This window comes from Ips typographus, linkage group LG12, assembly GCF_016097725.1.
Source record: "Ips typographus isolate SLU linkage group LG12, UJ_Ityp_2.0, whole genome shotgun sequence".
In the NCBI taxonomy this organism is placed as follows: domain Eukaryota; kingdom Metazoa; phylum Arthropoda; class Insecta; order Coleoptera; family Curculionidae; genus Ips; species Ips typographus.
The window spans coordinates 1,786,675-2,335,343 of NC_138433.1; the positions used below are offsets into that span (position 1 = coordinate 1,786,675).

The 548,669-nt window shown below is 38.2% G+C and overlaps 62 protein-coding genes and 8 long non-coding RNA genes across 125 annotated transcripts in view; 33 read left to right on the forward strand and 37 right to left on the reverse strand.

The window, feature by feature from the left end:
• Positions 1-968: 968 nt before the first annotated feature.
• Positions 969-20,914, reverse strand: LOC145736416 (ATP-binding cassette sub-family G member 1). Of its 2 annotated transcripts, none has more exons than XM_081990858.1 (13): positions 20,573-20,914; positions 20,094-20,472; positions 18,230-18,347; positions 15,982-16,174; positions 15,300-15,445; positions 8,343-8,440; positions 8,149-8,289; positions 8,013-8,096; positions 7,838-7,956; positions 7,610-7,778; positions 4,072-4,172; positions 3,855-4,007; positions 969-1,671 (listed from the first exon to the last, which is right to left on the reverse strand). In XM_081990858.1, exons 2-13 carry the CDS (start codon positions 20,296-20,298, stop codon positions 1,333-1,335), a joined length of 1,866 nt encoding a protein of 621 aa, XP_081846984.1. In that variant the 5' UTR covers positions 20,299-20,472; positions 20,573-20,914; the 3' UTR covers positions 969-1,332. The 2 variants fall into 2 exon arrangements, with proteins under 2 accessions (XP_081846984.1, XP_081846983.1); XM_081990857.1 differs by having other exon boundaries at positions 7,838-7,959; positions 20,573-20,913.
• Positions 20,915-23,635: 2,721 nt separating this feature from the next.
• On the reverse strand, positions 23,636-27,855 carry LOC145736411 (multicopper oxidase 3-like). The gene is made up of 12 exons (XM_081990838.1): positions 27,709-27,855; positions 26,521-26,604; positions 26,156-26,382; positions 25,894-26,104; positions 25,552-25,841; positions 25,276-25,399; positions 25,052-25,228; positions 24,865-24,995; positions 24,593-24,779; positions 24,359-24,537; positions 23,917-24,312; positions 23,636-23,861 (listed from the first exon to the last, which is right to left on the reverse strand). Exons 2-12 carry the CDS (start codon positions 26,597-26,599, stop codon positions 23,715-23,717), a joined length of 2,148 nt encoding a protein of 715 aa, XP_081846964.1. The 5' UTR covers positions 26,600-26,604; positions 27,709-27,855; the 3' UTR covers positions 23,636-23,714.
• Positions 27,856-28,476: 621 nt separating this feature from the next.
• On the forward strand, positions 28,477-34,348 carry LOC145736189 (uncharacterized). 2 transcript variants are annotated; one of them, XM_081990476.1, is made up of 5 exons: positions 28,477-28,724; positions 28,777-28,850; positions 29,176-29,379; positions 29,432-30,462; positions 33,587-34,348. In XM_081990476.1, exons 4-5 carry the CDS (start codon positions 30,151-30,153, stop codon positions 34,328-34,330), a joined length of 1,056 nt encoding a protein of 351 aa, XP_081846602.1. In that variant the 5' UTR covers positions 28,477-28,724; positions 28,777-28,850; positions 29,176-29,379; positions 29,432-30,150; the 3' UTR covers positions 34,331-34,348. The 2 variants fall into 2 exon arrangements, with proteins under 2 accessions (XP_081846602.1, XP_081846603.1); XM_081990477.1 differs by having other exon boundaries at positions 28,477-28,850.
• Positions 34,349-35,325: 977 nt separating this feature from the next.
• Positions 35,326-52,674, reverse strand: LOC145736188 (acyl-CoA Delta-9 desaturase-like). Of its 3 annotated transcripts, none has more exons than XM_081990472.1 (7): positions 52,518-52,674; positions 43,917-44,172; positions 41,572-41,702; positions 40,620-40,825; positions 40,378-40,563; positions 35,873-36,076; positions 35,326-35,758 (listed from the first exon to the last, which is right to left on the reverse strand). In XM_081990472.1, exons 1-7 carry the CDS (start codon positions 52,560-52,562, stop codon positions 35,614-35,616), a joined length of 1,173 nt encoding a protein of 390 aa, XP_081846598.1. In that variant the 5' UTR covers positions 52,563-52,674; the 3' UTR covers positions 35,326-35,613. The 3 variants fall into 3 exon arrangements, with proteins under 3 accessions (XP_081846598.1, XP_081846599.1, XP_081846600.1); XM_081990473.1 differs by lacking the exon at positions 52,518-52,674 and adding an exon at positions 46,737-46,897; XM_081990474.1 differs by lacking the exons at positions 43,917-44,172; positions 52,518-52,674 and adding an exon at positions 49,901-50,056.
• A 5,183-nt stretch (positions 52,675-57,857) lies between these two features.
• On the reverse strand, positions 57,858-75,472 carry Ranbp16 (Ran-binding protein 16). Of its 2 annotated transcripts, none has more exons than XM_081990829.1 (20): positions 75,184-75,472; positions 74,757-74,967; positions 74,511-74,707; positions 74,248-74,402; positions 74,065-74,195; positions 73,806-74,007; positions 73,558-73,747; positions 73,369-73,503; positions 73,022-73,265; positions 68,523-68,672; positions 68,298-68,463; positions 68,125-68,242; positions 67,736-68,070; positions 67,472-67,662; positions 60,681-60,892; positions 60,463-60,625; positions 60,280-60,357; positions 58,282-58,501; positions 58,132-58,227; positions 57,858-58,079 (listed from the first exon to the last, which is right to left on the reverse strand). In XM_081990829.1, exons 1-20 carry the CDS (start codon positions 75,196-75,198, stop codon positions 57,980-57,982), a joined length of 3,309 nt encoding a protein of 1,102 aa, XP_081846955.1. In that variant the 5' UTR covers positions 75,199-75,472; the 3' UTR covers positions 57,858-57,979. The 2 variants fall into 2 exon arrangements, with proteins under 2 accessions (XP_081846955.1, XP_081846956.1); XM_081990830.1 differs by having other exon boundaries at positions 60,487-60,625; positions 75,184-75,468.
• A 1,463-nt stretch (positions 75,473-76,935) lies between these two features.
• On the forward strand, positions 76,936-93,448 carry dsf (nuclear receptor dissatisfaction). Of its 7 annotated transcripts, XM_081991187.1 has the most exons (12): positions 77,782-77,987; positions 80,551-80,871; positions 81,362-81,462; positions 81,521-81,789; positions 81,854-81,934; positions 81,998-82,159; positions 91,592-91,938; positions 91,992-92,147; positions 92,571-92,810; positions 92,859-92,940; positions 92,994-93,108; positions 93,176-93,448. In XM_081991187.1, exons 4-12 carry the CDS (start codon positions 81,780-81,782, stop codon positions 93,198-93,200), a joined length of 1,218 nt encoding a protein of 405 aa, XP_081847313.1. In that variant the 5' UTR covers positions 77,782-77,987; positions 80,551-80,871; positions 81,362-81,462; positions 81,521-81,779; the 3' UTR covers positions 93,201-93,448. The 7 variants fall into 7 exon arrangements, with proteins under 7 accessions (XP_081847311.1, XP_081847313.1, XP_081847307.1 ...); XM_081991185.1 differs by lacking the exon at positions 77,782-77,987 and adding an exon at positions 76,936-77,091 and having other exon boundaries at positions 92,994-93,448; XM_081991181.1 differs by having other exon boundaries at positions 77,784-77,987; positions 81,514-81,789; positions 92,994-93,448.
• On the reverse strand, positions 81,847-83,564 carry LOC145736788 (uncharacterized). The gene is made up of 2 exons (XR_014180109.1): positions 83,269-83,564; positions 81,847-82,081 (listed from the first exon to the last, which is right to left on the reverse strand). It is a non-coding gene; the product is annotated as an uncharacterized LOC145736788 (long non-coding RNA).
• A 9-nt stretch (positions 93,449-93,457) lies between the features above and the next one.
• On the reverse strand, positions 93,458-95,862 carry LOC145736776 (uncharacterized). The gene is made up of 4 exons (XM_081991190.1): positions 95,623-95,862; positions 95,362-95,568; positions 94,983-95,308; positions 93,458-93,992 (listed from the first exon to the last, which is right to left on the reverse strand). The coding sequence occupies exons 1-4, from the start codon at positions 95,693-95,695 to the stop codon at positions 93,495-93,497; spliced, it is 1,104 nt and encodes a 367-aa protein (XP_081847316.1). The 5' UTR covers positions 95,696-95,862; the 3' UTR covers positions 93,458-93,494.
• Positions 94,243-103,670, forward strand: Sin1 (SAPK-interacting protein 1). Of its 2 annotated transcripts, none has more exons than XM_081991179.1 (6): positions 94,243-94,366; positions 97,254-97,364; positions 97,784-98,469; positions 98,523-98,847; positions 102,457-103,444; positions 103,498-103,670. In XM_081991179.1, exons 2-5 carry the CDS (start codon positions 97,256-97,258, stop codon positions 102,657-102,659), a joined length of 1,323 nt encoding a protein of 440 aa, XP_081847305.1. In that variant the 5' UTR covers positions 94,243-94,366; positions 97,254-97,255; the 3' UTR covers positions 102,660-103,444; positions 103,498-103,670. The 2 variants fall into 2 exon arrangements, with proteins under 2 accessions (XP_081847305.1, XP_081847304.1); XM_081991178.1 differs by lacking the exon at positions 94,243-94,366 and adding an exon at positions 97,053-97,197.
• Positions 103,671-103,862: 192 nt separating this feature from the next.
• Lipt2 (Lipoyl(octanoyl) transferase 2) lies at positions 103,863-105,102 on the reverse strand. Its single transcript, XM_081991200.1, has 3 exons — positions 104,625-105,102; positions 104,359-104,573; positions 103,863-104,308 (listed from the first exon to the last, which is right to left on the reverse strand). Exons 1-3 carry the CDS (start codon positions 104,842-104,844, stop codon positions 104,030-104,032), a joined length of 714 nt encoding a protein of 237 aa, XP_081847326.1. The 5' UTR covers positions 104,845-105,102; the 3' UTR covers positions 103,863-104,029.
• Positions 105,093-110,826, forward strand: Hsc70-5 (Heat shock protein 70 cognate 5). Its single transcript, XM_081991174.1, has 11 exons — positions 105,093-105,314; positions 105,513-105,559; positions 105,615-105,884; positions 105,938-106,246; positions 106,304-106,469; positions 106,735-106,895; positions 106,959-107,077; positions 108,938-109,142; positions 109,194-109,459; positions 109,513-109,841; positions 110,391-110,826. Exons 1-11 carry the CDS (start codon positions 105,213-105,215, stop codon positions 110,478-110,480), a joined length of 2,064 nt encoding a protein of 687 aa, XP_081847300.1. The 5' UTR covers positions 105,093-105,212; the 3' UTR covers positions 110,481-110,826.
• LOC145736787 (uncharacterized) lies at positions 110,556-138,065 on the reverse strand. 3 transcript variants are annotated; one of them, XM_081991206.1, is made up of 4 exons: positions 122,110-122,249; positions 114,259-114,471; positions 114,043-114,209; positions 110,556-112,320 (listed from the first exon to the last, which is right to left on the reverse strand). In XM_081991206.1, exons 2-4 carry the CDS (start codon positions 114,393-114,395, stop codon positions 112,283-112,285), a joined length of 342 nt encoding a protein of 113 aa, XP_081847332.1. In that variant the 5' UTR covers positions 114,396-114,471; positions 122,110-122,249; the 3' UTR covers positions 110,556-112,282. The 3 variants fall into 3 exon arrangements, with proteins under 3 accessions (XP_081847332.1, XP_081847330.1, XP_081847329.1); XM_081991204.1 differs by lacking the exons at positions 110,556-112,320; positions 122,110-122,249 and adding an exon at positions 137,894-138,065 and having other exon boundaries at positions 113,911-114,209; XM_081991203.1 differs by lacking the exon at positions 110,556-112,320 and having other exon boundaries at positions 113,911-114,209.
• Positions 111,761-112,804, forward strand: LOC145736786 (uncharacterized). Its single transcript, XM_081991202.1, has 4 exons — positions 111,761-111,908; positions 111,961-112,089; positions 112,287-112,364; positions 112,548-112,804. The coding sequence occupies exons 1-4, from the start codon at positions 111,900-111,902 to the stop codon at positions 112,731-112,733; spliced, it is 402 nt and encodes a 133-aa protein (XP_081847328.1). The 5' UTR covers positions 111,761-111,899; the 3' UTR covers positions 112,734-112,804.
• Positions 122,182-129,181, forward strand: Mf (myofilin). Of its 2 annotated transcripts, none has more exons than XM_081991197.1 (5): positions 122,182-122,305; positions 123,312-123,563; positions 127,104-127,393; positions 127,450-127,702; positions 128,760-129,181. In XM_081991197.1, exons 1-5 carry the CDS (start codon positions 122,212-122,214, stop codon positions 128,771-128,773), a joined length of 903 nt encoding a protein of 300 aa, XP_081847323.1. In that variant the 5' UTR covers positions 122,182-122,211; the 3' UTR covers positions 128,774-129,181. The 2 variants fall into 2 exon arrangements, with proteins under 2 accessions (XP_081847323.1, XP_081847324.1); XM_081991198.1 differs by having other exon boundaries at positions 127,450-127,495.
• Positions 138,066-140,139: 2,074 nt separating the features above from the next.
• LOC145736778 (uncharacterized) lies at positions 140,140-156,718 on the reverse strand. 2 transcript variants are annotated; one of them, XM_081991194.1, is made up of 4 exons: positions 156,503-156,718; positions 144,309-144,508; positions 142,945-143,410; positions 140,140-141,907 (listed from the first exon to the last, which is right to left on the reverse strand). In XM_081991194.1, exons 1-4 carry the CDS (start codon positions 156,616-156,618, stop codon positions 141,676-141,678), a joined length of 1,014 nt encoding a protein of 337 aa, XP_081847320.1. In that variant the 5' UTR covers positions 156,619-156,718; the 3' UTR covers positions 140,140-141,675. The 2 variants fall into 2 exon arrangements, with proteins under 2 accessions (XP_081847320.1, XP_081847318.1); XM_081991192.1 differs by lacking the exon at positions 156,503-156,718 and adding an exon at positions 152,802-153,090.
• Positions 156,719-156,903: 185 nt separating this feature from the next.
• LOC145736785 (coiled-coil domain-containing protein 134-like) lies at positions 156,904-157,880 on the reverse strand. The gene is made up of 2 exons (XM_081991201.1): positions 157,686-157,880; positions 156,904-157,617 (listed from the first exon to the last, which is right to left on the reverse strand). The coding sequence occupies exons 1-2, from the start codon at positions 157,792-157,794 to the stop codon at positions 157,058-157,060; spliced, it is 669 nt and encodes a 222-aa protein (XP_081847327.1). The 5' UTR covers positions 157,795-157,880; the 3' UTR covers positions 156,904-157,057.
• A 265-nt stretch (positions 157,881-158,145) lies between these two features.
• Positions 158,146-160,223, reverse strand: S (EGF receptor activation regulator Star). Its single transcript, XM_081991196.1, has 4 exons — positions 160,046-160,223; positions 159,554-159,988; positions 159,300-159,497; positions 158,146-158,942 (listed from the first exon to the last, which is right to left on the reverse strand). Exons 2-4 carry the CDS (start codon positions 159,965-159,967, stop codon positions 158,592-158,594), a joined length of 963 nt encoding a protein of 320 aa, XP_081847322.1. The 5' UTR covers positions 159,968-159,988; positions 160,046-160,223; the 3' UTR covers positions 158,146-158,591.
• Positions 160,224-160,311: 88 nt separating this feature from the next.
• Positions 160,312-161,602, forward strand: Noa36 (zinc finger protein 330 homolog Noa36). Its single transcript, XM_081991199.1, has 6 exons — positions 160,312-160,523; positions 160,577-160,727; positions 160,782-160,942; positions 160,998-161,233; positions 161,286-161,441; positions 161,491-161,602. The coding sequence occupies exons 1-6, from the start codon at positions 160,384-160,386 to the stop codon at positions 161,547-161,549; spliced, it is 903 nt and encodes a 300-aa protein (XP_081847325.1). The 5' UTR covers positions 160,312-160,383; the 3' UTR covers positions 161,550-161,602.
• A 172-nt stretch (positions 161,603-161,774) lies between these two features.
• On the forward strand, positions 161,775-164,220 carry SCOT (Succinyl-CoA:3-ketoacid CoA transferase). Its single transcript, XM_081991177.1, is given in 10 exon segments — positions 161,775-161,975; positions 162,036-162,147; positions 162,204-162,430; positions 162,483-162,739; positions 162,858-163,026; positions 163,079-163,126; positions 163,128-163,200; positions 163,266-163,482; positions 163,692-163,767; positions 163,822-164,220. Coding segments are annotated over 10 exon segments (1,587 nt in total). The 5' UTR covers positions 161,775-161,882; the 3' UTR covers positions 164,137-164,220.
• Positions 164,221-164,544: 324 nt separating this feature from the next.
• LOC145736779 (uncharacterized) lies at positions 164,545-165,685 on the reverse strand. The gene is made up of 2 exons (XM_081991195.1): positions 165,259-165,685; positions 164,545-165,204 (listed from the first exon to the last, which is right to left on the reverse strand). Exons 1-2 carry the CDS (start codon positions 165,616-165,618, stop codon positions 164,581-164,583), a joined length of 984 nt encoding a protein of 327 aa, XP_081847321.1. The 5' UTR covers positions 165,619-165,685; the 3' UTR covers positions 164,545-164,580.
• Positions 165,686-166,221: 536 nt separating this feature from the next.
• On the forward strand, positions 166,222-186,452 carry Nuak (Nuak family kinase 1). 5 transcript variants are annotated; one of them, XM_081991168.1, is made up of 25 exons: positions 166,222-166,294; positions 168,270-168,380; positions 168,653-168,731; positions 168,789-168,909; positions 168,969-169,283; positions 169,642-169,797; positions 169,854-169,999; positions 170,628-171,323; positions 171,377-171,566; positions 171,690-171,710; positions 172,800-173,000; positions 173,056-173,204; positions 173,260-173,477; positions 173,534-173,695; positions 175,045-175,194; positions 175,254-175,372; positions 175,424-175,529; positions 175,582-175,713; positions 175,765-175,888; positions 177,216-177,343; positions 177,514-177,558; positions 178,510-178,670; positions 182,489-184,106; positions 185,502-185,792; positions 185,849-186,452. In XM_081991168.1, exons 2-25 carry the CDS (start codon positions 168,283-168,285, stop codon positions 185,958-185,960), a joined length of 5,538 nt encoding a protein of 1,845 aa, XP_081847294.1. In that variant the 5' UTR covers positions 166,222-166,294; positions 168,270-168,282; the 3' UTR covers positions 185,961-186,452. The 5 variants fall into 5 exon arrangements, with proteins under 5 accessions (XP_081847294.1, XP_081847297.1, XP_081847296.1 ...); XM_081991166.1 differs by lacking the exon at positions 166,222-166,294 and adding an exon at positions 166,439-166,699; XM_081991169.1 differs by lacking the exon at positions 166,222-166,294 and adding an exon at positions 167,345-167,363.
• On the reverse strand, positions 186,272-190,295 carry LOC145736775 (uncharacterized). Of its 2 annotated transcripts, none has more exons than XM_081991188.1 (9): positions 190,159-190,295; positions 188,424-188,521; positions 188,159-188,342; positions 187,934-188,104; positions 187,550-187,737; positions 187,238-187,368; positions 187,078-187,170; positions 186,614-186,743; positions 186,272-186,552 (listed from the first exon to the last, which is right to left on the reverse strand). In XM_081991188.1, the coding sequence occupies exons 1-9, from the start codon at positions 190,253-190,255 to the stop codon at positions 186,457-186,459; spliced, it is 1,188 nt and encodes a 395-aa protein (XP_081847314.1). In that variant the 5' UTR covers positions 190,256-190,295; the 3' UTR covers positions 186,272-186,456. The 2 variants fall into 2 exon arrangements, with proteins under 2 accessions (XP_081847314.1, XP_081847315.1); XM_081991189.1 differs by lacking the exon at positions 190,159-190,295 and adding an exon at positions 189,830-189,975.
• Positions 190,296-192,041: 1,746 nt separating this feature from the next.
• On the forward strand, positions 192,042-201,086 carry Ndg (Nidogen). 2 transcript variants are annotated; one of them, XM_081991173.1, is made up of 19 exons: positions 192,044-192,394; positions 192,458-192,704; positions 192,754-192,875; positions 193,604-193,722; positions 193,777-193,859; positions 193,917-194,060; positions 194,113-194,332; positions 194,393-194,561; positions 195,379-195,658; positions 195,711-195,911; positions 195,957-196,109; positions 196,164-196,364; positions 196,418-196,531; positions 197,916-198,014; positions 198,071-198,226; positions 198,282-198,428; positions 198,976-199,575; positions 200,224-200,484; positions 200,538-201,085. In XM_081991173.1, the coding sequence occupies exons 1-19, from the start codon at positions 192,209-192,211 to the stop codon at positions 200,990-200,992; spliced, it is 3,957 nt and encodes a 1,318-aa protein (XP_081847299.1). In that variant the 5' UTR covers positions 192,044-192,208; the 3' UTR covers positions 200,993-201,085. The 2 variants fall into 2 exon arrangements, with proteins under 2 accessions (XP_081847298.1, XP_081847299.1); XM_081991172.1 differs by having other exon boundaries at positions 192,042-192,394; positions 193,777-194,060; positions 200,538-201,086.
• Positions 201,087-201,266: 180 nt separating this feature from the next.
• Positions 201,267-216,235, forward strand: LOC145736770 (peroxisomal N(1)-acetyl-spermine/spermidine oxidase). 4 transcript variants are annotated; one of them, XM_081991176.1, is made up of 8 exons: positions 201,267-201,657; positions 201,706-201,894; positions 201,951-202,211; positions 202,465-202,573; positions 202,652-202,769; positions 206,877-207,134; positions 207,189-207,309; positions 210,464-216,235. In XM_081991176.1, the coding sequence occupies exons 1-8, from the start codon at positions 201,352-201,354 to the stop codon at positions 210,647-210,649; spliced, it is 1,548 nt and encodes a 515-aa protein (XP_081847302.1). In that variant the 5' UTR covers positions 201,267-201,351; the 3' UTR covers positions 210,650-216,235. The 4 variants fall into 4 exon arrangements, 2 of the variants coding, with proteins under 2 accessions (XP_081847302.1, XP_081847301.1); XR_014180106.1 differs by having other exon boundaries at positions 201,268-201,657; positions 202,465-202,769; positions 210,464-211,149; positions 213,404-216,235; XR_014180107.1 differs by having other exon boundaries at positions 201,268-201,657; positions 202,465-202,769; positions 210,464-210,840; positions 211,022-216,235.
• Positions 216,236-216,376: 141 nt separating this feature from the next.
• Positions 216,377-219,596, forward strand: LOC145736777 (uncharacterized). Its single transcript, XM_081991191.1, has 5 exons — positions 216,377-217,099; positions 218,764-218,872; positions 218,928-219,139; positions 219,198-219,395; positions 219,444-219,596. Exons 1-5 carry the CDS (start codon positions 216,678-216,680, stop codon positions 219,544-219,546), a joined length of 1,044 nt encoding a protein of 347 aa, XP_081847317.1. The 5' UTR covers positions 216,377-216,677; the 3' UTR covers positions 219,547-219,596.
• A 68-nt stretch (positions 219,597-219,664) lies between these two features.
• LOC145736791 (myotubularin-related protein 10-A) lies at positions 219,665-228,924 on the forward strand. Its single transcript, XM_081991212.1, has 11 exons — positions 219,665-219,866; positions 219,923-219,965; positions 220,019-220,185; positions 220,239-220,361; positions 220,412-220,536; positions 220,590-220,824; positions 224,320-224,680; positions 224,734-224,891; positions 224,960-225,142; positions 228,150-228,388; positions 228,456-228,924. Exons 1-11 carry the CDS (start codon positions 219,807-219,809, stop codon positions 228,679-228,681), a joined length of 1,920 nt encoding a protein of 639 aa, XP_081847338.1. The 5' UTR covers positions 219,665-219,806; the 3' UTR covers positions 228,682-228,924.
• Positions 228,853-234,148, reverse strand: LOC145736789 (polynucleotide 5'-hydroxyl-kinase Nol9). The gene is made up of 4 exons (XM_081991207.1): positions 232,803-234,148; positions 232,309-232,755; positions 232,124-232,251; positions 228,853-229,157 (listed from the first exon to the last, which is right to left on the reverse strand). Exons 1-4 carry the CDS (start codon positions 234,089-234,091, stop codon positions 228,928-228,930), a joined length of 2,094 nt encoding a protein of 697 aa, XP_081847333.1. The 5' UTR covers positions 234,092-234,148; the 3' UTR covers positions 228,853-228,927.
• A 502-nt stretch (positions 234,149-234,650) lies between these two features.
• Spase22-23 (Signal peptidase complex subunit Spase22-23) lies at positions 234,651-235,502 on the forward strand. Its single transcript, XM_081991224.1, has 4 exons — positions 234,651-234,887; positions 234,937-235,099; positions 235,155-235,258; positions 235,309-235,502. Exons 1-4 carry the CDS (start codon positions 234,745-234,747, stop codon positions 235,436-235,438), a joined length of 540 nt encoding a protein of 179 aa, XP_081847350.1. The 5' UTR covers positions 234,651-234,744; the 3' UTR covers positions 235,439-235,502.
• LOC145736798 (FGFR1 oncogene partner 2 homolog) lies at positions 235,449-236,350 on the reverse strand. 3 transcript variants are annotated; one of them, XM_081991221.1, is made up of 2 exons: positions 235,693-236,350; positions 235,449-235,639 (listed from the first exon to the last, which is right to left on the reverse strand). In XM_081991221.1, the coding sequence occupies exons 1-2, from the start codon at positions 236,203-236,205 to the stop codon at positions 235,544-235,546; spliced, it is 609 nt and encodes a 202-aa protein (XP_081847347.1). In that variant the 5' UTR covers positions 236,206-236,350; the 3' UTR covers positions 235,449-235,543. The 3 variants fall into 3 exon arrangements, with proteins under 3 accessions (XP_081847347.1, XP_081847349.1, XP_081847348.1); XM_081991223.1 differs by having other exon boundaries at positions 235,449-235,647; XM_081991222.1 differs by having other exon boundaries at positions 235,449-235,653.
• Positions 236,351-236,367: 17 nt separating this feature from the next.
• Mnn1 (menin 1) lies at positions 236,368-249,852 on the forward strand. Of its 5 annotated transcripts, none has more exons than XR_014180110.1 (9): positions 236,504-237,054; positions 237,110-237,376; positions 239,359-239,566; positions 239,618-240,120; positions 243,013-243,084; positions 243,208-243,264; positions 243,797-244,029; positions 246,479-248,643; positions 248,788-249,852. XR_014180110.1 is itself a non-coding variant. In XM_081991209.1 (9 exons), exons 1-8 carry the CDS (start codon positions 236,520-236,522, stop codon positions 246,554-246,556), a joined length of 1,953 nt encoding a protein of 650 aa, XP_081847335.1. In that variant the 5' UTR covers positions 236,504-236,519; the 3' UTR covers positions 246,557-246,571; positions 249,110-249,852. The 5 variants fall into 5 exon arrangements, 4 of the variants coding, with proteins under 4 accessions (XP_081847336.1, XP_081847337.1, XP_081847335.1 ...); XM_081991209.1 differs by having other exon boundaries at positions 246,479-246,571; positions 249,110-249,852; XM_081991208.1 differs by having other exon boundaries at positions 246,479-249,852.
• A 1,802-nt stretch (positions 249,853-251,654) lies between these two features.
• On the reverse strand, positions 251,655-252,203 carry ND-B14.5B (NADH dehydrogenase (ubiquinone) B14.5 B subunit). Its single transcript, XM_081991226.1, has 3 exons — positions 252,010-252,203; positions 251,806-251,949; positions 251,655-251,757 (listed from the first exon to the last, which is right to left on the reverse strand). Exons 1-3 carry the CDS (start codon positions 252,176-252,178, stop codon positions 251,708-251,710), a joined length of 363 nt encoding a protein of 120 aa, XP_081847352.1. The 5' UTR covers positions 252,179-252,203; the 3' UTR covers positions 251,655-251,707.
• A 624-nt stretch (positions 252,204-252,827) lies between these two features.
• On the reverse strand, positions 252,828-254,930 carry LOC145736794 (tubulin epsilon chain-like). Its single transcript, XM_081991215.1, has 8 exons — positions 254,817-254,930; positions 254,449-254,763; positions 254,216-254,396; positions 253,921-254,163; positions 253,494-253,631; positions 253,370-253,437; positions 253,059-253,315; positions 252,828-253,008 (listed from the first exon to the last, which is right to left on the reverse strand). The coding sequence occupies exons 1-8, from the start codon at positions 254,839-254,841 to the stop codon at positions 252,859-252,861; spliced, it is 1,377 nt and encodes a 458-aa protein (XP_081847341.1). The 5' UTR covers positions 254,842-254,930; the 3' UTR covers positions 252,828-252,858.
• A 95-nt stretch (positions 254,931-255,025) lies between these two features.
• On the reverse strand, positions 255,026-256,493 carry LOC145736796 (ras suppressor protein 1-like). Its single transcript, XM_081991218.1, is given in 8 exon segments — positions 255,026-255,244; positions 255,302-255,467; positions 255,516-255,597; positions 255,652-255,734; positions 255,790-255,978; positions 255,981-256,028; positions 256,081-256,131; positions 256,267-256,493. Coding segments are annotated over 8 exon segments (861 nt in total). The 5' UTR covers positions 256,424-256,493; the 3' UTR covers positions 255,026-255,159.
• A 267-nt stretch (positions 256,494-256,760) lies between these two features.
• On the forward strand, positions 256,761-257,339 carry Atg12 (Autophagy-related 12). Its single transcript, XM_081991227.1, has 3 exons — positions 256,761-256,947; positions 257,001-257,137; positions 257,190-257,339. The coding sequence occupies exons 1-3, from the start codon at positions 256,872-256,874 to the stop codon at positions 257,310-257,312; spliced, it is 336 nt and encodes a 111-aa protein (XP_081847353.1). The 5' UTR covers positions 256,761-256,871; the 3' UTR covers positions 257,313-257,339.
• Rep (Rab escort protein) lies at positions 257,330-259,275 on the reverse strand. Of its 2 annotated transcripts, none has more exons than XM_081991213.1 (7): positions 259,121-259,275; positions 258,993-259,059; positions 258,641-258,935; positions 258,135-258,586; positions 257,754-258,088; positions 257,489-257,709; positions 257,330-257,441 (listed from the first exon to the last, which is right to left on the reverse strand). In XM_081991213.1, exons 1-7 carry the CDS (start codon positions 259,167-259,169, stop codon positions 257,364-257,366), a joined length of 1,497 nt encoding a protein of 498 aa, XP_081847339.1. In that variant the 5' UTR covers positions 259,170-259,275; the 3' UTR covers positions 257,330-257,363. The 2 variants fall into 2 exon arrangements, with proteins under 2 accessions (XP_081847339.1, XP_081847340.1); XM_081991214.1 differs by having other exon boundaries at positions 257,485-257,709.
• A 177-nt stretch (positions 259,276-259,452) lies between these two features.
• Positions 259,453-261,069, forward strand: Vamp7 (Vesicle-associated membrane protein 7). 2 transcript variants are annotated; one of them, XM_081991220.1, is made up of 5 exons: positions 259,453-259,637; positions 259,683-259,898; positions 259,957-260,185; positions 260,477-260,544; positions 260,597-261,069. In XM_081991220.1, exons 2-5 carry the CDS (start codon positions 259,695-259,697, stop codon positions 260,756-260,758), a joined length of 663 nt encoding a protein of 220 aa, XP_081847346.1. In that variant the 5' UTR covers positions 259,453-259,637; positions 259,683-259,694; the 3' UTR covers positions 260,759-261,069. The 2 variants fall into 2 exon arrangements, with proteins under 2 accessions (XP_081847346.1, XP_081847345.1); XM_081991219.1 differs by having other exon boundaries at positions 259,458-259,637; positions 259,695-259,898.
• LOC145736795 (trans-1,2-dihydrobenzene-1,2-diol dehydrogenase-like) lies at positions 261,035-264,092 on the reverse strand. The gene is made up of 4 exons (XM_081991217.1): positions 263,902-264,092; positions 263,274-263,589; positions 261,530-261,803; positions 261,035-261,457 (listed from the first exon to the last, which is right to left on the reverse strand). The coding sequence occupies exons 1-4, from the start codon at positions 264,024-264,026 to the stop codon at positions 261,162-261,164; spliced, it is 1,011 nt and encodes a 336-aa protein (XP_081847343.1). The 5' UTR covers positions 264,027-264,092; the 3' UTR covers positions 261,035-261,161.
• Positions 264,093-264,139: 47 nt separating this feature from the next.
• On the reverse strand, positions 264,140-269,912 carry LOC145736802 (uncharacterized). Its single transcript, XR_014180111.1, has 3 exons — positions 269,425-269,912; positions 268,854-269,101; positions 264,140-264,306 (listed from the first exon to the last, which is right to left on the reverse strand). It is a non-coding gene; the product is annotated as an uncharacterized LOC145736802 (long non-coding RNA).
• A 31,236-nt stretch (positions 269,913-301,148) lies between these two features.
• Positions 301,149-369,512, reverse strand: sr (zinc finger domain-containing protein striped). Of its 3 annotated transcripts, XM_081990451.1 has the most exons (8): positions 369,370-369,512; positions 368,984-369,072; positions 368,837-368,926; positions 322,636-322,876; positions 322,244-322,433; positions 304,770-305,758; positions 303,049-303,312; positions 301,149-302,387 (listed from the first exon to the last, which is right to left on the reverse strand). In XM_081990451.1, exons 4-7 carry the CDS (start codon positions 322,744-322,746, stop codon positions 303,070-303,072), a joined length of 1,533 nt encoding a protein of 510 aa, XP_081846577.1. In that variant the 5' UTR covers positions 322,747-322,876; positions 368,837-368,926; positions 368,984-369,072; positions 369,370-369,512; the 3' UTR covers positions 301,149-302,387; positions 303,049-303,069. The 3 variants fall into 3 exon arrangements, with proteins under 3 accessions (XP_081846577.1, XP_081846578.1, XP_081846576.1); XM_081990452.1 differs by lacking the exons at positions 368,837-368,926; positions 368,984-369,072; positions 369,370-369,512 and adding an exon at positions 326,333-326,541; XM_081990450.1 differs by lacking the exons at positions 322,244-322,433; positions 322,636-322,876; positions 368,837-368,926; positions 368,984-369,072; positions 369,370-369,512 and adding an exon at positions 311,336-311,920.
• LOC145736187 (uncharacterized) lies at positions 310,905-311,532 on the forward strand. Its single transcript, XR_014179851.1, has 2 exons — positions 310,905-311,233; positions 311,315-311,532. It is a non-coding gene; the product is annotated as an uncharacterized LOC145736187 (long non-coding RNA).
• On the forward strand, positions 312,536-374,164 carry LOC145736181 (uncharacterized). 7 transcript variants are annotated; one of them, XR_014179845.1, is made up of 9 exons: positions 312,545-313,028; positions 313,477-313,678; positions 314,083-314,252; positions 354,750-354,906; positions 355,019-355,257; positions 355,570-355,758; positions 358,041-358,431; positions 373,016-373,179; positions 373,716-374,164. It is a non-coding gene; the product is annotated as an uncharacterized LOC145736181 (long non-coding RNA). The 7 variants fall into 7 exon arrangements; XR_014179847.1 differs by having other exon boundaries at positions 312,541-313,028; positions 354,750-355,257; positions 358,041-358,199; XR_014179846.1 differs by lacking the exons at positions 354,750-354,906; positions 355,019-355,257 and having other exon boundaries at positions 312,554-313,028.
• Positions 374,165-383,399: 9,235 nt separating this feature from the next.
• LOC145736179 (uncharacterized) lies at positions 383,400-390,873 on the forward strand. Its single transcript, XM_081990469.1, has 4 exons — positions 383,400-383,650; positions 387,548-387,658; positions 388,668-388,822; positions 390,635-390,873. The coding sequence occupies exons 2-4, from the start codon at positions 387,556-387,558 to the stop codon at positions 390,680-390,682; spliced, it is 306 nt and encodes a 101-aa protein (XP_081846595.1). The 5' UTR covers positions 383,400-383,650; positions 387,548-387,555; the 3' UTR covers positions 390,683-390,873.
• A 531-nt stretch (positions 390,874-391,404) lies between these two features.
• On the reverse strand, positions 391,405-394,539 carry LOC145736165 (uncharacterized). The gene is given in 9 exon segments (XM_081990449.1): positions 391,405-391,641; positions 391,725-391,909; positions 392,003-392,131; positions 392,189-392,519; positions 392,574-392,752; positions 393,496-393,663; positions 393,720-394,209; positions 394,264-394,323; positions 394,326-394,539. Coding segments are annotated over 9 exon segments (1,803 nt in total). The 5' UTR covers positions 394,374-394,539; the 3' UTR covers positions 391,405-391,428.
• A 746-nt stretch (positions 394,540-395,285) lies between these two features.
• On the forward strand, positions 395,286-399,062 carry Xe7 (A-kinase anchor protein 17A). The gene is given in 16 exon segments (XM_081990471.1): positions 395,286-395,962; positions 396,007-396,131; positions 396,134-396,201; positions 396,203-396,288; positions 396,657-396,776; positions 396,824-396,938; positions 396,941-397,033; positions 397,087-397,143; positions 397,198-397,369; positions 398,127-398,246; positions 398,249-398,290; positions 398,336-398,477; positions 398,528-398,595; positions 398,598-398,673; positions 398,722-398,802; positions 398,848-399,062. Coding segments are annotated over 16 exon segments (2,091 nt in total). The 5' UTR covers positions 395,286-395,438; the 3' UTR covers positions 399,050-399,062.
• On the reverse strand, positions 399,011-410,162 carry LOC145736714 (WD repeat-containing protein 44). The gene is given in 31 exon segments (XM_081991128.1): positions 399,011-399,236; positions 399,239-399,280; positions 402,790-402,851; positions 402,853-402,928; positions 402,931-403,044; positions 403,047-403,088; positions 403,127-403,320; positions 403,773-403,866; positions 403,869-403,887; positions 403,944-404,018; positions 404,020-404,078; positions 404,081-404,094; positions 404,149-404,396; positions 406,914-406,959; positions 406,961-407,072; positions 407,075-407,106; positions 407,271-407,436; positions 407,486-407,680; positions 407,806-407,978; positions 408,033-408,043; positions 408,045-408,048; positions 408,749-408,860; positions 408,927-409,187; positions 409,240-409,308; positions 409,311-409,362; positions 409,364-409,411; positions 409,413-409,436; positions 409,438-409,445; positions 409,506-409,662; positions 409,735-409,754; positions 409,787-410,162. Coding segments are annotated over 31 exon segments (2,694 nt in total). The 5' UTR covers positions 409,854-410,162; the 3' UTR covers positions 399,011-399,138.
• On the reverse strand, positions 408,039-408,744 carry LOC145736180 (uncharacterized). Its single transcript, XR_014179841.1, has 2 exons — positions 408,478-408,744; positions 408,039-408,218 (listed from the first exon to the last, which is right to left on the reverse strand). It is a non-coding gene; the product is annotated as an uncharacterized LOC145736180 (long non-coding RNA).
• On the forward strand, positions 409,742-422,986 carry Fmr1 (synaptic functional regulator FMR1). The gene is given in 15 exon segments (XM_081990448.1): positions 409,742-409,761; positions 410,227-410,371; positions 410,750-410,802; positions 411,520-411,673; positions 411,730-411,787; positions 411,790-411,892; positions 411,949-412,060; positions 412,062-412,183; positions 413,956-414,129; positions 414,187-414,298; positions 414,349-414,492; positions 416,395-416,626; positions 419,596-419,778; positions 419,871-420,020; positions 422,258-422,986. Coding segments are annotated over 14 exon segments (1,833 nt in total). The 5' UTR covers positions 409,742-409,761; positions 410,227-410,320; the 3' UTR covers positions 422,443-422,986.
• Positions 422,987-425,121: 2,135 nt separating this feature from the next.
• On the forward strand, positions 425,122-432,779 carry LOC145736177 (uncharacterized). Of its 2 annotated transcripts, XM_081990466.1 has the most exons (4): positions 425,122-425,281; positions 425,514-425,615; positions 430,337-430,585; positions 432,602-432,778. In XM_081990466.1, exons 2-4 carry the CDS (start codon positions 425,529-425,531, stop codon positions 432,686-432,688), a joined length of 423 nt encoding a protein of 140 aa, XP_081846592.1. In that variant the 5' UTR covers positions 425,122-425,281; positions 425,514-425,528; the 3' UTR covers positions 432,689-432,778. The 2 variants fall into 2 exon arrangements, with proteins under 2 accessions (XP_081846592.1, XP_081846593.1); XM_081990467.1 differs by lacking the exon at positions 425,122-425,281 and having other exon boundaries at positions 425,508-425,615; positions 432,602-432,779.
• Positions 432,780-434,236: 1,457 nt separating this feature from the next.
• REPTOR (repressed by TOR) lies at positions 434,237-446,270 on the reverse strand. 3 transcript variants are annotated; one of them, XM_081990447.1, is made up of 11 exons: positions 446,122-446,270; positions 445,454-445,635; positions 444,985-445,119; positions 444,659-444,931; positions 444,449-444,598; positions 444,074-444,233; positions 439,895-440,034; positions 439,649-439,843; positions 439,348-439,596; positions 436,306-436,428; positions 434,237-436,240 (listed from the first exon to the last, which is right to left on the reverse strand). In XM_081990447.1, exons 1-11 carry the CDS (start codon positions 446,253-446,255, stop codon positions 436,134-436,136), a joined length of 1,848 nt encoding a protein of 615 aa, XP_081846573.1. In that variant the 5' UTR covers positions 446,256-446,270; the 3' UTR covers positions 434,237-436,133. The 3 variants fall into 3 exon arrangements, with proteins under 3 accessions (XP_081846573.1, XP_081846572.1, XP_081846570.1); XM_081990446.1 differs by having other exon boundaries at positions 434,237-436,255; XM_081990444.1 differs by having other exon boundaries at positions 434,237-436,259.
• A 256-nt stretch (positions 446,271-446,526) lies between these two features.
• On the forward strand, positions 446,527-479,745 carry wol (Dolichyl-phosphate beta-glucosyltransferase wollknaeuel). Its single transcript, XM_081990456.1, has 9 exons — positions 446,527-446,573; positions 446,622-446,800; positions 448,234-448,291; positions 478,460-478,559; positions 478,611-478,785; positions 478,843-479,045; positions 479,105-479,216; positions 479,270-479,477; positions 479,531-479,745. The coding sequence occupies exons 1-9, from the start codon at positions 446,542-446,544 to the stop codon at positions 479,718-479,720; spliced, it is 1,257 nt and encodes a 418-aa protein (XP_081846582.1). The 5' UTR covers positions 446,527-446,541; the 3' UTR covers positions 479,721-479,745.
• LOC145736167 (dihydrolipoyl dehydrogenase, mitochondrial) lies at positions 449,062-457,086 on the reverse strand. The gene is made up of 7 exons (XM_081990453.1): positions 456,918-457,086; positions 456,451-456,597; positions 455,845-456,330; positions 455,562-455,786; positions 453,064-453,289; positions 449,484-449,761; positions 449,062-449,432 (listed from the first exon to the last, which is right to left on the reverse strand). Exons 1-7 carry the CDS (start codon positions 456,957-456,959, stop codon positions 449,316-449,318), a joined length of 1,521 nt encoding a protein of 506 aa, XP_081846579.1. The 5' UTR covers positions 456,960-457,086; the 3' UTR covers positions 449,062-449,315.
• On the forward strand, positions 457,402-459,533 carry LOC145736173 (uncharacterized). 2 transcript variants are annotated; one of them, XM_081990460.1, is made up of 3 exons: positions 457,405-457,670; positions 457,856-457,957; positions 458,183-459,533. In XM_081990460.1, exons 1-3 carry the CDS (start codon positions 457,581-457,583, stop codon positions 458,726-458,728), a joined length of 738 nt encoding a protein of 245 aa, XP_081846586.1. In that variant the 5' UTR covers positions 457,405-457,580; the 3' UTR covers positions 458,729-459,533. The 2 variants fall into 2 exon arrangements, with proteins under 2 accessions (XP_081846587.1, XP_081846586.1); XM_081990461.1 differs by lacking the exon at positions 457,856-457,957 and having other exon boundaries at positions 457,402-457,670.
• Positions 459,532-468,009, reverse strand: LOC145736161 (uncharacterized). 3 transcript variants are annotated; one of them, XM_081990439.1, is made up of 12 exons: positions 467,825-467,983; positions 467,551-467,770; positions 464,960-465,097; positions 464,769-464,905; positions 464,508-464,713; positions 464,229-464,407; positions 463,968-464,175; positions 461,886-462,539; positions 461,714-461,834; positions 460,094-460,261; positions 459,879-460,043; positions 459,532-459,826 (listed from the first exon to the last, which is right to left on the reverse strand). In XM_081990439.1, exons 2-12 carry the CDS (start codon positions 467,764-467,766, stop codon positions 459,691-459,693), a joined length of 2,328 nt encoding a protein of 775 aa, XP_081846565.1. In that variant the 5' UTR covers positions 467,767-467,770; positions 467,825-467,983; the 3' UTR covers positions 459,532-459,690. The 3 variants fall into 3 exon arrangements, with proteins under 3 accessions (XP_081846565.1, XP_081846564.1, XP_081846566.1); XM_081990438.1 differs by having other exon boundaries at positions 464,229-464,434; positions 467,825-467,982; XM_081990440.1 differs by lacking the exon at positions 460,094-460,261 and having other exon boundaries at positions 464,229-464,434; positions 467,825-468,009.
• LOC145736168 (equilibrative nucleoside transporter 3-like) lies at positions 468,102-476,389 on the reverse strand. Its single transcript, XM_081990455.1, has 9 exons — positions 476,046-476,389; positions 475,829-475,995; positions 475,677-475,771; positions 475,576-475,626; positions 475,278-475,522; positions 472,663-472,873; positions 472,522-472,607; positions 472,268-472,464; positions 468,102-469,928 (listed from the first exon to the last, which is right to left on the reverse strand). Exons 1-9 carry the CDS (start codon positions 476,250-476,252, stop codon positions 469,817-469,819), a joined length of 1,371 nt encoding a protein of 456 aa, XP_081846581.1. The 5' UTR covers positions 476,253-476,389; the 3' UTR covers positions 468,102-469,816.
• Positions 476,774-478,322, reverse strand: LOC145736170 (leucine-rich repeat-containing protein 58). Its single transcript, XM_081990457.1, has 4 exons — positions 477,846-478,322; positions 477,505-477,792; positions 477,046-477,452; positions 476,774-476,991 (listed from the first exon to the last, which is right to left on the reverse strand). Exons 1-4 carry the CDS (start codon positions 478,046-478,048, stop codon positions 476,819-476,821), a joined length of 1,071 nt encoding a protein of 356 aa, XP_081846583.1. The 5' UTR covers positions 478,049-478,322; the 3' UTR covers positions 476,774-476,818.
• Positions 479,746-480,904: 1,159 nt separating the features above from the next.
• Positions 480,905-481,725, reverse strand: Bka (FCF1 rRNA-processing protein Bka). Its single transcript, XM_081990463.1, has 2 exons — positions 481,589-481,725; positions 480,905-481,535 (listed from the first exon to the last, which is right to left on the reverse strand). Exons 1-2 carry the CDS (start codon positions 481,589-481,591, stop codon positions 480,927-480,929), a joined length of 612 nt encoding a protein of 203 aa, XP_081846589.1. The 5' UTR covers positions 481,592-481,725; the 3' UTR covers positions 480,905-480,926.
• A 184-nt stretch (positions 481,726-481,909) lies between these two features.
• Positions 481,910-482,795, forward strand: mRpL21 (mitochondrial ribosomal protein L21). The gene is made up of 4 exons (XM_081990464.1): positions 481,910-482,122; positions 482,181-482,344; positions 482,396-482,552; positions 482,608-482,795. The coding sequence occupies exons 1-4, from the start codon at positions 481,939-481,941 to the stop codon at positions 482,709-482,711; spliced, it is 609 nt and encodes a 202-aa protein (XP_081846590.1). The 5' UTR covers positions 481,910-481,938; the 3' UTR covers positions 482,712-482,795.
• On the reverse strand, positions 482,738-483,991 carry Atg5 (autophagy protein 5). The gene is made up of 5 exons (XM_081990458.1): positions 483,774-483,991; positions 483,500-483,719; positions 483,314-483,438; positions 483,064-483,261; positions 482,738-483,008 (listed from the first exon to the last, which is right to left on the reverse strand). The coding sequence occupies exons 1-5, from the start codon at positions 483,916-483,918 to the stop codon at positions 482,896-482,898; spliced, it is 801 nt and encodes a 266-aa protein (XP_081846584.1). The 5' UTR covers positions 483,919-483,991; the 3' UTR covers positions 482,738-482,895.
• A 94-nt stretch (positions 483,992-484,085) lies between these two features.
• Positions 484,086-519,229, forward strand: LOC145736186 (uncharacterized). Its single transcript, XR_014179850.1, has 3 exons — positions 484,086-484,226; positions 502,061-502,096; positions 519,076-519,229. It is a non-coding gene; the product is annotated as an uncharacterized LOC145736186 (long non-coding RNA).
• tko (30S ribosomal protein S12 technical knockout) lies at positions 484,391-485,062 on the forward strand. Its single transcript, XM_081990465.1, has 2 exons — positions 484,391-484,611; positions 484,665-485,062. Exons 1-2 carry the CDS (start codon positions 484,476-484,478, stop codon positions 485,006-485,008), a joined length of 480 nt encoding a protein of 159 aa, XP_081846591.1. The 5' UTR covers positions 484,391-484,475; the 3' UTR covers positions 485,009-485,062.
• On the reverse strand, positions 485,631-508,653 carry LOC145736160 (liprin-beta-2-like). 4 transcript variants are annotated; one of them, XM_081990434.1, is made up of 16 exons: positions 508,488-508,653; positions 505,490-505,824; positions 505,242-505,435; positions 499,388-499,519; positions 499,180-499,332; positions 498,921-499,113; positions 497,482-497,680; positions 497,199-497,375; positions 493,342-493,554; positions 493,199-493,264; positions 492,935-493,145; positions 489,947-490,172; positions 489,141-489,677; positions 488,787-489,057; positions 486,985-487,116; positions 485,631-486,593 (listed from the first exon to the last, which is right to left on the reverse strand). In XM_081990434.1, the coding sequence occupies exons 2-16, from the start codon at positions 505,810-505,812 to the stop codon at positions 486,465-486,467; spliced, it is 3,156 nt and encodes a 1,051-aa protein (XP_081846560.1). In that variant the 5' UTR covers positions 505,813-505,824; positions 508,488-508,653; the 3' UTR covers positions 485,631-486,464. The 4 variants fall into 4 exon arrangements, with proteins under 4 accessions (XP_081846560.1, XP_081846562.1, XP_081846559.1 ...); XM_081990436.1 differs by having other exon boundaries at positions 498,954-499,122; XM_081990433.1 differs by having other exon boundaries at positions 498,921-499,122.
• LOC145736183 (uncharacterized) lies at positions 489,303-489,800 on the forward strand. Its single transcript, XR_014179849.1, has 2 exons — positions 489,303-489,442; positions 489,509-489,800. It is a non-coding gene; the product is annotated as an uncharacterized LOC145736183 (long non-coding RNA).
• LOC145736581 (uncharacterized) lies at positions 511,493-514,767 on the reverse strand. The gene is made up of 2 exons (XM_081991032.1): positions 512,677-514,767; positions 511,493-511,638 (listed from the first exon to the last, which is right to left on the reverse strand). The coding sequence occupies exon 1, from the start codon at positions 513,050-513,052 to the stop codon at positions 512,780-512,782; it is 273 nt and encodes a 90-aa protein (XP_081847158.1). The 5' UTR covers positions 513,053-514,767; the 3' UTR covers positions 511,493-511,638; positions 512,677-512,779.
• Positions 517,879-519,019, reverse strand: LOC145736178 (uncharacterized). Its single transcript, XM_081990468.1, has 3 exons — positions 518,635-519,019; positions 518,112-518,269; positions 517,879-518,053 (listed from the first exon to the last, which is right to left on the reverse strand). Exons 1-3 carry the CDS (start codon positions 518,765-518,767, stop codon positions 517,997-517,999), a joined length of 348 nt encoding a protein of 115 aa, XP_081846594.1. The 5' UTR covers positions 518,768-519,019; the 3' UTR covers positions 517,879-517,996.
• A 49-nt stretch (positions 519,230-519,278) lies between the features above and the next one.
• Positions 519,279-522,769, forward strand: eIF2Bdelta (eukaryotic translation initiation factor 2B subunit delta; the record flags this gene model as incomplete). Its single annotated transcript, XM_081991130.1, has 6 exons — positions 519,279-519,524; positions 519,608-519,976; positions 520,033-520,253; positions 522,032-522,273; positions 522,329-522,445; positions 522,503-522,769. Coding segments are annotated over 6 exons (1,407 nt in total), but the record flags the coding sequence as incomplete, so codon positions are not given.
• Positions 522,770-522,916: 147 nt separating this feature from the next.
• LOC145736172 (androgen-dependent TFPI-regulating protein-like) lies at positions 522,917-525,571 on the forward strand. Its single transcript, XM_081990459.1, has 5 exons — positions 522,917-523,273; positions 523,321-523,570; positions 523,621-523,822; positions 525,103-525,259; positions 525,317-525,571. Exons 2-5 carry the CDS (start codon positions 523,361-523,363, stop codon positions 525,489-525,491), a joined length of 744 nt encoding a protein of 247 aa, XP_081846585.1. The 5' UTR covers positions 522,917-523,273; positions 523,321-523,360; the 3' UTR covers positions 525,492-525,571.
• Positions 525,572-525,718: 147 nt separating this feature from the next.
• On the forward strand, positions 525,719-532,717 carry LOC145736162 (modular serine protease-like). Of its 3 annotated transcripts, none has more exons than XM_081990441.1 (11): positions 525,719-527,140; positions 527,195-527,276; positions 528,333-528,455; positions 528,514-528,654; positions 528,705-528,878; positions 530,216-530,745; positions 531,617-531,784; positions 531,838-531,965; positions 532,018-532,191; positions 532,246-532,411; positions 532,469-532,717. In XM_081990441.1, the coding sequence occupies exons 1-11, from the start codon at positions 527,107-527,109 to the stop codon at positions 532,693-532,695; spliced, it is 1,947 nt and encodes a 648-aa protein (XP_081846567.1). In that variant the 5' UTR covers positions 525,719-527,106; the 3' UTR covers positions 532,696-532,717. The 3 variants fall into 3 exon arrangements, with proteins under 3 accessions (XP_081846567.1, XP_081846568.1, XP_081846569.1); XM_081990442.1 differs by having other exon boundaries at positions 527,201-527,276; XM_081990443.1 differs by lacking the exons at positions 525,719-527,140; positions 527,195-527,276 and adding an exon at positions 527,327-528,007.
• A 2,054-nt stretch (positions 532,718-534,771) lies between these two features.
• On the reverse strand, positions 534,772-540,060 carry LOC145736835 (uncharacterized). Of its 3 annotated transcripts, XM_081991272.1 has the most exons (5): positions 539,049-539,583; positions 538,584-538,906; positions 538,122-538,527; positions 535,427-535,568; positions 534,772-535,377 (listed from the first exon to the last, which is right to left on the reverse strand). In XM_081991272.1, the coding sequence occupies exons 2-5, from the start codon at positions 538,808-538,810 to the stop codon at positions 535,133-535,135; spliced, it is 1,020 nt and encodes a 339-aa protein (XP_081847398.1). In that variant the 5' UTR covers positions 538,811-538,906; positions 539,049-539,583; the 3' UTR covers positions 534,772-535,132. The 3 variants fall into 3 exon arrangements, with proteins under 3 accessions (XP_081847398.1, XP_081847399.1, XP_081847397.1); XM_081991273.1 differs by lacking the exons at positions 538,584-538,906; positions 539,049-539,583 and adding an exon at positions 539,606-540,060; XM_081991271.1 differs by lacking the exon at positions 539,049-539,583 and having other exon boundaries at positions 538,584-539,042.
• On the forward strand, positions 540,007-541,923 carry LOC145736847 (uncharacterized). The gene is made up of 2 exons (XR_014180130.1): positions 540,007-540,143; positions 540,302-541,923. It is a non-coding gene; the product is annotated as an uncharacterized LOC145736847 (long non-coding RNA).
• The window catches only part of LOC145736829 (myrosinase 1-like), an 8,564-nt gene continuing 1,183 nt past the window's right edge, over positions 541,289-548,669 (reverse strand). For both annotated transcript variants that reach the window (XM_081991257.1, XM_081991258.1), the window contains exons 4-11: positions 546,125-546,220; positions 545,890-546,011; positions 545,574-545,820; positions 542,367-542,461; positions 542,169-542,310; positions 541,966-542,120; positions 541,661-541,914; positions 541,289-541,602 (exon numbers count right to left, since the gene is read on the reverse strand). In XM_081991257.1, coding sequence (XP_081847383.1) covers positions 541,455-541,602; positions 541,661-541,914; positions 541,966-542,120; positions 542,169-542,310; positions 542,367-542,461; positions 545,574-545,820; positions 545,890-546,011; positions 546,125-546,220 — 1,259 coding nt within the window. In that variant the 3' untranslated portion in view covers positions 541,289-541,454. The remainder of the gene's footprint in view (positions 541,603-541,660; positions 541,915-541,965; positions 542,121-542,168; positions 542,311-542,366; positions 542,462-545,573; positions 545,821-545,889; positions 546,012-546,124; positions 546,221-548,669) is intronic.

Genomic DNA, 548,669 nt, shown 5'->3' on the forward strand with positions numbered 1-548,669 from the left:
TAGTCTAAACATAAAAACTGTCACGTGACGTTAAAAATGACATTTTAATCTTACAAATGGATACGTGATTTAGTGGATCAATTAAAAACTAAAAAAACGGTCACGTGACCTTCAGAATTCTGGTTTGACGTTAAAAAACAGTCCTGTGACTTTTAAAATAAATAGAATCTTTAACCAGAAATTCTTATCTTGTTTAATTTTCAAAATACGAGTGAAACTCAAATTTATTTGAAAAAATCAAGCTTTCTTACGCAGTTCAGATGGGATAGCAAAAGGAAGCGGATTATGGGAAATACTGCAAAAGTTGGCAACTACCAACTTAGCGCCATCTCTTAGAGTTTACCTGTACAACTGAAGCGGCAATACATTAGGAAGCCCTTGAAGTGTAAACGGCTTCCTTTTTGGGTGCCACTTTAATTACATTGCGCTGGTTGTCTGTACTTATCATTTAGTCTATGACACAAGTAATTAGGAGGTAAATTAATTTTTCTTGACAATTGGTGAATGCGGTTGAATAACTTTTTGCGATTTTGCCTTCAGATACAAAATTAAATTTTAGTGGTTTTGGAATTAGTACCAGGAGCACAGCAAATAGCAGCAGGTAAATTAAAAAAAAAATTAAATTGTGTGTTGTTTAATTTTTTTTTAAATGCATTTGGTTACAATAGTAGCTAATGAACCAACTTTACTTACCATTCTCTAAAATGTTAAGGAATTAACTCTGTAGGAGTAGAAAAGTGTCTTTATTTAGAAAAATAAATGACTAGGTATCAGCTTAATAATAATTAAAAACTTTGAAGTTGGTAGAACTTTTGGTCACAAAAGGATGATGAAAAATTGGATCTTCTATCAAAAGTGTAGTTTTCTTGACAATTGGCGAAGGTGTATAGTTATAAGAGCTATAATTGTCCAGCAATTTTGTAAGCTTGTTAAACCTTCTTAGGACGGTTTTTAATATACCAGTGTAGGAGTAGAAAAGTGTCTTTATTTAGAAAAGTAAATGACTAGGAATAAGCTTAATAATAATTAAAAACTATTCAATAAAACATTTAATATTAAAGGCAAGAGTGAAGATAACTAATAGTCCTACTGACGTGTAATTAAATTGTCAACAACTAATATTTAAATATCCCAAAAACAAGTCAATAACCTTATTAATATTAATCAATCACTCGTTTTTCTAGTAATACTTCCTATAAATATGTACAAACAATTTAAATATATGATCTTTGGTTTTAGGCAAAAAAAGATTCAGCTTTTGTATTAATAATTTACAGTGAAGTAGAATAAACACCCTCGAATTATCACAGCAATCAATGTTCAAAGGAAAGCTTATCGCTTGTGCAATTTAATCCAAAGCGTTAAATAAGTGGCGGCGTGCATTAGCGACCAAATGAACACCATAACAATAACGTTGGACATCAAGTCCACGTTGACAATGTCCATTTCCTTCAGAAACTTGACGGGATCTTTATAGTGACAGTACAAATCGGGACAGAGCAGATCGTCCCTGTTGAAACCGTAGACGGACAACACGATCCCGTGAAAGGCCGCTCTAAAGTAGCTAATATAGAACAGCCAACGGAAAAAGAATGGTGTGTCCAGGTAGCGCAAACAGAATCCAAAAATGGAGAAACAGCACGCTAACACCGGACCGACAAATACAGCAATCTGCATAACGAGAATTTGGTTTAGTGGATGGAGTGAAAATTGTGGTTGATTGTAGGATACTTGAAGGGTAGAAAGTACATAAAAAAGTGCCCCCTTTCAATGACGTAATAATTGTCGTTCCTTGTCTATTAGTTGTGAATTGAACGAGACGGATATTTAAAAATCGGAGTTGGCGCTGCGCGTAACGTCATTTATGGCGTTTGTTGACAGTTTCTTCAAACTTTTCCCGTTAAAACTTAAAATTTATCGATTAGGTTATTACTCTGTCTGAGTTGTATTTGTGTTTTTCATATTTCGATATTTTCGGTAACCGAAAATGTCCTAACAATTCAGTGAGAGCGAACAGTGGCTGTTTTATGTGCTATACAGAGAGTTTGCTGCTTACCTTACTTTGCAGGTTACCACCATCAAGAAAATAACACACACACAGTCCAGAATCACTACCAACACCAGCCTGCACAACTCAAAATAAAGTAAAATCGACACTGTGATTTAATTTTTCCGCTTTTTACCGGCTTAACCTCACTCTTGTCAAATCGGTAAACAAAACAACTGAACCACTGTCAATGTCAATTGTCAATAAATATGTTTCTGTCCTTTGCTAACCTTAACACACTAATGCCACGTTGCCGATTGCTCTCGTTAAAAATGGTACTGATAGATAAAACAATTTTCTTGTTAGTTTCTCTTGGAGCAATGTTAGGGCCCATTGTTTCATCTATTAGTAACAAAAAACAAATTTACGTCATCAGTGACGATGACGTGACTATTTGGCTTACATTTCTAGCCGAACAGCTTTTTCAGGCTTGTAATTGGTCTACAGAGGTCACGTGACTGTTTTAGGTGCTCTGTAAGGCATTTTCAAGGTTTTTAGCACAAAATTGGGTTTAAAACCCATTTTTCAAGCTTCCTTGCTTAATTTGGACTTGTCAGACTGTTTTGAAGCTTGCAATTGGTCTGAAGCGGTCACGTGACTGTTGCGCATGTTTTGTATGACATTTTCAAGATTTTTAACTAAAATTTTGGTATAAAAGCGTTTTTCAGCTTCTAATTGTCTTCCTAAGGTCACGTGACCATTTCTTTTACATTTTTAGTTTAATTAAACTTGACAAACTGTTTTAAAGCTTGCAATTGGTCTGCAGCGGTCACGTGACTGTTGTGCATGTTCTGTTTGACATTTTTAATGTTTTTAGCATAAAATTGGGTTAAAAACCATTTTTCCAGCTTGTAATTGTCTTCCTAAGGTCACGTGACGGTTTTCTTTACATTTCTAGCTTAATTTAGACTTGTCAGACTGTTTTAAAGCTTGCAATTGGTCTACAGCGGTCACGTGACTGTTGCACATGTTCTGTATGACATTTTCAAGATTTTTAGCTTAAATTTTGGTATAAAAGCGTTTTTCAACGTTGCGATCCGCTTTTTGAGGTCACGTGACTATTTGGCATACATTTTTAGCTTAAACTTTACCTGTCAGAGGATTTTCACGCCTGCAATTGGTCTACAGCGGTCACGTGACTGTTTTACGTGCTCTGTAAGACATTTTCAAGGTTTTTAGTACAAAATTGGGTTAAAAACCATTTTTTCAGCTTGTAATTGACTTCCTAAGGTCACGTGACCATTTCGTTTACATTTCTAGCTTAATTTGGACTGGTCAAACTGTTTTGAAGCTTGCAATTGGTCTGCAGAGGTCACGTGACTATTGCGCATGTTCTGTAGTACATTTTCAAGATGGCAATAGAATCACCTGTGTTATGACGTGCAACTAAAGCTATAATAATCAGGGCATAGACATGGCTAACACGATAACAGTTAAGCCATTTCTAAAGTTGTCCAACAGAGGGCGTATCATGGCTGTCTAGACGTCATCTATCGCTTTCAACCGTGACTACGGTTACGCGTTCCGAATTTACTGTTTTTTTTTTTAACTGACGATGTAAACATCTCATTTTTAATTCTTTTGTTCCTTAAGAATGTTTGTATTTCCCTTCAATGTTTTTTTAAAAAACAAAAAAGTTTTGACGAATTTTTAAAATGGCCGCGGATTGACAAAATCTCGAAGGTGGTTTTGGTGGCTCACCTTAACTCCGCTAGGGGGCACTTTTCGACTACAGTTTCTATGACACTTTGCAGTTTATTTTCCGCTCTCGAATATCCCACAATTTGAACCAACCTGTATGACTTACCTTGGTGGTAGTGGTAGCGCCTATAAAGTAACCCATGGACTGGGCGACTAGCGTGCCAATAGTCACGAAAAATACAAAAAGAAACGCCCGAAAGTCTAAAGGTTGACTGGTTAAGTAGTAGGATATTACGATGTACGTCCAAGTGCACAAAACCTAATAAAACAAAATAATTGATGATTTACTAACTATCGTCTATCTTATTTTAGTTGTAACGTACCTGAAATGGAATTTCTATAAGTATCACCGACAGCAAGTACGGCGATAGTTTGTACCATCTATTGAAGTGTTCTCGGGTTAAAATTTTCATTTCTAAAGGAACTGAAAGTGACAAAAAAATACCCAAAATCAGTGCATAATATAAAAGGAGCTAAATATTAAATATTGTCAATCAAAAAGTGACTTTGACGCCCTCTGGCGATCAAACAAACCAACGATTCCATATAGTTGGAAAGCCCATTTTATTGGCTATCCATAGACGTGTTAAAGTAGTACGCCCCCTAAGTGAGTTGCTCAAGATTGGATGAGTATTGACAGGACAAATTTGATGCCCTCTGGCGGTCAAACAGTTAAATCTAACAACCGACGTTGCCCATTTCACTGGCTGACGTATACAAGTCTTAAAGAAGAGTGCCAAATAGTGAGTTAAGGCAAAGTACAACGTAACAAACAGTTTTGACTGATTTAAAAGCATTTTAAAGTTTCTAGTGGGTTCTAGAAATTGTTGGAAGCTTTTAGACTGTTTTGAAACTTTTTGAGAGCTTCAGAATTAGTTAAAGATGATTTGGAAACATTTAGACTGTTCTAAAAGCTTTTGGACATTTCTAGGCTGCTTCAAGAGCATTTGAAATCTTTTTAGACTAATTCAGGAGCTTTTGGAAGATTCTTGGACAGTTTTTTCTGCTTTAGAGGCACTTGGAAACATTTAATCAATTCTAGAAGTTGTTGGAAACTTTTAAACCACCCTAGAAGCATACGGAACAAACTGTTTTGAAAACTTCTGTGATGCTTCAGAAACATTTAAAATCTTTCTAAACTGATTCAGGATCATTTGAAACGTTTTCGGACAGTTTCAAGAGCTTGTTGAAGTTTCTAAATTGTTTTAGAAGCATACGGAACCTTTTAGGCTGTATTGAAACTTTTTGAGATCTTCTGAATTAGTTAAAGACAATTTGGAAAGCTCTTGAACTTGCAGGAGGTTCTGAAAATTTTAGAAAATTCTAAAAATTGTTGGAAGCTTTTAGACTGGGAAATACTTGCAGTAAAATCTATCAAAATCACCTACGAAAATATCTCACTTTAAACTGACAGGTTTACTTCAAAGTGACACCGTTTAACGGTATCATTATGGGTAAATAATGCTTGTAGACGCTACTTATAATGTGCGGTTGTTAAGTGTAGATTATAGCGATAAACACCACATAAATACGTACTTCTACGCTTTTTACTGTAAATATCCGTGCTGTTAAAAGTTGCACTCTGAACAATTTCAGCATAATTTAGACTGTTTTATTATTGTTTTAGTTTTGTCTTTTTTTTTTCAAACAAAGTAAATTTACACCGCATATTCCACCCGTCAAATTTTTTTTAGTCACGTGGCAGCTGTCATAACTGTCAATACACAACCATCAGTGACAGGAAAGTAACAAATTCCAAATAAATACGTTTCTCTGAAAAATTGCACTGTAAGTTATGCTGACAGTTACATGGAGTCAAATTTGACAGTTCCGACGTTAAGGAACGCTTTAATACTTTAATTGCATCATGTGACAGCTGTCATAACTGTCAATACACCACCACCAGTGACAGGAAAGTGCGAAATTCCAAATAAATACGTTTCTCTGAAAACTTGCATTCTAAGTTGTGTTTACAGCTCTTTGGAGCCAAATTTGACAGTTCTGACCTTGAGGAACCCTTTAATACTTTCCTTACGTCACGTGACAGCTCTCATAATTGTCAATACACAACCACCAGTGACAGGAAAGTATCAAATCCCAAATAAATACTTTTCTTTGGAAATATGCACTGTAAGTTGTGTTTACAGCTCTGTGGAGCCAAATTTGACAGTTCTGACGTTAAGGAACACTTTAATACTTTCCTTGCGTCACGTGACAGCTGTCATAATTGTCAATCCTCAACCACCAGTGACAAGAAAGTATCAAATTAAAAATAAATACGTTTCTTTGGAAAATTGCACTCTAAGTTGTGATTACAGCACCATGGAACCAAATTTGACAGTTCTGACCTTGAGGAACCCTTTAATACTTTCCTTACGTCACGTGACAGCTGTCATAATTGTCAATCCTCAATCAGCAGTGACAGGAAAGTATCAAATTCCAAATAAATACGTTTCTCTGAAAAATTGCAGTGTAAGTTGTGTTTACAGCTTTGTGGAGCCAAATTTGACAATTCTGACGTTAAGGAACACTTTAATACTTTCCTTACGTCACGTGACAGCTGTCATAATTGTCAATCCTCAACCACCAGTGACAAGAAAGTATCAAATTAAAAATAAATACGTTTCTTTGGAAAATTGCACTCTAAGTTGTGATTACAGCACCATGGAACCAAATTTGACAGTTCTGACCTTGAGGAACCCTTTAATACTTTCCTTACGTCACGTGACAGCTGTCATAATTGTCAATCCTCAATCAGCAGTGACAGGAAAGTATCAAATTACAAATAAATACGTTTCTCTGAAAAATTGCAGTGTAAGTTGTGTTTACAGCTTTGTGGAGCCAAATTTGACAATTCTGACGTTAAGGAACACTTTAATACTTTCCTTACGTCACGTGACAGCTGTCATAATTGTCAATCCTCAACCACCAGTGACAAGAAAGTATCAAATTACAAATAAATACGTTTCTTTGGAAAATTTCACTCTAAGTTGTGTTTACAGCTTTGTGGAGCCAAATTTGACATTTCTGACGTTAAGGAACACTTTAATACTTTCCTTGCGTCACGTGACAGCTGTCATAATTGTCAATCCTCAACCACCAGTGACAAGAAAGTATCAAATTAAAAATAAATACGTTTCTTTGGAAAATTGCACTCTAAGTTGTGATTACAGCACCATGGAACCAAATTTGACAGTTCTGACCTTGAGGAACCCTTTAATACTTTCCTTACGTCACGTGACAGCTGTCATAATTGTCAATCCTCAATCAGCAGTGACAGGAAAGTATCAAATTACAAATAAATACGTTTCTCTGAAAAATTGCAGTGTAAGTTGTGTTTACAGCTTTGTGGAGCCAAATTTGACAGTTCTGACGTTAAGGAACACTTTAATACTTTCCTTACGTCACGTGACAGCTATCATAACTGTCAATAGACAACCACCAGTGACAGGAATGTATCAAATTACAAATAGATACGTTTCTCTGAAAAACTGCACTGTAAGTTGTGCTGACAGTTATATGGTGTCAAATTTGACAGTTGGGACGTGAAGAAACACTTTTTCTTTAACTGTCAACTGACTTTTTAAAGCCTGAAATTGGACCGACTGCAAATATGTCATCACCAATTATAATCAAGCTTAAAGTTTTCAAAAATGTCGATAGCGCGTATCAAAAGTTGATTAAAGATTTTAACGGAAAGTTTTAACCACCAATCGCCTACGTACAGAAAAAAGCATTTGTACAGGATTACCGTTAAAAATCACAGCAAAACTGATAAATCCCCATTGTTTAGCTCAATCTTATCAGCTATAAACACTCCAAACAGAGCCAAAGTCCAGTTCGTGACATCAAAACACTTACATTGCAGCGTAACGGACATTTTTCCAGTGTAGACATTCAACAGTAACGTTCCATAAAGATAAACGTAGTTGGCAAGAATTTGATTGGCATTGGCACCGACTCCTTGGTACAAATAACCGAAGATTAGTCCGATAACCACGTGCGCTAGCAGCCTGTTTACTGGGTACAACTAGAAAAATTCAAACCTTGAAACAATGCACCAGATTTGAAACTCACTTGGACGTTTACCCAGTTTCGTTTGCTTTCCAACAGGTTTCTCCGGTAGAGTAGGAAAAATTGCATTATAACAGGAGCGGGACTTATGGATCGAATTTCTCGGTTTAAGTCCGCTAAGCCTTCTTTGTAACCTACTGCGTTAATTACGGTGTTTATTGAACTTAAACAGCAAATAAGGATGGCTTACCTTTTTCACTTTTCTGACGTTGTTTTGCGGCTTCGGCCAGGGTGTCCAAGTCAACATTGTGATCTCTCGAAGCCACCTCCATCACTTAGTATACAAATTAAACATAAAAAATACAACTCGAGCAAAAGTAACTTACAAAAATCTGCCGGATTGTGGTAGGGAGGACATTTGACGTTAAAATCGTTCAAGTAGGGAACTAACTGGTTACTGGGGCCCTCGTAGATGCATTTACCCTCGGCCAAGGCGTACAATTTGTCAAACATCTCAAAAAGCAGGGCTGCAACGGATTGTTACAACAAACCGTTCAGTTCTGGTTAGGTTAAAGCTTACCTGAAGGTTGGTGTATCGTGCAAACTACAGTGCGACCTTCCTGGGCCAATCTTTTGAACAAGTATACGCACTGGCTGCAACTGGAACTATCCAGACCCCTGTAAAACCACCCCAATTACTGTTTATAGTCTCATACAACTTTTAAACTAATTCAGGAGCTTTTGGAAGGTTCTTGGACAGTTTAAAGGGGTTCTAAGCCACTCTAGAAGCATACGAATGCTTTTACACTGTTTCAAAACTATTTGGAAACTTTTGTGATGCTTCAGGAAGATTTAAAATCTTTTTAGACTAATCCAGGATCATTTGAAACGTTTTCGGACAGTTTCAAGAGCTTGCTGAAGGTTCTAAATTGCTTTAGAGGCATTTGGAAAGTTTTAGACGAATCTTAAAATTGTAGGAAGCTTTTTGACTATTTTGAAACCTTCTGAATTAGTTAAAGATGATTTGGAAACATTTAGACTGTCCTAAAGGCTTTTGGAAGGTTCTTGGACAGTTTAAAGAGCATATTGATGGTTCTGGACTGCTGTAGAGGCATTTGGAAACTTTTAAACCATTCTAGAAGCATACGAAAGCTTTTAAACTGTTTTGAAAGCTTTTAGAGTAGTTGAAGAGCATTTGGAAGCTTTTAGACTGTTTCAAAACCATTTTGAAACTTGTGTGATGCTTCAGGAAGATTTAAAATATTCTTAGACTGATTCAGGATCATTTGAAACGTTTTCGGACAGTTTCAAGAGCTTACTGAAGATTCTAAATTGTTTTAGAAGCATACGGAAGCTTTTAGACTGTATTGAAACTTTTTGAGATCTTCTGAATTAGTTAAAGATAATTTGGAAAGTTCTTGAACTTGAAGTTCTGTTCTAAATTACTTTACAGGCATTTGGAAAGTTTAAGACGAATCTTAAAATTGTAGGAAGCTTTTTGACTATTTTGAAACCTTCTGAATTAGTTAAAGATGATTTGGAAACATTTAGACTGTTCTAAAGGCTTTTGGAAGGTTCTTGGACAGTTTAAAGAGTATATTGACTGTTTTGGACGGCTTTAGAAGCATTTGGAAACTTTGAATCGGTTCTAGAAATTACAGGAAGCTTTTAAACCATTCTAGAAGCATACGGAAGCTTTTAAACTGTTTTGAAAGCTTCTAGAGTAGTTGAAGAGCATTTGGAAGCTTTTAGGCTGTTTCAAAACCATTTTGAAACTTGTGTGATGCTTCAGGAAGATTTAAAATATTCTTAGACTGATTCAGGATCATTTGAAACGTTTTCGGACAGTTTCAAGAGCTTACTGAAGGTTCTAAATTGTTTTAGAAGCATACGGAAGCTTTTAGACTGTATTGAAACTTTTTGAGATCTTCTGAATTAGTTAAAGATGATTTGGAAAGCTCTTGAACTTGAAGTTCTGTTCTAAATTACTTTACAGGCATTTGGAAAGTTTCAGATCATTCTTAAAATGTTAGGAAGTTTTTAAACTACTCTAGAAATATACGGAACCTTTTAGACTATTTTGAAACCTTCTGAATTAGTTAAAAATAATTTGGAAACATTTAGACTGTTCTAAAGGCTTTTGGAAGGTTCTTGGACAGTTTAAAGAGTATATTGACTGTTTTGGACTGCTTTAGAAGCATTTGGAAACTTTTAATCGGTTCTAGAAATTACAGGAAGCTTTTAAACCATTCTAGAAGCATACGGAAGCTTTTAAACTGTTTTGAAAGCTTCTAGAGTAGTTGAAGAGCATTTGGAAGCTTTTAGGCTGTTTCAAAACCATTTTGAAACTTGTGTGATGCTTCAGGAAGATTTAAAATCTTTTTAGACTAATCCAGGATCATTTGAAAGGTTTTCGGACAGTTTCAAGAGCTTGCTGAAGGTTCTAAATTGCTTTAGAGGCATTTGGAAAGTTTTAGACAAATCTTAAAATTGTAGGAAGCTTTTTGACTATTTTGAAACCTTCTGAATTAGTTAAAGATGATTTGGAAACATTTAGACTGTTCTAAAGGCTTTTGGAAGGTTCTTGGACAGTTTAAAGAGCATATTGACTGTTCTGGACTGCTTTAAGAGGCATTTGGAAACTTTTAATCGGTTCTACAAATTACAGGAAGCTTTTAAACCATTCTAGAAGCATACGGAAGCTTTTAAACTGTTTTGAAAGCTTCTAGAGTAGTTGAAGAGCATTTGGAAGCTTTTAGACTGTTTCAAAACCATTTTGAAACTTGTGTGATGCTTCAGGAAGATTTAAAATCTTTTTAGACTAATCCAGGATCATTTAAAAGGTTTTCGGACAGTTTCAAGAGCTTGCTGAAGGTTCTAAATTGTTTTAGAAGCATACGGAAGCTTTTAGACTGTATTGAAACTTTTTGAGATCTTCTGAATTAGTTAAAGATGATTTGGAAAGCTCTTGAACTTGAAGTTCTGTTCTAAATTACTTTACAGGCATTTGGAAAGTTTCAGATCATTCTTAAAATGTTAGGAAGTTTTTAAACTACTCTAGAAATATACGGAACCTTTTAGACTATTTTGAAACCTTCTGAATTAGTTAAAAATAATTTGGAAACATTTAGACTGTTCTAAAGGCTTTTGGAAGGTTCTTGGACAGTTTAAAGAGTATATTGACTGTTTTGGACTGCTTTAGAAGCATTTGGAAACTTTTAATCGGTTCTAGAAATTACAGGAAGCTTTTAAACCATTCTAGAAGCATACGGAAGCTTTTAAACTGTTTTGAAAGCTTCTAGAGTAGTTGAAGAGCATTTGGAAGCTTTTAGGCTGTTTCAAAACCATTTTGAAACTTGTGTGATGCTTCAGGAAGATTTAAAATATTCTTAGACTGATTCAGGATCATTTGAAACGTTTTCGGACAGTTTCAAGAGCTTACTGAAGGTTCTAAATTGTTTTAGAAGCATACGGAAGCTTTTAGACTGTATTGAAACTTTTTGAGATCTTCTGAATTAGTTAAAGATGATTTGGAAAGCTCTTGAACTTGAAGTTCTGTTCTAAATTACTTTACAGGCATTTGGAAAGTTTCAGATCATTCTTAAAATGTTAGGAAGTTTTTAAACTACTCTAGAAATATACGGAACCTTTTAGACTATTTTGAAACCTTCTGAATTAGTTAAAAATAATTTGGAAACATTTAGACTGTTCTAAAGGCTTTTGGAAGGTTCTTGGACAGTTTAAAGAGTATATTGACTGTTTTGGACTGCTTTAGAAGCATTTGGAAACTTTTAATCGGTTCTAGAAATTACAGGAAGCTTTTAAACCATTCTAGAAGCATACGGAAGCTTTTAAACTGTTTTGAAAGCTTCTAGAGTAGTTGAAGAGCATTTGGAAGCTTTTAGGCTGTTTCAAAACCATTTTGAAACTTGTGTGATGCTTCAGGAAGATTTAAAATATTCTTAGACTGATTCAGGATCATTTGAAACGTTTTCGGACAGTTTCAAGAGCTTGCTGAAGGTTCTAAATTGCTTTAGAGGCATTTGGAAAGTTTTAGACGAATCTTAAAATTGTAGGAAGCTTTTTGACTATTTTGAAACCTTCTGAATTAGTTAAAGATGATTTGGAAACATTTAGACTGTTCTAAAGGCTTCTGGAAGGTTCTTGGACAGTTTAAAGAGCATATTGATGGTTCTGGACTGCTGTAGAGGCATTTGGAAACTTTTAAACCATTCTAGAAGCATACGAACGCTTTTAAACTGTTTTGAAAGCTTCTAGAGTAGTTGAAGAGCATTTGGAAGCTTTTAGACTGTTTCAAAACCATTTTGAAACTTGTGTGATGCTTCAGGAAGATTTAAAATATTCTTAGACTGATTCAGGATCATTTGAAACGTTGTCGGACAGTTTCAAGAGCTTACTGAAGGTTCTAAATTGTTTTAGAAGCATACGGAAGCTTTTAGACTGTATTGAAACTTTTTGAGATCTTCTGAATTAGTTAAAGATGATTTGGAAAGCTCTTGAACTTGAAGTTCTGTTCTAAATTACTTTACAGGCATTTGGAAAGTTTTAGACGAATCTTAAAATTGTAGGAAGCTTTTTGACTATTTTGAAACCTTCTGAATTAGTTAAAGATGATTTGGAAACATTTAGACTGTTCTAAAGGCTTTTGGAAGGTTCTTGGACAGTTTAAAGAGCATATTGACTGTTCTGGACTGCTTTAGAAGCATTGGGACACTTTTAATCGGTTCTAGAAATTACAGGAAGCTTTTAAACTGTTTTGAAAGCTTCTAGAGTAGTTGAAGAGCATTTGTAAGTTTTTAGACTGTTTCAAAACCATTTTGAAAGTTGTGTGATGCTTCAGGAAGATTTAAAATCTTCTTAGACTGATTCAGGATCATTTGAAACTTTCAAGAGCTTGACGTGATAGCTATCATAAGTATCAAATTCCACTGTGTTTACAGCTCCATGGAGCCAGATTGGACAGTTCTGACGTTAAGAAACACTTTCCTTACTACAATTACTGTTTATAGCCTCACACAACTTGTAATAATCTATTTTGCGATATTCTTTGAAACCTTGACCCGTGAAAACCGAAAAGAACCATTATTAGCGCTATTTCGAAATTACGCGTGCGTATGTTCTTATTTCTAGAGATGTGTGCTAAGACGACCCTGAGCGCTAAATTACACACACACACACGACTAAATAAGTCTAATTTTTATTAAGTGGGTGGACAAAAAAAAAAAGCTTATCAGACGAACCTCCTTATCGGGGTAACCCTGAATGTTTGCTTGTTTTACTTTAACCGTTATCTGTCGTGTTTATCCCACTTTTGAAGGCCTTGGACGCGTCTGGTGACAGCTGAATGTGTGTCAACATAGTGATAATTGACCTAAACATGACGAATTTAGTAATGGACATGTCTTAAAAAATCTCTAATACTTTTTTCTCATATTTTTAATCTCATTTAGTGTTGGGGTTTTTCGGAGATCCAGATTAATTTATAAAAAAGTACGTCTGTTCCGAAAACACCCCGTAGATCCTTTTGTAAACCCCCAAACATGTTATGAAATATCAATCAAACCCATTACAGGATAAGTGCAAAAAGTGGTACTTTCCCGCACGAGAAGCAGCTAAAGAGCGGGAAAGACGCTTTCCACATGTGTTAGGTACAACAATTTTCCTGTGAGTATCAATTTTCATTAAATTAAAGGAAAGTGTATAGTAAAATTACTAAAATGAAAGCCTCTGTTTGCGAAGGTGATTAAAAATGTTAATGTAATTGAGAAATCAAATAAACTGTTATAGTTTTTTGATTTAAATGTTCTTTTTTTGAAAAATAATTTTTTTTTTTTCGCTTTAAAATTTCATAAATAGATTGGTGCACATGGCTATTTTTGCTCTACACACATAAACTTCCAAATTGCAGGTTAATTATACATTTATTGTAAATTAATCTTGCAATGTGGAAAAGTAACTCCCTCCCGCACTCAAATGAGTGCGGAAAAGTGCACTTTACCGCACCCGACTAGGACAAACGATTTCCTGGCTCTAGTACAAAAAAACGGTCTTTAAAACCTTTTATTCATTGAATTGAAGGTGTAGAACACTTGCCGAAGCTTCTGGAAATTTTTAGAAGGTTTAACACAATCGTAGAGGCTTCTGGAATTTTTAAAAAGGTTCTCAGTAACATTTAGAATTGTATGGAACTTCCAAAATGGTCTTAAGGGCCTCTGGGAATTTAAAATAGTTATGAGAAGGTTTAAGACACTTTTGCCTTTTTCTGGCACTTTTTAGAACGTTGTAAACATTTAGAGGTCTATGGAACTTTCAAAATAATCATAGAGGCCTCTGACAGTTTATAACAATTATAGGAAGGTGTAAGACACTTCTAGAGCACTCTGGCACTTTTAAGAAGATTCTCAGTAGCATTTAGAGGTTTATGGAATTTTCAAAATGGTCCTAGAGGCCTCTGGCAATTTAAAACAAGTCTGGGAACGTTTAAGACAGTTGTAGAGGGCTCTGGCACTTTTAAGAAGGTTCTCAGTAGCATTTAGAGGTTTATGGAACTTTCAAAATGGTCCTAGAGGGCTCTGGCAATTTAAAACAAGTCTGGGAACGTTTAAGACAGTTGTAGAGGGCTCTGACACTTTTAAAAAGTTCTCAGTAGCATTTAGAGGTCTTTGGAACTTTCAAAATGGTCCTAGAGGCCTCTGACAATTTAAAACAGTTCTGGGAACGTTTAAGACAGTTGTAGAGGGCTCTGACACTTTTAAAAAGTTCTCAGTAGCATTTAGAGGTCTTTGGAACTTTCAAAATGGTCCTAGAGGCCTCTGACAATTTAAAACAGTTCTGGGAACGTTTAAGACAGTTGTAGAGGGCTCTGGCACTTTTTAGAACGTTCTCAGTAGCATTTAGAGGTTTATGGAACTTTAAAAATGGTCCCAGAGGCCTCTGGCAATTTAAAACAAGTCTGGGAAGGTTCAAGACACTTTTAGAAGCCTCTGGCACTTTTTAGAACGTTCTCAGTAGCATTTAGAAATTTATGAAACTTTCAAAATGGTCCTAGAGGCCTCTGGCAATTTAAAACAAGTCTGGGAACGTTTAAGACAGTTGCAGAGGGCTCTGACACTTTTAAGAAGGTTCTCAGTAGCATCTAGAGGTCTTTGGAACTTTCAAAATGATCATAGAGGCCTCTGACAGTTTATGGAACGTTCTCAGTAGCATTTAGAGGTCTATGGAACTGTCAAAATGGTCCTAAGGGCCTCTGGGAATTTAAAACAGTTAGGAAAAGGTTTAATAAGGCAATTGTAAAGCACTCTGGTACTTTTAAGGTTCTCAATAACATTTAGAGGTCTATGGAACTTTCGAAAGTTTAGTTTGTAACTCAAAAAAATAGTAAAACTATAAAAGTAACATTAACTGAATCGCAATCTACGCAAAACAGTGCCGTAATAATGTAAAAGTTATTTTCACCAAACTTTCATAATAACTGACTGAAAAATTCAAATTTTGCCACCTAATTTTGTGTACTTACGTGGTGGGTTCATCCAAGAAAATAATTGGAGGATTGCTTAATAGCTCCAAAGCAACTGCCAGTCGTTTGCGTTGACCGCCAGATAATCGAGAAGTGAGCGTATGATGACTCTGATCCAAACCCAACAGAGCTATGATTTCTGTCACCTGAAATTTACAAATTATTAGGTAAAATCAAGAATTTTCTGATAAAATATTGGCAACTAACGGCTGGTCGTTAAACACGAGGCAGGTTTTGCATAAATACGATTGTTTACAATTGGTAGCCCCCATTAAATTCGAGCTGCCATTGACCTTAACCGACCCGAAGTTTAATCACACCAACAATTCCGTTATTTGCTGGAATCGAGCAGATAAAAATTGACGGTATTGATCCACATTCGTTTCATATAGCAAAACACACGATCTTATGACGTGAGTCCTAAAAGCAAACTAGATGATAATGCTAGACGCGTATATGCGTTGCACCAGATCAGAAACGCTGATAATGGGATTAATTCGTTTTCTCCATGGAGCCAGCAGAGCTTTTTAGACGTCACAATGACGTAATTTGACAATTGGTCAATCTACGGTTTTGCCAAATTACGTCATCGTGACGTCAAAAACACTCTGTGGAGCTTGAAAACGAATGCGGCTTAAGAGAACGAATGCAACTTCTAAAGAAATGGAAAGTTGGTACTGACCTGTTGCTTTTTGTACTGCTGCGAAACGGAATAGCCCAGTTTCAAGTTGGCGGCGAAAGTCATGGCCTCCATTACCGTCAAACCTAGTCGCAGTTCCTCGTCCTGGGGAATGTAAGCGGACAGTTTCCGGAAACGTTCTCTTTGGTCTCTGACTACGCCATTCAGTAGAATATCACCAGAACTTCCTTTAGTTCTATAGAAAAATTTAAATTTACATAAAACAAACATTTTGGTGTACACACTCGAGGTATTATGAGGCACTTTGCCAGCATTACGATGCATTTTGGGGTATTTCATGGAATTTTGACTTTGTATAATTAAAAATGTTTTGAGATATTTTCATTGGAATAAAGCCCAAAATAAAGGAAATTTTACAGTGTTGCAAGCTCTAAAATTGCATAATAAAAGTCACGTGATGTGTCCTTTACAATTTCAGCCTTTACAACTGTCTAAAATAGTTTAAACTTAATTTATCAAGTTTAAACCACATTTTAACAGTCACGTGATTAATTTTGTACACCTTTACAGTGGTGTAAGCTCAGAATTTAAGTTTTTACGACTGTCCAAATTTTATTATCAATTTTCCAAAGTTAACTGCGTTTTGGAGGTCACGTGACTGTTTTTGACAATGTCTGGACTGGTCTTTACAGTGTTGCAAGCTAAAAAATTGAATTATCCAAGTCACGTGACGTGTATTTTGCAATTTAAGTTTTTACAACTGTCTAATTATAATTTATCAATTTTCTAAAGTTTAAATTGCGTTTTGGAGGTCATGTGACTGTTTTTGTCAATTTCAACTGGTTTTTACAGTGTTGCAAGCTTAAAAATTGAATTATCCGGGTCACGTGACGTGTATTTTGTAATTTAAGTTTTTACAACTGTCCAAATATTATTTATCAATTTTCCAAAGTTTAAATTGCGTTTTGGAGGTCATGTGACTGATTTTGACAATTTCAATTGGTCTTTACAGTGTTGCAAGCTCAAAAATTGAATTATCCCAGTCACGTGACGTGTATTTTGCAATTTAAGTTTTTACAACTGTCTAATTATAATTTATTAATTTTACAAAGTTTAAACTGCGTTTTGAAGGTCACGTGACTGTTTTTTAACAATTTTACCTGGTTTTTACAGTGTTGCAAGCTTAAAAATTGAATTATCCCAGTCACGTGACGTGTATTTTGTAATTTAAGTTTTTACAACTGTCTAATTATAATTTATCAATTTTCCAAAGTTTAAATTGCGTTTTGGAGGTCATGTGACTGTTTTTGTCAATTTCAACTGGTCTTTACAGTGTTGCATGCTCAAAAATCGAATTATCCAAGTCACGTGACGTGTATTTTGCAATTTAAGTTTTTACAACTGTCTAATTATAATTTATTAATTTTACAAAGTTTAAACTGCGTTTTGAAGGTCACGTGACTATTTTTGACAATGTCTGGACTGGTCTTTACAGTGTTGCAAGTTCAAAAATTGAATTACCAAAGCCACGTGACGTAGTTTTTACAATTTTTCAACTGTTTCTTCTCTCTTTATTTGACACGTCCTAACTTGGGAACTATGACAGAAGATTCGTTTAAACGTCAAAATATAACCCGTAATTTCAGATAATCGTACAGAAAATTGTTTTGTTTGTTAGAATTTGAAAAAACAGTCAACCTGACCTTAGAATATCAATTTTAAGCTTTCGGCACAAGGTCAAATTAAGTGTCAAAAATTTGGAAAAACCTTTACGTTGTCACCTAACCTAACCTAGAAACTGTCACGTGAATTTAAAAAAAAATGAATTTTAAGCTTTTGGGTCTTGAAAATTTGGAAAAGCGATCAACTAACCTAAGGAAGTAATTTTTTTTTTTTAATTATCGATCCTTATGACATTTTGACCCTTGTCAATGTACAAATTGTAAAAGCAGACATGCTACAACATTTGAAGGCATTCTGAGGCAGTTTAAATAATTTAAAGGCATTTCAAGGTAATATGAGGCAGTTTTAAGGCATTTTGTATGCTAAAAGGCAAAAAATTATCGGCGGTCTACCCATCGCATAAAATTGAACAAAACCGCAATTTGAATTTATGTGTTACCAATTTTCAATTAGTCATAGATCGGTTATTACCATCGTGGCTTCGCAACCAATACAGAGAAACCCACTTAATTAGCTAACTCATACCACAACAAAAATTACAAAATATTGGAAAAATGAGTTTTGCAATACACCAAACAAACATATGAGACCCCAAGCGTGAACTTACATAAATCCAGCTAAGATGTTCAGTAAAGTGCTCTTTCCGGCACCGGACGGGCCCATAATCACTGACAGTTCGCCCGAGTTGAATTTCCCGGACACTCCGTGCAGAATTTGCTTGGTTTCTGCATTAGAGAAAAAACTGGTTAATTACTTCGTTAAAAACACAATTAAAACGAAAGAAAGCCGTAAAACTTGATATTGATGCACACAAGTTCTAAAGGTCTGGGTGAAAAGGTGAACTTTTTAGGTAATTAGTTTTTTTCTGTAAGTTGCATATTAATGTTGCTTATTAGTTGGAAGCCACCAACCAAAAAATAAAACAGTAACTAATGCGTGTTAGTCCCTAATCTACATACAATGCAACAAGCATGACGTGGAAACACGCTATTCTACTATTGCGTTAAAAGCAAAAAAACAAGTATTACAATATTTTTAAGAAAATTGTATGTTTCATAGACACGAAGAATTTTAACGATATTATTTCATAACTACTACAAAACTGATTTTTTTTTTTAACAAACAACAGCTTGTATATTCCCCTTTAAACCCACACTAATTATGAGGAAATCCACAAATGATTTGTATGTTACAAATCACTTTATAAATGCGACTAGGTACTATAATTAATTCGAGACATTGACCTTGACATATCTATTTTTTTTCTTACCAATTGGTACCTGTGCTAGCTTTAATTAGATGTAAAAGTTGTAATTGTCGTCGAAAATAGCGCAATATTCTATACTGTAACAAAATCTAATTATTATTTATTTTTAATCCCCTTGAAATTGCACTGTCCACCCTGTTTTTTGGGTGTTTTATCTAAAAATGTTTTAAAACAAAGCAAGAATTTTTGTTTATCATCAATATGTTTAAGACATTTATTTCATGAAAGCTGGCTTAAGAGAGTAACAACGTAACAAGTTTGACAGCTGTCACTTTCCTAAACTAGGACGGATAGACCTGAAATTTTTAACAAATATCAATCTAACCCATGAGTGTATCAAGCTGTCACTTGTAGTCTGTCAAACAGAAGAACAAAGTTTGGCAACCGTCAACAAAATCTAGAAGATAAACAGGGCTGACATTTTTGACAGATGTCAAACTAACCTATGAGAGAGAAACTGTACACATTTTGACAGCGGTGACTTTTCAACAAGACACATCTCTAAATCGGATTCTTCATGTAACTAACATCAGGCAACTTAATTGTCCAGTAACTCAGAATCTAGTGGATGAACTTTTGACAGCTGTCATCAAAAGCATTTCTCTACAGTAGATTCTACTTGACTTGACTCTGCATCCATTTGTTGTAACCCTCGTCAAAAGCAATTTGTTACTTTATCTTTTTAATAAAAACAACAACAATTGATTTGGCCTAGGAATCAAATTCCACACTCAAGACCGTCAGCAATATGAGATCAAAGAGTCCAGCCCATAAATTACTACAGGCCATACACCAGCAGCTTTTATCAAAACAATATATTGAATCAGTATTTGTTTAGGTTTTGTTAGAATGAAAACTAATCATTGTTGTAGTTTGTTGTAAATATTGTTTTCTTGTGGTTTAGATAAGTATGTTGTTTAAAATTTTAAATAATTCTCCCTACAAATTGTCTTGCTTTAGTGCAATGGGCCCTTAACTACCTAAGAAGCATGGACAGTTATTCTTAAACTTTCTAACAGCAAGTCAGCAAAGAAAATGTTTATCTAGAGAAGAGAGAAATGTTGAAAGTGAAAGTGTCATCTTAAAATGTATTTACCTTAACCATAACAGTTATTTGAACAAGGGAAGAAAGTGTGATTTCTTACTCTCACTAAGGAAGCATTTATGTTATTTATATTGTAATTAACTACAAAAATACACTCACCCTTTCGAAACTTGGTCACCGACCAGCTACTGCTACTAAAAGTCACATTATTAAACTCCAAGTCGACTTTCTGACGTTTCGGAAACACGTACTGGCTCTTTACGGTTTCCTGGACAATGTCGTTGTTATTTAAGGGCTGCGCCTCCTCCTTAGAGGAGGATAAGGAGCCGTTGCTCTGGCAGCACTGCAAACTTTTTTCGGGCATTTTTAGATTGGATAATCGAATCGCATTTCAAGTCCTTTGTCTGGATGAAAAACACTGTTCCCGCCTTATCGATGTCTCCCGTTTGCGACACAAACACCGACTAAACCGCTGTCGGATTCACGTGTATTATTTATAAGTGCCGGTCGACTTAAGGCTCCCAGACCCCGCGGTGCTCTAAAAACAAGCACAATAAACAATCACTGATAGCAAGGGAAATGCTGATAAGTTAAAAGTGAATCACTGCTGTTATGGAAAGTTGTAACCTTACTTTTACCTGCTAATTCCTGATAAGGGACAGACTCTTAAATGAAAAACTGTTGGTCTCTGTAATCTACACAACATAAGATGCATATAAAAGGGTCTCTGGACCTTTTTTTGTTTAGGGCTTCCGGTTCTGGTGGTTTCAAACATTCACAACTGAAAATTGAGGTTACCTGAATGACCTTACTGGATCACGGTCATGGAACACGCGCAGTTAAAGGTCACGATCAATTTTCCACTCAAATCGTGTGTGAACACGTAGGCTTCAACTTGCACACACTGTATAAAGGATTTTCACTAAAAAAACTCCAAATATTTAAGAAATTATTCTGGAGTCCTAAATTTTTTAACTCCCTGGACGCCATGTTGTTTGTTTGTTTTGCTGACGTCACACGAGTCATCGGTCAGTTGTCAAAAATATTTCATCTCTTTCTAGCACATGTAATAACAAGAATATGTCAAACAAAAGGCAATAAACAAACTTTATTAATAATAAATTTGAAAACCATCAACAAATATAGTGTTTACACAGATTCAAACTAAAATCAAGGTAATCTTTGTTGACATTCACTGGAAATTAATTATAACCAATTTAAACGGTTCCGCACTTTATTCCTACCTTGAAGAAGCAATTTCTTCAGTCATTAATGCAGCATCTAATACTTTGGAATATGGTATAATAACAATAAATCTGAAGGATTCAGTTTTTTTTTTATAATTTATTCAGAGTAATTAAAGTTTTAATTTTAATATTAAAAACATATTAATTGCAAAATTTAAGTGTGCATCTCACTTTTTAAGCACCATTTCTCTGACGTCCGTAAACCGAACGCTGGTCGCTCACTTCCTATATTACCGATTTAGTGTTTTGTGACCGGAATACTAACGAATCTGCGTCATTGATCGAGCTAGATGGCACGTAGGTTGTAAAAACTGTTACCCCGAAAAAAAAAGAGGTAAAATATATGAAAAACGTGACCAGAAGAACCGTAATTAACCGACATAACAGATCTAGGAAGTACGGTGTAAGTTGATTTAAGATCAGGGAAATGATTCTTGGTTTTATAATGTGAAGGGAACATTCTTGAGGGTATTGTGTATTTAATTTATCTTAAAACAGAAAGAAAGAAATAAAATTTGACAATTGTCACGTGACACTCCATTGCGCGCGATTAGCGCAGTCACGTGATATCTGTTAAATTATCGTCTCATTGGTGGAAAGGGGAATAACCGAGCTTAGTTAAAATTGACTGACCACAGTTTGCAATTTGTAAGGTTAAGTTTAATTTAATTGTTGTTATAAATTAAGTGAATTTTTTTGTTTAAAATTGATTGATAACATGATAACACAATTAGAGTGCTTTATTGGATGCTGTAACTCGTTTACCACGTTAACGGATCAAACAAGTAAGTGTTAGACAATTTTTATTGAAACTGTTTCAAAAACCCCTTAAAACTGGGTGATTTATTTATTTGCTGGCTTGATTAACATAAGGATGCAAATTTTTGCAACTCATTAAGCAGATAGGAAAATAGTTGTTCTATAAATACTGTCACAATTATCACCTACAGTTAGTTGAACTCTTCATATTATTAAAGAGTACTATCCGAACAGATGGGGCAGTGGTTTTATAGTTAATATTCGAGATACACTGCTGCAAAAAAATGTCCTGTCCATCATTCGGTATTAATAATGGTAATTAGTCATTGGTGTCAGAAGAAAAGTACTGCTTTTATGTTAATGGTCTTTTGTTTTACTCATGCATGCACTTTCTCTGTATTAATCATTCTTATACAAAGATGACTTAACATTTTGTTTACTGTTTTGGTGTTAGTCATCAGATCAGACTAAATACTAATATATAATTGTCTTGTCTTAGTCAAAGTTGCTTCCAAATCGTGGGAAATAGTCAAAAGTGTGCATGTCCTCGTTTTGGTCGATAATTTGGTAAAGTAGTGGGTTGCATACCAAATGGAAACTATATAGATGGTACCTGGTTGATAGGAGCTATTAAAATGTACGATAAAGCAGTAAAATGGGAAAACTTTAACTTTTATTTTGTTATTCTTGTTTGATTGTATCAGAACAATAGTCAACTTGCAACTCTTTTCCTTAGATTGTAGTGGTTTACTGTTTAGGCTCTAAAATGGACATTTTCTTAGATTATACAGGTGGTAAACAATTAAAATTCTGAATACTAACAGCCACCTGTTTTGGTTCATATTATAATAAATGGTAATTTTATTACAAACCACTTTGGCTGAGCCACCAGATCATCAACATCCTGGAGCAACTTTTCTGACTGAAATTTAAATAAAAAAACAGACATTGTTACAAAGTACATATTAAAAACCGTAATTATAATGTTAATAACTCAAATTTAGAAACAATTAAAGCAGTAGTAGTAGGTATCTAATTATTTTCCGCTTACTGCCGTAAAAATACATTTTTTACCATTATAGTAATTACCGAATGTCCCCCTGACTGGACCATCATCAGCTACCAAATTATTTTTGATTACCATCATCTTTTCAATCGAAAACCGTTGATTTTACCAGCGAAAAACTAAATGAGTTTTAAAGCACTTTTTAAGGTTTTTCATTAGCGAATTGGCAATAATTAACCATGACCTGCTTGAATTTGTTATTAAGCAAGATGGATTTATATGGTACTTTAATGTTAAGTGGACTTTTAAACTGTCACAATTATTACTCGTTAACAATTAACAGTTCAATAATAATAACCAAAAATTGCACTTTGCCCCCTTGTTGCACGAATAACTAGTCTACTTTTACAGTCACCATTTATCAACAATTCAAATGTCCTAACAGGTTTTTAAATTGCTTTTTTGTTACCTAACCCCATTTCGACTCCGTTATTTGAGGAGTTACAAGGCAAAAAGTGAAAAACCTGACAAAGGAAGATTAACTACATTCCTACTAGACTTTAAGCACATTCCTACTTCCTCTGGGTCCTTAAATTGGCAACCCGTAATACACTGGCGTGTATGGTTGGTTGCTGCTTAGGTTTTTAGTTTTTTCTTACCTGGATAAGGCGGAGGACACCAAGAAGCAGTATAGTAACAAAACACACTTTATTTCAAGCTAAAAAAACATAATCACAACTCTTTGGTCCCATTTTGGTTTAAGCTTAATTAATAAAAATATAATACTAGAGGTAGCAGCATTAGGACGTGGCCTTGTATAGAATGTGACCCTTTACTGGTACAGTTTTCACCCAGCAAAACCTCCAATTTGTTGAGAAAACTACTACTGCATTCCTGCTTGACTTCCTCTGTAATCTACTCTTTCAAAAGTTAATTATAAATGATAAAATAGAGGCTAGGTTAGACCTACCTGAGGGAGGTAGTTGCCGCATTTAGGGAAATTTGGTGGTACTGAGGGCATTTGGTGGTTCTCCCCCACTTTGAACACCAGCGCCATACCAATTTCCGCGTGAAACTCCAAATGACAGTGAAACAACCAGAAACCCGGATTGTTAGCCTCGAATCTCAGAATAGTGTAACCACCGTCCGGTATGGTGACCGTGTCTTTTAATGGGGCGTCCAGAAGGTTTCTGCTAATGGTTCCGTTAGCGTCCATGTCCTTTACTTGCCCCACGGTCACGTTACCGCCCACTTTTTGCATTGCCACCACTCTGAAGTTGTAGCCGTGCATGTGGAAGGGATGGTTCGCGTCGTAGGCCAGCCCTTCATCGATCACCACCAGCTCTACTATCGACCCTAAAGGGATCTTTGGAAGGTTCGACCCAGCTCTTGTTTGGTACAGTCAGGCTTACCTGGTAAGCGTGAGGACATTCGCAATATCCACTGGTACAGTTTGATAGCTTCATTGTCTCCTGGTTGCAAAAAAAGTCTGAAGGGATTTCATCCCTTTGAGGCAGTAGAGGAAATGAGGGCATTTGCATTGAAATGTGGTTGATTTGGGGGGTTAACACTGGATTAGTCTCCTGGGACACTGTTAAAAACTATGTCAAACAAAAAACCTCAAACTGTCAACGTATTAAACCAACCAGAGAAAAATTCATATCCAAATCGATAGAAATGTGGATTATCGATTTTGTAAAAGTCATAAGCCAGATAGAACTGATAGTCTGGATGCTTTTTCAGTCTGTGATCCCATTTTTGCACTGAGGACAGTTCTGGAATGGTCACGTGGGAACTATTGGACTCTGTTCCTTTGTTCAATGAGTTTATTTGCTAAAATTACAATTAACTGTCAATTAAAGTGTTTGGTAAGTGTGACGCTTTGTGATTGTCAAAAAACTGTCAAATTTATATTAACCTTTCCAAGTCTTTGAGAATTATCGTAGTCCGGTTCTGAATCTGGAAATTCCTCCCTTTCAATACCGAGCAGCCGTTCCCTATACGTCACATTGACATATTTGGTTATTGTGTCATTTTCCAGCGTGGCTTCTTTACACAAAAAAAATCATTTAAAAGGGAAAACTGGCTATTTGCAACTGATTTACCTTCTGGAACATAAGCGTAATAGTTGGAATATTCCAAAACGGCCACTTGGAACGCTTTTTGGTAGCGTTCGTCGCAGTCCATCAATCCGCGAAACCTCATCCAGTACAGCGCCTTTGATTGGTCGGCGGCCAAAACAAAATCGAATCGTTCCCCAGCGTACACGACCAACGAATCAGCTGTCAAAAAATTAACAGTCTGTTTTGTATTTAATGTCATTATTTACCTTCAATGGGTGATACGTCTTCGCCGTCACTGCTAATCACTGTGATCGTGTGATTGTCCACGGACAGTTCGATTGGACAGTTTAGGAAACCGGCGTTTATTACCCTGAACCGGTATCTGTAGCCCTAAAAAGTGAAAAAGTCTTTTTTTTGGGTCAAAATTCAGATTGACTACATTCCTACTACTTTAAGCACATCCCTAATTCCTCTACGTTTTTAACACTATTCGGCAACCCGTAATACATCAGCGTGTACAGTTGGTTGCCTACTTAAGTTACCTGTTCGACAAAAAATCGTTCAACTGGAGTGTAAATAGCAGTGTCGTTGTTCTCCACGTCTCCAAACACTTTATTCCTCCCCATACCATTGACCAGGAGGGTTCTGGGCTTGTTATTCCCTACGCTATGGTGATGGTAGAGAAATTTCTCCATCCCAGACACCACCTCCCAATCGATTAGAGACAAAGTGTGCTCAGACAAGTCGAAATCGTATAAAGGATCGTGCGGGTTCTCCTCCTCGGGTACCCGAACGATAAAAGGTCCAAAACACCCGTCCACCCTTTGCATCCCTTAAAAGTCACCCTTAAATGGCTTATTTACGTCTAAAAGGAGTGTGAATACCAAAATGTGAATGCCAAAAGTGGGTTCCCGCTTGCTTCGCTTGAAACTTGTACCTGAATGTGGTTTTGGGCAAAATAGGACACTGGGTGACGTAGGGCACCCCATCCATGTAAGGGCTGTCCTTCATGTGCTGTCCATGCCAATGTATCGAAGTACTTTCGGAGATTAGATCGTTCTCCACGTCCACAACCACAAAATCGTTCAAACAAACCTAAAAATCTCTGTAAAAAAAAACAAACAAAAATGAAATTAAATCAATTACCTCTAAGGACGGTCCTGGAATCATCCGATTAACCGAAATTACAGCCCTGGAATGTCCATCACCTGCTATACAATCAGGCCTAAGGCAATCAGTCCGGTTCGTAGGACAGTCATGACAAGCTTTGCTCATTGTATAGTAATTTTCTATGGTAAACTTGTACTGGCATATTTGAGGGTTTTGGTGACCAGTACAGGGTCGTTTGCAAGGGTGATTTTCATATTCACCACCTAAAAATTCAGACGTCATAAATGGTGGTTTGTGATTGGCCGAAAAAGAGTACATGTAGACTTGGCATCGATGTTAAGACAGTAGATAACAAGGAATTAATAAATAATTTGTTAAATCTCTAAAAAAACTACACTTACTTTGTTTATTATTGTCGTAAGCAAGGACAAAGGCAACGTTGCATGCTAATTGCAACAATAAAGCCAAATCACACTTCATAACATCTGTAATAAAATAAAAATAAAATCTTAATATCTTTATGATTTTGTTACTAAGATTTTTAATCGGGTGATGTACTAATTAAAATTATTGTAATAGTAGGTTTTTGTCACCATCGTAGTGTAAAAGTATACGGAAAAAGAGAGAAAACCATTGGAAACCAAGGCTGTAAACAAAGATGGAAACTACTTTGTAAATGACATGAGTAACTGTCACTTGGCACGTGACAATTAAGAACACCAATCTTAAAAGTGAGAGAAAAGTTACAGTTTGGGGATTTCTTATTTCGACAGGGGAAATCGAGTTGACCGATGTGGCAACTGGTGGCAACCCTGTATTATAGGTTTGCACTTTTCGCGGACACTCTGTACATTCTGTGGTGTAGAAAATATGCGTAAAATGCGGCTTAACTAATTACTATACGGCAGTTGTGTAACGACAAAGAACTTGACCTTGCGATGCTTTATACTTCTTGTTTGTACGTTTTCCATCAAAATTATATATTTTACTATTAGGAAATTTTTTGTTAAAAAACATATTATTAAGCTGGTAATTATTACGACACGCTAGTAACCTTTTAAAATGGTTGATAAAACCCTGAATGGTAATTTGTTTGACCGATTTCTAAACGAGAAGATACGCCGTGATGGTAAATTAGCTTTAAACACAACTTTGCATATATTAACAAAACGTATTAAGTGCAATTTTTATGGGTCATTATTGCATCAAACGAGTCACTACGGTTAGGGCAAATCCCGTCAGGGTGGTCGCATTATTTGAAGCGAATTTCGACCCTATTTTTTTTAATTACATTTAGACTTCACGTGACATTTTGTTAAGCTGAATTTTAACGATCCTGAACATCTGGTTTTTAGTTTTGCAATAATTATACACACAAGCGCATCTTTTATGTTTTTTTTTTTTTTAACATGTGACCGTTAAGTTTTCTGTAAAATGTCCTGATAAAGCAATATAGAATAAAAATTAGCTATATTACTGTGGTTTAAGAAACAATATAATTTTTTATTATTTTACCATATTTTTAGTGAAATTTTACTGTCATTTTGTAAAGCTTTTAAAGCAAAAAAAAATTAAAAACACTCACTCACCTAAACTAAAGTAATCCAAATTAAACACAAAACAATCCTGGTTAATGGCACTAATAAATATAAAATTAACGCTAACCTTAGATTAAGTTGGCAAACCTGATTTGCTTCAAATCATTAAACCAACTGAATCCATAATACAAAACATGATCAGGTAATCTCCAGGGGGGTAGCAGTGGAGGGGGAACGATGCTTGAAGAAGTGTCATACGAAGGAAATTCCTTCATTTTCATTTGTAATATTTATTTGCAACGCTCGTTATTGACGTCACTTGACCAATCAGGATACGCTTATTGTGGAATTACCGTTTTTTTTGCCATTAATTCAAGGATTAATGTTTGACCAGATCATCGACGATATTCTCCAGTAAAATTACAAGAACACGTTATTTCCTTTTATTTTATAGTCATCTTGACCGGTCTTAGTAAATCCCATGATATGAGTTATCATTTTGTCATCGTGATTAATGGGATTGATTTAAACTGCTCTGGACAGTTGGTGAAGGCGCCACTATGTAAATGAATTAAAGGGCTATTACAACCTGTGGTACGGTCCTAAAAATTTAATTTATTTATTCAAGAGTCGTTGTTTCTGCTGGTATGGAAATTAACAACAATTGTGAAAGTTAATACAAAAATTAAGGAAATTATAAACTGTCACTCGTATGTCACACGACTCACATGACTACCTTGAAGCATTAGCAATTAGAAAACTGAAATATTGTGAAAATTCTCATTAATAATCCTAATTCCAGACTTTTTTTTTCAGGAAAAAAGATTATCCACCATGACGTCATACCGTTTTAGTTGGGTCTTAAATCATACCCATTTATTTGACAGAAAGCATTGCCTTGTCTCTTTCTCTCTTATCTACCAACTAGACAGAGACAGCTATAATTGGTTTGTCTGTCTACTAAAGCAAAGATATAGGCAACCCGCCATATGAAGCAATCAAAGTTGGCCGTGATTCAAAATGGACGCGCGTCCATCAGATTTTAGTGTTTGTCGCAGTTTTTCCAGGTAAAAATGTAGTGTTTTCACCACAAATTAGTGCTGGAACGTTTCTTTATAGTGCAAGTGAGTGACTGGGCACAAAAACTACTCTACAAAAATGTGAAAATGTCACTAGTGAGCGGTGTAGCCCCGGTATGTGTTTTCGCTTCATTTTATCCACGAGGCTTTGATAGTAACTCGCACAAACCCAAAAAAATCGTTAAACCGTTAGTTTTAACGTAAAAAAGTTTCAATTTGCGTTAAAAATTACAGTTCAAACGATGCTGTGCACCAGTCAAAGCCTCCTTGACGTTTTGGCGAACCAGAGATTTGTTTTACTATAATAAAACTCAATTAAAAGAACTTTTGCTCTGTTTATCATGAATATGAAAGAAAACCAACTAATTTCTCACAACAAAAAACAGTGTTAAGGCACTATAGCAAAAATAAAAGTAAACATTAACTTATTGTATTTTAGCTTGCTTGAATTTGACAGAAAACAGAAAATATAGCTCTCTCACTTATGTACCGACTAGAGAGAGAGACAGCTAATATGTGTGTCTGTCTGGGATTCTGCACTATAGGCAACCATCTATAGGAAGCAATCAAGTTGGCCATGATCCATGATGGCCGCGAGTGGAGAAGCAAAATGTCAGATTAGTGTTTCTCACAGTTTTTTGTGGTAAAAATTTAGTGTTTTTAGCTTAAATTAGGATTGAAACGTTTTGTTATAGTGTCCGTGAGTGGCTACGCAAGAAAATTGATGGATTTCACCCCACAAAGATGTGTAGAATACCACGAGCCAACGGTGTAGTCAAAGTAAGGTTTACAACTAATTTCATTCCCGAAAGGCTTTGAGTAACATGCACAAACCTCAAAAACTTATTTACTGTCTCAGTTTGAGTTGAAAATGTTGTTAAAATTTCAGTTTGAACTGTAAAACGCGTTATAATCTAAATATCACATGACACCATGATTGCAAAATCGCACTGAGACCACGTGACCTTCTGAAATTACACCTTCTTGATTTGCTAATTTTTGTGTTAGATGCGGCAACGCCGCACGAATGTTGATTAGTGTAAACAAAATTGCCACCGGAGGGAAAAAACACACACGAGCGCGTAAAAATTGCACGGATAGTAAAAGTTCGTCATCACCACGATAATTGGGAATCCCCTCGTAGTTTGGAGAGGGCGGAGGGGGGGCACGGCGCCTCATTCAAGACGTATTTCCCTTTAGAAAGTGACGTAGTGACAGGGCAAACGGTTGCCACTTATTCTCGCTAGCGCCTTAGTTAGAACCGGATCAAAGTCACATTCAAACCATCCCTGTTGTTTAACTACTCACATTTATTTCAGTAATTTTGTATTAATTATCATTAAACAAATAGAAATGTTAGAAACAACGGCAACGTGGCCGGGGTACAACGTGCTTTTCGCGGTACTATCCGAAAATGTCCGGCTTTCTACCTCATTTACCATTATCTGACAAAGTAAATCAGTTATTCATCAGGATGTCCATATTAGAAGAAATCGGAATTGTTGTGAAAAAAATCCCCATTGAAATTTACCGGACTTGTAATATCTCGGAAGTGGACAGAGTACTATTGTTGGGCGGCGCTCGCTTGTGTTATCGACAATTTGGCGCGTTCCTGTTGAATTATCCCGGTTTGGGTGGAACGTTGACCACCCGCAATTGGGCGGTTTGTGATTGTGATAACCAAAGTGAAAATTTACCCGTTTGCGAGAAAATCCTGCAAGAAAAGGTAAGACAGTTGTATTTTGTTATATAAAATAGTAGGAATGACCCTAAAGTTTACTTATTTTACATTAGAGTATTGTAATTACTGTATGTAACTGAAAACTCTCTGAAGAAGGTTTTTAGAGTTTTGAGTTGAGTAAACTTACCTTTTTTGGTCACCCTGTATAGGGTTTATAGTAAAAATGTCAAATAACCTAGTTATTTGGTAAGAAATTGGGTTGTGCTGAATTTGACAGTTTCCACTTGCAACAGCCCATAATTCGGTTATTTTACCGGTTACAGGGTGGTTCAATATACCAAATTGTAGACCTTGAAATCCTGTTTGAACTACCCTATATAGAGTATTTAGTATAAATCTCAAATAATCGTTATTTAGGTAAAAACTTGGGTTGTGATGAGATTAAGTTTGAATTTGCTAGTTTTCACTTTTTAACAGTTACAGGGTGATTTAATATACCAAATTGTAGCTCTTTAGACCACCCTGTATAGTAACTGTCAGAACAATGTCAAATAACCGAGTTTTTGAGTAAAAACTTTGAGGTTGTGTTGAGTAAGTCTGATTTAGACAGTTTCCACTTCAACACTCGATAACTCGGTTATTTTAAGAGTTACGGGGTGGTTTAATATACCTTTTTATAGCCCTTAAAATTCTCTTTAGATCACCCTATATATTATTTATAGTAATGACAACAAAAACAGTAGAGGTTTTACGATGTCTCGTAAATGATTTAGTAGTGAGTCAAAAGGACCGGAAACTCGAAAAAATGACAGTTTTTGATTGATTGAATATTTATTTGCATTATCAAACAATACAAAAGTTGTTGATAGGCTGGGGGCGGTGCAGTGGGCGTGGCCATGATTTCTATTATTGTGGTCGACCAATCAAAACAACCGCAAATCGGTCCGATAACAATAATGTTATAATATTATTATTACAGTGACTCAATTTGTTTATGGATTGATTAGGGACTACTTGAATTGGTGAGTAAAATTCGATATTTTTATCAAATAATTGTTATTAATTATCAGCACTTAAGTAGTTTATAAAGGGTTTAATTTTGTGTCTTGTTTTGCATAAATATCTATAATACTACTATCTAAATCCTAGATATTAGACAAAAACTAGCATCAGGTCAGTCTTGTTTCAACTAAGGCCAACTATAGTAAGTTACAGACCATTTTTAATTAATTTAGTGCACAACCGCCTGGGCGTTAGTATAGTAGGTCAAAACTGACTTGTCCTGACCCAAAAAATTACTATGGAACCTACTATAGCTACTACCAAAGCCAGAAACGCTTTTGAATGGTGAAAACCTAGTTTTTTAAATATTATCTGAAATTCCAGATTTACAAATTAATATTTCCAGTTTTGCTACTATAATATGGTGAAACAATTTGTCGTGACGTGTATTTGTCTATTTTAAGCATAATTCAGTCATAAACTTGGAAAGTGTCAAATACTACCCCATGTAGCTATAAAACTACAAAACTTGTTTAAAAAGCAATACAATCAGTGTATTATGCATTTTATAGTTTCATGAGTTGTTTCTTGACAGTTGTGACAGTGTAACTGTATATTGTGGATATATTTCGATCTGTCACAATGATGGTAACTGTCAAATACCACTTTATAAAGCTATAAAATTACAAAACTTGTTTAAAAGCAATACAATCAGTGTATTATGCATTTGATAGTTTCATGAGTTGTTATTTGGTAGTTGTAACGTGTAACTGTCTATTGTGGCTTCTATTTCGATCTGTCAGAATAGTGGTAACTGTCAAATGCCACTCCATAAAGCTATAAAACTACAAACCCAGCTTAAAAGTACTGTTATTGTTGATACACTTGTAAATCATATTAAATGCTTGTTTATAGGTCCATGAGTAGAAATTGGACAGTCGTGACGTGTATCTGTTTACTTTTGAGCATATTTTAATCTGTCATAAGTCAGTTTTAGTTCCATATGTCAAAATGTTGCAAACTGTCAAATCTGTGAAGCTAGAAAAGTAAAACAAAACACGCTCAAAAGCTCTAGATAATGAGATAAACAAAGATGGTGGACAGACGACAAATTTTCTCAAGAGAACTTGTAACTCTGTCAAAAAAGTTTCTGGTTTATGTGACATTAGAAACTTCAACTGTCAAATGACGTCACACAGGTCAGCATCGTTGACTAGTAAATTAATTTGTAAATTGTTCTGTCCTGATGTATATTCGGGCGATTTAATGGAATTTAAATTTTTTCCTGTAAATCCAACGGTTAACCACCGAAAACTCTTCCGAGAAGACTTTAATATTTGTTTTCCTCGCAAAATCGGGAATAATTCCCGGTAATTCTTAAGCAAACACACACACAAAAATAGTACACACTAAAATGTTTATTTGGTGCATTCTGCCACTCTATTTTGCACTGTAAAGTCCCTGAATGAGTAAACGATTTAGTGGAAAAACGACTATATCGTTAATCCTTGAAAATTTGATTAAAGTTAATTAAAACCAAGTGATAATTGCAACTAATTTTTTACTAAGATAACACCGCAAGTATGGCTTTTTGGGGTTTTCACTTACAATCTACAAATTTACCCAAAATTGTGGGTATTTTGAACCACAATAATGGCTATAACATCCTCTTTTGGTTAAAAAAAAGCAAGCATGTTTGAAAAACTTTTTTGACCAATCGCAAGCTTAGAAAGTGTTAAGTCTTTAAGGCCTTTCACTCCTTCTAGAGTTAATTAAAAATCTATTTTAAAAGGTACCATTGACCTATCAGTATATAAAAGTTGGGAATTTCCATGTTCACGGTTCCGGACGGGTTCTAAAATTTCTTCAATTCCTCGAACCTGAGGAATTTTTGTTGCGAATCGCCTTAATTTTTGCACTTTGGGATTTCCTAATCGAATTTCTTCTGGGTCAGCGAACCAGCCCGAAGATTTGAAAGTCGCTGATTTTTTTGCGGATTATTTAATTGTCAAGGTTTGCGTACATGCGAAGTTTGGTTTCGGGTGCGGTTGGGTTGGAAAACCCTCGGTTTTTTCTGTAACAAACCCAAATTGGAAAATCACAAACTTTAGGGTCATTTAACTTAATTTCAGTTGCCAGGGAAAATTAGATTATGATTTTTTTCCAGAAGGAAATGGACAATCTGCACCCCACAGGGTGCCAGTGCCCTTCCTGCTGTCCTCAGCAGCCTCAAACAGCTCAGGACGATCTCAGCCAAGATTTTGATTTTTTGTTAGCCTATCCAAACCCTCCTCACCACCAGAACATTCCTAGTTCAGAACAGTATTACCAAAGGTTATACCCTCCACCTGACAATTTAGGGTTAAGTACCAGTTACCCTGGAAGCTCTTATACCACAAACATGGACCCCTACCCACAATACCACCAGCAGTTTCACCAAATAACCACAGAAAATTCAGGTAGTTTGCAGGTCCCTGACCCATCCCTAGCTAATCTGGGTAGTAACAATCAAACTTACGAAAGTTACCCGAGTATACTCCCTACCATACCAACCACGTACAACCCAGAGGATCAACCCTCCACCTCCACCGGAATAACCGGAAGTGACCAACAGACATGTGGTGGTAGGCGATCAAAAAAGACCTGCGCGCATTGTTCTAAAGTGTTTGTGCATACCGGGGACTACCGGAAACACATGCGGAAACACACGAAAGAGAAACCGTACCAGTGCAATCAGTGCGGAAAGTACTTTGCGCACACGTCGAACTTGCACCGGCACGTGCGGTCGCACGAGGGTGTGCGACCTCACAAGTGCGAACTGTGCGGCAAAGAGTTCGGTCGAAAGGACAAGTTGGACAGTCACAAAAAGTGCAGCAAATCGTGTCGCGACAAAAAACCGGACCGGCAATAATAAAGTTTTGGTTACAAATGTTGTTTTATTTTGTTCGAAAAAAATTAATTTGAAATTTTCTTGACAAATCGTGAAGGAAATTTCAGGTTAAACACTATGCTATGGACAAGACTTTTAGGTCAGTGTGTAGGTCTGGACACCATTTGAACCAAACGTTACTCTTTTACGTCAAATACTTTACTAAAAATCAAGCCTAATATTTTTTAGACTCAGTATACTGTCTGCAAGCACAAACTGTCTCCGTTTCACAATATTAATATGGCAAAATCAAAATAACCTTTCTGCTAAATTGTTACGTCATTCCTCTTTCCTTTAGTTTTGGCTGTATGCAAATAGGACCTGCGCTCCCTGATAGGCAACCATAATTACACAAACAACAATGGAGTGTTGCCTACCCATTGTACTGCTAATATTAGCGTTTACTTAAATTCTAGTAAGCTTTTAATTGGGCTGTGTGTTAGTTTGAAATATTCTAAATAATTTCTTAATAAAACAAAAAAAAAATGCAGAAAACTTTTTGCGTGGGCATGTTGAATTTAAATGAAAAGCAAAAATTTTGAAATAAATATTAATTTACACTAATTTCGGTCGTCTTCCTATGTATTAAAAGTACACATATTGCATTCACCATATGTCAAGATTTTTTAGTGTCAAGTTTGAAGCCCTTTACATTTATCTGACCAATCAACCAGTGTTGCCTATTGATGGTTATTTTCGTTTCATTCACCCCATGTCAGTTAAATAAGGATAAACAAAATAATGCAGAGAAATTTGATAAAACGCATGGTGGCTCATTCACCATATGTCAAGATTTTTGGTGTAGATAATTTTCATCACTAATAATAATTTTCATTTCACAATTTAAATTAATTTTTGCTTATTTACTTAGTAAGGCAAAGCTAACGTGCCGATATTCACAAATTTCTGAATTTTAAGCTTCAAAGGACCACAAAAATTTCTGGTGGAAAAATTTTTTTTATAACTTTATTAAACTCTTTCCTATCTAATATCATCACAATTCATTCACACGCATTAATTACGTAATAAATAACTCTACTTTCTGCGCCAATTACAAAAAGTAACAGCCTATACAGTATACAGAGTGTTCAAACTTAGGTGACTTTTCTGCAATCTCTAAAACTATACAACAAACTGATTTAAAAAAAAGTCTTAGTGGTAACTAAACTAAATTAATCACGTTAAAACAATGATTAGCTTGTAACAGAATGGTCACAATATAATTGGCAACATTGCCAGAGTAAAATGGCTGGTATAATTTAGTTTTAACCTTGAGCAGTCACCAAACGTCGCATTGAGCCTGAAGGTTCTCTTGTTTTCAAAATGTCCACCACGTTCTCCGTACTGACCGGTTTTTTGATCTGGTGACCATAAATCATGTGGGACCCATCTCCAGTACGTTCAGCTCGGCTAATCAATTAAGAAAGTTAATTCAAATTCCTTTACAACAAATTATAAAACCAACACAATTCATCATAACTGTGGCAATTAGTGCGGGCGAAAATTACCCCAAAATACACGCACCTTTTCACCATTTGATAGGGCGTGGTTCTGAGGTCGTACACCTGGCCAAAGTACGCCAAAACGTCGATTAGCATGGTGGTTAGACTGTACCTGCAGCCAAACTCGGCCGCCCTGTAATCCCAGGGAAAAGCGTGGTGGTAATTGTGCCAACCTTCGCCAACTGACAGGAAAGCGACCACACGGGATTCTACTGGCTTCATATACCTAGAAAAAAGCGCATTTTAGTGACTTTTGTGACTGAGCGATATCACGTGATTTAGATCATCCAGTTTGGTATACTGCAATTCAAATTAAATTAGGATGACGTCACAACCAATTTCTTTGAATTGTGTACTAAAATTTACCAGAAGTATGTTTAATCTTATTAGAATATTTTTTATTTATCAGATGCCTCTACCAGTGTCCTAAACTTTATAATATGGTTTTTTAATTTGCCAGAAGCCTCTGGAACCATTTTGGCAACGCTCATCTATCAGAATGTTCTAAAAGTGTCTTAAAACTCCCAAGAATTCTTTAAAATTGACAGAAATCTCTAGAACCATTTTGGCAACGCCACAGACTTGTAAATATTACTGAAAATCTCCTAAAAACTACCAAAGACTTCTACAAGTGTCCTAGCCCTTCCAAGATTTTTTAAAAATTACCAGAAGCCTTTAGAACAATTCTGGCAACTCCAGAGGCTGTTAAGTACTACTGAAAACCTTCTAAAAACTACCAGAACCCCCAAAAAGTGCCCTAAACATCCCAAGGTTCTTTAAAAATTGCCAAAAACTTTTACAAGTGTCCTAGCCCTTCCAAGATTTTTTAAAAATTACTAGAAGCCTCTAAAACAATTCTGGCAACTCCAGAGGCCTTTAAATCCTACTGAAAACCTCCTAAAAACTACCAAAGACTTTTACAAGTGTCCTAACCCTTCCAGATTTTGTTTAAATTACCAGAAGCCTCTAGAACAACTCCAAAGGCTGTTAAGAACTACTGAAAAATTTCTAAAAACTACCAGAACCCTCTACAAGTGTCTTAAAACCTTTCAGGATTTTTTTAAAATTACCAGAAGCCTCTAGAACCATTCTGGCAACTCCAGAGGCTGTTAAGTACTACTGAAAACCTTCTAAAAACTACCAGAACCCTCAAAAAGTGTCCTAAACATTCCAAGGTTCTTTAAAAATTGCCAAAAACTTCTATAAGTGTCCTAGCCCTTCCAAGATTTTTTAAAAATTACCAGAAGCCTTTAGAACAATTCTGGCAACTCCAGAGGCCTTTAAATCCTACTGAAAACCTCCTAAAAACTACCAAAGACTTTTACAAGTGTCCTAACCCTTCCAGATTTTGTTTAAATTACCAGAAGCCTCTAGAACAACTCCAAAGGCCGTTAAGAACTACTGAAAAATTTCTAAAAACTACCAGAACCCTCTACAAGTGTCTTAAAACCTTTCAGGATTTTTTTAAAATTACCAGAAGCCTCTAGAACAATTCTGGCAACTCCAGAGGCCTTTAAATCCTACTGAAAACCTCCTAAAAACTACCAAAGACTTTTACAAGTGTCCTAACCCTTCCAGATTTTGTTTAAATTACCAGAAGCCTCTAGAACAACTCCAAAGGCTGTTAAGAACTACTGAAAAATTTCTAAAAACTACCAGAACCCTCTACAAGTGTCTTAAAACCTTTCAGGATTTTTTTAAAATTACCAGAAGCCTCTAGAATCATTCTGGCAACCACAGAGGCTGTTAAGTACTACTGAAAACCTTCTAAAAACTACCAAAACCCTCAAAAAGTGTCCTTAACATCCCAATTTTCTTTAAAAATTGCCAAAAACTTCTATAAGTGTCCTAGCCCTTCCAATATTTTTTAAAAATTACTAGAAGCCTCTAAAACAATTCTGGCAACTCCAGAGGCCTTTAAATCCTACTGAAAACCTCCTAAAAACTACCAAAGACTTTTACAAGTGTCCTAACCCTTCCAGATTTTGTTTAAATTACCAGAAGCCTCTAGAACAACTCCAAAGGCTGTTAAGAACTACTGAAAAATTTCTAAAAACTACCAGAACCCTCTACAAGTGTCTTAAAACCTTTCAGGATTTTTTTAAAATTACCAGAAGCCTCTAGAATCATTCTGGCAACCACAGAGGCTGTTAAGTACTACTGAAAACCTTCTAAAAACTACCAGAACCCCCAAAAAGTGCCCTAAACATCCCAAGGTTCTTTAAAAATTGCCAAAAACTTTTACAAGTGTCCTAGCCCTTCCAAGATTTTTTAAAAATTACTAGAAGCCTCTAAAACAATTCTGGCAACTCCAGAGGCCTTTAAATCCTACTGAAAACCTCCTAAAAACTACCAAAGACTTTTACAAGTGTCCTAACCCTTCCAGATTTTGTTTAAATTACCAGAAGCCTCTAGAACAACTCCAAAGGCTGTCAAGAACTACTGAAAAATTTCTAAAAACTACCAGAACCCTCTACAAGTGTCTTAAAACCTTTCAGGATTTTTTTTAAATTACCAGAAGCCTCTAGAACAATTCTGGCAACTCCAGAGGCTGTTAAGTACTACTGAAAACCTTCTAAAAACTACCAGAACCCCCAAAAAGTGCCCTAAACATCCCAAGGTTCTTTAAAAATTGCCAAAAACTTTTACAAGTGTCCTAGCCCTTCCAAGATTTTTTAAAAATTACTAGAAGCCTCTAAAACAATTCTGGCAACTCCAGAGGCCTTTAAATCCTACTGAAAACCTCCTAAAAACTACCAAAGACTTTTACAAGTGTCCTAACCCTTCCAGATTTTGTTTAAATTACCAGAAGCCTCTAGAACAACTCCAAAGGCTGTCAAGAACTACTGAAAAATTTCTAAAAACTACCAGAACCCTCTACAAGTGTCTTAAAACCTTTCAGGATTTTTTTTAAATTACCAGAAGCCTCTAGAACAATTCTGGCAACTCCAGAGGCTGTTAAGTACTACTGAAAACCTTCTAAAAACTACCAGAACCCCCAAAAAGTGCCCTAAACATCCCAAGGTTCTTTAAAAATTGCCAAAAACTTTTACAAGTGTCCTAGCCCTTCCAAGATTTTTTAAAAATTACTAGAAGCCTCTAAAACAATTCTGGCAACTCCAGAGGCCTTTAAATCCTACTGAAAACCTCCTAAAAACTACCAAAGACTTTTACAAGTGTCCTAACCCTTCCAGATTTTGTTTAAATTACCAGAAGCCTCTAGAACAACTCCAAAGGCTGTTAAGAACTACTGAAAAATTTCTAAAAACTACCAGAACCCTCTACAAGTGTCTTAAAACCTTTCAGGATTTTTTTTAAATTACCAGAAGCCTCTAGAACAATTCTGGCAACTCCAGAGGCTGTTAAGTACTACTGAAAACCTTCTAAAAACTACCAGAACCCCCAAAAAGTGCCCTAAACATCCCAAGGTTCTTTAAAAATTGCCAAAAACTTTTACAAGTGTCCTAGCCCTTCCAAGATTTTTTAAAAATTACCAGAAGCCTTTAGAACAATTCTGGCAACTCCAGAGGCCTTTAAATCCTACTGAAAACCTCCTAAAAACTACCAAAGACTTTTACAAGTGTCCTAACCCTTCCAGATTTTGTTTAAATTACCAGAAGCCTCTAGAACAACTCCAAAGGCTGTTAAGAACTACTGAAAAATTTCTAAAAACTACCAGAACCCTCTACAAGTGTCTTAAAACCTTTCAGGATTTTTTTTTAAATTACCAGAAGCCTCTAGAACAATTCTGGCAACTCCAGAGGCTGTTAAGTACTACTGAAAACCTTCTAAAAACTACCAGAACCCTCAAAAAGTGTCCTAAACATTCCAAGGTTCTTTAAAAATTGCCAAAAACTTCTATAAGTGTCCTAGCCCTTCCAAGATTTTTTAAAAATTACCAGAAGCCTTTAGAACAATTCTGGCAACTCCAGAGGCCTTTAAATCCTACTGAAAACCTCCTAAAAACTACCAAAGACTTTTACAAGTGTCCTAACCCTTCCAGATTTTGTTTAAATTACCAGAAGCCTTTAGAACAATTCTGGTAACCATAGAGGCTGTTAAGTACTACTTAAAAACTACCAGAACCCTCTACAAGTGTCCTAAAACCTTTCAGGATTTTTTTAAAATTGCCAGAAGCCTCTAGAACTATCCTAGAGACCATTAAATACTAATTTTTTAAAATGCCAGAAGCTTCTAAATATTATTTAAAAAAATATCAGAAAAACCTTTCAAGCCTATGTTGACAGAAATGATTAGGATTTGTGACGTAATACCAATATTGTCTGATCTTTAGTATACAGAAATCAAACTGTACAAGGCGCATTCACCAGATTGTCATTTTTAATAATTTTTCTTAAGGAAAACAGTGTCCCAAATTTAAACGTTTTTATTGTAAGAAAGTCAGGTTAGGTCAAGACCTTTGCACACTTGTGACGCAACACGAGATAAGTAAACGTGTGGTTGAGCGTGTTCAAATACGTGTACAAATTAAACAAAAAAATTAACATTGTTTACAATAATACTTACATGTCGTAAGGTTTGTTGCCCCATAAATGAGCGGCGCTGTTCACCAACCACGTGATGTTCAGCACGATGATGCTGCGGAACATGTACGAGGCGAAAAACGAATTCACCCAGGTTTCCTTAAACCAGAACACCGGAACGACCGTTGGAATTAAAATGGCGAAAATCGCGTACAAAACCTTGTAATGCCTAAAAAAAAACAAAATTTTGCTCTTGTCACGTGGTTTTGGTGGTGTGATTAGTACTTTTTCTGGAACATCACCAGCCAGTCCGCTTCCAAGTCGCTCATGTCGATCGTTTTGCCTTTGGCAATGACCGCCGGGTGTTTGCGGCTCATCAGCCAGCCCATATGGGAGAAAAAGAACCCGCGATGGGCGTTATGCGGATCCGCGTCCGTATCGCTGTATTTGTGGTGTTGACGATGGTCTCGCACCCATATGTACAGGCAATTCTGCGTAATTAACGAAGTTAGAACTACTGTGCTTGTATAAGTCACACAGTATGCGACATTTGCTGTCATACTACAAAAACAAACGTCATAACTGTCAGAAATGCAGACTTATAAAAGTGTCATTCATAAAACTATGAATTAAATCTTGTCAATGCAGGTTGGCTTCAAATTTGACAGTTGCTACACTTGAATTATTTAAATCAATTAAACGTTTACTATGCACCTGCACTAACATGGATATTATTTGTATTATTTTGAGGTTAGAATTTATTTACTTTTGACAGATGACAGTTATAGGCATTACACTGATTCAAATGCCAGACAGCTAAAGGAATATTCATTTTTTTTTCAATTTTCTTTCTCTGTCAGTTACACACATGTTATGTGGGATACAAATGCTCTTCTTAAAGTGGTATTTAATAATACACTAAAGACAGTAAATTGAGTCACGGATAATGATTGATGGTGTAAAGTTAAAAAAAAAAACCTTAAACATCATCAAAAGTTAATTAACCGCGATACAAAGTGTTGTTGGCAAAAATTTTGCAATTTAACCTTGCAATTATGGCTTAAACTGTACAAATCGCGAAGAAGAAATCATATCGCTTTCATCGGTCATACTCGGTTGAATCTATTCAAATTACGTCGTTCGTCTCCGTAACAAACACTAGGAAGTACAGTTCATTAACGTTGGCCTAGATCGGGACAATTTGTCCCACTGTGTAAGGACAAAATCTGGAACGTACCTGGCCGGCTAAAGTGTGAAAAAGGATGAGCACCAATCTGGTCCAGTATTTGGCTTTAAACGCTTTGTGAGAAAACAAACGGTGAGCACCCGACGTCACTCCCAGACCGCTGCTTACCGCCACCACGGTTGCTGCAAAAAAATGAGGTTAATATCACGAAAAAATGGCCAAAAAACTGTATAATACTACTGGACTCACTCTATGTAAAGTGAATCAATTGTATTGTTCTAATGCGAGTTATTATTTATGTAAATCTCATTGTTAGGTATTAATAGGTAACCTATTTAACTTCAGTAAAAGTAAAACGCCACGTGTTTTTAGTGCAGCCCTTGATTCTAGAGTAATTTCATTTTAAGTTAATTTTTAAGGTTTTTAAAGACAATTTGTATATTCTGAAGACAATTTTCAAGCTGCAGATGTCTAAAACTGTGAAAATTTACTTGATATTGAAATTTGTAGCTTGGAAAGTCAATTTTCAAGGTTTTGAAGTCAATTTGTACATTCTGTCAATTTTCAAGCTGCAGAGGTTTAAAAATTGACTTGATAGGGTAATTTGAAGCTTAGTAAGTCAATTTTCAAGGTTTTGAAGTCAATTTGTATATTCTGAAGACAATTTTCAAACTGCAGCAGTTTAAATCTGTGCAAAAGGCATGAAAATTGACTTGACAAACCAATTTGAGGCTTGGTAAGTCAATTTTAAAGGTTTAGAAGAGGATTTGTATGTTCTGAAGACAATTTTCAAGCTGCAGAGGTTTAAAACTGTGAAAATTGACTTGATAGGGCAATTTGAAGCTTGTTAATCCAATTTTTAAGATTTAGAAGTCAATTTCTACATTTTGAAGTTAGTTTTCAAGTTGCAGGGGTTTAAATCTGTGCAAATGACATGAAAATAACTTGACAGGGAAGTTTTTATCTTGAAAAGTCAATTTTTAAAGTTTAGAAGACGATTTGTATATTCTGAAGACAATTTTCAAGCTGTAGAGGTTTAAAACTGTGAAAATTGACTTGATAGGGCAATTTGAAGCTTGTTAATCCAATTTTTAAGATTTAGAAGTCAATTTCTACATTTTGAAGTCAGTTTTCAAGTTGCAGGGGTCTAAATCTGTACAAATGACATGAAAATAACTTGACAGGGAAGTTTGAAGCTTGGTAAGTCAATTTTCAAGGTTTAAAAGACGATTTGTATATTCTGAAGACAATTTTCAAGCTACAGAGGTTTAAAACTGTGAAAATTAACTTAATATTGTAATTTGTAGCTTGGAAAGTCAATTTTTACGATTTAGAAGTCAATTTCTACATTTTGAAGTTAGTTTTCAAGTTGCAGGGGTTTAAATCTGTGCAAATAACATGAAAGTAACTTGACAGGGAGGTTTGAAGCTTTGTAAGTCAATTTTCAAGGTTTAAAAGTCAATTTGTACACTTTTTTGGAAAAAAATCTTTTCTAGATTGTGTACAGTGTGCTTATATGACTCCAATTACAAAGTAATAATTTTTAACCTGTTTTTGAAAACAAAATTGTCAAGAATCAAATTTAAGTCACCAAAGACGCTTGCAACTTTGAGAATTTTAGGTTAAGTGACTGATGATATAGTTAAGGGCTTTAATACACTCTCTTAACTGGTACGTAAGTCAAGGTTAAGGTGACTACGTGCCGGGCGAAAAAATGTGGCAATCCCCGTTTAAAAACCAGACCTTTCGGAATGTACTTTCACTTATATAATCATCGACGTTAATTAGCTTGTTCCTTAGTAATTAGAACTATCCACGTAACCAGATCCATGTGAGCTGACCGTTGACCTCTAACTCTACGCTGGTCTAGTTTAAATGTCGACATTTCGATTGCGACAAGTTCCCATTTTGATAGCGCACGTGTGACCTTTCCAGTCAATATCTTCTAGTTCTTTGACTGATGGCCGTTTCGGCCGTGACGGCCATCTTGCGACAGTTTGATGAATTATTGGATTGCGATGAAAACTGAGGAAGTGTAATCGGCCTTAACTCGAAATTAATTACAACATTTACGGCGGCTTTAAATAAATTAGTAATAACCAGGTTGGGCAATACTGATACCTGAAAAAATGACGTTCTTTGCGTGTTTTACTAATTTTTAGGGCAATACAGTTTCTCAAGTGTTGTTCTCTAGCTTGTTTACAACACAGGTGATTGATCGCTTGGTTCGATATTTTTTTTGAATTGGGGCCAAATAATCCATTAGTATAATAGAAATGTAATAATTATTCTGTCAATTTTCAGGATTTTTAAATTCCCCATTAATATGTCTGAGTGAGTGGTCAAAATCTATTTTTTGGCCAATCATTATCAACTGTCATTCATGTCAGACTTACTCCAGACATTGGTCCTCCACGAACAAACGGTAAAAATCAACCATAAACCGTACAGGGCGGCCAAATGTAGAATCAGAAATCCGATAGCGTTCTTCCATACGATTTGCCTTTTGTACGTGTGATCGGTACCGATTTGGGCCGGTAACAGTCCCGAGTACTGGTTGACATCACTGTCAGCTGTCAAAGTTTTGACGTCGTCCGCGCGACCTGGCAACGTTGCCGTAAAGCGTGGCTGAAGATCGGCCACCAGTACGTTCTGCAAAATCAAAAAATATTAGTCGAGTATATACACGAGAAATCAAACTAGATTGGGATGACGTCCCAATTTTGTAACTAATGTAATTTTAACACTTGGTCATGTGACCACATCTGTCACTTGATAAAAATGTCCATCTCCATCTTTGTCTGGAGTTTTCAAGCATTATGGCAAGTTTAATTATTTTTTTAGGGTTTAGGCCATTTTTTGTGGTCTCTGACACTTGAACTTCTGACAAGTTCTGGGAGGTTTTCAGCAGTTTTTGGGTAATTTTTAAACATTTTTGAAGAGTTCAAGACACTTGTGCGCCCTCTGGCGAGTTTAGGGAGGTTTTTAGAGGCTTCTGGCAGACTTAAATTTTTTTAAAGAGTTCAAGACACTTTTAGCAAGTTCTGATAGGTTTTCAGTACTATTTCAAAGCTTCTGGTATACTTAATCAATTCTTGGAAGGTTTAAAATACTCTGTAGAGGCCTCTGGCAACTTCTGGGAGGTTTTTAGTACTTTTTAGAGGCTTCTGGCAAATTTAAATTTTTTTTATTCAAAACACTTGTAGAAAGTTCTGGGAAGTTTTCAGTACTAAATAGAGGCTTCTAGCAGTTTCAAAAAATTGTTGGAGCTTTTTAGACACTTTTAGAGGCTTTTGGCAAGCTCTGGGAGTTTTTTAGTACTTTTTAGAGGCTTCTGGCAGTTTCAAAAAATTGTTGGAGCTTTCTAGACACTTTTGGAGGCCTCTAGCAAGTTCTGGAAAGTTTCAAGACACTTTTGGCAAGTTCTGAGAGGTTTTCAGTACTAAAGAGAGACTTCTGGCAGTTTTACAAAATGGTTGGAGTTTTTTAGGCACTTTTAGAGGCTTCTGGAAATGTTAAAAATATGTTCAAAGGTTTAGAACACTTGTAGAGGTTTCTAGAGGGTTTTGAGTGGTTTTTAGTAGTTTTTAGAGGCTTCTGGCAGTTTCAAAAAATTGTTGGAGCTTTCTAGACACTTTTGGAGGCTTCTATCAAGTTCTGGAAAGATTCAAGTATTATTTAGAGGCTTTCGGCATTTATAAAGAAGTCTTAAAGGTTTCAAGACACTTTTAGAGGCTTTTGGCAAGTTCTGGGAGGTTTTTACTACTTTTTAGAGGCTTCTGGCAATATTAAAAACATGTTCAAAGGTTTAGAACACTTGTAGAGGTTTCTAGAGAGTTTTAAGTGGTTTTTAGAGGCTTCTGGCAATTTAAAAAAATTCTTAAAACATACAAGACATTTGTAGAAGCTTCTAGCAAGTTCTAGGAAGTTTTCAGTACTAAATAGAGGCTTCTGGCAATTTCAAAAAATTGTTGGAGCTTTCTAGACTCTTTTGGAGGCCTCTAGCAAGTTCTGGAAAGTTTCAAGACACTTTTAGAGGCTTTTGGCAAGTTCTGGGAGGTTTTTACCACTTTTTAGAGGCTTCTGGCAATATTAAAAAAAAATTCAAAGGTTTAGAACACTTGTAGAGGTTTGTAGAGGGTTCTGAGTGGTTTTCAGTAGTTTTTAGAGGCTTCTGGCAATTTTAAAAAATTCTTAAAACATTCAAGACACTTGTAGACGCTTCTAGCAAGTTCTGGGAGGTTTTTAGTACTAAATAGAGACTTCTGGCAGTCTAAAAAAATTCTTAAAGGTTTTAAGATACTTTTAGAAGCTTCTAGCAAGTTCTGGGAGGTTTTCAGTAATAAATAGAGGCTTCTGGCAGATTCAAAAAATTGTTGGAGCTTTCTGGACACTTTTGGCAAGTTCTCGGAGCTTTTTAGTAATTTTTAGAGGCTTCTGGCAATATTAAAAAAAAATGAAGATTTAGAACACTTGTAGAGGTTTCTAGAGAGTTCTAAGAGGTTTTCAGTAGTTTTTAGACAATTTTAACAATTCTTAATACATTCAAGACACTTTTAGAGGCTTTTGGCAAGTTCTGGGTGGTTTTTTGTACTTTTCAGAGGCTTTTGGTAAAATTAAAAAAATGTTGAAAGGTGTAGAACACTTGTAGAGGATTCTAGAGAGTTCTAAGTGGTTTTTAAAGGCTTCTGGCAATTTTAGAAACTTCTTAAAACATTCAAGACAGTCTTAGAGGCTTTTGGCAAGTTTTGGAAGGTTTTTACTACTTTTTAGAGGCTTCTGGCACCTTTAACAGTTTCATGAATGGTTCAATACAGTTATAGAGACCTTTGGTAATTTTAAATTTTTTTAAAAGCTTGTAGAGGCATCTGGCAATTTAATAGAGACTTTTAGCAATACAGTAAAAGTTTCTTAAAGGCTTGTGGCAAATATGAAAACTTCCATGGACACTGTCAGAAAAGTCTCCACAATTTTGCTTGATTTTCACTATACATTTTAGGAAACAAACTGAAACTGTGCCCTTTTATAGTAAATTAAAAAAATTAAATTAATTTAAATGAATATTATTGAATCACCCTGTTGTCGTTATTTACAGATAAAATTGTAATTATTCCAAACAATTAGCGGTTTCTGTACAGGAAATCAATTGATTTTTAAGTAATTCCGTTCATTTAAATTAAAAAGTAATTTAAAAATAATCAAAAAACGTGAAATACCTTGCAATTTTCGGTCTGACAATCCACTTGTTGGGGTACCATGTTGTTCAAACACAACCGCGCATTTACTTACAAGTTTCTTTTATATGAGCGACAAAGCACGTACCGAACTGGACTAAACTCAACAATAATATGCTCAAATTTTGATCTATTGAAAGTCCTTAATAATGGAGCAAAAATGTTTTTTTTTTTGGTTGGTACCACCGCGCAGTGGGGGGAGAGAGGCGCCCCCTTCCTCCCGCTTTATGCAATTCGCCGAAGAAGCTATAAGGTTGGCAGTACTGTCTTTTTCCAAGTCACGTAGCCCAAATTACTTAACCTGCTGCTGGTCGAAAATATGTAATATAATAAGAGCTTTTTCTACTGAATGGTACTTTCGTTTTGGTTGTATCGGGTGCCAAAGTACCTTGATTCGTTCCGGTGTAAGTGGCAACATTGTTTTTTAAAAAAAATTGCAAAAATTATGGAAGTTCTGGTTGTTTACTTCATTTTCACATTTTTTACCAGTTATGTGATATACGGAGTGTCAGAAATAAATACAAAAAAAAACGTAATTCAAAAAAAATTAGGTCCCGTGATATTATTACCATTTGCCATAGAGCAATCACGTGACAAACTATCAGATTACACGGAGCGTGCTCTGACCTAAAATCAATACTAATTTTAGGTTAGTTTACCTAAAAAATACGTGAATAATAAGGGCATCGGATCGGATGAGGTTGGTTCATAGAAATTGATTTTTTTTTGTCCAGAAAACACAGCAAAACTGAGATACACACGAAATTGTAATTTTAATGAGTTTTATGGTCCGCGCCGATTTTGACGGATTGCGCGCGTACGACGGCTGCGTCAGTGCGTCACAACTGCCAAATTTCTCGGTCGGTGTTGCCAAATCGAAATATTTAACGGCGGTAGAATAATCAGTCAAAAACGCCAGATCAAAACAAATTCGTTCGTTTTACATTATTATACAGGGTGTCTTTTAATAGTTATCAAAAATTTCTTCAAAAATACAGATTTTTCTATTTTATTCAAGTTTTGACGTTAGTGACAATTATATCACGTGGTTTTAAAGGATAATTTAGCTGGGCAGTCACGTGACCATTGTCAAAAATCGTAAATTTGAAAAACACTCTCTATATCGAATACTGCAAGAAAACGTTTCTGAATCCTGATTTTTGCAACTTTTGAGCACAGTTTGACAGTTTTGACGTTAGTGACAGATGTCACGTGATTTTAGAAGACTATTTAGCTAGACTATGAAGTAATAATTGTCAAAATAACTATCATAAATCTCAGAAACACGTATTATATCAAATACTGCAAGAAGACGTTTTTAAATCCTGATTTTTGCAACTTTTGAGCATGGCTTGACAGTTTTGACGTTAGTGACAGTGGTCACGTGATTGTAGAACACTATTCAGCTAGACAGTCACGTGACAATTGCCAAAATAACTGTCATAATTCTCAGAAACACGTATCATATCAAATACTGCAAGAAAACTGTTGTAAACACTGATTTTTGCAATTTGTGAGCACAGTTTGACAGTTTTGACGTTAGTGACAGTTGTCACGTGATTGTAGAACACTATTCAGTTAGACGGTCACGTGACAAATAGCAAAATAACTATCATAATTCTCAGAAACACGTATTATATCAGATACTGCAAGAAAACATTTCTAAATCTTGATTTTTGCAACTTTTGAGCATGGTTTGACAGTTGTGACGTTAGTGATAGTTGTCACGTGATTGTAGAACACTATTTAGCTGGACGGTCACGTGACAATTGGCAAAATAAGTGTCAAAATTCTCAGAAATACGTTTTATATCAAATACTGCAAGAAAACGTTTCTAAATCTTGATTTTTGCAACTTTTGAGCAGAGTTTGACAATTTTGACGTTAGTGGCATTTGTCACGTGATTTCAGAAGACTATTTAGCTAGACTATGAAGTAATAATTGTCAAAATAACTGTCATAATTCTCACAAACGCGGTTTATATCAAATACTGCAAGAAAACGTTTTTAAATCCTGATTTTTGCAACTTTTGAGCATGGTTTGACAGTTTTGACGTTAATGGCAGTTATCACGTGATTTTAGAAGACTATTTAGCTAGATGGTCACGTGACAATTGGCAAAATAACTGTCATAAATCTCAGAAACACGTGTTAAATCAAATACAGCAAGAAAACGTTTTTAAATCCTGATTTTTGCAACTTTTGAGTACAGTTTGACAGTTTTGACGTTAATGACAGTTGTCACGTGATTTCAGAAGACTATTTAGCTAGACTATGAAGTGACAATTATCAAAATAACTGTTAAATCTCAGTAAATCGTCTTGTTTCGAAAACTGCGTTAAAATGTAATTCTTGCAAATTCTAGTAAAACTTTGACAATTCTGACAGACATCACGTGGTTTTAGAGAATAATTTGGAGTAAGAAAACGGCTGTTTTAATCGCATTTTTAGAATCCTCATTAAATTTCCTATTCAATAAACTGAAAATGTATATAAAAAGTTTCACAACCGACATATAATGGCAGTAACGTAATTAAAAATGGTAGATTATATACAAAAAAAAACCGGAAAACGGTAGAAGAACTACAACTGGCAACATTGTTTTCGGTTTATGAAGCTAACAAATAATAAATACAATGACACTGCAATATGCAGGGTTGCCATCTCCAAACTGTCACTGTCACCACGGTTTCTTTTAAGATGATCTTATTTGCCAGGGGTGCTGTGTGCTTATTGGGCCCCTAATATCCCCTATTTTTCGAGAAAAATCCTCTAATCTGACAACCCTGACCAAAATCGTGACATTTGCCACTGTTTCTATACAAATTTGGCTCACAACTAAATTTAGTGTGTTTTTAAATTGTTATTCCCTTAGAACTAGGTTAATGCAATATTCTAATTTAAATAGATGCATTTTTGCATACAATGCAGGACTTTATAGGATCTGAATATCCCTAATCTAACAATAGATAGCAAATGCGTCGATGACCTATTAAACTGTTGTTGATCAATGTTTTTACCAGCTTTAATACATTCTTTGACATAGTGACAAACTTCCAGACTGTGATTCAATTGAATTAACAATTTCACTAAGAAAACCCTAAAAAGCTGGTTAAATGTTAAATGGGACACTCTGTATAGTCTTACCTCTCATTTTGTAGCTACACCAAAGATTTCTGAGTCTAGGGAAGAATGGCCAACGGTTAATAACACTATTTTTCATAAATTTTAATTAAGTTTTTCCAATAATGGACACAAAGCACCAGATAACATCAAAAAACATATTTTTTCCAAAAAAAAGTAAGAACACTCCCCCCCATTGTCTATCTACTGTCATCTGTCGCTTGTCATTCATGACATTTATACTTCATATACCAAATACCTTCTTATACAGGATAAATGCTTACATGAGATATTTTAAAACTTTAAAAAAGTTTAGTGTTTTTATAATTATTGTACACTAACTGGACTTTTGCTATTATATTCTTTAATAATTTATTATTTAGTGCAATAATAGAGTTACGGTGTTTTAAAGAAGAAAGTATTTTCTTGACAATTCATTTAGGAACCAAAATGACCCGCATCTTATCGACCTTAAAAATTCTCGATTAACACGAATAATTATTCTAATAGAACGGCAAGTGCTGTCCAACAAAGTGGTACCGCTACGACGAAGAAATTGGTACCACTTTCACCAAAGCAATTTTTAAGTTAAGCCGCATTTTAATTGAATTTACACAGATTGCAACAAATTCAGGGAAAAATGTGCAATCTTCGTGTCGTAGACAGTCACTGCAGGTTAGACGGTGACCTCTGATAGTCAAAATTTATTACCGCTAGTAGGAAAGGCGATTTTTGCAACAAATTCTAATCTAAAAGTGCGTAGGAAGAACGGTTTTTTTGTATAAAAACCATGCTTGATGGAACTAAAAAAAAATATTTTAAACTGGTGATTAATATGCTTAATAGTTACAGCAATCAAATGCGAGTATAGTAAATCACATTGATTGGAAAAGTATTACAAAGTGATCGTGAAATCAACGAAAAACTTGTTTTTATTGTGAAATTGGTTGTTTATTGATTTCAGTTTGTTTGTTGAAATATTTGGTGGTTGTATGGTCTATTTTTGCTTGTACTAAATGGCAAATTCCGGTGTTTTTCAGTAATTTGATTTCAAGCCAATTTCGGCTTTACTGAATGATGTTCCATCAAAATTACAACCATAAACCTAGAAAATTGTTTCAATATTCTTTCTCTAAAGATTTGTTTTTTAAACTTTTATAGTCTTGGATTTTGACATTTGTCAGTGTAATGACAGCTCGAGTGACGCGGTGTTAGACCACCGCCTACTATACTAAACAGCCTAGAACGTGCTTGTCAAAAATTCCAATATGGCGGAAATAGTGATGACAGTTTGCGTTTGTTTGTATTTGTGGAAATTGAATTTTTTGAAGATTAGATGAATTTTTAAGAACAAAAATTAAGAATTTTTAAAACAAACGTTTTGCGTACAAAAATTCAGATAATATTAAGTTTCCTATTGGCTCGCAACAAATTGCTTGCTCAATGGGATTTACCATAAGCATTGAAAAGGATAGCGAGCAAAAATAGACTATAATGACGGTTATTACTTAGAAGTTAATAAGGTGGTAATTTGCTTGAAACAACTGTGCACTTTAAATGGTATTTAACGTTGAAATTACACTAATTATTGTAGGCAAAAATGAACCACGAATAATTTAAATTTGCGAGCTGGCAACAGTGTAAAAGCAAGTTGACACCTGTCACGTGACCTAAAAAAATGTCGTCTCAACCTTGAAAAGTCTGTAAAATTACATTTAGACAGTTGGAAAAGCTGAAACTGTTAAAACACGTCACTTGATGGTGGTAATTTAAATTTGAAGCCGGCAACACTGTAAAATTAGGTTGACAGCTGTCCACAACAGTCACGTGACCTCTAAATGTCATATCGATCCTAAACAATCGGTAAATTACATTTAAAACAATTGGAAAAGCTTAAATTGATAAAACACGTTATGTGACTAGGATAATTGTAATTTCGTGTTGGCAACACTGTGAAAAATTAGGCTGACAGCTGTCCACAACAGTCACGTGACCTCTAAATGTCATATCGATCCTAAACAATCGGTAAATTACATTTAAAACAATTGGAAAAGCTTAAATTGATAAAACAAGTCATGTGACTAGGATAATTGTAATTCCGTGTTGGCAACACTGTAAAATTAAACTGACAGCTGTCCACAACAGTCACGTGACCTCTAAATCGGTAAATTACATTTAAAACAATTGGAAAAGCTAAAATTGATAAAACACACGTCATGTGACTAGGATAATTGTAATTTCGTGTTGGCAACACTGTGAAAAATTAGGCTGACAGGAGTCCACAACAGTCACGTGACATGGAAAATGTCGTCTGTAACCTTGAGATATCGGTAAATTGCATTGAGACAGTTGGGACGGCTAAAACTGCTAAAACACGTCACGTGACAAGAACAATTTAAATTTAAAGCCGGAAACAGTGTAAAAGCAAGTTGACACCTGTCACCTGTCAACAACGCACGGGATGTCATCTTGACAGGTTTTTTTCATTTCAGTCTGTTTAGGCTTTTGATTGCGTTGATTTTGTAGAGAAAAACGGTAAAAATCGAGTTAAACCATGTTCAGGCAGAAAAGAAAAATGGTAAAGAAGACGCAAAGGTATTTTAAGGTAAATTAACGAAATTTTTGGGAATTTTCCACTCACCTTATCGCCCTCACTCTCATTCTTAACAAACTCAATGTGTATCATACTTCCTGAATATTTGGTGAAAGAACCAGAACGGTACCTGTAGTACCCGGCGCGCGTAAAACAGAGACAACGGAAACGGTACTGGCAATGAAACCGCGTTCTTGAACTTCATTGAACAAGAAGAAGAAAGGCCCCTGCTTCACAGTACCAAGAGGGGAAATCGTCCCGGTATGTAGGTGAGTGGCAAGTACCATTTGATGCTGACTGGAGTGAGAGTTTCATTGTATTTTGGGTACCGGGACAAGTGAATAAGTTCCCCAGCGTTTCGGTGTGGTTTGTGGCGCAAAAGTACCACTTTTCCACTCGTGCTGGTAGAGAAAAAGAGAAATTTCCGCTTCATCGAGGGGGTTTTAATGGCCCATTAGATTATCGCTTCCGTTGCTTTTCAACCATACACAGGGTGTCAGTAAAAATTGCCCACCCTGTACACCAGAGGCTATGAAAGTGATTTTGATGCACACCACTGAAAAGAGGAGGAAAAATTAGATTTTTCGAGTGGTTTATCGTTGCTGTAACTCAAAAACCAGCTGAGATACAGGCAGTCAAAGTTTTGAGGGACTTTTTCAAACAAAAATGTGCCCAAAATGAATTTTGTAGAATATCTCCCAAACTAGTAGAGACACGACAAAAGTTCGTAGAATACAAATTACAGAGAAAACCCTAAAGAAACTGAATCCGTACTTTGAACGGCTAATTTCCCACTGGAACTGTATACAGGGTGGCCCAACTATGCTTCCACTGTTTTGGCTCACCCTGTACGCTAGAGGCCACGAAGGTTGTTTTGGAGCACACCACTGTAAAGAGGAAGAAAAACCGGATTTTTTGAGTAGTTCAACGTCACCGTAACTCAAAAACCGGCTGAGATATTGACAGTCAAACCCACTTGATCAAAAAATGTGCCCAAAAAGAATTTTGTAGAATATCTCCCAAACTAGTAGAGACACGACAAAAGTTCGTAGAATACAAATTACAGAGAAAACCCTAAAGAAATTGAATTCGTACTTTGAACGGCAAATTTTTCACTAGAATTGTATACAGGGTGGCCCAACTCTGCTTCCATTGTTTTGGCTCATCCTGTACGCCAGAGGCCACGAAGGTTACTTTTGAGTATACCACTGTAAAGAGGAAGAAAAACCGGATTTTTTGAGTGGTTTAACTTAACCATAAGTCAAAAACCAGCTGAGATATTGACAGTTAAAGACACTTGATTAAAAAATGCGCCCAAAATGAATTTTGTAGAATATCTCCCAAACTAGTAGAGACACGACAAAAGTTCGTAGAATACAAATTACAGAAAAATCCCTATAGAAACTGAATTCGTACTTTGAACGGCAAATTTCCCACTGGAACTGTATACAGGGTGGCCCAATTTCTCTGTCCTGGAAAAAAAGTAGGTCAATCATCTCTAGGATAGCCAAAAAAAAATCGAGGTTGTCGATTAATCAAAAGTTCGTCAAACCGAGAAACTTTCGCCTGAACCCACCCAGAAATGCTGCTAGAGGATAAACGGTACTGGTTTCACGGTTTCACTTTCCTGCATACAATGCTAGATATCTGATTCCGTGATTAACTCATAATCAATACCAAAAATGGTGTAAAGCTGTATTTCCAGCTGTTTGTCAGAAACTAAATTGCACTTTCATAGATCATGACCCTGTAGTGTATGTATAATTTGCTGTTAAATTGTTTACTTTCTTATTAGCGCTGTATAATTATGGTTTCCTGTGTTAATTATTAGAATCAGTACATTTTGCTTACACAAAACTATGAGGTAATTAAGCATTCCACAAATTTGTATTTTTCACAAAACATAAATATTGAAACGTTTTTATTACCTCCTTTGTTAAACTGTATAAATTTCGTGGTCAATGTCACGTGGGTCGAGGTTAAATATTAAAGCTTTCTCTTAAGATTTTAGCCATTTTTCGTTTCACAAAAAACCAAAAAACAGCTTTTTTTTTGGCTCGCCCTGTACATTATAGAGGCCACTGTGGTAATTTGTGAATATAGTACGAAAAAAAAGGAGGAAAAGAGGAATTTTTCGAGTGGTTAATCGTTGCTGTATCTCAAAAACTAGCTGAGATTTTGACAGACAAAGTTTTGACAGTCTTTTTCTGTCCTTAAACTGAGTTTTGTGGAATATCTTCCAAACTAATAGAGATACGGAAAACGTCCAAGAATTTAACGTGCCAGAGGTCTCTGGCAGCCATTTTGAATTGCCAGAGGCCTCTGAAACCTTCTTAAGCTTACTATGAATTGTTTTTAACGTGCCAGAAGCCTCTAGCAGCCATTTTGTATTGCCAGAGCCCTCTGAAACCTTCTTAAGCTTACTATGAATTGTTTTTAACGTGCCAGAAGCCTCTAGCAGCCATTTTGTATTGCCAGAGGCCACTGAAACCTTCTTAAGCTTACTATGAATTGTTTTTAACGTGCCAGAAGCCTCTGGCAGCCATTTTGTATTGCCAGAGGTTTCTGAAACCTTCTTAAGCTTTATGAATTGTTTTTAACGTGCCAGAAGCCTCTAGCAGCCATTTTGTATTGCCAGAGGCCACTGAAACCTTCTTAAGCTTACTATGAATTGTTTTTAACGTGCCAGAGGCCTCTGGCAGCCATTTTGTATTGCCAGAGGTCTCTGAAACCTTCTTAAGCTTACTATGAATTGTTTTTAACGTGCCAGAAGCCTCTAGCAGCCATTTTGTATTGCCAGAGCCCTCTGAAACCTTCTTAAGCTTACTATGAATTGTTTTTAACGTGCCAGAAGCCTTTAGCAGCCATTTTGTATTGCCAGAGGCCTCTGGCAGCCATTTTGTATTGCCAGAGGTTTCTGAAACCTTCTTAAGCTTTATGAATTGTTTTTAACGTGCCAGAAGCCTCTAGCAGCCATTTTGTATTGCCAGAGGCCACTGAAACCTTCTTAAGCTTACTATGAATTGTTTTTAACGTGCCAGAGGCCTCTGGCAGCCATTTTGTATTGCCAGAGGTCTCTGAAACCTTCTTAAGCTTACTATGAATTGTTTTTAACGTGCCAGAAGCCTCTAGCAGCCATTTTGTATTGCCAGAGGCCACTGAAACCTTCTTAAGCTTACTATGAATTGTTTTTAACGTGCCAGAGGCCTCTGGCAGCCATTTTGTATTGCCAGAGGCCTCTGAAACCTTCTTAAGCTTACTATGCATTGTTTTTAACGTGCCAGAAGCCTCTAGCAGCCATTTTGTATTGCCAGAGCCCTCTGAAACCTTCTTAAGCTTACTATGAATTGTTTTTAACGTGCCAGAAGCCTCTAGCAGCCATTTTGTATTGCCAGAGGCCACTGAAACCTTCTTAAGCTTACTATGAATTGTTTTTAACGTGCCAGAAGCCTTTAGCAGCCATTTTGTATTGCCAGAGGCCTCTGAAACCTTCTTAAGCAATTGTATACAGGGTGGTCCAACTTTAGCGTGTGAGAATGGTGGTGAAGGAAATGTCGAGTTTGTGGTCCCCGAAATGGGTTTTATGGAATATCTTCCAAACTATAGGTGAGATAAGGAGAAACTTAAAGGAATGAAACATTTTCACTGTATACAGGGTGGCCCAATTTTTTACTAAATTATTTTGGAATTTCGTTAAGTAAAGCGTCATTTAGTTTGAGCGAACAAAACAGAGAAAGTGTGTACAACAAGTCCCGTAGCGATCGCATCCAAAGTTCGTCAAAAAAGCATTTTGTATTAAATCACTTTCACTTACATTATTACCGCTAAATTATACATATTTGGGTAAATAACGGAATTTGCTTAATTCGTGGGAAATACAATTTGAAAAATATAAATCACCATATTCAGCTTGAGAAATTGTATACAGTGGGTCCCAAATTGGTTTTGGGATCTCTGCAACCGTAAGAGCTACAGAGTCGGTTAAATGGGGGAAAGTTTTAGAGAATTTTACGTGAAACTCATTTCCGTTACCCGGAAAATTGGGAAAACGTTAGAGGCTGCATTTTAAACAGTCTAACAAAGCCAAAGAGAGTTTTGAAACTAATGAGACATTAAAGGTACTTTCAGTGAAAATTTCAGGTCCGTAACTGCTCAAATACCCAAATTGTGATTCAAGTCAGTTGAGTGGGTTTTCTGCAATTATTTGTTTGGTTATGCCAGTTTAATGAGTTTTTTTTTGGAAAGTTTGGGACACACTCTGTATATAGTTTTTTTTGGTCCATCAATTGACCTAAGGTCACGTGATAACTACCTGAACAGGAAGTAGCAAATACCCCGCTTGTTAAAGCAACCGAGACGGAAGGCGCCATCTTTGTTCCCCACATTCGCCTACTGCGCAATTGAATAAAACTTCCGCAGTTTAGACAGTTTTGTTGTGACGTCATTCTAGTTTTGTTTGACTTCCAGTATACAAAACTTAATTACTATTCTTGTCACCCAAAGTAAAACCATATCAAAATAAGCTTTCTATGTCATTATTACTTAATATTTAGATTTAATTGGGTTTCTAGGTACGAACGGACAATTCGTTTTAGGTTGGGTACGCAAATTTCGGTTGTTTCGATATGTGGTCGCATTGTCTTCGAGTAATTGCTTTGTTACCGCATATTATGTCTCGTTATACATTTCCTATTTGACGAAACAAACGCGTCCAGCTTAGCTTTTAATGATTTTTTTTTTACTTAACTAATGTATGGTTCATTTTTTTCCCGTGGCGGTTACGTCATCAAGTGCTCCGCCATATTGAAATTTACGCACGTCGTTTATTACAAGCTAGGCTATCCATCTTTTTAATCACCTGTTTGGACGTTGCCGTATTGACAAATTCCTCCTTTAAACCTCACAATATGTATCTTTCATTAAGCAATTATAAATGAAAATGAGAAAACTATATTGTTTTGAAAAAAAACATTCTTACTGCAACCAACAATACACCAGGTTCACATCTGCTCGTGGAAGATGTGGCAACGTAGCATAGTCCCAACTGACAGTCGGCTAAACATTTTGAGGTTAGGAATTTTAAAAAGTTGAAAAACACCAAAAACTACAAACAGAAGAATCCTAAAGCAACAATGGCGGCCGATTCATAGCCGACGTGACTAGATGACGTTAAAATTCTATCGCGCTCGGAACGCATGTAATAGACAAGAAAGGCAAATGATGACGTACCCGCCACGGGAAAATAAATGGACCTTACCTTGCTTTGGGTTCCAGGATATGAGGAATTGAGGAAAATGGGGATTGGTGCACTTTAAGAATCTTTTTAAGGGAAAAAATAAAAAATTGGCAACACTGTGAAGGTGGAATTAAACGAAAACAAACTTAAAACTAAATAACAAACATCTTTTTCTTTATATTTGCAATTAATTAGTTTACACCAGTTTTCTCTCACGATCACTTTTACATCCCCACGCAGCATTTTTTACACACCAAACAACCATACTTAGCCACTATGACGTCATCATGTCGCTGACCGGTACCGTGTTCACGTTCGGTCCTTTTAGCGAGTCGTTAATGTCGCGCCGGAACATTGACAAGTTTTGCGTGAACCTAAAAAATCCAGTTGGAACAAACCCTGTCAAAAAAAATGACACTTTCTCACCTGTCCCTATTTTTAATCAGTAAATTCCGTTCGATACCGTCCATTAGGTTCTCGAACCATTGAGCCATGGCGCTTTGTTTGTCCGGTGGTTGACTCCTGGATGCAAAATGTCAGTGCAGTTTGCACATTAAAACACAAAAATACACTTACCGTATTATACTTTCTCGTAACTGTGCAAAATAGTCTTCGTTCAGCAATATAAGCACGAGTAAAGGCCTGGACATGGACCATTGATTCCTGCAGTCCTCAAACATGATAACGTTGAGGACGGTGCTTAAAATTTGTTGCAAAATTTCCGGATGCATTTCCAGAACTTTCATCAGCATATCGCCGCCAGCTTGGGGGAGCGGCGTCTTTTTGCCCGGATAAGCTGCAACCCACAATACACCCGTACATATTTTACGACTGATAGATAAATAGGAACCATAGACTAAATGATAAGTATAGACAGAGTGGCAATATGGAACTGAAAATTAATTTAAGTAAGCAGCATGAGATGGCACCACTAAACGCATATATGCGTTATTTTACATCTTTGGACAGTTTTAATGCGGCGTTGTCTAGTTGACAAATCACATTTTTGTTTTGTCTCTATTAGGCAAAAAATAACAGATTTTGTGTGTGTTTTCTTAAATTATTGTGTTTCACTTCGTTGTATTTTTAGTTTAATTTATTTTTAATATTCATCAAGGGGGGTTATTTTATACTTAATACATTATGAATTTTATGTCACGTGACCATTTGTACCTTAAAATGTAGAGTTTGAAACTAAAAAACGGTCACGTAATCTTTAAAATTAAATTCAACTTAATTCAATAATATTTTGTCATTTACAGTCACGTGATCTTCACGGTTCCGTTTTGGCATTAAATAAGAGTCACGTGACCTTTAAAAATACAATTTGAAAATTTAAAAACGTCGTGCGACTTTATGAACTGTAAAAACAGTCACGTGACATCCTAAAACAGTCATGGGACCTTTAGGATTTCGGTTTGTCGTGAACGGTTTGATTTAAACTGAAAAACGAGCATGTGATCCTTTAAATGACATTTTGACATTCAAAACTGTCATGTGACATTATAAAATCCAATTTTAATCTTAAACGGGTCACGTGACCTTTAGGATCCGTTTTCAAGTAAAAAAAGAGTCACGTGGACTAAAAAATTAAATTTCGAGTCGTCACGTGACCATTTGCTCATTAAAAGGAGTCGCGTAATTTAAATAAATCTCAGTACAAACTGAAAAACGGTCACGTGACCCTTTAAACAATATTTCGCTATTTACAGTCACGTGACCTTCAGGATTTCGGTTTGACATTAAAAAAGAATCACGTGACTTTTTAAAAAAAAGTTTGATTATTAAAAATCGTCATGCGACTATATGACCTGTAAAAAGAGTCACGTGACCTTTAAAACTATATTTTATTTTTGAAAATCGTCACGTGACCATTTGCACATTATAAGGAGTCAGGTGACTCTTACTTATACTTTGACATCTAAAACAGTCATGGGACCTTTAGGATTTCGTTTTGACGTTAAAATAATTGAAAATTGTCACGTGGCCATTGGATTCTTCACAAATGACATTTAAAACTGTCATGTGACATTATAATTCCATTTTTAATCTTAAACGGGTCACGTGACCTTTAGGATCTGTTTTGACGTTAAAAAAGTCCCGCGATTTGAAAAAAAATAGCCTAAACATAAAAACTGTCACGTGACGATAAAAATGCATTTTATGCGTACAAATAGACACGTGATTTAGTGTATCAGTTTAAAACTAAAAAAAAAAACGGTCACGTGACCTACAGGATTCTGTTTTGACGTTAAAAAAGAGTCCTGTGACTCTTAAAATAAATAGAATCTTTATCCAGAAATTCTTATCTTGTTTAGATTTCAAAATACGAGTAATTTAACTCAAATTTATTTGAAAAAATCAAGCTTTCTTAGGCAGTTCAGATGGGATAGCAAAAGAAAGCGGAAATACTGCAAAAGTTGGCAACTATGTCTGCAATGACGAGCGCTGTATTAGCGCCATCTCTTAGAGTTTACCTACAACTGAAGCGGCTCAAAATACACTTTTTGGGTGCCACTTTAATTACATTGCGCTGATTGTCTGTACCTATCATTATTAGTCTATGATACGAACCTTTTTGAGTCAATTGCTTAAACAGGTAGGTGACTATGTGATCCAGGGTGGCGCAACAGCCTGTACACACCATGGTATCTGCAAAAACCAGGTCAAATACTAGCACAAATTAGGGGAAAAATAAATAAGCTTCTACAGAGTGCTACAAGCGAATCAGGCTTCGTCTCTAACCGATACACGGACCTGTATAGAGATTATAATGCCCACCTAAGGCTGTCAGTCCTTCGGAGATCGAGGACACTATGTAGAGGAACACTTGGGGCTCTAATGTGGCCAAAAAATTCATGTGATCCTGCGCCAGACATTCTAGCAGCACGTAGTAGGTCTGCGACAGTTTTGGATAGTCCTGCGCAACAGAATTTTTTTCTAATTCCACTAGAAAACAAACGAGCGGAACTTACTAAGAGATCGCTTTGCGGGATTGACAGTAACAGTTTAACGAACACGTTGAGTGCATTGTCCAAAGCCTCGTCCCCGTACAGTCTGAACACGCCGAAATTCACGTAGCTACCGCACAAGGCCGCTTTCAACATTGAAAAACACACAGAGATTCCTTTCAGCTTCATTGGATACATCTGTTCTTTGGTTACTTCTACGTTAAGGATTCGACTTCCTGAATTAATAACAAAGTCCTTAGAATATTTAGAGAGAAAATAACACAAACTAACCTAACAAAAATATCTTACGCAAATAACCTCAAGTTTTGATTTTAAACCGTAAAAATTCCACAATACAAACTGTCACCACTATTCCCGCCATATTGGAATTTTTGACAAGCACCTTCTAGGCTTTCTAGTATAGTAGGCGGTGCATTAGTACGAGTTAATGCTTCATCTAGAGTGCCGTGCTAATTCGACGTCACTATGACGTAGTTTAACAAAACACTGCATTTGACCAAGTGTCAAATTAGATCATTGTGACGTCAAATATGATGATTCATGGCAAATGCGATTTTGAAGGACAAGAAAATTATTTGCATTTCACTGACTCTTTGTAAAGCAAAACCGACACTATTTAACCCACTGTAGTTCTTTAAGTAATTTTCCGAGTACGGCACTGTATTCTACAGAAGAAACTTTATTTATCAATTAATCAGAAAATGTACACACAGGGTGTCCAATATACGTAGTATGGCTACAAGAATTTTTTTTAATTAGTAAATGTGGCCAAGAGAAAATACTGAATTTAATTTTCAGCTTTCTAAATCCACCGCTAGGGAGCGTTTCGATACCACTAAAATGAAAAATGGGAAAACCTTGAAAAACAGTGAAATTTTATAAAAATTGACTTACTGGAACATTTTCAGTGATTCTAATCAATTTTCCAAGTAAAAGCGTTAAAAAACAGTCAAATTTAATAAAAATTGACTTGCTAAACTATTTGCAATCATTCTAGTCAATTTTCAATGTCAAAACCTTGAAAAACAGTGAAATTTTATAAAAATTGACTTACTGGAACATTTTCAGTAATTCTAGTCATTTTTTCAAGTAAAAGCGTTAAAAAACAGTCAAATTTAATAAAAATTGACTTGCTAAACTATTTGCAATCATTCTAGTCAATTTTCATTGTCAAAACCTTGAAAAAGAGTGAAATTTAATAAAAATTGACTTACTGGAACATTTTCAGTAATTCTAGTCATTTTTTCAAGTAAAAGCGTCAAAAAACAGTCAAATTTAATAAAAATTGACTTGCTAAACTATTTGCAATCATTCTAGTTAATTTTCAATGTCAAAACCTTGAAAAACAGTGAAATTTTATAAAAATTGACTTACTGGAACATTTTCAGTAATTCTAGTCATTTTTTCAAGTAAAAGCGTTAAAAAACAGTCAAATTTAATAAAAATTGACTTGCTAAACTATTTGCAATCATTCTAGTCAACTTTCAATGCTAAAACCTTGAAAAACAGTGAAATTTTATAAAAATTGACTTACTGGAACATTTTCAGTGATTCTAATCAATTTTCCAAGTAAAAGCGTTAAAAAACAGTCAAATTTAATAAAAATTGACTTGCTAAACTATTTGCAATCATTCTAGTCAATTTTCAATGTCAAAACCTTGAAAAACAGTGAAATTTTATAAAAATTGACTTACTGGAACATTTTCAGTAATTCTAGTCATTTTTTCAAGTAAAAGCGTTAAAAAACAGTCAAATTTAATAAAAATTGACTTGCTAAACTATTTGCAATCATTCTAGTCAATTTTCATTGTCAAAACCTTGAAAAAGAGTGAAATTTAATAAAAATTGACTTACTGGAACATTTTCAGTAATTCTAGTCATTTTTTCAAGTAAAAGCGTCAAAAAACAGTCAAATTTAATAAAAATTGACTTGCTAAACTATTTGCAATCATTCTAGTTAATTTTCAATGTCAAAACCTTGAAAAACAGTGAAATTTTATAAAAATTGACTTACTGGAACATTTTCAGTAATTCTAGTCATTTTTTCAAGTAAAAGCGTTAAAAAACAGTCAAATTTAATAAAAATTGACTTGCTAAACTATTTGCAATCATTCTAGTCAACTTTCAATGCTAAAACCTTGAAAAACAGTGAAATTTTATAAAAATTGACTTACTGGAACATTTTCAGTGATTCTAATCAATTTTCCAAGTAAAAGCGTTAAAAAACAGTCAAATTTAATAAAAATTGACTTGCTAAACTATTTGCAATCATTCTAGTTAATTTTCATTGTCAAAACCTTGAAAAAGAGTGAAATTTTATAAAAATTGACTTACTGGAACATTTTCAGTAATTCTAGTCATTTTTTCAAGTAAAAGCGTCAAAAAACAGTCAAATTTAATAAAAATTGACTTGCTAAACTATTTGCAATCATTCTAGTCAATTTTCATTGTCAAAACCTTGAAAAAGAGTGAAATTTAATAAAAATTGACTTACTGGAACATTTTCAGTAATTCTAGTCATTTTTTCAAGTAAAAGCGTCAAAAAACAGTCAAATTTAATAAAAATTGACTTGCTAAACTATTTGCAATCATTCTAGTTAATTTTCAATGTCAAAACCTTGAAAAACAGTGAAATTTTATAAAAATTGACTTACTGGAACATTTTCAGTAATTCTAGTCATTTTTTCAAGTAAAAGCGTTAAAAAACAGTCAAATTTAATAAAAATTGACTTGCTAAACTATTTGCAATCATTCTAGTCAACTTTCAATGCTAAAACCTTGAAAAACAGTGAAATTTTATAAAAATTGACTTACTGGAACATTTTCAGTGATTCTAATCAATTTTCCAAGTAAAAGCGTTAAAAAACAGTCAAATTTAATAAAAATTGACTTGCTAAACTATTTGCAATCATTCTAGTCAATTTTCAATGTCAAAACCTTGAAAAACAGTGAAATTTTATAAAAATTGACTTACTGGAACATTTTCAGTAATTCTAGTCATTTTTTCAAGTAAAAGCGTTAAAAAACAGTCAAATTTAATAAAAATTGACTTGCTAAACTATTTGCAATCATTCTAGTCAATTTTCATTGTCAAAACCTTGAAAAAGAGTGAAATTTAATAAAAATTGACTTACTGGAACATTTTCAGTAATTCTAGTCATTTTTTCAAGTAAAAGCGTCAAAAAACAGTCAAATTTAATAAAAATTGACTTGCTAAACTATTTGCAATCATTCTAGTTAATTTTCAATGTCAAAACCTTGAAAAACAGTGAAATTTTATAAAAATTGACTTACTGGAACATTTTCAGTAATTCTAGTCATTTTTTCAAGTAAAAGCGTTAAAAAACAGTCAAATTTAATAAAAATTGACTTGCTAAACTATTTGCAATCATTCTAGTCAACTTTCAATGCTAAAACCTTGAAAAACAGTGAAATTTTATAAAAATTGACTTACTGGAACATTTTCAGTGATTCTAATCAATTTTCCAAGTAAAAGCGTTAAAAAACAGTCAAATTTAATAAAAATTGACTTGCTAAACTATTTGCAATCATTCTAGTTAATTTTCATTGTCAAAACCTTGAAAAAGAGTGAAATTTTATAAAAATTGACTTACTGGAACATTTTCAGTAATTCTAGTCATTTTTTCAAGTAAAAGCGTCAAAAAACAGTCAAATTTAATAAAAATTGACTTGCTAAACTATTTGCAATCATTCTAGTCAATTTTCATTGTCAAAACCTTGAAAAAGAGTGAAATTTAATAAAAATTGACTTACTGGAACATTTTCAGTGATTCTAATCAATTTTCCAAGTAAAAGCGTTAAAAAACAGTCAAATTTAATAAAAATTGACTTGCTAAACTATTTGCAATCATTCTAGTCAATTTTAATTGTCAAAACCTTGAAAAAGAGTGAAATTTAATAAAAATTGACTTACTGGAACATTTTCAGTGATTCTAATCAATTTTCCAAGTAAAAGCGTTAAAAAACAGTCAAATTTAATAAAAATTGACTTGCTAAACTATTTGCAATTATTCTAGTCAATTTTCAATGTCAAAACCTTGAAAAACAGTGAAATTTTATAAAAATTGACTTACTAGAACATTTTCAGTAATTCTAGTCATTTTTTCAAGTAAAAGCGTCAAAAAACAGTCAAATTTAATAAAAATTGACTTGCTAAACTATTTGCAATCATTCTAGTCAACTTTCAATGCTAAAACCTTGAAAAACAGTGAAATTTTATAAAAATTGACTTACTGGAACATTTTCAGTGATTCTAATCAATTTTCCAAGTAAAAGCGTACTTTGAAAATTTAAATGGAAAGGTATAGTATTCTTTACAAAGAATTTTCTCTCTTCAAATAAAGTGATGGGAGTAGTCCAAAGTTTGCTTTGAAAGAGGTGAAATATCTCGAAAACGGCTAATCGTAGAAACTTCGTTTTTTCGACATTTTAAAGAGCATTTTCTGTCCTGTAGAGTGTCCCAAAACAATGTTCTATTTAGTTTTCGGTCTTTTCGATAGAGGGCGTTTTTACAAAAATTGCAACACTAGATATTATTGAAAAATCGTTAAGAATAGCCTTTTTACAGTTATAAACATTACTACTATTATTAATCAAATTAAAATACTCTATATGTTGCATAGGGTTTGGTTATAATGGCAGTCATTAGTACACGCAATTCAGTTTTGATTCAGACAACAAAAACGAAAAAAAAAAGAGAGAGGGGTATCTAAGATAAAAGTGCAATTTTTGTAAAAACGCCCTCTATCGAAAAGACCGAAAACTAAATGGAACATTGTTTCAGGACACTAGGACAGAAAATGCTCTTTAAAATGTCGAAAAAACGAAGTTTCTACGATTAGCCGTTTTCGAAATATTTCACTTCTTTCAAAGCAAACTTTGGACTCCACTTTATTTGAAGAGATAGAAAAAAAAGTTAAATAGGAACATTCTTGGTATACAGGGTGGTCCAGTTTTAAATGTCAATAATTCACCATTTTACAGCTAATCAAAAAATAAGTTGACTTGCATTATGTCATTTTTCTGAAAAACGTTTCCTAAGGAAGATACAGTCCTTCAAATTTCAATTTAAAAAATCGTTTTATAGTTTAAAACTGAACATCCAAGACTTGTGAAAGTCCAAATTTGTACTGAATAGTCTAAAAACTTTTTTACTACTAGGAATGTCTTATGATTCGCTTTCTCAGACTGCCTTCCTGGTTGAGTGTCTGAAAGTGGCATTCAAGAACTAAAAAAAGTCCGGAAATCAAGACAAAGATGGTATTGTGCATGAAACTCATTTTTTACTACTAAAAATAATATAAAAATTGACTTTTAATGCTAGAACTGACTTTACTAGGACTAAAGAGAGTCCAAAAGTATATTTTCAAGACTTTAATTGGTGTACAACTGAATTTTTTGGACTGGACAACGAGTCTAGAAGTAAATTAAATTTTCGGACTATTTTATTTCTAAAAATTAGTTCTCAAGACTATTATTGTAGCATTTGGTACCAACATTTTTTACTTTTATTACTGAAGAAACTTGACTTTTTGAAATAGTCTTAAACTCGATTTTTCAGTCTTAAAAAGCACTAAAAACAGTCTGAATTTCTTAGAGATGCTACAATTTATTGCACCTATGAGTGTAGAAGTCAATTTAATAAGTCAAAAACTTTGTAAAGATAGTCTTGAAACTCGATTTGAGGCACTGAAAACAGTCTAGTTTATTAAGAAATACCCGAATTTTTAGCACTAAGGTGTCTAGAAGTCGATTTAATAGTGACAAAGCTTGGAATGCTATTTTAAGTCTACGAAGATTGTAAAAATTGTTTTTTAAGTTTGCTATGTCAATAACTTGGTGAAGATAGTCTTGAAACTCGATTTTCCAAGCTGAAAGCAGTTTTGAACCACTAAAAATAGTCCAGAATTCGAAGAAAATGAAAAGCAAAGTAAAAAGCACGAAAAGTTCGTTTTCAAGACAATTTTTATGAACCTAATGTTAATGTTAACTTCTTAAGTGAATTTTCCGTTTCCAAGACAATTTTAAGTTGGTTTAGGTTAGTAAAGTGCTTGTTCCAAATTTGATCAATATTGCTCCAACGGTATGACAGTTATGACAAAAAAACGATTTTTTAAACAAAAATTTGAAGGACTGTATTTTTCTTAGGAAGCACTTTTCAGGAAAATGACAAAATGAATGTCAACTTATTTTTTAATTGGCTATGGATTGGTGAATTATTGACATTTAAAACTGGACCACCCTGTAGAATGGGGGATTACTTTTATGAGATTTTTACAATACCTTTCCATTTAAAATTACAGAGTTTTTGGCCATTTTTCATTTTAGTAGTATCGAAACGTCCCCTAGCGGTGGATTTAGAAAGTTGAAAATTATTTTCCTTTGTCCAACAAAGTTAAAATAACTCAATTAATATTTAGACTAAGTTAGGTTAAGTTAGTTTAGGTTATGCTTGGAATTCGATGCAGATTCCAAAAATGATATAAAAAAATAAAGTTGACAGTCGTATCTTGTTTTTGGGTCACCCTGTATACATGAATGTATTACCAAAAAAATCGCAATAAAACATAAATATTGACGTGTCCGAGCGTTTTCCCAGAAAACAAATCTCTGATTTTTAATAAAATTTATGCGCGACTTTATGGACACACTGTAGTTTTGTGTTCCATTCAAAAAACTAACTAACTATTCCAACCAGTTAGGGCAAATTCAATTTTTTTTTCTGGATATTAATAGAACTCTGGACGTAACTGAGTTATTAAGCTTCAACTCACCATAGTTGCAGATAATTTTACTAGCTTCCCTAAATAACAGTATTCCATTCGGCGACGAAACGTCAAACTGTAGCCGTTGCGACCGGTTTTGTACTAATTCGGCAAAGAGCTTTAACACGGGCGTGGTCACTTGAGGGTCGTGATACCACAATTCGATAGCTCGGTGCAAAATTGGTGTGTAATTCGGGTAACTGTAACGCTCTAGTTAAGAAATTACAAATTCCAATACTGGGAAGGGTTTGTAGAAATAAACAAAAAGGATACATCCAGTCAAACAGCATCATGTAAGAGGTTTTGGTGTTGAACGAAAACGCCAGTCCTCGTAAATCTCTGGACAAGCCGATTAAAGCTTTTTTCGTTTCCTCAGTAGTGAACAAGGAACTTTCCGACGCTCCTAGTAATTGACCGATGTTCTCAAACACACTGGTTAGAGGCAACATAAAGTTATGGAAACGATCCTCGTCTTCCCCCAAATCGACCATGAGCAGTCGTCCTAAAGAAGTGTAAAACATGGAGCGACAACGCATTTCGTTTACCGAAACCGTGTTGCCCAAAAAAGGAAAATGCTCGCTGGTGTGATTGTTTAACATGAATTGTACCTGAAAGTTTTGTTTGAACAAACTGCAAAACAACACAAGACGCTCTATACTTGCCTCGTCCAGTTTGACCAACTTCCTCACGCAACTGTAGCCCACCGACAGATCGTTTAGTAACTGAAGAGTTTTACTAATAATAGTCTCGCTCCGGCCCCAATACTTTAAATTCGTTATTCTGCGAACAATCACACAATGAACCACTCCTAACCTAACCTCAAATATCCACTCACATCTTCCTAATAAACACACTTAAAACGGTGGCTTCGTCGCTTAGTCCCAACACCTCCGACAGCCGCCTGTAGACTTTCGAGTTTTTCTGCACCTGATCGCCCACGTATATTTTCCGAAACTGTTCGAAAAAACTGAGCATCGACAGTTCCAGTTTCTCACAGCCACCTAAGCGGTTTTAGAACAATTATTATGATTTATTTTTGCGTGGCAATTGGGGTTAAAACCTTGAGCTAACCGATTGTCGGTCAGATTCATTAATTGAAGCACCCGACAGACCAGTTCACCGTCCATGGTGTCGTGTTCCTCGTTCGAATTGAACGAAACTCGACCTCCTATAGCCGATCCGATAATGTAGACCAGCCAGGTTAATTGTCCTTTAAGAGATTTTTTGAATTAAAAACTAAAAAAAAACGCAAGCAAATTTGAGCTAAATGCATCTACGGTTCGATTATTGTCACTAAGTTGCACGTCGTTGCCAGTTTGGGGCAAATAGCAACGTTTTTTTGATTTTTTTTTGTCTCTTGAAACGCGGTAGAATGGTGATTTTTGGTGAAGACTGTGCTAAAACTCTCAACTCTAGAACATGGTGGTAGCAACACCAAAAAATGGGGCAAAAAACAGTGAAAACGTGTGAATCAGTGTCTGCAAACGGCAAAATCTCCAAACTCACATTCTAAACGTGTTAGAAGGGTGATTGTTAGTTGAAGGATGGTTTAGACTGTGCTTGAACTTTATACAAAAAAATCCCACCCATCGGACCTAGTACAGGGCGGTAGCAACACCAGAAAATGGGAAAAACAGTAAAAACGTGTGAATCAATGTCTGCAAACAAAATCAACCATAACTCACATTCTAAACGTGTTAGAAGGGTGATTGTTACTGAAAGGGTGGTTTAGAATGTGCTTGAACGTGATTTAACAAAATCACACCCATCAGACCTAGTACAGGGCGGTAGCAATACCAGAAAATGGGAAAAACAGTAAAAACGTGAGAATCAGTGTCTGCAAACGGCAAAATCTCCAAACTCACATTCTAAACGTGTTAGAAGGGTGATTGTTAGTGATAGGATGGTTTAGACTGTGCTTGAACTTTATCCAAAAAAATCCCACCCATCGGACCTAGTACAGGGCGGTAGCACCACTAGAAAATGGGAAAAAGAGTGGAAACCTGAGAATCAGTGTCTGCAAACGACCAAATCATTATAACTCACATTCTAAACGTGTTAGAAGGGTGATTGTTAGTGAAAGGATGGTTTAGACTGTGCTTGAACTTTATCCAAAAAAATCCCACCCTTCGGAGCTAGTACAGGGCGGTAGCAACACCAGAAAATGGGGAAAAACAGTGAAAACGTGTGAATCAGTGTCTGCAAACAAAATCAACCATAACTCACATTCTAAACGTGTTAGAAGGGTGATTGTTAGTGAAAGGATGGTTTAGACTGTGCTTAAGCTCCATCTAAAAAAATCATATCCATCGGATCTAGTACAAGGCGGAAGCAACACCAGAAAATGGGAAAAAAAGTAAAAACGTGAAAATCAGTGTCTGCAAACGGCAAAATCACCATAATTCACATTCTAAACGTGGTTGGAAGGGTGATTGTTAGTGAAAGGATGGTTTAGACTGTGCTTGAACGTCATTTAACAAAATCACACCCATCAGACCTAGTACAGGGCGGTAGCAACACCAGATAATAGGAAAAACAGTGAAAACATGAGAATCAGTGTGTGCAAACGGTAAAATCACCATAACTCACATTCTAAACGTAATAGAAGGGTGATTGTTAGTGAAAGGATGGTTTAGACTGTGCTTGAACGTCATTTAAATAATCACACCCATCAGACCTAGTACAAAGCGGTAGCAACACCAGAAAATGGGGCAAAACAGTGAAAACGTGTGAATCAGTGTCTGTAAACAAAATCAACCATAACTCACATTCTAAACGTGCTAGAAGGGTGATTGTTAGTGAAATGATGGTTTAGACTGTGCTTGAAGCTCATCTAAAAAAACCACATTAAGAAAAAGGGGAAAAACAGTGAAAACGTGTGAATCAGGTCTGCAAACAAAATCAACCATAACTCACATTCTAAACGTGGTAAAAGGGTGATTGTTAGTGAAAGGATGGTTTAGACTGTGCTTAAGCCCCATTTAAAAAAATCACACCCATCGGGCCTTGTACAGGGCGGTAGCAACACCAGAAAATGGGGAAAAACAGTGAAAACGTGAGAATCAGGGTCTGCAAACGACAAAAATTACCATAACTCACATTCTAAACGTGATAGAAGGGTGATTGTTAGTGAACGGATGGTTTAGACTGTGCTTCAACTTAATCTAAAAAAATCCCACCCTTCGGAGCTAGTACAGGGCGGTAGCAACACCAGAAAACGGGGAAAAACAGTGAAAACGTGGGAATCAGTGTGTGCAAACAAAATCAACCATAACTCACATTCTAAACGTGTTAGAGGGGTGATTGTTAGTGAAAGGATGGTTTAGACTGTGCTTGAACTTTATCTAAAAAAATCCCACCCATCAGACCTAGTACAGGGCGGTAGCAACACCAGAAAATGGGAAAAACAGTGAAAACGTGTGAATCAGTGTCTGCAAAAAAAATCAACCATAACTCACATTCTAAACGTGTTAGAAGGGTGATTGTTAGTGAACGGATGGTTTAGACTGTGCTTCAACTTAATCTAAAAAAATCCCACCCTTCGGAGCTAGTACAGGGCGGTAGCAACACGAGAAAACGGGCAAAAACAGTGAAAACGTGGGAATCAGTGTCTGCAAAAAAAATCAACCATAACTCACATTCTAAACGTGTTAGAAGGGTGATTGTTAGTGAACGGATGGTTTAGACTGTGCTTGAACTTAATCTAAAAAAATCCCACCCTTCGGAGCTAGTACAGGGAGGTAGCAACACCAAAAAATGGGAAAAACAGTGAAAACATGAGAATCAGTGTGTGCAAACAGCAAAATCACCATAACACACATTCTAAACGTGGTTGGAAGGGTGATTGTTAGTGAAAGGATGGTTTAGACTGTGCTTGAACGTCATTTAACAAAATCACACCCATCAGACCTAGTACAGGGCGGTAGCAACACCAGATAATAGGAAAAACAGTGAAAACATGAGAATCAGTGTGTGCAAACGGTAAAATCACCATAACTCACATTCTAAACGTAATAGAAGGGTGATTGTTAGTGAAAGGATGGTTTAGACTGTGCTTGAACGTCATTTAAATAATCACACCCATCAGACCTAGTACAAAGCGGTAGCAACACCAGAAAATGGGGCAAAACAGTGAAAACGTGTGAATCAGTGTCTGTAAACAAAATCAACCATAACTCACATTCTAAACGTGTTAGAAGGGTGATTGTTAGTGAAATGATGGTTTAGACTGTGCTTGAAGCTCATCTAAAAAAACCACATTAAGAAAATGGGGAAAAACAGTGAAAACGTGTGAATCAGGTCTGCAAACAAAATCAACCATAACTCACATTCTAAACGTGGTAAAAGGGTGATTGTTAGTGAAAGGATGGTTTAGACTGTGCTTAAGCCCCATTTAAAAAAATCACACCCATCGGGCCTTGTACAGGGCGGTAGCAACACCAGAAAATGGGGAAAAACAGTGAAAACGTGAGAATCAGGGTCTGCAAACGACAAAAATTACCATAACTCACATTCTAAACGTGTTAGAAGGGTGATTGTTAGTGAAAGGATGGTTTAGACTGTGCTTGAACTTAATCTAAAAAAATCCCACCCTTCGGAGCTAGTACAGGGCGGTAGCAACACCAGAAAACGGGGAAAAACAGTGAAAACGTGGGAATCAGTGTCTGCAAAAAAAATCAACCATAACTCACATTCTAAACGTGTTAGAAGGGTGATTGTTAGTGAAAGGATGGTTTAGACTGTGCTTGAACTTCATCTAAAAAAATCCTACCCATCAGACCTAGTACAGGGCGGTAGCAACACCAGAAAATGGGAAAAAAGTAAAACATGAGAATTAGTGTCTGCAAACGGCAAAATCACCATAACTCACATTCTAAACGTGATAGAAGGGTGATTGTTAGTGAAAGGCTGGTTTAGACTGTGCTTGAACTTTATCCAAAAAAATCCCACCCTTCGGAGCTAGTACAGGGCGGTAGCAACACCAGAAAATGGGAAAAAAACAGTGAAAACGTGTGAATCAGGGTCTGCAAACGCCAAAATCACCAAACTCACATTATAAACGTAACAAAAGGGTGATTGTTCGTAAGAGGATGGTTTAGACTGTGCTTCAACTTCATCTAAAAAAATCATATCCATCAGACCTAGTACAGGGCGGTAGCAACACCAGAAAATGGGAAAAACAGTGAAAACATGAGAATCAGTGTCTGCAAACGGCAAAATCACCAAACTCACATTCTAAACGTGACAAAAGGGTGATTGTTAGTTAAAGGATGGTTTAGACTGTGCTTGAACCTCACCTAAAAAAATCACACCAAGAAAATGGGAAAAAACAGTAAAAACGTTGAGATCAGTGTCCGCGAACGGATTAAAATACCGTATATGTGTCATTTTGACAGTTTCAAAACCCTAAAACCACTCAACAGTTGGTCAAATTATTGTTTTCCGAAATTACGATGAAAACGAATGCGTCCTAAGTTTTACCTTGACGACGTGCAACTTTAGTTCCCGGTAATTTGACGTCACAATTGTGGGAGTATTTTCATACAGAACGTTAAATACCTTCCTGTACGGCAATTTCAACAGATTGAGACGGCGCGGACAAAAGCTCCTGATAGGTGGCGGCAGCTCTGTCGAACAGTTGCACCAATAAGGTGCACGTTTTGCCGTACTCGCACCGACCAATCACAGACAACTGTTCCAGCTGTTGCTGGACCATTCCTAAGTCTTCTAGCGGATCTTCCAGACCGTCACGAGCCACCACGGCCGCCGAATCCAAACGGGAAGTGATGTAAGCGCTCGTCACCTAAGTCACACAGTTTAGTTCAAATTAACGGACTGTTACGTCATATGGCAGTATACAGGGTAGTCAAAATGACTAATAATAAGCTGCTCTCTAATCAAATTACCTCAGGAGTGTAAGTTTCAAGCAAATGGGGCTCAGTGGCTTTAACATACGGCACTGAGGCCACCATTCTTTGCCACAAAGAGAGTAAGTAATGAACACTATTGGGTGCAAACTGCCACATTTGCAAACTTTGAACCTGTAAAAAAACACACAAAAAATGGATTACCAAACTAGACAGTTAAAAGCTTACAGTGAATTTAGCAATTAACTGTATGGCCTCTGGATAATTATCAACCATAACCAACTCTCCCAGTTGATAATTGCTCTTTAAACGAGCCAGTAATCGGCAAAACTCGTGGTAATTAGCCGGGTCACTCAAACCTTGCGGATTTTGCAAAATGTGTTTCACACCATTGACTAGATGAGTGAGGAATTTAGCCCTAAAAAAATCACTTACAATTAAAAAAAAAAAAAACACTAAAACCAGGATAAATCTACCTTTCAGTGTTGCTAAACAACGATCTCCTAACTGAAGCAATTTGCACTAAACACGATAAAGCTAAACTAGACAAAGTGGTTGGCAAAGAGTGATACAGATCAAAAAACAGTTTCAAAGTGGTAAAATCCAAAAAAGCGGGTCGCCAACTGGTCGGAATTTGCACCGTACATAAATCATCCGATGATTCATCTGTGGAAGTTCCTGAAGGAAAAACACTACTGAAAACCCCCTAATAACTGGGCTAATTTACCTTCCTACCTATAAAATCAAAGGTCAGACAGTTCTGTGCAAGCCTGAGCAGTTGAGTCATTAATCCGTGTTGATTTTCGTCGCTAAAGTTCAAATTTTTACAGTTTTCCCGTGCGGTGCCCAATAATGAACAGGACAACCTTTCATAAAAACATTTTCAGCGAACGAAAAACAAAAAAGCGCACAACCAACCTGAAAATTTCAAATAACTGTGAATCACGAAACGACGACGCTATTTTTCGGTGTTTCGTCAACGAACGATTCGCCTCAATGTCGGAAATTTGATTCATTTCACAGGTAAGTTGTGAGAGTAACTGCACACCAATCATGCAATGTTCCACTGAACCCTAAACACACAAATTTTAAAATAACCACTCCATAATGTTACTTCACAGTTTAAACTTGCTTTTATTATTATTATTTAGTAGTTAGAAAACTGAAGCTGAAAAAACTACCTGTAAAAATTTGCTAATATCAGACACGACATTCCTAAAAACGAAATCATCTTTATGCTGATCGAACCAGCCCAACTTGGTGATTCTAGCAAACAAGGTGACCAAAGCCTGAACCACAAAACTAGGCAGTTTAGGTCTAGTAGCCAGATAATTCAGTACGTAGTTTCTTATGTCAACTCTCTGTTGTAAACTCAGACCTAAAAACCATGGTGTTTTCTGTGCCAAACACAAATTGCTTTCAAATACCTTGAGCACTCCTTGACACTAATTTGGTCAGTGTGGTGGCAGCTAGCAACTGAGCGTAAGCTGAGTCTCCCCTGTCCAACAGTACCTGACATTTGGTCAGGGCATCGGGGCTGTCTTGGAAAACGACCAGGGCTTTTTCAGCCTCTGAGCGAATGGCACCGTCTTGGGACTCGTACAGTTGCTTGCATAGGAGCTCCAGTTGTCTGATTTCCTGTGGCATAAATCATAAATACAACCTAACCCCTAATGGATGAGTAAAATTTCTAACTAAAAGAATGTTTTTCACACCTAATCAACCCTGATTTATAGGTGTAGGAATATGGATAAGGGCTAAAAACAGTGTTGTAGCTATTGATACACTTATAATGGTCTGGAACAATAGTGAGTTTGAGGGTGAACTGCTCTGCAACTAAACCACTTGACTCACCTGTTCATCAGCCATTATCAGCCTTATTCATTGGGTTTTGAGTTGCAATGCTCGTTTTGACGGTAAACCAGTATTTTCCGGGTAAATTTACCAAAAAAACACACTCTTCACTCCTAAACTAAACAGCCTCCAGTCACTCAGGAAAACATAACGCAAAAGGGCGCCAGCGCCCTCTGTACTTGACGGCCACGGCTGGTATGGCACCATTCGAATTTTGGACGCCACTTTGCTGTTTTTCCGCACATAAGACGTCTAAATCAGTTTAAAAAGCACAAGAACGTAATTTCGGAATTAATCTAATCCAACTCTAACCATTTATAGGTGATGCGGTCGCGTAAAACCACGGAAAAACTGAGAAAAACCCGGACATAACGCGCTTCACTGGCAAGCGTCAAAAAAGTAATGACAGTGACACTAGACTCGTTTATGTGTCAGAGATTTTGAATAGTGCGTTCTCTTTTCCTCCCTCTCTAATAAAAAGAGATAGGAAAGGGTTTGTACGGTAGGAGATGGTGGCAACCAGCAATACACTAAATCACGCTCAAAATAATAAAATACTAGGTCAAATATTTTGATAATACTAAAGCTGTACGAGAATCAGAACGTGCCCAAAAGTCCCAGAGGGCGGCTTTTCACTGTTTGCCCGGGGTGTTTTGATAAATTTAACCCTTTTTTGTTTGTTTCATCGGAAGCAATTTTTTGCTTTACTTGACCCTCTGGTTAATTAAAAAAAACTTTGATGGTTTTTGAGTTGTAGCTGATTTGTTGGGGATTCCAGTCATTTTTCGCAGCTTAGATTGTACGTGTCCTGACGCAAGGGGGCGTAAAATCCTTTTCAACCCTCTCGCACGTTTCAAAATAACTTAAAGCCGTCCGCAATAAGTTATTAATCCCGAAAAGCCGCGAGCGAGGCGAAAGGGTTGCGTTCTGCCACTTGGCTGGGAACGCGTTTACACTGGGATTAGGTCGCCCACCGTTCCTGAAATTAATATTTAATTTCCGTTCGGCAGCTTCCTAATTGATTTCAGAAAGCGAGCTGAGAAGTAACAAGTGTTCTTGTCGTATGGAAAACCAGTGCGGATTAAAAAAACAAAAAAACCCGGAAAATTTAAATAAACCAGTTGCGCCAAAATAAGAAAAACTTTTGCCCTGGCGATGTTGCACTCTCCCGAAAGAGATTTTAATTTCGGTATACGCCAGACTAGGTAAAGGTGGTTCGTCGCTAATGAAAAAGCAATAATAATCAGCCCCAGCGATAAAAAGAAAAATAACCTCGTCGACTTAAAATCAGTGCTGTGCCAATTTTTCCCATACTTACTGCATTAAGCTTGAAGAACGATACGTTTCGCCACCACTGTCTCGGTCCTGACGGTCGTATTACCTTGTAAAAACAATTGTACGAAAAGAGACCTTTAGGGCATAGAAAAACCATCTCGTGCGTTGTTATCGCTGTTATTTTTCTCGTTGTGTACTGCGGAGAGCCAGGCTCCGGTTGAAAAAGCGGCAAAAGCACAACACCGGAAGATTGTTCCGCATTGGCAAGGCAAAACAGTTTTTTCCCCAGAATTTTTATCAATCTAGTTTACTAAAATTCATTAATTTGCTGACTGTAAAAGAGTTCTTCAAATCATGGCTCTAAAAGTCAAACTTGGCGTAATTTGGGTTGCCTAATTTTGTTGTTGCATTGAATGTATGCCGCAAGCCGGCAACACTGCATAAAGTTGACGTTTTGAATTTAATTTTTGACAAGACAACCTAAACTATTGTTGTTGTTTATTTGAATTGTTTTCATTGAGTTTACAGGTGTTTGGGCGTTAAAATAAACGCTTTTCTGTTATATTGTGCCTAAAAGTTAGTCAAAACTGTGGTGATAATCGGTTGGATTGTTGTGAGGATCACTAATTTACGGTATGTACTAAGCGTTAACGTTTTTCCCAGACACTCCCTTAAGCTAAGTAGAGATTTGAAAACAGATTAGATTCAAATTATCACAGTCCTTAAACGCAAGCGTTTGTTAGAAAAACGGGCTTGATTTAAGGCACAAATTTACAGTGTTTAAAGTCGTGTAATTTGAAATTAATTTGTCAAAGCCTCCTATGCGCAAGTGATAGTGCTGTCAGTTCCGACGTTGCCGTATATCTGTTATTTGCCTCAAAAATACAAAATGTATGCAAACCGACCATTTCTCTCATTTTGGATTAAAATTTGAACTGAAAAGCAAAAATCCATGTCGACATGGCGCGAAATAATTCGATGCATTATACGAACCGATCGTTCGGACACGGTAGGGCTTGTAAGCCGCGGGGGCTTTAGTAGCATTAAGGCCTTTAGGCAATTTTGCGACACATTCGACGACCCCGCGAATTTGTTTGATCGGCATAACGTGGACCAGTTAGGTGCATTCGAATTGGGGATTCGAATGTAAATTCGATAGATAAAAAAATCGTCGAGTGGGTTTTTTCCCCTTAAAACGACAGCGGGGGCTCACTCACTCAAATTTAGAACCTCAATTTAAAATTTGTTGATATCTTGCTTGGGTGCAAATGGCACAAACCGGCAACTCTGCAAGTAGTTGACGTTTGGGCTTTCAATTTGACGTTTGACATTTTATCATGACATTTGTTTATTTTTTATAGTTTTTATTGATTTTAGTAGTGTTACTGCTTTAAAATAACTGGTTTTGTGTTATATTGTGGTGGTGATTGTGGCTAGATTGGCACTTTTTTAAGCTCACTACAAAGTAATATGCAATTTTTATTCAAAGTTGAACGGATCTTTGCGGTACGTTGTTTTGTAAATGTAAGGTAAGGAAAATTAAGTGTTTTTTCACTGAAAATACATTATATGCTTTGCAATTTAACTACTAAAGTTCACATTTGCGTTAACCTAGTTTGTGATTGGCCAGAAAAACAGCTTTCAGCTTGTTGCTTTTTCTTGACCAATCACAAACTACTAACACTGCTGGAATTTACGCAAATGCCACACATGTGGCCTTGCCATAAGACACAAATTTTTGCATAATCATTACATTTACAACATTGAGTGTATCATGTGACTTGGACATCGTTTTCAGTGTTTAGGTCACGTGTTCTGAGTTGGTTGCCGTATCTTCATTATTTTTTAAAAAGGTAGACTACTCGATTGGGGTGCACCAGAACAATTATTAATGCCCAAGGGGAAGCGGAGTGATAAAATAATACAGTCATTAGCGGACGTGGAGAGACAACAATAACGACTAAATTAAGGTACATTAGTCAGCATTTTCTTGGAAAATATCTCATCCGGGAAAAGCCCGCTTTCCATTGAAAAGTTAGGCGCGTTCATTTGTCACCTGAAGTGAGACGCGAACCTCTTATATACCTATATAGCTCCGGTCCGGAGTAATCCGGGAGACATCGTTAAATTGCTCTTTCTGGCACAATGAACGCCACCGTCGATGTTCTGACAGACGTTTCACTTCCCCGGGATGTGCTCAGAAAATTCAGATTTCCAGTAGTTTTCTGGTAGTTCCCAGCTAAAGCTCTACTCACCAGTGAACTTGGCTCAGAGGTTAAAAAGAGTTTGATCAGTGGATTTTACAAGAGAAGAGTGAAATGAGAAAGTAGAAGGTCGATGGTAATATGGCAAATGTGGCACTTAGTCGCAGCCATTTCTGCTGGATCTGCGGGCGTTCCATTAAGCGACATTCTGTACGACGCGACGTCATTATTTAAATGGGACGTGAGTATGGCAAATCCTTCGTCGTTCCAGGGAAAAAAGCCTTTTTTTTCGTCACTTTAGAGTGCATTTTTTCTTGCATAATTTGCTGTTATGACGGTCCACTTTTTTTCCAAATAACACAACATCCCCTTTCACTTCAACCATCCCTAATCCCGCGATTATCGCGCGAATAGGGCAATTTCCCTCCCTCTAAACAAAAATACCGCGTCCAACTCACTAACATAACATCCGAACGTCGATACAATTGACAAATGTTTGTCCAAAGATTACCGCGAGCCTGGTCAATTTTTAGTCCACCCCCTTCCCCTGTTTGGAGGGTTAATCCCGAATACGTGTCATCGAATCATCGAAAGGCCGCTATGTCACGTGGCAAACAAAAGGCGCGCGATTAACGGATAGTTAGCAAAAGTTTTTTATGCTTGTGATTGGTTAAAATACCCGACAAAAATTGTCATCAACTTTGACGTCCTCTAGCGGACAAACGGTACAACTTCGAGTTGTCAGCTTAACGTCACGTGGTCACTGGCTATCTACGATCAGATGTCTATACAGAATGTTTCTCAAACAACCCAGTTGTTTACAATTGAATTGGAAAACCAATTTTAGAGACTAGAAAATCCAACTCCCTCTAAAAGTACCTCAAAACTTTGATTGTCAATATTTTACCTGGTTTTTGAGGCACGAATTTAAAAAATCTCTTTTTTCCTCTTCTTTTCCATGGTGAAGTCAAAAATTACCTTAGTGGCCTCTGGCGTACAGTGTGAGCCAAAAAGTGAATTTTACTGTCTTTAAGTTCACTTTTTTTAGGCTTTTCTACGCAATTTTCATTCTGTGAACGTTCTTCGTAAATCTACAGCCTCAAAACGTTGACTCTAAACATCTCACCTGGTTTTTGAGATACGGAAACGGTTAAAAAATTCCCAATTTGTAACGCCTGGCTTTGACGCCCCCTAGCGGCCAAACTGTTACAGCTACGGCATTATGTAGCCACATTTTTGGAAACCTCACAGTCTGGACTATATTTTACCTTCCTAGACTTTTAGTCAAAAATTGTCAAATAACCGAGTTATTTAGAGTCAAAATAACTTGGTCTTGGTATGTAATGCCTGACTTTGACGGCCTCTGGCGGCCAAACCGTTAAACCTAAAGCTTCATGTAGCCATATTTTTGGAAACCTTAAAGTCTGAACTATCTTTTTTCTTCAGTGACTTTTTGCTGTCAACTGTCAAATAACCGAGTTATTTAGGGTCAAAACGAAAGCCATTTTACCTTCTCCTTTCAGTAGTGAGATCAAAATCAAAAGTTACCTAAGTTACCTTTGGCGTACGGGGTGAGCCAAAAAAGTGCTGGGTGTTGGGTCACCCTGTATTCAGTACAAACTTTAGGTTCAGTTTATTTGGGATCTTCTACTAATTCTTGGTAAAAATTTACAGTCAAAAGTATAGTAGTGTTTACAAACGAAAAAAATTGATTAACTTTGACGTCCTCTAGCGGACAAACGGTACAACTTAGAGTGGTCAACTCAACGTCACGTGATAGCCCCATTCTTTACCTATACAGAATGTTTCAAATAACCGAGTTATTTAGGTTTTGGTGATAAACAAAGGTGTATCATACACTTTAAAATTATAACAAATTTTTTTTTAGGTTGACGGTGATATTAACCCTCTTCCATCGTCATATGTCCCCTTAAACGGGCGATAAATCGACAGCACGGCTCTGCCAAGTGACCCGTGGTTGTAAAGTGTGGGAACCGGCCACGTGGGCGGAACGTCGAAGGGGGTTGACGGTGTCGAGGGCGGAGCCAACCCCCTTGGGTTCGACCAATCGGGGGGCGGCGTCCTATCGACTCTCCTCGCAGTCACCCGACTTTCGACGTTCCGATGTCGCTGCTGACGTTTGCCGGAGAAAGAACGAGCCGAGAATGGAAGGGAGGAAGAGGACAGCCACCCCGACGGCGGTGGAGAGGTTATAAGTTAATTGAATCTTTAATTGATTTTCAGGTCCCATTTAGGGACGAATTAAGATTTCTTTTTACACCCTTCATCCTTGATTTAGATGACTGAAACTTATTCTATGTGATGCTATGAAAAAAAGCAATTTTTCAATACTAAAATAGAGTAGAAAAGTCTAAACATTCTCTATTAGTGGAAGACAAATTACCATTGACATTTAAAGTAATCTGAATCCAAGTCTCCATTAGTGGGACACTAATGAAAGATCAAATGTTTAGTTGGAAGTCAAATTCTGCTAAATAGTTATGAATGCAACACTTTACTTGACAAGTACTTCACTCACTTCAATTAAATCAACCAAGTCTGTCATTATTGCTCATTTAAAACCAATATTAAATGTAAAATTATACTTGAATTTCACTTAAAAGTTGTAATGGCGTTCCATTTACATAAACTATGTAGTTCAGCTGTCACTAAAAAAACGTCACTGTCATCTATTTCAGAGACAGTTGAGCCGTAGAGCAGGCAAAGTGTGTTAGAGTGGACATACTGAACAAGCTGCAAAACTGTAACCAATTTGTAGTCTAAGCGGTTAGTACAGTGGGTACTACTAACTGTAAACCCTTCACTCTTATTTGTTTTACAATTTAAACAGTTTATAGGTAGAAACAATCGAGGGTGGATACACGAGGGGGGGATGGAAATGACATGTCGACGGTGCGGGGGTGGTGACAAAATGGCCTGCAGACCTGCCGCCCCCCGTTTTACGCAGCCACCGGATCAGTTGACGCGAAAACTCCGGACCGGGTGGACGTGCAACCCCAATTCTCTTGTACGATTTTCGGTGGTTTTTTTCGTGGTGGTGATTGCGTCAAAATTGATTCGTCAATTTGGGGAAAGGTTAGGCCTCCTAACCGCAGAATGGGCACAGGTAATTTAAAAAAAAAAATCTCCCAAACTTTTTGGGTAAAAACAAAAAAATGGGGAATTTCCAGGTGACCGTTTACTGGACATTCCTTGTAAAGTGTGCGGCGACCGAAGCTCTGGAAAACACTACGGTATCTACAGTTGTGACGGTATAAGATTTCCGGTCTGTAGCTCTCTAATTCATAGGCAATTCCGGTCTTTTTCACTTACAGGATGTTCCGGTTTCTTTAAGCGCAGCATTCACCGTAATCGGGTGTACACTTGCAAGGCCACCGGCGACCTAAAGGGTCGTTGTCCTGTGGACAAAACGCACCGGAATCAATGCAGAGCCTGCAGACTGTCCAAGTGTTTTCAAGCCAGCATGAACAAAGACGGTAAGTCAAATGCGTGTCGTATACTAACCAATTGTGTCAATAACGTAAAATTTTGATAAAACAATGATTTGACGGTTTTTGATAATTTTAAAATATTCTTGGGAGGTTTAATACTGATTGATACGTAATATAACGTTGACAACATAAAGCGTGACATCACTATGACGTAACTCGACAAAACCGTAATTTAATCAACTGTCAAATGACGTCATCGTGATGTAATCCTCGTTCTGCTTGGTCTAGGTTTTGCACACTTGAACGGTCGGGAAAGCAATTTTTTTTCGGTTTTTACCAAAGCGGGCATGCAATAACATTTTACGGTTTTCTATGTTAATTTCCATAAATAATCATTCACTGACACTACAGGTAGAGTTTTCCGCACTAATTTGTTATGAAAACAGTAATTTTTACCTGAAAAACGACCGAGTGTAGTTGGCAAAACATTGACAAGTTTAGTCAGTCACGGCCAACTAGACTGTTACTAGAACGGTTGGTTGCCTATCTAACAAATTGGGCTATTGGTTGTCGATGCCAAGTGTCACGTGACATGCCGGAGGAGAACTGTTTATTTTTTTACGTAAAATTGGGGTTTTATACATTTAAGCCGTTGAACTAGCGTTTTGGTAAGTTTTTACCATAGCGGGCGTACTTCAAAAATACGAATTAGGAAAAATTGAACTGAAAATACTCACCGGAGCTAATGTTAAGAATTTTAGGGTTTCCTATGTTGAAACCGTTAATATTCTTGCATAATCACTGACTGACACTACAGGGACACTTTTCCGCACTAATTTGTTATGAAAACAGTAATTTTTCCGTGAAAAATCACCTAAAATAAGCTGGCAAAATATTGACAGATTTGGTCAAGGCCAACTAGACTGTTACTGGAACGGTTGGTTGCCTATCTAGTGCTAAACAAACTGGGCTATTGGTTGTCGATGCCACGTGTCACGTGACATGCCGGAGGTTTGTCAGAACTGTTTAGTTTTTTACGTAAAATTGGGCTTTGATACATTTAAACCGTTGAACTAGCGTTTTGGTAAGTTTTTACCATAGCGGGCGTACTTCGAAAACACAAATTTAGGAAAAATTTAATTGAAAATACTCACCGGAGCTAATGTTAAGAATTTGAGGGTTTTCTATGCTGAAACCATTAATTTTCATGCATAAATCATTCACTGATACTACAGGGACACTTTTCCGCACTAATTTGTTAGGAAAACAGTAATTTTTACATGAAAAACCAGCAAAAAAATATTAACAGATTCGATTATGGCCAACTAGACTGTCAGACAAATTAGGTTATTGGTTTTCTAATTTTAAGAATTTTCAGGTTTTCTATGTTGAAACCATTAATATTCTTGCATAATCACTAACTGACACTACAGGGACACTTTTCCGCACTAATTTGTTATGAAAAATCACCTAAAATAAGCTGGCAAAATATTGACAGATTTGGTCAAGGCTAACTAGACTGTTACTAGAACGGTCGGTTGCCTATCTACTGCTAAACAAACTGGGCTATTGGTTGTCGATGCTAAGTGTCACGTGTCATGCCGGAGGTTTTTCAGAACTGTTTAGTTTTTTACGTAAAATTGGGGTTTTATACATTTAAACCGTTGAACTAGCGTTTTGGTAAGTTTTTACCATAACGGACATAGTTCAAAAACACAAATTAGGAAAAATTAAATTGAAAATACTCACTGGAGCTAATGTTAAGAATTTTAGGGTTTCCTATGTTGAAACCGTTAATATTCTTGCATAATCACTGACTGACACTAAAGGGACACTTTTCCGCACTAATTTGTTATAAAAACAGTAATTTTCACCTGAAAAACCACCGAGTGTAGTTGGGAAAATATTGAGTCAAGTTCAGTCACGGCCAACTAGATTGTCATTAGAAAGGCTGGTTGCCTATACATTGGATATGAATGCCAAGTGTCACGTGACAGTATAATAGCAAAGTACGCCACGATCACATGGTACTTTAAAAATCTCTATGGAGCTATTCAAGACTATGAAGTTCAAACGGTTCAAAGGATAGTTACTTATTGGTCGGGCCGGTTTTTGTGGCTCCCCTTCAAATAAGTTGGCAAGAAAAGCGCCAGTAAAAAGCTTATTGAATCACATCACGAAAATCTGCCTCGCCCGAGGTAAATAAGAGCGGTAAATTGCTGTAAGGCTGGGAACTGGAGCCAAAAAATACAGATGTTCCTTTCGCGACGGATCCAGCTACATTATTAATGACTCAAAGGTCGACGTTTAATGGATTTATCGAATTTGATGGTATTAAGGCTTTTTGATCGTCTCCCCCCAGCTCTTTGTCAGTTTACTATATAAGCACCTGGATAGACACATATCGAAACTATTCTTTGGAGCTTAAAGATTTCCCCAATCGGTCCTTTTCAAGGGTCTGGTTAATGTTAAAAAAATATTGTTTGTTTGCGTATTTGGCCCCCCCAGAAAAAATCCAATAACAATTCGTCACAAAGTACAAAACATGCTCGAATTCCCATTTACCCTTTGTGGCCCCTCGGGGCGCCGGGAAATTAGCAATACGGTCCGCGATCGGGCCTGTTTCAGCGCGGGTTCAAACTAAAATCGAATCTTTTGTACGCCGGGAGCGAATCCAATTGTGTCCCGGGGCGTTCATCGGACGTTTCCGCCGTTGTCCGCAATTTTTTTGCCCCGCGGGGCGCCGATTTATCGCGTTAATTCGATCCACAAATAGGGATATAAATTTTGTTGTCCCCACCCCCCATACACAATGTATAGCACATTCAAATGTTTTTTTTTTGATGGCAGTTTGTGATTTTTTGACCTATAAGAAACAAGATTTCATTTGACAATTAGCCAGCAAAGTTTTTCAGCCATTTTCATAGTAAATAAAGTAAAAACAATAAATGTCATTATTGTCTATTGTTGCTTGTCACCATTGGTTTGTCTTGTGGCAAATTCCATAGCTTGAGCGATTCGTTCGAAGCTAATTTCGACCTTAACGATATTAAGCATTTTCTCAATTAACTGTACATAAGTTTAGTTTAATTGAAGAGAGTAAATCCCTCTTTTACACTGAGAAAAACAAAAAAGCGCTGATCCGAACGAAGAGACTCAAACGGGGCTCAATCGGCTCAATGTCGCTCTATTTGCGGAGCCGCCAATCCCCATTAGCCCGAGCAGAGATATGCTTTTGAACCAGTGGCGTTCCCTTAAGTTTAGCACAAAAAATAAACTAAAACACAAAAACTGTCAAAAGTGGATCATACATTACTATACTGGGGGGAGTCGTAAAGTTTGTTCAACTGGAAACTAAAACTAGATCTTCTACGTCACTGTTAAATCCGCGCCCTTCGGGGCTGGGGGGGCGTGAAGGGGGGGAAATCGCGTAGATTCTCACCCTCTCGAACCGCCGCAAAACGGAACATCCGGTACGGTTCGCACGTTTGTCAAGTAACTAATTTTTCCGGGGGTAGCTTTTCTCCGGTAATTATCGCAAAACACCGGGGACGGGTCTTTTTTGTTCATCACGTTGAAGGATGAGCAGATTTATCCGGTTCAATGTTTATTTTTTGCGAAAAAAATACACCCCCACCACCCTGATGTCCTCTATTAGAAAAGGTAAATGAAAACCAAAATCACGTGCTACATTTTGACGTTTGAACGAACCTTCTAGCTGTCATAGTAACCAAGTTAGATGCTGTCAAATTTCATGTCAAATAGCTGCCGGAAAGCCAGATATGGAGGTATAAAAATGGTGAAATATTTTACCAATAAGCTTCTGCTCTTCCAAGTAAGTTTTACAGCTTTATGGTAAAGTTTTTGACAGTTGACAATAACAAACTGAACCACTCGTGAAATAAAATATACTGTTTCACAAACTATCAAAAAATCGGTCATGGAGACAGTGAATATACTATTTACCAAAGATCAGCTTTTTCAAGTAAGTTTGACAGTTGACACTAAAATAACTGGTCACATAAAGTGAATAGCGTTACAAACTGTCGAAAGACGTTCATGGAGGTAAAAAAACAGTTTGAAATGATTCTGCTTTTTCAATCAAGTTTTATGGAAGGGATTTTGACAGTTGACATGCTAGTCTACTGAAAGGTCAAATGAGCAATATTCCTGCAAAAAAAAACAGTCAAATTTACACTCATGGAGGTGTAAAACACAGTCTATTACAACAATTTACTATTGACCCAAACTTGTATACTTTTACGGCTCTCTAACGAAAAAAATATCAAGTAGGCCATATTTTTAGCGCGCTGTTGTCAAACGCCGTAAGTAAGTTTGTCGAGGGTATTGAATACTTACGGCGTTTGGCAACAGCGCGTTAAAAATATGGCCTACTTGATATTTGTTTCGTTTTCCGTCTTTCTCCCGCGCATGCAATTACCTACGTTTCTCTGTCCGTTACACGGTTTTCCTATGGTCGCTTTTGGAGGGGATTTTGACATTTCTCCCTAGAATGACAGACTGACAAATGCGGCAAACTTGGGGTTAGAAGTTGGTGAGATATTTCTGGTAAAATTTGTCTTCAAATAAGCATTTCCGTGTTTTATACGTGAGTGAACTGATGGTGAAAATTGAATCCCCCCCTTCTGGATCAATCCGTCACGTCACGATACAAGAGCAGGAGAGAGGAAAATAGGTACATATGACCGGGGACGGTCCATGTGAACCATCACGTGTTGTGTAGGACTCGGCTAAACCCAGGTAATCCGACATAATACGGTTGTGTCATGTCATTCTGTCACGCTTCGGGGGCGCCGAAGGGCCCCCGTGATCTATTGATATGTATGAGGGTGGTGGAATTTTATTATGGGATCCGCACAAAGTCCGAACACTTGCGTTAAGTGGCCGTGTTTAATATTAATTGCTTATTTGGTGATCTCCCTACTTCTTAGAAAGGCTTTCAGCGCCCCCCTCAAAAACGAAATCAAGCCTCAAACACGATCGCTCGGTTGAAATTAACGAAAGTTTTAAACTTTTCTCCGTCATCGGTCCTAATCGAATCCCTCCAAGTTTCCCAAGACTTGACAAACTTCCTCGGGGCTGGCCCTTAAAGGGTTCGCAGACTTGATGGTGTTTTGTGGCCCGTCGGTGCGGAAAGTTGACGAAAACGTTCGCGCCCTTTCGTGTAGGTTTAAGTGTTTGTTTATTTGTTTTAAAGTGTTTTGCCCATTTTTTTGGGAAACCCCTTTTCATTAGCTACACGTTGACGTATAAAAGTGTATACCAAGTGTCCCAAATAAGCTAGTTAGGTTAGATTTAATGAAACGGTGCATGAAAAGTTTCTGGACAGCTTTGATGCCCTCTAGCGGACAAACGAGTCAACCTATCAACCCATGTTGCCATATGTTTGGAAAGCACATTTTATTGGCTATCAATTGACGTATAAAAGTTTATACCGAGTGGACCAAATAAGTGAGTTATTTCAAATTAAGTGAACTAGTGCATGAAAATGTCGAAGAAAAAAATTGAGCAACTTTAACGACATCTAGCGGACAAACGGTCTAATCTATCAGCCCATGTTGCCATATGTTTGGAAAGCACATTTTATTGGCTATCAATTGACGTATAACAATATATACCGAGTGGACCAAATAAGTGAGTTATTTCAGATTAAATGAACAAGTGCATGCAAATGTCGAAGAAAAAATTGAGAAACTTTGACGCCCTCTGGCGGACAAACGTTACAACCTATCAACCTATGTTGTCATATCTTTGGAAAGCACATTTCATTGGCTATCCATTAACGTGTAAAAGTATATACCGTGTGGACTAAATCAGTGAGTTATTTCAGATTAAATTGACTAGTGCATGAAAATGTCGAAGAAAAAAATTGAGCAACTTTAACGACATCTAGCGGACAAACGGTCTAAACTATCAGCCCATGTTGCCATATCTTTGGAAAGCCCATTTTATTGGCTATCCATTGACGTATAAAAGTATATACCGTGTGGACCAAATAAGTGAGTTATTTCAGATTAAATGAAGTAGTGCATGAAAATGTCGAAGAAAAAATTGAGCAACTTTAACGACCTCTAGCGGACAAACCTTCCAATTTATAAGCCCATGTTGCCATATCTTTGGAAAGCCCATTTTATTGGCTATTCATTGACGTATAAAAATATATACCGAGTGGACCAAATAAGTGAGTTATTTCAGATTAAATGAACTAGTGCATGGAAATGTCGAAGAAAAAATTGAGAAACTTTGACGCCGTCTGGCGGACAAACGTTACAACCTAAAAACCTATGTTGTCATATCTTTGGAAAGCACATTTCATTGGCTATCAATTGACGTATAAAAGTATATACCTAGTGGACCAAATAAGTGAGTTACTTTAGATTAAATGAACAAGTGCATGGAAATGTCGAAGAAAAAAATTGAGAAACTTTGACGCCCTATAGCGGACAAACCTTACAATCTATAAGCCCATGTTGCCATATCTTTGGAAAGCCCATTTTATTGGCTATCAATTGACGTATAAAAATATATACCATGTGGACCAAATAACCGAGTTATTTAAGATTAAATGGAATAGTGCGTGAAAATGTGTTGGTCAACTTTGATGCCCTCTAGCGACAAACGGTCTAAGCTATCAGCCTATGTGGTCATATCTTTGGAAAGCACATTTCATTGGCTATCCATTGAGGTATAAAAGTATATACCGTGTGGACCAAATAAGTGAGTTATTCAAAATTAAATGAAACGGTGCCAAAAAATGTCAAATGAAAGAAAATGAAGGTTTTGAATGGTTGTGTCGTCTTTAGTGTCACAGTAATGGTTAACTGAAGTATCTCAGATGATAGGAGATGAAAAATGCTATAAATTGCATTAAAAATAACCTCTGTAGCTCCTCACCAGACTGGAGTACTGCAAAATGAAGCTAAAGGGTATCTGTAGCTTTTCCTGGGGCTGAGATATGGCAAAATTAAGTTAACCAGTCAAAAACTTGTTTTTTTTTTTGATTTGGTACAGATTTAGAGAGGGCGTGGTGCTTTCTGGGTAAAAGTAAAAAAGAGTGTCAAGAATATTAAAAAATGCACTAAAAATGAGCTCTGTAGCTCTTCATGGGACTGAGATATTGTGATAGCTTCTCTTTGCGTTAATCCTCTCACGGTTGGGTCAGTTTACACCGTTCCTGGACTCAGAATTTAATATTCCCAGGACATTCTAGCTTCTATGCTTAAATTAGGAACGCAACAGACCGTGTTGGACCGAAGAGGGAATTGAAAGGCCTGCAGGCTTAATCCGCCGATTTTCGCCAGAACAAACGACCGTCGTACTCTAACCGGTTACGAAAAAACTGTAAGACAGTAAATCCGACTGATCGATGGTAAAAAGCCCTGATTTAAAAATGTAAAAAAAGCGGGACGTTGTTTAACTTGGACGGATGCGGGATTAGGAAAAAGTGGCAGTCTTCAAGATCCTTTAATCGCGCTGCATGACTAAATTGTTCCCCGAGGGATTTTCCGGGTGCACTCCGGATCGATTTTCCTTTTATTTTCATACTAATTAGCAGAATTTTCTTGTAATCAGCCTGAATTTTTTCTAGTCTGCAAAGCAAAAAAAAAATCGATTTTTCCTAACCACGCGATATAAAATTAATAGCTCCTGTTTATCCATATACAAGGCATCCTTAGGTAATCCGGAGCGTGCGAAATCTCCAGCTGGTCCTGCAACCCTCCTTACTCCTCTCGCGTTTTACCAAAACCCCCTTCCCTCCCTCCCAGTTAATGATGACGTGTAGTGGCTCGGCAACCTCCGGACTATTTCACTTCTGGCGTAACGTTTCGGGGATGAAAAGGCCCTGATAAATCTTCGAACCCGTGGCAATTTCGCCGGTGCTGCCTTTAGGGCCGAAAATATGAAAAATCGTTGTTGTTTGCCCGCTCGCACGAACGCTTTTCACACAAAAAAAGACAGAGAAACATTAATAATTGCGTGCGTGGGACAAAGACAGTAATCGTACCCCATCCAGGAATTCTTTACGTTGTCTATGCATTTAAAGGCCAAAAAGTGCACCATAGACACCCTGTATATTACTCGATCCAGCTTGTCATGACCCACTATACCAAGTGGTCATTTGGTTTGCTAGGAAGTTGTACGTGACGTCAGAGCGGATGCTCCTTGTTGTATTCAATTATTCTTTTTTCTTTAATCACATTCGTATTCATGAGCTCGTATTCAGCTGCATTTTAAGTATGTTTTACAGTTTGTACCTCCATAGAGCGAGTTTTGACAGTTGACACTTTACTGGCAAACTAACCTACATGTCAAATAGACAGTTTAGACATAAAACCACCTAAAAACCTGCTGATGGAGGTGTAAAATGCAATGAAATGTCTTTAAACCAATTCAGCTGCTTCTAACTCTGTTTCACAGTTTTATACCTCTCTGGAGCGGGTTTTGACAGTTGACACTTTACTGGCAACCTAACCTACATGTCAAATAGACAGTTTAGACATAAAACCACCTAAAAACCTGCCGATGGAGGTGTAAAATGCAATGAAATGTCTTTAAACCAATTCAGCTGCTTCTAAGTCTGTTTCACAGTTTTACACCTCTCTGGAGCGGGTTCTGACAGTTGACACTTCTCTGCCAACCTAACCTACATGCCAAATAGACAGTTTAGACATAAAACCACCTAAAAACCTGCTGATGGAGGTATAAAATGCAATGAAATGTCTTGAAACCATTTCAGCTGCCTCTAAGTCTGTTTCACAGTTTTATACCTCTCTGGAGCGGGTTCTGACAGTTGACACTTTACTGGCAACCTAACCTACATGCCAAATAGACAGTTTAGACATAAAACCACCTAAAAACCTGCTGATGGAGGTGTAAAATGCAATGAAATGTCTTTAAACCAATTCAGCTGCCTCTAAGTCTGTTTCACAGTTTTATACCTCTCTGGAGCGAGTTTTGACAGTTGACACTTCTCTGGCAACTTAACCTACATGCCAAATAGACAGTTTAGACATAAAACCACCTAAAAACCTGCTGATGGAGGTATAAAATGCAATGAAATGCCCTTAAACCAATTCAGCTGCATTTTAAGTGTGTTTTCAGTTTTATAACTCTATGGAGCGTGTTTTAACAGTTGACACCTCTGGAAAACTACCCAACATGCTAAATAGACAGTTATAGTTACAGTTTCTCAAAACGTCATAGATTTCTTCGTAAAAAAAATATAATAATAACTAAGTTTGATTATTCTTCTTTTCACCAATCTGACAGTTATCACGTGACTACACTAATTGCACACAATGTAGGGTCACGTAACAATTGTCAATTTTAAGTCTGCTCTAGTCTAACTAAAATAAGATTCCATTGATGGAGTATATAATGTTGTTTGGTTTGTTGGAAAACTGTGTGACGTCATAGTGGATGCTCGTTTTTATAATGTTTGAATTAACTTTTCAGCCGTGCAACACGAACGAGGTCCGAGAAAACCGAAAATGCAACAAATGTCCGCTACTGGACATCAACCGAGTGCGGTAGGAATGTCCTCGCATCCGTTACAGTTGCCCCTTCCCGAAGGTGCGGTCAGCAAAATTACCCCCACGTCCGGAACCTTCCAGTTCACTCCGGGAAGTTTGTTCGTGCCGCCCCACCACCCTTTGAAAGTGCTCACGTTGCCACCGCCACCTCCCGTGGGCAGTCCACCAGGCCTGGACAATGGTGGTAACATGCCGCCGTTGTTTCACCATCCGCATCTGCCGCCACCTCCTGGACTGTTGCACGTGCTTATGTCGGCAGAAAAATGTCAGGTATGATTATTGGCTGGGAATGGTTCAGTTTTGGTAGTTTTGACGGTTTAAAGGAGCTGGTTTGGGGCACTAAACTGTCACAATTGGAATCGTCAGCGTCAGAGTCCAGTAGCGGACTTGGTATGTCCAGTCCGGGCCTGCCTTTAGCACAACTCAGCCCCACGTTGCCGCCGCCCCTGCCCTTAACACCCACATGGGAAATGTTGCAAGTAAGTTTGAAACAAATAACCTGTAATTGAGCAAAATGAAATTCTGAAACCAGCCAAATGTAAAGGAGGGTGAAAAGTTTCAATTATCCAGTTTTCCGGCCCTACCGGATGAGAAATAGGAATGGGAGGTCCTTTTTCCCCGGATTGACTTTCATTCGCGCTGACTTTTCGACTGGGAATTTCTCGTTGGCCCAATTGAAAGTCTGGATACGCCCACGCGGTTTATACAGTCTTTTCAATTGGGTGTTTTCGTATCTATTAATCATCTAAATGTCATCTGTCAATCAATTTACTTTTACTTGTTTTAATACATTTGCAAAAAGTTGATTCAAAAAATTGTGACGTAACAGCATTGTACTTTGGTTTTTTCTATAGACGTTTTGTAATAACTTTAATGTAAATTACTTTTTTTGACAATTTAAGGAAACGACCGCCAGACTGCTCTTTATGGCGGTGCGTTGGGTGCGTTGCCTGGCCCCTTTCCAGACTTTAAGCAGAAACGACCAACTGCTACTGCTGCAAGAGTCGTGGAAGGAACTGTTTTTGTTGCATTTGGCCCAATGGTCGGTACCGTGGGACTTATCCGCTTTGTTGGGGTGCTCCCAAGCCCGGGAAAGACTGCCCAATGACGTCCACACAGCCACCGAGATCAAAACCATTCAGGTTCGTTCATACAAACCGATTAAATTCCCATAATTATCCAATTTACAGGAAATTATGTGTCGTTTCCGGCAAATCTCACCAGATGGCAGCGAATGCGGTTGTATGAAAGCCATCATCCTTTTTACACCAGGTAAGTTTGGCAACACTGGATTGATCATGGAGGTTTATGATTGGTTTATTAAGAAACGGCAGGATTGTGCGACGTCCAACCGGTAGAAATGCTCCAGGACCAGGCTCAGTGTATTCTGGGTGATTACGTCAGAATGCGCTATCCTAGGCAACCCACCAGATTTGGCAGGTTACTGCTCCTAGTGCCTAGTTTGAGAGCGATCAGGTCTTTAACTGTCGAGTTGCTCTTTTTCAAGGAAACGATCGGGGAAATCCCCATAACTCAACTACTAGGAGACATGTACTATATGGAGAAATGCGCTACCGGCACTACCCATCAGTAATTACCTTGATTAGTACTGTATAACGAGTAAGTTAATCGGTGTTGCCAAATGCTAGTCGTTTTTCTGTGATATTGTTTAAATTTACTGGAAACACCAGCAACATTGGATGTGGATGTAATAATTTCTATTATAGTAGCAGTAGTCACTGTAAATAAGTCTTAAAAAATAAACTAACTAATATACACTAACTACATCTTTGATAATTATTGTTTATTATAATATAGAAACAATTTCAGGAAACTGTCAAAATGTGCAACTTCTTACTCAGTTCCTTCGAATTGGTAACAAGCAAATCACCCACGTGGACACCTTTATTCAACATATTGGGCGAAAGTTCAATATAAACGCAAGACTGCGTGGTGGTTGGTCGTTTCACTCTTTGTTTCCGCAACATTTTCGGCACAAATCCAGCGGTTTTAGGTCTTTCCGTCTTGCTGCCAACCTCGAAACTGCGTTTCTCTTTTCGTTTGGACACCTCCCTCAACCACTGACAGAATACCGCCTCGTTTTGCCTCATTTTCAACGCCCGATACTCTTCGATCAGCTTTTGTCTGGCCATCTCTTTCTGTCTAATCATTTCCGTGTATCGGTTTCTCGTTTTGATTTGTCTGGACGTCAGTCCGTATTCCGATCGGTAGCCGTTGTAGTGGGGCAAATTTCGGTCGCTGTTTGCCAGCTTTATATCGTCGCAACATTTGCGTTGATGTAGTTGCAATGGTGGCAAATTGAACTGAAATTGAAAATCTCAGTAATTATCCCAACTTTAGACTTAAGTTATGAAACATTTAAGTAATTTACTAAAAACGTTACGTCATATCAATTTAGTTTGGTTTTAACTATACCTTTTTTGATTTGACATTAACGGTATAGGCAACCAGCTATATAAAGCAATCAAGTTGGCCATGATCCAAGATGGACGCGCCTCTGTCAGATTAAGTGCTTGTTGTAGTTTTTCCGAGTAAAAATGTAGTGTTTTTACCGTGAATTAGTGTTGGAACGTTTAGTTATGGTGTCAGTGAGTGGCTACGCATATAAATTGATGATTTTTACTCCGTAAAACTGTAAATATGTGCTGATAATTCCACGAATGAACGTATAGTCCTGGTGAGGCTTTCCACTTAATTTTACCCGGGGGGGGCTTTGACAGTAACTTGCGCAAACCTCAAACACTCATTTATTTGTTAGTTTCTACGTAAAAAAGTCCAAATTTACAATTACAAAATTCCAATTTGAAGGACATGCCATGTATGGGTCACAGCCTCCTTGATTTGCTAATTTCTGACATTTCCCATTAACAACAAGTTAGCATAGGCAACCAGCTATATAAAGCAAAATCAAGTTGGCCATGATCCAAGATGGAGGCGCGTCTGTCAGATTAAGGGTTTTTTGCAGTTTTTCCGAGTAAAAATTTAGTGTTTTTAACTTGAATTAGTGTTGGAACGTTTAGTTATAGTGTCAGCGAGTGTCTGGTCATGAAAATTGATAATTTTCACACCACAAAGTGAATTTATGCTTGTGCAGTACCGGTGAGTGTTTTCAATTAATTTGATTGATTAACTTGCACAAACCCTTAAATTTTATTAAAACGTTAGTTTCAACGTGAAAAATTACAGTTTGAACAACACCATATAGTGAAATCTTCATTTTTCATTAACAAAATAAATGTTAGTGACGTTTTGGTGAAGAAACCTTTGTGCGTTGTAATAATAACTCAACTTACTCTGTTTGGTTTTTCGTGAATATTTAATTTCCTTACACACATTGACAAATCAGCTTCAATTTTTTCGATACAGTGCTCTTTACAGTGCACTTCCTGGTGTTTTGGCAACACTGTTTTGTGTTTCTTTTTCGGTCGTGCAGATTGAGGCTTTTTACTAGAATCACTGATGGGTTTCGTTATTGTTGGCTCTATGCTTTTCCGAGCCACTTCTTCATCTGACAATATCAATTCTTCAACCACTGCTTCTTCTTCCATATCACCCACTTCTAATCCTTCTCTCAGTATAGTGGTGTAAGTGACAAGATCGTTATTCACTTCAGTGTTGGCTGGAATTGATATTGCTTTACTTGAATTGTATGTGGATTTTAAGGGGGTTTACCGGACAGTTCTTCTGGAAGCTCGTCCACCTGGTCACTTTCAATGCTGTTTACGTCATCGTCAGTCAGGTCGGGCTCGAACGACACCAGTTCATCGCGAAATTTCACTTTGGCGGATCTGACAGTATGCGGAGTTGTACTGAACAAATCCATGTTGGCCTGCTGGACTTTTTCGGCAATATTGTAAGGGGACGAAGCTGGTTGAAGGACTGTAAACACAACCACTACTACCATCTATGCAACAATGCTATAATTGCACTTACAGTAACACCCGGTGTCTTCTTCGGACGAATCTACATGCTTAACACCATCAGAACCATCCTCTGGAGAAGTCATTTTTGTGTCGGGTTGCACTGAAAATGTAATGAGTTTTAGAGGAGGTTGTTTATTGGATTCGTCACCATGGAAACTTAATATAATGATGCTTGTGACATGTCGTCTATAATAGCGTTCACACGTACGTATTGATTAGTTGGTGATGATTGGGCCATTTCTGATGACACCAATTTGTATATTGATTCATTGTCCCCAAAAAAAATCAATTTTAATAACATAAAAATGGATTGTCAGGGAAAATTTAGTTAATTTTCCTAGTTAACTTGCAGTAATTAAATTGTAGTAACTAAAGTGACCATAAAACTGGAAAAGACAGTTTTTGCGGTTGTTTTGCTTTACAGCTCCATGGATATGTAGTTCGTAGAGTTCTGCTGACTCGAAACGACCTTAATTATTTTTTACAACTTCAAGCAATACTTCAAAATTAGATTAGTTGTTTCAAGTTAAAAAGATCACTCTGTATAGTAGTTGAAAAAAAAATGTTATCAAATAAACGTTTGGGTTATTTTTAAAACCTCCCCATTTCGCAACGAATCAACAGATTTTAATGCGGTTTGGACTGTCATTGGGCTCAGAGTATTGGCTTTTTACTGATGTAAAAAACTTTTGCTTTAATTCACTCTAACTGCCTTATACAGGGTGTGAACAAAGTGCGTGCAAAGAAGTGAAATTTTCAATTAGTCCCAATTAATCAATAATTTGTTTTGGTTTTGTTTTATACATAAGAAAGTGTTATTTAGGTCAATATCTCGGGATGTTTTTGGGCGTTTCCCAATTAACGTCCCATGGCTCAAGAAATATTGATTTATCCGAAAAGTGGATATAAACTTTGTATCCATCATTCAAATGCCGTAAGTTCAAAAAATACCTTACAGGGTGTCCAACGACAGTGAGTGAAATTTGAAACTCTAAACACCCTGTATGGGAGTTGACTTAAAATTATGCAACACACACAATATGGAACCTACACACGTGACTTAAAATGACAGTTCAAAGCCTTAATTGGAGTTTGAGCAAGCATTTTTTGGATAAATCGATATTTCTTGAGTCACAAGATGTTAATTGGGGAACGACCAAAAATTTCTTCATACTTCTTCTTCTCCTTTTGTTCAGAATTAATTTACTACTGTTTTTTTAAACCAATTCCACAACGCACGGTTCAATTTAAAATTTTAAACGGCGCCAAAAACAAGTTCTACCAACCTACTACTCTAGAGCAGGTGCGTGTTCTGTCTAACGCATTCATTACAATCAACACAAGAGAGAGATAGTCTGAACCGGATCTCTGACATCTGACAGACAATCACTTCTCCTCTCTCTCTCTCTAACACATTTTCTCCTATTCGAACTCTGACAGCTGACAGCTGAGCAATTTTTAGGTTAGGTTTCGTGTTGTTTACTAAACATCCAACATTTTTGGGGCTCAACCATGGCCCTATACGACAACAAACACTGGTTGTTGTCGCATATAAGAAACTCGTTTATATCGACCGACGATACAGGTGCCCCCCAAATCAAGCAAAACACTCCGAAGTAGCTCTCAATAATTCACTTGTAGGTATGTGCGAGACTGTAATGATGGGTGAAACTAAACAAGTTCGGGAGAATATCTTCAGCAAGGAGCCCTATGGTGACCCTGAACTGAGTGATGACGATGACGACGACACTGGTATTTAAGTTTCACCTTAATCAAAGGTTAAGGTAGGGCTCTTGTGGGAAACAAAATTTGATATTTCGTTTACTTCCAAACTGACTAAAATCCTGAATTTTGGCGTTTAAAAATATGACGTTTTACCAGGAGAGCCCTACCTTTACCTGATCAAAGAGTACTTAATTGTATAAAGAGACTATACACCTCTATTGAGTTGTTTAATGTGTAAAATGGTGGGTTAATACTCATTTTAAGATTTATTACAGTTAAAATTCACCATTTATGACTATTATATAAGTTGTGTAAAACGGCACAGTCAAATGATGAATTTGATTGACCAATCACAAACCATTTACACAAATAGGTCTCTTTATATAAATATAGTTACTCTTTGGTGTACAGCTTCACGCATATACTTGACCATAAAGTCCCTGCAGGATCTTACGATATACAGTTTGATTCTGAGTATCAAATGCGCGATCGTACAGCCACAGCGGCCAGGCTGGAAAAGTTAGAGTATCAGTCACGTAAAGCAGCCAGAATTAAACACATAAAGTGGGAGAAAAGAGGAGAGAACGCACCCGAAACTGATGATTTATTTGTTCTAAAAAACGTAAACCAGATTGAGAAAAAGCAAAGCAGCCTCACCAAACTGCTACAACAATCCTCAAACACACCGATGAATCCATACACGGAATATGCGCGTTATGACGGTACTGGACAGGTGAATTTACCTACCAGAAGCTACCGGATATACTTGACAATGTTGCCGGAAGAGGAAAGAAACTATCCCTTAAATGTGTGCTGTGTGGCAACGGCCAGAATCCAAGAATTAATTGGTTTGATTCTGCTTAAATTTAGTACAGACTACTCCGGTGATTATTCCTTCAAACCTGTGACAAACTACGGACTTTATATAACTGAAGAGGACGGTGAAGTGGACCGGGACTTTCCTCAACTAGACATCAAGGAATGTGTGGCCAAGTTTGGGTTCACTTGCTTAGGCTTGGTTGAGCATAAAGAGGAGGCGGAAAAGGTTGTTAAAAGTGAACTGGAACTGGATTCACCGGTTGAAAGCAAAAAGAGGACAACTTCAACATCGAAAGCTGATGAAACTAAACAGGTGATTTTCTTTATTAGTTTTTTTTACAAAACTGACGAAACACTCCGGGACAGAACATAAACGATCTGGCCTTAATGGATATCCACAACAGAACAATGGAAGCCCACCTATACAAATCGTACAGGGTCTACATAGTGAATAAGATATGGTGGTGGAATATTGAGGTGCATTTGGGTATAAGCAGCGAAAAAATCGAAATCGATCCGATTCACCAGAAAAATTCGAAACTGCAACTGGTTAAACAGGCTCCAGTCAGCCATCCGATGGATAGCATAGCGTCGTGCGAGGAAACTGAAAATCGCGGCAACAGGATCGCTTTTAGGGTGATTTACTCCAGCAGTTTTGGGAGTAGCGAGAGGATGAATTTGTATTCACCCTGTAAGTATACTCTGTTCAGTGAGTTTTGACTGTCGAAGGCCTCTAGAACCGTTTTGAATGTGTCAGTGCCACTGACAACCTTCTAAAATATACCAGAAGCTTTTACAAGTGTCTTGAACCTTTCCAGAGTTGTTTTGAATTTCCAGAGGCCTCTAGGACCATTTAGAAAGTTTCTTAAACCTCTAAATGCTACTGGGAACGTTCTTAAAAGTGCCAGAGCCCTCTACAACTGTCTTAAATGTTCCCAGACTTGTTTTAAATTGCCAGAGGCCTCTAGGACCATTTTGAAAGTTTCTTAATCCTCTAAATGCTACTGAGAACCTTCTTAAAAGTGCCAGAGGCCTCTAAAAGTGTCTTGAACCTTTCCAGACTTGTTTTAAATTGCCAGAGGCCTCTATGACCATTTTGAAAGTTCCATAAACCTCTAAATGCTACTGGGAACGTTCTTAAAAGTGCCAGAGCCCTCTACAACTGTCTTAAACGTTCCCAGACTTGTTTTAAATTGCCAGAGGCCTCTAGGACCATTTTGAAAGTTTCTTAATCCTCTAAATGCTACTGAGAACCTTCTTAAAAGTGCCAGAGGCCTCTAAAAGTGTCTTGAACCTTCCCAGACTTGTTTTAAATTGCCAGAGGCCTCTAGGACCATTTTGACAGTTCCGTAGACCTCTAAATGCTACTGAGAACCTTCTTAAAAGTGCCAGAGGCCTCTAAAAGTGTCTTGAACCTTTCCAGACTTGTTTTAAATTGCCAGAGGCCTCTATGACCATTTTGAAAGTTCCATAAACCTCTAAATGCTACTGGGAACGTTCTTAAAAGTGCCAGAGCCCTCTACAACTGTCTTAAACGTTCCCAGACTTGTTTTAAATTGCCAGAGGCCTCTAGGACCATTTTGAAAGTTTCTTAATCCTCTAAATGCTACTGAGAACCTTCTTAAAAGTGCCAGAGGCCTCTAAAAGTGTCTTGAACCTTCCCAGACTTGTTTTAAATTGCCAGAGGCCTCTAGGACCATTTTGACAGTTCCGTAGACCTCTAAATGCTACTGAGAACCTTCTTAAAAGTGCCAGAGGCCTCTAAAAGTGTCTTGAACCTTCCCAGACTTGTTTTAAATTGCCAGAGGCCTCTAGGACCATTTTGACAGTTCCGTAGACCTCTAAATGCTACTGAGAACGTTCTTAAAAGTGCCAGAGCCCTCTACAACTGTCTTAAACGTTCCCAGACTTGTTTTAAATGGCCAGAGGCCTCTAGGACCATTTTGAAAGTTCCATAAACCTTTAAATGGTACTGAGAACGTTCTAAAAAGTGCCAGTGGCTTCTAAAAGAGTCTTTAATCTTCCCAGACTTGTTTTAAATTGCCAGAGGCCTCTAGGACCATTTTGAAAATTCCATAAACCTCTAAATGCTACTGAGAACGTTCTTAAAAGTGCCAGAGCCCTCTACAACTGTCTTAAACGTTCCCAGACTTGTTTTAAATTGCCAGAGGCCTCTAGGACCATTTTGAAAGTTTCTTAATCCTCTAAATGCTACTGAGAACCTTCTTAAAAGTGCCAGAGGCCTCTAAAAGTGTCTTGAACCTTCCCAGACTTGTTTTAAATTGCCAGAGGCCTCTAGGACCATTTTGACAGTTCCGTAGACCTCTAAATGCTACTGAGAACCTTCTTAAAAGTGCCAGAGGCCTCTAAAAGTGTCTTGAACCTTCCCAGACTTGTTTTAAATTGCCAGAGGCCTCTAGGACCATTTTGAAAGTTTCTTAATCCTCTAAATGCTACTGAGAACCTTCTTAAAAGTGCCAGAGGCCTCTAAAAGTGTCTTGAACCTTCCCAGACTTGTTTTAAATTGCCAGAGGCCTCTAGGACCATTTTGAAAGTTTCTTAATCCTCTAAATGCTACTGAGAACCTTCTTAAAAGTGCCAGAGGCCTCTAAAAGTGTCTTGAACCTTCCCAGACTTGTTTTAAATTGCCAGAGGCCTCTAGGACCATTTTGAAAGTTTCTTAATCCTCTAAATGCTACTGAGAACCTTCTTAAAAGTGCCAGAGGCCTCTAAAAGTGTCTTGAACCTTCCCAGACTTGTTTTAAATTGCCAGAGGCCTCTAGGACCATTTTGACAGTTCCGTAGACCTCTAAATGCTACTGAGAACGTTCTTAAAAGTGCCAGAGCCCTCTACAACTGTCTTAAACGTTCCCAGACTTGTTTTAAATGGCCAGAGGCCTCTAGGACCATTTTGAAAGTTCCATAAACCTTTAAATGGTACTGAGAACGTTCTAAAAAGTGCCAGTGGCTTCTAAAAGAGTCTTTAATCTTCCCAGACTTGTTTTAAATTGCCAGAGGCCTCTAGGACCATTTTGAAAATTCCATAAACCTCTAAATGCTACTGAGAACGTTCTTAAAAGTGCCAGAGCCCTCTACAACTGTCTTAAACGTTCCCAGACTTGTTTTAAATTGCCAGAGGCCTCTAGGACCATTTTGAAAGTTTCTTAATCCTCTAAATGCTACTGAGAACCTTCTTAAAAGTGCCAGAGGCCTCTAAAAGTGTCTTGAACCTTCCCAGACTTGTTTTAAATTGCCAGAGGCCTCTAGGACCATTTTGACAGTTCCGTAGACCTCTAAATGCTACTGAGAACCTTCTTAAAAGTGCCAGAGGCCTCTAAAAGTGTCTTGAACCTTCCCAGACTTGTTTTAAATTGCCAGAGGCCTCTAGGACCATTTTGAAAGTTTCTTAATCCTCTAAATGCTACTGAGAACCTTCTTAAAAGTGCCAGAGGCCTCTAAAAGTGTCTTGAACCTTCCCAGACTTGTTTTAAATTGCCAGAGGCCTCTAGGACCATTTTGAAAGTTTCTTAATCCTCTAAATGCTACTGAGAACCTTCTTAAAAGTGCCAGAGGCCTCTAAAAGTGTCTTGAACCTTCCCAGACTTGTTTTAAATTGCCAGAGGCCTCTAGGACCATTTTGACAGTTCCATAGACCTCTAAATGCTACTGAGAACGTTCTTAAAAGTGCCAGAGCCCTCTACAACTGTCTTAAACGTTCCCAGACTTGTTTTAAATTGCCAGAGGCCTCTAGGACCATTTTGAAAGTTCCATAAACCTTTAAATGCTACTGAGAACGTTCTAAAAAGTGCCAGTGGCTTCTAAAAGAGTCTTTAATCTTCCCAGACTTGTTTTAAATTGCCAGAGGCCTCTAGGACCATTTTGAAAATTCCATAAACCTCTAAATGCTACTGAGAACCTTCTTAAAAGTGCCAGTGGCTTCTAAAAGAGTCTTTAATCTTCCCAGACTTGTTTTAAATTGCCAGAGGCCTCTAGGACCATTTAGAAAGTTCCATAAACCTCTAAATGCTATTGAGAATCTTCTAAAAAATACCAGTGCCCCCTTCAACTGTCCCAGACCTGTTTTAAATGGTCAGATGCGTCTAAATGCTACTGAAAACCTTCTAAAAATTGCCATAAGCCTCTGCAAGTGTTGTATACATTCTTCTAATCATTTTGATCACCGACATACGTTTTTTTCGCTCATGTTTGTGACGTGTAACACTCAAAAGTCATGGAACAGACTATATACCACCCTTTTTTTTGTGCCGCCGGTTTTTAACGGGAAAAACAATAATTGCAGCCAATTTGAGCCTCTCGTCCACTTTGCAATCATCCCCCAGTTTTAAGCACTACGACTTTGAGGCTGAAAGGGATGTGGCCGGGGAAATAGTCCATAAAATCAATATGATTCTTAAGTTGCGGTCCAGTTGTAGCAGGCGAGAGTATTTGGCAGCCAAAGAACGGAAACAACTGAGCAAAAAGAGAAGTTTTAAGTATATTTAATTAATGTTTTTCATATAAAGATTTATATTAAACATTAATTATTATTTTTACCTTATTAATGTTTAAGTTTTCTCTACAACACAGTATAAATATCAAGAGAACAAGATTGTTGTTATAATTCACTATTTTTTTGCAATAATTTCAGTATGTTCTTCAGCATATAAAATAAGCATTTTAACATTTAATGGTAAAATAGCCAAAAGCAGTCATATATTTTCAGGAATGTAGTGTACTTCTATATTTTACTAAATCATGAATCATACACGTTATCTTATCAAAAAAGCGTCCGGATATACCGGTAAAACCAATTACTTATGACATGAGAAATTAAACAGATTTAGTAATTATCAATTTCCGATAATAATATAATTTTTTGTGTATTTTTGTAAATTATGAACCTAAAATCCACGAATTGTTAATCTCGAATTGTTAATCCACGAATTCCTTCCTCAAACACGTTATAAATTTGGACTAAACTACGATAGCGCAATAATATAAAAGTAAACTTAGAACGTAACTGAACGCAGTGTTGATCCACCGTACTACCGTAGTAGATTACAATTTGTACCAAGGTGATTCATCAAGGATTTTCCCTCTTAGTACTGTGAAATCAATCGCGTATAAATACTATATTATCATTCACTCGAATTAATTACAAAATGAACTGCTGCGGAGCACTGTTTTGGGCCCTTATTCTCATCACTGTAGCCTTTCCAATTGCTGCATTGTGCGCCACCGTGTATATAGTGTTGTACGCGATAGCTGCGTGTTGTTCGTGCTGCGATGTAAGTTATTGCCTACAATTTTAACATGATTGTTATTTTCTGTTTACGTACAGGGTTTGGCCGAAACTTTCCTCAAAGGCATTCAGTTGCCTGGATTTGCCATCAAGAAAATTGTCAATTGCGAGTGCTAGTTTGATCCACCGAATCTCATTTTGTGTTGGTATTGGTTAAAAAAAGCTTCTTTTTTGACCAATCATCAGTTTTTAATAAAATAATTTATTGAGCAGGTTCTTGTATTATTCACACTTATTATTGTCAAAGTCAAAGAAAATGAACATTTGTGGGGGCATTCTGTGGTTTCTTGTCCTCGTTATGATTGCGTTTCCTATTGCCTCCCTGTGTGCATTTTTCTATATTTTCACTTACATGTTTACGCCATGCTCCGACTGCTGTCAGGTATGTAAATAAAGCAACACAATTTGGTTTAAAAACTGTTATTTATTGCAGAAAATCGCGGATTTTTTCTTAAAGGGCCTACAACTTCCCGGTTACGCAGTAGGCAAAATAATCAAATGTGAATGTTAACTATATTACCACTTAAGTTAAGAACAATCAATAATTATTATAAATTTTAATAAAATACTATTATTTGACTTCCTTCAGTCCGTTGAGGAGTGTCTGAGCATCAATTTCACTAATATCCACAGCCTCACACTCAAACACCTTACAAAAACTGTCAACAAAGTGGGGCATCACCTCCTCAACAGCAACGTCCCTCCCCAGCTCTTTTGACAAGCTCGTGACTCCTTTACCCACCAAACCACATGGAACTATATGTTTAAACCAACTCAAATCCGTGTTACAGTTCAATGCTAAGCCGTGTGTGGTGATAAAACGACTTCCGTGAATTCCTATAGCACATATCTACAATAATTTGTCATTCACACTATGTAGTGATAAACAATGTGATTCACCTTGTTTTTACCAATCCACACTCCAGTATCTGGAGATGTGTGGCAGTTTAAACCATACTTGGCACACAAATCAATAACAACCTCCTCAATTTGACTGACGTACCATCGTATGCTGGGTTTAAAGTGTTTTAAGTTTAAAATTGGATACACAACCAGCTGGCCAGGTCCATGGAAAGTTATCAAACCTCCTCTATTTGTTTTATAAAATTCTGCTCCTAGTAGGAAGTTTGTAATAAACTGTGTTACTGTTCAGCTTGTTTGGGTACCTGTTTGTTTTAATTTCTGTTCCTCTTCCTGACTGTACTGCTTAGTGCGTATTCCTATAGTGTAGACTGGAAAGTGTTCTAAGCACAACAACGTATTTTGAGCTGTACTCTCTGAATGATTGTGTAAAGTAGACAGTTGTTCTTGCAATTTCAACCCTTTACCGTAATCTATTTTGCCTAATTTCCATGTTTTTACTAATTTACCTAGATTTTTTGCCATTCCAAATATACTTTGTTAATTTGTTTAAAAGTAGGGTTAGGTGTAACGTCAATTCTTGAATGAGTGTTAGTCACGTGAACACTGAATTACTAATGTTACCACCAGTCATGTGACCGAACGTGCTGATTAAAATGAATTAGGAAGATTCCAGAATTTACTGATAAAATGGCGGAATGATTTCTCCACTGCTATTGGCTGGGAAAACGATTGTCAGCGCCACCATGTGGCGTGCGCAATAAATTATTGCGTAACCTGTCAAAAGTGTTGTGTCAAAATTGCCGGATAGTTTTATCGGGATCGCACGTGAACGAATTTATCCTAAAAAAAGTCGAAATAAAACCAAATAACGCTCGAATTAAGTGAAGAAAATGTTGTCGGCAGCCCGCGCTTTCACCCACACCGCCACCCAATACAGCAAAATCGCACAGGGCGGCGCGTTTACCAGGAAATTCGGCTCCCTTCTGAACACGGTAAGTTGCCGTACTTAAAACGTTTCCTATACGTATTTTCAATTGTGCACGTGCATTATTCTTATTAAAAATAGCTTACACCTACAGTGTATTCGACTTAATTAGCCGTTTATCGCTGGAAGGCGAAAAAAAAACTTTTTGAGGTTATGTCAAGTGCATCTATTGCGTCACTGAAAGGTCCTATTTTTTCTGTTCTAGAATGTGACCCCCGGCTTCAAATATGATCAAGTACCCCACAGACTCAAGTACGTATCTGTTTAACTCTCTGTTAGCACTTTAACAGTTTATTTAAAATCAAAGGTCAGATGCAATCAGGGGGGCTGTCATCGGTATCGACTTGGGTACCACAAACTCTTGCGTCGCGGTTATGGAAGGTAAACAAGCCAAAGTTATCGAAAATTCGGAGGGATCCCGCACCACCCCTTCCGTGGTGGCCTTCACCAAAGACGGTGAAAGGCTGGTGGGAATGCCTGCTAAAAGACAGGCAGTCACCAACTCTGCCAACACTTTTTACGCCACAAAACGTTTGATTGGAAGACGATATGACGATCCCGAAGTGAAAAAAGACATGTAAACTTCCAGTTCTGTAACTTAATTTCAATTTAAGTGAGTTGGGTTTTTAGGAACAATGTTTCATACAAAATTGTTAAGGCGAGTAATGGGGATGCTTGGGTGCAAGGTACTGATGGTAAAATGTACTCTCCCAGTCAAATTGGAGCTTTCGTTTTGATTAAAATGAAGGAAACGGCCGAAGCCTATTTAAACACCAAAGTGAAAAATGCTGTTGTGACTGTACCGGCTTATTTCAATGACTCTCAAAGACAAGCCACTAAAGATGCCGGACAGATTTCTGGTTTAAACGTTTTGCGGGTTATTAATGAGCCTACAGCTGCCGCATTGGCTTATGGCATGGACAAAACTGAAGACAAAGTGTAGGTCCTGTTAAATCACTCAATAATTTTTTTTTACATTTACTTTCTGTCATTTAGAATCGCCGTGTATGATTTGGGAGGTGGCACGTTTGATATCTCAATTTTGGAGATTCAAAAGGGAGTGTTTGAGGTTAAGTCCACCAATGGAGACACCTTTCTGGGGGGAGAAGATTTCGACAACGTTTTAGTCAATCATTTAGTGTCCGAGTTCAAGAAAGAGCAGGTATGTTATAAATCTACTTTACAGGGTTGTTTAATAGTTATTTAATGGAAGGGATTAATAAATTATCAGTTGTATTGGCAACACTGCAATCCGAAATCGTAGACACCCTTGACAGTGACAGTGACACTAATGTGTCTCTTTTTCTCTCTGTTTAATACAAATAAAGAAGGATAGAACTATTCTCTAAGTCTATTAGGTTGTCAATGATAAAATGAAAGGCTGTTAGTACGTGGTGGGTGGAAATAACAATTTTTGGGTTTGAAAGGGCATTGACGTGACAAAAGACCCGATGGCGATGCAACGACTGAAGGAGGCGGCCGAAAAAGCCAAAATTGAACTCTCCTCCGGTCTACAAACTGACATAAACCTTCCCTACTTGACTATGGACGCGTCAGGGCCTAAACACATGAATCTCAAATTGTCCAGGTAATAGTTGGGTTAGAAAACCCGTTCCGGTTCATTGTTGTTACAATTCGGCGTTTTGCGCAGATCAAAGTTTGAAAGTTTGGTGGGCGAGCTGATCAAAAGGACCATTTCTCCATGCCAGAAGGCTTTGAAGGATGCTGAAGTGTCCAAGGCTGAAGTTGGCGAAGTTTTGTTGGTTGGAGGTAAGGACTCTTAAGATGAAAAGCTTTTTTGGTTAGTTTAGAGAGAGAGATAACTATTATTACAAATGAATACTGTAGACAAAGATAAGCTTTGTGTCAGTGTGCTAAAACGGAAGTGACATTATACAATAGTTGATCGCGTCACCACTGGATCAGGAAGTTTGTTTAACATTTTTTGATCAACGTCATGACGTCACATCCGGTTTGGCATACTGACTCGCGTCGATTACAAAGTTTTCCATCTTTGTCTACGGCACTGATTTGGCAATGTTTCTCTCCTTTTTTCGTTTGTATTATATGGAATTTCTGTTTCTTCCTATGTCACAGATGTACAGGGTGGGCCAAAAGTTTTTTTCTATTAGACACGGTTTTTGAGATTCAAATATCAAGTGTTATATGTCATAAGAATGGTAGTTTTAAGATCTTTTCAAAAATGATTTAATATACAGGGTGTTCCATTTAAAAAAAAATAATTTTTATGTGCGTATCTCAAAAACTGTGTCCAGTAGGAAAATACTATTTACACTACTGGATTCTACGCAAAAAGTTGCTCTAGAAATGTATTTTCAGAAATAAAAATCAATGCACATGGAAGACAGTTTTTAAGAAAAGTACGAATTCTGAGAAGCACCCTGTATCTGTCAAACGGTGACAGATATTAACCAACTGTTTCCGCCATTAGGTTTTCTATCAAATTAATTATTTTCTTACCAAAGTAATTAGGAAGTAGATAAATTTTTCTTGACAATTGGTGAATGCGCTTGAATAACTTCTTATATAAAATTTTATTTTGCAAAAATTTGTGCTTCAAACACCGACTTAATAAGAGCATTTCCCATTTAAATACGTCCAATTTGGCCCACCCTGTACAGGGTGTCCAGATTTAGGGTGTTTTTGACAGGAAACCCCCATTTCCTGGCTAGATAGGGAAAAACTAGTATACACGTCTAGAGCTTGATTTTGAGACAAATTTAATGGCAAAAACCGTATCTCGATATCTTGCCAATTTTCGGCGCTAGAGGGCGTGTTTCGAATTTCGTCCAACTTTTTTGTTTATTAAACTATCGAAGTGAAACAAAAACATTCTTAAGGCACTTTTTCGATGTGATTCCAGTGGCGTGCTTGGTTTTTTGCTAACTTTTTCCGTTTTCTCAAAAATTTACCAAACTTTATTATGAGTTGTGTGCGCTGTTGCCAGATTGCTACTTGACCGTTTCCTGTTTTTGTTTTTGCATCAACACAAGACTTGACTAAAACTGCTTACACAGAGACACAAAAAAAAGCCTCAATATTGACCAATATTCAAAATACTCTGTTAAAACAAAATGTATGTAAAGTTCGGGTTTTAATGAAAAAACTAATAATCTGGCAACGTGGCGCGTTAAACGTCTACTGTAGTACACTTTTTTGTTTTTATTCAAGTTGGCTTTGACTCAGGTCTTGACATCAGCTGTCAAAAGTGACGTTTATTTATTTCTTGTTTCTATGACAACACTTGAATGCTTAACTGAGACTACAGAGAAAAGTGCTTTTAAAATGTTTTTGTTTTACTTCGATATTTTAATAAACAACGAAATTCGAAACACGCCCTCTAGCGCCGCAAACTGACAAAAGGCGGTTTTTGCCATTTTTTTCAAAAATCCAGTTCTAAAATTCACTAAATCCGGACACCCTGTATAGTGTATAGTCGTCGGCATTAATTCGTTCTTCTCCCATCAAATTTTCGATAATAAACTTGAAACGGTGCCACTTAGAGCAAAATGGACAGAAAATTCGTGTTTTTCAAACCTAAGTGGCATTGTTTGGCCGCTAGAGGGCGTAAATTAATCAAAAGTGTCGAAATGAAATGTCCCATTTCAGGCATGACTAGAATGCCAAAAGTACAGCAAACAGTGCAAGAAATCTTCGGTAAACAACCGAGCAGAGCCGTAAATCCTGACGAGGCAGTCGCAGTGGGCGCTGCCGTGCAAGGTGGCGTTTTAGCCGGTGACGTCACTGACGTTCTCCTTCTTGACGTCACACCTTTGTCCTTGGGTATTGAAACTCTCGGTGGTGTCTTCACCAGGTAATAATTGACGTGCAAAAGGTTGGGTTACTTAAGAGAGAAAAATGTCAGGTTGATCACGCGTAACACTACCATCCCCACCAAAAAGTCGCAAGTGTTCTCCACGGCGGCTGACGGCCAAACTCAAGTGGAAATCAAAGTGTTTCAAGGTGAACGTGAAATGGCGGCAAACAACAAATTGTTAGGGCAGTTTTCATTGGTGGGTATTCCGCCTGCGCCCAGAGGCGTTCCACAGATCGAAGTTACCTTTGACATTGACGCCAACGGTATCGTGCACGTGTCGGCCCGCGACAAAGGAACAGGAAAAGAACAACAAAGTAACCTCATTGTTCTACTGCTTGCGTCAAATGCAATTTAATTGTAATTTCAGTTGTAATTCAATCGTCTGGCGGTTTGAGCAAAGACGAAATCGAGAACATGGTCAAGAACGCGGAACAGTACGCGCAACAAGACAAAGTGAACAGGGATCGAGTGGAGGCGGTCAATCAGGCCGAGGGCATCGTTCACGACACCGAAACCAAAATGGAGGAGTACAAAGCGCAGCTGCCCGAAGACGAGTGCAACAAGTTGCGCGAAGAAATCGCCAAAGTCAAGGAATTGCTGGCGAAGAAAGACGATGCCGATCCCGAGGAAATCCGAAAATCCACCGGCGAATTGCAGAAGAGCTCGTTGAAACTGTTCGAAATGGCTTACAAAAAGGTGAGTTTTGCTTTTCCAGAGGCTTTAAAACAATCCATGGTGGGAACCTTGAAAGGTGGTGACGTCACGCTAATCTTGTTTGATTTCAACTATATCCTGGTTTTCTCGGGGTATGCAACCAGCATTACGGTTACTTGTCACATACCTTACAATTCCATAGTATTTGCCCTTCCAACCACTTACCACGTGGTTTTTGGACCTTTCAATGACATAACATTATACAGGGTGTCTCATAGCACCTATTTTTTGTCTTTGTCGTGTCAAAATTCCATGAATAGGGTAGATCCAAAAAAACCTTGAAAGGTGGTGACGTCACGCTAACCTTGTTTGATTTCAACTATATCCTGGTTTTCTCGGGGTATGCAACCAGCATTACCGTTACATGTCACGCTGGTCACATATCTTACAATTCTATGGTATTTTCAATTGTTGACCCTTCCAACCACTTACCACGTGGTTTTTGGACCTTTCAATGACATAACGTTATACAGGGTGTCCTTTTTGTTTATTCAAACTTTAAAAACGATTTACACAAATTTGGTATTACAGATGGCGGCTGAACGTGAAAGTAGCAGTAGCCAAAGCCAAGAAGAACAAACTGGTGAAGAACCTAAAGAGAAGAAAGAAGACAAAAATTAAACGCGTTAAATTTCCGGGGAAAGACTTTAAAAAACTACATTTTCGCGTTTTAACTTAATCCTAAACTTTGTAATGTTTTTGTGATTGGTAATGAGCGCGCGCGCGGTTGTACTCGTCGGGAAGTGTGTGTTTATATTTAGACTGATGATGACGGGCGTGCCAGTGAAACGTCGTCCAACGTTTAATGTTTAGAGTTGTTATTAGTTCTTTTTTTTTATACCGAGGGCAGTCTGTGTACAGATTTGATTGTTTGTATAGGCTTTTGCGTGGCCTTTGTTAGGCTTGACGAAATCTCTGTGTTATAAATAATTAATTTTTATTAAAAAAAAAATTAAACAAACAAAAATTGTGTCTTAATTTACATCCCTACAGATTAGAGATGAGCCGATCCGACCGGAGTCGTTAAATACAAATTGCATGAAGTATATAATATACTTTTTTGGCTGAAAAAAAGCTGGCAACACAAAATGGCTGTTGAAAATTGGATTTACTATCATTAGCATCAAAGTAATTAGGAGGTAAATTAATTTTTCTTCTAGTATAAAATTTTATTTTTGCAAAAATTGTGATTTTCTGTATAAATTGGATTTAGTATCAGGAGGTAAATTAATTTTTCTTGACAATTGGTGAATGAGAATTTTCTGTAAAAATTAGATTTAGTATCAGGAGCATAGAAGTAATCACGAGTCAATTGGCGAAAATTGTCAAGAGAATGAAAACGCTTCAAGCTTAAGCTTAAGAATGTTTCAGAGACTTCTGGAACTTAGACTGAAAATAGTTTCCGGAATTAAAAATGACTTCTAGAGGCATCTGGCACGTTAAAATCAGTCTTGGTTAATGGGGGCCGCCAGGGAATTATAGGAAACTGTATTTAATTTCTAGCTATTTGGAGTAGTTCAATGTGTGTTCTACAGATGACGTGCTTAATATTATGCAAGTTAATGCTTGCTTGTTAATGTTTGATGAATGGCACCATGTTTAAGCTTTGTAGTAACCACTTACAATAATTAACAAAAAAACAGAAAAACTCTCAGAAACAAATTTAGGTTGAAAAATTCGCCTTTCAGGAAAATGCCTGCAGTTCTAAAACAGTCTCGTAACACAATTGCATAAGTTTTCCTATAAAATTTCATCTCGAAAGAGAAATGTGAAAGCGTTCGATTCTGGGTAGGCAATACGAAGAAATGGTCGTGGTACCGTCGCCCAGTGGCGTGCAAAACGTTTGGTTCTCTTTTACTAAGCCGAGTTGAGTGAAAGTACCGCCACTGTCCACCACACGAGTAATACCCTCGTAGATGGTTTAAAAAAAAAAATGCTTGCCTGGTGGTACGACCCAACACGTAACATAGAAAAGGCGTTACAACTTCTGGTTTCAGTATCACTCTTGTTGGTACAGTCAACGTGTTTTAGTTTGTAGCAATGAGCAAGGTACTGCCAGTACAAGTTTTTAATTTTTTTCTAAAAAAAATATAAATTGCAGGTTGTAGTGTATATTCTAGATAAAGCAGTGTGGCTTTTATTGGCCACGGTCCTTACAGGACAAGCTCTACAATTGGCTGGAATAATGGAAACTCCTAAAGGTGCCGATGCCATAGAATATCAACAAAAGGTATGTTTTATCGTACTAAAGAAATACTTAAACGTTTGCTCACTCAAGACAATGACAACTGTCATAAGTAGACAACGCGTATCCACTCCAAAACATCTTGGACTCAATGGCTCGATAGTGACAGTTTTGTTTAAACCATTGAGCTGTATACACTGTAACTGGACAGGCCATTTTAATTATCCTATTTGACATTTCAGGTTAGTGAAGTACCCCGTTGGAAAAGGGACGCCACTGAAACAACCGAAAGGAATCCTTTCATCGATATGCTATTTAATGTAAGTAGAGAGGTTGTGGCAGAGCTTGGCAATATGTTAAGGGGCGAATGGCATCAAAACTGGCGACCGATTAAACCTCCGCATGACTATTTTTGCTGATTTACTAACTAATTTGCTTGGTAAGCCGCTTCTTTAGGTGGTTTTCAAGTTAGCGCGATCCTCATCAATCATTTTACTGAACAGATTCCAATCAAAACGTTGACGGCAATGAACAACTTGATTCAGAACTCCAGGCCGGCTTTCCGGAAATTGAGGGATTATGCGGTGAAAAGACTGGAAAAAAGCACCAAAAAAACGACCACCGAGTCTAGTGCGGTCCAGAAGCGCTCCTCACCAGTATACATTAGAGAAGTGAAGGAAAAAAGCTAATTTAGTGCTTAACTTAATAGTAGATTTAGTTGTATAAGACTGGAATAATTTTAATAAAAAAAAACATCAAAGAGCATCCACTATGACGTCACAACACATCCATGATAGCGTGCGCGTGTTCAATTACAGAAACCTGTAATCTTACTGAGTATAAGAAATCACAGATGGCGACGCTTCAGGTAAACTGGATTTTGAGTAGTTTTTTGGTTTTGGGGTGCGCGGAAGGGTGAAATAATCGAAATTGGGAGGAACAAAAGACGAGCGCATATAATGCATCATAAACGCGGAGTGAAAAGTCTTGTTCCGGACGGTCGTCCGACCGGAAACCGGAAATTGGCGCCGACGTCCGAATAAAGTGCGTCGCGGCGCTCCGTCCGTTTTCGATCTAACTTGCTATTGTGTAAAATTCTGGCCTGTAATTGGTGGAATCACGCGATTGTCTTTTGTTACACTAATCTGTTTGTATTGATGATGATACGAACAATGAAAAGATTATTTGATCTACGTTTTATTTTAAGTTCCAGTTGAAATATCTCGGTTATTTGGAATTTTTGAGAAAAAATTGTATTCAAGTAAAAGAAAGCCATTATCACGTGCTACATTTTCACGTTTAAAGGAATCTTCTAGCTGTCATAGTAACCAAGTTATGAGCTGTCAAATTATGACATTTTCAAAACCGGTGGTTTACTTGCACTGCTCTATTTCCGGGTCAATATCTCGGTTATTTAAAATTTTTGAAAAAAAATTGTATTCAAGTAAAAGAAAGCCAAAATTACAGGCTACATTTTGACGTTTAAAGGAACCTTCTAGCTGTCATAGTAACCAAGTTATGAGCTGTCAAATTGTGACACCTATTATCTAAATGACAGTTTGGGGATTTTCTTATTTCGACTGGGGAAATCCACGTGGCAACCCTGCCACTGCAGTCATTTCACGTCTAGAAATAAGCGAAGCATAAAAAGCATGACAGATCAGTTTCCCTCCCCATACAAAGTGAAATATTCGCAAAGTTTTCGTTCCGGATAAGACTCCGGCACCGGGAGACTCATATTTCCGGACTTCCGGACCTTTGATGCAATAAAGGGGAGAGAGGGGAGAGTCAGTTATTATTTCCCAAAAAGAACATCAGTACATAGAGTAGGTGCGGCGGTCACGTGCCGCGAAAACAATCAAAAACGATCAAGGCACGTGACTTTAATTGATATTACTGGTGCGGCCACAAAGTCAATTAGCGTGCAAGGGTTGGAATAAATTTACTTGGGGATGCGGTACAATTCGGGTAAAGGAAGCGGTTTAAAAATGTCGTTACCGTAACGTTGCAACTGAAATTCCTTGTTTCCCGCAATCCAACCGTACTCGTGATTGACGGTTTCAGGGAAATCACTTAATTTTCTCGGGTCTTCTTTACGTTCCTCCAGAATTTCATTCAAAAATTTTGATTGTTTGCTTTTTTCTTTTAACGTTTTCTCCAAATCACTGCATCAGTGGTTAGTTTTTTAGGGAATTAGTGCAAAAACCCACTTACCGATACTCTTCCATGATCCAGCCCCAGTCGTGTTGCCAGATTTTGCTGGAAGCATCTTCTGAGCGCACGTGACACTTCCACATTTCGTCCGCCTTCATTTGGTCCAGGACCTTTTTCTCTGATTTAGCTATTGCCATTTTAAACCCCACACAATTCCTCTGCTGATAGATTCAAAAAGCGAGACAAAATGTCACTGTCAAAGTCCATTCAAACCTAAAAAAAACGACAGTGACAGTTAAAAAAAAAAGACAGAAAAAAACATTGAGCTGCAGTGTAACTAGACGTGGCATGGCTAACTGATTCTTATCTAAGACACTAGAAGTAGTTTTGTCTAATAATTTGTTTTCAAACATTTTTAGCTGACAATCTAGATTGTAAAGCCGTCAAATGTGACGCAGAAAAGTCTAAAAGTATCGAGCTAACCCATAGAAGATTCTAGAATAGATTATACAGGCAGAACAATCAATCTAACCTAGAATCTTTAATTTTTCACTAACCAGTTGTTTTTCAACACTTTTAAACATTTCTAGCTGATGAAATTTGACAGCTGTCAATTGTATGACAGATGTTGCTTGTGGTGCAACTCCTTCATTCAATTCTAAATAGCTTGCTTATTTGGGACACACTGTATATACTTTTATATGTCAATGGATAGCTGTTGAAATGGGCTTTCCAAAAATATCCCTCCTTGGGTTAATAGGTTAGACGGTTTGGTCGCTAGAGGGCTTCAAAGTTGACCAAACATATTTTGAACATTTTTAGTGCAATCTTTCATACAATCCTAAATTACTTCCTTATTTGGTGTATTCTTGTAAGACTTTTATATGTCTATGGATAGCTGTTGAAATGAGCTTTCTAAAGATACCCCCGCTTGGTTTGATAGGTTGGACGGTTTGGCCGGTAGAGGGCTACAAACTTGGCCAAAGTTTTCTTCCCAATTTTTGTGCACTATTACGTTTAAACTTGAAAAACTGCCTTATTTGACTGACATGGTATGGACTTTTATATGTCTATGGATAGCTGTGGAAATAAGCTTTCCAAAGATACCCCCCCTTGATTTGATAGGTTGGACGGTTTGGCCGGTAGAGGGCTACAAACTTGACCAAAGTTTTCTGCCCAATTTTTATGCACTACTTTGTTTAAACCTAAAAAACTGCCTTATTTGACTGACATGGTATGGACTTTTATATGTCTATGGATAGCTGTTGAAATGGGCTTTCCAAAACTGCTCTCCCTTGCCCAACAGCTCATCAAATTGGCATATAGTCTTACCAGAAAGAAATCAATTTCCATATCCGGTCTTTTTATTGCCACAGCAGGATAAAGTTACCAAAACAAAAGAAAAAGTCCCCTTCGTGCCTCATAACATCTAAACGAGCACAAAAACCTACACGAAACCTTGTCGACTCCATGATTTATCGAACTAATAAAATAGAACATTTTACCCCCCTTTCCCCTCTTGCCCAGATCAATACGAATATTATTAAATCGACCCGGGGAAATTATGATAAAAGACGCATTTAACCACCGTCTGATTTCGACATTTTTGAGGTTATGTAAAAATCTCCGGCCCAATTTCGACGAGAGAAACTGGGTCGCCATTTCACAGTATTGGCCAATGCCACTCTATAGCGACTATTCGGGTCAACAAGTCTATTTTCTGCCACTGTCTTTTATGTTGTTCTCCTGGAAGAAAACAACATCGAGACACGTGACCGGGTCACGTGCACGATGGGAAACCACCCCCTTTGGTCTCGTTTACACGGGATTGTTTGCCGACAATTACACGAGGTGGCGAAACGTCAATTTATGTGTGTTTTTCCCATGTTATTCATTTGTTTAGCACTGTCAAATGTTTCCAGGCAACTGCAACCCTATTTCTTTTTTTTTTTAATAAAATTTAAGTTACTAAATAACATTTGACGTAATTTACTACAACGGCGCAGACTATGCCAAAAAACTATTTTTATCATCGCCTGGGATTTTTTGCTTTCAGCTGGAATTTCACTATTTACATAATATAATAATGTACACCGTATAAAATACTAGCAAAATGCTGGTACACGTCAAATAAATTAATGGATTTTATAGGTTAACTTGTAGATGACAGATTTTCGTGTCATTAAAGCTCATTTTTGCCTGAAAGTCGCTAATACTTATAGAAAATACCATTGACGAAATGCTCTAGTCCAACTAATGACGTCACTACAATCTAACCCTGTGCAGTGGTGGAAATTGTATACTAATCCCACTAATTGCGGTTTTAACTGCGACAGCTTTATAGTCCAACAAATGACGTCACTACAATCTAACCATGTGCAGTGGTTGAAATGGTGAACTATAATGACACTAATGTGGTTTTGACTGTGACAGTTCTATAGTCCAACTAATGACGTAACTACAGTCTAAGTGAACAATTTTCGGCCATATTGAAATTGTGAACTTGCAGTGATTTTGACAATGACAGTTCTAGTCCAACTAGTGACGTCACTACAGTCTAATCGTGTGCTGTAAGCTAATTTGGATCAAAATAGCAAATGCACTATATTTCCGATTAACAGCCAATTTAAATATACACAGTGTCAAATGTAACACAACATTTTCTGTCTAGAGTATACAAGACAATTTTTTAGTTTTTTGAGTTTTTTCTTGACAATTGTACCGATAAATTTGAAAATTCTGTATCTCGGTTATTTTTCACATTTCAGCAACCAGAAAAAACTGAAAATATTCACCTTAAAATGCTCTTTAATTTTGATGTCTTGCAAAAATTCCGTAACTCTAACCGTTTCTGAGATATGCGACTTTTTTTAGTTTTTTGAGTTTTTTCTTGACAATTGTACCCATAATTTTGAAAATTGCGAATCTCGGTTATTTTTGGGTTTTTAGCGACCAAAAAAAACTCAAAATGTTTGTCTTAAAATCCTCTTTATTGTTGTTGCCCTGCAAAATGTTTGTAACTCTAACCGTTTACGAGATTTTTTGAAAATTGCGTACAAATTTTGAAAATTCCATATCTCGGTTATTTTTCACATTTCAGCAACCAGAAAAAACTGAAAATATTCACCTTAAAATGCTCTTTAATTTTGATGTCTTGCAAAAATTCCGTAACTCTAACCGTTTCTGAGATATGCGACTTTTTTTACTTTTTTTAGTTTTTTCTTGACAATTGTACCCATAAATTTGAAAATTGCGAATCTCGGTTATTTTTGGGTTTTTAGCGACCAAAAAAAACTCAAATTGTTTGTCTTAAAATCCTTTTGTTTTGGTATCAAACAAAATTTCTGTAACTCTAACCGTTTACGAGATTTTTTGAAAATTGCATACACATTTTTAAAATTCCGTATCTTGGTTATTTCTCACATTTCAGCAACCAGAAAAAACTGAAAATATTCACCTTAAAATGCTCTTTAATTTTGATGTCTTGCAAAAATTCCGTAACTCTAACCGTTTCTGAGATATGCGACTTTTTTTAGTTTTTTTAGTTTTTTCTTGACAATTGTACCCATAATTTTGAAAATTGCGAATCTCGGTTATTTTTGGGTTTTTAGCGACCAAAAAAAACTCAAAATGTTTGTCTTAAAATCCTCTTTATTTTTGTTGCCCTGCAAAATGTTTGTAACTCTAATCGTTTACGAGATTTTTTGAAAATTGCGTACAAATTTTGAAAATTCCATATTTCGGTTATTTTTCACATTTCAGCAACCAGAAAAAACCGAAAATATTCACCTTAAAATGCTCTTTAATTTTGATGTCTTGCAAAAATTCCGTAACTCTAACCGTTTCTGAGATATGCGACTTTTTTTACTTTTTTTAGTTTTTTCTTGACAATTGTACCCATAAATTTGAAAATTGCGAATCTCGGTTATTTTTGGGTTTTTAGCGACCAAAAAAAACTCAAAATGTTTGTCTTAAAATCCTCTTTATTTTTGTTGCCCTGCAAAATGTTTGTAACTCTAATCGTTTACGAGATTTTTTGAAAACTGCGTACAAATTTTGAAAATTCCGTATCTCGGTTATTTTTCACATTTCAGCAACCAGAAAAAACTCAAAATATTCACCTTGAAATGATCTTTAATTTTAATCTCTTGTAAAAATTCCGTAACTCTAACCGTTTCTGAGATATGCGACTTTTTTTAGTTTTTTGAGTTTTTTCTTGACAATCGTACCCATAAATTTCAAAAATTGCGAATCTCGGTTATTTTTGGGTTTTTAGCGACCAAAAAAAACTCAAAATGTTTGTCTTAAAATCCTCTTTATTTTTGTTACCCTGCAAAATGTTTGTAACTCTAATCGTTTACGAGATTTTTTGAAAATTGCGTACAAATTTTGAAAATTCCATATCTCGGTTATTTTTCACATTTCAGCAACGAGAAAAAACTCAAAATAATCACCTTGAAATGCTCTTTAATTTTGATATCTTGCAAAAATTTAGTTTCTGAGATAAACACTTTTTTTAACATAACCGAGCTGATGTCATTAGGGTCGAAATTAGCGCAAAACAAATGACTTAAACAATGGGATTTGCCGTAAGTTTAAGGAGTGATGGCAAGCAAAAATAGGCCATAACGACCCTATTCGGTATTGTAATCGAAACGAGCAAACTTTGGCAGACTGTCGGGGTGTAACATTGTTAAACTGGGATTTATGGGTTTGTTTATACGATAAAAGTTGCCTTTTAAACCATTAAATTGTCGTCGAAAGGTCTAAAAATACCGGAGCGTTTCATTCAATTTGGTTCGTCTCGAAACACTGGAAAAATCGGCGTTTTACTTAAATTTCAGTCAAATATTGGCAAGGAATTCGTGGATTTTAAATTTAGAATCGATCCGTGACGTAGTATAACCTCTACAACGGTACGCAGTTTAAGTGATATTTTGTCCGGCAATTTTATGGTTTAATTTGAATTTGATCCACTCTGTATGTGCGACGTTTCGTCTTTTACTGGGAAATATTTTGAATAAACATATTTTCGATTTTTTTTTTGTTAAAAACACTGAAAATGGCGTGGGTGGAGCAAAAATAAGTGACGCGTTTACGGTGAAAACTTGGCTCATATTCTTTTTTAAAACCTATTACTGATTGGAAAAGCTTTTAGAGTCAGTTGCATACGGTATAGTTAAACACTAACCTGAAGTTTAAATTATATAGAAAAATTAACATTACAATCAAAATTGGTTGCTGTGACAGACGAATGTAAGTTTTGCTGACAAAATTTTTTTGGTCAACTTTGAAGCCCTCTAGCGGCCAAACCATCAAACCCACCAACCCAAGTGGGGGTATATTTGGAAAGCCCATTTCAATACCTATCCATAGACATATAAAAGTCTTACAAGAATACACCAAATAAGGAAGTAATTTAGGATTGTATGAAAGATTGCACTAAAAATGTTCAAAATATGTTTGGTCAACTTTGAAGCCCTCTAGCGACCAAACCGTCAAACCTATTAACCCAAGGAGGGATATTTTTGGAAAGCCCATTTCAACAGCTATCCATAGACATATAAAAGTTCATACCATGTCAGTCAAATAAGGCAGTTTTTCAGGTTTAAACAAAGTGGTGCATAAAAATTGGGCAGAAAACTTTGGCCAAGTTTGTAGCCCTCTACCGGCCAAACCGTCCAACCTATCAAACCAAGGGGGGGTATCTTTGGAAAGCTTAATTCAACAGCTATCCATAGACATATAAAAGTCTATACCATGTCAGTCAAATAAGGCAGTTTTTTTAGGTTTAAACGAAATAGTGCATAAATATTAAGCAGAAAACTTTGGCCAAGTTTGAAGCCCTCTAGCGGCCAAACCATCAAACCCACCAACCCATGTGGGGGTATATTTGGAAAGCCCATTTCAATACCTATCCATAGGCATATAAAAGTCATACAAAAGCACCCCAAATAAGCAAGGTATTCAGGATTGAGTGAAGGAGTGCACCAAAAGTTCCACTCAATGTTATTAACGGTAGTTTTGACTGTAATTATCTTAAAAACGTAGGGAGTTATTTGTGTCATGTGTGAGTCGAACGACCCTAAAATATACAGGGTGTTTCATTTAAAGTAAATTGATTTTTGTGGCTCAGAAGGCAACGACTTTTGATGTTAAAGGTTTGGTTAAAAAAATCACCCTGTATACAGATGGAAGCGGCATTCAGTTTCAACAGATTTTGACAGTTGACAGTCGACGTTTCAAACCTATGAGGTATGCGTTCACCGCCACACCTACTTTAGTCTGTCATAAATGCGGCAACACTGTCAAAATCCATTCCATCGACCTATAAAACTATAGAAAACCCTCTTGAAGACTATAAATAAGTAGAAATGAAATGTGGCAACGCTGCCTAAACCTATCCCATTGAGATATATAAAAGTTTTGCAACTTCATGAGTAGAATTGTGACGTTTCTCGAGTCAAAGTTGATTAAAGAGTAAATTAGCTTTAACGGTATATAGTCAGCATTGAGTGAAAAAGTGACAGCTGTCAAATTTGACACAGCTATTATTTAAGTTAGGTTAGGTTAGGTTAGGGTAGGTAAGTGTAAACCTAAGTTAACTACACAAAACAAGGTGGTTTGATGGGTAAACTTAAAATTCTACTTTTAGAAAGGTGGATGCTTCAATAATGTTATTGACATAGTTGCAGGCAGATAAGTGACAGCTGTCAAATTTGGCACAGTCAAGCTACTAAATTAGAGTATTTGACAGCTGTCACATATGTGCCTTCTATTTCTGATTTCTGAAAAAAAAGCCAATTTTTAACCAATCACCGTGCAGAGATTTTTGAAAATCTCACAGAATGTTAGATCTGAAAAGGAATTTGACCTCGCAGTGGACCAATGCCAAAAACAACCTTATTCACTCAATTACGAAGGTCGATGTTTACATTGTAAAACAAGGACAAAGGAGGTGAAAAATTTCAGCGTATTAGGGCGTGTTTTTGCAATGAAAACTGGCAAAAAGCCTGCGAAACCGTATGGCAAAAAAACCTGAGGAGGGTAATTTCGCGCGCTAAACACTCAGAGACGCCCCCGCGTCGTGACGTCATCGTCGTCTCTCGAAAACGACGCGGAGCGTCCCGACGCAGTCAGTGCCGAACAGCAGTCGCAGATCACGACTCGTTATACCGCCAACTTAGTAGGTTAGTATTTAGAATATTACAGAAAAAAAGTGTTTTTTGTGTTAGTTTTAATCCTTATTAAAGTGTCTTATAAGGTCGTAAGTATATAGGAAGAAACGTTACAGTTCTGCATGTAGGTACAGGGTTGTCAAAAAAAGGGGTTTTGCAACCCCCTGCTAAGCAGGCGGTTGCTAAACTCTCCAAGCTACTTTCTTAAATATTTCAGTATGTTTGTTCCGTTTAAAGCAACCAGTTTAATAAATTAGAAACCAATTCGCCATTTTGGCAATAGTTGACTGGATATTTTTCAAGATGATGATATTATATCAGTGTCTATTTTCGAATACGCTGGCCGCCACTACAAAAATAGCCAGGCTCTGGCCGTGGCCGGGCCGTTATGTAAATTTGTTATGTTAGCGAAATTTTATACGTTTTGTTTTCCGTTTCTAAAAACCGTAAATTTTTGGCAAACCTTTGCCTTGAATGGACGCCTTGTACGGGTTGTCCAGGTGATTTACAACGACAAACGAGGTGTCGTCAACAAACCGTTTTACTCATCAGTGTTAACGTAAACTTTTTCGGCAAATTTTGACTCTTGAACCTTCAAAATGGCTGGCTATAAATAGCCGCATGGCTAAATTAGACTCTCTAGCCGGACGTTCGTGGGCACTTGTTTGTTTTACATTGAAACACTTAATTTAAGGTGTCCATCAAAAAATACAAATTGATTTTCTATACTTACTAAAAATAAACCAAAAAGTTATTTTAATCCATTCATCCACGGTCTGTGTGTGTTTTAACCTTCCAGACGAACGACCAAGTAAACCAAGTAGCCAAAGCGAAAATGTCTTTCAAGGACCATCTGGAAATGATCAGTCTCAATGAGAGCCCCACCAAAAAGGCCAAATTCTGGCAATCTTTTGTACGATCCCTTAAAGGTAAGTTCACTCTGTAGGTTAAAAGTTTTAGAAAAGTTACAAACTTACCAGTCATTGCACAGAGGGTGGTTAAACCAAAACCCTTTCTAGGGTGTGTAATACGTTAAGTTTATGACTGTTAATCATTGGGGAAGGCACTGTAGGACTCAGCAGGCTTTATTTAATCACTATTCACTACAAAACTAGTTAAAACAAAATTCAAAATAAACAACTTACTACAGACAGTTTAAAGTAGGGTTAAGTGTTCTCTTCCTCTTCTTCTGTCCTAACCTAATATAGCGGGGTTTTTTTTCGAGGTAATTTTCACATACTTTTGCCTGAAACACTTGGAAAAGGAGCCCTAGGGCTCCAGGGTTAATCCTAAGTGGAAAACTAACACTCTAGTTCAGGACATAACAGGATTTTGAACTGAAAATAGCCACTGTCACGGAGTGTCACATTTTTTGACGTTTAACAGAATTTTGATTTTTGACATGCACAAACAGCAAGCTGCGTTGCCAGACTAGGCAAGGTTGCCAGATTAGACATTTTGTTTTATTTAGGTTTTGTTCTTCCTGGGGGGAAAATATTTACCAGAAAACCCTTTTTGGGATAGTAAGTTTCAAAATATGTGGAAAACAGTGGACTAAAGTTTTTCCTTTAACTTTGGCGTGCACAACAGTGTTCTACAAAGCCAGTTTTCTCACTTATTAGTGTTTTTTCCTAAAAACTTGACAAAAGAAAGCGGAAGCTTTGGGCGATATTTTGTCACGGGGACCAAGTTAGGTGCTGTCAAACTGTCAAACACTTTCTAGTACAGTGACACAGTTGTATTTCATGCGAAATATCTCAGTTATTTGTAATTTTTGAATAAAAATCGTGTTTAGGTAAAATTACAAGCTACATTGTGACGTTTGAACACAAGTGACAAGTGACAGTTTGGGTATTTTTTTTAATTTGACTGGACGAATCAACCGTGGCACAAAGTTTGACAAACACTTGACATTTGACGTTTCGTTTTTTTCAGGTTCGGACGATTTGAGGGCATCCGACTCGTACTCATCGCGACCCAGAGGTATTTTCCGACCATTGAGCGACATCCCCGAACTGTCAACCGGATGGCCTTACGGCAAATCGATCTACGACGAACCTAGCGCAGCCTCAGAACGCATCCACGTGCCCGGTTATCGGTACGACCCTCTCCATCGCGACACTTACGGTTACTCTCCCAGACCAATTTTCCCCCACAACTTTGGCCATTTGGACAGATACAGGCCCGGTAAGTACCCGTCTTCCCGGTACTAATTTGGGTCGAACTTTGACGTTGCCGCGGTTGCGTAACTGAGCTGTCACGTGGTCACGTCCCCGAGGCTGTACACAACTGGCAACGTGGCGCTCCGCTGCGCAACCGCTAAAATCGGACGAATTTGAAAAAATAACGGTTTTTTGCTTGTGTCGTTCGCTACGTTATATTTATATACGATTATTGTATAATACACTATTGTTTAAAATTGTATCTAGACTGTTTGTACTACTACTGTTGTTGTATGGTGTTGTACCCTTGACATACACATAATAATATATTTGATAGTAATGATTGTACAGCCTCAAACAAAAATAAAATATTGTAAAAAAAAACCAAACGGACAAAGCACAGCGCGCCCCCGCAAACGCTTGAGCCCTCAGGGGACCATAGAACTAGCAATCTAAGGCCCTTTCGTGCTTAAAAACCTTTTTTGTATATTTGTGTCGAAGCAATAACGACTAACTAAGAAGGCTTTTTAACATTCCATCTGCTCCAGCATTTGCCAGGGCGATCCGCAACTGTTTTATCTTATTTTTGTTCAAATCCCCTCCTTTTCAGTCAATTTTTTTTCATGGTAAAAAAGGTTTGTCGGAAGGGCAACAGTGTTTTTGCAGAGGAATCGCCTTGGAGGTAAGCATAGACACTCTAATAAATGCTAACCGTTGCCTAGCTTTTTTCGTAATAACTGCGTAAATGCGTGACGTTTAAAGCACTTTCTGTGTCATTTCACAGTTTGTCACGTGATACCGATAGCAGTTTGTAAACGAAAACGTCATTGTAAAGTCAACATTTACAAATATTTCAAGTTATAGCCACCTTAGCTTTGTTAAAAGAGCTGAGGAAATGTCATGCCTGTTACTAGACGGTCACGTGACTGTCAGATGACGTCATATGTTTCCTCTGTTGGCTAAGTTTACGTGTGCGTAAATGGTAGGTAAGTTGTGATTGGTCAAAAAAAGCAGCTTTCAGCTGGCTGGTTTTTCTTGACCAATGGCAAACTATCCACCAGAGACGGACTTGTTTTAAAACCAGGGCCGTACTAATAAAATTTTTAGAAAAAATCCGGGTTTCACTTAAACCAAACAGAAAATGACTTAAAACACACTCAACTAACATCAAACACAATTTGGCTTGTAATTTGGGTAATTAGGCAATTACGGGCCTGAAATTCTCACTGGAACCAGTAAATTGAACCTAAAAACCAGGGCCGTACTGGAAAAAAAATCCTGGTTTCAGTTAAACTGAGATAATCAAACAGAAAGTGATTGAACTGACATATCAAACACAATTTGGCTTGTAATTTGGGCAGTTACGGACCTGTAATTTTCACTGAGGTCAGTGAATTAAATGTAAAAACCAGGGCGGTACTGGAAAATTGTTAAAAAAATTCCTGGTTTCAGAAAGTGCCTGAAAACACACTCATTTAGCATGACACACAATTTAGCTCGTAATTTGGGTATTTGGGCAGTTACGGTACTGAAATTTGAACGTAAAAACCAGGGCGGTACTAGAAAATTTTTAGAAAATTTCCCGGATTCAGTTAAACTGAGTTAACCACACGAAACGTGACCAAAAACACATTCAACACACAAAAAACGCATTTTTGGGTATTTGAGCAAATACGGACCTGAATTTGTGCAAAACTAGTTAAAGTACAACCCTGTACTTCTTCTGTTTTCTGATTGTGCGCTAATTTACACATTACCAGGATCCAATCCAAAATTGACCACAACTAACACGTAATAAGAGTTTTGTCACGTGACTGTGTTAATTACATGCCATGTAAGGTCACGTGATATTAATTTTTTTTGTTTTTGAAAAAAACTACCGGAAATTACATTAAATTTGCGCAATTAGTCAGTGGCCGTGTCAACGGTCACTTTGATTGCTTTAAATCCAATATGGCTACGGTTTAGCTGGACTGTCAAGAATTCTAGTCTAGACGAAATTTGTGTGCACTTTACCATTAAACCGTCCGTAACTCGGATATTTGAAACATTCTGTATACGACATATTGAATATCGTAAATAGCTAAGAAAAGGAGCTATCACGTGACGTTGAGCTGACACGGCTTAGTTGCACCGTTCGGCCGCTAGAGGGCGTCAAAGTTGTTCCTTGCTTTATTACAAATATCTCAGGTTACGAGGCTTTCCCCTAGTATGGAATGAAATTTGATAAGTGACGGGCTGTCATTGTGCCTAGAACGCTGACGTCATTCGACTTGGTCACATGACCTTAAATTTGAATTTATACATAGTTGCCATAACAATTTTTTTTAGTGCTTTTAACACAAACGAGGAATGCGCTGGTGCTAAGTTTAGCAGCTTGAAATTTTCATTAAAACCCGAGCAAATTGCGTAACCAAAACCTTGAAACAAAAACGAATAAACAAACTTGATGTTTTCGTGATGAGTGTGGGTACAGAAAAAAAAAATGGTGTAATCAGCGACGTATGCCAAAATGGCATACGTACGCGATTAATCACTGACCGTTAGCAATAAATGGCGGGAGCCCCCCCCTCCCCCCTTTATTGAGGGGGAAAAAACGGTATTTTTAACTAAAATTGGTCGTGACGTCACCGGGAAAAGTCGTGGTGGGAGTCGAAAAGTTTCACGTTTTCGCAAAAGCTTAATCAGAACGAGGCTCAGTTGCGTATCGTGCGGGTCGGGTGGTGTTAATTTTTCTGTTCATTTAATTGCATTATGGGTAAGCCAGTCATTTTCTTTTGTTTTTTTTTTCTCTGTGTTTGTGTGTGCGATTGAATTTTAACTGAAATATCGCGCAGCTCCAAATATACAAACTCGTTCAAGGTGATCCGAAAATATTTTCGTAACTCGGGAATCTTGGTTTGGCAATGACGGCTGCTGGTATTTTTAGAAAAAGAGCACAATTTCGGGAACAAAATCCAATTTCCATTAACTTATTTAGAGTAGCGTTGACGTAACGTTATTTATTACACAATACTGCAACTCCCTAATATTATAAATGTTTTAATGACGTCAGACGCAGAATTTTGCAAAAACTGGAAGTTCAAGATCAGTACCTAAAAATATCCAAGCCAACATATACAATCCATAAAAGTCTTAATTATAAACATGATAGTATCAACAACAGTGCTTTAATATAATTTCAAGGGTAAACTAATTATTTCAAACGCGAGACACCCGGTATATTATTAGGTCTATTCACTGACCTAAATAGTGCATTACAAAATGTTGACTTTAAAACTCATTTAACAATTTGTAATAAAGCGTCTACAGACTGTTCAAAACAACATAACTCGGTTAGTTCAAACGGGACACCCTGTGTATGTTATTACGTCATTTAATTCAACCTACTTGATTGTGAATTGAGTATTTATAGTGTTCATATCGTTTGTCATAATTTACCAAACCATGACACACACATTTATTTATAATTATACAGAGTGATGCATCTGAACTTCTTTCCGACGTTGACGGATTTATTTGCTATTTTTTTTTTTAATAATTTAATTGACATTTTTGGGTGTAGTGTACCACGTGACCAAACCGCGCCCCTTTGACGCCGACGGTGCTTGGAGAGACCACGTCGAGCGCGTGCGCGGACGCGAGCCCAGCCAATGGCCCAGCAACATCTTCCACACCACGTACCCGTTCTCCAGGTACCCGCTCTATTTGGTTTACAGCAAGAGACCCGCACCATCCACCGACAAATTCGACCGCCCTTGGCTTAGCCATTTGGACCGTTTGGCTGAGCTGGACAAGCTCTATCCCACTTTGTGGCCGCTTACCGGCAGCAAGCTGAGCCCCACCCCATCCAAGGTAGTCCCCCTCCAGGTGGTGGTAAAACCAAGCCAATTTGTGTTTTTGTTTTGTAGGTTGGCGGTTTCAATTACGCAGGACAACCAATCTGGAACAGACCAAGTAAGACCCTGTTCAACGACCTTTTGAACCCGTCTCCCTCCTTGCCCATTTCCGCGGTGACGCGGGATCCTTTCTGGTGGGACTCCCCCCTCAGACCCGCTTCCGTTCATACCCCATGGGGCAAGTCACCCTTCTACCTGCGTGACTCGTACCTGTCACCTGTTAAAAGGACTTTCTTGTGGGACAAGCACCCCATCAGGCCGTTCGGTAAGTCGACGACTGAAGCCGACTGTTGCCGATCATGCTTGGTTTTTTTGCTGCTTAGTGATTGGTCGGTGACTTAACGGAGTCGCTTTAACCCCCAAAACAAAAACTAAAATGTCAGAATCACTTGGTGTTTGGTCAAGCAAGCTGCTTTTTTTGACTATTTACGTTGAAATTTGCCATTAGGATGAAATTTACTATATTTGACGTCACAGCAACTTATTTTGTAACCGACTATATGAAACGCCGGTCTGACAAGTGACAGTTAAAAAACTAGTCAGGTCAGGCTTCGTCTTTGTCTACCGCAAGCCACTAGACAGAAACAGCAACAGTTTTAATAAATGTCATATATCTACAAATCAAGCAGGCTTTGACTAAATGGCGTCAACATATACAATTAAGAATTTTTATGCACATTTTTAATTTTTACCGTAAAACTACGAGTAATATATATATTTTTTAAGTTGACGTGGGCATTTTAGTGTCTACAACTGCTTTATAACTCATAACTCAAAGCTCTAAATGAGTTAAAAACACTCACCGATTACTGGATCTGCTGGCAGACTCTTGATTATGACAAATTCATAATTTTGTGGAGTGGAAACGGTCAATTTTGATGCGTGGTTACTCACTAACAGTAAAACGACACTTGTCTACACTAAATAAAGGGGAAAACACTACATTTTTCACAAAATCCGGACAAACTCGCACGATATTACACATAAACTGACGTTTTGCTTTGAAGCGCGGGTCATGGCCAACTTGATTACTAGATGTATGACTGGTTGCCTGTTGTTTCAGGTTACAGGGTGGTTTAATACTTGGGTTTGTCAACCACTCTATATGGGGGGGTTTCACTAACAATGCGACTTTTGTTAAATCACTGCTTACCACTAAAAGGCAAAGGGGTTGCGCTTAAAAAAAAATGCCGCCCTTAAACTGCTACGCATCCACCTCCTCCTCCGTGTCCCAGCAAGTCTTGGTGCAATCAAACCTTTATTTAACTAATTTGCTAAGTTGTGATCGAGTATGTCACGTGACTGTTTCCATCTTTTTCCAGCTGCCGTCTACTAAGTGCGATACGAAGTGATCACGGATGAAAAAAACCAGGAAAAAGCGACTGATGCACTCGTTACTCGCATTTCTCTCGAACCAGTATCTCTTCAAGTCACGTGTTCATTTAAATCAAGGCTTAAACTCTATACATGTTTTTTTAAGTGCCTTATATAATATACTACATTATATACCTGTTTTTTTTGGACGGTTTGCCCCTTTAACGAGTACTGGACGGGCGTCAAGTACAACAAAAACGTGTCTCTCCATTCCATCTTGTACTGGACGGTTCGTCGCAGTGCTCAGAACGGGCAAATCACTTTTTTCCTTAAGTTTTCTTAGTTGTTATGTTATATTTTTGTTTTAAAGTCTATTATAATATCTATTATTGTAATGTTAATGCAATAAACGACCGAACAACCAAACAGACACTTATATGAGTATTATTACCTATTATAAAGTTTGACGTAATTAGACAATCACAGCAACTCCCTGGCACTGTATTTTATTAAGTAACACAGTACAGGGTGACAAAAAGTATCCACCTTAACGAATTCCTAGGTCAGCTTTACTATGTGCTGTGTGTATACACAAAAAATACGAAGAAGCATGTCATTACAATTCAGTGCATCATGTGACCCTGAATTTGCCTGTAATGTTTAGGTCACGTGTTTAACTGTTTTTAGTTAGTAAAAAAATTTTTAATAGAAAATGGATTATGAAAACTTGTTCAAACTTTCAGCTGCGGACTAAATTTGAAAACTTGAAAAGGGGGGAACGGGGGAGTTTTGTATCCGCCCCGTTGCTATAACGACAACGTAGGCATTGGTTAAAAGCCGGAAGGAAGGAACGGATTCCTCCCCCTTCCTGCGGGGGCTTCCGGGAAGGGGGGAACGGTTAATAAACGTTCCCCCAGGGGGGATCGTTTTCACTAACAAGCTTTATATAGGTGAGCTTTTATTGCCTTTCGCGTTATGTACAGTGAATGGTTTTTCTTGTACCGTGTTTCCGGATGGGAAGAATGAAGATTACACGGTATTTCTAATAGGTTTTGGACTGGCCGAGGCTAAAAACGACTTCCGTTTACCTTTCAAAAAAGGGGCTCCGCCCCAAACTAACGCGGTTTTCTAGTTTGTTATTGATCGGCCGCCGTTAAGATTGCACAAAAGACGTTCTGGGTCCGAAATTAAATATTTAGCCACCTGGGGGTGAGAACACGTGTAAACACGGCAGTCTTTTGTTAATATGTTCGTTTCTTCCTGGCCGGATTCAATAACGTTAGCAGCCAGTAATCCCGAAAAACTAATAAAAACCCTCGCTCGATCACTTAAAACCATATCAGAGCTTAGGGCTCTAATAAACCCCGGATCAACCCTTCAAGGGGGTGGTTTTGACGACGACTTAATTAAACGCGTCATAATTTATTTATAGGGCCTTAAAGACGCCAATAACACGCCGTCGCTGACGTAATAAATCGCGAGACAAAGAAGCGTCGGCGTGAAACCAGGCCTCCGACCCCTCCCGAGCCCTGGCAATCTGTTTAAAGGCGAATCGGGACAACCGTAATGAAAATAAACGAGCCCGGGGGACTTTTACAAAGCACCCTAATGGCTTAATGACTGTTGTATATGGGAGACGGATTGATTTTTCCCCGTTTAATGTTATGATGTAGTCGTTTTCGGGACATATTGAACGCTTACCCGAATAGTAACGGCCTCATTACAACTTTGTTGGGTCAGCGTAAGGGTTTTCACCAACTTGGGATCAGTTAGGCACGTGACAGTTGCTGTCACTTGTGTACAACCGTCACGTGATCTAATTACAAGTCTGCGCATCTGTCAAATTGAACAAGGTGATGTGATTCGTTTCAAAACAATTGAAATGGGTATGGGTAGTGATACAAAATGGTCCTTAATAACATCAACTTTTGCTTCACAAAGACTTTGAAAGCCTAAATCTCAGTACAGTAGAGTAGTTTGTCATTCAATCGCAAACTACAAATAACAGTGTGAGAACTACGCAAATTTAAGAATTAGAGCTTAAAAATTGCCTAAAAGAGTCAATTCTGGCATTTCTACAGAAATTATCTTAAGAATAAATTTATCCGGAGGTAAAAGTGGCCTTAAAGTTAAAACATGTCGTGTCCTATCCAGTTATACCTCAGTCAGTTCATTGATTCGTTTACATACTTTTGAAAGTGGACATCTGGACATAACCTAATTTTTATTAGAAATGTCATTCTATGTTTACAGTTTACAAGTAATTTCGGTTTTTTCCGTGGAAAAAATAGAAAATTACCAAAAAAGTGTTGTTTTTCGGGTCGGTGTGTTCATTTTGGTGTCAGTTCAGTGTTTTGTTGGGTTAAAGCAGCTCCCAAGTGCTTTTTTTTGAGATTTTAAAGGTGGATGACTGGGTTAACCTCTTCAAACACAAATAACAAACAAATTCAGGTAGGAAAATGCATTTTTTCCACTTTTACCACGCTTTATTAGTGTAAACTTGGCTATGCAACGCAAATATCACAATTAGGGCAGTTTTTAACCTTTCGTAGACTTTTCTTGTTTTTAGCGTGAAATTGCGTCGTTTCAGGGAACAATTTGACTTGAGTGTTACAGGGTGGGTAAAAAAGGATTGAGCAGAGTGTAATTTGATCAAAACTGTAACTTTCTAACTGTCAAAATAACGAAGAAACGAGTTGTCAAAGTAGATTAGTCTAGTTTAGTACAGTGTGGTTTTTAGCGTCAAATTGTGACGTTTCAGGTGACAGTTTGGCTTGAGTGTTACAGGGTGGGTAAAAATGGATTGAGCAGAGTGTAATTTGATCAAAACTGGAACCTTCTAACTGTCAAAATAACGAAGAAACGAGCTGTCAAAGTGGACTAGTCCAGATTGACTAATTCTAGTGCAGTGTTGACTAATTCTAATACATTGTGACGTTTCAGGTGACAGTTTGGTTTGAGTGTTACAGGGTGGGTAAAAAAGGATTAATCAAGCTGTGATTGGGTCAAAACTGGAACCTTGCAACTGTCAAAATAACGAAGAAACGAGCTGTCAAAATGGACTAGTCCAGATTGACTTGATTTACTGTCTGTGAAAAAAGTGATTGACAAAACAGGACAATTGGAAAAATATGAATGGAAGACTGTTTGAAAATCTTACGCGACATAAACTAAACCGCAACCATCCACCCATCAGAAATCCCTCACACGGTTTTAAGGTTATAAAAGTCGACACAATACCGGGTGTATACCGTAAACACGGATGTGTGAAAAGCCATTGTGCCGCCCTAATAAGGTTATTTATGTTGTATCGCCTCACAAAAGAGACGAAAAATTGCCCCCGTACAAAAGCCTTAAACTGTTCTTTGTCGAAACCAGGGGGGCTTAAGTCCGGAATAGTTTCGTATATGGAATTAGTTTACCTATTAGGGCTGGAGAATATGTCTTTATACCGGTTGTACGTAAACATTAGCCTCGGATTTAGTTTGGTTCGTTTGATCGATTCGGTGCGCTCCAACGATCAAATTGGCGTTTAAACTAAAAAAAAACTGTCACTTCAAGACACATCATTAAGTGTTTCGGACAGTAGAATGTGAGCAGCTGTCTGGAACGCAGCAGGGAAGCACTAATTTCTTATCACCTCTTCCTTCTGTGTGTACCCTTCGGGCGTAATAAAGTAGTAAAGTGGGGGTCACGTGGACAGAAAAGTCAATCGTATCAGGGGCGGCGATAAGGGGGCCTCTCGGCCAAATGGCCTGGACATGACGCAGCAGGGCCATTCATCATAAAAGCGGACCAAGTCGAGTCGAAAACCCGATAAGGCCCCAAAGTTATGATTTTTTGGTATAATAGAGAAAACGTGTCATCTCCTCCATTATCTCTGGCTCTTGTTAATGCTTCGTTTAGTGGCCAGATGTGACAGTTGCTCTAATTGTCAAATGACGTCACATCAAACTGTCACTTTCAATTACGTTTGCTAGAGTGGAAAACCTCCCTTAATTCAAGAGGTATATTAATAATTCTGTTATTATTATATAAAATCAAATATCTTGCTCCAATTAAGTATTGGACATTTAATTATCAATAATCGATAACAGTTAAATTGTTTACTCAACCTTCAAGGTTCCTTCAATCGAATGTATATTTTTTCAATCGGAGCAAAGATAAACAATTGCATAACAGTCGATGTGACAACATGGCTTATTGTACTTTATATTCAGTTGGGCAATCTGTTATTTACTGTTTATTCTACCGTTTGAGATTTTACTTTTTCTTGTGTTCGCTAATTCCTAATATGTCAGTAATGCCTAATAAATAATACCCACTAACTTCCTGAATTACCACAACTGGAGAGTCTAAAAAAATCACTATTTAAATTGATACATTGAACCACCCATGTAACTGTCAAAATAACCGAATTAATGAAGGTTAAAGTAGTAGTTGTCAAAAAGTATGGCCGCCTGTTTATAGATTGCTTCATTTGGCCGCCAGAGGGCTTCAAAGCTAACTAATGTTTTCTTTGACTGTTACCGCTCTAATATATTTAAAGGATTTTTTTTTAAATCGAGCAGATACGGATATTTGGCACAATTATTGCCAAATCTAGAATAGTAGCAAAACTGTAGAAATACAATCCATAAGGTCGATTTTCGCTTGCACTAACTGGCCAACATAACGCGCAAAACCCATTAGAATAGTGGCGGTGTTTCAGGCAAATTTGACCCTAACGAAAATTGTCATTTGCCAAAACAGTTTTTCAACAAATTTCCAAGCATTACGTCGTGGTAGATCTGGTAAGTCACGTGACCGTGTTTTCCTAATTTTCTGTAGTCAAATTAGTCTTTAACCAGTCAAAAAAATTTTTTACCACTTTTTTGGGGCATCCTCTTGTTAATCCTCAAAAACTCCCTTAATTGCACTATTTTTGTTAAAGTTTTTATAGTCAATGGATAGCTAATGAAATGAGCTTTCTAAAAATACCCAAAGGGGGTTAATAGGTTGGACGGTTTGGCCACTAGAGGGCGTTAAAGTTGACTCATTTTTTCATGACTTTTTTGGTGAATTTTTTTGTTCAATCATCGATAACTAGCTTATTTGCTACACTTTGTATAAGTTTTTATATGTCAATGGATAGCTAATGAAATGAGAATTCCGAAAATGTGCTTAAAACAGTTATTTTCTTACTCCAAGTGGGTTTTTCAGCCGATTTTGTCTCCGACTGTCCTTTCAAGCTGTGTTTCTGTCAGTTCAAACTTTGACACCCCATTTCTCTCTAACTGTACCAAATCTCATAGTTTTTTTTTATGTCATTGGATATGAAATTTAATGAAAATTCCGAAAATGTGCTTAAAACAATCATTTTCTTACTCCAAGTGGGTTTTTCAGCCGATTTTGTCCTTGACTGTCCTTTCAAACTGTGTTTCTGTCAGTTCAAACTTTGACACCGCTTTTCTCCCTGACTGTACTAAATTTTGTACTGTTTTTTTAGGTTATTGGATAGGAAATTTAATGAGAATTCCGAAAATGTACTTAAAACAGTCTTTTTCTTACTCCAAGTGGATTTTACAGCCGATTTTGTCTCCGACTGTCCTTTCAAACTGTGTTTCTGTCAGTTCAAACTTTGACACCCTATTTCTCTCTAACTGTACCAAATCTTGTAGTTTTTTTTATGTCATTGGTTAGGAAATTTAATGAGAATTCCGAAAATGTGCTTAAAAGAGTCATTTTCTTACTCCAAGTGGGTTTTTCAGCCGATTTTGTCCTTGACTGTCCTTTCAAACTGTGTTTCTGTCAGTTCAAACTTTGACACCCCATTTCTCTCTAACTGTACCAAATCTCATAGTTTTTTTTATGTCATTGGATAGGAAATTTAATGAGAATTCCGAAAATGTGCTTAAAACAGTCATTTTCTTACTCCAAGTGGGTTTTTCAGCCGATTTTGTCCTCGGATATTTGCAAAAAAACTCGATAAAATAGAGTCAACTTTGACGCCCTCTAGCGACGAAACGGTAACACTTAGCAATGTCAGTTCAACGTCTCGTTATAGCCCCTTTAATTAGCTATCTTTTGTCATTTGGTGTGTTTATACATAATGTATCAAATAAGCGAGTTACAGACAAAATTTCATCCAAATGAGGAATTTTAGGGCCTTATTGAATTTAAAGCAGTCAAAGTGACTGTTTTTGTACTAATTTCCTGGTGAACACGAATCTAGTGGTCCAAGTCACGTGGTTATAATAACCTTGAAAATGTTGACAGTTATAATTACGCCTCTTTGTGTGGTCATGTGATTGCATTGACAAACTGGAGCAGGTGTCACGTGACCCTGGTTTAGCGTACAATTAACGTATAAATACGGATAAGGGTTGTAAAACCATCTGTTCGTTCGCATTGTTTCTAACTCAGTTCGGTCACGGCAGTTTATTCGATTAAACAGTTTTTTTTTTCGGTAAACTCATCCTCGTTTGATTTGTTTAATGGGGCCCACCTGCCCGTTTTCCCAAAGGGGGCGCACGCCCACTTGAAATTTCGTAAACTTTCGAATAAATAAACAAAGTAGGTTTTGCACGCCCTCTTGACCGTACAAATGCATTATTTCGATCGACTTTTGTTCACGGTTCAGATGTTTTGACGTGTACAATAGCCACCCACGTCACGGCGAGTGTCAAACCAACCCCCAGGACGATTCGATTGTTCCCAAATAACTGAATGGACAGTCTGAAGAGAAAAAGAGCAGGAAAACGGGGAGAATCTCTCTCGGAATTCTTATTTTATTTTTTCCGTTTCCGCTCGCCTAATCCGGCTTAATTTCCATCCGGATGAGTTTTTTTAGGGCGTGAAATGGACCAGCGGGACGTCCAGTTTGTCAATTTTATTACGTTTTTTTTTCTGATGCTGAAGGGGGTCAAATCGAGTTGCCACGTCTCTCATCAGTCACTATACCACCCTGTTTTGTTCTTAATCACTTTTACAGCTTTCACCACCAATTTCTGTTACTTTCAGAGCATTTTTTGGTACAACTACAATCTAGCTAGAAGTCACAGCAATTTGGTATTGCTTGCACTGGCAACACTGCTCTTCTACAAGGGTCACTTCTCCGGATTGCGCATTATACAGTCTAGACAATCTGTTCGGGAATAAAAAGGGATAAATCACCGACAAATAGATGCGTGGACGTTTTTTACGTTACATTTGTCCCGTTGCTACCAAATCAGGAAACTAATTCAATTTAGATAATTTGATTGATTTTTGTGCTGGGGGGGCTAAAGTCCACTACGCACCATTATACCAAAGAAAAACGATTAAGGTGCTTTAAAATCCCTGATGATGGTGTGATTAAGTATTCAAGGTTCGTTTCGGAGGCATTCTTTGCTATGTGGGAGATAAATGGGTTCTTTAAGCCGGTAGCACAGGCATCAATCAACATTTTTGGCTCCGCTAATGATAATGGTGGCCTCTTAATGATTTTCCATGACCATCGAGGATTCATATGTAAAATACAGGGTGTTTCATTAATATTTAACTTCACACGTTAGCATAAATCACACCCAATGATCACATGACTGTCAGATGTCAGAAGAGGGCATCAAAATCGATCAAATGAGTGAGGTTTACTCATTTTTACTTTAAGCCTTAATAACTCGCTTAATTGGAAATTGACGGGCAAAAGTTACTGAAAGTAAAATATAGCCCAGAATCTGGGCTTTTTAAAAATATGACTGCATAAGGTTATAGTTGTTACCGTTTGGCCGCTAGAGGGCGTCAAAGTCTTTGCAGACAAACAAAATGAGTGTGACTGCTTTTGTTTTGACATTAAATTACTCAGTTACTTAAATAGTTAGGACCCAAAGTCGCTGAAGGTAAAATATAGTTCAGACTTAAGGCTTTCCAACAGTAGCGGCAAAAAATGTCATTGTTGTGATCGTTTGGCCGCTAGAGGGCGTGTCAGTCAAGCTTTACAAATTCAGCCACTTTTGCTTTGATCTTAAATAACTCAGTTATATTAATAGCTACGAATAAAAGTTGCAGAAAGTAAATAATACTCCACACTCAAGGCTTTTCAAAAGTGTAATTAATAAAGGTTATTCCTATGACAGTTTGGCCGCTAGAGGGAGTCAAAGTCAAGAAACAGTGATTTTGACCATTTTTTGCTTTGACAGTTTTTGGAAACAAAAATTGAAAATTTTTCACGGTTTTTGAAACACCCTGTACTCACTCGTTAATTTGAGACAACCCAATATACGGTATACAGTATGGTTAATTAGGGCCATTGCGGTCATGTTAAACTATTTTGACACCTCTCACTTTAACCTTGAATAACTCGCTTATTTGACAGTTGACGACAAAAAGTTATTGACGTGAAAAGATAGTCTAGATTGTAAGCTTTCCGAAAATATGCTTTCTTAAGTTACTCGATTGCACCGTTTGGCCGCTAGAGGGCGTCAAAGTCAAGTTTCACAAACCTTCAAAGTAAAAATACAAAGTTGAAAATCTGTAATTGTAAAGCACCCTGTATATTTTCTAATTAATAATTGATAGATCGTTTTCCGTTACCAAATTTTGTAATTTCATTGATTTGCCCTGATCACGTCACTGTATTGTTTTTGTAAATTACGTCATCGTGACGTCAAATTTGCTCGGTACTCAAGCCAATTTCGACTGTATGCTTTTAAATATTCTGATTGAAATTTTTCAAAATTCACTACTCCGGGCCTGATTACCCTGAACAACCTTTAATGCAACACCCGTTGGAAATTCCTAAAAAGAAAAAAATTAATTGTTTTGTCAGGAAATTGTGGCTTACAAATTAAGCGTTATTAATAAGATAATACGTGCAATAATTACTTTTGATCACTGTTAGCTTAGTTAAATGTGGTCGAACCCATTTAAGACAGTACGGGCCTGACCAAAATTGCATCAAATCGTAATCACGTGACCGCTGATTTGATAACACTCGCAGTACCACGTGACTGGTGATCTTGTGGTAACCAAGGGTGCAAACGATACAGTATTTAAGCAAGTTTAATGCAAGCCTAGTGTTTTTGTGTTTATTGAAGCAGTTTTTAGATAGTTTACGGCAAAATTTTGAGGTTTGTGGTAGAAACTGAAAGATTATCGGGTAAATGACAAAGAAGAAACTTACCAGGATTAGTTTCGAAATTTACACTGCAATTTTGTAGTTTTGGGGTGTGGAGGTTAACAATTTTCGTACGTGACTAGTTTGTACACTAATTTAAGGTGAAAACACTCAATTTTAACCGGAATAATCACGAAAATCACCTATTTTGACATTTCGATTTGATTCGCGTCGGTCATGGCCTACTTGATTGCTTCATACGGCTGTCAATTCGCGTCGGTCATGGCCTACTTAATTGTTTCAATTCAATATTAGCCGTCTCCGTCTATTTAGCACGTGAGTGAGAGAGAGAAAATTATTGTATGGTTTAGTGTATCGTTGGTTGCTGACCTCACGGTTCTTATTGAGCTAAGGGAGGTGGTTGCAACGCAATAAATTAGTGAAAAACCGTACAGTTATGAGAGTTTTACCATTTTATAATTCTGTAAATAATCTGACAACACTGGTTAACCTTTTATTGCGGCTGAAAAGACCCTTAAATCGCGGCCAGCTGATTTTCCGCCCTGATTACGTGATGATCGCCCTTTAATTCGCTTCGAGCCACACCACCTGCTGCGATAGCGGGCCGCTAATTTGAATGTCGAAATTGACGAGTGAATCATCCAAAAAAAAACGCATCATCGTCGATCGAGACCCATGAAGGATCACTTAAGCGGGTTTAAGTGGGCGCACCATAAAACTAATCGAGAGTTAATCGGTCGTCAAACGAAACTAAATCCTAAATAGGCCGGAACGCGTGTCACAAACGTTTCGATTGAACATCATCGGTGCCTCTTGAAACGAGTATCATTCAGGCCACTCGATTCTGAAGTTGGACTTAATCCAAACTGAGCTTGTTTTGGTTAGAAACGAAAAATCTGATCCGCATTAACGCGAGTGGGCCATAAAATACTATTAAGCAAATCCACTGGTACCACACGAGTGGGATTTGCGCTACCAGGTCGTAAATTAGGTATAGATAAATGTTGACAGTCAATTGACTTGAAAAAACTATAAAAGCATCACCTGAATTGGAGAATATTCGAGTGAAACGAGAGAGATAAGTCATAAATAAAATCAGGTTTGGTAAACCAAACGTTTTATCATCGAACTGATGTTTGCTTTCTTTATCGCCTACCTGTATGTGTGATGTAGATATTCATAATAAAATATAATAGGTGATCATTCTTATTGATTTTAGTTAATCACTGGCGAGATAAAGCCTTAAATAAACGCCAAACGCTTTAATATTACGTTTATCTAAATATTTTTCTGTTTCGGATTACATATTAAGGCCCCCGGATCAAAAGATCCACTTGTATGCATGAGTTATAACAACAAACCGGTCAAATTGAGTTGTAACCACTTTTTCTATTAATCTAGTACAGTGATTGGTCAAAACAAGCTTGCTGCTGGTTTTTTGACCAATCACAAGCAACCCCTAGAGAAGAATTAGGGCCCTGAGGCCTAATTTTGTCTCTCTCACTCACGTGCTGAATAGACGGAGATGGCTAATATTGAATTGAAACAATCAAGTAGGCCATGACCGACGCGAATTGACAGCCGTACGCAGCAATCAAGTAGGCCATGACCGACGCGAATCAAATCGAAATGTCAAAATAGGTGTTTTTTTGTGATTATTCCGGTTAAAATTGAGTGTTTTCACCTTAAATTAGTGTACAAACGAAAATTGATAACTTCCACACCCCAAAACTATAAAATTGCAGTGTACATTTCGAAACTAATCCTGGTAAGTTTCTTCTTTGTCATTTACACGAGATTTTTTCAGTTACTAGCACAAACCTCAAAATTTTGCCGTAAACTCAGGAGAAGTGTTGATAGAATGTGACAGAAGAAGCTGCCAATAACGGGTTCCTGTCACATTCTACAGGTCTGTCTCTTGATAACTTCCTTCCCTCGTTTCAAGAATACGCACCCAGGACGGTAACAAAATGTCAAAATTGACAGCACATCCTGCTTGGTGACAGCGCTAGGGATGTTTTGCTCGACAACTTTTTAAATGATTGTAATTGAAAGTTTTGGTGCAAACCGACCCTCAAACCAAAACCGTAATAACCGTCATCCAGAGTGGAAATTGCGGTGCAGGGTAAAACGAACGGGCGTGGTCGAATCGATCCAGGAAATCGGGGGGGCAGGCATGCAGGAAAATGCATTTACAAACCAGCAAACCCGACACCGCAATTAGGACGATTTCCATCGTGATTAATTGCGTTTTACCGAAGCTTTTTCGGTTGGTGAACAATAAAACAACATTATTCACTGACGTGTATAATATAATTATTATTCATTTTAAAATAAATATCACCTAAATGTCCTTACAAATTAGGAAAACAAAACCGGTGCCAGTCATTTTTTTTTTTAACAATAATTATAATATTAACAAATATCGAATGTACTACTAATTATATTATTATGACAGCGCCTATAATAATCTACTTTTTTGTTCACGGTTTTTTTGGTTCTACCATTCACCCTGTATACAGGTGTGGTAAATCCAAAAGCGACCATAGGAAAACCGTGTAACGGACAGAGAAACGTAGGTAATTGCATGCGCGGGAGAAAGACAGAAAACGCAAAAAGTATCAAGTAGGCCATATTTTTAGCGCGCTGTTGCCAAACGCCGTAAGTAAGTTTGTCGAGGGTATTGAATATGCGCAACAGCGCGCTAAAAATATGGCCTACTTGATATTTTTTTCGTTTTCTGTCTTTCTCCCGCGCATGCAATTACCTACGTTTCTCTGTCCGTTACACGGTTTTCCCATGGTCGCTTTTGGATTTACCACACCTGTATAGTAAGTAGGCAGTGAAAAACTGAATCGAATTACTGTAAAATGTACAGGGTGTTTCATTTAAAGTAATGCACTTTTTCTTGAACTCACCGACAATTCGTTTGGGGCCTGTTGAAACTTTCACCCTGTATAACAGGAGACTGCAAAGTAGGCCTCGAAAAGCTGAATTGAATGACAGTAAAATATACATGGTGTACCATTTGAAGTGATACAAGCTGACAACATGGGTGGGTCCAAAAAAATTGTGAACAAACTTTACAGGCAAAATTACTTTTAATTTGTATTTACATTATTGTACAGGGTGGTTTATAGTGAAGGAACGCTTTAATATTGGCCTTTACCAATCTATAACAACCATGTGGTCTCTATAGAAAATCATTCTTCAATATACAAAATAACACTTAGTCCAGTCGATTTGAATTTTTGTTTTTCCCTTAAAAATTACCATTGGAGGTCAAAATCGAGTGAACTAACCATCAAACCCACTAGAGAATAAAACATATAAGATGACTAGATTTTTTGGGAGGTAAACTGGCCAGATTTGTGACGTAACAGTCTACATGGTTTTTGACCAATCAGAATGCATTCAAAGATGGCTGCTTTTTTTGACTAATCACAAACTACTAGATTACGTAAATACTAAACGTGTGGACTTGACACAATCTCGAATTTTCACTAAATTAAGTTGTCATGTTCGTTTGGAACAAAACAAACATGGATGGAGAAAAAATGGCGTCCGACGTCATTCCGATCAAACAAAAATTATTATTTGTTTTATCGGTTTCAAGTGTCAACCATTCAATTTGAAACTTATCTTCGTTATTTTTTTCCCAGTTTTAATTTAATTAGAAAATATCTCTCGATTGATAACCCGTTTGTTTGTTTAAACTCAATCACGCGCAAAACTAAACTAACGTCACTCACCTTATAGCAACAATTTTCCGGAACTAAACTGTCAACTGTCTTACAAATACACACACGCACATTTATCACCAAAATTCACCAATGCCATCGGTGCGGTTGACCGTACAGCGCCGGATGGTGGGTCATCAGGGAACCCAAATGTCCAGGACCGCCCATTTGGGCGGAATCTTGCGGTTTTGGACCGCCAATGCACGGTTTACCGTCGCGTACCAGCACCGGTACCGCCACCCGTCTCGGTGACGGCATCGGATTGTTCGATTGCTGGTCGTGCAATCCTTTTTCGTGTTGGGCCCGTTTGGTTTTGTATCTGGAAACGAACAGAAAAGAAAATTTAACAGATTTTCCCCCGAAAAATATCGTGGTTAATTAAACCCCGGCCTTTTGACAGTGACAGTGACAATCTTGATCAAAGCCTACTTGATCTGTCAACTGTCAAATTTAGTAGTAAGGGGTAACCGAGTGACATTTAAAACGAGGTGTTCGTTTTAATTTGATAGTTGCTCCCCAAACTGTTTTCAGCTAATTATCGTTCACAACGTAAATAAATAATCGATCAAATAATTTGGAAAACAGTCTAAAGTCCAATTTTGTGGCATTTGCTCTGTTCTATCAATTTAAACAATAATCCGCAAAAAAAGTGATTAATAATCACATACAGCAGCTTTCCAATGATCAATTATACAGGGTGTCGGCTTTCTTTTCGGAATTACTGGCTAAAACTGTGATGTTGCGAAAATATGCAGTACGTTCCTGGATTTTAGGTTCAATTTACTACTTACAAAGTAAATTTCAGGGCCGTAACCCCTAGATTTCACCAGTACTGACTGAAATTGTGCTTCATTGCATTTTCACCCACTTTCCTTACATTTTAATGTGATTTAGGGGCAATCTGATTGAAGTTAGGGTTGTTTAAGGACAATATGCAGTACGTCCCTGGACTTTAAAGTTAATTAGGTGTCTGCACAGCAGATTTCAGGTCCGTAATCCCTGAATTGCAGAAAAACTGACTGAAATTGTGTCACTGCATTTCCAGCCTTCTTCCTTACATTTTAATGTGGTTTATTGCAGTCTGAGTGAGGTTAGGGTTGTTTAAGACAAAAGGGGCAGTACGTTCCTGGATTTTAGGTTCAATTTACTAGTTAGAAAGTAAATTTCAGGGCCTTAACCCCTATTTTTCAGAAATACTGACTAAAATTGGTTGCATTTTAACTTTATCACTCTTCAGATAACCGTGTAAGGTCAAACCATTTGAAAAACGTTAATAAATCTCAACATAACCTCTACTACTAGAAAATATAATTTTGACAGTTGACAGTCGCTGTGACGTAATTTGACAGTACTTACCTATGATTTTGGAACCAAATTTTCACTTGTGTGGGCGTCAGCCTGATAATCGAAGCCAAATGTTCCCGTTCGGGTGCCGACAGGTACTTTTGCTGTCTGAACCGTCGCTCCAATTCGAAAGTTTGCGCCTTGGAGAACAACACTCGTCTTTTCCGTTTTTTGTGACCACCCTGCGTTTGCTGGTCGTCGTCCTTGTCACCGCTCCCGTCGTCCTGGTCGCCGCCATCTTCGTTTTCGCTCAGGCCTCCGTTGCTAGGCGGTGCTGACGACGTGTCACTCCGTTGCAACAGTGTCAGAGGTGGCGCCCCCATCGTGGCTGACGGATCCGTCAAACTGGTCGGTTCCACGCTCGATCTGTCAGAAATGGGCGGACTGGTACTGTCCGGGGACATTTTGGGCGGGTGGTGCAGCGGGGGTAGGAGATGGTGTTGTTGCTGGTGAGCCCCGTGGATTGGTGGTAATGGTCCTGAAATTTAAAAAAAAACTGTCATTCATAACTCTCCATGAACGTATAAAACCTAAGCATCTCTTCAGTAAACGTTTTATAATAATAAAATAATGCACTGTTTGGTTTAAACCTGGAAAACTGCTTTATTTAACAGACAAGGTATGAACTTTTATAGCTCTATGGATAGCCAATGAAATGGGCTTTCCACCAATATGCAACATGAGTTGATTGGTTAAATAGTTTGGCCGCTAGAGGGCTTCAAACTTGGCCAAAACTGTTTGAAATGATGCCACCAGGAAAACTTTACCATCCTGTTCCAGTCTGTCATTTGTCAAAGATGTGTCACAAGAACAGAGGGGAATTGAATTCCTTGCAACAAAACTAGAAGAAGATTTCTGGAAAGTTGTTATATAAGTCAAAATGACAGGAAAACAACGATGCGTTCATTAATAATAATTAAAAAGCAATTAGTATTAAGGTTGCGTAAAAGTATATTAAAACTCAAACAAAATTGCGGTAAAAACAACTGAGTGGAAAGTGACAAGTCGACGTCATCCCAATTTAGTTTAACTTTCACTGTATCTGCAATACTGCAGAGCAAAAAAAACCGGTAAAACTGACAAATTCCGGCTAGATGGAGCAATTAATAGCTCGTTTAAAGGTGATTTAGGGTAGAAAGAGCGTCTCCATTTAAAAAAATGGCCTCCGAAACCGGCATCTGCCCCTAAAAGACAATCATGGGAGCAGCTGGTGTACCGGTGTCACGCCTTTTATCCCTCTGCCCTTTCGGTGACATCGTTTTGCGGCCAAACCCCTCGACCCCACCCCTCTAAATCGTAATTTTTCATTGTCGCCCTTTTCCGTGCTTGTTTCATCACTTTTTTTTCTTGTTTTCTGTTCCCGTTTTTAAACTTACCGTGATCGATTTGGGGCCAATGCCTGGGCATGTAAGACAGATCGGTGGTGGTGTAGAGAGCCTCCGTCATTCCCGGATCTAGATCGGTGTGATGGGGGTTGTTTTGACGGTCCAGTTCCAGAATGTCACTGATTGCAAAACTGGCCGGTTGGTGGCGCTGATTGCCGATCGAGCTTGTCATTTTAATGCTATCCAACAATCTGGAAAAAATTATTTGTATGTTAGTCAAAATGTCAAGCAGTATACTAGTATATAGATAGTAGTGCCCATCTCTATCTAACTGACAGACGTTTGAAAAAAATTGACAACTTGGGCATCAAATTTGTCTAAATGTCAGCACAGTGAAACCAAGTTTGTGATTGGTCAAAAAAGCAGCTTTCAGATGGCTGTTTTTTTTTTGACCAATCACACAGCAACAACGTAAATAATCATTAATTTTCAAACTTGTTTACGTGCAAAATTGCTTTTTCCTCATCGCGGTGGCTTTACTTTGACGTCATCGATAATGTAATTTTTCTTAAGATAAGCCAATTATCGCGGACACAAAAATACTGAGATTTCTTAATGGGAACGATCCGATTCGATAACGACAACTCACCTTGAAACCTGGAAAAATTTCAGCCATTTTACTGTTGTTGTATAGGGTGTCCAAATAAATTTCTTGGTTTCTTTAACACACTGTATATCTGTTTAAAATTATTGTTTATTTTTGTGCACAGATGCCGCTTTTTACAGTATTAAGACAGTCTAGTAGGCGTGTGTAAATTGACACATATTATAACGTCAACGTGACAGTTAAATGACAATTTGATTTTCTTTTAGAAGAAAATTAGAAACTTGCAATTTTGTCTACCTGATGATCAAATTTTGTTTCCTTTTTTTGTGAGTAACCGGTGTACCTACAAAGTATTAATGACCGACCAATTGCGAATACGTGACTTTTTGGGGTTTCAAAGACTTGTAGTGTAATAAAAGAGAAAAGATCTCAAAAGTGCCGCTTTACAAGCCAATAATAGCCCACACTTTGGCTAGGCAAACTGCTTTTCCAAACCCTTAACATAACCAAAAACAGCTTGTCTGTCTGTAATTTGTTGTATATAGCAAAAAAAATGGTTCTTAATACAGTAGAGTAGTTTGACATTCAATCACGGTTATTAGACACTGTAATTATATAATAATGTATCTAATGTAATGTTAAATAACAAACATAATTTCTATAGAAACTCAGGTAAAAGTAGCCTTAAAGTTAAAACATGTCGTATCCTATCCATTTATTCCTCATTCATTTCATTGATTCGTTGAAACAATTCAAATACGTTTGAAAGTTAACCTAACCTCACTTTTATTAGAAATGTCATTCTGTGTTTACAGTTTACAAGTAAATTATCAGTGCTGTGAATACCTCAGTGGTGGGTGGATCAGCGTTTGGCTATTGACGAGAAGCGGGCTAGAAATCGTATAGTACTAACCTGTTTGTTGTTCTTTTGGCTATTGTAGGTGAGTGGGCTATTGTTGGGAGTATAGTAGTGTAATTGGGTTTTTGGATTTTGTGCATTTGGCTTTATATTGAGAAATTGATACTATAACAACCACACTGCTGTGTGGTTGATTGAAGATCATGGAAGTAAACAGCGGGGGGCCGCCCCCCCCGCAAGACAAAAGTGGTGGTTTAAATTTAAATACGGAAAATATTGCTACTGGTTACGTTAGGAATGAAGTTTTGTATGATGAGGGAGATAAGGGTCCTTTTATTGTCTACATAGAATCAAAAAATTCAAATTCTAATATTGGAAGATTTTCTCATATGAAAATTGCTAAGGATATATTTGACCTTCATCTTTCTGACATTAAAAATATCAAAAATAAAGGTCTTAACAGAATAGCAGTGGAATTTGTTAGTTTCAAAGCAGTAAACCAGTTTATTAAAAGTAAAAAATTATCAGACAAAGGATATGAAGTCTTTATTCCTTATAATTTTGTGACTTGCAAAGCTTTGGTTAGAGAAGTAGATTTGGATTTATCTGAGGATATTTTGAAAACATTTTTTGTGGCTAATACTGAAATCTTGTCTATTAAGCGTATGAATAGGAAATGTCTTAAAGATAATAAAATTGAATACATTCCAACAGGTACTTGTCTTTTCACATTTAAAGGTACAGTTATTCCGAGGGAGGTACGGTATTGCGGTATGGGGATGAGAACTGCCATTTATGTTTCGCCTGTCACACAATGTTTTTCCTGTTTACGATTTGGACATACAAAAAAAAATTGCAAGGGCAAGGAGCGATGTTTTAATTGTGGTCAGGAGAAGCACATGCCTGAACAGGAGAAAGGGGAGGATCAGATTTTGTATACCTGTGAGGCCAAATGTCTTTTTTGTAAGGGTGATCATAGATCAACTAATAAAAAATGCCCTGAATATCAACGGCAAATTAACATTAAAAAACTTATGTCCTTTGAAAATCTGACTTATCAAGATGCTAATGAACTTTGCAAAAAAACCTATGAAGTAAGCGGAGAATATTATTTTAATCCGAGTGAATTTCCAAACCTTAAGAAAAAGAATCAGAACCCTTCCCAAGAAGACATAAGCACAGCCCAAAGAAGAACAGAACATTTTAATGGCAATAAAATTAAAAGATCTTATCAACAGGCTGCTTTGAATGAACCTGCAAAAAAACGTATCATTCAACAAAAGGGGTATAATAAGGAAAAACACAATGAATGCTTGTATTTTCCAAACTCTAGACCAGATTCGGAGGACTTGCGTCCTGTATCACAATTATCCAATCGCAGCGATGACAAAGTCATGGAAGAAGAATACTCCCAACCTTTGACCAGAACGAATCAGAATTCAATAGAGCCCTGTGGTGCCACTTACCAAAGTTGTTCGTACTCTTATAGACAAACTGAGGATTCATCTAATATAGATGAATTTCTTGCAAAATTTTTAAACTCTTATGACGGAAAGTCACTCATATTTAAACTTATAAAGAAACATTTTGAAGCCCAAGAAGACAATTTTTACTAGAAACAGACATCAATAACATTCAAACAATTTAAAATCATACAATGGAATATAAGAAGCGTAAAAGCAAACAGAGAAAATTTAATTAATATGATAAGGGATCAAAAGCCAGATATTGTATTGCTAAATGAAACGTGGTTAAAAAGTAAAGAAATATTTAAAATTAAAAATTTTGTTATTCTAAGGCAAAACAGGGAAGATGGTTATGGAGGAGTTGCCACAATGATCAAAGACAACATTGTTTTTCGCGAGCTAAAAAATTTCAATTCGGAGACCATCCAATTTATTACAATCAAAATAGACAACCTTTTGTTGACAAACATTTATTGTAATTCGGGTAATAATTTAAGCATTGATGTAATGTCAGAAGTAATGGACGGGGATGAAACAAAAATCATAATGGGAGACTTGAATAGTCATCATCCCATATGGGACAATATGCCAGTCAATAGGGGTGGAAGAATAATAAGTGAAAAGTTGATGGAACAGGATTTGATTATTATGAACGATGGTACCGCCACTTTGTTCAGAAATGGAGAAAGAAGTAGTGCAGTGGACCTAACGATGGCTAGTGCATCTTTAGCCCCAATGATTAAGTGGCAAGTTTTGCTGGACAATGGTAATAGTGATCATTTTCCCACGTTGATTACTCTACAAGAAAATGGAAAGCTGGACTTGAAGAGCACAAGAATGACCACATTTTATTCTAGAAATTTCGCCAAGGCGGATTGGGATAAATATCAAGAGAATATTTATTTACAGGACTTTTCGGACCCTAACTTAACTTTTCAGGAATTTTTGTCAAGAATTAACGAGGCTGCAAAGGAGTCTATACCACAAAAAAGATGTAACTGTTCAGGATTCCCATCAAACCCTTGGTGGGACGATGAATGTAGCGAAGCCCTCAGAAATAGAAGAAACGCTTTGGCGGAGTTTAAAAATGCACCAAGTTTAGAAAATTTTATTAACGCAAAAAAAACAATTGCTCAAGCAAAGAGAAAATTCAAGGATAAGAAACGAACCGCTTTTGTACATTTCTGTGAGTCATTGAATCGTAACTCAAATAGTAAGTACATCTGGGGAAAGGTTAACCAGTTTAGTAGCAGAAAAATAAAACAAAGGGTTAATATTGAGGACAATATGAAACTAGAGTTGCTGAATGAATTGGCCGTCTGTGATATTTTACCAGAATTTGATTTTGTTGATAGTGCGAGTCCTGTAAATGTAGAACACTTTTCCATGAGTGAAATGTTAAACAGTTTGTCAAATAAAAAATTATCGGCTCCGGGACTAGACGATGTTACTTACTTAATGATCAAAAAGTTACCAGTTCATGCAAGACAAACTCTATTAAACATATACAATTACTGTTTAGAGACGGGTTCGATTCCAAAAGAATGGAAACAATATAATATAATTCCGATTTTAAAAGCAGGTAAAAAAGCTGATAATATTAATAATCTCAGACCAATTATACTTTCCTCCTGTTTCGTCAAAACTTTGGAGATAATGATTAAAAATCGCATTGAATGGGAACTGGAAAATAAGAAGTTCTTTTCGCATTGGCAAACAGGATTTAGGAAGGGTATGGGAATTACCAATAATGTTGCGGCACTGACGTCACATATTTACCATGCTTTTGATATGAATGAGTCTGTTGTGGCGGTGTTTCTAGACATTAAATCGGCATATAACCATGTTAATATTTTTAAGTTATACCACATTTTAATGTCAACTAATATTCCGAGTCTATTAGGTAAACTAATACTGTCAATTTTAAAAGATAGAGAAATGTATATTAGAAAGAATAACGGTACGTTGGCTGGGCCAAAAATCACATCAAAAGGCATCCCACAGGGATCTCCATTAAGTACAATTCTGTTTAACATTTATATAAGGGATCTGTTTGAGAATAAGGATGGCATCATTATGTCAGGTTATGCAGATGATTTGGTGGTGTTTATTAAAGGCAATAATTATAATGAAATGGTTCAAAGAATGAACAACTACATAGCGGCATTGGAGGAGAAATTGGAAGACAAGGAGTTGTCTTTATCACCGCAAAAATGTGAAGCAATGTGGTTTGTAAAAGGTAGAAGAAGGGAACAACCAATCAAAATTAAAATTGGAGGACAGGAGATTGACTACAGAGAAAATGTACAGTATTTGGGAATATCTTTACAGCTAAATTTAAAGTGGGATTTACATATTAATAGTATGGTTAATAAAGCTTTGACGGCGTTGAACACTCTCAAAATCTTTACCAGAATATGGTGGGGCGCTGACCCCAAAAGTATGTTGGTGGTCTATAAAGCTTTGATAAGATCGCACTTGGATTTTGGTTCTATCTTGTATAACAAGCTGCCAAAACGTTTGGTGGAGAAAATGGATAGAGTTCAATTTGGAGCGCTAAGGCTCTGCTTAGGATGTATGAAATCTACACCGATCTGTGCTCTAATGGCGGAGAGTGGGGAAATCTCACTAAAATATAGGAGACAAATTTTGGCTTCAAAATTTGTATCAAAAATCTTCTCTTTAAAACAAAATCCATTGATGGAAATTATTTGTAAATTAAGAGATCGTTTCTTACAACGTCCTAACATGTTGAATAAGTCACCCTTGTTTGTACAGGCTTTGGAGCCTTTTTTACCATTTCGCCAGAAAGTATTTTATAATGAGACACTACCTTGCTTTAATATTGATTATTATAAACAATTAGATCAGGTGAAAATAATTGATTTGAATATAAATAAAAAAGATTCGGATGTTAAACAACACTTTTTATTAGTAACAGATAGATTCAATGATACACACCACTTTGTTTACACAGATGCATCGAGAAAGGATGGGCAAGTAGGTTTTGGAGTATATATTCCAAAAGTTAAAGTTAAATTCTCTTCTAAACTACCGAAGGAATTAACGATATGTAATGCGGAAATAGCAGCAATTCACGAAGCGGTTATCATAATATTAAAAAGGAAAATCAAAAAGACAATAATATTTTCAGACTCCTGGAGTGCGGTTCAGAAAATTGGTAAATCTCGAATTAGTGCTAGTTCTGACATCATGACGCTCAGAACAAGAAGGCTTTTATTGTTGGCCTGTGAAATGGGATATGATATTTCTTTGGCATGGACACCGGGACATGCCGGGATCCAGGGTAACGAAATAGCGGATACTCTGGCAAACATTGGGAGGGGTTTTAACATTCCAAAGAAGGTGTTTGTAAGCTCAAACGATATATTTAATATTGTGAAAAATAATATCATAGAGCAGCATAAAAAAGAATGGTTACAGATTATAGGGAATAAAGGATCGTTTTACAGAGGTATTCAGAATCATTTCTCTCAAATTCGTTGGTTCGATAAAATTCCGTACAAAAACCGAAGGCAAATTACCACGATTATTCGTATGCGCACTGGTCATTGTTGTACAAAACTTCATTTATTTAAAATTAAAGTTAAGGATGATCCTTTTTGTGATTGTGGACAGATTGAAGATTTAAACCATATCTTTTTTGAGTGTCCCATTAATCAAATAGATGATTTCAATGTTTATAGTCAGTTAATCAAAGTGGGTGTTACTGCACCTTTAAATATTGAAGTTGTTTTAGGAAAGCCAAATGCAGAGATCATTGATATTATCAATAAATTTCTCAATATCAATAAAATTAAATTGTGACGTGTGTTGTTGGGAAAATTTGTGTTTTCGTTTTGTTGTAGATAAAAACTTTTTCCGGTACCTGGACTTTTAATAGAGATGTCTCTATGTGTTTAGAGTAGTTGTGAAGTCCTTCCTGTGTGGTTTTTTGGGATAATACCATTAGCCAAGAAGTGAAAGAAGAAAGTAAGCCAAGAACCACCTGAAGAACACCACAGAAACGCAGAAAATTCACAGCACTAGAAGCTACTAATCAGAAAGCTCTAGAGAACCAGGAGCTTTGAGCTCGACTATCTGGCTCTCTTTTCGTATTGAGCTGGCAAATACCCTAGTTGGTAACGCCATTAAACGGAGCAAAAAAAAAAAAAAAAAAAGTAAATTATGGTTTTTCCGCGGAAACGACAGAAAATGAACAAAAAAAGTGTTGTTTTCCAGTTCGGAGTGTTCATTTTAGTGACCGCTCAGTGTTTTGTTGGGTTAAAGCAGCCCCCTTATCCTTTTTTTGATTTTAGAGGTAAATGATTGGCTTAACCTCTTCAAGCACCAACAACAAACAAATTCAGGTAGGAGAATGTACTTTTTAACTTTTCCTGTAGACTTTTACCTTTATTAGTGTAAACTTGGCTAGGCAACGCAAATATCACAATTAGGACAGTTTCTGGGGACAATTTGACTTGAGTGATACAGAGTGGTCAAAAGAGCATAAATTAGGCTATAATTTGGTTAAAACTAGAACCCTGTAACTGTCAAAATAACGAAATTACCAGCGTTTTTAGCGTGGAGTACAGGGTGGCCAAAATTCATTCAGTAACCACAAATTCAACAATCTAATACAGGGTGTTTAATGACGTCACACGGTCCGTACTTGAATGGAACATTTTTACGTGCGATTCGAAGGTTTTTGCTCCATGAAGATTATACCTGCTGTGAGTAAACTGTCCTTTTCCGGTGTAAATGTCAAACCGTTTCCGACTCTATTCGATTTCTCTCACAGGTGGGTTGATTGTGATTGTGTGGACAAAAGGGCCCGATTCCGCCTAAAAACGTGAAGTGCGTATTTTTACGGTTGTTTAAGGGCTTCGAGGTGACCCATTCAATATTGTTCGGAAGTGTACAGATTCCGTTCGAATGTCGTCAAAATGACCGCTAGACGAGACTGTTTAGTGGTTTTTACTGTCTTTGAGCTGTACACGTGAGATAATAAGGCTTTTTCTGCACGGGCTAGTTATTAAAGCCTGGTTTACACAGCAAATAAAAGCATTTTAAATTAACTTTTATAGTAAAATAAACTAATATAAAAAGTAACTATTTTGCATGTTACTAACTGTACAACTATTAATTAATTTACCGTGTAAACCAGCTAGTTTATGGCAGGAACATAACCACATTTGTTGGTTTGACATTGACATGTGGTTGTAACAATAATTTGACATATTACAGTTTTAAAAACTGACTAACGTGTTTTACAGTTTTTTTGGATCTACTCTACCTATGGAATTTTGACAGTTCAAATGAGACGTCATTCGATTCAACTTATCACGGCCTACTTTATAGTCTACGAAGAGCTGTACAAAGAGCGTCCACATATACCGAGTGAAAGTTTGCACTAAACTGGTTGTCAAAGGTCAAAAAATTCACTATTTTAAATGGGACACCCTGTATATTTTACAGTCATTCGATTCAAGCTGGTCGTGGCCTACTTTATAGGCGTAAGGGGATAGTATCAAAAATTCTACGCACTATTGTTAGTGGAACTGCTAGATTCAGATAAAAGAGGTAAAAAACGTGCAAAAAAACATACATACCCTGGAAAAGCATTCCTAAGGGCGGTAGAACACCAAGCCCCGGGCAGTAGGGGGGCCCATGGAAAAAGCAGGGGCGGCCACGCCAACAAAGGGGGCAACCCCGCAATCGTGGGTTTATCGACGTTATTAGGGGCCATTTTAGGGGACTCGGTTTTCTCCGCTTCGGCCGTACGGGGCGATTCATTTGTTTCACTGTTGGCCGCCACTTTTTTTTCTATCACCCACGCAAAACTCCTCAAAAAAATCGCGCGTTTTTCGGAAAAATCAAGAGGACAGACACGCGAACACTTTGGCCGTAGTCGAGAGCCACTGAAGAGCCCCTTCTCGATTGAAGGGCTCTTTGCCAAGGCCTCTCGATACGACCAATAGCAAGACTCGTTTTGAGGGCGGTACCTTGCTCCACCAATCACAAGCCGTTCCACTCGTAAATAGTCGTGTATGGCGCACCCTTGTGAATAAGTGGTAGTTTCTCGAACGAGAACAAAAGACGATTTTAGTAGTACAAGGGGGTGAGAGAGGGTTTTTGTCTGTTTGCATTGTGTAAGGGGGTAATAATGTAAAATATCCTCGATTGACGTGTAATAATAATGTTACAAGGGGTGGTTTTTTCGTTAAAAGCCTCAGCTGCCTTTATTGTTGCGGGGGGCATTATCATGTTAATAAAAACTCAGCTAATATGTTGTGGATTCTGGAATGTAAAGCCCTTTTCACACAAATGGAAACCACTAAAATGTTAAGTGCAGGACTGGCCGGAAAGGGCTTAAGGTTCTATACCCTATGCGGTGGGTCTTTTTTAAGTGACCGGAAGTAAACAATTAGCTTTTTAAATGTAAATAGACACCTAAAACAGTTGATTAGTTTGAATTTTAATAATGCACTTCCAATACACCCTTCCAGGAAAATCTACATATCAGTGTAAAATTGTCTCTCTTTCTGACCGCCGGAACTAGAAAAAGACAGGCACAGATTACTATAATTGCGGCTGTCATTTAAATGTCACTGTCACCAGACAAGATTCAGGTTAGTTTTGTTTGTTATGACATTTAGCATGTAAAATACCGTTTAAAGTGATTTTTGTGGGGTAAAATATCAAAACCTTGATTTATTAACATCCTGCGGTCATTGCCAATGATAACTATATGGATTAAGAACAGTTTTGAGTAAGTTTATAGACCAGTACATTTTAGCAGTGCCAACCGAAGCCTTCTAGGCCTTTAGTCTGCATAAAATACGGTTACAATCAATTTTTTAAGGAAAAGTGACCCTCTATAAGTCGAAAGTTGCTTTATTTCCTAAAAAACGTGCAAACAAGACATTAAACAGTGAAAATTAGGGTAATTATCTTTCTCTTTCCAGGCGCCAGAAGAAAAAAAAGATAAACATAGTTGAGGCCGTCACTGAAATGTCAAAGTCCAAGCCAACTGCGCAAAATTGAGGTTAGTTGGTTTTGACGTTTACCTTTTAAAATATTGTTTAAAGTGTTTTTTTTAGGTAAAATATCAAATTTTTGACTTATTAACAGCCCGCGGTCATTGCCAGTGATAACTATAAGGACTAAGAAGAGTTTTGAGCGAGTTTATAGACCAGTACATTTTATCAGTAACAACCGAGGTTTCCTAGGCTTTTTCTCTGCATAAGGTACAGTTACAAACGCTTTTTTACTGAAAATGAACCCTGTTTAAGTCTAAAGTTGCTTTATTTCTAAGAAAACGTTTAAACTAGACTTTGAACAGTGAAAATTAGGTTAATTATCTTTCTCTTTCTAGCCACTGGAACAAGAAAAAGATGAACATAGTTGAGGCCGTCATTTAAATGTCAAAGTCCAGGCCAACTGCGAAAAACTGTTAGAATTGCAAAATTGAGGTTAGTTTTGTTTGTTTTGACGTTTACCTTGTTTTTAAAAGTGTTTTTGTTCGTTAAAATAGCTCAATGTTTAACTCAAAAACATCCCGCGGTCATTGAAGCATAGTTTGAGTGATTTATCTACCGACGGGGCCCTTCCACTGCATAAGGTACAGTGACAAATGATTTTTCTAGTTAAATTTCACCCTGTTGCCAAACAAACTGGCTTCAGTCAATTTGTATGCGTTGATTTTCCCTAAAACCTGTCCTTAATTGGAAATTATTAAGGTACAAACGGGCCGAACCCTTATTTTTTATAAAGCCCAATAAAACAGCTCAGTTTACATGGGACAATAGAAAGGCGAGAAACCGCTAATTAAAACAACGTAGCGTACAATAAACGAAGAGGTGCGAAAAGGGGCCGGTTAATAATTAAACAAAACAGGACAAGCGTTTCTCAATGAAATCCACAGGTGCTTGTGTACACGTTTTTTTTTCTGGTATATTTTGGAAAAAATGTCGCACCCCCTGAAATAAGTTTAAGTCTTCCCAGAACCCTTTACACTATACAAAAGACTTGGTCAGGTAGAAGTGAAACGGACCAGACTGTATGTCGCCAAGTTCATGAATGAAATTGTCTCGGACCACACCCGATGTTTAAATGTAAATCCAGCTTAAGTGGATTACTTTTTGAGTGTTGGTTGTAAAAATTTAAAATAGTAAAAATTCTAGGGGGAAATATTAATCATCCAATCAATGGGATATTTAAGCAATTTTTGGCTTTATTGTCACTATTTGATCGGAAGTGAAAACGAGCCGACAAAGGCCCCAAAAAGTCCTTTCATAGACAGGTATACGACCGGAAGTGCGTTGATTCCCATTTTATGCAATTTCCCTTCAATAGGGCCATAAATCACAGATTAGTGTACAGTGAACCTATAAAACAATATACGAGGTATTGCGGGGATATGTTTGTTATTAATGGTTGCTTAAAACGGATTAATCGGCCCCTAATCCAGATTGAAATTAATCTCCCGACTCAATACGGTTTTGTGTAATAAAGGGATTATTTTGAAACAGAGGGCGCTGACATTTAACAACCAATAAATTATTGCGTCAAATTTTAATGACGTTTGTTGACAGTTGGTGTTAATTCTCTATCAGAAGTTTTCACAGTTTTGACACTTTTATTTAATTAAATCGAATTTTTCTGAACTTTGACAGTGTCAATAATAATTGTCCAATCAGCTTGCAAGCCACGTGATGTCTGTACTAATTTTTCGTTTGATTGTTTCAGGCCTCCCCTGCGTTATCCGCCGGTTTTCAGGTAAGTTTTAATTGGTGTTTTTACTGTTTTTGGTGTCAAATTGTTTTTGATATTCAAATTTAATTTTAAAAGTGTTTTAAAGCGCTTACGATATTGTAAATGGATTTTTTTTACCTCGTACCGTTCCAGAGATATCATTCATAAAATGGAATTCACTTAATTTAAAAGCATTTTTCTTAACAGTTCTATTCTAACCGCAAATATCTTGGAAACGGTACATATTTTTGGGTCACTGTGTAGCCTTGAATGTGCGCAATCGACTGACGTAAAAATATACAGGGTGCCCCATTTGACTTTAGGCACTGTGAACGCAGTAATGTCACTTTCTGGACATTTCTGCACTTAAGCTTAAGGCTAAGTTTGACCTCAATTATTTCGAAAACGGGACATTTTTTTACAGTACTTTTTGGGTCATTGTGTAGCCCTGAGTGTGTGTAATCCACTGACGTAAAAATATACAGGGTGTCCCAAGAAGCAATTTCTTCGTTAAGCAAAACTGCTTGATCTACCATTTAATTAAGAAAATACTTACGAGTATCTGTATTCATCCTCCATATGTACATAATCAGGTGGTATAATATGCCAGGAAGTTTCGTAGGGTGGACAGTCTTCGTATCCTTGACCGGTGGTTGCCGATAAGTCCGCCATTTCGCCCGTTTTCAGCCACTTTCAATAAAAAATTACGAAAAAAACCGTAATTCGAACAACCGAAATGTATTTTACAGACGAATAGGACACTCTTATCGTGAACGGTACAGTCTGTGTGACATACGAGGGGCCTCCGTACCGCATTTATATAAATGTTATCGATAAGATAACATTTTTGTTGCGATATCGATACATGTGCTCACATTGACAGGTGTTTTGTTAGGTACATTTCCCAAAAGATAACCCAGGCTGTAAGGTCAAAAAAATTGAGTAAAACCTCCCAAACAAGCTTAAGCTAACTTTATTTTATATTAATAATAATAATAATAGAATAAAATACTGACAACATTGAGCTTGAGCTTAGCAACTATAAATAAATAAAGAGAGGTAGCATAAGGCAGGTACAATACTGAGAGAGACAAGGAAACTTAGACTAGAATCAGAACTCGTCGTGATGCAGTTTTGGTCCCTTTTTCAGTTTCTTCTTCTTTTTTTTCTTCCTCAACTCTTCAGCTTCCTCCTCCTGACGGAGATGCGCTTCTCGTGCTTTCCTGTACGGATTCACGAAATCTGGATCTCTCGGTATATGGTTCAGTTCTTGACCAGCCAGGGACAACACTTTTACAGTACTACTGTCCAGCAGGTACTTCACTTGGTAGCAGTAGGCGATGCCCCACTGGAGCAACACGTCCCAGTTGTTGTTCGTTTTCAGTACAGTCACTGAAACGTCGGGGAATCTTAGTATAACCTCAGCAAACAATGCGGTGTTTTCAATTATGTTGGACAAAGCGTCCCGCACTGTGTCGTCCAGGGGGAACTCGGACACCCCCGGAATGAAGGGCGACGCCTCGATAACGGCCCGACTGTCTTGAATAATCGTGAACACCTTCTCGGCAATCAAATTAATCATTTGATACTGTTTCTCGTTGTTTTGGATTTTCTGGAAGCTTTTTATGGCGGCTACTTGCTCGGCCCGTTGACGTTTCAGGAGTTTCTTGTCTGAATCCAGTGTTAAGGGTGTCAACAGTGAGTTTCAGTGGGGGTTCAAGTAGTCAAAAAAAGGATACAAAGTTCCTCAGCCAATCCAGGTTCTTCCGGCATTTGACTAGCACGGTTCAAGTGGGTGGTTATTAGTAAAAAGGTTAAAGAGCCTAAAACGGAGCGCCATTTACTCATTTTCGTTTAAAATATCAAAAAGTATTAAAATTTAGTCAAAACAAAATAAAGTAAATATAACCTCAAATTAGTGGGGATCTAAGTTGGGCGCGTTTAATGCTACGGCTCCGTGTCTTTAACGGGAGTGGAATCGATTTTTATTTTCCCAGCTTTTTCGTTAATTAATAGCAGTGTACATTAAAAAAAGCCCTTTTTGTGTTGTAGGGGTTTGCTTCAGTCGTTTTGTCCATTTTTCACTATGAAAGACGTTAATTGACCACACTTTTCAACTTATTTAAGAAAAAACTAAAAAAATTTGGTTAAAATCTTGTAACTAAAGGGATGAATCTTGTTTCAGTAAAAATCAATGCATTACTGTTGCCTTTGTATTAAAAAATAAATACATCAAAACCTCCTATTTTGAGTATTTATATTAACATTAACTCCAACACTATAATCTAAAAACTAAGTACAAAAAAATTCGATATTAAGAGTAAATAAGGTAAAAAAATTAAATACATAAAATAGGGAAATCACCTATTTTAATACATACTATATTCAACTAAGGAATGATATTGTGTATCTAGTGTATTTACTACACTTTTCCTAAACTTACAGACAAAATGTAAATATTAAATACATTTAATTTGAACAAGGCACTAATTGCAGTTAATATCCGAATAATACTATATAACATAGGTCAGAGAGCTTTTTACTGCGAGATCACTTTAGTAAGGTTAGAGAATAACTGAAAATGGTGGGAATGGTTGGTTTTGCCTAACTCAGTCTTGAAATAAAAAAAAAATGACACGAAAAACCTAAATTTTCACCCGATTTAACATGAAAATGTACGTGCTATTGAACTTGTCCATAAACTGATACTTTTTAGAGGCCAAGAATTTTTTAATTATCCCTAAATCAGGATCGTTTTCCTGCAAATGCACTCCAATTACCCCAACAGTCACCCTGTCAAATGGTAACGTCTCCAACACCTGCAGTTCGGTGCCCCCCGTTGCCAAACTTAAATAATCCACACTAGTGGAATTCATTGCTAACAATAAAGAATAGAGAGGGAAACATTTGACGCGAATCACCAACCAATCAGGATTGTCCATCGAGTTGCTGTGGATATCGTTGATTTTTACGTCATTCTCATTGTGTAGAGTTACCTAAATAAGTACTTTCGCCTTAGTGGGATAAATCATATTAAGTCCCTCCCAGGGCTGGTGGCAGTGACGTAATAATTGTCCTTGTTTTTCTATTACCTGTGAACTGAGCAAGATGGAAGTTTGACGTCATTGACGTATGTTATTTACGAATTTTCAGCTTTCCTACAAGTGTTTTAAATTGCCAGAGGCCTCTAGGACCATTTTGAAAGTTCCATAAACCTCCAAACGCTATTGAGAACCTTCTAAATATTAATAAAGGTAATAAAAAAGAAATGACAACTATTACATCACTGTGACTAGTCTTGGGAGAGACTTTATTTATTAAATGCTTTAAAATACTAGAGAACATTAACTTACCTCTCGTGGATAGGGCATTGGACTTAAACAGGCATGAATGCACTGGCTTTTTGCCCTGTTATGCCTGCGCAAATTAAAGTAATGCCGTGGATCCGGCTGTACTAGCAATCCTTTCCAGTTGAACTTTCTTTCTAGGGCTTCAGTTTTTGAAGTTTTCCCATCACTGTAAGCGCCGGCTTCTACAAAAAGCCCATTTTTCTGCAACAAACAGAAATAACTAGAAAACAAAGACCACAATTTTGATTTTTGGTTACCTTGTAATTTAACAATTTTAAAACATAATCAGTATCAGGTGGAATCACTTCCTGAGATTCTAGTGGTTTGTGATGGGTTTCAATTGCTGGAAACAGTGCCACTTCCTTTAAATACATTATCAACTGTGGGTCGTCCTGAGATATTCCATTTAGTTCCATGTCCTTGTTGAGACTCAAAGTGAACTGTTGATGCTTTAAAGCTGTGTTGCCCATGTACAAAATCAACACGGACATTACAGTGGCAAAAGCAAAAAAAAACAAAGCCACTGGCAATAAACGTTTGGTCAGGATGCGATTGTGTTCATCCATTTCTTCCAGAGACTTTATGGGGCTGGGTATGCTGGTTGGGAGACCGTTTTGTTGCGGTAAAGGCGGTGGGGGGCACGAGGTGTGAAAACTTGGCGAAACTGTCATGTTTTAAAGGGTTTCGAAGCACTGGAACCACATTATTTACAAAAGGGCCAAAACCAATACAAACAATGTTGAACTCACCTGATCAACTTAAAACCACCTGCACTGAACACTTGCCAACTGAAAAAAGGTCCGGGTCTCTTTTAGCTTTAACTTAAAAACCCCTTTTCTTATGCAAATAATGCCATAAAGGCAAAGGAAATGGTAAAGTACGTGAACTAAACAAAAGGTAAAGCGCCCATTATTTTCTAACCCTAAATTTTGTCTGTCATTTCGGAAACCCTCAACTCTCAAGGTGGCGCTGTATGCACTGTGTCTGTCAACTGTCAAACCAAAAATAATGTAAAGTATAACCTCAATTTTGTTTTTACGTCAACCATCAACAAGGGCTTTCTTTTTCCTGTTAAATTTGCACCAAAATGCCGAAAAAAAAGACTGGACAACGTAAAAAAGCCGAGAAACAACGGATGCGGCAAAAAGAAATTCGCACGGCGAAAGAAAACGTACAACTGGCGCAGCACCCCTGCAATTCGACCATGGAGTGTGAAAAGTGCCACAGGTATCACGTTTTCAATTCTTTAAAACCCCACTTTAAACAGTTCGAATCAACAGAAAACAGAAAAGCCGGGCGTTTTGCTACTTTTGTCAGAGCGTGCAACGTTTACCAATTTGCGCGCAGTGCGGCAAAATGAAGTGTATGCTCAAAACTGGGGATTGTGTTATCAGGCACCCTGGAACCTTCACTACAGGCATGAATATGGTCGTAAGTGGGTTTAAGACAGCTGCACACAGCTGAGTACGGTTTTACGGGTTTCAGGGGGCTATTTGTGATTTTTGTGAAGCCTGGGTGTGTCATGGTAGAAAGTGTTTGCAGTCTCACGCTTGCACTTGCCCATTACAGGATGCAGCGTGTTTGGAATGCGAAAGAGGGGTATGGGATCATGGAGGACGCATTTTTAAGTGCTCATTCTGCAATGGGTAGTAGTAAACTCACCTTAATTAATTCTCACCTTTAAAATGTGAGTTTTATTAGATATTTGTGTGAGGATGACCAATTTGAACATCAAGCCTCTTGTCAAGTGCTTGAATCTGAGAACTATAAATGTCAATCATGCAATAAACTGGGACAGTACTCCTGTCTCAGATGCAAGACTTGTTACTGTGAAGACCATGTAAAAAGGAAAGGTTTTAAGTATGAAAAGAACAAGGCAATTCCCTGCCCTAAGTGCAGTTATGAAACGTCCCAAACCAAGGATCTCAGCATGTCAAGTATGCACACAATGCAGTGGTTTAACAGGGGGATTTACTTCTGTATTTGCAGCAAGAAGTCATAAGTTTGGTAGGCAAGGTCAGGCCTCCTATGACAATGATGACTATGATTATGACTATGATGAACCAGCTTATACTGCCACAAACACTTATGGAGAGGATTCTGATGAAGAAGATGATTCGGAAGGTTCTGAAGATGAAGATGACAGTAGGTGCACAGTACAGTAAATTAAATTGGTTTAATTGTGGACTTTTAGGTGAGGAAGATGAAAGCTCTGATGATGCAGGACCAGCTGAAGCTGAAGGGTCGAAATGAATTAGTTTGTAGGTTTTTACGAATTAATAAAATAATTGCATTTTATTCATAAATAGGCTTTAGTTTCAATTGTCCTGCTCTAAAAATGAAAACGCTGTTTCTAACCTAACTTTGTTCTTCTTGACAGTTTGTCTATTTTTCTTAAAACCTGAACACGTGACTGTTTTATTTGTGGAACCCAAGTGGTCACGTGACCCTGTTGCAGAAGACTTTTTATTAGGTTAGGAATTTGTTTACTATTTATTTTGGAAATTTAATTAATTATTGTATTTATAAAAGCAAATCTCCGATAAACATCATTTTCTCCACGTTGGTCGTATATCGTTGTTAACAATGCTGAAATCTTTTATTTCAAACTCGAATAAAGTGTATTTTACTTCAGAACGAGATAGAATAGTCACTTTAACCTTTAGGAATCTAAATAGGGTGAGTACAAACTCCAAATGGGGAGGTTTTACAGTTTTTACTAAGTAAAACAAATTGCAGATCTTGGCTTGTGAATTTGCGACTAAAACTCAGGCGCAAAAACGTAAAATCTACAAGGACATTAAGGAAGCTATTAGGGATATACAGGATGAGTCTAAATTGCTAGTAGGGGGTAAGGGAAACCCTTTAAATCAATAGTTTACTGTGCAAACAATAGTGTTGCAATAGGTTTTGGTTTATGTGGAATACCCGAAAATCTGATAGCCGCCCTAATTAATCACCAGGCCAAAAATTACACAGTGGTCTCGAATAACGCGGGAGTGGACAAATTCGGTCTGGGTCTACTATTGAAACAGAAAAAAATTAAACGCATGATTGCCAGTTATGTGGGCGAAAATGCGGAGTTTGAAAAACAGTTTTTGTCTGGCGAATTGGAGGTTGAGTTAACGCCACAGGTAATTAACACCACCCTGTATAAAAGAGTGTCAAAATTGAGTGAACTTAAAGGGTACTCTGGCGGAACGCATAAGGGCGGGAGGTGCTGGTATACCAGCTTTTTTCACACCTACCGCTTTAGGGACTTTAGTGCACGAGGGCGGAGCCCCGATTAAATACGATGATCAAGGTAAAATAGCCTTGGCTAGCGGTCATAGAGAGTCAAGGCTGTTTGAGGGTAAAGAGTACATTATGGAGGAAGCCATTACTGGAGACTTTGCTCTTATAAAAGCTTGGAAAGCTGATTCTGAAGGAAACTTGATTTTTAAGTTAGTTGCCTTAAAAATGCGTTAACGGGGTTGCCAGAATAGTGTTAACACAGTTTCTGGATCTGGCAACCCTGTGCGTTAAATGTTCTGTGTGAAATTAACTAAAATTTAAATTTAGTAAATCGGCGCGTAACTTTAATCCCACAATGGCCAAAGCAGCTAAAGTGACCATTGCGGAAGTGGAAGAAATTGTAGAATTAGGTAGTATAGCGCCAGATCAAGTGCATTTGCCTGGAATTTACGTTGATCGAATAGTTTTGGGGGAAAAGTATGAAAAACGAATTGAGGTATGACTTATAGAAGTCTGTTAGGGATTTTATTTTTAATGGGGTTTTTCAGAGAGTTACCGTACAAAAACTGTCAGCCAGCGCCGAATCTGTGGTAAAACGAAATCCCGCAGCCGAAAAAACGCGAAAGAATAGTACGCAGAGCGGCTTTAGAGTTCAGAGACGGGATGTATGGTAAATTGCCTGTCAAATGTCATACATACTATACAATTTTTAACACAAAACCAAAAAAAAAACAGCAAATTTAGGTATTGGAATGCCCATGTTAGCCTCCAACTACATTCCCAAAGACATGGAGGTGTTTTTGCAGTCCGAGAACGGTATTTTGGGTTTGGGACCGTTTCCCTTGCCCAATTGTATCGATCCGGACTTAATAAACGCGGGCAAGGAAACGGTAACTGTAGTACCTGGTGCTTCATTCTTCAGCAGTGACGAAAGCTTTGCCATGATTCGGGGGTTAGTAATTTTCGACGAAGCCAGGGGAAAAAACTGTTTTTTTGCACACCCTGTATAGTTACAAACATTTTGCAGAGGATCAAAAAGGTTCAGAATGACTTTCTGCTTCCAGTAGACAAATTCATTGGAAAATCACTTTTTTTGTACTTAAATCGTTATTTTCCCTGGCCCTTTTTTGTTACTTTTTGACTCTAAAATGTTATTTAAAGGGGCCACATTGATTTAACAATTTTGGGAGCAATGGAAGTGTCCCAGTATGGTGATTTGGCAAACTGGATGATTCCTGTAGGTTTTAGGACTGTAACAACCCAACAGCCTGAATAACAGCTGATTTTTCAGGGCAAACTGGTTAAGGGAATGGGCGGCGCCATGGATTTGGTGGCCGCCCCCGGCACTAAAGTGGTGGTGTGCATGGAGCACACCTCCAAAGATGGCGGCAAGAAAATCCTGGAAAATTGCACTTTACCCTTAACCGGGAAGCAGGTGGTTGATTTGATTATAACCGAGAAGGCTGTGTTCACCGTAGACAAGGAAAACGGTTTGACATTGACAGAAGTGGCGGAAGGAGTGGGGGTGGAAGATATTTTAATGAGTACGGGGTGCAATTTCCAGGTGGCCGAAGATCTGAAACCGATGGGGCAAATTGACCTGTAAATTAAAATTTACCCTTACTCACTGTTTTGATTTAATTAAGTTGAATGGTTTCCCATATTACAGTTGCTAGGAAATTAAAAACAATACTTGTTTTTATTTAAATTGCGTCATATTATGATTGTAAATGCTAGAAAAACAAATTTATCGCTATCGGAGGTCACGTGTGTAATTTAAGGTTTCAACAGAGTTGATATGGTAATAACTCACCTAAATGGGACACCCTGTATTGTTTGATTCCACTTTTATGAGCTAATAAGTGTAAACACAATTGCATTTGTTGTATTCAAAGCAAAATAATTCAATTATTTTAAATGGGACATCCCCTATATTATTACGTCATTTGATTCAGCTTTTCCAGGCCTACTGAATAAGCTAACTAGTGGCTTAATAAAGGAAAAAGCAAAAATAATTCTCAAGAACAAAACTTTTATTAACAACAAACTTTCAAACCATCCCCGGTACTCTATACAAAAAATTCCCATCACTATTGTAGTAACAATCATTCAGTTTATAGGTGCAACCCTTCTTGTATATGTCCGGTGGTATGGTGATTTTGCCTGGATATATTAAGTGTGACACATCTTTAGAGGTTTTCTGTACAAATCCCACTTTATTATCACTTTGCTTATGGCGGGTTTGCACTATTTTAGTCAACTCTTCCTGTGTCAAAGTTATTTCACTCCCAGCCTCAACAGTAATCTTTTCAGGTAAATTTTTCTGAAACCCTTTCAGAGTTACCAGTTGTTTATTAGGTTTCTCATCAGCAATTTCCAGTGTGTCATCCAGGCGTGGCTCAACTTGATTTTTCTTCTCTTTCAGTCTCTGGTAACTTAAAATTATTTCAGAAAAGTCTCCACCTTTTTTAGGTTCAATTCGGTGTTTACTCAGAGACACTGCCGATGATATGGTTGTTTGAGTGTGTCTGTGAGTAAACTTAGCCAAGTGTTCCCTCAAATCAGGGGGTAAATCCTTGTTTTGTTTGAATTTAGCCCAGTTCTCCTGCACTGTTTGATCATGGTTTATGATTTTTTGTTGGGTCATTTTTGACCATTTACCCTTAACAATTTTCTGTTTAAACAATAACTGGGTTTAGTTCAGTACAACTGGCTGTGTAGTACTTACCTGGATCACTTCAGGCAACGCTGGGAAACCTTCAGAAAGCTTTTCAATTGTCCACTCTTCCGGATCAGTTTGGTGCAAATACCGAATCTGTTCTTTGTCCTGCCAGGTTAGGAAGTTGGGCCATTTGTCCTTAAAGTACTTCTCTCTCACTATAAGGTACTTTTCGCGTTCGCGCATCAGTTTAAGCTCCTTTTCGTGGTCCCGGTGGGATTTGTGCGCGTTGGAAAAGTCGGACTCCAGATCGTCAAAATCCTCCATTTCTTCCGGTTCAGTGATATCAGGAAACAGTTTGCGCCGACCGGCAATGCCAGGATCCTTTTTTAGCGGTACTTTTGCGTAAAAACGTCGAAGAATTAACATTTTTTTTTGTTTTGTCTTTTTTTAAAATTTGAGGTTATAGAAAAAAAAGTGAGGTTAAGTACGTCAAGCTTCTGTCATAATTCTGTAGCAGAACAAGTTTGTGATTGGTTAAAAAAAAACAATTTGAATAATGCACGAACTACCCACTGGTATTGAAGATTTACCATTAATAATCCTTGTTATCGTAAAATTATTCAAAAACTGCCAAGCTTACTGAGCTGAATATTTTTTGCAACATTGGTTACCCAGCGGTCTCGTGATAGCGCGAACGTTATCAAATAGGTGGTCACGTGATTTTGATAATTGACAGTTTAGCGCAGTAGCAAAGCATCCTAGTTTTTTTAATTTGTTCTATTAATTTTTGTATCAGAGATGATTTAGGTTTAAACTGTTAATAAATTAACATAAAAAACTGTTATTAATAACATTAAAAAAAATACAGATGACAGTCAGTGAATACGGCCGTTAAAAGACGACGAGCTGTCAAATTTGACTTGACCATAATTTTCAATATGGCGGACGGTGGAGTTGAATTGATTATTTATGTTTCAAATTTATACAGGATTGTTGTATTAAATCCATACAAATACATAAAAAAAACTAATTTTGGGTGTTTTTAGGGTGTGAAGAATGACTACCACCACCACCTACCACTACAGGGCATTGCACAAATTGGGTAAGTGACTTCACTAAAACTATACACCATCACGTAAAACGTGTTAAAGGGGTAAATGGCAGAAAAAAATGCAAAAAAAAGTCGAATCCAATGATCCCAATGTCCCAATGTCGCACACAGGCAGTGCGCGCCGTGTGTGTGTGTATTTTTAAATCACAGAGACAGACAAGAAACATCATGGCGGCCGCGGCGCAGTCCGTCATGACTTTGTACGCGAAAATGTCGTATTTTCGCGTCCAGGAATAATAATGTGAAGTGAAAATTACCGAAAAAAGACTGTTTCACTCGGTAGAACAGTATTTTATATAGTTTAGATAGTTAATTTAGTTTTATTAGTGGTTATTTCACTTGGTTCGGCCCCGTTTGGGTGGATTCATCTCTCGCCTACTTATTTATAGTTTCACGGTAAGTTCCCCCTGTTGCTTATCGGACAAATCTGCTTGCACCAAGGTTTTTATCATTTTATCAGTAAACTCGAGGGATAAACCACACAAAAAGTACTGGGGAAATTAATTATTAGGTTATGTCAACAACAGGAATTATTTTTCACTTTTAAAGTGCACTGGTGTCATAAATAGCAGTTTAGCAGGCCATGACCATTACTCACACAGCCGGTAAACGTCACCATTTACCCATTTATCCTACCTGGTCCCAGCATAAAGGGTACTTTTGCCTGCTTTTGCTCTAGTTTTAGAATGAGAGAAAAAATAGGACTCCACCCACGCTCACCTTCGGCACGTGGGCTGTAAACTGTTTAATTAGTTCGTGGGTATTGACTCCACCGTGTGCTTTGTTAGCCTTTTTACTGGGGCGTGTATAAAAACCATTTAAGGAAACTGGTCAGGTGTATGTGTAAAAATGGTTGGGTAATTGAAAAATGAAAGTCAAGTTGTGCAAGGTTTTGTTGGTTGGGCTGATTCTTCTTCAGTTTGAACATTTAAATCCAGTGAAAGCCATTAAAAACCTTCCTTACTGAAGGATGGATTGCTGAGGCAATTCTGGACAATCTGAGGCAGTTAACACCTTTTGAGATATGGGTGGACATTTGTGAAGAAGCAGAAGATTGAGGGTATTGATTCTGGCATATTTGGATTTTTTTTGTGGTTGCCAGAAGCCTCTGGTATATTTGGAAGTGTTTGGGGTTATTTAATAGAAGTTCTAGAGGCTTCTGGCAAATCCAAGTTGGCTGCGAGCGGCCTCTGGCAATCTCAAGCCTCTCTAGAGGCTTCTGGCAATTTCAAACCGTTCAAATTTGGGGCCCTACTATAGAAGCAACAAGTGGATAGTTTGTAATTAAAATCAGCTTAAAGATTCTTTTTTTGACTAAACACTGGGGTGATTTCACTTATAAATTAACAAATTACATAACCACAATGTTTAGCATTATTGCTATTTCCTTGTGGGTTGCTAGGAATTGGCCATAATTTCCTTTACCCACAGTAGGAACAATAAAATCGTATGTGGCATCAGCAAATCGAGCGATAAAGCAATCTTTAATTTTAATCTAGTGTCAAATAAAAATAACTTAAGTATTCTAAAGTACGAGAACGCGGTTGGCTAAAAATAACCAGGACTGATAGTTTGGGTCTGACATTAGCCTTTGAAATGTATTTTTTTCCGAATGGCAACACCATTAGAAAACGGTGGGAAGGTCGGAAAAACTACTTCAAGTCCTTATTACAGTGTTGCCAACCCTTAAACTATTTATTTTTTTTTATTAATTTTGACATAGCTCCAAAGAAAACAGTCACAAATCCTGCTCAAAAAACTTAAACATTGTCACCCTGTAGAGCACCATAAATCGAGTTTTTTCATACAACAAATCCAACGTTGCCGTTGTTAATTTTGTGTTGTATGCAAAGAAATGTTTTCTTTTGTTGGGGGTGGGGAACTTTCTCCAGATCTGGCAATGCTGCCCTTTTATGCATTTTTTAATTCCTTCCCCAAAAATACAATTTTTTTTTTGGTTTTTCAGATAAACCATCGAAATGGGGGTGGAAGAAGCGGCGGTGAACAGTATAATGAGCGGCATAGAAAATACGGGAGGAGTAAAACAGCACAACCACAAAAAAAAGCTCAGACAAAGGTAAAATAAGTTTGGCAATTGTATTTTTGATTTCTGGCTTTAGTCCAGAACGATATCAATCTTTGGGTGCATCAAATTGTTATTATTGTCAATATAGCAGTTGGGTCATCCAACTTATAAAAAAAAACTGAAAATAGTCAAGGGAGTCTATTTAAAACTGACATAGTCACACATTATATTTGACAGTTGTGACAGCTGCTTCGTATTTCGGCTTCGCCCTCTAAACTGACACTTGACACGTCAAATTTATCTCTAATCACAACTTTTTTTAGGTTTGATATAATTAAGAAGTTGGGTCAAGGAACTTTCGGCAAAGTGCAGCTAGGTATTAACAAAGAGACTGGTCAAGAGGTAGTTTTATTTGGCTGTTCTACCTTTTTCTTGAAACGTGTATAACCTTACTTTTAGGTAGCTATTAAGACAATAAAAAAATCAAAAATCGAATCGGACGCCGACTTGATTCGAATCAGAAGGGAGATTCAAATCATGTCTTCGGTGCAACATCCCAATATCATTCACATTTACGAAGGTAAACGTCAATTTACCGATCTTGGGAATCTGTTTTACCGTGCTCTGTGTGTATTGCAGTTTTCGAGAATAGAGAAAAAATGGTGCTGGTGATGGAGTACGCCGCTGGCGGTGAACTCTACGACTATTTGTCCGAACGGAAAGTCTTACCGGAAGACGAGGCTCGACGGATTTTCAGGCAGATTGCCACCGCTTGTTACTACTGTCACAAGCACAAAATCTGTCATCGCGACTTAAAGCTCGAGAATATCCTTCTCGACGAGAATAACAACGCCAAAATCGCCGATTTTGGCCTCTCCAACGTCTTCGACGATCAACGTTTGCTCAACACCTTTTGTGGATCACCGCTCTACGCTTCTCCTGAAATTGTTAAAGGTTTGTATTTTTTTTGGTTTTTGGATTGGTCAGAAAAAGCAGCTTCTTTTTGACCAATCACAAACTAGAAACAAACACACATACTTTTAAAACATTTTATTCCAGAGTGACGTCATTGCATTTTAATTTGAATTGTATTGTATGTTCTATATTGACTACTCGGTGGTAGGCAACCACAATTACACACACAACAAAGATGTGTTGCCTATCTATCACAAATACTAACATTTTGGTTTTCTCTCATTCATATTTTTGGTTTTAACTAATTTTCGGAATTTTAACTTTGTTTATAATGAATTCTGTATTGGGTGCCCATTAGTAGGCAACCACAAAAGTGTTATTTCATACATTTTTCCAGGCACTCCTTACCATGGACCAGAGGTGGACTGCTGGTCATTAGGAGTGTTACTCTACACTTTAGTTTACGGCGCTATGCCCTTCGACGGTAGCAACTTTAAGAGACTGGTTAAGCAAATTTCTCAAGGCGATTACTACGAACCGTCTAAACCGAGTCGTGAGTACTCTCCCCTGCGGTAGTAAACCCGCTTGAACCGTTTTTTCTTAAATAAGCCGCGTCTCCACTGATTCGAGACATGCTGACTGTGAATCCCAAGAAACGGGCCGATATCGAGAAGATCTGCTCCCATTGGTGGGTCAATGAGACTTACAATCTCAATTGTTTGGAGGTTAGCGAGGAATTGGCCAATCAGACGCCGGTAAGTTTTTTGCATTCAGTGTTGCCAGGTCTGGGGAATTTCAATCTGTCATAAACGTGGAAACTGTCAAATACCACTCTATGAAGCTTTTAAACTACAAACCTGGTTTAAAAGCAACACTATTTGGATAAATCATACTTTATAGTTTCGTGAGTTGTTTTTTGGCACTTTTGACGTTAACTGTATTGTGGATTATCTGTCAAATACCACTCGATAAAGCACAAAACCTGCTTGAAAGCACTGTTACAGTTAATACACTTGTAAATCATATTAAATGCTTGTTTATAGGTCCACGAGTAGAAATTGGACAGTCGTAACGTGTATCTGTTTATTTTGCGCATGTCATAAACTTGGGAACTATCAAAATTGACAAAACTTTCTTAAATCAGTTAAAATACACAAGAAATGTTTGTTAGAGCTTTATAAACAGGATTTTTGACATGCAAAGCTGTTTGGACCTAGTTCCATATGTCAATATGCTTCAAACTGTCAAACCACTCTATGAAATCATGTTAAGTGAATTTTTTGGGTTCGTGAGTTTAATAGGGAAATCTGGCAACTTTTGGGAAAATTATATGATATGTCAGGGTTGGCAACACCGCTTTACTGTACTAAATTGTCACGTTAGGTACGTTTGGACGTTCTGCTGTCCTTAGCCCCGCCCGCACCGCAGCTCGAAAGCGAAAAACTCGTAGTAACCGAAGACGTGACCGAAGAAGGAAAATCCGACTCTGGAGCACCAGTTCGCTCACAAAGCGTGGGTAGTTTAATGGATTTAACCACCCCGGAACGACGTATAATGAACATGATCAATGACGAAAAATTCGCACCAAAACGAAAGCTCGAGAGCACCGTCAGCACGGACAGATTAAACAGCACGGACAAACGAAAAGAGAAAATAATAAAAGAGAACACAGTGGCTGATATAACGGTTCACGGTACTATACAGGAAGATCAGATGAACGAAGCGGCACCTTTAGTAAAGTCCCTAACGCAAACCATTACCAAACCGATGGAGGTGGAACCTGAAGGAGCCGCTTGCCAGGAGTTACTCCAGGAGGCGAAACGATCAGCGTCCCAGTCTAAACTCAAACGCAACCAGTCCAGTGTGGGCAGTAAAACTTTGGAAGGAATCAACGAAATCCCCAGTCAGGAAAATTTGACTGATAAAGAAAATAAAACGCAAGTGGAGTGCAAGGAAGAACCGGTGAAGAAGGAAGAGAAACCTGCCAAGAAAAAGCCTCAAAAGAAGAAGGTTTTAGGGGACAAAAACGAGAACGATAAAGGTGATGAACCAGTTGCAGAAAAACCAGAATCTACAGTAGTAAGTTAATGACTAAATTATCGCTTTAACAGGGAGTTAAATCATTATTTCAGTCACAAGTGAAGGAAAATGGAGTCCAGGAAAAACGAGGCACCAAAAAAGTGGAGGAAGGCACCACTAAAGCCCCGACAGAACGTAGAAAATCCAGGATATTTGAGGCTGCGGAGAAGTTCCAAAATTTGATCAGTCCAACCGAAACCAAACCGGCTCCAATGGAAAAACCCAAGAAAATCCTCTTGCCAGGTTAGTAGCGCAGCTAGTTTAACGAAAATTGGCTTTTTAATTTGCTTTCCTACACCGGAAATCAGTTTTCTTAACTAAAATTTTATCGATTTGGTACTTATTGGTAATTTTCCTTTTTTATAGACAGCATGGTTACGCAGCAAGGTACGTGACACTTATGTCGTGTTTTTTTTTTTTCGGCTTCACGCACCTCATTTGCGCTTGTATTCAAATAATTCAAATTTAAACAACTAATTTTCTTGCAGCTGATTGGTAGTAGTACATAATTCAAAATCTATGGCGAAAATCAAACTAAAATTTGGACATTCCTTTTTAACTTAATTTTTGCCGTAAAATTGTAGTTTTTTTCTGTAACAAAATCTATCGTTTATTCTAATCATTAACAACTCGTTATTAGGAACTGTTTTTTTCCAGATTATACCTTGTTTTGTCAAGGTATTGTGTAAGGGGGGGGTCAGTAATCATCATTACGTCATTGGCATTTTAATTTGAATTGTACTATATGCTGTCCGGGGCGTTCGTTGGTAGGCAACCACAAGTACACAAACAGGAAATGTGTGTTGCCTATCCACCTTAAATGATTCCCAATCGTTTTCCTTTGTTACATTTACAAGAAAATAATTAAACTAATCTTGCAGCTGATTGGTGGTAGTTTGAGTTGACTTACCAAAGTGTGGGGTAATTATCTTCTATGGGGGTGTAAAAAAACCTAAATTCTACTCATTTGTTATTGTTAACCGTTTTTAATTTGATTTTTGCCATAAAACAGCAATTAGTAGTGTAAAACTTTGATTAACCATAAAACTTACTGGAATTCGTAAAAAAAACGTTGGGAATAAATTATTGTTTCAGTTTGGTCCAGGTATTGTGTGTGTGGTGGTCAGTGAATTTGATTTTCTTCACACCTTCAAAATTTTTACCGTTTCTATTGCATCGTTACGTCATTACATATTAGTTTGAATTGTGGTATATACGTTGTGTTCGGTAGGCAACCACAATTACACAAACAACAAAACTGTCTGCGTTGCATTGTTCAGCTTAGTTATTCTAATTTTCAAGGAAAGTAACTTCTTAAAGACGTACAATAATCACATTTCTACAGTGTTTTTCTGAATGTTGCCAAACTGACAATTCTTCCTAATTTTAGTACACAATAGTATAGTGATTTTAACGTAACTAATCTTGGGGTTGGAAAAGAAATCATCAATTTGTTTACCGCGTGCGGTTTTTTAGGGGTGTCAGTAGACGGTTTCAAAAAAGAGTTTGAACGTAAATCCAGCTTGACCTCGTCTACTCCGGTGAAGCCCAAGATCAGTTCGGTGCCCAAACGAACGTTGATTGACAAGCAAAAGTCCGAGGAGGACAAAACGTCAGACGGTGCTGCCACACCGCAGGAAACTAAACCGAAAGTGACTACGAAACTGTCAAATAACGGTAAGTGTTGTCACAACAGATTAGTGGGTGGTTATGATAGGAAACTCCCTGGCAGAAGCAAAAGCTCCGGAAGAAGAGGGTGAACAGCGTCCAGAAAAAGTGAAAAACGCCGTTAATATCATTTCAAACGCGTTGGACAAGGAAGGTACTAGAAAGTCGAAATCCAGGCCGACGATGATGCGTAAACCGCCGGTACCGTTTGGGGTATGGTTCAGTTTGGTTCTGTTAAATGAATTCGAGTTGAGTGGCAAATTAATAGGCAAGCGGTCGTTCTGCTTCGGGTAACATCGGAACGATAGCTCCTCTCAGTCCTCCGATCCAAACCATGGGACCGAAACCTTTCGTTAGGCCTTGTTATGAAAATAAAGTCGCCGTAGCCGAGGTGAAACAAGTGGTTGACACTCCAACTGTCACTCCCGACGAAACGCAAACTAGTAACGCGGAAATTACCCTGAAAAGCGCTACTTTACCTAGAAGGTTGGTAGAGTGACGTATTCATGCGTATTAGGTGGTTTTGTTCATTGAAATTGTAGAAAAACAACGAAAGCTCAAATCCAGCTCAATTATCCCACACCAAAACCAGCTCAAATGGAATTCAGAACGGAGGCGGCGCATAACGTGGAGGCGGCAGCGCCCCCACCCCAAGTACGCAGTGAAGTCGTGGTACCCGTGGGTTCACCCACTTCAGATGGCAGGTCAGTCGCTTATTTTGTGTTTTTCATTGAAAGGTTACTTTTCTGCGAAATATACAGGTATACAGTTTCAGGGCATTAGAAAATAGCTCAAGTTTGCTGTTTGCAAAACGGTCATTTGTCACATTATAAACGTTTACTGTTTTTTATTACATCGTGACGTCATTGCATTTTACTTTGACTTTTGCTGTATGTGCTGGCTGACCTGGGTAGGCAACCACAGTTACACCAACAACAAAGATGTGTTTCCTACTGCTTCTCTATTTTTTTTTTTTTTTTAATTTCGACAGTTTTTGGTTGTTCAGTAAGTTCATTGCAGTTGTCGTCAAAAATGTAAAGCAAACAACTAAATATCCACCAACTGCGAAAATATTCAGTTGATTTTTATTAATTTCCTAAAAGTTGGAAGTAGAGTACTTTGCTCGAGTTTTATAGCTTAATGGAACGGATTTGGAGAGTCGTCACGTTCAAATGTCACAACTGTCAAAGTAAGACTCGTGACGTATAAAATATAAAACAGTTGATTGTTTTCTCATTTCCAAGCTTTTAGTTGGGTTTATAGGTATTTACAGGGTTATGGGGCATATTTAGACAGTTAAAGCATTCACGATAGTTCAAAATACGTATAAAGCAAACAGCCAACTGTCACAACCATGAAAATGCCACTCAATGACCTAGAAAATGCAATTTAGTTGACTTTTAATCATTTTCAATCTTTCTAGTACGTTTTTGTAGTTTTACAGCTTCATGGGGTATATTTGGACCCCAAAAGCATTCACGACAGTTCAAAATACGTGTAAAGTAAACAGCCAACTGTCACAACCATGAAAATGCCACTCAATGACCTATAAAATGCAATTTAGTTGACTTTTAATCATTTTCAATCTTTCTAGTATGTTTTTGTAGTTTTACAGCTTCATGGGGTATATTTGGACCCCAAAAGCATCAAAATACGTGTAAAGTAAACAGCCAAATGTCACAACAATCAAAATATTACTCATGAACCTATAAAATGCAATTCAGTTGATTTTCACTCTTTTCCAACATTTTAAGTACGTTTTTGTAGTTTTACAGTTTTATGGGGCATGTTTGAACAGTTTAAGTGTTCCCTACAGTCAAAATTCGTTCTGACCTGGCTGCTCGTTGGTAGGCAACCACAGTTGCACTAACAACAATGATGGGTTGCCTATGCACTTTGCACCAATAAAAGTTTTGTTCCAGAAATCCAAATTATCTTTATTTAGTTCTGTGGAAACGTTTGTAATTAATTAATTAATAATGAGCGGCAAAAAGTAAACTAAAAGGTTTTTCTGTCATCTAGTTTTTTTTAAATATAAACTTTTCTTCACCAGAGGGAACGACGATCGTTCCTCTAAAGAACGAATCATCCCGATTGCCATGGAAAAGAAGACGGAGAACGGTAAACTGGACGTCCAATCACCACCGGCTAAACCACCAGTGGCTCGGCCTTTCCAAACTCAGAAATCCAATATTTCCCAAGGGTACTTAGTTAATAAAAATGTTTTTAAATTTCAGTATTTTTTAATACTAAAATACACAGGTCCAACAGCCTTTCGAGGCAATCAACTCAGGATTCCGACTCGGAGACCACGTCGACGGGCGAACCAATCAAAAAGTCCGCCAGAGAGTACATAATTCCTATTGCAGTGGAAGGGGGAGGTACCAGACAATCTATTTTTTTTTGTCTCTGTCTAACTAGGTTTCTTACAGGTTACGTCACTCCTCGGGCAGGCAGCGTGGAACCTAGCGAAAGTAACGCCAGCACCATGACTAATCGAAGCAAATCGAAGTTTGGACGAGGGGCTCGAAGACTCAAGTACTCTTCCACTAATAACCGTTAATTTTAAAACAAAAAAAAATTTTTTTAGCTCGTTATTGAGTGACAGAGACTCGGAGGACGAGTCGCCTTTCGCCAGTTTACACCGACACAGTTCGTTCGGCAAGGACAGCGATAACGAGGACTCGAACAAGGGCAATTTCCATCATATGCATCGCTTACGGTTTGTAGATTATTAAAACCCTCCAACGGTAGCAGTAATAAGTTAATGCAGGAGGATACGACCGAAAAAGGCTGCGCTCGAACACAACGACTCGGTCAGCTCGGGAGAGGAGGACGACGACGACGGTTTTGAAATTTTAACCGCCGAAAACCTATTTTCTACGTTATTATCTAGGGTAAGTCACGTGGTTTGTATACACGGTATATTATAACTTTTCCAGGACTTTCTAATGATATATTGAACTGTCAAAATTAGTGGACCAAGTGGAAACTGTGAAATTTAAATTAACCTGTCTTAATAGCTCAGTTATTTGAAAATTGATTTTCCAGAGAACTATTAGAGATACAGAAAAAGTGCAAAAGTTAAAAATTGCGTAAACGAGGTCAAAAAATCGTAATCCTAACTTTGAACCGACAAATTCCCACTGGAACGACATACAGGGTGACCAAAGCTAGCAAGACCTTAAACATTTAATTCCTAATCAGTAACAACTGAAATCAAATTTGGCAGATTTGTCACCACTTTAAAGTGGCAAATTTGGCAATTTTTAAATATTCTGGACAGGAGCAAGTTTAGTGTTGTTGTCAAGAGTGTTTAAAAATTGCGATATCCGAAAAAGTATGGAAAATAAAAAGAAATATCGAGACAAACTTTTCTTAGGAAAAAGTACGGGCTGTCACATCAGAATGCCCTAAAATTACAGCTTAAACATAATTGAAGCTGTAAAAACATAAAAAAAAATTTTCCGTTAAAAATTTTGTTTTTAACACCCTGTATACAGTGTGTCCCTAAAGTTGCGCATAAATTTTATTAAAAATCAGAGATTTGTTTTCTGGGAAAAAACGTCAATATTTATTTTTTATTGCGATTTTTTTGATAATAAATTCCCATATACAGGGTGACCCAAAAACAAGTTACGACTATCAGCTTTATTTTTTTCACATGGAAATCTCTATTTTTTATTTCATTTTTCGATTCTGCATCGAAATCCAAGTATAACCTAACCTAACCCAACTTAGTTTAAATATTAATTGAGAGTTATTTGAACTTATTTTTGGGTCACCCACAATTTGATGATTTAAAATAGTCACGTGACAGTTTTTACCTTAAAAGTGATCATTCAAACAATATTTAGACATTTAAACCAGTCACGTAACCATTTTCACTATAAAACCAGTCACGAGACCTTTAGGATTCCGTTTTAATGTTAAAAAGACTCGCTAGACCTTTAAAAATACATTTTGAAGATTAAAATAGTCACGTGATGTTCAGGATCCGTTTTGATTGATTGAAAATAGTCAGGTGACAGTTGTTGTATTAAAAGGAGTCGCGCGTCTTTAAAAAATTTCAATTTCAACTGAAAACAAGTTTAAACTTGAGAAACGGTTACGGTGATTGTTCAAATAATATTAGTTGACATTTAAACTAGTCACGTGACCTTTTGGATCCGTTTTTAATCGAATTTGTGCGTGACTTTACGGACATGTTCTTCTGAATTTTAGGTGCGCGATTTGACGCAAAAACTGAACGTGGACGAGGGAGTGCGACCAGGCTTTCCCAGTTCCCGTTTGTTGAGTCAATTCGATCGCGGAACGAATTTCTGGAACCGATTGGACAGTCCTTTGTCCAGGTAAATATTTCAGTAAATTATTTAGCAAACAAACCAGTGCCGGACTTGACTGCTTACTTAAATTTCAATTTAATCCATCCATCCCCCTAAATCCGGCACTGAAACCAACCTAAAAATGTCTTAATAACTAATTTGCGTGTATTTATGAGATTTTACTTAATTATTGCAAGCACTCAGTGTAAAATCGTGTACAAACGACGGGTACAGAACGCGACGTAAGTTTGCTGTAGTTAATCCAGTAGTTTTCTTGGTAGGTGTATTAATAAAATCAAAAATATCAACAAAAATCTCCATGATTAAACTGTGTTATAGCTTCATGGATAGCCAATGAAATGGGCTATCTACCCGTGTGCAACATTGGTTGATTGGTTAACTAGTTTGGCCGCTAGAGGGCTTCAAAGTTGATCCAAGAGACTTTAAACATTTTTGATGTTTAATCCTAAATACTTGTAAGACTTTTATATGTCGATGGAGAGCGAATGAAATGAGCTGACTTGCAACATTTTTATTTGGGACGTAGTCTGGTCTGTCATTAAAGTAAAAACAGTGAAAAATAGCTCCATAGAGATGTAAAAGTACAAAACATTCTTTAAAACAATTTAAACCTGTTTGAGGGACATTTATTAAGTTTTACACCTCTATGAGTAGCGTTTTGATAGTTGTCATGCATCACTGTGTATTTGGGACGTGGTCTGGTCTGTCATTAAAGTAAAAACAGTGAAAAATAGCTCCATAGAGATGTAAAAGTACAAAATACTCTTTAAAACAATTTCAACCAGTTTCAGGTACATTCATTGTGCTTTACACCTTTATGAGTGGCATTTTGACAGTTGTCATGCATCACTGTGTATTTGGGACGTAATCTGGACTGTCATTAAAGCAAAAACAGTCAAAAAAAGCCCCATAGAGATATAAAAGTACGAAACACTTTTTAAAACAATTTCAACCAGTTTCTACACCTCTATGAGTAGGGTTCTGACAGTTCTCTTTTGTTCAATCCTAAATAACATGCTTATTTGGTATATAATTGTAAGACTTTTTTTATGTGTCCAATAAAATGGGCTTTCCACCAAATTGTAAAACAAACAATTTCTGAGATATGGTAAACTATGACACAGTTTTACCCTGGTTTTAGGGAAAATACTGAAATTAGGGCTATTTTTTAGGCACTCGTCGCTGGGCAGGACGTTTGGAATACCATCGAGCTCTCAATCGAACTTTAACGTTCCCTGGCGCAGAAGCGCGAGCAAAGACCTGGCTTCCGACATCGAAACGGTTTTCAACGATCAAAATAGCGGAACGCTAACCGCCCGCATACCACGAGGAGGTAAGCAGGCCTTGCTGATTTGTACCGTTTTCTTTTTAAGGGGCCATTTTTTTGCATTTTACGAAACGAAAATGGCGCCGAGCAGTTTTCTGTCTCACTCTTGATTACTATCCGCCCTATTAATAATTTTCTCGTTCAGTAGATAGTAGTGTTTTGTGTTGTGAATGGGATCGATGATGTTGATGTTCATTGTGTTGCGTAACCCACACTGATTTTTTGGTGTGTTCACCCCAAAAAAAAAATTGACAGTCTACGGTTTTTGAGTAGTTAGTGGCGCCACCTCTACCGGAATTGTGATTTTTTGGGTCATTTTTAAAACACACATTTTTGACTTCTGTTAACAATTTTAATAACATAATAAGTCAGTCCAAACCTCCTCAAAACCATGTTGCCAAGTCTACTGTTTTTTGTTTTTTTTTTTGTATATAATCTACTGTTTTTAATTACATTGCAATTATGTAGGTTATAAAACACATATTTTATTTTGTAGTGTTTTTTCAAGTTATTGAATAGCAAATTTAATGAGAATTTCAAAAATGTGCTTAAAACAGTCATTTTTTTACTCCAAGTGGGTTTTACAGCTGATTTTGTCCCTGACTGTTCTTTCAAACTGTGTTTCTGGCAGTTCAAACTTTGAGACCACTTTTCTCCCTGACTGTACCAAATTTTGTACTGTTTTTTTAGGTTATTGGATAGGAAATTTAATGAGAATTTCAAAAATGTGCTTAAAACAGTCATTTGTTTACTCCAAGTGGGTTTTACAGCTGATTTTGTCCCTGACTGTTCTTTCAAACTGTGTTTCTGGCAGTTCAAACCTTGACACCGCTTTTCTCCCTGGCTGTACCAAATTTTGTACTGTTTTTTTAGGTTATTGGATAGGAAATTTAATGAGAATTTCAAAAATGTGCTTAAAACAGTCATTTGTTTACTCCAAGTGGGTTTTACAGCTGATTTTGTCCCTGACTGTTCTTTCAAACTGTGTTTCTGGCAGTTCAAACCTTGACACCGCTTTTCTCCCTGGCTGTACCAAATTTTGTACTGTTTTTTTAGGTTATTGGATAGGAAATTTAATGAGGAATCCAAAAATGTGCTTAAAACAGTCATTTTCTGACTTCAAGTGGGTTTTACAGCTGATTTTGTCCCTGACTGTTCTTTCAAACTGTGTTTCTGGCAGTTCAAACCTTGACACCGCTTTTCTCCCTGGCTGTACCAAATTTTGTACTGTTTTTTTAGGTTATTGGATAGGAAATTTAATGAGAATTTCAAAAATGTGCTTAAAACAGTCATTTGTTTACTCCAAGTGGGTTTTACAGCTGATTTTGTCCCTGACTGTTCTTTCAAACTGTGTTTCTGGCAGTTCAAACCTTGACACCGCTTTTCTCCCTGGCTGTACCAAATTTTGTACTGTTTTTTTAGGTTATTGGATAGGAAATTTAATGAGGAATCCAAAAATGTGCTTAAAACAGTCATTTTCTGACTTCAAGTGGGTTTTACAGCTGATTTTGTCCCTGACTGTTCTTTCAAACTGTGTTTCTGGCAGTTCAAACCTTGACACCGCTTTTCTCCCTGGCTGTACCAAATTTTGTACTGTTTTTTTAGGTTATTGGATAGGAAATTTAATGAGGATTCCAAAAATGTGCTTAAAACAGTCATTTGTTTACTCCAAGTGGGTTTTACAGCTGATTTTGTCCCTGACTGTTCTTTCAAACTGTGTTTCTGGCAGTTCAAACCTTGACACCGCTTTTCTCCCTGGCTGTACCAAATTTTGTACTGTTTTTTTAGGTTATTGGATAGGAAATTTAATGAGGATTCCAAAAATGTGCTTAAAACAGTCATTTGTTTACTCCAAGTGGGTTTTACAGCTGATTTTGTCCCTGACTGTTCTTTCAAACTGTGTTTCTGGCAGTTCAAACCTTGACACCGCTTTTCTCCCTGGCTGTACCAAATTTTGTACTGTTTTTTTAGGTTATTGGATAGGAAATTTAATGAGGAATCCAAAAATGTGCTTAAAACAGTCATTTTCTGACTTCAAGTGGGTTTTACAGCTGATTTTGTCCCTGACTGTTCTTTCAATGTATTTCTGACAGTTCAAACTTTGAGATCACTTTTCTCCCTGACTGTACCAAATTTTGTACTGTTTTTTTAGGTTATTGGATAGGAAATTTAATGAGGATTCCAAAAATGTGCTTAAAACAGTCATTTGTTTACTCCAAGTGGGTTTTACAGCTGATTTTGTGCCTGACTGTTCTTTCAAACTGTATTTCTGTCAATTCAAACTTTGACACCGCTTTTCTCCCTGGCTGTACTAAATTTTGTATCCACCGTTTTTTGACCGATTATTCTACCGCCATTAAATATTTTGACTTGGCAACACTGCGTCAAAATCTCTTGAGTAGTTTTTAAAATGACAGATTTTAAAAATTTTCCAAAAAATCACACAGGTTTAGTTCTCAAAAAGGTGAGGTTAATCCAAAAAAAAAAAAACAGACGATCTGTACTATACAAACAATACGGATCGTCTGTTGAGTGAGAGTTTCATGGATGTAACGCAGAATCGAGCCTGTTTATCGCCGTATACGTCATTAGTGACGTCACGAGACCAACACCAACCGTTTTGATTGGCCGAAAAAAAAAAAAAAAAAAGAACAAAACGATAGACGACAGTATGGTTGACGTTGGTGTTGCGTGTGTTGCAGCGCGCGTGCGCGTGACGGTGCATGTGCCCTGCGGACCGCCGCCCCCGGCTCCCGCTGCCGACCAGCAGCGGAACTAACACACAAAGTGCCCTCCCGCCTCCGCTACGGCTGCCGCCCGCCACGCAACCGCCGACACTCAAAAAACAAGACCAAATTCGGTAGGCCGAGACTGTGGTTCTGATGATCATCATCTATTCTGTGCATGCGCTCTGCCTACGTCATCCATATTATACACGTGTGTGGGTTTTTTTTTTCTGGTTTTTCGATTACGTGATAGGCAACGCCAATTTGATTATGCCAAAATTACTAGCAATGTCCTAAATTCGTTATAAAATTCCCATCAAAACAAATGAAGGGGTTTTTCACTCAAGTACATAATATCCAGAATCAATAATAATAAATCTAGACAATTGACTGCTTGACAAGTGGATTTTTCCTTGTTTAGTTAATAAAAGAGTGACATTTGACAGCTGTTCCATTAAAAAATACAGTCAGATGACCACAAAGGAAGGCAACAACAATTAAATAAAAAATACGTACAGAGGGGCAGAAACGTTAGTTTGGTTGCCTACCCGCACCGCTGATGACTTAAATATTCATTCACCATTTGTCAAGAAAAGTTGACTTAGGTTAAAACCTGTTTTCAACATTTTAGTAATATATTAGAAGGATTATTCGAACATTAAAAAACGACCGAATTGGTCACGTGACTTATTGCAGAGGGAGGAGTGGGTCAAAAAGAATTTTTTTTGAAATTTTTCAAAAACTGGTTTAGAGTGGGGGGGGAGGGGTTTAAAAGCATTTTCTCTCATAATTTCTATTATACGTAAAACTTCATCGCCAGCCTTGCTAACATGCTATACACTGTTTTTGACTCCAGTTTTGATTTTTCCCTTGTTTGTGCATCAGTAACTGATTTTGTTTTTATTTTTTTTGTTTTTATTTTCCATGCAGCCGCCGAAGTATTGTGCCAAAAATTTACCCACTAACCCAGCAGTTTTAAGGTAGGTGTGCGTTTAGTTTTTGTATTTTTTTTTTTGCAGTTTTCCAAAAAATTAACGCATGCGCCATTTTTTTTTTTGGTCGAGTGATGACGTCCTTAACACGAGTCCTTCATTTCAGACGCGGAAAACCTTAATTTAGCCGAACTGGACCTGAAAAAACTAAATTTGAGCGAAGAGGACCGACTGGCACTGTCTGCACTCACTCCGGGCCTGTCGAGGCGCATCGAAAAACAATTGCTAGCGCAGCTCACTCCCGCTGAAGTACGCAAACTCCAGCGCACCCTCAGTGCGAAAAGCAGCGAGGAGAAGCCTAGAAGAAGTCCTGCAGGTGTCTCCAAATCGTTTCTACCGCAACCTAGTGATTTCAGTGTGAGATCGTCCAGTAGTGGGGCGCAGCCCCGCAGTATTAAACCACCTAGCAGCAGTCGAATTGGCAGGATTTTAAGCCCGGAAAGTAGCGTATCGGACACATCCAGAAAAGATTCGAGTACCTCAGAACCACTGGAAAAACGCACTTCAGCGAGAAGAATCTCCAGGTTCCTCAGACCGGACTTTTACGAACCAGAGAGAGAAAACGGCTACATTAAGGAGAAAAAAGAGAGGGAACGTGAAACTCAACAAGTGTTGAAAGAAATCAGGGATAAACGTAAAAGCAGGCTGAGGTCTTTGTCGCGCAGTCGCGGCGAGGAAAAGAAGGAAGAGGCAACACTGGACGCACCCACCGAAGTAATCCACGACTATGTTAACGTGAAAACCCCGAAAATTTCCAAACTGGTACGACCGAAAAGCTACCCGAGTGAACAAACCCCACCTCCGGACGCTACAAAAGCAAAGAAAACCACCAAAAAAACCAAAGAAGACAAGAACGAGGCGAACAAACAGTTAAACAAAAACAAACTGCTACAAACGTTGGAAAAGAAACTGGAAAAATTTAGAGGGAAGGAAGTGGAGGAGAGCAAAAAATCGGTGGTGGACAGCGCCATTAAACGACTGAGAGAACAAAGCTTGCCAAGAAACCCACCACCGTGCACTGAGGGTGGTTTAATCAAACGAGCAGTGTCTGTGGAGGATTTACCTGGAGGTGCCAAACCCTTACCAGCAAGCAGGAAAAGTGTAACCAAAATCCTGGGTTTGTTCAATAAAAAAAGCGAAAAATCCCCGGAAAAAACGGTGAAAAAGGAACGCCCCAAGTCACTACTGTTAACCAAAGAAACACCCAAATCATCCACCACTCCTGAAGTTAGTGCCAAATCCAAGTTACCTGTGATAAGTTTCCGGAGAAGTTTGAATTTAGACTCCAAACCAGACACAGCAAAAGACAATCTTCACTTGGATTTACCAAGCATCGAAGTGGAATCGCCAGGTCCTAGTGGAACTAACACGGAGCATCGTAACTCCCTGGCTACGACAGATGACAGTTCTACCCTACTCTCCCCTACTGACGACTATCTGTCATGTGACTCCTGGTCTGTCTGCTCGGATTTTCACCATCTAAACGATCTACACTCGCCTCAGTCGCATAACGGCCATTTATATTCGGGCGATGAGGGGGAATCGGTGATTGATCGCATCCGTAGGAAAAGCTTCTACACCAGGTTCAACGAGAAAAAACGGACGCGCAAACCAAGTTTGACGTACAAAAGCGACCTGTATCGGAGCGATTTTGGTGGCAGGGAGTTGAACAAACCCGATTACAACTCGTTGGATCGGTACCGCAGTCCTAGCGTTAGCAGACGGTAAGTTGTTTAATGTACACTATACATTGTGACGTCATGGCAATTTTGCTTTGATTTTGTCATACTTATAACCATGCGCCATTTGACAGCCGCTTAAACGAGTAAGCAGTCATAGTAGGCCGTGCTCAGTCTTCAGTGTTGCCAGATTTAATTCCATTGTACATTGTAACGTTATACATTTTTGAATAGCTTTGTTATTTGAAGAACTGCAGAAAAGTGTAAATAAGGTGTAGGATATTTACGGTCGGTTGAAGCTGTGGCAACCTGTTAAAATTTGAGATTTTTACTAAAAATGTACGAGCAACTTTGACGTCCTCTAGTGCCGTTATTTGTACCTCTACCATCAATCATTTTTGGACCACCCTGTATAATTGACAACCGTATGCTCCAGCGGTCATTTTGAAGGTTTATCGTAAGTTTAAAAATACGGCCGGTTAATGGTTTAGAAAATTATAGAAATTCGATTTAAATTTATTGTATGTTCCCCACACGTAACGGAAGTGTCACGAACCGACAACACTGCACCCAGTTGACGTTGACGCTGTCAATTTTTCAAATTTGACATTTCAACCTAACCACAACAAACAATTTCGTTGTGTTTTGTGATGTTTGTGAATGTTTTTCGGTTATTTTGTGTCTAAAAAGTGGAAATTGTGACGCAAATTGGCTTAATAGGCATTCTTTTGGTGCCAGGATCGTTAATTTACGGTATGTTGTTGTGTTAAATGTAATTAATCAAGCCCAAGCTTTAAAGTATGTCAGTGCATGGTACATTTGTCTTTTTTATACCATTTATGGAGCTTAATGTACATTTTTCTGCTAAATTGGGTATAAGTGTAGTTCACCAGTCATTTTGAAGGTTTCACACTGTGATTTACTTTATAGGGCTTACCATTGAACCTACACAGTCTAAACTTAAGCGAATGGTGTTACATACGGGTAAACTGTGATATTTTGCATCTAATCTGTTCAACATTCAAATATCACTGCACTAAGACAATTATTAAAAAAAAAGGAGTGCATCACGTGACCCTTAGGTCACACCCTTGGGTCACGTGATGCAGGAGTTGCGGTTGTAAAATCACACTAGCCACGGTCACACAAACAAAATAGGGCTGTCATTTGTGAGAGTTATGCGACGTTGCCATATCTCCGCTATTTTAAATACTTTTTTTGGTTGAAACGGTTTAGAAGAAAATCAAAGAATCTGCTCAAATAACGGAGCCCAGTCGAAATGGAGTTAGTTTTAAAAAAACAACAGTTTGGTGCACTTTGCCGTGCAACTCCTTACGGAATTAAATCTGGCAACACTGAATACGAAACAATGACATTGACGGTTGTTTATAATATAGTATAAATCAAAGTAAATTGCGATGACATTGATTTTTGGTTTAGAACGAGTTTTACGTCGTATTTGCCTGAAGCGGGTACGTCCACGAGGAGCAGTAGTACCAAAGAGTATCGACCGTATACACGCAGTGCATCCGCCATGTTGAACGATTACGTCAACGTACCGGGGGGCAGTCAAACGTTAAGCCACACGTACCAGAATGTACCGGGGTCGCATCATAATTTGATCGGTTCTTACCAGAACATTCCCGGCTCTTACCAGACTTACAGTAGCCGAATCGCACGTCCCGCCAAAGGTTTGTACACAGACCCAGAGGATTTATCACTCTCCCGACGGTAAGTTTCAGTGTTTTTTCATTAAAAAAAAAATAAAAAGAAAAAAATCTGGTCAGTCCGTACACCAGTCACCGATCTATATCACCAGCCAGTGAATATTACACCGACAGGACGCCATCTTCCTCTTCGTTCCTATTGCAATCACCGACCAGTTCGGAGCCAATTTAGTTTCAAATTCTCTGCTCAGTTACGGTTTTCTGGAGCGCCCAGAGAGGCCATTTTAGTGGTGCTAGTTATTTTAACGGCCTCCAGATGGCGCTCTTTGTTGATTTTTTTTTTTACGTCTGGTAAACGTTACGTAAATTTGGCAACTTAATATTTACCAGACTTTTTTTGCAATTTAGCCGCGTTACTACTTTAAGTAAGTTTATACTTAAAATAACGGTTTTTTTTTGCATTCGGTTACCGTTTTGTAGAAAAAATATAGCGGCAGCCTATGTTGAGAACGAACCGTTTAATTGTTATTTAAGTCACCCAACTCAAAGATATTTATTTATTTATATATTACAATTTTTAAGGTTATAAAATAGAGAGTAATAAATCAAAAAAACAAAAACAAAACTATTTTTGAGTTTGCCGTGTGAATTTGTTATCTCTATAGTTAACGTTTGTGATTTTATAAAAATAATAATAATAAAATCTTAATACACTAAAAAAAAATTTATTAGTTGACAGTTTTGGTGACTGACACTGTCCCGCCTACCCCTCCCGCTATATTTCCCACCAAATTACTGACAGCGCCTAATGTAGCAATAGGAATCTAAAAAAAAACACAAAAATAGTTTTAGCAGTGACATCTGTGTGATTATCTGTCAACTAACATTAAAAATGTCCCGGATAAGGTCTCCGTTGTACTGTTTTCGTACGGTGGCGCTGTAAGTAGCAGCGGGAGGGTAGTCAACTGCCACAACCCCACCATAGTACGGAACATCCCCGTTGTTGTTGACGTTTCTATAAAAAAGTATACAACAACACATAAAAACTAAAATAAATTAGAATCACCCAACAATATAAAAAAGAGCATTTTTAATGTGACGTCATGCTATTCTACTTTGGTTTTTACTATATGTAGGTAATAGGACTTGCGCCCAAAGTAGGCAACCATAGTTGCACAAACCACAAGAAAATTTTATTAGAGTTTTTTTATACTTTGTCAGAGTGTGTGTTAGATAAAAGTGAGTTTATTTGCGATAAATATTAATTTTGTTGATGGCTTTAAAAAGTGTAGAGGGCGCATTCACCATGTGTCAAGATTGTTTTTTAATTAACATGATTTTTTACGTACATGCGCTTTCTGACCCACCAAGGTACCCGGCGGATTTTCGTGCGCGTTTTCACCACAGTGGCTCCATCTGGTTGGTCAACTACGACGTTTTTCCTGATAAATTTCAGGGGTACAGTTTACGCCAAATAGACTGAAGGTTACGTCATCGTTTTAAACTTACGTTTTCGTTACCGTTTTTACTGGTTGTGGTAGTTCCACTTCCTGTTCGATCACCGTAGGTGGCGCTGGCACTTTGACAGTCTTCTCCACCACGGTGGGCACTCTGATCGTTTTTTCTACGAACGAAGGCACCTAAAGACCAATTTTTTGGTGATTTTCAGAGGAAGATGCACAAGGAAAACAACTTGAAAAAAATCCACCATTTTCTGCAGATTTTAAAAAAAAGTCATTTTTGACACCACAGCAGGGTTGCCATTTTAATGTTTTATGAAGAAAATTGTGGTTTTTTTTTGCAAATTTGCAGTGCACTCACCTGAATGGTTTTTTCAATGTAATTCGGTATAACAGTTCGTTCTACGTAGGTTTTTCTGACGTTTGGTTTTACGTCAGTCGCTTCTTTGACCACACTAATGTCAATTGTAGATTTGACAGCTGACGGTTCCTTCACCACTTCAACAGTCCGAGCAGGCGTTGGAATTTTCTGAATATTTATCGCGACCTCTAAAAAATGATTTTTCAAAGAGTCAGTTTCAACGTCACGATGACGTAATTTTGACTTGTGTGGGGATAATTCAAATATTTAAGTGACAACCCAACGAACAGTATGACATTTTTTTATTTTTCAAACAAACAGTACAGCGCCCTCCTTAGCAGTTGTTACTAACTAAGAGGCAATCGTAATAGGAAGAATATCTACCTCCAGGGCTGACGCGTTCCTTAAGAACGGTTTTAGTGACAGCTCCATTGGACGAGCTGGCAAAAGCCCCGCCCACCGAACCGCTGTCGTCTGTCATTCCGCCAATACCGGCGGCGGCGCCGACGCCACCCCCGGCCGTGGCACCTGCGTAAAGCCCACCAATCGAACGGCCTAAAATTCAAACTTTCAGTAACCAATCAGAGATTACTCGTACAAGAAAGTAACCTTGACCAGTCACGTGACCACCCAAACCGGCGCCAGCTTTCTGGCCGAACGGTGTTTCTGCTTCGGCGTGCAAACCACCCTGACTGGCATCCCCCGTTAAAAGTCCCCCAAGTCCTGCGGAAGCCTTAAAACCCAGGAAATTCACTCCAACATTGCCATCTTTCAGAGTTATTAAAGGCGGTATCTGCAACCGAACAATAAGGAGAACCATCGACGTATAAAGATAGGAGGTAAGTGCAATCTTTTACACGTCAATAGTACTTACCCCAACAGTTGCAGTGCCGCTGACTTGATCCGGTTTTGGAGCTGACCAAGCTTGACCAATCAAGCCGATCAATATAACTTCAATCCATCCCATAATGCCTAAAAAATGCGATTTTTCCTTCAGCAAACCTACACTGAACGACATCAAGTGAAGGTAAATTTAATTATGCACTGATATGACAAAGCATTTTAATATTGTTATTTCCTTATACATCTCAATTACGCAAACCAAGGTCCGTTGGGGAAAAAAAATGTTATTTTTTTGTATATCAACCAACATTTATTACTCATAATCGTTTTTTTTTTCCTGTATGGACTTCTGGACTTAATAGACAGTTTTCGCAGCCGTTTTCATTTAACACATTCAGTGGGAAAACAGTGCTAAACTAGTCTACTGCGGGACTGGTTTTAAAATGTAAATTTATTGATTTGTTTTTTTCGAGTAAAACCTGGCTGGATTGGACGTTGGCCCAAATTAATGGGAAAACACTTTATGACGCGTTTTTTAGTTAGACAACCATGCATACAGCACGTGGCACATCTATTCTAGTGTTTCAGTTCTCGGGTCCGATTTTTTGTAGGTTAGGTTTTGTGTCACTGTCAGTGCTCAAAGGAGAGTTAAGTAAATTTGAAAATTTTTAGTGCAAACTTTCAATCTTGAATAACTCGTTTATTTGCAACACTTTGTATAAACTTTATACGTCAATGGATAGCCAATAAAATAAGCTTTCCATTGACGTATTAAAGTTGATTGGTTAGTGGCACGATTTGTCCGTTAGAGGGCGTCAAAGTTGCACTACTAATTTTCGGTGCACCATCTCACTTAACCTCAAATAACTCGCTTATTTGCAACACTTTCTAACAACTTTTATACGTCACTGGATAGCCAATGAAATAAGCTTTCCTTTGACGTATTAAAGTTGATTGGTTAGTGGCACGATTTGTTCGTTAGAGGGCGTCAAAGTTGCACTACTAATTTTCAGTGCACCATCTCACTTAACCTCAAATAACTCGCTTATTTGCAACACTTTGTATACACTTTTATACGTCAATAGATAGCCAGTGAAATAAGCTTCCCATTGACGTATTAAAGTTGATTGGTTAGTGGCACGATTTGTCCGTTAGAGGGCGTCAAAATTGACCTTCAAAATTCAGATTTTTTTTTAGCGCATTTTGTCATTTAATCCTTGTATCTAGCTGTTATTCTTATAATCATCTTCTATCGACTTTTATACATCTATGGACAATCAATAAAATAATCGTTTTTAAGAGTAAATATAAAAAATGTAATTTTGTCCAATTTACGCACAACTAATTCACCAATTGTCAAGAAAAAAAATCATCGTAAAACTGGAGGAAAAAAGTATTAATTAACACTGCAAATTAAACAAAAAAAGCAAAACTTACTCGTTACCCCACACCAATCAGTTGGAAACTAAATAATTCGCGTGTTTTCAGTCCAGTAACTCAAAAAAAAAGTCAATGAACGCTTCCGTTTCCACTCTTTGTTTCACTCTTATAACTACTCGAGCATATATGGTAATTAAATCAATATAACAATAATTATTCCCATTTATGTTACATCAAGGTTGAGCGCTTTTCCTTTTCAGGGTGAGAAAAAAACAGGTTTAAATGCCCCCGGAGTAATACAAGGTGCTAAGTGAACACACCCTGAATTTGCCATTAACTCAAAAAACCACCACAACCAGTCAGAAAAACTTTAAATTTACACTTACCACAACTGAAACCATAAACAAACTGAAACGTACCATATGGGCGAGTACCATTAGGGAAGTTAATGGTACCACTTCCCAGACCGAACCAACCGGCCATTCCACCAAGGTTAAGGTTGTAAACTCCATTTTAAACGTTTATTTATGGTAATTTTATGGTGTACGTTCTTGTAATTAGCAAGTGGCTAGTAAGCTCTAGCATCTCCAAGAGAAATTACGTAAAAAAAAAACACCCTGTATATATTATGTGCGTTCAAATATTTGAGTAATAATGTCACCGCTTGCGTAATCGGTTTTCTCTGCGCGGTAATTAGGCCTGAAATCATTAATTTTAAGAGCGATGCAACGCATAGATATAACTTGTTTGTATTGTTTTGTACCCACTTTCACTTTTAAACGTTTTATACAGGGTGGAACGTGGAAAAACTGTCAGAAGAAAATATTCTGACATTTTTCCAAGATGGTGGTTTGTGATTATTACTGGTAGTAAGTAGGCTGTGCTTGCATACCGTTTTGACTCTGCATCAAGGGTGCCGGGCGAATTTGACGTCACGATGACGTAACTTGACAGTTGATCAGTGTATTGCTTAGTTCAAGTACGTCATCCTGACGTCACGTTTGCAGCCTTGTCAAACGCAGGCACCGCCTACTTTAGTGATATTAAAGAAAGTACATTTAATATTCTTGACAATTGGTGAATGCGTCAAGTAATTTACCTATTTACTATGTTAAAATGCAAATTAAAATAAAATGCGGCTTTTGTCATGTCCACCCTGTATTACCCGGGTCAATACAGGGTGGAACGTGGAAAAACTGTAAGGAGAAAAATTCTGTGCATGCATACCATTTTGACTCTCCATCAAGGGTGCCGGGAGAATTTGACGTCACGATGACGTAACTTGACAGTTGGTCAGTGTATTGCTTAGTTCTATTACGTCATCCTGACGTTACGTTTGCTGCCTTGTCAAACGCAAGCACCGCCTACTTTGGTGCTATTCAAAGAAGGTACATTTAATATTCTTGACAATTGGTGAATGCGTCAAGTAATTTACCTATTTACTATGTTAAAATGCAAATTAAAATAAAATGCGGCTTTTGTCATGTCCACCCTGTATTACCCGGGTCAATACAGGGTGGAACGTGGAAAAATTGTGAGGAGAAAAATTCTGTGCATGCATACCATTTTGACTCTCCATCAAGGGTGCCGGGAGAATTTGACGTCACGATGACGTAACTTGACAGTTGGTCAGTGTATTGCTTAGTTCTATTACGTCATCCTGACGTTACGTTTGCTGCCTTGTCAAATGCAAGCACCGCCTACTTTGGTGCTAAAGAAGGTAAATTTAATATTCTTGACAATTGGTGAATGCGTCAAGTAATTTACCTATTTACTATGTTAAATTGCAAAATAAAATGCGGTTTTTTGTCAGGTCAACCCTGTATCACCCGGGTCAGTACAGGGTGGAACGTGGAAAAACTGTAAGGAGAAAAATTCTGACATTTTTCCAAGATGGCGTTTTGTGATTATTACTGGTAGTAAGTAGGCTGTGCTTGCATACCGTTTTGACTCTGCATCAAGTGTGCCGGGAGAATTTGACGTCACGATGACGTAACTTGACAGTTGGTCAGTGTATTGCTTAGTTCTATTACGTCATCCTGACGTTACGTTTGCTGCCTTGTCAAACGCAAGCACCGCCTACTTTGGTGCTAAAGAAGGTAAATTCAATATTCTTGACAATTGGTGAATGCGTCAAGTAATTTACCTATTTACTATGTTAAAATGCGGTTTTTGTCAGGTCCACCCTGTATCACCCGGGTCAATACAGGGTGGAGCAACTTAACCTGTGCAGCAGTGGACCTAATTAAGGAGAAAAGGCAATAAACTGTGTAGCAATGAAGAAATACACTTATCACCGACCCCGATTACAGTTATTAACCAAACAATTCTTTATATTTGCCCTCTGAACCTTTCGTGATATTGAGCCAAGAAAAATTAGTTTATAACGTTCTCGGTCCGAATGAGGCGTTCCTAGGCTGGTTTTACAAAAAAAAAATGAAACTCAAGATTTTGAGTTTACTGTTAATGTGCGCGTGCGTTCGAGGCATACCTCCAGGACTCCTCTACGAGTTTGATGCGTCTGGGGCCGAGTACCTGCCCGCTGAAGATGACGTTTCCAGCAAGGAAATCCAGCTGCGAGTGCCTGTGGTGTTTTACGGTACCACTTACCACAGTATTTTTGTATGTGTTCTGTTATTTACCCTTTTGGTACTACCAGCAGTAATTTCTTTTTAAAACAACCAGGTTAATTCAAACGGTTTTCTGTCTTTCCAAACCGAAATTCCTCAATTCATTAACATGGAATTTCCCTTGGATTATCCGATAATAGCGCCGTTTTACTCAAACGTTGACACGTCAGCGGCGGGTACCATCACCTACTACGAAACGCAGGATCCCGCCCTTTTGCACCGCGCCACCGAAAATATCCACGACAATTTCCTCGAAGAGGACAATTTTAAGGCTAAAAGCCTGTTTATAGCCACTTGGAACGGTATTGGCGTTGTTTTTCTAGTGCACGGACCTAAGCTGTAACTTTACAGGCGTTGGGTACTACAATCGAAAGAGTGATAAGGTGAACACGTACCAGGTGGCGCTGATCACCAACGGTAAAGACAGCTACGCTGAATTTCTCTATCCCGAGAATGGTCTTCAATGGATTCAAGTAAGTTTTCAGTTAATTTCAATTCAAAATAAGTACAAAGATATTGAGTGTAGTTTGGCGGCCTCTAGCGGCCTAACGGTGCAACTTAGCCGTGACAGCTCAACGTCACGTGATAGCCCCATTAACTAGCTTTCTTTTGTTTTCTGGTGTGTTTTACCAGACTGTTTCAAATAAGCGAGTTATTAGCGATTTTATAGCAAAGTGTACCAAAACTACTGTTTTTTGTTGCTCTAGATTAAGGTACCTTGTAAAGTACCATCATCTTGGTACTATCTCGATGAAATTCCTGTTATAAACTAATTTGGACCTCAGAAACTCAAATCCGGCCTTAAAATGATGATGTTAATTGTAATAAGTGTAGATAAAGTAAAAGTTGCACCACATTTAGGTGCATACGTTGGTAAAAATTTCAGACTTCTAACTAGAACCGTTTCTGAGATATTTAGCAAAAATCATAAATCAACTTTGACCCACTCTGGCGGCCAAACGGTTAAACTTAGTCATCTTGGTTTGACGACGTTACAAAATTATATTTGTTGCTCGAAAATAACATTTTTTGCGTGTCCTCCAGCAACCATAAATAATCTCCTGGAGGACAACCCAACTGACAGTTTATCAGGTTAAATTCCACCTTAAACGAAAATAAATCACAAACTGTTTTGCTAATTTAGTACCAAGTTGTTGCCACGTTGCCAAATCGTCCGTTTTCCTTTAAACACTTTTCGTAGGGTTCAGGTGACCAATCAGGGTTGCCAGACGCTCGAGCCCAAGTCGGTTTCCTGTCACAGGACGGTAAGCAACATACTTTGCCTGGAAGCGCCACGGAACAAGTGCGCAACCTGGAAAAGTAAGTTTCCAGCTTAAATTTCCCGATTTCGTCTGATTTGGGTGATTTGTGCAGGTGGACCAACATGAACCTGCCGGGACAGTTTATTTTTAAAATTAGCGGCAGTGAAATTGTCCAACCTGATCCGTTCCAATACAGTAAGCGCTATACTGACAGTTATCACGTGACAAAAATTGTCAAACATAACTTTTTAGGGTCAGAACAGCTGTTCCAGCCTACTTGCGCTGAAGTACCGACGGCTTGCCACAGTGATGGCACTTGCGTAGACTATAAAGATGGTTTCTGTTGCCGGTGCAACGACAATTTCCTAGGAAACGGGAAATTTTGCATTGCTAGCGGTTGGTTGGATGCGGTGTCATTTCAGCAGCGGTACTTTACGGTAAATTGCAGGGTTGCCGCTTCGCGTCAGCGGGAAAGTAAACGGAAAAATCAACGGGGAAAAATTGGAAAATTTGGATTTGCAATCCTACGTGGTGACGTCAGATGGCAGGGCTTACACGGCAATATCGAAAGTACCCGAGTCGATCGGTGAGGACATTCAAACCTTACAGATTTTAGGTAGCGTGATCGGGTACTTGTTCGCCCAGCCAGTGCGCAAGGCCGTAAACGGGTCGGTACCACCACCAACTAATCCAGCCTAACCTAACCTCAAAAACGCTTAAAAATGTAGATTTTCCAAAACTGGAGGACAACTCAATCACACCTCGACCATCAATTTTTTGAATACCAGTCAAGTGGTGCACGTGACCCAGAAATTCACCGGATTGGACGTTTTTGACCATTTAAAAGTTGACATTGATGTACAGGGTGAAATACCCACCTTACCACCGGATTCTAGGGTGAGTGATTTTTTTTTTGATCCACCCTATACATGGAATTTTTTCTGTCCCCAAAAAGTGCATTATTTCAATTGGAACACCCTGTATATTTTACAGAGTTATTCGATTCAGCTTTACATATGTCAATGGAGGTGTAAAATGCATTTTGTTACTTTTCAAGTATATGTTTCGTTGTTTTGTATCTCGATGGGAGGGGGTTTGACAGTTTTCAGGTATAGAACAGAACAAAAGAGCTATAAGTGACGATCAAATGTCATAACTGTCAAAATTCCACTCATCAAGCTATAAAATACGTTTGGTACTGCTTATACTGATTTTGCGGGATTTTAAGACTATTTTGTGGTTTTATTTCATGGAGAGGATTTTGACGGTTGTCACATTAAAAAATAGACTGAAAGTAAGTCAGAAACTGACAGCCAAATGTCAAAAATACACTGATAGAGGTATAAAATGCATTCAACCCAAGTCACACTGATTAGCTAACTTTTCAAGTATGTTTCGTTGTTTTGTACTTCTAGGGGATTGATTTGACAGTTGACGGACGTCATAACAGTCAAAATTGCACTCATGAAGCCATAAAAATTAATAGTGGACTGTTTGGTTCTCAAAATGTTTCTCCATTTGTGGTAATTGTTACTGATGTCTAAATCCAGTGACACTCAAAGTGTATTTAACTTAATTCCAGTGATTTTCAAAATTTTTTACCTAAAATTGAAAATGAGGCAAAAATTCCAGTGGTTCACAAAATGTCACTATAAAAAAAATCAGTAGTACTCAAAATGATAAACATAAATTGACCATCGAGCTATTTTTTTAGATTATAGTGGATGAGTACCAAGAGCAGTACACTCAAACTGGTGCAGGTTTAGTGCAAATGGAGTCGGAAAGACCGTACATAATAGCAGGACCGGATGGTCAGGAAACGGTCCACGTGTTCAAGGTGGTGCAAAACCTGAAATTTGTCACGTGTCCCCACGAAAACGACACTGAAATCGGCGAAAGTTGGACCTTAAAAGTGGGCCGGAATTTCATTAGTTACGAAGCACGCGAACAAATTATCCGGTTTGGGATTAGCAACAAAATCTCTCCTTTTGGTGGTAAATCCGCGATTATTAACCAAAAATTGGATTTGAAGTGTTTTTTTCTTAGACTACGATCCGTGTATTGAGGGTAGACTAACCTGCGGTGTAAACAGCGCCTGCGTGGTGGAGGGCAGCTCCTTCACCTGCGTCTGCGTGCCCGGTTACCAGAAAATCTTCTTAAACAACAACGAAGCGAGTTGCGTCGACGAAAACGAGTGTCAAATCAATCACGACTGCGACGGCAACGCGCAATGTCGCAACACCGCAGGTGAGTTGGTTTACAACTCGATTCCTTGAATCTCATTGGTGGCAGGAAGTTACGTGTGCACGTGCAATCCTGGTTTCGAAGGCGACGGCAAACGGTGCGTTCCGGTTAGTTCGTGCGTCAATGTCACGTGCAATCCCGACGCTTTTTGCGAGGAAATCGACGGTACCGCCATCTGTAGGTGCCATCAGGGGTTTAGAGGTTGGTAGCGCCAGTGTAAGGTCCCTGGAAGTGGCTAAATTCAGTGCAAATCAGGTGATGGCTTCAATTGTTTACCGGTTACAAGCCAGAGCTGCAACACTCACAATAACTGCTCGCCCTACGGATTTTGCAGTGTTAATCCCACTACTGATCACTACGAGTGTAGTTGTCTGCCTAGTTATGCAGGAGATGGGTACTATTGCACTCCCCTACTTCAAAGTACCACAACGACTGAACTTTCAACCAGTACAACAGGTAAAACATAACCTACGGAGGCGGAAAAGTTGACTGAATATACCAATTTTCAGAAAATCAGGAAAAAATACTGCAAAATTGCGAAAGCGGATTGTGTACCTGCCCTGAAGGTTACCTAATCGATGAAGGAAGTGATTACTGTGTGCCCTACACCCAAAAACCACTGGGTAAGTACGTAAAAACTATGCAACCAGAGTAACACGTATTAGTAAAGCTGGTTGCATACCACAAGAAAACTAGGGCCAGTATAGTAAAATTCAAATTAAATAGGGTGACGTCACATGTTAAAGCATGTTTTAAATCTATTCTGATCCTCTTAAAATAACGAGAGACGGCTAGAATCATTTGGGATTCATTGGGGGGATTTTTGGGAATCATTGGGGATTCTAAAAATTAAGTTGGCTGATATTTTTTATGTGCACCAAATATTGCTTTTTTTATGACGTCCCAGCAAATTCGTTTGAACTAAAGTGTATTATTACGTCGTTTCGGTTGGCTTTTCAAGGCCTACTTACTGCCTTATGTACCACTGCTACAGTTTGTACAGGGTGATTGATTGAATTTTGACCACCCCCTTAACTTTCTTAATTTTGATTTTAGCAAAAAACGTTAAATACAAAACCAGTAGATATTTAGGTCTACTTTATTTTTAGATAAACAGTTATTATACAGGGTGTCCCAAATTTGAGTAATAAACCAAACTTATGTTTTTTTAAATACGATGACCAACTTTTTATCCGATATTTGCATTCCACGTCAAATTCTAGACCTAATTGATGTAAAATGTCTGTATCGATATTCAACTGTTTCCGCAGCAGCGTCCTTGATTGGTTGAATTATGACCACCCCCTTAACTTCTTTAATTTTGATTTTAGCAAAAAACGTTAAATACAAAACCAGTAGATATTTAGGTCTACTTTATTCTTAGATAAACAGTTATTATACAGGGTGTCCCAAATTTGAGTAACGAACCAAACTTATGTTTTTTTTAAACACAATAACCAACTTTTTATCCGATATTTGCATTCTTCGTCAAATTTTAGGCCTAATTGATGTAAAATGTCTGTATCGATATTCAACCATCACATATTTGGTTAAATAGGAAAAATGTCATAGCCTACTTAAATCTCTATCACATTAAACCAGCATGACACGTCAGGGCAATGCTGGTTGCATACCCGGCAGAACAACGGCTGCTATACTAAAAATCAAATAAAGTTGCGGTAACGTCACAATCTATTAAAAACCTTTCCAGATGAAAATAACCTGGAGAAAGCCTTAGAATCATTTTGGAAAGTTTGATGACGTATTTTTTTGCTTGCCAAAACGTTTGAGTTAAACTATAGAAATTTTCAGAGGATTATGCACAACCCGAAGTGCAATGCTACAATGCTACTCTGTGTTTTTGCCCTTGGGGCTACGTTTACTCAAAGCTAACCGAACAGTGCAGTAGCACTAACTTAACCTCACACACCAAAGGTTACAGTAGCGTAGCTTGTAAGGGTAGCACGGCACAGTGGCGTAACATTCAATGGATTTATTGAATTTCAGACGATTGCAGAACGTTGCACAATTGCGATTTTAATGCCAGTTGCGTCTTCAACGAGGTGCTTCAAGGGTTCATTTGCGCTTGCAATGAAGGATTTGAAGGTTGTTAGTTTAAAAGTTAGGTTAGGTTAGGGAAAAACTCTTCTTTACGACTGCAGGTGATGGTTTCACTTGTCGCGAGGAGAGGAAATCGTGCAGAGACTTGGAGGATTGCCATTTGCACGCTACATGCACTTATGACGAGGAAATCGGACGGTCTACTTGCGTATGCAACCCTGGTTACGTGGGTGACGGCTTTAATTGCGTCATTTCCGGTAGGAAATTGTGCAAGAAACTGGCTGGTTTTTGCTAATTTTCCTTTACCCGCAGATGCAGAGCTCTGTAATTCGGACAGCGATTGCACGCATACGGAAACGTGCGCGTACCAGAATGGACGGTACGAGTGCGCATGCAGAGAAGGCTACGTCAGAGACTCTCAACATATTTGTGTGCTGATGGTTGATGGATTGTGTGGAGGTAAGTGAATTTTTGCTCTGTGATTGGTCAAAACAAATTGAAAAAAAAAAACTGATTTTTTTTGAAGACACGTGACCCTCCTTACAGCGCAAATGGCCACGTGACGATTTTCAATAATAAAATATATTTTTAAAGGTCACGTGACTGTTTTTTAACGCCAAACCGGAGTCCTGAAGGTCACGTGACTGTTAATAGCGAAATATTGTTTAAAAAGTCACGTGACCGTTTTTCAATAATCAAATTTAATTTTTAAGATCACGTGACCGTTTTTTATAGTTTTAAACTCTAAACCACGTGACTCATTTTAAGGTACAAATGATCACGTGACTGTTTTAAGATTAACATTAGCGATTTGTCAATTAGACAACGCTGCATTAAAACTGACGTTTTCCAACAGTCAAAACTGAGTGACTGTCACAAATGTGCGTTTGGTGGTGCCATCTCTCGCCGCTTACTTAAATTAAAATTTTCTCTGTCCGGTTACACCCTTGATTGTACAGTAAGATTCACAGTAAAACACGATGACGCAACAATAACTAATTGACAGGTGGCACTTGTGTCGAAAATGCCGAATGTCTGTTCGACGAAGAGGTGGAAACCTTCTATTGCACGTGTAAACCAGGTTACGTGGGCGAGGGAATCACCGAGTGCAGAGAAAAACCGGTGGGCTGCGACACTCTAAACAACTGCGGTTTGCACGCCACCTGTCAGTACGAGCCGCAAGCTTTGACGTACGTGTGCCGTTGCAATGCCGGTTTCCATGGTGACGGTTTCGACTGCGCCGTCGAACGAAACTGTTTGGTGGACCGGCACATGTGCGCAGCGGACGCCGTTTGCGTAACGGACGCTGCGCGAAACTACGTGTGCCAGTGTCGCACTGGTTTCGTGGGCAACGGCACCGTTTGCAAGGCCGTTGTGAGGGACGAGGGCAATTTTTTGCTTTTGAACCAGGGCTGGGCTACGCACCGAATACCGATGGAGCCGGACCGGAGAAACGTCGGGAAACCGGTACAAATCAAAGCGTCTCAAACGGCCGTTGGATTGGACGTTGACTGTATGGAGGGACGTTTCTATTGGAGCGATATAACGACGCATGCGATTCGTAGTGCTGGCTACAACGGCAATAATAATGCTGACTTTATTACCGGTAAGTAGAGATGGAAAATTAATTTTTGCGTCACGTGACAGCTGTCATATCTGTCAAAACTCACTCATCAGTGTCCTGAAAGTATAAATTGCCAAATAAATGCATGTCTTTGAGGAATTGCACATTTATTTGGCATTTCAAACTTTCAAGTCACTGGTGAGAGTAGCGAGTGAAGTTAGACAGTTATGACAGCTGTCACGTGACGTAAGCAAAGTATGAAGGCGTTCCCTAATGCCCCAACTGTCAAATTTGGCTCCAGGGAGCTGTAAACAAAACTTTAGTGCAATTCCTTAAAGAAACACATCAATTTAGCATTTTATACCTTCAGGACCCTGATGAGTGAGTTTTGACAGTTATGACAGCTGTCACGTGACGTAAGAAGAGTATGAAAGCGTTCCCTAATGCCCCAACTGTCAAATTTCGCTCCATGGAGCTGTAAACAAAACTTACAGTGCAATTCCTTAAAGAAACACATCTATTTAGTATTTTATACTTTCAGGACCCTGATGAGTGAGTTTTGACAGTTATGACAGCTGTCACGTGACGTATAAGTGATCCTTAAGGTCAAAACATAGATCTGTAAAGCCTACTTAAAATTCCTTTGACATTTACTTGAAAAATAAATTTTCCATTAATAAATAATTGTAGACGTGGGTTCCCCTGAGGGTTTGGCCATCGACTGGGTGTCGCGAAACATCTACTGGACCGATTCCCTTCGACATACCATCGAGGTGGCAAATATCGATTCAAAAAGACGTCGCGTCCTATTCCAAACTGGACTGGCCAATCCGAGAGGAATAGCGGTGCATCCGCAACGTGGGAAAATCTTCTGGTCTGACTGGGACCGGAATAATCCAAGAATCGAGTGGGCCAACGCTGACGGTTCTGACAGACGAGTGTTCTGGAAAGGTACCATCAAGCTATAATCATTAAAGTTTAGTGACCCTTTTATTTTTTGACAGGACAAACGGGCAAAAACAGCTCCCTGCCAAACTCTTTATCCATCGACTACGACTCGGATCAGTTGTGCTACTCCGATGCAGGAACGAAAACAATCGAGTGTATTCACTTTGACAGCCGTCAAGTGCAAACCTTAGCAACCGATTGTCCCTATCCTTTCGGTATTGCCGTCACTGACCGGGTGGTGTATTGGTCAGACTGGGCAACCAGAAAAATTGAAAGAGTAGACAAATACTCGCTGACCAGGTTGCCACCCTTAAATATCCCAGCAGGTGGTACCGGTAATAAACTGTTCGGTCTGGTGGCGGTACCTAGAGGTTGTCCTCCTCTAACCAATATTTGCCAGTACAGCAAATGTCCGGAAGAGTACATTTGTTTGCCTGACGGAAAGGGCAGCAAAAACTGTTTGTGCGCCAAACGCTTTGACGTAAATGAGGAACCAAACTGTTTACTCTAATTTCTAGTTTTTATAAGTGTTTTGCATGATATTATGTAGGCAGTAGTCAATAATGTATCTTTTGTTATTTGTGTTCAATAGATTATAATTATAAAAAATTTTGAATCCACCCTAAGTTGACGTAACGAAAAACTACATTGGTTTGCTCTATAGCTGCTACAGAAGTATTTCAACTAATTCTAAGTAGGCCTTGCAAAATGTCTCGTTCTTTTCTTTTTGCGCGAGCACAAGAGAGAAAAAACAAGGGAGGACAGCAACTGCTGTCATTAGTGTCACTACAAATGTCAACCTCAAAACAAAAAACAGCTGACAGCAACTAAATGGGGCTCAAACAAAAGTTACTTAACAGGGCATAAAGGATGGCCCAAAATGAGCAGGACCAGCCGGAGGGTGCCGCTAGTACCAACTATGCCAAGGTGGTCATTGTTGGGGCCGGCATGGCCGGTCTGAGTGCCGCTTACCACTTAACCAAAAACAATTTCACGGATTTTAAAGTGTTGGAGGCGCGGGGCCGCCTCGGCGGTCGTATAGTGCAAATTCCGGTGGGACAGGAACGGGTTGAATTGGGAGCTAACTGGATACACGGAGTACTCGGTAATCCAGTTTATGAATTAGCCATGCAACACAGTTTAGTGGATATTATGGCAGCCCCTAAACCCCACAAGGTAAGCCCCTAATAACCAATAAAACCCCTAGTCTAGGGTGTTGTAAAGGTTGTAGCGGCCACTGAACAAGGCAAACAATTACCATTCACTGTACTGCAAGAAATTTATGAAGCCTACCTGTGCTTTTTAAAACGGTGCGAAGAGTACTTTATATCCCAGTATGAACCCCCTGATGGAATAGACAGTGTTGGCGAGCATATAAAACTAGAAATAAGCCTCTATCTGGACAAAGTAAAGGTAAAAGCACCACTCAAACATCCCCTAACAGCATTTTAAGCCAAAAAAAAATACAGGACCCTGCAGAGAGACGTTTGAAAGAACTGCTGTTTGACTGTCTGCTTAAACGCGAAACTTGTATATCTGGCTGTGACAATATGAACGAAATCGATCTGTTAGAAATTGGTAGCTACACTGAACTGCAAGGTGGCAACATTGTGTTACCCACAGGGTACAGTTCGATCCTAGAACCACTGGAACAAGTGATTCCCAAGAGGAATGTACTAAGGAAACACCCAGTGAAACATATTAAATGGAACTGCAGGAAACGTGGACAGGTATTTATGAGAAATGTCATTGCCCAACAGAAAACTGGAAAACAATTTTTTACTCCACATAACCTTAAATTAGTCTGCTTGTAGTGAAACTTAGGGTGGATGGTGAGGGGTAGGCAATATTTGTACATCAGTTATTGCGACGTTGCCTAGTTGTCAAATCACACTTTCTACTTCTTCAAATTCTTTCAAAAAGTTGTATTTCCAGTTGCCTAACCTAACAAAAAAAAAACTCTTTTGAATATTTCTAATATAGAAAAGGACCACTGGATCAGATTCGGACTCAGACTCGGACAGGACGGTAATAGAAGAGAACGCACCGAGCAGTAGCAGGGAATCGTCACAAGAGAAAACCCCGCCGCCTTGTAATTATAACATAGAAATAGTGTGTGAAAATAACCAAAGATTTTATAGTGATCACGTGATATGTACTGTACCGTTAGGCGTGTTAAAGCACAAAGCGACCAGTTTGTTCAAGCCGCCATTGCCCGAATACAAAATGGAGGCGATTGACAGGTTACTGTTTGGTACTGTCGATAAGATTATTTTGGAATACGAAAGGTGTGTGTCAAATGTCAAATTCTTGGTTTTTTAGGTCCGGTTCACCCAAATTTTTTACTGGACTTTTACCTGAAACACCCTGTATACATGGTTAGCCACCCAAACGGTTCATTTTGGAATTAAAAGAAATTTGATGAGTGCTACGTTTTAAAAATATTTTCATCTTTCTGTCACTTCTGGTTTAAGAAGATTGATTTTAATTGGAACACCCTGTGTTGTACAGGGTGTCAAACGCCATTTTCCGGCTATGTAGGAAACATGTCTAGAGATCGATTTTTGAGAAAAGGCGACGCTAGAGGGCGTTCTTCAAGTTTCTATTTTATGTGAATTTAGTGGGAAATCAGTGGTTCTTGAACTGTTTTTTGACATTTTAGCTTACAGAGAACCTTCAAAGTGTTACCAGTAGTTCTCAAACTGTCTTCACCCTTTAATTTGTGGAAGAAAAGCGTTCTAATTCAAAATAAAGTTAATTGCATTTTATGAGTAAAATCAGTGGTTCTGGAACAGTTTTTTGACATTTTAGCTTACAGAGAACCTTCAAAGTGTTACCAGTAGTTCTCAAACTGTCTTCACTCTTTAATTTGTGGAAGAAAAGCGTTCTAATTCAAAATAAGGTTAATTGCATTTTATGAGTAAAAGTAGTGGGAAATCAGTGGTTCTTGAACTGTTTTTTGACATTTTAGCTTACAGAAATGTTTCAGAGTGTCACCAGTGGTTTTGAAACTGTTTTAAACCGCTCATTTTTAGAAGAAAAGCATTCTAATTCAAAATAAAGTTAATTACATTTTATGAGTGAAATTAGTGGGAAATCAGTGGTTCTTGAACTGTTTTTTGACATATTAGCTTAGAGGCAACTCCCAAAGAGTCACCAGTGGTTCTCAAACTGTTTTAAATCGCTCATTTGTGGAAAAAAATTGTTCTAATTCAAAATAAGGTTAATTGCATTTTATGAGTGAAATTAGTGGGAAATCAGTGGTTCTTGAACTGTTTTTTGACATTTTAGCTTACAGACATTTTTCAGAGTGTCACCAGTGGTTTTCAAACTGTTTTAAACCGCTCATTTTTAGAAAAAAAGCATTCTAATACAAAATAAGGTTAACTGCATTTTATGAGTGAAATTAGTGGAAAATCAGTGGTTCTTGAACTGTTTGACATATTAGCTTAGAGGCAACTCCCAAAGAGTCACCAGTGGTTCTCAAACTGTTTTAAATCGCTCATTTTTAGAAGAAAAGCATTCTAATACAAAATAAGGTTAACTGCATTTTATGAGTGAAATTAGTGGAAAATCAGTGGTTCTTGAACTGTTTGACATATTAGCTTAGAGGCAACTCCCAAAGAGTCACCAGTGGTTCTCAAACTGTTTAAAATCGCTCATTTTTAGAAGAAAAGCATTCTAATTCAAAATAAGGTTAATTGCATTTTATGAGTAAAATTAGTGGGAAATCAGTGGTTCTTGAACTGTTTGACATATTAGCTTAGAGGCAACTCCCAAAGAGTCACCAGTGGTTCTCAAACTGTTTTAAATCGTTCATTTTTAGAAGAAAAGCATTCTAATTCAAAATAAGGTTAATTACATTTTATGAGTGAAATTAGTGGGAAATCAGTGGTTCTTGAACTGTTTTTTTTGACATTTTAGCTTACAGACATTTTTCAGAGTGTCACCAGTGGTTTTCAAACTGTTTTAAACCGCTCATTTTTAGAAAAAAAGCATTCTAATACAAAATAAGGTTAACTGCATTTTATGAGTGAAATTAGTAGTGGAAAATCAGTGGTTCTTGAACTGTTTTTTGACATATTGACGTTTGAAAAATGACACGGTAAAAAAAAATTGACACCTGTCAAATTTTCTAATATGACATCACAATCAAGATAAGCACACTCGAGCCGTTTTGCTCTTATTATTATTCAGATTAGGAGATCCAAAATTAAAAATGTCATTTTTCAAACGTCAATATTTTGAAAACCGTTGATGACTATTCAAGGGTGTTCCATTTAAAATAAACAATAAGTTGACATCCACTTCCGGTTAAACCCGAAAGTGACAGAACGATGAAAATATTTTTAAAAATAGCTTATCGTTATTTATTTACCTAGACGTTTCTAAGATATTTACCATTTTATGGGATGATTCGACGTTTAAAATTTATTTTTCGCTCTGTATCACTTTTCTGCACGTTGACAGTTGTCACGTGACACCCTGGTAAATGACGTCCTAGTATTTTATGACATCTGTCAAAACAATTTAAAAAAACCCTTTGGCAAGCTCATCAAGACAATAGGCAAGTTTGTGCAGTTTTACAGCCAAAATACTAGTTTTACAGCTTTGTTGCTGTTAATTTGACATTAGTCACGTGACAGTCTGCTTAAATGATCTTCTCGGGTCACGCGACAACTGTCGACTACGTCACAACTGTCAAAGTTTGCCTGAAAAGCTCCAGCCAGTTTTGTAATGACGGTTTTCACAGTGGTCACGTCAAATCCTAGTAAATGGCGTCCCCTATTACTTTATGACATCTGTCAAATACGTCAAAATAGCAAAAGAAACTCTTTGGCAAGCTCAGCAAGACAATAGGCAAGTTCTTGCTGTTTTACAGCCAAAATACTATAGTCTCGCAGCTTTGTTGCTGTTAATTGGAAACTAGTCACGTGACAGTCTGCTTGAATGATGTTCTGGGGTCACGCGACAAGTGTCAACTGTTTTTTTGCACCCAACCTTGTTTAACCTTCGTAATACTGACTGGGGTAATTCTGTACCCCAATTAAATTTTTTTTTCTAAATACTGTAATATTATCTTTTTGTCATACAGGAAATTAAAGTTTCTTTAGGTATGCTAAAGAGAGGTATTTTGCTATATAAAGCCAGGTAGGAATATTTGAAAAAAAAATCTACTATTTTTTTACAGCGGTTTTTGTAGCCTGGGGTGCAAAAATACCCCAGTCAGTGCGTTGAGCCAGTCTATACTTGTCAGCGGCAAACTGCTTTCGGCGAGATTTTTCCTGTTTATTCTTGTCAAACCGCACAACAAAACTGACTGAACAGGAGATACAAATGTATCACGACGGAAACCTCGATCTAGGGGAAGATTTACCTCTATTTGAGGAGTCACTCAGCGACGAAGAGGACTATGTGGACAAAATTGACTCCGAGCCCGACGAGATTGAAGGACAAGTTGCTGATCAAACCGACAATGAGGATTCTAGTGAAGACTCTAGTTCGATGCCTACTTTTGTTAGTAAAGATGGCACTGTTTGGTATAAACAGCCAATAAAACGTACAAAATCTTTAATCCTATGGTGATTTTTGGACATATTATTGATACCGCAGCGCTAAACTCTTTCATTTTATGGAAAATAAAATATCCCGATTGGAAAGATTCTTATTTGGATGCCAGGCGTACATTTCTGCTATGTCTGGGAAAGGAACTTGTAAAGAATCACACAATTAGAAGATATAAAAATAAGGATAGATTACAACAACCAATCCGTGATCACATGCTGACTGTGGTTCCTGAATGTGACCGCCAAATAAATCAAATCGCGCAGAGATGGTCTGGTCGGTGTTACATTTGCACAAGAAAAAATGACAGAAAGACCCGAAATAAATGCGAGGTGTGTGCAAAATTTGTATGTGTGGAACATAGTAAGAAAAAAGTCATTTGTACACAGTGTGAAAAGTAATCCACAGGTTATATTTTAAACTCATGACTTTTGAATTTAAACTGACGTTTTTTTGCAGTAGTTTAAAATACATACGTTTTTCTTGTTAATAAAAATGTATCTTAATAAATTAGTTGTGTAAAAAAACATGTCTGCACTTTTTTTTCCGAAGATAGAAACAAAAATAACATGGGGTACAAAATTACCCCAGTTAGTAGTTGAAGGGGGTCTCAGTCACTCAGTGTTACGAAGGTTAACAACACAGGAAAACAAAGTAAATTGGTTTCTAGTACTGCAAATGTAAAATTTAAATAAGGAAAGTTGTAGTAATTTCTATCCTGTACAGGGTTGTATTAAGGTATTTTGTCCTTCTTTAACCGCTTAAATAAAAGAAGTTGGGTAAACCAGGCCTGGGCGATCAAAAAAAAAAACTAAATTTTGCAATTACAGACCTTTCCTGCACCCCAGCATCACTGAAGTACTATTAATGTGGGAGGACGATCCTAGTGAAGAAATGAGCAAAAGGTGGTTTCGGAAAATTTACTCTTTCAGCAAAATCTCGGAAACGTTAATTTTGGGCTGGATTTCCGGTAAAGAGGCCGAATATATGGAAACTCTGGACGATAAAGTGGTAATCGAGACTTGCACCATGGTTCTGAGAAAGTTTCTGAACGATCCGTTCATTCCCAAGCCGAAAAGCTGCGTTTGGTATGTTTTTTGTTGCATTTTAGTGTTTTTTTTTCACTGACTAAGTTTACACAGCACCAGTTGGCACCGACAAGAGTACACCCGGGGTTCTTACACCGCTATCGCGGTGGGGGCTTCGCAAATTGATATTGAGTGTTTGGCGCAGCCGATTTATCTGGACGAGAGGGATCCCAAGGTAAGGGTTTTCCTTAATTTCATAATGCAGCCCTGTAATGAGTTGCACGTCATTGACGTTTAACAAGCCGCGTTGCCAGGTTTTATCAACAAACTTTGTTGCCAAGTTGCGCAAGTTTCGATTTTCCGAGTACCTCCGAAAAAAACGAGATATCCCACTAAAAAGTGGGGTTTCTGTCAGTTCAAACTTTGACACCGCTTTTCTCCCTGACTGTACTCGATTTTGTAGTGTTTTTTTACGTCACTGGATAGGAAATTTAATGAGAATTCCGAAAATGTGCTTAAAACAGTCATTTTCTGTCTCCAAGTGGGTTTTACAAGCAATTTTGTGCCGGACTGTCCTTTCAAGCTGTGTTTCTGGCTGATCAAACTTTGACACCGCTTTTCTCCCTTACTGTACCAAATCTTATAGTTTTTTTATGTCATTGGATAGGAAATTTAGTGAGGAATCCAAACATGTGCTTAAAACAGTCATTTTCTTACTCCAAGTGGGTTTTACAAGCAATTTTGTGCCGGACTGTCCTTTCAAGCTGTGTTTCTGGCTGATCAAACTTTGACACCGCTTTTCTCCCTGACTGTACTCGATTTTGTAGTGTTTTTTTACGTCATTGGATAGGAAATTTAGTGAGGAATCCAAACATGTGCTTAAAACAGTCATTTTCTTACTCCAAGTGGGTTTTACAGCCGATTTTGTCCTTGACTGTCCTTTCAAACTGTGTTTCTGTCAGTTCAAACTTTGACCCCGCTTTTCTCCCTGACTGTACTCGATTTTGTAGTGTTTTTTTACGTCACTGGATAGGAAATTTAATGAGAATTCCGAAAATGTATTTAAAACAGTCATTTTCTTACTCCAAGTGGGTTTTACAGCCGATTTTGTCTCCGACTGTCCTTTTAAGCTGTGTTTCTGTCAGTTCCAACTTTGACACCGCTTTTCTCCCTGACTGTACTAAATTTTGTACTGTTTTTTTAGGTTATTGGATAGGAAATTTATTGAGAATTCCGAAAATGTATTTAAAACAGTCATTTTCTTACTCCAAGTGGATTTTACAGCCGATTTTGTCCTTGACTGTCCTTTCAAACTGTGTTTCTGTCTGTTCAAACTTTGACACCGCTTTTCTTCCTGACTGTACCAAATATCGTAGTTTTTTTTATGTCATTGGATAGGAAATTTAATGAGAATTCCGAAAATGTGCTTAAAACAGTCATTTTCTTACTCCAAGTGGGTTTTACAGCCGATTTTGTCTCCGACTGTCCTTTTAAGCTGTTTCTGTCAGTTTAAACTTTGACACCGCTTTTTTTCCTGACTGTACTAAATTTTGTACTGTTTTTTTAGGTTATTGGATAGGAAATTTAGTGAGGAATCCAAAAATGTGCTTAAAACAGTCATTTTCTTACTCCAAGTGGGTTTTACAGCCGATTTTGTCCTTGACTGTCCTTTCAAACTGTGTTTATGTCAGTTCAAACTTTGACACCGCTTTTCTCTCTGACTGTACCAAATCTCATAGTTTTTTTTATGTCATTGGATAGGAAATTTAATGAGAATTCCGAAAATGTGCTTAAAACAGTCATTTTCTTACTCCAAGTGGGTTTTACAGCCGATTTTGTCTCCGACTGTCCTTTCAAACTGTGTTTCTGTCAGTTCAAATTTTGAAGCAGCTTTTCTCCCTGACTGTACTGGATTTTGCATAGTTTTTTATGTCATTAGATAGGAAATTTAGTGAGAATTCCAAAAATGTGCTTAAAACTGTCATTTTCTGTTTCCAAGTGGGTTTTATAGGCGATTTTGTCCTTGACTGTCCTTTCAAACTGTGTTTCTGTCAGTTCAAACTTTGACACCGCTTTTCTCCCTGACTGTACCAAATTTCGTAGTTTTTTTTATGTCATTGGATAGGAAATTTAATGAGAATTCCAAAAATGTGCTTAAAACTGTCATTTTCTTACTCCAAGTGGGTTTTACAAGCAATTTTGTGCCGGACTGTCCTTTCAAGCTGTGTTTCTGGCTGATCAAACTTTGACACCGCTTTTCTCTCTGACTGTACCAAATCTCATAGTTTTTTTATGTCATTGGATAGGAAATTTAATGAGAATTCCGAAAATGTGCTTAAAACAGTCATTTTCTTACTCCAAGTGGGTTTTACAGCCGATTTTGTCTCCGACTGTCCTTTTAAGCTGTTTCTGTCAGTTTAAACTTTGACACCGCTTTTTTCCCTGACTGTACTAAATTTTGTACGGTTTTTTTAGGTTATTGGATAGGAAATTTAGTGAGGAATCCAAAAATGTGCTTAAAACAGTCATTTTTCTTACTCCAAGTGGGTTTTACAGCCGATTTTGTCCTTGACTGTCCTTTCAAACTGTGTTTATGTCAGTTCAAACTTTGACACCGCTTTTCTCTCTGACTGTACCAAATCTCATAGTTTTTTTATGTCATTAGATAGGAAATTTAGTGAGGATTCCAAAAATGTGCTTAAAACTGTCATTTTCTGTTTCCAAGTGGGTTTTACAGGTGATTTTGTCCCCGACTGTTCTTTCAAACTGTGTTTCTGTCAGTTCAAATTTTGAAACAGCTTTTCTCCCTGACTGTACTCGATTTTGCATTGTTTTTTATGTCACTAGATAGGAAATTTAATGAGAATTCCGAAAATGTGCTTAAAACAGTCATTTTCTTACTCCAAGTGGGTTTTACAGCCGATTTTGTCTCCGACTGTCCTTTCAAGCTGTATTTCTGTCAGTTCAAACTTTGACGCCGCTTTTCTCTCTGACTGTACCAAATCCCGTGGTTTTTTTTATGTCATTGGATAGAAAATTTAATGAGGATTCCAAAAATGTGCTTAAAACAGATAGTCATTTTCTGTGGGTCACGTGACTAGCTAAATTATCCTCCAAAACCAAATTTGTCTAAAATCTGCAAGAATTAAAATTTAACGCAGTTATCGAAACGGTACCTGTCTCTTAGATTAATGACAGTTATTTTAACAATATCACGTGACCGTTTAGTTAAATAGTGTACTAAAACCACGTGATAATTGTCACTAACGTCAAACTGTGCTAAAAGGTGAAAAGTTTTTTTGTATTATCTGATATAAATGACAGATATTTTGATTGTTATTGTTAGCGCAACTTTAAACGGACCAATCAGGAGCTTACAATTTTTCCAGCCAGTATTAATGTTTGCCGGGGAACACACGCACAGTAATTTCTACTCGACAGTACACGGAGCGTACCTGACAGGTCGTACGGCTGCGCAAACCATTCTGAGCAACGATCTCCCCCAGGAAATCGTCGTGGACTGCGTGGACGAGACTGATTTGAGCAGTTGGATCCAGGGAATCACCCTAGAATAAGTATTTGAAACTGTTATTTCTATTTTCACTTGTTTATTGTTGTTGTGTTCCTTTTCCATCATCGTCACAGTGGGCTGTTGTGGCAATCTGATGTTAAAATGTCCTTTCCGGCTTTGAGATTGGTCAGAAAAATGAAATATGGTTTCTAGACATTTTTTAATGCTTTCGAAAGCTTCAGGAGCATTTGCAAGGTTTTTGGACAGTTTCTAGAGCATATTGAACTGAACTGAACTGCTTCAGAAGCATTTGGAAATCTGAGTCGGTTCTAGAAATTTTTGGAAGGTTTTTGGCTGCTCCAGAAGCATACGGAAGCTTTTAGACTGTTCTAAAAGCTTTTGGAAGCTTCTATGCTGCTTCGGGAGCATTTGGAAGGTTTTTGAACAGTTTAAAGGGCACGCTGAAGGTTCTGGACTACTTTTAGTCTATATTAGTGAAATAAGTGAGAATCAGTGGTTATTAAACTGTTTTTTTGACATTTTAGCTTACAAAGAACCCCCAAAGTGTCACCAGTAGTTCTCAAACTGTTTTAAACGGCTCTTTTTTAGAAGAAAAGTATTCTAACTTAAAATAAGGTTTTTTACATTTTATGAGTGAAATTACTGGAAAATCAGTGGTTCTTGAACTTTTTTTTGACATTTTAGCTTACATAGAACCTCCAGAGTGTTACCAGTAGTTCTCAAACTGTCTTAAACCTTTAATTTGTGGAAGAAAATTGTTTTAATACAAAATAATGTTAATTGCATTTTATGAGTGAAATTAGTGAGAAATCAGTGGTTCTTGAACTGTTTTTTAACATTTTAGCTTACAGAGAACCTTCAGAGTGGCACCAGTAGTTCTCAAACTGTCTTAAACCTTTAATTTGTGCAAAAAAATTGTTTTAATACGAAATAATGATAATTGCATTTTATGAGTGAAATTAGTGGGAAATCAGTGGTTCTTGAACTGTTTTTTGACATTTTAGCTTACAGAGAACCTTCAGAGTGGCACCAGTAGTTCTCAAACTGTCTTAAACCTTTAATTTGTGCAAAAAAATTGTTTTAATATGAAATAATGTTAATTGCATTTTATGAGTGAAATTAGTGGAAAATCAGTGGTTCTTGAACTTTTTTTTGACATTTTAGCTTACACAGAACCTTCAGAGTGACACCAGTAGTTCTCAAACTGTCTTAAACCTTTAATTTGGGGAAGAAAATTGTTTTAATACAAAATAAGGTTACAATGCATTTTATGAGTGAAATTAGTGGGAAATCAGTGTTTCTTGAACTGTTTTTCGACATTTTAGCTTACAGAGAACTTTTAGAGTGGCAGCAGTAGTTCCCAAACTGTCTTAAACCTTTAATTTGGGGAAGAAATTTGTTTTAATACAAAATAAGGTTAATTGCATTTTATCAGTGAAATTAGTGGGAAATCAGTGGTTCTTGAACTGTTTTTTGACATATTAGCTTACAGAGAACCTTCAGAGTGACACCAGTAGTTCTCAAACTGTCTTAAACCTTTAATTTGTGGAAGAAAAGTGTTTTAATACAAAATAATGTTAATTACATTTTATGAGTGAAATTATTGGGAAATCAGTGGTTCTTGAACTGTTTTTTGACATTTTAGCTTACAGAGAACTTTCAGAGTGACACCAGTAGTTCTCAAACTGTCTTAAACCTTTAATTTGGGGAAGAAAATTGTTTTAATACAAAATAAGGTTAATTGCATTTTATGAGTGAAATTAGTGGGATATCAGTGGTTCTTGAACTGTTTTTTGACATTTTAGCTTACTGGGAACCCCCAAAGTGTCACCAGTAGTTCTCAAACTGTTTTAAACCTCTTATTTTTAGAAGAAAGTAGTTCTAATTTAAAATAATGTTAATTGCATTTTATGAGTGAAATTATTGAGAAATCAGTGGTTCTTGAACTGTTTTTTGACATTTTAGCTTACTGGGAACCCCCAAAGTGTCACCAGTAGTTCTCAAACTGTTTTAAACCTCTTATTTTTAGAAGAAAGTAGTTCTAATTTAAAATAATGTTAATTGCATTTTATGAGTGAAATTATTGAGAAATCAGTGGTTCTCGAACTGTTTTTTGACATTTTAGCTTACAGAAATCCTTCAGAGTGTCACCAGTGGTTTTCAAACTGTTTTAAACCTCTCATTTTTGGAAAAAAAAGTGTTTTAATTCAAAATAAGGTTAATTGCATTTTATGAGTGAAATTAGCGGGAAAACAGTGGTTCTCGAACTGTTTTTGGACATTTTAGCTTACAGAGAAACTTCAGAGTGTTACCAGTAGTTCTCAAACTGTCTTAAACCTTTAATATGTGGAAGAAAAGTGTTTTAATACAAAATAATGTTAATTGCATTTTATGAGTGAAATTAGTAGGAAATCAGTGGTTCTCGAACTGTTTTTTTGACATTTTAGCTTACAGAGAACCTCCAGAGTGTTACCAGTAGTTCTCAAACTGTCTTAAACCTTTAATTTGTGGAAGAAAATTGCTCTAATTCAAAATAATGTTAATTGCATTTTATGAGTGAAATTAGTGGAAAATCAGTGGTTCTTAAACTGTTTTTTGATATTTTAGTTTACAGAAAACCTTCACAGTGTTACCAGTAGTTCTCAAACTGTCTTATACCTTTAATTTGGGGAAGAAAATTGTTTTAATACAAAATAAGGTTAATTGCGTTTTATGAGTGAAATTAGTGGGAAATCAGTGGTTCTTGAAATGTTTTTTTAACATTTTAGCTTACAGAGAACCTCCAGAGTGTTACTAGTAGTTCTCAAACTGTCTTAAACCTTTAATTTGTGGAAGAAAATTGTTTTAATACAAAATAAGGTTAATTGCATTTTATGAGTGAAATTAGTGGGAAATCAGTGGTTCTTGAACTGTTTTTTGACATTTTAGCTTACAGAGAACCTTCAGAGTGACACCAGTAGTTCTCAAACTGTCTTAAACCTTTAATTTGGGGAAGAAAATTGTTTTAATACAAAATAATGTTAATTGCATTTTATGAGTGAAATTAGTGAGAAATCAGTGGTTCTTGAACTGTTTTTTAACATTTTAGCTTACAGAGAACCTTCAGAGTGACACCAGTAGTTCTCAAACTGTCTTAAACCTTTAATTTGTGGAAGAAAAGTGTTTTAATACAAAATAATGTTAATTGCATTTTATGAGTGAAATTAGTGGGAAATCAGTGGTTCTTGAACTGTTTTTTAACATTTTAGCTTACAGAGAACCTTCAGAGTGACACCAGTAGTTCTCAAACTGTCTTAAACCTTTAATTTGTGGAAGAAAAGTGTTTTAATACAAAATAATGTTAATTGCATTTTATGAGTGAAATTAGTGAGAAATCAGTGGTTCTTGAACTGTTTTTTAACATTTTAGCTTACAGAGAACCTTCAGAGTGACACCAGTAGTTCTCAAACTGTCTTAAACCTTTAATTTGTGGAAGAAAAGTGTTTTAATACAAAATAATGTTAATTGCATTTTATGAGTGAAATTAGTGGGAAATCAGTGGTTCTTGAACTGTTTTTTGACATTTTAGCTTACAGAGAACCTTCAGAGTGGCACCAGTAGTTCTCAAACTGTCTTAAACCTTTAATTTGTGGAAGAAAAGTGTTTTAATACAAAATAATGTTAATTGCATTTTATGAGTGAAATTAGTGGGAAATCAGTGGTTCTTGAACTGTTTTTTAACATTTTAGCTTACAGAGAACCTTCAGAGTGACACCAGTAGTTCTCAAACTGTCTTAAACCTTTAATTTGTGGAAGAAAAGTGTTTTAATACAAAATAATGTTAATTGCATTTTATGAGTGAAATTAGTGAGAAATCAGTGGTTCTTGAACTGTTTTTTAACATTTTAGCTTACAGAGAACCTTCAGAGTGACACCAGTAGTTCTCAAACTGTCTTAAACCTTTAATTTGTGGAAGAAAAGTGTTTTAATACAAAATAATGTTAATTGCATTTTATGAGTGAAATTAGTGGGAAATCAGTGGTTCTTGAACTGTTTTTTGACATTTTAGCTTACAGAGAACCTTCAGAGTGGCACCAGTAGTTCTCAAACTGTCTTAAACCTTTAATTTGTGCAAAAAAATTGTTTTAATACGAAATAATGTTAATTGCATTTTATGAGTGAAATTAGTGGGAAATCAGTGGTTCTTGAACTGTTTTTTGATATTTTAGTTTACAGAAAACCTTCACAGTGTTACCAGTAGTTCTCAAACTGTCTTAAACCTTTAATTTGGGGAAGAAAAGTATTTTAATACAAAATAATGTTAATTGCATTTTATGAGTGAAATTAGTGGAAAATCAGTGGATCTTGAACTTTTTTTTGACATTTTAGCTTACACAGAACCTTCAGAGTGACACCAGTAGTTCTCAAACTGTCTTAAACCTTTAATTTGTGGAAGAAAATTGTTTTAATACAAAATAATGTTAATTGCATTTTATGAGTGAAATTAGTGGGAAATCAGTGGTTCTTGAACTTTTTTTTGACATTTTAGCTTACACAGAACCTTCAGAGTGACACCAGTAGTTCTCAAACTGTCTTAAACCTTGAATTTGTGGAAGAAAATTGTTTTAATACAAAATAATGTTAATTGCGTTTTATGAGTGAAATTAGTGGGAAATCAGTGGTTCTTGAACTTTTTTTTGACATTTTAGCTTACACAGAACCTTCAGAGTGACACCAGTAGTTCTCAAACTGTCTTAAACCTTGAATTTGTGGAAGAAAATTGTTTTAATACAAAATAATGTTAATTGCGTTTTATGAGTGAAATTAGTGGGAAATCAGTGGTTCTTGAACTGTTTTTTGACATTTTAGCTTACAGAGAACCTGCAGAGTGTCACCAGTAGTTCTAAAACTGTTTTAAACCTCTTATTTTTAGAAGAAAATAGTTCTAATTCAAAATAAAGTTAATAGCATTTCATGAACGAAATTACTAGGAAATCAGTGGTTTTCAAGCTGTTTTTTGACGTTGTTATCTTACAGAGAACTTCTAAAATGTCGTCAGTGGTTCTCAAACTGTCTTAAACCCTTCAAATGTAAACGAAAAGCGTTGTTTTCAAATACGGTTAATTTCTACAAACGTTGAAACCTTTTGAGGGCTTCTAGACTGTTCTAAGACTTTTTAGGGAATTTTTAGACTGTTTGGAAGGTTTTCTACTGCTTTAGAAGCTTCTCAAAAATGTTTAAACCGCTTCAAGAGCATCTGGACTGTCTTAAAGTCAGTTAAAAGTCTTAGATGCTTCTAGAAATTGTTGAAAATCATTTGGAAGCTTTTAGAATGTTCTGGTGACTCAATTTAAATTGCCCAACGGCCCACTGTGCGTTAGAGCGAGGAAAAAGAAGAATACGCCCACCCTAAGTGAGAGAAGCCATTTTGGGCCATGCTTTTACTTGATTTATTGCATTTTCTGCTATTTATTTATATATTTTGTACAGATATACCATTTTCTGTATTATTATTGTTTATTGACAGAATCTATTCGCAATCAATTGTTAAATCCTGCGGTCTTACTGAAGAAACATTTGTATGCTTGAAGCTAGTCACTTTTTCAGAAATAACGTTTTAATAAATATTTGCAAAAATTAAGAAAAACAACTTAACTTGGCAACCCTGCCTGTCTATTCTAGCTGTCTCTGTCCATTACTCTAAGTGAAGTTGTAGAGAATTTCATGCGCTACAAGATTACTTTTAAGCAATTTTGCCGTAAAGGGTCTCTTAAAGAAATTATAAAGCAAAAACCGAGTAACTCCACAATGAACCTTCATAACTCAGTTATTTGTCCGCCAATCTGAAAAACTTACTAAAGCAAAGTTGTAGAGAAGTTCATGCTCTACAAGAAATACGCACCACCCTGTATATTACGAGCCATCATCTAAACTTCCAGAGCGTGTCATGCATATACACAGTTGGACAAGCAAAAATAATGGGAGAAACTCTTGTTTGTACGTAATTTGATTGTTTCTAACTATTGCATTGTTTGTAAGTTAATAAAAGACCGTCTGGCACTTGGTTTAGTGTGATTTTAAGTTTTTAAACCATGTGGGGCTCCTACGCGAGCGCTTTAACCCTTCTAATAACCCTTGAAAGTGTCTTGGGACAAAATGAAACTGGACAGGAACAGAACGATCATGTTACTGTTGGTGGTGGTGCTTTTATGCCCGGAAATTCTAGTGGAAACTTTTCAGTTACTAATGCTGTGGTGAATTCAGCGAATCTGGTGCAATTCAACGCTCCTCCAGGGAAAGAAATCAGGGAGAACAGCCCTATTAGGGTAATGAAGGATTTCAGACCCAGCCCACCAATTGGACCGATCAATTACGAGTTTAATAAGGTTCCAGTTAGGCCAGTTTACCCTGAAGCTAAGACCATTCCAGCTGGAATTCCCTCAGAAGTTGGTCAGTCTGATCTGAGAAAGTTCACTGATAGAGTGATTGTGGATTCTTGGAACCCGAGTACCAGGTAATCTAGCAATATTGGACTTAAAGGACTGATACTTTTACTTAAACTGTAACGAGCAGAGCGTTTTGGACGTCACGATGACGTATTTTGGCAAAAACACAATGTGACCAACTGTCAAATTACGTCATTGTGACGTCGAAAAAGCTTGAAAGCGTGAAAACGAATGGGGCCTTTTTATATTCAAGAAAAACCCAAGAAGACCAGATAAACAGAATAATAACAAAAGAAAATTAAAACAACTGGGTCGTTTTAGTGCCCACTGGCGGCCCGACAGTGAACTTGCATTAACCTGAAAACAAACCAATATTATTAGTGTCACTGTCAAAACTGTCAAAATCGGTTTCACAAGTAATAAAGGTACTAAAACACACTTCAAGTACTGCCAGACCATTTCAAAGTAATTTAACTGTGTTATTTTAGACCTCCATGATTGTTTTCGAAGCTTATTCGAGTCTGTCAGTACAGTGTCAACTGTCAAAATCAGTTTCAGGAAGCTGTAGAGGTGTAAAACTCCATGAATTGGTTTTTAGCTGCTTTACTTTGATCTGACCATCTAGTTTGACATTAAACTGTCATAATCAATTAGTCAGCTGTAGGCAAAAGCTTCCCGAGTAAATCTAGTCACTAAATGTCATTGAACATTTTGACGTTTTCCATCTGTCAAATTCCATTCAATTGAACTTTAAAGCGACGATAAAGAAAGCCAGGATATTAAATGGCATTTTGTCGGTTTATGGTTGGGATTTTGACAGTTGTGACGTTTAAAACTTAGTTCTGAATGTGGTACAGGTGGCAGTACTGTCAAAATCCATTCCATCGACCTATCAAACTAAAAAAACTGCCTTGCAAACTGGAAATATGGTTTTATAGGTTCACAGTTGTGACGTTTCAAACCTACTTCTCTGTGTGATAAATGTGGCAACACTGTTCAAATCAACTCCATCGAGGTCTTTAAAAAAATGTCAACTGTCAAAATTAAAAGTACCATAAACCTATAAAAACACTTAACAACCAAAAACAACTTGAAAACGACCGTTTGCTACAATTTGTGTAGAACTAGTCCAATTTACTGCTTGCAAGTGACATAAATGACAGTTTTGACATTATTGACAGTGGTCACGTGATATTAGAACTTCATTTACTTAAACGGTCATGTGACAAACGAAAAAAAAAGACAACAAACGTATAAAACAAGCTCGAAATGGAATGGCACGAGTTTCAAATGATTTACTTCCATTTTACAGTTTCATGGTCCCTTTTTTAACATTCTTGACCTACAGAAAGGTTCTAATTGTGTCTTTAAAGTGTCAACTGTCAGAATTCACCACCATGGACCTATAAAGACACTTCATTTCCACAAAACCACTTGAAAAGAATCGTTTGCTAGAATTTGAGTAGAAAAATAAAAAGTAGTCCAATTTACTGGTTTCAAGTGACATAAATGACAGTTTTTACATTATTGACAGTTGTCACGTGATACTAGACCTTCATTCACTTAAACGGTCACGTGACAAATGTAAAAAAATGACAACAAACTTGTAAAACAAGCTTGACTGACAGACAGACAGACATTTTGTACTCCTAAACTTAACTAGAGATGGGCAAACTTAAAAGTGCTAATTTCAACAGCAAAAAAAATTGTATAATGTTTTTATGGGTGTTAGAGTGAAATTTCCAGTCCCAAGCGACCACAGCCCTAGTCCCCCACCAAACTACTACGAAATAGTTGCTCCAACCCAAGGAAGGGAGTTCAACTTCAATAAGCTTGTAGAAGTAAACTACTAGACACGGTTTTTGAATAATTATTATTGCAACAAAACTACCGCAGGTACCAAAAAAGTACTACCCCTACGACAAAACAGTGGAAACGTACAACATGATGGAACGACCGTACTACCAACATTCAGTAGGGAAATCCCAGGGTGGTTCCTGGAAGAAAATCCTAAAACTACTGGCCACGTTCATTCCTATAGGGTTGTTGATCAGCGCCCTCACTCCAACTGTCATAACTGTCACCAATGTCAATGACACGGGGATGACGTATGTTTAGAAAAACTATTTAGTAAATTCCTCGTTAACTAAAACAATTTCCAACAAGGGAATCAAGCCGTTATCGTTCCACAGACAACCCGAAACAACAACTACACAATCACCTGCTCTCGTCCCTAAAATATTTCGATAAACTGAACGAAAATGGGTGCGAATTGAAGGTGTTTTGCGAGTTACTAGTCACTGCCAGTCAAATGCCGGACTCGGAGAAACACGTCAAAAATTTACTGGATAACTTTGCCGATCGGTGGGTTTTTTTAAGTTTTTTTTTTTGGTAACTGAAGGGTAATTTTAGTGGGGACTACCAGAAACGTGCGGAAGAGCTTAAGGAGGTTTTTCAGGCGGTTAAAAACCAGGATTGCTCTCCCATATGGTGTAACGAGCCTTATGACACTTGATTAATTGTGTTTTAATTGATATTTGTTTATATTATACGAATAAAATCCTAATAGAGTGTGTTTTATTTAACGCGTATTGATGGTTGCAGAAGTACCAGTTTAGTACACTTGGCAACTATGTACGGTGCTGTCAAACGCACTTAACCTCACATTCATGCACTGTCAATTTTTCTCTTAAATCCCGTTTTTAAGCCCCAAAAAATTTGGATTTACAACGATTGGCAAATGATCGTCACCCTTATCCAGTTTACGTTCCAGAAATGAACGATAAAAAGGAAAATTCCGGTTTCACCAGCTATTTGGACGAGCCAGATTTGGAGGTAGTACGCTTGGAGTAGTAAGACTTTTCAGGCAAATTAACTGTTTTTTTCCCTAGAATATCTACTTGAACGACTCGCAGAAAACCAAACTGTTAGATGGTAAGTGATTTCAGTCAGTTTATTTGTAAGCACCCATACAACTGGGTTTTAAGGGGAGACCCTGGTGTGTGAAGGGGCCCAAGTATTCATGTACACACCCTTCAATGAAGTGATGGTAAAGGGGGTTCTGACTGTCACCACTTTTAAAATGTCCTTCGTTTCGGCGGAGGACGGTAAAAGAAGTTTCGCTAATTGCTACCAGCAGAACTACTTGTTAGGGGTGAGCACTGTTTGCATTGTGGTTTTAAGTGTAATTTTTTGAGTCTTGTTCAGGTAAATGATGTGTGTTTATCCAACATTGAATCAATTTATCAGCTTGGGGAGAGAACAAGAAAAAAACTAATACCAGGCCAAAGTATTAGCAGTAAAGTTAAAGAGTTGTTAATAGTTTGTAAGGTGAGTGGGGCACTTTTGTTATTTAACCCATTAAACGAGTTTGTTTGCAGAATATGCGATATTTTGGGTTTAGCTTTAAGGAAAGTGATAAAGACTGTGGTAAATCAATAGCAAATGCTTTACTACACCATGCTTACCCTAAAAGGCATCAGCTGTTATTTGCTTACGAATACAGGTAAAAGTTGTGTTTGGCCACTTGGTTTTAGTACAAAAGTGATTGTCTCGCAGAGAACCATACATAAACACGGCCTTAATGAGGGAGGTGAGGCTGTTTTTGAACAGACACGATTGGGACAGGGAATTGACTAGGACGGGCTGTCCCGGTTGGAGGTTAAGTCAAGTTAACCACAACTATCAAGTGTCTCCGTTGCTTATTGAGGCTCTGGTCATTCCGCAGTCGGTCACCGACATTATAATCACAGAGGCAGTGGAAAAGTTCAGGTGCCGGTTTTGTCCAGTTTGGGTGAGTGTTTTGTTTGTTATGTCCTATAAATGCAGTGTTTGTGATTGGTCGGGAAAAGCTAATTTTTTTTACCAATCATAGCCATTTTGACTGTATACAGGATGCTTAAATAAAAGACTATTTCAAGGGCTTTAAATTGATATATTGGGTCACTCTGTAACTGTCTTAATAGTTGTGAAACTGTAAAATATTTAGTCCACTCTGTATCATTAATTAGCTCAGTTATTCGACTTTTTACTATAGTCACTATACAGGGTGGTTAAAAAACAATTTCAAGGGCTACAAATTGATATATTAGGTCACTCTGTAACTGTCTTAATAGTTGTGAAACTGTAAAATATTTAGTCCACTCTGTATCATTAAATAGCTCATTTATTTGACTTTTTACTATAGTCACTATACAGGGTGGTTAAAAAACAATTTCAAGAGCTTCAAATTGATATATTGGGTCACTCTGTAACTGTCTTAAAAGTTGAATATTTGGGCAGTTAAACTGTCAAATGTAGTCCACTCTGTATCATTAATTAGCTCGGTTATTTGACTTTTTACTATAGTCACTATACAGGGTGGTTAAAAAACAATTTCAAGAGCTTCAAATTGATATATTGGGTAACTCTGTAACTGTCTTAAAAGTTGAATATTTGGACTGTTAAACTGTCAAATTTAGTCCACTCTGTACCATTAAATAGCTCAGTTATTTGACTTATTACTCTAGTCACTATACAGGGTGGTCAAAAGACGATTTCAAGGGCTACAAATTGATATATTGGGTCACTCTGTAACTGTCTTAAAAGTTGAATATTTGGGCTGTTAAACTGTCAAATTTAGTCCACTCTGTATCCTTAAATAGCTCAGTTATTTGACTTTTTACTATAGTCACTATACAGGGTGGTCAAAAGACGATTTCAAGGGCTACAAATTGATATATTGGGTCACTCTGTAACTGTCTTAAGAGTTGAATATTTGGGCTGTTAAACTGTCAAATTTAGTCCACTCTGTATCCTTAAATAGCTCAGTTATTTGACTTTTTACTATAGTCACTATACAGGGTGGTCAAAAGACGATTTCAAGGGCTACAAATTGATATATTGGGTCACTCTGTAACTGTCTTAAAAGTTGAATATTTGGGCTGTTAAACTGTCAAATTTAGTCCACTCTGTATCCTTAAATAGCTCAGTTATTTGACTTTTTACTATAGTCACTATACAGGGTGGTCAAAAGACAATTTCAAGAGCTTTAAATTGATATATTGGGTCACTCTGTAACTGTCTTAACAGTTGAATATTTGGGCTGTTAAACTGTCAAATTTAGTCCACTCTGTACCATTAAATAGCTCAGTTATTTGAATTATTACTCTAGTCACTATACAGGGTGGTCAAAAGACGATTTCAAGGGCTACAAATTGATATATTGGGTCACTCTGTAACTGTCTTAAAAGTTGAATATTTGGGCTGTTAAACTGTCAAATTTAGTCCACTCTGTATCATTAAATAGCAGTTATTCGACTTTTTACTATAGTCACTATACAGGGTGGTCAAAAGACAATTTCAAGAGCTTTAAATTGATATATTGGGTCACTCTGTAACTGTCTTAAAAGTTGAATATTTGGGCTGTTAAACTGTCAAATTTAGTCCACTCTGTATCATTAATTAGCTCAGTTATTTGACTTTTTACTATAGTCACTATACAGGGTGGTTAAAAAACAATTTCAAGAGCTTCAAATTGATATATTGGGTCACTCTGTAACTGTCTTAAAAGTTGAATATTTGGGCTGTTAAACTGTCAAATTTAGTCCACTCTGTATCCTTAAATAGCTCAGTTATTTGACTTTTTACTATAGTCACTATACAGGGTGGTCAAAAGACGATTTCAAGGGCTACAAATTGATATATTGGGTCACTCTGTAACTGTCTTAAAAGTTGAATATTTGGGCTGTTAAACTGTCAAATTTAGTCCACTCTGTATCATTAAATAGCTGAGTTATTTGACTTTTTACTATAGTCACTATACAGGGTGGTTAAAAAACAATTTCAAGAGCTTCAAATTGATATATTGGGTCACTCTGTAACTGTCTTAAAAGTTGAATATTTGGACTGTTAAACTGTCAAATTTAGTCCACTCTGTATCCTTAAATAGCTCAGTTATTTGACTTTTTACTATAGTCACTATACAGGGTGGTCAAAAGACAATTTCAAGGGCTACAAATTAATATATTGGGTCACTCTGTAACTGTCTTAAAAGTTGAATATTTGGGCTGTTAAACTGTCAAATTTAGTCCACTCTGTATCATTAAATAGCTCATTTATTTGACTTTTTACTATAGTCACTATACAGGGTGGTCAAAAGACAATTTCAACGGCTTTAAATTGATATATTGGGTCACTCTGTCTTGTTGTCTTAAAAATGTCAAAATTGACGTTCTCTGGTTGATTTGTCAAAATTTGACGTTTCAAGTGTCTTGAGAATGTCAAATTTCAAATTCTAAGCTTTGTTACTGTCTTGAAACTACTTTACAGTCTTCAAATTGCCATAATTGTCCTGGTAAGTTTAGTAACTGTCTTGTTGTCTTAAGAATGTCAAAATTGTCGTTCAAAATGTTTACTCTGGTTGAATTGTCAAAATTTGACGTTTCAAACGTCTTGAAGCTTTCCTACTGTCATAATTACCTTGGTAAGTCATTTGATCTGCCATAAACACAGTTTGAAAGGACAGTCAGGGGAAAATTGCCTGTACAACCCACTTGGAGTTAGAAAATGGCAATTTTAAGCAGATTTTTGGAATCCTCATTAAATTTCCTATCCAATAACCTAAAAAAACTTTACAAAATTTGGTACAGTCAGGGAGAAAAGCGGTGTCAAAGTTTGAACTGACAGAAACACAGTTTGAAAGGACAGTCAAGGACAAAATCACTTGTAAAACCCACTTGGAGTGAGAAAATGACAGTTTTAAGCACATTTTTGGAATCCTCATTAAATTTCCTATCAAATAACCTAAAAAAACACTACAAAACTTAGTACAGTCGGGGAGAAAAGTGGTGTCAAAGTTTGAATTGAGAGAAACACAGTTTGAAAGGACAGTCAGGGATAAAAATACTTGTCAACCCCACTTAGAGTACGAAAATTACAGTTTTAGGCACATTTTTGGAATCCTCATTGAATTTCCTATCCAATAACCTAAAAAAACACTACAAAATTTGGTACAGTCAGGGAGAAAAGCGGTGTCAAAGTTTGAACTACCAGAAACACAATTTGATGGGACAGTCAGGGAAAAAATCACCTGTAAAACCCACTTGGAGTGAGAAAATAACAGTTTTAAGCACATTTTTGGAATCCTCATTAAATTTCCTATCCAATGACCTTAAAAAACATTATAAAATTAGGTACAGTCAGGAAGAAAAACCGTGTTGAAATTTGATCTGCCATAAACACAGTTTGAAAGGACAGTCAGTCGGTCAATCAAATCGGTCTTAAAAGCGGCAAATAAACATTTCGGTAGGTTTGGGGTACGCGAAACGGTGCCGCTTTAGTGAGAATGGCCGAACTGCTACCAACAATCACCGATCGTACTGAGGAAAACAAATTACTGGAACACATCCGCGGTAATCATCCGGACAAGCAAGCGCCCCACATAATCGACCTGACCAGTCCCAGTCCCAAAGAAATCCACTCGAGTTACCTGAAACTGAAAGATTTGTGCACGCCGGACAGTCCCAGAACGTTCAAAAATCAGGATTTTAAGTTCTACGGCCTGCTGGACGCCACCAAATGGATGAGTCACGTGTCCGCGTGTTTGTCCAAGGCTAGGGAAGCCGCTGATGTGATTACCAGGACGAATCGAACGGTGGTTCTGCAAGAAGGTTGAATTACACTGCGATTTGAGTGGTTTTTCAGTGATTTTATTGGTTTTTAGGGAACGGACAAGATTTGAATTGTTTAGTGTCCAGTTTGACTCAAATCATACTGGATCCGTACTTTCGCACCAAATTTGGTTTTCAATCTTTGGTGCAAAAAGAGTGGGTGGCCATGGGACACCCTTTCGCCAACCGGCTGGGACACGTTTTAAGTAAGGTAGGGTGGGCTATAGCGACGCTAGTCGAGCGCACGTCAAACTGTCAAATGTCAAATGTCAAAAACAGGAAGTGGAGCAGTCGCCCGTCTTTTTGCTGTTTCTGGACTGCGTGTGGCAGTTATTGCAACAGTGCCCCACCGCCTTTGAAATCAGCGAAACGTACCTCACCACTTTGTGGGACTCGGCGTTTACCTCCATTTTTGACACGTTTCTGTTCAATTGTCATCATCAGCGATTCATGGCCACTACGGTAAGTTTTCCGGTGATTTTTTTTTGGGTGAGAAGCTTTAAATTTGTCGGTTTGCGTGCAGTTTTTTCCATTTTGAATGGGGACGTAGAAACGCTTAAAATAGCGGAAATGTGGCAACGTCGTGTAATCAAAAATGACGTGTAACTCAAGCAGGCCATGTAAACATTTTATTTCAAAGCACTAAATTCAGTAAAAACAAAATTTATGGAAATTTTTTGGAAAATTCAAAAATAATTAGTTTTTTACATTTTTGTGCTATTAACTTTTAAGTATTTAGGCAGTTGAGGTTAATTTTGAAAATCAAAAATTTTCATTTGAAAATTCTTGACAATTCTAGTTTTTAATTTTTCAAGGTCAAACGGTGCGTGGTACCAAAAAAGTGTATAGAAGGCAAAAGTTGCATCCCATCGAGGTTGTATTTGTGGAAAAAATTTTAGACCTCTAACCTGAAACCTTCCCGAGATATTGAGCAAAAAACGAAAGTCAAATTTCACGCCCTCTAGCGGCTAAACGGGACAACTTAACCGTGTCCGCTCAACGTCACGTGATAGCCCCGTTCATTAGCTTTCTTTTGTTATACGGTGTGTTTATACAGGGTGTTTCAAATAAGCGAGTTATGGACAATTTTCTGGAAAAATGCACGAAAATTTAATCTAAATTAGGGATTTTCTGGGCTTACTATACTAACGGCGACCATTTTGGATTTTCTTTAATCAAAGTGATTTTTTAACTAATTTCAACCTGGGGAATACAAATCTGACGTCCGTTTTGCTCTAACTGTCATCGTTTCGGAGATGACCTTGAAGTTATGTCAATTTTGACACTTTAGGGCGTGGCACCCTTGCAAAATGACATTTTGACAAATGACGCTTTACGTCATTTTTGTACTATTAACCTGAAGGTATTTAAGTAGTTGAGGTTAATTTTGAAAAAAAAAATCAGGACGTAAAAATTCTTGACAATTCTAGTTTTTAATTTTTCAAGGTCAAACGGCGCGTGGTACCAAAAAAGTGTATAGAAGGTAAAAGTTGCATCCCATCGAGGTTGCATTTTTGGTAAAAATTTCAGACCTCTAACCTTAAACGTTCCTGAGATATTAAGCAAAAAACGAGAATCAACTTTCACGCCCTCTAGCGGCTAAACGGGGCAACTTAGCCGTGCCCGCTCAACGTCACGTGATAGCCCCGTTCATTAGCTTTCTTTTGTTATACGGTGTGTTTATACAGGGTGTTTCAAATAAGCGAGTTATGGACAATTTTCTGGAAAAATGCACGAAAATTTAATCTAAATTAAGGATTTTTTGGGCCTACTATACTAACGGCCACCATTTTGGATTTTCCTTAATCAGAGTGATTTTTTTAACTAATTTCAACCTGGGGAATACAAATCTGACGTCCGTTTTGCTCTAACTGTCATCGTTTCGGAGATGACCTTGAAGTTATGTCAATTTTGACACTTTAGGGCGTGGCACCCTTGCAAAAAGACATTTTGACAAATGACGCTTTGCGTCATTTTTGTACTATTAACCTGAAGGTATTTAAGTAGTTGAGGTTAATTTTGAAAAAAAAATTCTGAAAAAAAATCAAAATGTGAAAATTCTTGACAATTCTAGTTTTTAATTTTTCAAGGTCAAACGGTGCATGGTACCAAAAAAGTGTATAGAAGGCAAAAGTTGCATCCCATCGAGGTTGTATTTGTGGTAAAAATTTCAGACCTCTAACCTTAAACGTTCCTGAGATATTAAGCAAAAAACGAGAATCAAATTTCACGCCCTCTAGCGGCTAAACGGGACAACTTAACCGTGCCCGCTCAACGTCACGTGACAGCCCCGTTCATTAGCTTTCTTTTGTTATACGGTGGTTTTATACAGGGTGTTTCAAATAAGCGAGTTATGAACAATTTTCTGGAAAAGTGCACGAAAATTCAATCTAAATTAGGGATTTTTTGGGCCTACTATATTAACGGCGACCATTCTGGATTTTCCTTAATCAAAGTGATTTTTTAACTAATTTCAACCTGGGGAATACAAATCTGACGTCCGTTTTGCTCTAACTGTCATCGTTTCGGAGATGACCTTGAAGTTATGTCAATTTTGACACTTTAGGGCGTGGCACCCTTGCAAACTGACATTTTGACAAATGACGCTTTACGTCATTTTTGTACTATTAACCTGAAGGTATTTATGTAGTTAAGGTAAATTTTGAAAAAAAAAATTTTCTGAAAAAAATCAGTACATGAAAATTCTTGACAATTCTAGTTTTTAATTTTTCAAGGTCAAACGGTGCGTGGTACCAAAAAAGTGTATAGAAGGTAAAAGTTGCATCCCATCAAGGTGCATTTGTGCAAATTTCAGACCTCTAACCTGAAATGTTCCTGAGATATTAAGCAAAAAACAAGAATCAAATTTGACGCCCTCTAGCGTCTAAACGGGACAACTTAACCGTGCTCGCTCAACGTCACGTGATAGCCCCGTTCATTAGCTTTCTTTTGTTATACGGTGTGTTTATACAGGGTGTTCCAATATCAAATCAATAAAATGTACTTTTATAATCACTTACCCCCGTTTTGTAAGCCGAGCTTAATTTAAGTGTGGGTCAGACTGTGACAGTACAGGTGAAAAAAATCACACTCTAAACCACACACGACAAGTTTGACAGTTATTTTCTCTATCAAGAAGTCATTTTCCGGTAAATGTCCAAAAATCGAAATTTTCCGGCCCGAAAATTACCGCTTTTACATCTCTGACTGAATATAAACAAACAGCTCGTTAAACTGTCAGTGTCAAAAAAAAAAAAAAACGTCAAACTTTTTTGGCGACGCCCGCTTGTGTCGTATATTTGATAGCTGACGTCACAGTGGATGCCTGACGTTGAAAACAAACAGCTCGTTGAACTGTCAGTTTCAAAAAAAAAAAAACGTCAAACTTTTGTGGCGACGTCCGCTTGTGCCTTATATATTTGATAGCTGACGTCACAGTGGATGCCTTGACGTTGACGTGTGTTTAAAGGGTAACGGTAACGCGCACGTGCCGCTGACTTTGCGGAGCGTGTGGGATTGGCGGGAACAATTCGGCGAAAAAGACATCGCCCTCTTCTACAATCCCCTGTACGATGACGGTTTCAAGGAACCCCTACGACCCAGCACCGGTTTGTCCAATTTGGAAGTGTGGGGCCAATGTTATTTCCGCTGGTTGTCCGACCTGGAAATTCCTAAAGGTGGCCGACCACAAGTCGATTTGTACACCAGGTGAGTCAATTTTAAATTCTCCCTACAATCGTGGCAATTAACTACACAAATTTGAACTTTTGCGCAGATATTTGGTGCAAGAAATCCTGCAGATCCACAGCGGCGAGGAAAACGGTAAAATTTCGGGAAAAATCAACAAAAACAAGGAAGACTACCTGGATTTAATTAAAAAAGTCAACAGTTTCTTCCCGTTCAGTCACAATCAGGAACTGGTTAATAATCCAATCAATAACGTGCTTCTAACCGGGGACACTTTGGATTCCCAGTCTATACTGAATTTCAACAACGAGTGACAACACTGCAAAACAATTGCCTGTCTTAACCGATCTTCCATCATCATCAGTTTGATTTCAACGAACTTCCGAATAAGAGTGTTTAGGTTGTAAGTGGAAAAGCAACAATAAGCAGCTTTAAACTGTACAAATGTGTAAAAAATAAGCCAAAAATACGGTTTAAAGAAACAATTTGTACAATTTTTAACCAAATATTTATTTAGCGCTTTAAATGTAAATAAAGTAACAAAGAAGAGAAAAGAAGAGTTATTTGCGCGGTGGTAAGTAGGGCCGTTTGGTAAGTTGTCCCAAATCCACTAAAGTCCCAAAACTGACGTAGGGAACGCACCCTTTCACGCCATCGGCGTGCATCAACAAAGACGGCGGCGCGGTCACCGAGCTGAGCACCAGGTGCGTGACCGAATTCAGGCGCTCAAACGGTTCCGGAGTGAGCAGCACCAAAGTGTTGTTGTCCAGGTCCAAACCGCGTACGAAACCTAACAAATTTAAGGTAAGCCACCGCAAATTTATCGTTTGATCTCGAAAACCCAGGAGGGAATAACGAGCTGGCCTGCAAAAAGTCATTCTAAACATTTTTTGATTTGTTGACCTTTGACGCCCTCTGGCGGCTAAACGGGGCAACTTGGCGACGCCCGCTCACCGTCACGTGACAGCCCCGTTCATTAGCTTCGTTTTGTTGTACGGTGGTTTTATACAGAGTGGGTCAAATAAGCGACTTATGGACGATTTTCTGGAAGAGTGCACGGAAATTTAATCTAAACACAAGTGGTCCCGGTTTTTGCCACACCCTGTACCTATTTTTTGGGTTAGAATTTTTTTACACTCACCACTAGAAAGAGCATTTCGAGACTGTTCTATTGAGTGGTTGAACCACCCTAAACTCCCGAAAATAACCGAGATACCGGGTGTTCAAGTTGAAATAGTAATTTTGTGTAAAAAGTGCATCGAACCAGTTTTGTACGAATATCTCAAAAACGGTTAAAGTTACAAGAAAAATGAAAGAGATCAAAAATGTTCTTAATGGACCGATAAATCAAACTACGTAACGTTTAACCCGCAATATAAGTGCCAGTATACAAGGCGTGCCCGAAAACATTAGGGGGTCACTATTTTTGGTCACCCTGTATGCAATAATTTTTTCGGAATTTTTTCGTTAACCTCACTGGAAAGAGCAATTTAAGACGGTTCTTTTGAGTGGTCGAACCACCCTGTAACTGTCAAAATCGCCGAGTTACTGTCAAAAAGCTGCCAGACGCCTCTGGCAGCCATTTTTATTACCAGAAGCCTCTAGAAACTTTTAAAATCATCAAAAAGCTGCCAGAAGTTGTTTTTTTTTTGACAGTTGTGACGTTTGACCTGTTTTTAAGCGCCTGCCTGTCAATAAAGTGTCAACTGTCAAAAAACAAAATGGCGATCACGCTGTCAAATTGCCCAAACCCAAGTAAAGTTCATTTATGTTTTTCTCATTAATTTTTTATGCGCTTTGTTGTTTAAATCCAAACAACTCGGTTATTTGTCAATTTACGTCAAAATGTCAAGGAAGATAAAAGATTGTCCAGACTGTGCGGTTTCTAAAAATGTGGTCACGTGACCTTGTAACTTTGACGGTTTGGCCGCTAGAGGGCGTCAAAAATCTCCTTTACAGCCTAAAGGAGTGGCTTGGACTACTTTTTTTCTTTAACCGTAAATAACTCGGTTATTTGACGACTTACGTCAAAATGTCAAAGAAGGTAAAAGATAGTCCAGAGTGTGAGGTTTCTAAAAATGTGATCACGTGACCTTGTAACTTTGACGGTTTGGCCGCTAGAGGGCGTCAAAAGTACGCTTTGCAGATTAAAGCAGTAATATTGACTACTTTTGCTTTTTAACCCTCTAACCGCGGCCATATTGGATTTTGTTCAATCAAATTGACTTTTTTTTAACTGTATACCTCTATTGGTACAGAAAAACTGTCAAAATCCTCTCCATAAACCTATAAAGTGACAAACCAGTTACAATTCACATTAATTGCATTTTATAGTTTCATGGGTGGCTTTTTGACAGTTGTGACGTGTAATTGACTGTTTTGATTGTATGCAACGTTGTCAAATCGGTCATTTTTGTAAAACCAGACCAAGTCGCTTTTCTACAGTGTTGCCAAAGTGACAATTCTTGTGTGCGAAATTTTCGCTTTGTTGATGCCAAATCGTACATTTTATCGACAAATTATACAGGGTGTCCCATTTAAAATCACTGACTGTTGTAGTCCCCTGTAATATCTACGAAATGGTAAAAGTTACAGGGTGGTCCAAATTAGGGAAAATGTGTCAAATTTAATGCTCTTTCGACCAGTGAAAGCCGCGTTGCCAAATTGATTTCAGTTTTCGAGTTATTGAAGAAAAACTGGTCACCCAATTTTATCAAATTTGACGCCCCCTAGCGACCAAACGGTGCCACTTGGCGACGCCCTCTCAACGTCACGTGATAGCCCCATTTGTTACCTTTCTTTTGTTATACGGTGTATTTATACAGAATTTTTCAAACAAGCGAGTTATTTGGGATTTTCTGCGAAACGAGTAGGGCCCCATTAAATTTCTCAATTGTATGAATAATAATTAATCACTGATGATGACGTAAGCACAGCTGATTTCAATGCCGACTAGATTTAAAGACAAATTCCATGATTTCACTGTATAAGTGAATGTACACTGTTGCCAGATTGTGCAATTTGAAGATTTGTACTAAAAATGTTTGAGCAACTTTGACGCCCCCTAGCGGCGTTATTTGTACCGTTACCACCTGTTTTTTTGACATTTTTAGAAAGCTCGAAATCTGCTCTACAAAACTGTTTATTTGTCATTTTGACGTATCTGTCAAATTAACAGAATTACGGACTGTTAAAGTGAAAAGTGTCAAAATGACGTCCTTTTACGTAATCTGGACGTCCGCCATTTTGTTTTTGTTACTGTCAAATTTTGGCTGGTCAAAATGGCGTTCTGTTATTAAAATTTAGAGTGACGTAATATCCGCTATTTTGTTTTTGAAACTGTCAATTTTGGACCTTTCAAAATGGCGTTTGAAGACAATGTCAAAAGTGATGTAATTTCCGCCATTTTTCCGTTACCACCTGATTTTTTGACGTTTTTGGAAAGCTCGAAATCTGCTCTACAAAACTGTTTATCTGTCATTTTGACGTATCTGTCAAAATAACCGAGTTATAGTCGGTTGAAGCGGTGCGGAAACCTGTTCAAGTTGAGATATTTCCAAATAATGTTTGAGCAACTTTGACGCCCTCTAGCGGCGTTATTTGTACCGTGACCACCTGATTTTTTGACATTTTTAGGAAGCTCGAAATCTGCTCTACAAATCTGTCATTTTGACGTATCTGTCAAAGCATATACAGGGTGTTCAAAAAAACATTTCAACTTTCGCCATTCCCCCCTTTGGTTTTTCATTTTCTTACCGAAACCGTGGCAAATGTACAACCCAGTTGGCTCTGGCTGGCACAAAGCCACCACATTGGCGTTTACAACGAGCGGCGAAATGGTATTTCCGTCGTGATTGACAAAGTTTAAGGCCGAGATATTAATGCTGAAATTTAACAAATTAAACGTAATTCTATTCAGCAAAACCATAAAATACACGCACTTAATCATGGCAATTTGGCAACTAGTCAAATGCCGTACAGTCTGGGAAGTCATTCGGCCGAAATAACTCAAAACAGAAAATTCTCTAGCTTGTCTAGCTTCCAGAGACCATGCGCCGCCCTTTTCGGCCAGACTGTCCAACTTGGTGTACGCGTAACTGACTGCGATTTCCTCATTTTCCCCAAACATTCCAATTGGATTGACGTTTTTGCTTTTCAAATCGATGACGTAGTTCTTTTGGGGGTTTTTGCTTTTGATTTCAATCACCCTGTTTGGTTGGCACCATTTTAACGCTTTAACGCTCATATCCAACCCCAAACCTTGCGTGAAACCGGGAAAGTTAATTAAAACCGGCAACGCTGTTGCAGTGAGACGGTTTAACAGGTATTTCACAGCGTTTAAATACTTGCGCACATCGTGCGCCATATTAATGTGCGAAAGCACCGCACTGCAAGGAAAAATCCTGTAAATTAGTCACAAAAAACACAAACTTACCAGTCAGGAGTTTGTAAATGAGTGTAATTTGGTCCTAAAACCATCTCAGTGACTGTGGTGATTGACAGACAGCCGGGAGGGAAGAATTCTGATTGGCCCGGATCCAAATCCACCACAACCACCTTCTCGAACCGCCCCAACAAGCTGTTGATGCAGTATCGGAGCAAAGTGCTCTTTCCCACACCTTTTCCCCCGCAAATTGCCACCCTACTGTCACCTCCCATAGTCTTGACAACCCCCCGCCACTCGGACGTGTCTTTGATTAGACTGAAAGCCCCCGAAAGTTCAAAATCACACATTTTGTCTGGGAAAATTTTCTGGGAAATGTGCCTCTGTAGGAAATCCACCGAGTGATTGTTGATAAGCTGTTTCAACTGCACTACCGCACAACACTCCTGGAAGGTTATGTCTTCTTTCAGCAGGGGGAGTAATTGCTGCAACTTCCTTGTAGTTTCCCCAGGGAGTTTCCTGGTGTTTTTGAGATAGAGCAGTGAAGACCCTCGGGGGGAGTAAACTGCTTTTTCGCCCTGGTTTGCATTGATAACAGCCCCCAACACCTCAATTTCCCCCCACAACACCCTGACTACACTGGCACCATTGAAATAAACTGTTTCATTAAAATCAATGATTGTAATGATTGTATTGTCTGGCAAAACAACTTTTTTCACTCCATTTTCCTTTCTAGCACTGTCATTTACTGGTGTGACTGGAGTTAACTCTTTAGTAGCTTCTGGTGATCTAATCAGGTGTTTTTTAGGTATAACAAAGTTGGTGTTTAACAGTTTAGGGCTGCGAAAAGGGCTGCACAACTTAGTAAAACTCAAACCTTTAACGGTAACGCTGTGATCGTCGTAAAAGTCGTGCTCTGGTGATTTTTTTTGTGGTTTTACGGGGTTTTGCAGTGTTTCAGTAGCCCAGGAGGTGTTGCCGCCATTTTGTTGCTTGTCTGGGGACTTTTTTAAGTTTCTCTGGTGTACTTGCGCTGCACTTACCTTCTCTTTCTTCTTTATTTTGAATTTGACCCGCTCCCGCTCTTGAAACATTGATTCATCATGTTTTTGCAACTCTTTGTGTTTTTTTGGTTTTGTTTCCAACTCGGCACTGTCTTCTGTATTTAAGGGGCTCGCCTGCAAAGAAAGCTTGCTGGTTGGGGCTCCACTGGGCCCCCCTGAGCCACTCGGCTCCAAGTCTGATTTTTTCCGTTTCTTCACAGCTTCCTGGGGTTTGGGTTTTTTGTTGTAGAGGAGGTCCCGCACGGCATCCAAGTAATTAACGTCTAAACCAGCCATTTATTACCCTATAAAGCAAATTACTAAATTTTATTAAACCAAAACGTAATCACATAACCTCACAATACAAACCAACCTCAACTCTTCTTCTCTACTCCGGAAACAAACTAGTGGCAACACTGCATTGACATAAAACCGAGTGAGTGACAGCTGATGCAACCCCGTCACCAATGTTGCCAAGTCTGCCGTTTTTGTAGTTGTTTTTCCCTTTCACCTATTTTTTTGTATATAAACTACATCATCGTCATTTTCTTGCTCCAAATTATTCTCTAAAACCACGTGATGTCATGTCACTTTTGTCAGAATTATCAAAATTTTACTAAACTTTGCAAGAATTACATTTTGAACACGGTTTTCGAAACAAGACGATTTTCTATTCACTATTCGATATAAAGAGTGTTTTTTGAGATTTATGATTTTTGACAATGGTCACGTGACCACGTGATATCTCTCACTAATGTCGAAATTTAAAAAAACAATTATTAATGAAAAATCTGTGATTATTCTACCGCATTAAATATTCTGACTTGGCAACACTGCCTGTCACTGTCACTAACATAACCAAACTTTTCTGGTACACAGAGCTTGAGTATTCCCTGACGTGTCCCCATATTGTGTATATTTCCCACTTTAGCCCGGTTTTTCCCAATAAAATGCATTCGGTATTGCAACGGGGCAACTCAATTTTAGCGTACGCCCTTAGCGTGTTGGCGTTTTTAACGTTTTGCTGCTTCATATCCACCGTGTTCCTAAACTACTCCACGCAAGCGGACATTAAAACTGTGAAAGTCCTAGTGTAAGTTCCACTCTCCCCTAAGTTTGGGGTTTTATCGACAATTTTTTAGCAAAAATGTGCCCGACTACAGCGCCTCAAGGGAACGAAACGACCTGGGCTTTCTCACTTTCGACCTGAAAACCGATTTAACGCCACTGTTCAACTGGAATGTAAAACAGTTGTTTCTGTACCTGACCGCGGAATATGTCACCCCTAATAACGTGCTAAACCAGGTTTTTTTAACCCAAAAATTACAAAAACACCCAGGAAATATTGGATTTATTTTAGGTTGTACTGTGGGACAAAATAATTTTAAGAGGTGAAAATGCTGTGTTGGATTTCAAAAACATGAACACCAAATACTACTTTTGGGATGATGGGAATGGTTTAAAGTATGTTTTTGCTTTTTCCCTCCCCCAGTTACTTAACCTAAAATTTTCAGGGGAAATAAAAATATTACATTAAGCTTGTCCTGGAATATCATTCCTAATGCAGGGCTTTTGCCAAATATTTTCGCCAGTGGCTCGCATTCCTTCAAGTTTCCTGTGGAGTACACTTCATCCAGAATGTAGAACTGATTAAATAAGTAAAAATTTTTTTGTATTTATTTTAAATAAAAGTTATCTTTGAACCATACATGGATTAATACACACAACAAGTGAAATTACACAATAAACTTAAAACAAAAAGTGGGAATCTAATTTTTTAAGCTGCGGTTGTAGTGGTTCAGGACTAATTGCTACATTAGAAATGTGTAGAAGTTCCTTTAATCCCTAAAATGCTTCAACTGAAGTCATAACTATGCATTAACTATAGTATTAGTTACCTGATTTTCTACTTTTAACTGTGCCAACACTTCCTCAACTTGCAGGCCTTTATCCTCCTCCATAGCGGCAGCTTTTCTCATAACAGCAGCCATTTCATCGATTTTATCAGCCTGTTTCTGAATAATCTCCTCGTAGTTTGTCAAAGCCAGCACTTTTAGGTTGATTCTGGATTGGTAAATTTGCTCTTGAGTGTGCTCCCGGTATTTGGACATAATATGCTCTAAGGTGAAGTGGTAGTCTTCTAAAGCGGATCTCAGTTCTCGATTCTCTTGCTGGATTTCCCTCAAATGCCTGTTCTCCTTTTGGATGTTGGCAATCAACTGGGAATGGGGTTTCTGGTTGGCCACCTCATTCAAATGATCCACTTCCTCCTGAAATTGTTTCATAGCGTCGATTCTTTTGTTGATTGCGTGGGTTTCGGTCAGTAGAGAATCGGCCACTGCATCTTGTTCTTTTAGACGACTGGCCAGTCTTTCTGCATCCGAGATGATTTGTTGCATTGTGAGGGACATGGTGACTAGGTTTTTCCTCTGGGTTATAACTTTTTCTATGAATTGGTAAACTCTATTATATCATGTTTAGTGGCTTTAGAAAGCACGACAAATACTGAAATACAATTTTAAAAATTTATAAATAATAAAAACAATTTTAAAATGTCATAACACAGCAAACTTTGACACTAATGACAGACTGTCCGCCATTTAAGTTGTTTTCTCTTTTTGCAGCATGGAGTTGACAAAAGACAAACAAAGTGACATTTGGTGTTACACGTCAAGAAAAATGACAGCAGACAGTGGAACAAAAATGATGCAAATTGCGCGGCGACATGGCGGTTTTCCGGGACGTTGATAAAGCGTTATTTCCTATAAAAGACATAAACGCCGTAGTGAAATTGTTTCGCAGCCAGTTGGAGGGCCCCAACGAGCCCGACTTAACCCTACTGTCAATCGTCGCCGGTCTTATCGAGAATCAACTGACCAACCGGTCAAACGTTGGCCACATCTCTGACTCGCCGGAAACGAGCGTTTTGCCCCGTTTCGAGCTGGACGCGGTGGAAAGTTTGTATAAAAAGTTTCATTTAATCGTTACCGGATCGGTCGAGTGCAATAAAGCCAAAGCGTACGCCACCAGAGACCTGGTCAAGAGAGTGTCCGATGTGATATGGAACAGCTTGACCCGAAGCTACTACAAAGACAGGGCTCACTTGCAAAGCTTGTACAGTTACCTCACTGGCAGTAAATTAGACTGTTTCGGTGTTGCTTTTGCTGTGGTGGCCGGTTGTCAGGTGTTGGGCTACGATGATGTACATTTAGCCCTGTCAGAGGATCATGCTTGGGTCGTTTTCGGTCCGCAACAGTCAGGTAAGCTGAGGTTTCCCTTAAAAAAGCTCCACAAATTAAAAATTTCCAAACACAGAAACAGCAGAAGTGACCTGGCACGGCAAGGGAAATGAAGACAAAAGGGGTCAGGAAATTGGAAAAGGTGTCTCAGCCAGGTCTTGGCTGTACGTAAACAACAAACCAGTGGTCTGTACAAGACAGATGGAAGTGGTGGCACTGGTTTCAGCAATAAATCCCTCTTTAAACTCCAATATCGATGCCACAGAGGTGGCTTTACTGCAACAGGAGTTGTTGTGGCTGTTGTACGACCAGGGACACTTAAAGAAATATCCTATGGCATTGGGTAAGCCTTGTTGTTTTAATTTAAATAAAAAAAAAACATGTGTTTTGTTTATTTATATCATGCAGAAGAAGAATTCTGTGTAAGGTTATGCGGTTTGGCCAATAGATGGCACTTGCCACCTGTTTTTTTGTAACCTCTGTTTTGATGTTTCCCAAGTGGATTTTGAGGTTTGAATGTGACAGATTAGGTGCAAAATAACACAGTCTAAACTTATCTAAGCTGCCCTTAAACTCAACTTAGTCAATGTTGGGGAAAGTTGACTGAAAATTATAAAATACCAACCAGACTTGTTTCTTGGAGAAATTTGACAGTTTTGATGTTGAGGAACTTTTTTGTACTTTTATTACGTCACGTGACAGCTGTCAAAACTCACTCACCAGTACCCTGAAACTGTAAAATTAGTAATAGTTGCTAACTTGAGGAATTGCACTGAAAGTAGTGTTTAGAGTTCCCTGGAGCCAAATTTGACTGTTGTGATGTTAAAAAACTTTTGAATGCTATGATTGCGTCACGTGACAGCTGTCACAACTGTCAAAACCTGTTCAACTGTGACTTAAAAGTATAAAACTAGCAATAGTTTGTTAATTTGAGGATTTACACTGAAAGTTGTTTTTTAAGCTCCACAAAGCCAAATTTAACAGTTCTGACGTTATAAAACACTTCAATACTTTGATTGCGACACGTGACAGCTGTCATAACTGTCAAAACTCGTTAACTAGTGATCTGAAACTATAAAAGTAAAAATAGTTGCTAATTTGAGGAATTACACTGACAGTTTTTTTTAAAGCTTCGTGGAGCCAAATTTGACAGTTGTGACGTTAAAGAACACTTAATGCTTTGTTTCAGTCACGTGACAGCTGTCATAACTGTCAAAACTCTCTCACCAGTGATCTGAAAGTAGAAAATATCAAATAGATGTGTTTCTTTGAGGAATTGCACTGTAAATTGTGTTTGCAACTCTGTGGAGGCAAATTTGACAGTTGGGACGTTAAGGAAAATTTTTATACTTTTATTACGTCACGTGACAGCAGTTGTAACTGTCAAAACCCACTCACCACTGATTTAAAACTATAAAATTATAAATAGTTGCTAACTTGAGGTATTACACTGAAAGTAGTGTTTAGAGCTCCATGCAGTCAAACTTGACAGTGGGGATGTTACGAAATACTTTAATACTTTGCTTGCGTCACGTGACAGCTGTCACAACTGTCAAAACTCGTTAACCAATGACCTGAAACTATAAAACCAAAAAATAGTTGCTAATTTGAAGAATTACACTGTAAGTTGTGTGTACAGCTTCACAAACCCAAATTTGACAGTTCTGACGTTATAGAACACTTTAATACTTTGTTTACGACACGTGACAGCTGTCACAACTGTCAAAACCTGTTCACCTGTGACTTGAAAGTATAAAACTAGAAATAGTTGCTAATTTGAGGAATTACACTGAAAGTTGTTTGTAAAGCTTCATGGAGCCAAATTTGACAGTTGGGATGCTAAGAAACACTTTAATACTTTGTTTGCGTCACGTGACAGCTGTCAAAACTCACTCACTAGTGATCTGAAAGTCGAAAATATCAAATAGATGTGTTTCTTTGACAAATTGCACTGTAGACGTGTTTACACCTCTATGGGGCCAAATTTGACAGTTCTGAATTTAAGAAACCCTGCTGAATGAGTTTTAATAGCCATAGCAAGTGTCACCTGACTATAAGCCATGCTTGCAAGTGTCATAACTGTCAGATTTAACATCTTAAACTGACGTTTAACGTCACAACTGCCAAGTCTAACTCCACAAAGGTACAAATAGAAATTTTTGGCGTAATTCTGCCAAAGTGACATTTTACGGTTTCACTGCATTGTTTGACAGCTGTCTGGTGGTGACTATAGGTCTGTCTTTAAACGTCACGTTAGTTCAGTTTGGCAGCACTGTTCCCAAGCGGTACAGTAACATAAATTACCGATTTTCTCGTTTACGGTAGGAAATTTGGGGGATCTGGAAGAAATTTCGCCTAAAAGATCGGAAATTTCGTGCAGCGACTTGTTCAATGAAGCAATCGAGTCGTCTCGACGGTACTACAACAATCAGCACGTCTACCCTTACACGTATCAGGGCGGATTCTACTTCAGAAATAAAAAGTACAAGGAGGCGTTTGAGAGTTGGGCTAACGCTAGTGACGTCATTCGATTGTGAGTCTGCTCAAACTGTTTTTACTACAAATTTGTAAACGGATTTTCCAGGTACAATTATTCCCGAGACGACGAGGAAATTTATAAGGAATTCCTGGAAATCGCCAACGAGCACATACCGAGCATAATGAAGTCGGAAAGTTCGGGTTTTGAGGCGCACACCATTTTGAAAAAACCCGAATGTTTCGCGAATTTACTGAGATTCTACGACGGCATCTGTCAGTGGGAGGAGGGCAGCGCCACCCCCGTTCTGCACATAGGATGGGCCAAGCCGCTGGTCAACACCATATCGAAATTTGACGCGGACGTGAGGGCGCAAGTCAATATCGTTTGCGACACCTTCGAGGAGAAACTGAAGAAGAACGGCTCGTTGTTTTCGAACAACATCAACAACAACAACAACTACGAAAAGGATGGGGCCGTTAAAGGGGGCGCTGCGGAGCAGTCGTCCACGTCAAACTTTCATCCCACCATTGAGGCTCTAACGGCGGCTTGCAGTGAAAAATTGCTGAATCCCGAGTTTCTGTTGCAGGGCGATGGATCTCCTTTTGTCGGTAAGTTATTAGTCTACCCGGGTGTTCCACTAACTTTCTCCCGTTATTTGAGGTGCTACAAAAAAGTGTAAATAAGGAAAGTTGTAGGAAATTTCATCCTCTACAGGATTGCATTAAGGTGTTTTTGCCCTGTAGGGCTTCCTTAAGGAGCTACAAGACCAAAAGTGACAGGGTGCATCAAACTTTGTATTAAGTTATTTGAGACTGAAAAAGCTTAGAAGACAGCAGTTTGACAACCCTGTCAAAAATTTATTTGACAACTGACCGCGTTGATTTTTTTGACGCGGTATACAGGGTAGTCACGGCTTTATTCCAGAATTTTTTCAAAATTTTTTCCCAACAAACGTGGCCGCTACAGGGTGTTTCCCGTTCACACACATTCAACCGCTTTTGTGTTTTAACCTCAAATAACTCGCTTACTAGCAACACTTTGTCCAGACTTTTATATCTCAATGGATAGCCAATGAAATAAGCTTTCCATTGACGTATTAATGTTGATTGGTTAGTGGCACGATTTGTCCGTTAGAGGGCTTCAAAGTTGCTCTAGCAATTTTCAGGGCACCGTATCACTTAACCTCAAATAACTCGCTTACTAGCAACACTTTGTCCAGACTTTTATACCTCAATGGATAGCCAACGAAATAAGCTTTCCATTGACGTATTAAAATTGATTGGTTAGTGGCACGATTTGTCCGTTAGAGGGCTTCAAAGTTGCACTACCAATTTTTAGTGCACCATTTCACTTAACCTCAAATAACTCGCTTACTAGCAACGCTTTGTCCAGACTTTTATACCTCATTGGATAGCCAATGAAATGAGCTTTCCATTGACGTATAAAAGTTGATTGGTTAGTTGCACGGTTTGTCCGGTAGAGGGCGTCAAAGTTGTACTACCAATTTTTAGTGTCTCATCTCACTTAACCTCAAATAACTCGCTTACTAACAACACTTTGTGTAAACTTTTATACCTCACTGGATAGCCAATGAACTAAGCTTTCTATTGACGTCTTAAAGTTGGTTGATTAATAACACGGTTTGTCCGTTAGAGGGCGTCAAAGTTGCACTACCAATTTTCAGTCTACCAACTCACTTAACCTCAAATAACTCGCTTACTAACAACACTTTGTCCAGACTTTTATATCTCAATGGATAGCCAACGAAATAAGCTTTCCATTGACGTATTAAAATTGATTGGTTAGTGGCACGATTTGTCCGTTAGAGGGCTTCAAAGTTGCACTACCAATTTTTAGTGCACCATTTCACTTAACCTCAAATAACTCGCTTACTAGCAACGCTTTGTCCAGACTTTTATACCTCATTGGATAGCCAATGAAATAAGCTTTCCATTGACGTATAAAAGTTGATTGGTTAGTGGCACGGTTTGTCCGTGAGAGGGCGTCAAAGTTGCACTACCAATTTTTAGTGCCTCATCTCACTTAACCCCAAATAACTCGCTTACTAACAACACTTTGTCCAGACTTTTATACCTCAATGGATAGCCAATGAACTAAGCTTTCCATTGACGTATTAAAGTTGATTGGTTAGTGGCACGATTTGTCCGTTAGAGGGCGTCAAAGTTGCTCTAGCAATTTTCAGGGCACCGTCTCACTTAACCTCAAATAACTCGCTTACTAACGACACTTTGTGTAGACTTTTACACCTCACTGGATAGCCAATGAACTAAGCTTTTCATTGACGTATTAAAATTGATTGGTTAGTGGCACGATTTGTCCGTTAGAGGGCGTCAAAGTTGCTCTAGCAATTTTCAGGGCACCGTCTCACTTAACCTCAAATAACTCGCTTACTAGCAACACTTTGTCCAGACTTTTATACCTCAATGGATAGCCAATGAACTAAGCTTTCCATTGACGTATAAAAGTTGATTGATTAGTGGCACAATTTGTCCGTCAGAGGGCGTCAAAGTTGAACTACCAATTTTTAGTGCACCATCTCACTTAACCCCAAATAACTCGCTTACTAATAACACTTTGTGTAGACTTTTACACCTCACTGGAAGCCAATGAACTAAGCTTTTCATTGACGTATTAAAATTGATTGGTTAGTGGCACGATTTGTCCGTTAGAGGGCGTCAAAGTTGCTCTAGCAATTTTCAGGGCACCGTCTCACTTAACCTCAAATAACTCGCTTACTAACGACACTTTGTATAAGCTTTTATACCTCACTGGATAGCCAATGAACTAAGCTTTCCATTGACGTATAAAAATTGATTGGTTAGTGGCACGATTTGCCCGTTAGAGGGCTTCAAAGTTGCACTATCAATTTTTAGTGCACTATCTCACTTAACCTCAAATAACTCGCTTACTAGCAACACTTTGTCCAGACTTTTATACCTCATTGGATAGCCAATGAAATAAGCTTTCCATTGACGTATTAAAATTGATTGGTTAGTGGCACGATTTGTCCGTTAGAGGGCGTCAAAGTTGCACTACCAATTTTTAGTGCACCATTTCACTTAACCTCAAATAACGCGCTTACTAACAACACTTTGTGTAGACTTTTATACCTCACTGGATAGCCAATGAACTAAGCTTTCCATTGACGTATTAAAGTTGATTGGTTAGTAACACGATTTGTCTGTTAGAGGGCGTCAAAGTTGCACTACCAATTTTTAGTGCAGCATCTCACTTAACCTCAATGAATAGCCAATGAACTAAGCTTTCCATTGACGTATTAAAATTGATTGGTTAGTGGCACAATTTGTCCGTTAGAGGGCGTCAAAATTGTACTACCACATTTCAGTGCACCAACCCAAGTATTTGGTTCTCTCTCTGTTAGTGGAACACCCAGTACAGCAAACTCGAGCTAAAATGAGACCTGTGCTAGTGTAAACAGACCGTTGTCATGGTTATGGGAATGTTAAATTGAATTTCAGGACAGTCAAGTCAACAAACCTCGGTAAATATTAAGGTTGAGCCGATTGAAAGCGACCCGTTGGCCGATTTTGGTAATTAAATTGTCTGAACCACGTGATTTTTGATCGTTAACAGTTGAAGTAGTTGTATTTGTGCATCTAGAGTGGTTTAGCTGCATTTTTGACCGGTTTTGTGTCAGTTACTATGTTTTACAGGTATGGAACCGGTGGACGCAAAGACGGAAACGCCAGTCAAGGAGGAACCTTTGGCTGGTAAATTGCGTCTTGTTAATTTCAGCTTGTTTTTGCCTTTTTATTTTTGCATCGTACTGTATATACCGTCCTGCTCGCAAAACACCACCACTTTGTTTACAAACCAAACGAAAATCGGTTGTTTAAGAAGGTTAAGCTGTCATAGCTGTCAAAATCTCTTATTCAACAATTACAACAACGACACTATCGCAAAAATCAATGATCTAGACAAAGATAGAGATAAACTTTGTGTCAGTGGACTAAAACGGTTGGTCACGAGTTGTCCAAGCAGACTGATAAAGCAGTTCACGTGACCTGAACTGTTTGAATGACGTCACATCCAGTTTTGACACATTGACGTAAAGTTACACTTTATCTTTGTCTAGTTTATTGATTTGTATATGGATTTCAGAGAATCTGGGGATATTCGTCGCTTTCTCTCTCTCACACACACAGCTAAACTGAAAGCGTCTTGTGTAGCTTTATTTCTTTTAATTTTGCTCTTGAATGTGCCCAAATTTGCTACCAAATAGTGAAGTGAACGCGTTTCCAGGTGGCGAGTACACGATGCCAACGACTCCGTCGCGCAAAGAGGAGGAGGAGAAGGAGAATGGTAAACCGGGACCGTCGAAATCGCCCGATTTCCTTCGCACCGACGAGGAGGAGGTGAAGAAAAGACCGACGGTGGTGCTGCACAGCGAAAAAATGAAACAGCTGAAAGATCTGCTATTGGCCGAGAAACTGAACACGCACGCCATTTCGTTGCATTTAACCGCGCAATCGCAGGCAAGTGACAAATTTGAAACTCGTTCGTTTTCATCCAATGTTGCCAGGTCTACAAAGTCTCCTCAAAAATTTGACTAGAATTTGCAAGAATTACATTTTAGCACAGTTTTCGAAACAAGACGATTTTTTTGAGATTTTTGACAATTGTCACGTGACCATCCAACTAAATAGTGTTCTACAATCACGTGATATCTCACTAACGTCAAAACTGTCAAACTATGCTCTAAAGTCTGAAAAATCAGGGTTTAGAAACGTTGTCTTGCAGTATTTGATATAAAACGTGTTTTTCAACTGTCACTAACGTCAAAATTGTCAAACTGTGTTCAAAAATTGCAAAAATCAGAGTTTAGAAACGTTTTCTTGCAGTACTTCATATAAAACGTGTTTTTGAGGTTGAAGACAGTTATTTTGACAATTGTCACGTGACCGTCTAGCTAAATAGTGATATATAATTACGTGACAACTGTCACTAACATCAAACTGTCAAACTATGCTCTAAAGTTGCAAAAATCACAGTTTAGAAAAGGTTTCTTGCAGAATCCAAAGTAAAACGACTTTCTGAAATTTATGACAGTTATTTTGACAATTGTCGCGTGACCGTCTAGCTGAACAGTGTTTTACAATCACGTGACAAATGCCACTAACGTCAAAATTGTCAAATTGTGTTCAAAAATTGCAAAAATCAGGGTTTAGAAACGTTTTCTTGCAGTATTTGATATGAAACGTGTTTTTGAGATTTATGTCAGTTATTTTGACAATTGTCACGTGACCGTCTAGCTGAACAGTGTTCTACAATCACGTGACAAATGCCACTAACGTCAAAACTGTCAAACTGTACTCGAAAGTGGCAAAAATGTGGGTTTAGACAAGTTTTCTTGCTGTATTTGATAGAAAACGTATTTTTGAAATTTGTGACAGTTATTTTGGCAATTGTCACGTGACTATCTAGCTGAATAGTGTTCTAAAATCACGTGACAACTGTCACTAATGTCAAAACTGTCAAGCTGTGCTCAAAAGCTGCAAAAATGTGAGTTTAGACAAGTTTTCTTGCTGTATTTGATATAAAACGTATTTCTGAGATTTGTGACAGCTATTTTAGCAATTGTCACGTGACTGTCTAGTTAAATAGTGTTCTAAAATCACGTGCCAATTGTCATTAACGTCAAAACTGTCAAATTATACTCGAAAGTGGCAAAAATTAAGGTTTAGACAAGTTTTCTTGCAGTATTTGATAGAAAACGTATTTTTGAAATTTGTGACATTTATTTCGGCATTTGTCACGTGACTGTCTAGCTGAATAGTGTTCTAAAATCACGTGACAACTGTCACTAATGTCAAAACTATCAAAACTGTTAAACTGTACTGGAAAGTGGCAAAAATGTTGGTTTGGACAAATTGTCTTGCAGTATTTGATATAAAACGTATTTCTGAGATTTGTGAGAGCTATTCTGGCAATTGTCACGTGACTGTCTAGTTAAATAGTATTCTAAAATCACGTGACAACTGTCAAAACTGTCAAGCTATGCTCAAAAACTGCAAAAATATGGGTTCAGAAAAGTTTTGTTGCAGTATTTGATATAAGACGTGTTTTTGAGATTTGTGACAGCTATTTTGGCAATTGTCACGTGACTGTCTAGCTGAATAGTGTTCTAAAATCACGTGCCAATTGTCACTAACGTCAAAACTGCCAAACTGTACTCGAAAGTGGCAAAAATCAAGGTTTAGACAAATTGTCTTGCAGTATTTGATATAAAACGTACTTTTGAGATTTATGACAGTTATTTTGACAATTGTCACGTGACCGTCTAGCTGAACAGTGTTTTACAGTCACGTGACAAATGTCACTAACGTCAAAATTGTCAAACTGTGTTCAAAAGTTACAAAAATCAGCGTTTACAAACGTTTTCTTGCAGTATTTGATACAAGACGCGTTTTTGAGATTTATGACAGTTATTTGGACAATTGTCACGTGACCGTCTAGCTAAATAGTGTTCTACAGTCACGTGACAACTCACTAACGTCAAAACTATCAAACTGTGCTCAAAAGTTGCAAAAATCAGAGTTTAGAAACGTTTTCTTGCAGTACTTCATATAAAACGTGTTTTTGAGGTTTAAGACAGTTATTTTGACAATTGTCACGTGACCGTTTAGCTAAATAGTGATCTATAATCACGTGACAACTGTCACTAACATCAAACTGTCAAACTATGCTCTAGAGTTGCAAAAAAATTAGCTAAATTATCCTTTAAAACAACGTGATCTAACAATTATTATTAAAAAGAAAAAAATGAAAAATCTGTATGACACCCTGTATAATAACGTAAAGTGAATGAATTGTTAATATTTCGACTTGGCAACATTGTTTTCATCCTCGAAGCGAGCAGAGATTATCCGGGTCGTGCCGAGTGACGTCACATTTGTTCTTCGAGCTTAATCAGAGATTTTCCAGGTGCAAGTGGCCAAAAAGGGGCGAAGCGACTCGACGGATTCGTCCACGGTCCGACCCAAACGTACCAGACGAGATTAACTACCACGTGGAACGGTATTTTTTAGTACTTAAGCATCGTAATAGAGGGCATTAGCGCTTAATGAAAACAGTCTTTCTCTACGATCAGGAAATCAAATAGAACTTACTAGTAGCTTTTCGCTTAAACCAGGTATAAGTCTCTAACTGATTTATTTATTGACTAGCCAATCAGATTACGGTGGAGATGATTTGATTGTTGTTGTCGTATTGCGTGTAATCAACTTGTACAGGTATGGAAATTTCAAAATGTTTGCGTTGATTAGCCAATCGATGCTCTCTAGACAAAGATGGAATGTTGAAGACAGTTGTAACGCTGCTGTGTTGTGTGGCAGCTGTCAGTTGTGACAGAGACTAAATGACAAGTATAGGAAGTAAAAATTAATTTAAGTAAGCAGCGAGAGATGGCAGCGCTAAACCAGACGCAACAATTTCGCTCTTTTGACTGTTGGAAAATCAGTTTTGATGCGGCGTTGTCAAATTGCCTTTTTGTCTTTTTTTGGCAAAAACTAAGGGATTTTGTGTGTGTGTTTGGGCGTTTTGTTTAATTATTGTGTTACGTGATTATTTGTACCTTAAAATGAGTCACGTGATTTAGAGAGTTTCTTTAATTAACGTAAACGTTAAAATTAAAATTTCATTATAGAAAATAGTCACGTGACCGTTCAAATAATATTTTGTCATTTCCTCGGTCACGTGATAAAAATTAATATGATTATTGAAAGTCGTCGTGCGAATGTAGGAACAGTAAAAAGAGTCACGTGATCGTTTAAATAACATCTTGACATTTAAAACTGTCATGTGACCATTATAAATTCCATTTTTAATCGTAAAAGAGTCACGTGACGTTTAGGATTCGTTTTAAAGTTAAAAACGAAACTAAAAAACTAAAACTTAAATTGGATTATTTAAAAACGTCACGTGACCGTTTGCACATTAAAAGAAGACGTGCAATTTAAAAAAAATCTCAGTACAAGCTGGAAAAAAACGGTCACGTGACCTTTAAAAATATGTTTGTTTATTGAAAATCATCATGGGACTCTTTTAATAATATTTTTGACGTCGAAAACGGTCACGTGACCGTTTAAACAATATTTCGCTAACCACAGTCACGTGACTCTTTAAATAATATTTTTCTCCTTTAGGATTTCGTTTTGACGTTAAAATAATTGAAAATCGTCACGTGACCAATTGAACCGCAAAGAGGGTCACGTGTCGTTTTAAAAATATCAGTTTAAACTGAAAAACGGGTACGTGATCCTTCAAACATGACATTTTGACATTTAAAACTGTCATGTGACATTATCAAATCCATTTTTAATCTTAAAAGAGTCACGTGATCTTCAGGATCTGTTTTGAAGTTACAAAAGGCTCACGTGGACTAAAACTTAAATTTGATTATTTAAAATAGTCACGTGACCATTTGCACATTAAAAGGAGTCACGTGACTCTTCAAATAATATTTTGACATCTAAAACAGTCACGTGACCTTTAGGATTTCGTTTTGACGTTAAAATAATTGAAAATTGTCACGTGACCAATTGCACCGTAAAGAGGGTCACGTGTCGTTTTAAAAATATCAGTTTAAACTGGAAAACGATTACGTGATCCTTCAAATGACATTTAAAACTGTCACGTGACATTATCAAATCCATTTTGAATCTTAAAAGAGTCACGTGATCTTCAGGATCCGTTTTGAAGTTACAAAAGGGTCACGTGGACTAAAACTTCAATTTGATTTTCGAAAAACGTCACGTGACCATTTGCGCATTAAAAGGAGTCGTGTAATTGAAAAAAATCTCGGTTCAAACTGAAACAAACGGTCACGTGACCCTTTATACAATATATCGCTAGTTACAGTCACGTGACCTTCAGGATTCCGGTTTGGCATTAAAAAAAGAGTCACGTGACCGTTAAAAATATATTTGATTATTGAAAATCGTCACGTGACCATTTGCACATAATAAGGAGTCACGTGACTATTCAAATAATATTTTGACATTTAAAATAATTGAAAATCGTCACGTGGCCAATTGCACGTTTTAAAACTGTCATGTGAGTGAATTCCATTTTTAACTTAAAAGAATCACGTGACCTTCAGTTTTGACGTTAAAAATGACATTTTAATCTTACAAATAGATGCGTGATTCAGTTTATCAGTTTAAAAACTAAAAAAAAACCGGTCACGTGACCTTCAGGATTTGACAACTGTAACACTGGATGTTGTTTGACAGCTGTCACGTGCAGCCAAAACCGGTTTTTTTTTATAATTTTATGGTTGAAGGTTTGACAGCTGTGATACTGCTACGTAGTCGGGATGTTTTTTTGCATCTGTCAATTATTGCACAACTGTCAACAACTTTTTTGACATTTTCATACCTGCCGGTGCTATTTGATTGGTCACTGTTTCGGTGCTTTTCGACCAACCAAATAGCTCACTTTGAAATAGTGTTGTGATTGTTTTTATGCTTGCCTCCTGGTGTAATTTTTGTTAAGAACTTTTTTAACAGCGAGCAGTATTATTAATTAATTATTTAATTATTATTATTATTATAGTTTGACGTTTCCTCGTATGCTTTCTCCGTTTAGCCGGTAAGTATTAATCACTCTGACATTCCTTAATTTTTTTTTGTGATTTAAACATTTGTTGCACCTTTGTTTTGTGTATAAATGCCGTACTTGAGGATCAAGATCCTCCCTATTTAGAGAGTAAGTTTATTTATTGTCACCCCCCCTCCCTAGTGATGGGAGGAGGGGTTAGTTGACATTTAGGAGCACATCACCCCCCATTCCTAGTGACCAAGTGCAATGGCCATATAATAATCAAAATGACTGGTTTTTTCCAGTTTCTTTCGCTCTACAGGGAAAATCACTGATCCAACCTCTATAATATAACAAATACACAGGGTGTTTTAGGAAAATTGTACTGTTTGGTAGTGACTTAAGTACAAATCGATCATTGACTCTTCCTGTAGAAAAATTTGTTGATTTTTTGTTAATCAAACCTTCAAATCACTAGTAGTGCCATTTCTGTCAAGTTTTAAAACGTTTCGTAGTCTGTGATGAAGAAAAAAAAACACAAAAGGGTGACTAATCTATTTATTCTCTAGTTGTTAGATGACAAGTATTTTTGTAAAGGGAATTTTTAAAAAGAGTAACAAGCAGGAAAGTTTCATTTTTCCAATAATCGGAGTTGTCCTCATCACAATAAAAGTTGTACAAAAATAAATTATTGAAAAATCCTGTATACCTTTTAGGACTTAATTACACTGAATAAATCATTATTACTATTAGAATAACTTGGGTTTTATAGTGTTATTAAAACCAAACAGAAATAGTGCATTTGTGGTAAAAATTTCACACCTCTAACTTCTTGAACCGTTCACGAGATATTTACAAAAATAATTTCACGCCCTCTAGCGGCCAAACGTGATAGCCACATTCAGTAGCTTTATTTTGTTATACGGTGCGTTTCATCAGAATGCGTCAAATAAGCGAGTTATTTGAGATTGTATGGGACAGTGCAACTAAATTTTGCACAAAGTTGAGAGTCCTCTAGCGGCCAAACGGTGCAACTTAGCGTCCCCCCGCTCAGGGTCACGTGATAACCCATTTTATAACCTGCTTTTTGTTATGTAGTGTCCATATACGGGGTGTTTCAAATTAGCGAGTTATTTACAGTTTTTTGGATTAGTGTACCAACATTTTTAGGGTTTTGGTTAAGTTCCATAGAAACCGTCACCATTTTGTCGCAAGTGTTAACCAAATTGCCTTTACAGACTAATTTTGATCTCAAAAACTCGAATTTGGCGTCAAATTTGCTGAAAACGGCACCATTTTTGTGACCTTGAAATTTGGGTTTTCTTGACAGTTTTTTGGGCGTGGCCTCCGTATCGGGGCCGGAACGTCCCTTTGGCACCCCACGTCAGTTTTTGACCTTCAATTCAAAGGCCCGGTTAAACTAAATTTCAAAAACCAAAAATTTTTCTCAAAAAATTCCTAAGGACTCCCTGTAAGATTTTTGAAATTTTCTATTTTTATTTTTTTACTGACAAACGGTGCGTCGTACAGAAAAAGTGCTTATTAGGTAAAAGGTGTGTTTTACCGGGGTGCATTTATAGTAAAATTTTCAGACTGCTAACTTGAACCGTTTACGAGATATTTACAAAAAAGTGGGAAAATAATGAGTCAACTTTGACGTCCTCTAGAGGCCAAACGGTGCAACTTACCCATGCCCGCTCAACGTCACGTGATAGCCCTATTTATAAGCTTTCTCTTGTTGTACAGTGTGTTTTGCCAGAAGGTTTCAAATAAGCGAGTTGTGGAGGGTTTTATTGGAAAAGTGCACCAAAATTAGGAATTTTTGGGCCTACTATACTAACCGCGGCCATATTGAATTTTGTCCAAAACAAAATGACGTTTTTAACTAATTCCGGTCTGGGGAACACGAATCCGACCTCCATTTTGCCACCAAACTAAAATTGGTGGTTGTTTTTCATGCAAATCACTCTTTTTCAGGAATTTGTGTATCGAGACCCTTTGGCCCAACAGGACATTTTCCATTGGGACCCAATTTTGAAAATCAATTTACTAGGAGTTTTAAGAAAACAATTTAAATTTAACAGTCAAACTTTGGCTCAGTGGACTCTTTTACTAACCCGATCCAAAGTACAATGAAAGTAACTGGTAACCGCTAGAAACATAGACTTTACTAGAAAGATATAGATACTGTGAACAATGCAGCAGAAAGTGAGTATTTTTAAACATTTTTTGACTACTTTAGGAGCCTTTGGAAGGTTTTTGGAGAGTTCAAAGCATTTGAAAACTTATGGAAGCTTTCAGACTGCCTTGACATTTTTTGACAACTTCTAGACTGGTCTAAAAGCTTTTGGAAGGCTTTTGACTGCTAAATCTAGACTTTTCGAGATATTTTCCAAAAACTACTTTGATTCACTTTTTAATTAGTTCAAAACTTGAACACCCTGTATCTTGGTTATTTTTGGGAGTTCAGGGTGGTTTAACCACTCAAAAAAAACATCTTGAACTGCTCTTTTCACTGGTGTAGAGCAAAAAATTAGTGCTTAATGATACAACCCCCAACTTGACTACTTAAACTACCACTTTATTTTTAGCAATATTTTTCTTTACAAACAATTATCGAACAGGATACCAGTTTTCCAGGATATCTTTATACTGCTTCCGCTCTAAAACCTCACCGTTAACAGACAAACTTAATTACTGGAAGAACTTACCGTAAGGTGGAAAATCCTCTGGGTGCAATTGAACGTAGTGGCGGTATACTGCGTCACGTTCAGCTAATTTTTTGTTTCTACGATTTTCCAAGTAGAATCCTAGCGCCACTCCGGCAACCGTTAACAGTATATGCTTTTGAACCCCTTTAGGGCAAAAAAAATAAATAACCTAAAAAAGGGGTTATGTAACATGGTTGGTTTTACCGCTCCACACTGGCCGGTTGGAGCCCCAATTGCCCACGATCGCCCCGATAAATCCGACAGCACCGCCGGAGGCGGGGTACAAGAACTGGTTCAGCACCCCCGGCTCTAATTGGGGCGTGTTTAGGAGCTCCAAGGGGGACTCTGCCACTTTCGGTCTTCCCGATGCCATTTTTCTGATGTTTTGACAGTTTGACTTTTTATTACGTCACAATTGTCATTTTACTTTGTTTTTTTTTTGCAGTGATACAAAATAGGAGTTTTGCATGCAGCATCAGCATAAATCACGTGACACCGTAATTTGAAAATTGCATGGTGGTCACGTGATTTTTGAATCATAATGGATTCGGAACCCGTGCATTGCACATCAGTTTGTCTCTCTCTCACTCTCAGACTGAACGGACAGAGACAGCACATTGACTTTTGACAGCCGTACCAAACAATCAAGCAAGCAGTGATTTGAATCAGAATGCCGGGTTTTGGGATTGTCGCGGTTTTTCCGGAATTTTCAAGTCAAAATTAGTGTTTTTACCGTAAATTAGTGTAGAAACTGTTCAGTAGTGGTTTGCGAACGAATATTGATAATTTCCACTGTCCACTACAGAAAAACTTTGATGCAGAGATAGTTTCAAAGGTGAAGGATGGTTTCGGTAAGTAAGTCTTATTCAAATTTGCTTTGAGTGTCTTTGCTGTGAGAATTTACGTTGAAAACTGTCCAAAAAGTGAGTAATTTATTTACACACACTCATTTTAAAAGTGTGTGCTCACTCGAAACTTCAAAATGGCCGGTGGTGTTATGACAGTGCGGTAGTTAACAAAGAGACAGTCACGTGATTTATTTTTACATAAGAATCAAGTAACACTGGGTAGTAATCTGGAGGGAATTATTCTTGGAGTGGCTACTTCCTCGTATTTCTCCACAATATCCTCCAGTGCCTGTTTGGCTTCCTGGAAATATTCCCAGTCAAACTGCCTTACCGCAGTGTAATGGTGCACATGCGCCTTTAAAAAGCTCATTATTAATCATTAATTAACCAAATTTTCACTCTAACCTGTCTTCGAAATAAAGTCATAAACTGTTTGTCTAAATACTGGAACAAACCGGCCATTGCTGTGGTGTTGAATAAGGCGAATAGTGCCGCTTTTTGTTCGGGGGGCGCCACGTGGCAAAGCCCCATTTTCACCGATTTTCTCGACCACACAGCAAACTTTGCTTTGCGTTGAATTTTCTCGATGTAACCGCGCAAATCGTTTATCGTGTAGTCACCGCGTCCTATCAAAGTTGAGGCTAACAGCATCGATTTAGACCCTAAAATGTGCGACAGTTTAAAATTTGACAGTTGACAAGTTGCGGTTCTGTCACCTAAAGGATCGAGTTGAATCAATTGATTGGATCTATGACAGGAGGCCACAAACTGTTCCTCCTTAAGTCTGAAGAAGTTTAACTTATTTTAGCCCCTAATCGTGACCACCCTGTACAAACATACCTGACGGTGACTTTGTCGTTATTTAACTTTGCCAAATGATTGAATCCACCTGCCAAAAAGTTCAATTTAGGATAGGGCACCATGTTTGTGTTAATTTCGTTCATGTCAAAATTCAAACTTCCCGCAAATCTGGAGCCACTGAAAATTCACTTTATTTAATCCCCTCCCAAAGCTAGGCAGAATAAGGAAAGCATTCTGAACGTTTTTGGTATCTTACAAAATTTCCCTAACTCTGACTGTTTGCAACTTGCATCAGAATTTTGAAAATTCCGTATTTCTGCTATTTTTGGGGTTCTAGCAACTACAAAAAGCTTAAAATGTTTGTTTTGAACTGCTCTTTCAACTCCCTTAAGCCCCAACAGGATTAAACATATACAGGGTGTTCAAAAAACACTTTATTCCCTCTTTAAATGTCATTTTCACAAACCTAGTTAAATGCATCAACATATCCACCACACTACCATTCAAACTGTCTGTAACTGAGTAATTTACAAGTTTTTGGTTGGTTAAGGAATGCCTGTCTTTCCTCAAGGAAATGTCCAGAAGACTACGATTTTCCGCTGGAAAAACGCAAGTAGCGTGTTCCAGTAACTGTCTAGTAGCCAGGACATTGTTATAAGGGCTGGTTATCACATCCTCAGTTCCATTTGAATACACACAACTCACAAACCTACACAAACACTGTGTTAATGGGAGAAAACCCTAGAAAAACCATAGAATACCGTTCAATTTTCGGATAGTAGTCAGCCAATAGGCTTAACACATAAGTACCCACTCCGGAGCCAGTGCCGCCCCCTGTGGAGAACATCAGCAAAAATCCATGCAAACTGTCACACCTTTCCACCGAATGCCTTAGACTGTACAGGATTTTGTTCTGATAAAGCGGGCCTTGTTCGCAAAAACCTTTGAAAAACCTCAATTTAAATCAATTTACACCATTTCAAGTGAAAACCACCTTCAGCCCAATTATTACCACACCCAGGATAGTTGGTAATCAAGTGCTTGTCATCAAACAAACCCTTAAAAACCCCAGTTCGGTACCTCGCTACCACACTCTCCTCCATATCAATGCAAATTGCCCTGGCCCGAACCTTCCCATCCATCATCTCCTGCAAACTGGTGATTTCTGCTTGATTTTTACCCGGTGGAACGTGAAAAAATGGGGCTAAAGAGTGTTGAAGCTTGACAGGGCCCCCGGTAGTCGCAACGTTGTATTCCTGGAGGATTTTCGGCCAGAGCGCCGCCCCAATTTGATTGCCACACTGTCCCACTGGAACACCACCACATTGCGGTTATGTCACATGTTTTATAATTGTATTATACCCTGGATTGTGATAAACTCGCTCATTTTTTGGGGGTAATTGGCACTAAAAACAGTAAAAATTACTTTTTATTTTGATTGTTATTTCAAAATGGTTTGCTGCTGTCAGAGGTCAGCTGTCACTGTCACTCACTTTACAACGTTGCCGGTTGGTGGCGTTAAATCTGATAAGTAAACTTGTTTGATGGTATGCAACCAGAAATACACCAAGTAATTAAATTATTCTTTTATATTTACTATTACAAAAATCGCATTTTATGTTAAATTATATTGTTAAAAAATTGTTACTTAAAAAAAAAACACACAAAAAGGCACTTTTAGAGGTTAAACAGTTTTAAAGTGAAATTAGCGAATTCTGGAAATCTTCTTCGCTTTATCCACGCAAGGGGGCGGTATTGCCGGTTTGTTGGTCAAGTAACGGTTGTACGAGCTAAAAAAAAAACAAAATTCCTGACATTTTGTGACTGACTCTGTCAAACTGTCTTACATTCGATAAGTTTCGCTTTTTAAGTAATCCTGCAAATGACTAATGCCCAATTGCAATTGGTCCGCTATGGGAAGAACCCATTCGTTGCCTTCAAATCTAAATGCAGCTTTATTGGATGACATATCCAAGTTGCCCAGTTCTGGCGGGATGATAGTCAGGCGGTTGCCTGCAACTGGCATTAAGCCAAAGCAAACTTTTTGGCGTTAGCCCTTACCTTGAACGTGAAGTTCCCTGAGTCTGGTCAGTTCCCCCAGTTCTTTTGGTAGTTCAATCAAATCGTTTTCTCTCAGTCCCAACTGAAACTTTCTGTCAAATGTCACTGAAAAAAGTCAGTTTTAAAGTGTACCTACAATTTCCAGGTTTTTCAGGTTTTTAATTTCTGGAGGAAGCTTTTCAAAGTCGTTGTCACCCAAGTATAAGGCTCTGAGTGTTTCTGGAAAAATACTTTTTAGTCCTTCTTCCTTTTTGATTGTTTTGGTACTAATTACCCATCATGAAAAAGTTGCCAGGAAGAGAATCTTCCTTTAAATTGTTGTAAGTGAGATCCAAAATTTCCAGCACTGGGAAAGCCCCAAAACCCCTCGGGAGGCTGTACAAATGGTTAATGGACAAATTGAGTATCCGGAGTTTTGGCAAGGAAGACAGAGACAAGGGCAACTCTTCAATGTGATTATGGCCAAATTAAGGATTTCCAGATTGGTTAAATTAGCCAAACCAGGGGGCACCACTAGAATAACTGTGTTGTTATTTAATTGTCATTTGTAAGTTAAAAGTTTCACCTTTAATTCGATTGTGGCTCAGTGTCAGCCTGGTCACATAAGTCATGTTAACTGCAATAAAAAATCATCAAAACTAACCTACACACAATACACCTGCATGCACGACTGGTTGCCTAACCGCAGTGTAAACATTACTCAGTTTCCCGTTTTGAACAAGCTACCAAATTAGGTAAAAGCTGTACTTACGAAGGCCGGGCAACTCGTCGAACACGGCGACGCCCCTGTCGCACAAATCCAATTCGGGATTTTTGATTTCTCTGGCTTCTTCTAAAACTTTTTTGGCTTTGGACGACATTTTCGCGTTGGGCGCTGGCAAACACGACACTGAGGGCGCCTTTTCCATTTTGCCGATAGAGCGCGTGCTTGTCTAGTTGTTGATTAAAAATCTGCGTGCATTACCAAACGGAACTGATTCCAAGTGAAGACTGCTGCATGGGCGGCCAAAGGGGGGAGATTGTTTTGGTTCCTCCCACGATTGGTTGGCCTAGTGCCAGGTTTACGTTTGATTAACTAGTAAATTTACTTTTTTTCTGCGTAACTCCTTCAATTTATTATTAATTTCCAATTTACATGAGTTTAATTATTTTGTGGGGTTTAATCTGAACTGTCCCAACGTATTGAAAAAGGATAGATATAATCCGATAACTGTCTAATTAGACACTGAAATGACATACCCCAGTTGACAGTTTGACATTTTCAAATGTAAATAAATAATAAACAAAATCAATACATTTGGGCTTTCAGCCCCTATTTAAGTAAAAATCCCTTCTATCTGGGGCTTAAACCTAGTAATGAGCGAAGCAGAGTCACCCCCAAGTAAGCCAGATGAAGAAACTGAAGCAAAAAAAGCCCTGGACAGGCAAAAGGGTAAAGGGTACCCCAATCTCCACAAACTCAAAGTAACTCCCACTTTTTCCTAGTTGATATCCTACTGAAACCAACAGGTAACGCCCCAATTATGAAAAACAAAAAATGGAACGTGGACAGCGACAAACCCATAGGCTGGATCATTGAGTTTGTGAAAAAGTATATTAAACTTGAACCCAGTGAAAAACTGGTAAGTTTTCCTCTTCGGACACTCCAGTGGTGCTCAAGCGGTTTTGTTACAGTTTGTGTATGTGAATCAAACGTTCGCCCCCTCTCCAGACCAAACTGTCAGGAATTTGTATGACTGTTACAGCACTGATGGTAAACTAGTGTTGCACTACTGCACCACCCAAGCGTGGGGTTAAAATAAAACACTTTAACAGTGCAAATAAGTTATTTATTTTATAATTCATCTCCTATAATAATTTCCTCAGGATCAGGGGCTCGGGGCAGAAACTCCAAGTCAGGGTAAATGGTTGAAAAATGTTTTTTGCCTGCAAAAATCCAGTTTAAAACCTAAATTTACATAAAAAAAACCTACTTTAGCTATTGCAGCATCATAATCCAGATCCAGGTCAGGACCCTGGCATATAAATACATTTTTAGGGCTTTCATTACACTCCAAGTTAATCACAGGTAAAGAAAAATAGCATGACCAGAGTATTTTCGGTTTGTCCCCTTCATCACTAAACAACTTATTAATTATGTGTTTGAAATCTTCTTGAGGATTTTTCAGTTGTTTGGCAGTTAAATGCACTAAAACTACACACACAAAAAAAGTGCTAAAAACCACTTTAAACAATTACAGTATCCTTTAGGGCAGGTCCCTGTCAGAGAACCCATTTCCAGGATTGTAACGATATTTTTCCCCCCTTCGGGGGGGTAAGTCAATAAAGTCAAATGTTCCAGTTCATCAGGCATTACAGACTGGTTTGTAACCAGTACCGCCCTGGCTAAATACTCCCTAACCCGGCAATTTGCCACAAACTGTTTAGGGGCTGATTCAGCATTGATTACAAAATGTTCAGCTTTGATTTTTTGCTCAGAGTTAACTAATTCCTTAACCAAGTTATTTTCCAGGGTAAAACCTTGAATACGGTCCTGGTTTAAGGCGAATACCCCACCAAAAACTGCACTCAACCTGTAAGAGTAAAATAGTGAGGTAACTTGACAACTGTGACAACTACCTGCAAAAAGCTTGAGTAGTCTCCCCGCTACCGTACATGGAAAACAAAAATGGCGTCTTCCCAAACCTGCCCAAACTATTTAAAAACCTTTTAGTACCGTAAATTCCTTGGGACACTGGCGTGTCCTCGGTACTGCCCGACATGGCGTACAAAATAAAGTGAACTAAATTTTCCGGCAGTTTTTTGTCCTCCAGAAACTTTTTAAACGTTATACCGGGTGTACCAATTGAAACATCTTCGCTGTCATTCAGTGACGTTAACAGTTTCATAAGCATGCGCTTTTCGATCACCGAAATCCGATTGGTGGCAAAAACGTCCGATCTGGAACACGGTACCACCTCCAGTTGCCCCTTTAGGCACGTCAGTACCCTGCTAACGCTACGGTACTCGGCGTACCTTGCTATGTTTGAGGTTATGAGCAGTTGCACAAACTCCCCTCTAGCAAAGTGTAGCTGAAATTTGTGGTGGCCAAACTCTGCTATCAGTTGGTAAGAAATTACACTTACCTTGGGCACCAAATCAATGTTAAACTTCCTTGAATTGGATAATAATTCCTGTTGGGTCAGTTCTTTTTCTTCTTCTCTTACCCCCAAGTCAGTTGAAACTTTTAAATCATCCAAATTGTTGATTAAACTTGTTTCTGGTACATGGAAGTGACTGGTAAAGTTTCTAATACTAAAAATGTCATTTCCTAAGGGCAGGCAGCCCTCAGAACTTTCCTGATTGCTTGAAATGGTTGTTGTAAAATTGTGGAGTGTTTTCAGGTTGAACGAAGCCCACTGTGCTCCATAGTAATCGTTTCTATGCACAAAACTCAGTTTTTCTAGGGTTTAAGGTAAATTTAAGTGTTTGTTTTACCGATCAATATGCAGGACAGTTTTTCCTATTCGACTGGCTGCAGCTGACACTACAGATTCCACCAAGCCTGTGTTAAATTACAGACAAACTAGTAAATGTGTGTAGACAAAAAAAACAGAAATCCATACCTGTACCAATTACAACCAAATCAAATTCTGTGGGTAACTGATTTTCCATATTTCACCTTTGTTAATTCAATTAAATTAATATAATAACAACAAAACAAACTTTGACATTACCTTTATGTAAACACAAACGAGCAGCCATGGAACCGATCAGATCAGTTAGTCACGTGGCTTATACAACATGCGTTGGTAGGCGGTCACGTGACTAACCCTAGACACTTGACGGCCGTCAAATTTCCCAGCTGTGACAGAGCGGCATTGCCAATTCTAACTCAACTTCCTGCCTTCTAGGGAGTGTTTACGCGCTAACCTCCCACAGCCGGATCGTGGTTACGCACTGATTAGGCAACGCTGTCGCATTATTTAGATTATTCACACCACTAATTTTCCAGGGCAAAACAAAGTAAATTTTAAATTAAATACAAGCAATACTATTATCAGCGTTACTAATCCAAGACTGTTTCAATAACATTCTAATTGTGTCACTTTTTGGTTCCCAGTTGATGTTGCCGTGACAAAGGTAATTTAAAAGTGTCTTTGGTGGTTGTTTGTAAACTATTTTAAGGGTGTTTTCCAGATGCCTATCTTGTACAGCGTTGTTTCTAGAGGCACCACGGTTCTGGCCAAATATGCCAGCTGCGCTGGTAATTTTGCGGAGGTTACCGAACAAATAATAGCCAAAATACCCGACTACAACGACAAACTCACCTACTCCCATGGCACTTATTTGTTCCACTATATTTGCGAAAACCGTATCATTTACATGTGTATCACTGATAATGTATGACCTGCACAGTGGAGTAAGTACACAACAAGTCAAAGCGAATGTGTTTTTGTAGGAGTTTGAAAGAAGCAGGGCTTTTTTGTTTCTAAACGAAATCAAGCGAAGGTTTCAGGCCCTTTACGGGCCTAGTGCGGACAATGCTATCGCTTATTCCTTGAATTCAGAGTTTGCAAGAGTGCTGCTCAATGAAATGAAACATTACTCGGAAAGTCATGATGTTGACACTATTTCTAAAGTTCACGGGGAAATGGATGAGCTTAAGAGCATTCTAGTGCGTAATATTGGTGAGTTTTTACATTTATTGGGGTAAAACCCATTGTTCCAATTCTCCTCTGTCATTAATTCCCCACTTGTTTGACATTTACAAAGTGCATTCCTTTTGCTTAATGGATTAGCTGCCAGGCTGTTGCTCTCTCTTTCTCACACACAGTTGCCGGCATTTACATGGCTTTCTTGATTTTCAATGAGTTTGCACCTTGTTGCCAGATTGTCACTGCTCTTTCCTCAATCATTAATGTTCCTATCCAATAACCTTTAAAAATCAGTCTTTGAGGAAAGTTTATGGTTTTTTACAGACAGTCTGACGACAAGAGGGGAAAAACTAGAATTGTTAGTCAACAAGGCGGAAAACTTAAACAGTGGCGTAAGTAGTAATTTTTATCCGGAATTTCGCTGGTTTTAATCGCCCATTTCAGTCTGTTACATTCAGACAGACCAGCAGAACGCTAGCTCGGTCCTTGTTCTGGAAAAACGTCAAACTATACGTCATAATTGGTGCTGTCGCCATTGTGATTGTGTATTTGATCGTTTCCATGGCCTGCGGCGGTTTATTGTGGCGTGGCTGCGTTGCCAAGTGAATTTAAGGTTAAGTTTTATCAATTTGAGATTAGTGGACTGGTTTAGCGTTCAGTCGGTTAAGTTTAACTGGACTGAATAATTCAGGCTTTAAATCGAATCAAATTCAGTTAATTTTCAGGGTTGACTTGAAAGAAAAACATTATACAGGCTGTCAAATTTATTATTTTTATGAATTTAATTTTGCTTGAAAACACCCTGTACTATAATAGGTAATATTATTGTATATGAGTAATTTTCAGGTTAGGTTACGTTTCAATTGTTTTATACTATAAATACTTGAATAAATAAAATATTTATTATTGCATTGAAATTGGATTTTGACAGTGTTGCCACACCAGACTAAATTATGAAACTGTCAAAAAAAATACAGCAATAATTGAAACTCATGTATTATCACATAAATTACTCGTCATCTGCCGGATACGTCACACCAATTTGTTTCCTAAAAGTGTCCATAAGCCAGGCCAGCTGGATGGATTCCTCGTGGGAAATACTGTCACTTTCGATTTTCCCGGCCAGAATCAATTTTCTGGCCGCGGCCGCTTCGTAGGCCAATCCAGGGGCGGTACTTTGGTTATAATAGAATTTTCTAGTGTTCTTAATCAATGGAATTTCCTTGGTTTCTCCATTAATTATATAAGTTGACGGAGCATAGAATGTGGGTATTCTTATGGTACCTTTAGTACCAACTATCACACCTAAAACAAACTTGAGTCAAGAGAATGATGACTGACGTAGCTGACACTGTTGCCAAGTAAACAAAAACTGACCTTCGTTAGGTAATTCGACGGTGGCATCGCACATAACCTGCGCGTATTTATTTCCTGGATAGGCGATGATAGCGGAAGCGATCAAATCCACGTCTTCTTCGTTTTTGCTGCCCAAAACTGTCACTTTGACGGGCGTCAGGCCCTTGAAGGCGAATTGTTGAAACTGCAAAACGTACACGCCCAAATCGAGAGTGGCGCCCCCTCCCAACTCTTTTTTTGTTATGCGATCCACGCCATCTATCGGGAATCCCAGTGTAACTGAGGCGTATCTAACCTACGTTTTCGGGGAAGTACATATATAATTTTAGGTTAGGTTAGTGTTTTTCGAAAAAATATCATAAATCTCCGCTATTTTTGACACTAATTTAGCGACACCCTGTATAACAATATGTAAGTTTAGACTAGAAATGTTTCAAAAAATTTGCACCAGGAAACAGTGAAATAACATTTTTTTTAGAGTGTAACACGGTTGACGCATTCACCATTATCACGTACAATTGTCAAGAAAAGAAATTTTTTTGCATCATAAATACTTTCTTCGCTATTTGTGACACTTATTTAGCGACACCCTGTATAACAATATGTAAGTTTAGACTAGAAATGTTTCAAAAAATTTGCACCAGGAAACAGTGAAATAACATTTTTTTTTAGAGTGTAACACGGTTGGTGCATTCGCCATTATCAAGTACAATTGTCAAGAAAAGAAATTTTTTTGCATCATAAATACTTTCTTCGCTATTTGTGACACTTATTTAGCGACACCCTGTATAACAATATGTAAGTTTAGACTAGAAATGTTTCAAAAAATTTGCACCAGGAAACAGTGAAATAATATTTTTTTGAGTGTGGCACGGTTGGCTCATTCACCATTATCACGTACAATTGTCAAGAAAAGAAATTTTTTTGCATCATAAATACTTTCTCCGCTATTTTTGACACTAATTTAGCGACACCCTGTATAACAATATGTAAATTTAGACTAGAAATGTTTCAAAAAATTTGCACCAGGAAACAGTGAAATAACATTTTTTTTAGAGTGTAACACGGTTGGTGCATTCGCCATTATCAAGTACAATTGTCAAGAAAAGAAATTTTTTTGCATCATAAATACTTTCTTCGCTATTTGTGACACTTATTTAGCGACACGCTGTATAACAATATGTAAATTTAGACTAGAAATGTTTCAAAAGATTTGCACCAGGAAACAGTGAAATAACATTTTTTTTAGAGTGTAACACGGTTGACGCATTCACCATTATCACGTACAATTGTCAAGAAAAGAAATTTTTTTGCATCATAAATACTTTCTCCGCTATTTGGGACACTAATTTAGCGACACCCTGTATAACAATATGTAAATTTAGACTAGAAATGTTTCAAAAGATTTGCACCAGGAAACAGTGAAATAACATTTTTTTTTAGAGTGTAACACGGTTGACGCATTCACCATTATCACGTACAATTGTCAAGAAAAGAAATTTTTTTGCATCATAAATACTTTCTCCGCTATTTGGGACACTAATTTAGCGACACCCTGTATAACAATATGTAAATTTAGACTAGAAATGTTTCAAAAGATTTGCACCAGGAAACAGTGAAATAACATTTTTTTTTTAGAGTGTAACACGGTTGGTGCATTCGCCATTATCACGTATAATTGTCAAGAAAAGAAATTTTTTTGACTTGACATTTCCTGGCTTCCCTTTGATAATTACGGTTTGTGACCCATCCTGTATATTCTTACCTCACCAATAGCTCCAGAATCCAACAATTCCCGTACTTCCCGGTAAACGGGGAAAAATCTGGACCAAACCGCTTCCATTAGAAACAAATTGTTTTGCCGGGCCAAATTCACGATTTTCCTCGTTTGTTTCTCGTTCATCGTTAACGGTTTTTCGCAGATCACGTGTTTCCCATTTTCCAGTAATTGCGTGACGATTTGGCAATGCTGCGGATTGAGCGCCCCCACGTAAACCACCTGGATTTCCGGATCTGTGGCCAGTTTGTCGTAACCCTCGTACGCTTTCGCGATTTCGTGGGTTTTGGCAAATTCCTGGGCACTGGAAATGTTTATTCGGTTGGATTGGTCAGTGTTGCCAAATTTTAAATTACACCCAAGAAGGTTTTAAAAAAGTTTTCCCTAAAATTCCTCAGAGTTTTCAGTCATTTTATAGCTCCATGGAGACGATTTTTGACAGAGTCCTTTACAAATTGTATTAACTGTAACAGTGCTTTTAAGCATCATGAAGTGACATTTGACAGTTTCCAAGCTTATGACAGATTGAAATATGCTCCAGCACGGTAAGACAGTTGACAGATTAACTGACAGTGACATGACAAACTTATACGGGGTGTTACTATTTTTGACTTACCTGGTAAGCGACCGTGCTGCCACAGCCACCAATTGGTGTTCCTCTTGCGGTAGAGCCTTCAAGGCGGTAACGAAATCGTTTACGATTCTTCCGGTTGTGGCAAAACCCCAACGCAGCGTTGCCATGTTTCACGTTTTTTTCCTCTAAAACCCCACCGGCTCGCAGTGCAACAACAACTAAACTCAATCGCTCGTTTTCCGCTTTTTATACCTTCATTATCAGTTTGACCTTCCTATTTGGATGTTTTTGGTAAAATCAAACCGTGACTGGCCAATATTTAGTATTATAATACGTTTTTACTTTTTTATGTTTTTGTTTGTTGTTCACGATTACCTAACCGCTGGAGTGGTTTCAATTGAAATGATAACGATAATTGTGGGTTTTTGAGGATTGTTGCACAATTTTCTAAAAAAACAAACAACTCTCCAGTGATTTCAAAAGAAACCATTAGAAATCAATGAGCTAGACAAGGATGGCGATGGAACTGTCACATTTTGACAGACTGCGTTTATTACTACTATCCTTGTCCAACTCATTCTCATCATGTGACACTCTACACTTGATACTGATATTTTTTCATTAAGGACTGTTTTAACCAAATATTTCCCTAGGGTGACCCTTTAGGGAAAAAATGCATTGAAGCAATATTGTAGAGGATGAAATTCCCTACAACTCTCCCTCCTTACGTTTTCTTGTTATTTCTGCAAATAACCTAATTATGGTGCGTTGAATTTGGGCTAAATACGTTCCTGTTTTCTTTCAACATCTTCAATGGAGTTTTCTCGCAAACTTGAGGGGGCGTACTACACAATATTGAAAACACTTTGGGGAAATTAATAGTGGAAAAACAGTCCTTTCCACTCTGTATTGTGCTTCGGGTAGTCACGAGGAAAAGTTGACAGATTAACTGACTGAATCCGGATTTACTGTTTGGTTTTATTAATAGAATCGGGCATTATTCCAATTTATATAATATAGTTGCGAAAAATTAGTGGATTTAGACGAATGCAACGTTGCCAGTTGTGTGGTTAAAACTTGGGACACCCTGTACCACAGTGAAAAAAATGAATAACGCACCCCTTGAGGAAATACACGAGCACTACTGCAACGACATGCACCGGACACGTGCCTGACCTTAACCTTCACCCGCCTCCCCTCCTGTCGGTTTGGTGCAGGGTTGCCAGATGTCCAGGTCAAAATAGGAAAATTCCCAATATAAATATTTTCATTCATTGATTGATTGTTGTCTTTATTTGACACGTGTTAACTCGGTTATTTTGACATCTAGAAGATTTGTTCGAACGTCAAAATGTAGCTCGTAATTTTGGCTTTCTTTTACCTGAATACCATTTTTTTCTCAAAATAACAAATAACCGAGATATTTGACAACAGTGTAACTATACTTGAAGGTGTCACAATTTTACCCGAAACTTGAACACCCTGTATCTCGGTTATTTTTTGGAGTTCAAAAGTCATAAATTGATCTATATACGCGCTCACCCTGTATACCAGCAACCGTATCAACGTTTGAACGTTACGTATTCCGATTCAGTGATTCTTTAGGAACATTTTTCGTTTCTTTAATTTTTCTCGAAACTCTAACCGTTTTCGAGATATTTGCCTAAAACTGAATTTTTTTTAGGAAAATCCCTTAATCTGGCAACACTGGTTTGGTTGCACCAAACCCCCCCTTGGCCCGAGCGGGTCCGGTCCTGGATCGACGCCCACTCCCGTTTTATTCAAGCGTCGCGGCGCTCATCTCGTCTGTTACGTCAGCACGTCTGACGCACGTTAAGCGTCCGCTTACGTCATCGGACGCTCGACGCCGTCGTCCCGGGATACCGCGTCCCGGCGGACGACGACGTCTGCGTTTATAGCCGATCTTCGATTGTTTTCTATAGTTTACTTTCCCCCCCCCCCCAATCCGGGGATTAACTAAAGTTAGGCGGCCTTGACGATATGACGTTTGACAGCTTTGTTTTTTTTTGACAGAAGGAGGTTGCCACTTTAAAGTTGGTTTACCATCTTTTTTGCATCATCCATGAAATTTTGACATTTGACAAACGTTGAGAAAAATGACAGTTGTGACGTAACAATAAGATTTCAAGGTGTCCTAAGGTCTATTTCAGACGTTACAACTTTACATCTTATTGGGTGGATTTTGGACAGTTGTGACGTAACAATAAGATTTCTAGGATTTTAGACCGTTGTGACGTAACAAACAAAATAGTATCTAAAAGTCACGTGACCACTGATATCCACACACGTCACAACTGTCAGAAAAGTTGAAAGATTTAAATTGACTTTATAGGTTAATGGGCTGATTTTTTGACAGTAGTGACGTAACAATCAGAAGTGTCCTAAGATCACGTGACTACTATTCTTAGCTTTTCCGGGCCTTCGCTAATTTGTCAAAAACATTACAAAGGTACAGTCAGAAAAAAAAGCGGTGTTAAAGTGTGAACTGCCGAAAACACAGTTTGAAAGGACAATCAGGGACAAAATCGCTTGTAAAACCCACTTGGAGTTAGAAAATGACGGTTTTAAGGACATTTTTGGAATCCTGATTAAATTTACTATCCAATGACATAAGAAAACATTACAAAATCAGGTACAGTCAGAGAAAAAAGCGGTATTAAAGTTTGAACTGCCAGAAACACAGTTTGAAAGGACAATCAGGGACAAAATCGCTTGTAAAAACCCACTTGGAGTTAGAAAATGACAGTTTTAAGCACATTTTTGCAATCCTCACTAAATTTCCTATCCAATAACCTTAAAAAACATTACAAAATCAGGTACAGTCAGAGAAAAAAGCGGTGTTAAAGTTTGAACTGCCAAAAACACAGTTTGTAAAGACAGTCAGGGACAAAATCGCTTGTAAAATCCACTTGGAGTTAGAAAATGACAGTTTTAAGCACATTTTTGCAATCCTCTCTAAATTTCCTATCCAATAACCTAAAAAACATTACAAAATCAGGTACAGTCAGAAAAAAAAAGCGGTGTTAAAGTTTGAACTGCCAGAAACACAGTTTGTAAAGACAGTCAGGGACAAAATCGAATGTAAAACCCACTTGGAGTTAGAAAATGACGGTTTTAAGGACATTTTTGGAATCCTCATTAAATTTCCTATCCAATAACCTAAAAAACATTACAAAATCAGGTACAGTCAGAGAAAAAAGCGGTGTTAAAGTTTGAACTGCCAGAAACACAGTTTGTAAAGACAGTCAGGGACAAAATTGCTTGTAAAACCCACTTGGAGTTAGAAAATGACAGTTTGAAGTACATTTTTGGAATCCTCATTAAATTTCCCATCCAATGACATAAGAAAACATTACAAAATCAGGAAGGTCATGTGACCGCTGTTAGCTACGTCACAACTGTCAAACTCAGTGTTCAGCGAGAACGTGGAGCTATTAACGTGAACGATGCAGTCAGTTTCTCTTGAATGATAAATCAGCTTAAGGGGGCAGATTATTTGACAGTTGTGACGTAACAATCAAAATAGAAAACAGTACCTAAAGGTCACGTGACCACTGACTGTTATCCACACGTCACGACTGTCAGTCTGTTCAGTCCGAAAACGTGTCTGTCAAAGACTTATAGAGGTTAGTTTTTAAGTCTGGTTTTTGACAGTTGTGGTGACGTAAACACTTTTTTTTTTTTTTGAGGTTAGGTTGACAGTATAATACCGAGTGTTTGCCCTTTACCATTAAATCGTCTACCGACACAAAAAGGCAAACACACGTAAACGGACTCAAAAATATTGATTCAAACTTCTCGTTTTGTTTAATCTGGCCATAATACACGGGGATAAGGTAAAGTAGTCTACGGAGACAAAGTTAACAAAAAGGCATCATCTTCAGTAACACCGGCGCTTAACCAGGCAAATATTTGCCCGTACAGGACCGCACTTTGATCCCCATTCAATCATTTGTACAGCTAACGATCTGGGAAATGTCAAATTTCCAGACCGGCCCTGCGCAGTTCAAGTACAAAGCGCCAGACAATACCGAAGAAGAAGAAATGTTATGTAAAGAAAGGCATGAAGACGTTTTATGGGAAGATCCGTTCCCACAAAACTCATATTAGATTCTCTTTGGGAAGCTAATTGGTATCGTACACTGACCAATTTTGATTGTCACACGCCATCTGCTCTATGACGTCACCTGTGTGCCTTATACGTGTTTACTACCCTGTACGTATTATTTAAGTTGGAAAAAAGTGCAACTATTTGAATCGACTTACGTAATAATATACAGGGTGTCCCAGAGTCTGTAGCTACGTTGATCTTGAAATTGTCTTAACTTAACAGTTTGATGACAATTTGGTGAATGTGACCAATTAGGGAAAATACGTGACGTTTATCAGGGCTGTTACGCCCTCTATGACCGCCATATTTAGGCTAAGATGTGAAAGTTACCCGGCGAATTGCTAAAACTCTTCAAGTTGATAGAGTGTTTGTTTTACCAAAAGCACCGGGAAAAAAATGGGCAACGGTCGCCTACCGTGTGAATGGCAAACAAGAGGATTATTCCTATTAATTGGCTACTTGCTTGGTACTATACGAACGTACGTCGTCGTCGTACCTTTTAATAATAACCGAGCCTTGGTCGCTTTTAATGGGTTATAATGGTATGTGACCCCATGCCGGGTATATGTTGATTTTATTATCGTGCATACGCCCGTCGAGATTACCGCCACGATTTAATAAAGCGCATATTAGTATTGGTGTTCCTGATACGATACTAGATTTTATGGGTTTAGTAGAAAGTTAGGTTAGGAAAGTCAATGTCAAAAAATTTAGTTGTGTGGCAAAAGTGGAGGGTGTTTACACTCAAGTAGACCAAAAATACAAAATATAACCTTTCCAGGTCCGCATTTATGTACAGGCACAGAAAAACCTTTTGATAAATACGGTCCTGACCGAAAAACACTGCTTTATGCTGACTAACCTGCATGTTCTGGACCAGGCATCTTCAAGGAGTTTCCCAGCTTCAGGGGTGGTTTTTAGCACTTTCAAACCCTTGAACGATGTTCCAAAAGCTTCAGAGGATGCTAACAACATTCAAACTAACGCAAAAAGCTTCTTCAAACAGTTTTGCTGACTTGTACCCGGTCATTCAAATTTTGAACGTAGAAACTCGCTCTTCTGGTCCCACTGCTCCAGTTTTCACTGCACTCAACTGAATTTCCACTAATGCTAATTAATAAATGAGAGTTTAATTAATATTTGCTTGAAAATCACTAAAAAAATGGTAATAAACAAAGCAAATTAAAAATTCCGAAAGAAACGTCAATGGTTAATGTCAAATTGTCAAATATCAAAATGGAGTGCGTTCCAAAGTGACGTGTGGCAAAAGCAGAGGGTGTTCCGTGTTACCCTATCAAGTTGGCTTAAAATACAAAATAAAGCCTGTCCAGGGCCATATTGATGTACAGGCAAAGAAAAACCTTTTGGTAAATACGGTCCTGACGTTTTACTGACCGAAAAACACTGCTTTATGCTGAACAAACTAAACTAACCTGAATATTCTGGACAAAGCATCTTCAAGGAGTTTCCCAGCTTCAAGGGTGGTTCTTACCACTTTCAAACCCCTGAACTACGTTCCAAAAGCTTCAGAGGATGCTAACAACATTCAAACTAACGCAAAAAGCTTCTTCAAACAGTTTTGCTGACTTGTACCCGGTCATTCAAATTTTGAACGTAGAAAACTCGTTCTTCTGGTCCCACTGCTCCAGTTTACACTGCATTCAACTGTGTTTTCACTAATGCTAATTAATAAACGAGAGTTTAATTAATATTTGCTTGAAAATCACTAAAAAACTTAGCAAAAACTTAGTAAATAACAGTAATAAACAAAGGAAATTAAAAATTCCGGAAGAAACGTCAATGGTTAATGTCAAATTGTCAAATATCAAAATGGAGTGCGTTCCGAAGTGACGTGTGGCAAAAGTGAAGTGTGTTCCGTATTACACTGTTTAGGTAGGACAAATTAGGCTGTATTTCTATAAATTGGGTGGTGTAATTGATTAAATTGGTCCACCCAGTACATGACTTTTTTCTTAATTCCCAATCACACCAATTACGGGACAATAAAGCAACAGTTTAAAGAATTACACAGAGTCGACTTAGTGAGGTGCGTTCATCACAGTTAATCCCCCCAAAAAAAAAACGGGGATTAACGTTTCGAAGAGAAAAAAAACGAAACAAACGTTGCCCGTTCAAAGAGACAAAGCCTTTTAGGCCTTACAGGACGAAACAGTCAAAACTAATCTGAATAGTGGCATTGTTCGTGTATATTTAGGCGAAATATCTCGTGTGTTGTAGCAATGACATCAGCATCGGGCCGCCGAGGTACCATTCAATGGTACCACGGGTGTTGTACCATCGTGGTCCGGCCAGGCGAGTCAACGAACCGCACTAATGTTTTATTTTTTTTTGGGACGTCGGCCAATTGCGCATATGATAAGATTTGGTCACGTGATGGTTGACACACACACAAGTAGGCGATGTAAATCAAGTCAATTGTACAAACATAGCAGGCCTTGACTGTGATATTGACGTGACACTTGTTTACGCACAGAGTGGCCCAAATTGGTTGCAATTTTTTTTGGTACACCCTGTATATGACTAAAATGCGTTGATATTTGTTGAGGAATGCGCAAACCGTGAAAAATTTTGTGTTAAATTGCTGAATGGTACCGACCGTGGTATATACCGGGTACTACATACATACCGGGCGTTGCGAGACCGCGACGAAACACTAAATGGCAGTTTAACGTATTTATTACAGCCACGGCCACAACGATCAGTTTCAGTTTAATTCGTACACACGGTTTTAGTCCAGTTAACCCTAATATATACAGGGTTGTTCGCGTTTGATTTCGCCGCTTAATAGTTGCGTTATTTGAAGAGTTACCGCAAAAGTGTGAATTAGAAGGTTGTAGGGAATTTCACGCCCTACAAGATTGCTTCCCAACACTTTTGCCCTAACGGGTCATTTAAGGTAGTTACAGGCCGAAAACTGTCTGCAATACAAAGTTCTTGCAGTAACTCCAAAGTGTAGTTTCAACAGAGCGTAGCTCTGTTATTTGAGGAGTTACAGAAAAAGTGCAATACAGAGAGTTGTAGAGAATTTCACGCTTTACAGGATTGCTTCCTGACACTTTTGCCCTAAAGGCTCATTTAAGGGAGTTACACTTCAAAAACCTAACCGTACTTTCAGTGGAATTCGTGAACCTAGCTGGTTAGCTAGGTAGTACTAGTTTTCCGTTATCGCCCTGTATAATCGTCCGGTTGATAGGTCAGACAAACGCGAACCAAATCCATTCATCTACGTTTCAGGCTGGCTGTCGCCATTTTATCTACGATCTGCGGCTACTTAAGGCTGCCGTAATAACTTAAAACGACCTTAAGGTACCAGAGTACCTTAAGACAGTCAAACAACATCAAATCGGGCTTCAATCAAGTGTTTTTAGTAGGGTGACGTCACGCACGGTACCGCCAATCAGACTGTGCACCACCTTAACTCGACTGACAGTAGCAAAGTCACGTTCTAAACCAATACAATCGAGCTGTTGTTTTATTTATGACTTTGTCTGTACCAGTGTGCTGTGCAATTATTGTTTTTCATTTGTTCTGTACCGTCTGTCAAAAAACTGTCAAAGGTTTGTTTTGTTGGCTGGGAAGTGTCAACTGTCAAAACCCGCTCCATAGACGTTTAAAATTGCTTAAACTCGCTTAAAAGACCGCTGAGTTTGCTTAAAAGCATTTCATTGCATTTTACACCTTCATGAGCAGGTTTTTAGGTTATTTTATGTCAAAATTGCCTATTCAACGTGCAGGTTAGTCTGTCAAGGAAATGTCAACTGTCAAATTGTGTTCCATGGAGGTATAAAGTGTAAAACACACTTAAAAACCGCTGAATTTGCTTAAAGGCACTTAATTGCATTTTACACCTTCATGAGCAGGTTTTTAGGTTATTTTATGTCAAAATTGCCTATTCAACGTGTAGGTTAGTCTGTCAAGGAAATGTCAACTGTCAAATTGTGTTCCATGGAGGTATAAAAGTGTAAAACACACTTAAAAACCGCTGAATTTGCTTAAAGGCACTTAATTGCATTTTACACCTTCATGAGCAGGTTTTTAGGTTATTTTATGTCAAAACTGTCTATTCAGCGTGTAGGTTAGCCTGTCAAGGAAGTGTCAACTGTCAAAACCTGCTCCATGGAGGTATAAAAGTGTAAAACACACTTAAAAACCACTGGATTTGCTTAAAGGCGTTTTATTGCATTTTAGACCTTCATGAGTAGGTTTTTACGTTATTTTATGTCAAAACTGTCTATTGGGCATGTAGGTTAGTGTGCCAGGGAAGTGTCAACTGTCAAAATCGGCTCCATGGAGGTATAAAAGTGCAAAACACACTTAAAAACTACTAAATTTGCTTAAAGGCATTTTACACCTTCATGAGCAGGTTTTTAGGTTATTTTATGTCAAAACTGCCTATTCAACGTGTAGGTTAGTCTGTCAAGGAAGTGTCAACTGTCAAAACCTGCTCCATGGAGGTATAAAAGTGTAAAACACACTTAAAAACCGCTGAATTTGCTTAAAGGCACTTAATTGCATTTTACACCTTCATGAGCAAGTTTTTAGGTTATTTTATGTCAAAACTGTCTATTCAGCGTGTAGGTTAGCCTGTCAAGGAAGTGTCAACTGTCAAAACCTGCTCCATGGAGGTATAAAAGTGTAAAACACCCTTAAAAACTACTAAATTTGCTTAAAGGCATTTTACACCTCCATGAGTAGGTTTTTAGGTTATTTTATGTCAAAACTGTCTATTCAGCGTGTAGGTTAGTCTGTCAAGGAAGTGTCAACTGTCAAATTGTGTTCCATGGAGGTATAAAAGTGTAAAACACACTTAAACTGCAGTTTGAGCAAATTTTCAATTAAAAGTGGTCCTAGCAAAACTATGCCTGTCAGACTTATCTAACACCCGGTAAAATGGCCTTTAGACGTCCTAAAGGTCATTTTAGCTTGTATTACTAACACGGTTATGTAATCTCGTGTAAAATCCTCAAAATGGCCGCCTAAAATGGCCAAATATTGACCAATGTCTGGCAGCAACGAATTCCTGTCCACTGGTTTGTTTGCACTAAAATTCTAAAGCTGGTCTCTGATTGGACAATTGTAAATCAATTATTAAACCGAGTTTACGGTTGAATAAACTGGAACAACATTCTTCTGGCCGTTAATCAGAAGAATAACGGCCACTATCTTGCTATTTGCAACTTTAATTGTTCGATATGGTTTATGGTGGACTGCAGGGCTTTGCAGTACTTTTTTCTGATTAATTCTGATATTTATATACAGGATGGCCGATAGAGCATTTCAAGGGCTACAAATTGGTATTTTGAACCACCCTGTAGCTGTCTTAAAACCAAAGTTACGCCCTGTCAAAGTAGACGATGCACACGTTTAACCTCACAGTTTAGTTTTCACTAGAACTGTCACTAGAAATTTTTAAACACATCCTGTGTACGGGGTGATTGAAAAAAGCATAGTTTTTACAGCATTTTGGTAAAAAAATCCACCCTGTAACTGTTTTAGAATCAGAGTTATCACCTGTCAAAGTTCAAGAACGAATTTTGACAATTGACATTTCAGACGTCACGTAAATGACAGTGAGCACGCGTATACATGGTGTGACAGGAATGTCACTGCAAATACAAGTTAAAATTGTACAGGGTGGCCAAAATTTTTATTTCGTCTTTCAACTTGAGATTGATAGTTTGTAGCCTTATGCACTGTTTGGTTTAAAGCTAAAAATCTGCCTCATTTGAGTGACATGCTATGGACTTTTATACCTTGATGGATAGGCAATAAAAAGGGCTTTCCAAACATATGGCTACTTTGGTTTGTCGGTTGTATGGTTTGGCCGCTAGAGGGCCTTAAAGATTTCTAGTTAAAACCTAAAAAATTACCTTATTTGACTCTCGTTTGACCGCTAGAGGGCGTCTTTTCATACCAAAACCCACTCGTCAAGAGGACATTTTTAATTGTGATTCATATACACAAACTGAATTTTCTGAATGGAAGGTTGCATAACTAGGCCGGCGACTTTCTCCAGCCAATGCAAGTTAATTATTCAATCAGTAATTATTACTCGCGATTAATCAAATTGTCTGATAACTTGGTTGACTTTCCAACCAAATTTGCGTATTTGACAGATGACACTGAAAACTACTTGTCCTGTCAGCCGTCAAAGTGGTTAATTTAAGGTTATGTCTTAGTTTTGCTAAAAAAAAAAACGGTCACACTTTGGCGCTCTCTAGCGGCCAAACGGTACAACTGAACCGTGTCAGCTCAACGTCACGTGACAGTCCCATTCATTGGCTTTCTTTTGTTATACGGTGTGTTTTATCAGAATGTGTCAAATAAGCGAGTTATTTCAGGTTTAATAGGGAAATGCACGAAATTTTGGTCACACGTGTGCTTTTTAACGGAGCTCGATGGCCTACTATGTTAACCGGTGCCATATTGGATTCAAAATAGTCTTTTGTACTAATTTGGGCCTGGGGAACACGAATCCGGTGTTCGTTTTGCTCTAAGTGACGCCATTTTGGAGGTGACCTTGAAATTGTAGAATTTTTGACAGTTTTCAGGGTGGCACCCTAAAAAACAAAATTTTTGACAAATGACACTTTACATTCAATTTCTATTCCGAGTATCTAAAATGTTTTTGTCTGTCAACGTCAAATTATTGACATTTTGACATCTGACAGTGTCAGATGTCAAAAAAATCAGTGAGACACCGATAATACTGGAACGCAGTCAGTTGTAGAGATCTGAAGAAGACGGGGGTTGACACGAAACGTGCCCGTATAAACTGATTGTAATCGAATACGATCCGAGATTAGATTAGGGCCTGAACAAGGGCTTTATTCGACCCTTTCTACCTCTTTTCTATGGTCGAAACGACGCCCCAACAAACCAGAAAAGAAGAAGAATTGCGCAACCACCATCGACCATCTGTTGCGCTACTTGAAATTAGTTTTTCTTATTAAGCAAATGGGTCAGTATTATATGCACATGGTTTTTACATCATTTCGGGTCCATATGAATGAATTACTCAACGATTTTAAGCTTTCACTACTCTAGCAAACCGAGAAAATTCAATTAGATGCGATTACCAGGGCCGGATTCATGCCAAAATGGCTGGGTGAGCTACGCCACTGATTAATCGAGTATTTTCTTCAATTTAATGACTTCTAGGATTTTTTCTGGAAAGTTTCCAGTACAGCCCTGGTTTTTGTGGTTCAATTAAGTACTTTAAGTGAAAATTTCAGGTCCGTAACTGCCCAAATACCCAAATTATAGCTCAAACTGTGTTTCATGTGAGTTGAGTGGGTTTTTTGCCATTTTCTGCTTGGTTATTCCAGATTAACGAGTTCCAGGATTTTTTATGGAAAGTTTCCAGTACAGCCCTGGTTTTGTGGTTCAATTAAGTACTTTGAGTGAAAATTTCAGGACCGTAACTGCCCAAATACCTAAATTATGGCCCAAATTGTGTTTCATGTGAGTTGAGTAGATTTTTGCATATTTTCTGCTTAGTTATTCCAGTTTAACAAGTTCCAGGATTTGTTCTGGAAAATTTCCAGTACAGCCCTGGTTTTTGTAGTTCAATTAAGTACTTTCAGTGAAAATTTCAGGTCCGTAACTGCCCAAATACCCAAATTATGGCCCAAATTGTGTGTCATGTGAGTTGAGTGGGTTTTTTGCCATTTTCTGCTTGGTTATTCCACTTTAACGAGTTTCAGGGTTTTTGTTAAAAAGTTTCCAGTACAGTCCTGGTTTTTGGTGGTTCAATTAAGTACTTTCAGTGAAAATTTCAGGTCCGTAACTGCCCAAATACCCAAATTATCGCCCAAAGTGTGTTTCATGTGACTTTAGTCGGTTTTCTGCAATTATTTGTTTGGTTATTCCAGTTTAACGAGTTCCAGGATTTGTTATGGAAAGTTTCTAGTACAGCCCTGGTTTTTGTGATTCAATTAAGTACTTTCAGTGAAAATTTCAGGTCCGTAACTGCCCAAATACCCAAATTATTGCCCAAATTGTATTTTATGTGACTTTAGTGGGTTTTTGCCCATTTTCTGCTTGGTTATTCCAATTTACCGAGTTTCAGGGTTTATGGTGAAAAGTTTCCAGTACGGCCCCTGGTTTTGTGGTTCAATTAAGTACTTTCAGTGAAAATTTCAGGTTCGTAACTGCCCAAATACCCAAATTATGGCTCAAACTGTGTTTCATGTGACTTTAGTGGGTTTTTGCCCATTTTCTACTTGGTTATTCCAGTTTAACGAGTTTCAGGGTTTGTTCTGGAAAATTTCCAGTACGGCCCTTAGTTTTGTGGTTCAATTAAGTACTTTCAGTGAAAATTTCAGGTCCGTAACTGCCCAAATACCCAAATTATGACTCAAATTGTGTTTCATGTGACTTTAGTGGGTTTTCTACAATTATTTGTTTGGTTATGCCAATTTAACGAGTTTTAGGGTTTTTGTTGAAAAGTTTCCAGTACGGCCCCTGGTTTTGTGGTTCAATTAAGTACTTTCAGTGAAAATTTCAGGTCCGTAACTGCCCAAATACCCAAATTATGACTCAAATTGTGTTTCATGTGACTTTAGTGGGTTTTCTACAATTATTTGTTTGGTTATGCCAATTTAACGAGTTTTAGGGTTGTTGTTGAAAAGTTTCCAGTACGGCCCCTGGTTTTGTGGTTCAATTAAGTACTTTCAGTGAAAATTTCAGGTCCGTAACTGCCCAAATACCCAAATTACGGCCCAAACTGTGTTTCATGTGACTTTAGTGGGTTTTCTGCAATTATTTGTTTGGTTATTTCAGTTTAACGAGTTCCAGGATTTTTTCTGGAAAGTTTCCAGTACGGCCCTGGTTTTTGTGGTTCAATTAAGTACTTTCAGTGAAAATTTCAGGTCCGTAACTGCCCAAATACCCAAATTACGGCCCAAACTGTGTTTCATGTGACTTTAGTGGGTTTTCTGCAATTATTTGTTTGGTTATTTCAGTTTAACGCGTTCCAGGATTTTTTCTGGAAAGTTTCCAGTACGGCCCTGGTTTTTGTGGTTCAATTAAGTACTTTCAGTGAAAATTTCAGGTCCGTAACTGCCCAATTACCCAAATTATAGCTCAAACTGTGTTTCATGTGACTTTAGTGGGTTTTTGCCCATTTTCTGCTTAGTTATTCCAGTTTAACGAGTTTCAGGGTTTGTTCTGGAAAATTTCCAGTACGGCCCTTAGTTTTGTGGTTCAATTAAGTACTTTCGGTGAAAATTTCAGGTCCGTAACTGCCCAAATACCCAAATTATAGCTCAAATTGTGTTTCATGTGAGTTGAGTGGGTTTTCTACAATTATTTGTTTGGTTATTCCAGTTTAAGGAGTTCCAGGATTTTTTCTGGAAAGTTTCCAGTACGGCCCTGGTTTTTGTGGTTCAATTAAGTACTTTCAGTGAAAATTTCAGGTCCGTAACTGCCCAAATACCCAAATTATAGCTCAAACTGTGTTTCATGTGACTTTAGTGGATTTTTGCCCATTTTCTGCTTGGTTATTCCAGTTTAATGAGTTTCAGGGTTTGTTCTGGAAAATTTCCAGTACGGCCCTTAGTTTTGTGGTTCAATTAAGTACTTTCAGTGAAAATTTCAGGTCCGTAACTGCCCAAATACCCAAATTATGACTCAAATTGTGTTTCATGTGACTTTAGTGGGTTTTCTACAATTATTTGTTTGGTTATGCCAATTTAACGAGTTTTAGGGTTTGTTCTGGAAAATTTCCAGTACGGCCCTTAGTTTTGTGGTTCAATTAAGTACTTTCAGTGAAAATTTCAGGTCCGTAACTGCCCAAATACCCAAATTACGGCCCAAACTGTGTTTCATGTGACTTTAGTGGGTTTTCTGCAATTATTTGTTTGGTTATTTCAGTTTAACGAGTTCCAGGATTTTTTCTGGAAAGTTTCCAGTACGGCCCTGGTTTTTGTGGTTCAATTAAGTACTTTCAGTGAAAATTTCAGGTCCGTAACTGCCCAATTACCCAAATTATGGCCCAAACTGTGTTTCATGTGACTTTAGTGGGTTTTCTGCAATTATTTGTTTGGTTATGCCAATTTAACGAGGTTCAGGGGTTTTGTTGAAAAGTTTCCAGTACAGCCCTGGTTTTGTGGTTCAATTAAGTACTTTCAGTGAAAATTTCAGGTCCGTAACTGCCCAGTTACCCAAATTATGGCCCAAACTGTGTTTCATGTGAGTTGAGTGGGTTTTTTGAATGAAACACAATTCGGGCCATAATTTGGGTATTTGGGCAGTTACGGACCTGAAATTTTCACTGAATCGAACCACAAAGCAAGGGCCGTACTGGAAAATTTCCAGAAAAAATCCTGAAACTCGTTAAACTGGAAAAACCAAGCAGAAAATGGGCAAAAATGTTTAAGAGACAAACACAATCACTGATGCATTATTACAAGGTTAAAACCGAACATATGTTCACTAAATTTGCATAATCGTTAATACTTATTTATTTTTCGCTCGATTTCATTCAAAACTATCAATGGGTCTCATCAGCCTTGACTGCGCTAAGGCTCGTTTGTTTCCAAATGGTTAAACCGTCGGTTAAACTTAGCCTGACCCAGATTTACCATTGTATTATGCATACAGGCTTCCGCCTACGTTCACATTTAATGATAAATCGCTCTTATTGGCAGCAGAATTGGATTTAAATTAATAACAAGCCGATGTGTGATTTATAATATCGATTCGAATGCGCACGAGTTTCTCTTAACCCCATTTTTCTACCAGGAATTTTCCTAAAAAAAAAATACCTTAAAATGTGAGGTTATGAATGAATTTTGTTTTCATTCAACTGTTTGTTACGTTGGCGTCCATTAATATAACCAACTCTAGGCCAACTTGTTGCTTAAACGCGCAATAAAAGGTCAAACGTTTGTTTGTCAATGAGGAAAATTGCGAACACAGTCACGCAACAAACTTCAGTTCAGTCGGTCGTTTAACCGTCAAAATTGTCAAAAAACCGCCTGTCAAACATTCCACAAAATGACAGGCTACCCACTGGTTCGAATTGCACCGTGACAGCTGTCAAAATAACCGAGCTGTCAGCTGTCAAAGTGAGTGTAACTGTAAACATTTAGAAACGTCGTAAAGTGTAATTTTGACAAATATTACCTTAGTAACGTAACCTAAATGGTGGACGTCACAACTGTCAAAAATACACCCATAACCTAACCTAACCTAACCTAACCTATAAAATGATTAACTTTATACAGTTATTTTGACGTGTGAAATTTAAAACCCTCTAGCGGCCAAACCGTACAACCAACCAACCAACGTTGCCATATGTTTGGAAAGCCCTTTTTATTGCCTATCCATCGACGTATAAAAGTTCATAGCGTGTCAGTCAAATAAGGCAGTTTTTTAGCTTTAAACGAAACAGTGCACAAGGCTACAAACCTCTCACTCGTATCAATCTCAAAGATGTTAAGAGATTTTGATCACCCTGTACAATTTTAACGCATTTGCAGTGACACTCCAGTTACAGAAAGCATATAGGTACTCATTGATTTGCAACTGTCAATGTCACATGTCACTGTCATTGTCACATGTCACTGTCATTGTCACATGTCACTGTCATTGTCGATGGTCAAAATTGTTTTTTTCTTTGATAGGTCATAACTCTGGTTCTAAGACAGTTACAGGGTTGATTTTTTTACCAGAATGCGGCCAAAACAATGCTTTTTTTCATCACCCTATACAGGATGTGCGCAAAAATTACTACTGACAGCGCCACGTCAGCTAGTATCTCGTTTGAACTAAACTGTAGCTGTGCTACTTTGACATGCCATAACTCTGGTTCTAAGACAGTTACAGGGTTGATTTTTTTACCAGAATGCGGCCAAAACAATGCTTTTTTTCATCACCCTGTACAGGGTGTGCGCAAAAATTACTACTAACAACGCCACGTCAGCAAGCATCTCGTTTGAACTAAACTGTAGCTGTGCTAATTTGACAGGTCATAACTCTGGTTCTAAGACAGTTACAGGGTTGATTTTTTTACCAGAATGCGGCCAAAACAATGCTTTTTTTCATCACCCTGTACAGGGTGTGCGCAAAAATTACTACTAACAGCGCCACGTCAGCTAGTATCTCTTTTGAACTAAACTGTAACTGTGCTACTTTGACAGGTCATAACTCTGGTTCTAAGACAGTTACAGGGTTGATTTTTTTACCAGAATGTAGCAAAACAATGCTTTATTTAATCACCCTGTACAGGGTGTGCGCAAAAATTACTACTAACAACGCCACGTCAGCAAGCATCTCGTTTGAACTAAACTGTAACTGTGCTACTTTGACATGCCATAACTCTGGTTCTAAGACAGTTACAGGGTTGATTTTTTTACCAGAATGTAGCCAAAACAATGCTTTTTTTAATCACCCTGTACAGGGTGTGCACAAAAATTACTACTAACAGCGCCACGTCAGCTAGTATCTCTTTTGAACTAAACTGTAACTGTGCTACTTTGACAGGTCATAACTCTGGTTCTAAGACAGTTACAGGGTTGATTTTTTTACCAGAATGTAGCCAAAACAATGCTTTATTTAATCACCCTGTACAGGGTGTGCGCAAAAATTACTACTAACAGCGCCACGTCAGCTAGTATCTCTTTTGAACTAAACTGTAACTGTGCTACTCTGACAGGTCATAACTCTGGTTCTAAGACAGTTACAGGGTTGATTTTTTTACCAGAATGTAGCCAAAACAATGCTTTTTTTCATCACCCTGTACAGGGTGTGCACAAAAATTACTACTAACAGCGCCACGTCAGCTAGTATCTCTTTTGAACTAAACTGTAACTGTGCTACTTTGACAGGTCATAACTCTGGTTCTAAGACAGTTACAGGGTTGATTTTTTTACCAGAATGTAGCCAAAACAATGCTTTATTTAATCACCCTGTACAGGGTGTGCGCAAAAATTACTACTAACAACGCCACGTCAGCAAGCATCTCGTTTGAACTAAACTGTAACTGTGCTACTTTGACATGCCATAACTCTGGTTCTAAGACAGTTACAGGGTTGATTTTTTTACCAGAATGTAGCCAAAACAATGCTTTATTTAATCACCCTGTACAGGGTGTGCGCAAAAATTACTACTAACAACGCCACGTCAGCAAGCATCTCGTTTGAACTAAACTGTAACTGTGCTACTTTGACATGCCATAACTCTGGTTCTAAGACAGTTACAGGGTTGATTTTTTTACCAGAATGTAGCCAAAACAATGCTTTTTTTAATCACCCTGTACAGGGTGTGCACAAAAATTACTACTAACAGCGCCACGTCAGCTAGTATCTCTTTTGAACTAAACTGTAACTGTGCTACTTTGACAGGTCATAACTCTGGTTCTAAGACAGTTACAGGGTTGATTTTTTTACCAGAATGTAGCCAAAACAATGCTTTATTTAATCACCCTGTACAGGGTGTGCGCAAAAATTACTACTAACAGCGCCACGTCAGCTAGTATCTCTTTTGAACTAAACTGTAACTGTGCTACTCTGACAGGTCATAACTCTGGTTCTAAGACAGTTACAGGGTTGATTTTTTTACCAGAATGTAGCCAAAACAATGCTTTTTTTCATCACCCTGTACAGGGTGTGCGCAAAAATTACTACTAACAACGCCACGTCAGCAAGCATCTCGTTTGAACTAAACTGTAGCTGTGCTAATTTGACAGGTCATAACTCTGGTTCTAAGACAGTTACAGGGTTGATTTTTTTACCAGAATGCGGCCAAAACAATGCTTTTTTTCATCACCCTGTACAGGGTGTGCGCAAAAATTACTACTAACAGCGCCACGTCAGCTAGTATCTCTTTTGAACTAAACTGTAACTGTGCTACTTTGACAGGTCATAACTCTGGTTCTAAGACAGTTACAGGGTTGATTTTTTTACCAGAATGTAGCCAAAACAATGCTTTATTTAATCACCCTGTACAGGGTGTGCGCAAAAATTACTACTAACAACGCCACGTCAGCAAGCATCTCGTTTGAACTAAACTGTAACTGTGCTACTTTGACATGCCATAACTCTGGTTCTAAGACAGTTACAGGGTTGATTTTTTTACCAGAATGTAGCCAAAACAATGCTTTTTTTAATCACCCTGTACAGGGTGTGCACAAAAATTACTACTAACAGCGCCACGTCAGCTAGTATCTCTTTTGAACTAAACTGTAACTGTGCTACTTTGACAGGTCATAACTCTGGTTCTAAGACAGTTACAGGGTTGATTTTTTTACCAGAATGTAGCCAAAACAATGCTTTATTTAATCACCCTGTACAGGGTGTGCGCAAAAATTACTACTAACAACGCCACGTCAGCAAGCATCTCGTTTGAACTAAACTGTAACTGTGCTACTTTGACATGCCATAACTCTGGTTCTAAGACAGTTACAGGGTTGATTTTTTTACCAGAATGTAGCCAAAACAATGCTTTATTTAATCACCCTGTACAGGGTGTGCGCAAAAATTACTACTAACAACGCCACGTCAGCAAGCATCTCGTTTGAACTAAACTGTAACTGTGCTACTTTGACATGCCATAACTCTGGTTCTAAGACAGTTACAGGGTTGATTTTTTTACCAGAATGTAGCCAAAACAATGCTTTTTTTAATCACCCTGTACAGGGTGTGCACAAAAATTACTACTAACAGCGCCACGTCAGCTAGTATCTCTTTTGAACTAAACTGTAACTGTGCTACTTTGACAGGTCATAACTCTGGTTCTAAGACAGTTACAGGGTTGATTTTTTTACCAGAATGTAGCCAAAACAATGCTTTATTTAATCACCCTGTACAGGGTGTGCGCAAAAATTACTACTAACAGCGCCACGTCAGCTAGTATCTCTTTTGAACTAAACTGTAACTGTGCTACTCTGACAGGTCATAACTCTGGTTCTAAGACAGTTACAGGGTTGATTTTTTTACCAGAATGTAGCCAAAACAATGCTTTTTTTCATCACCCTGTACAGGGTGTGCGCAAAAATTACTACTAACAACGCCACGTCAGCAAGCATCTCGTTTGAACTAAACTGTAGCTGTGCTAATTTGACAGGTCATAACTCTGGTTCTAAGACAGTTACAGGGTTGATTTTTTTACCAGAATGCGGCCAAAACAATGCTTTTTTTCATCACCCTGTACAGGGTGTGCGCAAAAATTACTACTAACAGCGCCACGTCAGCTAGTATCTCTTTTGAACTAAACTGTAACTGTGCTACTTTGACAGGTCATAACTCTGGTTCTAAGACAGTTACAGGGTTGATTTTTTTACCAGAATGTAGCCAAAACAATGCTTTTTTTAATCACCCTGTACAGGGTGTGCGCAAAAATTACTACTAACAACGCCACGTCAGCAAGCATCTCGTTTGAACTAAACTGTAACTGTGCTACTTTGACATGCCATAACTCTGGTTCTAAGACAGTTACAGGGTTGATTTTTTTACCAGAATGTAGCCAAAACAATGCTTTTTTTAATCACCCTGTACAGGGTGTGCACAAAAATTACTACTAACAGCGCCACGTCAGCTAGTATCTCTTTTGAACTAAACTGTAACTGTGCTACTTTGACAGGTCATAACTCTGGTTCTAAGACAGTTACAGGGTTGATTTTTTTACCAGAATGTAGCCAAAACAATGCTTTATTTAATCACCCTGTACAGGGTGTGCGCAAAAATTACTACTAACAACGCCACGTCAGCAAGCATCTCGTTTGAACTAAACTGTAACTGTGCTACTTTGACATGCCATAACTCTGGTTCTAAGACAGTTACAGGGTTGATTTTTTTACCAGAATGTAGCCAAAACAATGCTTTTTTTAATCACCCTGTACAGGGTGTGCACAAAAATTACTACTAACAGCGCCACGTCAGCTAGTATCTCTTTTGAACTAAACTGTAACTGTGCTACTTTGACAGGTCATAACTCTGGTTCTAAGACAGTTACAGGGTTGATTTTTTTACCAGAATGTAGCCAAAACAATGCTTTATTTAATCACCCTGTACAGGGTGTGCGCAAAAATTACTACTAACAACGCCACGTCAGCAAGCATCTCGTTTGAACTAAACTGTAGCTGTGCTAATTTGACAGGTCATAACTCTGGTTCTAAGACAGTTACAGGGTTGATTTTTTTACCAGAATGTAGCCAAAACAATGCTTTTTTTAATCACCCTGTACAGGGTGTGCACAAAAATTACTACTAACAGCGCCACGTCAGCTAGTATCTCTTTTGAACTAAACTGTAACTGTGCTACTTTGACAGGTCATAACTCTGGTTCTAAGACAGTTACAGGGTTGATTTTTTTACCAGAATGTAGCCAAAACAATGCTTTTTTTAATCACCCTGTACAGGGTGTGCACAAAAATTACTACTAACAGCGCCACGTCAGCTAGTATCTCTTTTGAACTAAACTGTAACTGTGCTACTTTGACAGGTCATAACTCTGGTTCTAAGACAGTTACAGGGTTGATTTTTTTACCAGAATGTAGCCAAAACAATGCTTTATTTAATCACCCTGTACAGGGTGTGCGCAAAAATTACTACTAACAACGCCACGTCAGCAAGCATCTCGTTTGAACTAAACTGTAACTGTGCTACTTTGACATGCCATAACTCTGGTTCTAAGACAGTTACAGGGTTGATTTTTTTACCAGAATGTAGCCAAAACAATGCTTTTTTTAATCACCCTGTACAGGGTGTGCACAAAAATTACTACTAACAGCGCCACGTCAGCTAGTATCTCTTTTGAACTAAACTGTAACTGTGCTACTTTGACATGCCATAACTCTGGTTCTAAGACAGTTACAGGGTTGATTTTTTTACGAGAATGTAGCCAAAACAATGCTTTTTTTCATCACCCTGTACAGGGTGTGCGCAAAAATTACTACTAACAACGCCACGTCAGCAAGCATCTCTTTTGAACTAAACTGTAACTGTGCTACTCTGACAGGTCATAACTCTGGTTCTAAGACAGTTACAGGGTTGATTTTTTTACCAGAATGTAGCCAAAACAATGCTTTTTTTAATCACCCTGTACAGGGTGTGCACAAAAATTACTACTAACAGCGCCACGTCAGCTAGTATCTCTTTTGAACTAAACTGTAACTGTGCTACTTTGACATGCCATAACTCTGGTTCTAAGACAGTTACAGGGTTGATTTTTTTACCAAAATATAGCCAAAACAATGCTTTTTTTCATCACCCTATACAGGGTGTGCGCAAAAATTACTACTAACAGCGCCACGTCAGCAAATATCTCGTTTGAACAAAACTGTAGCTGTGCTACTTTGACAGGTCATAACTCTGGTTCTAGGACAGTTACAGGGTTGATTTTTTTACCAGAATGCGGCCAAAACAATGCTTTTTTTCATCACCCTGTACAGGGTGTGCGCAAAAATTACTACTGACAACGCCACGTCAGCAAGCATCTCGTTTGAACTAAACTGTAGCTGTGCTAATTTGACAGGTCATAACTCTGGTTCTAAGACAGTTACAGGGTTGATTTTTTTACCAGAATATAGCCAAAACAATGCTTTTTTTCATCACCCTGTACAGGGTGTGCACAAAAATTACTACTAACAGCGCCACGTCAGCTAGTATCTCTTTTGAACTAAACTGTAACTGTGCTACTCTGACAGGTCATAACTCTGGTTCTAAGACAGTTACAGGGTTGATTTTTTTACCAGAATGCGGCCAAAACAATGCTTTATTTAATCACCCTGTACAGGGTGTGCGCAAAAATTACTACTGACAGCGCCACGTCAGCAAATATCTCTTTTGAACTAAACTGTAACTGTGCTACTTTGACAAGTCATAACTCTAGTTTTAGGACAGTTACAGGGCTGATTTTTTTACCAGAATGCGGCCAAAACAATGCTTTTTTTAATCACCCTGTACAGGGTGTGCGCAAAAATTACTACTGACAACGCCACGTCAGCAAGCATCTCGTTTGAACTAAACTGTAGCTGTGCTAATTTGACAGGTCATAACTCTGGTTCTAAGACAGTTACAGGGTTGATTTTTTTACCAAAATTTAGCTAAAAAAATAAATATTTTGACCATCCTGTACAGTTTTAGTTAGGGCAAAGCGTTTGAACCTAAATAACATTCCAAAAAACGTGTGTCAAAGTAGTAAACCGAGTGGTTGTGGTTTACCGTCTGCTGTACGTTGAATTCTTGGTTGAAACGAGTTCCGAAGAAAAGGGATGGGTCCCCGTCTAGCTCTAAATAAGTTATGGCAATTGTTCGGGCTGGGATTTTTTACGTTTTTCCTTATAATGCCCTCGGGGCCGTTTTGGCTCGGGTTTGTGTGTGCACGCCGTCGTTATAATAATAAATGCACTTTGACTACATCAACCAGCCGATTGTTTTAGTATTTTTCGCGCAAAACACGGGTCAAACACCTTTTACACGTTACCCATCCAGTTACACTGCACTAATCAACGGTTTCCTGCCGTCACTGTCAGTTTTGTGTATACAAAGAAACGTCACCTAAAAATCATTGAAATGGGACAAGAGTACTGGATTAAACGGTGTGACGTAACGCTCGTGCGTTATCTCACCTATTTCCGGTATTAGGTTAGCTTTCCTAACCTACGTCACCATAATCGTTCATTCAACAATATTTACTTAGTAATAAATCGATTTTTTTCCCCCAGATTTGGATCACTCTGTACCATTTCCAGTCTAATCCGGCTTTATTACGAACAAGCCTTTGTGATGGCGTCGTGACGCTCATCGACGCTCCTTGACGTCACGACGTCACACCAATAAAACATGTGTAATATTGACGTCGGTCGTTCAAATATTTACCTTTTACGAGCCGTAATAATGTTACGCGTTTAAGCGATATTTACCGGTAAACGATTTTTACAGTTACAGTAATAAAAAAAAAAATGTAATTTTGGTCGAAATTTGCTTGCGCCAAACCACTGTCTTAATGGGTTTTGCCCTAAGACCTACCAGTGGTGGCAAGCCAAAATCAACCTTACTGACATACAAGCCCTTATAAGGGAGCCACATTCTAATTGCGATTTTCAGTTCAAAATTACTCAAAAAAAACTCATTTTTTGAGTTTAAACCCGATAATATGGCATGCTTGGAAAACCCGTGATTTTGGCCAAACTTTTAGTGCACTTTTCCAAAAAATCGTTAATAACTCGCTTATTTAAAACTTTCAGTCTAAACACATAATATAACAAAAGAAAGCTAATGAGTGGGGCTCTCGCGTGACGTTGACAGGACTTGGCTAAGTTGCACCGTTCGGCCGCTAGAGGGCGTCAAAGTTGATTAATGATTCTAAAACATTTTTGCAAATATCTTGAAAACTACTTAAGTTAGAGGTCTGGAATTTTTACCATTTCTCGTATCTGGCTAGAATGCAACTTTTACCATATGGGCGATTTTTCCGTACCAGGCACGGTTTGACCGTGAAAATTTAAAAACTGTTTTTCTGTCATTTTTAACAGGGGGTACCCCCAAAAATTTTTGAGTAAAAATTTTTAATATTAAAATTTTACTTTAATTACCTAAATATGTTTGGGTTAATTGTACAACTATGACATAAACTGTCATTTGTCATAATTTAATTTTTTAATGGTGCCACGCCCTGAAAACTGTCAAAAAAAGACAAAAATGCTATATTTTCAAAGTTATTTCTGAACGGTGCCATTTAGAGGAAAACGGACTCGAAATTCGTGTTTTCCAGACCGAAATTAATCAAAATGGCGACTTTAAATCGTTGGGATTCAATATGGCGGCTGTCAGTATAGTAGGCCAGAAAAACCGTCATTTTGAGTAAATTTTTGGTGCACCCGTCTAAAAAATCGTAAATAACTCGCTTATTTGAAACATTCTGTATAAACGTGTCAGGTGATCGTAGATTGCCAATGAATGGGGCTGTCACGTGGCGTTGACAGGACCGGGGTAAATAGTACCGTTTGGTCGGTAGAGGGCGTCAAAGTTGATTAACTGTTTTTGGGTATTTTCGTGAATATTTCGAAAGTTTTTTTCCCTGACAGTACTCGATTTTGCATTGTTTTTTTATGTCACTAGATAGGAAATTTAGTGAGGATTCCAAAAATGTACTTAAAAGGGTCATTTTCTGACTCCAAGTGGGTTTTACAGGCGATTTTGTCCCCGAGTGTCCTTTCAAACTGTGTTTCTGTCAGTTTAAATTTTGAAACAGCTTTTCTCCCTGACTGTACTGGATTTTGCATAGTTTTTTATGTCACTAGATAGGAAATTTAGTGAGGATTCCAAAAATGTGCTTAAAACTGTAATTTTCTTACTCCAAGTGGGTTTGACAGGCGATTTTGTCTCCGACTGTCCTTTCAAACTGTGTTTCTGTCAGTTCAAATTTTGAAACAGCTTTTCTCCCTGACAGTACTCGATTTTGCATTGTTTTTTTATGTCACTAGATAGGAAATTTAGTGAGGATTCCAAAAATGTGCTTAAAACGGTCATTTTCTGAGTCCAAGTGGGTTTTACAGGCGATTTTGTCCCCGACTGTCCTTTCAAACTGTGTTTCTGTCAGTTCAAATTTTGAAACAGCTTTTCTCCCTGACTGTACTCGATTTTGCATTGTTTTTTATGTCACTAGATAGGAAATTTAGTGAGGATTCCAAAAATGTGCTTAAAACTGTCATTTTCTAACTCCAAGTGGGTTTTACAGGCGGTTTTGTTCCCGACTGTCCTTTAAAACTGTGTTTCTGTCAGTTCAAATTTTGAAACAGCTTTGCTCCTTGACTGTACTCGATTTTGCATTGTTTTTTATGTCACTAGATGGGAAATTTAGTGAGGATTCCAAAAATGTGCTTAAAACTGTCATTTTCTGACTCCAAGTGGGTTTTACAGGCCATTTTGTCCCCGACTGTTCTTTCAAACTGTGTTTCTGTCAGTTCAAACTTTGACACAGCTTTTCTCCCTGACTGTACTTGATTTTGCATTGTTTTTTATGTCACTAGATAGGAAATTTAGTAAGGATTCCAAAAATGTGCTTAAAACTGTCATTTTCTGACTCCAAGTGGGTTTTACAGGCGATTTTGTTTCCCACTGTCTTTTCAAACTGTCTTTCTGTCAGTTCAAATTTTGAAACAGATTTTCTCCGTGACTGTACTCGATTTTGAATTGTTTTTTATGTTATTAGATAGGAAATTTAGTGAGGATTCCAAAAATGTGCTTAAAACGGTCATTTTCTGACTCCAAGTGGGTTTTACAGGCGATTTTGTCCCCGACTGTCCTTTCAAACTGTGTTTCTGTCAGTTCAAACTTTGACACAGCTTTTCTCCCTGACTGTACTGGATTTTGCATAGTTTTTTATGTCACTAGATAGGATATTTAGTGAGGATTCCAAAAATGTGCTTAAAACTGTCATTTTCTGACTCCAAGTGGGTTTTACAGGCGATTTTGTCCCCGAGTGTCCTTTCAAACTGTCTTTCTGTCAGTTCAAATTTTGAAACAGCTTTTCTCCCTGACTGTACTCGACTTTGCATTGTTTTTTATGTCACTAGATAGGAAATTTAGTGAGGATTCCAAAAATGTGCTTAAAACGGTCATTTTCTGACTCCAAGTGGGTTTTACAGGCGATTTTGTCCCCGACTGTCCTTTCAAACTGTGTTTCTGTCAGTTCAAACTTTGACACAGCTTTTCTCCCTGACTGTACTGGATTTTGCATAGTTTTTTATGTCACTAGATAGGATATTTAGTGAGGATTCCAAAAATGTGCTTAAAACTGTCATTTTCTGACTCCAAGTGGGTTTTACAGGCGATTTTGTCCCCGAGTGTCCTTTCAAACTGTCTTTCTGTCAGTTCAAATTTTGAAACAGCTTTTCTCCCTGACTGTACTCGACTTTGCATTGTTTTTTATGTCACTAGATAGGAAATTTAGTGAGGATTCCAAAAATGTGCTTAAAACGGTCATTTTCTGACTCCAAGTGGGTTTTACAGGCGATTTTGTCCCCGACTGTCCTTTCAAACTGTGTTTCTGTCAGTTCAAATTTTGAAACAGCTTTTCTCCCTGACTGTACTTGATTTTGTATTGTTTTTTATGTCACTAGATAGGAAATTTAGTGAGGATTCCAAAAATGTGCTTAAAACGGTCATTTTCTAACTCCAAGTGGGTTTTACAGGCGATTTTGTCCCCGACTGTCCTTTCAAACTGTGTTTCTGTCAGTTCAAATTTTGAAACAGCTTTTCTCCCTGACTGTACTTGATTTTGTATTGTTTTTTATGTCACTAGATAGGAAATTTAGTGAGGATTCCAAAAATGTGCTTAAAACTGTCATTTTCTTACTCCAAGTGGGTTTGACAGGCAATTTTGTCTCCGACTGTCCTTTTAAACTGTGTTTCTGTCAGTTCAAATTTTGAAACAGCTTTTCTCCCTGACTATACTTGATTTTGTATTGTTTTTTATGTCACTAGATAGGAAATTTAGTGAGGATTCCAAAAATGTGCTTAAAACGGTCATTTTCTGACTCCAAGTGGGTTTTACAGGCGATTTTGTCCCCGAGTGTCCTTTCAAACTGTCTTTCTGTCAGTTCAAATTTTGAAACAGCTTTTCTCCCTGACTGTACTCGACTTTGCATTGTTTTTTATGTCACTAGATAGGAAATTTAGTGAGGATTCCAAAAATGTGCTTAAAACGGTCATTTTCTGACTCCAAGTGGGTTTTACAGGCGATTTTGTCCCCGACTGTCCTTTCAAACTGTGTTTCTGTCAGTTCAAATTTTGAAACAGCTTTTCTCCCTGACTGTACTTGATTTTGTATTGTTTTTTATGTCACTAGATAGGAAATTTAGTGAGGATTCCAAAAATGTGCTTAAAACTGTCATTTTCTTACTCCAAGTGGGTTTGACAGGCAATTTTGTCTCCGACTGTCCTTTTAAACTGTGTTTCTGTCAGTTCAAATTTTGAAACAGCTTTTCTCCCTGACTATACTTGATTTTGTATTGTTTTTTATGTCACTAGATAGGAAATTTAGTGAGGATTCCAAAAATGTGCTTAAAACTGTCATTTTCTGACTCCAAATGGGTTTTACAGGCGATTTTGTTCCCAACTGTGTTTCTGTCAGTTCAAATTTTGAAACAGCTTTTCTCCCTGACTGTACTTGATTTTGTATTGTTTCTTATGTCACTAGATAGGAAATTTAGTGAGGATTCCAAAAATGTGCCTAAAACTGTCATTTTCTAACTCCAAGTGGGTTTTACAGGCGATTTTGTCCCCCACTGTCCTTTCAAACTGTCTTTCTGTCAGTTCAAATTTTGAAACAGCTTTTCTCCCTGACTGTACTCGATTTTGCATTGTTTTTTATATCACTAGATAGGAAATTTAGTGAGGATTCCAAAAATGTATTTAAAACTGTCATTTTCTGACTCCAAGTGGGTTTTACAGGCGATTTTGTTCCCGAATGTCCTTTCAAACTGTCTTTCTGTCAGTTCAAATTTTGAAACAGCTTTTCTCCCTGACTGTACTTGATTTTGCATTGTTTGTCACTAGATAGGAAATTTAGTGAGGATTCCAAAAATGTACTTAAAACTGTCATTGGTAAAGTCAAATGGTAAAATCTCATATTCACTGCACCAGGACCGTTCAAACGTGAATAACTCTGTTGTTTGAAACATTCTGGTAAAACAAACCAGAAAACAATGGATGGAATGGGGCTGTCACGTGACGTTGACAGGACTAGGCTAAGTTGCACCGTTCGGCCGCTAGAGGGTGTCAAAGAAAACACGTCAAAACGGTTCAAATTTGTGGAGGAAACAGTGGCAATCAAAACCAGACTTTACGTAAAATGTCACGCTTGGCAGGTGTCAAAAAAGTGATTTTGAACGGTCAGAATGACAGTCCAGAAGCGCCATCTGGACTAATGTGCGGGCAATCGAAATTGGGCAATAACTCCGACCATTTGTTGCGCGAACGATAAAAAGGCGAATTATAAATATTAAAGTAGATTCTTACAAGATTTTGTTCTGCCCACGATTTCCTGCCGCCGCCGGTCGCCGCCGGCGAAAAAATGGTGGACGTAGGCCGCATTCAACCAGGTATCCGGAAACATATTGGTCGCATGCACGACACGAGCCGAGGTAAACAAGCAACTCTATCTCTGTCCCTTTCTCTCTTTATCATACTGACGGATTGTGTAACTTTCATGAAAACAGTGGCGGGTTCATTCCAGTTTCAATCACTTAAATGTCACTGCAGAGATGTCCTCCAGCGGCCATTTTCGTCCACTTCCTGGAGGACAAACAAACTGCCAATATTTAAGGTTAAATCATGTTATCAATGACCTTTCTGTTCCTAGCAAATTAGGAATTAACTAAATCGTGTCCACGTCGACACAGCAGTGTTGCCAAGTCAAAATATTTCTCGTTTTACATTATTATACAGGGTTGTCTTTTGATAGTCAAAAATTGCTATAAATAACCGTACTTCAAAAATACGTTTTCTTGTTTTGACTTTGAAGTTTTGATACTAGTGACAGATATCACGTGGTTTTAAAACACTATTCAACTAGACGGTCACGTGTCAGTTTTTCAAAATAACTGTCATATTCTCAGAAACAAGTTTTCTTTCGAAAAGTGTGTTAAGATGCAATTCTTGCAAATTCTAGTCAAATTTTGACAGTTTTGACGTTAGTGACAAGGTGTCACATGGTTTTAGAGCACTATTTAGCTAGACGGTCACGTGACTACTGTCAAAATCACTGTCATAATCTCAGAAACAAGTTTTCTTTCGAAAAGTGTGTTAAAATGCAATTCTTGCAAATTCTAGTAAAATTTTTACAGTTTTGACGTTAGTGACAAGGTGTCACGTGTTTGTAGAACACTATTTAGCTAGACGGTCACGTGATAATTGTCAAAAATCTCAACATTGATTGACAAACCAAAGTGACAGTTTCGCAAACCATTGAGCTTGCTACCAACTAGAGTGTCCACTAAAAGTCGAAAATGTTTAGTTTTCTTATAAGAATTTCGTGTGCAAATGAGCGTCGTGTGTGGTTTAACGAAGGGCTCCACTCTTCTAAGCCTCGGGGGCCTTCTTCTCTTAAACTGGACAGTGTCATCGACGGCCAAAGTGAATAAGTTGTTACGGAAAAGCGACTTTCCACCACTGGTTCCCTCGCTTTCCTCCTCTAAACTTCCCTCGGGTGCTGTAAATTGCTTTTACCCTTCCAGTTACAAAAATTCGAACTGAAGGAGGCTAGTAATTTTGGCCAGTTTAAAGCTGTTGCAGTGGTTTCTTTTTGAGTGACCAGTGGTGGAAAATGCAATGGTTGCGGTCGAAGAACGGATTGTTATAGCACGTCGAACACCTCTCGCATTATGCCAGTTTAGTCTTGAAGAGATTAGGAACAGGTTATGTTGGTTGCCACTCCCTCGACGCAGTCACACAACAATATGTCGTGCTGCTCTTGTTTTCTTCGTCTTCTTCTTCCACTACGAAATTTACAAGGTGCGCCCGACTTCGAGGGGGTTCTTCAAACCGTCTCAGGTTAAAACCAGGCTCAAATCTGATTTAAAAAAAACGTTAATAAGGCCTATTTTTGCTTGCCACTGTTTTCTAAGCGTTACGGCCAAACTCATTACAATGCTAATATGTCGCGAGCAAATTTCAGCCGTAATGACGTTTTTTTTCTTTGACGCTCTCTAGCGGCCGAACTATGCAACAACTATGCATTGAGTACAGTCAGGGAGAAAAACGGTGTCAAAGTTTGAATTGTTAAAAACACAATTTGAAAGGACAGTCAAGGACAAAATCGCCTGTAAATCCCACTTGGAGTAAGAAAATGACAGTTTTAAGCACATTTTTGAAATCCTCACTAAATTTCCTATCTAGTGACATAAAAAACAATGCAAAATCGAGTACAGTCAGGGAGAAAAGCTGTTTCAAAATTTGAACTGACAGAAACACAGTTTGAAAGAACAGTCAAGAACAAAATCACCTGTCAAACCCACTTGGAATAAGATAATGACAATTTTAAGCACATTTTTGGAATCCTCACTAAATTTCCTATCTAGTGACGTAAAAAACACTACAAAATCAGGTACAGTCAGGGAGAAAAGTGGTTTCAAAATTTGAACTGACAGAAACACAGTTTAAAAGGACAGTCGGGGACAAAATCGCCTGTAAAACCCACTTGGAGTCAGAAAATGACAGTTCAAAGCACATTTTTGGAATCCTCACAAAATTTCCTATCTAGTGACATAAAAAACAATGCAAAATCGAGTACAGTCAGTGAGAAAAACTGTTTCAAAATTTGACCTGACATAAACACAATTTGAAAGGACAGTCGGGGACAAAATCGCCTGTAAAACCCACTTGGAGTTAGAAAATTACAGTTTTAAGCACATTTTTGGAATCCTCACTAAATTTTCTATCTAGCGACATAAAAAACAATACAAAACCAGGTACAGTCAGGGAGAAAAGCTGTTTCAAAATTTGAACTGACAGAAACACAGTTTGAAAGGACAGTCGGGGACAAAATCGCCTGTAAAACCCACTTGGAGTTAGAAAATTACAGTTTTAAGCACATTTTTGGAATCCTCACTAAATTTCCTACCTAGCGACGTAAAAAACACTACAAAATCAGGTACAGTCAGGGAGAAAAGTGGTTTCAAAATTTGAACTGCCAAAAATATAATTTGAAAAGACAGTCGGGGACAAAATCGCCTGCAAAACCCACTTGGAGTAAGAAAATTACAGTTTTAAGCACATTTTTGGAATCCTCATTAAATTTCCTATCCAATGACGTAAAAAACATTACAAAACCAGGTACAGTCAGGGAGAAAAGCTGTTTCAAAATTTGAACTGACAGAAACACAGTTTGAAAGAACAGTCAAGAACAAAATCGCCTGTAAAACCCACTTGGAGTCAGAAAATGACAGTTTTTCAAGCACATTTTTGGAATCCTCACTAAATTTCCTATCTAGTGACGTAAAAAACACTACAAAATCAGGTACAGTCAGGGAGAAAAGTGGTTTCAAAATTTGAACTGCCAAAAATATAATTTGAAAAGACAGTTGGAGATAAAATCGCCTGCAAAACCCACTTGGAGTAAGAAAATTACAGTTTTAAGCACATTTTTGGAATCCTCATTAAATTTCCTATCCAATGACGTAAAAAACATTACAAAACCAGGTACAGTCAGGGAGAAAAGCTGTTTCAAAATTTGAACTGACAGAAACACAGTTTGAAAGGACAGTCGGGGACAAAATCGCCTGTAAAACCCACTTGGAGTTAGAAAATTACAGTTTTAAGCACATTTTTGGAATCCTCACTAAATTTTCTATCTAGCGACATAAAAAACAATACAAAACCAGGTACAGTCAGGGAGAAAAGCTGTTTCAAAAATTGAACTGACAGAAACACAGTTTGAAAGGACAGTCGGGGACAAAATCGCCTGTAAAACCCACTTGGAGTTAGAAAATTACAGTTTTAAGCACATTTTTGGAATCCTCACGAAATTTCCTATCTAGTGACATAAAAAACAATGCAAAATCGAGTACAGTCCGAGAGAAAAGCTGTTTCAAAATTTGAACTGACAGAAACACAGTTTGAAAGAACAGTCAAGAACAAAATCACCTGTCAAACCCACTTGGAATAAGATAATGACAGTTTTAAGCACATTTTTGGAATCCTCACTAAATTTCCTATCTAGCGACGTAAAAAACACTACAAAATCAGGTACAGTCAGGGAGAAAAGTGGTTTCAAAATTTGAACTGCCAAAAATATAATTTGAAAAAACAGTCGGAGACAAAATCGCCTGCAAAACCCACTTGGAGTAAGAAAATTACAGTTTTAAGCACATTTTTGGAATCCTCACAAAATTTCTTATCTAGTGACATAAAAAACAATGCAAAATCGAGTACAGTCAGGGAGAAAAACTGTTTCAAAATTTGACCTGACATAAACACAATTTGAAAGGACAGTCGGGGACAAAATCGCCTGTAAAACCCACTTGGAGTCAGAAAATTACAGTTTTAAGCACATTTTTGGAATCCTCATTAAATTTCCTATCCAATGACGTAAAAAACATTACAAAACCAGGTACAGTCAGGGAGAAAAGCTGTTTCAAAATTTGAACTGATAGAAAGACAGTTTGAAAGGACAGTCGGGAACAAAATCGCCTGTAAAACCCACTTGGAGTCAGAAAATGACAGTTTTTCAAGCACATTTTTGGAATCCTCACTAAATTTCCTATCTAGTGACATAAAAAAACAATGCAAAATCGAGTACTGTCAGGGAAAAAAACTTTCGAAATATTCACGAAAATACCCAAAAACAGTTAATCAACTTTGACGCCCTCTACCGACCAAACGGTACTATTTACCCCGGTCCTGTCAACGTCACGTGACAGCCCCATTCATTACCTTTCTTTTGTTTTCTGGTGTGTTTTACCAGAATGTTTCAAATAACCCAGTTATTCACGTTTGAACGGTCTTGGTGCAGTGAATATGAGACTTTACCAAGGCTTTCGACTGACCACGCAGCAAAATGATGTTTATACACTAATTTCGTCCTCAGGAACACGATTCCGCTGTCAAATTCGTTCCAACTACCACCGTTTGTGCACTGACAAGGATTTCTGTCACTTTTTGACAGTTTTTAGAGTGTTACCCTTGTAAACACCCTACGTCACATTTCTAGCATTGATTCAAAGACATTTGCTCGATTAAAGGAGATTTTAAATTTTCGAAAAGTGCCCATATGGTAAAAGATGTGTTATAGTGTATGGTAAAAATTGCACTTGTGAAGTTTTCAAGATATTTGCAAAAATGTTCGAAAATTATTAAATTAACTTTGACGCTCTCTAGCGGCCAAACGGTACAACTTAGCTCAGTCCTGTCAACGTCACGCGATAGCCCCATTCATTAGCTTTCTTTTGTTATACGGTGTGTTTTACTAGAATGTTTCAATTAAGTGAGTTATTTAGGAATTTTTCGGAAAGATGCATTCAAATTTTGCCAAAACTAGGATTCTTCCAGCTTGCCTTATATTATGGAATTTAAACTTAAGAGTTTTTTGAGTAATTTTAAGCTGAAAATCACAATTTTGGTGTCAAAATCGCTCTCAGCACTACCGTTTACAGTGTAGCTCCCTTGTACGACACTATGGTTGATTTTAGCTTACCACTTCCGTTAGGTCTTACGGCAAAACCCATTAAGACAGTGGTTTGGTGCAAGCAAATTTCGACCTTACAGCAAGTTTGCTGTAAGGTCGAAAGCAAAATGGCTGCTGGAGGACAGAGGCTTTCCGATGACGTAAGTTTTGACAGTTTGTTTTAAGCTTATTTTTTTAAGTCTCTGCAGCTGCACATTTCTTTGACATTTAACGAGAGAAAAAAACCATTAATTACTCACTGTTAAGTGTTAGAATTCTTTATTAATTTACATAAAAAGGTAGAACCCGTTATATGAAATATATTTCCATCTGGTATACACGACCCACTACACAATATACGCGACTTCCTGCTTGCGGTTGAGATTTTACATATTTTGTATCGTGTCCAGTTACAGAGTATGTTGCTCAATGATTTGCAACTGTCACCGGTTTGACGGTTGGATTATGTTTGACAGTTGCCAAACTGTATAGTAAATTAGTATCATCCAAGTCGACAATATAAAATCGTTTAAACGTAATTTATCGCATCAATTGACTTTTAACATCACAGTTCAACTTAAATTGGGTTCAGACCAATTGACTGGCAGTTTTATAGTACCCGTCTACCTTCGTACAGTGAGAATCAAAGCAAATTCGTGAGACGTCACTAAAACGTACAGTCCGGAAATTGTTTGGCGCGGAAATGTGTCCTCCAGCAGCCATTAACAACCTTCTGGAGGACAAACACAAGTTTCACCTTAACTAACTGTATAAGAAAATTGTACTTTTGTTGGTTTACGTCACTAAAACGTACAGTCCGGAAATCGTTTGGCGCAACAATGTGTCCTCCAGCAGCCATTAACAACCTTCTGGAGGACAAACAAAAGTTTCACCTTAACTAACTGTATAAGTAAGTTGTACTTTTGTTGGTTTACGTCACTAAAACGTACAGTCCGGAAATCGTTTGGCGCAACAATGTGTCCTCCAGCAGCCATTAACAACCTTCTGGAGGACAAACAAAAGTTTCACCTTAACTAACTGTATAAGTAAGTTGTACTTTTGTTGGTTTACCCTGTATACAAAGAAACGTGACCAACCTTTTGGTGTATTTAACAGAGGTCATTTGTGGCACGAGCCTAAATTCTAAGAGAGAGTTTATCTCATCATCCGGCTAACTGGAAGTTAAGATAAATTACGGCCCATAAAGACCCAACATTAAAAAATAACTACCATTTCGACTTGAATAAGGCAGGTAGCCGCGTAAAGCGTACAGGGTGTCCCAAAAAAAATTGTCAAGAAAAACTTTCTGCTCATCGGTATTCACCGTCACGTGTTCATTAAATATTTCTGTCACACACGTGACCACATCAAAACGCTTCCTACCGCCACTAGTTCGATAATGGATGATTTACGACCTTGCGGTCATTATTGCGGGAGAAAAATGGTTATTTGTTGATTTAATAATATGTCGTTGTTGTTAGAATGAGTCAGGATTGGAACATCTTTTAAGTGTCGTTACGTCATGTATTATTATTATTTACAGCAAACAACTCAGTTTTAACGGTAAATAACTCACTTATTCGATATTTAAGGAAAAAACACTATACAGGGTGGTCGAAAGGGAATTTCAAGGGCTACAAATTGGTATATTGAACCACCCTGTAACTGTTAAAATAACAGAGTTATGGGCTGTCAAAGTGGAAACTGTCAAAGTCAAACTTTACAGCAAACAACTCAGTTTTAACGGTAAATAACTCAGTTATTCGAGATTTAAGGAAAAAACACTATACAGGGTGGTCAAAAGGGAATTTCAAGGGCTACAAATTGGTATATTGAAACACCCTGTAACTGTGAAAATAACAGAGTTATGGGCTGTCAAAGTGGAAACTGTCAAATTCAAACTTTACAGCAAACAACTCAGTTTTAACGGTAAATAACTCAGTTATTCGAGATTTAAGGAAAAAACACTATACAGGGTGGTCAAAAGGGAATTTCAAGGGCTACAAATTGGTATATTGAAACACCCTGTAACTGTTAAAATAACAGAGTTATGGGCTGTCAAAGTGGAAACTGTCAAATTCAAACTTTACAGCAAACAACTCAGTTTTAACGGTAAATAACTCAGTTATTCGAGATTTAAGGAAAAAACACTATACAGGGTGGTCAAAAGGGAATTTCAAGGGCTACAAATTGGTATATTGAAACACCCTGTAACTGTTAAATTAACAGAGTTATGGGCTGTCAAAGTGGAAACTGTCAAATTCAAACTCTACAGCAAACAACTCGCACACAGAAATTCCCAATATTATTGAATTTTGGTGCACTTTTCCAGAAAATTGTCCATAACTCGCTTATTTGAAACACCCTGTATAAAATCACCGTATAACAAAAGAAAGCCAATGAATGGGACTATCACGTGACGTTGAGCGGGCACGGCTAGTTTGTCCCGTTTAGCCGCCAGAGGGCGTCAAAATTGACTATCGTTTTTTGCAGTTTTTGCTCAATATCTCAGGAACGTTTCCGGTTAGAGGTCTGAAATTTTTATCACAAATGCACCTGGAGGGGATGCAATTTTCACCTTCTATACACTTTTTTGGTACCAAGCACCGTTTGACCTTGAAAAATTAAAAACTAGAATTGTCAAGAAATTTCAAGTCTGATACATTCTGATTTTTTTCGGAAATTTTTTTTTTCAAAAATAACCTCAACCGCCTAAATAACTTCAAATTAATAGTACAAAAATGACGTAAAGTGTCATTTGTCAAAATGTCATTTTGCAAGGATGCCACGCCCTAAAAAGTGTCAAAATTGACATAATTTCCAGGTTATCTCCGAAACGGTGCCAGCGAAAGCAAAATGGACGTTAGATTTGTATTCCCCAGTTTGAAATTAGTTAAAAAAGTCACTTTGATTGAGCAAAATCCAAAAGGGTCGCCATTAGTATAGTAGGCCCAAAAAAATCCTAATTTTGACTAAATTTTCGCGCACTTTTCCAGAAAATCATCAATAACTCGCTTATTTGAAACACCCTGTATAAAATCACCGTATAACAAAAGAAAGCCAATGAATGGGACTATCACGTGACGTTGAGCGGGCACGGCTAAGTCGCTCCGTTTAGCCGCCAGAGGGCGTCAAAGTTGACTCTCGTTTTTTTCTCAATATCTCAGAAACGTTTCAAGTTAGAGGAAATTTTTAGTACGAACGCGCCTCGATTGGCAAATTTTACTTCTAAACTAGTTAATGAGTTCTAAACAGCACCCTGTACTTAAACACACTAGACTGTCTTGTTTAAAAAAAAACGTTGTTCTACAGTCTGAACAATTGAAAAAGTGTCCTCCAACCGCCATTTTGAGTCAAAAATTCACTTCCTGGAAGCCAAACAAACTTACTGTACTTGACAAGCTGTCCTCCAGCGGCCATTTTCAGGCAAATAATTCACTTCCTGGAGGACAAACAAACTTACTGCACTTGACAAGCTGTCCTCCAGCGGCCATTTTCAGGCACATAATTCACTTCCTGGAGGACAAACAAACTTACTGCACTTGACAAGCTGTCCTCCAGCGGCCATTTTCAGGCAAATAATTCACTTCCTGGAGGACAAACAAACTTACTGCACTTGACAAGCTGTCCTCCAGCAGCCATTTTCAGGCACATAATTCACTTCCTGGAGGACAAACAAACTTACTGCACTTGACAAGCTGTCCTCCAGCAGCCATTTTCAGGCACATAATTCACTTCCTGGAAGCCAAACAAACTTACTGCACTTGACAAGCTGTCCTCCAGCGGCCATTTTCAGGCAAATAATTCACTTCCTGGAGGACAAACAAACTTACTGCACTTGATAAGCTGTCCTCCAGCAGCCATTTTCAGGCAAATAATTCACTTCCTGGAGGACAAACAAACTTACTGCACTTGACAAGCTGTCCTCCAGCAGCCATTTTCAGGCAAATAATTCACTTGCTGGAGGACAAACAAACTTACCGAACTTAAACTCGCTGACTGTTTTGACGAACAAAAATACAAACTTTTTTCAAATTTTCAATAAAATTTATTATTTTCAATTTCTTCGTTTTTTTTTCGAGGTTGTGGGGGGGGGAGGGGTGATTTAACAACATGTTCACGACCAACACACATAAGTATGACGTATTTGTATACAAAAAAGTGTCATAATTTATCAGTTATAATTATAATTTTTTTAAAGAGACAATATCTAGGTATCCAAATATCACATTTAAGAAAATACGATAAGATTTTACAGCCTTTGGGTGTGATTGAATATTAGCACTGGAGAGGGGGTTGGTGAGGGGGTGTACAATGCTCTCTCTCTCTCTCTCTTATATTATAACACGATATAATCTATTTCTTCATAAATATAATATGTATAAATATAAATATAATAATTTTAACGAGCAAAAATTGGTTTGGAAATATATAGTGTTTTAACAAGATGAGTGTAACAATTTAGGTTATGTACAAACTTATGTACACTAATAGTATATAATACATATAATTTGACAGTTTAGGCCTTGTTTTTTTTTTAGTAATTTTGGCAAGATTGGTCAAACGCAAAAAACAATTTAAATAACTAAGGAATGTATTAGATTAAAATTAAAAAAATGTGTTATTTGGCATTTTTAAAAAAAAAACACACTTACCTAACCTAACAAATTATTAAAGCTTGTTTTAGTCAAAGTTTTTTTTGTTAAAACTAACCCTAAAGTTTACCTTAATTTCACTGATTTATAAACCAAATAAACTCTTTTTTTTGTAATCTATTATAGTACAAAAATAGGATTTCTCTCTCTCTGTTTTTTAGTGTGTGTACCGGGTGTCCCAGGACACCCGGTACACACAAACTTACACTAATACACAGTCACTTAGTTTTATTAATTAAACACGCACGTAACGATGAAATGGGGACACCCAGTATGGCACATCAAACACGTATATTTATATATGGCATTGACCGGTAATGGCATCCACTCCTACGTCACTCGAGATCAAATTGCGGTGCGGCCGCTGTCTGGCGAGTCGGGCGACAGCGGCAACATTGTCAAATCGCCGGACATGGCCTCGGTCAACGAGATCAAAGTGGGCGTGTCCGGCACCGATTGCACGTCCAAATTGTCGTCCTCAGAGGGCGCTGCGGACGTTTGCACGTCATCGATCTGGATCAGAACGATTTTCCGGCCCTCGTCACTGTCCCCGGCACTTGTTAGATCACAGTCGTCTTGGATCAGAATGAAACAATCGCCGACCGATACCTGAAACGACATTTGACAGTGTTAGTGACAGATGACAGTATGACAGACATTTTTGCATCAAAATGTTTGAAATTCCGTATCTCCGCCATTTTTAGGGTTTCAGAGACCGTAAAAAACTCTTAGAGTTCGTTTTGAAATGCTCTTTCACCTCCTGCTCACCACAACACGATTAAACATATACAGGGTGTTCAAAAAATAGTTAAATTTTGTAAGTAATCTCTCTGCTCTTTCTATGGTTACCCATAGTTTTTAGTGGGTGTAAACCTAGTCCACTGGGTGCAGAAAATCATTCTGAACATTTTTTGTCTCTCGCAAAATGTCTGTAACTCTAACCGTTTTCAAGATATTCGAATTTTTTTGAAAAATTTTCAAAATTGCGTTTGTCGTTTAATTTTTGAGTTTTATAGGTTTTTTACAGTTTTATAGTTTGAAGGACTGGATTTTGACAGTGTTGCCACATGTACTACACCCTAAAGTAGGTTTGAAACGTCACAACTGTCAAACCTACCCATCAACCTATAAAATGCAGTTAATTTCATTTATACCCTTTCCAGTTTACACGAGAGTCTTCTGGGTTAGTTTTCTAGCTCAATGAACGAGAGTTTGACAGTGTTGCCACATTTACGACAAACTAAAGACAAGACAGTGTTGTCACACTTACCCGGTCGGCGTTAGGCAAATCTCACAGTGGCGCATGACTGACACGTTCACTAGGCGCGACCTCGTCACTAGTGATGGTGTGCGATGACGTCATCTGGTGCGGGTGCATGTGATGGTGGTGGTGGTGGGGATGGTGGTGCGTGGTGGGGGAATGAATGTGCTGGGAGGGGGTGGTGGGGGTGGGGGTGACGCTTGCGGCGTTGCCGGACGTCGAGCTCGACGAGGACAGTTTCGATTCCTTTTTCATTCGTTGTTTGAGGTGGACCTGCAACAAAAATGTCAGTTTGGCAACGTGGTTTCACGTTTAGTGGGTTAACAGTTTTACAGTTTGCTGAGTTAATTTGCTTTTAAGCACAATGCAGTCAATTGCTTCTGGCCAGGTTTACACCCGTGAAATTGTTTGGTTATTTAATTATTTTTTGGCCGCACTAATAACCACAAAAAATGTAAAAAGCGTGAGGAGCTACAAAAAAGTGTAAAGAAGAAAAGTTGTAGAAAATTTCATCCTCTACAAAATTGTATTAAAGTGTTTTTGCCCTTAAGGGCCTCCTCAAGGAGTTATAAGGCAAAAAATGACAGACACAATCAAGTCATCACACTCACAAGTTTAATTAAAAAAATCACCCTGTACTAACCGAGTAAGGAAAAAATCTGAAATTTTCAGCACTAACAGCCAAAGCACAAAAGTATTAGTATCCAAAGTTTCGTCACGATCGCATCATCAGGACTACCCGATTATTCAATTTCCTTACAAGTGATAAAAAGTCCCAGAATGCATTAATTATCAAGACTAATAAGGTTTGATTATCTGACTGGAATTGACACGTACTAATTGCACCCATCGCACGTTTGCACCGGTTCAATTACTCACGGTAGCTCAAGCTCATTGAATTCAATGCTATAATTATTCGTTATTAAACGAATGATGTCATCTACAGTGGAAATCAAAGTAGAATTGCGTGTCGTCACTCTGGGCTGAATAATTATCAACTGTCTTGGTTAGTACAAGAGCGTGTAATATTTGACAGCTGTCGTATTAAAATGTACGGTGCGGAAACGTGTTTGTCTGGTTGCCTACCCTAAGGCGTAACGTCTGGAGGAGTTTTGGGCGTCCGCGCTCACCCTGTTACGATCGGGCGCCGTTAGCCCTTTGCACCGACTAGAGCCGAACGCGTTCCGATCTTTCCCAGGATAAGGACGCGCGCAAACTTTTCCCGTAGTTATGTAATCGTTGAACATTAAATGTATGCTTTAAGAAGCAATTTTCAATGTCAAATTTACTGTTTTGACAGTTGACATCGCTTAAAAAGGAAACAAGTTGTGAGTGTGGTGTATATGAGTTTTTGGTCAATCATTTTGAGCCACTACTGCCCTGATTTTTCAGCTAAATTTATGTTTTTTTTTTCCTGCATACGGTCCTATTCTTAGGGAATAAATTACAGAAAAATCAGGGTCGTACTAAAATTAATTTTTAACTACTTGCTGCTTAGATAGTAGTTGATATGACATCAGTCTGGATTTTGGGCCACTACGGCCCTGCTTTTTGAGCTAAATTAATAATATTCGACATTTTTTTTGAAAATTGCAGCACTTCTACCCGGAAGCACAATTAAACACATACAGGGTGTTCGCAAAAAAAAAAACTAAAAAAGTGATTTCCTGTTTGGATTAACATTTGACAGCTGTCAAAAGTGACATTTGACAGCAATGACAGTTACTTACTTTGGCGTGCCTCTTCTTTTCGTCGCTCCTCGCGAACTTTCGGCCGCACACGTCACACGAAAACGGTTTTTCTCCGGTGTGCGTGCGAATGTGCGTGGTCAGGTGATCGGAACGGGAAAAGCTGCGCATGCAGATCCGGCACTGGAACGGTTTCTGTCCGGTGTGGATGCGTATGTGTCGGGTGAGTTCGTCGGAACGCGAAAACCGCCGATCGCAATTCTCCACGGGACACGCGTACGGACGTTCGTGCACCGGCGTTTTGCTCGGACGGTTCGGGTACTTGCGCGGCTTGACCGGTACCAGTTTGAGCGGTACCGGACTTTGCTGGTACACCTGAGACAGTATTTCGTGTCCTTTCGAGGTGGAGGGGTTGTACTCGGCCAACTGGACCGTCCCGTACTGGTTGGGTGGGGGTAAATCGCTCTGGGTACTACCACTAAACGGTTCCTGTTTCGGTACCAAAGAACTGGGTACCTGGTACTCTTGACTGTCCCACTGATACTTGGTTTGTACTCGGGAGTAAACCAGGTCACTTTGCTGCTCCATGGTGCAACTGGGGTAACTCGGTGGTTGTTTGACGGCTAGGTTACAGTCCATAGTGAGCATCAGCTGATCACCCCGATCGTCGTATTGCGCAGGTGATGGGGAGGTGCTCGGGTACTGTTGGGGGCTTTGACTGGTTTGACTGGTACCTTGTAGGAAGCCGTACATTGAGGGGTACATAGGTTTGTCCCCGCTACTCAACAGCCACTGTCCTACAGCCGAAGGGCTGTGCCCCAAATTCGGCTGTTGACCAATCAGCGGGCTGTCTGCGCTTGCGTAGACGCTTCGTTGCTGGGGTTTGTTTGACAGGTGCGAGTACATGCTGCTCTGATTGGACAGGTTTGTTCCGTCGTCCTTCGGACTGAGTTGTTGGGGTGTGGTGCGTTCCACCGGCGATTGACGACTGTGCGGTTGTTCGATGGTGAGTTGGTCGGGATCAAGGGCGCCTGCAAGCACAAAATCAGTTTTAAGTGAAATTGGTAATTCAATCTCGGGCGCGAAATCAGCATTTTTTGTGTATACCGGTGGCGCAATAAATTTCCGCTTCTCAGATTTGACGTTTAATTGGTCGAGGCAATTACGCATCACACATAATTGAAGACTCGTTCGTCTTCTAGACGTTTTAATGCTCGATTCGATTTACGATGTATCACACTTTACTACCGGCAAAAAGTCAATTGAAAACCAGTCTAACCTAACTTTTTTCTTGACATTTCAGACTTAACTGTGCAATCAACAGCATGCAAAACGGTCTAACACTAAACTGTATTTTGACATTTGACAGCTGCGTGAGTCTAACTGGAAATATATCAGAAACTGTTTTGATTTGGGACATAAAATGTCACATTGTAAGGTTCCATCCAACTAACCTAAAAATATCAAAAAAGTGTAAATAGAAAATCTACAGTGGAAATCAAAGAGAGTGTTATATTTGACAGCTGTCTTACTAAAATTCAGTTCACGGTGCGGAAACGTGTTTGCCTGGTTGCCTACCCTAGGGCGTAACATCTGGAGGAATTTTGGGCGTCCGCACTCACCCTGTTACGATCGGGCGCCGTTAGCCCTTTGCACCGACTAGAGCCGAACGCGTTCCGATCGTTTCCAGGATAAGGACGCGCGCAAACTTTTCCAGTAGTTATTTAGAGCCAAATCAACGTTGAATATTAACTTTATTGAAAAAATCTCAAATTTGCTGTTTTGACAGTTGACATCACTTAAAAACGAAACAAGTGAGATTGTGAGTATATGAATGAGTTTTGCTTTGGGACATAAAATGTCCCATTGTAGGGTTATCCAACTAACCTAATTGTGACGTTTGACAGCTGTAATTGAAAATGCAGTCCAAGCTTTATAGTTTCATGGTCATTTACACATTGATTTGCCTAACCTGACCTAAGCTAACTTTTTTTTGACATTTGACAGTCCTTAATTCTGAACACAAGCTTTACAGTTTTATGGTCAAGTTCAACCAAACGTAACTCGGTCATTAGTACAAATATCATCAAAGTGTAAATAGAGAAAATTGTAGGAAATTTCGCCCTCTACAAGATTGTTTTAGAGCACTTGGGCCCTAAAGGGCCTCATCAGGGAGATATTCCCTTAAAACCGAGACAAAGCACAAGAAACTGCTGTAAAACACCCTAACAACAAGTTCAACCGTAACTCGGTTATTTGAAAAAATATTAAAAAAGTGTAAATAAGGAAAATTGTAGAAAATTTCTTCCTCTACAAGATTGTTTTAGAGCACTTGGGCCCTAAAGGGCCTCCTCAGTGAGATATTCCCTTAAAACTGAAGCACAAAAAAAGTGTAGTAAAACTTTATCTATCCTACACTCTTTACAAGTAGGTTTTTTCAACCGGGACACCCTGTATATGACATAAGCCCTAACCGTAAGCTACCATAGAGCTATAAAAATGAAAGTATGACTTTGCATTAATCAGTTTTTGCACTCGACTCGAAGATTAGTAGCATTTTATAGCTTCATGGTAAATAGTGACGTAATTACTGTCAAAAAAAAATTCTACTAATACCACACATACACTGTCAACTGTCAGGCGGGTTCATAGAACTATAACAATACAGTTTGAACTACTCGTTTACTTGCAGCTCTAGTAACGAACTGATTTTTACACCTTTATGGACAGTTGTGACGTTTGTAGTTTCCAATCACTGTCACAACTGTCAGAATATGAACGGACATTACGTAGTGGGTTTCCTAACAATAAAAGGTGAATAAATGAAATGTCATGATTTTGACAGCTGTCACGTGTGAATCCTCGTGTTGACGTGACCTTTCTAGGTACGCGGACAGTCTGATTTATTCGATCGATTCTCCTCTAGCCGGGGCTGTTTCTCTCGCCATTCATCGATTTTTGCATGCGCACCAGTTCGCGACCTCCATGGAGATTTTTAATGGCACGAAAAGGCCTTGAAGAGGGTTGTAACCTCCCCCCCCACCCACCCCCTTTGACCCCCATTTCAGACATGTCTCGGGGTGGTTTTTGCTTGGAAATTCATTCATTTTAGTCCTCCTTCCCTCCCTTGTTGATTTTATTTTTTAGGTTAGGTTAGACTAGACAAACTGCGTTACTAAAACTATACAATAATTTCATGCAAATCTCCCCTTCTAGGTAAGGCTAGTAAAAACCACATCAAGTTATCTTTAACTATTAGAGAAAAAACTGACTTTTAAACGATTCTGATCACGTGTTCCTGAAAGACTTACCCTGTAAAGTGAGCAAACTATAGTAAATTAAAAAAAAAAATCGGTGTCAGAATGGTCGAAATTAGCTTGAAACGAAACACTCAATCAACGGGATTTACCATAAGCGTAAGATGTGAGGGAAAACGAAAATAGCCCTTAGTGACGTCAAATTCACTTGCTTGTCACTGTCAAATGCTAGTCTTATAGAAAATTAAATTCTCTACAACTTTTCTCTTTTGCACTTTTTTGATATTTTTCCAATTAACCGAGTTACGCTTGGTCGAACAGCACTTTTTTGTGTTTTGACTCAGTTTTAAGGGAATATCTCCCTAAGGAGACCCTTTAGGACCAAAGTGCTCTAATACAATCTTGTAGAGAAAGAAATTTTATACAACTTTCCTTATTTACACTTTTTTGATATTTTTTCAAATAACCGAGTTACGCTTGGTTGAACTTGTTTTTAGGGTGTTTTACAGCACTTTTTTGTGTTTTGACTCAGTTTTAAGCGAATATCTCTCTGAGGAGGCCCTTTAGGGCAAAAGTGCTCTAATACAATCTTGTAGAGGAAGAAATTTCCTACAACTTTCCTTATTTACAATTTACATAAAGCTAGTAAAAACCACATCAAGTTATCTTTAACTATTAGAGAAAAAACTGACTTTTAAACGATTCTGATCACGTGTTCCTGAAAGACTCACCCTGTAGATTGGGCAAATTATAGTAAATTAAAAAAAAAAAATCAGTGTCAGTATGGTCGAAATTAGCTTGAAACGAATCACTCAAACAACGGGATTTACCATAAGCGTGAGATGTGAGGGAAAACGAAAATAGCCCTTAGTGACGTCAAATTCACTTGCTTGTCACTGTCACATGCTAGTCTTATAGAAAATTAAATTCCTTACAACTTTTCTCTTTTGCACTTTTTTGATATTTTTCCAAATAACCGAGTTACGCTTGGTCGAACAGCACTTTTTTGTGTTTTGACTCAGTTTTAAGGGAATATCTCCCTAAGGAGACCCTTTAGGACCAAAGTGCTCTAATACAATCTTGTAGAGAAAGAAATTTCCTACAACTTTCCTTAATTACACTTTTTTGATATTTTTTCAAATAACCGAGTTACATTTGGTTGAACTTGTTTTTAAGGTGTTTTACAGCACTTTTTTTGTAAATTGTATATCTCCACCATTTTTAGAATTACAGTGACGGTAAAAAGCTTAAAATGGTCATTTTGACAAGCTCTTTCATCTCGTTCTAACCGCAACACGATTGAACATGTACAGGGTGTTCAAAAACAAAACAAAAAATAGTTACATTTGAAAAAATCAGCGTCAGCATGGTCGAAATTAGCTTAAAACGAAACACTCAATCAACGGGATTTACCATAAGCGTGAGATATGAGGGAAAACGAAAATAGCCCTTAGTGACGTCAAATTCACTTGCTTGTCACTGTCACATGCTAGTCTTATAGAAAATTAAATTCTCTACAACTTTTCTCTTTTGCACTTTTTTGATATTTTTCCAATTAACCGAGTTACGCTTGGTCGAACAGTACTTTTTGGTGCTTTGACACAGTTTAAGGGAATATCTCCCTGAGGAGACCCTTTAGGGCCAAAGTGCTCTAATACAATCTGGTAGAGAAAGAAATTTCCTACAACTTTCCTTAATTACACTTTTTTGATATTTTTCCAAATAACCGAGTTACGCTTGGTTGAACTTGTTTTTAGGGTGTTTTACAGCACTTTTTTGTGTTTTGACTCAGTTTTAAGGGGATATCTCCCTGAGGAGGCCCTTTAGGGCCAAAGTGCTCTACAACAATCTTGTAGAGGACGAAATTTCCTACAATTTTCCTTATTTACACTTTTTTGATATTTTTCGAAATAACCGAGTTACGCTGGGTTGAACATTGTTTTTACCTAACAATCTTTTATAGCACTATTTTAGTAAATCCCAGCCCAGTGGGGTAATAGTGCGTGAATGGCCAAAAAAGCTGCTTATCTGACCAATCCCAATGTTCATCTTGTACTGCTCTTTCGCCTCGTGCTAATTAGAACACGATTGAACATATACAGGGTGCTCAAAAAACAGTTCAATTTGAAACTAACGCTTTGCTAGTTGTAACCGCGTTTACTCGGTTCGAAGTGGGTGTAAACCTGGTCCACTCGGTGGAGAATATCGTTCTGAATGTTTTTGATCTCTTGCAAAATTTCCGTGACTCTTACCGTTTACGAGATATTTGACTTTTGTATTGGAAATTGTATTCAAAATTTAGAAAACTCTGTATCTCCACCATTTTTAGAAGTTTTTTTTTCAGTTCCCTATCAAACATGTACAGGGTGTTCAAAAAAATGGTTATATTTGAAAAAATCAGCGTCAGTATGGTCGAAATTAGCTTGAAACCAAATAGTCAATTAACGAAATTTACCAAAAACGTGAACAGTGAAGGCAAACAAAAATAACCCTTAATGACATTAAATCAACTGTCACTGTCAAAAGTATAATGACGCACTTGTTGTCTAAATGTCAGCACAGTGACATTTTCATTTCGGCTTTAAGGACGACTTAAAGCTAGATGGAGATTTGAATGTGACAGATTATGTGCAAAATAACACAGTCTAAACAATACTTGGCTAAGTTGGTCGAAAATAGGGGAAATGGACATTACACGTTCGACGCGTGTCCACTCCAAAACATTGACAACTCTACGGCTCAACTGTCGTTTGTTGACAGTGACGTTTGTTAATACACGCAGCTGGAAACCATTGAACTAAATACTTTAGGTAACTGGAAAGACGTTGTTATCTTTTAGGTGCTTCTGGTCTTTTTGGTCGAAATTGGCTTGAAATATGTTATACACAAACAGCAAGATTTACCATTAATTAGGAGAGTGATGAGAAGCAAAAATGATCCTTAATTTTGATTGAGTGGTAGTTAACTGGGAGTTGTAAAACTAAGCATTAAGCGCTGTTTGATTATCGATTTCCTTGATGGCAGTCAACAAGTTGTGTGAACCTTTACCTCGACGTCGCTCTTGACATTTATCACCGGAGGGTTGGGGTGGGGGGAGCGCCAGGGCAGGGAAGGGGGAGGGGAGTACATAGTAGCGGGTTTTCATGAATGGAGAGAAGCAAGAATGACGTGTGTGCGTCCCGATCGATTCCCCAAGGATTTCCCCTCCTTCTCCCCTCCCCCCGGGGGAATTAAAAAGCCAGAGAACAGGTGCATATTTATAAATATTCCGGACGTAACTGGGATAGAAAGTTATATTTAGTTCCCTGGGCACTAAATTGATGTTTTTAGAATTTTGAATTTTTAACTGACCTGTTATTGGGGGTGGTTCGATGACAGTACTCGGTCCGAAGAATGAGGGCGCGTCGGACGCTGTGGTGACGGGGGTGTTAAGATCACCGGGTGGTCCCTCGGAGCCGATCTCACCCTCCGAGGCACAAACGGAGGCGGGAGTGGGGCTGCCCCCCGAACTAGCCCCCGAGCCCCCTTTATACAAACAAGTTTCGAAACTCAACACGTTGAAATGGTGATGGGCGGCCGCCGCCGCCGTCTCCGTCAACAAGAACGCCGAGGAAACGTGCGGATGGTGCTGGTGGGTGGACAGCGTGTCCAAAGTGTCCATTATCATTTTGCCACTCGATTTTGTCGCGTCCGGCTCCACAATAAATTTTTTACCGCCCGCGCACTCTCAATTAAACCATGACAACCGGTACCAACTGCGTTACTATGGTGATTTTTTGGTACAGGGTTGGACAAAAACCACACGGTACTACCTCTTGCGATGTCTCGGTGCGACTACAACGCGCCGCGCCAACTTCGACCACTTTTATGAATGAACCGGCTGTGCCATATTCGGCCGGCCAATGGGCGCGCGCCTCCACCAGTGGCAACTCCCCTCTACCCCCACCATCTGGTCGCGGTGACGCTGATGACGTCAGTAGAGCTGGCGCTGGCGCCGCGGCCTCCTATCATACCGGGGGGGTGCCGTGGCGCGTGCCGTTTCGTTTACGCTGTTGCCACGTTTCACTTTTCCAACCCGTCAAACACATTTCACGTTTCAAATGACAGTGACAAGACAGATTCACTTGTTGACTGCTCAAAGTTATGACAACTGACATTTGAATAATTGCCCTTGAAAAGAATGAAATTTCTACAAATAACCGAGTTACACTGGATTTTACTTATTTAAGGTCTTTTACAGCAAACAACGATTTTGTGGTCACGTGACCATTTTTAACCCCCTCCCCCCCACTCCTAATCGTACAAAAGGTAACGTGACCTTAAGGACGCTATTTTGACATTGAAAACAGTCACGTAAGGTCACGTGACCTTCAGAGCACCATATGGTCACGTGACTACAAGGTATATTAAAAAAAACCTTAAAAAAAGTCAAGAGTCTTCAAGATTCGATTCGACGCTTGAAAATAGACACAAACGAATTTGCTGAGTGAAAACAATCACGTGACAATTTTTAGGCTCCCCCCCCCTAAGGGCGCCTTAAGGATGCTTTTTTATCTTCATGTCGGATAAGTTTAGTTTAGACTGTGTTATTTTGCACCTTTGATCTGTCACATTCAATCCTCAACTTAGCTTAAGTTATACATAAAATCTTGTTTCTGTGAATCCAGCTTAAAGATGAACACCCCCCGCTTTAGGCCGCACGTCACTTCGGAACGTACTATTTTTTTAAATTTGACAGTTTGACACTGACGTTCATAACCTAACCTAGTTTTGTATTTACCTTTTTTCCAAACAGTTTTTCTAAATTTCAAGCTAACTATTAATGATATTCTGGTTTATTAGGTGAAATTGGTGTAAATTCAGTTGAGTGCTGTGCGAAAATGATTGGAACGTCACCTGAAGAACGAGTTTCAACGTCCAAACTCTTTGAAGAAGCTTTTCATGTTACTTTGAACGTTCAGCATCTTCCCAAGTGTCTGAAAGAGCTAAAAACCATCTCTAGAGCTGCAAAACTCCTTGAAGACGCTTTGTCCAGAACATTCAGGTTAGTTTAGCTTCACTAGCGTCTATAGAGCAGTGTTTTGTTCGGTAAAACGTCAGGGCCGTATTTACAACATAAAAAAGCCCGTTTCAGACTTTTTCTACCAAGTTTGGTGCCAAAAATAGGCACAAGAGTAGTAATGATTCTGTTCACTTTGCTATGACCTACTGCCTCAAATTTTTGTCAATTTTGTACAGAAATCCTTTTTAAATACACTTTAACTAGTGTCTTAGTGTCTTAAACACAAATTTTAACGTGTTGGCCGTCCTGAATAGTGTAAAACGGAACACGCTCCGCTTTAGCCACACGTCACTTCGGAACGTACTCTTTTTTGTAATTTGACAGTTTGACACTGACATTCCTACCTTAACCTAGTATTTACCTTGTATCCAAAATCCAAACAGTTTTTCTAAATTTCAAGCTAAATATTAATGATATTCTGGTTTATTAGGTGAAATTGGTGTAAATTCAGTTGAGTGCTGTGCGAAAATGATTGGAACGTCACCTGAAGAACGACTTTCAACGTTCAAACTCTTTGAAGAAGCTTTTCATGTTACTTTGAACGTTCAGCATCTTCCCAAGTGTCTGAAAGAGCTAAAAACCATCTCTAAAGCTGCAAAACTCCTTGAAGACGCTTTGTCCAGAACATTCAGGTTAGTTTAGCTTTACTAGCGTCTCTAGAGCAGGGTTTTGTTCGGTAAAGCGTCAGGGCCGTATTTACAACATAAAAAAAGCCCGTTTCAGACTTTTTGTACCAGATTTGGTGCAAAAAATAGGCTCCTGACTGAAATTTTTGTCAATTTTGTACAGAAATCCTTTTTAAATACACTTTAACTAGTGTCTTAAGTGTCTTAAACGCAAATTTTAATGTGTTGGCCGTCCTGAATAGTGTAAAACGGAACACCCTCCGCTTTAGCCACCCGTCACTTTGGAACGTACTCCTTTTTGTTATTTGACATTGACGTTCCTAGCACTAACCTAACTTTTTTTATTAGCCTTGTTTACTACAGTTTGTTTGAATTTCCAGCTAAATATTAATGGATTTCTTGTTTATTAGTGGAAATCCTGTGTGAAAATGGAGCAGTGCGACCTGAAGAACGAGTTTCAACGTCTGAACGGGTAAAAGTGAGCAAAACTGTTGTTAGCATCTCCTGAAGCTGTTGGAACGTTTCTCCGGTGTTAAGGAGCTACAAAACTCCTTGAAGATGCTTTATCCAGAACATTCAGGTTAGTTTAGTTTTAGTAGCGTCTCTACTATACACAGTGTTCAAATAAAGCGCCCAGGGTCGCATTTACGGTATGTAAAGTGATGTGGGCCCTACACACAACACAGATAAGTACACACAATCGTTTCAAGCCAATTTCCAGACCAAACTGATATTTCACTGAAAATCAGACAATTTTTTTCAATAAATCCGCAATTAATGTTGAAACACGCTGTATATCCGACACCATATAGTCAATGAACTTGTGTAAAGTGCTAGAAGCCCGTGAGAATACCATACGTATAAAAGGTGTCCCATCTGGTGTGTGCCGCAATAAGGCACGCGGTGTTATTTGAATTTTCGGGGCGACACCTGTTCGGAAAATGGCCGAATTAGGGGCGGAGGGATGGTTGGACGGCCGAAATTGGGGTGGGAATCGATTCAGACGGCCTCAAATCGGGCGGAAACGGCGGCCGTAGGGTAGTTTTGCGGGCGGGAAGGGCGCGGGGCGTAATGGCGCCACCGGTTCAATGACATCGCGTTTGTTTTATGATTTTTTTTTAAAACCTTGCCCTGACAACTTACTGGACCAGTTTACTGTTATCCGGGCTGGGTTGCTTTTGGTAAAGGGAAGTTTACTGACGTCCGATTTGGTTGTTCTCTTCTTCTGAATTTTAAATGGGACACCCTGTATATGTTTAGGTCAGATTCTACTTAGCAAGAGGTACCCAGTGACCCAAACATTGCACTACAAAATGTATAACGTTTTCGAGATATTTAAATGTGCTCTTACTTAAAAGTCTAGAATTTTAAATGGGGCATTCTGTATATTTTTAGGTCAGTTTGAAGCCCTCTAGCGGCCAACTTACAAGACCAATCAACTAATGTTTTTATATGGTTAGAAAGCCCATTTCATTAGCTATCCATTGACATATAAAAGTTTATACTTTGTTGGTTAAATAAGACAGTTTTTTAGATTTAAACAAAACAGTGCGGGAAAATTGGCTAGAAAACTTAGGTCAAGTTTGAAGCCCTCTAGCGGCCAACCTACTGTACCAATCAAGTAATGTTTATACATGGTTAGAAAGCCCATTTCATTGGCTATCCATAGACATATAAAAGTTCATCAAAAATCTATTAAATAAGACAGTTTTCTAGGTTTAAACAAAACAGTGCGTAAAAATTGGCTAGAAAACTTAGGTTAAGTTTGAAGCCCTCTAGCGGCCAACTTACAAGACCAATCAACTAATGTTTATATATGGTTAGAAAGTCAATTTCATTGGCTATCCATCGACATATAAAAGTTCATCAAATGTCTATTAAATAAGGCAGTTTTGCAGATTTAAGCAAAATATTGCGTGAAAATTGGCTAGAAAACTTAGGTCAAGTTTGAAGCCCTCTAGCGGCCAACTTACAAGACCAACCAACTAATGTTTATATATGGTTAGAAAGTCCATTTCATTAGCTATCCATTGACATACAAAAGTCCATCAAAAGTCTATTAAATAAGACAGTTTTCTAGGTTTAAACAAAACAGTGCGTGAAAATTGGCTAGAAAACTTAGGTCAAGTTTGAAGCCCTCTAGCAGCCAACCTACAAGATCAATCAACTAATGTTTATATATGGTTATGAAGCCCATTTCATTGGCTATCCATCGACATATAAAAGTTCATACTTTATCTGTTAAATAAGACAGTTTTTTAGATTTAAACAAAACAGTGCGTGAAAATTGGCTAAAAAACTTAGGTCAAGTTTGAAGCCTTCTAGCGGCCAACCTACTGTACCAATCAAGTAATATTTATACATGGTTAGAAAGCCCATTTCATTGGCTATCTATAGACATACAAAAGTCCATCAAAAGTCTGTTAAATAAGACAGTTTTCCAGGTTTAAACAAAACAGTGCGTGAAAATTGGCTAGAAAACTTAGGTCAAGTTTGAAGCCCTCTAGCGGCCAACCTACAAGATCAATCAACTAATGGTTATATATGGTTATGAAGCCCATTTCATTGGCTATCCATAGACATATAAAAGTTCATCAAAAGTCTATTAAATAAGACACTTTTGCAGATTTAAGCAAAACAGTGCGTGAAAATTGGCTAGAAAACTTAAGTCAAGTTTGAAGCCCCCTAGCGGCCGACCTACAAGACCAATCAACTAATGTTTATATATGGTTAGAAAGTCCATTTCATTGGCTATCCATCGACATACAAAAGTCCATCAAAAGTCTATTAAATAAGATCGTTTTTTAGATTGAAACAAAACAGTGCGTGAAAATTGGCTAAAAAACTTAGGTCAAGTTTGAAGCCTTCTAGCGGCCAACCTACTGTACCAATCAAGTAATATTTATACATGGTTAGAAAGCCCATTTCATTGGCTATCCATCGACATACAAAAGTCCATCAAAAGTCTGTTAAATAAGACAGTTTTCCAGGTTTAAACAACACAGTGCGTGAAAATTGGCTAGAAAACTTAGGTCAAGTTTGAAGCCCTCTAGCGGCCGACCTACAAGACCAATCAACTAAAGTTTATATATGGTTATGAAGCCCATTTCATTGGCTATCCATCGACATATAAAAGTTCATCAAAAGTCTATTAAATAAGACAGTTTTCCAGGTTTAAACAAAACAGTGCGTGAAAATTGGCTAGAAAACTAAGGTCAAGTTTGAAGCCCTCTAGCTGCCAACCTACAATACCAATCAACTAAAGTTTGTATATGTTTAGAAAGCCTTTTTATTGGCTATCAAAATTTAAATAACCACTGAATTTTAGACAAAAAAAATCAGGTGTTTGTGAGCCAAAATCCACTCTACACAAAGGTAGCCAGAGTGGTCTATTTCTAGGCACGAAAACAGATGTTTTTTCGAAAATAAACCGAATATTGTTTGTGTGTGTGTGTCTCGTTGTGCGCTTACGTTACGAATCTAATTTTGACGGTTATTTTGTCACCCAACACCTCCGCATTTATGGAGTTGATGTATAATTAGAGTCGAGTCGAACTATTTCGAAATAACTTTCTCTCTCTCTGATATGTACGGTGAAAAGTGGTTCTTTTTGGTGGAAAAAAGTGGTTTTTCCGGCCTATTTATAACTAAACCCGAAATCATTTTCCATTCATGCTTTTTAAGCGAAACGCGAGGAAAAAATAGAAAAAAACTCATAAAAGTGAGGTTATTTTTAAAATTGCGTAACGTTGCCATGACGTGAGGAAAACTGACCAGCTGATTGTTGCCCAGTATTTTTAGAGATGAGTTCACAGGGAAAAATACTATAATGCGAAATAATTATTTATATACAGGGTGTTGCAATTAATTTACTGGAATAGTCATCACTGTCACAAAAAGCACAATCGACTGACGCTAAAAGATACACAGGGTGTCCCATTTAGAATTCTGGTTATTCGCACCACAATGCCCAAATTGGGTAAAATCCAATAAGTAAACAAAGTGACTCCGCTAATTGTTGTTCTAATGGTTTCATCAACTGATGTCCATACTAAACGCCCCCGTATATTCCTAGTCCCGGTTAAACCAATAATAATCGAGTTTATGCTGAAAAAACTGTATAATTGCTCCATAGTTCCGATAATATCACCTTTTCAGGTACGACCTTACGTAATTACATCAAGTAACGTAATATTTGCCACTTTTGTACGAGTCAAAGCCCACGCCGTGCCTACGCCTATGGAATACGTCATTTTCGGTAAAGGTCATTCGACCAGTGGCGGAGAATGACCCACGAGGAAATTCGGTCCAGTGTCGTCCCTTATATGGGCCTTGTCAGGGTCTCTTTCGTTACTTTTTTCCTTGTTAATTAAGGTTTAATTTAAAACAAGTCACCCTGTATCAGGATTAATTCATTTTGACGAATAGTTCGTCGCAAGTTTCGGCAAGATCGGTTCATCAGGAGTAGAGCTGTCTTGAGAGTGACGTTTTGTAGAATATCGCTCAAACTAGTCGAGATATGGAAAAAGTTGAAAGAGTAAAAAATGTGTAAAAAAGGTCAGTGAAACTGAATCCGGGCTTTGAACGGCAACTTTCCTACTGGAGCTGTATACAGGGTGGCTTCACTCAACCCATTGCACTATTTTGGCTCACCCTGTACGTTAGAAGCTACGAAAGTGATTTTGGAGCACACCACTGGAAAGAGGAGGAAAAATGGGATTTTCTGAGTGGCTTAACGTCCTCGTAGGCCAATAACTAACTGAGATATTGACTGTCAAAGTTTTGAGGCACTTTTTTTATCAAAATTTGAGTTTCTGGTTTCTAAAATGAGTATTGTGGAATATCTCCTAAACTAGTAAAGATACGGAAAAAGTTAAAAGAGTAAAAAATGCGTAAAAAAGGTCAGTGAAACTGAATCCGGGCTTTGAACGGCAACTTTCCTACTGGAACTGTATACAGGGTGGCTCAACTCAACCCATTGCACTATTTTGGCTCACCCTGTACGTCAGAGGCTACGAAAGCGATTTTGGAGCACACCACTGGAAAGAGGAGGAAAAATGGGATTTTCTGAGTGGCTTAACGTCCTCGTAGGCCAAAAACTATCTGAGATATTGACTGTCAAAGTTTTGAGGTACTTTTTTTTACAAAATTTGAGTTTCTGGTCTCCAAAATGAGTTTTCTGGAATTTCTCCTAAACTAGCAAAGATACGGAAAAAGTTGAAAGAGTAAAAAATACGTAAAAAAGGTCAGTGAAACTGAATCCGGGCTTTGAACGGCAACTTTCCCACTGGAACTGTATACAGGGTGGCTCAACTCAACCCATTGCACTATTTTGGCTCACCCTGTACGTTAGAAGCTACGAAAGTGATTTTGGAGCACATCACTGGAAAGAGGAGGAAAAATGGGATTTTCTGAGTGGCTTAACGTCCTCGTAGGCCAAAAACTAACTGAGATATTGACTGTCAAAGTTTTGAGGCATCTTTTTTAACAAAATTTGAGTTTATAGACCTCAAAATGAGTTTTCTGGAATATCTCCTAAACTAGTAAAGAAACGGAAAAAGTTCAAAGAGTAAAAAATGCGTAAAAAAGGTCAGTGAAACTGAATCCGGGCTTTGAATGGCAACTTTCCCACTGTAACTGTATACAGGGTGGCCCAACTCTACTATCTTGCACTATTTTGGCTCACCCTTTACGTTAGAGGCTATGAAAGGGATTTTGGAGCACACCACTGGAAAGAGCAGGAAAAATGGGATTTTCTGAGTGGTTTAGCGTCCTCGTAGGCCAAAAACTAACTGAGATATTGACTGTCAAAGTTTTGAGGCATCTTTTTTAACAAAATTTGAGTTTATAGACCTCAAAATGAGTTTTCTGGAATATCTCCTAAACTAGCAAAGATACGAAAAAAGTTGAAAGAGTAAAAAATACGTAAAAAAGGTCAGTGAAACTGAATCCGGGCTTTGAATGGAAACTTTCCTACTGGAACTGTATACAGGGTGGCCCAACTCTACTACCTTGCACTATTTTGGCTCATCCTGTACGTCAGAGGCTACGAAAGCGATTTTTGAGCACACCACTGGAAAGAGGAGGAAAAATGGGATTTTCTGAGTGTCTTAACGTCCTCGTAGGCCAAAAACTAACTGAGATATTGACTGTCAAAGTTTTGAAGAACTTTTTTTAAGAAAATTTGAGTTTCTAGACCTCAAAATGAGTTTTCTGGAATATCTCCTAAACTAGTAAAGATACGGAAAAAGTTAAAAGAGTAAAAAATGCGTAAAAAAGGTCAGTGAAACTGAATCCGGGCTTTGAACAGCGAGTTTCCCATTGGAACTGTATACAGGGTGGCCCAACCCTACTACCTTGCACTATTTTGGCTCATCCTGTACGTCAGAGACTACGAAAGCGATTTTGGAGCACACCACTGGAAAGAGGAGGAAAAATGGGATTTTCTGAGTGGCTTAACGTCCTCGTAGGCCAAAAACTAACTGAGATATTGACTGTCAAAGTTTTGAAGAACTTTTTTTAAGAAAATTTGAGTTTCTGGTCTCCAAAATGAGTTTTCTGGAATTTCTCCTAAACTAGCAAAGATACGGAAAAAGTTCAAAGAGTAAAAAATGCGTAAAAAAAGTCAGTGAAACGGAATCCGGGCTTTGAACGGCAACTTTCCCTCTGGAACTGTATACAGGGTGGCCCAACTCTACTACCTTGCACTATTTTGGCTCATTCTGAACCTCAGATGGTACGAAAATGATTTTTGAGCACACCACTGGAAAGAGGAGGAAAAATGGGATTTTGTGAGTGGCTTAACGTCCTCGTAGGCCAAAAACTAACTGAGATATTGACTGTCAAAGTTTTGAGGCACTTTTTTCATCAAAATTTGAGTTTCTGGTCTCCAAAATGAGTTTTCTGGAATATCTCCTAAACTAGTAAAGATACGAAAAAAGTTGAAAGAGTAAAAAATGCGTAAAAAAGGTCAGTGAAACGGAATCCGGGCTTTGAACGTCAACTTTCCCCCTGGAACTGTATACAGGGTGGCTCAACTCAAGCCATTGCACTATTTTGGCTCACCCTGTACGTCAGAGGCTGCGAAAGTGATTTTGGAACACACCACTGGAAAGAGGAGGAAAAATGGGATTTTCTGAACGTCTTAACGTCCTCGTAGGCCAAAAACTATCTGAGATATTGACTGTCAAAGTTTTGAGGTACTTTTTTTTAACAAAATTTGAGTTTTTGGTCTTCAAAATGAGTTTTCTGGAATTTCTCCTAAACTAGTAAAGATACGGAAAAAGTTAAAAGAGTAAAAAATGCGTAAAAAAGGTTAATGAAACTGAATCCGGGCTTTGAACGGCAACTTTCCCTCTGGAACTGTATACAGGGTGGCTCAACTCAACCCATTGCACTATTTTGGCTCACCCTGTACGTTAGAGGCTACGAAGGAGATTTTGGAGCACACCACTGGAGAGAGGAGGAAAAATGGGATTTTCTGAGTAGTTTAACCAGTCCGTAGCCCAAAAAATAACTGAGATATTAACTGTCAAAGTTTTGAAGAACTTTTTTTAAGAAAATTTGAGTTTCTGGTCTTCAAAATGAGTTTTCTGGAATATCTCCTAAACTAGCAAAGATACGGAAAAAGTTAAAAGAGTAAAAAATGCGTAAAAAAGGTCAGTGAAACTGAATCCGGGCTTTGAACGGCAACTTTCCCACTGGAACTGTATACAGGGTGGCAATTAATATCCCAAGTTTTGTCAGGATTGCTTCATCAGACAAAGTGGCAACGCCGCATCATCCTTCACCTCTACCACCCCGTAAACTATTCGACCGCCCCCCGTACGGCATTGACCGTCCATTAAAACGATGGTGAATGGCAAGGGGTGGGGGGAGGGTAGATCACATGACCGTAGGGGATGCGAATCCATGAATGAAACGTGACGTCGGAGCCCTGCTCGGTTCCTATTGGTCCGGGCCTTAAAATCGATTTACCAGGTGATGTTCGGTTGTTTTTTCCTAGACTTCCTATGACGTCAATTGGTATTTTACTATGGTAGTTCGGTTTTTTTTGGGGTTTTTACTCCCCTTCAACCCTAAAATTTGGTTTTTTTCTTTAGAAAACACTATTTAAGGGCTGATGACCTAGAAACAGGGTGTTGTTGAATGAAATTAGGGCGTGGGTGGCGTTGAAAAGGGCCGTTTACTGCACTTTGTAGCGTAAAAGTTTTAGTAACTTTTTGCGGCAACCCCGTAAAAATTGCACTCCCAGTATATAACAGACTATTTTTTTTTGTCATTTAAAAATTCATTATACAGGGTGTCCAAACATGATTGGATGTAAGAGAACTTGGCAAAAGTTTCCTATTGGTCTGTACAGTCACGTGACCAAATTTCACTGACCTAACCTAACTGTTTGGGAGTCAAGTCAATGTTTATGATTTTGATGTCATTTCTAAAGTTTTGACACGCATTTCCAAAATTGACAGCTGACACTTGTCAAGAATTTGATGTCAAAAGTCATGATTCAATTGTGATTTGTTCACCTTCATACTGTATATTATACAGGGTGTGTAAATGTATACTCACTTGAAGTGGTGGCATTTCCCCCTCCGCTACTAAACCACATGGCCACCAAATCGTCCATACTAGCTCCGGCTGATCCGGGCGGCGTTTGATGATAGGGCGGATTGCTGTAGTAGTAGCTGGGCGGCACGGTTGACTGGGCGGCCAAATTGGGCGGATCCCTTCGGTTCGAATCCAACAAGATTTGTTGAACCTGCGCGATATTAGTTTTTGTTTGGGCGGAAAAACGTTTTTTTTTAACATTTGACAGACACGCGTTTGACAGCTGTCCAATTGGATGGTTGTCAAGTTTCGTCTGTCAACTGTCAAAAAATGGTTCAAATAGAAATCAACAGCCAACTCAGTTTGCTTTAATGGCAAATATGTCAGCTGTCAAACGTCACTTTATCGCTCACCTGAAGTATGTCAACGAACTCGTCGCCATTGTTGTTGTTTGCGCTCAGACCAGTGGTGGGCACTCGCGTTACGTCACTGTGTTGAGTGGGGCGCATCGTAAGCGTTAACATTTTGACAGGTGTCCGAGTGGCAGTGGCGTGCGCGACCACTTACTGCCATACACGTCAAACGAACGAAAAATCGACACGCCACTGGGTCGTTTTAGCGCCCCCCGGCGGCGCGACAGTAAACTTCCATAACCTTGAAAGAAAAAAACATATTATTAGTGTCACTGTCAGAACTGTCAAAATCGGTTTCATTAAACTGTAAAGGTAACACACTTTAAATACTGGCAGACCATTTCAAAGTATTTTAACTGTGTTTTATACCTCCATGATTGTTTCCACTGTGTCAATGCAGTGTCAACTGTCAGTTTCATGAAGCTATAGAGGTGTGAAACTCCATGGTTTTTAGCTGCTTTACTTTGACCTGTCCATCAACTGTCATAATCAATTAGTCAAAAGCCTCTCGAGTAAATCTAGTCACTAAATGTCATTGAAAATTTTGTTTGTAAAGGCAGAAACATGTGCATGAGTTGAACGTATGACAGTTTTGACGTTTTCCATCTGTCAAAAATGACGCAACACTGTCAAATCCCATTCAATCGAACTTTAAAACGACGATAAGAAAAGCTGGATATTAAATGACATTTTGTAGGTTTATGGTTGGGATTTTGACAGTTGTGACGTGTAAAACTTAGTGCTGAATGTTGTAAAGGTGGCAGAACTGTCAAAATCCATTCCATCGACCTATCAAACTAACAAAACTGTCTTGCAAACTGGAAACGAGTATTAATTAAATGAATTACATTTTATTGGTTCACAACGTTTCAAATCGACTTTTGTGTGTCGTAAATGTGGCAACACTGTTAAAATCTACTCCATCGAGGTCTTTAAAATGTCAACTGTCAAAATAAAACGTACCATAAACTTATAAAAACACTTAACATCCAAAAAAATTATTAAAAGCGACCGTTTGCTAGACGCTAGTTCAATTTGCTGCTTTCAAGGGACGTAAATGACATTTTTGACAATATTGACAGTTGTCACGTGATACTAGACTTTTATTCACTTAAACATTCACGTGATAAATGTAAAAATGACAACAAACGTAGAAAACAAGCTCGAAATGGAATGGAACGAGTTTCAAATGTGTTGCTTCCACTTTACAGCTCCATGGTGCCTTTTTTAACATTCTTGACCGACAAAAAGGTTCTAACCTTGTCTTTAAAGTGTCAACTGTCACAATTCACTACCATGAACCTATAAAACCACTTAATATCCAAAAAAATCATTAAAATCCACTTGAAAACAAGCGTTTGGTAGAATTTGTCTAGGACTAGTTCAATTTGTTGCTTTCAAGGGACGTAAATGACATTTTTGACATTATTGACAGTTGTCACGTGATACTAGAACTTCATTCACTTAAACGGTCACGTGATAAATGTAAAAAATGACTAGAAACGTAGAAAACAAGCTCGAAATGGAATGGAACGACTTTCAAATGTGCTGCTTCCACTTTACAGTTCCATGGTCGCTTTTTTGACATTCTTGACCGACAAAAAGGTTCTAATCTTGTCTTTAAAGTGTCAACTGTCATAATTCACTACCATAAACCTATAAAAACACTTAATTTCCAAAAAAATCACTAAAATCCACTTGAAAACAAGCGTTTGCTAGAATTTGTCTTGGACTAGTTCAATTTACTGCTTTCAAGTGACGTAAATGACATTTTTGACAGTTGTCACGTGATACTAGACTTTCATTCACTTAAACGGTCACGTGATAAATGTAAAAAATGACTAGAAACGTAGAAAACAAGCTCGAAATGGAATGGAACGAGTTTCAAATGATTTACTTCCACTTTACAGTTCCATGGTCGCTTTTTTGACATTCTTGACCGACAAAAAGGTTCTAACCTTGTCTTTAAAGTGTCAACTGTCAGAATTCACTACCATGAACCTATAAAACCACTTAATATCCAAAAAAATCATTAAAATCCACTTGAAAACAAGCGTTTGCTAGAATTTGTCTAGGAGTAGTTCAATTTGCTGCTTTCAAGGGACGTAAATGACATTTTTGACATTATTGACAGTTGTCACGTGATACTAGACTTTTATTCACTTAAACGGTCACGTGATAAATGTAAAAATGACAACAAACATAGAAAACAAGCTCAAAATGGAATGGAACGAGTTTCAAATGATTTACTTCCACTTTACAGTTCCATGGTCGCTTTTTTAACGTTCTTGACCGACAAAAAGGTTCTAATCTTGTCTTTAAAGTGTCAACTGTCACAATTCACTACCATGAACCTATAAAACCACTTAATATCCAAAAAAATCATTAAAGTCCACTTGAAAACAAGCGTTTGGTAGAATTTGTCTAGGACTAGTTCAATTTGCTGCTTTCAAGGGACGTAAATGACATTTTTGACAGTTGTCACGTGATACTAGACTTTCATTCACTTAAACGGTCACGTGATAAATGTAAAAAATGACAACAAACGTAGAAAACAAGCTCGAAATGGAATGGAACGAGTTTCAAATGATTTACTTCCACTTTACAGTTCCATGGTCGCTTTTTTGACATTCTTGACCGACAAAAAGGTTCTAATCTTGTCTTTAAAGTGTCAACTGTCATAATTCACTACCATAAACCTATAAAAACACTTAATTTCCAAAAAAATCACTAAAATCCACTTGAAAACAAGCGTTTGCTAGAATTTGTCTTGGACTAGTTCAATTTGCTGCTTTCAAGGGACGTAAATGACATTTTTGACATTATTGACAGTTGTCACGTGATACTAGACTTTCATTCACTTAAACGGTCACGTGATAAATGTAAAAAATGACAACCAACCTAACCTAACCTATAAAAACAAGCTTGAAATGAAATGGAATGAGTTTCACTTTTCGAATTTAGTTCTGACGGTTGTTAAGGTGGCAGCACTGTCAAAGTGCATTCCATCGAGCTCTAAAAGAATAGAAAATCATCTGCAAATGCGCGTAAATTATTATTTATATTTTATGGGTAGGATTTTCACATTTCTGTAGACCACGTTTACACCAATTTCCATAGCACAGTATCCCGGAGTAAACCTGGTCGCTGTATTGACTGAAAGTCGTTGAAAATCAATTTTTTTTTTTTGTTGACAAAACTGTCATTATCGTGGAAATGACTGGGTTTACACCAAACCAAGCCTATGGTAAGCAAATCACAGTTTTGACAGAATTTGCGTGTTTTAGTTGGTGTAAACTGTAAGCCAACACCTGTTGCTCGCGGCTCACTTTAACCGGTGTAAACGGGCTCTCTGGCGATTTCCAAATATGGTTTGGAGGAAAATTCAAAATGGTGACTCAAACCTTTTGCCTTATCTGGCAACGACCAGTCTCACACCGGTTTTTTAGCTTAAAACCACTTTTTTTTTTGGGTGTAAACGCAACCGCAACTGTCAAAATTTCGTCTGTCACGCACCCTTTGTTACGAATTGACTACGTTTGTTTGGTCAGTCTGTGCGATTCATCAATAATTTGTTGCTATTAGGTTGGTTTTAGGGGAAAAATCATCTCCCAAACCAATTATACAGGGGGGTCTTTAAAAAAAATTGTCTGTGCTGAAAATCGGTTTTTATACAGGGTGTGCAAGTTTTACTAACCAGTTTCTAGTGTGTTGTAGCAAAATCCTTAGAAAACACGTCACCACAAAACTAAAAACATACGCGCACACGTTAAATAATAGGCCTTTACCGCACTGTAAACGGCACTTGGGGCACGCGTGCGATATCGCGGAAAAAACGCACGAGGGCGCGAAAAAAAAAAAAACACTTTACCGTCTTTCTCCGGTCCGTTTGCGAAACAACTGTGTGTGATATCAAAAGCCATGAATGAATCCGATGCCATGTGGAGAAGGCCGGGGGGGGCCCACGTATTTTTCGGCGCCCCCGCATTATCTACGTCACTGTGTATATTATACGAGTAGAGCGTCTGGTCGAGTTAGACCGCGGCGTCTTTTTCCGGCAAAACGACGTCGTTGCTATGACGACATGTTTTTTACCCATTCTTTGACAGTTTGACGTGCACGAGTGACAGTGAAAGTTTGTTTTTTGGAGCCACCCTGTGCTCGTTGAGTTTGGCGCCCTCTACCGGCCAAACCGTGCGCGGTATGACACTATATAGTCACATTTTCGGAATCCTCATTGTCTGCACTATCTTTTACCTTCCGTGACTTTTGGTTGTAACTCCTCAATTAACTGAGTTATTGAGCTTCAAAGCAAAACGAGTCAGAATCAATGTGTTGGTTTGTAACGCGTGACTTTCTCGCCCTCTAGCGGCCAAACAGATTGGGATACCAACTCATGCAGTCATATTTTTGGAAACCTCAAAGTCTGGACTATATTTTACCTTCCTAGACTTGTAGTCATAAAATGTCAAATAACCGCGTTGTTAAGTGTCAAAGCAAAAGTAGTCATTATTACTGTCTTGGTTTGTAACGCATAACTTTGTCGCCCTCTAGCGGCCAAACGGATAGAGATACCAACTCATGTAGCCATATTTTTGGAAACCTCAAAGTCTGTACTATATTTTACCTTCCTAGACTTTTAGTCATAAAATGTCAAATAACTGCGTTGTTAAGTGTCAAAGCAAAAGTAGTCAAAATGACAGAAAAATCCTGTATTCGAGGTCACGTGCATAACTGGGCCACCTAGAGCAAAACGAACGTCGAATTCGTGTTTTCCAGGCTGGAATTAGTTGAAAACGACATTTTGACTGGTTAATTCCAATATGGCCGCGGTTAGTATAGTAGGCCCAAGAAATCCCTAATTTGGACTGAATTTTCATGCACTTTTCCAGAAAATCGCAAAAAACTCACTTTTTTGAAACATTTAGTAAAAACACACCATACGACAAAACAAAGCTAAAGAATGGGGCTGTCACGCGACGTTGAACGGGCGACGCTAGGTTGCACCGTTTGGCCGCTAGAGGGCGTCAAAGTTGACTTAAAATTTTCGCACTTTTCTGTAAATATCTCGTAAACGGTACAAGTTAGAGACCTGGAATTTTTACCAGAGATACACCTCAATGGGACGCTACTTTGACTGTATAAACATTTTTTTTGTAAAATGTACCGTTTGGCCGTGAAAAATCTAAAAACAAATTTTTGACATTTTTCAAAGGGGCTCCCCTCCAATTTTAGCCGAAAAATGTCAATTTTCAAAATTGACTTTGACTGCGTAAATACCTTTGGCCGGATGCCAGAAACTTGACTTGGTGTGTCATTAGTCGAAATTCCATCTGTTAAGGGTGCCACGCCCTGAGAACTGTCAAAAAATGACAGAAAAGTCCTATTTTTAAGGTCACGTGCCACATTGGTCCACTTAGAGCAAAACAAATTTCGGAGTCGTGTTTCCCAGGCCGGAATTAGTTAAAAACGTTATTTTGCTTGGTTAAATTCAATATGGCCGCGGTTTGTATCGTAGGCTCAAAAAATCCCAAAATTGTAACGCCTGGCTTTGACGCCCCCTAGCGGCCAAACGGGTATAGCTACTGTATCACGTAGCCATATTTTTGGAAACCTCATTGTCTGGACTATCTTTTATCTTCCTACACTTTTTGTCATAAAATGTCAAATAACCGAGTTATTAAGGATCAAAGTAACAATAGTCAAAATAACTGTCTTGATTTGTAAGGGCTCACTTTGACGCCATCTAGCGGCCAAACGGCAAAAGCTATTGAATCATGTAATCATATTTTTGGAAACCTCATAGTCTAGACTATCTTTTACCTTCCTTGAGTTTTAGTCGTAACTTTTCAAATAAGTGAGTTATCACGCTTCAAAGCCAAAGTAGTCAAAATAACGGTTTTGAGTCTCTAACGCCCTCTAGCGGCCTAAAAGTCAAAGCTAGAGCCCCATTTTTTGAATCCCAACGATCTGTCACTTTCGGTGACGTTTCCGCCAAACCCCACAATATACCGGGTGTCCCAAATTGAGCACGTTTTAGTTTTCAGAAATGTTTTGATTCGTTCCCACGCTATTTTTATCGGTTCGATCACGTCCCGACAATGCCACTAAATATTCCCGATAACGTTCGGATTATTAAGTTTTTTGGCACGCGTCCCGAGAAAAACAACACGGCGCTGGAATCCTGGTAAAGTCGGTTCTCAAAATAAAATTTCCCAGTCATAGAAAACTCACTGTGATTACGTCACGATTGGTGGTGGCTTTTGTCGAGGAAATGTTGCCTTAACTGGTTATGCAACCGTCCGTTCAATCTCTACACTCTAAATCAAACAATGTTGCGCTGACGTCACATACTTCATTACACTGTCAATGGGAACAGGAACAGAAACCGACTGTCACTAATGTCAAGCTGTGCTCAAAAATGGCAAAAATGTGGGTTTAGACAAATTGTCTTTGATAGAAAACGTATTTTTGAAATTTGAGACAGTTATTTTGGCAATTGTCACGTGACTGTCTAGCTAAATAGTGTTCTAAAATCACGTGACAACTATTATTAACGTCAAAACTGTCAAACTGTACTCAAAAGTGGCAAAAATGTGGGTTTAGACAAGTTGTCTTACAGTATTTGATACAAAACGTACTTTTGAGATTTATGACAGTTATTTTGACTGTAGTCACGTGACTGTCTAGCTGAATAGTGTTCTAAAATCACGTGACAACTGTCACTAATGTCAAAACTGTCAAACTGTACTCGAAAGTGGCAAAAATTTGGATTTAGACAAATTGTCTTGCTGTATTTGGTATAAAACGTATTTCTGAGATTTATGACAGTTATTTTGGCAATTGTCACGTGACTGTCTAGTTAAGTAGTGTTCTAAAATCACGTGACAACTGTCACAAACGTCAAAACTATCAAAACTGTCAAACTGTAATCGAAAATGGCAGAAATGTGGGTTTAGACAAATTGTCTTGCAGTATTTGATGTAAAACGTATTTCTGAGATTTGTGACAGCTATTTTAGCAATTGTCACGTGACTGTCTAGTTAAATAGTGTTCTAAAATCACGTGCCAATTGTCATTAACGTCAAAACTGTCAAATTGTACTCGAAAGTGGCAAAAATTAAGGTTTAGACAAGTTTTCTTGCAGTATTTGATAGAAAACGTGTTTTTGAAATTTGTGACATTTATTTCGGCATTTGTCAAGTGACTGTCTAGCTGAATAGTGTTCTAAAATCACGTGGCAACTGTCATTAACGTCAAAACTGCCAAACTGTACTCAAAAGCTGCAAAAATGTGGGTTTACCAAGTTTTCTTGCTGTATTTGATATAAAGCGTACTTTTGAGATTTATGACAGTTATTTTGGCAATTGTCACGTGACTGTCTAGTTAAATAGTGTTCTAAAATCACGTGACAACTGTCAAAATTATCAAAACTATCAAACTGTACTCGAAAGTGACAAAAATTTGGATTTAGACAAATTGTCTTGCTGTATTTGGTATAAAACGTATTTCTGAGATTTATGACAGTTATTTTGGCAATTGTCACGTGACTGTCTAGTTAAGTAGTGTTCTAAGATCACGTGACAACTGTCACAAACGTCAAAACTATCAAAACTGTCAAACTGTAATCGAAAATGGCAGAAATGTGGGTTTAGACAAATTGTCTTGCAGTATTTGATGTAAAACGTATTTCTGAGATTTGTGACAGCTATTTTAGCAATTGTCACGTGACTGTCTAGTTAAATAGTGTTCTAAAATCACGTGCCAATTGTCATTAACGTCAAAACTGTCAAATTGTACTCGAAAGTGGCAAAAATTAAGGTTTAGACAAGTTTTCTTGCAGTATTTGATAGAAAACGTACTTTTGAAATTTGTGACAATTATTTTGGCAATTGTCACGTGACTGTCTAGTTAAATAGTGTTCTAAGATCACGTGGCAACTGTCATTAACGTCAAAACTGTCAAACTGTACTCAAAAGCTGCAAAAATGTGGGTTTAGACAAGTTTTGTTGCTGTATTTGATATAAAACGTATTTCTGAGATTTGTGAGAGCTATTCTGGCAATTGTCACGTGACTGTCTAGTTAAATAGTGTTCTAAAATCACGTGGCAACTGTCACTAATGTCAAAATTATCAAAACTGTCAAACTGTACTCGAAAGTGGCAAAATTGTGGGTTTAGACAAATTGTCTTGCAGTATTGGATAGAAATGTATTTCTGAGATTTGTGACAGCTATTTTAGCAATTGTCACGTGACTGTCTAGTTAAATAGTATTCTAAAATCACGTGACAACTGTCAAAACTGTCAAGCTATGCTCAAAAACTGCAAAAATATTAGTTCAGAAAAGTTTTGTTGCAGTATTTGATATAAGACGTGTTTTTGAGATTTGTGACAGCTATTTTGGCAATTGTCACGTGACTGTCTAGCTGAATAGTGTTCTAAAATCACGTGACAACTATCATTAACGTACAAAACTGTCAAACTGTAAATTTTCTTGCAGTATTCGATGTAGAACGTGTTTGTGGGATTGAGGACAGTAGTCACGTGACTGGCTATCTAAATTATCCTCTAAAACCACGTGATACCTGTCACTAATGTCAAAACCGGTCAAAATCCAGTCCATCGAGCTATTCTCCTTCTCTGTTCTATAGTTTTACAGCTCGACGGACTGGATTTTGACAGAACAAAGTAAGCGTGGAACGTCACCACGACTGTCGAAATCCTCCCATGAACCTATAAACGTGCAAAGCGGCGGCAAAACGAACGAAAATCCATTCTAACGGAAGTGATGGGCGTCAGTACAACGCACTTAAGGTGTTGTTGGTAAATACCATTGGGTTAAGACTCAATGACAATGGGTTTTGTGCAACACACGCTTTTATGAATGAAACGTTTTACATTAATGGTTTCGATATTTCATTGATAATAATTTACCGCACGACGGTTGCGTAAGCAACCGCTTACGCAACAGTGTGCATTACTGGGTTAAGATCGTCAGCGAAAGTGTGTAAACACTTTAGTGTTCTGCTACAGTCAAAGTCAAACTAAATTGCCGTGACGTCACAACTAATGCTACCACTATATACCGTGTGAGTGATATATTCGGCACGACTCGACCATACCATTTACAGATCACTTACTAATTAAATATAACTTACAGCAAGCTAACCGGCATACCTCCTGTCGACTTATCGCATACCTTCAATCTGTAGTTAATTTCGCACCTTTGTTAGCCATCTCTCTCGCACTCACGACCTTCGAATTAAGTGCGACAGAGAGCGAAGTAAACGTGAGCCTTTTAAGGTACACGGGAGAATGGCAACGAGTTGTATTCACTTAATTGTCGTCTACCGTATTCCAAAGTGACATTCTAAGATAAGTCAATTAGTTTTAGAGACGGCGCGGTTGAATAACAACGCACTGTATATCGAGATTTGCCATTTTTTCGCCTACTTTGTTGTAGCACCGTAATTGGTTGACAGTTGACAGCTGACCTAACCTAACCGGGCCAGTGTTGTCAAGTGTACAGTCACTTCTGAAGAAAGTTACTGAACACGGTTTCCTGTATGTTGTTACTGTCGTATCTTTGTTTAGGATTTTTTCTAAAAAATTTGCATTACTGTCCTGTAATGTCATTTTAATTCTCACTACGCTACAACAGAATTTTTTTTTGGAAAATATTTTTAGTACGGCCCTGGATTGTCTGTCCAGTTCAGTTTCCCTAAAACACACTTTCCTGTCACTTACCACAAAGCCAGTTCTTCCACTCGTTTGCCTGTTATCTGTGGTTAGGATTTTTTGTAGAAAATTTGCAAAAAAAATAAAAAAAAATTATAAAAAATTAAAAAAAAAAAATAACAAAAAAATAAAAAAATAAAATAAAATAATAAATAATAAAAAAAATTTAAAAAAATACAAAACACTTTCCTGTCACTTACAGGAAAGCCAGTTCTTGCACTCATTTGCCTGTTATTTGTGTTTAGGATTTTTTGTAGAAAATTTGCAAAAAAAAAAAAAAAATTATAAAAAATTTAAAAAAAATAAAATAAAATAATAAATAAGAAAAAAAAATTAAAAAATACAAAACACACTTTCCTGTCACTTACCACAAAGCCAGTTCTTCCATTCGTTTACCTGTTATCTGTGTTTAGGATTTTTTGTAGAAAATTTGCAAAAAAAATAAAAAAAAATTATAAAAAATTAAAAAAAAAATAACAAAAAAATAAAAAAATAAAATAAAATAATAAATAATAAAAAAAAATTTAAAAAAATACAAAACACTTTCCTGTCACTTACAGGAAAGCCAGTTCTTGCACTCATTTGCCTGTTATTTGTGTTTAGGATTTTTTGTAGAAAATTTGCAAAAAAAAAAAAAATTATAAAAAATTTAAAAAAAATTACAAAAAAAAATAAAATAAAATAAAATAATAAATAAGAAAAAAAAAATTTAAAAAATACAAAACACACTTTCCTGTCACTTACCACAAAGCCAGTTCTTCCATTCGTTTACCTGTTATCTGTGTTTAGGATTTTTTGTAGAAAATTTGCAAAAAAAAATAAAAATAATAAAAAGAATAATTATTATTATTTTCAAAATTTACGGTTCTGGAATGTCATGTTTAATTGTAAGCCTACACTGGATCTAGCTGAATAGTGTTCTAAAATCACGTGATAACTGTCACTATTGTCAAAACTGTCAAGCTGTGCTCAAAAGCTGCAAAAATGTGAGTTTAGACAAATTGTCTTGCAGTATTTGATAGAAAACGTATTTCTGAGATTTGTGACAGTTATTTTGGCAGTTGTCACGTGACTGTCTAGTTAAATAGTGTTCTAAGATCACGTGACAACTGTCACTAATGTCAAAACTGTCAAAATGTACTCGAAAGTGGCAAAAATGTGGGTTTAGACAAATTGTCTTACAGTATTTGATATAAAACGTACTTTTGAGATTTATGACAGTTATTTTGGCAATTGTCACGTGACTATCTAGCTGAATAGTGTTCTAAAGTCACGTGACAACTGTCACTAATGTCAAAATTATCAAAACCGTCAAACTGTACTCGAAAGTAGCAAAAATGTGGGTTTAGACAAATTGTCTTGCAGTATTTGATACAAAACGTACTTTTGAGATTTATGACAGTTATTTTGGCAATTGTCACGTGAGTGTCTAGTTAAATAGTGTTTTAAGATCACGAGGCAACTGTCATTAACGTCAAAACTGTCAAACTGTACTCGAAACTGGCAAAAATCAAAGTTTAGACAAGTTTTCTTGCAGTATTTGATATAAAACGTACTTTTGAGATTTATGACAGTTATTTTGGCAATTGTCACGTGACTGTCTAGTTAAATAGTGTTCTAAAATCACGTGACAACTGTCACTAATGTCAAAACTGTCAAAATGTACTCGAAAGTGGCAAAAATGTGGGTTTAGACAAATTGTCTTGCAGTATTTGATATAAAACGTATTTCTGAGATTTATGACAGTTATTTTGGCAATTGTCACGTGACTGTCTAGCTGAATAGTGTTCTAAAGTCACGTGACAACTGTCACTAATGTCAAGCCAGTTCTTCCACTCGTTTGCCTGTTATTTGTGTTTAAGATTTTTTGTAGAGAATTTGCAAAAAAAAAAATAATAAAAAAAATAAAATAAAATAATAAATAATAAAAAAAAAAAAAATAAAAAATAAAAAATGAAATAATAAATAATAAATAATAAAAAAAAATTAATAAAAAATTATGTGTATAAAAAAAATGAAAAATTACAAAACACACTTTCCTGTCACTTACCACAAAGCCAGTTCTTGGATTTTTTTGTAGAAAATATGCAAAAAAACAATAAAAAAAAAATAAAATAAAATAATAAATAATAAAAAAAAAATAAAAATAAAAAAATTAATAAAAAAATATTTTTATTTTTTTTTTCAAAATTTACGGGCCTGGAATGTCGTGTTTAATTGTAAGCCTACACTGGAAATTTCAGGGCCGAAACTGCCTAAATTTGAAAATTATCACCTAAACTGAGTTTCATGTCAAGTTATTCTTGACTTTAGTAAACATTTTTAAATTATTTAAAATAGGGATTTTTTTAGAAAATATCTAGTACGGTCCTGCAATTCAGGCTCTAAACTTACTTTCGCCTGTTGCAAATGTGGCAACACTGTCAAAATTCTCTCCATCGAGCTATCAAACTATGGAAAACCCACTAGAAAACTGGAAAAAAAGTATGAAAAGAAATCAATTGCATTTTATAGCTTCATGAGAGCATTTTGACAATTGTGACATTTCAAACTTAGTTCCCACTGTTTTGGAGATGGCAACACTGTCAAACCCCAGTCCATCGAGCTGTCAAACTATAGAAAACCCTCTTGTAAGTTGGAAAAGACAATTAATTAAATGAGTTGCATTTTGGGTGGGATTTTGACAGTTGTGACGTTCTAAACTTAAATCCAACTCATCCGGGCTATAAAACCGTTGAAAACTAACACGACTACGAGCAGGATTTGTGACAGTTGTTGACGTTTGACAGGCTATTTTGCATTTTCTGTCAAAATATGTCCTATAAAGAAAAAATTCTGGCCGGAATGCATTTACAGGTTAATGGGTGAAATTTTGACAGTTGCGACCAGTTGTTAAGATGCAGTCTGTCAACAAAGTGTCATCTGTCAATAAACAAAATGGCGGCCAGACAGTCTAGTAGAAAATGTAACACATAACAAACGATGAGTAACGTATCGAGGCACTTTTTTCTGGAAACTATTCCAAATCGTTGGAACTGATGACGTTTTCGGTTAAACAAACCTAAAAATACCAGTTTTTTTAGTGGAATGACGTAGCCTGAAGCTATATAAAGTGTCGACATGGCCAGAATTAAACGTGTTTATTATCGAGAGTGTCCAGTTGTTCACCTCGTTCCCCTCCCCTTCCCCCCCCCCAGCCCACAAAAAAATCCCAGATGGTTTAATCAGTCTAAAAATACCAATTTTCTGTTTATTTACCCAAAAAACTATGACTGTAGGTCATTTGTTACAGCTGAAAATAGCTGGTGATGCTAGTATAGTGTTTAGGAGGAAATTCGGTCGTCACTAGCGCCCTCTAGCGGTGGAAAACCGATTTACAACCAGTTTCCTGTCAATTTATGGATTTTTCTCTGGACCAGCTTTTCCTTTGCCAACTAGATGGTAGACTGGTATATACAGGGTGTCCAAAAAAAAAGCATTTTCAAGATTATTGTCTGTGTTAAACATTAATAATTCAAACAAAAGTTTGACAGTGAATATCTCAGAAACTGTTTGGAATTTGGTGTGGAACGTGAAATGTCAAATTGTAGGTTAAAGTTAGGGCTGTCCAGTGACGTAATAATATACAGGGTGTCCCTATTAAAAAAACTGACTTTTTAGCCACTGAAAGCCACAACGAAACTACTATAGCCTCAATGTCAATTAAACGTTTTACTTGGAGTACTTAAATGGTACCAATTGATCCCGTGACCGACCTCGAACCCGTTACGGACTCGGAATCTTCAATTCCTTAAAGTGAATAATCCAATTAGAAGAAACACGAACAAATTTCATTAGCGTTATTACCGGCCTTTTTTATGCGGGGTGTCCCAAAAAAATTGAATTTTGTTGGTTTTTTAATTTTTTACGGTCAAACCGAACAAGTGCGTTTATCGGAAAAGTTGCGTACCTTTCAGGTGCACGTGTGGTAAAAATTTCAAATTTCTCACTCGAACCGTTCCCGAGATATTTAGTAAAAACGACACTTAACTTTGGTGGCCTCTAGCGGCAAAACGGTGCAAGTTAGCCGTGTCAGCTCAACGTCACGTGATAGCCCTATTCATTAGCTTTATTTTGTTATAGAATGTTTATATACAGAATGTTTCAAATAAGCGAGTTATTGACGGTTTAATGCAAGAGTGCGCTGAAATTTTGTTAAAATTGAGATTTTCATTGGCCTACTATACCGACAGCGGCCATATAGGATTTTCACCCAAACAAAGTGATGTTTTTAACTAATTCCGGCCTGGGGAATACGAATCCGGTGTCCGTTTTGCTCAAAGCGACGCCATTTTGGAAGTGACCTTGATAGTGCATTTTTGACAGGTGACACCCTTCCAAACTGGAATTTTGACAGATTATACTCTACACCACGTTTACGTCATTAATTTAAAGGTAATTGGGTAATTAAAGACAATTTTAAAAAATTCACAAATTTTTGAAAAAACTTGAGGGCAACCCCCTAGAAAATTTTTCAGAAAAACGGTTTTTAATTTTTCAAGGTCAAACGGACCATGGTAGCAAAAAAGTGTATAAAAGGTAAAAGTTGCGTACCATCTAGGTGCACGTGTGGTAAAAATTTCAAGTTTCTCACCAGAACCGTTCCCGAGATATTTAACAAAAACCACAAAAAACGACACTTAACTTTGGTGGCCTCTAGCGGCGAAACGGTGCAAGTTAGCCGTGTCAGCTCAACATCACGTGATAGCCCCATTCATTAGCTTTATTTTGTTATAGAATGTTTATATACAGAATGTTTCAAATAAGCGAGTTATTGACGGTTTAATGCAAGAGTGCGCTGAAATTTTGTTAAAATTGAGATTTTCATTAGCCTACTATACTGACAGCGGCCATATTGAATTTTCACCCAAACAAAGTGACGTTTTTAACTAATTCCGGCCTGGGGAATACGAATCCGGTGTCAGTTTTGCTCAAAGCGACGCCATTTTGGAAGTGACCTTGATAGTGCATTTTTGACAGGTGACACCCTTCGAAACTGGAATTTTGACAGATTTTACTCTAGACCACCTTTACGTCATTAATTTAAAGGTAATTGGGTAATAAAAGACAATTTTAAAAATTCACAAATTTTTGAAAAAAACTTGAGGGCAACCCCCTAGAAAATTTTTCAAAAAAACGGTTTTTAATTTTTCAAGGTCAAACGATAGACGATACGGACAATGTGCATATATAGTAAAAGTTGCGCACCATCGAGGTGCACACGTGGTAAAAATGTCAAATTTCTTACTCAAACCGTTCCCGAGATATTTAACAAAAACCACAAAAAACAACACTTAACTTTGGTGGCCTCTAGCGGCGAAACGGTGCAAGTTAGCCGTGTCAGCTCAACGTCACGTGATAGCCCCATTCATTAGCTTTATTTTGTTATAGAATGTTTATATACAGAATGTTTCAAATAAGCGAGTTATTGACGGTTTAATGCAAGAGTGCGCTGAAATTTTGTTAAAATTGAGACTTTTATTGGCCTACTATACCGACAGCGGCCATATATGATTTTCACCCAAACAAAGTGATGTTTTTAACTAATTCCGGCCTGGGGAATACGAATCCGGTGTCCGTTTTGCTCTAAGCGACGCCATTTTGGAAGTGACCTTGATAGTGCATTTTTGACAGGTGACACCCTTCGAAACTGGAATTTTGACAGATTATACTCTACACCACGTTTACGTCATTAATTTAAAGGTAATTGGGTAATTAAAGACAATTTTAAAAAATTCACAAATTTTTGAAAAAACTTGAGGGCAACCCCCTAGAAAATTTTTCAAAAAAACGGTTTTTAATTTTTCAAGGTCAAACGATAGATGATACGGACAATGTGCATATATAGTAAAAGTTGCGCACCATCGAGGTGCATACGTGGTAAAAATGTCAAATTTCTTACTCAAACCGTTCCCGAGATATTTAACAAAAACCACAAAAAACGACATTTAACTTTGGTGGCCTCTAGCGGCAAAACGGTGCAAGTTAGCCATGTCAGCTCAACATCACGTGATAGCCCCATTCATTAGCTTTATTTTGTTATAGAATGTTTATATACAGAATGTTTCAAATAAGCGAGTTATTGACGGTTTAATACAAGAGTGCGCTGAAATTTCGTTCAAATCCAATAATTTTGAGGCTTTCAAGGATTTTTTTAAGACGTTACACTCGTTAATCAAATTTTTAGAAAGCAAAGTTGCCAAGTGGTGCATTTTTATACATAAATAAGGGCGTTTTTAAGGTTTTTTTAATTTTTGGTTCACAAGGTCTATTTTCGCTTACAATCGCTATTCGTTGTTACGGGAAACTCCATTAAGAGAGTGGTGGGTGTTAAGCGAATTTCGACCATAAGTAATTTTTACACTACACATACAGGGTGTCCCACGATAAATCCAAATTTGCAAAACATACAGGGTGTGTAAAGCAAAATGTTCAAAAACAGTCACCGTCTAATATAATGTTTAGAATCACCTGTGTTATTACAGGGGGGGGTGTCCCAAATAATTAAAAGTGGTTCTTTTTTTTTTTTTTTCTTTCACTCTGTATATGAAGAGGACATCCGTATCTTTAGGGAGATTACGCGAATTATTGCCACTGGATTATTTTCTATTTAATCTCGCTGTGACATCCCGGAAATGTCACATCCATTCGACGATAACGCCGTGTTTTGTCCGGTTTTGATTAGCTCGCCCTGTATCACGAGAATTTTCGATAACAAACAAACAGTTCACCTTTTTTCAAGAGGGGAACGTAGGGGAACAGGGGAGGGGACGATTGGGAACTACCAAAATTTTCGAGAAAGATTGATGATGGCTCAGGAAAAAAAGAAACGCCGCCAGCTTCCGAGTCACGATTCTACCGGGTGCTATCAATCTTTTGTTTCGAAATACCTGTCAATTTTCGATCATCATTAAGGTCAATTACACTAAAGAAATCATCAAATCGTGCAACCTTCATATACAGGGTGTCCCATTTAAAAAAGCAAAAAAAATTGAAGTGGGATTATCTCACAAACTCACACTTTTTCTCTAAATAGTACACCCTGTATTTATAATATTTTTAACAATTCTCAAAATGTCTGACTCAAACTGTTTTATGCCTAATCGTGTGTGGTTCCCAAAATGTTTTTCTTTAACTTGAGACAACGTTAATATTAATAATAATTTTTTTCCGGTACGCCTCTGAAGTTTAAGCACAAAAGTGAAACAGTGGCGTAGTATCAGTTAAAAATCACTTTTTTAATTAAAAAGATGTGGCAACATGGATTGATTCGCTAAGAAGCTAAAGTTGATCAGTGTTAGTTTTAATGCACTGTTTCGTTTGAACCTTAATAATTGCTTTATTTGACTGGTATTTTAAGATTTTTTTACGTCGTTGGATAGCTAATGAAATGGGCTTTTCAAAGATATGGCAACATTGCTTGATAGGTTGAACTGTTTAAGCGCTAGAGGGCGTCAAAGTTGGGTTAAGTGAATTTGAACATTTTTAGTGCAATCTTTAGCTTAATCCTGAATAACTCGTTTATTTACGACACTTTGAAATAACTTTTATATGTCGATGGATAGCTAATGAAATGGGCTTTCCAAAGATATGACAACATTGCTTGATAGGTTGAACTGTTTGGGCGCCAGAGGGCGTCAAAGTTGGGTTAAGTGAATTTGCAAATTTTTAGTGCAATCTTTTGTTCAATCCTGAATAACTCAGTTATTCACAACACTTTGAAACAACATTTATATGTCGATGAATAGCTAATGAAATGGGCTTTCCAAAGATATGGCAACATTGCTTGATAAGTTGAACTGTTTAGGCGCCAGAGGACGTCAAAGTTGGGTTAAGTGAATTTGCAAATTTTTAGTGCAATTTTTTGTTCAATCCTGAATAACTCAGTTATTTACAACACTTTGAAACAACTTTTAGATGTCGATGGATAGCTAATTAAATGGGCTTTCCAAAGATATGGCAACATTGCTTGATAGGCTGCACTTTCTAAGCGCTAGAGGGCGTCAAAGTTGGGTTAAGTAAATTTGAATATTTTTAGTGCAATCTTTTGTTTAATCCTGAATAACTCGACAATTTTTAATACTTTGAAACAACTTTTAGATGTCGATGGATAGCTAATGAAATGGGCTTTCCAAAAATCTGGCAACATTGCTTGATAGGTTGAACTGTTTAGGCGCCAGAGGGCGTCAAAGTTGAGTTAAGTAAACTTGAACTTTTTTAGTGCATTCTTTCGTTCAATCCTGAATAACCCGTCAATTCTTGACACTTTGAAACAACTTTTATATGTCGATGAATAGCTAATAAAATGGGCTTTTCAAAGATATGGCAACATTGCTTGATAGGCTGCACTGTCTAAGCGCTAGAGGGCGTCAAAGTTGGGTTAAGTGAATTTGAACATTTTTAGTGCAATCTTGCGTTTAATCCTGAATAACTCGACAATTTTCAACACTTTGAAATAACTTTTATACGTCGATGGATAGCCAATGAAATGGGCTTTCCAAAGATATGGCAACATTGCTTGATAAGTTGAACTGTTTAGGCGCCAGAGGGCGTCAAAGTTGAGTTAAGTAAAGTTGAACATTTTTAGTGCAATTTTTTGTTTAATCCTGAATAACTCAGTAATTTACAACACTTTGAAATAACTTTTATATGTCGATGGATAGCCAATGAAATGGGCTTGACTGGTACAATAATGTACAGGGTGTCCCGTTTAAAAAAAGGAACTTTTCTGCCACTGAACACTTTGGTGTAAATATTTCAGAAACTGTACAGATTTTGGTAGAACGTCAAATTGCAGGTTAGGGTTAGAACTATCTAGTGACGTAATAACATACAGGGTGTCCCACCGAAACGTGGCACCTACCAAAGGGAAGAAAATTACAGGATGTCCAAAGTGAGACTGACTTTTAAGCGATAAATTCGTAATTTTTTCGGTTAACTAACCAGGCGCAGGTTAAAATACGTCGGGACATTGTGCAGTCACACCAGCAACTACAATGCGGTGTGGTGCCCATTAAGGAATGGGTTACCTGGTGAGTCGCTATTATACCATTGTTGCCTGCTAAGCACAAACGACAATAAATTTGGGCCTCCCCTTTATATGTATATGTACCCAGTTTAACCAATATGGACTTTAATTTCTATATGTAGATGATCTGAGTTACACTCTGTATAATCCGGACCCATGCTGCTCTATGTAATTGATTTACTAAGATCACGACAAGGATAACATGCGTGTTTAACGGGACGATAAACATCATATAATGTCAACTACCGGGCGAAATTTTGAAAACCGCTGGTTGACGGGATCCGGTGCCTCCTCAACTGTTTCCGAGACCACACAGTCTAAACTGACGAGTCGATTAATTTCGTGCCGCAACGCAAATACATCAGAATGTGCCACCGTCTATTCGCTTGGGCGAGCCATTCTTCGTTTCTGTGGCCTTTTTGTGGCCGCTGGCGTGTAATAATTGCACGGAAAAGTGAAAAGACAGGTCGATTTGTTCCCTTTCGCGCGTTTTGTCCGTTCCTAATCGAAAATAAAAGCTTTTTACGCGCCATAATCGTTGGTTTTGTGCGTTTAAATGTCGTTTTCGTGCCCGTAATTCGATTCGAATGTCTTCATCTTGGCCACCTTATGGCACAGTAGCACTCCATCAATCAAACGGTTTTTTTTTGTTATACAGGGTGATTCATGTTTAAATTCGTTTGACCAGAAAATGTTGCTCAACTTTGACGGCCCCCTAGCGGGCAAACTGTTTAACCAATCTGCCAATGTTGTCATATCTTTGAAAAGCCCATTTTATTGCCCATCCATCGACATATAAAACTCTATACTTTGAATGAAAGATTGTATAGTAAATATTTTACTTTACCAGACAAATTTGACCAGGAAATTACAAATACTGTGTTTCTGACAGTTTAAATTTTGACACCGCTTTTCTCCCTGACTGTACCAAATTTTGTACTGTTTTTTTAGGTTATTGGATAGGAAATTTAGTGAGGAATCCAAAAATGTGGTTAAAACAGTCATTTTCTTACTCCAAGTGGGTTGTACCAGCGATTTTGTCCCTGATTGTCTTTTAAAATTGTGTTTTTGGCAGTTCAAACTTTGAAACCACTTTTCTCCCTGACTGTACCAAATTTTGTACTGTTTTTTTAGGTTGTTGGATAAGAAATTGAATGAGGAATCCAAAAATGTGGTTAAAGCTGTCAAGTGGGTTTTACAAGCAATTTTATCCCTGACTGTCTTTTCAAACTGTGTTTCTGACAGTTTAAATTTTGACACCGCTTTTCTCCCCGACTGTACCTGATTTTGTAATGTTTTTTTAGGTTATTGGATAGGAAATTTAATGAGGATTCCGAAAATGTGCTTAAAACTGTCATTTTCTGACTCCAAGTGGGTTTTACAGGCAATTTTGTCCCTGACTGTCTTTTTAAATCGTATTTTTGGCAGTTCAAACTTTGAAACCACTTTTCTCTCTGACTGTACCTGATTTTGTAGTATTTTTTAGGTTATTGGATAGGAAATTTAATGAGGATTCCAAAAATGTGCTTAAAATTGTCATTTTCTCACTCCAAGTGGGTTTTAGCAGCAATTTTGTCCCTGACTGTCTTTTTAAATTGTGTTTTTCGTAGTTCAAACTTTGAAACCACTGTTCTCCCTGACTGTACCAAATTTTGTACTGTTTTTTAGGTTATTGGATAGGAAATTGGATGAGGAATCCAAAAATGTGCTTAAAACTGTCATTTTCTCACTCCAAGTGGGTTTTACAGGCGATTTTGTCCCTGACTGTCTTTTTAAATCGTATTTTTGGCAGTTCAAACTTTGAAACCACTTTTCTCCCTGACTGTACTTGATTTTGTAGTATTTTTTAGGTTATTGGATAGGAAATTTAATGAGGATTCCAAAAATGTGCTTAAAACTGTCATTTTCCCCCTCCAAGTGGATTTTACAGGTGATTTTGTCCCTGACTGTCTTTTCAAATTGTGTTTTTGGCAGTTCAAACTTTGAAACCACTTTTCTCCCTGACTGTACCCAATTTTGTAATGTTTTTTTAGGTTATTGGATAGGAAATTTAATGAGGATTCCAAAAATGTACTTAAAACTGTCATTTTCCCCTTCCAAGTAGATTTTACAGGTGATTTTGTCCCTGACTGTCTTTTCAAATTGTGTTTTTGGTAGTTCAAACTTTGAAACCACTTTTCTCCCTGACTGTACCCAATTTTGTAATGTTTTTTTAGGTTATTGGATAGGAAATTTAATGAGGATTCCAAAAATGTGCTTTAAACTGTCATTTTCCCCCTCCAAGTAGATTTTACAGGTGATTTTGTCTCTGACTGTCTTTTCAAATTGTGTTTTTGGTAGTTCAATCTTTGAAACCACTTTTCTCCCTGACTGTACTCAATTTTGTAATGTTTTTTTAGGTTATTGGATAGGAAATTTAATGAGGATTCCAAAAATGTACTCAAAACTGTTATTTTCTGACTCCAAGTGGGTTTTACAGGCCATTTTGTCCCTGACTGTCGTTTAAATTGTGTTTCTGGCAGTTCAAACTTTGACGCCGTTTTTCTCCCTGACTGTACCCAATTTTGTAATGTTTTTTTAGGTTATTGGATAGGAAATTTAATGAGGATTCCAAAAATGTACTTAAAACTGTCATTTTCCCCCTCCAAGTAGATTTTACAGGTGATTTTGTCCCTGACTGTCTTTTCAAATTGTGTTTTTGGCAGTTCAAACTTTGAAACCACTTTTCTCCCTGACTGTACCCAATTTTGTAATGTTTTTTTAGGTTATTGGATAGGAAATTTAATGAAGATTCCAAAAATGTGCTTAAAATTGTCATTTTCTCACTCCAAGTGGGTTTTAGCAGCAATTTTGTCCCTGACTGTCTTTTTAAATTGTGTTTTTCGTAGTTCAAACTTTGAAACCACTGTTCTCCCTGACTGTACCAAATTTTGTACTGTTTTTTAAGTTATTGGATAGGAAATTTAATGAGGATTCCAAAAATGTGCTTAAAACTGTCATTTTCTGACTCCAAGTGGGTTTTACAAGCAATTTTGTCCCTGACTGTCTTTTTAAATCGTATTTTTGGCAGTTCAAACTTTGAAACCACTTTTCTCTCTGACTGTACCTGATTTTTTAGTATTTTTTAGGTTATTGGATAGGAAATTTAATGAAGATTCCAAAAATGTGCTTAAAATTGTAATTTTCTCACTCCAAGTGGGTTTTAGCAGCAATTTTGTCCCTGACTGTCTTTTTAAATTGTGTTTTTCGTAGTTCAAACTTTGAAACCACTGTTCTCCCTGACTGTACCAAATTTTGTACTGTTTTTTAAGTTATTGGATAGGAAATTTAATGAGGATTCCAAAAATGTGCTTAAAACAGCCATTTTCTGACTCCAAGTGGGTTTTACAAGCAATTTTGTCCCTGACTGTCCTTTCAAATTGTGTTTCTGGCAGTTCAAACTTTGAAACCACTTTTCTCCCTGACTGTATCAAGTTTTGTACTGTTTTTTTAGGTTATTGGATAGGAAATTGAATGAGGAATCCAAAAATGTGGTTAAAACAGCCATTTTCTTACTCCAAGTGGGTTTTACCAGCGATTTTGTCCCTGACTGTCTTTAAATTGTGTTTTTGGCAGTTCATACTTTGAAACCACTTTTCTGCCTGACTGTACCAAATTTTGTACTGTTTTTTTAGGTTATTGGATAGGAAATTTAGTGAGGAATCCAAAAATGTGCTTAAAACAGTCATTTTCTCACTCCAAGTGGGTTTTATCAGCGATTTTGTCCCTAACTGTCCCTTAAACCGTGTTCAAGTGTCAGACCACAATTTCAACTGATTTAAATATTTGTTGCACCAAACCAATTTTTTTTTAAATAACTCGAAAACAGTGAAAGTTACCAAAAAATTGCAAGAGACCAAAAATGTTCCTAATCAACTCCTTAACCCAACCCGGTAAGTTTGCAGGACCGTTTTCGCTTCCAGTATACAGGGTGTGCGAGAAAAGTATGGTAATTGTATGTTTTTGGTCACCGTGTACGCAATTTTTAAGATAGAATTTTTTGCTTTACACCACTGGAAAGAGGAGCTCAAGACGGTTAATTTGAGTGGTTCAACCACTCTGAACTTCCCAAAAATAACCGAGTTACAGGGTGTTCAAATGTCAACTGACTGCTGGTCACTATGTAGGCTACTCTAAAAAAAGTGCATTATTTGACTACAATGTACAAAATTTCGTTTTGCAGCTGGCAACACTGCAAAGTTAAATTGACACCTGTCAACCACGTGACCTAGAAAATGTCATCTTTCACCTGGAAAAATCTACAAATTACATTTAAACCGTCAAGAAGGCGCTGAAATTGTAAAAGCACGTCACGTGATCGTGAAAATTTAAATTTTCAATTGGTACACAATAACAAAAGAGAGCTAATAAATGGGGCTATCACGTGACGGCGACTGGACTGTCAAAAGTTGCAAGGTTTGGCCGGCAGAGGACGCCAAAGTCCCCTCAGCATTTCTCCGGGTTCTCGCTGCTCAATATCTCGGGAACGGTCCCAATTGACTCGGTTTACTCGGAAACTTTTAGGTTAACAGTGTAAACGTACCGCACGTTAAATGTGTCGACCCTAAAGAGGTGAAAGAACTCTCGGTGTCAGCGATTTAATTGATTAACGCCGAGGGTCGATGGAATGTAGGCCTAGGAATACGCCCCGGGGGCCCTTAAACAGGTCCACCGCGACCATAAATATTAGGACAGATTATCGACACACGCACGCCCGCTCTTTCAAATCGAATGACGTGCCGATCACAATATTTGCTATAGAGTGTTTTTTGTGACGTATTTGCCCACTACTGTGAATCGATTATAGGACATGTAATTCGAACTTGAAATCTAATTTGTTTTTTTTGCACCGTTCTATTCGTTATATCATTTATACCTCCACAGGGATGTAAAGAGAATTTCAAGGGCTACAAATTGGTATATTGAACCACCCTGTAACTGTCAAAATGACAGAGTTATGGGCTGTCAAAGTGAAAGCTGCCAAATTCAAACTTTACAGCAAACAACTCAGTTTTTAGAGTAAATAACTCAGTTAATCGACATTTTAGGAAAAAAACACTATACAGGGTGGTTAAAAGAGAATTTCAAGGGCTACAAATTGGTATATTGAACCACCCTTTTAACATCCTTGTAACTTGTTTAATTTTCATTTTATCAAAAAACTACTGAATCTTGTAGATATTTCCGTCTACTTTATTCCTAGATAATCCATTAGTATACAGGGTGTCCCAAATTTGAGCAACAAACCCAACTTATCATTTTTCAAATGGGATGACCGATTTTTTATTAAATTTTTAGAATCTACATCATATTCTAGGCCTACTGGATGTAAAATGTTTGTGTCGATATTCAGTTGTTTTTGCTCTAGCAGCCTGACTTCTCGAAAACCGAAATTTCCAATTTGAGCGAGATTTTGGTGCACTTTTCTAGAAAATCGTCCATAACTCGCTTATTTGAAACACCCTGTATAAAACCACCGTATAACAAAAGAAAGCTAATGAATGAGGCTATCACGTGACGTTGAGTAGGCACGGCTAAGTTGCCCCTTTTAGCCACCAGAGGGCGTCAAAGTTGACTCTCGTTTTTTGTAGTTTTTGTTCAATATCTCAGGAACGTTTCAGGTTAGAGGTTTGAAATTTTTACCACAAATGCACCTCGATGGGGTGCAACTTTTACCTTCTATACACTTTTTTGGTACCATGCACCGTTTGACCTTGAAAAATTAAAAACTAGAATTGTCAAGAAATTTCAAGTCAGATACATTCTGATTTTTTTCAGAAAATTTTTTATTTTTAAAATTAACCTCAACTGCCTAAATACCTTCAAATTAACAGTACAAAACTGACGTAAAGTGTCATTTGTCAAAATGTCATTTTGCAAGGACGCCACGCCCTAAAAAGTGTCAAAATTGACATAATTTCAAGGTCATCTCCGAAACGGTGCCAGTTAGAGCAAAATGTCAGATTTGTGTTCCCCAGGTTGAAATTAGTTAAAAAAGTCACTTTGATTGAGGAAAATCCAAAATGGTCGCCGTTAGTATAGTAGGCCCAAAAATTCCTAATTTAGATTAAATTTTGGTGCACTTTTCCAGAAAATCATCTATAACTCGCTTATTTGAAACACCCTCTATAAAACCACCGTATAACAAAAGAAAGCTAATGAATGAGGCTATCACGTGACGTTGAGCGGGCACGGCTAAGTTACCCCGTTTAGCCGCCAGAGGGCGTCAAAGTTGACTATCGTTTTTTGCAGTTTTTGTTCAATATCTCAGGAACGTTTCAGGTTAGAGGTTTGAAATTTCTACCACAAACGCATCTCGATGGGATGTAAATTTTACCTTCTATACACTTTTTTGGTACCAGGCACCGTTTGACCTTGAAAAATTAAAAACTAGAATTGTCAAGAAATTTCAAGTCATGTGATACATTTTGATTTTTTTCAGAAAATTTTTTATTTTTAAAATTCACCTCAACTGCCTAAATATCTTCAGGTTAATGGTACAAAAATGACGTAAAGTGTCATTTATCAAAATGTCATTTTGCTAGGGTGCCACGCCCTAAAGTGTCAAAATTGACATAATTTCAAGGTCATCTCCGAAACGGTGCCACTTAGAGCAAAATGGACGTCAGATTTGTGTTCCCCAGGTTCAAATTAGTTAAAAAAGTCACTTTGATTGAGGAAAATCCAAAATGGTCGCCGTTAGTATAGTAGGCCCAAAAAATTCCTAATTTTGACTAAATTTCCGCGCAGTTTTCCAGAAAATCATCAATAACTCGCTTATTTGAAACACCCTGTATAAAACCACCGTATAGCAAAATGAAGCTAATAAACGGGGCTATCACGTGACGTTGAGCGGGCGAGGCTAAATTGCACCGTTTGGCCGCTAGAGGGCGTGAAAGTTGACTTAAAATTTTCACACTTTTCTGTAAATATCTCGTAAACGGTACGCGTTAGAGACCTGGAATTTTTACCAGAGATACAGCTCAATGGGACGCTACTTTTACTGTATAAACACTTTTTTTGTAAAATGTACCGTTTGGCCGGGAAAAATCAAAAAACGAATTTTTGACATTTTTCAAAGGGTTTCCCCTCCAATTTTAGCCAAAAAATGTAAATTTTCAAAATTGACTTTGACTGCGTAAATACCTTTGGACGGATGCCAGAAACTTGACTTGGGGTGTCATCAGTCGAAATTCCATCTGTTAAGGGTGCCACGCCCTGAGAACTGTCAAAAAATGACAGAAAAGCACTATTTTCAAGGTCACGAGCCAAATTGGTCCACTTAGAGCAAAACAAATTTCGGATTCGTGTTTCCCAGGCCGGAATTAGTTGAAAACGTTATTTTGCTCGGTTAAGTTCAATATGGCCGCGGTTAGTATCGTAGGCTCAAAAAATCCCTAATTTGTAACGCGTGACTTTGACGCCCCCTAGCGGCCAAACGGGTACAGCTACTGAATCATGTAGCCATATTTTTGGAAACCTTAAAGTCTGGACTATCTTTTACTTTCTTAGACTTTTAGTCATAAAATGTCAAATAACCGAGTTATTAAGGATCAAAGTAACAGTAGTTAAAATAACTGTCTTGGTTTGTAAGGGCTCACTTTGACGCCCTCTAGCTGCGAAACGGCAAAAGCTATTGAATCACGTAATCATATTTTTCGAAACCTCATAGTCTAGACTATCTTTTAGCTTCCTTGAGTTTTATTCATAACTTTTCAAATAAGTGAGTTATCAAGCTTCAAAGCTAAAGTAGTCAAAATAACGGGGGCACGGCTAAGTTGCCCCGTTTAGCCGCCAGAGGGCGTCAAAGTTGACTCTACAGTTTTTAATATCTCGGGAACGTCTGAAATTTCTCCCCGCAAATTTAATTTGGTTGTGGAACAAGAACGTATTGGCAAGTCGATCGTTATCGACTATCGATTTGCATACCGCATCAAAACCGATTGGAATCGATAAGGATCGTATAGTGTGCGAGGGCCGCAGGCCAACTATCGATAGAAAAATGTCATTCCGTCGATTAGTCGATAGATTTCAATAATTTCTCAGTTGGCCGCGGATGCGGGCACTACGGCATTCCAAGCCTGATCCTATCTGAGTATTGTCTTTTATTGGCGAAAACGGCCAGTTTAATTGAAACCACCCATATACAGGGTGGACACAGTTGTATTTTACGTAATTCCAGTCAGACTGCTATAAATAAAGTCCTCTGTCGTGCGTAATGGATAGTTTGAAACGGCCAAGTGAAGGAAAAATACGGTTTACGGCCCGTTTTTCGGGTAAAATATACTGGGCGACTGTTCCCTGCCAATCGTTATCGGGGAAAATTATGTGAAGGCTACCATATTACGCCCCGTGTTGTTGAGGACCGTTTAAGGAAATATGCGACACTAGATTCCCTATCTTCGAATACATATTGATGCGTTTCGGACGCCTACTATACCGATTTGCCGGCCCGAATTGTGGGTTTTCCAAACCGCCAAAAACTGGTTATTTTAATACGGACACCCTGTATATTATTACGTCACTGGATAGCCCTAAACCTAACCTACAATATGACATTCAATGTCCCATGCAAAATGTAAACAGTTTCTGAGATATTTCAGTTTAAAATTGGCTTTAACTTTTCGAAGAAGTGTCACGTTCCAACCGCCAAAAACTGGTTATTTTAATACGGACACCCTGTATATTATTACGTCACTGGATAGCCCTAAACCTAACCTACAATATGACATTCAATGTCCCATGCAAAATGTAAACAGTTTCTGAGATATTTCAGTTTAAAATTGGCTTTAACTTTTCGAAGAAGTGTCACGTTCCAACCGCCAAAAACTGGTTATTTTTAATAGGGACACCCTGTATATTATTACGTCACTGGATAGCCCTAAACTTAACCTACAATATGACATTCAATGTCCCATGCAGAATGTAAACAGTTTCTGAGATATTTCAGTTTAAAATTGGTTTTAACGTTTCAAAGAAGTGTCACATTCAAACCCCTGAAAATAGGTTATTTTAAATGGCACACCCTGTATAATATTACGTCATTTTGTAGCCCCTAATCAGGACTACAGAATGAACTAGAAAGGACAATACCTACTGAAAGTTAAAGGTTTCTAAACTATTTGAGGTTAAGCTAACCACTACATTTTGACAGTTTAGTGACACTTACAGAGTCGATTTTTTTTATCATAATATTGGTGTAACGAAATGAACATTTTGACCACTCTGTACACAGTCTAAGCAACCAGCTGACGCAAAAATCACTCAAATCGGACGGTTAGAATGTGAGTTATGACGTTTTTGCCCTTCGCGGACAATAAATTTCACCTTTTTCAGTTTTCTCGGGTTTCTTACGCTGCTACGTCCCTGTATTAACTCTGATCAGGCTGATTCTTTTACTGGGGATTGATTACAGTCTAAGCAACCAGCTGACGCAAAAATCACTCAAATCGGACGTTTAGAATGTGAGTTATGGTGTTTTTGCCGTCCAGGGACAATAAATTTCACCTTTTTCAGTTTTGTCGGGTTTCTTACGCTGCTACGTCCCTGTATTAACTCTGATCAGGCTGATTCTTTTTACTGGGGATTGATTACAGTCTAAGCAACCAGCTGACGCAAAAATCACTCAAATCGGACGTTTAGAATGTGAGTTATGGTGTTTTTGCCGTCCAGGGACAATAAATTTCACCTTTTTCAGTTTTGTCGGGTTTCTTATACTGCTCCGCCCCTGTATTAACTCTGATTAGGTTGATTTTTTTACTGTGGATTGAGCACAGTCTAAGCTACCAGCTAACGCAAAAATCACTCAAATCGGACGTTTAGAATGTGAGTTATGGCGTTTTTGCCGTCCGGGGAGACTAAATTTCACGTTTTTGCTCTTTTCTCGAGTTCCTTATGCTGCTCCGCCCCTGTATTAACTCTGATCAGGTTGATTTTTTTACTGTGGATTGATTACAGTCTAAACTACCAGCTATCGCAAAAATCACTCAAATCGGACGTTTAGAATGTGAGTTATGGCGTTTTTGCCGTCCGGGAACACTAAATTTCACGTTTTTGCTTTTTTCTCGGGTTCCTTATGCTGCTCTGCCCCTGTATTAACTCTGATCAGGCTGATTCTTTTTACTGTGGATTAAGTACAGTCTAAGCTACCAGCTAACGCAAAAATCACACAAATCGGACGTTTAGAATGTGAGTTATGACGTTTTTGCCCTTCGCTTTTAAATTGAGAATTTCTGGCTTGTTTGAGCGTATCGTAGGGCCAAAAAGCACTGCGTCGTTGGCGTGTTTCGGTGAGCAGTCGTTGACAATTTCGCTCCCGGGGATCTCGTAAATTCCCCCAGGAGTGTAGATCGCATCCGTTCAACAGATCACGACTCCAAAATATATTTAATCGCACCTTTAAAGCGCGTTAAACGATCGGGGATTTGGTTACCCGAACTGAAGATAACCGAACACTTTTGTTTTGTTTTTTTTTGGCGCATATAGCAGCGTAGGCCTTCATTTTTTCGCCACCCGTCGCTAAATCTACGTCGCAGATTTTTGTCTTTGACTGTACGTACAGGGTGTATAGGGATAAATTGGAAAATGGATACGAAAAACGAGATGCAATTTTGACGCCCTCTACCGGCCGAACGGTACAACCTAGCCGGGTCCTGTCAACGTCACGTGATAGCCCCATTCATTAGCTATCTATGATCATCCGACCTGTTTATACAAAATATTTCAAATAAGCGAGTTATTAAGGATTTTCTGGGAAAGTGCACCGAAATTTGCCCAAATGACGGTTTTGCCTGGCCTACTATACTGACCGCGGCCATATTGGATTTCAACCTGTCAAAGTGACTTTTTCTACTTAATTTGACCTGGGGAACACGAATCCGGTACCCGTTTTGCTGTAATTGCCGCCATTTTGACACTGACCTTGAAATTTAAATTTTTGACAGTTTTCAGGGCGTGGCACCCTTAAAAATGACATTTTTGACAAATGACACTTCAAGTCACATTTTTACCATTAACGTAAACTGATTAAGGCAGAAAAAGTCAATTTTCAAATTTCAAGATTTTTCCGAAAAAACGCATGGGGTCCCCTTCTGGTGAAATATGTCAAAAATCTAGTTTTTTATTTTTCAAGGTCAAACGGTGAACTGTACGGAAAAATGTCATATCTAGTAAAAGTGGCACCCCTTGGAGGGACATACATGGTAAAAATTAACAGACCTCTAACTCAAACCGTTTTCGAGATATTTAATAAAATGTCCGAAAATGATTAATTAACTTTGACGCCCTCTAGCGGCCAAACGGTACAACCTAGCCGGGTCCTGTCAACGTCACGTGATAGCCCCATTCATTAGCTATCTATGATCATCCGACCTGTTTATACAAAATATTTCAAATAAGCGAGTTATTAAGGATTTTCTGGGAAAGCGCACCGAAATTTTGCCCAAATGACGGTTTTGCCTGGCCTACTATACTGACCGCGGCCATATTGGATTTCAACCTGTCAAAGTGACTTTTTCTACTAAATTTGACCTGGAGAATGCGAATCCGGTATCCGTTTTTCTGTAATTGCCGCCATTTTGACACTGACCTTGAAATTTAAATTTTTGACAGTTTTCAGGGCGTGGCAATCTAAAAATTACATTTTTGACAAATGACGCTTAACGTTACATTTTTACCATTAACTAATTAGGGCGGAAAAAGTCAATTTTCGAATTTTTTTTGGAAAAATGCATGGGGTCTCCCTTTTGTAAAATATGTCAAAAATCTAGTTTTTTATTTTTCAAGGTCACACGGTACTTTGTACGCACAAAATGAATATAGAGTAAAAGTTGCGTACCACTAAGGTGCACACGTGATAAAAATTTCAAACTTGTCACTTGAACCGTTTTCGAGATATTTAGCAAAAACCACGTAAATTTGGCGCCCTCTATCGGCCAAACGGTGCAACTTATCCTCGTCCTGTCAACGTCACATGATAGCCCCATGTATTAGCTTTCTTTTGTTATAAAGTGTTCATATACAGAATGTTTTAAATAAACGAGTTATTTTTAATTTTATAAAAGGATGCACCAAAATTAAGCACTTACTATACTGACAGCGGCCATATTGGTTTTTTGACTAAACAAAGTGGTCTTGTAAATTAATTTCGGCCTGGGGAACACAAATTTGACGTCCATTTTGCTCTAGAGATGACGCCATTTTGGAAGTGACCTTCAAAACTGATTTTACTATTCTTGACCTTGAAATTTCTGTTTTTAATCCACTTAGGCCCGGTTTACACCCCAGAAAATAACTTCCAGTTAAATCAATTAATAAGCAGGGTCGTATATTGGCATTGTAGTACTTTAAGCCTGAGTTTGGTTCAGACTGTGATAATACAAGTGATACAAGTCACAGTCTGATAAGTCAGGACTTAAGCTTGGTTTAAAGTACGAAAATTTGATTATGATGAAACGTCACTGTCAACTATTACAGACAAGTTCAGCCATTGAGTGATCAATGTTTTGGAGTGGACACGCGTTTGCGTAAATGACAGCAGAAGTGAGTAAAGCTTGTGATTGGTCAAAAATAGCAGTTTTTTGACCAATCACAGACTGTTTCCCTGGAGACAATTGCAACGTGCCGCCACTGGTTGGCGCCAACGTGAAAGTGTGCCGTCGCAATGAAAAATCTCCTCAAATTGATATTTTTCGGTCCGTTGCGACATAACTTGAAAGAGAGAGACACGGAGAGAGAGATAGAAAATTATTAAAATAATTAAGACACGTTTACACAGTTAGACTTTCCAAACTGATTAAACTAAGAAAAAGAACCGGCAACGGCCCGTGCCGACCTGTTCGCCAACCCACGCAACCAAACGGGCTAAGCGTGCCCATATTATACCGGAAATACACGTCATTTTATGGTACTTATCTGTGAGATATCTGGCTATTAAAGCGCTTGAGAGAAGTCGCCTTTATTGCGGTAGAAACGGTACCGTTACCAAAAACAATTCTGTAATTTTTCAGCAATCTACTAAAAAAATATCAAAACATAACATTGCAACACTGCAATACGGAACACCCCCCCGCTGTGTGCACACCGAACTGCGGAACGCACTCCTTTTTGTTATTTGACAGTTTGACATTGATGTCCCAACCTAACTTTTTAATTATTATTAATTTATTTACTAGAAAACGAAAAATAAGCTGTACAATTAGTTTTGGTTTATCAACCAAACCCAATCAGTCCTTAGGCCACTCAAAAGACAGTTATGATTGTTATTTTTCAGCATTCGAGAACAGTTCTAGTGCCAGAAGCCTCTAGCAGCCATTTTTAGATGCCAGAAGCCTCCAAGACCTTCTTAAGGTTGTGAAGGCTGGTTTTAGCGTGCCAGAAGCCTCTAGCAGCCATTTTGAGATGCTAGAAGCTTCTAAGACCTTCTTAAGGTTGGTTTTAATGTGCCAGAAGCCACTTTTACATGCCAGAAGCCTCCAAGACCTTCTTAGGCCTGTGAAGGCTGGTTTTAACATGCCAGAGGCCTCTAGCAGCCATTTTTAGATGCCAGAAGTCTCCAAGACCTTCTTAAGCCTGTGAAGGCTGGTTTTAACGTGCCAGAAGCCTCTAAGATCTTCTTAAGTTTGTGAAAAGTGGTTTTAACGTGCCAGAGGCCTCTAGAAGCCATTTTTAAATGCCAGAAGCCTCCAAGTCCTTCTTAAGCCTGTGAAGGCTGGTTTTAACGTGCCAGAGGCCTCTAGAAGCCATTTTTAGATGCCAGAAGCCTCCAAGATTTTCTTAAGGTTAGTTTTAACGTACTGAATGTATTTTTACTTCCGGAAACTTCTAAAACTATCTTCAATCGTTCAAGACACTTCTTAAAGTGCCTAAGGCCTCTTATTCAAAAGTTCACAAAATGATTTCAACCAGAAAAACATCAAAACATAACCTTGCAAGTTGCAACAGTGTAATACGGAACAGCACACCGAATTTCGGAACGCACTCCTTTTTGTTATTTGACAGTTTGACATTGACGTCCCAACCTAACTTTTGATTTGCTTTGTTTACTACAGTTTTGTGTCAAATTTTAATTGAATTTTTGGTTTTTCAATTAGAATTGGTGGAAATTCAGTTGAGTGCAGGGTGAAAGTGGAGAAATGTGACCTGGAAAACCAGTTAAACATACTAAAACGTGTAAACTGTGTGAAGAAGCTGCCCAGGCTGCTTTTGGATCTTCTGGAATTCTAAAAACCGTCCCTGAAGCTGCAAAACTCTGTGAAGACGCTTTATCCAGGAACATCCAGGTTAGTTAAATCAATTTTGCTTGAAATTAACCGTGACACTTCAAATTGTGCGATCATAACCTAAAAAAGAAAAATGATTGAGGTATAAATAAGTATCAGAACGGCCATAAATCGACTACTGCAACCGTCCAATAAAAAAGTCCATTAACTGAATTTAGAGTAGAACTGTGGAAATAATAAAAAAAAAGAAGTCCCAAGTTGCGTGCACAATTTAAATAAAATATATTTTAAAACCTCCATTATACCAGGTAAAATGCCATTTCAATATGTCCTCTAACCAAATTAGGACGTTTCGGACCTGACGTATGGACCCAGCAGTCGTTCGGTTTTATGGAAAGTGCGCACGATCACTCTCAATCAGTTTTTTTGTTTTAAAAAAAGGGGACTGGTTACCCTTAAGCTAGTATATCTGTCATGTACCATAAAACTATAAAACACGATAAAATGTGCGCTTGATTGGTGTAAAATGCACACAAGAATCACCGTTAAACCTACAAGCCAAACACGTTGATTTTTATAGTTTTATGGAAAGTAGTTACTGTCAACTGTCAAATGTCAAAAATGACAAAATATTTTGGAAAGACTTTTGAAAGGTTCTGAATGTTTTTAGATATTTAAGAACCGTTTAAAATTCCATGGTTAGGTTAGATTGAACATGTGACAGTTACTCGGATCACTCCGAGTGAGTTTTCGTAAAGTAAGGAAGGCGCGCGAAGAACTATTTGTCCATTTTAGTCGACCGGTTCGGATAATATGAATGGGAGGCAGTAAATGTTACATTAAAACGCTTATTTATGTACGAAATAAAGTTGAGCTGCGACCTTAACCGTCCGATTAACTTGACAATCTGGACTGAAGACGATTAGTTAGGTTCGGCCAGATGGGCGCCAATTACGCCCCCTACACGCGGCACAGTCGATTAAAACCTGCCACAACCCTTCAAAACGGAAGCAAGTTGTACAATTAGGTTTGATGGCAAATTTTTGCAGAAAATTTCATTTTGTATCAGGAAAGCAGAAACGTAAGAAGTTTTTACTTTTGTTACTTTTCCCTTAAACGAGGACGTGAATTAAGACACAATTTTTTTTTCGATTATTGTTTTTAATAAAAATTAATGATTTATAACACAAAGATTACGTCAAACGTTTTTGTCTTCTTGCTTCTCTTTAGGTTTTTCACTCGTTTGGTCTTCTTGGCGTTGGCTACTGCTACCTTCACGTTCAGCCACCATCTGTAATACCAAATTAGTGTAAATCATTGCTAAAGTTGGTTTGTTAACAATTTGTTTTAATTAATCAGGGAATTTTGACATGACAGGTGCTATCACTTTTGCCGCCCCCTACACGTCACAAAGTCAATTAAAACCTGCCACAACCCTTCAGAATTCAATAGTTTCGTTATAAAACAGTTTCATCAGCTTAACCAACCGGCAATTTAAAAAAAATAAAAGACAATCGTGTGGGCGTATAACAATAAATCTTCCTAATGTTCTATTTGGTTTCTGAAACTGTTGATTCGTTACTTCCTCGAGGCTAATTTCGTCTTAATCGATCTCCGAATAAGGTTCGTTTTTCAAGTCTAATTAGTCGATCGTTAGAATAACAAGTTCACTAAACTGAACAAGTTAACGGCGGTATAATGAATTATCCTAGTTAACCGTCACCGAACAAAACCCAACCTAAAAGTCTGTATAATACACAGTCAAGTCAGTTCAGTTAACTGTCACCCTGTTGCTTTAGGTTATCTCAGAAACCGTGACAGTTATAGCAAAATTGATGTCAGATTCGTGTTTCCCTTGGTAAAAGTGGGCAAAACTATTTGAAGAAGCTTTATTTTGGAGGTTGTTGGAGCATTTTCTGGAACGTTCCTCAGGTGTCTAGAGTTGAAAATGCTTTTCTGTCTTTGTTGCTCATACTTGTCAAGTGAGTGTACTTCACCACGTGCTACGACATGGCAAATGGACGTTGCAGTCACGTGATCAACCTGATCGAAGTGAGCGGTGGTTTCTATCCTTTGCCGGTATTTTTTTTGTTTTTTAAAGCCATTTTAATTATATTTTGCGTAGCTCGATTTGGTTTTATTTTCGACGACCATAAAATAGCCCGAACAGGAATATTCGGGCCCGGGGGCCCCTCGGGACCGGCGAGAATAAATTAAAAGCGCAACATAAATCGTGGACACTTGATGTAACATCGCAGATCATGGGCCCAGAAGAATATATTACGGCCGTAGTTGTTATAACCGCTCTTCTTCTTTGGTCGCAATTAATATTTTTTTTCCAGGTGGCTGTTCGCGCAGGACCGGACTGCGGGACGTTTGTTGCACCATAACCGCAAACCCTGACAGTTCCACCCCAGTTTCAGCTGGAATGGTCCAACGAACGTTGTCCACTACAGCGGAAACGATGAAATTATTAAACCGTCCGTCCACTCACAGATGGAGTAAGTGTCGCAAATACGGTCCTGCATTAATGAATCGGCCTTTTCCCCGGTTCTAATCACGGCGTTGTCACCCGGGGCCGAATCCGGAGCGTTGCCCGGCCGAGACAACAAGATGAAAGGGTTTCGGAGAGGAGAGTCGCAAACTGCACAAATGGACACACTTTACTAGGAATTTACGGAAAAAATGCACCGTAAGGACCATAATCGCCCACCATCCACCCTACTTCTAACGGTAAGTTCCATTGAAATATCATTTTATTTGATGCCATTATCGACCCTACGGTCTGTGACGTTGTTTAGTTGAAATTTCGTATTTGACAGCTGTCTTTCAGTTCATGAAGCTATGAATTGTTGTTCTTAATGATATTTTGCTATCGCACGTAAACCAGATTCAATTCAAGCCACTTTATACGTCATTAAGTGGAGTTTTGACTGTTGTATGTTTAGAATGTTTTTTTACAACTGTCACATACAGTGTAACTGTCAAAATGCGGTTCATAGAGCTATAAAATGTTGTTTTTAATGACTTTGTTCCACTATTTCAGCTAGATCCAACTTAAGCTTCTTTATATGTTTGTATAGACATTTTAGACAGTTGTGACACGATTGTTTCTTCAAATAAGATTTGACAGCTGTCCTGTGGTATTTGACAGCTGTCTCATAGAATGCAACCAGGGATGTAAAATTTCCGGAAAATTAAATTTTTGGAAATTTTTTCTGAAACGTTTCGATAATTTTCCGGAAAAATTGGAAAATCTGAAAATTCAAAAACAATTCGTTTTTTACATTTTGGTACTATTAACTGGAAGTTATTCAGGAAATTCAGGTTAATTTTGAAAATAAACAATTTTTACTTGAAATTTCTTGACAATTCTGGTTTTTAATTTTTCAAGGTCAAACGGTGCATGGTACCAAAAAAGTGTATAGAAGGTAAAAGTTGCATACCATTGAAGTGCATTTGTGATAAAAATTTCAGACCTCTAACCGGAAACGTTCCTGAGATATTGAGCAAAAACTGCAAAAAACGATAGTCAATTTTGACGCCCTCTGGCGGCTAAACGGGGCAACTTAGCCGTGCTCGCTCAACGTCACGTGATAATACCGTTCATTACCTTTCTTCTGTTATACGATGGTTTTATACAGAGTGTTTCAAATAAGCGAGTTATGGACGATTTTCTGGAAAAGTGCACAAAAAAAGCCTGCCTTCGAGAGGGTGGTCAAAGTAAGGCTGCCAGAGCAAAAACAATTGAATATCGATACAAACATTTTACATCAAGTTGGCCTAGAATTTGACGTAGATTCCAAAAATCGAATAAAAAATTATAAGTTTGGTTTGTTGCTCAAATTTGGGACACCCTGTATACTGATGGACTAGGAATAAAGTATATGCAAATACCTACAAAATTCAGTTACAAGGATGTTAAAAATTCATTGAATCACCCTGTAAACTACTCCATTGTATTGTCAATAACTCGGTTATTTTGACAGTTACAAATTCTCTTTTGACCACCCTGTATAGAGTTTTTACCTAAAACGTCAAATAACTGACTTATTTACTGTTAAAGAGTTGTTTGATTTTGACAGTTTTTATTTAGCCAGCGCATAATTCTGTTATTTTGACAGTTACACAAAATTTTTGTCGATATTTGACAGATGACACTAATGACATAACTGTCAATTAGGCAGCAATCTTTAAAAAGTCCAAAATAATAACCAATTATTGACAACTGACAGGTGACACCGAGTGTCTGCACGACTCTTGAATAGATGGGCGCTGTCAAAATAAGTTGAAACATTCACAGTCGGTTCGGGGAAAAAAAGAAGAAGAAGAAGAAGAAACGAATCCGATCTCGTTAAAGCCCAATAAAGTACGCGAACAACTTAACAACAGACGCATATATTTGAAATATTAAAAAAAAATAAAAAAGAAGAAGAAGAAGAGAGTATCTCGCTAACAAGTCGGGCCAAACTTGAAAGGAGTGTCGCACAGCGCCAACTTTTCGTTTTTTCCTTTATATTATGTACCGTGTGTTTTATATATTCGAGACACACACCGCACTATATATGGCGCTCCGATGATTTACGTACGAAGATATCGCGGTGGTTGTTAACCGAAAGATACAGACGGGGCCTCAGAGCCCTATCTTATCGGGGCGCGTCACACGTTGCCACGGTGACATACCAAAGGCCCCAAGTTGCCAAACTTGTCGCTTTATCAGGAAAAAACTCATTATGCGTTGTAACAAGCGAGCGAACGTCTGTAAGGTCGAAATTAGCATGAAATTTACTAGGAACTTAACGAGATTTGTCGTTTTGATGAAGATTAATTTTAAACGATTTGTGTCAACTGTCAAAACTTTCCTTATAGAGGTATAAAGTGGCTGGTTGAAGTGATTGGCAAAATATCACTCCCGAGCACTTTACAGCTCTACTGGCCGTAAGTTTTGACAGTTGCATTGAATGTGACAGCTGTCAAATATCATTTCAAAACAAACAACTGTCAGAACTTTCATAAAGTAACTGGAGTTGTACGTTAACCGCGCGGCAGCAAAATATGTAACCAGAAACAGCACTTTACAGCTCCACGGATCGTGTTTTGACATTTGCCCTGTACGAGACAGCTGTCGTGTGTCAAACAACTGTCAAAATTGCCATTAAAGGCGTGGCGTACTGGTTTTTTACAAATAATTAAGTCAGTGTCACGCTAATGGAGTTTTTAAAATTTTCTCGAAAACGAGACAAAATACGAGAAAAATGCAAGAGAGCAAAAAGTTGTATTTTGAGTTGCTTAACCTAAAAAAAATTGAAAATTACCAAAAAAACCAGTGGCGTACCACTTTTCCACAAAAAACCATTTAACCGACTTAAATCAAAATTCCAACGCTGCGGCGTTGCCAGTTTTAACAAAAAAAAAAAAAAAACGATTTTCTAGCCGAATTGAACAACATCAACGCCATCTTTATCTCCACGGCGCCGGTGCACTGGGTGTCCTATATTTCCACCGTAGACGTATAAAGCAACTTGCAGCTGTCAAAATCCCACTTATAGACATATAAAGTGGCTTGAATTAAATCCGGTCTAAGTGGGCGTAAAACTGAATTAAAAGATGGCTACTTTCTAACTCTGCGAGCCGGGTTTTGACAGTTGCGTAGTCCGTGTGACAACTGTCAAATACCATTTGAAGTAAAACTGTCAAAACATCACTTATAAGACGTATCGAGTGGCTTGAATTGAATCTTTCGGTTTCTCGGCTAATCAAAAACCACGTGACTGGACACTTAATCGCAATTAAGCGGTCAATTAGCATAGTTTCACTAAATACCAGCAATAAAATTGATTTACCTGCCTACAGGGCGTATCAAAAAAAAAATAATGACAACAAAATCGCGGTAGCCTGCGTATTATCGCAGTATCGACTGTTCCGCATGAATTCCCCCCCGCAAATTAATCAGAAAGTCGCCGGCTACTTGATAAAATCACTATTTTATGTCTGTCAAAATTGAACTGTCAAAACTAACTCAATACGCTGCTGTCAATGACGTCATCGTAATTTTTGTTGGTTTCTACAGGGGGTGGTACTAATCGCCACTATTTCCAAAGTTTGCTCCGTTTTGTTGTATTTAAGATCGAATGTACAGGGTGATTGGTTTTGCATTTGGTCTTATCCATTTCTCTTCCAAAAAAATGTCAAATACGAAAGTCTTGCAGCATTTAATATACCGGGCGAATCAAAAAAGACGAAGTTATGATTTTTTTGACTAAACAAAGACCACTTTGTAACCAAATGGCCGCTGTCAGTATAGTAGGTGCTTAATTTTGGTGCATCCTTTTATAAAATTCAAAATAACTCGCTTATTTCAAACATTCTGTATATGAACACTGTATAACAAACGAAAGCTAATACATGGGGCTATCATGTGACGTTGACAGGACGAGGATAAGTTGCACCATTTGGCCGATAGAGGGCGCCAAAGTTGCGTCTCGATTTACGTGGTTTTTGCTAAATATCTCGAAAACGGTTCAAGTGACAAGTTTGAAATTTTTATCACGTGTGCACCTTAGTGGTACGCAACTCTTTTAATATAAATGTGATGTGAAGTGTCATTTGTCAAAATTCTGCTTTGTAAGGGTGCTACGTAGTGAGAACTGTCAAACTGTCACTACTTTCAAAATGGCGCCTCTTAGAACAAAACGAACACTAAATTCGCGTTCCCCACACAAAAATTAGTTAAAAAGGTGTCTTTGATTGGTTAAAATCGAATATGGCCGCTGTCAGTATAGTAGGCTAGTAAAAGGGTCTGAATTTCGACCAAATTTCGGTGCATCCTTCTAAAAAATCCTAAATAACTCGCTTATTTGAAACATTCTGTATAAACATGTCAGATGATCATAGACAGTTAATGAATGGGGCTATCACGTGACGTTGACACGACCCGGCTAAGTTGCACCGTTTGGCCGCTAGAGGGCATCAAAGTTAATTAATTATTTTTGGGCATTTTATTAAATATCTCGAAAACGGTTCGAGATAGAGGTCTAAAATTTTGTACCAGGTATGCCCCTCCAAGGGGTGCAACTCTTACTAGATATGACAGTTTTCCGTACAGTTCACCGTTTGACCTTGAAAAATAAAAAACTACATTTTTGACATATTTCACAAGGGGATCATGCATTTTTTTAAAAAAATTTTTAAATTTGACTTTTTCTCCCTTAATTAGTTTAAGTTAATGGTAAAAATGTGACTTGAAGTGTCACTTGTCAAAAATGTCATTTTTAGGGTGTCACGCCCTGAAAACTGTCAAAAATTTAAATTTCAAGGTCACTGACAAAATGGCGACAGGTACAGCAAAACGGATACCGGATTCGTGTTCCCCATGGCAAATTTAGTAGAAAAAGTCACTTTGACAGGTTGAAATTCAATATGGCCGCGGCCAGTATAGTAGGCCAGGCAAAACCGTTATTTGGGCAAAATTTCGGTGCACTTTTCCAGAAAATCGTCCATAACTCGCTTATTTGAAACACCCCGTATAAACACACCGTACAACAAAAGAAAGCTAATGAAGGGGGCTATCACGTGACGTTGAGCGGGCGAGGCTAAGTTGCCCCGTTTAGCCGCTAGAGGGCGTCAAAGTTCACTCTCGTTTTTTGCTCAGTATCTTAAAAGTAAAAAAAAATTTGGTTCCCTGGTGCTACTCTCAAATTAGTCGTAAAGAAAAATCACTAATGGAGGATTATATTAGAGAGAGAGAGAGAGGGCACGAGCCGTTCGACCGTCGGTCATTATTTACTTAGAAAAAAACCCGACCATATGGTCGAGACAGGTCGAAAATTTAAACGCCCCGTATAATACCCGAATCTAAATTAGAGAATTATCGTATACGTTCGTGGTAGTCGGAGTAACGGTACCATTGAAAAGTTGGGTTAGAAAATTTGGTACCGAATAGATCTAATCTAGAAAGGTACCCGGTACTTCGGGCGGTAAAAACAGATAAGCGGCCAAAAGCAAGTATTAATATCTTTCCGATTTTTTTATGACACACTCGATAATTAACCAACATTAATTAATTATTTATCGGGGCTCATTTATCTGACGTGCACCGGGCGGTAATTATTATTATTGTTTTACGGCCCCCGCCCTCTTTGCGATTTTAAACTTTTTGCGCCAGAGGATAATCAGTGGCGTGCACGCTGAAACTACAGTCGCAGTAAATTTAATGTCAAAAAAAAGCTACATTTTGACAGATGACAGAAATGACAGTTGTCGAATGCGCCAGATTGTCACTAAACTGGTACAGCACTGTAGCTGCTTTAAAAGTACAATTTTGTACACTAATTCCTTGGAATGTCCAATAACTAACCTAACCTAATAATACCCACAAATTTTTGTGAATTACCACGACTGGAGAGTAAAAATAAGAAAATGCGACGATTTATAGCTTAGTTTAAATGGGACACCTTGTATATTGTTGCATTTTTTTAATTCTATGATATCTTTTAAGTGTCCGTAGTAAAACTGTAAAAATACAATCATTAAGGTCGATTTTCGCTTGCACTAAATGGCCAACATAACGCAAAACCCATTAGGATAGTGGCGGTGTTTCAGGCAAATTTGACCCTTACTTGTCGTTTGCAAAATCGGTTTTTCAAGAAATTTCTCTGCCTTACATCGTAGTAGATCTAAGAAACTTTGTTGCCCTCTAGCGGCCAAACGGTGTCATCAATCAACTCATGTGGGGATACTTTTGGAAAGCTTGAAATCTGCTATATCTTTTGTTTTCTATGACAATTTGACGTAACTTGTCAAATAAGGGAGTAATTTTGGGCCAAAGCAACGTGTGTCAAACAAATGGGGGATTTTATGGTGAAGAGACTTTGACGCCCTCTAGCGACCAAACGGTGTCATCAATCAACTCATGTGGGGATACTTTTGGAAAGCTTGAAATCTGCTCTATCTTTTGTTTTCTATGACAATTTGACGTAACTTGTCAAATAAGGGAGTAATTTTGGGTCAAAGCAACGTGTGTCAAAAACGATGTGATTTTATGATGAAGAAACTTTGACGCCCTCTAGCGACCAAACGGTGTCATCAATCAACTCATGTGGGGATACTTTTGGAAAGCTTGAAATCTGCTCTATCTTTTGTTTTCTATGACAATTTGACGTAACTTGTCAAATAAGGGAGTAATTTTGGGTCAAAGCAACGTGTGTCAAAAACGATGTGATTTTATGATGAAGAAACTTTGACGCCCTCTAGCGACCAAACGGTGTCATCAATCAACTCATGTGGGGATACTTTTGGAAAGCTTGAAATCTGCTCTATCTTTTGTTTTCTATGACAATTTGACGTAACTTGTCAAATAAGGGAGTAATTTTGGGTCAAAGCAACGTGTGTCAAAAACGATGTGATTTTATGATGAAGAAACTTTGACGCCCTCTAGCGACCAAACGGTGTCATCAATCAACTCATGGGGGGATACTTTTGGAAAGCTTGAAATCTGCTCTATCTTTTGTTTTCTATGACATTTTGACGTAACTTGTCAAATAAGGGAGTAATTTAGGATCAAAGTAACAAGTGTCAAACAAATGATTTTATGGTGAAGAAACTTTGACGCCCTCTAGCGGCCAAACGGTGTCATCAATCAACTCATGTGGGGATACTTTTGGAAAGCTTGAAATCTGCTCTATCTTTTGTTTTCTATGACAGTTTGACGTAACTTGTCAAATAAGGGAGTAATTTTGGGCCAAAGCAACGTGTGTCAAAAACGATGTGATTTTATGATGAAGAAACTTTGACGCCCTCTAGCGACCAAACGGTGTCATCAATCAACTCATGGGGGGATACTTTTGGAAAGCTTGAAATCTGCTCTATCTTTTGTTTTCTATGACAATTTGACGTAACTTGTCAAATAAGGGAGTAATTTTGGGTCAAAGCAACGTGTGTCAAAAAATATGTGATTTTATGGTAAAGAAATTTTGACGCCCTCTAGCGGCCAAACGGTGTCATCAATCAACTCATGGGGGGATACTTTTGGAAAGCTTGAAATCTGCTCTATCTTTTGTTTTCTATGACATTTTGACGTAACTTGTCAAATAAGGGAGTAATTTTGGGTAAAAGCAACGTGTGTCAAACAAATGGGGGATTTTATGGTGAAGAAACTTTGACGCCCTCTAGCGGCCAAACGGTGTCATCAATCAACTCATGTGGGGATACTTTTGGAAAGCTTGAAATCTGCTCTATCTTTTGTTTTCTATGACAGTTTGACGTAACTTGTCAAATAAGGGAGTAATTTTGGGCCAAAGCAACGTGTGTCAAAAACGATGTGATTTTATGATGAAGAAACTTTGACGCCCTCTAGCGACCAAACGGTGTCATCAATCAACTCATGGGGGGATACTTTTGGAAAGCTTGAAATCTGCTCTATCTTTTGTTTTCTATGACATTTTGACGTAACTTGTCAAATAAGGGAGTAATTTTCGGCCAAAGCAACGTGTGTCAAACAAATGGGGGATTTTATGGTGAAGAGACTTTGACGCCCTCTAGCGACCAAACGGTGTCATCAATCAACTCATGTGGGGATACTTTTGGAAAGCTTGAAATCTGCTCTATCTTTTGTTTTCTATGACAATTTGACGTAACTTGTCAAATAAGGGAGTAATTTAGGATCAAAGTAACAAGTGTCAAACAAATGATTTTATGGTGAAGAAACTTTGACGCCCTCTAGCGGCCAAACGGTGTCATCAATCAACTCATGTGGGGATACTTTTGGAAAGCTTGAAATCTGCTCTATCTTTTGTTTTCTATGACAGTTTGACGTAACTTGTCAAATAAGGGAGTAATTTTGGGCCAAAGCAACGTGTGTCAAAAACGATGTGATTTTATGATGAAGAAACTTTGACGCCCTCTAGCGACCAAACGGTGTCATCAATCAACTCATGGGGGGATACTTTTGGAAAGCTTGAAATCTGCTCTATCTTTTGTTTTCTATGACAATTTGACGTAACTTGTCAAATAAGGGAGTAATTTTGGGTCAAAGCAACGTGTGTCAAAAAATATGTGATTTTATGGTAAAGAAATTTTGACGCCCTCTAGCGGCCAAACGGTGTCATCAATCAACTCATGGGGGGATACTTTTGGAAAGCTTGAAATCTGCTCTATCTTTTGTTTTCTATGACATTTTGACGTAACTTGTCAAATAAGGGAGTAATTTTGGGTAAAAGCAACGTGTGTCAAACAAATGGGGGATTTTATGGTGAAGAAACTTTGACGCCCTCTAGCGGCCAAACGGTGTCATCAATCAACTCATGTGAGGATACTTTTGGAAAGCTTGAAATTTGCTCTATCTTTTGTTTTCTATGACATTTTGACGTAACTTGTCAAATAAGGGAGTAATTTTGGGCCAAAGCAACGTGTGTCAAACAAATGGGGGATTTTATGGTGAAGAGACTTTGACGCCCTCTAGCGACCAAACGGTGTCATCAATCAACTCATGTGAGGATACTTTTGGAAAGCTTGACATTTGCTCTATCTTTTGTTTTCTATGACATTTTGACGTAACTTGTCAAATAGAGAAGCACTTTAAAATTTTTAATTTTTCAAAAAAAATTGTATTAGGAGTCTTTTTTTACTACTTTTTGAAATTCAATATCTCGGCAACATGAATAGCTAGAGAGGCCAGTTTTGGCTCATTTTGTAGTATTTTTTATCTTCTTTCTAATGGCGTTTTAGTGAAATCTATGAAAATTTAAATAAAAAAGTTACAATCATTCAAAAATTGAAAAAATACCATTTTTGCAAAAAGTCGTTTTTTTGTACCATTTTTAGCAGTGTTTTATACGTCAATGGATAGCCAATGAAATAAGCTTTCTAGTGACGTATAAAAGTTGACGGGTAAGTGGTACGGTTTTGCCGCTATAAAGCAGGTTGCGGTGGCCTTTCCAATTACCGAAAGTATGTAGTTCAATGGTTGCCAGCGTCATTGTGACGTTAAAAACGCTCTGCTCGGAAACGTCACTGTCAACAATGTCACTGACAGTTGAGCCATAGAGTGGACACGCATTGACAGCTAAATGACAGTTATTGCTACACTGGTATAATCTCGTTTTCTCTACTCGGTGTGTTTGGTTTATGGCGAGTGGAAATAAATGACAACGATAAATTTAAAATCGGTCGCGTCTCCCAGCGATATTTAATTAGGTTTAAAATTAAGGGCTCGTCACGTAATAATTGGCTAATTAAATCGCGGAGATCCCGTAATTTACCGAACCGAACTCGTGTGTGATGTCATCGCTTCGGGTCATTTTTTGAGAGAAATAAATTATTGCGATCTCGTGTTTCGAAATTGCAATTAGTCGCGGCCGTGGAGGCGCGACTTCTATTTTATTTCCTCCACAATTAAAAATAAAAAACGAGATTTCGATTAAAATCGATCCGATTTGTCCTCAAGGAAAGAAGTTTAGATAACCATCAACGCTTACCACCCTCGTGCGCGATCGAGGATCGTTAATTGTTTCTTCTAATTAAGCCAATTAAAAGGAGCCAACCAGACAGATTATCTCGCACGATAAACTGGAAAAGGTTCTGTCAACTGTCAATTGTCATGTCCTTCCCCAAAAAGGGACGCTAGTCAATCGGTCACTTTACTATAGCAACATTTTATATGTTAAAAGGAAGTGATACGTAATAAAAGAACAAGTTCCATGATAGCTTCGCCCACTCTGTATGATTCAGTCGTATACGCGATTGACTGTTGTGCAGGTCCATTAATAAGAAAAAGTCAAACAAGTCGAACTGATTGGGGTTTACTATAATAGGAATGGGGCGCGGCCCGAGCAACGGATGGCAATATATACAGGACGTCCCTGTTTTTTTTTTTTCCACTCGGCGAAATTTGCATACAACCGAAATGAAAGCAAAAAGAGCCATGGCCTTTCCAGTTACCTAAAGCACCTAATGGTTGTCAGCTGTCAGAAAAAATATTAGGAAACGTCACTGTCATCTATTGACAACACTCCAGCAGAAATTAATTTAAAAAAAACCCAACTAGAATACAAAAAGGAAGCTGTTTGTAGCTATTTTGCTCTTGTTTTTGGGGCTTTAGGTACTGTAAATACGCCAGAAAAGATGCTAAAGCTAAACTAACCTTCAAGTTCCGGATAAAGCATCTTCGACGAGTTTTGCAGCTCCCGGGGGGATTTTAGCACTTTCAGGCACCCAAAAGCTTCAGAAGGTGCTAAAAACATTCAAAATAACGCAAAAAGCCTCTTCAAACCGTTTTGCACACTTTTACCTGATCACCCAGGTTCTAGACGTTCAAAGTTGTTTTTCAGGTCACACTGCTTCATTTCCACACCACACTCGACTGATTTACCACCCATTCTACATAACAAACAAATTCCATTAATATTTAGATAAAAACTGCAATAAACAAGGTAAATAAAAAGTTAAGTTAGGAACGTCAATGTCAAATTAAGAAATGACACAATGGAGTACGTTCGGAAGGGACAAAAACGGAGGGGTGTTCCGTAATACACTATCATGTTGGCTAAACATACAAAATATAGCCTTTACAGGGCCGTGTATTTACGTGCAGGCACAGAAAACCGTTTTTTACGTTCCTTAGATACGGTCCACTGAACCAAAACCACTGCAGTATGGAGAAGGAACTAAACTAACCTGAATGTTCCCAACAAAGCATCTTCAAGGAGTTCCGCAGCTTCAGGAGTGGATTTTAGGACTGAGGAACGTTCCAAAAGCTTCAGAAGGTGCTAAAAAGCTTCTTCAAACCCTTTTGCACACTTTTACCGGTCAGCCAGGTTTTAAACGTTGTAACTCGTTCTTAAAGTCATACTGCTCGATTTTCACGCGGCACTGGACTGAATTTCCGTGAATTCTAATTAATAAACAACAGCTTTATTAATATTTAGTTAAAAATTCCTTAAAAAAACTGCAGTAAACAATGCAAATTAGGCATATAATTAGGTTAGGAACGTCAATGTCAAATTGTCAAATATCAAAGTGGAGTGCGTTCCGAAGTACGGTGTGGCAAAAGCGGAGTGCGTTCCGTATTACACTCTTCAGGCAGGCTAAATATATTCTATTGAGGATTTTTCAAAATATATGTGATCAGTACGGGCCTGTCCTTCATTATTGTACTAACGAAATTTTGTACGGATTACAGGTTTGGACTGGAAAAAATTGCGTTTAAGCGGATTGTGAAAAAACGGGCTTAACTATAATAATCCCGGCCGTAATTCACACTTAATTCCATCCAGGTGGGTGGAACAAGCCTAATTAAAAAGTATTATTTACAATTAGTCGAAACGGTCGTTTGTCAAAAAATTTATTCCATTATCGGGCACCATAAATTGTGTTTTTAACACCCTGTAACAAGCAAAAGCGCCTACGCTGCATGCAAATCGTGTACAGGCCAGATTTACCATGCAATTTAACTGGACGATTTATTTTTAATAATGGTTTTTGGGGCGGATCCGTCTCTGATTAACAGAAATCTGATTGGTTTGCTACTGGAATTGACCTAAAATTTGGCGAGTATCAAATCATTTTTTTGGTAAATATCTCGAAAACGATTAAAGTTAGAAAAAAATTGTAAAAGACTAAAAATGTTCCTAATAAACCACTGAACCGAAATACGTAACGTTTCATCCTTAATACAGTTGCTGGTATACAGGGTGTGCACGAAAATGTTAGGGTGTCACTGTTTTTGGTCACCCTGTATGCAATTTTTTTAGAAGAATTCTTTGGTTAACACCACTAGAAAGAGCAGTTGAAGACGGTTCTTTTAAGTGGTTGAACCGCACTGAAATCCAAAAAATAACCGAGATACAGGGTGTTCAATTTTTAAGACTAATTTTCGGTTAAAAATGCATCAGAATCAGTTTTTGGTAAATATCTCGAAAACGATTAAAGTTACAAAAAAATTGCAAAAGACCAAAAATGTTCCTAACGAAGCACTGAACCGAATTACGTAACGTTCATACCACAATACAGTTGCCGCTATACAGGGTGTGCACGAAAATGTTAGGGTGTCACTATTTTTGGTCACCCTGTATGCAATTTTTTTAGAAGAATTCTTTGGTTAACACCACTAGAAAGAGCAGTTGAAGACGGTTCTTTTGAGTGGTTGAACCGCACTGAAATCCAAAAAATAACCGAGATACAGGGTGTTCAATTTTTAAGACTAATTTTCGGTTAAAAGTGCATTAGAATCAGTTTTTGGTAAATATCTCGAAAACGATTAAAGTTACAAAAAAATTGCAAAAGACCAAAAATGTTCCTAACGAAGCACTGAACCGAATTACGTAACGTTCATACCACAATACAGTTGCCGCTATACAGGGTGTGCACGAAAATGTTAGGGTGTCACTGTTTTTGGTCACCCTTGTATGCAATTTTTTTAGAAAAATTCTTTGGTTAACACCACTAGAAAGAGCAGTTCAAGACGGTTCATTTGAGTGGTTGAACCGCTCTGAAATCCAAAAAATAACCAAGATACAGGGTGTTCAAATTTTAAGACTAATTTTCGGTTAAAAGTGTATCAAATCAGTTTTTGGCAAATATCTCGAAAACGATTAAAGTTATAAAAAAAATGAAAAAGACTAAAAATGTTCCTAACAAAGCACTGAACCGAAATACGTAACGTTTCATCCTTAATATAGTTGCCGGTATACAGGGTGTGCACGAAAATGTTAGGGTGTCACTATTTTTGGTCACCCTGTATGCAATTTTTTTAGAAGAATTCTTTGGTTAACACCACTGAAAAGAGCAGTTGAAAACGGTTCTTTTAAGTGGTTGAACCGCTCTGAAATCCAAAAAATAACCAAGATACAGGGTGTTCAAATTTTAAGACTAATTTTCGGTTAAAAATGCATCAGAATCAGTTTTTGGTAAATATCTCGAAAACGATTAAAGTTATAAAAAAAATGAAAAAGACTAAAAATGTTCCTAACAAAGCACTGAACCGAAATACGTAACGTTTCATCCTTAATACAGTTACCGGTATACAGGGTGTGCACGAAAATGTTAGGGTGTCACTATTTTTGGTCACCCTGTATGCAATTTTTTTAGAAGAATTCTTTGGTTAACACCACTGAAAAGAGCAGTTGAAAACGGTTCTTTTAAGTGGTTGAACCGCTCTGAAATCCAAAAAATAACCAAGATACAGGGTGTTCAAATTTTAAGACTAATTTTCGGTTAAAAATGCATCAGAATCAGTTTTTGGTAAATATCTCGAAAACGATTAAAGTTATAAAAAAAATGAAAAAGACTAAAAATGTTCCTAACAAAGCACTGAACCGAAATACGTAACGTTTCATCCTTAATACAGTTACCGGTATACAGGGTGTGCACGAAAATGTTAGGGTGTCACTGTTTTTGGTCACCCTGTATGCAATTTTTTTAGAAAAATTCTTTGGTTAACACCACTAGAAAGAGCAGTTCAAGACGGTTCTTTTGAGTGGTTGAACCACCCTGAACTCCAAAAAATAACCGAGATACAGGGTGGCAAAGGGTTTTGAATCAGTTTTTGGTAAATATCTAAAAAAAGGTTAAAGTCACAAAAAAAAATGCAAGAAACCAAAAAGGTTCCAGACGAACTGCTTCATCGACCTACGCCAGTTTTTTTTTGCTACTATACAGGGGGCGCACTAAAATTATCATTTTGAAACAAACCAACAATGTTGCATTTCACGTCAAATATCTCGGTTATTTAAAATTTTTGAGAAAAAGTTGTTTTTAGGTAAAATTAAGTCAAAACTACGGCCTACAATTTGACGTTCGAACGAACCGTCTAGCTGTCATAGTAACCATGTTAGCGCCGACCAAAACAAACAAAAACTTTATTTCGATCTGGCAACAGTGGGTGTAAACCTAACCTCAGAAACTTTGACAAGGGCCTTGAACGTTTCAACCTCGCCCACCGTAAAGGAAAATACAACAAAAAAAACCTACTATAGTATAATAATAATAGCGGCCGTGCATAATTGACCACGTTTACGCCCACTATTGTTTTATCCATTGATTAATTATTATTTTAATTTTTTTTTTTTAATTTCTTGTCGGATTTCAATGCGACGAAGTAAACGTGCTAATATTGCTTAATATTAAAACGAAAGCGAAGGCTGATGAATGAACATATGTTCATGAATGAAATGTTTCTAAATACAAAGAACTATCTGGTCGTAGTTTTGTATAGTTTATTCCTTAAAAATTCTCTTTTTTTAGCTGATTTTTTTCGGTGGTTTTTAAGGGCAGTTTACCGCCCTTTATTTGGTGTATTTTTAACGGTTTTCTAACCTTGCAGACGTCCACTAGACAAGCAAACTTACCTCGGCTTGTGGTGCTTGTACGATGGAATGCACTCTACCATAAACCATCAGGGTCAGATGGGCTTGGAGGAAACTATCACTCGGTGTAGGCAGAGAGGGTGCGTCCAGCGTCAGTTTGGCAACGCCGCACTGAAAACAAGTAAATATTGCACTGCTGAGTTGTAAGCAGTTTAAATTTGTTGTTGTTTTTTAAATCAGTAAAGTTTGAATTTGACAGCCCATAACTCGGTTATTTTGACAGTTACAGGGTGGTTCAATATACCAGTTTGTAGCCCTTGAAATTCTCTATTAACCACCCGGTATAGTGTTTTTATCTAAAATGTCAAATAACTGAGTTATTTACTGTTAAAGCTGAGTTGTTTGTAGTAAAGTTTGAGTTTGACAGTTTTAAGATCAACAGTCCATAAATCGGTTATTTTGACAGTTACAGGGAGGTTCAATATACCAATTTGTAGCCCTTGAAACCCTCTTTTGACCACCCTGTATAGTGTCTAGAGTCACTAGTCAAATAACTGAGTTATTTAGTAGTAAATACAGAGTGGACTAAATAACGTCTGAGTCAAACAGTTTCCACTTTGATAGCCTGTAACTCGATTATTTTGACAGTTACAGGGTGGTTCAAAGTATCAATTTAAAGCCCTTGAAATCCTCTTTTGACCACCCTATACTTGACAGGAATCTGGTGAACCAGTGGAGGTGAAACTAATCGATTTCCAACTGGCGCGCCACAGTACCCCAATCCACGATTTGGCCTACTTTTTCTACTCCGGAGCCTCCGAAACTGACCTGGACCGCTGGGAGGACTATCTCCAAGACTACCACAACCTCCTCGCAGGCATTTTGAGGGAAAATGGGGTGGAAAATGACGAAATTTTCCCTTACCAAACCCTCAAAGAGGAGTGGAGGCTGATTTACGGTATCCATTTTTGGGAAATCAAATTAACCCCAAAAAATCGATTCGCGGACGATACGAGAGTGGTGGAGGAGGAAAAAATGGACAAATTGGTGGAGGTGATTGGGAAATTCGGAAAAACAGTGGCGGGGGAGGAGTTTAAGGACCTTGTTGGTCCACGGATACGCCACTGGAATTTTGGCCAAAAACAAGATTATTACCAAAATATAGTTTTACTCCATATAAAGCGTTTTTCTTTTAAGGACCAAATTGGCCTGAAACACCTCAGCCTCCTTACCAATTTTTCCGTTAATCGACTGGTTAATGGTAGGCGAAATACGCCCTTAAAGGAAATTAGTTTAGTGTCCCAATCAATCGCTAATAACTCGCTTATTTCGCAAAAACACGTTATACGACTGATTATAGCCAGTGAATGGGGCTGTCACGTGACGTTGACAGGACCAAGCTCAGTTGACTCGTTTGGCTACTAGGGGGCGTTAAAGTTAACCTAAATTTTTGTTTTGATTCTGCCTTTCAAGGCCTACTTAACGGTCCCAGAAGTGGTGTACTACGCAGTTTCGTATTTTAAGTTGGTTTGCTAGCAGCTATAAGGGCTTCACAATGACGTCACAGTGAGTGCTCGTTGTAATAATTTGACGTGCTGATAAACACAGTTTAGGGCTACATAACTGTCTGGCAGGTAATTTAACTGCAAGGTGAGTTTAATAGGGCCGTACCCAAACGAACCACCTGCTCGCACTCTAATTCTCATAGTTACTATTGTTTTAAATTATAGGAAGTGGATTGTTATAATATACTTAAGCATTTTATATGGAATCTGCAATTATGTACAATGATTTCACCGATTAATCAAACCAGAACCATCGAACTATCAATACGCTTGCAGATAACGTTTAATGGACTTTCCTGGTTGGGTGAGCGCTTTAACCGAACGATAAAACCACTTTAACCGCGACTGCGTTAATCCGCACTCAAAATATTATTAATGAACCGGGAGGAAAAATCGATTCCGGCGTTTTAAACTCTGACAGCACCCACACCAGGTCGTAGACGATTCAAACAGGGTGTGAACCATCTTCAAACGTCCATTAATAAAACAGTACCTAAGTCGTTAGTTATGTTAAAACGCGGCCTAAGACGTTGTTATTGTTTTTGCGTCAAGTATACGGATAAGATATACACACTTTCTAAAACAAGCGTTCCGAGGCTTTAAACAACCAGTCGGCAGTGTGGAAAATGATTTTTTTACTTGAAGGAAACATGGAGAATAATTCGCTGTTTTGATGATAATTACACTGTACTCGCTTTCTAGGTTCGACGTGCGGTCGGCCAGAGGGCGCCGGGAAAACTGCCCTAAAGAAATCTTCTGGAGGACAAACAAAGATCCGCCATGTTTAGGCAAACATTTTTTGAATGTTTCTACCAATTGTTGCTAGTGTTGATTAACATACGTTGAAATTCTCTTTAGACCAGGAACTGATGATATATTATTGTATTTTTTAAATATTCATAGAACATTGTACAGGGTGTCTCATTATAAATTAACTTTTTTGTTTATGATTTAAAAAAAAAAATTTATGATACAAAAGTTGTAGAATTTATTCTAAAGATTGGAACTTACTTGAATTATACGAGATGTCCCAAAAAAGTGTGTCACACCAAAGTTATGTTTTTTTTTTTAAGGAACACCCTGTATATTATTCAACTGTTGAATTAGAGCACGTCGAGACGATTTCAACGATATATGGTTTGTTAAATTTACTTGTTTAAAAAAATGAGAAAAAGTACATTTTTCAAACCACTCTGTGATCGTTAATTTAAAACCAATCAGCTGAGGCAGCACTCTGGCTAAACGTCAATAACTCGGTTATTTGACAAGTGACAGTAAAAGTAATTAGAAGTAGAATAGTAGAGAACATTCCGAGGTTTCCAAAAATACCATTAAATCAGGTGATCGAGTTCACCGTTTAGCCGCTAGACGGCGTCAAAGTTGACCGTTAATTCAAAACCAATCAGTTGCGTAGCACTCTGGTTAAACGTCAATAACTCGGTTATTTGACAAGTGACAGTAAAAGTGATTAGAAATAAAATCGTAGAGAACATTCCGAGGTTTCCAAAAATACCATTAAATCAGGTGATCGAGTTCACCGTTTGGCCGCTAGAGGGCGTCAAATTTGACCGTCAACTAAAAAATTGTCCAAACCAATCAGCTGCGCAGCATTCTGGTTAAACGTCAATAACTCGGTTATTTGACAAGTGACAGTAAAAGTGATTAGAAATAAAATCGTAGAGAACATTCCGAGATTTCCAAAAATACCATTAAATCAGATGATCGAGTGCACCGTTTGGCCGCTAGAGGGCGTCAAAGTTGACCGTTAATTCAAAATCATTCAGCTGAGGCAGCACTCTGGTTAAACGTCAATAACTCGGTTATTTGACAAGTGACAGTAAAAGTGATTAGAAATAAAATCGTAGAGAACATTCCGAGGTTTCCAAAAATACCATTAAATCAAGTGATCGAGTTCACCGTTTGGCCGCTAGAGGGCGTCAAAGTTGACCGTCAACTAAAAAATTGTCAAAACCAATCAGCTGCGCAGCACTCTGGTTAAACGTCAATAACTCGGTTATTTGACAAATGACAGTAAAAGTGATTAGAAGTAAAATAGTAGAGAACATTCCGAGGTTTCCAAAAATACCATTAAATCAGATGATCGAGTGCACCGTTTGGCCGCTAGAGGACGTTAAAGTTGAAATTTCAAATATTTTTACCAATTGTTTTACATTACGTCACCGCCAAGTAACGTGAGTTGCGCTGTGGCCGTAATTTCCGGGCCTGATTCAGACCTATAAATAAGCGAACAAGAATTCTTTCGGTCATCTACTTAAATTGCTGCTGTCGCCAAGACGATCACAAATTGGTGGCACGCTTTAATATCAATAAAAACAAGTTTAAATTCCGCCGAGAGGTAAAGTGGCCGTGTCCGGGATGTGCTCTGATGAAATTGTCGCATAAACGACAATATAAGATCATTCCCTTGAATTATAAACTAAAAATCAAACTAAATTGCGCTGACGTCATTAACGGGCGCGTAATTGATGAGGCCCTTTAAGGCCTTTTTTTGAGCCAATCATCGCGCCACATATCCGATGATTGATGGTTCGGTAATTTTTCACACAAACGACCGAAAGTATTAGTTAAGTGCTGACAACAGCAATTATTTAATTATTGTTATTCTTTTCGTCGCAAATACGTGAACGTATGCACCGTTTGGGCCTCATCAATCACCTGCTGAGCCACACGAATTAATCTTTGGTTCGCGTCACTGATTTTATCTGTTAAACTTGCCTGGAACAAACCAATTTGGCGGCAACGCGTTATTTTTTCAATTAGGCTGAATTTTGCTTGCAACCAATTGCGACACCACTCAAATTCCCCGTAAGAGATGACGATAACAGCAACGGAAAATGACCCTTATTAAACGTGGTGCACTCCTTCATTCATTCCTAAATAACTCTCTTATTTGGTATATTTTTCTAGGACTTTTATATGTCTATGGATAGCCAATGAAATGAGCTTTCCAAAAGTATGCCCTCTTGGGTTGATAGGTTGGACGGTTTGGCCCCTAGAGGGCGTCAAAGTTAATCTAAGAAATTTTGAAAATTTTTGGTGCACTCTTTTCTTCAAACCTACATAACTTGCTCACTTGGTAGACTTTTTCAGGACTTTTATATGTCTATGGATAGCCAATGAAATAAGCTTTCCAAAAATATGCCCCCTTGGGTTGATAGGTTGGACGGTTTGGCCCCTAGAGGGCGTCAAAGTTAATCTAAGAAATTTTGAAAATTTTTGGTGCACTCTTTTCTTCAAACCTAAATAACTTGCTCACTTGGTACACTTTTTCCAGACTTTTATATGTCCATGGATAGCCATTGAAACGAGCTTTCCAAAAATATCCTCACTTGGTTGATAGGTTTAACGGTTTGGCCGCTAGAAGGCTTCAAAGTTCAACCTTACTGACCATTATAAATTCTGTAATAATCAAACATATGACCAGTTGACCTGAATCCGGTTAATACCGAGCGTTTAGAAAATTACCATTAAAACCGTCAAACCACTTTTCCATTACTGATAAAACGTTCGAGAACAATTTGCATACAATTACGACTGCGTGACAGTTGGAATTATCACTGCATTGTTTGATGAATGACACTCAGGCCGGAAGTTTTGTAGCTCGATGATCCACATTAACCAGATGGTAACCATCGAGATGTAAATTACAGAACATTGATGGTGTTGTAAAGTAGATTAATTTAAACCAGAAAACAGCAATTTGTACTTTTGATTGGCAGTTTGACAGCAGAACGACGAAATTTGGTCTAATAATGCTCCGCTAGGGGGAGGGGTGATTTAATAGTCACGAGCCGCCACTGATTGACTTTTGCAATAAATAAATAATTAATAGAACGGGCGTCCTCGTATATCGAGGCCACCACGCCATTGGTCGACGAGGAACAATAGCAAATGCGAAAAAGGTAGGAGACAGTGGAGGACCTGCCCCCCATTTGCCTTATTTGCCAACGTCAACTAATTTAATATTGTGGTGCCGCTTAAATGGAATATCGGCAAAAAATAGCTCGTTTTTCCGGTTGCGGCCATGTTTCCTCAACGATTATTTCAACCAAATCTGCTTGCCACTGTACTGTCATTCAAACATGCGGCTAACCTAAACATGGCGGCTGTTTGTTTGTCCTCCAGAAGATGTTTGACAGTGACGTACTGGCAAGGCCTACGCGATAGCGCAGCACGTGGAGGACAAACAAACTAGCAAAATCAGCGTACGAGACGTGCCTCGAGGGTTTAGTCTCAGGACCTGTTATAAAATACATTTAATTGCCTCGGTGCCCATTATTTGCGCGGAAAGGCCTGGTTGTGGGGTACAAAATGCGGTACTTTACCGTGAAATTATAAAATTAACGTTTCGCCCTGGGGCGACGTTAGCAACGAGGAAATACACGGTTAACTCAGAGTATTGTCGTTGACTAAAAAAAAATTAAAAAAAAATACTGAAAGACCAGACATTGAATCATTATGATTCCCTGGGTATATTAAAGGCCCCCAGACGGTGATTGTACAGTGCGATGGGAAAAAAATAATAATTATAGGCTATTACCGGCCATATACCGATTTTAACCTTTTAGATCTGATACTATTGCGGCGGGGACCACCAACACGGGGTTAACATATTTTGTGAACCACACTCTGTCTGTGAATTATTTATACGACACCCTGTATCTAAGACTGTCCTTGTCTAGTTGGCTAACGAGCGCAAAAGAGATGTTTTTCTGCCATAAATAATTCGACTTTTTCTTTTAATTAGCACCTCGTTGGTCTGCTCGATTTGACACGATAATTATAATTGGACAAAAAGGGAAATGTTTCGCTTCGATCTTTTTAGGAGAGTTTTCACTCTGTACACCTTATTTCAATCCTAAATAAAACTAAAAAAAAAAAAAAAAATTATTTTTTTACAGTCAATCAAATGCACCAAATTTGTGTTAAAAATTATAATAAGAGTAATTTTTTTCAAGTACCACTCTAGTGGTACTACCTCAATCAAAGTGCTGGATTTGGCAACATTGCACTCGTTTATTTAGGACACTTCTTTGAAACTTTTCTATGTCTATGGAGTGTCTTTCGGAGGTAACGCCCTCGAGCGGCCAAACGGTGCAACCGACCAAGTCACGTGACCATATATTTGAAAAGCCCTTAATCCGGACTATCTTTTACCCGAAATGCCTTTTGGACGCCGAACGGTAAATAAGGGAGTTATTTAGGGTCAAAGGTTCGTTTAAGTTAGAAGTAAAATTGGACCTTATCGACACACTCAAGTATCACAGTGACGTCACAGGGGATGCTTGTATCGTTATACACGATAACCAACGCGTGTCCACTTTAATTGGTTGCATAACTTTGCGCGTAACTGACGAATGAAAACTCCCACCAATCGGACACATTCTAACCGTAGACGAGTAACTGACAGGTAAAAACAGTAGCCGAGCGATCCTGTTACATTATTTCGATCTGACTGGTTTATCATCTCGGCCATCGTGTTATTTAACATTCATGAAAAATGGCCTTCGTCTTGATTAATGGTTCGCCTTCTTGCGTCCATTTATTTCGTTCGCTTTTTAATTAGGACGACGTTTTATACCTTTATAGCTCCATGATCGGTTTTTCCTTTTTTGACAGTCTCTCCGTAAAACTGTCAACTGTCAAAAGTGTGGTTGGTGTAGTGGCATAGAGGACTGCGTTTGCTTGCCATTCCACTCATAAAATTGCAATTTTACTAGACAGTTTTATTTTCGTGCAGGCTCACTCCTTTGGAAATTTAGCGGCCATTTTAACTACATTTAACTGAATTGCGCGTCATGGTTGGAAAGGCTATTTCACTGGCTATCCATCGACATATAAAAATTAGTACCATACCAATCAAATAAGAGATGTAATCAAGTTTAAATGAAACAATGCACAAAAATTGGACAGAACACTTTGGTCAACTTTGACGCCCTCTAGCGGCCAAACTATCCAACCAATCAACCAATGTTGCCACATCGTTAGAAAGCCCATTTCATTGGCTATCCATCGACATAACAAAATCAATACCATACCAATCAAATAAGAGATATATTCAAGTTTAAATGAAACAATGCATGAAAATTGGACAAAAAACTTTGGTCAACTTTGAAGCCCTCTAGCGGCCAAACTATCCAACCAATCAATCAAGGTTGCCACATCGTTAGAAAGCCCGTTTCACTGGCTATCCATCGACATATAAAAATCAATACCATACCAAACAAATAAGAGATATATTCAAGTTTAAATGAAACAGTGCACAAAAATTGAACAGAACACTTTGATCAACTTTGAAGCCCTCTAGCGGCCAAACTACCCAACCAATCAACCAATGTTGATACATCATTAGAAAGCCCATTTCACTGGCTATCCATCGACATATAAAACTCCACACATTGTCACTCAAACAAGGCAATTATTAAAGTTTAAATGAAAACTGGACAAACAACTTTGAAGCCCTCTAGCGGCCAAACTATTGAACCAATCAACCAATGTTGCATATGGGAGGAAAGCCCGTTTCACTGCCTATCCATCGACATATAAAAATCCATACCATAACAGTCAAATAAGCGAGTTATTCAAATTTAAACCCCTCTAGTCCTCACGTCTTGTTGCTATGATACATTGTTTAAGGTTAGGTTATCAACACCGCGGGCGCATGAAATAACACAATTTTGCGGTAAATATGGCAACAATGGTTAATTTACACGTCAGCTACACCTTTAAGACCAGATTAACAGGTGATTTATAGCTCAATGGATAGTACTTAGGTGATCGTTATGATCTGTGAGAATCATCAAGTGATTAAGGTCCATTTTGGCTTCGAATCAATACGAATCGGTTAAGGGCGAGCCAGATCACGTGACCCTTAACATTGTAAGCGAATTTGGACTTTAAAAAAAAACAGACCGCCACGATCACCAGACTTAGCTCCCGCTGAACAAGTTCAAAGTCATTTACGCCCTTTTAATTTAAACGGGGCTTTCATTTCACAATTAAAAAAAAAAAACGTTTCGGCTGCCGCCTGGTGATCATCAGGCGGTACTGTTTGGACGCGTGCTGTTTTATCGTTACGAAGTCTAATTTATATTACCATTGTTTGCCGCACCTTTTTGGTCGGGAAAAAATCGGTATAATACCCGCACAAACGATTGTACTGGGTTAATTAATGGTTTAACAGCGTTTACGAGGAATTACACAAGTTAAACCAAGAAAGTTTAAAAAAAACCAGGCTGATACATGCAACGCCATCTATCCGCCGTGCGGCGAAGTTTACGTTTATTAATGCAGTTTTCTGTAATTCGGCGCGGATACCTTTCAGCATTATTTTACCAGAAACTTTGACCTGAAATATCTCGGAAACGTGACGCTTTACATATAAAACTTTTTGGGTCACCGTGTAGCCCCAACCTAGCCCTATCACGTGACCTAATAATATACAGAGTGTCCCATTTGAATTTCCTGACTTTTTCGGCAATTTTTCAGACCCCATCAGTATGTATAATTTGTACTACAAACAAAATGGTGTAGGGAGCAGTTGACGGGTAATTAATTACTCATTTTCAAGTAAGTCCACTTGAAAAATCACCCTAGAAACGTAATTACGGTTAATTATTGTGTAAATATGCAGTAAAGTGGATTTTCCTTATTTGCACAATTTGACAACGGTGCGGCAGAAATTTTGAAATTGATTTTATCCCCGTTATACGGAATGGAAACGAGGTTTAAAACTTCACCGAAACGACAAAATTTAAGGTTAATTAGGCAAATGGAAAGTTGAGAAAAGTCCATTATATTGGACGCACAGAAAAGTTGAAAATGTGCTTTTATCAGTACATTTTGCCCTCGGTTACTATACAGGGTGATTTAACCAAAAATCCAGGAAACCATTTGGTAAAAAAACGGTTACAATAACTGTCAAAATAGCTGAGATACGAGCTGTCAAAAATTTGAAAACTTTTAATCTTGACAAAATGGCTGACAAAGTAACAAATCAGTTTGGGGCAAATAACTCAAAAACGGTTAAAGTTACAAAAAAAATGCGAGAGACCAAAAATGTTCCTAACCAATCCCTGAACCGAACTACGTAACCTTAAAACCTCAATACGGTTGCTGGTATACAGGGTGAGCGCGCAAACACAAGTGGTCCTGGTTTTTGCCACACCCTGTACCTATTTTTTGGGTTAGATTTTTTTTACTTACACCTCTGGAAAGAGCATTTCAAGACGGTTCTACTGAGTGGTTAAACCACCCTGAACTCCTGAAAATAACCGAGATACCGGGTGTTCAGGTTTTAATACTAATTTTGTGTGAAAAATGCATCAAACCAGTTTGAGGAAAATATCTCAAAAACAGTTAAAGTTACAGGAAAAATGCATAAAATCAAAAATGTTCTTAATGGACCAATAAATCGAACTACGTAACGTTTCATCCTTAATACAGTTGCCGGTATACAGGGTGTTCACGAAAATGTTAGTGTGTCACTATTTTTGGTCACCCTGTATGAAATATTTTTTCTAGAATTTTTTGGTTAACGTCACTGGAAAGAGCAGTTCGAGACGGTTCTTTTGAGTGGTTGAACCACCCTGTAGCTGTCAAAATGACCGAGTTATTTAATGTCAAAGTGGACACTGACAAACTCATCCAATCTGTTTTTATTACTCGATAACTCACTTAATTGACATTTTTTGACTATGGGCAGTATATAGAGTGGTCAAAAGGGAATTTCGAGGGCTACAAAATGGTACACTGAACCACCCTGTAACTGTCAAAACCAGCCAATCAAACGTCAAAACCAAAAATCATTCAAATGACATTTTAAGCGGTTTTTTCGCACAGAAAAACGATGACAAATTTAGATCTAATCGATTTGGTCATCAGCCTCATTAGCTTTTCGCTATATTAGCGTATCGAGCCCTCCCTAAGGGCCATGCGTGCGTGTATTCTAACCAGAAAGAGCGGCAAACCAAGTTCCTATATAAACCAGTCGAGTTGATCGGTTCCTCTATTCGTTCGCGGCTTTACCCCTTATTCGTCCAACTCGCAGAAAAGTGCTCGCAACAGGTAAGTCTCAATTTTTAACCCCAAATTTTAAATTTCTACACCCCAAACCAAACCAAAATGCGGTGACGTCACAAAAAATTGGCAAGCAAATTGGCAATTAAATGACACGAAAACTCATCAAAAGGTTATATACTGATATACTCAGATCAAACCAGAATGATGGGACGTCACACGAACATAAAAAAATATTGTGACGTCATCTCAATTTAATTTGATTTAATCTATATAATTGAGTTTTGATTGAAAATGTCGAAATTTCTTGGGTCCCTCTAGCGGCCTAACCCTCCAATCTACCAACCCAAGTGGGCATACTTTTGGAAAGCTCGTTTCATTGGCTATCCATAGACGTATAAAAGTCCCAGCAAAGTATACTAAATAAGCGAGTTATTTAAGATTGAACAAAAGAGTGCAACAAAAATTTTCTAAATTTCTTGAGTCAACTTTAACGCCCTCTAGCGGCCAAACCCTCCAACCTACCAACCCAAGTGGGCATACTTTTGGAAAGCTCATTTCATTGGCTATCCATAGACGTATAAAAGTCCTAGCAAAGTAAACTAAATAAGCGAGTTATTTAAGATTGAACAAAAGAGTGCACCAAAAATTTTCTAAATTTCTTGAGTCAACTTTAACGCCCTCTAGCGACCAAACCCTCCAACCTACCAACCCAAGTGGGCATACTTTTGGAAAGCTCATTTCATTGGCTATCCATAGACGTATAAAAGTCCCAGCAAAGTATACTAAATAAGCGAGTTATTTAAGATTGAACAAAAGAGTGCACCAAAAATTTTTCAACATTTCTTGAGTCAACTTTAACGCCCTCTAGCGGCCTAACCCTACAACCTACCAACCCATGTGGGCATACTTTTGGAAAGCTCATTTTATTGGCTATCCGTAGACGTATAAAAGTCTTACAAAAGTATACCAAATAAGCAAGTTATTTAAGATTGAACAAAAGAGTGCACCAAAAATGTTCAACATTTCTTGAGTCAACTTTAACGCCCTCTAGCGCCCAAACCCTCTAACCTACCAACCCAAGTGGGCATACTTTCGGAAAGCTCATTTTATTGGCTATCCGTAGACGTATAAAAGTCTTACAAAAGTATACCAAATAAGCAAGTTATTTAAGATTGAACAAAAGAGTGCACCAAAAATTTTTCAACATTTCTTGAGTCAACTTTAACGCCCTCTAGCGGCCTAACCCTACAACCTACCAACCCATGTGGGCATACTTTTGGAAAGCTCATTTCATTGGCTATCCATAGATGTATAAAAGTCCTAGCAAAGTATACTAAATAAGCGAGTTATTTAAGATTGAACAAAAGAGTGCACTAAAAATTTTCTAAATTTCTTCAGTCAACTTTAACGCCCTCTAGCGACCAAACCCTCCAACCTACCAACCCAAGCGGGCATACTTTTGGAAAGCTCATTTCATTGGCTATCCATAGACGTATAAAAGTCCTAGCAAAGTAAACTAAATAAGCGAGTTATTTAAGATTGAACAAAAGAGTGCACCAAAAATTTTCTAAATTTCTTGAGTCAACTTTAACGCCCTCTAGCGACCAAACCCTCCAACCTACCAACCCAAGTGGGCATACTTTTGGAAAGCTCATTTCATTGGCTATCCATAGACGTATAAAAGTCCCAGCAAAGTATACTAAATAAGCGAGTTATTTAAGATTGAACAAAAGAGTGCACCAAAAATTTTTCAACATTTCTTGAGTCAACTTTAACGCCCTCTAGCGGCCTAACCCTACAACCTACCAACCCATGTGGGCATACTTTTGGAAAGCTCATTTTATTGGCTATCCGTAGACGTATAAAAGTCTTACAAAAGTATACCAAATAAGCAAGTTATTTAAGATTGAACAAAAGAGTGCACCAAAAATGTTCAACATTTCTTGAGTCAACTTTAACGCCCTCTAGCGCCCAAACCCTCCAACCTACCAACCCAAGTGGGCATACTTTTGGAAAGCTCATTTCATTGGCTATCCATAGACGTATAAAAGTCCCAGCAAAGTATACTAAATAAGCGAGTTATTTAAGATTGAACAAAAGAGTGCACCAAAAATTTTTCAACATTTCTTGAGTCAACTTTAACGCCCTCTAGCGGCCTAACCCTACAACCTACCAACCCATGTGGGCATACTTTTGGAAAGCTCATTTTATTGGCTATCCGTAGACGTATAAAAGTCTTACAAAAGTATACCAAATAAGCAAGTTATTTAAGATTGAACAAAAGAGTGCACCAAAAATGTTCAACATTTCTTGAGTCAACTTTAACGCCCTCTAGCGCCCAAACCCTCTAACCTACCAACCCAAGTGGGCATACTTTCGGAAAGCTCATTTTATTGGCTATCCGTAGACGTATAAAAGTCTTACAAAAGTATACCAAATAAGCAAGTTATTTAAGATTGAACAAAAGAGTGCACCAAAAATTTTTCAACATTTCTTGAGTCAACTTTAACGCCCTCTAGCGGCCTAACCCTACAACCTACCAACCCATGTGGGCATACTTTTGGAAAGCTCATTTCATTGGCTATCCATAGACGTATAAAAGTCCTAGCAAAGTATACTAAATAAGCAAGTTATTTAAGAATGAACAAAAGAGTGCACCAAAAATTTTCTAAATTTCTTGAGTCAACTTTAACGCCCTCTAGCGACCAAACCCTCCAACCTACCAACCCAAGCGGGCATACTTTTGGAAAGCTCATTTCATTGGCTATCCATAGACGTATAAAAGTCCTAGCAAAGTATACTAAATAAGCAAGTTATTTAAGAATGAACAAAAGAGTGCACTAAAAATTTTCAAAATTTCTTGAGTCAATTTTAACGCCCTCTAGGGGCCTAACCCTCCAACCTACCAACCCAAGTGGGCATACTTTTGGAAAGCTCATTTCATTGGCTATCCATAGACGTATAAAAGTCCTAGCAAAGTATACCAAATAAGCGAGTTATTTGGGATTGAATGAAATAGTGCACAGTGCAAAAATTCAAACATTTTTTTTGTGACGTCACCCCAATTTTGTCTGATTCGGTCTATACTATAATAACAGGACGTTGACCGTGTACAACAATGGCAAGTAAACTCATCAAACTAATTTGCATATATTGTAGTGTTATTTGCTAATTTTCCTGAAAATCCAATTTACAAAGTTTGGGCACAAAACTACTTTAATTGGGTGTTACGTACAAAGTGGCACTAAAATTACCGTGTACAGAACCGTGAAATTCCTTTGGGACACCCTGTATGTGTGTGTGTACGGATAAAATTCTTTTTGCTAAAGAATAAATTGAAACATACACGCAAAACCATCTCTTTTGATGTTTCGTGTGGCTTGGAACACATTTGAATAAATAGATTTGAAATGCACTAAGACTGGAAATGTACAGGGTGGCCCAAGTTTGTAATCCACTATTTTACTGAATTATTCGCCATATTCGGGCAAATAAGTTAGAAGTTATCGTATTGTGGGCAAACACAATCAACAAGAAACCTGGCAAAATTCAATAAAAATTGCTTTGTGCCTTTTTTAATAAATGACTAGAAAAAAATTCCATGGTGAGAAGAGTGAGAGAACAGTAATTGCAAACCAACAAGCTGAACGGAGATAGCGCGACCGTCAACTGTCAAAAAAAAAAAGGCACACAAAATTTGCATGGCCTACTATATGCGGTTTATTAAGATTGTCACGTGATCCACATGTATAATTCATTCTCAAATTATTTATGCAATCAGCTGGTGCGTGGATATTATGCACGGCTCTGTACAGAGTGTGCATATATTAAACAAAAATTTAATTTATACGCTCACGCTGAAAACGGTTATAATTGGCACCATGTGACAGCTGTGACAGAGTGACATTTGACATAACCTAATGTGTCTGTGTTTTTTTCCAGGTTCAACCATGAACATGAGCCAGGCAGTGAAAATGTTATCGGTGTTCGTTTGTTTCGCTTTGTTTGTGGCGAGCGTCACTTCAGCGCCCTCTACGTCCGCGGACAATGACAGTAAGTATCTATCAACTGTCACTTTACCTATCCATTATAAAAGTATTAAAGAAGTAGGCCATGTAAGGTATAACTTGCATAGCCTACTGGGTTACTGGCATACTTTATTCAAGTGCAGTTCAGACTGTGACTATTTTCACTAGTTCTGTCACATTCAAAAATACGACGTGGCAAATGGAGGAGTTTTTTTGACAGCTGACAGGTGACTTTAGGTCTGAAATCATTAAACCACACAACCACACGAGTTTTCGCTTTGGTAATTGTCAACAGTAAAAATGTACGGGGGCTTGGTCAGTTTTAATACAAATACACGACCCGGTAATAATTAGACGATCGATTAACGGAGAAAGGATGGGTAATATAGATACAAGACCTTCACCCGTTTTAGCACTTTCTAGGGTATAGAAACTCGTTGTTTCTTGTCAGAACCAGGTAACTACAGTAACGAGTTAAGAGCACCCGCTGTGACGTCACACCTACATCAAAACACTTTAAAGGACGGCTTTTTCTGCGTTTAAACTACAATAAAGACGTCATTACAAAGCGTGAATCCGTTTATCGATTCTTTGTTATGTATAAGTGTGAACCATCAGGTGCATTGGTAAGCTTATTAGACTAAATTGCTTGTTGTATAATTGACTCCCCCTGTATAATACCCCAAACAAATTTTTGCGTGCCATAACAACCATAAACATAATCAAATTCATACAGAACAAATCCCACAGGGTAATTTCCAGTTACATGCAACATTCCACTTATTTAGCCTAAATTGAATTTGATGCGGGACATATTTTTTAATTTTCATAATTACGATCCTGTAATCTCGTTAATGATATCGAGAGAGAGAGAAAGAGATGTCGTTAGTAAATGACGCGTGTCCTCTCCAAAACATGCTGTCAACTTTCCGGTCAAAATGACAGCAACAACCATTGAACTAAATACTGTATGACCCCTCCAGGTACCTGGATTTTTAAATAATCATGTAATTGACATTTTCTGTTGTTTCCAGGTAGTATTCGCGATCTAATCGACATGTTAATACAGAGAGAACGGGAAAACTCGTTGGAGGACAGCCGATTAGGCTATCACACTGTAGCTAGGAAAGCTGGACGATCTCCTCAGCTACGACTACGTTTCGGAAAACGTGGAGATTACCAATATTCCGTAAGTATAATTCTGTTACTTAACCTAACAGACCTTTTAAAGGTCAACAGATAAAGGGTGTGACATTTACTTATTGACCTTTCCCCGTAATTACTGCCAATTGGTTATTCACGTTTGATTCCTTCACCAATTGTCAAGAAAACTGTTCTCATTTTTTTTTTACTTTAAAATCACGAAAAACGTTATTAAAGAGGCAAAGGGAATAACGATAAAAGTGTATTTTTTGCGAACAAAGTTAACCAGACTAGAAATATTGACTTTTTTTATGTCATTCAACTTTCCACACAAAAAAATTAATATCTCGGAAACGGTTAGAGTTACAGAAATTCTGTAAAAGATCAAAAACGTTCAGAATGACTTTCTGTACCCACTGAACTAGGTTTACACCCACTTAGGACCGGGTAAACGCGGTCACAACTGGCAGAAAGTTAGTTTCCGGTTTAACTGTTTTTCGAACGTTTAACACAGTTGCGGTTAGTACCAGGTTAAAGAAGAGTTCAAGACGAATATTTTAAGCTTTTTACAGTCGCCGAAAACCCAAAAATAGCGAAGAAACGGAATTTTTTTTAAATTTTGATGCAGCGTTTTAATAAAACTAATAAGAGTAGTTTTGTCCTTGTCTACCGCAAGCCTCTAAACTGAAACGTCTAGCAAATGTCAAAAATCGAAAAATCAGGCAGGCTTTGACTAAATGGCGTCAAGACGCACAATTTTCCAATTTGAATGTTTTGCAGTGAAACTAAAGGTGAAATGATATTTTCGAGGTTGCCCAGGACATTTTAGCGTCCATACTTGGTCTGTAACTCAAAGCTTTACGGACAAAATGAATTTAAAACACTCACTGATTACTGGAACTACTGCACACTTTTCAGAAATCAGAAATTCACACTTTTTATGTTGTATAGAGTACAATTTCTAGGCGTAGTCACTCACTAACACTACAACAAAACTTGCCTACACTAAATTAAGGTAAAAACACTAAATTTCTCAAGAAAAACCCGGAAAAACTGACACGGGTACACGTAATCTGACGTTTTAGTTCAAGCGCGTCATGGCCACTTTGATTTTTTTTGAGAGACACGTATAGCTGGTTGCCTATCTTGTGCTGTAGCCCATTAGCTGTTTCTGTCTATTAATACAGGGTGATTCAATATATATCAAGTTAATGCCCTCGGAATGTTGATTTGACTATCCTGTACACTGCCCATAAAAAAAAATGTCAAATAACCGAGTTTAAAATTAGGTTGTGCTGGATTGAAGCCTGAATTTGACAGGTTCCATTCTAACAATCAATAATTTGGTTATTTTTACAGTTACAGGGCACTTTCTTGACATTTATCGTTATTCCCCCCTCATCTTCAATTTTGATGTCACGTGACAGCGCTAACACACTAAATTTCTTAAGAAAAACCCGGAAAAACTGACACGGGTACACGTAATCTGACGTTTTAGTTCGACAAGCGCGTCATGGCCACTTTGATTTTTTTTGAGAGACACGTATAGCTGGTTGCCTATCTTGTTGTTGTAGCCCATTATCTGTTTCTGTCTATTAATACAGGGTGATTAAATATATCAATTTAATGCCCTCGGAATGTTGATTTGACCATCCTGTACACTGCCCATAAAAAAAATGTCAAATAACCGAGTTTAAAATTAGGTTGTGCTGGATTGAAGCCTGAATTTGACAGGTTCCATTCTAACAATCAATAATTTGGTTATTTTTACAGTTACAGGGCACTTTCTTGACATGTATCCCCTCATCTTCAATTTGAACGTCATGTGACAGCACTAATACACTAATTTTCTTTTCAGATGCCCGCTTATTTGTCTCCATTCGAACTAACATCGGCCGAGAAGTGAATCTAGCAAGTTTAACTACGTTTACTCCAAATAACCACTTAGAATGTGCGTAATATAATTAATCCTACTATAATAATGTGATTTAGTGGTTTTTTATTTATTTTTTGGTTCACACTATATAACCGGACACTTTACTGTATGTGTATACTGGTACAATTATTGAAATAAACAAAACGTTTCCCATATTAAGTAATTTTTACGTGTATGATTCTTTCACCAATTGTCAAGAAGAAACTAATTATAATATTATTTTGTTAAATATGAATTAACTAAGGGGTAATTTTATAGAAAAAAGTGATTCCGATGCAATAGGAATCCAAATACGCAAAAATATACAGGGTGTTTTGTTAAAAAAAAAAAAATAAATAAATCTGTGCAACACTTACATTAAATCACCTTGTAGAGCCACCCTGAAACCATCTATCTGTATACACCTGAAATAAACAAGCGTTTTCCGTAAATGAAGTAAAAAAATTCCTTCACCAATTGTCAAGAAAAAAAAATAAAACAATTTTTTTTTAAGTTGTAAATTGATTTATTCTTGGGCGTGGCTGCGTCTAATGTGCCAATTCAACGTTTTGGCGCTGATGTAGCATTTACTGCAAAAATTGCACCGAAACGGTCTATCCCCCGTATGCACCGTACGCAAACGTGCAAAGCGTTTTCCGTAAATGAAGTAAAAAAATTCCTTCACCAATTGTCAAGAAAAGAAAATAAAACAATTTTGTTTTAAGTTGTAAATTGATTTATTCTTGGGCGTGGCTGCGTCTAATGTGCCAATTCAACGTTTTGGCGCTGATGTAGCATTTACTGCAAAAATTGCACCGAAACGGTCTGTCCCCCGTATGCAAACGAATGTGAGCCTTAAGGCTTTTAGCGGATTGAAAGCCTTTTCCGCATATCATGCAATAATCCAATTTTCTGGGCGGTTTATCCGAATGATTACTTTTAATATGATCCTACAAAAAAAAAACTCAATTAATACATCATTAACCGGAAAGTGCCACGCTTGGGACACCCTGTATAATAAACGAATTAATACCCGTAAATGCGACTTGGAAATGTACTTTTTATCGCACATTTTACAGGCAAATTGACGTTCGCGCGTGTGGTAACGCACATGCGTGTCACGTGTCTCTTTCCGTCGAAACGATTGGCCGCAGATCCAGCACGGATACGGTTTTTCTCCCGTGTGAATCATTCGATGTTTTTTCATTTGCGTACTGGCTGAAAATGGACAAAATGCGCGGTTGTCAATCAAACAGTTGACAGCTGTCATTTATTTTTATTTTTTGACAAACCACGCACTGAAATACTTACTAATGAACCGTTTGTCGCAAAACGTGCACATGAACGGTTTGATACCGGTATGAACACGCGTGTGCGACTCCAAGTTGCTACTGGTGGAAAATCGTTTACCGCACGTCAAACACACGTGACGTTTCTCGTCTGTCAAAAAAAAGTCATTAGTGTCAACGGAAAACGAGGTGTCAAAAAACAACTCACTGGAGTGTACCAGCATGTGCACGTTGACGTGCGATTGTTGTTTGAATTTGCGCGCGCAAATGTTGCACGCGTATTGGCGCTCTTTGTGCACGCGCCGGTGTTTGTGCAAACTGCTCGGCAAAGCAAACGAACGCGCGCACACGTCACACTTTAAAGGTCGTTCCCCGGTGTGCGTTCTCAGGTGAACGTCCAGAGCTTTGTAGCTCTTGTACCGTCTACCGCACAAGGAACAAATGTTCTTCTTCTCTTCTTGCACCGCGTTATCGATGAAATGGATGTCTTTTAAGTGTTTTTTCAGGTATTTTTGGTCGGTGAACGTACGGTCGCATATCTGTCACAGCGAAAACGTTACAAACTCGCCTTAACGAGACCAAAAAAAACTCACGTTACACAACAAATTCTCGCTAGTTGTCACCATGTTGTCAGATATAAAATTGTAGCTGGAATTCGTGTCAAAAGTGTACTCCAACAACATACTTTTAGTCAACTCATTAGTGATGTTAGTGCTGAAATACCTATCCTGGCACACTTGACTTTTGGTGTGCTCTTCCAGTAACCAAGTGTCTAAAGTATCAAAATTAGGGTTAAGTCTCTATGGTGTCTGTGATTGGTCAAAAACAAACTGTCAAACGTCAAAATCCTATTAGTGAAACTATAAAATGGACTTTGACAGATTTAAGGAAGAAAACTTACACTGTTGCCACGTTTATAACTGATTGAATTAAACCAGAAATTAGTACTGTCAAAATTCCACAAATAATGCCATAAAACGTGTTTGATGTTATTTATGCTGATTGTTGGTTGTCTAAGAATTTTTGCAATGTCATAGCTCCACGAAGGGAAACATACACTGTTGCCACATCTATGAAATACCAAATTCAGCCTGTAATTAGCAATCAAACGTCATAACAGTCAAATTCTCCCTTATAGAGCTCTAAAGTGCATTTTAGTTCATTTACCCTGATACAATGTTATAAGCACGTTTTGCCTTTTTATAGCTTCACGAAAGGGAATTTACACTGTTGCCACGTTTACCACCAACCATATTAAAGGTAAAACAAGTAGCCTAATGTCAGAACCGTGAAAATCTACCTTATAGAGCTCTAAAGTGCATTTTAGTTCATTTACCCTGATACAATGTTATAAGTACGTTTTGCCGTTTTATAGCTTCACGAAAGGGAATTTACACTGTTGTCACGTTTACTACAAACCAAAACAAGTAGCCCAACGTCACAACTGTCAAAATCAGGGGAATTTTAGGAAAATTTGGCAACTTTTTTGGGTTGGCAAAACTAAAAAAGCATTACCTTTGAATAAATCTCCACAAAATTGACATTTAACCAAAGTCTCAATCAAATTGAAATTATTTGAGTTGGTACTGTTGTCTCCATTAACTGGATTAACCTCATTTTCCCAGGATTCCGGCAAATACTGTTCGGCGATTGTTTGCAAGTTTTGCATTGTTTCTGCCAAATCTACACCACAAATTTCTGTATTCACCTCCTGAAAAAATCACTAAAAATCCACTTACCAGCGTTCTCTTGATTATTAGGAAAACTCTCGACCAAACACTGTCCATCGGGATTATCAAATATTTCCCCAAACAAAGGATTTTCCTGAAAACCGTTCCCAAACAAATCACTCCGTCCATCAACATTGTTAATCACCAGACTTTTCCCAATGTCGTTAAAAGTGTCCAAAGAAGTCATAGAAGCGGCTATAGTGTCACTCAATATGGACATGGAGGTACTAATAGCTGTAGATTCAGGTATTAAATCCATGGAGGACTGAATGTTGCTGGACATAACCGGACAACTAATTCCGCAATTGCCCAACAAATCGTTCTGCGGAAACATATCTGCGTTGCCTTCGAGCTGACAAATGTTGCTTATATTGTTCTGGAAGTAGTTGCGTAAGGTTAGGTCAGACTTTTCGCATTTCTGCTTGAAACAAAACGCCTTGTTTACGTCCCGGAGGCATTGAGTGCAGATTTGATGGGGCAGACCGTCCCCTTCCACTATCTGTACAATTTTAGCCTTTAAAACTAGTTTAATGAGTGAAAAAAAGGTTTGTACCTGCACTGAAGATATGGACATGATCATACTGGGAATACAGGCCTCGAAGAGGAGTTTTAAAAATCGTTTTTTTGCACTAGACAAGTCCGGCAAATTTTGTCCAGTTTCATTTTACCCTTAAACTTCTCCAAAAACACACAATTTTCAAATAACAACAAACTTCAGTACAAAACAACAACAAAGGGCTAAAAACAAGTGACAGAAGTGAGGTTATGTTGTGTTTCTGCTCGACGAGTCTCTAGAAAGAGGGTGACGTCACGATGGAATTCTAAACCTTCCCTGGTATTTAACACTGTTTAATTTGTCACTAAACACTAGAAAACACTGAACGAACGTAAATTAACCGTAATTACAGTTAAATTAAACAATTTGTGGGCAAAACTACTACAGCGCCACCTAAACCGCTTGTTTAAAAACTGTGGTTTAATCCGTAAAAGGGTGTAAAAAAAAACATATTTTAAACACATAAAAACTACTTGAAACAGTGTGGAATTAAAAATTAGGTGCTTTGTCGCAGTTTCAGCGTGTAAAAACACTAAAAACAGCAAATTTACACTTACCAGAGCTGTATTCAGGTTAGGATTGTTGTCAAGGCTTCTAAGTGGTTTTCCGGGCTTAGAATGGTTGCGGCAGTTGCGGGTGCACTTAAGTGTTGTTTTACCACTAAACACTACCTAAAAAATATTAATTACCGGTAATAATTGTTAATTAAACAGGCAAACGCTTTTGAATGTTTGAAAGGCCGGCGAAAGTACTACAGCGCCACCTAGCCTGTTTGTTTAGGAATTATTTAGGTTTGACAGCGCTGTAAACGTGTTAAAGTTAATTTGTAGTCATTCATAGAAGTATAAAACGACTTGTTCACACTCTAGAGAGTTAGCTAGGGCTGAATTAATTGGAAGATTGTACCGTAAACTACTATTTTGATAACGTATCCTAAAACTAGTTTGGCAACACTGCGCAAAGTTGACAGATTTCAATAATTTTGACATTTGACCACTCAAACAACTCTAGTCCCCTAACCCAACTTTCCCGCATCAAAATCAATCATAACATTTTACTTTGTTTCTACAGGGATTATTTAAAGGAAGATTAGGCTTTATTAACATAAAATTTACTGAATTCTGGTGTCTAGCCTTTCATTTGCCTAGTGGCGAGTGACGGAGGCTGGAACTATGAATGTTTTTCAGAGATGCCCTTGCACGTCCGAGTTGGAGCCCCTCTACCTGTCCCAGCAGCTCTACCTGCGCCCCATCGCCAAGCTGGGCATCTCGTTGCAGTTGCCCAACTTAAAAAAGCTGGGAAAAAGCGTGTCCCACTGGGAGATCATGGATAAGCTGAAAGAACTCATACAGCCCGATGAGTTTACTGTATTGAAAGTATCCAAGACTACGGTGGAGTTTGTGCGGCTGGAGGCCGAAGTGGAGAAACGTGCCAAATTGGAGCGGGTCATAAGCAAGTTGAACCACAAAATGATCAAGTTGAAGGACTTTAGTGACTTGATGAGGGTCAAAGCAGCTGAGTGGCGCTCGGAGTTTCCTAATCGACGTATTTGGGATGCTTACTTCTCTGAAGCTAAGGATATGGACGAAATGAAGGCTGGGGAACGACCTGACACCATGCACATCTCTAATGTACCTAGCAAATGGTTTGCATCCAGTCATTTGAAAAACGACGATGATTTGATCCCTTCAGGTTGGTTTTACCATTAATTTGATAGCAAAGTGCACGCAAATTTTCTAGAAAAGTATTCTACAAAGTGTTTGAAAAGTTTGGGAATATTCGTTATGTGGACATTCCAATTTGCGACCCCTACCGTAAAAAAATGAAAGATCACATTTCCGGACTGAAATTGTCTTGTTTTGAGAAATGGACTGGTTTGAGGGCTATGTACAGTTCAAAGACTATATGGGATTCACGAAAGCCATGGACAGTTTCCCGCGACAAGAAACTGGTGCATAAAACTGAAGATGGATACATGGAAGTGGAAATTAAAGTGGATTTCGACAAAACCAAGCATTTAAGGTGTGTATAGAGATGAAACCACACTGTAAGTAAACTTAACAGCTCAAATTTGACAGTTGTATTCCTTTCAATAGTAAAAATGATTAGGTGACTTTCATAACAATATTTTAACCTTAAATACGGTCATGTGACTGTAAACATGCTCTTTTAACCCTAAGAAGAGTTATCTGACCCTCAAGATTCATTGGGGGCTTAAAAATGGTCAGGTAGCCCTTTTAGGGGAATTTGACTGTTGAAAACGATCACGTGACTCAAATTGGGAATGACGGTAGGCTGATGCCAAGTTTCCTAGTCTAATTAACCATTCATTCTCAGGGTTAAGCTCGGTTTAGTTTAACTGGAAGGTGAAGTTTTTAATTTTTTTGCAGTGATGCCTCCATTAGGAGACGGGAAATTGTCAGGGACCGAATGGTGAAAAAAGCGAAAGAAAAAGAGGAACAAGACAGGCAGGCTTTGGACGAAAAGAGACGACTAGAAGAGGCGGAGAAGTAAGTATTTTCGGGTTAAAACAGTCTTTTTTCAAAAAATTTGCCAGGAAAAAGGAGGAAAACCTGAAAACGCAAAAGGAAATCCGCAGACACGTGCGCGAGGAAAAACGCAAAGCGAAAATAATGAAAAAACTGGAAATCACCGGATCGGACGAGATAAACGCGAAAAATCGCCAGCGAAAAGAAAAAAACTCGTTAAAGTGCAACGGAAACTCGAAGCGATCCGATTGGTTGAGGAGTTGTTTAAACGAGTCAAGGTAGGCGGTGCTAAATAACCTAACCACACTTTTCACCTTCAATTTGTAATCAGGAAAAACACAGCGAAGACGTGCAACGTTACGACGTTCCGGACAAACGCGCTGACGAAGTAAGGGTTACTTATACAGGGTGGTTAAAAAAAAAAATAATTTTTTTTTGACAGTTGAGAAGACTGAAAAACATTCGAGAGTTGAACTATCTGGACCAGAAGGAAAAGTTGCACAACGCGGTGAAGGGACGAGCAGTTTTGAAGAGTTTAATCGCTAAAAAAATTAAACCAGCAACATTTTCTGATTCGTCCAGTTCATCTGAACTCTCATTGGACGAACCAACAGGTTTGTTTTAAAAAAAAATTTACACCTAAATTTGCTTATTACCAAAAAGTTTAACCGTTTGGTCGCTAGAGGGCGTGTTGTAGTTGCCTTAAATATCCACTATTTGATGATCAAGTTTGCAAAACACGATTATCTGACAAAATCAAGTTAACGATCATCTGTATGGCTGTTGACAACGATGACGTAACAATCAGTATAAAAAGTGTCCTGAATGTCACGTGACAACTGTCATAAACCACTATAAGCTTTATTTTCAGTTTTAGAAGAAAACTTTAAATACAGGAATGTCTGTTATATTTCCAGACAATATTGAATTATACAGGGTGTCTCAAAAAAATTAAAACTTGTAAGACGTAGCATATTTGATTTCGAACCAAGTTGATTCAATACATTTTTATTAGACAAAATACAATTGAATATCATACATAACAATCGAATTTACGGTAGTATCCAAGTTTGCAAAAAGAAAGGTAAGTTTGGTTAACGTAATTTTGAGACACCCTGTATGATTAAAATTCATTTAGAAATGTAGTAGACATTTGTATCTACCACTTTTGTATTTAAAGTTTTCTTCTTAAACTAGAAGTAAACAAAAGTATTGGAAGAGTTTGGGCGCGTCCGTATCCAGAGCCTCATCGTAAAACTTCGGCTTCAGTCGGTGCGTAAGGGTTAGCGGTTGCCGAACGTTGTCACGAGTTGCGGACGCGCACAACTCGTCCAATACTTAGTTCGCTACAAAATAATTTCTTATTTTAAGCAGACCGAAGCAACTCAGGGATGCACGGACAGCATCCGGCGGATCGGATGTACGACGTGCCGCCCCTGTACGGTTTCCCCTACCAGGCAATGTACCCGTCCCCGTTCGGGCCCCAAATTTACCCGACATTGACATTTATGCGGTTTACAAAGGCCGTGGACGGGGTAGCGTTGATTTATCACTTTCTAGACCGAATCAAACGTGCGCAGGTCGTGGGAGAGGCCGGGGCTACGGTCGGGGCCGTGGTGGTCCCAATTCGAGGGGCTCCTACCACGTACCGGGGGCGTTCGATGAGTACTCAAAGTATTACAATCCCAACTCGCGGCCACGACACTTTCACGACAGAAGGAGGTCAGAGTTTGTCAATTCACTGATTAGAACGAGTCATTTAGTTAGTTTAGGTCCCACTCGTACTCTCCGCGCCGTTCGCGTAGCCGGAGTTACTCCAGGCGTAGATCGAGGAGCAGGTCCAGGAACGATCGAACCGAAGACGGGATTACAGTAGTAGCAGCAGAAGTAAATCCAGAAGTTACGATCGAAGATCCAGGCGAGTGTAAATAATTTATTTTTTAGTGTTAATTTTGAGTTTTTTTAGGTCGAAGAGCAGGCGTAGAAGTCGGTCAAAAACCAGGTCCGGGAGCAAAAACAAGCGCCGGTCGAGCCGGGAAAAATCCAGGTAACTTTAACTTTTACGCTGGAATAAAGGTACATAGTGTGAAAGGTCTAGGGAAAGGTCAGTGGATTCGTCAAAGTTTATGACACGCGGCAACTACAAGAGCAGAAGGAACAGGCAAAACGGCGCAGCAAGTCTTGGTCGATGCCAAAAGACCAGGACAAGAGGAAGTCGTGGTCTAAAGCCCGGGAAAAGGCGATTAACAACTCCGTTTAAACATTCATTAATTTGTTTCAACAGATTAAATTGATTGGACTATAAAACCGCGTATTATTCCGTAAAGTATGCAAAAAAAAACAAAAACGTAAGCGGTAATGTGACAGTGACAGTTTATACCAATTAGGCCATCGCTGAAACTGGTAAGGAACTGTGTTTTGGTTTGGTTTTGTTGACGAAAACCTTGATGCAACCGTTAAAATCGGCCGAAACCAACACGTACCGCTACATCCTTTGGTATGTTGCTCCACAACCGATCGTCCACCTGAAAAAAAAACGAAATAACTTTGACAACACTGCTTTGAACCTGTCAAGTGCAGTCAACGCCTACTATGTACTATGAGACAAAAATGGCGGCGTTAGTGGTTAGTTTGTGCCTGTCGACGACGAAGTTTTGCTAAAAAGACCAGCGAAGGCAAACAAAGCCCTGAAACTGCACTATTTTAATAGGGACACCCTGTATGTTATCATACCGTTGGATTGCGCATAGTCAGGGCTACAAATGACGTCACATGTCCCCGTAAACAGGGTGGACAGTTTTCTAGGAATACAGAATGAAGAATTTTGTTAGAAATTTCCTAAAAGAGCAGCGAGGGCATTCAAAGCCCTGAAACTGCACTATTTTAATTGGGACACCCTGTATGTTATTATACCGTTGGATTGCGCATAGTCAGGGCTACAAAATGACGTCACATGTCCCATATACAGGGTGGACAGTTTTCTAGGAATACAGAGTGAAGGATTTTGTTGGAAGTTTCCTAAAAAGAGCAGCGAGGGGCGTTCAAAGCCCTGAAACTGCACTATTTTAATTGGGACACCCTGTTTGGATTGTGCATAGTCAGGGCTACAAAATGACGTCACATGTCCCGTAAACAGGGTGGACAGTTTTCTAGCATACAGAATGAAGAATTTGTTAGAAATTTCCTAAAAAGAGCAGCGAGGGCATTCAAAGCCCTGAACTGCACTATTTCAATTGGACACCCTGTAATGTTATCATACCGTTGGAGTGTGCATATTCAGGGCTACAAAATGACGTCACATGTCCCGTAAACAGGGTGGACAGTTTTCTAGGATACAGAGTGAAGGATTTGTTGGAAGTTTCCTAAAAAGAGCAGCGAGGGCAATCAAAGCCCTGAAACTGCACTATTTTTAATTGGGACACCCTGTATGTTATTATACCGTTGGATTGCGCATAGTCAGGGCTACAAAATGACGTCACATGTCCCATATACAGGGTGGACAGTTTTCTAGGAATACAGAATGAAGGATTTTGTTGGAAGTTTCCTAAAAAGAGCAGCGAGGGCAATCAAAGCTCTGAAACTGCACTATTTAATAGGGACACCCTGTATGTTATCATACCGTTGGAGTGTGCATATTCAGGGCTACAAAATGACGTCACATGTCCCGTAAACAGGGTGGACAGTTTTCTAGGAATACAGAATGAAGGATTTTGTTGGAAGTTTCCTAAAAAGAGCAGCGAGGGCGTTCAAAGCCCTGAAACTGCACTATTTTAATTGGGACACCCTGTATGTTATTGTACCGTTGGATTGTGCATAGTCAGGGCTACAAAATGACGTCACATGTCCCATATACAGGGTGGACAGTTTTCTAGGAATACAGAGTGAAGGATTTTGTTGGAAGTTTCCTAAAAAGAGCAGCGAGGGCAATCAAAGCCCTGAAAATGCACTATTTCAATTGGGACACCTGTATGTTATTGTACCGTTAGATTGTGCATAGTCAGGGCTACAAAATAACGTCACATGTCCCATATACAGGGTGGACAGTTTTCTAGGAATACAGAGTGAAGGATTTTGTTGGAAGTTTCCTAAAAAGAGCAGCGAGGGCAATCAAAGCCCTGAAAATGCACTATTTCAATTGGGACACCCTGTATGTTATTGTACCGTTAGATTGTGCATAGTCAGGGCTACAAAATAACGTCACATGTCCCATATACAGGGTGGACAGTTTTCTAGGAATACAGAGTGAAGGATTTTGTTGGAAGTTTCCTAAAAAGAGCAGCGAGGGCAATCAAAGCCCTGAAAATGCACTATTTTAATTGGGACACCTGTTTGGATTGTGCATAGTCAGGGCTACAAAATGACGTCCATGTCCCGTAAACAGGGTGGACAGTTTCTAGCATACAGAATGAAGAATTTGTTAGAAATTCCTAAAAGAGCAGCGAGGGCATTCAAAGCCCTGAAACTGCACTATTTCAATTGGGACACCCTGTATGTTATCATACCGTTGGGAGTGTGCATTATTCAGGGCTACAAAATGACGTCACATGTCCCGTAAACAGGGTGGACAGTTTTCTAGGAATACAGAGTGAAGGATTTTGTTGGAAGTTTCCTAAAAAGAGCAGCGAGGGCAATCAAAGCCCTGAAACTGCACTATTTTAATTGGGACACCCTGTATGTTATTATACCGTTGGATTGCGCATAGTCAGGGCTACAAAATGACGTCACATGTCCCATATACAGGGTGGACAGTTTTCTAGGAATACAGAATGAAGGATTTTGTTGGAAGTTTCCTAAAAAGAGCAGCGAGGGCAATCAAAGCTCTGAAAACTGCACTATTTTAATAGGGACCCTGTATGTTATCATACCGTTGGAGTGTGCATATTCAGGGCTACAAAATGACGTCACATGTCCCGTAAACAGGGTGGACAGTTTTCTAGGAATACAGAATGAAGGATTTGTTGGAAGTTTCCTAAAAAGAGCAGCGAGGGCGTTCAAAGCCCTGAAACTGCACTATTTTAATTGGGACACCCTGTATGTTATTGTACCGTTGGATTGTGCATAGTCAGGGCTACAAAATGACGTCACATGTCCCATATACAGGGTGGACAGTTTTCTAGGAATACAGAGTGAAGGATTTGTTGGAAGTTTCCTAAAAAGAGCAGCGAGGGCAATCAAAGCCCTGAAAATGCACTATTTCAATTGGGACATGTATGTTATTGTACCGTTAGATTGTGCATAGTCAGGGCTACAAAATAACGTCACATGTCCCATATACAGGGTGGACAGTTTTCTAGGAATACAGAGTGAAGGATTTTGTTGGAAGTTTCCTAAAAGAGCAGCGAGGGCAATCAAAGCCCTGAAAATGCACTATTTCAATTGGGACACCCTGTATGTTATTGTACCGTTAGATTGTGCATAGTCAGGGCTACAAAATAACGTCACATGTCCCATAACAGGGTGGACAGTTTTCTAGGAATACAGAGTGAAGGATTTTGTTGGAAGTTTCCTAAAAAGAGCAGCGAGGGCAATCAAAGCCCTGAAAATGCACTATTTCAATTGGGACACCCTGTATGTTATTGTACCGTTAGATTGTGCATAGTCAGGGCTACAAAATGACGTCACATGTCCCATATACAGGGTGGACAGTTTTCTAGGAATACAGAGTGAAGGATTTTGTTGGAAGTTTCCTAAAAAGAGCAGCGAGGGCAATCAAAGCCCTGAAAATGCACTATTTCAATTGGGACACCCTGTATGTTATTGTACCGTTAGATTGTGCATAGTCAGGGCTACAAAATGACGTCACATGTCCATATACAGGGTGGACAGTTTTCTAGGAATACAGAGTGAAGGATTTTGTTGGAAGTTTCCTAAAAAGAACAGTGAGGGCAATCAAAGCCCTGAAACTGCACTATTTAATTGGGAACCCTGTATGTTATTATACCGTTGGATTGCGCATAGTCAGGGCTACAAAATGACGTCACAAGTCTATACACAGGGTGGACCATTTTTCAGATTTCAGCGATCGTAAAAGTACATACTTTGTGGTGCTCCGATTGGTTGTCAGGCCTAAACCTCAACTGGTTCTCCTCCAACATTTAATGATGGGGGCGGGTTGGGGGCGAACACTGCGCAGGTCACGACGGCGTTGTGCGCCTTGATCGCCTCCCAAAATCGTTACGGTCGCGGCGCACCGACGAAAATTTGGCGTAATCGTGGTGCGTGTTCCAAATGTAGATGTCGCGGTTTTCCGAACCGCTCACAATGTATTTACCGTCGTGGCTAAAGCTTCCTTGATTTGACTGCTCATATTCACGTAACCTGTCAAAACGGGAACTGTCAGAAAACCACTGGTTGTGGCATGTTGTTGGAACAAACCTTTTCCTTGTATTTACACGAAACGTTCAGATCGCGCAAGTCGTACAGTCGAATGCGGCTGTCGTTTGACGTCACCAAGATTTTGTCCTCGCCCGGCATTGGCTCGATTCCGCTCACTTTACGACCAATCGCGTTGCGACCTCTTGACGATCTCACGTGAATTTGAGTGTGATACTTTAATTGGTCCGTACTGAAATCAATGACGTAAGTCTATCTCTCTCTCTCTCTCTTTGACAAACAGCTGAACTTCGCCCAATCAACTTTTATACGTCAATGGACGTCATTGACGTATAAAGTGTATAGAAAGTGCTGCTAGTAAGTGAGTTATTTGAGGTTAATGAATAGGTGCATTGAAACCTGGTAGTGCAACTTTAACGCCCTCTAACGGACAAATCGTGCCACTAACCAATCAATTTTAATACGTCAATGGAAAGCTTATTTAATTGGCTTTCCATTGACGTATAAAAGTCTATACAAAGTGTTGCTAGTAAGCGAGTTATTGAGGTTAATGAGTTGGTGCACTGAAACCTGGTAGTGCAACTTTAACGCCCTCTAACGGACAAATCGTGACACTAACCAATCACCTTTAATACGTCAATGGAAATATACCTCATAAGTAAGTGACGTCACGTGTTTATTTACCTGTAAAATATGCATCTGCCATCGTACGTTCCCACCACAGCAAATTTGCCATTTTGACAGAAATTCGCGGCCGTAATCAGTTTCGGTTTGCCTCCACCTCGTTCCAAACTGCCACCTGTCAAAAGTCAATCATTCTGTCAAAACAATTCAAAGTCGTTCGTTGAAAGGTACCTTTTTGTCGGGAATGTTCCAGAGACGTAATTTCCCGTCCAGGGAGCCGCTTAAAAAGTACCGATCGTCGCGCGGGATGAAACACAATGGCGGTGACGAAATCGATGTGCTGAAAACAGCACAGACACTCTTTCTCGATATGTGCCATAATCTGGCAGAAAAAAAACCTGTCAAAACTGTCAAACTGGAACCGTCAATCACTCACCTGACAGTTTTGTCCATACTGGAGGAGAGTATAAAGTAGTTTTTGGACCAGGACACGTCCAACAAATCGGACGTGTGTCCCGAATAGGTGCAGAACGGTTTCGGCATAAAAACCAACCGGGCGGCCTCCTCAGGACTGAGACTTTCCAGCGCGGCCAACGAGTGATCAACGGTCGAGTGGTGTGACGTCAGCGATTCTTGCGACGGAGTGGGGGACACTTTTTCCGTATTGTACTTGTTGCGCATGTCCTATGCGAATATTTTATTTTGAAATACCTTCTAAACACTTCCAAAGCCTTCTACAACTATTTTAAACCTTCCCAAATTGTTTTAAGATGCCAGAGGCCTCTAGAACCATTTTGAAAGTTCCATTAAACTTTAAATGTAACTGAGAACATTCTAAACACTTCCAGAGCCCTCTACAACTGTCTTAAACCTTCCCAAACTTGTTTTAAGTTGCCAGAGGCCTCTAGAACCATTTTGAAAGTTCCATTAACCTTTAAATGTCATTGAAAACATTCTAAACACTTCCAGAGCCCTCTACAACTGTCTTAAACCTTTCCAAACTTTTTTAAGTTGCCAGAGGCCTCTAGGACCATTTTGAAAGTTCCAAAAACCTTTCAATGTCATTGAGAACATTCTAAACACTTCCAGAGCCCTCTACAACTGTCTTACACCTTCCCAAACTTGTTTTAAGTTGCCAGAGGCCTCTAGAACCATTTTGAAAGTTCCATTAACCTTTAAATGTCATTGAAAACATTCTAAACACTTCCAGAGCCCTCTACAACTGTCTTAAACCTTCCCAAACTTGTTTTAAGTTGCCAGAGGCCTCTAGAACCATTTTGAAAGTTCCATTAACCTTTAAATGTCATTGAAAACATTCTAAACACTTCCAGAGCCCTCTACAACTGTCTTAAACCTTTCCAAACTTGTTTTAAGTTGCCAGAGGCCTCTAGGACCATTTTGAAAGTTCCAAAAACCTTTCAATGTCATTGAGAACATTCTAAACACTTCCAGAGCCCTCTACAACTGTCTTACACCTTCCCAAACTTGTTTTAAGTTGCCAGAGGCCTCTAGAACCATTTTGAAAGTTCCATTAACCTTTAAATGTCATTGAAAACATTCTAAACACTTCCAGAGCCGTCTACAACTGTCTTAAACCTTCCCAAACTTGTTTTAAGTTGCCAGAGGCCTCTAGAACCATTTTGAAAGTTTCATTAACCTTTAAATGTCATTGAGAACATTCTAAACACTTCCAAAGCCCTCTACAACTGTCTTAAACCTTTCCAAACTTGTTTTAAGTTGCCAGAGGCCTCTAGGACCATTTTGAAAGTTCCATTAACCTTTAAATGTCATTGAGAACATTCTAAACACTTCCACAGCCCTCTACAACTGTCTTAAACCTTTCCAAACTTGTTTTAAGTTGCCAGAGGCCTCTAGAACCATTTTGAAAGTTCCATTAACCTTTAAATGTCATTGAGAACATTCTAAACACTTCCAGAGCCCTCTACAACTGTCTTTAACCTTCCCAAACTTGTTTTAAGTTGCCAGAGGCCTCTAGAACCATTTTGAAAGTTTCATAAACCTTTAAATGTTATTGAGAACATTCTAAACACTTCCAGAGCCCTCTACAACTGTCTTTAACTTTCCCAAACTTGTTTTAAGTTGCCAGAGGCCTCTAGAACCATTTTGAAAGTTCCATTCACCTTTAAATGTCATTGAGAACATTCTAAACACTTCCAGAGCCCTCTACAACTGTCTTAAACCTTCCCAAACTTGTTTTAAGTTGCCAGAGGCCTCTAGAACCATTTTGAAAGTTTCATCAACCTTTAAATGTCATTGAGAACATTCTAAACACTTCCAGAGCCGTCTACAACTGTCTTAAACCTTTCCAAACTTGTTTTAAGTTGCCAGAGGCCTCTAGAACCATTTTGAAAGTTCCATTAACCTTTAAATGTCATTGAGAACATTCTAAACACTTCCAGAGCCCTCTACAACTGTCTTAAACCTTTCCAAACTTGTTTTAAGTTGCCAGAGGCCTCTAGGACCATTTTGAAAGTGTCATTCACCTTTAAATGTCATTGAGAACATTCTAAACACTTCCAGAGCCCTCTACAACTGTCTTAAATCTTTCCAAACTTGTTTTAAGTTGCCAGAGGCCTCTAGGACCATTTTGAAAGTTTCATTAACCTTTAAATGTCATTGAGAACATTCTAAACACTTCCAAAGCCCTCTACAACTGTCTTAAACCTTTCCAAACTTGTTTTAAGTTGTCAGAGGCCTCTAGAACCATTTTGAAAGTTTCATTAACCTTTAAATGTCATTGAGAATATTCTAAACACTTCCAGAGCCCTCTACAACTGTCTTTAACTTTCCCAAATTGTTTTAAGTTGCCAGAGGCCTCTAGAAAAATTTTGAAAGTTCCATTAACCTTTAAATGTCATTGAGAATATTCTAAACACTTCCAGAGCCGTCTACAACTGTCTTAAACCTCCCAAACTTGTTTTGAATTGCCAGAGGCCTCTAGGACCATTTTGAAAGTTTCATCAACCTTTAAATGTCATTGAGAACATTCTAAACACTTCCAGAGCCGTCTACAACTGTCTTAAACCTTTCCAAACTTGTTTTAAGTTGCCAGAGGCCTCTAGAACCATTTTGAAAGTTCCATAGACATCTAAATGCTATTGAGTCTCTTATTTGAAACATTTTGTAGTACTATTTGACAACTGAAATTAATTAGTCAGAATGTCAGGGTGAGGAACATACCTGGAAGAAAGGGTAGGCGTCTTTAACCATCCAAATGCGCAGAATCGTCCTGGCCGGCTGTGGCCAACAAACGGCCGCAGATCGAAAACTTCATGCACCAAATCGGGCCGTCGTGCTGGCCGTTCTTCAATTCCTGCACGTGTTCGATTTTCTCAAACTGTAAGGACCTTTATGGGAGTTTGACGCCTGTAAAACAACCAACACAACACTTACGTTATTTGACAGTTACTCTGCACTCGACAGCTGTCAAGTGGTAATAATAACATAATTTGACAGTTACAATTTCGTAACGGTTTTGGGAGTTTCCCCAAACAAATAGGCCACCCTGTACACTCATACGAATTTTCCTTACTTCAGTTTACAGCTTTGGTTCGCCCGGATGTTACATTGTCAACAATGTCGATAATGTCTTCTTTGTGGCGAGCGTGCGACACTTCCTGCGCAATACTCTTAGCCTTGTGCATCGCCTTTTTGACGTTTGTTCCGATTAGTCGTTTCAGTTTGGCCGTTCTCTTTCTCACTACTACTCATATTCAGTCCGTTGGTTAACGGCTAAGACAAAGACAACATACCGCCCGGTTCGTTGTCGTCCACGATCGGAATGTTCGTGGTTTTTTGGTTGCAAACGCTTTCTTCGTCACTCTCCTTGTCCTTGTCCATAGCTGGAGGAACTGACGTCTCTGACGTCAGACGCATTATGTGCAAAGACAACGGATTGATGCACTGGGGTAACTTGTCTTCGGCCACACTTAACGGTATCCTCTCCCCTAATTTACAATATACAGGGTTGCTCAAAAAATGACCAACATAGGTGATTATTTTTTTTTTTGTAACACCATCTTTATAGTCATATGTTCCTAAAGTCTAAACATAATTTGCAGAGTGGTCTTACCAGTATCCAGATTTAAGACGGTAACCTGTTCTAGGATTTCCATGTCGGACAATTGTTTACCAGAGTCGGTGTGCGTCCTAACCTTTAAATTGTAGGGATAGAGGAGGTTTTCGTCGCCGGCCGATTTGCGTCGGTCCTTCGAACTGTGCCGGCTCGCAGTTTGATGGGTGCCGCTGCGCAAAAAGCCCCCTTAAACACGTAAATTCGGGGAAAAACCAGTTTATTACCGATGAGGGCCTTAGACTGTAAGTCCCACGCTACTGGACACTGGTGGAGGATGTGACGTCTAGTAGTTTTTTCAGGTAATTCTTCAGCTGTTTTGTCAAAACTTTGACAGCCGCATTGCTTGTGTACACCTGAGCTTTCAAGCTCACCGTGTCCAGAGGTTTTACCACAAAGTCTCCTCTAGTTATCTGAATGCAAGACAGAACACTCAACAACGCAAAAATCATATTTAAATCCAGATGGAGGAAAGCTTGATCAATGTCAACTGTCGAAAACTTTTTTTTTTGACATTTGACAGAAGTAACATGCAATCCGCCATTTAATTATTCAATACAAATCAAGTAGGCTGTGAATTGTTTTCAGTTTCGTAAGTAATTAGTTGTGTTAGTAGAGGCATCAAATAATCAATAAATAAGGCAAAAACAACTGTAATCACCACTAAAGTACCTTAAATAGGATCAGTACTTTATTTTGCGGTAGGGCCTCCAGGATTTCCCGATCTAATTCCCATTCATCAAACTTTAAAGGTAATAAAAAAACGATTTCTGCCAGTTTAATCACTGTCATGGATGACACCTACCCTGCGCGATACTCAGTGAATGTTCGCTCCTCAAAGTGGACCGATTGATCGTCGGATTGTTGGCCGGTTAATTGTCATTTCCTGTGGGATTTGACAGAGGAAACTGAGGGCAAACGCTCGATTTCCCTGGTCAAATACTCGATAGTGCTGGCAGGACTGTCCGGATTAGTTGGAGTGGGAAACCGAGGCACTGGAGGACGATTTCTGCAATAAAAACACCGGCAAGTCAGCACCGTAATTTGTGATTGGTCTAAAAAAGCAAAAATGCAGCAACTAGGCTAAAATGTCATTGGAGTAGACATCTGATGACACTTACTGCTAAAGCAAGGGATCCAGCTTTTTTGATTTTTTTTTAACCGAGGAGGAGCCACCGGGGCGCTGGATGGAGGTTTTTGCTTGGGTTTAGTGCTGGCAATGACGTCAGGCTCCTGCAGCGCCTGTTTTCCCGTCCCAGAGGGCCCCGCACCAGTCGAAGACAGCGTAAACGTGCTGGGGTACTTTTTCGAACTTTGCGTCGACTCAGAATCGAGAGAACTGGACGACAACGCCGAAACGGACATGGCTTTTCGCCCTCCATCTACAGTAGCACAGTAGGTCACAACTTAACCTCACTAACTGAACCATCAAACCTGCATTGTTGTTAATCCCTTTGATTAAACGTTTCAAGGAGTTGATGCTTTGCAAACTGAATGTATCCGCTCAATAACGCGAAATGGGTGGGATGTTTTGCTGGTTGCCGCATACACTTCGTCCTATGGAGGATGTTTGACTGTGCGGAGGGGTAATGTTACCACAACCCTCTTTCATCGTCATGCTGAAGCTTTTTTTCGCAACTCTGCAACAAGACGAATAAAATTGTTTAATATACAAGAAGTAGTATAAGGCTGTTAATAACCTTCAAACTTTCTTCTACTGCTGGCAGGCACCTGGGGCTCCCGAAAGACATGATCTACTGCAGCACCCTCAGATTCACCTTTACCCTTGCTGCTTTCCAGAAAGTTTGGCACTGAACTGGAACGCTTTGTTGTGTTCTCTTGAGGGGCATCTTGTGTCTATTCCTGAAATTGTAGTAAACAACTGGTACCTAGTTTATATAGTGACAGGTTTTGTCAAAAAGGTTCTACTAGGGTCAGCGAGTGAAAAACTCCAAGGTGAGTGACTAAATTTTGAAATTACCTGGGGTTATGCTGGATATTGTGTCCTGGGCATCGAAAAACTCCTCTGAATCACTGCTAGTTGACATGTTCTCATGTTTAGCTGGCCCTACTAAAATACCAATTTTGATAACATTGCAACTAGTAATTAACTGATATTGTAGCTGTTATCAGATTATTATCTTTTTTTCTTTTTGCACCAATGTTTATTATTTAATATCAACAACAGGCCATTTTATAAATACGTCAGTTTTTGGTTTATTGACAGTTGACAGGTTAGGATGTATTTTTTAAATTATTTGGTAATAATTTTAGTTGCACACAGGTTCTTATAATACATTTGTTTGTGTTTTAATTATTATTAGGGTTTTGCAGTGGTTTACTGTAATTTTTTTTGCCTGTATTTTAGATTTTAATGTCAAAAGTCTGCAAACGTCAACAGTGTCAGTTTTGATGTTTCAGCGAATCGGCAGGCGGCAGCATTGTGGCTAGTAGTGAATTTGCTTCGGCTCAAAAGGATTCAAGGCTGATTCCTCAACTAAAAGAGAAAATTAACATGGAGGACCTGGCTGTGGAAGTTGTCGGCGAAAATGGGGCTCTTTATAAGGTCGGTATCGTTTAAAATACGTCGTAAATAGGGGCGCGAGGGCCGCACAAAAGGCGCCGCGCCCCGTCACGCTACAAACTCGCACGGTCTGGCCGGCGTTTCATGTCCCTACACAACAAAAATTTCGGATTTTTCGGTCTGGCCCCCGTTTTATTTGCCGCCATGACCGTTTGACAGGGCGTGTTACCGTCCCATGTGTTGGGGCACAGCCTTATTAAACCACCCCCGTTATTGCCCCCACCATTCCTTGGTTTCACTTGCTTTGTTAAAAAAATCGTTTTTACACCAATTCCCTGCAAAGGTTATGTGTTCATCCTATCGGATTACATTGTGAATGTGTGTGCCCCATTTATAACCCCATTTTTTTTTGCCTTTTAGGGCTTCATTCTGGACGTTTTCGACGATGGGGTGCTTGTACACTTTGAGGATGAGTAAGTTAACCCTTTTGCTGTATTTGTTATCTAAGCTCCAATTAACATCAGATTAATTACAAGCTCATTATTTACTGTGTTAGTGGACAAATTTAGGGCCTGTTATCTTATTAAGGGGCTTAAAGCCCAGTTTTTGCATTACTGTACAGTATGGTCAAAACCTTATAATGTAACCCTACCACTATACACAGGGTGTTTTCATAAACATACTGAATTGTCAAGATTTCTGCATAATTAGAGAATGATGACAAAATGGCTAATAAATGCACATCAATTCACCATTCTTGAAGGTGCTACACTGAAAGCAGTCTTTAGAGCTCCATGGAGCCAAATTTGACGTTGAGAAACTGTTTGATACAATTTCTATGTCACGTGACAGTTGTTATAACTGTCAAAACCCACTCACCAGTGACCTGAAAGTATAAATTGCCAAACAGATGTGTTTCTTTGAGGAATTGCATCGCAAGTTGTTTACGGCTCCATGGAGCCTGAAAATTGTAATTTTTTCTTGTCCAAAATTTTAATGGATTGTTTATATTTCGTTTACAAAGAAAATCCTCGTCTCTCTTTCTCTTTTTTATAAGTTTTTGTGGAGAAAAACACAGAAAATGGTACAGTACAGCATTTTATGGCTTTATGACAGTTTTCACTGACTTAAGCTATAAAAAGCTTAGCTAAAGTGTCTTGCTACGATTAATCGGGCCTGTAAACCGGTAGATGGCAGCCAGATTCAAAATTTCCATACGAACAAGTCCGTTTGCCACCAACAAGCACCGAAACTAAGGTGGAGTTCACAGAGAACATGGAAGTGGAAGTGTTCTCCAGGTCAAACAATCAGGAAGGTTACGGATGGTGGAAAGCGCGTATTAAGGTAGTAGTTTCAATGATTTCCCCCTGTTATTTGAGTGATTTTCCCTGGTAAATCAGATGATGAAGGGCGACTTTTACGTGTTGGAATATCTGGGCTGGGAAAATACCTACACAGAATAGTTAGCACCGATCGGCTTAGGCAAAAAAACAACAATCCCCCCATCGATAAGGCCATGTTTTTTAAATTCGAATTAGAGGTACCGGAAGACGTCAGAGACTAGTAAGTCGAGTTGATTAACCGAACCATCACAGTATCTGTCAAATGTCAAATTGCAGCTGTAAAAAGGACAACCACAAGGAGTTTGCCAAAGCGATAGGCGCCGGACGTATTTTTTACAGCGCGGACAAGGGGGCGCTGCTTGTCATTTCCCGGTGCGAATCCAGTCGGAAAAAGGGCCGCGTTGCTGCAGGACATGCATTTCAGGAGTCTCAGTCAGAAGGTTTTGTTGTTAAAACGAACCGAGGAGGCTGCCAGACAATTGGAAAGCACTAAGTTAGCTTCAATTGGAGGGTAAGTAAACCACTATTATTATTCACTTCAAACCCCAAAAAAAATCGTTATTTTAACTAGGACACTCTGTATATTATTACGTCATTTTATAGCACAAATGTAGGGCTTTTTATAGACCTATAATTGCTATACCAAACACTGAAGGTTTCTGGGATATTTGAGGTTAAAATAGTCTTAAAACACAAAGGGTTACAAGTGCCTGCGTGGAGTTCGAACCCAAAAAAAGCGTTATTTTCACTAAGACACCCTGTATTTTATTACGTCATTTTGTGTTAAGTCTGTTATTTTAATTTCAACTGTCAAAACCTACCATAAAGCTGCAAAACTTGCTTGAAAGAGCAGAATTACTGTAACAATTCATTTGACTCTGTTTTGTACCTCCATGACAGTTTGTAAAGCTGTGGAAGTTATTTGACACTTGATTCAGTCTGTTATACTAGTGTCAAGTGTCAAAAACTCCCCATGAAGCTGTAAAGCTGTAAAATTTGCTTGGAAGAGCAGAATCACTTTAAACAAGTAATTGGCTGTGTTTTATACCTCCATGACAGTTTTTGACACTTTGTAAAGCTGTATAATTTATTTGACACTTAATTCAATCTGTTATACTAGTGTCAAGTGTCAAAAACTCCCCATGAAGCTGTAAAGCTGCAAACTTGCTTGGAAGAGCAGAATCAGTGCAGAAATAAATTTCACTCTGTTTTATATCTTCATGACAGTTTTTTGACAGTTTGTAAAGCTGTATAATTTATTTGACACTTAATTCAATCTGTTATACTAGTGTCAAGTGTCAAAAACTCCCCATGAAGCTGTAAAGCTGCAAAACTTGCTTGGAAGAGCAGAATCAGTGCAGAAATAAATTTCACTCTGTTTTATACCTTCATGACAGTCTTTTGACAGTTTGTAAAGCTGTATAATTTATTTGACACTTAATTCGGTCTGTTATACTAGTGTCAAGTGTCAAAACTCCCCATGAAGCTGTAAAGCTGTAAAACTTGCTTGGAAGAGCAAAATCACTTTAATCAAGTAATTTGAGTGTGGTTTTAATTGTATGCAAAGCAATATTGTTGATTTGACATTTAGTCTAACCTGTCATTGAAACTGTCAAAATCTCATCCATGCAGCTGTAAAGCTATAAAGCTTCTATGTGCTGAAACCAACCATAGAACCATAGAATTGCTTTAAAAATGTGGAAATTGCCATAGAATTCAGTGGCAAAGTTAATTTTTTGTCTTGACTAACATATACAGGGTGTCCCTCTCTGAAGCTTAAATCGTAAGAATTTCAATCAATTTCGTAGCCATTTTAGGTCACTTGCTTGAATAGCACCAAAGTAGGCGGTGCAAACTTGACGTCACGATGACGTACTTGAACAAAATAATATTATAACCAACTGTCAAATTACGTCATCGTGACGTGAAATTTGCTTGGCATACTCGATGAAGCGTCAAAATGATACAATCCACAGCCTACTTTACCATTAATATTTGCGAAACGACGCCATCTTGGATGTTGGTGATTATTTCAAAATGCTTGACAAACTTGCCTTAATTTTATCTTGCCAAGATAAAATTATAAGAATTGGGGTGTTTCATTTAAAAAAAAACTCAATATTTTGTTATTTTTAAAATTCATTTTTTCAACATTCCATTTTACTTTCTGCAGTGACAAGTTGTCATGGAACTGTACAGAGTGTATCAGTTATTATTTTTAGCTGGTTTTGTGGTTTGTACGGTTTTTTCCATAGAATCTTTACGAATTTACTGTAATTTCAGATATTCGGACGAGTTTCATGTGAAGGAAGATCTGATGGGACTGGCGATCGGCGCTCACGGCGTAAACATCCAACAGGCGCGCAAAATCGACGGAATCACCAACATTGAACTAGAAGAAAACACGTGCACTTTCAAAATCTACGGGGAATCGGACGAGGCGGTGAAAAAAGCTCGGTAAGTGAGATTTACGGGGAAAATTCCGAGGAAAACCACGCTGATTTGGCAAAACAGGTCGATGCTGGAGTACAGCGAGGAATCGCTGCAAGTGCCCCGAACTTTGGTGGGCAAAGTGATTGGGAAAAACGGTCGAATCATCCAGGAAATCGTCGACAAAAGCGGAGTGGTGAGTGCGTTTACACCGGAGGGTTGTATTCTATTTTGGGCGTTGTACAGGTTCGGGTCAAGATCGAGGGGGACAACGAGCCGCAACCGACGATTCCCCGCGAAGAGGGGCAAGTTCCTTTTGTGTTCGTCGGCACCGTAGAAAGTATATCCAATGCTAAAGTGCTCTTACAATATCACTTGGCTCATCTTAAGGTAAGGCCACCCTGTATATTATTTTAAATCGTCATTTGACGTGTGTCTCCAAATTTTTTATGTTTCATTCATCACCCAGTATAACCTTCTGGTTTTTGAGTAATGTTTTCTGTCAATGTACTGTTTTTGTTAAACTTGAATAACTCACTTATTTGACTGGCATAGTATGTACTTTTATGTGTCTATGGATAGCCAATGAGATTAGCTTTTTAACGATACGGCAACATTGCTTGATTGGTTGAATCGTTTGGCTACCAGGGGGCGTCAAAGTTGACCGATAATTTCTGTACAATTTTTATGCTTTGTTTTATTTGAACCTGAATAACTCTCTTATTTGACTGACATGTTATGGATTGTTATATGTCAATATATAGGCAATGAAATTAGCTTTTTAACGATACGGCAACATTGGTTGATTGGTTGAATCGTTTGGCTACCAGGGGGCGTCAAAGTTGACCGATAATTTCTGTACAATTTTTATGCTTTGTTTTATTTGAACCTGAATAACTCTCTTATTTGACTGACATGTTATGGATTGTTATATGTCAATAGATAGCCAATGAAATTAGCTTTTTAACGATACCGCAACATTGGTTGATTGGTTGAATCGTTTGGCTACCAGGGGGCGTCAAAGTTGACCGATAATTTCTATTTAACTTTTGTGCACTAATATTAATATTTACTCCAGTACATTAAAAGGGAATTTAACGAGTATTTTAAGGGTTATAAAGTGGTCAAAACTAGACACCTGTAACTGTCAGAAATCACCAAGTTATGAGCTGTCAAAGTACTCTACTAATTTGACATTTACCAGTTATTTTAACTAATAAATAATTAATAATCACATTCTAGCAATATTGCCAAATTAACTATCTTTTCCTAAATTAGTAACAAATTTTTGCTATGTTGCCATTTTTCTTAAAAGTGGTTATATTGTCAAACTAATTAATTTCCTTATAAAGTGTAATATAAGTTTTGTAGTGTTGCCAAGTTGGCTTTTATATAATGTAGATAAAAAAATTTGCAATGTTGCCAAGTTGACAAATGTCTGACCATTTTGGTCATCCAGTCTGTGTTGATTCCTCAATAACTTGGTTATTTGACTGGTGAGCTATATAACTATATAGGGTGTTCCAAAAAGGGTTTAAAGGGCTTTAAAATGGTATATTGAACCACCCTGTAACTGTCAAAGTAACCAAGATATTGGGTGTTAAAGTAGAAATTATCGATTTTGGCCATCCATTCATCCAATCTGTGTTTATTGCTCAATAACTTGATTATTTGACAGGTGAGCTATATCACTCTATAGGGTGTTCCAAAGAGGGTTTAAAGGGCTACAAAATGGTATATTGAACCACCCTGTAACTGTAAAAATAACCAAGTTATTAGATGTCAAAGTGGAAACTATCAATTTTGGCCATTCATTCATCCAATCTGTGTTGATTGCTCAATAACTTGATTATTTGACAGGTGAGCTATATCACTCTATAGGGTGTTCCAAAAAGGGTTAAAAGGGCTTTAAAATGGTATATTGAACCACCCTGTAACTGTCAAAGTAACCAAGTTTGTGGGTGTCAAAGTGGAAACTATCAATTATGGCCATCCATTCATCCAATCTGTGTTTATTGCTCAATAACTTGATTATTTGACAGGTGAGCTATATCACTCTATAGGGTGTTCCAAAGAGGGTTTAAAGGGCTACAAAATGGTATATTGAACCACCCTGTAACTGTCAAAGTAACCGTGTTATTGGCTGTCATTCTTTATTCAGGCAGTTGCTATGATTACATGATTATTCCACAATCTTAGACATGTTTTATTGGTTTCTATGTTATGAATCACCCTGTATACACCACGTGAACAGATTTTTTCAGGCAATTTACATCAGTTTTTGTTGAACAGGAAGTGGAGCAATTACGTCAAGAAAAACTGGAAATCGATCAGCAACTGCGCAGCATCCATCACGGTTCGAATTTGGGTTCGATGCAGTCGTTGTCGATGGGCGGCCGCCGGTCGGACCGCGGTTTCAACAGCGACATGGACGGACGGGGGCCGAGGGGCGGCTCGCGCGGTTTTAGGGGCGGCCGCGGCCGTGGGGGCGGCGGACCGAGACAGGGCGACCGTTACGGTCAGGGTACGCAACCGACCGACTATAATAACATTGACGGACGGCCGGGCGGTCGCGTTAAGAACGGCCGGATACCGCGAGGGGGCAGGGGGGCGGCGGCCGGCGACCGTAAGTGACGGCCCGACCAGTCCGGTTTACGACCAATGCAGCAGTGGCGACATCTAGCGTCACGTTAAATCGCTGCCGTTACTCGAATACGGTCGTGGTTTCATGCGTCATTCAACTGTCAATTATTACTTTACAATTGACATTTTTGGGATTTTTTTTTTTGGCATCGAAACCACGACCAATTGAATCACAAAAAACTTTCTATAACGACTTAATAGACTGACCCGGCCGACGACTTAATTTACTAAAAAAAAAGCACGCGGACGCCACTGATGCGTCCGTTTTAACCGATTTTTGCTAGAATGTAATAATTGTTTTAGTGTTGAATTTGGATTTTTTCTGGTTTTTTACTAACATATACAGGGTGTCCCTCTCTGAAGCTCAATCCTAAATCGTAAGAATTTCAATCAATTTCATAGCCATTTTAGGTCACTTGCTTGAATAGCACCAAAGTAGGCGGTGCAAACTTGACGTCACGATGACGTACTTGAACAAAATAATATTATAACCAACTGTCAAATTACGTCATCGTGACGTGAAATTTGCTTGGCATACTGGATAAAGCGTCAAACTGATACAATCCACAGCCTACTTTACCATTAATATTTGCAAAACGACGCTATCTTGGATGTTGGTGATTATTTCAAAATGCATCAATTTCTCAAATAATAACTCAATATTTTGTTATTTTTAAAAATCATTTTTTGATGCCAATTTGTGACTACCCTGTATCGTTTTTCTGCACTCAAACAGTGTACAAAAATTTAAAATAGGTCCGGTATAGAGGGACTTAAAAAAAAAACTTAGATGACCCTGTATACATAAGTTAACCTGAAATGACTCTAAAATGGTTTTTAATTTGCCTTTGCATAGGACCGGACACCCTGTATAGTGTGCCTGATAGAGGGTCGTTTTATGGTAACTAAACGAGCCCGTTCAGTGTTATTAATACTTTTGTGTCACATTTAATATTGGCAACAATGTAAATATTATTTTTGTCTTGGAGTTTCTTAAAACGCCGCAAATCCATAATATACCAGTGAGGACTAAAAAAAAATAACAGTACCGTAAATAACAGTACGTAAGCCTGAAACAAAACTTGGCAACATTGCCTGAACTTTATTCAAGGTATGGCAACACTGTTTGTTTCAGACTCGTAGTACAGTTTGAACGTTACTTTCTGTCACCAGAGTACGACAAAAATTTACGCACTTTGTGACGTCATCCCAGTGTACTTTGATTTTTGCTATAACAGCACAGTGGTATTGACAGCAAAGGAATAACCAAAAAGGAAAATTTTTATTTTTTTTCTCTCTCTGTAATGTAGAGCGTTATGTACTATATTGTTTTGGCTGAGAAGGTTTTTGTAAGGAAAATGGACGTAAAGCTGCCGAAGAGAGACGGGTAAGACAGTGTAAAGGAGTGAGCGCGAGAAAAAATAGAATGAATGACATAGAGAGTGACGTTATCTGTCAGAAACAAAGCAAAACTATCCCCACAAAGCTACAAAACTAACAAAAAGCTTATTTAAGAGATTGTAAATCAGTGTCAATTAAATGACTTGATTTTTATAGTTTCCATCGTCCATCGAGCTATAAAACTATAAGAAACCTTCTTGTTAACTGCAATAAGTGTTAATTTTGACAGTTGACGTTTCGAATCAACGTAAATGTGGCAACAGTGTCAAAATCCAGTCCGTCAAAACTAAAAAACCCTCTTGTTAACTGGGGGTAGAATTTTGACAGTTGCGACACTTCAAACGCACTTTGATTCGTTGTAAATGTGACAACACTGTCAAAATCCACTTTATCAAGCCATACAACTAAAGTAAATCCTTTTAAAAGACTTGAAATTAGTGTAAACTAATTAAGTTGCAGTTTATAGCTTGATGGGTAGGATTTGAATTTTGAAGTGACGTTTGTCTGTCTTTTGACAGTTGTCGCGTTCGACTGTCAGTTTTTGCGTATTGGTCAGTCTGTCACGAACCAAACAACTGTCAAAACAATCTCCATAGAGTGAGATAAAATGACTTCATGCGCTTTTTACAGTGTTGCCACCTGAATTTAAACTTAAACTTAAAACGTGCAACAGTCACTGAGCTCTTTACAGTGTTGCAACCTCGTTGAGTCTTTAAACGTTCATTTCCCACTAAATCAAAAACCTTAAAGCCGTTTATTAGGGTCAGTTGTACTCATGCAAATTGAACAATTTAACCACAACCGATACAACTGACTCTTAGTGGATTAAAAAGAAAAAAATCGAGGCTTAATGCAGATATAATCGAGCTTCGGATAGATTTAACTACTAGTGGCTTATATCTGCATCACCGTAAATGTAAAACGTATTTAGGTAATTTCCGGACATTGTTTTTACCGCTCTTAGGGCGCATTTTACTTAGGGGGTTAGTAAACTCGAACTTAACACCGCGTACACGTTGAAAAACCTACGGAAGGGTACGCAAAACCAGGCCATGTGACCAAATTAAAGGACATTCACGTTCGTTTCAATCGAATGTACTACTCTAGAGTAGTTTTAAGTAGTTTGTCCTGAACTAAGATGACTACACTATAATAAAGCCTTAAAGGCTTTTAAAAGACTGGCTCTCAAATGTGTCTCGTAAAAATTTTTGTGATTTTTTTTAGAAATATAACTTTAATAAGATTAACGCTGTTTTATTTTTTTTTTCTATTGGCATTTGGGTACCCTTTCAACGGTTCAATGCGGTGTAGTCAAGTTTACTAACTTTTCACTAACACTCCGGTATATTGTGGGATTTGCTGGTTTTGGAAGGGTAACCATTTGCTTTTTGGTGGTTTTGAGCGTCAAGCTGCTGAAGTGGCATTTTACTGTCAACTGTCATTTTCAAGGTTCCCGTCGCACGACACCGGACACGGCCGAGGATCGAGTGTCGGACCGTCGTGGGTACCAGCAACGGTACGACGGTCACAAGTTTGACAATCGCAACCGTAGAGGGGGCGACGATCGTCGTCGCAACCATGACGACGAGGAAACAGTGCTGGACAGCCAGGACGTGTCCAGCGCCGACGTAGGTACGTTCCGTTCATTAGCTTGTTAAGTTGCACGTGACTATAATTATTGCGCCTGCTCATTGTGCATGTTTGTTGTCGCGATTACCGAACAGAGTCGATTTCGAGTCAAGAGGGCTGGTCGGAGAACGCGGGCGGCGTTCAAAGGGGTGGGGGTGGATTTAGGCGTAGGCGGCGCGGGGGCCGCGGCTTTCGTCGGGACGATCCGGACACTCGGAACGACACCGGACATTCCCGAACGTCAGGTACCTGAATTAGATTAGTTTGTGGAGTAGCACCGGTAGGGTTTGAGAGATCAGTTTAATGCAACGTCACGGCACAACTGTCATTTTAGTTTCGACTATTCACGTAAAGTAGATGGCGCTGAGCCTAGTAAACTCCACCCCCTACAAAATTGCTTGAAAACTTCAAAAAGAATCACTCTGTAGCTGTTAAGGTAACAAAGATATCAGCTGCCAATTAATTAGATTTTCGATATTTGAACGTTTCAACGCTGTATACAGGGTGAACAAAAAAAAAAGGTTTTTTTAGGTTACAAATCCTTAAAAAAAAAATCACTCTTTAGGTGCCAATATACCTGAGAAATCAGCTGTGAATTGTGGGAGTTCTTAACTTCTGAATGCTTGTAAAAGTATCTGGACAGTTTAAAAAGCTTCTAGACTGTTCTCGGAAGTATTTGGAAGGTTCTGAAGGCTTTTAGAAGCATTTGAAATGTTCTGGAAGGTTCAAGAACCTTTGGAGACGTTCTGAGTGGTTTTAGAAGCATTTGAAGTGTTCTGGAAGCTTTAGAAAGGTCTGAGAGATGTTCTGAATGGTTTTCGAAGCATTTGAAATGTTTTGCAAGTTTTGAGAAGCTTTGGAGATGTTCTGAATGGTTTTGGAACCTTTGAGAAGCTTTGGAACTGTTCTGAATGGTTTTAGAAGCATTTCAAATGTTCTTGAATTTTTGGAAAGGTCTTTGAGACGTTCTGAATGGTTTCAGTAGCATCTGAAATGTTCTGGAAGCTTTGGAAAGCTTTGAAAAAGTTTTTGGAAGGTTTTGAATGGTTTTAGAAGCATTTGAAATGTTCTGGAAGCTTTGGAAAGGACTTTGAGACGTTTTGAATGGTTTTAGAAGCATTTGCAATGTTCTGGAAGATTTAGAAACATTTTGGGACGTTCTGAATGGTTTTAGAAGCATCTGAAATGTTCTAGACGTCTTGACAGGTCTTTGGGACGTTCTGAATGATTTTAGAAGCATCTGAAATGTTCTGGAAGCTTTGCAAATGACTTTGAGACGTTCTGAATGGTTTCAGTAACATCTGAAATGTTCTGGAAGCTTTGGAAGGCTTTGAAAAAGTTTTTGGAAGGTTTTGAGTGGTTTTAGAAGTATTTGAAATATTCTGGAAGATTTGAGAAGCTTTCGAAAGGTGTTTGAAACGTTCTGAATGGTTTTAGAAGCATTTGCAATGTTCTAGAGGCTTCGAAAGGTCTTTGGGACGTTCTGAATGGTTTCAGTAACATCTGAAATGTTATGGAAGCTTTGGAAGGCTTTGAAAAAGTTTTTGGAAGGGTTTTGAATGGTTTTAGAAGCATTTGAAATATTCTGGAAGCTTTGCAAAGGACTTTGAGACGTTCTGAATGGTTTTAGAAGCATTTGCAATGTTATGGAAGATTTAGAAAGATGTTTGAGAAATTCTGAATGGTTTTAGAAACATTTGAAATGTTCTGGAAGTTTTGGAAAGGTTTTTGAAACGTTCTGAATGGTTTAGAAGCATCTGAAATGTTCTGGAAGCTTTGGGAGGCTTTGAAAAAGTTTTTGGAAGGTTTTGAATGGTCTTAGAAGCATTTTAAATGTTCTGGAAGCTTTGAGAAGCTTTGCAAAGGACTTTGAGACGTTGTGAATGGTTTTAGAAGCATCTGAAATGTTCTAGAAGCTTTGAAAGGTCTTTGGGACGTTCTGAATGGTTTTAGAAGCATTTAAAATGTTCTGGAAGCTTTGAGAAACTTTGCAAAGGACTTTGAAACGTTCTGAATGGTTTAGAAGCGTCTGAAATGTTCTAGAAGCTTTGGAAAGGTTTTTGAATGGCTCTAGAAGCATTTCAAATATTCTGGAAGCTTTGAGAGGCTTTGGTGGAAAGATCTTTGAGACGTTCTGAATGGTTTTAAAAGCATTTGAAATGTTCTAGAAGCTTTGACTATACAGGGTGATCAAAAGGCGATATTTTAGGCTACAGATTGGTTAAAAGAATCACCCTGTAGCTGCCCAGGTAATCTGTGAAAAATCAGCTGTCAATTGATAGGATTTATTTAATTAAATCAATTACATTTTATAGCTCGATGGGCAAGATTTTGACAGTTGCAACGTTTCAAATCTACTTCACTCCATTGTACGTGCGACAACACTGTCAAAATGTCAATCGTAGGGTGGTCAAAAATAATGTTTTGCCGCGACGTTGCCGGTTCAGTGAGGGTTCCAGTAAGAAATTGAGATGTTTTGCAGGTACGGTGAACGCGTCATCGGACGTGCAGGAACCACAGAGCGGCAACGACGGATTGCCGAACGGAACAGCGCCGCCATCTAGAGGCAAGGGACGCGGCGGTGGCGCCAACAGATCGCAGCACGCGCGCGGCGACAAACCGAAAGAACAAATCGTAAACGGCAACACTGCCGCCCCGAAATTCTAACACGTGATTATTTAGCTCGCCCCCTCACGTGTTTAACCTTGTATATCGTTATTCTTTTTGCTCTCGAAGTATTTTTTTTTGTTCTTTTTTTTTTTGAAATGGAGGAAGAACAGTTTTACGCGAGTGCGCGTTGAGATAACTAATCTTTTGTTTTTTTTTTTCATTTATTTGGTTTTCATATCTAGCGTGATCTAACGATTCTAGTGTTGCTCTATACATTAATTATTTATGAAAATAATGTAAATCGCCTTTGTTTTTACACGGAACGGACTTTTGATTACGTCGATTACCGGACCCGACCAAGTGCGCAAACTCGCTCAAAGTGACCCAGTGTTTTTGACCTAACAATTATACGCATCTTATATATACAGGGTGGTCAGCTGCCCGCTCTTAGACGAGACTTTGATGGACTGTTTTGGTTCTGTGAACCGGTTTTTTACTTCGTGTTAGAATTATGTAGTCGCGGTGTTTATTTCACTTTTTCAATTTGCATGAATTGGGTTGAAAGTCCGTTAGGTATTAATAAACAAAACACTTTCTAAAACGTTTCATTTTCTTATCCCCCACACCGTCCTGTGTTTATACCTCGATGCACTAGTACACTTTAACACCTCTATGGCGCTATCTGTCAAAAGCAAGTTTAATTCCTAAAGTAACCGCCTAGGTGGCGTGGGCTGCAGTGGTTTTCCCGGCATATCTAGTTTAATTAACAATAATTACCGTTTATTTGCATTTTGCGAGTGTTTTCTAGTGTTTAGTGGCTAAATAACACTTAAGTACGTCAGATACCATACCGGTGGGGCATTTAAAGCCTGGAATTGCCCTTAGGAACACTGACAACAACCCTAACCTCAAACCATGACTAGTAAGTAAGAATTTAGTGTTTTTGCTGTTTTAACACACTAAAACCTACATAAATCCCCTAATTTTCGACCATACAATAGTTCTAAGCAGTTCCGGTGTTAAAAAGACACTTTAAACCCCACTCCCGGCTAGACCGAACAAAATTAGTCAGTGTATATAGTTAACTACCGAATTTTCCGTAAATCCATCTCCAGGTTAGTACTATCAGCGTCTAAATGCAACTTATACACCTAATAGACTAATAAAACTAGTTTTGGGACCCTTTACCAATACAGAAGCCAGTTTACGTTACAAATCTAGTCCCTAGTAAGAGTTAACAAGTTGTTTTATACGTCTATGATTGATTACAAGGTTTTAATACGTTTATGGCGGCGTCTGTCAAAAACCAAAAAAGTTTCTTAGTTATTTTTCCTGCCGGCTAGGTGGCGCTGTCTGTAGTTTTGCCGGTAATTCTATTTGGTCTGTTTAATTATCGATTATTACCGTTTATTCGCATTTTGCAAGTGTTTTCTAGTGTTTAGTGGCTAAATAACACTTAAGTGCGTCAGATACCTTACCGGTGGGGCATTTAAAGCCTGGAAATGCCCTTAGGAACACTGACAACAACCCTAACCTCAAACCATGACTGGTAAGTAAGAATTTAGTGTTTTTGCTGTTTTAACACACTAAAACCTACATAAATCCCCTAATTTTCGACCATACAATAGTTCTAAGCAGTTCCGGTGTTAAAAAGACACTTTAAACCCCACTCCCGGCTAGACCGAACAAAATTAGTCAGTGTATATAGTTAACTACCGAATTTTCCGTAAATCCATCTCCAGGTTAGTACTATCAGCGTCTAAATGCAACTTATACACCTAATAGACTAATAAAACTAATTTTGGGACCCTTTACTAATACAGAAGCCAGTTTACGTTACAAATCTAGTCCCTAGTAAGAGTTAACAAGTTGTTTTATACGTCTATGATTGATTACAAGGTTTTAATACGTTTATGGCGGCGTCTGTCAAAAACCAAAAAAGTTTCTTAGTTATTTTTCCTGCCGGCTAGGTGGCGCTGTCTGTAGTTTTGCCGGTAATTCCATTTGGTCTGTTTAATTATCGATTATTACCGTTTATTCGCATTTTGCAAGTGTTTTCTAGTGTTTAGTGGTTAAATTACACTCAAGTATGCCAGACACCATGGGGGTTGGGCATTTTAAGCACGGAAATCCTCTTAGAAACATTGACAACAACCCTAACCTCAAACCATGACTGGTAAGTAAGAATTTGGTGTTTTTGCTGTTTTAACATGCTGAAACGTCCCTAAATCCTCTAATTTTTGATTATACAGTGGTTCTAAGTGGTTTCAAATGTTAAAAATGCACTTTTGCCGGCTGTGCCGGACAGCAATTTTTGAAACAAGCGGACTAGTGGCGTTGCAGTAGTTTTAAGCTCCCAAGAGGATTCAATTTGCTTGTAATTATGTTTAATTTACGTTTGTTCAGTGTATTCTAGTGTTTAGTATAATACTGACACAAGAAATTATAAAATATATAATATCCCAGTTGCTGGCAAGGGCGACTCGGATGTAAACCGTAATGGCGTCTGGAGGACAAACAAACTAATCTTCCTTGCTTTCAAACAAAGTTTGTTAGTTGATAATTTTGAATTTCCTGACCACCTAAAAACGACAAACCAGGCGGAAATATTTTTTTTGCCTTAAAAGTGAAAACTAGGTCACAAATTACATTAATTAGACCCGATAAAATTGATACCGGTCAACCGGTAAAACAAGCGAATTCGTTTAAATTTGCGCAACCCCCGTACACATTAACTGACAAAAAAATTGATTATTGCGGAAAAAAAGGCGATTGTCAAATCGTTTGCTTCGCTGGAAGAAGGAGAAATCAACTGGCCCATAATCGGGACTGTAAACAGTCGGTGAATGCATTCACAACGCTAAACTTAAATCGTGTGGTATACAGGGTGTGTCCGGTGAGTATTTTTTAATTTTTTTTTTTGGTTTGGAAGTTTCACATTATCAAACACACACCCCAGTTAACATGTAGCGCAATTTGGTAATTACCCAAATTGGGTTAGCAGATTGTGCGATAAATCAAATAAAACGGGTGGCACGGAGCTAGATCTGGTCGGCGAGTCGGTATGGTAACTTCCAAACCAAAAAATTTAGTGTAACCTGGTGTTAGTGATTTTCTTTTTTTTTTAGTGATTTCAGAAAATTATGACGCAATTGGTTGCTTTGTGGTGGTTTTTCTTGTTGATTGGTTTGGGTTGTGGTAGGCCGGCCAGTAACGACCAATTGGACAAGGTGAGTGTTTTTTTTTTTGGTGTTAGTTTTTCCCTACAGGGTGGACACGTTTACGTACATGACTGAATAACTTTGTAACTCCCTAAAAGGGGCAAAAACACCTTAACACAATCTGACAGAGAATGAAATTCCTTACAACTTTTCTTATTTACACTTTTTTGTAACTCTTCAAATAACTAAGTTATTTAAAAACAAGGTAACAAGTATCTTTTGATGCGCCCTTATAGAAACGCAGACTGTCCAGGGAATACGTAACGACCACCCGTATAAGGGAAAGTAGTTTTAAGCAAAATTTGGACACGCTTTCGTACGAAAGCACCACGATTATTGCCGTAAGTATCGAACCTTTTTTCCACAAACTGTCAAAACTATATCAAAAGACACTTTCACTCAGTTTTGTTGCGCAATCGAGTACTTTCATTCTTTTTTCCACTGCCCAGACACTAATGCAAGGTTGCCTCGTTTTCTGTATTACAATAATAACCTAACAATAAGATTATTAGAAAGTTTGCAACGTTGCAACAAAGCAAGCGCAACTATGCAAGCAAAAAGTGTATTATTGCATTTTTTCTCTCAGATTAACTGGTTTAATTAATTATGCCGTAATGGCAACCTTGGACGTATAGTCCGCCATGTTTAGGCTAACTAAACAATTTTTGTAATCAAATAATCAACAAAATTACATAAATCACTGATAGTTTTGTATGGAAAGAGAGAAAGTTACCCAAGTACATTGATTAAATACACGTTACGTAATGATTACTTATAAGAAGCAAATTGAAATTCAGATTTGGGTGTAATGTGTTTCTATCCTGCTCAATGTCGTTGAAATAGCACCACAATACTCTCTACTGTCAAGTGTCAATTCCAACTGAAAATCATTGAAATGACTAACACTGTTCTGGATGTGGCACTACTATAATAATTCAAATTCCACTTTCAACTGTTCAAATTTGTCAAATGTCATTTTTTACACAACTGTAAAGCTTTATATATAGCAGAGTGGGCCATAACAAGCTGAATGACTGTAAACTATACAGGGTGTCCCATTTAAGGCTATTTAGGTCTGTTTTCCCAACAGTTAAGGACACAGTTTTGGGTCAAGTGGTGTTTTGACTGTGATATTTTTCACCTAAAGTGTCACATGCAAACCTTAATTTAGCTAAAATTATCCTTAAACCCAAATTCAGTCAGTTTCAGGTCGTTAGTCTATCTAAAATCTAAAATAATTATTACACTCATTATTGCAGCGGAAATGATTTTAAAATGCATCAATGCAAATGAAGGTAAAACTGACTTTTTTTTTTTGAGTTTGAAATTTGATTTAAGTCACAGTCAGGGACAAAATCGCCTGTAAAACACACTTAGAGTGAGAAAATTACTGTTTTAAGCACATTTTTGGAATCCTCATGAAATTTCCTATCCAACAACCTAAAAAAAACTACAAAATTTGATACAGTCAGGGAGAAAAGCGGTGTCAAAGTTTGATCAGCCAGAAATCCAGTTTCAAAGGACAGTCAGGGATAAAATCACCTGTAAAGCCCACTTGGAGTGAGAAAATGGCAGTTTTAAGCACATTTTTGGAATCCTCATTAAATTTCCTATCCAATAACCTGAAAAACCACACAAAATTTGGTACAGTCAGGGAGAAAAACGGTGTCAAAGTTTGAACTGACAGAAACACAGTTTGAAAGGACAGTCAGGCACAAAATCAGCTGTAAAACCCACTTAGAGTAGAAAAATGACAGTTTTAAGCACATTTTTGGAATCCTCATTAAATTTCCTATCCAATAACCTGAAAAAACACTAAAAAATTTGGTACAGTCAGGGAGAAAAGCGGTGTCAAAGTTTGAACTGACAGAAACACAGTTTGAAAGGACAGTCAGACACAAAATCAGCTGTAAAACCCACTTAGAGTAGGAAAATGACAGTTTTAAGCACATTTTTGGAATCCTCATTAAATTTCCTATCCAATAACCTGAAAAAACACTAAAAAATTTGGTACAGTCAGGGAGAAAAGCGGTGTCAAAGTTTGAACTGACAGAAACACAGTTTGGAAGGACAGTCAGGCACAAAATCAGCTGTAAAACCCACTTAGAGTAGGAAAATGACAGTTTTAAGCACATTTTTGGAATCCTCATTAAATTTCCTATCCAATAACCTGAAAAAACACTAAAAAATTTGGTACAGTCAGGGAGAAAAGCGGTGTCAAAGTTTGAACTGACAGAAACACAGTTTGGAAGGACAGTCAGGCACAAAATCAGCTGTAAAACCCACTTAGAGTAGGAAAATGACAGTTTTAAGCACATTTTTGGAATCCCCATTAAATTTCCTATCCAATAACCTGAAAAAACACTAAAAAATTTGGTACAGTCAGGGAGAAAAACGGTGTCAAAGTTTGAACTGACAGAAACACAGTTTGAAAGGACAGTCAGGGACACAAATGCTTGTCAAACCCTCTTAGAGTACTAAAATGACAGTTTTAAGCACATTTTTGGAATCCTCATTAAATTTCCTATCCAATAACCTGAAAAAACACTAAAAGATTTGGTACAGTCAGGGAGAAAAACGGTGTCAAAGTTTGATCAGCAAGAAACACAGTTTGAAAGGACAGTCAGGGACACAAATGCTTGTCAAACCCACTTGGAGTGAGAAAATGACAGTTTTAAGCACATTTTTGGAATCCTCATTAAATTTCCTATCCAATAACCTGAAAAAAAACTACAAAATTTGATACAGTCAGGGAGAAAAGCGGTGTCAAAGTTTGATCAGCCAGAAATCCAGTTTCAAAGGACAGTCAGGGATAAAATCACCTGTAAAGCCCACTTGGAGTGAGAAAATGGCAGTTTTAAGCACATTTTTGGAATCCTCATTAAATTTCCTATCCAATAACCTGAAAAACCACACAAAATTTGGTACAGTCAGGGAGAAAAACGGTGTCAAAGTTTGAACTGACAGAAACACAGTTTGAAAGGACAGTCAGGCACAAAATCAGCTGTAAAACCCACTTAGAGTAGAAAAATGACAGTTTTAAGCACATTTTTGGAATCCTCATTAAATTTCCTATCCAATAACCTGAAAAAACACTAAAAAATTTGGTACAGTCAGGGAGAAAAGCGGTGTCAAAGTTTGAACTGACAGAAACACAGTTTGAAAGGACAGTCAGACACAAAATCAGCTGTAAAACCCACTTAGAGTAGGAAAATGACAGTTTTAAGCACATTTTTGGAATCCTCATTAAATTTCCTATCCAATAACCTGAAAAAACACTAAAAAATTTGGTACAGTCAGGGAGAAAAGCGGTGTCAAAGTTTGAACTGACAGAAACACAGTTTGGAAGGACAGTCAGGCACAAAATCAGCTGTAAAACCCACTTAGAGTAGGAAAATGACAGTTTTAAGCACATTTTTGGAATCCCCATTAAATTTCCTATCCAATAACCTGAAAAAACACTAAAAAATTTGGTACAGTCAGGGAGAAAAACGGTGTCAAAGTTTGAACTGACAGAAACACAGTTTGAAAGGACAGTCAGGGACACAAATGCTTGTCAAACCCTCTTAGAGTACTAAAATGACAGTTTTAAGCACATTTTTGGAATCCTCATTAAATTTCCTATCCAATAACCTGAAAAAACACTAAAAGATTTGGTACAGTCAGGGAGAAAAACGGTGTCAAAGTTTGATCAGCAAGAAACACAGTTTGAAAGGACAGTCAGGGACACAAATGCTTGTCAAACCCACTTGGAGTGAGAAAATGACAGTTTTAAGCACATTTTTGGAATCCTCATTAAATTTCCTATCCAATAACCTGAAAAAACACTAAAAAATTTGGTACAGTCAGGGAGAAAAGCGGTGTCAAAGTTTGAACTGACAGAAACACAGTTTGAAAGGACAGTCAGGGACACAAATGCTTGTCAAACCCTCTTAGAGTACTAAAATGACAGTTTTAAGCACATTTTTGGAATCCTCATTAAATTTCCTATCCAACAACCTACAAAACCACACAAAATTTGGTACAGTCAGGGAGAAAAGCGGTGTCAAAGTTTGATCAGCCAGAAACCCAGTTTCAAAGGACAGTCAGGGGTAAAATCACCTGTAAAGCCCACTTTGAGTGAGAAAATGGCAGTTTTAAGCACATTTTTTGAATCCTCATTAAATTTCCTATCCAATAACCTGAAAAAACACTAAAAAATTTGGTACAGTCAGAAAGAAAAACGGTGTCAAAGTTTAAACTGACAAAAATACAGTTTGGAAGGACAGTCAGGCACAAAATCAGCTGTAAAACCCACTTGGAGTGAGAAAATGACAGTTTTAAGCACATTTTTGGAATCCCCATTAAATTTCCTATCCAATAACCTAAAAGCGGAAATGATTTTAAAATGCATCAATGCAAATTGTATGTGCATTAAAAATTGCCCAAGTCACACTAAACAAATTTTGACCGACATTTATGTTTGACACTTGACAGACAATGACAGATCAATTGACACGTCACTGGTGTTGGTCAGGGTATATCTTTTTTCTCAAAGCCTTATTTTAGTCACGTGATACCAGTCACATGATAAGCTGGCTAATAACGTCATAGTAGGCTGCTTTAAGCGTCTCACCGAACACGCCGCATACTTTCTACACTTTTTTTGACGTTTGACACTTGACAGACAATGACTTATACGTCACTCTGGTGACAGTCGGGGATTTATTAAAAAAAAGGCCATTTTGTAGGCAACAGTGAACGATATTGCAATTAATACGGTGAACGAGGACAAAAAGCACGAATTGTTGAGTCAATTGCAACCGCAACTGGTGCCGCAACAAATCCAGCCGCAGGCGCCGTCGACTGTCGAAATTAGCGGCATCAGCACCGGCGCCAACCCTGCGCCCGCCAATCCGGTGGCGCCCTCTGACAACGGCGGTTTTCGACCGCACAGGGCCGGATCCATGTTTGCTAGGATTATTGACGACATTTTCCAGGTAAGAATATTTAATTATTAACCATGAAATACCTCCATTACCAAGCCAGCTACGAAAAAATCACAAAGAATCTTTTTTGTAGAGAATTTAATTCCCTACAACTTTCCTTCTATACACTTTTCCTCTTACTCCCCTCCCAAGGGAGTTACAAGCCCTTAAGTCGCTGCTTAACACACTTTAGTGCCTCACTATACTTTTTACTAAATATCTCCCTTACCAAGCCCTTTAGGGCAAAAACACCTTTAAGTAGTTTGGTAGAGAATTAAATTCCCTACAACTTTCCTTCTATACACTTTTTCTCTAAGTGTTATCCCAAGGGAGTTTAAGGGCACTTAAGTGCCCTCTACAATTTTTTTGCCAAATACCTCCCTTACCAAGCCAGCTACGAAAAAATCACAAAGAATCTTTTTAGTAGAGACGTTAATTCCCTACAACGAACACCCTGTAACTCGGTTATTTTTTGGGGTTCAGGGTGGTTCAACCACTTACAAGAACCGTTTTGAGCTCCTCTTTCCAGTGGCGTAAAGCAAAAAATTCTCTCAGAAAAATTGCGTACAGGGTGACCAAAAACAGGCAATCACCTTAGGTTTCATGCACACCCTGTATACTGAAAGCAGAAACGGCCCTGTAAACTTACCGTGCTGGGTTAAGGAGTTGATTAGGAACATTTTTGGTCTCTTGCAATTTTTTTGTAACTCGCACCGTTTTCGAGTTATTTAGGTAAAACTGATTTGGAGCAACAAATTTTCAAATCAGTTGAAATTGTAGTTTAAAACACAGTCAGGGACAAAATCGCCTGTAAAACACACTTAGAGTGAGAAAATGACTGTTTTAAGCACATTTTTGGAATCCTCATTAAATTTCCTATCCAATAACCTGAAAAAACACTAAAAAATTTGGTACAGTCAGGGAGAAAAGCGGTGTCAAAGTTTGAACTGTCAGAAACACAGTTTGAAAGGACAGTCAGGCACAAAATCAGCTGTAAAACCCACTTGGAGTGAGAAAATGACAGTTTTAAGCACATTTTTGGAATCATCATGAAATTTCCTATCCAATAACCTAAAAAACACTCCAAAATTTGGTACAGTCAGGGAGAAAAGCGGTGTCAAAGTTTGAACTGACAGAAACACAGTTTGGAAGGACAGTCAGGCACAAAATCAGCTGTAAAACCCACTTGGAGTGAGAAAATGACAGTTTTAAGCACATTTTTGGAATCATCATGAAATTTCCTATCCAATAACCTAAAAAACACTCCAAAATTTGGTACAGTCAGGGAGAAAAACGGTGTCAAAGTTTGAACTGACAGAAACACAGTTTGAAGGGACAGTCAGGCACAAAATCAGCTGTAAAACCCACTTGGAGTGAGAAAATGACAGTTTTAAGCACATTTTTGGAATCCTCATTAAATTTCCTATCCAATAACCTAAAAAAACTACAAAATCTGATACAGTCAGGGAGAAAAGCGGTGTCAAAATTTGATCAGCCAGAAACCCAGTTTCACAGGACAGTCAGGGATAAAATCGCGTGTAAAACCCACTTGGAGTGAGAAAATGACAGTTTTAAGCACATTTTCGGAATCCTCATTAAATTTCCTATCCAATAACCTAAAAAACACTCCAAAATTTGGTACAGTCAGGGAGAAAAGCGGTGCCAAAGTTTGAACTGACAGAAACACAGTTTGGAAGGACAGTCAGGCACAAAATCAGCTGTAAAACCCACTTAGAGTAGGAAAATGACAGTTTTAAGAACATTTTTGGAATCCTCATTAAATTTCCTATTTAAATTTTTTGCCAAATACCTCCCTTACCAAGCCAGCTACGAAAAAAATCACAAAGAATCGTTTTTGTAGAGAATTTAATTCCCTACAACATTCCTTCTATACACTTTTCCCCTTACTCCCCTCCCAAGGGAGTTACAAGCCCTTAAATGGAAAAATCACCTTAGTTTCGGAGATATTCAATTTTTCCTCTTACACTGTCTTTTATGTAATCCCAATAATGTTGAACATAATTTCAGATTCCCATTGCGGTCCTGCAAAACGTTGCCAGATTGATAACGAATCCGTTTGCGCAGGCGCGCAAAAATGCAGAAGCGGCAGCCTAAAACGCTGCGCCCCTCCGCCATTTTGGCGAAAATGTATAAAACGACCGAATGTGACGTAATCAGATGTGTTGTAGGGCTGTCATTTTCACGGCACCATTTTATTTGACTCCCGTTTTTTTTGGTCACTCTGTATATACTTTAAGTATATTTAGGTAATTTTTACGTCACAGTCGGCCTGTACAGGGTGCTGCATTTTCGATGGTTTTACGGGGTACAGAGAAAACGGTAATAGATAGAAAAAAAGTAGCATACGTGTTCCGATCTCATTTTCTGAGCTGAGATGACTGGCGAAGAGTGGGCTGCGCAAACTTCTTTTGTTTCAAAGATACGGGGGGTTTTTGAAAATTGGTCATTTTGGAACATCCTCTGTATTTCATTTGCTATTAAAGTTATCAAAAAAGGAAAAACGGTTTCCGGTAGAAGTTTTGACGTAGAATCCAATGGCGTAGTCAGTTTTTTTCTATTACGTTTAGTTTCTGACATATGACACTAAGTTATATTTTTTTAAATGGAACACCCTATATATTTTTAGGTCATTTAATTCTGTTGATTTTTACTATTTCAACGGTGTATTAAAACATATAAGTTTGTAAACGTTAATTTTCGTAATGAGAAAAAAAGCGTTTCCTTAATAAAAAAGTGCTAAATAATATGTATAAAAATACCCACAGTCGAAACCAAATTTGGCTATATTCATATTAACATGTTACATGTCGTTTATAAACAGTTTTTTCAACTTTTACCTTAAAAATAGTAGAAAATAGAAATGGCCACTTTTCTTATTAAAGTGACGGTAGAACTGTTTGTAACTTAGATTTTTAATAAGATTTATTAAAAATATTTAATTTTCTGATGTGTTAGCTTATATGATTTCCGATTTTGTTTGGTATTTTAGATATTGGCCTTTTTTTAGCTTAGCAAAGATCCTTTTTTTTAAATAACAGGATTAACCTCTACAAACTTATATGTTGTAATACACCGATGAAAAGGTAAAAATAAACAGAATTAAATGAACTAAAAATATATAGGGTGTTCCATTTAAAAAAATATAACTTAGTGTCATATGTCAGAAACTAAACGTAATAGAAAAAAACTGACTACGCCATTGGATTCTACGTCAAAACTTCTACCGGAAACCGTTTTTCCTTTTTTGATAACTATAATAGCAAATGAAATACAGAGGATGTTCCAAAATGACCAATTTTCAAAAACCCCCCGTATCTTTGAAACAAAAGAAGTTTGCGCAGCCCACTCTTCGCCAGTCATCTCAGCTCAGAAAATGAGATCGGAACACGTATGCTACTTTTTTTCTATCTATTACCGTTTTCTCTGAACCCCGTAAAACCATCGAAAATGCAGCACCCTGTACAGTCCACGCCTTATATAGTGTAGTTAATTATTGTAAATATTATTGATTTGTTGTTAGATTTGTTTTAATTTGTTGCCGAATAGTAGAAAAGGACTGAATTTTCTAGAATAATACACTTATTTTTTTGTATTTTTGTGTTTTTTTCTTGACAAAGTTAGGTTAGGAAAAATAAATCACCATTTTAGTCGTAATTTGAAACAAACACTTATAATTACAATATAATAACATATAAACTTAGAAAAAGTATTAATAGCAAGAAAACACACCTATATAATAGTAATTTAACAAAAAAAGCAAACAATTAATCGAAAAAATCCCGAATACGTAAAGTAGTAACAAATTTCAGTGAAAAATGCTCGATAAGTAGCAAAAATATGTAATGAGCACTAAAATAACCAAAATATTGAGCTGTAAATACAATATTATTAGTATTTTACTTGGCGACCATAAAAACACTATTACTATCACTATATACATCGTTCAGCACAGCCAGTTTTTAGTTATAAAACCTTTCCCAGAAAAAATGGTCAATTTCTGACCAATCACAAACCACTGTATACAGTGTAAATCAAACTGAATTACAGTGACGTCACACGTGCTAATACAAATGGTTTGGAGTTCGCGACGTTGGAAATTTGTTTGAGTTTCACTGTATGTGTCAGCTACATAAAACATCTGCTCCGGCTATGCGCGGAGTATATCGCCATCTTTGTCCGTCCCATTGGTTTATAACGGGTGTTCTATAATTGGTATGGTCCTAGTTGGCTGTGGTTATCGGTATATCGTTTGAAATGACAGCTGTCATATGTGACAATTGCCATCCATAGGCGACCTGACCATAACAATTATTGAACACCCGTTACCTTACGACAGTTTCAATATAATAACAATACAAAATAAAACCTACTAAAATATAGAAAAAAAAAGGGATTTAACGAGACCAGCTCCATCGTAATTATACATTTTATCACATATTTGAACACAATAATTCGTTTCAGAAAAATAAAGGTGCAATTTAAGGTTAAGCCATTTTTTTGCTATTTTTGGGCCACCCTGTACAAGCTTAAATCTACTTTAAAAACCACCAAAGCCAAGTAAAATACCTTAAAAATAACCATAGTAAATATTAACGGTATACACGGTGTCTCAAATGTGATTCGGTTTTTTTGGCCAAAATGTACTGCACCAAACCAAATATAATTTTGAGAGTGGTTGAAAATCACACTTGCCTTGAAAGTGATTAGCATCATTTGACGTCACGATGACGTATTTAGACAGTTAGTCAATAGACTGTTACGGTAAATTGCGTCATCGTGACGTCAAATTTGCTTGGCACACTTGGATCTTTTAATTTCGTAACAATTTAACTAAATGTCAATAACTCCACTTACAGAGTGATTCGTACGTTAAATTGTCTAAACCTTGCAGCTGTTACGATTGCCAATCAGTAATTTGGGACACACTGTATACGAAACTTTTATAATCAATTTTTTTACTTAACTAGGGTGAACCTAATAACCGAATAAAAATATATAATATTTTAGCATTATTTTTTACTAAAAATATTGATATAGTGTACAGGGTGTTTATTAATAATTGTGAAGAAATACACGGTGTTGGAAATTAATTAGAAAAAGTTAATTTACGAATTTTTCTAGAAAAAAAATATTAAAATATTAATCTGTCCTCCAGACGCCATTACGGTTTAGTTTGCATCTAAGATGGCGTTGGCCGAATGTTTAATGTAACCGGAAAGACTATATACTTTGGTAATAGTTTGGCAACACTGTCACAATCATTCAAAAACACCCTGTATCAATAAAACTGCCTGTATTTTTTTAAATTATTTTCTGGTTTATCACATCAACGTTATTCTATAGGACTGTACAAAAATATGGCTTAAAGCGCTCCCTTTCAGGGTAATTATTATTATTATTATGGCAAAAAATTTAGGAATTCAGTCTTCTCTGCGCAGGGTTGGGGGGGGGGGTGGGATTGACTAGTTTGCTATTTGTACGTAAAAAGGGGAGCCGTGACGGGGGGGAGAGATTCATGCGCGTAAACCGCTTACGCCCTCTATAAGTCGTCGGTGAAACTGGACGACAGTACGGCGCTGGCGCCCCCTTTTAACTTGTCGAGCACTTTGTTGACGTATTCGGTGGTGTGGCCGGCCACTTTTCCCTCTGCAACGACACGGTCTTCCTTACCACATGTAGTCGGTTTAAATTAAAATTCATAGAATACTCACTCATGCAGGATTTGGACAGTTTTTCGATGGTTCTCACCAGTTCTTCGCGGTTTTCCGCCCCCAAATCGGTCGCTTTTAAGGTAACCAGCTGTCTCAGTTGCGCTATAGTGTTGATGTAACGTTCTGAAACGAATTATGTACGAAAATGTGGGGAAAATATTTCTAAACACAGTTTGACAGTTTTGACGTTAGTGACAGATGTCACGTGGTTTCAGAAGACTATTTAGCAAGACGGTCACGTGACTACTGTCAAAACAACTGTCATAAATACCAAAAACACGCTTTCCATCGAATACTGCAAGAAAACTTTCTAAATACTGATTTTTGCAATTTCTAAGCATAATTTGACAGTTGTGACGTTAGTGACAGATGTCACGTGGTTTCAGAAGACTATTTAGTTAGACGGTCACGTGACAATTGTCACAATAATTGTCATAATTCTCAGAAACACGTTTTGTTTCGAAAACTGTGTTAAACTGTAATTCTTGCAAATTCTAGTCCTTGACATTGTATGTCATCACGTGATTACTGTCAAAATAACTGTCATAAATCTGAGAAACGTGTTTTGTTTCTACAGTCAGTCTCAGAAACATTCCACTAAAAACGACCCAGAACCGTTCCAAAACAGTCTCAGAAACATTTCACTAAAAACCGTTTCAAAAAAGCTCTCAGAACAGTTCCAAAAACCGACTCAGAAATATTTCAACTGAATTTGTGGTGAATTTTCAAAGTTTCAGTTCAAATTTTGGTTTTGTAACTGACTGTTTTTGTTTTTTAACCTCAAAAATAATAACTCAAAATAGGTTATTTTAAATGGCACACCCTGTATACTATTCAGTCATTTTGTAGCCTCACATCAGGGCTACTTAATGAGCTACTATAAGGGCTATACCAAAGGTTAAAGGAGATGAGACATCCTGTATATTATTACATCACTGAATAGCCCTAACTGTAAGCTACAATATGACCCTACAAAATGTAAACCGTTTCTAAGATATTTCCAGGTAACTTTGCAATGTTGCCATATTTTTGGAAAGCCCATTTCATTAGCTATCCATCGACATATAAAAGTTTTTTCAAAGTGTTGTAAATAAACGAGTTATTCAGGATTGAGCAAAAGATTGCACTAAAAATATTCAAATTTACTTGACCCAACTTTGACGCCATCTAGCGCTTAGACAGTGCAGCCTATCACACAATGTTGCCATATCTTTGGAAAGCCCATTTTATTAGCTATCCATTGACATATAAAAGTTTTTTCAAAATGTTGTAAATAACTGAGTTATTCAGGATTGAACAAAAGATTGCACTAAAAATTTGCAAATTCACTTAACCCAACTTTGACGCCATCTAGCGCTTCGACAGTGCAGCCTATCAAGCAATGTTGTCATATCTTTGGAAAGCCCATTTCATTAGCTATCCATCGACATATAAAAGTTTTTTCAAAATGTTGTAAATAACTGAGTTATTCAGGATTGAACAAAAGATTGCACTAAAAATTTGCAAATTCACTTAACCCAACTTTGACGCCATCTAGCGCTTCGACAGTGCAGCCTATCAAGCAATGTTGTCATATCTTTGGAAAGCCCATTTTATTAGCTATCCATTGACATATAAAAGTTTTTTCAAAATGTTGTAAGTAAACGAGTTATTCAGGATTAAGCGAAAGATTGCACTAAAAATATTCAAATTTACTTGACCCAACTTTGACGCCATCTAGCGCTTCGACAGTGCAGCCTATCAAGCAATGTTGTCATATCTTTGGAAAGCCCATTTCATTAGCTATCCATCGACATATAAAAGTTTTTTCAAAATGTTGTAAATAACTGAGTTATTCAGGATTGAACAAAAGATTGCACTAAAAATTTGCAAATTCACTTAACCCAACTTTGACGCCATCTAGCGCTTCGACAGTGCAGCCTATCAAGCAATGTTGTCATATCTTTGGAAAGCCCATTTTATTAGCTATCCATTGACATATAAAAGTTTTTTCAAAATGTTGTAAGTAAACGAGTTATTCAGGATTAAGCGAAAGATTGCACTAAAAATATTCAAATTTACTTGACCCAACTTTGACGCCATCTAGCGCTTAGACAGTGCAGCCTATCAAGCAATGTTGTCATATCTTTGGAAAGCCCATTTCATTAGCTATCCATCGACGTAAAAAAGTTTTTTCAAAGTATTGTAAATAACTGAGTTATTCAGGATTGAACAAAAGATTGCACTAAAAATTTGCAAATTCACTTAACCCAACTTTGACGCCATCTAGCGCTTCGACAGTGCAGCCTATCAAGCAATGTTGTCATATCTTTGGAAAGCCCATTTTATTAGCTATCCATTGACATATAAAAGTTTTTTCAAAATGTTGTAAGTAAACGAGTTATTCAGGATTAAGCGAAAGATTGCACTAAAAATATTCAAATTTACTTGACCCAACTTTGACGCCCTCTAGCGCTTAGACAGTGCAGCCTATCAAGCAATGTTGTCATATCTTTGGAAAGCCCATTTCATTAGCTATCCATCGACATAAAAAAGTTTTTTAAAAATGTTGTAAATAACCGAGTTATTCAGGATTAAACGCAAGCTGGCACTAAAAATATTCAAATCTACTTGACCCAAATTTGACGCCCTCTAGCGCTTAGACAGTGCAGCCTAACAAGCAATGTTGCCATATCTTTGGAAAGCCCATTTCATTGGCTGTTCATCGAGGTATAAAAATACTTAAAAAACCAGTCAAATAAAGCAAATATTGAGGTTTAAACGAAACAGTGCATTAAAATTGACCGGTCAACTTTGTAGCTTCTCAATGCATGTTGCCACATCTTCATCATTTTCAGTGACAGTTACAGGGTGGTTTTTTCCACCAAAATGAAGAAAACTGTCAAATAAGTCACGTGTCAAAAAAAGCCAAGGCTAACGTGGATTCGTGAGTATTCTGGTTTGTAATTGGCCAAAAAAAAGCAGCTTTTTCGACCAATCACAAACTAGAAACAGTGTTCCTGGGGACTTTCTAGTAAATTAACGTTTCTCTGTCTAACTTACTGTGTTCCTGTTCAAGTCCGCTGAGTTTAATCTTGTTAGCCTCGTGCTGAGCCTTCTTCTTCAATCGGCAGGCCCTCGAAGCCAACTTATTCTTCTCTTTCCTGGAGATGGGGCGCACGTTGAATGGCAACTCGCTCACCGGCGTCATATCGTTGATTATCCTCCCCAATTTGTCCAATTCCTTGCCGATATTGTACAGTTTCCGGGGATTTGGGGTTAGATCGTTTCCGTCCCCTTTGCGCGCCTTACCTACTCCCAACTGTCCTTTAGGAACCGCGTGGAAACTGAATTACCGACTTACCGCTGTGTTTGATGCCGCGCACCGAACAATCTGGACTAAAAACTGGATCAGTGACCTCGTTAAGCACGTGGGGATTCTCCATCTTTGATTTCATCACCAATCGCTGACCTTTAGGGCCTTTCGACTGAATATTGTACTGCCAAAAGTACTTTTCCTTCTTGGAAGTCTTGGGACCGTCCTCTTCATCGTCCGAATCTGGAAATTACACAATTTTGGTGGAATCTCTGGCGCTGTTGCCAGACTTACTGTTGTCCGAGGAGTAGTCTGCGTACTGTCCGTCGCTGTCCTCGTCACTCTCGTACTCGTCGTGGGAGTAGTCTTGCAGCTCGGGGCTCAGAATCCCTCCGGTCGATATCGACGAAGTGGAGCCACACTCGGCCAATGAGCTTTTAATTTCAGAAACAAAACATAAGCGTTTTACTCGGGTTTTGTTGGCACACTGTACAGGGTGATCGATAGGGGACACTTTGGGCTACAAATCGGTTCAAAGAACCACCCTGTAGCATGTCAAATAACCGAGTTATTGTTGATCAAAGTTAGTTACTGTTTTTGTGACATTTGACGCCATTTTGTTTTTTTTGAGCACTTTTTTCTGGGACAGTGGTTGGCACTTACAGGGTGATCAAAAGAGGACACCTTAGGCTACAAATGGGTAAAAAAAAACACCCTGTAGCATGTCAAATAACCGGGATATGGTTGATCAAAGTTGATCTTTGAAATTTACTGTTTTTGACGCCATTTTGTTTTTTTTTAATACTTTTTCAAGGGACAGTGCTTGGCATTTACAGGGTGGTCAAACGAAAACACTTTACGCTACAAATCGGTAAAAAGAACCACCCTGTAGCTTATCAAATAACCGAGTTATGGTTGATCAAAGTTGATCTTTGAAATTTACTGTTTTTGACGCCATTTTGTTTTTTTTTTAGCAATTTTTTCTGGGACAGTGGTTGGCACTTACAGGGTGATCAAAAGAGGACACTTTGGGCTACAAATGGGTAAAAAGAACCACCCTGTAGCATGTCAAATAACCGAGTTATTGTTGATCAAAGTTAGTTACTGTTTTTGTGACATTTGACGCCATTTTGTTTTTTTTTTAGCATTTTTTTCTGGGACAGTGGTTGGCACTTACAGGGTGATCAAAAGAGGACACCTTAGGCTACAAATGGGTAAAAAAAAAACACCCTGTAGCATGTCAAATAACCGGGATATGGTTGATCAAAGTTGATCTTTGAAATTTACTGTTTTTGACGCCATTTTGTTTTTTTTGAATACTTTTTCGAGGGACAGTGCTTGGCATTTACAGGGTGGTCAAAAGAGGACACTTTAGGCTACAAATCGCTTAAAAGAACCACCCTGTAGCTTATCAAATAACCGAGTTATGGTCGATCAAATTTGATCTTTGAAATTTACTGTTTTTGACGCCATTTTGTTTTTTTTGAATACTTTTTCGAGGGACAGTGCTTGGCATTTACAGGGTGGTCAAAAGAGGACACTTTAGGCTACAAATCGCTTAAAAGAACCACCTTGTAGCTTATCAAATAACCGAGTTATGGTCGATCAAATTTGATCTTTGAAATTTACTGCTTTTGACGCCATTTTGTTTTTTCTGTACACTTTTTCGAGGAATAGTGCTTGGCATTTACAGGGTGGTCAAATAAGGACACTTTGGGCTACAAATCGGTAAAAAGAACCACCCTGTAGCTTACCAAATAACCGAGTTATGGTTGATCTTTGAAATTTACTGTTTTTGACGCCATTTTGGTTTTTTTTAATACTTTTTCAAGGGACAGTGCTTGGCATTTACAGGGTGGTCAAACGAAAACACTTTACGCTACAAATCGGTAAAAAGAACCACCCTGTAGCTTATCAAATAACCGAGTTATGGTTGATCAAAGTTGATCTTTGAAATTTACTGTTTTTGACGCCATTTTGTTTTTTTTTTAGCAATTTTTTCTGGGACAGTGGTTGGCACTTACAGGGTGATCAAAAGAGGACACTTTGGGCTACAAATGGGTAAAAAGAACCACCCTGTAGCATGTCAAATAACCGAGTTATTGTTGATCAAAGTTAGTTACTGTTTTTGTGACATTTGACGCCATTTTGTTTTTTTTTTAGCATTTTTTTCTGGGACAGTAGGTGTCACTTACAGGGTGATCAAAAGAAGACACTTTGGGCTACAAATGGGTAAAAAGAACCACCCTGTAGCATGTCAAATAACCGAGTTATGGTCGATCAAATTTGATCTTTGAAATTTACTGCTTTTGACGCCATTTTGTTTTTTCTGTACACTTTTTCGAGGAATAGTGCTTGGCATTTACAGGGTGGTCAAAAGAGGACACTTTAGGCTATAAATCGGTAAAAAGAACCACCCTGTAGCTTATCAAATAACCGAGTTATGGTCGATCAAAGTTGATCTTTGAAATTTACTGTTTTTGACGCCATTTTGTTTTTTTTTGAGCATTTTTTTCTGAGACAGTGGTTGGCACTTACAGAGTGGCCAAAAGAAGACACTTTGGGCTACAAATGGCTAAAAAGAACCACCCTGTAGCATGTCAAATAACCGAGTTATTGTTGATCAAAGTTGATCTTTGAAATTTACTGTTTTTGACGCCATTTTGTTTTTTTTTTAGCAATTTTTTCTGGGACAGTGGTTGGCACTTACAGGGTGATCAAAAGAGGACACTTTGGGCTACAAATCGGTTCAAAGAACCACCCTGTAGCATGTCAAATAACCGAGTTATTGTTGATCAAAGTTAGTTACTGTTTTTGTGACATTTGACGCCATTTTGTTTTTTTTTGAGCACTTTTTTCTGGGACAGTGGTTGGCACTTACAGGGTGATCAAAAGAGGACACTTTAGGCTACAAATGGGTAAAAAAAAACACCCTGTAGCATGTCAAATAACCGGGATATGGTTGATCAAAGTTGATCTTTGAAATTTACTGTTTTTGACGCCATTTTGTTTTTTTTTAATACTTTTTCAAGGGACAGTGCTTGGCATTTACAGGGTGGTCAAACGAAAACACTTTACGCTACAAATCGGTAAAAAGAACCACCCTGTAGCTTATCAAATAACCGAGTTATGGTCGATCAAATTTGATCTTTGAAATTTACTGCTTTTGACGCCATTTTGTTTTTTCTGTACACTTTTTCGAGGAATAGTGCTTGGCATTTACAGGGTGGTCAAATAAGGACACTTTGGGCTACAAATCGGTAAAAAGAACCACCCTGTAGCTTACCAAATAACCGATTTACGATTAATCACAGTTGATCTTTGAAATTTACAGTTCTTGTCACTTTTGACGCCATTTTGTTTTTTTTTTATACTTTTTCGAGGGACAGTGCTTGGCATTTACAGGGTGGTCAAAAGAGGACACTTTAGGCTATAAATCGGTAAAAAGAACCACCCTGTAGCTTATCAAATAACCGAGTTATGGTCGATCAAAGTTGATCTTTGAAATTTACTGTTTTTGACGCCATTTTGTTTTTTTTTGAGCATTTTTTTCTGGGACAGTGGTTGGCACTTACAGAGTGGCCAAAAGAAGACACTTTGGGCTACAAATGGCTAAAAAGAACCACCCTGTAGCATGTCAAATAACCGAGTTCTGGTTGATCTTTGAAATTTACTGTTTTTGACGCCATTTTGTTTTTTTTGAATACTTTTTCGAGGGACAGTGCTTGGCATTTACAGGGTGGTCAAAAGAGGACACTTTGGGCTACAAATCGCTTAAAAGAACCACCCTGTAGCTTATCAAATAACCGAGTTATGGTCGATCAAAGTTGATCTTTGAAATTTACTGTTTTTGACGCCATTTTGTTTTTTTTTGAGCATTTTTTTCTGGGACAGTGGTTGGCACTTACAGAGTGGCCAAAAGAAGACACTTTGGGCTACAAATGGCTAAAAAGAACCACCCTGTAGCATGTCAAATAACCGAGTTCTGGTTGATCTTTGAAATTTACTGTTTTTGACGCCATTTTGTTTTTTTTGAATACTTTTTCGAGGGACAGTGCTTGGCATTTACAGGGTGGTCAAAAGAGGACACTTTGGGCTACAAATCGCTTAAAAGAACCACCCTGTAGCTTATCAAATAACCGAGTTATGGTCGATCAAATTTGATCTTTGAAATTTACTGTTTTTGACGCCATTTTGTTTTTTTTGAGAACTTTTTCGAGGGACTGTGCTTGGCATTTACAGGGTGGTCAAAAGAAAACACGTTACGCTACAAATGGATAAAAAGAAACACCCTGTACCTTATAAAATAACAGAGTTACAGGGTGATCAAACTATTTTAAAATTTACTATTTTGGTTCATTTTTGCATCAAACTCTTTTCAGTTCTTAATGGCAAAACCCATTAAGATTTTCGCTTATTTCAAGCAAATTTCCACCATAATGACACTTGTGACGTAAATTAAGTGAAACTCACCTGGTGGACAGCAAATGTTTACGCGGTTCTCGTCTCTGCCAAAGCTGCTCCAGGCCCAAATGGGTGGGAGCAGAGGAGGACAGTCTGGAAGCTTGATTTCGGGCCATTTTCTGATTATTGGGGGAATGCAGTGCATTTCGGTTTGAAGGCACCGATTGACCTGCCGAAATACACCCTGTATTAATATAAAGTTTAATTTCACCCTGTAGACCACAAGAAAAAGCAGCTTTTTTTTAACCAAATCTAGTGTGACGTCATCTGAGTGCCCTACATGTTAAGTTCCACCACAAATTAAACGTTTTTTATGTCACTTTGAGCCAAAGTATTAATTTATCTGTAAGATAACATGAACTTTGATAAAAAAGCAATAATTACCCAACAATGATCCGTCTGGCGACGATTTGTCCTTGCGCATCAACAAATCGTGCAAAGTGCTCTGTTTGGGTGGTTGCGGCAAACTGTTGTGAATCCTCAAAGGTGACGTTTGCGAATTGACAATCGACGAACCGGAACTGGCGGGACTTTCTGAAATCAATCACAGCTCCCTCTAACGGCCCGCAAGTCAAACTAAAACCCGCCACAAACCTGGCGATAGCGCGGCAACCGGTGTTCTAGCGTCGAAACCCCCCAACATCCCCGGACCCAAGTCGAAATCCTTATACAGGGTGAAACTACTTTGCGTAGCTGCGGCTGCGTACTGGTTGTTATTAGCGGTAATAAAGCTGTAACTAGAATTAGTGTCTAAATTAGTGTATCTCGAATCGTTGGTTGGTAAGAGTAAATCGTCGAAATTCCAGTCGCCCATCAAATTTTCATCGTTGGCGTTCAATTCAGCCAAAGTGGGGCCTGCAAAAAGTGCTATAAATATTTAGGTAAAATGCCGGAAAATTAGCAGTACACCACTGGATTACCTTGAATCAAATCGGCCTTGTCCACCTGGAAAATATCGTCTTCGTCCATGTGGATCAAGGCTTCCGACTTTAAGGCTTCTTCATTGTTTATGTAGTGGCTTTGCCAGTAGCCGGTAGTGGGGGAAAACGTTTGATCTGAGGAACAGTCACACGTCAAAACATGTCACTTTAGTGACAGTCTAAATAGTACATCACACGTCACAACTGTCAAAACAGACTCATAAAGGCATAAAGTATTTTCTAGGCAATTTAGTAAATTTCAAAGGTTTCTTAAGAGGTTTATGGTCGTTTGGGCTGTAGTATTGTCACACTGTGTCCTAAATAGTAGATTGTACACTACAAACTGAATTCAACCACCCTGTATTTGTACTCTATTGGTGGGGAAAAGTGTGATGGGTTTAGTGAACCAAGTTTCGTCCCTCTTGGGGTTCAAATAAACATTTGACAACACTGTAGGTACCACACTCACCTATTAGAGGACTACAAAGTGAATTATCCAAGTCAAACGAGTAGTCACGGTACTCTGCGGGTGGTTCCCGTCTCGGTATGGGTACCGACGCTGACGTAATCATAATGTTGGTCTCATTGACCGGTTCCTGCTTGATGCACACGCCAGAATCCAGACTGTAGTCGTGAAAATCACCCATCATTCTGGAATTATTGAAAAAACAATGGTTTTCGTAGTACTTTTTACTACTGGAGATAATTGCGATTATTATGTTATCAGTTTGTACATACAATTGACTGGAATTTATTGATGAAGACAAAACAAACATTTTTGGGTCACTGTGTAGTACTGAGTGTGCGCAATTTACTGTCCTAAACATGTACAGGGTGTTCCATTCGTGAGGAGAACAATAAAGGCTAAACTTGTGGTAGACCAGGGTCAAGGAATTTGAGTATTAAAAACATTAGTAGAGCAACAAAATGTAGCCTCATGATGATTTAGTGACAGTTGACAGAATACCAAATCACTGCCGTCTTTGTCTACAGCACTGAATTGCAATTTGGTTGTCTTTGTCTTTAATTTTTCATTAATAATTATTCTAAAGTTGAAAATTTTTTTACACATACATTTACTCATCCCTGTATAAAATATCAAAATTATAACTGACCTGCAGGGAAATTTTAACTCACAGTTTCCTTATAAGTGGTGTGATGTGATTTGTTGCATTCCTAAAGGATTTCACTTCATTTTCGAGGAATTTGCGTTTATCTTTACCACTGGTTTTAGCAAAACTGGTCCTGACCTTAATTTTACCTGTGGACATGTTGTATTTAGGTAGAAACTGCAGGAAAGAACCCCCAGAATCGGAAAAACCCACCAACTTTTATAGAACTTCTAACCTAAAATGTCAAATGTCAAAATTACATACTGACAAACATAAACAATGTCACGTGGTTAACAACGTGCTACTCCGGTTAATTCAGATTGTTTCATTTACCCTAGCAGTTGCTTTCAGTTGAATTTTTTGAGGAAAATCGATTATCAATTAAAATTGCCGCATAGAAAACATCCCTGTATATGTTAAGAGTGTTGCCAAATTGTGCAGGGAAATGACCTTGGAGGTATTTAAGTGGATAACAAAGTAAGCTCACACCACCTTTTAAACTTGTTTACTATTTTTAAATTGTAGTATTTTAATCAGTACATTCCTGTACACAGAACAAAAAGAGAAAGGGAGGGAAAAACGTAAACAAAACAATTCATATGAAGCTCCACGTGTGTGTACAAGGTCCCGTCTGGGCCCCCCCACCCACTTGTTTACAAACACCACCGGGGAAAATCGATGGGAAAGGCAAAACAGTGAAAAAGGTGGGTGGACCAAGCAATTTAAGTTTTACACCGTGCAAAGCAGGAAGTAGCCGAAACTTACCCGAAAAAACCTTGAAATTAGTCTGCTGAATTTAAAAATAGGTTGGTTAGGACACCATCATCATCACAATGAGTCTGCAATAAATCGCTTTAATGTCACTGCACTGTTTTGGTTGCACCACAAAAAACAGTCAATTTTTTAGCGGAAAATTGGAAATTACACGCGAAAACACCAGGAAAAACTGCCAAAAAATCGCTGGTTCTGAAAGGTCACATGGATGGACTTTGTGGGAATAACCAATAACCTTCGACGCGCGAGCGCGTCACGACCAATCAGCGTGGAGCGTTTGTGTTTTGATTGTGGAAAATGGCGATCAAAACACTGGCCACCAAGACAAAAACAAAACACCATCCAAAATGTCCAACCAAAACACACCACGTGATTGTTTGGGTGTTGGAGCGAAACGTCAACACTTAACGAACAATTTACACTGATTTTCCGGTTCAATCCTACGGGAACAGAGGCGCAGACTGGAAAAATAGATTTGTTATTTTTGATGGCTGCTCTCACTACCCACAAACACTGTTGCAAACGGGTGACCTTGATTGGTTATCTGTTTTTTTTTTGTGGTGGCGCCCCCGTCTCGGAGAATTTACGAACCTCTGTTGGCGCACACGTGCCGACGCGTTGTTGCCAGTATTGCCACTTTGTTCATTTCCACTAATTTAACGAATTTTGTTATTAATTTAATCAGTCTGAGGATGCTGGAAAATTTGACAGAAAACAGCACACGCACACTCCGTTAAAACAAAGATAGGCAACCGGCAATACAAACCTATAATCACAGTTGGCCATGACAAAATGGCAGATGCTTGTCGCGTCCTCGTTTCTTAAGTTTTTCCGGGAAAATTTCTGTTTTTACCTTAAATTAGTGCGGAAAAGGGTTGTTATAGTGTTTAGTGACTAATTACGCTTTGTATTTTGCATAATTTTTAACGTTTGGTGCCTACTCCACACTGGTGCGGCTTAGTTTTGGTGAGTGTCTTTTCAGTTCAATTTTCTAAAGCCTTCTTGATTTGTGACGTTATTTTTGCTTAATTCTGGCTGTAGCAGCTAACTTAAGCAGTCAAAAACTTGTAAATTGGGGCGTTTTCGATTGGCTTGTTTAGTGCAAACGTATTGCCGTACTGTTTCAATGACATTTGATAGAACTAGAGAGTTTTGAACTAACTTTTGACAGAAAACAGTAAACAGTATGGATTAACGTCAAAGATATTATAGGCAACCAGCCGGAGAGACTGAGAGTCAGGTTGGCCATGACAAATTGTTAAAATGGCAGATGATCGTGTACTCGTCAGAAAAATTACCATTTTTACCTTAAATTAGTGCGGAAAAGTGTTTAGTTTTTGTTTTAATTACACTTTCTTTGCAGAATTGTCCACGTTTGGTGCCTACTCCACGCTGGACCGGCCTATTCAACGCGTTTCAAGGTAAGACATACTCCATCTGGTGATCAGTTTTTAGGGCATTCCAGCTGTCATTTCTCTGTTTGTTTACGTTGCTTTTGGTAGAAATTTAGATTAGTTTTGCTTAACTCTGGCTGGAGCAGCCAAAAACTGGTCAATTAAGGTGAAATTATTGTAAAATTTAATACTGAGAAGGCACTTTTGGCAGAAAAGAGCATACTGACGTTACCGTTTAGGCAACCAGCCATATAAACTGATAATCAAATTGGCCATGACAAAATGGACTCGTGTACTCTTTTCTTAGAAAAATTGCTTTTTTTACGTTGAATTAGTGCGAAAAAGTGTGGTTGAAGCGTTTGCTGACTTGTTACACACTAATTTAACCCTGAACTTTTGGTGACCACTCCGCAACTGAGGCATTTTCGTGTTAATTTGCCGGAAATGCACCTTTGCCCTGACACAAGCTCATTGGGCATAACACCACGTCATTATAGTCTTAAAATGTTGACAGTGGCAGCAAAAATCTAGTAAATTGAGGCAAATACATACAAACAGTGTGGTTAAATAAGGTATTTTAGTTGTATAGAGCATTTATTCCTTTTATAATTTGTATCTGTCAGAAATTCCTTTTGTTGTGTGATGTAAGTGACTTTACCACGTGACAGGTGTATACAAATAATAGCGACTGATCACGTGTCTGTGTCTAGTTTCAAATCAGTGTCTTTCTCCTTGTTTGGCTCTAACTTCCTTAAATGACCTTTTGGGGCAATAAATTGAGGAAAATAAATAGGATCTTGTAATAAATAAATTACTTTAATCGTACACCGCATAGTGTGTATTTCAACGCCCTTAAAAAGTATTCATTTAAAACGACATGACGACTTAAAATACAACAACAAAAAAAAAGACTTATTTACAGAAGAAAACAAAAAAAGAAAGTCCCATTTACGAAAATTACGCGACCCACGTGGTTGGATGAAGTAATACTGGGTGTTTGGTAATGTTACTGAATTGCATTTTTCCATAAACAGGTTAACGGGCCTGTCAACTAAAAGTTGATTGGTTTGCCGAAATAGGCCATCAAGTTGGCTTCTCTAAGAGCTTCGGCGCAGGTGGGATGTGCGTGGCACACTCTTGCGACGTCTTCAGCTGACGCGCCATATTCCTACAAAGATGACAAGTCAGTGTTGTAGTGGAAAAAAAAGGGTGAACAAACCTGCGCCAACACTGCTTCGTTGATTAATTCCCCGGCACTGGGTCCGATGATGTGCGTGCCCAAAATTCGATCGGTGGTCTTGTCCGACAACACTTTGACGAATCCGTCGGTGTCGTTGTTCGTTTTCGCCCTCGAATTGGCCATGAACGGGAATTTTCCCACTTTGTAGTCGATCCCTTCGCTTTTCAGGTCCTCCTCGCTTTTGCCCACCCAGCCCACTTCCGGATGCGTGTAAATCACTGACGGTACGCAGTTGTAGTCGATGTGAACGGGACCACCTAAAAAGTTTATTATGTGACCACCCTGTATACTAAGCAACTGATTGATTCTATTATATACTATTTGTTATTGGATAGGAAATTTAATGAGGATTGCCAAAATGTGCTTAGAGCTGTCGTTTTCCTACTCTAAGTGGGTTTGGCAAGCACTTTTGTCGCTGACTGTCTTTTCAAATTGTGTTTTTGGCAGTTTCAACTTTGACACCACTTTTCTCCCTGACTGTACCAAATTTTGTGTGTTTTTTCAGGTTATTGGATAGGAAATTTAATGAGGATTCCAAAAATGTGCTTAAAACTGTCATTTTTCCACTCTAAGTGGGTTTGACAAGCATTTTTCTCACTGACTGTCCTTTCAAATTGTGTTTCTGGCAGTTTAAACTTTGACCCTGCTTCTCTTCCTGACTATACGTAATTTTGAAGTGTTTTTCAGCTTCTTAGACAGGAAATTTAATGAGAATTCCAAAAATGTGCTTAGAACTGTCATTTTGCCACTCTAAGTGGGTTTGACAAGCATTTTTCTCACTGACTGTCCTTTAAAATTGTGTTTTTGACAGTTTCAACTTTGACACCACTTTTTTCTCTGACTGTACTAAATTTTGTAGTGTTTTTTCAGGTTATTGGATAGAAAATTTAATGAGGATTCCAAAAATGTGCTTAAAACTGTCATTTTCTCACTCCAAGTGGGTTTTACAAGCAATTTTGTCCCTGACTGTCCTTTCAAACTGGGTTTCTGGCTGATCAAACTTTGACACCGCTTTTCTCCCTGACTGTACCAAATTTTGGAGTGTTTTTTTAGTTTATCTTATAGGAAATTTAATGAGGATTCCAAAAATGTGCTTAAAACTGTCATTTTTCCACTCTAAGTGGGTTTGACAAGCATTTTTCTCACTGACTGTCCTTTCAAATTGTGTTTTTGACAGTTTCAACTTTGACACCACTTTTCTCCCTGACTGTACCAAATTTTGTGTGTTTTTTCAGGTTATTGGATAGGAAATTTAATGAGGATTCCAAAAATATGCTTAAAACTGTCATTTTGCTACTCCAAGTGGGTTTGACAAGCATTTTTGTCGCTGACTGACTTTTCAAATTGTGTTTCTGGCAGTTTAAACTTTGACACCGCTTTTCTCCCTGACTGTACCAAATTTTGGAGTGTTTTTTCAGGTTATCTTATAGGAAATTTAATGAGGATTCCAAAAATGTGCTTAAAACTGTCATTTTTCCACTCTAAGTGGGTTTGACAAGCACTTTTGTCTTTGACTGTCTTTTCACATTGTGTTTTTGGCAGTTTCAACTTTGACACCACTTTTCTCCCTGACTGTACCAAATTTTGGAGTGTTTTTTCAGGTTATCTTATAGGAAATTTAATGAGGATTCCAAAAATGTGCTTAAAACTGTCATTTTTCCACTCTAAGTGGGTTTGACAAGCATTTTTCTCACTGACTGACTTTTCAAATTGTGTTTCTGGCAGTTTAAACTTTGACACCGCTTTTCTCCCTGACTGTACCAAATTTTGGAGTGTTTTTTCAGGTTATTGGATAGGAAATTTAATGAGGATTCCAAAAATGTGCTTAAAACTGTCATTTTGCTACTCCAAGTGGGTTTGACAAGCATTTTTGTCTCTGACTGTCCTTTTAAATTGTGTTTCTGGCAGTTTAAACTTTGACCCTGCTTCTCTTCCTGACTATACGTAATTTTGAAGTGTTTTTCAGCTTCTTAGACAGGAAATTTAATGAGAATTCCAAAAATGTGCTTAGAACTGTCATTTTGCCACTCTAAGTGGGTTTGACAAGCATTTTTCTCACTGACTGTCCTTTAAAATTGTGTTTTTGACAGTTTCAACTTTGACACCACTTTTTTCTCTGACTGTACTAAATTTTGTAGTGTTTTTTCAGGTTATTGGATAGAAAATTTAATGAGGATTCCAAAAATGTGCTTAAAACTGTCATTTTCTCACTCCAAGTGGGTTTTACAAGCAATTTTGTCCCTGACTGTCCTTTCAAACTGGGTTTCTGGCTGATCAAACTTTGACACCGCTTTTCTCCCTGACTGTACCAAATTTTGGAGTGTTTTTTTAGTTTATCTTATAGGAAATTTAATGAGGATTCCAAGAATGTGCTTAAAACTGTCATTTTGCTACTCCAAGTGGGTTTGACAAGCATTTTTGTCTTTGACTGTCTTTTCAAATTGTGTTTCTGGCAGTTTAAACTTTCACACCACTTTTCTCCCTGACTGTACCAAATTTTGAAGTGTCTTTTTAGGTTATTGGATAGGAAATTTAATGAGAATTCCGAAAATGTGCTTAAAACTGTCATTTTTTCACTCCAACTGGGTTTGCCAAGCATTTCTATTCCTGACTGTCAAACTGTGCTCGAAAGATTAGGGTTTAGAAAAGTTTTCTTGCAGTATTCAATGCAAAACGTGTTTCCGAGATTTGTGACAGTGGTCACGTGACTGCCTGGCTAATTTATCCTCCAACAATCACGTGACGTCTGTCACTAATGTCAATTTTTTTTCTAAAACTTTGCAAAAATCATAGATTTACTACGACCTTATTATTGGTTCATCAAATGCACTTTATAGCTTCACGAGTAGGATTTTGACAGCTATGACGTGTGGCCGCTTGTTTTAGTCTTGATTTGGTTGGCAGTAAACGTGGCAACCGTGCAAATTTGCATTGCACAAAGCTATAAAACATTGTACGAGTGCAAATCGACTAAGATGCACTTTAAAGTGAAATTTTGACAGTTTGCTTGCCAATTTCATGCTTAATCTGGTCGGTCAAATAGATGCGGCAACAGCGCAAGTTCCCTACCACGGAGCTAGAAATCTGCAAAACATTCTTAAACAACCAATAATCCGCGTAAATAACATCAAACGCATTTTGTGGCATCACTGGTGGGATTTTGACAGTTGCGACGTTTGGCTGTTTGTTTTAGCGCTTTAATTTAGTTTGTCGTAAATGTGGCAACAGTGTAAATTCCCCTTCCTTAGACCTATTATAAAACGTAAACGACATCCATTAACATCAAACGCATTTTACTAGTGGGATTTTGACAGTACGCTTTTGACGTAAGCAGGGAACAGAATTGTTGGTAGAATGTGACAGAAGTAGCTGACAATGGCGGGTTTCTGTCACATTCTATACGCCCTTTGGTCTCTTGCAATTTTTTCGTAACTTTCACCGTTTTTTGAGAAATTTCCCCCAAACTGACTTGCAAACAATTTTGATAGTAAAACACCCTGTATCATTTTTTGGCCCTCTTGGAAACAGGTACAGGGTGAGTGAAAAAACACATTCTTACCTAAAATGCCTTCGACGCAAATGATTCCTTCGTCTTCGGCCTTGTGCGCCAACATAGGCCCGTGAATACAATCTCCGATGGCGTAAATGTTTGGAATGACAGTTTGGAACACCGAATTGACGGGAACGCGGCCTTTTTGGTCGCGTTCGATGCCCATTTCCTCCAATCCCAGATTTTCGGTGTAGGGCCTACGTCCGACGCACACCAGCAGCACCTCGCATTCCAGCTGTAAGGCAAAACAAAAAAATTCAGTCGGTCACGTGACCTACAGAGGCTTTATCGAAAACTGTCACACGTGACCAACAAGAATTAATAATAATAATCACGCGACTTTCAAGATTCAGTCACATGACCTTTGCAGGTGAATTTGACAGTTGGAAAACAATAGAACAACATTTTAACCTTAAATATGTTCACGTGACTGCCAGAACGCCATTTCAGCATTAAATAACACTATACAAGGGGACACAAACACAAATTGATGGGAAAGTTTGAAAATTCACCGAAATTCGAGTTTTTAACTTAGAAAAGCCAATTTTTTACCAAAAAGTAGCTTAAAAGCTGTACTATTTAGGTCATTAGTGGGTTTGACAAGCATTTTTCTCACTGACTGTCCTTTCAAACTGTATTTCTGGCAGTTTAAAGTTTGACACCACTTTTTTCCCTGACTGTACTAAATTTTGGAGTGTTTTTTCAGGTTATTGGATAGGAAATTTAATGAGGATTCCAAAAATGTGCTTAAAACTCTAATTTTTTCACTCCAAGTGGGTTTTACACGCAATTTTGTCCCTGACTGTCCTTTTAAACTGTGTTTCTGACAGTTTAAACTTTGACACCGCTTTTCTCCCTGACTGTACTCGATTTGACAGTGTTTTTTTAGGTTATTGAATAGGAAATTCAATGAGGATTCCAAAAATGTGCTTAAAACTGTCATTTTTCCACTCTAAGTGGGTTTGACAAGCACTTTTGTCGCTGACTGTCTTTCCAAATTGTGTTTTTGACAGTTTAAACTTTGACACCGCTTTTCTCCCTGACTGTACCAAATTTTGGAGTGTTTTTTCAGGTTATTGGATAGAAAATTTAATGAGGATTCCAAAAATGTGCTTACTACTGTCATTTTCCCACTCTAAGTGGGTTTGACAAGCATTTTTCTCACTGACTGTCCTTTCAATCTGTATTTCTGGCAGTTTAAAGTTTGACACCACTTTTTTGCCTGACTGTACTAAATTTTGGAATGTTTTTTCAGGTTATTGGATAGGAAATTTAATGAGGATTCCAAAAATGTGCTTAAAACTGTCATTTTGCTACTCCAAGTGGGTTTGACAAGCACTTTTGTCGCTGACTGTTTTTCCAAATTGTGTTTTTGTCAGTTTAAACTTTGATACCGCTTTTCTCCCTGACTGTACCAAATTTTGGAGTGTTTTTTCATGTTATTGGATAGAAAATTTAATGACGATTCCAAAAATGTGCTTAAAACTCTCATTTTTTCACTCCAAGTGGGTTTTACACGCAATTTTGTCCCTGACTGTCCTTTTAAACTGTGTTTCTGACAGTTTAAACTTTCACACCGCTTTTCTCCCTGACTGTACTCGATTTAACAGTGTTTTTTTAGGTTATTGAATAGGAAATTTAATGAGGATTCCAAAAATGTGCTTAAAACTGTCATTTTGCTACTCCAAGTGGGTTTGACAAGCACTTTTCTCACTGACTGTCCTTTCAAACTGTATTTCTGGCATTTTAAAGTTTGACACCACTTTTTTCCCTGACTGTACTATTTTGGAGTGTTTTTTTAGGTTATTGTCATTGATTTTATGTCAAAACTATTTTTTTTGGCATGTAGGTCAGTTTGACAGAAAAATGTCAACTGTCAAAACCCGCTCCATAGAGGTATAAAACTATAAAACACACTTAAAAAACAACCGAATCCGTTTGAGGCTTTTGAGTGGTTTAAACCATATTTTGACGGTCACGTGACTGTTCTTGACAGGTGTCAAATGGCTTTTACAGTGTTGCAAGCTCGAAATTGCATTATCAACGTCACGTGACGTGTATTTTACAATTTCAGGTGTTACAACTGTCAAAAGTTGATTTAGCGACTTTTTACAGTTCAAACCGTATTTTGACGGTCACGTGACTTATTTTGACAGGTGTCAACTGGCCTTTACAGTGTTACAAGCTCGAAATTGCATTATCAACGTCACGTGACGCGTATTTTACAATTTCAGGCTTTACAACTGTCAAAAGTTGAATTAGCGACTTTTTACAGTTCAAACCGTATTTTGACGGTCACGTGACTCATTTTGACAGGTGTCAACTGGTATTTACAGTGTTGCAAGCTCGAAATTGCATTATAAACGTCACGTGACGTGTATTTTACAATTTCAAGTCTTAAAACTGTCTAAAGCGACTTTTTTCAAAAATTTCGTCATTTTGGACGTTTCCCATGAATTTAACAACATTCTGTCTTGTCCTGTCCAATCACAATCTGAAATCGTTACCTCTTCAGTTTTGCTGCTGTCCTTCACGTCCTGCACGGCCACTTTGACGACACCGCCCGACTTGCTGGCTCCTGTCACTTTAGTGCCCAACCTAAAGTTGAAACCTTGCTTGGTGAGAATTTTCTGGAAGGACTTTGACACTTCCTGGTCGATTCCCACGCCCCCTATAGTCGGCATAAACTCAATCGCGGTCACCTGCGACCCCAACCGCGACCACACTGACCCCTACAAAATTCCAAACCTGAAATCAATCAAATTACGACCAATCATAGGGCGGACAAACCAATTCGACTCCAATCACTCCAGCACCAATCACAATCAACCGTTCAGGGACACGTTTCAGTGACAAAGCTCCCGTGGAGGAGACGATTTGCTCCTCGTCCACTTCAATACCTTGAAAAGGGGTCACCTCGGAACCAGTGGCGATCAAAATGTTTTTAGTGTTGACAACTTCGCTGGAACCATCCTCTTTCAAGGCAGTGACTTGGTTTACTCCCGTGATTTTGCCGTGACCATTAATCAGCTGAACTTTGTTCTTTTTGAACAGTTGGGCAATTCCGCCCGTTAGGGCGGTAACTGAATTGGTTTTTTGCGCCATTAACGTATCCAAATTCAGTCGAATGTTGTCGCTTTCGATTCCACGTTTCGCCAAATCCCCAGAATGGGCCATGTGATAGTAGTGGGAGTTGTTGAGTAGTGCCTTAGATGGTATGCAACCCACATTTAAGCAGGTACCACCCAAAGTGGGGTTCTTCTCTATGCATACTGTCTGTGTAAAATATGCAACAAAATCAGTGGTAGTAAAGTGAAACAAAAAAGTGTAAATAAGAAATTTCATCCTCTACAAGACTGTATTGATGTGACCCTTGTGGTAAAGTGAGTGACTTACTTTCATGCCCAGTTGGGCAGCTTTGATGGCTGCAACATAACCTCCAGGACCTGATCCTATGACAACTATGTCAGCATCAGTTGAGGAGGAATAGGCACGATGGAAAATGCTGGCTGCTATGTTATGGTGCAACCTTAATGTACCCGGCTGAAATAAAGTTTTCTCTGAATTTCCTCACCAAGAACTTAACCTTACTACTGAAAATGACATTCAGTGACCTCTAAGATTAGTTACTCTTCATTTTTATCACAACATTTTGGTCCTCAAGGACTTGATAAGGTATTTAACATGGTATTGGTTAGTGTTTTATTTCTAGTGAATAAGGGTACTTTGGAATATAAAATAACTATGATTATATGGGAGTTTATGGTAAAAAAAGCTAAAAATGTCCTCAAACCGTCTACAACGGTGATATATTACGTAAACTGGGACTTTTCTGAGCCAACTTGGCCGGGTTGGTGACTTACCTTAAGTGAGCTGGCCATCACGTTTAAAATTTGAGATTGCATTTTTCACTGGTAGTTTTTACGGCCACTTTCGGGATTTTCCCACTACGTTCACTTGCCGGGGACGAGATTTTCTTGGAGGAAAGATTTTTCTTTGGAGGACGAGTGGTGAATTGACAGTGACAGGTCGCGGAAGGTGACACATGTCAGTGGTAAAGCGTGACGTCACTGAGAAGACATTACTAGAGATGGGTCGGTTCTGCACAGAAATCGAGTCCAGTGTTGCCAAGGCTGGAAAAATTCCAACCATTTGTTTTCTATCCTTCTCGAACATAACGAGTTGCAACAATGTCACCATTGCTTCTAATAATTCTTTAACCACAATATTGAATTTACCATATTTCAGACAATCAAATCCGCTCCGCCCATCTCTATAACGCACGTGTTTAATGACAGACCAGAATTTGGACCAATCAGCTTCAACCTCCTCTGTCAAAATAGTCCCCGCCCCGTGCTCCTAACCTAATAAAAATATTATTGTTTTGGAATTTTTTTGGGGCTTTCTTTGTTTTGTTTGGTGTCGTCCTCGGGGTGTCTTTATGGCTGAAAAGTGATTGCAAAATCTGTTGGGGAAGCTAGCTCAACAGCTAACTAGTTTTACTGCCTCCACAGAAAACCACAAACATGGAGGTTGGGGGTTTTGAGGGAGTGGATTTCCATCATCCCCTTGAACCTATGGTGATTATCAACAGCCAGGATGAGGAGGAGGAGAACGTAAGTGTATTGCTGAGTTTGATTTTCAAGCAATTTCTGTGTGTTTTTGCTTGGATAGTAAGCTTGTTTTGCATATACACAGTGAAACTTGTTGAGTAAATGTCACCCAAGTCCTTGGTTTTGTTTGACACATTTTGTGTTCATCTTGTCACACCTTGTACATAAATTATTGCCTGTTTTTTCAGTTTTTTACAAAGTTGCACTTACGTAGAAAGAGCAGCTTAAAGAGTAGCCAAATTTCGGCAGCAGACCGGTTCAGAAATCATTTAGGTTTTTTGAGAAACGAGGTAGGTTTTAAGTTTCTGAAGGAGTTTTTTTTTTCGGTGGTTGGTTAGTAGAGAAAATTTATCAGAATGATGACTAGTTTATAGTACTTTGTGTTGATAATTCCTCTAGTGGTATTAGTGTTGCAAGTATGGTGATTAGAAAGTTGTAAAATAGAAAATAATAGAGCATGATTTGTAGTGTCTGCAAAAGAAATTAAACTAAACCTGGCATCACTGTAATTCCAGTTCAAATCAGAGACTGATAAAACCACCTTTCATCCAGTTAAAATTGGCAGAAAGAACTCAAAAATTAAAGGCAATTCTTACAACACTACTGAAGAAGCCTGTCAACCGTACACAAAACGTAAAAGCAATCCATTGGAACAGTGCCCGATATGCAAAAAGTACTTCAGACGAATGGAAACGCACCTTTTAAAGCACAAAATCGTGGAAAATCAGCTAATTTGCCAGATTTGCGCAAAAATTTTCCACACGCAAACCAACCTGCACATTCACATGAGAAGTCACACGGGAGAGAAACGGTACGCGTGCACCGTGTGCGGTAAATGCTTCACTCAGAGCTGTAATTTGGTGAATCACGTGAGAATTCACACGGGCGAAAAACCGTACAAGTGTCCGCATTGTGAACGCGCCTTTACCCAGTCCGGTAATTTGGGCAATCACATTCGACTGCATACGGACGAGAAACCGTTCAAGTGTCATTTTTGTGATAAAGCTTTCGTGCAAAGCGGTAATTTGAATTCACACATACGGAATAATCACCAACGTTAATTGCCATAACCTAATAATTTACAATGATCTCATTTTATAGTATGCTTTATTTATATGTATATGTTTTGTTTAAATTTGCTTGATGGTATTATTGTAATTTTAAACTGGATTATACAGTGTGTTTCATAAAAGGTATGTTACATGCTTGCAGAAAATGTTCTATTACATTAATGACGTCAGAACTTTATTTTTTGAGTTAACTTTATTGTGTGACGTAATCGTCAGGTTAAGAAATTTGTCTTTTCTGGGTGCTTGTATGAATTTTCGTAGAAAAACCTGATATTTGTTTAAAAATTGCAATATTGCATCAGAAAGAGGGGAATTCAGTTTTCTTGACAATTGGCGAATACAGAAAAATTTAATCTGCCTGAAAGAAGAATTATTGTATTAGGTTCTGAATTTAGCTTTTCTTGATAATTGGCGAATGCGCCTAGTATTAGAGTTAATGAAGGGAGGGGAGTAATCAAAGAATGCGACAAATAGTTGCTATTGTAACATTCTAATCACACTTTTTTGAGAATTCTAACGTTATCACGTGACATAATAATATACAGGATGTCCCATTTAAATTAGAGGCTGTGAACTGAAATATTCTGGATTGACTTAATTTAATAGCCATTTTGAGCCAGTTACAGGGTGGTTCAAAATGTCTCGCAAATAGAACATTTTCCGCTCATTTTCGTAACATCCTGTAGAAAAACTGATTTACCAGATTTTTTATATTAAGACCATTAAAAGACTGTTTTTTAATGTATATTGTGTAGTTATTAAGGTAATTTTTTATTAAATATTCCAATTACAATAATTCGCTTTTATACAAGTTACATGTGAAAAATGTGTGTAAATTTCTGTGCAGTGGCTGGTTGGACCAATCACAACACTTTAAATAGTTATCACAGTTAGTAGATTAGCCAAAGCTGTTAAAATTCGTTATAGTTCACTTCAATCTATCATAGAGGGAGTTAGTGGGAGCTTGGGTCGCTGTCACTATCTGGGAACCACCCTTTAGCGCCCGGTTTGCCCCATTTAGCCCTTGCGGCCCCTCGTACCCGTCTAGTGGTCTCTGTAGTAGTGGTTCCACCAGGAGTTTGAGCCATTCTACGGATAACAAGTTTTAAAAAAGCATTTTTAAGCACTTTTTTCTGGGTACCTGCTAGTTTCAGAGGTTTGCCATGAACTTTCCGCCTGGTTCCCGGAACCACTGTCCAGTCTCACTCTTGGCAGATGGAACGCCTTGATTTTGGGACTTCGATGCAGTTTCGGGGTTTGTTCGGGTGTGGTACCAGTTTCGGTGGGCGTGTCCGGTAGGACCCATCTAAAACACCCGCAATTACCTCACTCTAGTGCAATTAAAAAGATTATAACCTTTCTCTGTCGGTCCATTCGCTAATTGAACGTCCTAAACTCGGTTGGCTTAATGATCGGTTCAGGTGAGACAAAGAGGGAGAATCCGGGGTAATTTGGCTAGTTCTGCCAAAATCAACTGTCATTTCTGTCATAGAGCGCAGATCCGCTTCACTTTTGTTTATTGACCTACCAAAAATCTTACTAGACTGGGGGAGTTTGCGTGCGTCCGTTTCGAGAGCCGCTTCGGCTCCAGTCGGTGTGCACGGTTAATGGAAGCCGAACGGTGTCACGAATAGCGGACGCACGCAACTCGTCCAGTACTTTTAGAAATTATCTAGCAAAATTTTTGACCCACCGTCGATAGATTGAAGAAGGATAGTATTCAATACCCTCGACAAACTTACTTACGACATTTGGCAACAGCGCGCTAAAAATATGGCCTACTTGATATTTTTTTCGTTTTCTGTCTTTCTCCCGCGCATGCAATTACCTACGTTTCTCTGTCCGTCACACGGTTTTCCTATGGTCGCTTTTGGATTTACCACACCTGTATGTATTTGTTTGAAGGTACTATTGTAATTTTAAACTGGTTTATACCGTGTGTTTCATAAAAGGTGTATTACATGCTTGCAGAAAATGTTCTATTACATTAATGACGTCAGAGCTTTATTTTTTTTGAGATACAGAGTGTTATTTCAGCTGGAATCAATTAAATTTTGTGCCTGTTTCTAGCTTTTTGACAGTAGTTGTGTGACGTAACCGTCAGGTTAAGAATTTTTGTGTCACGTGACAACTGTTAGTCTTTTATGGGTTCTTGTATAAAATAATTTTCCTAGAAAAACAATATTGTATCAGAAAGGAGGTTATTCAGTTTTCTTGACAATTGGCGAATACAGAAAAATTCTGCCTAAAAACAAAGAATTATCAGTATTAGTCTGTGAATTTAGCTTTCTTGATAATTGGCGAATGCGCCTAGTAATAGAATTAACGAACGGACGGGAGTAATCAAAGAATGCGACAAATACTTGCTACTGTCAACCAATTGTCACATTTTAATCACACTCACACGTGACATAATAATATACAGGATGTCCCATTTAAATTAGAGGCTGTGAACTGAAATATTAACCGTCTGGATCGACTTAATTTAATAGCCATTTTGACAGTTACAGGGCTGTTTAAATTTTTTTTTTTTTTGGCCACCCTACACCAGTGTTTGTCAAAATGTCCTGCAAATAGAACATTTTCCGCTCATTTTTGTAACATCCTGTAGAAAAACTGATTTACCTGATTAAGACCGTTAAAAGACTTTTTTTAATGTATATTGTATAGTACATGTGAAGAATGTGTGTAAATTTCTGCGCAGTGGCTGGTTGGACCAATCGCAACACTTTAAATAGTTATCACAGTTAGTAGATTAGCCACAGCTGTTAAAATTCGTTATAGTTCACTTCAATCTAACTTATTGACCTACCAAAAATCTTACTAGACTGGGAGAGTTTGTGTGCGTCCGTTTCGAGAGCCGCTTCGGCTCCAGTCGGTGTGTACGGTTAATGGAAGCCGAACGGTGTCACGAATAGCGGACGCACGCAACTCGTCCAGTACTTTTGGAAGTATTCTAGCAAAATTTTGACTCACCGTCGATAGATTGAAGAAGGATAGAGCTGAGGCTCTCGAATGCTACTGCCATCATCAGAGTCGTACTCCACTAAAGTGGGCAAACTACCCCTTCTGGGCAAAAAATATTTCTTGTCCGGTCCTGTTACATAATTGTGGTTTCACTCCATTTTACCGTACCACATAACCTTACCTATATCCTCAGGAGTTAAAATCCTGATAATCACATTCCACTTGGGGGGTTCGAAGGTATTCCTAAATCGTACGTCACGACTGATATGTTCAAAGTCCTCGCGGACCACCGCCTCAGTCAACATCGTCCTCAGCACCGACTCCGTGGTGATGATCTGCCTCCACTTCATTCGGTCCGTCATTGTCAACTGCGCATTGAACGTTTCCGCCGTATCAATCACGTGACTGTCGTCCGGTTCGATTGGCTGCAACACCCTGATCAGCACGCTCCAATTAGGCACTTCGGGGTTCACTTGGGGGACGTTGAAGATCCTGGACCATTCCTCGCGTTCATCGCTAAGTCGGGTGGTTTGTGTGGTGATTAGTTTACGTTCGGGCGTTTCGCGCAAATGTCCGACCAGTTCCGGAGCGGTTAGAGGGAGTTTGTCGTCGTGGATTTGCTGTTGAGGGGCCAGATTGAACTCCCTCGGAGGTAGGGAGGAGAGGCCGGAGGCGGAGGAAATGTCGGAGAAGTCCTCCCACTCGGGTTGGTGCGGCTGGACTGGGTTGGTTCTGATTGTCACGTCCCAGATTTGTGGTGGGAGCGGTTTGGGTTCCGTGTGGTACTCGGTTATTTGACGTTTGTGATGGTCGATGTCTTCGATTGTTTTCTTTTCTGTCAATTTTTTGAGTGATTTTATGATGACAGTATATAATTTAAAAAATACATACAATTTAGGTTAGGTTAGATAGGAAAATATTGTTGGTTTATCAGTTACTTTTCCCTTTGCCAAAGCTTGTTCAGCTCAGTAGGCTTTTAGAAAGCAAACAGAACCTGTGAAGACTAGGAGAAGCCAAACACCAAAAAAAATCACCTTTTGGGCAAAAAGAACTTCAAGAAACCAGGAGAATTTCAGGAAACCTTCGAACCATCAAAATATTACTTGCAAGACATCTTCTTGGGTAAAAAGGACCTGTGAAGACCAGAAAAAGCCCAAGAAGCCTCCAAACGCATAGAAGGAGACTTTTTTTAGGAAAAAGAACCTGGAGAAGCCCAAAAAGGCTCCAACCAGCCAAATCATGACTTCTAAGTCGTTTTCTTAGTTAACAAGAACCTGAGAAGGCTTACGGAAGTTCAAGAAGCCTCCAAACACCTAAAAATTACTTTCAAGTAGTTTTTCTCAGAGAAAAGAAGCTCTGAAGACCAGGAAAAGCCCAGGAAGCTTCCAAACACCTAAAAAATGACTTTCAAGGTGGTTTTTTGACCAAAAAGAACCTGTAAAGACCAGGAGAAGCACAGAAAGCCTCTAAACACCTGAAAAATGACTTTCAAGTAGTTTTTCTCAGAGAAAAGAAGCTCTGAAGACCAGGAGAAGCCCAGGAAGTGTCCAAACTCCTAAAAAATGACTTTCAAGAAGGTTTTTGGAGCAAAAAGAACCTGTGAAGACCAGGAGAAGCCCAGGAAGCCTCCAAACTCCTAAAAAATGACTTTCAAGTAGTTTTTTGAGAGAAAAGAACTTGGGAAGACCAGGAGAAACCCAGGAAGCCTCCAAACTCCTAAAAAATGACTTTCAAGATGGTTTTTTGACCAAAAAGAACCTGTGAAGACCAGGAGAAGCCCAGGAAGCCTCCAAACACGTAAAAAATGACTTTCAAGTAGTTTTTTGAGAGAAAAGAACTTGGGAAGACCAGGAGAAGCCCAGGAAGCCTCCAAACTCCTAAAAAATGACTTTCAAGATGGTTTTTTGACCAAAAAGAACCTGTAAAGAGCCGGAGAAGCCCAGGAATCCTCTAAGCACCTAAAAAATGACTTTGAAATAGTTTTTTTGAGAGAAAAGAACTTGGGAAGACCAGGAGAAGCCCAGGAAGCCTCCAAACTCCTAAAAAATGACTTTGAAATAGTTTTTTTGAGAGAAAAGAACTTGGGAAGACCAGGAGAAGCCCAGGAAGCCTCCAAACTCCTAAAAAATGACGTTCAAGTAGATTTTTGGGATAAAAGAACTTGAGAAGCCCAGGAAGCCTAAACCTATCCTAATATCCCTTATTTTTTAAACAAAAAAAAATAGAAAATGGTTATTTTTAAGACAATTTAAGCATTTTTTACCTTGAATTGTTCTCAAGAAAACGTCATCAACATAATGCTCCCTAATGTCGGGCAGGCGGATAATCTGGGGTGGTTGCACCATTTCCATTACCTCCTCCTCGATAATTGGCTGGGCGATAATGCTCTCGCTTCTGCTGCTTTTACTGTCTGTCAAACTGAGCGGCGGAGAGGGCGCCGGCGCTCTCCTCACTTTCACTTGAACGTCAAACTGGAAAAAAAAACAAATTACCGGATGACGTTGACGTGACAGATTTGACAGACTTTGGGAGAGTCCTCCTTCACCGCCATTGGCAGCCGGGGCACCGTGCTGGGCGTGGCAGTAAACTGTTCCACTTGCGGTTCCTGAGTGTAATCGTAGGCGTCGCTGGAGAAGCTCGCGTTTTCTTGCACTGTCGGTAATTCTTCGATTTCAGACGGCGATTCCCCGGGGTATTCCGAGCCTGAGGAGTCTTGAATTGGAGCTAAAGCTTGGTGGGGGGTGCAAAGTGCAAATTAAACGCCCCGAAAGTGCAATTTACTGTGCAAAGAATGGACGCTTACCTATCGAGCTGTCTGAGAGTTTTTCAATGTCGCTTCCGTCTGGAGTGGCTGTTCGAATGACAGTGACAGGACGTCTGCGCAGACAAAGATAGGAAGCGGCCAGACCTAAGAGGAACAAGGACAGAAAGAGAATCCCGCATATAATGAGCAACACCGGTAAGGGTGAAAGGGGGCTGCGTTGAGCTGGTGCCACCACCTCCTCGGTTCTGGAAAAACACACTTTTAACACCTTTACGCCCTTTTTTGATTGAACTTGCTTACTTAAAGGGAAGCAGTTCCGGTTCAACCACGATAGGAGGAGGATAGCGGCACACAATGGTAATAGTTTCGTCTCCTTCCATTTCCAATCCGGGATGGAAACGCACCACGATGTTATTCGTGAAAACCCGTTGAGGTTCCTGCGGGAAAAACCTCACTAACACGACACCAAAAAGCGGACAAACTTGGCAAACCTGCTTGGTTCCGCACCCTTTCAAAGGCAACTCCAAGTCGTACTTCAGGGCGCCGTTACCCGAAATTTGACAGGCCGAATTGCGGTCGAAATCGGCGTACACCGTACCGTAGAATGGCTCCTTAAACTTCATCTCAATCTAGAATATATCACAGGGTGGTGAAAAGTACATTTCAAACGCCTCTGTAAGTGGCAAAATAACCGGGTTACTGACGTTGATAAGCGGCGACTGTCAAATTGGAACTAAACTGTCTTTCGATTAAATTACTTGACGTTTTCCCTGTCAAGTGTCACTTAAATTTCTGTAATCAACTGTCACATGTCAGGGGGGGGGGGGATTTCATTCATTTCAGGGCCGTAATCAACCCAAATGTCGGTCGGTGACTTGCAGAGATGTAAAAGCGGTAATTTTCGGGTCGAAAAATGTCTATTTTTGGAAATTTTCCGGAAAATTACTTAAATAAATATTTTCCTTGATAGGGAACTGTCAAACTTGTCATTCTTATTGTCAAACTAACCGAATTTTTGGAATCTACGTCAAATTCTAGGCCTACTTGATGTAAAATGTTTTTATCGATATTCAATTGTTTTTGCTGTGGCAGCCTTACTTTGAGAAAGCAGAAATTCGCAATTTGAGCGAGATTTTGGTGCACTCGTCCGGAAAATCGTCCATAACTCGCTTATTTGAAACACCCTGCATAAACACACTGTATAACAAAAGAAAGCTAATGAACGGGGCTATCACGTGACGTTGAGCGGGCACCGCTAAGTTGTCCCGTCTAGCCGCTAGAGGGCGTCAAAGTTGACTCTCGATTTTTGTAGTTTTTACTCAATATCTCAAGAACGTTTCAGGTTAGAGGTCTGAAATTTTTACCACAAATGCACCTAGATGGGATGCAACTTTTACCTTCTATACACTTTTTTAGTACGATGCACCGTTTTACCTTGAAAAATTAAAAACTAGAATTGTCAAGAAATTTCAAGGGTCATACCTTCTGATTTTTTTCAGAAAATTTTTTATTTTCAAAATTAACCTCAACTGCCTAAATATCTTCAGGTTAATGGTACAAAAATGACGTAAAGTGTCATTTGTCAAAATGTCATTTTGCTAGGGTGCCACGCCCTAAAGTGTCAAAATTGACACAATTTCAAGGTCATCTCCGAAACGGTGCCAGTTGGAGCAAAATGGACGTCAGATTTGTGTTCTCCAGGTTGAAATTAGTTAAAAAAATCACTTTGAGTAAAATCCAAAACGGTCACCGTTAGTATAGTAGGCCCAGAAAATCCCTAATTTAGATTAAAATTCCGTGCACTTTTCCAGAAAATCGTCCATAACTCGCTTATTTGAAACACACTGTATAAAACCACCGTCTCACAAAAGAAAGCTAATGAACGGGGCTATCACGTGACGTTGAGCGGGCACGGCTAAGTTGTCCCGTTTAGCCGCCAGAGGGCGTCAAAGTTGACTCTCGTTTTTTTACAGTTTTTGCTCAATATCTCAAGAACGTTTCAGGTTAGAGGTCTGAAATTTGTATCACAAATGCACCTAGATGGGATGCAACTTTTACCTTCTATACACTTTTTTGGTACCTTGCACCGTTTGACCTTGAAAAATTAAAAACTAGAATTGTCAAGAAATTTCAAGGGTCATACCTTCTGATTTTTTTCAGAAAATTTTTTATTTTCAAAATTAACCTCAACTGCCTAAATATCTTCAGGTTAATGGTACAAAAATGACGTAAAGTGTCATTTGTAAAAATGGCATTTTGCAAGGGTGCCACGCCCTAAAAAGCGTCAAAATTGACATAATTTCTAAGTCATTTCGGAAACGGTGCCAGTTAGCGCAAAATGGACGTCAGATTTGTGTTCCCCAAATTCAAATTAGTTTTAAAAATCACTCTGATTAAAGGAAAATCCAAAATGGTCGCCGTTAGTATAGTAGGCCCAAAAAATCCCTAATTTAGATTCAATTTTAGTTATTTTTTTCAGCTTATTTGAAACACCCTGTATAAAACCACCGTCTCACAAAAGAAAGCTAATGAACGGGGCTATCACGTGACGTTGAGCGGGCACGGCTAAGTTGTCCCGTTTAGCCGCCAGAGGGCGTCAAAGTTGACTCTCTCGTTTTTTTACAGTTTTTGCTCAATATCTCAAGAACGTTTCAGGTTAGAGGTCTAAAATTTTTACCACAAATGCACCTAGATGGGATGCAACTTTTACCTTCTATACACTTTTTTGGTACCATGCACCGTTTTACCTTGAAAAATTAAAAACTAGAATTGTCAAGAATTTTCAAGCAAAAAATTTTACTTCAGGTAAATTATTTTTAAATTTTCTGGAAAAATTTCCATAAAATTAATTTTCCGGAAATTTTACATCCCTGGTGACTTGTCAGTTTGCAATTATTTGACATTTTCACCGTGTAGACACTATAAAGATTAGTCAAACGTACATTTCGAGGACTTTCTAGTGATATCACCCTGTACATGGCAAAACAAGCGTTAACTCAGTCATTTGACACTAGAGGTTAGGTTAGAAAACATTTTGAGAACTTTGAGGGTGTTAAAATATACAGGGTGGTTTTAAAATTACCTGCATAGAACCAGCTGCGCAGTTCAGGTCAGCTTTCGTCTTGTTCAGGTTGATTAAGGGGCTGAGATCGTCCAATTGAGTGACTTTACCCCCCAGTATTGCCTCAGGAGGCAGTCCCTCACCAATATAAGCAATATTGTTCGCCTGGTCCGCATAGTTTGATTGAGGGAAGGCGCAAGACAGTACCGGAAGGAGTGCCAGCCATAAAACTGTCATTTTACTGTCAAATGCATAAAATCAGTTGGTTGTTTCGTCATAGCACTCTGTGACTTACTCTGACTGCTTAATTGCCTAGAAATTGCACTAAAATGACACTTTTTCTCCCGTAAACCTCCTGAAACCAACTGAAACGGTTTTACTTTTTCACCTGAAAGATCATTGGGCGAAACGCCTTGGGATGACCATAAGTGTAAAACAAAAACCCACGCTCTAATGGCGCAAAAAAAATTATAAACCTTTTTCATTATTAACATATACGGGGCGTGGGTGTTTAGGATGTAATCGGTCGATTTTTCTCTCTCTCGTGCACTGCTAGATTAATTAAAAACAAATTAAATTCAAACTCTCTGTATATACTTTTATAGGGCCAATATTGATTTAATTTGATATGCAGGCGATATTCGGGATGGTTCAACAAACATCTAAATGCAGAGGCGTCATCAACATATACAGAGTAATCACATTGAGTTAAAATATACAGAGTAGACTAGAAAACTTAACAAAACACATACACACAACGAAATGACGTGATAAATGTAGTAGAAACTATAGATGGTTACGTCATTGCATTTCACTTTGATATTTACCGTACATTTCGTAGGAAATGTCAATGGTAGGAAGAGAGAAGCTCTCGACAAAGATAGGAGAAACTACTTTGTAACCGACTCGTTTTATATAACCAAATTCAAACAAAATTGGTATGACGTCAACGCCAACACTGAGGTTTTGCTGTCAGTGTTTTTACAGAACCCTTGTAAGGTTTAGACGGCTTCTAGAGGCCTCTGGCAATGTTTGAAAGGTTTCCAGAAGTATTTAAAGGTCTGTGACATTCTAAAGGTCAAAAATAAGCGAGTTATTCGCTGTTGCGCTGATAAATGTCAAATTCCGGCCAATAATCGTCTTTGACAGTTCATAAATCAGTTATTTGACATTTTTACCTTAGACACTACTTAGGGAGGTCAAAAAAGCTGTCAGTCACGTCACAACTGTCAAAACAGGAACGTGGAGCTGTTAAAGTCACAATCCTAATTTCCGTTAAGCGAAATGGATTTTATAAGTTTATGGACTGGTTTTTGACAGTTGTGACGTCACTTTCGAGTTAAGAAGTGTCTTAACGTCTTGTGACAGCTGTCAACCATGTCATAACTGTCAAAATTAGCCTCAAACAACAATGTGGAACTGTAAAATTGAAAGTTTTAAATTCCTTTAAACGAAATGGATTTTATAGCTTCATGGACTGGTTTTTGACAGTTGTGACGTCACTGTCGAGTTAAAAAGTATCCCAAAGTCACGTGACAGCTGTCAACTACGTCACAACTGGGAAAATTGGCCCTAAACAGGAACGTGGAACTGTAAAATTGAAAGTTTTAAATTCCGTTAAACGAAATGGACTTTATAGCTTCATGAACTGGTTTCTGACAGTTGTGACGTCACTGTCGAGTTAAGAAGTATCCCAAAGTCACGTGACAGCTGTCAACTACGTCACAACTGTCAAAACTAGCTTCAAACAACAATGTGGAGCTGTAAAATTGAAAGTTTTAAATTCCGTTAAGCGAAATGGATTTTATAGCTTCATTGACTGGTTTTTGACAGTTGTGACGTCACTGTCGAGTTAAGAAGTGTCCTAATGTCACGTGACAGCTGTCAACTACGTCACAACTGTGAAAACTAGCCTCAATACAACAATGTGGAACTGTAAAATTGAAAGTTTTAAATTCCTTTAAACGAAATGGATTCTATAGCTTCATGGACTGGTTTGTGACAGTTGTGACGTCACTGTCAAGCTAAAAAGTGTCCTAACGTCACGTGACAGCTGTCAAAACGCAACTAAACTGTCTTTAACAGCAAACATCCGAATTATTTGACATTTTCACGTTTCGGATACTGGTAGGGGCTTTCCGGGGAGAGGGGGGGGTTTTGCAGCGCTTTGGCAACCTTGCCAAGTTTTTCTCTGACGTCATCGCAATTTTAGTTGATTTTCGGTGTTTTAGTAGTTTTTCCAAATTTACAGATTTATAAAATCGCGTCTTTTACAGTCATGTTTTGCCTACAGCAACTTAACCATAAGCAAACTGATCGCAGATCCAAGAGCTAGTCCCACGCCCATAAACACCGTCATCATTAGGGAGGCTGTCTCTTTTTCCACGTCATCCACTTTCCTGTCAAAAAAACACAAAAAATTTGTCATTGCTATAGTTTGCCCGGTTTGTACAGCAAAATGACACAACACACAGTTTTCAGCTTGTAACTCCCTTAATAGGCCCTTTAGGGCAAAAATGATTTGAAGCTAATTTGTAGAGAGTGAAATTCCCTACAACTCTCCTTATTAGCAATTTTGCGGTAACTCTTCAAATAACGGAGCCATGCTCCGTTGAAGTTACACTATGCAGTTACTGAAACACTTTAGTGCATTGAAAACAGTTTTCAGTTTGTCACATGCTAATTAAACTGATTTTCCATTGAAACGCTTTTCCTGCACAAATGAGAGGTTTAAAACAGTTTGAGAACCACTGGTGACATTCTGGAGGTTCACTGTAAGCTGAAACGTCAAAAAACAGTTTGACAACCATTGATTTTTCACTCATTTCACTCAAAAAATTGCAATTAAACTGATTTTCCATTGAAACGCTTCAAAAATTCACCCAGTCTATACAGGGTGTCCGAAAAATTTGAAATTTTCAAGAGTGATACCTTAAAGTACGTACTATTATCGACCAGAGTTTCGTCAAGCTCGGATCATCAGGAACCGAGTTATGCACTGTACATTTTCCAGGGTCCCAAATTTGCTTAGACTAAATTTAAAAATTCACCCAGTCTATACAGGGTGTCCGAAAAATTTGAAATTTTCAAGAGTGATACCTTAAAGTACGTACTATTATCGACCAGAGTTTCGTCAAGCTCGGATCATCAGGAACCGAGTTATGCACTGTACATTTTCCAGGGTCCCAAATTTGCTTAGACTAAATTTAAAAATTCACCCAGTCTATACAGGGTGTCCGAAAAATTTGAAATTTTCAGGAGTGATACCCCAAAGTGCGTACTATTATCGACCAGAGTTTCGTCACGGTCGCATCATCAGACCGCCATTATTATATATTTGTTGCATAAATTTGCATTTTATCCAGCGAAACATCTTCATATAAGTGATATATTCGAATTTTTTTCCGCCACGTAAATATTAAAAAAAATATATTAAATAATTTATGATACAGGGTGATTCATATACCAGCAAAGTCGTTAAAAATACACCGAAATGTTGGAAAAGTGGGAAATATTAATTTTAGTCGTTAAGGTCGATTTTTGTTTGCTGAAACTAGTGGTTTTAATGGAAAATCCCATTAAGTGGATAACACGTTTCAAGGCAATTTCACCCTTAACGACTGAGTTGTCATTATTAATTTTCCTGCATGATAATCTGGTACTGTGCCTGATGATGTGCGTGGTTACGGTCGAAACGTCCGCAAAAATTAAAAATGAAAGGTTTCTTGCTCTAATCGACTGTTGAACTCTCTCTCTGGTGAATGATACAATGAAAAATTGAGCAAAAAATATTGGTTAACTTTGACGCCCTCTAGCGGCCAAACTGTTTAATCAATCATGCAATGTTGCCACATCTTTGGAAAGCCCATTTCATTGGCTATCCATTGACGTATAAATATTCATACCTTGTCAATCAATTAAGAGAGTTATTCAGGTTCAAACGAAACAGTGCAGGTAAATTTGAGAAAATAGTTTGGTTCACTTTGAAGCCCTCTAGCAGCCAAACTGTTTAATCAATCATGCAATGTTGCCACATCTTTGGAAAGCCCATTTCATTGGCTATCCATTGACGTATAAATATCGATACCTTGTCAGTCAAATAAGAGAGTTATTCAGGTTTAAACAAAACAATGCATGAACTTTGGACTGAAAAGTTTGGTTAACTTTGAAGCCCTCTAGCGGCCAAACTGTCTAATCAATCATGCAATGTTGCCACATCGTTGGAAAGCCCATTTTATTGGCTATCCATTGACGTATAAATATTTATACCTTGTCAGTCAAATAAGACAGTTATTTAGGTTTAAACAAAACAGTGCATGTAAATTTGAGAAAAAAGTTTGGTTAACTTTGAAGCCATCTAGCGGCCAAACTGTCTAATCAATCATGCAATGTTGCCATATTGTTGGAAAGCCCATTTCATTGGCTATCCATTGACGTATAAATATCCATACTTTGTCAGTCAAATAAGAGAGTTATTCAGATTGCGGTAACTCCTCAAATAACGGAGCTACGCTAATGCAGTTACTGAAACCCTCTATAGTGCATTGAAGACAGTTTTCAGCTTGTAACTCCCTTAATAGGCCCTTTAGGGCAAAAATGCTTTGAAGCTAATTTGTAGAGAGTGAAATTCCCTACAACTCTCCTTCTTTACACTTTTGCGGTAACTCTTCAAATAACGGAGCTACGCTCTGTTGAAGTTACACTTTGCTGTAAAAACCAGGCATTAGTTTAAACCTACCTGGGGGCTAAAATAGCCGTTATATTAGCCAAATATCCGTTACTAATGGCGCATATAAACAATATGAGTATGTATTGGTAGTCTTTCTTGAAAACCACCGCCCAATAGTAACGAGGTTGGGCGTTGCACAACATCAACAAAGGAATAAACACAAAACGAGCCAAACTGAGAATCAAAATTACACTCTCTTGATTGGGCTAAAAAATTAAGTTTTTTTGGTAAAAAATAAAACAAATTTCAAGTTAAAAACTTACTTTCTGCAGTTTTCCGGCAGCAATTCGCCCCAAATAGTCCCCAATACTGAACAGTAAATACGTCACAGTGGGTACAAAGTACACATCTTCAAAAGAAAAATTGATTGAAGTTGGTCAAAAAATAGTTTGGGGCACACAAACCGTTCCATTTGTGTCCATTTCCACGTCCTTCGGACTCAATAAGCACAGTGACACCAGGATAAACACTCAAAGTGATGGCAAACACCAAAAACATGGACAAACCGTACGTCCAGGTCTTTTTCAGTACTACTCTGGTGGATATTATAGGCAGGGCCCCAGATGAGGTACTACCAAATTCGGATACGTTCAAAAATTTGTCCTCGATGTGATACTGAAATATTGTACAGGATAATTCAAAATTTCTACTCTTGTTTTTCTAAAAAAATTGACAGAGCAAAATTGGGCCTTCCCCCATGATTTAAAACACAATTTAGTTCCTGATTTGGGTATTTGGGCAATTAAGGACCTGCACTTTTCACTGAGACCAGTAAATTGAATGTAAAAAGCAGAGCCGTACTCTAAATTTGTTAGAAAACATCCTGGTTTCAGTGAAATTGAGATAACCAAACTGAAAACACACTCAACTGACATGATACACAGTTTAGTTCCTAATTTGGGTATTTGGGCAATTACGGACCTGCAATTTTCACTGGGACCAGTAAAATGAATGTAAAAAGCAGGGCCGTACTCTAAATTTGTTAGAAAAAGTCCTGGTTTCAGTGAAACTGAGATAATCAAACTGAAAGTGACTGAAAACACATTCAACTGACATGACACCCAGTTTAGTTACTAATTTGGGTATTTGGGCAATTACGGACCTGCAATTTCACTGAAACCAGTAAATTGAATGTAAAAAGCAGGGCCGTACTCTAAATTTGTTAGAAAAAGTACTGGTTTCAGTGAAACTGAGATAATCAAACTGAAAGTGACTGAAAACACACTCAACTGTCATGACACACAGTTTAGTTCCTAATTTGGGTATTTGGGCAATTACGGACCTGCAATTTTCACTGGGACCAGTAAATTGAATGTAAAAAGCAGGGCCGTACTCTAAATTTGTTAGAAAAAGTCCTCGTTTCAGTGAAACTGAGATAATCAAACTGAAAGTGACTGAAAACACAATTTAGTTCTTAATTTGGGTATTTGGGCAATTACGGACCTGCAATTTTCACTGGAACCAGTAAAATGAATGTAAAAAGCAGGGCCGTACTCTAAATTTGTTAGAAAACATCCTGGTTTCAGTGAAATTGAGATAACCAAACTGAAAACACACTCAACTGTCATGACACACAGTTTAGTTCCTAATTTGGGTATTTGGGCAATTACGGACCTGCAATTTTCACTGAGACCAGTAAATTGAATGTAAAAAGCAGGGCCGTACTCTAAATTTGTTATAGAAAGTCCTGGTTTCAGTGAAACTGAGATAATCAAACTGAAAATGACTGAAAACACACTCAACTAACATGACACACAGTTTAGTTCCTAATTTGGGTATTTGGGCAATTACGGACCTGCAATTTTCACTGGAACCAGTAAAATGAATGTAAAAAGCAGGGCCGTACTCTAAATTTGTTAGAAAAAGTCCTGGTTTCAGTGAAACTGAGATAATCAAACTGAAAGTGACTGAAAACACACTCAACTGTCATGACACACAGTTTAGTTCCTAATTTGAGTATTTGGGCAATTACGGACCTGCAATTTCCCTGAGACCAGTAAATTGAATGTAAAAAGCAGGGCCGTACTCTAAATTTGTTAGAAAATGTCCTGGTTTCAGTGAAACTGAGATAATCAAACTGAAAATGACTGAAAACACACTCAACTAACATGACACACAGTTTAGTTCCTAATTTGAGTATTTGGGCAATTACGGACCTGCAATTTCCCTGAGACCAGTAAATTGAATGTAAAAAGCAGGGCCGTACTCTAAATTTGTTAGAAAAAGTCCTGGTTTCAGTGAAACTGAGATAATCAAACTGAAAACACACTCAACTGACATAACACACCATTTAGCTTGTATTTTCGGTATTTGGGCAATTACGGACCTGCATTTTTTACTGGGACCAGTAAATTGAATGTAAAAAGCAGGGCCGTACTCTAAATTTGTTAGAAAATGTCCTGGTTTCAGTGAAACTGAGATAATCAAACTGAAAATGACTGAAAACACACTCAACTAACATGACACACAGTTTAGTTCCTAATTTGGGTATTTGGGCAATTACGGACCTGCAATTTTCACTGAGACCAGTAAATTGAATGTAAAAAGCAGGGCCGTACTCTAAATTTGTTAGAAAAAGTACTGGTTTCAGTGAAACTGAGATAATCAAACTCAAAGCGGCTGAAAACACAATTTAGTTCCTAATTTGGGTATTTGGGCAATTACGGACCTGCAATTTTCGCTGAGACCAATAAATTGAATGTAAAAAGCAGGGTCGTACTCTAAATTTGTTAGAAAAAGTCTTGACTTCAGTGAAACTGAGATAATCAAACTGAAAGTGACTGAAAACACAATTTAGTTCCTGATTTGGGTATTTGGACAATTACGGACCTGCAATTTTCACTGGAACCAGTAAAATGAATGTAAAAAGCAGGGCCGTACTCTAAATTTGTTAGAAAACATCCTGATTTCAGTGAAACTGCGATAATCAAACTGAAAGTGGCTGAAAACAACTTTTGCTGTATCCACCACAGTGAACATTTTATCTCTTCATTATTTTAAGCTCAATACCAACACTTACCTTATAAAATACAGTTTTGGTCAGAACAACGTACAAAACTATAGAAAAAATGATAGTCAAGTTTCCAATTATGAAATAAACCAGTGCACTGTGGGTGGAAGAAGCGCCAATGGCCAAAGACACAATTTCGGCGGCAGCTGCAAAAATACCACCCAAAGCTTGGCCCCCTATGGTGGCTGTAATGTAGACGGGCGAAAAATTGCCTACTATACCAAAAACACTCCCAGAAAGAATTGCACTGCACACTACAAGTAATTTATTTTTTGGTTTTTTACTAACTTTTGCTCCTAAAACTCACCGTTAAGCAAAACTATAACAGTCAAAGTGGTGAGGAAAAACAGGTACTGCCCTAAAAAACTATAGTTTTCAAATTTGAAATTCCCCAAGTGAATCACTTACATTGATCAGTGTCGACAAGAACAAACACTAAAGTAACCAGCATAAGACACAACATGGCCAGTAGAGAGCCTAGGATACGTTTGTTGGCTGATATTCTAGCAAAATTAACCCAAATTATTCACCGTTTACCTGCACAAACCAAAAAAACATACCTGCGGCTTATAGCGGCATTTAAAATCAAAAACAACAAACTTGGAATGGCCGAAGCCACTGTAATGTACGAAGTAAACTCAGCCTGTAATGGAGTTTTGTTTTGCACCAAACTACCACTGATTGTACTGTTGTGAATGTGGACGTTTCGAAACTTGTACATCCAGTACTAAAACTCTCCCTTAGAATACTGGTTATGCTCGTATTTGGTTCACTTACATCATTGGCGGTTACGTAGAAGTTCCACGGTAGTAAACTCACCACTCCCAGCACATAGAAAATCAGGTAAACTGTGTGAAACTTGTCTTTGGGTTCTGTGGGCTTGAACAGGGGTTTGTCGTCCCTCTCCCTTAGACTGTTGTGGATGTCGTTTTCCTCGTTTTCCGAGTCGTATTGCAGCAAAGGGGTGGTGTTGATGGAGGTCATGATTGGAAATTTACAAAAGTAAACAAAACAGCTTTTCTATTATTTCATTGTGTTTTTTTTTTTTTAATGAAAACACAACTTGTTTAGTATTGATGTGGTAAATGTCAAAATCAGCTGCCGCGACATCTGTCAGTCTGTCAAAATGTTTAGGATTGATCACATGACCACTTTCTAAGCAACTCTGATTCATGTCACGTGATCTGCCGCTTAATTGTTTGCCATCGTTGTCTAGCTTATTAACTCCCGGCGGGTCTCTTTTCTTACCACTAATGCTTGTTGGCACCTTCACCATTCGTCTAGAATTAATTATACGGTACTTTTCCCAAAAAATAAGACATTTTTTTCGATATTTCTACTGAGAGAAAAGTATTTACCAGGGGTGTAACTAGGGAACTTCAAAATTTGTGTCAAAGTTTTTAGATTGGGCGTTCTAGGCCGATTTTCTCAGTTATAAACAATCATGGGTTTCCAGATTGTTTTGTCAAAGGACAGTTGTGACGTCTGTCAAAAATTTCATAGAGTTAAAAATCACAAAAGTTAGTTTAATATAAGCAAAACAACAGGACTTAACCCAATAATACTTTTTTCATTAAATAGTTTCGATGAGATCGGTCCGAATTACGACTTGAAGGCACTTTGGCGCATTTCGAAGAGCACAAATACTGCAACAGCGGTATCCGGTACTTGCCGCAAAAGTCCACAAATTTAATGTGTTCCACTCGATTATCAAAGTACACCCCTGGAATTGAAACTATTTAGTCACCTGACTGCCAGAGAGTGTCAGTTAGAGTACCTTTACAGTGGGGATTGACGCATCTGTGTGCCGATTCCAGGTAAACTTTCAGTGTCCGTGGAATTTCCTGGGGTTCCACTTCTATGTTGTACAGTTTGAGTGTCCGCGCGGACAGTTCCAGCAAACTGGCCGGTTGATAGGTTATGTCGCTGACAAATTGGACGATTAATGGATTGTCCCTTAAGCTCAGTTCGGACAGGTTCTTCAAAGCTATGATTTCCGGTGGTAGAGTGCGCAAACGGTTTTTGTGCAACAGTAACGATTTCAGGCACAGCAGATTCGCTATATTAGCTGGGAGACTTTCGATTTGGTTGTCGCAGAGAACCAAAGCTTGTAAATTGGTCAGTGAACCCACGGAAAGTGGAAGTTCGGTGATTTGATTGCCACCCAAAGACAATACCTGCAAACTGTAGTAGAATTTAATCAGGGAAACTTCAGTGAAAATGGGCTTGTAAATACTGTTTGAGCTTCCGGACATCTTTGGAAACATTCTTCATTCCGTTTCCGCCCAAATAGAGAAACTTCAAGTTGTGGAAATCCAGAACTTGTTCTGGAAACTCAGAAAGTGAGTTTCCACTCAAATTTAGCTCCTTCAAAGAGTGACACTGGCTGAATTCTTTTGGTAAACCGTTGTTGTTTAGTTGGTTGTTTTTTGCTATTAAATTGGTGAGTTGGCAGTACTGGAACAGGTCAGGCAGGGAGGTTAACCCATTGTTGCTCAGATCCAAAATTTTCAGGTTGGTGCACCTGTTGTAGGATTTGTGTTCATTTTGTACATAAAATTTGTAGTGTAAAATTACCTGAACAAATTGGCAGGTACATAACTGAGTTCGTTGTGATGTAAAATGACTTTTTCCACGTCCGAGTACTTCTTTTGGTCGTTCTGGCCGTAGTCCTCCAGGTACTGTTGGATACTTTTGGATTCGCGTAGTAAATAGGCCAAATCGATCACTTTACCCAACTCACTATCACTACCACTACTGTCCGAAGTGTAGTTTTCCATGTTTCTTACTAAACTACATCAAAAAGGCCACCAACCGAGAAGTTCAAATTAATAAGGATTGTTATTATGTTTGATTTTGATAAGGCGAACGACCTTTGCTCCCCCCATTAAAACAAGCACGCAATTGTCTACACAGTGTTAACGAGGAAGTTTTCATTATTGTTGAATTTTTCTGTTACTCGTGAGGCAATTTTCTAACAACCACTGAAATAAAGATAAGATTATCTCTTGAGAAAACTAGTCAAACTAGAAAAATCACTCCAAAACTGAAGTGTATTGTGAGTTGCATAACAACAATACTCTGACTGATTGGTCAAAAAAATTTTGACCAATCACAAACCGCAACGCGGTTTGACATTTGTCTAGTTGACACGTAAACAAACATAACCTAACAAAGTTTTTATTTATCAGAGCCAGTAAAATTTCCAATAAAAATGCTATCACAACCATAATGGATGTTACGTACTGGTTGTTTGTGGGCTCTGCCTTGGCTTTTTCCCTTTTACTAGCGGTAAGTTAGCCCACCTGGTAAAAACGACGTTTATTAAGTGTTTTGTGTCAGTTGTGCCTAATCGTAATCGCCTCCTCCCAACCCTACCCGGTAATCAAACGCTCCAAAAAGGAAAAACACTTTTACAACCCCACCACCGGAGAAAACCAGGCATTCCCTTCAATCGAGGATGCTCCTACAATTAATTTAAGCGTGGTGGTACCAGCCTACAATGAGGAGCAACGCTGTAAGTACCCAAACAAGTTATACGCTTCATAAGGCTGAATTTTTTGTTTTTGCTTAGTAAGCCCTATGCTGGATGAGTGTTTGGGGTTCCTGGAGGAACGCACCTTGCAAGGTTATAAATATGAGGTTATAATTGTTAGTGATGGTAGTACTGATAAGACAGTCAGAGAGGCGTTAAAGTACTCAGAAAAGTATGGCAGTGACAAGGTTAGGGTGCTTGAGCTGGAGAGGAATCGGGGTAAAGGTGGGGCAGTCAGACTGGTAATTTTTTTGATTTTCCTGGTTTCTGTGTGAAATTTAAGTTTGTGACACCATAAAAGGGTATGTTGAGTACTCGAGGGGAGATGCTCTTGTTTGCGGATGCTGATGGGGCTACTAAATTCGCCGACTTGGTTAAACTGGAGGAGGCACTTAAACCTTTACCCCCCGATGGTATTTTTGGTGTGACATAACCTTAACTTTCCTTCATTTTTAATCGGTTGCAGTGCAGGTTGTTTGTGTGGGTTCTAGGGCCCATTTAGAGCAAGAGGCAATCGCCAGCCGTACTTTCTTCAGAACTGTCTTAATGTACGGTTTTCATTTTCTTGTCCGGTTGTTTGCTGTCAATTCTGTCAAAGACACTCAGTGTGGATTTAAGTTGTTTACCCGGACAGCCGCCAGGAGGCTTTTTTACAGTTTACACGTGGAAAGATGGTATTTACACCTTTATGATGTTTTTGGTAGGGTTTTTCTTCAATTTTTTATAGGGCCTTTGATGTGGAACTGCTGTTGATTGCCAGCAAACTGAAAATGCCAATTTTTGAGGTTTCAGTCAATTGGACTGAAATTGAAGGGTCCAAAATCACTCCAGTATGGAGTTGGATTCAAATGGGGCTTGATTTAGGTTTAATTTGGTTAAGACATACTTTAGGAGCCTGGAAAATTAAGGAAAACTAATAAATAAACTTTGTTGACAAAGTAATCCAGTGTTGTCAACCTTCAATTTCTCCAAAACTGTTTGCCAAATTTCACTAAAATTCCCCAAATTTTTTTTTGGTTACAAAATAGTGTTAACAAGAGAATTTCATCCTCTACAGGATTGTCTTAAAGTGTTTTTGCCTTTAAAGGCCTCCTTAAGGAGTTACAAGGTAAAAAGTTGTGGGTTACAATATTTTATACTATACTATTTTATACACTGCGTTCAAAGTGTCAAAAGTCAGTTAAATCAAATGGGACACCCTGTATATTGTTACGTCATTCGATTCTGCTCGTCCAGAGCTACGCGGTGACCCAAAAAAGTCTCGACAAAAGTGTCTGGTTTCTGAGATATTTGAGGTTAAAGTTAAACTTTGCTCGGTGAAGAAAGTGACGTCACTGCGTTCAAAGTGTCAAAAGTCACTTAAATCAAATGGGACACCCTGTATATTGTTACGTTATTTGATTCTGCGCGTCCAGAGCTACACGGTGACCCAAAAAAGTCTCAACAAAAAGTGTCTGGTTTCCGAGATATTTGAGGTTAAAGTTAAACTTAGCTCGGTGAAGAAAATGACGTCACTGCGTTCAAAGTGTCAAAAGTCACTTAAATCAAATGGGACACTATATATATTGTTGCGTCATTCGATTCTGCTTTTCCAGAGCTACGTGGTGACCCAAAAAAGTCCACACAAAAAGTGTCTGGTTTCCGAGATATTTGAGGTTAAAGTTAAACTTAGCTCGGTGAAGAAAGTGACGTCGTTGCGTTCAAAGTGTCAGAAGTCACTTAAATCAAATGGGACACCCTGTATATTGTTACGTCATTCGATTCTGCTCGTCCAGAGCTACGCGGTGACCCAAAAAAGTCCACACAAAAAGTGTCTGGTTTCCGAGATATTTGAGGTTAAAGTTAAACTTTGCTCGGTGAAGAAAGTGACGTCGTTGCGTTCAAATTGTCAGAAGTCACTTAAATCAAATGGGACACCCTGTATATTGTTACGTTATTTGATTCTGCGCGTCCAGAGCTACATGGTGACCCAAAAAAGTCTCAACAAAAAGTGTCTGGTTTCTGAGATATTTGAGGTTAAAGTTAAACTTAGCTGGGTGAATCCATTTAAGGCTTCTAATTGCATTTTACACCTTCAAAAAATAAAAAAAAAACAAATAAATACACATTGTCAACAAATTTAATTAAGTTTTTGGGGCTCCATAAGCATCCGGCATCCTTTCAATGGTATATCGATGTTGCGACACATACATTATTGGAACCCCTGGAATCTTCCGAATCCTCCTCTTTAAGTCCTTGTCATTTGTGGCAACAATGTAACACTTATGCTGCGTTACTCTCTGCACTAAACAATCATCAGCGTAAGTACCTTTATGCATACAGTGAATCCTCTCGAAACGTGGATCCTTAATAATCCTCAAAGCCACCTTGTATTTTTGTCCTAATTTCTCCAATTCCCCCAGTACACAATCGGTGATGTACGGTACACATTTGGCATACAGACAGTCCATCATGTTTTGCATGATATCCAGCTTGTTTTTGATTGAAAAATTGATGAAATTCGTGTCCACCAAAATGTGATAAGGGGGCCCCAATTGGGTGTTGTACTGGAAGAATAGTGCTGAACTGACTTGGGGCGCTTCGTGCACTTTGAGCTGGTGCGGGTCTTCGGGTTTTTTCTTTTTTGGGGCCGCCCTCAAGGCGGCTTTAATGCGGGGGTCGCTGGGGCTTATCATGTTTTTCATTTTGGCGAAACGTTTCACAGCTATTTTACGGGTTTTCTTCGTTTTTCCCTGCAAAACAATAACTAATCAAGTTAAAATTGATTAATTTAATGGTAACTTACCATTATTTTTGTTTAAATCACCCTGAAAACCTCAACTTTCCTATTGCCTGCACAGCAAAGTAAAACACAACAAAAAGTGAGGTTAGGTTAGTTAAGTATGTTGCCAACTCTACTAAAAATTTTAAAAAATAGTCACGTGACCTTTAGGATATGTCCACAATGGCGTATTTGGGCAAATTTGTGAACTGTAGGCTAGTTTGTCTAGCTAAAAGCTGCTTTTTTTACTAACTCTTTATTACTTAATGGAAAACCAGAAATTTTAAGCTATGGTGTGACACTGGCAACACTGCGTGCAACAAACCTAACCTACGATTTCTGTCAACTGTCAAAAACTTAACCTTTGCAAGAAGATGGCGAATATTTTGCCCAGACTTTTTAATTTTGCCAAATTTTCACTAAACACTGGTCAACTACACTCAAAACAAGCAATTTTACCAAACTCCCTAATCAATACACTGTCAAAATGCAATTATTCAAGCCAACCCACCCCCTATGAAATAGTGGACGAAGGCCAGGACTACAAACTAGTCAAAGGTAAGGGTCAAAAACTAGCCACCAGAGCCCCCTGTAACCTGCTTGCGCTATTCCACAGAAACCCTGGAAAAACTCAACAATTTAATAGCAAACTCGCGGCAAGGAAGACTGTTTTCAGTGGTCCATGTGGGTGGTAAACAGCACAAAATCACTGAAGGGGATGTGATTATAGTGGAAGGCTACTGGCCACCAGAATGTGGCGAAAAAATCGTTTTAAACAAGGTTTAAAGCACATTCACAGCTTAACAATGCCCCTGACCGGATAGTTTTAAGGTTTTGTTAGCTGGTGGGGAGAGTTTCACTTTAGTTGGACGGCCAGTGATTCAGGAAGGTTTGGTCAATGTAGAGGCTACGGTAATAGAAAAAACACTGTCCCACACTAAAACCCACTTCAGGAAAAAGAGAAGGAAGCAGTACACTCGAATTCACTGTAAGTGTATTGAATTTTGTTTGGTGTAAAATTAGGGAAAATTTTTTTTTCGCAGTTTACAAGGTTCCACAAACCTTCTTAAGGATTAATTCGATTAGTGTTAGTGGGGAAGTTGGTAATCCTCCTGAAGTGAGAGGACTTGAGAAAGTGATTTTTTAGTGAAAAGGGGACAAAAAATGCAAAAATCACTTACTTTCCTAAATTTATTAGAAAAATCTAATTAAAAGTACATACTAAGCACAATCACATTTTTTCCCTGGTTTCCAATCACCTGTCCTCCAGCGGCCATTTCAACATCACGTGACAGCCCCATTCATTAACTAAGCGCAATCATCTGACAGGTTTACAAGGAAACAACACATAAATGCAAAAAATTGTCTGGATAACTTAAATGCTCAGACATCCACTGTAGTGGAGTGTCCAAAGGGGGAATCAGTCCGTGTGTTTTAACCACAACTGGAAAAAACCACTCTAAAGCCACTTTTTGGGGCAATTTAAGGCTGATTTTTACCCTCTGTTTTGCCCGGGAACATTTCAGCTAGTAAATCCTTTAGTGTAGTTTTACTGCCATTTTCCTTTACCGGTTTAATCAATTTTTGCCGGTAAACATCCTCGAAATAACACCGAAACGGAATGTATTTGAAGTGATTATTTTCTCCAGAAAGTTCCATTAATTTCCGGTTTACCGCCCAAAATTGATCGAATTTATCTGGATAGGATAAGTGTCAATAACAGGGTGAGGTTAGGTGCAGTGTACAAACCATTTTGAAGCCCTAACCATAACTGGTTGTGGTCTTTTTTCTGCATATTAGTGGCAATTTGTCCTCTATGCTTTAATACATCAGCCTCCTTAATACATGACATAAAGTAGGCTTCAACTGTTTCTCTACAAATTTGCGTTGTGATTGGTCAAAAATTGAATTAGTTTTGACCAATCAGAGACTTACTTGTTACTAAACCTGTATATTTTGGTTTCTGGAAATTTATCAAAGTGCACTGTAATCACCCAGGGTAAGGTTTCAGTGTCAGTGTCCACCAACAAGTCGTACAACACTCCAATAGGAAAATGCCACTTCATGGGTTGTCCATTGTACTCCAGCCACATTTCCTGGTCTTGTTTGTCGGTGGAGATGTGTTTTTGGAAGTGTTTACGCACTTTGTCGGTCACTGAAGCAAGAGCGGTAGTAACGATCAAAAAAACCCCAAAAACGGGCGACTTACCGAGTGGAAAGTAACTTAAACGGGGCACCATCAGGTAGAACGGGTCCGGTTGCTGCAGGTCGGCCACTTCGTCCGGGTCTAATTTGAAGCAAACGGGGAGTTTGCCCTCCCACACCTCGCGCAAAACCTCCCGATCGCTTGCCATGGGGCTGTTTTAAGTCACTAACTGCTGAAAACATCAATAATTGGGGAATTGTTTATGTTTTCTTGTCAACTGTCAAAAGTCATTATTAGCTAAGTTGGAAAAGAAGAATTTTGACAGTTCCCGGTTTGTCATTTCCACAGTATAACCTAACAATTTAGGTTATGGTTGTTTTAGCCGGAAAAACACTGAAATTCCTACTAATTATCTGATAAATCAATGTATTTGTGAGTGAAAGTGTATCAGTGATTATCACCAATGAATTTCCTGCAGAAATACGTGGGCAGTGTGGGGCTTGAAAACAGTGCAAGGTAGGTCGTAATTTTTTAAAATAATCAAAAGGGGGCTACCATATTGTCCTGTGTAACTTCCCGATTGTTTCCCATGGGGCTGTTTAGTCATTAATTGCGATTTAATGAGGAAAACCACAAAAATTAGTTGTCTATGTTTTTCTTACGACTGTCAAACGTCACTCAGTATAGTATATAACCTAACAATTTAGTTAGGTTACATTTTAGCAGAAAAATTAACTAATTTGTGAGTGAAAGTGATTAAAAACAATGAATTTCCTAAAAAAAATCATGGGCAGTGTATCCCCTAGGATTTATCCAAATCCACAAAGGGGGCTTGTATCCAACATGGTAAAAACCTTGGACTCCTCCCTACTAGACCGATTTGCTGGTTTAACAGTGCAAGGTAAGGCCCCCAAAGGCGACAAAGCCCAACCTAACCTAATTCTAACCAACCAGACAGACCGGCCTCATCACTAGCTCGAATGCACCGAACGGGGCCCCATGTAAAACCCCGTAGGCCTAAACGCCCGCTAGACGGCAACCCGTTCATGAAAGGGGTGGTACTGAAGACGGTGATAAAAAAACCCAAAAAACCAAACTCGGCCAATAGGAAATGCGTGCTGGTACGCCTGTCCAATGGCAAGGAAATGGTTGCCTACATTCCTGGTATCGGACACAACCTCCAGGAGCACAACATCGTCCTGTGTAGAGTGGGACGTGTCCAGGACTGTCCCGGAGTGAAACTGAAGTGTGTTAGAGGCAAATACGATTTGGCTCATGTAATTAAGCAGGTTAAATGATTTTTAGATTGTATGTAGACAAAAGTAAAATAAAAATTTTATAAAAATTTATAATTTGTGTGACTCACGTAGACACTTTCTGGCAGCTTTTAGACGTTTCTAGATATTCTGGAATGTTTTAGAAACTTCTGGAAGGTTCTGAATGCTTTTCAGAGTTCATAGAAGTTCTGGAAGCTTTTAGGACCTTTCAGAGCATGCTGAGGAGTTTCTAGAAGGGTTTGGAAGATTTTCAAAGCTTCTAGATATTCTGGAAGCTTTTATAAATGTTTGAAATGTGTTGGACAGTTTCTGGGGGCTTTTAGATGTTTCTAGGTATTCTGGAATGTTTTAGAAACATCTGCAAGGTATTTGGAAGGTTCTGAATGCTTTTCAGAGCTCATAGAAGTTCTGGAAGCTTTTAGGACCTTTCAGAGCATGCTGAGGAGTTTCTAGAAGGATTTGGAAGATTTTCAAAGCTTCTAGATATTTTGGAAGCTTTTAGAAATGTTTGGAATGTGTTGGACACTTTCTGGAATGTTTTAGAAACATCTGGAAGGTTCTGAATGCTTTTCAGAGCTCGTAGAAGTTCTGGAAGCTTTTAGAAACCTAATAATTAAATAATTTTTACGAATGAAACAAAAACTTCATAAAAATTAATATATTTCTAGTGTGACTCGGTATAATTTTATTAAAATATGTATAATTCAAACAATTATTATATATTAGAAAAAAATTACATAATCCTTAATTACAAAATGCATCTTTTTGGTAACACACAGGGTAAGTTTTTTGCCTCACCCTGTATAGTTTGTCAAATGGTCAAAAATGTACACTGTAACGTGAATACATTGAAAATTATTAGGTACTAACTCTAAAAAACATGAAAACTCCTCTAAGAACAGTTTTGACATTTGACAGTGGAAAACAGACATTTTTCGGGGTAAAGTGGTATCAAAAAACGGGGTATAAGTAGTATTGTCACCTAAAAGGATGGTTCTGGTGCCCAAAAAGAAAACCAAACCTAAATTTGAGCATGACAGTTTTGACACTTGGTTCTTGGTCAAAATCACCATTTTTTTTTTGAAATACACGGTGGAATAACTACACGCATCTAACGCTCCCTGTATATTTTTTTTTAAAGTTAACTCTTATACAGTAAGTTACAGTCTGCTACGTAACAAAATTGGGGCCACCCCCGTGACGTCACTTATAGTTTACTGTGATTTTGTTGTATTTGAGCTTGGTCTGTCAAAAGTAGGTTGACAGTGTTGCCAACTACTACAACAACGATAAAATTCACTTACTAAGGCAAACGGGTTTTTCTCTCTCTCTTTTTTTCCTATAACAACACTATATTAACATATCAAAAAAGGGGGGGGGGGGGAAGACGTTTTGTTATTAATACTTGCAATTAAACCGTTTGGATTTTGTTTTTTAAAAAAAAAAGCAGTTCCCAAACGGTTTGGTGTGACGTAATTTAAACGTGTCTCAGGGTAACTGGTGAGTTGCGCACTGAGGCCGGTAACGACCTGGTGGCCGGCAACGGTGGCTTGTCAACGAGACGATAAGCATCCTCGGCCTCTAGGTTTTCCTTCTTCGTCGTCATCTGTCAAAACGCAAAGCTGTCATTAATGTCATTCGCGCAGTGACGTCACAATAATGATTGTGACTCTGGTTTAGTTAACTAGCTACAGTCAAAACTAGAAAGCCAACTATTAATTGGTTATGTTACTGAAGCACTCTGTATTTGTTTGAATTTGTGTGATTTGTGTTATAGTTCTACGTTGTCTAAGCAATACACACTATGACAGTATTAATTAAATCGAAGAGAGTGTTAGTGCATTAGTTACCCCAATCGATAACGAGAGGGCGCCACCGCCACAAAAATCAACAATGAATGATCAATATCTCGGGAATCTTGATTAATCGAAGGCGGCATGAAATAATCGGCTGATCAAAATTACGATTGAAACGGTTAATTTAGGTTAGTAACTTACACCCGGGTTAAGTGTGGAACTACTCGGATCACCTGACTGTTTGTCCTGCTGCAACGGACACACCAAATCGCCGTAGTCGGCCTCGCCTTTGCTTTTTTTCCGTTTTAGGGAAAATTGAGACTTTTTGGCCACCTGAAATATGATTTTTCACCCCTTTAAACGCGTGCGTCACTTGGTTAACCAGTATTCCAGTCTGTCAGTACACTGTCAACTGTCAAAATCCGTTCACCACATCCGCAACTGTTTTGAGTCAGTTGACGAGTATTTCAGTCTGTCAGTGCAGTGTCAACTGTCAAAATGTGTACCATTAAGCTCTAAATGTATAAAACACACTTAAAAACCCACAGAGCCATTTCAAAGTAATTTCACTGTATTTGATACCTCCATGACTGTTTTTAAAGCAGTATTGTCTGTTTGACAAATTTTTGAGTCTGTCAGTAAAGTGTCAACTGTCAAAATGTGTTCCATTAAGCTCTAAAGCTATAAAACACACTTCAAACATTGCAGGACCGTTTCAAAGTGTTTTATACCTCCATGACTGTTTTCAAAGCAGTATTGTCTGTTTGACAAACGTTTGAGTCTGTCAGTGCAGCGTCAACTGTCAAAATGTGTACCATTAAGCTCTAAATGTATAAAACACGCTTAAAAACCCAACAGAGCCATTTCAAAGTGATTTAAAAAGATTTTTTTGATTTTTTTTTAAAATTTTTTTTTTATTTTTTTTTAGTGATTTAGTGATTTTTTTTTAAATCTGATACCTCCATAACTGTAGTACAGTGTCAACTGTCAAAAATTCATTTCCACAACCCGAATTAAACGGTGAAATGGTCACGTGACCTGAAAATTGTCTCGCTGAAAAAGCGAAATACGGGGATGGTAAATGTCACGTGATGTTGAAAACTGTTTTAAATTATTCGACAACTGATAGAAATCGCGACGGTGACAATTCAATTTAGAGGCAAAGTTCCGGTTAAAAACTGTCTGTCAGATTTCAAGACGTTTCTCTGTCAATCTTCATCTGTCAAAATGGGTGTGACTTTTGAAAAAAAGCGGGTAAATGACAAAATGTCACGTGATCTAGAAAATTGCTTTGAAACAGGATTGGATTTCCACTTCGGAAAATGACAGATTTAAGTACATTTTTGGAATCCTCATTAAATTTCCTATCCAATAACCTGAAAAAACACTTCAAAATTTGATATAGTCAGGGAGAAAAGCGGTGTCAAAGTTTAAACTGCCAAAAACACAGTTTAAAAGGACAGTCAGAGACAAAATTGCTTGTCAAACCCACTTGGAGTGCGAAAATGACAGTTTGAAGCACATTTTTGGAATCCTCATTAAATTTCCTATCCAATAACCTAAAAAACACTCCAAAATTGGGTACAGTCAGTGAGAAAAGTGGTGTCAAAGTTGAAACTGCTAAAAACACAGTTTGAAAAGACAGTCAGAGACAAAAATGCTTGTCAAACCCACTTTGAATAGGAAAATGACAGTTTGAAGCACATTTTTGGAATCCTCATTAAATTTCCTATCCAATAACCTAAAAAACACTCCAAAATTGGGTACAGTCAGTGAGAAAAGTGGTTTCAAAGTTGAAACTGCTAAAAACACAGTTTGAAAAGACAGTCAGAGTCAAAAATGCTTGTCAAACCCACTTGGAGTGCGAAAATGACAGTTTGAAGCACATTTTTGGAATCCTCATGAAATTTCCTATCCAATAACCTAAAAAACACTCCAAAATTTGGTACAGTCAGGGAGAAAAGTGGTGTCAAAGTTTAAACTCTCGTGCGCAGCAACCTTACCTTGAGTTTGGCGCTGGGCGTCAACGGGACGTATCCCATGGTGGTTTCCAGTTCCCGTTTCTCCTGTATAATGTCCTTGCCCAGCAACTCCTTGAAATGGGTGTTTAAGTGGCGCCTGAGCAGCGTTTTCCCCGGTGGAATGGACAGCAGCGACGCCAGCAAATCGGCGGTGAATTTCGGCTCTAAAACCATCAATCCACCGTGAACACCAGCTCCGCGTAAATTGGGCGCGTACTCTGCCAAATCGACAGCACGCAACCATTCCATAACCCTAAAATAGTCACATTTTGACATTTGTCAAAGAAACAGTCACGTGACGTTTGTAAAGCAATTGCGAGCAAAATTTTCACTCACCGATGCGTGGTCCACAAAGAAATCAGCCTCGGCGCAGGTTTGTCCGGGTCGTCGGGCAACGATCTGCGCTGTAAACAGGTCGGTTCGTAGTTGTTTTCGCGCAACACTTGAATGCCCCGTTTAATACTGGCCACGTGGAGCAAGGACGTCACGTGCATTAGTGCCAAGTCGTCGATGGTGAGGCGGTGCAACACTCGACCGTCCACACGGTTAATAAGAAAGTTTTCCTTGTATTGAGGCAGTCCGGCATCGTCCAACCAACGTAACACCCAGGCCGTGTCCAATTTTCCTGCTTTGGACAGGTAAGGGTCGCTGGAACAGTTTTCGGCCGTGTCGATCAAGGCTAATTGGAGTTTTTTGCGGTGAAGAGGGTTTTTCAGGTTCAATTCCTTCTCGATTTCGGTTATGGAGCTTTCCTGGAGCTGTTGCCCGTTTTTCACCCAACGTTTCGCCTCCCCCACGTACTGGTCCAAACCGAGGTCTTGCAGCCAATCGCAAATGTTTTCGGTGTCCCACTCGGCAAACGGCTTGTCCGGCCTATCACAATTCAATTAATATTGTTGCTAAATCAACTTTTAAACAGTTTTTTCTAACTAAAATAACTCAAAAACACAAAACAAAACCGACTACAAAACAAACTATCCCAACTGTCAGTGTCAACTGGTCTTTTTAACGTCACACTGTCAAGTTAGGCACTGCAACCCGCCTTACATCTGCGTGTATGGTGGGTTGCATGCAGTTTTTATTTATCTTTCTTTTTTTCATTTTTCAGATTGTTATGGGCTTTATTATTATGAATGAATTACCGTGGACTTAATTGGGGCTCGCTCCAGCCTAAACGCGCGGAGGCGGTGGCCCGGACTCCGCCCCTCTGAAACTCCCCAATTCCGGCCGGTAAATCCTCCAAATTTCCGGATCCGGACCGTTTGATTCGTCCAAATATCTTCTTGATTCCCTTATTTTTGTTGGTGAACGTCAGCGTGGGCGATCCGGGCGATTGTTCTTTGGAAACGTCCACTTTTTCCGTTTCCGCTAAGCCAAATTCGCTGTTAAACGCTTTGCGGAGCTACAGTGACGTCACGATGACGTAATTTGACAGTTAACGTCATTTTGACGTCACACTTTTCCAGGACCGTATTCTATAGGAAGGCGTGATGAGATGACGTTACGATCTACAGTGAAATTGGGCGAATTACATGGTTGCCAGATGTCAAGTTTCCTATAGAATACGCACCCAGACCTTTTGACACAAATTATCGACTGTAGTGTCAATTTGACAGTCGTCGATTACCAATCATTGCTGGGACAGCTATTCTCAAATTTGCACTATAAATATTTGAAGAAATATTGAAAGAGTGTCTTTCTACAACTGTCAGTGACGTCAGAACAGAGCAGTGAATGTTGCCAAACTGCAACATTTTTAGGAATCTTAAAAAATCGTGAAGCAGCTTTGTGACAGTTGACGCTGGATTTTGACGTAGCAGTCACGTGACAACTGTCAAATAAGTTGGCAGAATTTATCTGTATCAAGAAATTGGTTGGTAAAAACACTTTTCTTGCTTTCACTTTTACAGCTTGATGGTTTGACGTTTCTGGGTGTTTTTGACGTTTGACATTATACAGTGCCTTCCGACACTGCATCCAGTCAAATTAACTATTTTGACCGCGTTTTTAGTGATTTTAGGCCGTGGCTGCTTCAAATACCAATAACTCGAATAATTTGCCACTTACAGGGTGATTCAATACATCAATTTGTAGCCCTTGAAACGCTCTTTTGACCACTCTCTATAGTGTCTACAGTAAAAATGTCAAATAAGTGAATTATCTGCTGTTAAAGACGGCCTAAACCCAATTTGACCGTTGCTGCTTTAAATGTCAATAACTCGTTTATTATTGACAGCTGTCACGTGACGTTAAGGTACTTTTTAATTGTTTAATTGAACTGTGACGTCACAACTGTCAAAAACCAGTCGATGAAGCTATAAAGTCAATTTCATTCAACGGAATTTAAGATATTTAATATTACAGCTCCACATTGTTGTTTGAGGCTAGTTTTTACATTTGTGACATACTTGACAGCTGTCACGTGACGTCAGGACACTTTTTAGCTTGACTGTGACGTCACAACTGTCAAACGCGACTTCCTGAAGCTATAAAATCCATTTTGTTTAAGGGAAATTAATACTTTCACTTTTACAGCTTCACATTGTTGTTTGAGGCTATTTTTGACAGTTGTGACATGATTGGCAGATTCCACGAGACGTTAAGACACTTTTTGAATTGAACTGTGACGTCACAGCTGTCAAAAACCAGTCCATGAAGCTATAAAGTCCATTTCATTCAACGGAATTTAAAATATTCACTTTTACAACTCCAGATTGTTGTTTGAGATTAGTTTTGACAATTTTGACATAGTTGACAGCTGTCACGTGACTTTAAGACACTTCTTAACTCAACACTGACGTCACAACTGTCAAAACCAGTCCATGAAGCTATAAAGTCAATTTCATTCAACGGAATTTAAAATATTCAATTTTACAGCTTCAGATTGTTGTTTGAGGTTAGTTTTGACAGTTGCGACATGGTTGACAGCTGTCACGTGACGTCAAGACACTTTTTAGCTTGACTGTGACGTCACAACTGTCAAAAACCAGTCCATGAAGCTATAAAGTCAATTTCATTCAACGGAATTTAAAATATTCACTTTTACAGCTCCACATTGTTATTTGAGGCTAGTTTTGACAGTTGTGACGTAGTTGACAGCTGTCACGTGACTTTGGGATACTTTTTAACTCGACAGTGACGTCACAACTGTCAAAAACCCGTCCATGAAGCTATGAAATCCATTTCGTTTAACGGAATTTAAAATATTAAATTTTGCAGCTTCAGATTGTTGTTAGAGGCTAGTTTTGACATGTGTGACAGCTGCCACGTGACGTCAAGACACTTTTAGCTTGACTGTGACGTCACAACTGTCAAACACCGATCCATGAAGCTATAAAATCCATTTCGTTTAGCGGAAATGAAGACTGTCACTTTTACACCTCCACTTTCCTGTGCTGCTTTAATTGTCCATAACTCGGTTATTTTGTAACTTACAGGGTGATGCAATATATATCATTTGAAAGCACTCGAAATGTACTTTCGATCACCGTAAGTAGTATTTCTAGTAAAAATGTCAAATAACTCGGTTATTTGTTGTTAAAGACCGAGTTGACTGAATTTGACAGTTGCTGCTTAAAACGTCAATAACTCGGTTATTATGCCACTTACCGGGTGATTCAATATACCAATTTAAAGCCCTTGAAATGCTCTTTCGACCACCCTGTATAGTGTCCAAAGGAAAAACGTCAAATAACGGAGTTATGAACTGTTAAAAGTGGGATCGTTTATCGTCAAGTCAGAAGGTACAAAATGGCCAATTCTGCTCTCGAATGGTCGCATTATTTTATCGAAACTACCCTTTTGGGGGTTACTTTAGTCGGCCTTAAGGGATTACATCAAATCCGGGCTCTTTACGACCCTTTTACTGTCTGAAACGCTTCTTTCCGTGCATTTACACTCAGATTAATAAATTCTCGACAAATTTAACATCGAGAATGGCTGTCCCGGTGAAAAACAACAACAATCACACAAAAATAGGGTGTTATAAGTGAATAGCTCGGCATTAACTTAGGAGAAAGCTTTTTGGATACGTTTAGCAGCTGCTAAGCCGCTGAAAGCGCTAGAATAAAGCGAAAAGAACCGAAAAAGAGAGAGAGAAAACAACAAATGTACCACCGGAGCTATATCACCTAAATTGGGCACCGAAAACCCTCGAATTCGGCCGCCCATCGACATATTCAGATGCTGTAAACTCCTACCGAATGCCACGCCCTTTTTCTGCGGATTCGCGTTGCCGTCCATTCCAAAACCATTCGAATCGCCGCCATTGGTCAGAAATTGTTGCCTGGGCAAGCTGCCGTATTGCACGTCAATTTGACGTTTATAGGTCGATGGAGGCGTCTGGAATTCAAATTAACCGTACAAACCAAGCAATTTCGATGCGACTCTCTTACTTTTGGTCTGAACAAATCGTTTGATGGGGCCACCACCGGACTGGGGGAAGGCGAGTTTCGTGGACCCTAAAATAGTGAGATAATTGCACGCGCCAGACAAAGACAGAATTTTCGCCTACTTGGACTTATCAATGTTCTTTTACCTGATTGGAGTGTTGGGGCGTTGACGTCAGTTGTGACGTAGACGAGCCACGTGGCATTAAGGGTGGTTTTCTGCCGTCCGAATTGTTGTTATACTGGGTGTTGCGCAGTTCCAAGTTTTCCCGCTCTAAAGCGGTGGCGGTTAGTTTCAATTCGCTCATAATCGACATTAATTCCAATTTTTGGGTTTCCAAAGAAGATCTTGACAGCATTTCCTGCATTAATTAACGTCATTAAGTTACAATGTTTTTTTTTCTTCAAAATTTGACAGCTGACTGCGTCTGTCAACTGTCAACTTTCTTAAATTCAGAGAATAGATTAAACCAGTCAAAAACATTCCTTAACCTAACCTATAAATACAAAGTTGAATTACCACGTGACATTTTGTATAATTTTAATTGGTGGTGTTTGCATTTTTTTCTCATCCATTCTGTCTCAGTAAACCGCGCAGCTTTCAGTTTTTTAGAGTTAACTAACACAGTTAACTTTGACAGTGTAAATTGACCCTTAAACCGACAGAATACTGATTTCCTCAGCCAACTAGTGGAGGAGTTTAGATTATGCACTTTTTGGACAAATGTCAACTTAAACCTATCGTAACAACTTTGCCACGTTTGACAGCTGTCACTTTCCCACAGCTGTGACACAGAGAAGCTTTTTGTCTGTGACTGTCCTTTCAAACTGTGTTTCTGGCTGATCAAACTTTGACCCCGCTTTTCTCACTGACTGTACCAAATTTTGGAGTGTTTTTCAGGTTATTGGATAGGAAATTTAATGAGGAATCCAAAAATGTGCTTAAAACTGTCAATTTCCCGCTCTAAGTGGGTTTGACAAGCAATTTTCTCACTGACTGTCTTTTCAAATTGTGTTTTTGGCAGTTCAAACTTTGACCCCACTTTTCTCACTGACTGTACCAAATTTTGGGGTGTTTTTTCAGGTTATTGGATAGGAAATTTAATGAGGATTCCAAAAATGTGCTTAGAACTGTCATTTTCCCACTCTAAGTGGGTTTGACAAGCATTTTTGTCTCTGTCTTTCCAAATTGTGTTTTTGACAGTTTAAACTTTGACCCCACTTTTCTCCCTGACTGTACCAAATTCTGGAGTGTTATTTCAGGTTATCTTATAGGAAATTTAATGAGGATTCCAAAAATGTGCTTAAAACTGTCATTTTCTCACTCCAAGTGGGTTTGACAAGCATTTTTGTCTCTGACTGTCTTTCCAAATTGTGTTTTTGGCAGTTTCAACTTTGACACCACTTTTCTCCCTGACTGTACCAAATTTTGGAGTGTTTTTTCAGGTTATTGGATAGCAAATTTAATGAGGATTCCAAAAATGTGCTTAAAACTGTCATTTTCCTACTCTAAGTGGGTTTGACAAGCACTTTTGTCGCTGACTGTCTTTTCAAACTGTGTTTTCGTCATTTCCAACTTTGACACCACTTTTCTCCCTGACTGTACCAAATTTTGGGGTGTTTTTTCAGGTTATTGGATAGGAAATTTAATGAGAATTCCAAAAATGTGCTTAGAACTGTCATTTTCCCACTCTAAGTGGGTTTGACAAGCATTTTTGTCTCTGACTGTCTTTCCAAATTGTGTTTTTGACAGTTTAAACTTTGACCCCATTTTTCTCCCTGACTGTACCAAATTCTGGAGTGTTTTTTTAGGTTATCTTATAGGAAATTTAATGAAGATTCGAAAAATGTGCTTAAAACTGTCATTTTCCCACTCTAAGTGGGTTTGACAAGCATTTTTCTCACTGACTGTCCTTTCAAACTGTGTTTCTGGCAGTTTAAAGTTTGACACCACTTTTCTCACTGACTGTACCAAATTTTGGAATGTTTTTTCAGGTTATCTTATAGGAAATTTAATGAGGATTCCAAAAATGTACTTAAAATTGTAATTTTGCTACTCCAAGTGGGTTTGACAAGCATTTTAGTCTCTGACTGTCTTTTCAAATTGTGTTTTTGGTAGTTTAAACTTTGATCCCGCTTTTCTTCCTGACTATACGTAATTTTGGAGTGTTTTTCAGCTTCTTAGACAGGAAATTTAATGAGGATTCCAAAAATGTGCTTAAAACTGTCATTTTCCTACTCTAAGTGGGTTTGACAAGCACTTTTGTCGCTGACTGTCTTTTCAAACTGTGTTTTCGTCATTTCGAACTTTGACACCACTTTTCTCCCTGACTGTACTAAATTTTGGAGTGTTTTTTCAGGTTATCTTATAGGAAATTTAATGAGGATTCCAAAAATGTGCCTAAAACTGTAATTTTCCCACTCTAAGTAGGTTTGACAAGCATTTTTCTCACTGACTGTCCTTTCAAACTGTATTTCTGGCAGTTTAAAGTTTGACACCACTTTTTTCCCTGACTGTACTAAATTTTGGAGTGTTTTTTCAGGTTATTGGATAGGAAATGTAATGAGAATTCCGAAAATGTGTTTAAAACTGTCATTTTCTCACTCCAAGTGGGTTTGACAAGCATTTTTGTCTCTGACTGTCTTTCCAAATTGTGTTTCTGGCAGTTTAAACTTTGACACCGCTTTTCTCCCTGACTGTACCAAATTTTGGAGTGTTTTTTCAGGTTATCTTATAGGAAATTTAATGAGGAATCCAAAAATGTGCTTACAACTGTCATTTTCCCACTCCAAGTGGGTTTGACAAGCATTTTTCTCACTGACTGTCTTTTCAAACTGTGTTTTTGGCAATTTAAACTTTGATACCACTTTTCCTCGTGACTGTACCCAATTTTGAAGTGTTTTTTTAGGTTATCTTATAGGAAATTTAATGAGGATTCTAAAAATGTGCTTAGAACTGTCATTTTCGCACTCCAAGTGGGTTTCACAAGCAATTTTGTCTCTGACTGTCTTTTTCAAATTGTGTTTTTGGCAGTTTCAACTTTGACACCACTTTTCTCCCTGACTGTACCAAATTTTGGGGTGTTTTTTCAGGTTATCTTATAGGAAATTTAATGAGGATTCCAAAAATGTACTTAAAATTGTAATTTTGCTACTCCAAGTGGGTTTGACAAGCAATTTTGTCGCTGACTGTCTTTTCAAACTGTGTTTTCGTCATTTCCAACTTTGACACCACTTTTCTCCCTGACTGTACCAAATTTTGGGGTGTTTTTTCAGGTTATTGGATAGGAAATTTAATGAGGATTCCAAAAATGTGCTTAGAACTGTCATTTTCCCACTCTAAGTGGGTTTGACAAGCATTTTTGTCTCTGTCTTTCCAAATTGTGTTTTTGACAGTTTAAACTTTGACCCCACTTTTCTCCCTGACTGTACCAAATTCTGGAGTGTTTTTTTAGGTTATCTTATAGGAAATTTAATGAGGATTCCAAAAATGTACTTAAAACTGTCATTTTCTTATTCCAAGTGGGTTTGACAAGCATTTTTGTCTCTGACTGTCTTTTCAAAATGTGTTTTTGGTAGTTTCAACTTTGACACCACTTTTCTCCCTGACTGTACCAAATTTTGGAGTGTTATTTCAGGTTATCTTATAGGAAATTTACTACTTTAACTATAAACCATTGTACGAGTGCAAATCGACTAAAATACACTTTAAAGTGAAATTTTGACAGTTTGGTTACCAATTTCATGCTTAGGTCGGTCATAAGTCTCCTAGATGGCGTGATTGTCACTCTCAATATCGTAGCTTCGGGTCACGTGACTGTTTTAGTGTTTTCCAAACTTTTTTTTTTTAATTGCGTCCATTTTGCAATTTTTGACAGTTTGAAGTGACGTTTGGGTGGTTACAAGCTCGAAATTACCTTGATAGTGACAGTTTGACACATGCAATGTAAGTTGAGTTGGATTATAGTAAACTGGACCTGATTCGAACAAAATTGAGTCAACTCACCCGCTGTAACTTGTCCTCCGCGTCTGACAGGAGAGTTTTCTTTTCCTGGAGCACTTTTTCCAAATCGGAAATCTTGTCGGATTGCGCCTCGATCTGTTCGCTGAGCACCTGCACTTGCAACTGCAAATTGTCCTTTTCGAACTGGATTTTGCGCAGTTTTTCGTCCTGTTCCCCCGGCTACAAACCAGAAAACAAACAGTTTTATTGATGCTCTTTTGTCTTTAAAAAAAATAGGTAAAGTGATCTCCCAAACACACTCGAGCACTCGTTTCATTATTGCTACCTTGGAGTAGGGCGGGGCCCAATGATAGCCCCGCCCCTCGCCGTAAAAACAACAGGGCGGCGGCGCCACGTGGTACGCGCAGCACGACATCTCGTGGCGGTAACGCGAACAATCCCCGTAAATGTCAGGGTGACTTCCCCTGTCGGAATAACGATGTTCCATCAACATGGGACTGCTACCGTAACGTTGCGGATCGCACCTAAACAAACCACATTTTTTGCTTTGAAATATACAGGGTGTCCCAAATTCGGTTAAAATGTTATCTTTCCAAAATACTTTCAAACTATACGGGGTGCTTCAAGTTAATAGCTTATGTATGCCCTACGTCATTAGTTAAAATGGCCTACTTGACAGGTCGAAATTCAATATGGCCGCGGCCAGTGTAAATAGACCAGAAAAAAACTAAATTAATTTAGACAAAGTGTCAGTGCATTTTTCCAAGAAATCGTGAATAGCTCGCTTATTTGAACCATCCTGTATATACGAGCCGTATAACAAAAGAAAGGTAATGAATGGGGCTATCGCGTGACGTTGACAGGACCGGGCTAAGTTGCACCGTTTGGCCGCTAGAGAGCGTCAAAGTGGGTCGTACTTTTTTGTAAATATCTCACAAACAGTCCTAGTTAGAAAGTTGAAATTTTTACCATAAATATATGCATAAAAATACCGTTTGGCTGTGAAAAAAAAAAAATTTAATTTTTCCTTTTTTTCCCACCTAACCTAACCTAACCTAGCAAATTTTTTGGAAAAAAAAATCAAAATTTTAAAATTGACATTAACCGGCCAGATACTTTTGGATGGGCGGTAGAAACGTGACGTGGGGTGTCAAAAGGTCGTGAAGGCTTGTACAAGGGTGCCACGCCCTAAAAACTGTCAAAAAAATGACAGATAACGTATATTTTCAAGATCATCTCGAAAACGCTTATTTTGACACCAGAATCGGGTTCCTGATCAAAAATATGATCACGTGACTTTGTAACTTTCCCCGTTTGGCCGCCAGAGGGCGACAAAGTCACGTCTGTCAGACTAAAACAATAATTTTCACACTTATCCCTTTGACCTTGAATAACTTGGTTATTTACAAAGTTACGGGAAAAAGTCACTGAAGGTAAAAGATAGTCCAGACTGTCAGCTATTCAAAAATATGATCACATGACTTTGTAACTTTCCCCGTTTGGCCGCCAGAGGGCGTCAAAGTCACGTCTGTCAGACTAAAACAATAATTTTGACACTTTTCCCTTTGACCTTGAATAACTTGGTTATTTACAAAGTTACGGGAAAAAGTCACTGAAGGTAAAAGATAGTCCAGACTGTCAGCTATTCAAAAATACGATCACATGACCGGATAAGTATCACCGTTTGGCCGCCAGAGGGCGTCAAAGTAGACCAATTTTTTGACTCAAATTTAAGCACTATATTAGCGTTGCTACTAGTTCTACCTCTCGTGTCTCCTATGAAAACTTTCAAAATACCCATCGTAAGAAGCGGGCGGGGGACAACAGTAGCCATTTTGGTAGCCCAAATTCGGCTGGAAATCCTCCAGTCTTGGAGGACTTTTCACGTGCGACGATCGGGACTTTTGGTCGCGTTCCTCCCGTTTCATCTGTCTGCGCCGGTCCAAACTGCCCGGAGCTGAAGGTCCTGAAGATGGTTTTCACTGAAAAAGCTTTCCAGTCACCCAAACGGGTGGACACTCACCGGACGGCGCTCTTTTGGGCGTTTTGTCCCGCCTGGAAATGGGCGGTTTGGACACCGGAGGCACTTCCTCCTCCATTTTGACGGGGGAGGGCGCCGGAGGGGGCTCTTTACGAATCCATTGGAAATCGCTGGTGCACCTGGTGGAGCCCGAATCTGAAATTACGAGTTAGAGCGCGTGTGCGGACGTCGTGTTTGACTCGGAAACAACCTCCTAGGGTGCCCTGCCTCTCTGAAGATGACGTAGACAAGTCTGAGGTGGAATCTCGATTCGAAACGCTGCCCGACCAATGGTTTCGGTCTTTTAGCGTGGATTCGTCGATGCTGGAGTCATCTTCGCACCCTAAAAATTATTCAATCGTCACGTGACCTAAAAATGGTGGCACACCCATTTAAAATAACCGTTTTTCTTAATTTTGTCCCTGACTGTCCTTTTAAACTGTGTTTCTGTCAGTTCAAACTTTGACACCGTTTTTCTCCCTGACTGTACCAAATTTTGGAGTGTTTTTTAGGTTATTGGATAGGAAATTTCATAAGGATTCCAAAAATGTGCTTAAAACTGTCATTTTCTCACTCCAAGTAGGTTTTACAGGCAATTTTGTCCCTGACTGTCCTTTCAAACTGTGTTTCTGGCAGTTCAAACTTTGACACCGTATTTCTCCCTGACTGTATCAAATTTTGAAGTGTTTTTTAGGTTATTGGATAGGAAATTTCATGAGGATTCCAAAAATGTGCTTAAAACTGTCATTTTCCTACTCTAAGAGAGTTTGACAAGCAATTTTGTCCCTGACTGTCCTTTCCAACTCTGTTTCTGTCAGTTCAAACTTTGACACCGTATTTCTCCCTGACTGTACCAAATTTTGAAATGTTTTTTAGGTTATTGGATAGGCAATTTAATGAGGATTCCAAAAATGTGCTTAAAACTGTCATTTTCCTACTCTAAGAGGGTTTGACAAGCAATTTTGTCTCTGACTGTCCTTTCCAACTGTGTTTCTGTCAGTTCAAACTTTGACACCGCTTTTCTCTCTGACTGTACCAAATTTTGGAGTGTTTTTTAGGTTATTGGATAGGAAATTTAATGAAGATTCCAAAAATGTGCTTAAAACTGTCATTTTCTCACTCCAAATGAGTTTTACACGCAATTTTGTCACTGACTGTCTTTTCGTCGTTTCCAACTTTGACACCACTTTTCTCCCTGACTGTACCAAATTTTGGAGTGTTTTTAGGTTATTGGATAGGAAATTTAATGAGGATTCCAAAAATGTGCTTAAAACTGTCATTTTCCCACTCTAAGTGGGTTTGACAAGCATTTTTCTCACTGACTGTCCTTTCAAACTGTGTTTCTGGCAGTTTAAAGTTTGACACCACTTTTCTCACTGACTGTACCAAATTTTGGAATGTTTTTTCAGGTTATCTTATAGGAAATTTAATGAGGATTCCAAAAATGTACTTAAAATTGTAATTTTGCTACTCCAAGTGGGTTTGACAAGCATTTTAGTCTCTGACTGTCTTTTCAAATTGTGTTTTTGGTAGTTTAAACTTTGACCCCGCTTTTCTTCCTGACTATACGTAATTTTGGAGTGTTTTTCAGCTTCTTAGACAGGAAATTTAATGAGGATTCCAAAAATGTGCTTAAAACTGTCATTTTCCTACTCTAAGTGGGTTTGACAAGCACTTTTGTCGCTGACTGTCTTTTCAAACTGTGTTTTCGTCATTTCCAACTTTGACACCACTTTTCTCCCTGACTGTACCAAATTTTGGGGTGTTTTTTCAGGTTATTGGATAGGAAATTTAATGAGAATTCCAAAAATGTGCTTAGAACTGTCATTTTCCCACTCTAAGTGGGTTTGACAAGCATTTTTGTCTCTGACTGTCTTTCCAAATTGTGTTTTTGACAGTTTAAACTTTGACCCCACTTTTCTCCCTGACTGTACCAAATTCTGGAGTGTTTTTTTAGGTTATCTTATAGGAAATTTAATGAAGATTCCAAAAATGTGCTTAAAACTGTCATTTTCCCACTCTAAGTGGGTTTGACAAGCATTTTTCTCACTGACTGTCCTTTCAAACTGTGTTTCTGGCAGTTTAAAGTTTGACACCACTTTTCTCACTGACTGTACCAAATTTTGGAATGTTTTTTCAGGTTATCTTATAGGAAATTTAATGAGGATTCCAAAAATGTACTTAAAATTGTAATTTTGCTACTCCAAGTGGGTTTGACAAGCATTTTAGTCTCTGACTGTCTTTTCAAATTGTGTTTTTGGTAGTTTAAACTTTGACCCCGCTTTTCTTCCTGACTATACGTAATTTTGGAGTGTTTTTCAGCTTCTTAGACAGGAAATTTAATGAGGATTCCAAAAATGTGCTTAAAACTGTCATTTTCCTACTCTAAGTGGGTTTGACAAGCACTTTTGTCGCTGACTGTCTTTTCAAACTGTGTTTTCGTCATTTCCAACTTTGACACCACTTTTCTCCCTGACTGTACTAAATTTTGGAGTGTTTTTTCAGGTTATCTTATAGGAAATTTAATGAGGATTCCAAAAATGTGCCTAAAACTGTAATTTTCCTACTCTAAGAGGGTTTGACAAGCAATTTTGTCTCTGACTGTCCTTTCCAACTGTGTTTCTGTCAGTTCAAACTTTGACACCGCTTTTCTCTCTGACTGTACCAAATTTTGTGTGGTTTTTTAGGTTATTGGATAGGAAATTTAATGAGGATTCCAAAAATGTGCTTAAAACTGTCATTTTCTCACTCCAAATGAGTTTTACACGCAATTTTGTCACTGACTGTCTTTTCGTCGTTTCCAACTTTGACACCACTTTTCTCCCTGACTGTACCGAACATTGCAGTGTTTTTTTACGTCATTAAATATTTAATTTTTTTTCAGGAGAGCACAGAAAAAAGGAGTTACCGAATATACAGGGTGAGTCACTTAAAATTTCCTAAAAAAAAATGGCGGTTTTAAATGAAAAATTTTGAGAAATTCTTAAAAATTGCTTTAGCGGTCAAAGTGACTCTGACGTGTTTCACCCTGTATCTCCCTATGTTTAAGAACAAAAATTCTGAGAAAATCACAGAATATACAGGGTGAGTCACTTTAAAACTCCTGAAAAAAATTAAGGTCCTAAAATGTTTAGACAGTTGGTGGAGGCTGGTGGTAATTTTCAGTTCTTTTCTGCAGTTTGGCAACCTTGTCAATTTCCTAACTTGCTTTTACGTCAGTACGGTCCACTTTTTCTTGCCGCTTTTAGTCGTTATATTTCAAAATGTTTACTGTACAAAAACAGTGTTGCCAAACGTGTCTAGAAAACAAAAAAAAAAGCCGAAACTTTGTTCTTGGACTATCTGGAAAAAGCTTCAAAATGGGTCTAATTTAGGCTGAAAAAAACAGAGTTGCCAAATGTATCTAGAAAGAGTCAAATCTTACTGTACCAAACAGAAAATTTGGCATTGTTGCCAAATTATGTAGATTCCGTGGACGTGAGTATGAAAATTTCAAAATTATACATAAGAAACCAGTTAAAAGGAACAAACCATATTAATACAAGCAGTAAGATAAAGATGGCGACAAACGTCATGTATGTAGACACATGTCACTTGTCAAAGTTGCTATTTCTGTTTTTTTTATGTGCTATTCAAAAATATGATCACGTGACCGTGTAACTTTCCCCGATTGGCCGCCAGAGGGCGTCAAAGCCACGCCTGTCAGACTAAAACAATAATTTTGACACTTTTCGCTTTCACCTTTAATAACTTTGTTATTTAAAAAGTTACGAGCAAAAGTCACTGAAGGTAAAAGATAGTCCAGACCGTGGGCTATTAAAAATTTGATCACGTGACCGTGTAACTTGCCCCGTTTGGCCGCCAGAGTTGCCATTTCTGTGTCACTCATTGATTTGTTTCTCTCTTCTGTTTCTCAACTAAAAACCTGGACAAAATCACCTTTTTTCACTTTTTTCACCGTATAAACCGCACTAGGAACAGCACAATCTTACCATTAGAACTGGCTTGCATATTACTATGGAAACGAGGAAAAAAACAGGGAGATCACTAAAACACTGAATCCTTTACATGTTTTTACATTCAGTTTATCAGATTCGGGCTATTTTTGGACTGGACCGTTGCCAAGAGACGTGGATTTAGGATAGTTTTGGCCTATTTATTGGTCGCGTTATGAAAGACGCGTGCCGTAATAAGGCGATTACGGAATTTTGATAAAAATTGCTTTTTTTAATTGTTAATTAGCTCACCCTGTAACCAGGGCGAGGGATTAAAATAAATAATTAAATGAATTGTTTTGTCCGAGTCCGGACCTGCAAAATTCGCCATTTAGCGTGCAACACATGGTTTACATCCTTTCACATCAGAGAAACAGTGTCTAGTTTTGTCCCTGACTGTACCAAATTTTGTACTGTTTTTTTAGGTAATTGGATAGGAAATTTAATGAGGATTCCAAAAATGTGCTTAAAACTGTCATTTTCCTACTCTAAGTGGGTTTGATAAGCATTTTTGTCCCTGACTGTCCTTTGAAACTGTGTTTCTGTCAGTTCAAACTTTCACACCGCTTTTCTCCCTGACTGTACCAAATTTTGTGTGTTTTTTTAGGTTATTGGATAGGAAATTTAATGAGGATTCCAAAAATGTGCTTAAAACTGTCATTTTCCTATTCTAAGTGGGTTTAACAAACATTTTTGTCTCTGACTGTCCTTTCAAATTGTGTTTCTGTCAGTTCAAACTTTGACACAGCTTTTCTCCCTGACTGTACCAAATTTTGGAGTGTTTTTTAGGTTATTGGATAGGAAATTTCATGAGGATTCCAAAAATGTGCTTAAAACTGTCATTTTCTCACTCCAAGTGGGTTTTACACGCGATTTTGTCACTGACTGTCTTTTCGTCGTTTTCAACTTTGACACCACTTTTCTCCCTGACTGTACCAAATTTTGGAGTGTTTTTTAGGTTATTGGATAGGAAATTTAATGAGGATTCCAAAAATGTGCTTAAAACTGTCATTTTCCTACTCTAAGTGGGTTTGACAAGCATTTTTGTCCCTGACTGTCCTTTAAAACTAAGTTTGTGGCTGATCAAACTTTGACACCGCTTTTCTCCTTGACTGTACCAAATTTTGTGTGTTTTTTTAGGTTGTTGGATAGGAAATTTCATGAGGATTCCAAAAATGTGCTTAAAACTGTCATTTTCTCACTCTAAGTGGGTTTTACAAGCAATTTTGTCTCTGACTGTCCTTTCAAACTGTGTTTTCGTCATTTCTAACTTTGACACCGCTTTTCTCCCTGACTGTACCAAATTTTGCAGTGTTTTTTTAGGTTATTGGATAGGAAATTTAATGAGGATTCCAAAAATGTGCTTAAAACTGTCATTTTCTCACTCCAAGTGGGTTTTACAGCTGATTTTGTGCCTGACTGTCCTTTCAAACTGTGTTTCTGGCTGATCAAACTTTGACACCGCTTATCTCCCTGACTGTACAAAATTTTAGAGTGTTCTTTAGGTTATTGGATAAGAAATTTAATGAGGATTCCAAAAATGTGCTTAAAACTGTCATTTTCTCACTCCAAGTGGGTTTTACAGGCGATTTTGTCCCTGACTGTCCCTTAAACCAAATTTCAAACTAATTTGAAAATTTGTTGCTCCAAATCAGTTTTACCTAGATAACTCGAAAACGGTGCGAGTTACAAAAAAATTGCAAGAGACCAAAAATGTTCCTAATCAACTCCTTAACCCAGCACGGTAAGTTTACAGGGCCGTTTTTGCTTCCAGTATACAGGGTGTGCATGTGTAACTGTTTTTGGTCACCCTGAACGCAATTTTTCAGATAGAATTTTTTGCTTTACACCACTGGAAAGAGGAGCTCAAAACGGTTTTTTCAAGTGGTTGAACCACCCTGAACACCAAAAAATAACCGAGTTACAGGGTGTTCAAATTTCAAACCACAAAATTCGTCGCATCAAACCAGTTTTCGCTAAATAACTCAGAAACGGTGAGAGTTACGAACAATTTTGAAAGAGAGCAAAACAGTATTATACAGGGGGTGCACGAAAACTTTAAAAACTCACCTTTAGACGACCTGGTGCTACTGCAGCTCCCTCTCTCCTCCTCTGCGATGGTGGCCAAGCCCGCGTTGACGTACAGCTCCCCCTCGCTGTCACTGCTCCTCTCCAAACTGTCACTGTCAATATCCTGCTCCCCCTCGTACCCCACCACCATCAAAAGTTCCTCGGACGATTTTTCGAAAACTAAACTCCGCCCCCTTGTAACGGTGACCAGTTAGACGCAGAAAAAGAGGAAAAAGCACGTTACGCACCTGAATTTCACCTCCTCCTCCTCCGCGTCCTCCTCGCTGCGCAGATCTATGGTCAGGCAATTTTTCCGCGGTGGAAAACAGGGCGAAAACGCCTTTTCCACGTCTTCCGCGACCGAATTGAAATCGCGCACGGCCAATTCGAAATTCTCACTTCTTTGATCGGGCCCGTCTTGTTCTCGTCTATTTTCGGCCCCCGGATTGTTTTTTGTGCACTCGGGGAGCTTCCGCGTGCTGTTTTGAGGGGGGGGACCCCGTTTCGATTGTTTTTCCAGCACCGCCACCACAGCCGCCACCACCGCCCCACTTTTGCACACCTCCCTCATGGCCGTTCAGCGCTAACAAGATCAAAAGTCATTTGACAGCTGACGGAAAAGACATTTGACAAATGACAGTCGAGTTATTTTTGTCCTTAACCACGTCACACCTGGAACTAGTATAGTAATTTCACTATTTGACGTCATTCTATCAAATCAGCGTGAAACAGTATCAAATGTATTGTAATTTTGACAGTTGTGACGTTGGGGCTGTCAGTTTCAACTGTCAATTGGTCCCTTCTAAATCAGGCAACTGTCAAATTTAATCTCGTAGAGGTATAAAACAAGGAAACGTACATAAAAAATAATAAGATTCGTTGGACTTTGGTTGAAGGCATTTTATAGCTTTATGAGTGCAATTTTGACATTTGTGACGTTTCTATCTGTTTCAGTTTGACAGATTTGCTCACCCTGTATCTCTGGGCTGTTTATAATGATCATAAATAATTAATCACACTTTCTGATTATGGCCGGTGCTTTATAAGGCATTTTCAATTCTGTTGACGTCTTTAACGTTATTGTTATGCACAGAGGATTGCTAAAAAGGTGATTCGACTTTGACTAGCTTGCAAACTATGCAGGACCACTGTGTCAGAGCTGATCATTGTTTATTCATTGGCTACGACTCATGAATAATACACCAATTGTGTATAAAGTTGTCTCACTTCCCAGATAACGTACAACTTTGCTGTCCAAGCAAATTCCCCCCCTCAACCCTCTTCTCTGGCTGACTGAGGATGGTTTGATTTTTACGAAACTATTTCGAGTCGTAATCCACTGTGTACGACACAAAGAGCGACGTTCCCCTTAAATAATAGAAAAACCCAAAAATAAACCAGACAGCAGGAAATCAGGGCTTTGACGCACCCGTTTTGTGTTGCTTTGTTTAGTTGTGTTGCTCTAGTTTCAGAACTCATTAATATCGTAAAACATGCGCAGTATTTGCGCCAATCACACGGCACAGTGTGGTATAGTTTGTGATTGGTCGCTGATAGGCGCCATTTGCAATTTCCGCCATTTTGGATTGAGATAGCCCAGGGTTGATGGTACTCCTTTTCGACTAATTCGGGGACGGGGAATCCATCCCCGCTGTCAGATTTGACGTACCTGTCATCCAGTTCGAGAAATTTAAAAAAAATCAGGTTTGTACAACAGCTACCGGAAAATAAACGTCACCACTGAATTGCCCATCCTCGAATTAGTAGAAAACCAGCCCAAACTCGATTTTTTTGGAAATTTTCAAAATGGCGCTGATAGGCGCCATTTGCAATTTGCGCCATTTTGGATTGAGATAGCCCAGGGTTGATGGTACTCGTTTTCGACTAATTTGGGGACAGGGAATCCATCCCCGCTGTCAGATTTGACGTACCTGTCATCCAGTTCGAGAAACTTTGAAAAATTGAGGTTTATGTAACGGCTGTCGGAAAATAAACGTCACCACTGAATTGCCCATCCTCGAATTAGTAGAAAACCAGCCCAAACTCGATTTTTTTGGAAAATTTCAAAATGGCGCTAATAGGCGCCATTTTGAAGCCGGTCGTGTACTGGACCAGTTTGTCAGCGTCCGCAATTTTTTTAATCGAAAAATTACAATTTTCTCTTTCAATTAACACTTCGATTTTGACAGTCTACTGATTTAGTCTGGTCTGTCAAATACGTATTTCGACAAATAAGAACAACACAGATACCGTAGATCACGTGTGTTTCTGTCAAAGTCACGCAATTACAACAATTGCACGAAACTGTACGTCAATCACTTTGACAGCCGGTGTAACTCGCTTATTTTGACAGCTACAGGGTGGTTCAAAATACCAATTTAAAGCCCTTGAAACCCTCTTTTGACCACCCTGTATAATGTCTATGATCGCCAGTTAAATAACTGAGTTATTCAGTAGTAAATACAGAGTGAACTAAAGAAAATGTGAATCAAACAGTCTCCACTTTGACAGCCTGTAACTCGACTATTTTGACAGCTACAGGGTGGTTCAAAATACCAATTTAAAGCCCTTGAAACTCTCTTTTGATCACCCTGTATAATGTTTATAGTCACCAGTCAAATAACTGACTTATTTAGTAGTAAATACAGAGTGGACTAAGTGAGGTCTGAATCAAACAGTCTCCACTTTGACAGCCTGTAACTCGGCTATTTTGACAGCTACAGGGTGGTTCATTATACCATTTTGTAACCCTTGAAACACTGTTTTGACCACCCTATATAGTGTCGATTTGTATTGTCAAATAACGGAGTTATTTTTTGCAAAAAATTGACTTAACTAAATAAAATAAAAGACTCAAGAAACAGTGACTGTCTGCTGCAAGGGCGTGACGTATAAATTGACAGTTGCTTGACCAACGCGACTTACTAGAATCGGTCACGTGACTCATTGTTTTAGACCAATGACTACTCAGGAAAAGGTCTTTCAACCCTGATTGATTGAACAAAGCAAAAGGAAATGCGATAACGCAGTCGGACGTGATTTTATAAGCTAAATTTAGTTGCACACACTGTATAATCCAGACTGGAGGACGCTTTCGTTGTTCGTTTGTTTGTTTTGAGTCTCCCCCCCCCCCCCTGCAAATCAAAAGTCTGGAACGTTCCTGGTGCTGCGAATGCAATTAACTGTGCGTGCATATACAGAGTGGACAAAAATAACTCAACTTGAACCGTTCTGGCTGTAACAAACCTTGAATCAATCAGAAAAGTGCACTTGAAACACCACTTGAACCACCGAAGAACCCCGATAACATACTGGGCGATTCGGAACACTGAAAACAGGAAATTTACGATGCCAGACCCGCACACACGCCCGATTCGACACCGTCAGACTTTGGCGACAGCTTAAAATAAACTAAACGGCTAAATTAGTTGTTTAATTTTAGGTTTAATAACGTGCAGCAGCGCACTGTGTAAACCAATCACTAGCCAGTATTACGTACACTAGAAAAATAGTGAAAACCACACAAATTCACTCGGCATACATACAGGGAGATCACATTTACGAAATTATGAGAAAATTTACACTTACCCCAGTTTTTGTGACGTCACTAACCTGGAAAAAAAACAGTCACATTAATTCTTGACAAATGGTGAATGAGCCTATACATGGAAGTGTGCTAACACTTAAAATTACCTAAAAATCCTACATTTTGATACAGTGGAAATCAAATACAATTAAATTGACGTCACAGCTAGCAGATATTTTCCCGGAAAAGCTAAAAAAAATCTTAAAACCTACGGGATTTGGCTTGAATTGCCAGGAACCTCTAACATTCGAGTGATTTAGGTTTAAGTGACTTTCCGGATTTTTTTCCCAAAAAACTGTAAGTCTGAGGAAAAAAAGTAAAGAGACAAGAAAGTTTCTAAACTTATTGAACTACCCCCTGTAATTTTTTCACAGTGGAAGTGTCAGTTTGTACCGGGTTATGGCCGAAAGTAGGCAAACTGGGTAATTTAGGCTTGTAAGTGACTTTCCGGATTTTTTTCCCACAAAACTGTAAGTCTGAGAAAGAAAAGTAAAGAGACAAGAAAGTTTCTAAACTTATTCAACTACCCCCTGTAATTTTTTCACAGTGAAACTGTCAGTTTGTACCGGGTTATGGCCGAAAGTAGTCAAACTGTCACATTAATTCTTGACAAATGGTGAATGAGCCTATACATGGAAGTGTGCTAACACTTAAAATTACCTAAAAATCCTACATTTTGATACAGTGGAAATCAAATACAATTAAATTGACGTCACAGCTAGCAGATATTTTGCCGGAAAAGCTAAAAAATCTTGAATCCTACGGGATTTGGCTTGAATTGCCAGAAACCTCTAACATTCGAGTGATTTAAGTTTAAGTGAATTTTCCGCATTTTTTTCCCCCAAAACTGTAAGTCTGAGAAAGAAAAGTAAAGAGACAAGAAAGTATCTAAACTTATTGAACTACCCCCTGTAATTTTTTCACAGTGAAATTGTCAGTTTGTACCGGGTTACGGCCGAAAGTAGTCAAACTGTCACATTAATTCTTGACAAATGGTGAATGAGCCTATACATGGAAGTGTGCTAACACTTAAAATTACCTAAAAATGCTACATTTTGATACAGTGGAAATCAAATACAATTAAATTGACGTCACAGCTAGCAGATATTTTCCCGGAAAAGCTAAAAAAAAATTAAATCCTACGGGATTTGGCTTGAATTGCCAGGAACCTCTAACATTCGAGTGATTTAGGTTTAAGTGACTTTTCCGGATTTTTTTCCCCCAAAACTGTAAGTCTGAGGAAAAAAAGTAAAGAGACAAGAAAGTTTCTAAACTTATTCAACTACCCCCTGTAATTTTTTCACAGTGAAACTGTCAGTTTGTACCGGGTTATGGCCGAAAGTAGTCAAACTGGGTAATTTAGGCTTGTAAGTGACTTTCCGGATTTTTTTCCCACAAAACTGTAAGTCTGAGAAAGAAAAGTAAAGAGACAAGAAAGTTTCTAAACTTATTGAACTACCCCCTGTAATTTTTTCACAGCGGAATTGTCAGTTTGTACCGGGTTATGGCCGAAAGTAGTCAAACTGTCACATTAATTCTTGACAAATGGTGAATGAGCCTATACATGGAAGTGTGCTAACACTTAAAATTACCTAAAAATCCTACATTTTGATACAGTGGAAATCAAATACAATTAAATTGACGTCACAGCTAGCAGATATTTTGCCGGAAAAGCTAAAAAATCTTGAATCCTACGGGATTTGGCTTGAATTGCCAGAAACCTCTAACATTCGAGTGAATTAAGTTTAAGTGAATTTTCCGGATTTTTTTCCCACAAAACTGTAAGTCTGAGAAAGAAAAGTAACGAGACAAGAAAGTTTCTAAACTTATTGAACTACCCCCTGTAATTTTTTCACAGTGGAACTGTCAGTTTGTACCGGGTTATGGCCGAAAGTAGTCAAACTGGGTAATTTAGGCTTGTAAGTGACTTTCCGGATTTTTTTCCCACAAAACTGTAAGTCTGAGAAAGAAAAGTAAAGAGACAAGAAAGTTCGTAAACTTATTGAACTACCCCCTGTAATTTTTTCACAGTTGAACTGTCAGTTTATACGAGGTTATGGTCAAAAGTAGCCACACTAATTGGTTTAACCTGTGATATCATCAAAATTGAAATTTCAGCCAATAATTCGGCAATTTAAGGGTTACGGTCCTGAAATTTGCGGTGAAGACAGTAAACTGACCTTAAAGCCCAGGGACGTACTGCGTTTTTTCATTAAACAACTCTAACTTCACTTAAACTGTTTGAAAAATCATATACAGATAAAATCAAAGTAAATTGAGGATGACGTTACAGAAAAACTTGACTAGACATTTGTGACGTCACCGTAATCTAGTTTGATTTCGCCTGTACGTGTAAAGCAACTTTTTTTTAGGGTTAGAGCAGCATTTTTCGAATGTTTCCCCCCACATTTTCGTAAGTTGGAACAGGGGAGGAATTTCCCCCCCAAAATTCCACAAATTACCATTTTCCGTAAAATTCCATTCAAATTTTAGTTAAACCCGGAAATAGTTTGAAAACGGTTGCCAAATACCGCCGTTAAATTTAGCATATTCCTGCAGGAAGTAAAGAGTTTAAGTGGGGCAAAAATACCAGTCACGTGACCTTGCCAGTGACATAACCACACTTTTCTAACACGTTTTTTTTATTGTTCGAGAAAAAACTAACCAGTTTCGGTGCGCGTCGGGCCTCATCAGGCTTTGCCATGCTCCTGGGCGCGGGTATTGGCGGTTTTCCACCCGGGGCGGAAAAAGGACGGAAATCTGACGTCACTAGAGACTGTCGGATTTGAGGGGGTGGCGGGGTAAATGGGGCTGCAACAGTGTTTGGTTTTAAATGCAGTTAGTAGTTAAAACTAACGGGGTTACAGTCAAAAACACTTTTTAATGAAACGCAAACAGGGCGAAAAAAAGGCTCAAGTTTGGCGCCCTCTAGCGGCCGAACTGTGCAACCCAGCCCGGTCCGTTCAACGTCACGTGATAGCCCCATTCATTAGCTATCTATGATCATCCGACGTGTTTATACAGAATGTTTCAAATAAGCGAGTTATTCACGATTTTGTGGAAAAGTGTACCGAATTTAGTACAAAATGAAGCTATTCCTATGGGCTGTTGTATTAAGCGCCGCCATATTGGATTTCAACCTGTCAAAGTGGCCATTTTGATTGATTCCCGTCCGGGAAACACGAATTTGCTGTTCGTTTTGCCCTAAGTGGCACCGTTTCGGAACTAACCTCAAAAATATAGAATTTTTTTTTTTTGACAGTTTTCCGGGCGTGGCCCACTTCAAAAATGACATTTTGACAAATGACACTTTACGTCATGTTTGTACAGTCATTTTAAAGATATTTAAGCAGCTAAAGTAAATTAACAAAATTCCCGGGAATTGGATGTAAAATTTGAACTGTCAAGAAAACAGTTTTTGATTTTTCCAAGCAAAACGGTACATTTTTCGAAAAAAGTGTATATAAACTAAAAGTTGCGTTTTAGTAAGGTACATTCGTGGTAAAAATTTCAAAACTCTTAACTAACGTAGTTTTCGAGATATTTACAAAAATGTTTGATCAACTTTGACGACTTCTAGCGGCCAAACGGTGTCACTTAGGGCCGTCCTCTCAACGTCACGTGATAGCCCCATTTATTAGCTATATTTGATCATCTGACACGTTTATACAGAATGTTTCAAATAAGCGAGTTATGAATTTTTTTTTAATTTTTTGAATATTTCAAAATTTTTTTTTGGGATGAAATTTTTGGGCAACCCTGTAACTGAAAAAAACGAGCACAAACAAAAATTAAAAAAAAAAAAGCCAAACACACTGGATTAATTTAAATATGGTTAGACACAATTACCAGTGGGTGGAAACACCGCGCCACCTGCAGGCAAAAAGTGGTAATAATCATTTCTAAACCTAAAAAAAAAACAACAAAAAGTAGCCCAACTAACAACATAACCTCAAAACACGCACCAACTATCCTCTGGAGGGGGTGCGGAAGGTTGAAATCGGGGGGGGACTGGGGGAGCGTGATCGAAACTAAATCTTCGCGACGAGATGCCTGGGGATGGCGAGTCTGGGGCGGAAACGCGTTTCTCCACCACCACGTCCCACCCTTTGGGGGTGGCGGCCAGTTGGCGCCGCCTCAGCGGCGGCGTCGGCGGCGGTTTGAAGCGCAGAAGAAACGTCACCTCGTCTTCGTCGGACGAAGACGAAGAACGGAAATGGTTCATCGCGTTTTTTCTGTTCCGACACTGTCACCAGCCAAACGAGACTGGAAAATCGGGATTGTCTGGACTATTTTCAGGATTTTTCTATCACGGACAACGAGTTCGGACAGTTGGAAGTCTGTCCCAATTACAGAATAGGAGAGACGAGAGAAAATGCCCAGAGAATTAAAGCTTCCGAGGTGGTTTTCTACACTTTGGTGCTGAAATCCCTAGGGAATTTCCGGCGGACAGTCCCTACACTCTACCATCATAATTCCCTAGGGAATTACGGTTACCTGGTAATGGAAAACTTGAAAAAACTCGGATTCCAGCTGTTCCCCAAGGAGAATCCCTTCAACTGTCAAATTTTGACAGTTGACACTAAAAGATTTTTACGGTTGTCAAAATACCAGTTAACGACCTGCAATTTGGTCAAAACTAGAGTGACGTAACTGTCAAAGTGACTGAATTACCAGTTGTCAAATTAAACCAAGTTTGAGTGACACCAATAAGTGCAAGGTTGTCTTTATTGACAAATTTTGACGTTATTTTGACAGGCGACACTATAGCCTTTTTACGACTGTCAAAAGACAATTTAAAGAGCTACAATTTGGTCAAAACTAGAGTGACGTAACTGTCAAAATGACAGAATTATGAGCAGTCAAAGTGAACCAAGTTTGAGTGACACCAATAAGTGCAATATTGTCTTTATTAGCAAATTTTGACGTTATTTTGACAGTTAACACTAGAGACTTTTTACGGTTGTCAAAATACCAGTTAACGACCTAAGATTTGGTCAAAACTAGAGTGACGTAACTGTCAAAATGACAGAATTATGAACAGTCAAAATGAACCAAGTCGAGTGACACCAATAAGTGCAATGCTGTCTTTATTGTCAAATTTTGACGTTATTTTGACAGTTGACATTATAGACTTTTTATTTAAAGTTTGTACTATCTTTTATTTTCTTAGTCTGTTAGTCATAAATCGTCAAATAAGCGAGTTATTAAGGGTCGAAGCAAAAGTAGTCAAAATAACTGTCAGAATGACAGAAAAATCCGGTTTTCTAGGTCACGTGCGTAACTGGGCCACTTAGAGCAAAACAAACGTCGAATTCGTGTTTCCCAGACCGGAATTAGTTGAAAACGACATTTTGACTGGTTAATTCCAATATGGCCGCGGTTAGTATAGTAGGCCCAAAAAATCCCTAATTTGGACTAAATTTTCGTGCACTTTTCCATAAAATCGTGAATAACTCACTTATTTGAAACATTTAGAAAAAATACACCATATGACAAAACAAAGCTAATGAATGGGGCTGTCACGTGACGTTGTCAGGACCGGGGTAAGTTGTGTCGTTCGGCCGCTAGAAGGCGTCAAAGTTGACTTCAAATTTTCCCACTTTTTTGTAAATATCTCGTAAACGGTACAAGTTAGAGACCTGGAATTGTTACCAGGGATACACCTCAATGGGACGCTACTTTTACTGTATAAACACTTTTTTTGGTAAATGTACCGTTTGACCGTGAAAAATCAAAAAACGAATTTTTGACATTTTTTAAAGGGGGTCCCCCCTCCAATTTTTAGCCGAAAAATGTCAATTTTCAAAATTGACTTTGACTGCGCAAATACCTTTGGACGGATGCCAAAAACTTGACTTGGGGTGTCATTAGTCGAAATTCCGTCTGTTAAGGGTGCCACGCCCTGAGAACTGTCAAAAAATGACAGAAAAGCCCTATTTTCAACGTCACGTGCGAAATTGGTCCACTTGGAGCAAAACAAATTTCGAAATTGAGTTTCTCAGGCCGGAATTAGTTGAAAACGTTATTTTGCTTGGTTAAGTTCAATATGGCCGCGGTTAATATCGTAGGCTCAAAAAATCCCTAATTTGTAACGCGTGACTTTGACGCCCTCTAGCGGCCAAACCGTAACGGCTACAGCATCATGTAGCCATATTTTTGGAAACCTCATTGTCTGGACTATCTTTTACCTTCCTAGACTTTTTATCATAAAATGTCAAATAACCGAGTTATTAATTGTCAAAACAACAGTAGTCATAATAACTGTCTTGGTGTGTAACTGGTGAATTTGACGCCCTCTGGCGGGCAAACCTCATTGTCTAAGGACTTTTTGGGAGAATTCATGAGAAATTTGACAGTTTTGACATTAAGGAACTCTTTCATACTTTTTTTTGAGTCACGTGACAGCTGTCAGAACTGTCAAAACTCACTCACCAGTGGCCAGAAGGTATAAAATACCAAATAGTTTTTTTTTTGAGGAATTGCACTGTAAGTTGTTTTCACAGCTCCACGGAGCCAAATTTGACAGTTCTGACGTTAAGGAACTTTTCTTGAGTCACGTGACAGCTGTCAGAACTGTCAAAACTCAATCACCATGGTCTTCAAAGTAGTTGAAAGGTCAAAACGCCAAATAGAAGGGTTTCTTTGAGGAATTTCACTGCAACTACTCTGTACATCTCCATGGAGCTAAATTTGACATTTGGACCGTTAAGGATCGCACAACAACAGTTTGACAGCTGTCAGGTGACGTAGAAAACACATCAAAGTGTCTGCTAATGTCACAACTGTCAAATTTAACTCTACGAAGCCATTAATATCGCTTGCAGGGCGATTGGTCACAGAAATGCAGTTCATCTGCGTATTCCAGTTGTGTAGGTTAGTGTTGAATGAATTTTGACACTTGACAGCTGTCAGGTGACGTAAGAAGCACATCAAAGTGTCACCTGACTTATAAGCCACGCTGTCAAGTGTCATAACTGTCAAATTTCACATCTTTAACTGTCATTTTACGTGACAACTGTCAAAGCTTGTCAACGTTGCCAAAATTACTGCATCACGAATTTTGAGTGTAATTTTCAAGTTAGTCAACCTGGTAGAGGTGTTTTAGAGTCTGAAAACTGTCATTTTTACGCCAAAATCACTCGAATACAGAGGGAAAAACGAGTGTTATACACTCCAACTGTGTAAACTCATTAGCCGAAACTAAAATAACTGTCCCTAGAGATTGGTGTGAAACAAATCGACATATTAAGTGGAAATGACGTTTTCGGGTAACAAAAACCATGTGAAACGAGACGTTTCTCGTCCAAACAGTTCGATCGGCTTGAATAACCGAGTAAAGCCGATCGAAAGGGCTGGAAAATCGTTTTAAGCCTTTAATCACAGTTGGCAGGGTCTGAAAGGACTCAATCATTGAAAAAAAAGGTTAATTAACCACAATTCCATTAGAGGGAGCGATAGAGCAGGAAATATTCAGGCAACCAATTAAAACACCGCAACAATTGCAACGTTGCCCCATTTAAATGTAAATTAACGACTTTTTTTTGCACAACAATGCACACTGGACAAAACCGCAAGTAAAATGATTAGTTTGATGGATCAAAGTGTCAATGTTTGACAGCTGTCAAAAGTGACAGTTAAACGTCAAAATTCAGACAAATGAACGTGCACGTTTGACAGCTCCCACCCTATTACAAATGCGACAGTGTTTCTTTTTATTGACCACCCTGTATATGTTTAATCGTGTGAGGTTTAGCAGGGGGTGACAGATTAGTTCAAGACGAACATTTTGAGCTTTTGACAGTCGCTGACACGTCAAAAATGGCCTAGATATAGGATCGTCAAAATGTTGATGCAATTTCCAAAAAAAAATCAAATATCTCGGAAACGGTTAGAGTTACGAAAATTTTGTAAGAAAGCAAAAATGTTCAGAATCACTTTTTGCATCCAGCGGACTAGATTTACACTCACTCAGCACCCAGTAAACGCGGTCACAATGGACATGGCGTTAGTTTCAAATTTGACTGTTTTTCTTTTTGTTTTTTGACCACCCTGTATATGTTCAACGGTGTTGTGGTTAGCAGGGGGTGAAAGATTAGTTCAAAACGAACATTTTGAGCTTTCTACAGTCGCCGAAACCTCAAAAATAGCGGAAATACGAAATTTTCAAAATTTTGATGCAATTTCCAAAAAAGTCGATTATCTTAGAAACGGTGAGAGTTACGAAAATTTTGCAAGAGACCAAAAATGTTTGGAATGACTTTCTGCACCCAGACGACTAGGTTTACACCCACTTAAAACCGGATAAACGAGGTTACAATTGGCAGTACGTTAGTTTCAAATTTGACTGTTTTTCTTTTTATTTTTTGACCACCCTGTATATGTTCAACGGTGTTGGGGTTAGCAGGGGGTGAAAGATTAGTTCAAAACCAACATTTTGAGTTTTTTATAGTCCCTGAAACCCCAAAAATAGCGGAAATACGATTTTTTCAAAATTTTGATGTAATTTCCAAAAAAAGTCGAATATCTCGGAAACGGTTAGAGTTACGAAAATCTTGCAAGAGACCAAAAATGTTCGGAATGACTTTTTGCACCCAGTCGACCACGTTTACACTTTCTTAGAATGGTCTTTCCTGAAAAAAGGGGCAAATAAGGAAAATCACTTTTTATGGTTGACAATTGATTAAAACCTCACAAAGGCCATAAAAATATTTCATTTCCCCTCTGGTAAAGATAAAAAGCCGTAAAAACAGACCGTTTAGAAAGGACGTGAATATATGGACCACAAATATGCCTGGGTCTCTATTTAAGACCCCGATTTCGGACGTGACTTCCATCAAAATGCCCTCATAATTGCTATTAAGGGTAGAAATATTGACAATACAGCCCCTACGGTGAAATAAGCGTTTTTTGCATAGAAAAATCGATGAAAAAGCGGAGAGATGAACGGTAATCCGGGGGCACAAAAGAACTCAGTCATTAAGGCTTCTATTTTAGTGGTAATGAACTGGTTTAAGTGCCCTAATTAGGGCTGGGGACAAATAAAGAGTGTTTACATCAAGAATAAATTCCCTAAAGCTTTTTTAGTAGAAAAGTGTGGGTTCGGCTTAAATTCCTGTTATTGACAGTATTGAAGACAAACTGCACCTGCTCCTTCCTTTCCAATCAATCAAATTTTAGTTTTCCTAAGGGATTTTCTATTGTTTCTCTTCAAATTATTGATTTCCTAGCAGCCAGGCAAACCCCAAATAAACCTAATCACATTAAAGAATAAATTTCCATACCTGTTGAATCCAGTGGAGGAGAATTTTGGCAATGGCAGGATCGGGGGGCGGCGGAGCGGCACTGTTCTGCAAAGCAGCCGCCAAATTGTTGGCCGCCTCTCGGACTGTTGGAGGACCAAACCCATATTCAGGCGAATGGGCATTCAACGACCCGGAACCTAAACAAAACAATATTCCTGACCAACCGACACATTTATTGGTGCTACTACCATTGGCATTTACTACATTTGAACTACCCCCCGAATGGCACATGTTTAACCACCACCAACGCGTCATTAAGGACCACTAAACAGCCCTACAACACATTCCTAACCAAACATTACAAACTATGCTTTTAAGAGGTAAAAGTGTCGCTTTCCGTGGGGAAGGAAAATCACGACTAAAGGGCCGGTCAGGAAATTGGCAACCTGTTGCCTGCCCTAAGCCGCCGGCGCAACTTTTTAAGCATAACACAGTATAAAACATATGAGGAGAGTTCAAAATCAATGGAAACTACCCCGGACAGCCCAAAATGCTGGTTTACCTGATATAATACCATCCATTTGCATTAGAGCTTGTTCCAGCAGTTTGCTGGCTTCGGTCTGCGGAGACAGTCCGGGCATATTGTCCGGCACCTGATGATCGGGTTTTCCCATTTTATGTCGTTCGCCTATCATTTATAAACCGGAAATCAGGGCAGGAAATTGAGCATTCCTGGTTGATTGATCCCTTGCAAAGGGGGGGGGAGCAAGGAATTTTTACACGTAGTGTCTGGGAAAGTTCACGAACACCAAACTGCGCGTTATATAACACAAATTTAACTTTTTCACTGTAAAATACAGAGAAAACCCACCAAAAAACTGATTTTTTTAACAAAAAAAAATTAATCTCTAAGGTTTTGTTTACTTGTTATTGTCACTGTCAATAGTGTCAATCTTGATTGACTTTTGACGTTTCTACTAGTCTGTTTCACTTTTCCTTCAAGGTTAGACAAGGACAGCAATATTGTCGGGCTTTACCATTGAATCACAGATGACAGACAGTTTGAGGTTAGGGTTCTCGAGAAACTCAAACAACAACAGCTTGCATCAGAATTTTCACTGTTTTTCCAAGTGTTACCACTACAAAATGAGCGCTGGAACAGGTACACTAACCCTTAACCCAGCAACCATTTCAGTTCTATACATTTTCAACCCTTCAGGCAACTCCGTTGCAGGCAAGGAGAAAAAGGGCAAACCGAAAGCCCCACAACCCCTAACCGGTGATAAATTGACGGAAAAACAGCTAAGAAAACTGGAATGGGAGAAAAAATTGGCTGAGGAAAAACTGAAAAAAGAGAGTGAGGACAGTTTGAGCAAAGCTGCAATGAAGGCTAAACGTAGGGAGCAACAAGAGGCTCAGCGGCTTGCCAAAGCTGAAAAGAGCACACCCCTGGTAAGTACGTTTTCAGTTTAACTTAATTAGGTTAGGTTAGTAGTGTTTGGGTCAAATTTTGGTACCAATTACTCACTGTGTAGGTTAAAAACAAGGAAACCCCCAAAACTGAACTGAAACCAGCTCCAGCCACTAAAAAACCTTCATCAGGGGTTCACCCCAACCAGAAAAAGCCCTCAGAAGCAAAAAAACAAGTTCAACTAGTAAAACATTTGTACAGAATCCCGGATCCGGAATATTCATCAAAAGTGGTCAACTACAAAGATATTCATCCTGTTTTTGTAAAGCTGGGTGTACAGTACCGGGAAAAAGTGATAATAGGCTCAAACGCTCGCGCTTTAGCCTTGCTAGCGTCCATACAATGTTTAGTGAAAGACATGCAAGTACCTGCCAAACAAGAGTACTGCAGGTACTTGGAAAATGTACTGCAAAACTGCACTAAATACCTTCAAGTAGGTTGTGCTTGAGTGTTAAAAAAAAGTCATTTTTTAATGGTGGTAAATTGCAGGATTGTCGTCCTTTTGCAGTGTCTATGACTAATGTTTTAAGGGCTTTTAAAACGCAACTGAGACGTATCAAAACCGCACTAACTGACAGCGAAAAACGGGCTTTACTGACCGATTTCATTGAGACTTACATAAGTAACGATATGAAGAAGGCTTGGGATGCAATTTGTATTAAAATTACGGATGACATAATGGATGGAGACGTCATTCTGACTTACGCATGGTAAGTGATGGGTAATAAAGAAAAATCAAAGTAAACGGGGATGACGTCATTGATGTCAGATGTTTCTAGTAATCTATAAGAATCAAATTATATTCATAGAAAGTTTTACCTTAAAGAAGGCCTTGAAAAAAAAAATTCAGTTTAAAGTAATTTTATCTGTCAATTGTCATTTATACTGTCAAAATTGATTACAAAGCTCGTCAATTTCATCATTTTCAATATCAAATTTAGGCCCCAAGTCTCCAAATTTGTTAAATATGAATTTTAATTTTGTAATTCAAACCAAAGTCAATATCATCATTTTGTACCTGATCATGCTTGACTGAGGTCCAGTTTGACAGTTGTGACGTATCTGACAGTTACCACGTGACCCTTAGACAGTATTTAGTCTGATGGTGACGTCACAACTGTCAAAAAACCTTCCGAAAAGCTATAAAAACCATTTTTTGTTGAAACATACGAAAAGCTTCACTCTGGTAGGTTTACAGCCTGACTGAGGTCGAGTTTGACAGTTGTGACGTATCTGACAGTTACCACGTGACCCGAAGACAGTATTTAGTCTGATGGTGACGTCACAACTGTCAAAAACCTTTCCATAAAGTTGTAAAGTAGATTTTTTCGTTGAAACATACAAAAAGCTTCACTCTGGTAGGTTTACAGCCTAACTGAGGTCCAGTTTGACAGTTGTGACGTATCTGACAGTTACCACGTGACCCTTAGACAGTATTTAGTCTGATGGTGACGTCACAACTGTCAAAAAACCTTCCGAAAAGCTATAAAAACCATTTTTTGTTGAAACATACAAAAAGCTTCACTCTGGTAGGTTTACAGCTTGATTGAGGTCCAGTTTGACAGTTGTGACGTATCTGACAGTTACCACGTGACACGAAGACAGTATTTAGTCTGATGGTGACGTCACAACTGTCAAAAACCTTTCCATAAAGTTGTAAAGTAGATTTTTTCGTTGAAACATACAAAAAGCTTCACTCTGGTAGGTTTACAGCCTGACTGAGGTCCAGTTTGACAGTTGTGACGTATCTGACATACAGACATTCAAAAAGTGTCACTTTTGTAGGTCTGCACAATATAAATTCAAATGGACAGATTGGCAACGTTGCAGTAATCTGATTAGTGACCGTTTTTAAATAATTTTAAGACAAATTGCAATTCGGCAACACTGTAAAAATGTCGTACTAAATTTGGAAAATTGACAGTCTCTCAGACCAAAACAGCTATTGTGACACTTTTTGCTTTAACCGCTAATAACTCTGTTAATCAAAGAGTTAGGTTAGAATGTTACCGAAGGTAAAAGATAGTGCAATTTATGGGCTTTTCAAAAATGTGACAAAACTAGGTTTTAGTCCTGACCGTTTGGCCGCTAGAGGGCGTCAAAGTCACGTCTGTCAGACCAAAACAGTGATTTTGGCCCTTTTTTGCTTCAACCGCAAATAACTCTGTTAATCAAAGAGTTAGGTTAGAATGTTACTGAAGTTAAAAGATAGTCCAGTTTATGGGCTTTTCAAAAATGTGACAAAACTAGCTTGTTGTCATTACCGTTTGGCCGCTAGAGGTCGTCAAAGTCACGTCTGTCAGACCGAAACAGTAATTTTTGCTTTGACAACTAGAATCCCAAAATACAAAATATACGAGGGTGTCCCACATTTCAAACTGTTACCACTGTATAACCTGACTTTTGTTGACCAGAACTTTTGACATTATAGTGACGTCATCCAAATGGAATTTGATTTTTCCTATACAATGTAATTGGGAATTTCCAGCTCGTCGTTGATCAGAAAAGTGCTGCAGGAAGCCCACGAAAACGGTAAGCAGTTTTCGGTTATTGTAGTTGACAGTCGGCCGTTGTGGGAAGGACGGGAAATGTTGCGCAGACTCGTTAGTGCGGGGATCAAATGTAGTTACGTTCTCATAACCGGTTTGAGTTGCGTTATGCGACAGGTTACTAAAGTACTCTTGGGAGCGCACGCTTTGCTAGCAAACGGCAGCGTTATGTCACGTATAGGTACTATTTTTTTTCAAACCATTTGACCGCGTACTAACAAACTAAATAATTGCAGGTACAGCCCAGGTGGCTTTGGTGGCTCAGGCCTATAACAAACCGGTGTTGGTTTGTTGCGAGTGTTACAAGTTCAGCGAACGCGTTCAGATCGATTCGTTCGTCTACAATGAAATTGGTAGGTGCTGTCAAAAATAAAAAAAAAAGTGTCATTTTGTTTGACGTTTATTACCAGGCGACCCAAATATGTTGCTGACAGTTGACACATCGAACAGACCCAGCTTGTTGCTAGCGCAACAAGACAATGCCAAATTAAATATTCTCAATTTGCTTTATGACGTCACACCACCGGATTTGGTGACTGGCGTAGTTACGGAACGGACCAGATTGCCTTGCACCACTGCCCCAGCGGTTTTACGAATAAACGCCGGTGAAAATCCAGCTTAGGTATTTTTTTTAGTAGCATTTTTTTTAATATAAATGTAACGCAATTATTACGTCATACCATTTTACTTTGATTTTTGCCATATGTAGGGGGGGGGGTTCAACCACTGTTCCGGTAAAAAACTGACACTGTTGGGCTTTTTCCCGAATTGCTGTTACAATGCGGCTTGAAAAACTCACGAACGGCAGCAAACAAAAATAACTCACGCAAATAACCTCAAGTTTGGATTTTAAACCGTAAAAATTCATCTAATCCTCAAAAAACTCAATTTCCACAATACAAACTGTCACCACTATTCCGCGCCATATTGGAATTTTTGACAAGCACTTTCTAGTATAGTAGGCGGTGCAACACTGTTCGATTGTTAAATTGCGTCATCGTGACGTATAACTCGCCAGGGCACGCTCGACGCAGCGTCAAAACGAAGGATAGGCAACCGCAGTTACACAAACGTGAAAGACGCGTTGCCTAACCTAAATTAAACAGTTATTCTAGTTTGTGTTTACTACGGTACTTATACAGAATGTTTCAAGGAACTTTTTTGATTAATCCGTGTACCAGGTAATTATTAAGGTGAAACGGGTCTAATCGCTAAGTTCAAGGTTCAGTTAATCATCAGTAGGTTATTGAAAACGTTATCGAAACGAAATGTTGGTTAAGGAACGGAAAATCAATGAAAGAAAACCGGAATTTAGGGGCAGTTTGTCCGTTTTGCTGTTATACGCCACCATTCTGGGTTATTACGTTTTTACGGGGGTTGCGCATAAAGTTACCCTGGACAGGAGTTCCGCGTCCAAAGTGGCAACCCTGCAAAACATGAAGCGATTCCGGCATCTATTTTTCACCGGATGGAATTTTGTAAGTGACTCACCCGGTATGGTAACCGGAAATAATTTCAAACTTTCCAGGCGCTCCAAATAATTTTTCTGCTTCTTGCTGTCGGTGACGAAACTGCCAAATTGACAAATTTGGTCAATTTGCAAAAAAGAACGGGAAAACTCCGTTTTCACTTGTTCACCGCTCTGGTTTTTCCCAGTTCGTTGTTGGTTGCGTCGTTTTTCTGGACAGTCTGGCACCTGGACAGGGAACTGATATTTCCTAAAGCACTGGGTAAGTTATTGACAGAGAAACAATTGATAATTGCATGCGCGAGAAAAGGACAGAAAAACCAAAAAAAAAATCTAGTAAACTGTAACTTTGTGGCAGTGTTGTCACACTGTCAAGTCATAAGTTGTTTGACTTACTTAAATGTTTCATTTAAGCAACTAGGTTACTTGACTAGAGATGCTATACAGAGTGGTCAAAAGAGGGTTTCAAGAGCTACAAATTGATATATTGAACCACCTTGTAACTGTCAAAACAACCGAGTTACGGACTGTCAAAGTGGAGATTGTTTGATTCAGGCCTTACTTAGTGCACTCTGTATTTACTACTAAATTTCTCAGTTATTTGACTGGTAACTATAGGCACTATACAGGGTGATTAAAAGAGGGTTTCAAGAGCTACAAATTGATATATTGAACCACCCTGTAACTGTCAAAGTAACCGAGTTACAGGCTGTCAAATGGGAGACTGCTTGATTCAGACCTGACTTGGTCCACTCTGTATTTACTACTAAATAACTCAGTTCTTTGACTGGTGACTATAGTCACTATACAGGGTGGTCAAACAAGGCTTTCTAGGGCTACACAAAACATTCTGTAACTGTCAAAATTACCGAGTTGTGGACTGTCAAAGTGGCAACTGTCAAATTCTGTGCATTCATTTCCATTGAAAGCCATCCCGCATTGACAAGGTTTCCTTTATAGTTCTATGATCGGTTGTGACGCAATTTTCTAGTACAAAATGTCATTTTTCCGCTGTCAATGTGAAAACTCATACTAATGGAGATATAAAATGCATTAGAATAACTTTGCTACCACTTAGAAAAACAAAATAAAATCTGTTACTTTTATAGCTCTACCATTGAATTTCTGACACTCGTGACGTTTGTTTTTTGTAGTATGACAGTTGACGTATACGTATGCCAGTGTTTGACATCTGTCACATGTACTGCATCTGTTCAAAACCTCTCTCGTAGAGCTATAAAGTGTAACTTGTAAGAATATTTTGTTATCACCTTTTTGCGTCACATAAATACATTTTAGAGGTTCATGGTTTGAAGATTTGACTGGCGTGAAGTATTGTCCTATGCGAGACATTGTTTTGACAGCTGTCACATAAAGTGCATCAGTCAAAATCCGACTCGTAGAGCTATAAAGTGGTATTTTGCTATCACTTGCACTTGATTCAACTTATACGTCTATAATGAGGGTTTTTGACAGTTGCGTGACACGGTTGTGTAGTTTGACAGCTGTCACATATACTGCACTTGCGCTATAAACTTCCAGACGACGTCTATCCAAATTGGCTCAACCACACGCTGCACACCGTGATAATCGTTCCTTTGCTCGTGGAGGTGCTGTCAAACAGTCACAATTTGACGCTGTCATCCACCAATAGGGCTTTGACAGTTTTGACAGTTTACTGTACGGTGTACCAAGCGTTGTAAGTACCAATTTTCTGTCTGATTGATAGGTTAATGGTTTTTTTTTACGTCACCAGATACGTGGGCGTGTACTATTTGCACGGAGTGTGGTTGTACCCGATTTATGGGGTTTTGAATTGGCCGCAACGAATCGGGCTCGTATTGGTCCAATTTGTTTCGGCGCTTCTCTATCAGCGCATTGGCATTTTTTTGCTTAAACCCACCAGCTCGAATAAAATAAAATCGAAATAAACCATTGACATATAAAGTGGAAAGTGGGGACACTTTAGAGCGCAAGCCTATAATTTCTATTACTACCCACTATTTATGTATTTTTGTGTTTTTATTGTGTTTTTCATCGTAAACCTTTAAGTTTACCGTTACTAGGCCATAATGGTTACTTAACCTCAAAGATCAAGGCTGTCTTGACTGAAAAAATGACGCTCATAACCTTAAAACTGATTTAAAGCCGTTTTGACTTTCGAGAATTTTTTGCTCTGAAACTGTGGCTCTGACAGCAAAAAGTCAAGAGAGGAGAAAGTTTCCAAACTTATCCAACTACCTCCTGAATTTTTTTCACGTTCGAACTGTCATTTGTTACCGAGTTATGGCCAAAAGTACAAAAGTACTGCAAGAAAACTACAAAACTGTGACTCTTATTGTTTCTGAACAAATTTTGACAGTTTTGATGTTAGTGACAGTTGGCAAGTGGTTCTAGAACATTATTTACTTTAACAGTCACGTGACAACTGTCAAAATAATTATCATAAACTGAAAAACCTGTAAAATTTCATGTATTGCAAGAAGAGTTTACAAAACTGTGATTCTTATCGTTTTTGAACAAATTTTGACACTTATGACGTTAATGACAATTGTCACGTGATCCTAGAACACTATTTACTGAGACAGTCATGTGACAACTGTCAAAATAATTATCATAAACTGAAAAACCTGTAAAATTTCATGTATTGCAAGAAAACTTTACAAAACTGTGATACTTATCGTTTCTGAACAAATTTTGACAGTTTTGACGTTAATGACAGTTGTCACGTGATCGTAGAACACTATTTACTGAGACAGTCATGTGACAACGGTCAAAATAATCATCATAAACTGGAAAACCTGTAAAATTTCAAGTATTGCAAGAAAACTACAAAACTGTGATTCTTGTTGTTTTTGGACAAATTTTGACAGTTTTGATGTTAGTGACAGTTGGCAAGTGGTACTAGAACATTATTTACTTAGACAGTCACGTGACAACTGTCAAAATAATCATCATAAACTGGAAAACCTGTAAAATTTCATGTATTGCAAGAAGACTTTACAAAACTGTGATTCTTATCGTTTCTGAACCAATTTTGACGTTAATGACAGTTGTCACGTGATTCTAGAACATTATTTACTTAGACAGTCACGTGACACCTGTCAAAATAATTATCTTGGAGCTCAAAAACCTGTCTAGCGTTAGGTAGCTACAAAACAATGATTCTTATCTTTCTGAACAAATTTGAACAGTTTTGACGTTAACGACAGTTGCCACAGGACAGTGTAGTCAGCTTAAAGCGATTGACAAACAGAGGGCGCCACTTAATGACGTCATTTGCCTTTTAACCGATACGCACCATATAACAGCTAGACTAGAGGTTAACGCGGTTTACGAGACGAAACAAACGGGTTTCCCAGGATTTCTTCTGACCAGAAATTCCACTTTTGCGTCATTGTTCGTTCGTCGGTAGCCTTGTCGAGTGCAGCACAAATTTTTGTTTGGTTAATAACAAGCAAAATCGATTATCAAGCGAAAATGTTAAAGGTCCCGGACGATATGCGAACGTTTACTTAACGGCAAAGCAGTTTTACGTCCGAAAAAATGCGTAAAGTGATTGTATTAATTGCCATTCTGGGTAAGTAGCTTCGAACCGTGGGTAAAATACAGTTTTATGCGAGGGATTTTGTAGTTTTAGGTGTGCCAAAGGGGACACAAACGTACAATGTGAGTTACAGTAGAGCGAGACGACAGGCTGGACAGAATTGTCAAAGGTAAGTGACTTTGTACAGTACAATTAACAGTAATTAATACAAAACATAGGCAACACATCTTTGTTGTTTGTGTAACGGTGGTTGCCTACCTATAACTCATATTCATAGACTATTACTGTCAAATATCAAAAAGAACAATTTTAGGTTAAGTTCCTTATATTGTGTTGTTTTGTTTGATTTTTACCCACTTTTCTGTTTTAGTGGCGTAAATATTAACGAAATTCCATTAAATTAATTAGACAGGTGCGTTAATTGACCGTGGAAAACGTTTTTTGTAAGGGTGTTACTGTTGGAAAGTTTTTAGTAGTGTTTAGAGGCCTCTGGCACTTTCAAAATGGTTCTAGAGGCTTCTGGCAAGTGTCCACTAACCAGGCTTCTGTTAAGTTGTTCAGTATTGCAAGAGAAAAGTGCTTTCAGCGCGACAAAGTGTCTTTAAGTGCTTTTTGGATTTATTATTGAAAAATTCCCTTGTCAAGGAAAATTTATTTGTCTCTCTCACTCGCGTACTGTATAGACTGAGACAGCTAATATGGAATTGACAGCCGTCATTGACGAGATCAAGCAAGCCGTGGTCAAACCAAAATGTCGTATTTAGTGCCCCTTCCGGTAAAAATTAGTGTTTTCACCTTTAATTAGTGTAAAAACATGACCAATAGGTGCATAGGCGTGAATATTGATGATTTCCACCTTATAACAGTATAAAATTGGGGTGATAGGTTCCAGAGCAAACAGTAAGTGTCTTAAATTGGCAGTTTTGAGTAACTTGTGCACCAACTACACAGTTGCGGTAAAACATCGCAAATTTGCGTTGAAAAACTGACAAATTCACGTACTGTATACACCCACAGTCATTTTTAAGGTTTATATGATCAGACTGTGACTGTATTTGTAGTGAATGCTATTAAACGTTCACAGTCTGAACCTTCAAAATGGCTGGTGGTGTGTTATCGTTTGCAATCTTGGTCACCCATTCCGGTCTCCTGATAACAGGACCGTTATCAAATGGGGGATCACGTGATTGTACTGAAACTACAACAATTTTTTATGTATACACAGTGACCCAATTAAGTTCCAATGTCAGACCAGTGCAGACTGTATCGATTCGGACAAAATGTGCGATGGTATGGAAGACTGTCGGGACGGAAGCGACGAGCGAGATACAGTGTGTCGAAGAATACCGTAAGTTGAGCAGGAGCAGGACAAACTGTTTTGTCTACACCCTGTATATACCAACCAGGTGTCCCGGTTACTTGTTTCGGTGCAGTTACGGCGCATGTATCGACGCCGACTTTAAATGTAACGGCGTGAAAAATTGCCGGGACAATTCGGACGAAACCAACTGTCCAACGCTAATCAACAAAGTTAATACGAACTGCAGGTGAGTGGTGCTTTGTCTGGTCCACTGTGTAAAAAATCGAACGATGCTAGGTCGGACGAGTTCGAGTGCCGGAATGGACAGTGCATCGAAATGGACGCTCGTTGCAACGGAATCGAAGAGTGCACGGACAAAAGTGACGAAACTGAGGAATTGTGCCTGAACACTGATTGTCCCGAGTATACGTACAAGTGTCGTTACGGCGCTTGCGTCGATGGTGATTCGAGGTGAGTGCACACGCGATCAGGTTCAATCAGTCACGTGATAACTCCCATTCGCCAAATGTTTGTTTGTAACTTAATACTAGGCGCATTCACCAATTGTCAAGAATTTTTTTTTTCGGGAATTTTAAAGTGACTCACCCTGTATATCCCGTAATTTTTTTCAGAATTTTAGTCCTTCAATGACAGGGTGAAACACGTTTGACCACCAAACCAATTTTCAAACATTACCCACAATTACAAATTTTCTTTTAGAACCGCCATTTTTTTTCAGGAATTTTAAAGTGACTCACCCTGTAAATCCTGTAATTTTTTCAGATTTTTTTTTCCTTGAATTAAGGCAGATATAGGGTGAAACATGTTACGCAATGCCACACTGTCGTTCTCTTGCTAGAAATCAGCGCCATTTTGTAAAATTGGTCTACAGCGGTCACGTGACTGTTGTCAAGAATTTTAGCCAAAATTTTGATTTGAAAACCATTTTTCACGGTTCTGACTCACTTTTGGGGATCACGTGACTGTATTTGTTTTGTTTGTTATTTTATTACTTTTCAAGTATGTTTCCTTGTTTTGTAGCTCTATGGGATTGAATTTGACAGTTGTCAGGTTTAGACCAGACCACAAAAGGGCTAAAACTGATGTTCAAATGTCACAACTGTCAAAAACGCACTCATGAAGCTATAAAATGCATTTTTCCTAATTCATTCAGTATTCTTTTCACGTATGTTTCCGTGTTCACTTCAAACAGAAAACTGGACGAGTTGCGCGCGTCCGCACCAATTGACAGCGTTCGGCTTCCATTAACCCGTACACACCGAGTGGAGCCGAAGTGTCACGAAGGCGCTCAGAACGCGGACGCGCACAAACTCTCCCAACACTTTTGATAAGATTTTTGGCCCAAATTTTGAATAAAAAGCCAACGGTTGTGACTCACTTTTGGGGGTCACGTGACTGTATGGCCTACATTTCTAGCATACTTTTTACGTGTCACAGAAATTTTAACCGTGCAATTGGTCTACAAAAGTCATGTGACTGTTTTACATGTTCTAAATAGTATTTTCGAGGGTTTTTACTTAAATTTTACTTAAAAAGCATTTTTCAAGCTTAATTTGGACTTGTCAGACTGTTTTGAGGCTTGCAATTGGTCTACAGCGGTCACGTGACTGTTCAGACATATTCTGAATGGTGTTTTCAAGATTTTTAGCTTGCATTTTGATTAATGATCAGAAAAGTCCAAAGTAGGCGCATGTCTGTAGCATAACAATAATTGACAGACGTCAAGCGACCACAACTGTCATTCTGACGTAACAAAACTGTCAAATGTCAGAAAAGTTTCTTTTTAGGTGTAACGGGGTGAAAAATTGCGCAGACAATTCGGACGAAGCAAACTGCGCACCCACCGTGACCACCACCACCTCAAATCCACCGGTAGCGACCACCCCGTCGAACAATTACTGCACAACGCCGCCCCACCCCGCAAACGGTCAATGGATCTACCTGTACAACGCGTACGACGCGACGTTGCCAAACGTGGCGGTCAAACCGAAAACCACGATCATTTTCCGGTGCAACAAAAACTACAAACTGTCCACCACCGCGGACGAGGGCCAGTTGGTTTACTGCACGGACGCGGGACGTTGGAGCTCGACAGTGTTGCCGCAATGTTTGCGTTTGTGTCCGAAGCGCGTGAACAAGAACCACGTGACGCTCGAGTGCAGTTTGGACGGGTCGAAGATCGGTTGCGACAAGGCAACGCCGGGCACTCGGATGACGTATCGGTGCGCGTCGTATTTTGAGCCCGCGTCTGCGTGGAACGTCAATATTTGCGGCGAGAACGGCGAATGGAACTACGACGAGGCGAAATGTCAAGAAAGTAAGTTTCGGTGACGTCATTATTGTCCGTCCTGTTCTATTACTCGTCAACTGAGCGAGATGAGAGGAATTTCTGTCCGCCATTGAAAAAATTACTTTTGACAGTTGTTGACATGCGTACTAGAACGGAATTAAGACAGAAATTGTCACAACTGTCAAAAATGCATTCAACCAAACTCCAACTGATTTTTTAACTTTTCCTGTACAAGACTAAATTTGACAGTTGCCGTCAAACGTCAAAACTGCCAAAATTGACATTTGACACTTGTCAAATTAGAAGCAGACGAAACTAAGTCAGAAACGGACAGTCAAACGTCACAACTGTCTAAATTGTGACATTTAAAGGTATAAAGTGCATTTCAGCTAATTCGAACAGGTTTTCCTACTTTTCAAGTATGTTTGCTTTTTTTAGACTTTTATGGTATCAAATTTGACAGTTGCTAGGTTTAGAATGACCCAAATGACAGCTAAACCTGCCAACTGTCAAAATTGCACTCACAAAACTATAAAATGCAAAGTCAACCTGTCAAACCATGTTTTCTGGTTTTATACCTTTGTGGAATTGAATTTGACAGTTGTCAGGTATAGAAAGTACCAAAAAACAGCTGAAACTGGCTGCCAAATGTCGTAACTGTCAAAACTCTACTCGTGAAGCTGTAAAATGTACTTTTCACGTATGTTTCCGTGTTCACTTCAAACAGAGAACTGGACGAGTTGCGCGCGTCCGCACCAATTGACAGCGTTCGGCTTCCATTAAGCCGTACACACCGAGTGGAGCCGAAGTGTCACGAAGGCGCTCTGAACGCGGACGCGCACAAACTCTCCCAACACTTTTGTGTGCTGCTTGAGGAATTTTTTTGTTTTTTGGTTAGTTTGCGGAGAGAAACGCGTTTCTGTGGAACCGCTGGTGATTGGTGGAAAGAACGTGAACAGAGGAGAGTATCCGTGGATGGTGGCGTTGTACTCCAACAAGGAAAGTTTTCCCGACTACACTAACATATGCGGCGGATCACTTTTGTCCACTTCTATAGTGATAACAGGTGAGTTTCCCAAGAAAATCGTTTGCTACAGTCGAAATCAAAGTAATTTGCAGCGGCTCACTGTGTAACGATCCAGGACACGGGCGATTTGATCGATCACAAGTTCTATAAAGTGTCCGCTGGTAAATACTATAATCGTTATGGCGATTCTAGGGACAACAACACCGCGCAGTATTCATCGGTAAATTTCAAGGAGTAATTTAAACATTCCGCCATTTTGATTACCATTTTAGGTCAGGAAAATTATAAAACACGAGTGGTATAAAGGGCAAATACAGAATTTCCGCTACGACATCGCTCTACTAAAACTGGAGATTCTGTTTGCTCTGTCTAAAGTAGTGCAACCGGTGTGTTTGCACACTAGTGACGTCACCAATCCGTTGCTCCGGCCCAGAAATATTGCCACCGTAAGCCTAGACGCCGCGTGACGTCATCGCAATCTACTTTGATTTTGTCGCTAGGTGACCGGCTGGGGTTACACGAGCGCCACCGGGCGACCCTCTGACGTACTAAAAGTGGTCGAGTTGGAGTACGTGGATCAGTCGCAGTGCCGATCGGAACTGGATCCGTCGTTTGCTGCGCAGTACTTGGTGGAGGACAAAATATGCGCCGGACACGTCAATAAAAGTACGCGAGTTCAAACAAATTTGATGTGACGTCATTCTAATTTTGTTTGATTTGCAGATACCAGTGTTTGTCAGGGTGATAGTGGAGGTGGTTTAGTGGTGCAAGGACCGAAGAATCGCTACTATTTGCAAGGTGTGGTCAGTTTAGGGCAAGGAGCGATCGAGGATAACCAACGGAGCTGTCGTAGCGAACGTAGAGCCCTATTCACCGACGTGAACAAATATTTGGAGGGGCCGAACTATTGGATTCAAGAACAAATCCAACGATTGCACAGTACAGTTTGAATAAATAGTGATTTTCAGTAAATTGTGTTTAATTTCGTCGTTCAAGAAAGTTTTCTTCACAATTGGCGAATGCGCCTAGTAATCACACACGAAACATCTGTCCTAATACAAATCTCGGTTTGCGGTGAATTTGATACAAAATAAATTTTTTTCAGAAAACGCAAAATTTTATAAAAATCGGAAATAGTATTAGGAGAGCAGAAATGCGCTGGGGTACATTTTTACTATTAAGCGCATTCGCCAATTGTCAAGAAAACGCAAAATTTTATAAAAATCGGAAATCGTATTAGGAGAGCAGAAATGCGCTGGGGTATATTTTTACTATCAGGCGCATTCACCAATTGTCAAGAAAACGCAAAATTTTATAAAAATCAGAAATCGTATTAGGAGAGCAGAAATGCGCTGGGGTACATTTTTACTATCAGGCGCAATCGCCAATTGTCAAGAAAACGCAAAATTTTATAAAAATCGGAAATCGTATTAGGAGAGCAGAAATGCGCTGGGGTACATTTTTACTATCAGGCGCATTCGCCAATTGTCAAGAAAACGCAACATTTTATAAAAATCGCAAATTGTATTAGGAGAGCAGAAATGCGCTGGGGTACATTTTTACTATCAGGCACATTCGCCAATTGTCAAGAAAACGCAAAATTTTATAAAAATCGGAAATCGTATTAGGAGAGCAGAAATGCGCTGGGGTACATTTTTACTATCAGGCGCATTCGCCAATTGTCAAGAAAACGCAAAATTTTATAAAAATCGGAAATCGTATTAGGAGAGCAGAAATGCGCTGGGGTACATTTTTACTATCAGGCGCATTCGCCAATTGTCAAGAAAACGCAAAATTTTATAAAAATCGGAAATCGTATTAGGAGAGCAGAAATGCGCTGGGGTACATTTTTACTATCAGGCGCATTCGCCAATTGTAAAGAAAACGCAAGTTTATAAAAATCGGAAATTGTATTAGGAGAGCAGAAATGCGCTGGGGTACATTTTTACTATCAGGCGCATTCGCCAATTGTCAAGAAAACGCAAAATTTTATAAAAATCGGAAATCGTATTAGGAGAGCAGAAATGCGCTGGGGTACATTTTTACTATCAGGCGCATTCGCCAATTGTAAAGAAAACGCAAGTTTATAAAAATCGTAAATTGTATTAGGAGAGCAGAAATGCGCTGGGGTACATTTTTACTATTAAGCGCATTCGCCAATTGTCAAGAAAACGCAAAATTTTATAAAAATCGCAAATTGTATTAGGAGAGCAGAAATGCGCTGGGGTACATTTTTACTATCAGGCGCATTCGCCAATTGTCAAGAAAACGCAAAATTTTATAAAAATCGCAAATTGTATTAGGAGAGCAGAAATGCGCTGGGGTACATTTTTACTATCAGGCACATTCGCCAATTGTCAAGAAAACGCAAAATTTTATAAAAATTGCAAATTGTATTAGGAGAGCAGAAATGCGCTGGGGTACATTTTTACTATTAAGCGCATTCGCCAATTGTCAAGAAAACGCAAAATTTTATAAAAATCGGAAATCGTATTAGGAGAGCAGAAATGCGCTGGGATACATTTTTACTATCAGGCGCATTCGCCAATTGTAAAGAAAACGCAAGTTTATAAAAATCGGAAATTGTATTAGGAGAGCAGAAATGCGCTGGGGTACATTTTTACTATCAGGCACATTCGCCAATTGTCAAGAAAACGCAAAATTTTATAAAAATCGGAAATAGTATTAGGAGAGCAGAAATGCGCTGGGGTACATTTTTACTATTAAGCGCATTCGCCAATTGTCAAGAAAACGCAAAATTTTATAAAAATCGGAAATAGTATTAGGAGAGCAGAAATGCGCTGGGGTACATTTTTACTATCAGGCGCATTCGCCAATTGTCAAGAAAACGCAAAATTTTATAAAAATCGGAAATTGTATTAGGAGAGCAGAAATGCGCTGGGGTATATTTTTACTATCAGGCGCATTCGCCAATTGTCAAGAAAACTGAATTTACTGGTAGATTATTCGTGTTCAAGAAAATTTTATTTATATAATCCACTAAAAAAGAAGAACAGAAACGCAAGTCAAATGTAAAACAAGTTTAATCAAATAACAAAACAGTTTACAAACACAAATTACCAGTTAAGATCACTGAATGACGTCACCGCCAACTGTATTGGCTTGCACTGTAGCACAAGTCAATTTTCACTATATAGTGAAAATCACATGAAAAAGTCCATTTTACTCTGATTTTTACCATACACAGAGTGACGTTTCACTTAACAATTAAACTTAACCTAATAAACGTTGTAAATGACACGGTATATTAGAATTCATTTAACTACACAAAGAACATTTCAACAGATAAGTCACTTTGACAGATCAGTCACCTCGGTTTTGGTGGAAAGCTGTCAAAATGACGTCATTCCAAAATTTTGTCTTGAATTACTGTATACCTTCAACAAAAGCAGTATCGTCCAACGTGTGCAACCAATTGAAAATCATCATATTTCGCTCGTATTTGGAGAGGGGTTTCCCCCTCTCCCTCTCCACGTCCCCTATAGTTAAGGGGAGGTTTTTCCCCGCCCTGGACTTGGCCGCCCTCAGCATGGCGGCATTCGTGCTGCTCGACGTGGTGGGGCTCTTGCTGGGCGTGGGACTCGTTCCCGGAACCGTCAATCTGGTCGGACCTGTCAAAATACTTCCAGCAAAACGTAACAAGTACGTGCGGTTGCCTACCTGCGACTAATACAGGCTCGAGACTGGCCTGCGCAGTATGCGGCGCAACTTCCAATCGATCCAAGTTGAATTCGCTTTGAGAGAGACGTTCTATCGCTTTGTACGTAGTCAAAAGTCTTCGTCTGATGTAGTTTTGTCTCACCTGAATTTTATGTTAAAATCATATTCATTGATCTGAGATTACCAACAAAACTACTGGGAGAATTTGTGCGCGTCGGCGTCCAGAGCGCCATCGTGACACTTCGGCTCCGCTCGGTGTGTACGGGCTAATGGAAGCCGAACGCTGTCAACTGGTGCGGACGCGCGCAACTCGTCCAGTACTTAATTCACTGCTTTCTGTTCCACGCGGCAGGGAGGACATTAATAATTATTGTGACGTTATATTGAAATTTACTAGATTTTTTCCGGCATGAAACATTGTCATTTAAGCTTAAATGTCAAAAATAGTTTTCGAGGTATTTACAAAAATGTGCTAAAAAATTGATCAACTTTGTCGCCCTCTAGCGGCTAAACGGTGCCACTTAGAGTCGCCCTCTCAACGTCACGTGATAGCCCCACTCATTAGCTATCTTTGACCATCTGACACGTTTATACAGGATGTTTCAAATAAGCGAGTTATTTGGAATTTTTTGGTATAGTGCACTGAAATTGTGCCCAAAAGGACTGGTTTACCTGGCCTACTGGACTGAGCGCCGCCATATTGGATTTCAACCTGTCAAATTGGTAATTTTGCTTAATTTCGGTGTGGAAAACCCGAATTTTGGGTCCGTTTTGCTCTAATGGGTACCGTTACGGACATAACCTCAAAAATATGTAATTTTTTGAGAGTTTTCTGGGCGTGGCACCTTTCAAAAATACCATTTTGACAAATGACACTTGACGTCATGTTTTTACCATTTACCTAAACGTATTGGGATGGTAAAAAAAAATTAAAAAATTCAAATTTTTTTTTCAAAATTTGGTAGGGAGACCTCTTGGAAAAATGTCAAGAAAACAGTTTTTCATTTTTCCCGGGCAAACGGTACGTTTTTCAAAAAAAGTGTGTTTCAGGTAAAAGTTACGTTTTACTGTGGTACATCCACAGTAAAAATTTCAAAGCACCAACTTTTGTAGGTTTCGAGATATTTACAAAAATGTTTTAAAATTTTTTATCAACTTTGACGCCCTCTAGCGGCTATACGGTGCCACTTAGCTCAGCCCGATCAACGTCACGTGATAGCCCCATTCCTTAGCTATCTTTGATCATTTGACACGTTTATACAGGATGTTCCAAATAAGCGAGTTATTTGCAATTTTTTAAGAAAGTGCACCAAAATTTTGCCTAAAATGACAGATTGTCCTGGCTTACTTAACCAAGCGCCGCCATATTGGATTTCAACCTGTCAAGGCCAGTGGCCATTTTGACTAATTTTGGTCTGGAGAACACGAATTTTGTGTCCGTTTTGCTCTAAATGGCACCGTTTCGGAGCTAACCTAAAAAAATGACATTTTTGTTATTTTTGACAGTTTTCCGGGCGTGGCACCCTTAAAAACTGACATTTTAACAAATGACACTGTACGTCATGTTTGTACCGGTAATCCAAAGATATTTAGGCGGTCAAACTGAATTTTCAAAATTCAATGTTTTTTTCCAAAAATTGATGGGGTAGCCCCTTTGAAAACTGTCAAGAAGACAGTTTTTAATTTTTCCAGCCCACACGGTACATTTTTCAAAAAAAGTTTATATAAGATAAAAGTTGCGTTTTACTAAGGTACACCCATGGTAAAAATTTGAAAATTCTAACTCACCTAGTTTTCGAGATATTTACAAAAATGTGCTAAAAAATTTAATCAAATTTGTCGCCCTCTAGCGGCTAAACGGTGCCACTTAGAGGCGCCCGCTCAACGTCACGTGATAGCCACATTCATTATTATTATTTGTTTCAAATAAACGAGTTATTTGCATTATTCAACACGTTTACGCGCTAGAGGTCGTCAAAGTGACGTCTGTCAGACGAAAATAGTAATTTTGATACTTTTTGCTTTAACCGTTAATAACTCTGTTAATCAAAAAGTTAGGTTAGAATGTTACTGAGTGTAAAAGATAGTCCAGTTAATGGGCTTTCCAAAAATGTGACAAAACTAGGTTGTTGTCCTGACCGTTTGGCCGCTAGAGGGCGACAAAGTCACGTCTGTCAGACCAAAACAGTGGTTTTGACACTTTTCGTGACTTTTTTCTTTGACTTTTAGTAACTTTGTTATTTAAAAAGTTACGGGAAAAAGGCACTGATGGTAAAAGATAGTCTAGACTGTGGGCTATTCAAAAATATGATCACATGACCTTGTAACTTTCCCCGTTTAGGCGCTAGAGGTCGTCAAAGTAACGTCTGTCAGACGAAAATAGTAATTTTGATACTTTTTGCTTTAACCGTTAATAACTCTGTTAATCAAAAAGTTAGGTTAGAATGTTACTGAGTGTAAAAGATAGTCCAGTTAATGGGTTTTCCAAAAATGTGACAAAACTAGAATGTTGTCCTGACCGTTTGGCCGCTAGAGGGCGTCAAAGTCACGTCTGCCAGACCAAAACAGTGATTTTCACTTTGACCTTTAATAACTCGGTTATTTGACATTTTATGATAAAAAGTCACTGAAGGTAAAAGACGAACTATCACGTGACCTTGACGAGTGACGTATAATTTGACAGATCGGTACTGACCTTTTTGTTGACGGATCGGATAAAATCGGCGGCGGTAAACGCGGGCGGCGGTGGGGTGCTGACTAAAGGGGGGGCGGCCGTATGGCCGCTGGACTGCCCCCCGTGGGGGGACGGCAACTGTGACGTGGAGACGACGTCCCCCACGGCCACCCACGTGGAACACGACCTGGACGTGTGATCTAATCGGGCGTTTTCCAGCAGAAAACCGCTCCGTTGCAACGAGTTCAAAGCCAAATCGGACACGGCGTTTCGAAGAACGTTCCCACCATCGTCGGGAGATGGTAACTGGCTGATGTCGCTGGTGCTGAAGCTTTTCTGCAATCCTACCGCCGAAGACAACGCTGCACAGCTGCGAATCAGTTCGGTTTCTTCCTCGAACCACAGAATTTCCGGGATATCAGCCGGTCTGAAAATCAATCATAATTTTCCATTAAATCCTCTAAAATAACCGCACTTCCTAACCTATTTTGGTTGCGATTATCCGGATTAGGGCTGTGCCCCCTGTCGCATTTGGACAAACTCAACAACCGTCTACCACCGAAAGAATCCACGGAACTGACAGAAAACAGGGACAAATCGGTGGTGACACTTTCGTGGCTCGGGGACCGCAAAATGCGACAAGCCACGCTTAGAACAGGGGTTTGGGGGGCCAAAGTGGGAATATCACCTGGGGTGTTGTCTACCGACATTTTTTTAAGGAACTTTACACCATGTGACTCGTTCCGAGCGTGTTTATGCGTTTTAGACTGGACGCAACAGGAATTCAATGCGCTTGTGTCAACCCCCTTAAAAATCAATACAGAAAACAGTCCGCAAAGGCGGAACTGGTTATACTCGCTTTCTTAGTTACGCTCAACTGTAACTAGGTGGCGTTGTGATTAAACATGTTTCAAGGTTGGCAGTATTAAAGAAAACAATGCAAATTACCTTAATTATTGTGGTTTTGGGGGCGGTTGGGACTAAAACACCCCCATGGAAAGTCACCTACACTAGGCAATATGGTGCTTTTCGAGGGTTTGCCCCATGCCACCCTTTTCCCTTCCATTGAAAGGAATTTCCTTCCTTTTTCACCATTTTCTGTACTAAATTCATTACCGTTGATCACTGACACTTTCACACACACAAACACATTGAATTATTTGATAATTTACAGGAATTTCACAGTGTTTTCCTGCTAAAACTAGAACAAACTACATTGTAAGGTTATAAGTGTCTAAAACTGTCAAATTCTTCTTTTCCAACGTGACAGTCCTACTAATTTGACATTTGACCTTCCCAACAAAAACGTAACCCAATAATTGGAACTTATTAACTGTTTTTAGGACAATAAATCGCTGTTAGTGACTAAAACAGCCCCGTGGGAAGTTGCACTAGGCAATATGGTGCTTTTTGAGGTTAGGTTAGGTTAGACCACTATTTCCTGTCCATTGGTGCATTCAATGGAAAGGAATTTTCTTCCCCGTGATGATTCTAAGCAAACACACCTACCTTGCACTGTTAAATCGGTAAATCGGTCCAGTAGTGAGGAGTCCAAGGTTTCTGCTGTGGGATACACAAGCCCCTTTAGGGAATTCACTGGATAAATCATCTTGCGCATGATTTTTTTTAGGAAATTCATTGTCGCTAATCACTGGCACAGTTTCACTCACAAATACATTGAATTATTAGTAGGAAGTAACAGTGTTTCGCTAACTAGTAACTATAAAAACACACACACTATTAACACATAAGTAACTAACAATAACAAAAATGTCAGGTTAAGAGGAATTGTCAGTCAGAAATGTCAAGCGATAACAGGAAACTGTAGTGGGCTTCGCCCACTCGACAACAGATGGCGCCACCAGGTAATTAATAACCTTAAACTAAACATTTTTCCTACCTATACAAAACAGGCATTAATAAGCAATAGCCACTCATTAAAAAGTCTACACAAGCAAAGTAAACACTTTCGTTTCAAATATCAAATGTAACGTCATATTACATACATACACAATTAGCATATTAGGTAAACGCACGCGTTACGTAACTATGCAATATTTGTTTAAATTATTATTAGCAACAGGATGTGCCTTACTATAGAATTTAGTTTTTTTTCCTACATTTACCAGTAGTAATTACAATCGGAAATATGTTTTTCTAGTTTATTCGACTCTTTTACTAGAGTTTTGTTTGTCCTCCAGGAGATGAATGATTGCTGGAGGACACCGTTTCGAAAGTTCAAGTGTAAAAATAGAGAGTTTTATAATCAAAACAACTACGGTAAGTTGGTTTGTCCTCGGGGAGAAAAATAATTCACTTAAAATGGCTTCTGGAGGACACCTTTTGGTTGTTGGTTTTATTTATATTTGGTATTACTGTGAAAAAACGCCATTACTGACAGACAACTGTCACAATTGACAAATGACAGGAATCGGAATCAGTTTCTCGGAAATTTACAGTAAGTGTCCTTCAAGAGATTAATGACTCCAATATGACGGCTGGTGGACACCTTTTCAGTGTTGTCAAAATTGGACAGTATCCCTAATTTAGTATTCAATTTTTGCAATGTTGCCATACATGTATTTTTCCTATTTTACTACCAATGGCTTGCAGCGCTGTCAAATTGGTAATTTTTCCTAATTTATCATCCAATTTTAGCTTTGTTTTCATACTACGTCGTTCTATCGCTTTGTATGTCAAAAGTCTTCGTCTGATGTAGTTTTGTCTGACCTGAATGTTAAAATCATATTCATTATAGTCTGGATTCCCAACAAAACTACTGGGAGAATTTGTGCGCGTCCGTGTCCACAGCGCCATCGTGACACTTCGGCTCCACTCGGTGTGTACGGGCTAATGGAAGCCGAACGCTGTCAATTGGTGCGGACGCGCGCAACTCGTCCAGTACTTAATTCACTGCTTTCTGTTCAAGATGTGCAAATTTAATGGAAAATATATTGAAAACACTTTATAGGTTTATTGTTCCAGTTTTGACGTCAGTTTGACAGGTCACTTGAACTGTCCTTACCCTATACATTTTTTAAATTTCTGTGAAAATGAACATTATTTTGGAACGGTTTCTAGTACAGTCAATTACGAAATTAAGTGATTTTTTAAGCAGAATAATATGTAGAATAAAGGAAAGGTAAACAGTATTTTGCAATGGACTATTGAATATTTTGACCCTGCAATTTTTAGTACACCCTGTATATTATCAGAAAGAGAGAAGCAAATTTGACAGAAGACGGGAGAAGAGTCTTAGTGTCTCTCTCTATTTATCTATTAAATATCAATTTGACAGTTGGACAAATTAGGGTTGTGTCAAATTACGTCATCGTGACGTCAAAAAACAGCAAATTACAGTGTGATCACCTTTGAGGCAGGTTTGCAACTGTCAACCAAACAATTACTGGTCACCACTTGTTTGTAGTAACCTGCCGAAGCTTTGGCAGTTCTAGTTTTCTCGGGACTGTCAAAGTCAACGTGGTAATGGCCCAGATTGAATCTACAGAACGGACAGATGATGAAAAACCATTGAACATGTGTGATACTAGAGCGGTTACGTGGTCCATCCAGCGTAGAATTCGACGTCATTGAGCAAACTCCACGCCATGTAACCAATCAAATTGACGCCATCTTTGTAGATGGCGTCGTTCAGGTTGCTCAAGTAGAGTTTGTGGTAGCGCCCTCTCGTGTCCAGGTCGTCAAGTTCGTTACCAGAGTCGTGGTAACCGTTTTCGGTTACTATGATACCTTTGTCGTCACCGTAAGTGTCGCGGATCCACGTTACCAAGTGACGCGCACCCCAAGGAACCACCTAAGAACATTTCTATGACGTTTTAAGAAGTGGGGGGTTTCAAGGGCTTACTTTGAACCAATCAGAAACCGTCTTTTCCCAATCGTCTGGTTGGTAAGTGCGCACTGATTGGTCGCCCCCCATGCTAATGTCGCTTATTGCCGCTTCGGAGGTGGCTTCCCCCAAAACTGTCGTGTACATATTCACGGCCAAATAATCGTAAGACCCTGTAGAAATCAGTGTGTACCGGGTACCATTTAAAAGTACCAACCTACCGAGAAGTTCAACTTTTTCCTCATCAGTAAAGGCGGGTAATCTAGATTCGGTGAGGCCTTGCAGGTAACTTCTAGCGTCGATACGTTTGCGCATAACTTCCGGATAGTCCCCGTATACTATGGGATGGGCGAACCAGCCGTACTAAACAACAAGCCCCCGTAGAAAGAGAAAAAAAAAAACAAAAAAACCAACAGTACAGTAAACAAACTAGCCCGTTCAGCAGCCTCGATATCTTCCGTAGAATTCGTGGCCGGTTCAATCCAGGATTCGTCGATTACCATACCAACTCTGCCTAAAGAAGAAAAAACCGAAAATTTGGCAACGCCGCCCTTAATTTTGCATCGTACTGCTCGTCCTCAAATTAGTCGAACACGAGTACGCAGACAGAAAGAACAATCCTAGTGACATTTGAAGTAAATTTGACAGTTGCAACTGTCAAAGTGAGAAAATGACAGTTTTAAGCACATTTCTAGAATCCTCATTAAATTTCCTTTCTAATGACATAAGAATACACTACAATATGGCGTTCAGTCAAGGAGAAAAACGGTGTCAAAGTTTGACCTGCAAGAAACACAATTTGAAGGGACAGTCAAGGACAAAATCGAATGTAAAACCCACTTGGAGTGGGAAAATGACAGTTTTAAGCACATTTTTGGAATCCTCATTAAATTTCCTTTCTAATGACACAAGAAAACACTACAATGTTTGGTACAGTTAGGGAGAAAAGTGGTGTCAAAGTTTGAACTGCCAGAAACACACTTTGAAAAGACAGTCAAAGACAAAATCGTCTGTAAAACCCACTTGGAGTGGGAAAATGACAGTTTTAAGCACATTTTTGAAATCCTCATTAAATTTCCTTTCTAATGACATAAGAAAACACTGCAAAATTTGGTACAGTCAGGGAGAAAAGTGGTGTCAAAGTTTGAACTAACAGAAATACAGTTTCATGAGACAGTCAGGGACAAAATCGCCTGTAAAACCCACTTGGACTGAGAAAATGACAGTTTTAAGTACATTTTTGGGATCCTCATTAAATTTCCTTTCTAATGACATAAGAAAACACTGCAAAATTTGGTACAGTCAGGGAGAAAAGTGGTGTCAAAGTTAGAAATGTCGAAAATACAGTTTGAAGGGACAGTCAGGGACAAAATCGCCTGTAAAACCTAGTTGGAGTGAGAAAATTACATTTTTAAGAACATTTTTGGAATTCTCATTAAATTTCCTTTCTAATGACATAAGAATACACTACAATATTGCGTACAGTCAGGGAGAAAAACGGTGTCAAAGTTTGACCTGCCAGAAACACAGTTTGAAAGGACAGTCAGTGACAAAATCGCCTGTAAAACCCACTTGGAGTGAGAAAATGACAGTTTTAGGCACATTTTTGGAATCCCCATTAAATTTCCTATCCAATAACCTAAAAAAACACTGTCAAATCGGGTACAGTCAGGAAGAAAAACGGCGTCAAAGTTTAAACTGTCAGAAACACAGTTTCATGAGACAGTCAGCCTGTAAAACCCATTTGGAGTGAGAAAATGACAGTTCTAAGCATATTTTTGGAATCCTCATTAAATTTCCTATTTAAAGACACAAGAAAACAATACAATCTTCAGTACAGTCAGGGAAAAAAGCGGTGTCAAAGTTTGACCTGCCAGAAACATAGTTTGGAGGGACAGTCAGGGACAAAATCGACTGTAAAACCCACTTGGAGTGAGAAAATGACAGTTCTAAGCACATTTTTGGAATCCTCATTAAATTTCCTTTCTAATGACATAAGAAACCACTGCAAAATTTGGTACAGTCAGGGAGAAAAGTGGTGTCAAAGTTTGAACTGCCAGAAACACAGTTTGAAAGGACAGTCAGTGACAAAATCGCCTGTAAAACCCACTTGGAGTGAGAAAATGACAGTTATAAGCACATTTTTGGAATCCTCATTAAATTTCCTATCCAATAACCTAAAAAAACACTGTCAAATCGGGTACAGTCAGGGAGAAAAGTTGTGTCAAAATTTGAACTGCCAGAAACACAGTTTGAAAGGACAGTCAGTGACAAAATCGCCTATAAAACCCACTTGGAGTGGGAAAATGACAGTTATAAGCACATTTTTGGAATCCTCATTAAATTTCCTTTCTAATGACATAAGAAAACACTGCAAAATTTGGTACAGTCAGGGAGAAAAGTGGTGTCAAAGTTTGAACTGCCAGAAACACAGTTTGAAGGGACAGTCAAGGACAAAATCGAATGTAAAACCTACTTGGAATGAGAAAATGACAGTTTTAAGCACATTTTTGGAATCCTCATTAAATTTCCTTTCTAATGACATAAGAAAACACTGCAAAATTTGGTACAGTCAGGGAGAAAAACGGTGTCAAAGTTTGAACTGCCAGAAACACAGTTTGAAAGGACAGTCAAAGACAAAATTGTCTGTAAAACCTACTTGGAGTGAGAAAATGACAGTTTTAAGTACATTTTTGGAATCCTCATTAAATTTCCTTTCTAATGACATAAGAAAACACTGCAAAATTTGGTACAGTCAGGGAGAAAAGTGGTGTCAAAGTTTGAACTGCCAGAAACACAGTTTGAAAGGACAGTCAGTGACAAAATCGCCTGTAAAACCCACTTGGAGTGAGAAAATGACAGTTCTAAGCACATTTTTGGAATCCTCATTAAATTTCCTATCCAATAACCTAAAAAAACACTGTCAAATCGGGTACAGTCAGGGAGAAAAGTTGTGTCAAAATTTGAACTGCCAGAAACACAGTTTGAAAGGACAGTCAGTGACAAAATCGCCTATAAAACCCACTTGGAGTGGGAAAATGACAGTTATAAGCACATTTTTGGAATCCTCATTAAATTTCCTTTCTAATGACATAAGAAAACACTGCAAAATTTGGTACAGTCAGGGAGAAAAGTGGTGTCAAAGTTTGAACTGCCAGAAACACAGTTTGAAGGGACAGTCAAGGACAAAATCGAATGTAAAACCTACTTGGAATGAGAAAATGACAGTTTTAAGCACATTTTTGGAATCCTCATTAAATTTCCTTTCTAATGACATAAGAAAACACTGCAAAATTTGGTACAGTCAGGGAGAAAAACGGTGTCAAAGTTTGAACTGCCAGAAACACAGTTTGAAAGGACAGTCAAAGACAAAATTGTCTGTAAAACCTACTTGGAGTGAGAAAATGACGGTTTTAAGCACATTTTTGGAATCCTCATTAAATTTCCTGTCTAATGACATAAGAAAACACTGCAAAATTTGGTACAGTCAGGGAGAAAAGTGGTGTCAAAGTTTGAACTGCCAGAAACACAGTTTGAAGGGACAAAATCGCCTGTAAAACCCACTTGGAGTGAGAAAATGACAGTTGCAACTGTCAAATTTGAAGCTTGACGGGATGGACACGTACCATTTTGAGTGGCCCGGTACTTTTCGTCGTAGACGCGGTAGGCTTTGGCGTGGGCCCTGAGCAAATTGTGGGCGCACAAGTACGCCCCGGTACCGCGGTGCAGGTTCTGGGGCGAGTACCCGCCCGTATCGTAACCACCGGCGCAAATTTGTTTCGGTTCGTTGAAGGTGATCCACCATTTGACGTCATCGCCGAAGGTTTCGAACAACAGATCGGCGTACTCCACGAACGTCGGTACGATGGCGCTCTACAAAGTGACAGGAGTGACACGGGAGTGACAGAACACAAGTTGACACGTCACGTGACGTGAATTTACCTCGTTTAGGAAACCTCCTTCCTCCTCAAGAGCACGAGGAGTGTCCCAATGGTGCATGGTCACTAAAGGCTCAATATTATTGGCTCGTAGGTTGCCAATCAAATTTTTGTAGTATTCAATGCCTGTACACACACACACAAATCAGTCATAACCTTAAAAGTTCAGCCGCCATTTTGGCGTACAGGGTGTCCCACACAGTGGACGTACCATGTACAGGACACCGTGTATAACGTACCTGCTAAGTTAATGTTGTCTATACGGCCATTAGGCAGGATTCTCGGCCAGGAAATTGAGAATCTGTAAGTGTTTACGCCTTGTTCGACCAGTAGAGCTGGAAAACGCCGAGATATAGTAACGCCAATGTACAGGGTGTCCCGCGAGGTAAGGGACATAATTTCACTACGTGTTCTTTAGGTAAATTCGAGTCGAAAATGTTCTATGAACATGGGTCCGCAAATGCTTCCTTACCAAGATACGATTTTTTTAAGTTTAATGGTTTTATTGTGTTGAAAAGTACAATAACCTCACAAAAATATTTTTTTACAAAAAAAATTAATACCTCTTGGAAAATAACTGTTTATAATAATTGTTCAAAGTGTCCATTTTCCCATTGTAAGCATAGTCTAGCCCTTTTAATGATGTGGATGAGAGCCATTGTAGTTTTCGGCACAAAATCACTATTAAATTTAAAAAATCATATCTCGGTAAGGAAGCATTTGCGGACTCATGTTCATAGAACATTTTTGACTCGAATTCACCTAAAGAACACGTAGTGAAGTTTTGTCCCTTACCTCGCGGGACACCCTGTATAGTGACTAGTTCGGCCGTTGTACGTCATTTGTGACGTTTGACGTTTTCAAACAGCACTCGTCTTGCTATATAGGCGATTAATTTTGGGCTATTTCACACTCAAATTGGAGAACGCAGTTTGAAAGGACAGTCAGAGACAAAATAGCGTGTTAAACCTACTTGGAGTGAGAAAATGACAGTTTTAAGCACATTTTTGGAATCGCCATTAAATTTCCTATCCAATAACCTAAAAAAACACTACAAAATTTGGCACAGTCAAGGAAAAAAACCGTGTCAAAATTTGAACTGCCAGGAACACAGTTTGAAAGGACAGTCAAAGACAAAATTGCGTGTAAAACCCACATGGAGTACGAAAATGACAGTTTTAAGCACATTTTTGGAATCCCCATTTAATTTCCTATCCAATTACAAGAAAAAACCTTACAAAATTGAGTACAGTCAGGAAAAAAAGCGGTGTCAAAGTTTGAACTGCCACAAATACAGTTTGAAACGACAGTCAGGGATAAAATCGCCTGTAAAACCAACTTGGAGTGAGAAAATGACATTTTTAAGCACATTTTTGGAATCCTCATTAAATTTCCTTTCTCATGACATAAGAAAAGACTACAAAATTTGGTACAGTCAGGGAGAAAAACCGTGTTGAAATTTGATCTGCTAGAAATACAGTTTGAAAGGACAGTCAGGGACAAAATCGCTGGTAAAATCCTCTTGGAACAAGAAAATGGCAGTTTTAAGCACATTTTTGAAATCCTCATTAAATTTCTTATCCAGTAACCTAAAAAAATACTGCAAAATTTGGTACAGTCAGCGAGAAAAACTGTGTCAAAATTTGAACTGCCAGGAACACAGTTTGAAGGGACAGTCAGGGACAAAATCGCTGGTAAAACCCACTTGGAGTGAGAAAATGGCAGTTTTAAGCACATTTTTGGAATCCCCATTAAATTTCCTATTCAACAACCTAAAAAAATACTGCAAAATTTGGTACAGTCAGCGAGAAAAACTGTGTCAAAATTTGAACTGCCAGGAACACAGTTTGAAGGGACAGTCAGGGACAAAATCGCTGGTAAAACCCACTTGGAGTGAGAAAATGGCAGTTTTAAGCACATTTTTGGAATCCCCATTAAATTTCCTATTCAACAACCTAAAAAAACACTGCAAAATCTGGTACAGTCGGGGAGAAAAACCGTGTTGAAATTTGATCTGCTAGAAATACAGTTTGAAAGGACAGTCAGGGACAAAAATCGCTTGTCAAACCCACTTAGAATAGGAAAATAGCAGTTTTAAGCACATTTTTGAAATCCTCATTAAATTTCCTTTCTAATGACATAAGAAAACACTGCAAAATTTGGTACAGTCAGTGAAAAAACCGGGGTCAAATTTAAACTGGCAAAAACACAGTTTGAAAGGACAGTCAGCGACAAAAATGCTTGTCAAACCCACTTAGAATAGGAAAATGACAGTTTTAAGCACATTTTTGGAATCCTCATTAAATTTCCTATCCAATAACCTAAAAAAACACTGCAAAATTTGGTACAGTCAGTGAAAAAACCGGGGTCAAATTTAAACTGGCAAAAACACAGTTTGAAAGGACAGTCAGCGACAAAAATGCTTGTCAAACCCACTTAGAATAGGAAAATGACAGTTTTAAGCACATTTTTGGAATCCTCATTAAATTTTCTATCCAATAACATAAAAAAACACTACAAACTTTGGTATAGTCAGGGAGAAAAGTGGTGTCAAAGTTTGAACTAACAGAAACACAGTGTCATGAGACAGTCAGGGACAAAATCGCCTGTAAAACCCACTTGGAGGGAGAAAATGACAGTTTTAAGCACATTTTTGGAATCCTCATTAAATTTCTTATCAAGTAACATGAAAAACATTACAAAATTGAGTACAGTCAGGAAAAAAAGCGGTGTCAAAGTTAAAAATGTAGAAAACACAGTTTGAAGGGACAGTCAGTGACAAAA

What these genes read in the sequence shown, in the direction of transcription:
- LOC145736416 (XM_081990857.1), bottom strand. Translation starts at nt 20,298, where the DNA reads ATGCCCGAAAAAAGTTTGCAGTGCTGCCAGAGCAACGGCTCCTTATCC. An exon ending in AGCAGTACAAAAAGCAACAG is followed by an intron (nt 15,446 to 15,981) that starts GTCAGTACCAAC and finishes TGTAAATTTCAG; the next exon opens with GTGACAGAAATCATAGCTCT. An exon ending in GCGCTACCACTACCACCAAG is followed by an intron (nt 1,672 to 3,854) that starts GTAAGTCATACA and finishes CTCGTTATGCAG; the next exon opens with ATTGCTGTATTTGTCGGTCC.
- LOC145736411 (XM_081990838.1), bottom strand. Translation starts at nt 26,599, where the DNA reads ATGAAGTGTGATTTGGCTTTATTGTTGCAATTAGCATGCAACGTTGCC. An exon ending in TTACGACAATAATAAACAAA is followed by an intron (nt 26,383 to 26,520) that starts GTAAGTGTAGTT and finishes CTGAATTTTTAG; the next exon opens with GTGGTGAATATGAAAATCAC. An exon ending in TTCCAGGACCGTCCTTAGAG is followed by an intron (nt 26,105 to 26,155) that starts GTAATTGATTTA and finishes AGAGATTTTTAG; the next exon opens with GTTTGTTTGAACGATTTTGT.
- LOC145736189 (XM_081990477.1), top strand. Translation starts at nt 30,151, where the DNA reads ATGTCCGGCTTTCTACCTCATTTACCATTATCTGACAAAGTAAATCAG. An exon ending in AGAAAATCCTGCAAGAAAAG is followed by an intron (nt 30,463 to 33,586) that starts GTAAGACAGTTG and finishes ATTTTTTTCCAG; the next exon opens with AAGGAAATGGACAATCTGCA.
- LOC145736188 (XM_081990472.1), bottom strand. Translation starts at nt 52,562, where the DNA reads ATGATACACATTGAGTTTGTTAAGAATGAGAGTGAGGGCGATAAG. An exon ending in GTGGAGGACCAATGTCTGGA is followed by an intron (nt 41,703 to 43,916) that starts GTAAGTCTGACA and finishes ATTTTTTTGCAG; the next exon opens with CAACCGTGGTGGCGGTAAGC. An exon ending in TTCACACTTTAGCCGGCCAG is followed by an intron (nt 40,826 to 41,571) that starts GTACGTTCCAGA and finishes TTAATTACGCAG; the next exon opens with AATTGCCTGTACATATGGGT.
- Ranbp16 (XM_081990829.1), bottom strand. An exon ending in TTGAAACTTACACTCCTGAG is followed by an intron (nt 73,266 to 73,368) that starts GTAATTTGATTA and finishes TGTGTGACTTAG; the next exon opens with GTGACGAGCGCTTACATCAC. An exon ending in AGTTGGTCAAACTGGACGAG is followed by an intron (nt 68,071 to 68,124) that starts GCAAGTATAGAG and finishes CAAAACTTTCAG; the next exon opens with GTACAATTCATGTTAAACAA.
- dsf (XM_081991185.1), top strand. An exon ending in CGGTATCTACAGTTGTGACG is followed by an intron (nt 81,935 to 81,997) that starts GTATAAGATTTC and finishes TTTCACTTACAG; the next exon opens with GATGTTCCGGTTTCTTTAAG. An exon ending in CATCATCCTTTTTACACCAG is followed by an intron (nt 92,941 to 92,993) that starts GTAAGTTTGGCA and finishes TGGTTTATTAAG; the next exon opens with AAACGGCAGGATTGTGCGAC.
- LOC145736776 (XM_081991190.1), bottom strand. Translation starts at nt 95,695, where the DNA reads ATGACTTCTCCAGAGGATGGTTCTGATGGTGTTAAGCATGTAGATTCG. An exon ending in GCTTCCAGAAGAACTGTCCG is followed by an intron (nt 95,309 to 95,361) that starts GTAAACCCCCTT and finishes TATCAATTCCAG; the next exon opens with CCAACACTGAAGTGAATAAC. An exon ending in TTCACGAAAAACCAAACAGA is followed by an intron (nt 93,993 to 94,982) that starts GTAAGTTGAGTT and finishes TTTCAATTTCAG; the next exon opens with TTCAATTTGCCACCATTGCA.
- Sin1 (XM_081991178.1), top strand. Translation starts at nt 97,125, where the DNA reads ATGGCCCTATACGACAACAAACACTGGTTGTTGTCGCATATAAGAAAC. An exon ending in TGACGATGACGACGACACTG is followed by an intron (nt 97,365 to 97,783) that starts GTATTTAAGTTT and finishes AAGTCCCTGCAG; the next exon opens with GATCTTACGATATACAGTTT. An exon ending in AAGCTGATGAAACTAAACAG is followed by an intron (nt 98,470 to 98,522) that starts GTGATTTTCTTT and finishes ACTCCGGGACAG; the next exon opens with AACATAAACGATCTGGCCTT.
- Lipt2 (XM_081991200.1), bottom strand. Translation starts at nt 104,844, where the DNA reads ATGGCAAAAAATCTAGGTAAATTAGTAAAAACATGGAAATTAGGCAAA. An exon ending in ACAGAAATTAAAACAAACAG is followed by an intron (nt 104,574 to 104,624) that starts GTACCCAAACAA and finishes ACTTCCTACTAG; the next exon opens with GAGCAGAATTTTATAAAACA. An exon ending in TGTGGATTGGTAAAAACAAG is followed by an intron (nt 104,309 to 104,358) that starts GTGAATCACATT and finishes AAATTATTGTAG; the next exon opens with ATATGTGCTATAGGAATTCA.
- Hsc70-5 (XM_081991174.1), top strand. Translation starts at nt 105,213, where the DNA reads ATGTTGTCGGCAGCCCGCGCTTTCACCCACACCGCCACCCAATACAGC. An exon ending in ATGAATCTCAAATTGTCCAG is followed by an intron (nt 106,896 to 106,958) that starts GTAATAGTTGGG and finishes CGTTTTGCGCAG; the next exon opens with ATCAAAGTTTGAAAGTTTGG. An exon ending in TCGAAATGGCTTACAAAAAG is followed by an intron (nt 109,842 to 110,390) that starts GTGAGTTTTGCT and finishes TTGGTATTACAG; the next exon opens with ATGGCGGCTGAACGTGAAAG.
- LOC145736786 (XM_081991202.1), top strand. An exon ending in CCATAGAATATCAACAAAAG is followed by an intron (nt 112,090 to 112,286) that starts GTATGTTTTATC and finishes TTGACATTTCAG; the next exon opens with GTTAGTGAAGTACCCCGTTG. An exon ending in TCATCGATATGCTATTTAAT is followed by an intron (nt 112,365 to 112,547) that starts GTAAGTAGAGAG and finishes TTTACTGAACAG; the next exon opens with ATTCCAATCAAAACGTTGAC.
- LOC145736787 (XM_081991204.1), bottom strand. Translation starts at nt 114,395, where the DNA reads ATGGCAATAGCTAAATCAGAGAAAAAGGTCCTGGACCAAATGAAGGCG. An exon ending in TGGATCATGGAAGAGTATCG is followed by an intron (nt 114,210 to 114,258) that starts GTAAGTGGGTTT and finishes CCACTGATGCAG; the next exon opens with TGATTTGGAGAAAACGTTAA.
- Mf (XM_081991197.1), top strand. Translation starts at nt 122,212, where the DNA reads ATGTCTTTCAAGGACCATCTGGAAATGATCAGTCTCAATGAGAGCCCC. An exon ending in TTTTGTACGATCCCTTAAAG is followed by an intron (nt 122,306 to 123,311) that starts GTAAGTTCACTC and finishes CGTTTTTTTCAG; the next exon opens with GTTCGGACGATTTGAGGGCA. An exon ending in TGAGCCCCACCCCATCCAAG is followed by an intron (nt 127,394 to 127,449) that starts GTAGTCCCCCTC and finishes TTTGTTTTGTAG; the next exon opens with GTTGGCGGTTTCAATTACGC.
- LOC145736778 (XM_081991192.1), bottom strand. Translation starts at nt 152,938, where the DNA reads ATGGCCCCTAATAACGTCGATAAACCCACGATTGCGGGGTTGCCCCCT. An exon ending in CTTAGGAATGCTTTTCCAGG is followed by an intron (nt 144,509 to 152,801) that starts GTATGTATGTTT and finishes AATTTTTTCCAG; the next exon opens with ATTGTTGGATAGCATTAAAA. An exon ending in ATTTGGTTCCAAAATCATAG is followed by an intron (nt 141,908 to 142,944) that starts GTAAGTACTGTC and finishes GTTCGTTTCCAG; the next exon opens with ATACAAAACCAAACGGGCCC.
- LOC145736785 (XM_081991201.1), bottom strand. Translation starts at nt 157,794, where the DNA reads ATGAGTAAATGGCGCTCCGTTTTAGGCTCTTTAACCTTTTTACTAATA. An exon ending in TGGATTGGCTGAGGAACTTT is followed by an intron (nt 157,618 to 157,685) that starts GTATCCTTTTTT and finishes CACTGGATTCAG; the next exon opens with ACAAGAAACTCCTGAAACGT.
- S (XM_081991196.1), bottom strand. Translation starts at nt 159,967, where the DNA reads ATGACAGTTTCGCCAAGTTTTCACACCTCGTGCCCCCCACCGCCTTTA. An exon ending in TAAAATTGTTAAATTACAAG is followed by an intron (nt 159,498 to 159,553) that starts GTAACCAAAAAT and finishes TGTTTGTTGCAG; the next exon opens with AAAAATGGGCTTTTTGTAGA. An exon ending in CAATGCCCTATCCACGAGAG is followed by an intron (nt 158,943 to 159,299) that starts GTAAGTTAATGT and finishes GTACTTATTTAG; the next exon opens with GTAACTCTACACAATGAGAA.
- Noa36 (XM_081991199.1), top strand. Translation starts at nt 160,384, where the DNA reads ATGCCGAAAAAAAAGACTGGACAACGTAAAAAAGCCGAGAAACAACGG. An exon ending in CTACAGGCATGAATATGGTC is followed by an intron (nt 160,728 to 160,781) that starts GTAAGTGGGTTT and finishes TACGGGTTTCAG; the next exon opens with GGGGCTATTTGTGATTTTTG. An exon ending in TTCTGAAGATGAAGATGACA is followed by an intron (nt 161,442 to 161,490) that starts GTAGGTGCACAG and finishes GTGGACTTTTAG; the next exon opens with GTGAGGAAGATGAAAGCTCT.
- LOC145736779 (XM_081991195.1), bottom strand. Translation starts at nt 165,618, where the DNA reads ATGTTAATTCTTCGACGTTTTTACGCAAAAGTACCGCTAAAAAAGGAT. An exon ending in CGTTGCCTGAAGTGATCCAG is followed by an intron (nt 165,205 to 165,258) that starts GTAAGTACTACA and finishes TTGTTTAAACAG; the next exon opens with AAAATTGTTAAGGGTAAATG.
- Nuak (XM_081991168.1), top strand. Translation starts at nt 168,283, where the DNA reads ATGGGGGTGGAAGAAGCGGCGGTGAACAGTATAATGAGCGGCATAGAA. An exon ending in AACCGCCGGTACCGTTTGGG is followed by an intron (nt 173,205 to 173,259) that starts GTATGGTTCAGT and finishes GCAAATTAATAG; the next exon opens with GCAAGCGGTCGTTCTGCTTC. An exon ending in CGAGGGGCTCGAAGACTCAA is followed by an intron (nt 175,530 to 175,581) that starts GTACTCTTCCAC and finishes AAATTTTTTTAG; the next exon opens with CTCGTTATTGAGTGACAGAG.
- LOC145736775 (XM_081991188.1), bottom strand. Translation starts at nt 190,255, where the DNA reads ATGGCCGGTTGGTTCGGTCTGGGAAGTGGTACCATTAACTTCCCTAAT. An exon ending in GGAACGCGTCAGCCCTGGAG is followed by an intron (nt 187,738 to 187,933) that starts GTAGATATTCTT and finishes ATCATTTTTTAG; the next exon opens with AGGTCGCGATAAATATTCAG. An exon ending in TGGTGGGTCAGAAAGCGCAT is followed by an intron (nt 186,744 to 187,077) that starts GTACGTAAAAAA and finishes ACTTTTTTATAG; the next exon opens with AAACGTCAACAACAACGGGG.
- Ndg (XM_081991172.1), top strand. Translation starts at nt 192,209, where the DNA reads ATGAAACTCAAGATTTTGAGTTTACTGTTAATGTGCGCGTGCGTTCGA. An exon ending in GTGCGCAAGGCCGTAAACGG is followed by an intron (nt 194,333 to 194,392) that starts GTCGGTACCACC and finishes TTAAAAATGTAG; the next exon opens with ATTTTCCAAAACTGGAGGAC. An exon ending in GCAATGTCGCAACACCGCAG is followed by an intron (nt 195,912 to 195,956) that starts GTGAGTTGGTTT and finishes CATTGGTGGCAG; the next exon opens with GAAGTTACGTGTGCACGTGC.
- LOC145736770 (XM_081991175.1), top strand. Translation starts at nt 201,352, where the DNA reads ATGGCCCAAAATGAGCAGGACCAGCCGGAGGGTGCCGCTAGTACCAAC. An exon ending in CAGCCCCTAAACCCCACAAG is followed by an intron (nt 201,658 to 201,705) that starts GTAAGCCCCTAA and finishes GGTGTTGTAAAG; the next exon opens with GTTGTAGCGGCCACTGAACA. An exon ending in AAGCCGAAAAGCTGCGTTTG is followed by an intron (nt 207,135 to 207,188) that starts GTATGTTTTTTG and finishes AAGTTTACACAG; the next exon opens with CACCAGTTGGCACCGACAAG.
- LOC145736777 (XM_081991191.1), top strand. Translation starts at nt 216,678, where the DNA reads ATGTGGGGCTCCTACGCGAGCGCTTTAACCCTTCTAATAACCCTTGAA. An exon ending in ACTTCAATAAGCTTGTAGAA is followed by an intron (nt 218,873 to 218,927) that starts GTAAACTACTAG and finishes AAACTACCGCAG; the next exon opens with GTACCAAAAAAGTACTACCC. An exon ending in CTGGATAACTTTGCCGATCG is followed by an intron (nt 219,396 to 219,443) that starts GTGGGTTTTTTT and finishes GGGTAATTTTAG; the next exon opens with TGGGGACTACCAGAAACGTG.
- LOC145736791 (XM_081991212.1), top strand. Translation starts at nt 219,807, where the DNA reads ATGAACGATAAAAAGGAAAATTCCGGTTTCACCAGCTATTTGGACGAG. An exon ending in AACGGTGGTTCTGCAAGAAG is followed by an intron (nt 224,681 to 224,733) that starts GTTGAATTACAC and finishes ATTGGTTTTTAG; the next exon opens with GGAACGGACAAGATTTGAAT. An exon ending in AGCGATTCATGGCCACTACG is followed by an intron (nt 225,143 to 228,149) that starts GTAAGTTTTCCG and finishes GTGTGTTTAAAG; the next exon opens with GGTAACGGTAACGCGCACGT.
- LOC145736789 (XM_081991207.1), bottom strand. Translation starts at nt 234,091, where the DNA reads ATGGCTGGTTTAGACGTTAATTACTTGGATGCCGTGCGGGACCTCCTC. An exon ending in CATTTACAAACTCCTGACTG is followed by an intron (nt 232,756 to 232,802) that starts GTAAGTTTGTGT and finishes TTTTCCTTGCAG; the next exon opens with TGCGGTGCTTTCGCACATTA. An exon ending in GTACATTTGCCACGGTTTCG is followed by an intron (nt 229,158 to 232,123) that starts GTAAGAAAATGA and finishes TAAATTTGTTAG; the next exon opens with GTTTCGTACGCGGTTTGGAC.
- Spase22-23 (XM_081991224.1), top strand. Translation starts at nt 234,745, where the DNA reads ATGCATTCGGTATTGCAACGGGGCAACTCAATTTTAGCGTACGCCCTT. An exon ending in AAAACTGTGAAAGTCCTAGT is followed by an intron (nt 234,888 to 234,936) that starts GTAAGTTCCACT and finishes ACAATTTTTTAG; the next exon opens with CAAAAATGTGCCCGACTACA. An exon ending in GATGATGGGAATGGTTTAAA is followed by an intron (nt 235,259 to 235,308) that starts GTATGTTTTTGC and finishes TAAAATTTTCAG; the next exon opens with GGGAAATAAAAATATTACAT.
- LOC145736798 (XM_081991221.1), bottom strand. Translation starts at nt 236,205, where the DNA reads ATGTCCCTCACAATGCAACAAATCATCTCGGATGCAGAAAGACTGGCC. An exon ending in AGTTAAAAGTAGAAAATCAG is followed by an intron (nt 235,640 to 235,692) that starts GTAACTAATACT and finishes GAAGCATTTTAG; the next exon opens with GGATTAAAGGAACTTCTACA.
- Mnn1 (XM_081991208.1), top strand. Translation starts at nt 236,520, where the DNA reads ATGGCGGTTTTCCGGGACGTTGATAAAGCGTTATTTCCTATAAAAGAC. An exon ending in CGACCCGTTGGCCGATTTTG is followed by an intron (nt 243,085 to 243,207) that starts GTAATTAAATTG and finishes TATGTTTTACAG; the next exon opens with GTATGGAACCGGTGGACGCA. An exon ending in ATTTAACCGCGCAATCGCAG is followed by an intron (nt 244,030 to 246,478) that starts GCAAGTGACAAA and finishes GAGATTTTCCAG; the next exon opens with GTGCAAGTGGCCAAAAAGGG.
- ND-B14.5B (XM_081991226.1), bottom strand. Translation starts at nt 252,178, where the DNA reads ATGGCATCGGGAAGACCGAAAGTGGCAGAGTCCCCCTTGGAGCTCCTA. An exon ending in CAACCGGCCAGTGTGGAGCG is followed by an intron (nt 251,950 to 252,009) that starts GTAAAACCAACC and finishes TTTGCCCTAAAG; the next exon opens with GGGTTCAAAAGCATATACTG. An exon ending in AGAGGATTTTCCACCTTACG is followed by an intron (nt 251,758 to 251,805) that starts GTAAGTTCTTCC and finishes GTGAGGTTTTAG; the next exon opens with AGCGGAAGCAGTATAAAGAT.
- LOC145736794 (XM_081991215.1), bottom strand. Translation starts at nt 254,841, where the DNA reads ATGAGCGAGTTTATCACAATCCAGG. An exon ending in ATGTTGATGCATTTAACTAG is followed by an intron (nt 253,632 to 253,920) that starts GTTTGTGAAAAT and finishes GTGAATTTTCAG; the next exon opens with TGGCTCCAGATTTGCGGGAA. An exon ending in AACGACAAAGTCACCGTCAG is followed by an intron (nt 253,438 to 253,493) that starts GTATGTTTGTAC and finishes AAACTTCTTCAG; the next exon opens with ACTTAAGGAGGAACAGTTTG.
- Atg12 (XM_081991227.1), top strand. Translation starts at nt 256,872, where the DNA reads ATGAGCGAAGCAGAGTCACCCCCAAGTAAGCCAGATGAAGAAACTGAA. An exon ending in AGCCCTGGACAGGCAAAAGG is followed by an intron (nt 256,948 to 257,000) that starts GTAAAGGGTACC and finishes ACTTTTTCCTAG; the next exon opens with TTGATATCCTACTGAAACCA. An exon ending in TTGAACCCAGTGAAAAACTG is followed by an intron (nt 257,138 to 257,189) that starts GTAAGTTTTCCT and finishes GTTTTGTTACAG; the next exon opens with TTTGTGTATGTGAATCAAAC.
- Rep (XM_081991214.1), bottom strand. Translation starts at nt 259,169, where the DNA reads ATGGAAAATCAGTTACCCACAGAATTTGATTTGGTTGTAATTGGTACA. An exon ending in TTTGGTTGTAATTGGTACAG is followed by an intron (nt 259,060 to 259,120) that starts GTATGGATTTCT and finishes AATTTAACACAG; the next exon opens with GCTTGGTGGAATCTGTAGTG. An exon ending in ACTACTCAAGCTTTTTGCAG is followed by an intron (nt 258,089 to 258,134) that starts GTAGTTGTCACA and finishes TTACTCTTACAG; the next exon opens with GTTGAGTGCAGTTTTTGGTG.
- Vamp7 (XM_081991220.1), top strand. Translation starts at nt 259,695, where the DNA reads ATGCCTATCTTGTACAGCGTTGTTTCTAGAGGCACCACGGTTCTGGCC. An exon ending in CATTCTAGTGCGTAATATTG is followed by an intron (nt 260,186 to 260,476) that starts GTGAGTTTTTAC and finishes GGTTTTTTACAG; the next exon opens with ACAGTCTGACGACAAGAGGG. An exon ending in CGGAAAACTTAAACAGTGGC is followed by an intron (nt 260,545 to 260,596) that starts GTAAGTAGTAAT and finishes CGCCCATTTCAG; the next exon opens with TCTGTTACATTCAGACAGAC.
- LOC145736795 (XM_081991217.1), bottom strand. Translation starts at nt 264,026, where the DNA reads ATGGCAACGCTGCGTTGGGGTTTTGCCACAACCGGAAGAATCGTAAAC. An exon ending in GCAGCACGGTCGCTTACCAG is followed by an intron (nt 263,590 to 263,901) that starts GTAAGTCAAAAA and finishes AAACATTTCCAG; the next exon opens with TGCCCAGGAATTTGCCAAAA. An exon ending in CGTCGAATTACCTAACGAAG is followed by an intron (nt 261,458 to 261,529) that starts GTCAGTTTTTGT and finishes AGTTTGTTTTAG; the next exon opens with GTGTGATAGTTGGTACTAAA.
- sr (XM_081990450.1), bottom strand. Translation starts at nt 311,651, where the DNA reads ATGATAATGGACACTTTGGACACGCTGTCCACCCACCAGCACCATCCG. An exon ending in CGAACCACCCCCAATAACAG is followed by an intron (nt 305,759 to 311,335) that starts GTCAGTTAAAAA and finishes TTGTGCTTGCAG; the next exon opens with GCGCCCTTGATCCCGACCAA. An exon ending in AAAAGAAGAGGCACGCCAAA is followed by an intron (nt 303,313 to 304,769) that starts GTAAGTAACTGT and finishes TTTTTGTTGCAG; the next exon opens with GTCCACCTCAAACAACGAAT.
- LOC145736179 (XM_081990469.1), top strand. Translation starts at nt 387,556, where the DNA reads ATGAACATGAGCCAGGCAGTGAAAATGTTATCGGTGTTCGTTTGTTTC. An exon ending in TACGTCCGCGGACAATGACA is followed by an intron (nt 387,659 to 388,667) that starts GTAAGTATCTAT and finishes TGTTGTTTCCAG; the next exon opens with GTAGTATTCGCGATCTAATC. An exon ending in GTGGAGATTACCAATATTCC is followed by an intron (nt 388,823 to 390,634) that starts GTAAGTATAATT and finishes TTTTCTTTTCAG; the next exon opens with ATGCCCGCTTATTTGTCTCC.
- LOC145736177 (XM_081990466.1), top strand. Translation starts at nt 425,529, where the DNA reads ATGACGCAATTGGTTGCTTTGTGGTGGTTTTTCTTGTTGATTGGTTTG. An exon ending in GTAACGACCAATTGGACAAG is followed by an intron (nt 425,616 to 430,336) that starts GTGAGTGTTTTT and finishes GCCATTTTGTAG; the next exon opens with GCAACAGTGAACGATATTGC. An exon ending in TTATTGACGACATTTTCCAG is followed by an intron (nt 430,586 to 432,601) that starts GTAAGAATATTT and finishes ACATAATTTCAG; the next exon opens with ATTCCCATTGCGGTCCTGCA.
- REPTOR (XM_081990444.1), bottom strand. Translation starts at nt 446,255, where the DNA reads ATGTCCACAGGTAAAATTAAGGTCAGGACCAGTTTTGCTAAAACCAGT. An exon ending in AGACTACTCCTCGGACAACA is followed by an intron (nt 439,844 to 439,894) that starts GTAAGTCTGGCA and finishes TGTAATTTCCAG; the next exon opens with ATTCGGACGATGAAGAGGAC. An exon ending in ACTGTCCAAATCCTGCATGA is followed by an intron (nt 436,260 to 436,305) that starts GTGAGTATTCTA and finishes ACATGTGGTAAG; the next exon opens with GAAGACCGTGTCGTTGCAGA.
- wol (XM_081990456.1), top strand. Translation starts at nt 446,542, where the DNA reads ATGACCTTGGAGGTATTTAAGTGGATAACAAA. An exon ending in GTATTTAAGTGGATAACAAA is followed by an intron (nt 446,574 to 446,621) that starts GTAAGCTCACAC and finishes TTTAAATTGTAG; the next exon opens with TATTTTAATCAGTACATTCC. An exon ending in CTTTTTCCCTTTTACTAGCG is followed by an intron (nt 478,560 to 478,610) that starts GTAAGTTAGCCC and finishes GTTTTGTGTCAG; the next exon opens with TTGTGCCTAATCGTAATCGC.
- LOC145736167 (XM_081990453.1), bottom strand. Translation starts at nt 456,959, where the DNA reads ATGCAATCTCAAATTTTAAACGTGATGGCCAGCTCACTTAAG. An exon ending in GAGTGATTGGAGTCGAATTG is followed by an intron (nt 455,787 to 455,844) that starts GTTTGTCCGCCC and finishes GGAATTTTGTAG; the next exon opens with GGGTCAGTGTGGTCGCGGTT. An exon ending in ACAGCAGCAAAACTGAAGAG is followed by an intron (nt 453,290 to 455,561) that starts GTAACGATTTCA and finishes TTTGCCTTACAG; the next exon opens with CTGGAATGCGAGGTGCTGCT.
- LOC145736173 (XM_081990460.1), top strand. Translation starts at nt 457,581, where the DNA reads ATGGAGGTTGGGGGTTTTGAGGGAGTGGATTTCCATCATCCCCTTGAA. An exon ending in AGGATGAGGAGGAGGAGAAC is followed by an intron (nt 457,671 to 457,855) that starts GTAAGTGTATTG and finishes CTGTTTTTTCAG; the next exon opens with TTTTTTACAAAGTTGCACTT. An exon ending in TAGGTTTTTTGAGAAACGAG is followed by an intron (nt 457,958 to 458,182) that starts GTAGGTTTTAAG and finishes CTGTAATTCCAG; the next exon opens with TTCAAATCAGAGACTGATAA.
- LOC145736161 (XM_081990438.1), bottom strand. Translation starts at nt 467,766, where the DNA reads ATGACAGTTTTATGGCTGGCACTCCTTCCGGTACTGTCTTGCGCCTTC. An exon ending in CCTTCTTCAATCTATCGACG is followed by an intron (nt 460,262 to 461,713) that starts GTGAGTCAAAAT and finishes GATTTTTGGTAG; the next exon opens with GTCAATAAACAAAAGTGAAG. An exon ending in CAAACCTCTGAAACTAGCAG is followed by an intron (nt 459,827 to 459,878) that starts GTACCCAGAAAA and finishes TGTTATCCGTAG; the next exon opens with AATGGCTCAAACTCCTGGTG.
- LOC145736168 (XM_081990455.1), bottom strand. Translation starts at nt 476,252, where the DNA reads ATGACCTCCATCAACACCACCCCTTTGCTGCAATACGACTCGGAAAAC. An exon ending in TCTACGTAACCGCCAATGAT is followed by an intron (nt 475,996 to 476,045) that starts GTAAGTGAACCA and finishes GGAGAGTTTTAG; the next exon opens with TACTGGATGTACAAGTTTCG. An exon ending in AAATGGACACAAATGGAACG is followed by an intron (nt 472,608 to 472,662) that starts GTTTGTGTGCCC and finishes TTTCTTTTGAAG; the next exon opens with ATGTGTACTTTGTACCCACT.
- LOC145736170 (XM_081990457.1), bottom strand. Translation starts at nt 478,048, where the DNA reads ATGGAAAACTACACTTCGGACAGTAGTGGTAGTGATAGTGAGTTGGGT. An exon ending in GTACCTGCCAATTTGTTCAG is followed by an intron (nt 477,793 to 477,845) that starts GTAATTTTACAC and finishes ATCCTACAACAG; the next exon opens with GTGCACCAACCTGAAAATTT. An exon ending in CGTCAATCCCCACTGTAAAG is followed by an intron (nt 476,992 to 477,045) that starts GTACTCTAACTG and finishes TTTCAATTCCAG; the next exon opens with GGGTGTACTTTGATAATCGA.
- mRpL21 (XM_081990464.1), top strand. Translation starts at nt 481,939, where the DNA reads ATGGCGAATATTTTGCCCAGACTTTTTAATTTTGCCAAATTTTCACTA. An exon ending in GGACTACAAACTAGTCAAAG is followed by an intron (nt 482,123 to 482,180) that starts GTAAGGGTCAAA and finishes GCTATTCCACAG; the next exon opens with AAACCCTGGAAAAACTCAAC. An exon ending in GCAGTACACTCGAATTCACT is followed by an intron (nt 482,553 to 482,607) that starts GTAAGTGTATTG and finishes TTTTTTTCGCAG; the next exon opens with TTTACAAGGTTCCACAAACC.
- Atg5 (XM_081990458.1), bottom strand. Translation starts at nt 483,918, where the DNA reads ATGGCAAGCGATCGGGAGGTTTTGCGCGAGGTGTGGGAGGGCAAACTC. An exon ending in ATATACAGGTTTAGTAACAA is followed by an intron (nt 483,439 to 483,499) that starts GTAAGTCTCTGA and finishes GCAAATTTGTAG; the next exon opens with AGAAACAGTTGAAGCCTACT. An exon ending in ATGGTTAGGGCTTCAAAATG is followed by an intron (nt 483,262 to 483,313) that starts GTTTGTACACTG and finishes TATCCTATCCAG; the next exon opens with ATAAATTCGATCAATTTTGG.
- tko (XM_081990465.1), top strand. Translation starts at nt 484,476, where the DNA reads ATGAATTTCCTAAAAAAAATCATGGGCAGTGTATCCCCTAGGATTTAT. An exon ending in TGCTGGTTTAACAGTGCAAG is followed by an intron (nt 484,612 to 484,664) that starts GTAAGGCCCCCA and finishes CTAACCAACCAG; the next exon opens with ACAGACCGGCCTCATCACTA.
- LOC145736160 (XM_081990433.1), bottom strand. Translation starts at nt 505,812, where the DNA reads ATGAGGGAGGTGTGCAAAAGTGGGGCGGTGGTGGCGGCTGTGGTGGCG. An exon ending in CGCCCCAACACTCCAATCAG is followed by an intron (nt 493,265 to 493,341) that starts GTAAAAGAACAT and finishes TCACTATTTTAG; the next exon opens with GGTCCACGAAACTCGCCTTC. An exon ending in ACGATTTGTTCAGACCAAAA is followed by an intron (nt 493,146 to 493,198) that starts GTAAGAGAGTCG and finishes TTTGAATTCCAG; the next exon opens with ACGCCTCCATCGACCTATAA.
- LOC145736581 (XM_081991032.1), bottom strand. Translation starts at nt 513,052, where the DNA reads ATGAACCATTTCCGTTCTTCGTCTTCGTCCGACGAAGACGAGGTGACG.
- LOC145736178 (XM_081990468.1), bottom strand. Translation starts at nt 518,767, where the DNA reads ATGATAGGCGAACGACATAAAATGGGAAAACCCGATCATCAGGTGCCG. An exon ending in AATGGATGGTATTATATCAG is followed by an intron (nt 518,270 to 518,634) that starts GTAAACCAGCAT and finishes TGTTTTGTTTAG; the next exon opens with GTTCCGGGTCGTTGAATGCC. An exon ending in TCCTCCACTGGATTCAACAG is followed by an intron (nt 518,054 to 518,111) that starts GTATGGAAATTT and finishes CCTGGCTGCTAG; the next exon opens with GAAATCAATAATTTGAAGAG.
- LOC145736172 (XM_081990459.1), top strand. Translation starts at nt 523,361, where the DNA reads ATGTTGGTTAAGGAACGGAAAATCAATGAAAGAAAACCGGAATTTAGG. An exon ending in GATATTTCCTAAAGCACTGG is followed by an intron (nt 523,823 to 525,102) that starts GTAAGTTATTGA and finishes ATAAACTTCCAG; the next exon opens with ACGACGTCTATCCAAATTGG. An exon ending in TGTACGGTGTACCAAGCGTT is followed by an intron (nt 525,260 to 525,316) that starts GTAAGTACCAAT and finishes TTACGTCACCAG; the next exon opens with ATACGTGGGCGTGTACTATT.
- LOC145736162 (XM_081990441.1), top strand. Translation starts at nt 527,107, where the DNA reads ATGCGTAAAGTGATTGTATTAATTGCCATTCTGG. An exon ending in CGAGGCGAAATGTCAAGAAA is followed by an intron (nt 530,746 to 531,616) that starts GTAAGTTTCGGT and finishes TTTTTTGGTTAG; the next exon opens with TTTGCGGAGAGAAACGCGTT. An exon ending in CGCCGGACACGTCAATAAAA is followed by an intron (nt 532,412 to 532,468) that starts GTACGCGAGTTC and finishes TTTGATTTGCAG; the next exon opens with ATACCAGTGTTTGTCAGGGT.
- LOC145736835 (XM_081991272.1), bottom strand. Translation starts at nt 538,810, where the DNA reads ATGTCGGTAGACAACACCCCAGGTGATATTCCCACTTTGGCCCCCCAA. An exon ending in GATAATCGCAACCAAAATAG is followed by an intron (nt 538,528 to 538,583) that starts GTTAGGAAGTGC and finishes ATTGATTTTCAG; the next exon opens with ACCGGCTGATATCCCGGAAA. An exon ending in TCCGATCCGTCAACAAAAAG is followed by an intron (nt 535,569 to 538,121) that starts GTCAGTACCGAT and finishes CATAAAATTCAG; the next exon opens with GTGAGACAAAACTACATCAG.